At 38.4% G+C, this 497,793-nt stretch overlaps 2 protein-coding genes, 1 long non-coding RNA gene and 1 other non-coding gene across 8 annotated transcripts; all 4 read left to right on the top strand.

The window, feature by feature from the left end:
- Positions 1–212,631: 212,631 nt before the first annotated feature.
- CDK6 (cyclin dependent kinase 6) lies at positions 212,632–449,192 on the top strand. 3 transcript variants are annotated; one of them, XM_054493848.2, is made up of 8 exons: positions 212,632–212,850; positions 215,638–216,238; positions 274,399–274,534; positions 324,837–325,004; positions 382,590–382,699; positions 431,092–431,142; positions 435,984–436,119; positions 438,904–449,192. In XM_054493848.2, exons 2-8 carry the CDS (start codon positions 216,006–216,008, stop codon positions 439,048–439,050), a joined length of 981 nt encoding a protein of 326 aa, XP_054349823.1. In that variant the 5' UTR covers positions 212,632–212,850; positions 215,638–216,005; the 3' UTR covers positions 439,051–449,192. The 3 variants fall into 3 exon arrangements, with proteins under 3 accessions (XP_054349823.1, XP_054349824.1, XP_054349826.1); XM_054493849.2 differs by lacking the exon at positions 212,632–212,850 and adding an exon at positions 214,944–215,525; XM_054493851.2 differs by lacking the exon at positions 212,632–212,850 and adding an exon at positions 214,944–215,455.
- Positions 349,572–349,678, top strand: LOC129041901 (U6 spliceosomal RNA). Its single transcript, XR_008504007.1, has one exon. It is a non-coding gene; the product is annotated as a U6 spliceosomal RNA (small nuclear RNA).
- On the top strand, positions 411,378–417,372 carry LOC134739873 (uncharacterized). Its single transcript, XR_010126948.1, has 2 exons — positions 411,378–411,938; positions 414,437–417,372. It is a non-coding gene; the product is annotated as an uncharacterized LOC134739873 (long non-coding RNA).
- A 14,560-nt stretch (positions 449,193–463,752) lies between the features above and the next one.
- On the top strand, positions 463,753–492,969 carry FAM133B (family with sequence similarity 133 member B). Of its 3 annotated transcripts, none has more exons than XM_054493855.2 (11): positions 463,753–463,888; positions 472,598–472,695; positions 474,802–474,880; positions 475,799–475,873; positions 476,010–476,042; positions 476,476–476,538; positions 477,000–477,092; positions 478,375–478,425; positions 483,992–484,084; positions 487,832–487,883; positions 491,631–492,969. In XM_054493855.2, the coding sequence occupies exons 1-11, from the start codon at positions 463,865–463,867 to the stop codon at positions 491,657–491,659; spliced, it is 690 nt and encodes a 229-aa protein (XP_054349830.1). In that variant the 5' UTR covers positions 463,753–463,864; the 3' UTR covers positions 491,660–492,969. The 3 variants fall into 3 exon arrangements, with proteins under 3 accessions (XP_054349830.1, XP_054349828.1, XP_054349829.1); XM_054493853.2 differs by having other exon boundaries at positions 463,761–463,888; positions 487,832–487,879; XM_054493854.2 differs by lacking the exon at positions 487,832–487,883 and having other exon boundaries at positions 463,761–463,888.
- The last annotated feature ends 4,824 nt before the right edge of the window (positions 492,970–497,793 follow it).

Below are 497,793 nucleotides of genomic sequence, written 5' to 3' on the forward strand. Positions count from 1 at the left end.
GAAGCCCAAAGAAAGATCAAGGAACCTGCTTTAGCCCGTCTGTCACTCAGCCTTGCCTGTGGCTATCTCTAGATTATGATAGTTTTTGTAGTCGACTAAATTTGCTTTTTTTTTTTTTTTGAGTATTGTATATTTTATTTTCATGAAAAATTTATAATAAACCACCATGTTACTCCCTGCCTCTGTGGCTGGGCCTGCCCTGGACATTTCATAGAAATGGGATCACACACGGCATGTCCTCTGTGTCTGGCGTGTGTCATTGAGCCTGGCGTGTCACATTGAGCCTGGCGTCCTCAAGGTGCGTCCACGCCGTGGCCTCAGTCAGAGCTTCTTCCTTTTCGTGGCTGGGTTGTGTTCCAGTGCATGGAGGGCCGCACTACGTCTCCTCCTCTGCTGACGGCCATCTGGGCTGTAGCCACCGTCCGGCTGCTGGAGTCCGCGGCTGTGTTTGCGCATGGGCTTCTGCATGGCCGTGGGTTTCCACTCCACCTGGGTACGTAGTTGGGAGTGGTCTTGCTGGGTCAGATGGGAGCTCTGTGTGTGTCTTTGAGGAGCCGCCAGGCCGTCTCCACAGTGGCTGCGCCGAGTCATCCTCCACCTGCCGCTCCCAGGGGTCTGACTCTTACACACCCACCCCAGCGCTTCTGTGAGCTTTTGTTTTTGTTTTGAGACAGGGTCTGGCTCTGTCGCCCAGGCTGGAGCACAGTGGTACGATCTCAGCTCACTGTGACTTGTCTCCCAGGCTCAAGCAATCCTCTTGCCTCAGCCTCCCGAGTAGCTGGGACCACAGGCATGGACACCCATGTCTGGCTAATTTTTTTTTTTTGTAGAGATGGGATCTTGCTATGTTGCCTAGGCTGGTCTCAAACTCCTGGGCTCAAACAATCCTCCCTCCTCGACCTCCCAAAGTGCTGGAATTATAGGTGTGAGCTGTGGTGACCCCACTTCTGTGTTTCTGGGCACAGCCATGCTGGGGGTGTGCTTTTTTTGTTGTTGTTGTTGTTGACAGAGTCTCGCTCTTTTGCCCAGGCTGGAGTGCAGTGGCACGATCTCGGCTCGCTGCAACCTCTGCCTCCCAGGTTCGTGCAATTCTCTGTTTCAGCCTCCCGAGTAGCTGGGACTACAGGCAGCCGCCACCACATCTGGCTAATTTTTGTATTTTTAGCAGACACGGGGTTTCACCATCTTGGCCAGGATGGTCTTGAACTCCTGACCCCAGGTGATCCGCCTGCCTCGGCCTCCCAAAGTGCTGGGATTACAGGTGTGGGCCACTGCACCTGGCCGGGGTGTGCTTTTAATTCGCATTTTTTGGCTGACTCCTGGTTTATTTTTGGATGCAAGTTTTCTCCACTGGACTGGGTCAGGGGTGCAGTGCCGTGTTGATGCTGGACACCAGGGAGGTGGCCGGAGACACTGATGTGGCCGAGTGGCCGTGGCTGAAGAAGGGATGGCAGTCGGTGCCCCTCACCCCTGCTTAGCGGCCAGCGGATTTCTTGAGCTACCGACACTCCTTACTGCCCAAACATCCAGAAACACCCACGCATGGCTAACCTAGTTTCTCTAAACCAGACCCATATTAAAATTTAACTCCCTTCCTGGGCGTTTTGGGGGAGGAATTTCCTCATGTGCCCTGGGAGAGGGATCTGTGAGACGTAGTCCTCCACCCCCCACCGCAGCTCATCTCTCTTCCAGCACAGGAACTGGGCGCCGTGCCACTTCGGGGGCACCCCCTACTTCCAGACAGCACCTCCATGCCTCAACACTGGGGCCCCTCCCAGGCTCCACTGTCCTGGGATCCCCCACTGAGGCCCCGCTCCTGGGACCACCCACTAGCAGGGCCTTCTGGAGAAACGAACAGCAATCGCCTGGAGTATAGGCTGCTGGGCCCTGCCTGCGAGGCTCCTTAGCATGGGCTGGAGACTCGGGGTGACGTGCGCACCCCAGCCAGGAGGGATACCTGAGGTAGCTCCACCCAACGCCTCTGTGTAGGGGAACAAGCAGCAGGTCTGACCGCTGAGCCGGGCTCAAGTCCTCCACCCGCCACGGCCAGGTTCTGGCCACAGGGACCGCCCCATCCACGCCCCTCCACAGCCACGAGAGCCATGGGAACAGCCCCCTGACAGCGAGAATGCCACACCGCGACGGCCAGGGCTGGGGTCACACTGGGCTGTCCCGGTCACAGCCCGTCCATCCATCTGTCCTTCCACTGCGGCTGCCAACGGGACGGATAGGGGGACTTCCGCAGAGAACCACCATGGGGGGGTGACACATCCACAGGAGAGAAAACTGGAGCCCGGCGCCTCTCCTCTGCCCACGCCCCGCCGCACACCGGCCCACACCTGGATGAGCCACCAGCATGGGAACATTCTCCTTCTTCTGGAAACCCTCTCAGCATCCACAGGAAGGGGGCGCTGAAATGTCCGTGCCTGCATTTTGTTTTGTTTTGTTTTGTTTTGTTTTGTTTTGTTTTGTTTTGTTTTGTGACAGAGTCTCGCTCTGTCGCCCAGGCTGGAGTGTAGTGGCGTGTAAATTTGCTTCTAAAATATGAGTATTAAGGGTGATAAACCCACATTTGGTCAAAATCCAAACAACCAGAAAGTTCAGATAATCAGAATTGGTCTTGTTGATTGTCTAAAAATGATTGACATCGCAAATTAATCTTTATTTGAAATTATCTAAGTAATATTATATTTTAAGAACATTAAATATTATGTGTAATTTTATATATTATAATTACTTTTATATTGAATCTATATTATTTCTTCATATATGTTACATATATTTATATATCTTTTTATATATATATGTTTTTAACTTTTAGGTTCAGGGGTACATGTGCAGGTTATATAGATAAACTAGTGTCATGAGGGTTTATTGTATAGATTATTTTGTCACCCCAGCACTAAGCCTAATACCCAATATTTATTTTTTCTGCTCTTCTCCTTCCTCTCACCCTCTACCCTCCACCCTCAAGTAGGCCCCAGTGTCTGTTGTTCCTCTCTTTGTATCCACGTGTTCTCATTATTTAACTCCCACTTATAAGTGCAAACATGTGGTATATGCTTTTCTGATCCTGCATTAGTTTGCTAAGGATACTGGCCTCCAGCTCCATCCATGTTCCTGTAAAGGACATGATCTAATCCTTTTTTATGGCCGCATATTATTCCATGGTGTATATATACACCACATTTTCATTACCCAGACTACCATTGATGGGCAATTAGGTTGATTCCATGACTTTGCTATCAAAAATAGTGCTGCAATGAGCATATACATGCATGTGTCTTTATGATAGAGCAATTTATATTCCCTTGGGTATATACCCAGTAATGGGATTGGTGGGTTGAATGGTAGTTCTTTTTTTTAGCTCTTTGAGGGATTGCCACACTGCTTTCCACAATTATTGTAAATAAATACTCCCACCAAAAGTGTAGAAGCATTCCCTTTCCCCTGCAACCTCGCCAGCATCTGTTATTTTTTGACTTTTTAGTAATAGCCATTCTGACTGGTGTGAGATGGTATCTCATTGTGGTTTTGATTTGCATTTCTCTAATGATCAGTGATATTGAGCTTTTTTTCATGTGCTTGTCGGCTGCATGTATGTCATCTTTTGGAAAGTGTCTGTTCATGTCCTCTGCCCACTTTTTAATGGTTTTTTCTTTAAGTTCCTTACAGATGCTGAATATTAGACTTTTGTCAGATCATACTTTGCAAAAATTTCCTCCCATTCTGTAGGTTGTTTACTCTGTTGATAGATCCTTTTACTCTACAGAAGCTCTTTAGTTTTCTTAGAACCTTCTTACCAATTTTTGCTTTTGTTACGATTGCTCTTGGCATCTTCGTCATGAAATCTTCGCCCATTCCTATGTCCAGAATGATGTTGCTTATGTTGTCTTCCAGGGATTTTACAGTTTTGGGTTTTACATTTAAGTCTTTAGCCCATCTTGAGATGATTTTTGTATATGGTATAAGGAAGGGGTCCAGTTTCCAGTTTCAGTCTTCTGGATATGGCTAGCCAGTTATCCTAGCACCATTTTTTGAATAGTGAATCCTTTCCCCATTGCTTGTTTTTGTCAGCTTTGTCAAAGATCAGATGTTTGTAGGTTTGTGGCCTTATTTCTGGGCTCTCTATTCTGTTCCATCAGTCTATGTGTCTGTTTTTTTACCAGTACCATGTTGTTTCTGATCACTGTAGCCCTATAGTATAGTTTGAAGTTGGGTAGCATGATCCCTCCTGCTTTTTCCTTAGGATTGCTTAGAATTTCCTTGACTATTTGGGCTCTTTCCATATGAATTTTAAAATAGTTTTTTCTGGTTCTGTGAAAAATGTCATTGGGAGTTTGATAGGAATAGCATTGAATCTGTAAATTGCTTTGGACAGTATGGTTATTTTAATGATATTGATTCTTCCTATCCATGAGCATGGGATGTTTTTCCATTTGTTTGTGTAATCTCTGATTTCTTTGAGCAGTGTTTCATAATTCTCATTGTAGAGATCTTTCAGCTCCCTGGTTAGCTGTATTCGTAGGTATTTTATTCTTTTTGTGGCAATTGTGAATGGGAAAACATTCCTGATTTGGCTTTTGTCTTGTCTGTTGTTGGTATATAAGAGTGCTAGTGATTTCTGTACTTGATTCTGTATCCTGAGACCTTGCTGAAGTTGTTTATCAGCTGAAGGAGGTTTTAGGCTAAGACTCTGGGATTTTCTAGATATAAAATCCTGTCATCAGCAAACAAAAATAGTTTGACTTCCTCTCTTCCTATTTGGATGCCCTTTATTTCTTTCTCTTGCCTGATTGCCCTGGCCAAAACTTCTAATACTATGTTGAAGAAGAGTGGTGAAAGAGGGCATCATTGTCTTCTGCCAGTTTTCAAAGGGAATGCTTCCTGATTTTGCTCATTCAGTGTGATATTGGCTAAGGGTTTGTCATAGATGGCTCTTATTATTTTGAGGTATGTTATTTTAATACCTAGTTTATTGAGAGTTTTTAACATGAGATTTTACTTTTGTTGAAAGCCTTTTCTGCATGTATTGAGATGACCATGTGGTGTTTTTCTTTATTTCTGTTTATGTGATAAATCATGTTTACTGATTTCCATATGTTGAATCAACCTTGCATTCCAGGGATAAAGCCGACTTGACCATGATGGATTACCTTTTTGATGTGCTGCTGGATTCAGTTTGCAAGTAGTTCGCTGAGGATTTTTGCTTCAGTGTTCATAAAGGATATTGGCCTGAAGTTTTGTTTTTTTGTTGTTGTGTCTCTACCAGGTTTTGGTATCAGAATAATGCTTCATAGAATGAGCTGGGGAGGAGTTCCTCCTTCTCAGTTTTTTGGAATAGTTTCAGTAGGAATCGTACCAACATTTCTTTGTACATCTGGCAGAATTTGGCTGTGAATTCACCTGGTCCTGTGCCTTTTTTGTTAATAGGCTACTTATTACTGTTTCAATTTCAGTATTGGTCTGTTCAGGGATTCGATTTCTTCCTGCTTCAGCCTTGGGAGAGTGTATGTGTCCAGGAATTTATCTATTTCTTCTAGATTTTCTAGCTTATGTGCATAGAGGTGTTCATAGTAGTCTCTGATGATTATTTGTATTTCTGTGGAGTCAGTGGTAATATTCCCTTTGTTATTTCTAAGTACGTTTATTTGGATCTTCTCTTTTTTCTTCTTTATTAGTCTAGCTAGTAGTCTATCTTATTAATTTAAAAAAAACAGCTTCTGGACTCATTGATCTTTAGAATTTTTTTGTGTGTCTCAATCTCATTCAGTTCAGCTCTGAATTTGGTTATTTCTTGTCTTCTGCTAGTTTGGGGTTGGTTAGCTCTTGCTTCTCTAGTTATTTTAGTTGTGATGTTAGGTTATTAATTTAAGATATTTCTAACTTTTGATGTGGGCATTTAGTACTATAAGTTTTCTTCTTAACACTGCCTTAGCTGTGTCCTGGATATTCTAGTATGTTGTATCTTTGGTCTCGTTAGTTTCAAAAAAACTTCTTGATTTTTGCCTTAATTTCATTATTTATCCAAAAGTCATTCAGGAGCAGGTTGTTAAATTTCCATGTAATTGTATGGTCTTGAGCAATTTTCTTATTCTTAATTTCTAGTTTTATTGTGCCATTGTCCAAGAGGGTAGTTAGTATAATTTCAGTTCCTTTGCATTTGCTGAGGACTGTTTTATGTCCAATTGTGTGGTCAATTTTAGAGTATGTGCCATGTGGCAAGGAGAAGAATGTATATTCTCTTGTTTTTTGAGTACAGAGTTCTGTAGATTTCTATCAAGTCTATTTGGTCCAGTGTTGAGTTCAGGTCCTGAATATCTTTGGTAATTTTCTGCTTCTATGATCTAATACTGTCAGTAGGGTATTGAAGTCTCCCACTATTATTGTGTGGGAATCTAAGTCTCTTTGAAGGTCTCTAAGAATTTGCTTTATGAATCTGGGTGCTCCTGTGTTGGGTGCAGATATATTTAGGATAGTTAGCTTTTCTTGTTGGATTTAACCCTTTACCATTATACAATGATCTTGTCTTTTTTAAAACCCTTTTTTGGTTTTAAATCCATATTTCTTCTGAAATTAAGATTGCAACCCCTGCTTTTTTCTGTTTTCCATTTGCTGTGTAGATTTTTCTTCATCCCTTGATTTTGAGCCTATGGATGTCATTGCATATGAGATGGGTTTCTTGAAGACAGCATACTATTGGGTCTTGCTTCTTTATCCAGTTTACCATGCTGTGCCTTTTAATTGGGGCATTTAGCCTGATTACATTCAAGGTTAATATTGATATGTGTGAATTTGATTCTGTCATCATGGTGTTAGGTGGTTATCCTGCCAACTTGTTTGTGTGGTTGCTTTAAAATGTCACTGGTCTGTGTAGTTAAGTGTGTTTTGGTAGTGCCTGATAATAGTCTTTCCTTTCCATTAGTGCTTCTTTGAGAAGCTCTCGTAAGGAAGATCTGGTAGTAACAAATTCCCTCAGCATTTGCTAGTCTGAAAAGGATCTTATTTCTCCTTTGCTTATGAAGCTTAGTTTAGCCAGATATGAAATTCTTGGTTGGGATGTGAATCATGAGGTCAGGAGATCGAGACCATGCTGGCTAATACGGTGAAACCCCCGTCTCTACTAAAAATACAAAAAATTAGCTGGGCGTGGTGGTGGGTACCTGTAGTTCCAGCTACTCAGGAGGCTGAGGCAGGAGAATGGCATGAACCCAGGAGGCAGAGCTTGCAGTGCGCCAAGATGGCGCCACTGCACTCCAGCCTGGGTGACAGAGCGAGACTCCATCTCACAAAAAAAAAAAAAAAAAGAATCTTGAATAAAGGCACTCAATTTCTTCTGGCTTGTAAGATTTCTGCTGAGAGGTCCATTGTTAGTCTGATGGGCATCCCTTTATAAGTGACCTGCCCTTTCTCTCTAGCTGTCTTTAACATTTTTTTCTTTCATGTGACGTTGGAGAGCCTGATGATTATGTGTCTGGGGGATGCTTCTTGTGAAGTATTTTGCAACAGTTCTCTGCATTTCCTGAATTTAAATGTTGGCCTCTCAAGCTAGGTTGGAGAAGTTCTCATAAATGATATCCTAAAATATGTTTTTCAAGTTGCTTCCATTTTCTGCATCTCTTTCAGGAACACCAGTGAGTCGCAGATTTGGTCTCTTTACATAATCCCACATTTCTCAGAGGTTTTGTTCATTCCTCTTCATTCTTTTTTATTTTATCTTGTCTGACTGTTTTATTTCAGAAAGCCATTCTTCAAGTTCTGAGATTCTTTCCTCAGCTTGGTCTGTACTGCTGTTAATACTTGGAATTGCATTATGAAATTCTTGCAGTGTGTTTTTCGGCTCCATCAGGTCATTTACATTCTTTTCTATACTGACTATTTTGTCTGTCAGCTCCTGTATCATTTTATTGAGAGTCTTATCTTCCTTAGAATAGGTTTAAACGTTTTCCTTTATTTCAAATTATCTTCATTCCTTACCATATTCTAAATTCCATTTCTGTCATTTCAGCCATCTCAACCTGGTTAAGAACACTTGCTGAAGAATTAATGTGGTCATTAGAAGGAAGGAAGACACTCTGGCTTTTTGATTTGTCAGAATTCTCGTGCTGGTTATTTCTCATATTTGTGGGCTCATGTTTCTTCAATCTTTGAAGTTGCTGACCTTTAGATGGTTTTTTTTATTTTCTTTTACTTCATGACCTTGGAGGTTTGATTGTAGGTTCAGTTGACTGGCTTCATTTCTGGAAGATTTTAGGGGGGCAAGGCTCAGCAGGTGACTACTGGACTACCTGCTCTAATTCTGGGGGACTTATATAGAGCCCTGGCTTTGTTCTCTGGCTCCTGGAGGTTAGAAGCCTGCTGTACTGGAGGGCCTGAGGTATTCACAGACCACTGGGCACAACACTGCAATGAATGGTGTCAGCCAAAGCACTTCATAGGGCAGTGGCAGTGGGATTTGTCCTCATTCGTAAATAACAGCAGCAGTGGCAATGGCAGTGTGGTGGGGTACACATATATCAGCTGCAGCAGGGTGCTAGCAGGCACTGGGGTGCCAGCCTCTTTGCAGGTGTTCACAGCAACAGTGGAAGCAGTACAGCTTGGGGGGACAGGGCATCCCTTCTGGCAACTGTGCACACTTTTGCACTGGTTGTGGTGTTAGCAGGGAGGCAGGGTGCTGGTGGGAATAGGACTGTGTGTGCCCTCTGTGCATTCATGCTGGTGGTGATGGATACTCAGGTTGGGGGCAAGTCTGCTGTTTTTGTGCCTAGTTTCATGCCAGGAGCAGTGTCGGTGCAGGGATGGGGCACGGGTGGGGCTGGCAGGCTCTGTGTCTGTCAATGCTCCAATGACAATGACAGGAAGGTGATGTGTTAGTCAGGGTTCTCTAAAGAGAGAGAGAGACAGAGAGGGAGGGAGACAGACAGACAGACAGGAGTTTATTATGTATTAACTCACATGATCACAAGGTCCCACAATAGGCCATTTGCAGGCTGAGAAGCAAGGAGAGCCAGTCTGAGTGCCAAACCTGAAGAGCTTGCAGTTCAATGTTCAAGGGCAGGAAGTGTCCAGCATGGGAGAAAGATGTAGGCTGGGAGGCTAGGCCAGTCCCTTTTCTCACATTTTTCTGCCTACTTATGTTCTAGCCATGCCGGTAGCTGATTAGATGGTGCCCATCCAGATTATGGGTGGGTCTGCCTTTCCCAGCTCACTGACTCAAATGTTAATTTCCTTTGGCAACACCCTCACAGACACACCCAGGATCAATACTTTGTATCCTTCAATCCAATCAAGTTGACACTCAGTATTAACCATCCCAGGTGGGTTGAATGGGGACAGGGCACACTCACACCAGCAGCAGTGACACAGCAGGGTGCACATGGACATGTACTGGTAGAGAAGGGAAGGCAAGGTCCACCCAGGCACGCATGTGCCGGCAAAGCAATGGTGGTGGCTGGCCATGGGTGAACGTGTTCAGGCAAAGCACCATGGGGAAGTGTGGTGGGTGGGCACAGGCGGGCTGGTGTGTGTCCAGTGGGCACAGCTCTGCTGGAGTACTCTGCTGGTCATGGGTGGTCCTCCAGTGCAACAGCTATGACACGGGCCCCCAGGGGGTGCCTGGGGGCTCCAATTCAAGCAGACACAGCCAAGCTTCTGGGCCCCGAAAAGGCCAGCAGGCCGAGGGGTGCTCAGGTTGGACTGGCCCCATCTCATGGGCAAGACCACCCTGTAGAATTCAGGTCCAACAGTTATCCTAAGGGCTAAAGTCTCCTATGGGAGCCAGTAGAACTGAGGGGCATGGGCATCCCTGGCTGTGCTCCACTATAGACACTCCCACACCAAACCCTCTGGGCTCTGCACTGGCTGGAGTTCTGGCCCTACCACTTCTCAAAGCAGATCTCCCCACCACCCCTTGTGGTCATCAAGAGGTCTCCTCCTGCCGGGATTCCAGAGGCCTGTGGAGAGGGCGGGTTGCTCCTTGCCTGTTCAACTCACCCTTTTGGCAGGAATCACTGGGGGCCAGGAATGACGGCCAATGCATGGTAGCCCCGTGCAGCATTTCCAGCTTCCTCCTGCTTCAGCCCAACATTTGTGTCTTCCCTCTGTCCACTCTCGATGCCTTCCCTCTGAAGATCTGCTAGGAGTGTGCCAGTCTTCCCAATGTTCTGGTCCCTCTGTGGGAGATGTTCCTCCTGGCTGCATCTAGTTGGCCATCTTAGAGCAGGAACGAGCCTTTCTTTTGACCTAATATATGTATAATACATATATTATAAAAATATATTATATATTATATATATTATTAAAATATATATATTTTTTTTTTTTTGAGATGGAGTTTCGCTTTTGTCACCCAGGCTGGAGTGCAGTGGCGTGATCTCGGCTCACTGCAAACTCCATCTCCTGGGTTCAAGCAATTTTCTGCCTCAGCCTCCCAAGTAGCTGGGATACAGGCGCCCGCCATCACACCCAACTAATTTTTGTATTTTTAGTAGAGATGGGGTTTCACCATGTTGGCCAGGCTGATCTTGAATTTCTGACCTCATGATCCACCTGCCTCAACCTCCCAAAGTGCTGGGATGACAAGCGTGAGCCACCACGCCCAGCCGACTTAATATACGTTTTTACTACACGTTCACTTATTATAAGATTTCTGTTCTCTGATAGACTCCTTGAGGATAGAAACTATGTTTATCTTACTGATTCCTTTAGGGTAAGCTTCTAGCAAAGTGCCTGGCACATAGTAGGTGCTCAATAAGTATTAATATTAGTTTGACAGATAATTCCTTTGCAAAACCAATCATAGAATTAGTGTGTAACCAAATGTGGTCAAAGTCCACAGACATACACAATAAATTTTAAATTCATTATTAATCAATTTTTAAATTGTTTGAATTTTTGCTAAAGTGTGTATTAATTATATTTACGTAATAGAAACATTTTTTAAACTTTTTACCATTCTCTGTGTTATAAAAGTAGTTAAAAAATGAGAGTACAATAAATCCTTGGTTGTATTAGGGCACTGCTTTAAAAATGTGCTCTGCTAGATATGTTAAGGTACAAAGTGACTATTTAGAAAACCTGATTATTAGAAACAATTTCTAATAGAAAGCAAAAGAGATAATGCTTCTTTGCATATAAAAACATATGCTTTCTGCCCTTTCACTCCAGATTCGTAATGATATACAGTCTCTCTCCTCCTGGTGGGTCTGCTTTCAGAAAGAGCTTGAACTCTCTTCTTCACATGCCACCTTGGTGCACCTAAAGGGCCGGGAACATCTTCAATCAGAATTCAAAAGGCTGGAGGAATTGCACAATAAATGTACAAACAAAACCCCGGCGAGCCTAGATTTGTTATAGTCTCCGCATTTCCTCCACCCCACGTAAAATTTTGTGGTTCTTGTAGACAAGCTGCCTCACCTCAACTCACTTTGTTCTTAAGCCTCCCTTATCTATCCCTCTTCCCTTTACCTACCCACACCCACATAGACACACACACTCGCACAACTTCTGATTCCCAGAAATATCAGAAACTGTTCTGCTTTGTAAGCGGTTCTTTTTTTTTTTTTTTTTTATCTTTTTATTATTATTATTATTATTATTATTATACTTTAGGTTTTATGGTACATGTGCGCAATGTGCAGGTAAGTTACATATGTATACATGTGCCATGCTAGTGCGCTGCACCCACCAACTCGTCATCTAGCATTAGGTATATCTCTCAATGCTATCCCTCCCCCCTCCCCCCACCCCACAACAGTCCCCAGAGTGTGATGTTCCCCTTCCTGTGTCCATGTGTTCTCATTGTTCAATTCCCACCTATGAGTTCTTTAATGCCTGGTTCCAGCCTCATGAATAGAACTAATAGCTAAATTTCCTAAATCTTTCTACCAGGAGCCAGATCCCTTTCTAGAGACTCAGTCCCTGAAACCTCCTCCAAGAGGCAACCCCCACCAATTCCAGCTTTAGAATTGCCTCATGAACAGGACATGAGCCCTCTCATTATGGAATTGTGGTTAGGAGGCTTTCAACCTATATATTTCCTTAGATTTTCTGACCTAAATTACAGAGAAGAAATAATTTCTTTTCTTAAACTCCTGAGTGACAAGATACATTTTGTATTAGGAGATTAATCAATATTCATTTAAGAATTAATTAGCCTATAACAGCTAACATTTCTTAAAAGCTTACTGTGTACTGAATGGCTTATAAAAATTGTCATATATAACCCCCACTACATGCCTGTGTATTACTATTATCCCTATTTAGCACATTATTATTTAACAAACCTTGGCATAGGGTGATTAAGTAACTCGCCCAAGGTCACACAGCTAAGAATTGGCAAAGTTGGGATTCAAACCCAGACCTTTGGACTCTAGGGCCCATGACCCTAACCACATCCAAAAGAATGAATGAAAAGTACATTTAGCCACACTGTCCCATACTTGGATCCTCATTTCTATGACAACCTGGATTGACCTCCCATCCTCCAGAAAGATCACCTCAACTCAGCAAAGAAGTCTTTTGTGATGGAGTGTACATCCCACGTTTCTAATCCAAGGTCTAGAACTTATATCAAAGGAGAAACTGGCCTCTAACATTGTTTTCTTCGTTGGACAGAAGTGGAAAATAACAGATGACTGTCAGCACATACTTGAAAGCAAATGCCATATACTTCCAGGAAACATCCAAAAATCTTACAATGTTTAGTTGTTTTCGTCTGTGTGTGAGTCTGAATAAAAAGTATTATATTTCAGTGAGCCTCTTGCTATAGGATGTACCTGATCTCTAATGCCCACTCTCTTCCCAGCATAAATAGTCCTGATACCATCCTAATAGCATTCCTAGCATAAAAGTCCATGGACCCTGTGGGAGCCTACAATAGGCAGGTAACCAGGTCCTGAACACCCAGGCATGAGTGTCCCTCATTCATGTGGGACTTTCTCATGGGAATCCACCTCTTACTCTCTTCTCTGCACCAAAGCCTGATTATTCTTCCCTTTCCCTGTTGCCTTTTGCCCACCCTTCCTCTCCTTTTTTTCTTGCAATCTAAGGGTCAGATTATTATGAGGTTTTGTAGTTTTGTCATAAAAATGTGATTCAAATTTGCTTCAAGAGCTGGCTAATTGTTTTCATAAAATAACTTAATCCACATCCTTTTCAGATTCTACATCAGAAAATAAATCATAAGCCATTTTCAGATAAAAGGCAAAATCTAAGCTGCCAGGACTGTCACCCATAGAGATTTGTGTGCTGCCACTTGGTTTACTGGGAAAAGCTCAGGGCTGGAAATTCAAATACTGGTTCTCCTGCCTGCCAGTAAATGACATTAACCTTTCTAAGCCTCAGTTTCCTATGAGTAAAATGAGCATAAAAGCTACATCACAGAGTGATGTCAAGGATTAAATGGGACTGAAAGAAAAAAATCTCTTTAAGTGCTCCTATCACACAGTGCCACATAAGTACCACAGGAGAAGGTGCTGTTAGTACTTATGTGTTCTAAATTCTTTTAAAAAATTATCAGATTTGGAGAATAGTTAAACTACATATTGTACGAGATTTAGTAGCCCTTCAAAAGTTTCAAAGATTTTGTTTAATTTATAATAAAATTTTGTTTTTATATAATCTCTTCTTAGGATTTCATTTTAGGTGAAATGTGGTAGTCTCATGCAAAGCACCTAGTAAAGGTTTAAATAATTTTGTAAGCTTTTTTGTAATTATATTAGCTTTTTGTATTTTCTAACTTATTAATAGAGGGAAATAGAAGTACATTCTTTTGATTGCTGAAGAAGAGAACTTTTTTCAATAAAATTATTAAGAAAATAGCCAATTTCCTCTTTTCTAGGATATCCATTTTTATGGAATGATCCCAGTGCTTAGTCAAGCCATAAATGGATATTTTACTGAATTTGAGCCTCAGCTGCTTTAGGGAGCTAGTCTGCAATCTCGAATCTCAACCAAGAGGTCATTTGATCTTACAGCTGCTTGTGTGTGATTATTTTCAACCTATTAGAATGCTCTTTTACTTAGAAATTAAATTATCTTTTTTTATGTTTTAATCCATATTCACCATCATTCCTCCCAATCTCCTAGTTCCCCTAAAACTCTCTTATCCCCCATTCCCACCAAACTATAAAATGGAATGTAGTAATTTGTGAACATGAAGATGCCTAACGTTTACTTTCCCATCCTACACGGTTGCCAGTATTTAACATTCCACTATTAGCCTTTTTTTAATTTGTAAGATTCAAAGTTCCGAGAGTGCAGAGACAATATCAGCTTCTAATGCTACTGTACATATATGGCATGCCTACCACAGTGCTTCACACTCAGTAGGTGCTCAGTGAAGGTTTGTTGAATGAAGGGAAAGCTTTTAGCCTTCTTTCATTTAATCACGCAAATACCTTCAGAAAAATAGAGGCTGCAGATCCATCACATGTACCTTAACTGACTCAAAGTATTTAAATGCCACCATGTACCACAACTGTGCTATCTCCTTCCCATAATGCACTTAGCAACTACGATGAAATTTGTTTTTCTGATGCTTTTCTGATAGCAGGTTTCACATGCAGGGAGGGAGAGGATGTGTGTGGGACATGGGACATCTTGGGAGGGAGAACCATACAAGGGAAATCCAAGAATAAGAACAGCTTTCTTTTACCAAGTCTTAACTAGGTGGCAGAACTATCTCATTTGACATTCATGCCAGCATTTTGAGGTTATTTCCATTTGTCAGATAAGGAAACTGAGGCTTATGGATGTTAAGGAACCCTCAAGGTCATACAGCTAATAGGTGGCAAGGCTATACTTTGAAATGGTTTTCTGACCCCAGATCCTTGTCTCTGGCCACAGTGCTTCTGGCCTTTACTTCCCCCAAGGGACAAAGGGCTCCCTAGACAAGGTGAGGTGGGGGTAGAAGCACGGAAGAGTGTGAACTGCTGGTGCCATGAGACCAGAACCTCATCCACCGCATAACGCTGTTCAGAGCAGCCTCTGTTCAGGCAGAGAGGTAATTAATAGTCACAGAGTTTACTTATCCAGTTTCACTCTTTCTAACTAAAAGTCATTTGGGATCTACTGAGGATATCAGACAACATGTTCACTCTTAGGGGCTCATAACTGAACTGTGGAATTCATGCAGGAAATATCACAGGTCCTGAGATTTAGAACTATTTTGGCAAATACATATTAGCTATAATATGAGAACTATGTGACCCCCACCTTTGACGTTAACTCCGCTGCTTACTTCAGTGGTTTCCTAGTCTTCTAAGAAAGCAATGGACAAATGCTGGAATGCTATCTGTATATAGGGTAGCATGCACAAGATGTCCCATGCTGTCCACATAGGTGCTGAGGCTTTAAACCAGGCCAAAAAATGACTGCATTAAGCAGTGGACCCCAGAAGCAGAGCAGCCTTTCTGCCTAGTGAGAGGCAGACATACTGAGAGGTGAAGCCAGCTGGGCTTCTGGGTCGGGTGGGGACTTGGAGAACTTTTCTTTCTAGCTAGAGGATTGTAAACACACCAATCAGCACTCTGTGCTTGCTAAAGGTTTATAAATGTACCAATCAGCACTCTGTAAAAATGCACCAATCAGTGCTCTGTGTCTAGCTAAAGGTTTGTAAACACACCAATCAGCACTTTGTAAAAACGGACCAATCAGCACTCCGTAAAATGGACCAATCAGCACTCTGTAAAATGGACCAATCAGCAGAATGTGGGTGGGGCCAGATAAGGGAATATACACTGGCCACCCAAGCCAACCGTGGAAACCCAGTTGGGTCCCATTCTACCTGTGGAAGCTTTGTTCTTTCACTCTTCACAATAATTCTTGCTGCTGCTCACTCTTTGGGTCCACACTACCTTTATGAGCTGTAACACTCACTGCAAGGGTCTGAGGCTTCATTCCTGAAGTCAGCGAGACCACGAACCCACCGAGAGGAACAAACAACTCTGGACACGCCACCTTTAAGAGCCGTTAACACTCACTGCGAAGGTCTGCGGCTTCACTCCTGAAGTCAGCGAGACCACGAACCCACTGGAAAGAAGAAACTCCAGACACGTCTGAACATGTGAAGGAAAAAACTCCGGACACAGCATCTTTTTTTTTTTTTTTTTTTTCTTTTATTATTATTATTATTATTATTATTATTATACTTTAGGTTTTATGGTACATGTGCCCAATGTGCAGGTTAGTTACATATGTATACATGTGCCATGCTGGTGCGCTGCACCCACCAACTCGTCATCTAGCATTAGGTATATCTCCCAATGCTATCCCTCCCCCCTCCCCCCAACCCACAACAGTCCCCGAAGTGTGATGTTCCCCTTCCTGTGTCCATGTGTTCTCATTGTTCAATTACCACCTATGAGTGAGAATATGCGGTGTTTGGTTTTTTGTTCTTGCGATAGTTTACTGAGAATGATGATTTCCAATTTCATCCATGTCCCTACAAAGGACATGAACTCATCATTTTTTATGGCTGCATAGTATTCCATGGTGTATATGTGCCACATTTTCTTAATCCAGTCTATCATTGTTGGACATTTGGGTTGGTTCCAAGTCTTTGCTATTGTGAATAATGCGGCAATAAACATACGTGTGCATGTGTCTTTATAGCAGCATGATTTATAGTCCTTTGGGTATATACCCAGTAATGGGATGGCTGGGTCGAATGGAATTTCTAGTTCTAGATCCCTGAGGAATCGCCACACTGACTTCCACAAGGGTTGAACTAGTTTACAGTCCCACCAACAGTGTAAAAGTGTTCCTATTTCTCCACATCCTCTCCAGCACCTGTTGTTTCCTGACTTTTTAATGATTGCCATTCTAACTGGTGTGAGATGGTATCTCATTGTGGTTTTGATTTGCATTTCTCTGATGGCCAGTGATGGTGAGCATTTTTTCATGTGTTTTTTGGCTGCATAAATGTCTTCTTTTGAGAAGTGTCTGTTCATGTCCTTCGCCCACTTTTTGATGGGGTTGTTTGTTTTTTTCTTGTAAATTTGTTGGAGTTCATTGTAGATTCTGGATATTAGCCCTTTGTCAGATGAGTAGGTTGCGAAAATTTTCTCCCATTTTGTAGGTTGCCTGTTCACTCTGATGGTAGTTTCCTTTGCTGTGCAGAAGCTCTTTAGTTTAATTAGATCCCATTTGTCAATTTTGGCTTTTGTTGCCATTGCTTTTGGTGTTTTAGACATGAAGTCCTTGCCCATGCCTATGTCCTGAATGGTATTGCCTAGGTTTTCTTCTAGGGTTTTTATGGTTTTAGGTCTAACATTTAAGTCTTTAATCCATCTTGAATTAATTTTTGTATAAGGTGTAAGGAAGGGATCCAGTTTCAGCTTTCTACATATGGCTAGCCAGTTTTCCCAGCACCATTTATTAAATAGGGAATCCTTTCCCCATTTCTTGTTTTTCTCAGGTTTGTCAAAGATCAGATGGTTGTAGATATGTGGCATTATTTCTGACGGCTCTGTTCTGTTCCATTGATCTATATCTCTGTTTTGGTACCAGTACCATGCTGTTTTGGTTACTGTAGCCTTGTAGTATAGTTTGAAGTCAGGTAGCGTGATGCCTCCAGCTTTGTTCTTTTGGCTTAGGATTGACTTGGCGATGCGGGCTCTTTTTTGGTTCCATATGAACTTTAAAGTAGTTTTTTCCAATTCCGGACACAGCATCTTTAAGAACTGTAACACACACGTCAAGGGTCCGTGGCTTCATTCTTGAAGTCAGCGAGACCAAGAACCCACCAGAAGGAATAAATTCCAGACACAATACCAGGCATGGTTAATGCACCAGTGGAGCTCATCCCAGGAGTTGGTTTGCATGAAGGTTTGAGTCTGAAAAACCAGAAAAAGGGAGTAGGCTTTTAGAGGAAGAGAAATAGAATAACATGCTATGTGCCATGGGTTCTAGTTCTTCATCTCAGCCCCATGGATTCATTTCTGAGCTCTGTAGAGAAAGGCAGAAAGAAAGAGTTTTCCTGAGGAACTCTGTGAGACAGGAGCCACACTGGGGCCTAGAGACAAAGTGTGACAGCCAGCTGGGAGGAAGAACTGGTCTCCTCGTGTCAGGTTGGACACAGCAGCATTCTCACTTTGAGGGCTCTAGGGAAAGCCACTCTGCCCTCGCCCCCTGACGACTGGCTGCTTGAAGGGCCTTGAGGGGGCTCCATCCCAGGCAAGGGTATCAGTGCCCACAGGTGGGCAGTGGCATTGGGATGATGGTACTATTCAATGCCTTCAAAGGTGGCTGAAATAAACAGAAGCTGTAACAAAATCATATGAGGCTATAGGGCATGGAGTGAGCTCCTTTTAGATCCCATAAGACCCTCCGCAAATAAATAGGTGAGACTCCAGTGTTACTACAGATCCTGTGTTTGGAGGTAGTTGAAAGAGTTAGACACCTTGAATGATTACTCAAAATGTGAGTCACAAAGGCTTGTATTGTCAGGAAAATGAAATTTTATGCTACCAGAAATGAAATTTAAGAGTCATGAACCCATTCATGAAAAATAGTCTAGATTCTATTGCTTCTTTTTCACCTCTCTTATCAGTTCCCACTGCTTTTGTGTGGGCCTTTCTCCTTCTCTTTTTCCTGACTATCCACACTTCAGCTTTCTTTGATGATTGACGTATTGGACTTCTGCTGGTTTGACCTTTCCCTTTCTAACACAGTTGACCGTGCACTAGCCCACCCCATCTCAAGGTAAGCACCTCTCAGAAGTAGCCTCATTGCTCCACCCAGCTTTGCCTGCCTCTCAACACGTGGAGTCAGAGAGAGGAAAGCTCTCCTTGCACACAGAGGTTTAGTGAAAGCAGACAGTGAGTAACTAGACCCTCCGCATAAATATAAAAAATAGACATCTGTAGTTTACATGATACATACTTCTAGGTTAAAGGACAGTATATTATAAACATAAATGGCACTTTTAGAGCAGCATATTGAAAATATTATAATTCCTAACATTGTAAAACAAGACTGTTCGAAGTCTCCTAAAGGGAGAACCATCTGTGGGCTTATGACATGAAGCAGATAGAACAGCATCTGAGAAGGGCTTTAAAGTTTCTCTTCCTGATATTGTCATCAATTCAATCATCACTTGAATAGTCTAAGAAGAGAAGGGTGTCTTCAAATCCTAAGGTGACCCAGCATTTAGGAGGCACCATAGAAATGATGGGGTCCCTCAGAATTCACTCCAGTGACTGACGGTCAGTTATGTTCCAGGCATGTACATCATCTCATGGGTTGTCAGATGTAACTTTATATCCCACTTAGGGTACAGTGGTTACGAGAACCAAGGTTTTTCCCTCCTACTTTCTTCCTGATGTCACTATTCCCATTACTGTTCAGTACAATATTGTTTTAAAGTATTTGTATAGTCTTCAAATGGAAAGAAATAAAATAAGCGAACAATCTCGCCCTTTTATCAAAAGAAACTTCAGCTCTGTAAAACTTAGATTGTGTGTTTTAAAGCACAACAGCCCAGTGGAACAGAACAGAGCCCTCAGAAATAATACCACACATCTACAACCATCTGATCTTTGACAAACCTGACAAAAGCAAGAAATGGGGAAACGATTCCCTATTTAATAAATGGTGCTGGGAAAACTGGCTAGCCATACGTAGAAAGCTGAAACTGGATCCCTTTCTTACACCTTATACAAAAATTAATTCAAGATTGATTAAAGACTTAAATGTTAGACCTAAAACCATAAAAACCCTAGAAGAAATCCTAGGCAATACCATTCAGGACATAGGCATGGGCAAGGACTTCATGACTAAAACACTAAAAGCAATGGCAACAAAAGCCAAAATTGACAAATGAGACCTAATTAAACTAAAGAGCTTCTGCACAGCAAAAGAAACTATCATCAGAGTGAACAGGCAACCTACAGAATGGGAGAACATTTTTACAATCTACCCATCTGACAAAGGGCTAATATCCACAATCTACAAAGAACTTAAACAAATTTACAAGAAAAAAAATCAAACAACCCCAACCAAAAGTGGGTGAAGGATAGGAACAGACCCTTCTTAAAAGAAGACATTTATGCAGCCAACAGACACGTGAAAAAATGCTCATCATCACTGGCCATCAGAGAACTGTAAATCAAAACCACAGTGAGATACCGTCTCACACCAGTTAGAATGGCGATCATTAAAAAGTCAGGAAACAACAGGCGCTGGAAAGGATGTGGAGAAATAGGAACACTTTTACACTGTTGGTGGGACTATAAACTAGTACAACCATTGTGGAAGACAGTGTGGCAATTCCTCAAGGATCTAGAACTAGAAATACCATTTGACCCAGCCATCCCATTACTGGGTATATACCCAAAGGATTATAAATCATGCTGCTATAAAAACACATGCACACGTATGTTTATTGTGGCACTATTCACAATAGCAAAGACTTGGAACCAACCCAAATGTCCATCAATGATAGACTGGATTAAGAAACTGTGGCACATATAAACCATGGAATACTATGCAGCCATAAAAAAGAATGAGTTCATGTCTTTGTAGGGACATGGATGAAGCTGGAAACCATCATTCTGAGCAAACTATCACAAGGACAGAAAACCAAACACCGCGTGTTCTCATTCATAGGTGGGAATTGAACAATGAAAACACTTGGACACAGGTTGGGGAACATCACACACCGGGGCCTGTCGTGGGGTGGAGGGAGGAGGGAGGGATAGCATTAGGAGATATACCTAATGCAAATGACCAGTTAATGGGTGCAGCACACCAACATGGCACATGTATACATGTGTAACAAACCTGCATGTTGTGCACATGTACCTTAGAACTTAAAGTATTAAAAAAAAAAAAAGCACAATAGCTACTAACAGCAGCATGGGCCCCTGAATGAGTCCAGAGGGGCCTTGGTATTTGCATTTTAACACACTCCACAAGTGATTCTTATCACACTGAAATTCAAGAACTGCCCCAGAATATTCTAATTTACTATTAAAATATGAGAAAATGCTCCACAAACACGATTATTATGTTCCTTGTATAATCTTGGAGGTTAAAATGAACAAATCAGGGCATTTGTTTTTTGTTTCTGGGGTTTTGTTTTTTTGTTTTACCTTGTTTTTGAAAAAGAGTGAAAGATGTGTAAATAATTCAAGAAGAAATCATATATGATAAAGATCTAAAGAAATGAGCTATACATTTTTTCCCAATTGGGGATTAATATGATAGGACTCACACATTTTCACAACTGGATTAGGCCTATTCTGTGGCATCATCCAATTAAAATGTGTGAGGGAAGGATTACTTTGTTGGAAAATCAAACCAAAACAGCTTCCAAATATATGTACTTGCCGTCAGACATAATGCACAAAACACTATTTAGGCAAATTCACCAATGGACACTGTGTACTACAACTTTTTTTTCAGTAAAGCCTCTTTGGACTAGATCAGCTCATAGCAGTTTGAAATGGAATGCCCAAACATTGGAACAGCTGTGCTATAAGTGAAATATTCTTGTTACATTTTTGTTAACCAGCCAACTATTCAGAATGTCTTGTCAGTGTGTCACACAAACATATAAAGTCCTGTAAAACTACTCAGAATCTACTAAAATCCAATAAACAGAAGTGGATACTTCCTTAAAGATGGTTCCCATTCAATCCTGAAGCACTTCCTAACATCCTTTGCTCAGTTTTGCAGAGTAAATCAGCTCTTTGTACATTTTTTGTTTTAACACTGGGCTACAGCTAGCCTCAGAAGCCTCTTGAAGCCCCCTGTGATGGCCTGGACTGTCCCTGAGTCCTACCAGATCTCAGACCTTTCATTTTTCCTCTAGAAAACAGTCTTATTGCCCCATTTCAAGTCCAAAAGATTTAGGTTGCTCTCTTAGAAGGCTCCTAGGAAGATGTATGACTACCCAGGTAACTCAGTCTAGTCGTGAGACTTCCTGGTTAAAAGACCCTGAATGTACAGTCTATTAGTCAAGCCAGATCTAGTCCCTTCTTTTCTGTCTTGAAGTAACTGTAACGCATTGCAGAAATCCCTAACAAGGGCTTTGCATACAGGCTTCACTGATTCCATAACATGCTTGAGATTATGTGTGAAGACTTCATACAGAAGTGTATACATGCATTTCCCTAAGGAGGTTTCTACAACTTTCTACAGTTTCTCAAAGGGGCTTTTGACATTAAAGATTATGAGATTCTCATTGAAGGGGTGAATGCAATAGATTTAGAATTTCTCCCTTGTATTTATTGGCCTCCTTCATACTTTGAACATCCACTTCTTTGTGTCATGTGTACTACCTGTGTACTGAGAAAAAAGTAAGCAGCTTCCCTTTTGTGTCGTTAGGAATTGGCTTCTCCTGCTAGTAACAGAGACCCTGTCACAGTGGCTCAAACAAATGAGGAATTTATTCTTTCTTGTAAAAGAAATCTGAGAAAAGACAATTCAGAGTCTTTATGTGGCCAAGAAGATATCATTAGAGACACAGGCTTCTATCTTTTCTGCTCCGACATCCTTAGCACTTAGCTTTGTATCTTATGATGACAAGAGAGCTGCCATCTGTCTGTTTTTCCTAAAAGGAAATTTCCTGGACTTTCCACCAAATAAATTTGACTTTACATCCTATTCACCAGAACTTAACAGCAAGGAAGGTTGAGAAATAAAAACTTTAGATAGGCAACTTATGTCCCCCACCTCACCCTCCAAAAAATCAGGCTTTTTTTACTAAAGAAGAAAGAGAAAATATATTCAGTAGGCAACTAGGAATCTTGTATTTTTTAAATGGAAACAGACGTCAATGAAGTAATTTTCTGCTTAGAATTTTTTGGGCATTCTACCTGTTGCCACACACCACTCAGTGAAGAAGGGAGGACTTCCTTCCTGCCACTGTTCTGTTTTTCTCAGTCCTTGGGAGAAAAATGATCTAAGAACCTGTCTGTCATCAAAGAATTCCTTTGCTTTTCTTCCCTCACTGTGGCTACACTCAGTCCTTCCTTGGATTTACCTTGAGCCTTCCTGGTAAGCTGAGTTCATTTTATTGAAGCTCAGATCAGCCTCAGCTCATAGCATGGGTGGGAATCCTGAACTCTGTATGTCTTTCCATATTCTGTCTCACTATGATTTACGTGGTGTACCAGAGGGCTGCTTTCCTGTCTTTTGTGAGAAAAACACCCAGAACCCCATTTGTCTTTCTTCCCCTTGAAGGATTCTGATTTATTACCCAGAATGAGTTCTCAAGATGACATCAGCCTGTCCTTGAGAGCACGGTACATGTGTGCTCCAGTAGTCAGATGGGGCAGGACTGTCCTAAAGCCAAATATCTCTGTGTCCTCGAGCAAATCACCCTGTTCACTAAGCCACCATTTTCCCATAAGTAAAATGACAGTGATGGTATCTACTCTAACAATAGAGAGGTGAAGCTTTTGCACCTGAAAGGTAGTATTTTCTCCTAGCAGTTAATCCTCATAACTCCTTTAGCATGAAGACAGCATTCCCATTTGAGTGCAGGCAGCCTGCTGCTGTGATATTTGCACCAGAGAGTTTGACTTGCAGTGTCTGGAAGAGAGGGAGGCTTTGGGTTTCGCAGGAGAAAATGTGAAAAGGCCAGGCCCCAATCCACTGGGTAAAGGACAGACAGCATTCTGACTTCTGCGGAGAGTCTGTTGTGTCCCCCCAGCCAAGAAGCTGATGTCTGAAGGATGCACCCTGAGGCTACATGAGAGGTACAGTCAGGGGAGGAAATGGTACCCCTGGGAGTCGATGTGAACATCCTCATGACAAACCGGGGAATGGCTTCCATCCAGAACAGTTTCCCTATTTGGTTTTCTGCCTTGAGAACGATATGTATAAAAGTCATCAACAGTGCATGAAAGAGGGCTCTTTAAAAACAATCAGGCTGAAAGTCCCTAGATGCTGCAGGCCTAACAGGCTCTCTCTTCTGCCTGCCAGAGAACACAAGTCCTGTCTGACTTCCTGTGAAGCTAGTCAGGGCAGAACATCTTTTCTCCGGATCCTCTTCTCAGCAGCAGCCACAGCAGTAAATCTTCAGAGAGGCCTCATTAAGCAAGCTCCTTTTTGAACTCCCCCCACCCTCCAGACCTCTTGCAACCACCACTGCCATCCTAGCATGTTATTATTTTTCCCTCCTAAGCTAGCATTTTCCTCACACCCGGCACCCAGGCCTCCCCACACAGCTCTCGCTTTCCTTAACAGACTCTTCAGCTGGAATCTCTCCAAAGGGTGTGTTCGTGCAATCAAAAACTTCCCTTTTTGTTTTATCACATCATTGAACATATCAGATAAGGCCCAGCAAAGGGAAGGGGGAGGGAGGGAGAGAAGAAAGGAAAAACGAAGGGAGAGAAAGCCCTTTTGGGGTCGGTTGATGGAGGATGGGGGGTAGGTAAAGGGGGCACAGGAAGGAGGAAGAAGAAATCTTCACATCAGCATTTAGGACCATGTAGGCTCAGCAAACACAGACATACAGGTATCTGGTGCAGCCTCTCCCCATCTATCCCTAGCCCCTTCTCAGGAAGCTGCAGAGCATTCAGGCCTATAGCAAATGACTGTCCACAACTAGAAAAGAACATATAAAAGAAATCAGGCACAAGATGCAATGAGACACAGGACACCAGGACATTAAATAGTTAATTTTTAGCAAAACCAGATTGCATTTCCATCATGTGCAAGCAGTCAGCTGCTATTGTAGGTCACCAAGATACAACGCATTATTTCTACAGTTTGTGGAAAACATTAGGCAGCTGTAATAAAGTCAATGGTATTTCCTTCCTTACTGAAACATGACTTCAGTAAATCCCCCATTTAAATTGTTTTCCCTTTCTAAACATTTCTCTCCATCTGCACAATAAGTCAATAAAAGAAATTAAAAGTTAAAATGCCTAATGAAATTTTATCAGGCATGAAATGGTATTTAAACCAGAGTTGCCACCTGGCTTAGATAGGTGAAAACTGACCCAAACTTGAGGGGATATAAAAAGCAGGGGGAGGGTAACAGCAAATTTCAGTGGCCTTTATGTATTGCAGCCACTGGGAAAAAAAATCATTCCAAGGAGGCATTCCATAAAACCGAGACTCTCTGAACAGTTAAGATTTTTACAGGAGGTACATCATTTCTGTAAACCTCTGCATTCTTTTAGGCCACCATTCTTTTTTCTTTCTTTACTTCTTTGCACCGACATGCTTATTTTGAGATCAGCCTTCATCTGTGTACCTTTGTCATGATCCCAGGAAAAGAGGCAGGAAGAAAGCCTGAGAAGGTTTTTAAGAAGAAGAAACAGATGGGAAAGGCAGGGGACTTAATTCTTAATCTCTCTTAGAGAAAAGCATTGGATATTCCATGCAGACTCAGACAGAGTTTTAAATCAATGGGCGTGGAGAGAAAGCAATCTAGTATAAAATTGCGTATTTTAATAATTATTTTCTGCACCATCTTTGAGTCATAATGGACATATCATTTTTAAAAGGAATCTGAAAAGGAGCCATTCAACATGTATGTGGATATTTTCCAGCCTTATCAATTTAAAATGTTAAACTTCTTTAGAAACAAGTCCCAGAGTCCTCCCTCACACAGGCCATCCATGGAAATAAAGAAGCATTATGTCTAAGAAGGGACATCAGAGTCAGACCCTCTAATTGGGGGGCATATTCAGCACTTCCAGAAAACTTCCTGGTTCCGTTTGTAACCAGACGAGTGTGTTTCAAAGTGATTGGGCTTACTGATTGTCTTGCCAAGAAGGAAGTTGTTGTCAAGCCTGCTGAGCAGGAAGAGGGCCTCTGTCGTATACTGGATCTTGTTCATTTCTAATGGCTCTGGAAATCAGCATGGGAGGGTGGTTTTCCCACAGTGTGTTCTACTCCACTGTTCATTAAAAAGTCAGCTATGGGAGTGCAGATTGCAGAAGAAAGGCTTTGCCTCCATTCAGAAACTGGCCAACAAGTATACAGGAAAGTATGTTTTTAAGTTGTGGCATCAGGGAACTACAATTGCAAACAGATCTTACTAGTGCCCACCCAACCTGATGATATTAAAATTCCCTCAATTCAGTCAAAGTGATACAATTTGCAAACATTTGCACAGCTATCAGGGCCTCTCTAGGCATTTTTACATCATTAAAGAAAGCTGGGTCTGCAAATCTAGGAAATGACATGTTTACTTTTATTTTTTTAATATGACCTTCTGTAAAACAAAACAATGTGCACTAACTTTTCCACCTTTTGCCTCTTCCCATCATAGCCCCAGAAATCTCCTAGTGTTAGAGATTCTATGACACTCAAACAGACAACGTGCTTCCAACAATGTATTTGTTGATAATATTTGGGGGGACAGATGACTGGAAAGAAAAATATGTGTAAATATTTGAAACAGGCACACACAACTCCAGGGATGAGAGGCATTTGAGATTCGCAGATACACACCAGTCTCCCATGTTTAACAGCCCATCCACAAAACCCTAAGCAAGGCTGACCATGTCCTATCTGCACCAGACCAGATGTGTGCAGAATACCTGAGCAATGACTGACTGCTATGTGATTGAAGGAAGGATTGAAAACTTAAACTGAAATTCAAGAGAGGGATAGACAAGCCTGGCATAGGGAAATTCTGATGTAGGGAAATAGTTTTTGGACAGATGCTTCATGCATACTGTAAGTCAACACAGTAGAGTCAGAAACAAAACCAAGCTGGATAACCATTGGAAACAAAAGGATAATGTTTAGATGTGTGCCTCTTAGAAAAAAGACTGCTGCTCACAAACCAGCTATTTTGATCACAGATAGAAACCCCACTGGATACAGCTGGACAGAGCCAGGCCTTGTGGGCTGGATACTTACATAACATTGAGGCCCTTTTTAAGAAAACATTTTAAAAAATACAAATACAAAACTATGTGCCATATGCCTATAGTTCCAGCTACTCCAGGGGCTAAAGTGGGAAGACCACTTGAGCCTAGGACTCCAAGTTCAGCCTGGGTGACATAGATAGCAAGACCCTTATGTCTTAAAAAAATTATGTATAGATGTGAAGATTTATTTAGAAGGGGCCTGTGCAAGTGAAGCACCCTGAGGTTTAAGCTTCATTAGTTTCCCAATACATTCACCACTGGTGATAATACTTTTTCCTATAAAATGAACGCTGCATGAATACAGTTTGGGTCAGTTGTGCAATGCTTAGAGTAAAAGAAAAGCTATAGCTCTACAGTGAGAAGGCTTGTTACAGTTTTACAAAGATTCATGTCACATTAGCATTTCCATATCATAAGGTTAACTCTTCATCGTGTCTTTCCAACCTGCAGGGTGGACACTTAATCTTGAGTTTGAGCCCCAACAGATGTCATAATCTCAGGATTATCTTGATTAGAAGGGCATGTAGATTTGTGCTATTGAGTGCCAGATCAGATCCTCTGAGCATACAAAGAGATAGAGATTTTGCACAGAGGCTTTCACAAGATTCTGCTATTCTTCTGTGCTCTCCCTACCTCTAATCTTTATATTGGGATTTATAGTATGATCTAAGTATTCACATGCTACTGGTACAACTTGCTGTCAATGAGTAACATAAGTTGGTTCAAAATCAAAATCAACTTCAAACAATTTGGAGAACTAAACTGGTCATTTTAAGCATTAAGGTACATTAAATTATTTTTAAAAGAATGTGAATGCAAAAGCCAGTCTAATAATTATTAAAAAGGATAAATTTACAGATACCATTAGAAGTAACTGATCCTTTATTGATGTAGACCTCCAACATGATTAAACAGGATGAAAAAATTTTTGAAGCAAAGCTTTGTCAAAGCAAATATCTTACTTCATGGTAGATATAGTCCAATGTTATTAGTCCTAATTTTTAAATTTATCTCAGATGAGATCTTCGGGATTTGGATCCAATATCCCTTTCTCTATTCTCAGATGTGCTGTGTTTTACTGATTGATTCCAGGAAGGAAATACAGCTAATTGCTCTTAAACCATTAAATTCCCCTTTATCTTTGTGACTGTCAATAGCATTAGCAGCAAAAGAATGTACTCCCTCTTAATCCAATAGAAGTATGAAAATCTTGATATTTCAACTGCCTTTTGATATCAGTATTCTACACGGCATTTTATTAAGTGGAAAGCGGCAAATATGCTCTTTGTTTGTTTTTGAGAAAATTAGACTAAAGGTGTTCCAGTCCCAGAGGGGCTTTGAGCTGGATGGACACAGAAACAGTGAATCACCCTTCTGCATAAAGCTGGCTGCCTGGAAGTTTAACCCCCAAAACAAGTGTGGATGGTAGTCATAACAATGCTATCAGAATACCTTTCTCTTCCAAAAGGAATTGGGGCATTGTTCCAGGGTGGACATTACACATTTCCCACATTGGCAGCAGGAATTCTAAAATTGTTGAAGTTGCTATGGTGGTCACCAATCAAGAAATACAAAATATATACAGTTTTTAATTAATTCAAACATTTATTGAAAGTTTATATAGATACAGGCATATAGAAATGCTCTTGTGGAACTTAAAATTTATATTATGTGTATATATTCATGTACTTACTTCTCACATACTTAGCACATAGACACCACACCGGACACACACACATGCATACACGATTGGTCATTTCCAGCAACTTTGACAATCTACTACAAAGCCAAGAACTTCTGAGTCATGTAGAAGGCAAACCATGTCAGAATGTTTAATGAGAAAAAATCATGAGCTCATAGAAGCCTTTGGGCCTCACACAAAACTCATGTGCTCTTACTTTTCTCACAATTCCAGCAAGCTTCGATTATCTCATATCTAACAGAGCTGTTGAATAATCTCATTAGCTCATCACAAAATAAAAGGCGTACCAACAGCAGGGGAGGGGAGCTATTAAGTGAATACAGTAAGTAAAAAGCACAATAATTAGGGACTATTTAATGCAGGGGCAAACAACACTATACCCTCAGTAGTCCCTGAGTTACTAGGTGAGATTAAATTATGTTCAGCATTATCCATCACCAAGACAAGGAACTGTTAATTCATTTTGTTAAAAAGGTTAAATTTTTAAGCTGATACTTTGTTCTATTCCTTCAATAATATTGATAACAAATGAGCTGTTATTATGCAAAGATACTTGTTACTCACCATTAAACTCATATTTATCACATTTTGCCCTTTTCTAGTTTGGGGAGAGAAAATGATAGATTGGACAATAATTATAGACTGGTAAGTGTGATATAAGGCACACTTCTTCCAGTTTGAAAATACCCTAGCAAATGAACTGTTTCTGTTCAAAGTATTTCTTTGGTGATAGAAAGGAGGGTCCCTGCATCCAAAAAACAAGGATAAAGCTCTGTCTTCAGCAGAAATCTCCTTGATTTGTGACTTTATAGTTTGCATGACTAACATTCTTGATTTCTCATTTTTATAGATTGAATTGGTGAAAGTGATTTTATGTTCCCTGGAATTCCCAACACTTAAAAAGTAAGCTTTTCGCATTTTAAATGCAACCTATACAACCTGTTTTGTTTCCAAAGCCTCTGAGGTGAGAAGCCAGAGTTCCAAGCATCAGGAAACCATGGGTGAGCAAGATAACTTGACAGTCAGAAAAGTTGAGCTGTTAAATAATGCTACCACTTGCCTTCCATGGAGATCTGGGATTAGTGACTTCCATGACAAATTACACACATCATGGAAATGACGTGATCTGTTCAAGGGGTTCATTTGCAAGAGCACATGAAAGCAAGAACTTATAATGAACTCTTGGAATACTTAAAGCTTAGTAGTAACAGATATAAATTACTGCAGGAAGCAAAGGATGCTTCCAGAATATGTACAAGTGTTCAGAGTACTTTTGTGGGAAAAAGAAATATCCCCTCCTAGTATTTCCAAATTTGAACACTCTAGGAGAGTGTACTAAACGTTAGAGGTTTTTCACCATTCAATTTTAAGATTTAGTAAAAAGCTACACTAATTAAGTCAATGTGGTGTTTGCATAAGGACAAACATAGAAGAGAATCAAAAATAGACCCACGCAGTCGATTGATTTTCAACAATGATGTCAAGGTTATTAAATGAGGAAAACAGTTGTTTCAATAAATGGTATTGGACAAATGGGTATACATATGAAAAAAATGTGAACCTTTGCCACCATATTTAAAAAATTAACTCCATATGGCTCACAGAATTAAGCGTAAGTGCTAAAATGATAAAACATGTAGAAAAAAAGAAAAGGAGAAAATCTTGGTTATCTTGAGTTAGGCAAAGATTTCTTAGGACACTGAAATGATGAATCAAAAAGAAAAAAATGGTAAATTAGACTTCATTAAATTAAAAGCTTCTGCACTTTCAAAGATCTGAAAGACAATGTTAAGAAAATTAAAAAGCAAGACACAAAATGGGAAAAATATTTACAAATCACATATCTGATAAAGGGCTTGTATCCCGGATATATAAAAGAACTCTCAAAACTCATAAGAAAGCAAACCACACAATTTTTAAAAAATAGACAAAAGGTTTGAATAGACAACTTACAAAAGAAGATACACAGATGGCAAATAAGCACATGAAAAGATGCTCAATGTCATTAGTTATTAGGGAAATGCAAGTTGAAGCCATTATATAATACTATTACACACCCATCAGAGTGGCTAACTTAAAAGAATGACAATAGCAAATGTTGATTGGGATGCAGAGCACCTGAAATTCTCATACACTGCTGGTGGAAATGTAAAATGGTACTATCACATTGGGAAAAAGTTCCCAAGTTTATCACATTGGGAAAAAGTTGTTTAAGTTACACATTAAACAAAAAATTACCACACAATGTAGCAATTCCATTTCTAGGTATTTACCCACAAAAAATAAAAACATATGTCTGCACAAAAACCTATATGAAATTTTTATCTTTTATTTCTACAGATCTATTCATAGTCACCAAAAGCTGGAAACAACCTAAATGGTCAAAAAGGATGAATAGATAAACTGTGGTACATTCATACAATAGAATACTACCCAGTAACAAAAAGTAACAAACTAATGATATGCACAACTGTGGGTTAATTTCAAGAGTATTATGCTGAAAGAAAAGAGCCTTACTCAAAAGGCTTCCTAAAATGATTTCATGCTCCTCATCTTTGCCATTTTAACCCAATTATAATTGCAGCATAACACTAAGGCATATTGTAGAATACAACGCTTTTGTGTGTATTTTCTATTTGATTAATCTCACAGGGTTTTTTTTTTTCTACTTAACTGAACTACTTATCAATAGAAGTTAAAGAGTTTCTCTTGAAAGTCAGCCAGAAGCTTTTTACCAACAGATGTTCAGTGCTTGAAAGATAGTTCTCAGTGACAATTGGCCAGTTCAAACAGCCTCTCCACACTTTGAAAATGCCCTGAATTCGACTTCATTACTGAGTCTAATCCCATTGAGGAAGGAGTCTAGGGACAACAGACTGGTTTGGAAGAAAAGAATTTGAGAATTGGGAAGATATGATAGCTAGTGGCAGATTGGAAATTCATAATTAAGAGCAGAAAATCTGGTATGTTATCGGTACTTTGTCACCCCACCAAATCATCAGTGAACTAACCACGTCTAGTTAACGTGTTGTGGAATTTAACTCATTTCTATAATGCATCTATGTAGTCTTTCCTTGAAATGAGAGAAGAGAAAAAATAAAGGTTGCCTTTGAGAATTGCCATGCATTGATTTCAAGAATAGTAAAACTTGCTTCTCTGAATTATTCTGAGGATTAAATAATGTATTAAACTATCCTGTACAATACTGACCATTTAATATATGTTCAGCAAATGTTGATTTCTCCTCACTTCTTTTATGCAAAGGAGAATATTTTTAGAATTGGAAAGACCTCAGAGGTTACCTGGTCTAGTGTTTTAATTTTACAAATGAGAAAACTAGGTTCGGTGAGATTAAGGGGTTGCTCAAACTTACTCAGAGTTAGAAGTCCAACTTCCAGTTCACATGAATCCTTTCCCTAAAGCACCTTCTTTCAACTGTGGTGTCTCAAGCAGCAGAGCTGGAGGGAGAACTGAGGGACCAAATAATTTTATCCTAAATAAACCATATTTAGAGATCACGGACTCTTGCTTCTGGGCTTCTTGCTCTGTGTTTATTTTAGCTATTTTCAATTATTTTTTGCTTCCAAGAATGGGAGATAATGGGAAGCCTTTCTCTTTAAGGACTAGGATTGCTAAATTTAGCAAATAAATTACAAAGTGCACAATTAGATTTGAACCTCAGATAAAAAACACTTAATTTTTTAGTTTCATGAAGTATTTCATGAAGTATTTCATGTCAGCATAGGAACATACCTATGCTGACAACTTCTCTGTGTTCTCTGTTAGGGAACAATCAAATATGTGGTTCTCAACCGTGACTGTTTTTTTTTTTTTTTTTTTTTTTTTTTGCTCTAAAGCAAATAAGCAGTAGCAAAATGGTCACTACCTCCATGCATGAGTCTTGGCTGCCTGGCGGTTTCTGCCCATGACCATTTTCCCTCACCTGGGATCTGGATAACTGTAATGGACAGCCTCTGTGGCGAAGTCTGTGCCTCATGGAGATGGTGATGGGGGAGGGCAAAGTGGATGATGCACTTAAGTGGCATTGGGAGGACATGTTTTGCCAAATAGGAAGTAAACAATTCTACCATCCAGCAGACCACGGTTCAAATCCCTCTCCCTCTTTCTAGCTGTATGGCTGTATGACTTTGAGCTAGTTACTTAAACTACCCCTAAACACCCACCCATCCTCAGACTCTGCTTTTTCCTTCATAAAATAGGTCTTTATTTCCTTCACAAACCTTAAGTTTTTGTGAAGATTGAATATAATGAGAAGAAAGTGCTGGTCATTGTACCTAGAATATAACTAGAGTCTTATAAATTATCATTTCTAAAATTGTACACACGTTTTACATACTTCTCTGTGTATTTGCTGTAGTTCACAATAAAAACTGTTTAAACAAAAGAGCATGGGCAAACTTGCAAGGGTCTTGAATGGCAGAATGTGGAGTTTGAAGACTAAATTTTATCCTACAGTTATGAGGGAACTGTTGGTATCCGCACAATGTTTGAGACCCAGAGTCAGACAACTTCCTCCCAAGTTTCCCCTAAAAACTACCTGGGAAATTTTGTAGAACATCATTTCCTGAAGGATCACGACACATTCACCAACACAGGATGAACTGACCTGCCTTCTCCAGGTTTCTTCCGCTAGAACCTTGACAGAGTAGGAAAGAAGTTGTGACTCTTCCCACTGATCGACTTTGTGCTGTATGAGAAATGGATAAACATTGGACATAACCAGGTAGTAATTCCTGCTCCATCACTAAGTTATTAGTAGAATGGCCTTGTACAAATTAATCAATTTTTCTGAGACTTTATACAGTAGGGATAATACCACTAAGCCAGCAGATTCTTAGAATTGGAACAGTCTAATGCAGTGCCTGGTTATAGGAGCTGCTCGATAATCTGTGTGTTTATTTCATACCTCTTTGGAACACTACACTGAAGTTTTATGAATCATAGGTCCCTAGGGTGCTCTTTTTCACACATATGAGAAAACTGAGTTCCAGTTGTGCTGATCAGCTTTGTTTGGAAAGTGGCTTACTGAAATATCTTAGACAGTTGACACCTGAATGCCTCAGATTCTTATTCAACCTTCCCCTTCATGCTCTATATGCACGTCTTAGCTTCACCAGTCACCTTGCTTATGCCTTTAGAACTTGCAGATGTGTGTTATCTGCTCCTGCTGTTTGGTCAACTTCAAGTGCTTCTAATCTTTTTATAACTAGTTCTGTTGGCTGTTATCTAGATTCCTTGTTGCACCTTGTCTATTGTAAAGTTTTAACAGATCTCCACCCACTTCCCCGGCAATTAGAAGGGTAATACAATTATTTAACAATGTGCTAGAGCCTTCTATTGGGTATGCTTCTTAATCAGACCTTTTCGCCCTTTGCCTTGTGTGTATATGAAAAATATTACCTGAAGGTTTTTCTTAAAGTTGGATTATTATACTATTTCTTGAACCAAATACCAAGTAAGGGCCCAGTGCACTCTTCTGCCACTAACCCATCCCTCCCCAACCTTACGAGATAGCTATTGTTTCCTTCAATCTAGAAAGACGAATCTGACCTATTACTTCAGTTTTGTAAGTCTGTTTTTGTCATTTTCTCATATAATTTTACCACTCTTTCTATTCTGGTCCTTATCTGTGTGGCTGTATAGTCACCGAAATCACCAGCTCTGTATTTAATCACAGGATAATGTGGGGTATTAGAAAAAGCAATGGACTTTGAATCAAGAGAGATCAGTTTTCATCTAGGCCCTGCCACTAACCAGCTATATGACCTTATCAAGACAGTTCACTTCTCTGGGTTTCAGGTTCCTCACCTGCAAAATATCTAGAGAACACACATCCCCCTTTGGTTTTGTGATCTGAGCACCTCCACCTCTGAAACACCTGTCCTTATGTCTATGGGCTTCCCATACGTTCCTGACCACCTAGCAAAGAACAGCTTTTACTTTCTCTCAATATTTCACTTTTAGTTCTTGTTAAATGACCTCTCATATGCTTTCTCACTAGCCCCAAGCAATTCAGCTTAATCCCAGCTAAAGAAACCAATCATTACTGAATATTAGATATAGGTCCACTAACCTAACTAGAGTTAGACCCAGTAACTATTGTCTATGTAATTTAAAAAATGTTAGTCATGTATTTTTTTCTTAAACCATAAAAATATAATTTATAATTTAAAAATGAAATTTTACATTTCTTGGCCAACTTGTGAAGTTGTCTGGAATATTTTTTTCTTCAGAACCCAATTCATAAAAAAGTGGGATGAAGCTACTCAGGAGGCTGAGGCAGGAGAATCACTTGAACCTGGGAGGCGGAGGTTGCAGTGAGCCAAGATCATGCCATTGCACTCCAGCATGGGCAACAGGGCAAGACTCCATCTCAAAAAAAATAAATAAATAAAAAGTGGGCTTATGAGGGGGGTAATGAGGGGGGTAAGCTATAACCCATATTTATTAGCCTCATTCCATGCAGACCATATTAAAAGGTCAATAACCAGATGTATTGCATTCTTAGAAAGGCGAAAATAAATTCCAAATGAGAACTTAAAGAATCACTCAATCTTTCTTGAGACTTGCAAAGTTCTTTTCTCCTCAGAGCCCAAGACTCTCCCTGGTTGCCACTTAAGAGTAGAGCCAATTCCCTATAGCAACAGAGCTCAGGGTTTCCAGGAAACTCCCTTAGGGTCTGAGCAGGAGCCTTAAGATAGGAGCTACCTACAACTTGGGTCCAAATCCTTGTATTATCAGACACCTACAGCCAGGGTGAGGACCAGTTAACCACCGTGACATGCAGAAAGCAGCCCAGAGAATTTTACTGACCACATGCTACACCCAGCTCTGGACTAACAGTCTCCTTCCTACAGCTATGCAGTAGGAACAAAAAAAAACAACACCTTCACTTGAGGATGAACCTATGTTAAAACTGAAGAGGCTAAGTGTGTCTTTTGCGATGTTTTCCTTTGAATGTAAACTCTGTAAACTAAGAGGGTGGTGCTGTAGACGCTGCTTGTTGCACATTTGCTCTCCTCTCCAGCTCCACTTTCTTGGCTGGGTTCAAGTTCCGCATCTCACTAGACCACCCCACAGTTCTTAAGTGGCCATCCTATCTTCAGCCTCACTCTACCTGCTGTCCACCTTCCATATCATGGTCAGATTACTCTTGCCAAAACTATTCTGACTGGGATTCCCCTATAGAAAGCCTTTCAGTCACTCCTGATCATCCTCAAGATACAGTCAAAGGTCTTCACCATTTCCTGCCCAATGTCCTCCATAATCTTGACTCTTCTTGTTTACCTTTGTTAAAAGGAAAACTTCGGCCAAATTACATTCAAAGGAGTTTAATTGAGCAATGAACAATTGGCAAATCGGGCAGACCCCAGAATCACAGCAGATTCAGAGACTCCAGGGATGCCTCGTGGTCAGAACAAATTTATAGATGAAAAAAAGGAAGTGACATACTGGATTGGTTACAGGCTGACGTTTGCCTTGTTTGAGCACAGTTTGAACGCTCAGCAGTCTATAAGTGGCTGAAGTATGGCCGCTGGGATCGGCCAAGACTCAGCTATTGTTACAGGCACACACTTCTAAGTTAGGTTTTAAATCTGGTCTGTGTATTAAGGTAGGTTACAGTTTGTCCACAAGGACTCAAATATAGAAGTAGGGAGTCCTTCTCAGGCCATGTTTAGTTTGCTTTAACACCTTGCTTCACTCTACACTCTTCTCCTTCTTCTTTCATTGTAAACTCCAGCAGTGCTGAACTTTTCACATATCTCTGAGCACAATGTGCTACCTCAAGCCTCTAGAGTACCCTTCTCTCAGACCCTTACCCGTTTGTCCCCTAAGTTAATTCACACTCAACCCATCCAATAGATAAATGGGTAGATAAAACTCTTATGCCACCTTCAGAACCCAATTCATAAAAAGTTAACAGGAAAAGTAGTATTTTGTTGTCATTTGTACTTGCCACATTTTATTACTAATGATATCCAAGTTTTTTATTTGAATAACTTCTTAACCTTTAGCTATTTTTAATTTTTATATAATTTTAAATAATCAATACATAAGATGTTTGCCTAAGAAGAATCATTTGTTTGTCATATATGGAGCAAAACTTTTTCTTCAGACTTACTGTCTTTTAACACCCTGTTTCAGTGAATAGACTTCCACTTCACTGTGAAGAATTTGCCTGTAGTTAAATTCTACCAAAGTTCTATTGTTGATTTTGGATGCTTTCAATTACTGATTAAGACAGTAATTAAGAATTATTTTCTACTTTTTAATAAATTTATATTCATTCATTTAACAAGAACAACAACAACAAAACCAAATTGATAAGTCACAGCCCAGAATTTAGAGCGGGTGTTCAATAAAACATTTCCAAGTGGAATGTTGTGCACCAGAATCCAAGTGATGAAGTTACAATCTTTCTATTTTCCTTTAAGTTTCTTCTTCCTTCTGACTTTAATGGTTTCAGAGGCCTCAGATACTAGATGCAAGAAAAAACAAAAAAAAGCTAAGCAGGTAGCATTTTATCATCATTCTTAGTTTCTTTCAGAAGGTGCCTGTCCCATCATAAAGTAACCCAGGAAAACCAACCAAACCCCAAGTCTTCTCCATTCCAGAAGGACACAAAAAAGAACTATTTGGAACCTTTCCTGAGCTGGCCAGGCAAATGACAGGAACAGTTTACTTGTTCTCTTGAGTGCACTTGGTCCAGAACTCCTAAAGCATTGCCTACTAACACCTGTTCCCACACCTGCTGTGATAGATCTGGCCTCTTGAGCATAAACTGGGTTAGTCTTAGGCTAATTTAGCCAGATTTTTTAGGGCCATTTCCATCCCAAGCACTACCAAGACCTTGGTCCTGCATTGGTTCATGACTGGTGCCCTGACTGGTGTGGAGAGAAGTAAAATACTGGCCACTGGCTTCAGTTTTCTGAGAGGTAATCCATACACCCTGTAATTTACCCATGTAAAGTATATAATTCAGCAGTTTTTTGTATATTTACAGAAAGATACAACTATCACCATCAATTTTATCACCTCACTATTTCTCCATCCTCCCTTTGCTACTCACCCAAAGCCCAAGCGAATATCAATTCACTTTCTGTTTCTATAGATTTCTCCATCATGGACTTTCATATAAATGGGATCATACAATATGTGGTCTTTTGTGAATTGCTTTCACTTAGTATGTTTTTGAGGTTCATCTGTGTTGTATTACAAATATGTTCTATTATGTATGAAGGAATGAATGTTCTTCATTCCTTCTTATGGCTGAATAGTATTCATTGTATGTTTATACCATAAATATCAGTTGATGAATATTTGAGTTGCTTCTACTTTTTGGCCATTATGAATAATACTGCTATGAAAATGCAGGTACAATATTTCTTGGTCTTAGCATAGATACATTTTCTAGCAAAGCAGATTGCTTCTTATGCTAAACAAAAAATCAATTTAAGATATACACTATGGGAGAGAATTATTTTGAAATATCTTTGGTGGCTATTAAATCAGACAACAAATATTTGTTAGTTGTTACCATGTGTCAAGTAGTGTTCTAGCAGGGGAGAGAACCAGATGCAGTTCCTATACTTAGGGAATTTATAGGCTTATGTGGGAACAGATAAAAAATGTGATTATGAAAGTGTAGAGTGATAAAGCTTGGGACAGTACAGTAGCACAGAGAAGGAATACTTAGGATGGGCAACAGACGTAAAATTGGAGAGGCAGAGAAATTAAAAGGTACTTTAAGAGAATATGAGGTTTAAGTGGAGTCTTCACAGACTTGGGGAGAAAGGGAAGAAGGACATTACTAGCAGAGGTAGTCATTTATGCAAAGAATTAGAAGAGAGAACAAGAATATATAAGGGAACTCCAAGAGGATCAATAACACCAAAGAAATTTTTAGTAGAAACTTAGTGTGGTAAGTAGATAGAGGCTGGATCATGGAATGCCTTGCATGCAATGCTGACAAATTTTTATTTTATTCTGAAGACCATTTTTAATGGCCATTAAAAATGAAAAAAAAGAAACAGAACAAGATTTCAGTTTTCAAAATTCACCCTTGTGACAGCTGAAACAGATTAGAAGAGGTGAAACTGGATGCCAGAAGACTATTACAGCAGCACAAGCAAGGAATTAACAAAACCAAAACCAAGGCAATGACAATAAGGATGGAGAGAAAAACAAATATTTCACAAACATTTAGAAAACACAACTCCAAAAATTGGGAGTGCAATTAAATGTGGAGTAAGTGTAAGGAATAGAGATGGTGAGTAGGCAGGTAGATATAACTGAAGATGCCACCATTTCTGGCTTCAGAAACTGAATGGTGGAGCCATTAAACCCCGAGATGGGAAATAAAGGAAGAAGAGATAGTTTGAGAGAGTGAAAAAATCATGTATGCAGAAGCCAAACTTGAGATGTCAGTGCATCAGCCAGAGATGTCTTATCAGCCACTGAATATAGCATTTTTAATCCACAATATTTTTCCAGGTTGAAGATACATATTAAGGATTAATAGTTATACACTTGAGAAGTTGGAGTCATAAATGAAAATGCATGTATCCATGAAAATTTATCAAGATTGGTAATGGGAGGGAGGAAGTTTGAGGACAGAATTTAGTAGAACATATAGCTTCTCGGCCTTTTGGCTAAGATCAAGTGAAGAATTTAATAGAACACCAACATTGACATGGTACAAGGAGAAAGGAGACTTCAAGACGGAGACTGAGAAAGAGTGTCTATCCAGAGAGGTAGGAAAGGAAAGAGTGCCAAGAAAGGCAAATGGTCAATAGTATCACACACAGCAGACAAGGTAATGGGATAAATAGGTTGGACATCCATTTTCCTTGGCGTTTTAGAGTTGACTGAGCTAGAAAACAGTCTCATGGTGAGTTGGAGGGTGATGTCAAATAACAGTACACTAAGGAGTGGGGGAGAGAAAGTACAGGTTTTTCTTTAAGAAGGTTGGCTGAGCAGGTGTAGAGGAAAGAGGGAAGAGAGATAAAGAGTGAAATTACACCAAAGGACAGTGTCTTATTTATATATAATTTTATTTTTTCATACTGGCTTGTTATGGTAAAACAAACATACAAAGCTTTTTATAGCTTTGTATGATTACAAAATTAATACATGGCAACTGGGAAAAGGTTCAAGAGATTCAGAAAGCTATAGTAAAGAAGCCTCCTAGAATGCAGAACACAGGAGATAACTATCATTAACAATAGGAAGATAAGGTAATATGTAATTGTTTTAAATATTAATCAATGTGTTTTTCATTTCTAGGAATTCCATTTTACATTCTATGTCCACCTCTGCTCTTTCCCTATTTAAACTAATTAAGTGTCATCCATTGTTCCAGAGGAGGGCAGTTACAGCAAAAATTCTGAGAGAAAGAAAAAGTCTACTCTCAATTTTGAGATTCAAAAATCTCAAAATCCTGAGCAGATATAAATCTTGAAATTTGGAGTCCTGAACAGAGGTAAATCTTTGAGAGAAAAGTTCTGAGTCTTAGGAGTTGAGGTTCTAAAAGACCCTAGATCTGAAGTTTGCGGTTTAGTGCACTTTTTCCTACATAAACATGTATCTGGAGCTGGGGCAAAGGCTCAGAAATAGAAGGAAGCCAGAGTGATAGAGGCGGTAAATGTCCTGAGAAGGGATTGAGAACCCTTAGCCATCCTGAGCTGAGCTATCCAGGAAAGGGATAAGGAGCAACAGAGGTTCCCACCACCATCACGACTCCCCACTTTATCTCCAAACTATTTTGCTCTCATTCTCCGCTTTGTTCATTCTGCTTGGGCCAAACGGATCTCTTTGCTCTTATTCAAGCAGGTCAAGCATGCTTCATGCTTGAATAAGAGAGCAAATGTAGCTCTTTCCTCTACCTGGAATCCTCTTCCCCCACACATCTATGGCTGCTGCCCTCACCTCCTTCTGCTCTCTGCTCAAAGGTTGCCTGATCAGGATGAGTTTGCCTGATCAGCCTTGTTAAAACAGCAACATCCCTTGCCCTAGCCTCCCTGTTCCCTTTTCTTAATTTGTATCCAAAACACTTACCCGATATACTACAAACTTTACTTATTATTTTATTGTATGTCTGTACCCAATAGAAATTAAGCTTTATGAAGTCAGGATTTTCTTGCTGCTGCTGCTGTGATTTTACTGCTTTGTTCATTGCTGTATTTCTAGAAACTTAGAACAATGATTACACAATCAAAAATTGTTGATTGACGATGTGAATGAATGAACAGGCTGGCAACTGAGTATTGATATCCCCTTTCCTGGAAACTACACAAGCTCCCCTAAAAACCAGATGCTTCTCTGCAGAGAAAGGAAAGGAGACAAGATTTATATTAACTGAGAATACTCTGAATTAGTTAAATTTAACCTGAATTGACTCAGAACAGGTTTATGTCACTAGGCAGAAAGGACATGTAAGAAATTAGGTTTAGCTATAGAAAAATAAAGAAAAAAATATATTTGATTTACACATAACTTTGTGGCATTTGAGATTTGCCTGCTAAAAAGACACTAGCATTTGTATGTGTGTATTTAATTACAGTTTATAAAAACTGAATCCGTATATGTCCCTCAACTGGCCCCTTTTGCCTAAAAGTGTGTCTCTTTCTATGTCAGTGGATACAGAGATTAATCCTATTCTTTTTTACTGGACCTGTAGCATTCTATTTGTATGAAGGCATACAAATATATTTATATTTAACAAAATCTATTTAACCAAACCTCTATTGACAAACATTTAGGTTGTTTCTTATGCTTTATTCTGTCTAGAAATACTTGAACATCTTAGAGAACATCTTAGTTTCCATGCAATAAACGCAAGATAGAACTAGTCAATGAGGAATGCAAATTTAAAATATTAAACAATATTGATACATTGTAGAAAAGGGAGATTTTTCTAAGGCAAGATTTGAGTATAGTTCTATGCTCAGGAGAAAGAGGTAACAGAGATAAAGAAGATAAAGATAAGCAGGAAGGAATCAAAAATAAACAGGAAGGAATTAAAGACAGAGCAAGTCCATGTAAATAGGGAGGGACCAGGATCCAAGTTGTCCATAGAAGAGCCAAACTCTTGCATAGAAGGACAGGGAGGCAGTTGCTTTAAGACTGAAAAGGAGAAAAAGACCAAGCAGAATCAGATAAGTCTGTAGGCAGAGAATTCCATATGATAGCTTCTTTTCCCTTTGAATAAGGAGATATGGCCAGGTTGAAATTTGAATCATGAATTTTTGCTGTGTGACTTTTTTTGCAAAAATACTCCATAGTCAGATGAAAGAGAGTGAAAAGGTAAATGGGTGGATTTATCCAGGGTTGAGTATTATTAGGGCAAGAGAAGCAAAAGACATTGGAAATGAAATGAAGTCATTGACCAGAGAGGGAGTCACTGAAAAACTGAATGATGAAATCTAGGTTAATTAAAGAAAGAAGTGAAGTGGGCATGGTGGCTTATGCTTGTAATCCCAGCACTTTGGGAGGCCGAGGCGGGCAGATCGCTTGAGCCCATGAGTTTGAGAACAGTTTGGGCAACATGGCAAAACCCCTTCTCTACAAACAAAAAAAAAAAAAGAAAGAAAAACACAAAACAAAACAAAAAAATTAGGCGGGCGTGGTGTCTGTACCTGTGGTGCCAGCTACTTGGGAGGCTGAGATGGGAGAATCACCTGAGCTCTAGAGGTCAAGGCTGCAGTGAGCTGTTCCTGTACCACTGCACTCAAGCCTGGGTGGCAAAGCAAGACCCTGTGGAAAAGAAAGGAAGGAAGGAAGGAAGGAAAAGAGAGAGAGAGATGGAGGAAGGCAAGGAGGGAGGGAGGGAGGAAGGAAGGAAGGAAAAGAGAGAGAGAGATGGAGGAAGGCAAGGAGGGAGGGAGGGAGGGAGGGAAGGAGAGAGGGAGGGAGGGAAGGAAGGAAGGAAGGAAGAGAGAGAGAAGGAGGAAGGCAAGGAGGAAGGCAAGGAGGGAGGGAAGGAGGGAGGGAGGGAGGGAGGGAGGGAAGGAAGGAGGGAAGGAAGGAAGGAAAGAAGGAAGGAAGGAAGGAAGGAAGGAAGGAAAGGGGAAAAGAGAAAAAGAAAGGGAATGAATCCAAAAAGGAGCCATAAGATTGAGAGGGAAGAAAGGCACAAGGAAATGGAGGTCTTGAGATAGAGTGGAGTGAGAAAGCGTGGGAGTTGGAAAATGGGGAGTTCGAGTTAGAGGGTGGGATACTGCTGATGAAACTTTCAGATGAGGAGTGGTCCCGGACAAAGGTCAGTCCCGGGGTGTGACATTGCTGTGCCTGCCCTGCTTGGAGTCTGGTCCCACTATCTAGAAACCCACAAAGCAAAAACTTTCCTCCGAGTCCCCGTTGCTCTGCCTCAGATGGAAATCTTCCTCTTCCTTGGGTAACTGAGGGTGAGAAGATCCATTCCTTTCAAGGGAAGCTCCACCCATATCGCAGGAGTGTGGAGTGGCCCTTTGTCTCTAGGACAAAATCAGAAAACAACAGTCCAGCATGATTGTATTTCCCAGATTCTGTGTTAATCAGCTTAAAATAAACACCAGATGCCGTACACAGTTTATGTAATGGAAAAGTTCAAGTGGAGCTTCAGCAGTCCTCGGCTGACTCCTTTGTTGATCTCTCCACCATTGTGCCCTGAAGATGAAAATCCATATTTTATCTGCCATTTCCTGCATTTTCATTCCCAATCTTCAGTGAGCAACAGAGGTTGTGCATGCACACACACACACAAGCACGCACACACCCTTCCACAAGAACAAACAACGGTTTTCAAACACAGCATGGTCTAAACCAGAGATCAGCAAACTTTTTCTGTCAAAGGTCAGATACTAAGTATTTTTAACTTTGTGGGCCACATGTCTCCATTAAAACTCTGCAATTCTGTCCTTCTACAAAAGCAGCCACAGACAATATGTCAGTGAATGTGCATGGCTGTGTTCCAATACAATTTTATTTATGAACACTAAATTGAATTTCACATAGTTTTCACATGGCGTGACATATTCTTCTTTTGATTTTTTCCCAACCATTAAAAAATATAATAAACCATGCTTAGTTTGCAGGCAGTGCAAAAACAGGTGCTAGGCCAGATTTGCCCCATGCATAGTTTGCACTGGTCTAAATTTATACAGTCATGCACCGCATAAAGAGCTTTCGATCAACAAAGGATTGCGTATGTGATGGTGGCTGCATAAGATTAAAATGGAGCTGAAAAATTCCTATCGCCCAGTGATATTGTAGCCATTGTAACATCATAATGCACACATCACTCACACGTTTGTGGTGATGGGTGATGCTGGGGTAAACAAACCTGCACTGTCAGTTGTATGAAAGTATAGCACATACAACTAGCTGCAATACATAATACCTGATAATAAACAACTGTTACTGGTTTATGTCCTTAATATATTATACTTTTTGTTATTTTACAGTATATCCCTTCTACTTATTTAAAAAAAATCAAATGCAAAACAACCTCAGGCAAGTCCTTCAGGAGGCATTCCCGAAGGCATTGTTATCATAGGAGATGGCAGTTCTATGCATGTTATTGGCCCTGAGACTTTCCAGTGGGACAAGGTGTGGAGGTGGAAGACAGTGATAATCATAATCCTCAGCCTGTATAAGCCTAGGTTAATGTGTCTGTGTCTTAGTTTTTAACAAAAAAAAGTGTAAAAAGCAAAAAAAAAAAGTTAAATAGAATAAAGCTTAAGGACATAAAGGAATGTTTTTGTACAGCTACACAATGTATTTGCATTTTAAGCTAAGTGTTGTTACACAAGAAAGTGTTATTACAAAGGAAAGTAAAATATTTTTATAAATTTAGTGTAACCTAAGTGTACAGTGTTTATAAAGTCTACAGTGGTGTGCAATAATGTCCCAGGCCTTCACATTCACTCACCACTCACTGATTCACCCAGAGCAACTTCCAGTCCTGCAAGCTCCATTCATGGTAAGTGTCCTATACAGGGGTAGTTTTTATCTTTTACACTATATTTCTACTGTACCATTTCTACATTTAGATCTGTTTAAATACACAAATACCATTTTGTTACAATTGTCTACAGTATTCAGTGCAGTTACCTGCTGTACAGCTTCATAGCATGGGAGCAGTAGGCTATACCATCTAGCATAGGTGTGTAGTAGTCTGTACCATCTAGGTTTGTGTAAGAACACTCTATGATGTTTGCATGATGATAAAATAGCCTGGTGACATATTTTTCAGAGGTATCTTCATCGTTAAGTGACTTATGACTATACTTAGAAAAGACAAGTGGCTGGGCGCTGTGGCTCACACCTGTAATCCTAGCACTTTGGGAGGCTGAGGCAGGAGTATCACTTGAGCCCAGAAGTTTGAGACCAGCCTGGGCAACATGGTGAAACCCAGTCTCTACAAAAATCACAAAAATTAGCCTGGTGTGGTCGTGCATGCCTATAGTTCCAGCTACTTGGGAGGCTGAGGGGGAGGACCACCTGAGCCTGGGAAGTCAACGCTGCTGTGAGCCGGCATCATGCCACTGCACTCCAGCCTGGGTGACACAGTGAGACCCTGCAAGAAAGAAAAAAGAAAAGAAAAGAAAAGAGAGAAAAGACAGAAGAGAGAGAGAGAAAGAGAGGGAAGGGAAGGGAAGAAGGGAATGGAAAGGATTTCAGTCTAAAGGAAACACTTTCTGTAGAGATGCAATGGTTTCCTAAATAAGAAAAGTTTCATTACCTAGTTCATGCTATCTCCTTGGAGCCAAATTGTGTCAAACTTCTTCATTTTAAAGATTGCCTTTGCACTAGTTGGGAGAGGTTTCTCCAGAATAAAGTGACATTGTGCTTAAAAGATAAAACTTAAGTCTCCACCTCTAAGATATAGAAAACTGTTTGCAGTTTACAAATGGATACTTTTTTTTCATTTCTTCACACAAAGGTGCAAAAAGTTGTGGAGTCTGGTCTTACTCAAGATCAGTTATCACATAGAAAGAACTTTACATTATGGGAATGCCAGTAACACAGGCTGCTCCCTGAATGGAACTCAGATCTGATTTTATGTTCTTACTGCAAGAGCCATTTAGAATCCATTTTGCACTAGAAGGAGGGCTTAGCTAAATAAAATCTAAGGTCCCTTGCCACTCTAAGAGACTAATAATACCCTGGTATAGAAGTAAGTCTTCTCCAACGTCCATCTTTTAAAAATACAAGTTTAGAACAAGTTCACATCTTTGAGTTTTTAAATTTATGACTGTCATTCTAAGGAATAATTGAATTTTAGTGATCAAAGAGACCTTATAGATGATCTTACCTGATGGTCCCCTACACTGGCTATGCATCAGTATTTTAGAATAATATAGATCCCTGGGTCCCAACCCAGAACCAGATTCCAAGGAATTTCCATTATTTAATAATGTCTTAGTATATTCTGGTTGCTATAACAAACCACCCTAGACTGGGTGGCTTATAAACAACAGAAATGTATTTCTTCCAGTTCTGGAGGGTGGGAAGTCCAAGTTCAAGGTGCTAATAGATTTGGTGTCTGCCGAGGGCCTACTTTCTCATAGATGGCCCCTTCTTATGGTGTCCTCTCAGTGAAAGGGAAGATCAGTCTCCCTGGGGCCTCCTTTATAAGGGCACTCATGCCATTCATGACGGGTCCACCCTCATGACTTAATCACTTCCCAATGGTCCCACTTTCTGGAACCATCACATTAGAGGTTAAGATTTCAACATATTAATTTTAGTGGAACACAAACATTCAGATCATAGCATTTAATAACTAGACAAAATGTACCAGTTAGGGTCCAGTCAGGAAAACAGAAACCACATTAAGCCTTTTAGCAGACGAAATTTAACACTGGGAACTGGTTACATACATGTTGGAAAACGAAAAGAGTAAAAAAAGAACACGGAAGGAGCCCAGAGATGATACTTGCAGGAAGCAGTTGCCAGGGAATTAAAGGGAAGGAGCTGGAGCTACCAGGACCTGGAAGCTCCAAGGAGGTTCCCCAATGAGTTGATGCTCAGTCCCCTGAGAAAGAGGTACTGCTTAGCTGCTACAGAGGGGCGTGAAGTAGCAGGTTCTGAAAATGCCCAGAAGTAAGCAACTCATCCCAAATTCCAGGTAACACCGTCTCCCTCCATTTTCATCAGATAGCTCAGGCTCTGTTTCAACACCAATTGTACTGGTTCGCATCATAGTCCATCTTATAAATGACCATAAATCTTTTTAAAACTGGGCAGGAAAATATACGCCGCAAAACATTTTTACACTTCACCATGCATCATATTTTTCAAGGTCCTTTGCCAAAAAGATATTTTTGAATTTCAGAATCAATCAGAGGTTACCTCTTTTCTATTCATGTTTTAAGACCTAAACCTTGCCTTCACACTTGGGCTATTGGGTGACTGGGGTATTTTCTTTTTCTTTCCTTCCTTCTTTTCCTCTCTTCCCCTCCCTTCTTTCTTGTTCTCCTTTTATTTATGGATTTTCCTTTTTGTATTTAAATCAAAACCGTGTGTGTGTGTGTGTGTGTGTGTGTGTGTATGTGTTGGAAATAGGAAGGGGTACACTCTGTAAGGGGGTTTTAAGTATAAACTTTATTAAAAAAAACTTTAAAGTTTCTCTCTTTTAATGAAAGCCAAATGTTAGAAATAGTAATTAAAATGTTTACATTAAAGTGGATTGCTAGATCTACACTGTAGCCAAGCCTGGCAGCTTTTGATAAATTAGAATGAGCCATACAGGCTGATCTTTTTTTGCTAAAATTCCACAGTGTCCAGAAAGCAAATCTGCTCCACACACCACTCTCGTTTCAGATCTTAGGATAAACTAAGCAAACAAAATGCCGTCCAACATAGCAAAATGCCCAGTGGATCTCAAGAAACGAAGTTATTATCAGTGGGAGAGGATGGCTTTGGAGAGCAGGAATGTCAGAATTTTTATGTAAAGTTTGACCTGTGGGCTCCTTCATTATGGAAAACATTACTCTGTGCCATTCAGGTGAGGATTATGACACCTTGATCAGTCCCAGGCATCATGAATACATTTCAGAAAGTAAAAATGAAGGGGCGGGGACGAAGCTTTCCTAATTTTCTCTAAAACCCCTTGTTTAAAAGTTCTCACAGACCCCAAAAAGCACTTGTTTCATACCATCCCAAATGCATAAACCTTCTCTAGTCTGGAAACGTATCATTTGGAAAGTTTCCAGACCCTCTGGTGCCACAGATGTCTGGCAAAATATCTTTGGAGTCTGCATACAATCCCTCCATGCAGTAATGTAGAGTAATGCCTTCTAAATGAAATAAAGGAATTGGCAGTGAGCAAATCTTGCTGATGTTCTCCTCTATTTAAATCAGACTTTCTGACCAAGGAATAAGTCATTCCATGGTAACCCCAGAATTTGCAATATGTTTGGAAATATAAAGATTACCTGGGAAGCTTTGAAAAACACTGATGGCTCCTATCTATACCTAGAGAACTGCAAGGGGGCTGAGCATCAGTATTCATTGAGAGCATTCACATGCACTCCCTCCCAGTAATTCTAATGGACAGAGGGTTAAGAACTGCTGGCTGTTGAGGGATGTCTGGTTTTTAGACTCTGTATTTTAATTATTAAGGGATTTTCTTTATTGTAGTCCACTGACTTTAGCATCTCACTTGGCCAAATAGCCTTCCCTTTGTACAGCAGAGTCAGATGCTTGGGATTGTCATTGTTAAGTGATCTGTAGGCCTACATGTCACTGCTGTGTCTATGGAGTGTTCTGAGTTTCTCTAAGGGTAGCCAGGATTCTTCAAAAGAAAAGGTATTTAACTTGATTGCTTTGAAAATATTCAGTAAGTCTAGGTCTTAACATACAAATAGTTCTCAAGGCCCTGTTGAGCACCTTAAAAATCTATCCTCGATGTATGACAAACAAAAATAGCCAAAGACTCATTTTCAGATATTAGAGGATTACAGGGCTTTTTGTTCTTAGAGAAATTCAAGAATAGCACAGTTTCTAGTCTGGCCAGTGTGTGTGTGTGTGTATGTGTGTGTGTGTGTGTGTGTGTGTGTGTGTGTGTGTGTGATTTACATTCTTTAAAAATGAAAATGAAAAAAATTGTATCAGCAATATCTATACTTTTATAAACATGAAAGAATAAATAGCCTTATGAAGGCTTACATACATATGGTATGTAAGATTCATACAAAAATAATCTGTGTTAATGCTTCTTCTGCAGGATTTGTGGCAGATTAGCTTAAAAAAAAAAAGCCTGCCGATATATTAATACTCAAACTGGGAAACAATTCTCTTCTGTTCACTCCACAGCAAAAAAAAAAATCACAATCTTTTCAAATTCTACTTAAAAAGCTATAAGAGAGCAAAAACCCTAAGGAAAGTTGAGAGAAATTAAAAAAGCAATTTTTAAAATGAAATAGAAATGTTTTTCTTGTAAGACTACTACTAAACAAGAAACCCAATCAAGTTCTTACCCCCTTGTCTGTGCATGTTTATTCCTGTGCACTAAGTAAACTGGATTGTGCAATTCCAGGATAGAAAATCTTTCAACATTAAGTGACCTTTTTTCCGGGTGAGAATTGGGTTACATAATGAACAATTTTACAATAAATGTATATATTCTCTCTTATTCTGATTCGTTTACTGTCTTCTACTTGTCCAAATGCAGACGAGCTCTGGAATTGAACATAATATGGGGCGAAATCACCTTGTAAGTACCGTAATAATAATCCAGGAGGAGTTATTTTCACTGATTTACTAACAAATCAGCAATGTGTTCCCATCAACACATTAGCCCTCAGTTACCCTGTAGTAAGAGAAAAACAAAGCATGAGTGACGTGAAGCACATTGAAGTGAAGCAGTGCCAGAGGTAGAAAAGGAAAGGCAACAGTTGGCCAAGAACTTGGGAAGTTTTCTCTATGATTAGCTTTAATTTTTAATACTCAAATGTGATTGTATCTGTTTGCCATAACAGCTGTGCTTTACCCCCATAACAGGAAGAACAGCCAACACAAAACATCAACATCCACAGTAAATCTTATAACTCATATTGAAACTCGAAGTCCAGTGTTGTAGCTCATCATGAGGTTAATAGAAAATTGTTTTAACTGTATAATGAAGACTGCTATAAGTCAATATTTAATTATGATGAAAAAGAACAAATTCTGGAGCCAGAAGGATATGGGTCAATTTTGTTTTCACAAGTAACTATCTATTTTGCTCAAGTGACTTTAAGCAAATTATTTTACCCTCACGGCCCCACTTTCCTTCCCTGTAAAATGGGGACAATGGTACCCATCTTGTAGAAATAAAATGCCCTTTGAAGGATTAGAGATAATATATGTAAACATATTTATTTGCTACTGCCTAGTCCATAATAGGTGCTCAATAAATACTAGGTGCTCAGTGAATAGTGGCTACTATTTTTTATTACTCCTGTGAAGAAAAGTAGCCTGGTGCATGGCCTATGAAAGGTACTCAATGAAATTAGTTGCTTCTAAAATATCTTTGTCTAAAATATTTACTTACATCTTTTTTTGGTCTAACATTTAGACCTAAGTTAAACTCACAATTAACTGACAGTATAAACCAGATTAAAAGAAATATAAAATCATGTAAATGTACAAAAATATACAATGAGACACATTGAAGAGAACATTAAATCTGATGAAACTGAGTTTATCTGGCAGGCCGACCTTGAAGACCAGCAAAGTAGAAGCAGACTTCCTGGGCTCTGTTTTCTCTTCCCAGCTGTTCCACTTGGTCATGACATGAGACTAGGCAAAGGCAATCACCAAAACCAACACGCAGAGAAGAACTTCAATCTGGATCTAAAAGAGCCACATGAGGGAACGGCCAAAGGCTCAGTCAAGGGGTGGCCGAGAGCTGAGAACCAGGCAGAGAAATCACAGTGATTAGAAAGATGGAGAGGTTGAGATGGGGGGAGGGGAGGTGGGGGCCAAGAGAAAGAAATAGGGAGGAGGGGGACTGACTGAGGCTGCTGAAAGGCACCTTTGTCATCCTGAAGGCCGTTTTGGGTTTTTTCTGGAGATGGAGTTTTCGCTCTTGTTGCCCAGGCTGGAGTGCAGTGGTGCGATCTCAGCTCCCTGCAACCTCCCCTCCCGGATTCAAGCGATTCTCCTGCCTCAACCTCCCGAGTAGCTGGGACTACAGCTGCGTTCCACCATGCCCAGCTAATTTTTGTATTTTTGGTAGAGACAGGGTTTCACCATGTTGGCCAGGCTGGTCTTGAACTCCTGACCTCAGCTGATCCGCCCACCTCGGCCTCCCAAAGTGCTGGGATTACAAGCGTGAGCCACCGCAGCTGGCCATCCTGGAGGCCTTTTTAAAAAAAAACTTGTCATGGTAAAATAAAACAAAAAACCCACACAAACAAATTCATACCTTAATTAGTTATAAGGTGAACACCGAATAACCACCACCCAGGTCAAGAAATAAAAGTTTGTCAGCATCCCTGAAGCACCTCCATTAGCCTCATTCCAATCTCAGTGCCCTCCCTCTTCCCAGAAATAACCACAACCTAACTAGCACGGTAATCACTTCCTTCTGTTTCTTCATAGTTTTATCACCCACAGAGGCATCTTAGACTCTCTGGTTAAGACTTGCCCTTAAAAAAAAAAAAAAAGGACATGTCTCTTAAGTCACCTTTATTCTAGAGACTTCTCTATCCATGTCATTTCTTTGCAATATTTGTGTTGAAGAACTCAGGGCATTTGACCTGTAGAATTTCCCTCAGTCTGGATTTTGCTGAATGCACACTCATGCTACATTTCAACATTTCCTCTGTCCTCCTTTTTTTGCAAATTGGCAACTGGATCCAGGGAATTGATCAGACTCAAATTCAATACCTTTGGCAAGTTCATAGGTGGTAGTATGTTCTCTCATTGGGAGGTACGAGATGTAGCTCTTTATGTGATGTCAGTAGCCTTTGATGCTTGATGCCTAGATCCATTAATTGATTAGGGATTAAAGAACAATTATATTCTAATTGTATCATTTCTTTTACATTTACTGCCTAGAATACTTTTAAAAAGAAATACTCCTTTCATTTACTTTCGATTACCCTCATACTATAATTCACACAGAAAAGACAGGATCATTGCTTTGTCTTTCCCTTTATTTTCCAGTTTTCAAAATAATGAATTGTTTCTCTATCATCCTCTGAAGATAACCGATCAGTTTATTTTTCCATATTACTATGAACTCATTAATGTAAACATAGTTGATGGTTCTGGCTGCTTTTATCAGACTGCTCCTGTGTGCACTGAGCTACTCCTCCAGTGTTTTAAGGACAATGACTGATACCCGATGTCAGATAAGTACTTATTTCTTACCCCTTTGTTCATATGTACCAATAGAAAGTTGGAGTTGGATAGAGTTGCTAATTCCTGATAATATTGCCTTGATAAAACAGTTTTATAAACCTGGCCTTTACATTTGTGCTAAATAAAATGGCAACATTTCCAGATACTGGAAAACATAGAATATTGCAAATTCATTCTAAGTTGATTACTCTCCAAAAAGTATGCATAATTTCCAAGTTTACTGAAAACAAGTAAATAAACCTTACAGCCTGGGAGTCATGGAAAAATAAATACAAGGTATCCAACCAGCAGAGGGAGTGCAAGTTAACTGACAAATTCCATCTCCCAAGCTCTGTTTTCCTATTGGTGAGTCACTGATAATGTTTTGGAGAGAAGGAAGATACCAGGAACAAGACAGGACATATCTGTGCTACTTTGTTGTCTGTTAGAGGCAAACTACACTGAAAGAAAAATACAACAGTAAGGGAAAAGGTATTCTTTTGAATCTCATGGGAGCCGCCTTTGCTCAGAATTCAACACATTGTTGTCCACAACCTGACTGATAATCATCTTGGAAGATTAGGAAGGAAGAAAATATAATTATCTCACTTTTTACAAATTTAAAACAGAGACATCAAACAGTGACATGAATTCCCTAAAGTCACATCAGTTGAAGGGCAGAGACTCCACTTAGTGTTAAACCTCCAAATCCCATCCTGGTTTTCCACATAGGACCTTAGTCAATGACAACTTTTTAAAAGGGAGAAGAACTTACAAATGCACTTTGTAGCTTTTCTGCTTGTCTTTACTTATAATGATCCAGTCAAGGCAAAAGCAAGAGCTCAGGAATTCAGAGCATCTGAGCACATCCTGATTTCTTTGCAAATTTTCCTCCGGGGTTGGTGCTTTAATTTTCAATCAGTCTGAGTCAATAACGTATGGTTGTCAGTGCCATTGTTGACTCTCACAATTTCTTGTCTCAACCTCACAGCTCCTAGAGCTTGAGGCCCAGGGTCAGTGGCAGGGGTTTTGATTTGGGGCTTTCTATGTTAGCATAATAGGGCAGGTCAATCTCTCGTGTATCAGTGAATTCTGGACTAAACTGATCTATCAAGTGTTATAGACAAATGAAGACCTTGAAGGATGGAAAGAGGCTCTCTGGAAGTCTCTCCTGCTTTTCCATTTCATTGAATCCACAGTCTCTTACTTGCTCCCCACAGAGATCCAAATACAGCTGAATAAGAAAGAAAAGTCACATGAGAAGAATGGAATGCTCTTACAATATTTTCAGGCTTCAGTGTATACTGAATTCCATTCACACAATTCTGCAGGAGGTTTGGCCCATCTTCACAGAGCATGCCACAACTCTTGCTTATTGCAACAGATATGTGTATTTCTTAAGGACTGACAATAATTACAAGAAAAAACAAACTGAGAGCTCTTTGCATAGGATCCTTGAAGCAGGCTTTCCCTTTTTCTTTTGTTGATACTGGTTTTAGAAAAATGATGATAAACCAGTGTTAGAAAGTTCAAATCTTTCCTGATTTGATGGACTTTTAATTGTGCACCTAATTCAAACCAATTTTAGAGATCATAGGGCTACTTCTAACTTTCCAAGAAGCTAATAAAAGGACTGAGAAAAGTTTTCAAACAATCCACCATTATTTTTAAAGAAATAAAATTAATATGGAGATAAATTTTTTATGAAAATAACAACCTTCCCTGGAGACACAGGCTAAATAAATGAGAGCTTCCTGGTGGAGGCCAGAAATGAATGAGTTCTGTTCTTGCTTCCATTGAGTTTATAAAGAGTACAGGTAATCACTTGGATGTTCATTTGCCTTCATTCTGTGAACCTAATCTGTCTATCCCACAACAGACAGCAAGGCCTTCTAAAGCCTGTTCTTTCCAGGCCAGGAGCCCTCAACCCAGAGGCAAGTTTTCCAAAACATTCAGATCTACTAGGTTATTTAGCTGAGTGCAGTACGGAGTGGATGAAGTCAAGGTCATTAATTCCATCTTAATCTAATCCAGCTAATCTTGTCCTCCTGTGTGTTCACTGAATATATCCCCACCAAATGGATCCCCACTGTCATTGTAAATCCATTAGTCACTAGGAGGAAAGTGTAGGTGGATATGGATGGAGACTGACTGACTGTCCTAAAATCCTGTCTCAACCACTTCATAGCTATGTAGACATCAGTAGCTTACTAAATTTTCTTGGTGCTGCCATTGTCTCACCATAAAATAGGGATAATTATAGCAACTACCTCATAGGGTTCATGTAAAGATTTAATGAAATTACCCATACAAAATGTCTAACACAATGGTAGACACATAGCAAAAATGAATTGTCAATTTTTACTTCAATTTGTTGTTGTTGGTATTATTGCTGTTATTGTTACTCTTGCTATCGAATGACATCTCAAAGCACATGCCATCTGTGGTGCTAATTTTATATAAGTCTGTGTTGTAGCTAGGATTCCTTTAGCACTGATACATATTGGCTGTAAAACTCAGATCCACAGGTGTATAGATTCAAGAGCAGTCAATACATCTTCCTGAACATGCAGCAGAGCCAGAAAACCTATCTCAAAGTCACTTCACACATCACAAACTTAAATCAGTCATATGAGCAGCAAATAATTAATTGGTGCTCCACTGTGACTTTTCATCTGCTGAGGATATCTTCTCTTCTAGTGATGAAGCCTAAACAGATATAATAACAGAGTAGGCCAGGCGTGGTGGCTCACGCCAGTAATCCCAGCACTTTGAGAGGCCGAGGCAGGTAGATCATGAGGTCAAGAGATTGGGACCATCCAACATGGTGAAACCCCATCTCTCCTAAAAGTACAAAAATTAGCTGGGCGTGGTGGTGCGTGCCTGTAGTCCCAGCTACTCAGGAGGCTGAAGCAGGGGAATCGCTTGAACCTGGAAGGCGGAGGTTGGAGTGAGCCGAGATCATGCCACTGCACTCCAGCCTGGAGACAGAGTGAGATTCCATCTCTAAATAAATAAATAAATAAATAATAACAGAGGAGCATGGTACAATTCAAGATACGAAAAAGGTGGTCTCTTTTATTTAATAAGTCCATAGTATAGCTATTTATTGATCTTTGCCTTTTGGGAGAAGAAGAGAGTTGGACTAGAAAAGTTTTGTTTTGTTTTGTTTTTAAAATAAAACACGTTCCTGGCTTTACACTGCGGAAGTAAAAAAAAAAAAAAAAAAAAAAAGGTGATAAATGGTAGTTTAAAGAAATAACAATATGGGCTGGGCATGGTGGCTCACACCTGTAATTCCGGCACTTTGGGAGGCCAAGGCAGGTGGATCACTTTAGGTCCAGAGTTCAAGACCAGCCTGGCTAATATGGTGAAACCCCGTCTCTACTGAAAATACAAAAATTAGCCGGGTGTGGTGGCACACACCTGTAATCCCAGGTACTCGGGAGGCTGAGGTGGGAGAATCACTTGAATTCGGGAAGGGGAGGTTGCAGTGAGCTGAGATCACATCACTGTACTCCAGCCTGGGTGACAGAGCAAGACTCTGTCAAAAAAAAAAAAAAAAAGAGAAGAAGTATCAACATGTATTTCAGATCATCCCCATACCAAATTTCAAGTGTTTATCTATACAATCTAAATGCAATCAATAATTATTTAGCCCTCTTTAGCTTAGATATGGAACCTAGCTAAGAAGTATATCCTAATATGAACAGAAAAATAAAAGATTCCAATTACTTCTTTACATTTTAGCAAAAGCAATAACTAAAATGGAGCAGTAATTAATCTTATTTAAACCCCTGATCTCTGGACAACTCCTCTAATGATTCTGATTCAATAAGAATGAAGTAGGGCCCAGAAATCTCAGTTTTAACTCTAATTCTGATGATTCTTATGATCTAATACATCAGAGACATTGGTCATCTTGTTTTGCTTGTCCACCATCTCTTCCCTCTTCTAGTAAGAATAACTCACAGTTTTCCTTTGAGAAACCACTTTTTCCCAACTCTCAGTCCCTGAGGGTGGGTCTGGCTGATTCTACCACCAGCTTCATGAGGAGCTGCTATGATCTGAATGTTTGTGTCCTCCCAAATTCATATGTGGCCACCTAATCTCCAGTGCAATAGTGTTAAAAGCTGGGAACCTCATGAGGTGGTTAGGTCATAAGGGCTCCACCTTCATGAATAGGATTAGTGCCCTTATAAAAGAAGCCTGAGGGAGCATGTTTGTCCCTTCTTCTGCTCAAGAATACAGCAAGAAAGAGCCATCTATGAAGCAGAGAGTAAGACCTCACCAGACACGGAGTCTGCTGGTGCCTAGATCTTGATCTTCCCAGCCTCCAAGATTGTGAGCAATTTCTGTTGCTTATAAGTTTCCCAGTCTGATGTATTTTGTTATAGCAGCCCAAATGGACTAAGACCTATTGGGGGTCTTGATGCTAGATCTGTCCAGTCATTATAATTAAGCAGTCAGTATCTCTGGTCACATCGATTGATTCAGAGGTAAAAGCAAATCTCAATCCTGAGATGATTTGAAACCATCACAAAGAGGAGCTCTCTTTCCTCTGGGTTTGGAAAAAATGTGTCCACCTGGAAAAAAAAAAAAAAAAAAAAAGACAACACAGAGGGGGAAACAAATGGAAAAACGTGGAAGAGAAAAAGCAGGAAAGAATCTATATGACCTCGTTTGGAGTCTTAGATTCAAATGATTTTTTGTTTGTTTTCAGTAAAAACACAATTCCATGGTGTCAGCAACTGAAGAAACAAAATGGAAACACAACTCAAGGTTCACAAATTCAGATGGAAATGTAAAAGACTTAATTTATATAACCCCTTAATGACTACTTTCTATGAGTTTATTAAATTGGCATAGGAAACTATGGTATTCAGATATACAATATAAGAATAAATAGCCCAGATTTTAGAGTTAACAGACTTGAACTTTAAAATTACTGTAATATATATTGAAAAAACAGATAACAAGATGAAGAACTTCCCCATAGAACTAGAACTAATAGAAAAAATAGTATATGGAAATTACAGATTGAAAAGATACAAAAATTGAAATCAAGGACACAATAGATTTAACTGCAAATTTAGTACAGCGGAAAAGAGGACTAGTGAACTGGAAGATAATCAGAAAATGTCTAGATCAGAGGGATTTAAATAAGGAAAATAGAGAAAATTGTGTAAGAAATAAGCTGAAAAGATATAATGTATGTATAATTAAAGAAGAAAAATAAAAAAGAGAGTATGAAGCAGAAGCAATATTTTAAGATAATGGCTAAATATTTTCTAAAACTGACAAGAAACATTAAGCCACAGATTCAAGAAGCACTGTAAATCCCAAGGAGGATCAATACAAAGAAACCACACTTCCTCCTTGTACCTCTGGTAGAATTCGGCTGTGAATCCATCTGGTCCTGGACTCTTTTTGGTTGGTAAGCTATTGATTATAGCCACAATTTCAGATCCTGTTATTGGTCTATGCAGAGATTCAACTTCTTCCTGGTTTAGTCTTGGGAGAGTGTATGTGTCAAGAGGTACAAGGAGGAACTGGTACCATTCCTTTTGAATCAACAGAAAAAGAGGGAATCCTCCCGAACTCATTTTATGAGGCCAGCATCATCCTGATACCAAAGCCGGGCAGAGACACAACCAAAAAAGAGAATTTTAGACCAATATCCTTGATGAACATTGATGCAAAAATCCTGAATAAAATACTGGCAAACCGAATCCAGCAGCACATCAAAAAGCTTATCCACCATGATCAAGTGGGCTTCATCCCTGGGATGCAAGGCTGGTTCAATATATGCAAATCAATAAATGTAATCCAGCATATAAACAGAACCAAAGACAAAAACCACATGATTATCTCAATAGATGCAGAAAAGGCCTTTGACAAAACTCAACAACCCTTCATGCTAAAAACTCTCAATAAATTAGGTATTGATAGGACGTATCTCAAAATAATAAGAGCTATCTATGACAAACCCACAGCCAATATCATACTGAATGGGCAAAAACTGGAAGCATTCCCTTTGAAAACTGGCACAAGACAGGGATGCCCTCTCTCACCACTCCTATTCAACACAGTGTTGGAAGTTCTGGCCAGAGCAATCAGGCAGGAGAAGAAAATAAAGGGTATTCAATTAGGAAAAGAGGAAGTCAAATTGTCCCTGTTTGCAGACGACATGATTGTATATCTAGAAAACCCCATTGTCTCAGCCCAAAATCTCCTTAAGCTAACAAGCAACTTCAGCAAAGTCTCAGGATACAAAATCAATGTACAAAAATCACAAGCATTCTTATACACCAATAACAGACAAACAGAAAGCCAAATCATGAGTGAACCCCCATTCACAATTGCTTCAAAGAAAATAAAATACTTAGGAATCCAACTTACAAGGGACGTGAAGGACCTCTTCAAGGAGAACTACAAACCACTGCTCAATGAAATAAAAGAGGATACAAACAAATGGAAGAACATTCCATGCTCATGGGTAGGAAGAATCAATATCGTGAAAATGGCCATACTGCCCAAGGTAATTTATAGATTCAATATCATCCCCATCAAGCTACCAATGACTTTCTTCACAGAATTGGAAAAAACTACTTTAAAGTTCATATGGAACTAAAAAAAAGCCCGCATCCCCAAGTCAATCCTAAGCCAAAAGAACAAAGCTGGAGGCATCACACTACCTGACTTCAAACTATACTACAAGGCTACAGTAACAAAAACAGCATGGTACTGGTACCAAAACAGAGATATAGATCAATGGAACAGAACAGAGCCCTCAGAAATAATGCCACATATCTACAACTATCTGATCTTTGACAAACCTGAGAGAAACAAGCAATGGGGAAAGGATTCCCTATTTAATAAATGGTGCTGGGGAAACTGGCTAGCCATATGTAGAAAGCTGAAACTGGATCCCTTCCTTACACCTTATACAAAAATTAATTCAAGATGGATTAAAGACTTAAATGTTAGACCTAAAACCATAAAAACCCTAGAAGAAAACCTAGGCACTACCATTCAGGACATAGGCATGGGCAAGGACTTCACGTCTAAAACACCAAAAGCAATGGCAACAAAAGCCAAAATTGACAAATGGGATCTAATTAAACTAAAGAGCTTCTGCACAGCAAAAGAAACTACCGTCAGAGTGAACAGGCAACCTACAAAATGGGAGAAAAGCTTTGCAATCTACTCATCTGACAAAGGGCTAATATCCAGAATCTACAATGAACTCAAAGAAATTTACAAGAAAAAAACAAACAACCCCATCAAAAAGTGGGCAAAGGATATGAACAGACATTTCTCAAAAGAAGACATTTATGCAGCCAAAAGACACATGAAAAAAATGCTCATCATCACTGGCCATCAGAGAAATGCAAATCAAAACCACAATGAGATACCATCTCACACCAGTTAGAATGGCCATCATTAAAAAGTCAGGAAACAACAGGTGCTAGAGAGGATGTGGAGAAATAGGAACACTTTTACACTGTTGGTGGGACTGTAAACTAGTTCAACCATTGTGGAAGTCAGTGTGGCCATTCCTCAGGGATCTAGAACTAGAAATACCATTTGACCCAGCCATCCCATTACTGGGTATATACCCAAAGGACTATAAATCATGCTGCTATAAAGACACATGCACACATATGTTTATTGCGGCACTATTCACAATAGCAAAGACTTGGAACCATCCCAAATGTCCAACAATGATAGACTGGATTAAGAAAATGTGGCATATATACACCATGGAATGCTATGCAGCCATAAAAAATGATGAGTTCATGTCCTTTGTAGGGACATGGATGAAACTGGAAATCATCATTCTCAGTAAACTATAGCAAGGACAAAAAACCAAACACTGCATGTTCTCACTCATAGATGGGAACTGAACAATGAGAACACATGGACACAGGAAGGGGAACATCACACTCTGGGGACTGTTGTGGGGTGGGGAGAGCGGGGAGGGATAGCATTAGGAGATATACCTAATGCTAAATGACGAGTTAATGGGTGCAGCACACCAGCATGGCACATGTATACATATGTAACTAACCTGCACATTGTGCACATGTACCCTAAAACTTAAAGTATAATAATAATAAAAAAAAAACCACACTTAAACACCTAATAGTTAAACTGATGAAAACCATAAAAACTGAGAAAATATTAAAAGCAGCTAGAGGAAAAGGACACACTACCTTCAAAGGAACAACATAAAATAACTGACTTCTCACAGAAATTATGGAAGTCAGGAGACAAGGGAAAAATGATGCCAACAAATATAAATAAAGCAGTAATAAATGAAGAGGGGCATCAACAAGAATGGTGCAGTAATGACCTATGAAAAGATGCCCTTCCATAAAGGTAATAAAAACATTGGCAAAAGTATCCAAATCAAATTTTAAGGACTCTAGAAATTAATCAAAGTCTTGCAATAATCCAATGAGGGCTTATCCAAGGAAAAATGGTTGAATCTTTGTAAGAACAGCAATATCTGTGGCATTTTAATTTGCTTAATCCCATGCCCCTCTCCCTGATTCCACAATATCCTTAAAAACCAAAATCCCCACAATTATAGTGAAATCAGAAGGCTAGCAGCCACTGATGGTAGCAGAATAGAATCTGATCTCCCCAAAAGCACCATACTCAGAGAATTGTCATTATCTATGTTGGTCTGTTTCCTGGAAATGCCATTAGGAGGTCTTGTCTTTTTTTGACCTGAAACCTCACTTAATGTGAGCATCCTTTTCCGCAACATATTTGTCAAACAATTCAGCAACAATTATTTAATATTGCAGCTGCCTGAGGCAGTGCTAACAGTTGTGGCAAAAAAAAAAAAGAAAGAAAAAAAGGAAAAAAAGCAGCAGCTGAGAAGGAAGATAAATATATGGCAAATAAACACTTGAAAAGATACTTAACACCATTTTATTGGGAAATTCTGTATTAAAACAATAAAATGCCACTACTCATTATTTATTAGAATAGCTAAAATTCAATAAACTGACAATACCAAATGTTAATGAGGTTGCAGATCAACAGGAATGCTCATTCATTGCTGCTGGCAATGCAAAGAGTTGCAGCTACTTTGGAAGACAGTTGGAAGTTTCTTACATCTTACCATATGATCCAATAATAGCACTCCTAGGTATTTACCCAATGATATGAAGAATTATGTCCACACTAGAACCTGCACATGAATGTTTACATCAGCTTTATTTACAATCACAAAACACTGGAAACAACCAAGATGAATAGATAAGTGAATGGATAACCATACAATAGAATGTTATTCAGCAATAAAAAATAAGCTATCACCCATGAGAAGACATGGATATTCCTAAGTGAAAGAAACCAGTCTGAAATGTCTACGTTTGTATGATTCCAATTATACAACATTCTGGAAAAGACTCAAACATAAAGACAGTTTTAAAAGTCATGGTTTCCAGGGATTTGGGGGTGGGGTGGTAAGGGATGAATAGATTAAACACAGAGAAATTTTAGGATGGGAAAACTATTCTGTATAATACTGTAATGGTGGATACATGACATGCATTTGTCAAATCCCAAGTGACTTTACAGTACAAAGAATGAGCCTTAATATATATGAATCATTTTTAAAAATCATTTAGGAGACTGGGGGAATTCCAGGAAAAAATACAAACTGTGAATAGAGAATCTAACTGTGTTACAAATGCATGACATAACCTCACTGAAGTGAGCATGCAAAAAAGGTGCTCACCTAAGTAACTTCAGAGTCTACACAACTGAAGGTAAAAGGAACTGCACATAAGCACTGTAGTCAATTAATTACAATAAAAAAAATGAAAGAAAAAATAAGAAAGAAAAAAGAGATAGAACTGGAGAAGGAGATGGCCATTGGGTGTTTAGAAAAGCTCTGACGTATTTCTCCTAATCCAGAAGGGCACACACCTGCATAGGGTTTTGTGTGTGCCCAGGAAAGAACTGAGAAGGCCTGAAGCTCTTACATCTAGCTAACCTTGAGGTTTTACACAAGCAGAAAGTGAGGCTAAAGCAGAGTTGTAGACTTCCTGCCAACACACACGCACAGAGACCCTTGAAAAAGGATTGGAAATGAATTGATTCCAATCATTTAAGAAAATGTCTATCCAATTATTATTTGATCACTAAGTGAACTAAGCAGAGACTTCAGTGATCACATAACAAAGTATCTACACGTTAAAGATTTTTTTCAGGAAAGTCACTAGACAACAAACTGTGATGATGACAACAAACTCTAGGGCAGGGGAAATCTGATTTCCAGAGTTGTCTAATTGTATTATGTAAAGCGCTTAGTTTCCAAAAAAAAAAAAAAAAAAAAAAACCTAGGAGACATACAAAGGAAAAGGCAGCTATAGTTTATACACAGGAAAAGAAGCAGCCAACAAAAACTGTCCCTAAACAATGTTGGGACATGATGTCTAGACAGCTGTTGGACTAATTAAAGATTTAAAATCAGGTATTTTGAATACATTCAAAGAATGAGAGGAAACCACGTCTAAAGAATTAAAGGAAAGTATGTGAATTACATTGCACAGAGTAGAGAATATCAGTAAATACCAGCATATGAATAACGGGATTACAAGAAGGAGGAGAGAGAGAGAGAGAAAATATTTGAAGAAATAATAGCCCAAGCTTTTTGACTTCCCAACTTTGATGTAAAACATTAATCAACATGTCTAAGAAACCTGGCAAACTCCAAGTAGGATAAACTCAAAGACAGCCACACCTAGACACAACCAACTGTTGAAATCAACAAATAAGAAGTGACTCATCACATACAAGGGGTCCTCAATAATATCTGCCACCAATTTCTAATCAGAAACCATGGAGGCCAGAATGCAGTTGGATGAAGTATACAAATTATTAAAAGAAAAAGGACATCAAAAAATAATTCTATATCTAGCAAAACTATTCTTTATAAGTAAAGAACAAATTAAGATATTCTCACATAAACTAAAAGAGAGAACTCATCACTAGCAAACATGTCTTTCAAGAAATACTGTGAAATATGGGATTACAAGAAGGACTGTGAGTCCTTCAGGTTAAAATTAAAGGACATTAGACAGTAACTCAAATCCATGTGAAGAAATAAAGAGCATTGATAAAGGTAATTATATCAATAGTGTTATGGACTAAATCGTAGCACCCCAAAATTTATGTGTTGAAGTCCTAACACCCAGTACACCTCAGAATGTAAGTATATTTGAAGATAGGGCCTTTAAAGAAGTCATTAAGGTTAAATGATCCAATCATTATGGATGAGGGGTCACCCTCATAGCTGGTGCCCTTATAAGAAGAGAGAGAGAGACACCAGGAATGTACACACATGAAGAAAAGGCCATATGAGGACATGGAGAGAAGGTAGTCATCTGCAAGCCAAAGGGGCCTCAGGAGAAACCAAACCCGCTGACACTCTGATCTTGGATTTTAGCCTCCAGAAATATGAGAAAATAATGCCTGTTGTTTAAGCCACCCAGTCTGGAGTATTTTGTTATGGCAGCCTAGCAAATAATACAGTGCATAAATATAAAAGACAGTGTAAATGTATTTTTTTCATTTTTAACTCTGTTTTCTATCTGATTTAAAAGAAAACTGTATAAAATGACCATTACAAATCTGCATAAATGGACATATAATATATAAAGAGGTCATTTGTATGACAAAAATAGCACCAAAGAAAAAGGAGAGAACAGAGCTATGTAGAAGCCAAGTTTTTGTATACTATTGAAATTAAGTTGATATTAATATGTACTAGATTAATTATTTAAGATGTTATTTGTAATCCCCAGGGCAACCACTAAGAAATAACTCCAAAAGACAGTGAAATAAAGGACAAGAGAATTAAAATGATACACTAGAAAATATCTATTTAATGCAAAATAAGGTGTTAATAGAGAAATACGAAAACAAAAAAAAGGTATATAAAAAGCAAGAGTAAACAGCAGACACAAATACCGACATTAGAAATATATTAAATTTAATAGATTAAGCACTCCAATCAAAAAGCAGAGATTGACAGGCAGGATTTTTAAAAGACATGATCTAGCTATATATTGTCTACAAGAGCTCTGGATCCAAAATCACAAATAAGTTGAAAGCAGAAGGATGGGGGAAAATATATCATACAGGTTAACCAAAAAAAGAGCTGCAGAGACTATACTAATATCAGACAAACTACAATTTAACCCAAAATTTATTATTAGAAATAAAGAAGGACATTTTATAATGATAAATTGGTCAATCCATCAAGAGGGCAATGATAAACATATATGTACATGAATTGCACCTAATAACAGGGCTTTAAAAAAACATGAAACAAAACCAGACAGAACTAGAGAGAGAAATGGACAATTCAGTAATAGTAATTGGAGAGTTCACTGTCCCACTTCAATGATATATAGAACAACTAGATGAACAAGAAAATAGAACACTTACATAATACCATAAACTAACTAGACCTAACAGAACATTTCACACAACAGAATACACATTCTTCTCAAGTGTACATGGAACATTCTCCAGGATAGGTCACATGCTAGGCCATTAAAAAGGATTGAAATAATACAAAATATGATCTCTGACCACAATGGATTGAAATTAGAAATCAGTAAAAGAAGGATATTTGGGAATTTCACAAATATGTGGAAATTAAACAACATACTCCCAAATAATGAATGCATCAAAGAAGATACCAAAAAGACAATTGGAAAATACTTTGAGGGCCAGGCCTGGTGACTCATACCTGTAATCCCAGCACTTTGAGAGGCTGAGGCAGGAGAATTACTTGAGCCCAAGAGGTTGAGACCAGCCTGGGCCACATAAGGAGATCCCATCTCTACAAAAAAAAAAAAAAAAAAAAATTAGCTGGGCATGGTTGTGCATGCCTAGAGTCCCAGCTATTCGAAAGGCTGAGGTAGGAGGATCATTTGAGCCTGGGAAAAGGTTGAGGCATCAGTGAGCTGTGAGCATACCACTGAGGTCCAATCTGGGTGACAGAGCAAGACCCTGTCTCAAAAAAATAAAAACAAAATACTTTTAGATGAATTAAAATGAAAACACAACATAACAAAACTTATGAAATGCAGCTAAAGCAATGCTTAGGGAGAAATATATAGTAGTAAATGCCTATATTTAAAAAGCAGAAAAATCTCAAACCAATAACCTAACTTTCCACTCTAAGAAACTAGAAAAAGAGAAAACCAAGCCTAAAGAAAGCAGAAAGAAGGAAATAATTATTACAGCAAAAATAAATGAGACAGTGAATAAAAAATAGATAAAAACAAAGAAAGTTGATTCTTTGAAGACAACATTAGAACTGGCAAACCTCTAGCCAAGAGAAAAGACAGAAGGCTCAAATTACTAAAATGAAGAATGAAAAGAATGGCATTACTACTGATTTTACAGAAATAAGAAAGCATATAAGGGAATACTAGGAATTATTGTATGTCAACAAATTAGATAACCTGGTTAAGAAGAAAAAATGCCTGGAAGGACACAAACTACCAAAACTGACTCAAGAAGAAATAGAAAATTTGAATAGGTCTATAACAAGTAAGAGATTGAACTAGTAAGCAAAAAATGTCTCATAAAGAAAGTCCAGTCCAATGGCTTTCACTGGTCAATTTTACCAAACTTGAAGAATTAACACCAAAATTTCATGAAATCTTCCAAAAATAAAACAGCGGGAAGACTTCTCAGGTCACTCTATGAGGCCAGTATTATTCTGCTACCAAAACCAGACAAAGACATTACAAGAGAACAAAATACCAGCAAACCAAATCTAACAACATATAAAAAGAATTATATCATCACCAAGTGCAATTTATCCAAGGAATGCAAGGATGGTTCAACATATGAAAATCAGTGAAAATAATACACCATAATAGTGGAATAAAGGACAAAACCACATGATCATTACAATTGATACAGAAAAAGTATTTGTCAAAATTCAGCACACTTTCACTATAAAATTCAACAAACTAGGAATAGTAGAAAATTTCCTCAACCTAATAAAAGGGTCTATGAAAAATCCACAACATCATATTTAATAGTGAAATAATTTTGCTGGACTTTTCTCATAGAATATATTTTAAAGGCTTCAAGCGCTAGAATTTTTAAGGTCATGACTCTGGATTTTATTCTGATTCTGATGAGAAGTCATTAGAGAAGTTATTAGAGGAATTAGAGGGTCATGATTTGATATTTTTTAAAAAGCACCCTGGCTACCACATATCCACTCCATTGGAATTCCATTTGGACTAGGGGGTGGGGTGGGGAACAGGAGGGAACCCTGGTATAGTTAGAAGGTTGTGAAAATAGTCCAGGCTAGAGACTACGGCAGCTTGAACTAAAAGGGCAGTGATAGGAACTGGAAAAGGTAGGTTTCAAAACACTTTTAGAGGTAGAGTCAGCAAGACTTACCAAGGCTTTAGAGGTGAGGGTAAATGAAGAAAGCAGAGGAATCAAGGTTGACTCCTAGAATTTTGGCATCAGCAATGGGTGGATGGTGTTCCCATATACTGAGGAAAAGACCAAGCAGGATTGGAGTCAAGGGTGACAATAACATTTCTATTTTGAGCACAATACAATTGAGATAGCTATTTAGTATTCATGTGGAGCTGTCAAGGAGATCTAAATATAAAATTCAGAGCTCAGAAGAGAGATCAGAGCTAAGCATATGATTTGGAAACTTTAAGTATACAAATAGTATTTAAAGTCATGGGACTGAATGAAGCTCACTGGAAAAACTGTGTAGATAGAGAAAAGAAAGGAGACCAGGACCTGGGTTGCTCCTACCTTTAGCATTCAGGCAGAGGAGGAGAAGTGCCCACGATGCAGAATAAGAAGCAGCAGCCAATAAAATAGAAGGAAACCGAAAGAGTGTGGTACCATGGTTTCCAAGAAAAGTAACTATCAGCAGGAAGTGGTGATCAACTTTGTTAAATGCTGCTGAGAGAGCAAGCAAGAGAGAAATAATGGAATGGCCATTAGTACTAAGAATAGGGACAGTGTTAATTTTGACCAGGGCAAAGTCAACGAAGTTATCACAGTCCTGGAGGCTATAAGTTGGTTTCTGGTGAGGCCTCTCTTCCTAAATTGCAGATGGCTGCCTTCTCATTGTTTCCTCACACGACCTCTTCTCTGTGTGTGTGTGTGTGTGTGTGTGTGTGTGTGTGTGTGTGGATAGAGACATCATCGGGTGTTTCTTCTGCTTCTCAGAAGGACACTGGTCCTGTCAGTTAGGGCCCCATCCTTATAAGGTAAAATCATCATTTTACCTTAATTGTCTCCATAAATGCCCTATCTCCAAATACAGCCACATTGGAGATTAGAGCTTCAACCTATAAATTTTGGAAGAATATAATTCAGTCCCATAACAGCAAGCAACTCTAGATAACTCTTTGAAGACAATTATTATGAAGGGGAACAGAAAAATGGGATAGAAATTCAAAAGACATGTGGACATGAGACAGAGGGGATAACTATAGAAACAAAGTCCCTGGAAAGGATTTATAATCAATAGAGGCCTTTGACCAGGTTGTCTTTTGACCTTGGCCAAGCACAGCAACCATAGAAATGAGAAGGAAGTCAAAAAAGAGGAATAATGATGTGGGCAGGGTGGTGGCTTTCACAGAGAAATATGAAGGAGTTCCTGTCTAAATGCTCCTGCTTTCCTGATGCATGTAACACAAGCTTATAGTGAGCATGAGCATGGAAGAGAGGTTGGGTAATGTAGGAGGTTCACACAGAAGGCATGACATAGTCATTAGGACATGTAAGCTGATGAAAATATTATGAAAGTTTAGTAAGATTCTGGAGATGTTGAGTGTCCATCTGAGATTTATGTCTGTAGAACTTAAAGAGAGACCAAGCAACACAGGGGTGTGTGTGTGTGTGTGTGTGTGTGTGTGTGTGTGTGTGTGTGTGTGTGTAGGTATTTTTTCCAGCCATTTTAACTGCTCAGACATGAGCATAGGATAAGCAGACCGATAGGTTTAACCTGGATCATGACTCTGGAGCGAAGTCCAGTCAAGAAAAAAGTAGACAGAGAATTAAAAATTTACACAAGACAGCACTTAAATGAGAAGAGATATAGATTATAGCTCAGTAAAAAGAAAATAAATAAGTGAGAAGAGACAAAAACATTGAAAATGACAATTCCAAAAATAAATTCCCTCTCTCTCTTCTGTGATACAAAGTTTCTTAAGAAAGATAGGCTAGATACTCTTTGGCCATGTTTGCAATGGAGTATATACAATTTTGGACCCATTACCACATTAATATCAAATAATGCCACTATGATTAATAGTACATTACTTTTAAATAATGATTTATGCATTCCATGTACATTTTGCATGGAAAACTCAGATAAACTTGAGATCTGGGTAGGCAAAAATCAGGTGAGTATATATTTAAGAAACTCTTTCAGAATAAAACTTAATGGTAACTATCTTTCCTCACTCATTAGATTTTTCATTTAATTTTTTATTCCTAATACTTTTATCTTCAGAGCTTAGTATGTTTGATCTCAGACTGGTATTAATATGCATAAAAAGAAGTAGGATTTTACAGATAAACTTTTGTCTTGGAAATTAAACTACGTTCAGTCTTTCTTCCTGTCCAAATTTTGAGCTAAAATTCTGAATATGAAAACCATTTCTAGACTCCATGAATGCCCTAATCCTAAATTCTTCTTGAGTTGTGAAGTGGAAAATTAAATCGTTTTTGTTGGAAAACTCCCTGTTCAATGGGTCCAGATCAGCACTCAGATGATGTCAGCAAATGTTACATTTTTTTCCAATTATGAAATGAATTATGGGGCGCTAGCTAACCACGGTTAGTCATTAAATAAAAGTATTTTGGCTGATACATTGTTGTTCTGCCAGGAAACACAGGTGTTTTGTTTTTAAAGAATTTTTTAAAACATTGCTTTAAGAAAAGATTGCATTGACAATCCTTCAGCACAAGCAATATAGAAGCATTAACAAGAAGGTGTTATTTGTAGAGAATTTGTGTGGCAGGAGTAGAGATTGTATTTTCTCATATGAAATAAAGAATTGCTTTATGTCTAAAGAACTGAAATATTTGGGCTATGATATATGAAGACAGTGATATATGACTGCATATTTAAACACATTTATACGTGAAGTCTTAAGAGTGGAATGAAAGGCACCTTATAAACACGAAATTTTATTATCATCAAGAACAAACTTTCTTGGACTGGGATTTTTCAGAGAATGCTAGTTCATTCTTTCTATGATGATCACCAAAGATTGCAAATGCATAGTCTCAAAATGATGACATTTACATCTTTTAACATCAAACAAGCTCTATTTGTTAACAGTAGAGCTAGTGCCATACTTTCATTTGTAGGTGGCTTCTTGAAAGATGAATGAGCATAAAATGTTTTAATTGGCCCAATAGTCATAATGACACTTTTTAATCATTTTTCACTTTCAGTAATAAACTTACACTTATCTTTTTTCCTTTTCAATCTACTGTCCTCAATTTATGTATCTCTAAATCACTCCTGAATGAAGCAGCTGCTTTCAACAGATTTATCTGAGGAATTTGATTATCTCATCCAAACTCTGACATCTTGAATCATGTATTAATGGCATGCTTATGGAGTGAGCATAATGTTTCAAAATGACTTTCTGTGTGTATAAATGTCACATGTCTATAATCCTCCATACTCAAAAATTCTTACCTAGGATACAACTATGTTTAAAAAGAACAATAACGTATTGACTAGAGTACCTTAATAAACTGTTGTTGGAATATTATATATTCCAACAATAATAAATATATTTTAGAGCTTAAATATTGAAAGTGGCATTTTTAATGTATCCCAGATATCATTCCCAAGACCTGGATTGCCTAGATCTTATTTCAGAGTCCCTAAATGCTTTTGTTGAAGACGGCACTCAGCAGTATATTTCTTAGAAAATTTCTTCCTTTCTGGCCCAGCACAGTGGCTCATGCCTGTAATCCCAGCACTTTGGGAGGCCAAGGAGGCAGGCGGATCACAAGGTCAAGAGATCGAGACCATCCTGGCCAACATGGTGAAACCCGATCTCAACTAAAAATATAAAAATTAGCTGGACATGGTGGTGTGCATCTGTAGTCCCAGATACTCGGGAGACTGAGGCAGGAGAATCGCTTGAACCTGGGAGGTAGAGGTTGCAGTTTGCTGAGAGCACACCACTACACTCCAGCCTGGTGACAAAGTGAGGCTCCGACTCAAAAAAAAAAAAAAAAAAAAGAAAGAAAGAAAATTCCTTCCCTACCAAAAAGAAATATGGATATTTCATTTTTGAATGCTGATGTACACCAGGGTCATTCTTCAAATTCTCAAGAGTGTCTGAAAAACATGTTTTAACCAACAGCATATTTAGAATTTCACTATTTATTCACAAATATATGGAATCCACTTGGGGCACAAAAACTTTTTTTAAATACCAAAAAGACTTAAATTATTTATGAAATAACTACTGCTGATGTAGTTTGTATGTTTGTCCCCAGTAAAATCGTATGTTGAATTATACGCCCCAGTGCTGGAGGTGCGGCCTGGTGGGAGGTGTTTGGATCACGGGGGTGGATCCCTCAGAGCTTGATTCTGTCTTTGCGATAGTGAGTTCTTGTGAGATCTGGTCGTTTAAAAGGGTGTGGCTCCTTCCTCCGCCACCCCCAACCTCCACCCACACCCCTAGTCTCTCCTTGCTCCTGCTTTTGAAATGTGATGTGCCTGCTACTTCTTTGCCTTCTGCCATGATTGGAAGCTTCCTGAGGCCTCCCCAGAAGCAGATGCTGCTATGCTTCCTGCACAGTCTGTAGAACCATGAGCCAATTAAACCTCTTTTATTATAAATTACCCAGTCTCAGGTATTTCTTGATAGCAGTGCAAGAATGGCCAAATACAACTGCCTATACAAAAGTCAATGATTCTGCAATAATCAGAGTGAAATATGAATTAGCTATAGTCCAGCTAAATGTTAGGGACAATTTGTGAAATGAGAGGACTCAAACCAGTGACCAGATTTTCTACTATGTTGAAAGAAAATATAACATAGAAAAGTATTTCTATGTAAAAGAAAATAGATCATGAACATATAATTCTTCCATATCCTTTCATTCTTCCACAATTGAATGTGGCCAATCCTGTTGTCAAACATGATCTGGGAATGTGTTGTTCTGCTCAAAGGTTTGGGTTAAATGATTAGTTTAACAAAAAATTGTATAGATATATAATAGATATGTAACATACATATGTAACATACACACATATATGAAAACTTTCAGAGACCTTGAATGCCCAAGTGATCCTACTAAAACTTGTTTAACCACAAATGCATTAAACTCCACCATCATAGCATTCAGCACTTAGTCTCCATGTATAACAATGTTTCTAAGTGGGGGTGAGGGAAGCATATGTAATTCTCACCTGTAATGCCTAAAACTTTGTTCCCAGATGGAGAATTCTCCTGACTCCCTGTTCCACTCACCATCCCTGGCCCTAGGCAAGCAAGAGGAACTGGATTTTCATAGTTACCACCAACGATGGTAGTCTCTATGGCCTGACCAGTTGAGGAGGTGCAAGGAGGCTGAGGGTAAAATCCAGAAGGCTGAAGAACTGTGATGGAGTGACCAGACGTCCCTCTCAAAACTCAAGGGAAATCTAGTGGGGCATGGTGGCACATGCCTGTAGTCCCAGCTACTCGGCGGGCTTAGGCGTGAGGATCGCTTGAGCCCAGGAGTTCTGAGCTGTAGTGCGCTATGCCCATCGGATGTCTGCATTAAGTTCAGCATCAAGATGGTGACCTCCCGGGAGTGGGGACAACCAGGTTGCCTAAGGAAGGGTGAACAGGCCCAGGTCTGAAACGGAACAGGTCAAAACTCCCATGCTAATCAGTAGTGGGATGGTGCCTGTGAATAGCCACTGCACTCCAGCCTGGGCAATATGGCCAGATCTCATCTCAAAACAACAACAACAACAAACCCTCTAGGGAAATCTAGATGAGAGGAATGCAGAATATTTAAGAAAAGTACCTGAAGATCTGATTTGCAAACTGATACATTCAAGGATAAGATTGTTTACATAGCAGAGGGATTACAATGGGTCCTAGGGACATGAACAAACACATTTTTCAAGGATTTGCTTATAACTTTTTAAATAATAAAAAAAGAAATGAAAAGCTAAAATGTTATAAGCCGCTGGATGATTTTCAAACATGGAAGTTTCCATTTCTACTTTATTTTTAATGTTCATGTCACTGGACAAGAACAGATCAGGCTGTAAGATACAATCCCAGCGTCCTGACAAAGCAGGACATAGAACTACCTCAGTCTCACCAATCTCTCTCCTTCATGGCCCAGCCCCCACCCTCCTGCCAAATCCCACCTTACTCAAACAGCACCCAGTCATTGTCTTTTTCACACAAGCAGAAAATCAAAATGAAAGCCTCACAGGACAAATGCCCTTCATACTCTTGGGGACAGTAAGGAAGGTACATCTTTCAGCATGTATTTATGCGGGAGAACCCTCCTGACTCTTCATCACCTTTGACTCTCACCTTCCCAGTGGAGGGTTTTCTCCTTTGCTCTAACCCCACATGTCTCACCCCGCACTTGCTTTCTTTTTTTGCAAAAAGAAAAAAGGTCACCACTGATTAGACAAAGGAGCAAGAAATCATCTGCATTTCACAGAAAAACCTACATTCAGCAACTCTCTTTTTCTGATCAGGACATCTTTGATGATCATTTCCTGCAGAACAGTGCTAGGAATGGCCCTGGGAATTTATTGCCCTTGTCTTTGACCTTGTTTTATTAAAGGACTGCAAAACATGGAGCAATAAAGGTAAGGGAACTCCTGAGGCTATATAAAACATACTTATAAGTAGGCATTTCCAGACAGCATATCACAAGCTGGCAGGCTGAAGCTGGTATAAGTCTTTCTTTCCAGCACATCCACCATTCCACATAAAATCCCTGAAAAGTATTTGCTAACATGTTGCTATCAAAAAAGCACAAGAAAAGATGCTGTGTACCTCAATTACACTGATATTTTCTAAAAATATTTGCACCAAAAGAATTCCTTCGTGTGGGCAAGAATCTTTTAGAAGGGCATTTATTGGGTTTTTGTCTGCTTGTGAAAGTAACAGAAGCTCAGTTTTAGAAAAGCCCCAAAACCATGAGAAGGAAAATAAAAATCATATGTTATTCCACCTAACAGACACAACCAATATTAACATTTTGGGGTATTTCCTTTCAGCAGTGGGAGAGAAGAGAGAGTTACCACATTTGGGATCATATTATATTATATATGTATTTTTTATATCTTGTTTTCATTTAACACTACATCATTGATTTAACTTTCAACAAATATTAATGAGCTATTATAAATCAGAACCAAGCTTGTCTCTAAATATTATGAGCATTTTCCAATGATACAACATAGGCTTCAAAACATGATTTTTAAAAGATATACAAAGTTCAAAAAGTGTGCTGTTGTATAACATAATAAAATCATGTTCCAGTTCTTGAACATACAAGTTTTTTTGTTAGTTTTATTAAAGTATAATAAACTGCACCTATTAAAAGTGTGTAGTTTCGTAGGTTTTGACCTATGAATGTAGCTGTGAAACCATCATCACAATCAAGATAATGAACACACGCATCACCCCCAGGAGTTTTCTTGTGCTTATTGGTAATCAGCCCTGCCCTGCCCTCACCCCCATCTCTAGGCGTCTGATCTGTTTTCTGTTGCTATGGATTAGTTTGAATTTTGTAGACAATTTAACAAATGGAATAATACACTACATATTCTCTTTTGTCTGGCTTGTTTCACTCACCATAATTATTTTGAGATTCATCATGCTGCTGTGCAATCAATACTTTATTCCTTTTTATTGTTAATTAGTATTCCATTGTATGGATATACCACAATTTGTTTATCCATTCATCTGTTGATGTATGTTGTTTCAATTTTTTATTATTACAAATAAAAGTGCTATGAATATTGTGTCTTTGTATACTCATATTTCTTTTTCTCTTGGGTAAAGACTTATACACAAATGTTTATGGCATCTGAAAATAGAGTGACTGGGTTATACAGCATGCATGTGTGTGCGTGCATGTGTGTGTGTGTGTGCGTGTATTTCCAAGAAATTGTCAAACTGTTTTCCAAGATGGTTGAAACATTTTCTTCCCCATCAGCAGTGTATGAGGGTTCCAGTTGCCCCACATCCTTGCCAATACCTGATATGTTTCAGTCTTATTCATTTTAGACTTTCTAATGAATACTTGGTCATATCTTATTGTGGTTTCATTTTGCATATCCCCAATGACTAATAATGTTGAGCATCTTTTCATGTCCTTAATCTGTTGGGAAGAGTTCTCAAATTCTCAATCAAATTTAACTTAAAGGGACGGCTTTCAGTCACAGAAGAGTCCTTCAAAATGTAAATTCTTAGGCATTCTTTCTTTAATGATACACTTCTGCCATTTTGTCTCATTTTTATCCAAGGAACTGAAAGTTGCAATAGAAATAAAAGATTGATCTTATTAATAGATTAACAGATTATAATCATGATGATGATGACGAAAATGGCAGTGATTTAAAAGGCTTACCTAATCAACAGTTGGACAACTCTAAAACAAATATATTTAAAGAGGAACACCATCATTGTAAGAACCCATCACCGCTTTTTAAAGAACCAAAGACCTCATGATCATGACACTTATGATATTACTTTATGCCTTTCCTCAGAAATCTCCCCACTTCTTCATGGTCAGTCCTGATTAGCAATTCTGACGTGGGTCTCTAATCATTTCTCGTTCATTTCCCCCAACCCATTTTTTCTGCAAACCTCTTACTCCATTCTATTTAACCCCATGCCCACTCTCCCTTCTCTCAGCAAATTATCTGCATTTTATATCATCCAGAAAATAATCTATCAGGTGTGATTTCTGTTCTGTTCTTTCCCACCTTTCACAAACATATCTGCTTCTTCATTCACGGTTTCCCTCACAGCCATGTGTAAGAGAAATACATATTCCTCCCCTATCTAAGGAGGAGTAGTACAGACTCTGGACTCCTCTTCCAAATCTGTAGGCAGCTGGTATCTAGTACCTGACTCTTTCCTGTATCATCAATCTTTACCTGGCCATTGATTCCTTTTTTTCAGCATCCAAGCCTGTTTAAGACTTTTGGAGCTTATGATTAAATTCTCCCTCCATTTTGTGTTCTTTCTCCAAAGCTTCCCTTCCCTTCAGAGCCACGTTTCCAGAAAGCAGAGATTACTCCATTCTTCCTCACTTTTCATTCATACCTAAATCAACACAGTGTAGTCCCACTAAACACCTTGACCTGTTTTGCTAAGGATCTCCTAATGGTCAAAACTACTGGACACTCCTCAGCCCTGATCTTACTTGGCATCACAGCTGTTTTGAACTTAAGTAAGTGTCCCTTTATTTGATTTCTCTTCCACATTTCTTCTCTGGTTTTCCTTCTCCCACTGTAGCCACTCAGTCTCATTTGTATGGTCCTATTGTGCCTCACGCCTCTTTACATTAGTCATCTCCAGAGTTGTTCTGCCATGAATCTTCATTTGTCCTTCTACTTGCTTTCTCCAGGAAATTTCATCCACATGCATGGCTTTTTCTTTTTTTGAGACAAGGTCTCACTCTGTTGCCCAGGTTGGGGCACAGTGGCTTGATCTCAGCTCACTGCAGCCTCAACCTCCTGGGCTCAAGTTACCCCTTCACCTCAGCCTCCCAAGTAGCTGGGACTACAGGCGTGAGCCACCACACCTGGCTAATTTCTTTTTTTTTTTTTTTTTGTAGAGACAGATTTCGCCATGTTGCCCAGGCTGGTCTCAAACTTCTGGCCTCAGGGGATTCACCTGCCTTGGCCTCCCAAAGTGCTGGGATTACAAACATGAGCCACCATCCCAGCCTCAATCTATATTTTTACTCAGGACTTTCTCTGGAGCTTCAATCCAAAACCCCAAGTGTTCATTAGACATGTCAACCTAGTATTCCCTCTATCACTTCAAATTCTATAAAACTAAACTCTCCAACATTTCCCATTTTCAATTCTTCACTCCTGCCCTCAAAATCTGCTCTTCCTCCAATGTAATTTTTATCAAGTCTAGGTTAAATCAGAACATTGGAAATCATCCTTTATCTCACTCCTATTTCCTAATGGTCTTATGGTTTTGCCTTATAAAGACTGACTGAATTGTACCATCGTCACTATGGCACCCTCCTGACTACCCTACTTCAGGCCTTCCACATCAGTTTCCTAGACTTCTGCAATAGATACTACAGCAGATGAGATAGATCAGTGGGCTCAGCATCCATCTCTCTTCTTAGTGTTCATTCCTGAACAATAGAAGATAAAAAAACTAAAGAATTTATTTCCCCAAGTTCCTTGCAGTTAGAATTCTGGAAGTGATTTAGATTCCTCCAATCAGATACACTCTTCCAAGATTTGATTTTGCTATTGAATTAAAGGGAGAGAAGGGCAAGGCACTATGACTCCATTTTGCTAAAAAGAATCTAACAGGTACAGCCTGGTTCTGAGTTGGCTTGCTTATTTTATACACAGATCAAGGCTAAGGTATGTGTTCATGAGGCCAAGAAGCAGATAGGTCCTGAAGTGTCAATTTAAGAATCATTTCTGAAGGGCCCACCGGAAGCCTGCTGTTCCACCCCTTCCCATGGGTTTGTAAGCACCATATGCCTATATTAAAACTGCTCAAAATTGCTCAAGTGGTTTCTATTATCTGTACCTGAACTCTGAGTAATCCAGCCTCTTTCTAGATTTTATACTCCTTGCACTGCCTCCCCATGCCATGCAGTCTCACACCTCCTCTCTCTGGTTCATGGTGTCACTTCTACCTGGAATGCCTTTCCCTCCTTATGTGCCCATGTGACTTGAGTGAGATGGAAAACATTGAACAGAGGGAAGGTGCTGTCAAGGAACAATTTTATATATATATGACAATCCCTGGGTTTGTAAATCTAAAGATTTCTTCTGTAACATTTCTCCTAAGTCTTTCTCCTGTTCCCAAGGCAATTTTTAAATATATCACCTCAAAATCAGTTCATTATACATTCACAAAACTATGGCTGATTTCTGATAGTTAACTACCATCTATTACTATCTCCTCCTTTTAAAAAACAATTTACATTTTTAGATTCTATTCTTATTTTTTGTCTCAAATATCTAGAAACAAACCAAAAATAAAAGTCTCTGAGAAAATGTACCTATTCTTATTCCCCAGGAATTCATTTTCTATGGTATTCATGGAAATGTTCCATGGTCTAAGGAGAAACAGGAATGATTACAGTTTGTTCAAAAAGCACAAGATTGATTCTTTCATCCAATTCCCCAAGATCGTGAACTTGAATGTTTTCTTCCTGTAGAAAGCTAGATTTCTCAAGACCATGTTATTTGTTATATGTGAAATGAAAACTGACTTTTCATTAACGAGTAGAATATTAGTACTAGAAGGAATATTAGCAAACACCCCACACCATTTACAGATAAGGAGGCAAAAACCCAGAAAAAAGAAACTACATACCTGGAATGGTCTAGCACATTTATTACAGAGTTGTGTTGTGTCCCCTAATGCCAATTAAGGTATCATTTTCGTATGCCTTTCTTTTTCGACATTTCCAGTGCTGTTTAATGATCTGTGAGACCTAGTTTTTAATTTGTTAATTTTATAGTAACTGGGAAATAGGGAGTTGTACACAATGCAAGCAAGAGCAAAGGACCATATATTCAAAACCTCTAAACCAGATTAATCTTGTCAAGTAATCACTATTCTAGGCTAGGGGAAACAGGCCCTAGAGAACTAATATATGACACAGAGCAATTCAGTTCAATCTTTTCTTATATTGCTGCTGAGACTGAAAGCCTGCCGGCTTTCCAGTTACTGCTTAGAGTCAAAGCTATCTTTCATACGTACTGACACATAAGCCTATGACTTCTCTCATTTCAAGTATTATTTTGGGCTTTCCACAAGGATTTCCAAATATGTATTCTTTCTTAACTGAGTTAACATACCCATCAGTATGTGAGGGCTCTTGCTTAACCAAGTGGAAAGTAAATCTATTTCAACCAGACCTTTTTTTTTTTTTTTTTTTTTTTTTTTTTTTTTTTTTTTTTACTATTTCCACTGCCTTATTTTGGACTTTCTAACTGCCCAGCTTTCAAGACAAGATCCATAATTATTTGCGAACCTCCACAAATTAAGAACCTGGAACAGTAGCTTGGCACTGTTCCAGATGCCCACGTGCAATCTCTCACATGTGGTCTCTTACAGGGTCAAGCCTAAGTTGTCATCAAGTGCTGGTGGGCAGGCCACCATCAGACTCTAAGTCAGATAGCAGTTTTTATAGATCTAACTACTGTTGCTCCACTGGGTGTCCATGGAGACTGAAAAATTGGTTTATTGCCTAGAGAAATGGAAATAAAACCAAGTCATTTGGTTTCTATGTGGTTTCTACGAAGCTCGGGAAATTTTTTGGCAAATGATAAAACTACAGATGGCTAAATCTACATGATTCCCTTGGTCAATTCTCGATCTTATCAAAAAAAATAAGCTCTGTGTACATTACTTGTAAAATATGAAAATATTCAAAATGAAGGTATATCAGATTCTCAGGTTATTTGATTTTTGGTTAGATTGAAACTATTATTTAAAAGAGTGACCAATATATGCAACAAAATCTAATAGGTTAAAAAGTCCTTGGATTCATTACATATGGAAAATGTTTCTCATCCACAAATTCAACAGTGTTCCAAGCATGAAAGAAAAAGCTAGTATTTAATAAGGGTGGAGGAGACTGAAACACCTATTCATTAATCCTATGGAAATATTTGTCACTCATATGTGGTTTAGGGAATTGGGTAAAAATAGCACCTTCCTAAGAATTTGTTCATCTGGGTATGGACCTTTATCTATCTGAACAAGTAAACATGATATAATAGCAGACAGGAGACTTGTACAATGGACTCCCTGATAAATAAGGATGTAGAGGTGACAGCTTGGCACGTGTTGGCATGATTTCACAGCATCTGTTGGCCTACCATCAGATAGAAAACAATGCCTGGCAGACTCCCTTTCTCAATGAATGCACAAAACTAGTCAGGCCAAGAAAGGTGGCATACATGAGTTACAACTGAGAATTGGCCTGAGCTCAGCTGTTCAGTATTTGGGATAATTAATGCTGCTTTTTAGCTTGTCTCAGAAAACTTATGAGAAATACCCATAAAAGTTTAACTTCAGAAGTGAAAAATAAAAATTGATTTTATACATGAATGCCCATAGTGGTCAAGTAGGTATGAAAATTAATGTATGGAACTAAGCATAAGTAAAGCAAGAGACTGGTGTGATGATAAATGCTACTGACACAGCGGCTCAGAGTTGGGGAAAAACTAGTAGTGACGGCTGTGGCAAAGTATAGAACACACGTCTTCTTGAAAGGGAGTAATCACGGCTCCAGTCTACCTATTTGATGAAATGTCTTCAAATATTACAAAGGAAGCTAGGTTTGGTTTGCCCACATCGTGCTGGAGTCCCTACAATGACCTATTTATCTAAGGAAAAAATAGTAAAAGGAATGTGGACAACCAACGATAACCAACTCATTAAAATAATTTTGTACGTCACAAATTTGTATAAAAAAAGTAATTTCGTACAAATGTATACACTGCCAAAAAAAAAAAACTCATGCATAAAACAACCCCACCCCCACCCGCATGACACGCACACTAAGCTTACATGACCCAGAAATAAAGGAAAGCTGACTTGGTTAATATACAGAAAACTGAAACATGGGCTATGAATCCAGCAAGGAAGGAGGAAAATGGTGTTTTCCTATTTTGTTTCTTCCATCATTCTCCCAGACTTTCTCCTATGTGTGGTTTGGCTTTGTGTTTGGGGCTTAAGTAATCAAGAGGTTACAGTGAAGGAACATGTGGAGTGATTTCTCACTTCTCCACCCTCTGCCTATAGAAGAGTCATTTCATTATAAGCCATTCCACTTCAATCATATTTTATAATTCGAAACATTCCCTGGTTTCCCAATACTTGCCAAATAAAGTCCCAATTCCTTGGTTCAGGCCCCAACAAGCTTCCCAACATGGTTTCCACTGCCACACCCACCCTCAGCTTTCAACCAACCCTCCTCACCATCCCTCCTATCCACCACCATGTTGTCCTCTTCTACCTCTTGATAGTGCTTTTTCTCTGTTCCTCTCCATCAACCTCCTATGTATCCTTCAAGATCCACTTAAAATCTCATCTCCTGTATGAATCCCTCCTAGACCAGACAAGTTGAAGGCAATTGCTCCCTCTTCTAAATTTCACATGGAATCATAATAACGATGACAATAGCCAACATGTGCCAGGCTCTCCTAGCTTCTGATTCTCTGTGAGATAGACAGCACTATTGACCCCATTTTACAGAAGACTATGCTGGGAGCTAGACATAAAAAAGAAAAGTGTATGTCTTTCCTGATAGAAAAACAACAGGGAGAGATCTCATTGGACAACTTGAATTATTTTCTTATCCCTGAACCAATTACAGTGGCCAGGCCTTGGATCACGTACTGATACTAGGGGGGTAGGATGAGCCAAACCCCAAAGCAGGCTGACTGATGTCAGAAGGGAGGGAAAGTTCCCAGAGGAAAGCTGGGGTTGCCTAATATGAGAAAGAATGCTGAGAAGTCAAAACAAAATTTCCACTCTACTTCCTTACCTGCAAAACTGTTAACTCCATTTAGCTCCTGCTCCCAAATTAACCCAGCCCCTGCTATCCTTCTTTAAGTAAAGCAAGACTTCTAGTCCATATGACACAGGGAGTTCACACTTTTACTCCCTCTGCTTTGACCACACAAAAAGGAAAGATAATAGACAACTTTTTTAAAAACTGGGTACAAAATCAAAAGAAATATTTTTGTAGACCAAAAACAATAAAAGCAGCATAAAACTCTGAGCAGAGCAGGAATTGATAGACGTATGACCATTTTAATACTTAAAGCTAAGAATAATGTTGGCCTCTCTCCCCACCTCCAACTCCATTCTCAGTCCTGTATATGATCAGCCCCTCTCCCCATACCTGTAAAAGAAGACTGGAGAAAACTATTACTGACCAACAACTAGGGCAGTGCCTTTAGCAATGTGAAAGCCTACAGACCAAATACAGCTTCCTGATAAAGTCTCCCACTGGCTCACTAACTGGATCTGCAATACCCCCATTGTTGCCTTGAAGGTGAGTCTGCAAAATGCTGTTGCATATTCTGCATAGAGGTACATAGTGAGCCAGCTGAAGCTACCACCACATGTTTGGGTAGGGAGACATGAACACAATAAGGGGAAGGGTCTTTTTTTTTAAATTATACTTTAAGTTCTAGGGTACATGTGCACAACGTGCAGGTTTGTTACCTATGTATGCATGTGCCATGTTGGTGTGCTGCACTCATTAACTCGTCATTTACATTAGGTATATCTCCTAATGCCATCCCTCCCCTCTTCCCCCACCCCACAACAGGCTCCGGTGTGTGATGTTCCCCATCCTGTGTTCAAGTGTTCTCATTGTTCAATTCCCACCTATGAGTGAGAACATGCAGTGTTTGGTTTTCTGTCCTTGCAATACTTGGTTCTGAGAATGATAGTTTCCAGCTTCATCCATGTCCCTACAAAGGACATGAACTCATCTTTTTATGGCTGCATAGTATTCCATGGTGTATATGTGCCACATTTTCTTAATCCAGTCTATCATTGGTGGACATTTGGGTTGGTTCCAAGTCTTTGCTATTGTGAATAGTGCCACAGTAAACATACGTGTGCGTGTATCTTTATAGCAGCAAGATTTATAATCCTTTGGGTACATACCCAGTAATAGGATGGCTGGGTCAAATGGTATTTCTAGTTCTACATCCTTGAGGAATCACCACACTGTCTTCTACAATGGTTGAACTAGTTTACAGTCCCACCAACAGTGTAAAAATGTTCCTATTTCTCCACATCCTCTCCAGCACCTGTTGTTTCCTGACTTTTTAATGATCGCCATTCTAACTGGTGTGAAATGGTAGCAGACTATGGTTTTGATTTGCATTTCTCTGATGATGAGTGATGATGAGCATTTTTTCATGTGTCTGTTGGCTGCATAAATGTCTTCTGAGAAGTATCTGTTCATTTCCTTCGCCCACTTTTTGATGGGGTTGCTTGATTTTTTCTTAAATGTGTTTCAGTTCTTTGTAGATTCTGGATATTAGCCCTTTGTCAGATGGGTAGATTGTAAAAATTTTCTCCCTTTCTGTAGGTTGCCTGTTCACTCTGATGACAGTTTCTTTTGCTGTGCAGATGCTCCTTAGTTTAATTAGATCCCATTTGTCAATTTTGGCTTTTGTTGCCATTGCTTTTGGTGTTTTAGTCATGAAGTCCTTGCCCATGTCTATGTCCTAAATGGTATTGCCTAGGTTTTCTTCTAGGGTTTTTATGGTTTTAGGTCTAACATTTAAGTCTTTAATCCAGCCTGAATTAATTTTTGTATAAGGTGTAAGGAAGGGATCCAGTTTCAGCTTTTTACATATGGATAGCCAGTTTTCCCAGCATCATTTATTAAATAGGGAATCATTTCCCCATTTCTTGTTTTTGTCAGGTTTGTCAAGATCAGATGGATGTAGATATGCGGCATTATTTCTGAGGGCTCTGTTCTGTTCCATTGGTCTATATCTCTGTTTTGGTACCAGTACCATGCTGTTTTGGCTACTGTAGCCTTGTAGTATAGTTTGAAGTCAGGTAGCATGATGCCTCCAGCTTTGTTCTTTTGACTTAGGATTGTCTTGGTGATGCAGGCTCTTTTTTGGTTCCACATGAACTTTACAGTAGTTTTTTCCAATTCTGTGAAGAAAGTCATTGGTAGCTTGATGGGGATGGCATTGAATCTATAAATTACCTTGGGCAGTATGGCCATTTTCACAGTATTGATTCTTCCTATCCATGAGCATGGAATGTTCTTCCATTTGTGTCCTCTTTTATTTTGTTGAGCAGTAGTTTGTAGTTCTCCATGAAGAGGTCCTCCACATCCCTTGTAAGTTGGATTCCTAGGTATTTTATTCTCTTTGAAGCAATTATGAATGGGAGTTCACTCATGATTTGGCTCTCTGTCTGTTGTATAGGAATGCTTGTGATTTTTGCACATTGATTTTATATCCTGAGACTTTGCTGAAGTTACTTATCAGCTTAAGGAGATTTTGGGCTGAGATTATGGGGTTTTCTAATTATATAATCATGTCATCTGCAAACAGGGACAATTTGACTTCCTCTTTACCTAGTTGAATACCCTTTATTTCTTTCTCCTGTCTGATTGCCCTGGCCAGAACTTCCAACACTATGTAGAATAGGAGTGGTGAGAGGGGACATCCCTGTCTTGTGCCAGTTTTCAAAGAGAATGCTTCCAGTTTTTGCCCATGCAGTATGATATTGGCTGTGGGTTTGTCATAAATAACTCTTATTTTGAGATACATCCCATCAATACCTAGTTCATTGAGAGTTTTTAGCATGAAGGTCTGAATTTTCTCAAAGGCCTTTTCTGCATCTGTTGAGATAAGCATGTGGTTTTTGTCTTTGGTTCTGTTTATGTGATGGATTACATTTATCAATTTGCATATGTTGAACCAGGCTTGCATCGCAGGGATGAAACCCACTTGATAGTGGTGGATAAGTTTTTTGATGTGCTGCTGGATTTGGTTTGCCAGTATTTTATTGAGGATTTTTGCATCGATGTTCATTAGGGATATTGGTCTAAAATTCTCTTTTTCTGTTGTGTCTCTGCCGGGCTTTGGTATCAGGATGATGCTGGCCTCATAAAATGAGTTAGGGAGGATTCCTCTTTCTCTATTGATTGGAATAGTTTCAGAAGGAATGGAACCAGCTCCTCTTTGTACCTCTGGTAGAATTCGGCTGTGAAGCCCTCTGGTCCTGGGCTTTTTTTGGTTGATACGCTATTAATTATTGCCTCAATTTCAGAGCCTGTTATTGGTCCATTCAGGGATTCACCTTCTTCCTGGTTTAGTCTTGGCAGGGTGTATGTGTCCAGGAATTTATCCATTTCTTCTAGATTTTCTAGTTTATTTGCATAGAGGTGTTTATAGTATTCTCTGATGGTAGTTTGTATTTCTGTGCGATTGGTGGTGATATCCCCTTTATCATTTTTTATTGCATCTATTTGATTCTTCTGTCTTTTCTTATTAATCTTGCTAGTGGTCTATCAATTTTGTTGATCTTTTCAAAAAACCAGCTCCTGGATTCACTGATTTTTTGAAGGGTTTTTTCTGTCTCTGTCTCCTTCAGTTCTGCTCTGATCTTAGTTATTTCTTGCCTTCTGCTAGCTTTTGAATGTGTTTGCTCTTGCTTCTCTAGTTCTTTTAATTGTGATGTTTGGGTGTCAATTTTAGATCTTTCCTGCTTTCTCTTGTGGGCATTTAGTGCTATAAATTTCCCTCTACACACTGCTTTAAATGTGGCTCAGAGATTCTGGTATGTTATGTCTTTGTTCTCATTGGTTTCAAGGAATATCTTTATTTCTGCCTTCATTTCATAATGTACCCAGTAGGTCATTCAGGATCAGGTTGTTCAGTTTCCATGTAGTTGAGTGGTTTTGAGTAAGTTTCTTAATCCTGAGTTCTAGTTTGATTGCACTGTGGTCTGAGAGACAGTTTGTCATAATTTCTGTTCTTTTACATTTGCTGAGGAGTGCTTTACTTCCAACTATGTGGTCAATTTTGGAATAAGTGGAATGTGGTGCTGAGAAGAATGTATATTCTGTTGATTTGGGATGGAGAGTTCTGTAGAAGTCTGTTAGGTCTGCTTGGTACAGAGCTGAGTTCAAGTCCTAGATATCCTTGTTAACTTTGTCTCATTGGTCTAATGTTGACAGTTGGATGTTAAAGTCTCCCATTATTATCGTGTGGGAGTCTAAGTCTCTTTGTAGATCTCTAAGGACTTGCTTTATGAATCTGGTTGTTCCGGTATTGGGTGCATATATATTTAGGATAGTTAGCTCTTCTTGTTGAATTGATCCCTTTACCATTATGTAATGGCCTTCTTTGTCTCTTTTGATGTTTGTTGGTTTAAAGTCTGTTTTATCAGAGACTAGGATTGCAACCCCTGCTTTTTTTTTGTTTTCCATTTGCTTGGTAGGTCTTCCTCCATCCCTTTATTTTGAGCCTATGTTTGTCTCTGCATGTGAGATGGGTCTCCTGAATACAGCACACTGATGGGTCTTGACTCTTTATCCAATTTGCCAGTCTGTGTCTTTTAATTGGAGCATTTAGCCCATTTACATTTAAGGTTAATATTGTTATGTGTGAATTTGATCCTGTCATTATGATGTTAGCAGGTTATTTTGCTCGTTAGTTGATGCAGTTTCTTCCTAGCTTCAGTGGTCTTTACAATGTGACATGTTTTTGCAGTGGCTGGTACTGGTTGTTCCTTTCCATATGTACTGCTTCCCTTCAGGAGCTCTTGTAAGGCAGGCCTGGGGGTGACAAAAATCTCTCAGCGTTTGCTTGTCTGTGAAGGATTTTATTTCTCTTTCACTTATGAAGCTTAGTTTGGCTGGATATGAAATTCTGGGTTGAAAATTATTTTAAGAATGTTGAATATTGGCCCATAACAGGGAGGGTCTTAATAAAATATATCTAACTGAAAATCAGCCTACACACTGAAATTCCAAAGTGTTTGAGAAAGTGTAATACTAAGACAGACTAAGCAAATATTTGCTCCATATGAAAATAATTTATCAAAAATAGTCTGATGAAGATTTTTAAATAAGTTGAGTGTTCAAATAAAAAACAAAGAAATGATGTCCATTTTTAAAAAAGAACAACAAATGATGCAACAAACACATGCAAACAAAATTAGCACTGAGCACAGTTTAAGAGAGTTAGAATCAAAATGGGATTCCCCTTCACACCCACTAGGGTAACTTGGAAAAAAAATCAGATAGTAACAAGTGTTGGCAAGGATGTGGAGAAACTGGAGCCGTCATACACTGCTGGTGGTAAGGTAAAATGGTGCAGCACTTTGAAAAGCAGTCTTGTTCTTCCTCAAAGAATTAAACATATAATTATTTGATCAAGCAATTTCACTCTTAGATATATACTTGACAGAAATGAAAACATACATTAACATAAACTTTTACATGAATGTTTTTATCATAGTCAAAAGGTGGAAACAATCTAAACATCCATCAACTGACAAATGAACAAAAGGTGGTATGTCTATACAATGGAAGATTTAGTCATAAAAAGAAATGAAATACTGATACATGCTACAGGGTGGATGAATCTTGAAGACATTGTGCTAAGTGAAATAAGCTAGTCACAAAAGACCACATGCTATATGGTTCCATTCATATGAAAGGCCAGAACAGAGAAATCTAAAGAGGCAGAACATAAATTAGTGATGGTTTAATACTAAGGGAGAGGAGCCAGGCATGGTACCACACACCTGTAGTCCCAGCTACTTGGGAGGCTGAGGCAGGAAGATTCCTTAAACCCAGGAATTAGAGACTGTAGTGAGCTATGATCACACCACTGCACTTCAGCCTGGGAGACAGAAAACAAAAAAAGACTGGGGAAGCTGGGTGATGGAGAATAAAGGAATAGGGGGGTGATAGATAACAGGAACAGGGTTTCTTTTTGAAGTGATTAAAATGTTTTAAAATCAACTGGTGGTGGTTGCACAACTCTGAATGAACTGTTAGGTTGGTGCAAAAGTAATTACCATTGAAATTGTAATGGTAAAATTACAATTACTTTGCACCAACCTAATAAAATCATTGAACTGTATACTTTTTTTTTTTTTTTTTTTTTTGAGACAGAGTCTTGCTCTTTCGCCAGGCTGGAGTGCAGTGGCGCGATCTTGGTTCACTGCAACCTCCACCTCCCAGGTTCAAGCAATTACCCTGCTTCATCCTCCCGAGTAGCTGGGATTACAGGCGCATGCCACCACACTCAGCTAATTTGTGTACTTTTAGTAGAGATGGGGTTTCACCATGTTGGCCAGGATGGTCTCAATCTCTTCACCTTGTGATCCGCCCCCCTCAGCCTCCCAAAGTGCTGGGATTACAGGTGTGAGCCACCAGGCCCAGCCTGAACTGTACACTTTAAATGGGTGAATTGTAGAGTATGTGAACTATATCCTAATAAAGCTGTTTACAAAGTTTCTCAAAATGTCAGCCCCTGTGAAGTTACCTTAGAATGTTTTAATTTGGAATTTTCACTTCAACAAAAGTTGAAAAAAGTAGTATAGACGTTTGTTGGGATTATCTTGATGACCACCAACAGATAACATTAGTGCCCATGCTTTATTTGTGTTTACAATCTCCTTCTCACCACAGGAAAAGCCAAAAGGCCTTGGGGCAAGCTGCAGACATGAGGTTGAGAGTCATTTACGTAGAAAAAAGTGATGGGAAAACCCAGCCACCACAGAGTTCATTCCAATAAAAGAAAACTAGACTCAAATTACCCACGACAGCAGTCAGACCACCTCATACTGGGAGCCCTGGGAGTGAATGTATTGTAGGTCCTGGTTTGTACAGACCAAATTGTCCCAGCTCGTTAACAATATGGGTGATAGTATACCTGTTGTGAAGTTTGTTATAAACAACTTTTAACTGCTTTTTATTATTGTTTTTGGGGTGCATTATTCAAATGACTGCTCCATCAAAACAAAGGGCCAATGTTAAAAACAAGATAATTGCTTAAGAGAAAAATTAATGATACTGATCATGATGATTATTCAAACAAATGCTCATAGTGCTCAAAATCAAAAGAATCAAGTCAACGCAAGCCTTTTTTTCTTATATTGAGCCCAAAGCTCAAACAAAACTATCCATCACATCAATCATATATGGTTCATTTAGATTACATTGTTTTGTCATTTTATTTTATTAATTACTAAATTTGCCCTTGTTTTGTTATTTTAATAGGAGCTATAAGTATCATGAGTCTGAATCCAGTTTTATCACTGTACATACATAGAAGCATGGTATTTAAAATAATTGACCTCAGCATTAGAAGTCCACGTCAATTATTTTCTTCTATAAAGGTTCTGTACATTTTTTTGAGGTGAGGATTCTGTGAGATAGGTTTGTAGAATGTTTAGGCAAAAAATGCAGATTTTAGGCTTGGACAAATAACTAATGACAAAATGTTAATGGTCTGAAACCACAAAGAAGCTAGACTTAAGTGAAAAGAGGGCATAATGAATCTCAATTAACTAGAATGTTTGAGACTTGTGTGTTTTTGAATAACCAGAAATTTATTTTTAAGCTTCAATGCTCCTTGAAACTATTTTCTAAGTGTGTTGGTATGCTTTTCTCATTAAAGAAGATAATTTAATTGTTATGACCTGGAAACTCTCAGTGCTTCAAGTTCATCTTTAGTAAGTTCTTACTGTAGCTCCACAAAACAAATAAGAAAGTACTCTTAAAACTATAAGGTATAAGCACTTTTGCACAATCTCTCCCTTTTCAACAATGGAGTGCATAATATTATCTAATTAATTTAGATTTCTGAGTAACTGGAATCCAGTTAATTGAGGTTTTATTGTGTATATATTGCTACTTGGATATAGGATGGAAACGCCTAACTGTGGGGAAAGGAGAAGAGGTGAATCACTTGTCCCTAAGTGCTTAAGAACCGGGAAATTTTATATTCAATTTTATATACTTTCATTGAATGACTGCTGTGGAAAGAAACTGGGGGAGGGATGAGGAGAGACATAAAAGGACAAATGAGATATTATCACCAACCTCTCAGAAGTCTACAGTCAACAGGGAAATCAAAACTTTGTGATCCTATTGCATCAGAGGACCTCAACACACAGCTGCAGTGATCAACACACTAAGGCTGAGAGAGCATTTGAACACTTGGGGTTCCAACAACATCCACAGTGGGGATGACAGCTCTGCCTACCAGGAAGTAATTCTGTAAATCCATCTAATTAACTGGTTAATGTCAATACAAGCACCAGTTTCAGAGGGAGTGCCACAGGCTCTGGACAGAGCCATCTTGCTAATCCTGTTTTGAAAGATGAGAATAAAAAGATTTTTTTTTTGCATATTTATCAGATTTCCAGTTAAAAAAAAAATGGAAAGAACAACAAACACAGGATGAGAGAATCAGGATCCAAAAAGCTGAAACATTTGGCTGAATTTAACAAAATAATTACAATGAGGAAAATGTAAGTTTCCGTACTCTAGCCCATGTTAAAAAAAAACTACATACAAGTACAGGATGGGAGAGGCATGGAACAATATGTATGAGTGTGTGCCTGTGTGTGGGGCTGCGTGTGTGTGTGTGTGTGTATTTTTAAAGACTCAGGTTTGAACTAGCTTGAACTGACAACCATATAAAGAAATAAATAATAAAACTATATGCATTATTAATCAAAGAAATTAAAACAGTAATCCCTCAACCTATCAAATTGATAAGCTACAAAGAATTGTAATTCTCAATGCTGAAAAGGGTTTGAAGAAATAGACTTTCTCATATACATCATGTGAAAGTGTGAATTGGTAAGCCCTTCAGGAACAATTTGGCCACGTGTATTGGAAATCAAACATGCAGAGCTTTCATCCTAATAATTACACTTATAAGAATTTTCTTCATTAAATAATTAAGGATGCACATAATATTTAGCTACCAGAGGGTTAATCATAACATTGTTAATAATGGAAAAACATACACATTCACAAATATGCATACAAAATATCCCCAACAGGAAAGGATTATATAAACAAAATCTATAGTCTAGTTAATGGTATTATACTAATGTCAATTTTCTGGTATTGATAATGTACTATACTTATGTAAAAGGTTGTCATTGCAGGGGAGGCTAACTGAAGGGTGCACAGGACTTCTTTGGAATAATTTTTCAAATTTTTGTAAGTCTATCATAATTTTGAAATAAAAAGAATAAATTTATTAAAATAGAAAGCTTTTTATGGAAAAAGAGCTGATACCAAATCAGAAGGTATGATTCTTTTTTTGGTAAAATATCCATGTAATTTATGTAATTATGATGATAAGAGTACCACCTACTGAAATCTTGTTTTGTGGTTCACAAATAGTATCTCATTTAGATCTCACATCAGCTAAAAGGATAGATCTAATTATTCCTATTTTACCAGTGAGGAATGGGATTAGGAGAGATTATACAATTTTTCAAGTGTTACACAACTAGCCAGTATTTGAGTACAGTTCTCTTAGGCTCCAAAGTCCATGCTGTTGGCTTTCCAAAACATTCACTACAAAATATCTCTTTTTTACAGTCTGGAAAAATATATTCTAAATTTTTAACTCTAATTATCTCTGTTTAGTGATTATTGGTGGCATTGTTTTTCTTTTTGCTTATTGAATGCATATCATTTGTGTAATTAAAATAATATTTATTGGCCGGGCGCAATGGCTCACACCTGTAATCCCAGCAGTTTGGGAGGCCAAGGTGGGTGGATCACTTGAGGCCAGGAGTTCGAGACCAGCCTGGCCAACATGGTGAAACACCATCTCTACAAAAATACAAAAATTAGCCAGGCACAGTAGTGTGCACACGTAATCCCAGCTACTCGGGAGGCTAAGGCAGGAGAATCACTTGAACCTGGGAGGCGGAGGTTGCAGTGAGCTGAGATCGTGCCACTGCACTCCGGTCTGGGCAACAGGGTGCATCTCTCTCTCTCTCTCTCTCTCGCTCTCTCTCTATATATATACAGAATGTGTGTGTATATATATGTGTGTATATATGTGTGTGTGTGTATATATATATCTATGTGTATGCGTGTTTGTGTATATATATGTATTTATTTTAGAGATATGGTCTCACCATATTGCCCAGGCAGGTCTCAAATTCCTGGACTCAAACAATCCTCCTGCCTCAGCCTCCTGAGTAGGTGGGACTACAGGTATGTCACCACACCCAGCTAAAAAAGTAATACTTCTTTTAAAATATTTCAGTGTTTTTGTCGAAAGCAGGATTAGTGTGAGTCTACAGGACTCGTGATAGTCAACATAGCTATGTTTGGCTACATAGACAGAAGAATAGTTATTTAAAATCAAAAGGCCATACTAGTTCAACTATGCAAATCTAGAATATGGAACTCCTTCCATTTTGGGAGCCACACTTTGGTAGGGACATGAATATAGAAACTGAAGGGCATTTGGAGAGGATCCAAAAGCATATCATCATAATATTGATGGTGGAGAGAAATAGGGACATATCTACCTTGGATAGAAACAAACTCAGAGGGGAATATAACTGTCTTAAAATGTGTAGAGTCATCCTCCAGAATAATAGTCATCACTATGTGCTAAGTACATGCATTATCTCAATTAATCCTCACCACAACACTATAGAAAAGTACTGATATTATCCTCCCTTTATGAATGAGGAAATAAACTCAGAGTCAGATAACTTGTACAAAAATCACACAGGCATTAATGACAGAACTAGGATTCAAACCCAGAACCTGTCTGTTGTTACCCATCCTTCAGGGCTGTCTCACAACCCTACAGAGGAAAAGGAACTGGGTTTGTGTAGAATTGGGGAAACAGAAGAGAGATTCAGAGACACAGTTATCAGCTCAATATCAGACTTATCTCTGAAAACTCAAAGCTATCCAAATACGGAACGGGTTGCCTTAGAAGATAATAAACATTTCCCATACAGTCAATAAAGTCAATGGTGCTCCACAGTGATGTCAGAAGGGAAAGTCAATCAACAGATGGATCTCAAACTTTAGTACACACCAGAATCACCTGGGAGAGTTTCTATGACACAGATTCCTGTGTTCCACCTGAGCGATTCTGATTCAGGTGTCCTGGGATGGTGAGATCCATGAATTTGCAGTTCCATCGGGCTCCCAGGTGGTGCCAAAGCTGCTGGTCCCAGGATCACACACTGGGATTCCCTCAAGTCCTAAACTTCTACTACTTTTAAAAAAATAAAAGTCAAACTGTATGGATTGGACCAATTTTGTGTCCCTCCCAACCTCTCTCATGGAATGGCAGCCATAATGCCCCTGAGCTGTACAATAGGTTGGTTTGTGTGCTTGTTTGTTTCTGTCCAAATTACTATTCAGGAGAGTGTCCTACATACTTTCAACATAGCCTTTTCTAGCTAGTTGTTTAAAAATTTCAGGATTTCCTGATACATTAGAGACAGATTTTTTTAGAAATCTACCTATATTTCTGATGAAGAAAAAATGGGTAAAAGCAAACCACATTAAATTATATAATAAGAGACTGATAAATCTTAGCATGTTCAGATTATCAGAGAGGAAATGTACTCTTCTAATTATGATTTACTCTTCAACTGTCTAGCTCAATTTGGAATAAGAAGTAGAAATGCTATTGTTTTCCAAGAAGTAAGGATTGATGGCCATATGTTATGAACGATGCTTTGTTATTCTTAACAGTGGCAAACTGAGCATGAGTAGTGTTTTTTTTTTCTCCACAATTTCCAAATTCTATTTGTGTTTAGCTTAAAGGGAGCTTTGTTTGATTTTTTTTCCCCCACTTCGGAGGCAAAGATTGCCAAGTACCTTTAAAGTGGGCAAAAATACTCCAAAATCAAATATTAAGGAAAAAATAGCTCTTTGTGGACTGCACTGTTGGCCCTCTCTTCTTGGAAGGCAGCTGATACAATGCCACAGCTGCTTCTTGACACACAGGATTGTTGCTCACTACCCTGAACAGCCAACATCCCCATATAAGAACTACAAGTGGCTTTTAAGGTGATAAGAGTTTAGCTGCCATATTTTATGACATAATTCAGCCGATGTCTCTTTACAGAGTGGCCGACTTCAAACAGCCATAAACATTTGATTATATCGTAATTTAATTTAATGATTTATTTAATCTTCAAATCACAAGAGGCTATTTCCAAAACACTTTGTTGCCATGTTGATCCTCTTTTAACCTAAAGGATTAATAATTGATGTTGAAATACAGTTGGAAAAAGTTGACAATGAACTTCTTTCTAAAGGAAAAGACACCTGGATAGAATATCAGATTTATATATTGACTGCCCCAGATAACAGAACTTTCAAGTGACCAAACTTAAAATAACAAGCATTTCAGACTGAACTCTTTCCAAAATGTCATACATGCCTTCTTGCCATTTTATTTATTTATTTATCTATCTATTTATTTATTTTGAGACGGAGTCTCACTCTGTCATCCAGATTGGAGTCAGTGGCACAATCTCGGCTCACTGCAGCTTCCGCCTCCCGAGTTCAAGCTATTCTCCCACCTCAGCCTCCCAAGTAGCTACAGCTGGGGCTACAGGCACATGCCACCATGTCCAGCTAATTTTTTTGTATTTTTAGTAGAGATAGGGTTTCACCATGTTGGCCAGGCTGGTCTCGAACTCCTGACCTTGTGATCCGCCCGCCTCACCTCCCAAAGTGCTGGGATTACAGGCGTGAGCCACCGTGCCTGGACTGCCATCTGTTTTTTTGTTTTGTTTTGTTTTTTTGTTTTAAAGACAGTCTCACTCTGTTGCCTAGGCTGGAGTGCAGTGACATGATCACAGCTCACTACAGCCTTGACTTTCTGAGCTCAATCCTCCCACCTCAGCCTCCCTAGTAGCTGGAACTACAGGAACAAACCACCACATCTGGCAACTTTTTTTATTTTTTTGTAGAGATGGGATCTTGCTATGTTGACCAGACTGGTCTCGAATCCCTGGCCTCAAGCGATCCATCCACCTCAGCCTTCCAAAGTGAGGAACCACACCCGGCCCTTTCTTGCCATCTTAAACTGAGTAATGGTACATGCTTTAGTATCTTTTGGTGAGTCAAAGATAAGCCTTTTAAATAAGTATGATTCTATGGTATAACTGAATGGTATCCTCAGAGAATAGTTGAGATTTGGTGGACTTTTTGTCTCTAAAATGCCTTCAGAAACTTACACCATGTTAGTCCTTTGAATTTTTATAGTTTACTTTCTCTTTTCACTTAAATGTACCTACCACTGTTAATTTTTTCTTCCCTTTTAATTTGACATTAAATTTATCATGTATAAAATATCTAGCTCACTTAATTTACTGGAAGTGTGTGTGCAAATAAGGTTTTATAAATAATGAGTTTTTCTGAGAATTGTGTGGCTTTCAGTGTAAAGTTTGGCCATAACTTCTCAAGAAGTTTGTTTTTAATAACTCCTGTTTCTTACCTGTCTATTGTCCAGTTAACCAGGTTGCCAGATATGAAACCTCTAATTAAGAAAAGCCTAACTGTGGTCACGTAATAATCATTGATCTTCACTTATTACTAGGCTGCTCTAACCATGCTAACTCTTTGCATTCAAATCTATATTTAAAGTTATAGCAGTCACAATCGTGAATGAAATCTAGATGACTTTTCTTTTCAAAGCCTAGGCATTCTCCCATGCCTTTATCCTTTAGACCTCACAAATGAAACCAGGTTAAGAGAAGAAGACATGACTTCAGATAGGAGTTTTACAATTCATCCCTTAATACTTCAAAAATGGAAGAAAACTCCAAAATTGGAGGGTTTTGTCTCCACTAATCTCAGAGATTAAAGAAGGAACAGCAGTAGGAAAACCAGGAAAAATATGCCATTTTATCCTCCTGAAAATCATGATTCTTCAAAATTCTTTTTGAGTTGTAGGCACATAGCACCATTTGGTGCTATGAGAAAAGGCTTTCATCAAGTAAAATTTCTAAATCTGGCCCTCAAAAGCCACTAAGACATGGCTCAACCCACATTTCTCATCTCATCTTCCATTGCTTTCTTTCTGCCAAACCAAATCCTCCCTGATCCCCACATCTCTTTCATCTCTCTGCCTCTGGAGTATTTATTAGGTGCTAATAAATACTCCTCGGAAGGGGAGGGGAAGCAGGATGGGGATTCCGTGGTCAAATAAATTTGGAAAATGTTGGATTAACCAGCGTAAAATAGGTTTCCTTACTGTAGTAAGTCTCAGAATCTTTTACAATTCTAATGTTCATTTAAATCTTCAAAGGTAAAATATGGTATAGAAGTGGTATAGATAACCACTCATCTCAGTTGGCCTAGAATAGTCCCAATGTTTACCTGTCATCCCAGCATAATTACCAGTGTCCCTTTTAGCTTTTAAAAATGTCTCACATTGTACAATATGGTTTTCCTAGATACAGCACTTTCTAAATTAATTTGACCACTGTTCCCATTTTTCATATAATACCTAAGTATGTGGCAGAATACAGTTTGGGTAGCATGAACTTTCCCCCCACTTTGCCAGGTGTCAATGCCTATCCAGATCTCAAATCCCATCCAGAATAGTTTACACTGGGCGAAGGCTTTCCTCGTTATTGTCCTCCTCTACAGCTGAAAGTACCTTGTCCCTCTGCTGAGGATCTAACACCTGCTTTTTACCTTTCCCTTGTGACATTTAGCATTTTCTACCCTATTTTTGGTTCGAGGTTCAAGCCTTTCCACTGTGCCATTTATGGTAAAATCCAAGTAGTGTTTCACTTTATCTCCCTGCACAATGCCAAACTCAGTAAATGCCTTTGATTGATTACACTAGGTTGCACCTGAAGCTGTCCTTGCCTCTCTATATAAAGAGGTAGATTCTCAAAGCAGGCCAAGACAACTCCTTTTCCTGCCTTATTGGAGACCTCATTCTGCTGACTGTCCCCTCCCTTTCATATCTCCCACAACACTTAAGCATGCTCAGGACTCCCCCATCTTAAATATGCCTGGTTTCTGTCTCTACTGCTCCACTCAAACGATTCACATCAGGGTCAACAGTCACTTTTTTTTTTTTTTTTAATGAAATCCTATTAATACTCCTCATTTGGGTTTCAGCTCAGACTCTGAAATGAGTCTGCCTCTTTGATTTATACTCCCTTTACAAGTCTCCAAAGTTTCTCAAAAAGTTAACATAGAATCATCAAAAGGCCTAGCAATTCTGCTGCTAGATATATACCCAAAGGAAAGGAAAGGACAGACCCAGATACGTGTGCACCAATGTTCATAGCAGCATTATACATGATAGTCAAAAGGTGAATATGACCCAAAACTCCAGTAATGGATAAGAAATATGGGTATATTACATACAATGGAATATTATTCAGCCTTAAGAGGAAATGAAATTCTGATACAAGCTACAATATGGATGAACTTTGAAGACATGCTGAGCAAAAGAAGCCAGACACAAAAGGGTAAATATTCTGTGATTCCACTTAAATGGGATACCTAGAATAGGCAAATTCACAGAGACAGAAAGTAAAATAGAGGTTACCAAGGGATAGGGAAAGGAGAAATGGGCAATTATTGTTTAAGGGGTACAGAGTTTCTATTTGGCATGATGAAAAAGTTCTGGAAATGGTTAGTGCTGATGGTTGTTCAACACTGTGAATATATTTAATTGCCACTGAGTTGCAACACTTAAAGATGGCTAAGGTGGTTAATTTTGCATTATGTATATATTACCACAATAAGAAACAAAAGTGTGTAAAATATTAAAATTCCTGAAATATAAAAACGTTCATAATCAACAGAGAAAAATCAGCCTCATAACTCCCTTTTGTTCAACAAGAATCTCATTCTGGGAGAACACCCGAAGTGGGGAATTCCCAACCAAGGTAGGCGTCCTCATCAAGCATATTGGAAAGAGCTTTCCACTTAAACTTATCTCTAGTCCTTCGGGTTACACAGCCACACCTCATTTTACCAGTACCAATATTTCTGTAAAGTTGTAAGCTAAATCATATCTTCCCAGGTCATAACCGAGGTTATATAGGCAGAGGGGTTTTATCTAAATGAAAATTGCTCTTCAGGTGGTGGCATTGCTCCAAGTTTTCCCTTTGGGTTTATCTCATCCTTTTCTTCCCCTACCTAACACTCCTCTACAAAGAGGATAGTGATTTCTAAACAAATAGGTAAGCAAGGAGAGAGCCAGCTATTTGTAAAGTCAGAAGGGGCATCAAAGGGAAGAGGCAACATAGTCCACTCCAGTAAGCACAGATTAACTCTTTTATTGAGCATTAACTTTGTCAATGCTCTAATTCCCTGCCTGTGGTGTATTTTATACTTGTATAATATACTGTCAGTCATGAATGACCTGCTCCCTATGCCCAGATCTTCTGTAACAGCAGGGAGCCAAATCAGTGAGGGTGATTTCTCTAACTTTTCAAATACAACACATTATTTGTTAGTACTCATTGGCGATGTCCCTATTGCCTGACAAGAAAGTCCTTATCCCAAAGCCTCACAATTTCCAAATCCCAAGTAAAGCATCTTGCTCCCTCAAAGAGTTTTCTTTAAGTCTATCATAGGAGAAAGCCTCTAGTGTTTCAAATTATGAATTTTTCATGGGGGTTGGTAGTGCTTGGGAGCGCCTTGTAAAATTCTCACTCACAAGATAAGTAAGATATTCAAAATTCTGCCTAGGATAATTATTACTGTTTTGTGTTTGGTGGATTTGAGGGAGGATACATCAAAGCAATGAGGCTTTGCAGTATACCAAGTCATTAAGGCCTGAATGTGGGCTGTGGTAGCAGAAAAGGAATGATTCCAAAAGTATTAAAAACATGAGACAAGAGGACACTTGGTATCTAAAGCATTCATTACTCTGAGCATCTTTTCCTTAGCTTTTCTGAGTTACCTGATGGCATGGGAGCAAGTTTCCCATTAGAAAGCCTCTTTTGCTTTCTGTCCTTTTTTTTTTTTTTTTTTTTTTTTGGCCACAGAGCTCTCTACTCCCATGGAATTTCATGGAGATCCCATGAAACTGTGCATGAATTGTGCCTTCTCCAGAGACACTCCCTCATGCACACGACACTGGCCCCGATTTTGTAACCGCGTTTATGACTGATTTACGGAACTTTTACTTGGCAGGCCCTGCTGTTACTGTTAGCTGGTTACTATGGCTCTTTCAACATGCCACTCTGGCATGTTGCATTAAAAATAACCTCCCAAGACTGTACAGAATACATAGAACAACGAGAGTACAGTCATAGCTGCAGACGCCAGGGTCTGTTCTGGTGCCTATGTGTTCACATGTGCTCCTAGGTGAAGTAACTACAGAAAAATCATTCAAACACCTTCTAAAACATCCACTTGCGTCACAATTTTTCTAAGCTTCCCCAAAGCAGAGGTTCTCAGAGATCAACAACATCCCAAACAACTGTGAACCCAAAGAATAACAAAACACAAATGATAAGTGTTTTTTAAGGGCACAGATCCAAAGTCACCGTGTCTGGGTTTGAATCCGGGCTTTCACACATAACTAGCCCCGGGATCTTGGCAAGTTATACCACAGTCACAGCTATCTCCTCTGCAAAACTGAGTGATAACATCAATCTCAAAGCGTTGTTCTGAGAATTAAGGGAGCTATCCAGGGAAAAGTTCTTGATTCGGTATTAACGCATAGAAGTTGCTCAATAAATAGATTATTCTCCTTTGAAGTTCTTTGAACAAGTATTTGCTTAATAAATATTTGTTGGCTGAAAGATTAACACCCAGCTATTCATGTACATGTCTGATCCCCTTTTCTAGATTACCTAGTTCTTTAGATAAGTTATATTTCATTCATCTTCGTATTTTCACAGCTCAATGATAGTTGCTGAATAAATATTTATTAAATTAAATGGAAAGATAAAGTCTGTTGTAAGGGACAACAGTTAGTATGTAAACGGGTAGCAAAAAAAAAAAAAAAAAAAAAAAAAAAAAAAAAAAAAAACACAGGCTTTAAGTGCAAATAGAATCCAGTGCCAAGAAAACACTGACGTTCCCTGAAACTGAATGAATACAAGCTACACATGAATACAATATTTGTAATGCTAGATCTGGTTCAGTGACTCTGGTTCTAGCTGGGTACTGCAGAGAAGAGAAAAGCATTTATCTCTATCCCACCCCTGGCCTCAGCCCATGAGCCAGGCTTGCCCACAACTCAAGAGAAGAATTGCTCTCCCAGAGCCAGACACCACAGTCACCTCAAGCTAAGTAGTTTCCTTATGCCACTGAAAGCATCATTGGATTTGGTGACAACAACACAAGCAGAAGACTTCTGCTGAGGACACAGGGCCAGGATAGTATAGACTGTGCCCTGGGTTCCACTATTAGCGCTCAAATCAGCATGAACAGAGCTGTGCCCGTGCAGAGGGAGACAAGGCCATCTCCTCCTTTAGGAAAACCAGGGGCCACTCTGGATCCTAACTGGAGAAAACGCTAATAGGGTTCTGTGACTGTGACTCCTGTCTAACCCCCAGAGCCAAACTGAAAATAATAAATCTGTTAAGAGACAGAGTGTGTGTATGCATTTGCGTAGGACACTGTTTCCTTCTTTTCTGATAGGATATCAATACCTCCCGCCAAAGACTACTAAAAACACAACTGTAGTTGATTAAGTTAGGTTTATTATGCATTGCCGCATGGGATAACATTCATTATGGGGAAACCATGAGGCACCCAGTAAGATGGTGTTAGAAATAAACCTATTATAAAATTTGGGCTTGAGTTCTTTGGGGAGGCTCTAGGGAAATGTAAATTCATTTTAGATTGGATTCTGTCAGAAAGTGGGGACAATTCTATGATTAGGTATCTCAATAAATCTTATCTATAGGAAGAGCAGAGTAAAGCAAAGATAAAGCTGTAATTGCCAAAGAAGTAACAGTCCATTACATTAGGCAGGAGAGGGAAAGGTTTGATAACTTGTGACTTTGTATTAGTCTGTTCTCACGCTGCTAATAAAGACATACACGAGACCAGGTAATTCATAAAAGAAAGAAGTTTAATTGACTCACAGCTCCACATGGCTGGTGAGACCTCACAATCATGATGGAAGGTGAAAGTCACGTCTTACATGGCAGCAGACAGGAGAGAGAACGAGAGTCAAGTGAAAGGGGTTTCCCTGTATAAAGACATCAGATCTCGTGAGACTTATTGACTACCACAAGAACAGTCTGAGGGAAACCACCCCCATGATTCAATTATCTCCCACTGGGTCCCTCCCACAACACGTGGGAATTATGGGAGCTACAATTCAAGATGAGATTTGGGTGGGGACACAGCCAAACCATATCAGACTTGGACAACATTAATGTTTTGTCTGTGTTCAAACATGATTATAGAGTCATTGTCTTGATCCATCATGGTCACAGAGTGGGTCTTATTTGATGGGGCATGTTCTGTGAAATTGTTTACATCCAACAAGAGAAAACCAAGACCTAGTTGTGAACACCAGGCCACCTGGGAACACCAAGGCCTCACTGACTGTGCCTGGAATAAAGCAGGATGCCAAGAGCTGCCTTCTCTTTCTTGAGTGTCACTAAGGCAATAGAAAAGTGGTAGAACAAGTGGAAATGTATTTCAACAAATCTCCTGATAAAGTCTCTTGAGCTTGGTACAGCTACACATTTTAACTGACTGATGATGGTACCCAATGAGTACTGATTGAATATCAGGCTGAGGTCAACCTGCACTATCTACTGATATGCCACAGTGTCATCCTTGGTTCTGTCTTATCAATTTGCTTATCATTGAAGCCCTGTGTTCAAAATCTAAGAAGATAGTAACTATCTTAGTTGGCAGATTCTGAATCAAAAAATAATCTCGATAGGCATTAATGATGGCCTGAATCAAATAAAATGAACTTTAATAACAATTCATGTAAAGCACTAAATTGGGGTTCAAAACAAATTAATACAAGGACAAAATGGAAGACATATGGCTGGGAAGCAACAGAAGGGAAAAAATTAATGGTTTAGCAGCTGGCAATGTTTTATTGCAGTCAACAGTGGCCACTAAGAAAAGTAGTGTAATTTTAGTTTGCATTAATGGGAGTATGGAATCTTTAATAAAGGAACTGACAATCCCATCTATTCTACACGGGTCTCACAATACCTAAAATTCTGTGTTCAGTTCTGAGCATTACATTTTTGAAGAATATAATGTCTCAAACAGAGAAAGTGACTGATTCTCCTTCACTTAGAAACTCAACATGGGTCACATCAAAACAAAAACACGAAATCATAAGAGGAGTGATTGATGAAGTGGTAGATATTTAGCCTGGAGCACAGGAGTCCCGGAGAAAATATGAAAACTGTCTTCAAGTATTTTAAGTACTATCATATGGGAGAGCAATTAGACCATTTTTGTTTGGTTTAAGGACCTAGGATCAGTTAAAGTTAAAGGGTGGCAAATTTTACTTTTAAGACATACACACACTCATACAATGACCCCAGAAATCATTTTTCAATTGAGACAGCAAATTCCTCATGATTAGCATTCTGCAAGCAAAGGCGGAAGGACCAGAAGTGAAGATACTGTGGAAGAGATTCAGGCCTAGGATAATGGATTTCTAACCTCCTTGATTAGAGCTTTTAGATAGTAAATACTTATAGTATGATATTCTCTTAATATCTTTCCAGATTCTGAATCAGGTTGACATGTTTCCAGTAGAAGTTATTTTTTTCTAGGTGCATCCCATTCAGAACCTCATAGAATAATATGAATGTTTATCAAACATATATACCTCAGTAAAACTTAAGTTTGTCCTCAAACAATTTAACTGTTTTGAAGTTGGCTGATTTGGTTCTATTCCACCTGCCTATCTGTATCTATTTGTATCTTAAGTTATTTGCTTTGTTTCTGAATATTAAATGCTCTGCATTACAAATTCTATTTGTTGTTTTGATAGCCACTCTCTTCTGTGCTACCTTCTACCCTCGTGTGACTAGATTTACCTTCGCAACAATGTAGTTTAGTTTCAGAGAACTTGAAAGTTGTAAACTTTTATTATGATCTCAACCTTCTTAAAACTCTTCATCCTCTCCTGACTTGACAGTGAAAGATTGGTAAATACAGAAAAGAATGCTTTCTGAAAGTACACCATTATCTGTTAATTTATAATAGACTAAACTTCTATTCTTCAAGTTTTCTTAATGTAAGTCTTGCATATTAGTATTTTTAAAGCTCAAGTAAGTGTGTATAATATTAATTTATTTTGCAGGAAGCCTCCTGTTAGTCTGAGTTTCCTAAAAAGCAGAGCCTGAGGCAGGTATTAAGTGCTGATGTTTTATTTGGGAACACAATCCTAGGTCAATAAGAGTGAGGGAGAAAGAAAATAAAACAGGAAAAGATGGAAAAACTTAAAAGGGGAAATATTTCCATGCTGGCCACTAATTTACAATGAGCCGTGAAGAGACACAACAGGTCTACTGACTGACCTTCCAGAGAAACTATGCCTCAAAGACGAGGAAGAAAAAGGGAATGTATCTGCCTAGTTGCATCTTGACTCCTGTTTTCCATTAGTCAAGTTTGAACCACAGGCAGTCTGTTTCCCAGCCCTTCCAGGTAGCTGCATTCAGCCCCTTTGGTATCCACTTAGATTCCACACATCACTGTGCAGCATTTCACTCAAATCAAAAAGTGGCAGAAGCAGCTATACAGCCCAGTCCACCCAGCAACTTGGTAGCAGCGGGTGCTGGAACCACTTGGGCTCTGTGGCTAAGACTAATGTTTCAGGAGATATTGGTGCAGAGTAACCAGAGGAAGCACTCAAGCTGTTTCTGATACACTTTCTCTGACCTTCTAAACCTCCATCACTTTCTGCTTTTAGTGAACTCTTACCACTTCATCTACACTGTCTATGACACAGACTACTAATGTCCACCCATATGTGAACATCCTCTTCCTCCTAGACACACAGGGGTCTAGTTCCTGACTCCTTGCAGTCAGGTGAGGTCATGTGACTGATTCTGGGTAACAGCCATGAGAAAAAGTGCTTTGTGTGCTTCTGGGCCAAACTGTTTAAGAGAGAGTATGAGTTCTCACACTCTTGCTTTCTCTGCTGTGGCAACTCTGGAAGCCAGGCTGAAATGGTGAAGTCACAAGATGGAAATAGACTGAATCCCAGAGACACATATGGAGAAAGGAGCTGTGTTTGTATTTCATCAATCAGACGTCTTGGCTGACAAATAATAGAAATCTGCTCTAGCTATGAGGCAAAATATCAAACGGAAGCTGAAGAAGCAGATTCAGAAAGCAGGTATCAGACTCCAAAACAAGAATCATAGCCAAAGTCAAGCCATAGGAACAATCTGGCTAAGATACTGCTGCTGGTCGCATCATCCCTGCCCCAGGGGACATGACTGCTGCTTGACTCTCTTTGCCACCATATAATAATTTCTAAACAATCTTTGTGTTTTTGGGTCACTGTTTTCAGGATAAAAGTACCAAAGGAGAAATGACCTCAGCTTACATCATACATTCATACCCTAGATACAAGAAGAGTAAGACAAAAGGGACATCTGCCCCATTCTGCTTCCATTTCACCAGAACCACACATTGGAGCATGTCCACAAGTAAAAAGGAGCTTGAATACTGAGCACCAAAAAAAAAAAATCCTACAAACGTCCACTGCAGCCATATGCTACTTTATTTGTACTACAAAACCTGGCTCATTTCCTTTCTTGCAGTAATCAATTAATAAATATTTGTGATTAATGAAGAACTGCATAGTTTAACTTTACAGAAAATAAATGAGAAGCTACAGAATTTCAGCACCTAAATAGATGCTAAATAGTCTTTTTCTGATTAGCACTAATTAGGATTTTAAAAGGGAATGAAAACCAGAAACAGAAGGTTCTAAGTCAATGGTGTCTATTATTATAGTTACTACTAGCCTTCCTTGTAGGCAGACCTTTATCATTTCTTTTCTATGTGTGTCTAGATATCTCCTTGCTTTTTCCTTCTGAAGGTCTATTTTCTGAGGAAATCAGAAGTCACCAGATCAGAGCATTTTTCTCTTCACTTCTTCTTTATTGAAATAAACACATGACCCCAATTATCACCTCTATTTCAAGCACCCCTAGCTTATGTGCCTTGGGTGACTGCTTCCCACTCTCTGCAGAAAGCTTGAGATAAAACTGGGGATGGAAATCTATATCCTTTTATCTTTTGGTGCTCTTTCTACCCTACATATGTCACTGTCTGTCGCAAGGAGCCAACCCTGAGGAAAGAAAGCAATTCTAGATATATAGGTAATAGGTTACTAGAAAGTTACTAAAAATAATGGGTATTTTCATAACCTTTCGAGACTCCTCAAAAAATGTTCTTTGGTGCAGAAGCAAAATACCCCTATGGATGAATCCACAATCTGACTACATTAGTATGTCTTATATCTTAAATTCTTGAAAGTGATAATTCAATCTTGAACTCAGAGCTTGAGTAAGATTGTCCTGGTCATTTCTTTAGAATGAACTGAAACAAGGTGAGTTCAGGTAAGTGACCAGGATGCAGGCTGTGAAGATTAAAAAGAGAAAGCATAGGCCAGGCACAGTGGCTCACACCTGTAATTCTAGCACTTTAGGAGGCCGAGGTAGGAGGATCACTTGAGGTCAGGAGTTTGAAACCAGCCTGGCCAACATAATGAAACCCCATCTCTACTAAAAAGAAAAAAAAAAATACAAAAAGACAAAGCATAAATATAAGAAAATTCTAGTATCTGCTTAGCAGGGTTAGATGCCAAGAAGAAAATGGTACTATTCAAAGCAAGAGGGCTTCAGATAGACAAAATTTTCAGTTCCCCTGTTGGCAACATATGGGCTCATCCCCAGGGTGAGTGCTAAGACAGTGATTGTTTTGGCCATAATCAGCAAAGCAACAGTCAAAGGCAAACCACCCCAGGGAAACAACCTGAAAGGTGTTTACTCCTCACTTACCATTCTTAAACCACAGGGAATGGTTTCAAATACCCTAATGAAAGGTAACCAGGGAAGAATTGCCTTTTTGCCTTTGATAATAACCATCATTGATTGAGTGGCTACCATATGAAATCCCTACGTGTTTGACATATACTGCTGTATACACTGCTTATAGAATTTTTACAGACGAGGGACTGAAGCTCAGAGATACTATAATTTTTCCATGATCGCATAGCAAATAAATGGCAGAGCTAGGAACTAAGCCTAAGGATGCTTGATTCCAAGATGCATCTTCTATTTACTGAACCACGTGTTTCAAAACAAATATGCTATTATTCACAATAGTCAAGATATGGAACAAACCTGTGTCCATCAATGCAAGAATAGAGTATGAATGTGTTTTTATACATATATACAATTAAATATTATTCAGTCTTTAAAAAGAAGCAAATTCTGTCATTTACAAAAACGTGAATGAATCTGGAGGGCATTATGTTAAAATATACCAGGAACAGAAAAACATATACCACATGATTTCACTTATATATGGAATCCAAAAAAGTCAAACTCATAGAAATAAAGGTTAGAACGGTGATTACCAGAGGTGGGAGAAGGGGAAAGGAATGGAAAGAAGTTGACCAAAGGGTACAAAGTTTCAATTAGACAAGAGAACTAAGTTTTCAATATCTATTGCACAGCAAGGTGACCATAGCTAATGTGTTGTACAGTTCAAAATTGCTAAAAGAATAAATTTTACATGTTCTCACCACAAAAAATTATGTGAGGTGATTATCAATTTGATATAATCATTTCTCAATGTGTGTGTGTGTGTATATATATATATATATATATCTCAAAGCATCACATTGTACCCCATAAATATATACAACTATTATTTGTTGTTTAAAATATGTTTAAATTTAAAAAATAAATATGCTGAAAAAGAAGGCACTCGACATACAATTTTTTTAAATGCTGCTGTGAATTACATTCATTGGTGATTAGAATGATATTTCCTTTGGTGGCATACTAACTCATCAACAACAAAGCAAAAAGCATTTTCATGGTAATATTGTCACATTTCTTAATAAATTTAGGGATCTTTTGTCAGTGGCACTGGGAAATTCTGGTTATAGCTCTTTGACAACCTGGCCATCCCTTATTAAAGAGATAACTTTATTTACTATGAACCTTCTGCTTGAAAAAAATCAGTTTAGAATATATTACTTATAACAAATAAAGGTTAATCAGACATAAATAGCCATAAACACTGCCTCCCTGAGAATGTGTTTGCCTTTACCTTTTGATGATGAGAATCATGTGACTTTGTGTTTATCTTTTGCCCTAGCTTCCAGAATCAAATCTGATGCTCAGCAACAGAAGTACATGTCAATCCATACACTTAGCATACTTGCTTCCTCTTCTTTCCCTTGATTCTCATTTTATCTAGTCATTGACTTATTCAATAACTATTTGAGTACTTGATACATGCCAGACACTTTAAGTAAAACTTGGTTCCCACCTTCAAGGACCTTATAGTCTATTAAGAAAACTTACATGAAACTAATTATAAGATCATATAATAAATGCTATCATAAAATTATGTACATGGAACAGTGGTAGAACAACATAGAAGCATCAGATTGACAATGAATTTTGAGTGGGGCCTTAAAATATGAATAGAAGTGTGATGGGTAGGTGGTTGAGTGGGAGTGAGGGATTGGGAAAGAGTATTTCAGGTAAATTTATAATCATTTTACTTTTATTAACCTTATTGGAGATAATTTTATCTATATTATCTAATTGAATATATATAATCATGTATATATTACAGATATATCTGTTAATACAATTTTATTAAAACTTATTTTAAATCCTTTTGGAAAAGAGGTGGGAGATTATTAGATAGATAAAGATGGATAGGTTGACAACAGAAATACACAGACAGACTGATTTCCATGCCAGTGGAACCTTGTGCAGTGGGTTGCAGGGGGAGAGACAGGCAGCCAAAACAACCTGATCACAGACTCAAGAAAGAAAGGTAGGCTGGGCATGGTGGCTTATGCCTGTAATTCCAGCACTTTGGGAGGCTGAGGCAGGTGGATCACCTGATGTCAGGAGTTTGAGACCAGCCTGGCCAACATGGTGAAACCCCGTCTCTACAAAAAATACAAAAATTAGCTGGGTGTGGTGGTGTGTGCCTGTAATCCCAGCTACTAAGGAGGCCGAGGCAGGAGAATCACTTGAACCCGAGAGACGGAGATTGCAACGAGCCGAGATTGTGCCACTGCACTCCAGCCTGAGTGTGCACTCCAACCTGGGAGACAGAACGAGACTCCATCTCAAAAAAAAGAAAAAACAAAACAATGGAAGGTATATTTAGTTGCAGATCCAGAGCTCTTAAATGTCCACTTCTTAAGGAATTTTGAAGCTAAGTCTGTCATCTTTCCTCATTGCTGGTTTCCTCCATGATAATACCGTATCTTTCTACTCTCTGACTGTTCTCCTAGAACATTAGCATAACACTCAACAAATTTGTCTTGTTTAAATTTCCCAGCAATAACTGCAATTTAGTTCAGTCATTTCACCTACTAGCGGCGACTCTACTTTTTCTCACATAAGGAAATTTACCCCCTTAAATGCTGAGGTGGTTGCATTTAACGTTGCTGAAGGTATACAATTAGCCTGACTATGTCCTAACCCTCCTGCCTATTCCTTATTCCTTAATGTTCTCTTTGTCTGGAGGGGAGCATAGAGTAAAAAGCATGGACTTTGGAGTCATATCTAAGTTTGAATTCATGCTTATTCACTTCCCAGATGTGTCACTTTGGGTAAGTTATCTAACCTCTCTGGACCTCAGTTTCCACAAATATAAAGTAATGACACTAAAATCAGCCTTTTAGAACTGGTGAAACAATGTATACAAGGAGTCTAGCACAGATGCACTGCATCATTGCCTGGCATATGGTAGCTTCAATACCCTACAGCTGCTGCTAACATAATAATGCTTCTGCTACTAATCTTGCTATTGTCACAATCAGATTCATTTGTCTTAACCTTTTTCCCTACCCTCAAAAACTTTATTTTATTTTTTTAAGTTCTGGGATACATGTGCAGAACATGCAGGTTTGTTACATAGGTTTACATGTGCCATGGTGGTTTGCTGCACCCATCAACCTGTCATCTAGGTTTTAAGTCCCACATCCATTAGGTGTTTGTCCTAATGCTCTCCCTCCCCTTAACCCCCATCCTCAAAAACCTTTTTTAAGAACATTATACTAGGCTGGGCACAGTGGCTCATGCCTGTAATCCCAGCACTTTGGGAAGCCAAGGCAGGTGGATCACTTGAGGTCAAGTATTCAAGACCAGCCTCACCAATATGGTGAAACCTCGTTTATATTAAAAAAAAAAAAAAATTAGCCAGGTGTGGTGATGGACACCTGCAATCTCAGCTACTCGGGAGGCTGAGGCAGGAGAATTGCTTGAACCTGGGAGGCAGAGGTTGCAGTGAGCTGAGATCATGCCATTGCACTCCAGCCTGAGCAAACAGAGCAAAACTCCATCTCAAAAAAAAGAAAAAAAAGCATTATACTGATTGAACACTGTGTTTACTCTTAAAGGATGTCTTTAAAAGTCCTCTATTCCTTTCACATTCCCAGTCTCACTTTTCCATAGTCTTCAGGTTCCCTTCTCTCCTACCAAGCCAGCCTCTCCCAATCTGCCAAGTCTTCAAGATCCCACCCCTTCTGTTCTGTTTGTCTGCATTAGAATATAAACTCCCCAGGGCAGGAAACTTGTCTTTCTACATATTTGTCAAGTACCGTGTACATTTAGAGAGCTAAATAAATAACAAATATTACCCAGTCAGAATGAACTTGTTCAATAAATACCTTAGGTATTATCTCTAGGCTGTAATTACACCAAATCTATGGACATGAGATATATAAACAGAGCTGGCTAAAAAAATAATAAAATTACATTTTTGGCTTCTCTATGTCAGAAACAGGCTGTCAATGTGGGTGGATAGCTAAGTGCTTCCTATCCTCCATTCCTTGAGAGCTGAATCTCAGCTACCACTCACATCAGGCATCATACTCAAAGAGCCAGCCATAGGTCAAAGACTAGCCCAATAAAGTCATCTTTCCTCTGCAACACTGACCATAGACAAGCTGCTAAAACCTCTCAAGTGAAATTTCTCTAGTAAGTTTAGGTTGTGTTACACAAATCCCTGCCTATGCATATGTTGTTTCCTAGTTATTGTATTGGCCTGGCTCTGTATTTTTAACTGATCTCTAGACTCCCAGAAAGTGCCTTTTCCTTATTTTTTTATTCCCTCACCGTATTGGGAACTTAATCTGTACTCAAGAATTACTTGTTTTGACTTGAAAAGCCACCAAATTGATGGTCTCCTCCATGTAAGAATTTGGCTAATTTCTCATTTCTTTTTTAAGTGTTTTCAAAATGCTTATATAGAATGTTTTAAACATACAGAAATGAATTTAAAAATATGATACTTATGTACCCAGTGCCTGGATTAAACATGTTAATATTTTGCCATGTTTTCATCAACTTTCTTTTTTGTGTTAAATAAAAACAGAAAATCACCTCCATTCCTTATCACTTACTCCATTCATCTCTCAAGGTAAGACATATTTCAGTTGGACTATATCATTCTCATCTAAGGTTTTTAACTACTACATATGTAATTATCTGTAAACTATGTATTTTTGTTTTATGTGTTTTAAAATTTCCATCCATGGTGTTATTGTGTGTATTTTGCAGTATCTTGATTTTCTTCCTGCAAGATTCTATTTTTGAGATTTTCCATGTTAATATTTGTAGATCCAGTTCATTCATTTTAGCTCCTAACAATAGTCCATGGGTATATCCACACATTCCCTCTTCAAGTAGCAAGTTAGGCTATTCATACCTTTTTATTGTTCTAAGTAGTGTTGCAGAGAATACTCATAATCATCACTCCTGGGACCTGCATTATTACAGGCAATATTTGGTGCTCTGGAACCTAATTCCTCCAATCTAAACCCCAGCTCTACCACAACAGTATGACTTTGGGTGTGTTTTTTAGTTTCTCTGCACCTTGGTTTCCTCATTAGTAAAATTAGGATAATGATAGAACCTCCCTGAAGAGAATAAAGCAGCAAAAACGGTCTTCCTGTATTAGTTCGTTCTCATGCTGCTAATAAAGACATACAGGAGACTGGGTAATTTATAAAGGAAAGAGGTTTAATTGACTCACAGTTCAGTATGGCTGGGGAGGCCTCAGGAGACTTACAATCACGGCAGAAAGGGAAGCAAACACATCTTTCTCCACACGGCAGCAGGAAGGAAAATGAGTGAGTATCCCACAAAGGGGGGGAAAGCCCTTTATAAAACCATCAGATCTCGTGAGAACTAACTTACTATCATGAGAACAGGATGGGAGAAACCACGTCCATGATTCAATTATCTCCACCTGGTCCCTCCCACAACACGTGGAGATTATGGGAACTACAAAACAAGATGAGATTTGGGTGGGGGCACAGCCAAACCATATCACTTGCACATAGTAAGACCTCACTTGCTAGGTGTCCGCCCTAATGATAATTGTTGTAATTGATAATTACAGGTCAGGTGCTGAGCATCTTTTTAATATCTATTGCCAAACTGATCTCCAATTGGTTTTACCAGTTTACACTCTCTCCAGCACTAGCATGAGTTTCTGCTCCACCACATCATCTCCAGGACTTGTCATTAGCAGTGTGACTTCCTACTTCTTTCACTTCTCCTAATCCTAAATTGTTTCACTTTTCCTAATCCTAAACACAAGGAGACTCAAGAAAGAAATGAGTGAACAGGAAGAAAGAGAGTTGTGCTGGTAACAAGTAATCAGCAAGATCAGGTGGCTAACAGGAAGGAAAAAAATAGTGAAATATTTGGAAAAGTGTGGAAAAGAGACCCTTTTCCCTCCCTCAGCTTTATTGAGTATAACTGACAAATGAAAATTGTATATATTTAAAGATACAACATGGTTTTGAATATAAGTATATATTGCAAAATGATTATCACAATCAAGCTCATTGACATATCAATCACAGTATTACCCTTTTTTTTTTTTTTTTTTTTGACTGAGTCTCGCCCTGTCACCCAGGCTGGAGTGCAATGGCACAATCTTGGTTCACTGCAATCTCTGCCTCTCAGATTCAAGCAATTCTTCTGCCTCAGCCTCCCAAGTAGCTGGGATTACAGGCGCCCACCACCAAGCCTGGCTAATTTTTGTACTTTTAGAAGAGATGGGGTTTCACCATGTTGGCCAGGCTGGTCTTGAATTCCTGACCTCAGGTGGTCCACCTGCCTCAGCCTCCCAAAGTGCTGGGATTACAGGTGTGAGCCAGTGCACCCAGTCAAGATCTTCTCTCTTAAAAAATTTCAAGTAGATATTATTGTTAACTTGAGTGACCATGCTATACATTAGGTTCCAGAAATTATTCACATTATGAATGAAAGTTTTCACTCTGATTAAATCTCCCAATTTTCCCTACCTTCCAGCCCCTGATAACCACCATTCTGCTGCTTCTACAGGTTCAACTTTTTTGGATTCCACACACACATAAGATAATGCTGTATTTGTCTTTCTATGTGGAGCATATTGAAATATAATACCACAATCTATTTTTATACTACGTATCTATTGACAAGTTATTGTAGTTCTAGTTATTTTTAATATTGTTGTATTTTAACCTTTATACTAGAGTTTAAATTGATTTACGCACCATCATTACAGTATTTGAGTATTCTGAATTTGACTATATACTTATTTTATACTTTCATACATTTTTGTATTGCTAACTAGCATTCTTTCATTTCAGTTGAAGAACTCCCTTAGCATTTCTTATAAGGCAGGTCTAGTGGTGATGAACTCCCTCAGCTTTTGTTTGTCTTTATGTCTCCTTCATTTCTGAAACAGACGTGCTGGGTAAAGTAGTGTTGATTGGCAATTTTTTCTTTCAGCACTTTTAATATATTATCTACTTTTTCCTGGCCTGCAAAATTCCTGCAGAGAAGCCCACTGATAGTTTAATGGGCATTCCCTTGTATGTGATGAGTCTCTTTTGCTGCTTTCAAAAATCTCTCCTTGACTTTGATTTTTGACAGTTTGTTTATAATGTGTCATATCCCTGGGTGTCCATATCTATCCCTAGATTAGGGAAGTTTTAAGTTATTATTTCCCTAAATGAGCTTTTCTTCTATTTTCTCTCACTCTTCTTTGGGAATTCCCTTAATTCATAAAATAATTCTCTTGATGGTGTCCCATAAATCCCATAGCCTTTGTTTCTTTTCATTCTTTTTTCTTCACTTACTGGATAATTTCAAATGACCTGCATTGAGTTCATGTTTTTTTCTTTTATTTATATATTTATGTATTGATTTATTTTGGCTTGATCTAGTCTGCTCTTGATGCTTTTTGTTGCATTTTTTTATTCATTCATCCTATTCTTCAATTCCAGAATTTCTGTTTGGTTCTTTTTTATAATTTCTCTTTGTTAACTTCTCATTTTGTTTACCTGATTATGTTGAGTTGTCTATCTGTGTTGAAAAGATGCTGAACACAGCTGAGTTTCCTTAAAACAATTATTTTAAATTATTTGTTGGCAATTTGTAGATCTCCATTTCTTTAGAGTCAGTTACTGGAAAAGTATTATATTCCTCTGATAGTATCGTGTTTACTTGGTTTTTCTTGCTCCTTAAAGTAAAGACACCTGAAAAAGTAATCACCTCCTCAAATCTGTACTGACTAGCTTCAGAAGAGAAATACCATCACTAGCCAGCCTGACTAGGTATTTCTGAGGCTCTCTCAGAACTTATCTATGGATTTGCCCACTCCACATCTCTTGTTTCCTCTTGAGGAGGAATACTTAAGATCGTATGTCTTCTCTCAATCACACAAGCCATGGTAGATAAAAAAAGGCTACCATTTCTTGTTCCTAGGTCAGTGCCCTGAAATGCTCAAGTTTGTATAGCTTCTTCCTATTTTTCAGAATCAGGCTGGTTGTCTGTGCAAGCTCATAAGCCATCTGCAGAGGCTTGTACTTTCTGTTCACAGGGGCATGCACAGAGCCAGCCGCAGTCAGAGGCAGGAGTGAGGTACACAGTGTCGGGGGTGCCCATGAGCCAGCTGAAGGATTCTGCAGGCAAGCTCTCCCAAGCAGCTAATGGTCAGGTTTTCTGATGAAGTCTCCAAAGCAGTTAGTAGCATCCAAGGCCTTTGGTTGAGCTCCATGCCCTGGTTGCTGTGAGTCCCCATCTCTCTTCTCTGCTTCCAGCCTCTCCCAGCCACTCAGCTGTGCTGGGTGGGGCTAAAAACAAGTGGGCCTCTTTGGCAGCACCCCATGGCTGGGTGCTCACTTACTATACTCTCACTTTTTCCTATAGGATAAATCATAGACTAAAGGAAGCTCTCTTGGTATTGAGCTATGTCACCTTAGAGGAGTGACATAGGTAAATGAAACTGTTTTTCTTACCCTCTTCAATGCATCTATTCTCAAATTTTCTTCTTCAATGGTAAGCTGGAACTTGTCCACCAGATTCCCAGACTCTCTCAAAGGTACTCTCATCCATGTGTGGTTATTAAAATTGATGCTTCTGTGGGGTGATGATGATCAAATAGTGATTCCTGCTGACATCACTCTCAATAATTTTTTAGGTGGGAAATAAAAGTCATTTAGAATCAGACTCTGCAGAAACTCTGGAGAGATACAGAAAATAAGAAGGTACGGCCGGGCGCAGTGGCTCACACCTGTAATCCCAGCACTTCGTGAGGCTGAGGCAGGTGGATCACGAGGCCAGGAGATCCAGACCATCTTGGCTAACACAGCGAAACCCCGTCTCTACTAAAAATACAAAAAATTAGCTGGGCATGGTAGCGGATGCCTGTAGTCCCAGCTAAGTGGGAGGCTGAGGCAGGAGAATGGTGTGAACCCAGGAGGTGGAGCTTGCAGTGAGCCAAGATTGTGCCACTGCACTCCAGCCTGGGCGACAGAGCGAGACTCCATCTAAAAACAAATAAATAAATAAATAAATAAATAAATAAATAAGAAAGGACATTACCAACATCTCTCACAGATTCACAGAACACAGTAATTAAGGTCTGAAAGGCTTCCCAATCAAAGAATAGGAGGCGTTCACTCTGCGTTAACTATTTAGCCAGCATCCCTTGTGAAATAGAATTGCCACTGTATCTTTTTAGATTGAGCTGATTTAATTTCCTACTGTTTGCTTCTAAGTAGGAATTAGAGCTTCCATTAGGAGTTGCTAACGGTGCCCATTCTGGACTCCCTTAGCCCAGAATGGAAGATGAGGGAAGGACTAATATAGTGTGCATGTGATTTCAGATGCAGCCAGAACCTGGTCACAGGGCTAGTTCTGCAGCAGGCAGAAATAATGAAAAAATAGTGAACCCACATGGTGTTTATATGTCTAATTTTGATACTAATCATTTATATGCTCTGAGGAAGATGTTATACTTTTACAGAACCATTAAAATGTGCTTTAAACAAAAATATGTATGTAATTCCAACAGCATGCTTAAATTTCACATCTCATTTCCTAGCAGATATTCAGTCAATACATTCATGCAGTGACACCTGTAACTCACATGTATTAGTTTACTTTAGTAACAGTTTATTTGCCTTTACAATAAAACAATCACTTGAACTCAAAAGAAGGAAAGATATACATTACTAAGGAAAGATGTTAACAGGTTAATAGATGAAAGCATATAAGCTGAGTGGTGAAGAAACAGTAGACAACAGAGGTCTTTTGGAAATCTGTTGGTGACTCCTCAGAGAGAGTCTGAACCCTCTTGGGTGACGTAAGTAGGGACAAAAATACTCTGTCCCAAAATGGACAAGGGAAGAAAGAGAACAGCAAAATGTGAGGATTTGTAGAGGACCTGAGGTGAGAAGATAAAGTTTCAGGGAAAGAAGTGAATTGAAAATGTTATTTTTTTCTGGAGACAGGCAGACCAAAGTCACCTACATGACACAATGTCAGCCTCTGCAGCATCTCTTTGATTTGTTTCTCCCACTCATTTGCTGTAGCCACTGCCACCCTCCAGATCCTCATTTCCTCACACCTGTGTAGCTGCAGTGGCTTAATGGTGTGCTGAACCTGACTGGTAAGGCTGGTATTTTCATCCCCAATTTGTGAATGCAAGAACTAAAGCTCAGAAAGATCCACTAGCTTGCTCAAGATTTCACATTTTTATAATGGTGAAACCAAGACTATAGCCTAGGTATTCTGTTTCAGGATTCGGGGCTCTTTGCACCAAAAAAAAAAAAAAAAAGGATAAACATCTTAAAATCTTTCGTTCTTGGACTCCAAATATTAAGAGGATCCTATTTTTCTCCCAAGACAGTTACAACTCCTCTGTTTGACTTTCAAGGCCTTCTATTAGTTGGCTTTTGTCTCTCTCTCAATCCTATTTCCCATGACATTTTAGCTACACTCCCACCTCTCCCTCTGAAGCCTGTTTGGCTGCTTTCTGAGCTAACCAAGATCATTCCCACTTCTACGCCTTTGTTTATGCCATTCCCCTCTTAAAGAGCCTTTCTCCATCATCCCTCTAGACCCTGTTCAAGTCTTATATGATCTATGATGGTGTTTTCAATGTATACTCTTTGAACTGTCCAAATTGTCTGTTTAATCGTGAAATATGACTCTTTAGTGTATTATCTTGAGTTGTTCTCAGATTGTTACCCTCTGCAACAAAATGCAAAGCAAATTGCTACACGCAGTCATTTGCTTGTTTGTATTTTCTTACCAACTACTTCATTTTATATAGTGATTTTTGAATTATCCTTAGCTTAACATTAAATATATACCGGGACCTCCATAAATATTTGATAGCTAAAGAAATACAGAACCACTCTTAAGATTTTGTCAAGGCTGGCAAGATGGCCAAATAGGAAGAGCTCTGGTCTGCAGCTCCCAGCAAGATCGACGCAGAAGGTGGGTGATTTCTGCATTTCCAACTGAGGTACCCGGTTCATCTCATTGGGAATGGTTGGACAGTGGGTGCAGCCCACGGAGGATGAGCTGAAGCAGGGTAGGGTGCTGCCTCACCTGGGAAGCATAAGGCAGCAGGGAATTTTCTCCCCTAGACAAGGGAAGCCTTGAGGGACTGAGTCTGAGGAATTCCAGCACAGATACTGCACTTGTTCCACGGTTTTCGCAACACGCAAACCAGGAGATTTCCTCCAGTGCCTACTCCACCGGGGCCCTGGTTTTCAAGCATAAAACTGGGTGGCCATTTGGGCAGACACATAACTAGCTGTGGGAATTTCTTTTTTCCATACTCCAGTGGCGCCTGGAATGCCAGTGAGACAGAACAGTTCACTCCCCTGGAAAGGGGTGCTGAAGCCAGGGAACCAAGTGGTCTGTCTCAGCGGGTCCCACCCCTACGGAGCCCAGCAAACTAAGATCCACTGGCTTGAAATTCTCGCTGCCAGCACAGCAGCAGTCTGAGATTGACCTGAGACATTTGAGCTTGGTAGGGGGAGGGGCATCTGCCATTGCTGAGGCTTGAGTAGGCGATTTTCCCCTCACAGTGTAAACAAAGCCCCTGAGAATTTTGAACTGGGCGGATCCCACTGCAGCTCAGCAAGGCTGCTGTGGCCAGACTGCCAGATTTCCCTTCTCTGGACAGGGCATCTCTGAAAAAAAGGCAGAGCCCAAGTCAGGGACTTATAGATAAAACCCCCCATCTCCCTGGGACAGAGCACCTTGGGAAAGGGGTGGCTGTGAGCACAGCTTCAGCAGAATTTAAACGTCCCTGCCTGATGGCTCTGAAGAGAGCAGCGGACCTCCCAGCACAGAGTTCAAGCTCTACTAAGGGTCCAGACTGCCTCCTCAAGTGGGTCCCTGAACCCACGTGTATCCCGACAGGGAGATAACTCTCAGCAGGGGTCGACAGATACCTCATGCAGGAGAGTTCTGGCTAGCATCTGGCAGGGGCCCCTCTGGGATGAAGCTTACAGATGAAAGATCAGGCAGCAATCTTTGCTGTTCTGCGGCCTCCAGTGGTGATACCCAGGCAAACAGGATTGGGAGTGGACCTCCAGCAAAGTCCAGCAGACCAGCACCAGAGGGGCCTGACTGTCAGAGGGAAACTAACAGAAAGGAATAGCAGTTCCACTCAAAGACCCCATCCAAAGGTCACCAACATCAAGGACCAAAGTTAGATAAATCCACAAAGATGGGGAGAAACCAGTGCAAAAAGGCTGAAAATTCCAAAAACCAGAACACCTCTTCTCCTTCAAAGTATCACAACTCCTTGACAGCAAGGGAACAAAACTGGACAGAGAATGCATTTGGCGAATTGACAGAAGCAGGCTTTAGAAGGTGGATAATAACAAAACTCCTCTGAGCTAAAGGAGCATGTTCTAACCCAATGCAAGGAAGCTAAGAACCTTGAAAAAAGGTTAGACGACTTGCTAACTAGAATAACCAGTTTAGAGAAGAACATAAATGACCTGATGGAGCTGAAAATACACAGCACGAGAACTTCATGAAGCATACACAAGTTTCAATAGCCAAATCAATCAAGCGGAAGAAAGGAAATCAGTGATTGAAAATCAACTTAATGAAATAAAGAGAAAAAACAAAATTAGAGAAAGAAGAATAAAAAGGAATGAACAAAGCCTCTAGGAAATATGGGACTATGGGGAGTTCCAAGATGGCCAAATAGGAACAGCTCCAGTCTACAGCTCCTAGCATGAGGGACACAGAAGACGGGTGATTTCTGCATTTCCAACTGAGGTACAGGGTTAATCTCATTGGGACTGGTTGGATTGTGGGTGCAGCCCACAGAGTGTTAGCTGAAGCAGGGCGGGGCATTGCCTCACCTGGGAAGCGAAAGGGGTCAGGGAATTCCCTTTCCTAGCCAAGGGAAGCCATGACAGACGGTACCAAGAAAATTGGGACACTCCTGCCCTAATACTGCGCTTTTCCAATAGTCTTAGCAAACGGCACACCAGAGATTATATCCTGTGCCTGGCTCAGCGGGTCCCACACCCACGGAGCCTTTCTCACTGCTAGCACAGCAGTCCAAGATCGAACTGCGAGGTAGCAGCGAGGCTGGGGGAGGGGCGTCTGCCTTGTTGAGGCTTGACTAGGTAAACAAAGCAGCTGGGAAGCTTGAACTCGGTGGAGCCCACAGCAGCTCAAGGAGGTGCCCTGCCTCTATAGATGCCACCTCTGAGGGCAGGGCATAGCTCAACAAAAGGCAGCAGAAACTTCTGCAGACTTAAACATCCCTGTCTGACAGCTTTGAAGAGAGCAGTGGTTCTCTCAGCATGGAGTCTGATATCTGAGAACAGACAGACTGCTTCCTCAAGTGGGTCCCTGACCCTCGAGTAGCCTAACTGGGAGACACCTCACAGTAGGGGCCGACTGACACCTCATACAGCCAGGTGACCCTCTGAGACGAAGTTTCCAGGGGAAGGATCAGGCAGCAACATTTGCTGTTCTGCAATATTTGCTGTTCTACAGCCTCCACTTGTGATACCCAGGCAAACAGGGTCTGGAGTGGACCTCCAGCAAACTCCAACAGACCTGCAGCTGAGGGTCCTGTTAGAAGGAAAACTAACAAACAGAAAGGAATAGCATCAACATCAACAAAAAGGACACCCACACCAAAACCCCATTTGTAGGTCACCATCATCAAAGACCAAAGGTAGATAAAACCACAAAGATGGGGAGAGACCAGAGCAGAAAAGCTGAAAATTCTAAAAACCAGAGCGCCTCTTCTCCTCCAAAGGATCGCAGCTCCTCGCCAGCGATGGAACAAAGTTGGACGGAGAATGACTTTGACAAGTTGACAGAAGTAGGCTTCAGAAGATTGGTAATAACTAACTTCTCCAAGCTAAAGGAGAATGTTCGAACCCATCACAAAGAAGCTAAAAACCTTGAAAAAAGACTAGAAGAATGGCTAACTAGAATAAACAACATAGAGAAGACCTCAAATGACCTGATGGAGCTGAAAACCATGGCACGAGAACTATGTGACACACGCACAAGCTTCAGTAGCAGATTCGGTCAAGTAGAAGAAAGGGTATCAGTGATTGAAGGTCAAATGAATGAAATGAAGAGAGAAGAGAAGTTTAGAGAAAAAAAGAGTAAAAAGAAATGAACAAAGCCTCCAAGAAATAAGGGACTATGTGAAAAGTCCAAATCTACATTTGATTGGTGTACCTGAAAGTGACGGGGAGAATGGAACCAAGTTGGAAAACACTCTTCAAGATATTATCCAGGAGAACTTCCCCAATCTAGCAAGGCAGGCCAACATTCAAATTCAGGAAATACAGAGAACGCCACAAAGATACTCCTCGAGAACAGCAACCCCAAAACACATAATTGTCAGATTCACCAAGGTTGAAATGAAGGAAAAAATATTAAGGACAGCCAGAGAGAAAGGTCGGGTTACCCACAAAGGGAAGCCCATCAGACTAACGGCGGATCTCTCAGCAGAAACTCTACAAGCCAGAAGAGAGTGGGGGCCAATATTCAACATTCTTAAAGAAAAGAATCTTCAACCCAGAATTTCATATCCAGCCAAATTAAGCTTCATAAGTGAAGGAGAAATAAAATCCTTTACAGACAAGGAAATGCTGAGACATTTTATCACCACCAGGCCTGCCTTACAAGAGCTCCTGAAGGAAGCACTAAACACGGAAAGGAACAACTGGTACCAGACACTGCAAAAACATGCCAAATTGTAAAGACCATCAATGCTAGGAAGAAACCACATCAACCAACAAGCAAAATAACCTGCTAACATCATAATGACCGGATCAAATTCACACATAACAATATTAACCTTAAATGAAAATGGGCTAAATGCCCCAATTAAAGGACACAGACTGGCAAATTGGATAAAGAGTCAAGACCCATCAGTGTGCTGTATTCAGGAGACCCATCTCATGTGCAGAGACACACATAGGCTCAAAATAAAGGGATGGAGGAAGATCTACCAAGCAAATGGAAAACAAAAAAAGCAGGTGTTGCAATCCAATCTCTGATAAAACAGACTTTAAGCCAACAAACATCAAAAGAGACAAAGAAGGCCATTACATAATGGTAAAGGGATCAATTAAACAAGAAGAGTTAACTGTCCTAAATATATATGCACCCAATACAGGAGCACCCAGATTCATAAAGCAAGTCCTTAGAGATCTACAAAGAGACTTAGACTCCCACACGATAATAATGGGAGACTTTAACACCCCACTGTCAACATTAGACAGATCAACGAGACAGAAAGTTAACAAGGATATCAAGGACTTGAACTCAGCTCTGCACCAAGCAGACCTAATAGACATCTACAGAACTCTCCACCCCAAATCAACAGAATATACATTTTTCTCAGCACCTCATCACACATATTCCAAAATTGGAAGTAAAGCACTCCTCAGCAAATGTAAAAGAACAGAAATTATAACAAACTGTCTCTCAGACCACAGTGCAATCAAACTAGAACTCAGGATTAAGAAACTCACCCAAAACCACTCAACTACATGGCAACTGAACAACCTGCTCCTGAATGACTACTGGATAAATAATGAAATGAAGGCAGAAATACATATGTTCTTTGAAACCAATGAGAACAAAGACACAACATACCAGAATCTCTGGGACACATTTAAAGCAGTGTGTAGAGGGAAATTTACAGCACTAAATGCCCACAAGAGAGAGCAGGAAAGATCTACAATCAACACCCTAACATCACAATTAAAAGAACTAGAGAAGCAAAAGCAAACATTCAAAAGCTAGCAGAAGGCAAGAAATAACTAAGATCAGAGCAGAACTGAAGGAGACAGAGACACAAAACCCCTTCAAAAAATCAATGAATCCAGGAGCTGGTTTTTTGAAAAGATCAACAAAATTGATAGACCACTAGCAAGACTAATAAAGAAGAAAAGAGAGAAGAATCAAATAGATGCAATAAAAAATGATAAAGGGGATATCACCACCAATCGCACAGAAATACAAACTACCATCAGAGAATACTATAAACACCTCTATGCAAATAAACTAGAAAATCTAGAAGAAATGGATAAATTCCTGGACACATACACCCTGCCAAGACTAAACCAGGAAGAAGTTGAATCCCTGAATGGACCAATAACAGGCTCTGAAATTGAGGCAATAATTAATAGCTTACCAACCAAAAAAATTCCAGGACCAGAGGGCTTCACAGCCAAATTCTACCAGAGGTACAAAGAGGAGCTGGTACCATTCCTTCTGAAACTATTCCAATCAATAGAAAAAGAGGGAATCCTCCCTAACTCATTTTATGAGGCCAGCATCGTCCTGATACCAAAGCCTGGCAGAGACGCAACAAAAAAAGAGAATTTTAGACTAATATCCCTGATGAACATCGATGCAAAAATCCTCAGTAAAATACTGGCAAACCAAATCCAGCAGCACATCAAAAAGCTTATCCACCATGATCAAGTGGGCTTCATCCCTGGGATGCAAGGCTGGTTCAATATATGCAAATCAATAAATGTAATCCAGCATATAAACAGAACCAAAGAAAAAACCACACGATTCTCTCAACAGATGCAGAAAAGGCCTTCAAGAAAGTTCAACAGCCCTTCATGCTAAAGCTAAAAACTCTCAATAAATTAGGTATTGACGGGATATATCTCAAAATAATAAGAGCTATTTATGACAAACCCACAGCCAATATCATACTGCATGGGCAAAAGCTGGAAGCATTCCCTTTGAAAACTGGCACAAGACAGGGATGCCCTCTCTCACCACTCCTATTTAACATAGTATTGGATGTTCTGGCCAGGGCAGTCAGGCAAGAGAAAGAAATAAAGCATACTCAAATAGGAAGAGAGGAAATCAAATTATCTCTCTTTGCAGATGACGTGATTGTATATTTAGAAAACCCCATTTTCTCAGCCCAAAATCTCCTTAAGCTGATAAGCAACTTCACCAAAGTCTCAGGATTCAAAATCAATGTGAAAAAATCACAAGCATTCCTATACAACAACAGCAGACAAAAAGACAGCCAAATTATCAGTGAACTCCCATTCACAATTGCTAGTAAGAGAATAAAATACCTAGGAATACAATTTACAAGGGATGTGAAAGAACTCTTCAAGGAGAACTACAAACCACTGCTCAAGGTAATAAGAGAGGACACAAACAAATGGAAAAACATTCCATGCTCATGGATAGGAAGAATCAATATCATGAAAATAGCCATACTGCCCAAAGTAATTTATAGATTCAATGCTATCCCCATCAAGCTACGACCGACTTTCTTCACAGAATTGGAAAAAACTACTTTAAACTTTATATGGAACCAAAAAAGAGCCCGCATAACCAAGAAAATCCTGGGCAGGAAGAACAATGCTGGAAGCATCAGGCTACCTGACTTCAAACTATACTATAATGCTACAGTAACCAAAACAGCATGGTACTGGTACCAAAACAGATATATAGACCCACGGAACAGAACAAAGGCCTCAGAAATAACATCACATATCTACAACCATCTGATCTTTGACAAACCTGACACAAACAAGCAATGGGGAAAAGATTCCCTATTTAATAAATATTGTTGGGAAAATTGGCTATCCACATGCAGAAAACTGAAACTGGACTCCTTCCTTAAATCTTATGCAAAAATCAACTCAAAATAGATCAAAGGGTCCCTCCTAGGACCATAAAAATCCTAGAAGAAATCCTGGGCAATACCATTCAGGACGTAGGCATGGGCAAAGACTTCATGACACCAAAAGCAATGGCAACAAAAGCCAGAATTGACAAATGGGATCTAATTAAACTAAGGAGCATCTGCACAGCAAAAGAAACTATCATCAGAGTGAACAGGCAACCTACAGAATGGGAGAAAATTTTTGCAATCTATCCATCTGACAAAGGGCTAATATCCAGAATCTACAAAGAACTTAAACAAATTTACAAGAAAAAAACAAACAACTCCATCAAAAAGTGGGCAAAGGATATGAACAGGCACTTATCAAAAGAAGACATTTATGCAGCCAACAGACATATGAAAAAAAGTTCATCATCACTGGTCATTAGGGAAATGCAAATCAAAACTACGAGATACCATCTCACACCTGTTAGAATGGCAATCATTAAAAAGTAAGGAAACAACAGATGATGGAGAGGATGTGGAGAAATAGGAATGCTTTTACACTGTGCTGTGAGTGTAAATTAGTTCAACCATTGTGAAAGACAGTGTGGCGATTCCTCAAGGATCTAGAACTAGAAATACCATTTGACCCAGCAATCCCATTACTGGGTATATACCCAGTAATGGTATAAATCATTCTACTATAAAGACACATGCACATATATGTTTATTATCGCACCATTCACAATAGCAAAGACTTGGAACCAACCCAAATGCCCACCAATGATAGACTGGATAAAGAAAATGTGGCACATATACACCATGGAATACTATGCAGCCATAAAAAAGAATGAGTTCATGTCCTTTGTAGGGACATGGATGAAGCTGCAAACCATCATTCTTAGCAAACTATCACAAGAACAGAAAACCAAACACCACGTGTTCTCACTCATAAGCGGGAGTTGAACAATGAGAATACATAGACATAGGGAGGGGAACATCACATACCAGGGCCTGTCAGGGGGTGGGGGGCTAGGAGAGGGATAGCATTAGGAGCAATACCTCAAGTAGTGGATGGATTAGCGGGTGCAGCAAACAACCATGGCACATGCATACCTATGTAACAAAACTGCACGTTCTGCACATGCACCCCAGAACTTAAAGATAATTTTTTTAAAAATGCAAAAAAAAGGAAATACAGAACAATCACAATTAAGAGGAAATATGAAGTATGAAGACTTAGAAGTTATAAAATTGATGATCAAGATAAAAGTCTATTAGGTGTGATGGAAAATTTTAACGACAAACTTGTAAGACAAACTAGTTAAAAAGGGGCAGAAACAGAGTTGACCAACAGACTGAGCCATAGCTTTTTCTGTGTTTCCTTTTATCATGGCTGTGGCTTTCTGACACTCCACAAAACAAGGCAAATGACTTATTATGATTGCTTAACAGACTAACCCAAGCTCAGAAATTATCAGTATTATTTGCAAATGATGATCACATATGTGCTCATGCATCCAGAGTTGTAGCTGGCATTTTACGAAATGATACAAAAGATTCTGTGCATCTTCAATTTTCCAGATTTAATGAGTGTCTTTTCAGAACAGAGGACTGTTACAAGAATAGTGGAGAGATATCAGGAAGGTCATTCCCCTTTCTCCTGGGGAGTTTTAAGCATGTATAGTTAGGAGGAATCACTTATATCCATGCACAATTAAATAGGTCTGTTGCAGAGCAACCTGTGAACAAATGCGGGTTAAAATATCAGTATGTATATCCATGTTGAAGTGATGCTGATAAACAGGAATAAAAAGAATCAGGTGGAAGGTTTTCAAAACAGTATCAGTAAAAATGATGAACTTAATTTCATGGGGAGGAAAGGGAAAAATATTCTAGCATATGCAAAGTTATGGAAGCAGAAGCAAATGCTTCATCACAGTGTACCTCATCACAGTGGAATAGTATGTTTTATTGTTATAATTGTTATTAGTATTCCTATTTGAGAATGGGAGATGGCTGAACATGTAAATTAACCTGCCCCAAGTCATATAGTGAGTTACCGGTGCAGCTAAAATAAGTGATATTTTAGGAACAGTTTACATCGTGAAACACTGAAGCTGTATATTTTTTCAATAAATGATAGTACTCTAGGTAGTTCTTAGACAACAATGAGTAGAAACTAAACTATATTTTTAAAGGGCTTACTTAAAAAATATTGCAAAAGATAGGGCAAAGAGCTTTCTTATTCCCCTAGTGAAGAAAGCCAAGGTATTTTTTTAAAGGAAGAAGAATCATTATCAGTATTTCCTGAAGGAGAATAAAGCCTTCCAGCCTGCATCAGAATTCCACATTACTACCCGAATTCTAAGATTAAGGGTGTGTTTTACCCACACCCTAGATTTTTGGGAACACAGGCTCAGCATTATGTAAGGTCTGCTGAAGAGGATAATGTGACCCTTCTCTTTATGGGAAAGCCCTCATCCTGATCTCATATATATATATATATGATTCTATCTATCTATATAGCAATATATACATATATATTTCTATATATATAAATATATAAATTATATATATGTATATATTTCTTTTTTAAATGCACTTTATCCTTTAGCCAAATTGCCAGATCACTCAGATTGGCACACATCTATTTATCTCTACTGTCAGCTCCTGTAAATGGTAGCACTTACCCAGGACAGAAAAATCTCTTGGAATAACCAGTATACTTGTTTCAATAATCTGCAGAGCCATAAATGAGAATGATTCAGAATAGAAGAGTAGCTGGCTTCAAATACTATTTCATTTTCCTCCCAGCCCACTACTAGAGCCTAGTACACTACTGTATAGTGTGGGCCTTTGTGGAGGCTTCTATTTCCCACCTGTATTTCTTTTTCTTTTTCCAGCAACAGTCTGCCTTTGTGCCAACTCCTAAATAACCATAAATTTTGTTCTTATAAACCTTAATGAATGCTTGGCCAAGATGCTGTAACTATTGGCTTCTATATTGGAGCATAAATGGAAAGGGGGGAAAAAAGTGCACTGTGAAAAACTGGATAAAATGGAAAAAAGATCACAGCAAACCCAAAGTCGCAATTTGCCTTTAATGTGAAGGAGGCCTTGTTTTCACGGTGTGGCAGCTTTCAGGGGTTTTAATCTCAAAGTGGCTGATCAATTTAAGGTAAGTGGCAGGCATTTGGCCTGGTTCCCAGGCTTTGCTTTGCTGCTCTGAGAAAAGAAAGGATTCAGTCAGACACACAGACAACAGGCATCATCAGCGGCTCCCACATTCCAAGCATTTTAACACAGATTAGGTTGGCATGATTCTACTGTTTACTGAAATCTCCTAGGTGTTGCATTTTTCCTTTTCCTTGCTGCGGTTATCCAAGATGGTTTTCTCAGGTCAAGACCTTCATATGCCAAATAGCTTGCAGTGCTGTGAAGGGAAAAGAAGAGCAGAGGTCAAGACTTCTGATTAAAATGCTATTTCACTTGCTTGCTGCAAAATATGAGACTTCAGACAGCAGGTAATTGAGCACTGAACTTTTTGCCTAAGGCATACATTGAGACAGGAACTGTTTTACATGCATGCCTGAGGGGGAAAAAAACAAAGATAATTTCTTTAACAAGGACAAACTTAATTCAACTAGGAATGCCCAAAGGATTAACAGGGTGATCTGTAGTTATTTTTGCTTCAGATTTTATAAGCATGAGGCTTACAGATAATGTTGAACAAGATTACAACCAATATAGTCCATTTTTAAATTAATATTTTTACACCATATACTCTTTATTTTTTCAAACAGTAATATTAAATGAGTTCAACAGACCCCTTACCACTGTCTCATCTTAGCAAAAGTTAATTTTTTAATCCGTTTGACCTATAACATAGGTTAAATAAAATATGCATTCCATCAATTAAGCCAAAAAACAAATAAATTCTCTCATATATTTTGGCTATATTATACCGTACAGAAAATTTGTATTTTAAAATACATTTTCACAGTTTTTAAAGATACTTTGCCTTACTTTAACATAATCAAGAACACCTTCCCATTAGTCATCTTCATGGTAGATCTCCTCATGTTTTATTTCTCTCTAAGAATTTTATCAAAATAAGAAACTACTATAGATTTTTAAAAGTAATTTTTCTAGCTATTATACTTTTCAAAAGCAATGTTGAATTATTACACTTACTATACCTAGAAATGCCTTCCTAACATTTCATACATTTACATTGACTTATTTCTTCCAAAATTAACACACTGCTGCACTTGAGTAACTTATATTAAGAATAAGTATTCTCCAAAAAAATTAGCTGGGCATGGTGGCAGGCACCTGTAGTCCCAGCTACTCAGGAGGCTGAGGCAGGAGAATGGCGTGAACCCGGGAGGCAGAGCTTGCAGTGAGCTGAGATCACGCCACTGTACTCCAGCCTGGATGACAGAGCGAGACTCCGTCTCAAAAAAAAAAGAATAAGTATTCTTGTTTGTAAGGGTTAGCTTAGAAACTAATGCAACAACTATAACCAGTTACCTTAACTTCAGTTGTTATATATGCAAGTGTGGCTTTTAAAAAATAATATATGACTTTTCATTGATTAAAGAAAAAAATAGAGTCAGAAAAGAAGCAGCTAGCAACCGTCCTTCTGCTGTTGCCACATATGTCTTATCAATCTGTGATACTTGTCAACATGTGATACTTGGAACTGCAGCAGCCATCTTGCAAACATGAAAAGAGCCAGCCTAAGAGGCTTAGCTGAAGTGCTGAGGATGGCAGACAGGAAAGATGGAAAAAGTATGGTTTTAAATTATGTCATTGAGCCATTGAACCAACAATCCTGGGTCCACTCACCTTGAGATTAATTCTTGTGTAAGATAATAGATTCCCTTTCATTCATGCAATCATATTTGTTGAGCATCTACCATGTCTCAGACCCTATTCTAGGTGTCTGAAGTAGCTCAGTGAACAAAACACAAGATACCACAAGGGTAGAACTCACATTCTAGCCAAGAGAGATATTATAATAAACTAAAAACGTAAGTAAGAAAATTCTATAGTATGTTAGGAGATAGTAAGCAGAAAAAAATTGATCAGAGGAGCATGGCAAAAAGAATCAAGAATGCTGGGATCAAAGGGACAGGTTTTGATGTTGAATAAAGTGAGAATTGGTTGGCTTCACTGAAGAAGTGAGATTTGAACAAACACTTGAAGGAAATGAAGGACTTATTTCCTAAGCCAGTGGAAGATAGGTTGTATTTTTCTTATTGTTGACAATCATCTAAGTGAGAGGGAGATACGGGAAGAGAGAGAAAGACAGAGAGATTTGGGATAGTGTCTGATTCCAGCTCCTCTTTGATTCTTCTTAGTTCCAGTCAACCAAACGATTTTTTTCTTTGCTTAAGTTTCAGCTGGGTTTCTGTCACTAGTCACTTAAAGAAGATAGATTAGTAAGTTTTCTGTTGGTCACAAATAAACTATCTCTGGTTCCAGGAACAGCAAGCCCAAATAGATACTGAGCCATAATTCCATCCTCTGTATAAAGAGCTTTATTGCTCACACTGGGGGGTGTCCAGGCATCCGTAAAACATGGCCTGTGAGGTTTTCAGCTTCCCAAGTGGAGTGAGAAGATGCTCAGGACTGGGGTGGAGCTAAAAAGAGAAGCTCTATTTTGGGACTGGTAGTAAAAATTGATGGGCGTATTCTAAAAGGGTAAGTCTGCAGGAAGAAAGATAAAATAAATAAAAGGGAAAAAGAGGTGAATAAAAAATGTCGACTGTATCTAGGAGATAGGAACAGAGAACACTAGCTAGAAGCAACATCTCCCACTTTTTTGTAAAATGGGTTCAATGAGAATACCTACCTCATAAGACTCTCACAGGGTTATTGTGATTAAATGACATAATGCATGTAACCACAGGGCTATGATTTGGTAACTGTTCCATAAAAATTGGCCATATACCTTTACTATATCTATTTGTATTTGGTTCTTTTTGGGAGGCATACTACTCAAGTTTATTTCAAAACATTGCTGTTGGATAAGAGATTTATGGATTCTGTGTGATTACGGATATTAACTAGAGAATCTGTGTGTGTTGTTATATATTTGGGAGTGTCTTAGTCCATTCAGACTGCTATAACAAAATACCTTACACTGGGTGCTCAAAAATACCAATAAATAAATTGCAATGCAGTGAGAGATTGTTTTTTAATGTGATGACAGTGCATAATTTCAATAGGGTCAGAGAAAACTGGATGCTCATATTGGAGGCTGACTTACAGACTTACAAAAATACACATTTATTTCTCACAGTCCCAGAGGTTGGGAAGTGCAAGATCAAGGCACCAGCAGATTCAGTGTCTGGTGAGGAATCTCTGCTTTATAGATGACACCTTGTTGCTTCATCTTCACATGGCAGTATGGGCAAGGCAGCTCCCTTCAACCTCTTTTATAAGAAGCACTAATCCCATTCATGAAGACAGAGCCCTCATAACTTTATTCCCAAAAGACTCTCACTTCTTAATACTATCATACTGGGTGCTAGATTCCAACGTATGAATTTGAGGGAGATGCCAACATTCAGACCATAACAGGGAGGATGGGGCAGTGTGTATGTGTGTGTGTGTGCATGTATATATATGCATGCTAGTGCATGTTCACTTCTTGACTTCTCATGGTATTATTATGCTCTCAATTATCTTGCTTCCCCCCTCATCTTTCTTCCATGTCCAATCTGTCAATGACTCCAAGAGAGGTAGTTGAGGTATATTTAAAAATCAAAACTGGCCTTGGAATTAGAACCCCACATTAAATCTGTTATTAGTTCTGTGACACTAAGCAAATCACTTAGTCTCTCAGAGCCTCAGTTTGTCAACTTCAAATCAATGAGAAAACCACACAGGCTCCTAGCATGACACCTATCCCATGGTAGATACTCAGGATACTTTGTTGAGCCTGCATCTTCTTTCATGATGTCTCTGAAATCTATGCTTTTCTTTTGTTACCTTTGCCACCCTGGAGCAGGCCTTTATCCCCTCTCATCCAAGCCTCAGCCTCCAATCTGAACATCTAGTTTTCTCTGACCCAATTGAAGTCATGCACTGTCATCAGATTAAAAAATAATCTCTCACTGCATTGCAATTTATTTATTGTTATTTTTGAAGCAAACCACCAAAAATATCAAACTCTGATATTTTCCTTTCATACTTTTAGGTACATATGTTGTCAATATTGCCATTCTCTAGGCCTAAGAAGACCCTTACTTGCTTAACTATTCCTAAATATTCTTTGTTAACTCACTTTCTCTGTGCTGTGTGACAACTCTCTCTTCTGAAGACTATATACTACTCTAAGCCCTGTAAGATACTAAGATAAATAAGTCCAAAAAATCTTGGCTCCACCACTCACCTGCAATAATATTAATAAAAACCACTATGTATCGTGCCCTTACATGGAAATATGCTACGATTTTATATGTGTTATCTCATATAATCCTCACAACAACCCTATAAGGTATTCTTATTATTATTTTATGAGAAAACTGTAGCTTGGGAATATTAAATCCATTTCCCATTATATAGATAGAAAGTGATAGGGCACAGATTTGAATCCAGATCAAAGCCTGAACTCTTAAGCTCTCAGCTACTCTGCCTGTGTTATATTCTTGGAGAAATAATAGAAATGGCTGTACCATCAGACTGATTACAAAAGAGTTAACTACAACTTGCAAGTGGCATTAACTACTTATAACTACTTACAAATTACCTACTTATACATTCCTCAGAAATTTTTGCAACTCATTGTAGATATCTTAGTTAACATCTCCTAGCTTAAACTATAAAATATCAGTGATATCACCTAGTTTATAGAGTTGATAGCAGTATTATTTGAATTAGTACCTTAATGTGGTTAAAGGGCTAGTATAGCTTCTGATATAGACACCCAATATATATTAGTTCCCTTCATGTCCTATGCTCCTTCTAATCAATTTAAATATTTGCTGCAACATTTGGATTTTCATTTAATGCTCTCCATGGATAACCTCCTCACTGTCATTGATTAAAAAGCCAAAAGAACAGAGCAGGTCTTGTGAAGAAAGGAGTGCTCATTCTACAGCTGACTCAAGTGAGGCTTGATGATTTTCATCAAGTAACTGAAGGATTTTAGAGTCACTGATCATTTGTTCTCCATAAACTCAAAAGAGTGAAAAAGAAGAACAAAATAAGATAAATGTAATTCTAGAGGTATTTTGATGAGACACTAGGAAGAATTTAATGATGTCAAAAAAGGAAAAAAATGTTGGAATAAGACAGAAAAAAAAGTCTCAGAAGATCTTTGAAAGTTAAGCTATGGCCTAGGTAATTTATAAACACACCCATCTAAAGCAACAGACTGAGCCAAGTAATTGATCAACATTTCCTCTAATTCTGTTGGTCTAGAGATTTATTTTTTCTTAATCGAAGCTAAGGAAAAATACCTTTCTGTGTATCGTGGTATGTTTCTACTGTCAAAGGAGCCCAATTGTGGTCCTTGTGTTTATGAGACTATTAGGTTACTTTCTAATTTCTCCTAACTATAATTATACCTTTCATCAACCCAGCCTACCTGTAAAACTTTTGAATAGAACAGAATGAAATGTAAGAACCATCACTTGTCCCCTCTTTTTGACTCTCTCAATGTTAATATTGAGTAAAAATATTATGTGTGTGTATACACACACATAAAGATATACAGATATATAGTTGTATACACACCCATCCAGATATACAGTTGACCCTTGAACAATGCAGAGGTCGGGGTGCCAACCCCTCACACATATATGTTTTGATTCTCCAAAAACTTAACTATTAATAGCCTACCATAGTAGGCTAACAGTAGATTAACACATATTTTGTATGTTATGTATATTATATATTGTATTCTTACAATAAAATAAGCTAGAAAAAAGGAAAATGTTATTAAGAAAATAATAAGGAAGAGAAAATACATTTGCAGTACTATATTGTATTTATCAATACCATAAATTTACATGGTCTGTTTACAGGATGAATCATCTGCCTGAAAGTCAACTTTTTCTTGTAATATCATGACTATTCTATGCTTCTTGGGAGCACTTCCAGCATCACTAGTGGCACTTTGTATGGGTCCCATAATGTTATTCAAGATTTACAGTATGGCACTAAGCATAATGAAAAATACGCAAGAATCACAAGAGACCACTTTTTACTGCTATACGCAATTTACTGGAGAGGCAAACTGCTCACCCGGAGATGATTAGCATCACATAGCATTTTAAGCAGATACAATGCTTGAGCTCACTACAATAGCAACAGGAGGTGGCTATAAAATTATTATGGTACTATAATATGTACTACAATTAGTTTCGTGCAGTTATTGTTTAAAATTGCATCTTTATGTTTGTTTACATTTCTCTCCACCACAAGTGGTGCCATATTTGGTCTATAAGTGTGTATGTAAATTTTGATAAAATTTAACTTTTTATGATAGAGTCGTGCATATTTTATGATAGTAAACAGTAAAACAGATTATTGTCTACATGTATTATGTGCATTCATAACATATCTAACTTTTTCTTAATTCACACAGTTCATCTGTTTTTTCAAATTGTTGCAAATCTCCAAAGCATTTTCCAAAATATATATGGAGAAAAATCTGCACAGTAAGTGAAACCTGTGCAGTTGAAGCTTGTGTTGCTCAAGGGTCAACTGTATACACAAATATATATAATTATTTAAAATTATTTTATTACCCAGTGAAGTAAGTTTATGTTATCCCCAGTTTACAGATGAGGAAACTGCCTAAGATAAGATAGATAAAGGATTAGCAAACATCTGCTTAAAGGGTCAAAGAGTAAATTTTTTAGGATTTAGGCCATGACCCAACCTCTGTTACAACTACTCAGCTCTGCCATTGTAGCATAGATGTAGCCATAGATGTCATAAATAAATTGGCATGTCAGTGTTCCAATAAAACTTTATTTACAAAAACATGCAACTGACCAATATGCCACATTTGCCAATCCCTTGGATAGATAACTATATTTTTTTAAGTCCTGTTGATAAAGCAGTCATCAAGCTATAGTTTACTAAGAAAAACATTTACAATTAAAAAGGATTGTTGATTTTTAAAACATTTTGATGAACCATATTAATACATTTCCTAATATTAAGACATATTTGATTTCTGCAATAAACTTTATTCTTACTTTTAATATATTTTCTGCACACAGAAGAGAAATGAAAGCCCAGACTATAAGGATCCAGCTCCAGAAGAAAAGGGAGTTACAGAGAGAAGTAAGCCCAACATTCTGCATGCAAATTTTCCTATGAAGCATTTCCTGATTTCTAAGATGAGCACATATGGGGCAAGATGGCAGAAACTAGAGAGAAAGCAGCTGCTAAGAAGCTAAAAAGCTAAGCAGATATTTAGGCAATCTCATGGTACCAAGGAAACAAAAATTGGAATTCAGGAACCACCAAGTAAAAGAGGCACTAGTAAACACTTTAGGCTTTCAATTAGGGCCCTGAAAGGGATATACCCTAGGAGTAAGAATAATGCAGAAATAGAAAAGCCTTAACCAGATTAAAGCGTTCTGCATGTACTCTACCTGCCCTCCAGGAGAAAAAAACTAAATCTTTTCTGGAAAAGCTTACATCATTCAGAGACTCTAATTTTTTCAATAAATTTCTTGTAATCAGTAAAAAATTACTAAGTATACTAGGAAACGGGGCCAAACAAACAAAAATAAAGAGAAAAAATAGACAATTAAAAACAGAACCGTAGGTGATACAGACATTGGAGTTATAAGACACCAACTTTAAAATAACTGTAACTGATATTTTGAAAAAACATAAATAGGAAGATAAAAAAAATTCACCGGGGAATTAAAACCCATTTTTAAAGTACCAAACACTACAATTAAAATTTAAGAAACCACCACTTTTTGTGTTTCATTGTAGTATCAAAGAAGAATATTCACCATTTTCTGAAAAAGACTACGAAAACATTTCCCTTTTTAATTACATATACCTGAGCCCAGATTTTCTTTATGTACTGCAATCAAAACAACATATCACAACGGATTAAAGACAGAAGCAGTAAGAGAATCCCACCGTTTTCCATTAAACTGGGCATTTTTTAAAAATTGTAAAAACAAGCTGGGCGTGGTGGCACATGCCTGTAATCCCAGCTACTTGGGAGGCTGAGGCAAGAGAATTGCTTGAACCTGGGAGGTGGAGGTTGCAGTGAGCTGAGATTGCGTCACTGCACTCCAGCCCGGGCAACAAGAGAAAAATTCCATCCAAAAAAAAAATTGTAAAAACATAAAGCAAGGTTCTTTTCCTCATTTAATATTTTTGTTTTAGAAAATATAGCTATTTTCACTTATTTATGTATTTTAACATGTAACGGGTTTATTGTTATTTTTAAATGATTTAATAAGTATGTTTAAATTTTCTGTTTTCCATTTCATTGTGGTAACAATTAATAGATATAACCCACATAAAGAAAAGCTCTTTAGAGTTCTCAATACTTTTTAAGATTGTAAAGGGGTTGCAAGACCAAAAGGTTTGATAACACTGATCTATAGATTCAAAACATTTACAATCAAGTTCTCAGCATGTTTTTTGTTCATCTGTCTGTGTGTGTGTGGAAATTGGCAAACTGTTTCTAAGCTTTATATGGAAATGCAAAGGATCAAGAATAGCTAAGAGAATTGTGAAGATTAGCTTACAGCTATCAAAGTTTATTTTAAAGCTACAGTAACCAAAAGAGTGATATTGGCACCAGGAAAAATAAACAGACCAAGAGGATAGAATTGAGTCCAGAAATAGTCCTTATATACAGTTACCTGATTTTCAACAACACCGTTACTATGATGGAGTGGAAAAAGGATGGTCTTTTAAATAAATTATGCTGGATTGATTGTTCCACATTCTCATCAGCATTTGGTATTTCAGTGCTTTGGATTTTAACCATTCTAATAGATGTGTGGTGTTATCTTGTTGTAATTTGAAATTCTCTAATGGCATATGATGTTGGACATCTGTTGATATGCCATTTGCCATCTGTATATCTTCTTTGGTGAGGTGTTTGTTCAGGTCTTTTGCCCACTTTGTAATTGGGTTGTTTGTTTTCTTACTGTTGAGTTTTAAGAGTTCTTTGTATATTTTGGATTCAAGACCTTTATCAGGTACGTGTTTTACAAATATTTCCCCTCAGTCTGTGACTTGTTTTTTTTACTCTCTTAAGTTAATGCTTTAAAGGAAATTGAAAACAGAATCTTCTCTTATGTTATATTCTAGAACTTTAATTGATTTATCTTTCAACCCTTCTGAAATTGATTTTTATATCTGATGTGAAGTAGGAGTCAAGTTTTACATACACACACGTATACACACACAGACACACATATACATATATACGTATATAGAATATACACACACACACACACACACACACGCACACATATCCATCCAGAACTCTTATTCGTTGCTGGTAGAATTGTAAAATGGTACAGCCACTCTGGAAGACAAATGGAATTTTATGACAATGCTAAACTTTGTCTCGCCTTATGATCCAGCAATCATACTCCTATGTATTTGCCCAAATGAGTTAAAAACTTACGTCCACACAAAAATTTGACATGAATGTTTGCAGGAACTTTATTAATAATTGCCTAAAATTGAATGCAACCAAGATGTCTTTTAATAGATAAATGAATTAACAAACTGTGGTACATCCCTACAATGTAATATTAATATTATTAAGCAATAAGAAAAAATGATCCACAAACAGATATAGAGGAACTTTAAATGCATATTGCCAAGTGAAAGACGCCAGTTTGAAAGGCTACATATGTATATCTCCAACAAATGTCATTTTGGAAAAAACAAAACTATAGAGACAGTAAAAAGATTAGTGGTTGCCAAGGTGTATTAATCAGGGCTTTCCAGACAAACAGAACCAGTAGGATATTTATAAATATATAAGAAGAGATAGACTTTATGTTAATAACAATGTATCAATATCAGTTCATCAACTGTAACAAATGTATCACATCAATGCAAGACATAAATTAATAGGGAAACTGGAAGAGCAGGGAGTATATGGGAATCTGTGTCCTTCGGCTCAATTTTTCTGTAAAACTAAAATTGCATTAAAAATAAAGTCTATTAATTAAAATAAAATGCACTAACATAATAAAATTATTGATCATTTGGACTTATTAAAATTTAAAGCTTCTACTCATCAAAAGACACCATTAAGAGAATGAAAAAGCAAGATGCAAAGTGGAAGAAGATATCTGACATATTTAAATCACACAAATAATTCATATTTAGACTATGTAAATATCTCTTATAAATTTATAAAAAACACAGGCTCAATTTTTTTCTAAATGGGAAAAAAACTTGAACAGCTTTTTACAAGAGATATCCAAATGACCGATGAACATGAATAGGTACTCAACATTACTAGTTATCCAGAAAATGCAAATTGAAAACAAAATAGGATATCTCTACACACACCCCAGAATGGCTAAAATTAAAAAGATTGACACTACCAAGTATTGATGAGGATATGGAGCAACAGAAACTCATAGGATGCTTTGAGGGTGTAAATTGGTAAAAACTACTTTGGAAATTTTGTTACCAGTAAAGCTGAACATATGTGCACCGTATGATTCAGAAATTCAATCTGCAGGTATAAACCTAACTGAAATGCATACATATGTGCACAAAACGATAGTTATGAGAATGAGAATATTCCTAGCACATTATTCTCCATAGCACCAAACTAGAAGCAACCCAAATGCCCATTGTATTAATCCATTCTCACTCTGCTACAAAGACATACCTGCGACTGGGTAATTTATAAAGAAAACAGATTTAATTAGCTTTCAGTTCTGCAGGATGTATAGGCTTCTGCTCCTGGGGAGACCTCAGGAAACTTACAATCATGGTGGAAGACAAAGAGGAAGCAGGCACAGTCTTCACATGGCCAGGAGGAGAGAGAGGGAGTGAAGTGGCAGGTGCTACACACTTTCAAACAACCAGATCTTGTGAGAAATCCATCACAAGAGCAGCAAGAGGAAAGTCCGTCCCCAAGATTCAATCACCTTCCACAAGGCCCCTCCTCCAACACTGGGGATACAATTTGACATGAAATTTTGGTAGGGACACAGAGCCAAACTATATTACCCATTAACAATAGAATAGATAAATTGTGGTATATATGTATAATGGAATACAATTTAACAATGAAGAAAATTATATCTATCTATAAAAACATTAATGAATCTCAAAGGTATAACATTTAGCAACAAAAGAGTACATACTATGTAATCTCATTCAAATAAAATTCAAAAACAGGCAACATTAATTTATAGTAATAGGAATCTGTGCCGTGGTTACCTTTGGAGGAAGTAACAACAGGGACAGGAGCACGAAGTAGGCCTCAGTGGTGTTGTTAATGTTCAGTATCTTGCTTTGTGTCAAAATCAAGCTGTAAAATTAAATTTATGCCCTTACAAGTCCATAAATTAAATTTAAATTTAATAAGTGAAACAAAAGCTATATTGTTGCCTAAATCAACCAACCATAAAGTCATGAGTCATAAAAATTCCCAAATTACTTTTAATCCTATCATTCCTAACCCTAAAACAGTGAGGCCTTCCTGATAACAAGATGCACTCTCATTACAGACAGTCCAATGCTCTTCCTGTGCCCAGCACATTATTAATAATTAATAACTAATATTTTAGTGCCAGACACCACACTGACTATTTGCATGCATTAATATATTGAAATCACCCAATAACCCTTAGAGATGGCTATTATTAAGCTACTTTATAGAAGAGAAAGTAAATTTTCACAAGGTGACTATGTCAGTCAATATCTTTCGTTACATTTAAAAGAGACCAACTTTCGTTTAGGCAAGAGGGAATGTGCTTAAAAGGGCATTGCAGAACTCCCAGAGTTGCCAGGACAGCCAATGTGAGGACCCTGTAGCCATGAACAATACCCCAAATCAAGTAATGGAGCTGGTCCAATGTGAAAACGCTGTTTTATTGCCCAGCACTGGTGAGTGTGGCCCACTCTGCCACACTGCCAGACCTGGAGCCCAGACACGGGCACTGGCAAATCTGCCACTGCTCTGTGGGAGCTTGCCATAACTTGTGCCACCAGCACCACCAGCAAGAATGACTCTCAGTTCCCACTGCAGCAACCAAGTCCTGAGCACATGTTTCATGCCCCAAGGCAAAAAGGAATATATGCACTTATAAAATCCCAGGTTTGGAAGGTGGCAAGTGGGAATTTGAACCCAGCTGACTTGGTTCCAAAATCAGGGCCTCAAATTTTTGCGAGGCTGTCTACAAACGGGTGATGTTACTTTACCATTTTAAGGACCAAATGAGGCAAGCAAATCCAACAACAAGCAAACCCAACAACACCTCATGTCACTGTGTCACTATCAGAAAGATTCAAAAATGGATTGCTTGACTAATTTATAGACAGAACAAAACTATTTATATGACAAATAGGGCTGCTGGAAATCACCAAGTGCTTTAATGAAGGCAGACAGGGAGGACCCCGTGTGACAGCTCATCCGAGAGCCAGAACTGCACCATGTGGGGCCGTGTGGCTACATGCTGACTCAGAAGAGGGGTGGGGAAGGAGGGCCGCTTCTGATTCACCAAGACCACATCCTGCCCCTCCCTCATTCTTTCCCCTGGAAGCTGCACATCAATCTTTTAGTGAAATCTCCCCGAAGCATGGGGCTCAGGTATTTTCAGCAAACGTCTGTGAATCTAAGAGTCCCATTTTCCAGGAACATTTGGCCCTGCTTCTTTTCAATGGCATTTAGGTGTGAAGTTGACTATGACTAAGCGTGAAGCTGATAGCCTGCACATGAATACTCAGGGCTTGATTTGGGTTATTTAGTTTTCACTGTGTTTTCTTGGGCACAAACCAATATCTAACATCTTATATATATATGTCCGTTAAAAAACTGGTTTCAGCTGGTTTAAATCAGAAAGAAAATTCTTAAACACACAATACCAGTTAGGTAACAACTTGGGAGAAATGTGTTCTTTCTGACAATCGTGTAAACACATATTCATTATCATCAAAGACTAAGCAAGCATGTCATCCTGCTCTGATTCATCTTAGGAAAACATGTGGTAGGCAATTGAAAATCCTTCAAATAAAGAATAAAAAGAGGCAAGGTCAAGTTTTTTGTTAAAGGAAATTTAGTAAAATTAGTGTCTTTGTGGACTTTTTAATTTTGTTTGCAGTTTTGAAGGTCGGGGTTTTTTGGGGTTTTTTACATTTGTTTTGGGCTATCATTATTATTATTGGTTTCTACTGAAGGCAGTAGTGGGAGTTAGGATTAGAAAGGTTGTAGTAGTCAATATATGGAGGACTTTGAAAGGTTAGGGGTCTGATCTTTATTATGTAGGGAGGAAGTAATTCATAAAGGTTTTTTATCTACTTTATTTTTACAAATTTTTAGCCAAATAGAACAAAGAGAAAAGTGTGGAAATTTTAAGTAAATTTAATTTTTTAAATCACACATTATGCAATCACCATTCATGTCAAGAAATAGAAAGCTACCAGCACCTCAAGAAGTTCCCTTGTGGTATTTTTAAATTTAAAAAATTATTAACTATAACCAAATAAAGTGAAAATGTAAAACATGTATCTTCTGTTTAACATGTCATTGCCATCAAGGTCAAGAAGTCTAAGATCAAAAGCACCCCAGAAATCTCCTGAGTTTAACTCCCAAATCACAACTTTCTCCCTCCGCATCTGCCATTCCCAAACCATAAGGTAATTGCTAACCAAATATTTGGAATAACCATTTCTTTGTTTTTCTTTATGTTTTTACCACCTAGGTATGCATTGCTAAATAAGATAGTTTAGTTTTGCCGTTTTTGAACTTTGTTCAGATACAATCATGCTTGATGTTTTCTTTGTTGTTTTGCTTCTTTACTCAACAGTATTTTTGAGGAGTCATCCATGCTGATTCTTGTAGTTCATAGTCACTTTCTTTATTATAAACCATCTGTTGCATGAATATATCACAAGTTATTTATCCATGCTATAGTTGTTAGACAGTTAGTGGTTTCCAGGCTGAGGCTATTCCAAATAATGTTAAGGCATTGTCTGTGTGTATGTAAGAGAAAAAGAGAGAGAAATAAGATGTATCCAGTAGTACCATGCAAGCTGAACTCAGGGAGAAGAGAATCAGGGAATTTAATTGGGAGACTCAACCATAACAATCAAACATATGAACTTAGTGATTAAAAAAGAGAGTAAGAAAGGACAGATTCCTAGCAGGAGTTCCCATTAATCTGCATTTTTGCCTGCTTTTGATGCTGTCCATAATTTTAAATGTTTGCTAAAATAATAAGGAAAAATTAGCTATTGCTTTACATTTCAGTTCCCTAATTAGTAGTGAGTTTGAGCATTCTCTTGTATTTTTTCATCAGACTATGAAAATTTGTGTGTAAATTGCCTATGTATATCCTTTGCCCATTTTTCTATCAACTGATTCTTGTCTTTCTTGCTGATTTGGGGGAACTCAGTAAGTTCTGAATATTAATCCTTTGTCTATTACCTATATTGTATAGATATTTTATTTGCATGTTGCTTATCTCTGTTCACAGTGTCTTTTGCTGCATGTAAATTTTTAATTTGTACATATGATGACTTTTTTGAGGTGTTACCTTGGCTAGGCTACAATATCTAACTATTCAATTAAACATCTAGTCTTAGTTTTCTTGTGAAGGTAGTTTGCAGATATAATTAAAGCCCTTACTCAGGTGACCTTAAATAAGGGAGATTATCTTAAATAATCTGAGTAAACCCGATTAAATCAGTTGAAAAGACTTAAAAGTGGGACTGAGGCTTCTTGCAAAGGAATATGAAGTTTCACACTATGATATTCCCTTTCTAAAGACCTTCTCTACTGATTTCAGACTTTCTTAGTAAGCCCCAACAATCACACAAGCCAATCCATATGTGTGTGTGTGTCTTTATGTGTACATACACATCTCTATCTTTCTATATATGTATCTATCTATCTGCATCTATATCTATCTATCTGCATCTATATCTGTCTATATATGTGTGTGTGTGTGTGTGTGTGTGTGTGTGTGTGTGTATTTAAATTTGAATTTGTATTTATAATTATTCTCCCTGCTGGTTCTGCTTCTCTGGTTGAACCCTGACTGATACAGTATAATATTTTTACATAGTCAATCTATCAATATTCTCATTTATAGCTGCTGGGTTTTGTGTCTTGCTGACGTAGTCTTCATATAAATATGTTTGTAAGTCATGATTATACAGAATTGGTAGTAATGGCTAAAGATTGAAAAGCCCCTTCACTCCTCTCTACTATTTCTTCCCCATCTAGAAGTAGCCATTGTTAATAAGTTGGACTATATTTGTCAAGCCTATTTTTTATATAAAAAAAATAGCCCGTGTGTTTGTGTGTATGTGTGTAAAAGTCTACAAAGTGAGCTGGAAGAGCACATCCCAACTTAATGACAATGATTACATGTAAGTGAGAAAAAAGTGGTAGACAGAAGTGAAAAGGGACTTTCAGCATTTTGTACTTTTGATTGTCTAAATCTTACATAATGAGAATCTATTTGTATTTAAGTGATTTTTATAATAAAAAATCTTTATAAAAATTATTAATAATGGTTCCATGATTCCAATATTTCAAATTTGGGTAAGCCAAGAGATAATGGTTCCATTGAGATAAATTAAAATGCCAAAAACAAGATGTTTACTGCAAGCATTACAAACTCCAAAGCCATGCTTAAATGCATAATAAAAGACAATAGGAAGATTGAATGTGGTGTCTAGCTAGGAGCACATGCTTGGCCTAACTTTCAAAAGTCTATGGACAAATAAAACATATCTACAGGCCAAATTTGGCTTGTGGGCCATAGCTGTGTAACCCTTCCAACCATATAGGAAAAGAAGAGGTTGATTTCAAACCAAGAACAATAGAATTTGAGCCTTAGATATGTTTTTAAAATAGTAAAAGCTAAGACTCCAGTAAAAACAACAGCATAATTTGGTAAGAATTTGTTCTTTTTGAAAGGTGTATTATAGATACACATTCATGTTGTTCAAGAATTTCATCCTATTCTGATTTAATTTTGGCTGAAGGGCTGGAGCAATACAAAATTCTCTTCATCTACTTTCAGATAAATAGGAAGAGACACATTTCTCATAAAGACAATTTAGTAAGAGCTCTATTAAGTTTAGAAAACTGAGAAATGGCAAATTTTGAATTTTACAGTGTGACATTTAATAGAAGATTCCATTAGAAATACCATACTTAATATCAAATGGTTTTTTTAAAAATGAGGGACAGCAACATGGCCAGGATTCAGCATTTATCTCACACTTGTCAAGGTATAACTGTTGAGCAGACACTGTAATGTATAACAGCCCACAAATGTTTAAGGACCAAAAACTAATCAATGTAATACATCATATCAATGCAATAAAGAACAAAACTCACATGATCATCTCAATAGAAAAGGGAAACATTTCACACAATGCAAGACTAAAATATTGTTTATAAAAAACTAGGAATGGAAGGGAACTTTCTCAACTTGACAAAGTGCATATATGAAAAACCCACAGTTAATACATGTTGAGCATCCCAAATCTGAAAGTCCAAAATCCAAAATGCCCTAAAATCCAAAGCTTTTTGAGTGCTGACATCATGCCCAAAGGAAATGTTCACTGGATCATTTCAAATTTTTGATTTTTTTATTTGGGATATTCAACTGGTAAGTACAATGCAAATATACCAAAATCCAAAAAAACAACCACCAAATCCAGAACACTTCTGGTCCCAACTAGTTCAGATAAGGTATATACAACCTGTGTAATATATAAGGGTGAAGAACTGAATGTTTTTCCCCTAAGATCAGGAACAAGACAAGAGTGATTATTCTCACTACTTCCATTTAACATTATAAAAGGTGAGCCAGTTAGGGGAGAAAATGAAATGAAAGGCAATAAAATTTGAAAGAAAGAAGTAAAATATATGTATACATGACATGATTAAGTCATCATGATTCAGAAAATCCTAGATAATCTAGCAAAAACTATTCAAACTAATAAGTTTTGCAATGTTGCAGGATACAAAATCATTATACAAAAATCAATTGTATTTCCACACACTTGCACTGAACAATCCAATGAAATAAAGAAAATAATTTCATTTCTTACAACATCAAAAATAATAAAATATTTACAAATATATTTAACAAAGGAAGTGAAAAACTTGTGTTCTGGAAAGTATAAAATATTATTGAAAGAAATTAAAGACAACCTAAATAAATGGAAAGACATACAATTTTCATAGATTAGATACCATGAATACACCCATGTTCATGGGCAATATTTCCCAAACTGATCTACAGATTCAACTCAACTATTCAAACCATTCAATGGACAAAGAACAGACGTTGTAGCAAATGGTGCTGAACCCTTGCCTCACACTATGTAGAAAACTTCACACAAAATAGATCAAAGACCTCACTGTAAGAACTACTATAGTTTCATAAAACTAGTTTACAAAATGAAAACGATAAAACTCTTAAAAGAACATATCAGCTTAAACCTTTACAACCCTGAGTAAGAGAAAAGTTTCATAGATATGACACTAAAAGTACAAGCAACAAAGAAACAGATGGATAAATTGGATTACATCAAAATTTAAAATTCTTGTGCTACAAAAGTTATCATCAAGAAAGTGAAGAGACAACCCACGAAATGGGAGAAAATATTTGCAAATCATATTTCTGATGAGAAACTTATACCTAGAATATGTATAGAAATCTTATGATTCAGAGGTGGCTGGCAAGATGGCCAAATAGGAACAGCTCCAGTATGAAGCTCCCAGTGAGATCAACACAGAAAGCAGGTGATTTCTGCATTTTCAACTGAAACAGTGGGAGCAGCCCATGGAGGGCAAGCCGAAGCATGGTGGGGTGTCACCTCCCCCAGGAAGCACAAGGGGTCAGGGAACTCCCTCACCTAGCCAAGGGAAGCCACGAGGGACCGTGCCATGAGGCATGGTGCATTCTGGCCCAGATACTACACTTTTCCCACAGTCTTCACAACCCGCAGACCAGGAGATTTCCTCAGGTGCGTACACCACCAAGGCCCTGGGTTTCAAGCACAAAACTGGGTGGCCATTTGGGCAGAACTCAAGCTAGCTGCAGGAGTTTTTTTTTGTTTGTTTTTGTTTTTTTCATATCCCAGTAGTGCCTGGAACACCACCGAGACAGAACTGTTCACTCCCCTGGAAAAAGGGATGAAGCCAGGGAGCCAAGCGGTCTAGCTCAGCAGATCCCACCCACACGGAGCTCAGCAAGCTAAGATCCACTGGCTTGAAATTGTTGCTGCCAACACAGCAGTCTGAAGTCAACCTGGGATGCTGGACCTTGGTGGGGGGTGGGGCATCCACCATTACTGAGGCTTGAGTAGGAGGTTTTCCCCTCACAGTGCAGACAAAGCTGCAGGGAGTTTGAACTAGGCAGAGCCCACTGCAGCTCGGCAAAGCCGCTGTAGCCAGACTGCCTCTCTAGACTCCTACTCTCTGGGTAGGGCATCTATGAAAGAAAGGCAGCAGCCCCAGTCAGGGCCTTACAGATAAAACTCCCATCTCCCTGGGACACAACACCTGGGTGAAGGGCTGTGGGCACAGCTTCCGCAGACTTAAACATTCCTGCCTGCCAGCTCTGAAGAGAGCAGCAGATCTCCCAGCACTGTTCTTGAGCTCTGCTAAATAGCAAACTGCCACCTTAAGTGGGTCCCTTACTCCCATGCCTCCTAACTGGAATAGACCTCCCAGCAGGGGTCAACAGACATCTCATACAGGATAACTCTGGCTGGCGTCTGGCAGGGACCCCTCTGGAATGAAGCTTCCAGAGGAAGGAACAGGCAGAAATCTTTGTTGTTCTGCAGCCTCCACTGGTGATACCCAGGCAAACAGGGTCTGGAGTGGACCTCCAGCAAACTCCAGCAGACCTGCAGCAGAGGCTCCTGAAATTTAGAAGGAGAACTAACAAACAGAAAGGAATAGCATCAACATCAACAAAAAGGATGTCCACACAAAAACCCCATTGGAAGGCCACCAGCATCAAAGACAAAAGGTAGATAAATCCACAAAGATGAGAAAAAAACAGTGCAAAAAGGCTGAGAATTCCAAAAACCAGAATGCCTCTTCTCCTCCAAAGGATCACAACTCCTTGACAGCAAGGGAACAAAACTGGATGGAGAATGAGTTTGATGAATTGACAGAAGTAGGCTTTAGAAGGTGGGTAATAACAAACTCCTCCGTGCTAAAGGAGCATGTTCTAACCCAATGCAAGGAAGCTAAGAACGTTGAAAAAAGGTTAGATGAACTGCTGACTAGAATAACCAGTTTAGAGAAGAACATAAATGACCTGATGGAGCTGAAAAACATAGCACAAGAACTTTATGAAGCATACACAAGTTTCAATAGTTGAATTGATCAAGCAGAAGAAAGGATATCAAAAAAAGGAAGGAGATCAGAGATTGAAGAGCAACTTGTGCAATAAAGAGAGAAGACAAGATTAGACAAAAAAGAATAAAAAGGAATGAACAAAGCCTCCAAGAAATATGAGACTATGTGAAAAGACCAAATATACGATTGATTGGTGTACCTAAAAGTGATGAGGAGAATGGAACCAAGTTGGAAAACACTCTGCAGGATATTATCCAGGAGGACTTCCCCAACCTAGCAAGACAGACCAACATTCAAATTCAAGACATAGAGAGAACACCACAAAGATACTCCTTGAGAAGAGCAACCCCAAGACACATAATCGTCAGATTCACCAAAGTTGAAATGAAGGAAAAAATGTTAACGGGAAGCCAGAGAGAAAGGTCAGGTTACCCACAAAGGGAAGCCCATCAGAATAACAGCAGATATCTCTGCAGAAACACTATAGGCCCAAAGAGAGTGGGGGCCAATATTCAACATTCTTAAAGAAAAGAATTTTCAACCCAGAATTTTATATCCAGTCAAACTAAGCTTCATAAGCAAAGGAGAAATAAAATCCTTTATATACAAGCAAATGCTGAGAGATTTTGTAACCACCAGGCCAGCCTTACAAGAGCTCCTGATGGAAGCACTAAATATGGAAAGAACAACTGGTACCAGCCACTGCAAAAACACACGAAATTTGCAAAGACCATCGACACTATGAAGAAACTGCATCAGCTAACAGGCAGAATAACCAGCTAGCATCATGACAACAGGATCAAATTCACACATAATAATATTAACCTTAAATGTAAACAGGCTAAATGCCCCAATTAAAATACACGCACTGGCAAATTGGATAAAGAGTCAAGACCCATCAGTCTGTGGTATTCAGGAGACCCATCTTACATGCAAAGACACACATAGGCTCAAAATAAATGGATGGAGGAATATTTACCAAACAAATGGTAAGCAAAAAAAAAAAAAAAAAAAAAAAAAAAAAAAGCAGGGGTTGCAATCCTGGACTCCAACAAAGCGGACTTTAAACCAACACTGATCAAAAGAGACAAAGAAGGGCATGACATAATGGTAAAGGGATCAATGCAGCAAGAAGAGCTAACTATCCTAAATATATATGCACCCAATACAGGAGCACTCAGATTCATAAAGCAAGTTCTTAGAGACCTACCAAGAGACTTAGACTCCGACACACTCTCTTTGGGCTTGTAGTGTTTCTTTAACACCCTACTGTCAATATTAGACAGATCAATGATACAGAAAATTAACAAAGATATTCAGGACTTGAACTCAAATCTGGACCAAGTGGACCTAATAGACATCTACAGAACTCTCCACCCCAAATCAACAGAATATACAGTCTCCTTGGAATCACATTACACTTATTCTAAAATGGACCACATAATTGGAAGTAAAACACTCCTCAGCAAATGCAAAAGAATGGAAATCATAACAAACAGTCTCTCAGACCACAGTGCAATCAAATTGGAACTCAGGATTTAGAAAATCACTCAAAACTGCACAACTACAAGGCAGCTGAACAACCTGCTCCGGAATGACTACTAGGTAAATAACAAAACTAAGGCAGAAATAAAGATGTTCTTTGAAACCGATGAGAACAAAAATACAATGTACCAGAATCTCTGGGACACAGTGAAAGCAGTGTTTAGAGGGAAATTTATAGCACTAAATGCTCACAGGAGAAAGCAGGAAAGATCTAAAAATCAACACCCTAACATCACAATTAAAAGAACTAGAGAAGCAATAGCAGACAAACTCAAAAGCTGGCAGAAGACAATAATTAAGATCAGAGCAGAACTGAAGGAGATAGCGACAAAAAAAAAAAAAAAAAAACCTTCAAAAAACCAATGAATCCAGGAGCTGGTGTTTTGAAAAGATTAACAAAATAGATTGACCACTAGCAAGACGAATAAAGATGAAAAGAGAGAAGAATCAAATAGATACAGTAATAAATAATAAAGGGGAGATCACCACTGATCCCACAGAAATACACACTACCATCAGAGAATACTATAAACACCTCTACACAAATAAACTAGAAAATCTAGAAGAAATGGATAAATTCCTGGACACATACACCCTCCCAAGACTAAACCAGGCAGAAGTCGAATCCCTGAATAGACCAATAACAAGTTCTGAAATTGAGGCAGTAATTAATAGCCTACCAACCAAAAACAATCCCAGGACCAGACAGATTCACAGCTGAATTATACCAGAGGTACAAAGAGTAGCTGCTACCATTCCTTCTGAAACTATTCCAATCAATAGAAAAAGAGGGACTGCTCCCTAACTCATTTTATGAGGCCAGCATCATCCTGATACAAAAACCTGGCAGAGACACAACTAAAAAAATAAAATTTCAGACCAATATCCCTGACGAATGTCAATGCGAAAATTCTCAATAAAATACTGGCAAACCAAATCCAGCAGGACATCAAAAAGCTTATCCACCACAATCAAGTCAGCTTCATCCCTGGGATGCAAGGCTGGTTCAACATACACAAATCAATAAACGTAATCCATCACATGAACACAACCAATGACAAAAAACACATGATTATCTAAATAGATGCAGAAAAGGACTTTGGTAAAATTCAACACCCCTTCATGCTAAAAACTCTTAATAAACTAGGTATTGATGGAACATATCTCAAAATAATAAGAGCCATTTATGACAAATCCACAGCCAATATCATACTGAATGGGCAAAAGCTGGAAGCATTCCCTTTGAAAACCAGCACAAGACAAGGATGCCCTCTCTCACCACTCCTATTCAACGTAGTATTGGAAATTCTGGCCAGGGCATTCAGGCAAGAGAAAGAAATGTATTCAAATAGGAAAAGAGGAAGTCAAATTGTCTATGTTTGCAGATGACATGATTCTATATTTAGAAAAACCCATCGTCTCAGCCTAAAATCTCCTTAAGCTGATAAGAAACTTCAGCAAAGTCTCAGGATACAGAATCAGTGTGCAAAAATCACAAGCATTCCTATACACCAATAATAGACAAACAGAGAGCAAAATCATGAGTAAACTCCCATTCGCAATTGCTACAAAGAGAATAAAATACCTAGGAATACAACTTACAAGGGATGTGAAGGACCTCGTCAAGGAGAACTGCAAACCACTGCTCAATGAAATAAAAGAGGACACAAACAAATGGAAAAACATTCCATGCTCATGGATAGGAAGAATCAATATCATGAAAATGGCCATACTTCCCAAAGTAATTTATAGATTCAGTCCTATCCCCATCAAGCTACCATTGACTTTCTTCACAGAACTAGAAAAAAACTACTTTAAATTTAATATGGAACCAAAAAAGATCCCGTATAGCCAAGACAATCCTGGGCAAGAAGAGCAAAGCTGGAGGCTTCATGCTACCTGACTTCAAACTATACTACAAGGCTACAGTAACCAAAACAGCATGGTACTGGTACCAAAACAGATATATAGACCAGTGGAACAGAACAGACGCCTCAGAAATAACACCACACATCTGCAACCATCTGATCTTTGACAAACTTGACAGAAACAAGCAATGGGGAAAGGATTCTCTGCTTAATAAATGGTGCTGGGAAAACTGTCTAGCCATATGTAGAAAGTTGAAACTGGATCCCTTCCTTACACCTTATACAAAAATTAACTCCAGATGGATTAAAGACTTAAATGTAAGACCTAAAACAATAAAACCCCAGAAGAAAACCTAGGCAATACCATTCAGGACATAGACATGGGCAAAACTTCATAACTAAAACACCAAAAGCAATGGCAACAAAAGTCAAAATTGATAAATGGGATCTAATCCAACTAAAGAGTTTCTGCACAGCAAGAGAAACTACCATCAGAATGAACAGGCAACCTACAGAATGGGAGAAAAATTTTGCAATCTACTCATCTGACAAAGGGCTAATATCCAAAATCTACAAGGAACTTAAACAAATTTACAAGAAAAAAACAAACAACCCCATCAAAAAGTGGACAAAGGATATGAACAGACATTTCTCAAAAGAAGATCCTTTATGCAGCCAACAGACATATGAAAAAAAGCTCATTATCACCGGTCATTAGAGAAATGCAAATCAAAACTACAATGAGATACCACCTCATGCCAGTTAGAATGGCGATCATTAAAAAGTCAGGAAACAACAGATGCTGGAGAGGATGTGGAGAAATAGGAATGCTTTCACACTGTTGGTGGAAATGTAAATTAGTTCAGCCGTGTGGAAGACAGTGTGGTGATTCCTCAAGGATCTAGAACCAGAAATACCATTTGACCCAGCAATCCCATTGCTGGGTATATACCCAAAGGATTATAAATCATTCTACTATAAAGACACAAGCACACGTATATTTATTGCAACACTGTTCACAATAGCAAAGATTGGAACCAACCCAAATGCCCATCAATGATATACTGGGTAAAGGAAATGTGGCATGTATACACCATAGAATACTATGCAGCCATAAAAAAAGGATGTGTTCATGTCCTTTGCAGGGACATGGATGAAGCTGGAAACCATCATTCTCAGCAAACTAACATGGCAACAGAAAACCAAACACTGCCTACTCTCACTCATAAGTGGGAGTTGAACAATGAGAACACATGGACACAGGGAGGGGAACATCACACACAGTTTCCTTTTGGCAGGTGGCAGGGGCACTAGGGGAGGAATAGCATTAAGAAAAATACCTAATGTAGATGACGGGTTGATGGGTGCAGCAAACCATCATGGCATGTGTATACCTATGTAACAAACCTGCACGTTCTACACATGTATCCCAGAACTTAAGGTATAATAATTTTTTTAAAAGATTTGATAATAAAAGGACAAATATCATAGTTTTTAAATGAGCAAAGGATCTGAATAGATATTTCTGTGAAAAAGTGCATGAAAAAATGTTCAACATCATTAGACATCATGGAGTATAAATCAAAACTACAATGAGCTACCACTTTACACATACTGGGTGGCTATAATTTAAAAAAACAGATAATTACAAGTATTCATGAGAATGTAGAGATATTGGAAGCCTTATACACTGCTGATGAAGATATAAAAAGTCAATGGCAGTTTCTCAAAAAGTCCAACATAAATTTACCATGTGATCCAGCAATTCCACTGCTAGGTTTTCAGCCACAAGAAATTAAAGTATATGTCCTCACAAAAGCTTGTACAGGAAGGTTCATCACCACATTACTAATAACAGCCAACATTTGGAAAATAAACAAATGTCCATTCAACTGAGAAATAATATGTGGTATGTACATATGATGGGATGTATCAATAAAAAGAATAAAGAACTGATACATGCTTCAACACAGATGACCTTTGAAAACATAACAAATGAAAGAAGCCAATCATTAAAAAACCATGTATTATATAATTTCACTGATATTAAATGTCCAGAATAGGTAAATCTATAGAAATAAAAGGTAAATTTGTGGTTGCCTATGACTGAGGATAGGGATTGGGGAGAAATGGAGAATGACTAATGCTGGGTACAGAGTTTTTGGGGGGAATGATGAAAATGTTCTGGAATTAGTGGTATTGGTTGTCTAATGCTATGAATATAGTGAAAACCACTGAATTGTACACTTCAAATACATGGCTTGCATGAATGTGAGTTCTATCTCAATACTTCTTTTTTAATGCAATAAAATTAAGTTAAACTAAAAACTGATGACAGAAAGACAGCCCACCCATACTCCTACAGTGAATGTTATGGGGTAACTAAAATGGTGCATTCGTGTTTGATATATGGAAACTGATTAAGCCTTACATTCAAGTCTTTTCTTTTCTTCAGATTTTTATTTTTAATTGACAAATAAGTCTATAAATGCATGGAGTTCATGATGTTTTGATACGTTAATACATTGTGGAATGATTATATCAAGGTAATTAACATGTCCATCACTCCATATACCCATCATTTTCTTGTAGTGAGAATATTTAAAATCTATCCTGTCAGCAATTTTGAAACATACAATACTTCATTATTAACTATGGTCACCTTGCTGTTCATTAGATATTGAAAAATTATTCCTCCTGTCTAACTTGAACTTTTGTACCCTTTGGTTACCTTCCCCCCATTTTCCATCCTCCCACAACCCCCAGCCTCTGGTAACTACCATTCTACTCTCTAGTTCTGTAAGTTTGAGTTTTTCAGATTTCACATATGAGTGAAACCATGCCATGTTTGTCTTTTTGCGACTGGCTTATTACACTTAGCATAATGTCTTCCAGGCTATTTCTTGGTGCTACAATAAAAGAATTTTATTATTTCTTAAGGAACATAACAAATACTATTCCACTGTGTGTACACCACATTCTCTTTATTTATTCATCTGCTGATGGACACTTAGGTCCAGGTCTAGGATAACTTAGGTTGATTCCACATCTTTGCTATTGTGAATAGTGCTGCAATAAACCTGGGGATGCAGGTATCGTTTTGTTATACTAATTTCCTTTCTTTTGGATAAATACCCAGTAGCAAGATTGGTGGATCATATGATAGTTCTATTTTTAGTTTTTTGAGGAATCTCCATCTTGTTTTCCATATTTGCTGCACCAATATATATTTCCATCAACAGTGTATAAGGATTCCCTTTTCTCTGCATCTTTGCCAGCATCTGTTATATTTTTTTTAATACTAGCCATTCCAACTGGGGTAAGATTATAATATCTCATTGTGGTTTTGATTTGCATTTCCCTGATGATTAGTGATGTTGAGCATTTTTATTTACTTTTTGGCCATTTGTATGTCTTCTTTTAAGTAATGTCTATTCATGTCCTTTGCCTACTTTTTCACGGGATTATTTGGCATTTTTACTGAAGAATGGCTTGAATTCTTAATGTTTTGTAGATACTAGTACCTTGTTGTATGAACAGTTTGCAAGTATTTTCCCACATTGAACAAGTCTCTTTGCTCTGTTAATTGCTTCCTTTGATGTGCAGAAGCTTTTTTGATTAATATAGACTTTTTGTCTACTTTTGTTTTACTTGTGTCTGCTTTTGGGTCTTAGCCATAAAACCTTTGCCTACACCAATGTCCTGAAGTGTTTTCCCTATGTTTCCTATTTATTAGTTTCAGGCCTTAAGTTTAAGTCATTAATACATGTTAAGTTGGTTTTTGTATGTGGTGAGAAGTAGGGGTCCAGTTTCATTCTTCTGCATGTGGGTAGACAGTTTTCCTGGCGCCATTTATTGAAGAGTGTCCTTTCCCCAATGTATGTTCTTGGCACTTTTGCTGAAAATCAGTTGGCAATAAATTTGTGGATTTATACCTGGATTCCCTAGTCTTTTCCACTGGACTCTGTGTTTTCTTTTAAACCAATACCATGCTGTTTTGGTTACCATAGCCTCATAATATACTCTGAAGTGAGGAAATGTGATGCTTCTAGCTTTGTTCTTTTTGCTCAGGATTGCTTTGACTATTTGGGCTCTTTCTTGGTTTCATATAAATTTTAGGAATGTTTTTATATTTCTGTGAAAATGACATTTGTATTTTGATAGGAATTACACTGAATCTGTAGATTGCTTTGACAATGTGGTCATTTTAATAATATTAATTTTGATCCATGATCATGGGATGTTTTTTCCATTTGTTTGTGCCCCCTTCAATTTCTTTCATCAGCATTTTGTAGTAATTCTTGTAAAGATCTTTAACCTTCTTGGTTAAATTTATACCTGCTGGGGGAGCAGCCAAGATGGCCAAATAGAAACAGCTCTGCTCTGTGGCTCCCACCAAGAAGGATGAAAATGGTGAGTGAATTCTGAATCTTCAACTTAGGTACCAAGGTTCTCTCACTGGGTCTGAGTAGGTGGTTGGTCCAACCCACGGAGAGCAAGGAAAAGCAGGGTGGAGAAAGGCCCCACCCCGGAGCTACACAGAGCCAAGGGAGGTGGTGAGGGATTATGCTACCCTTCCCTGAAAACCATGCTTTTCCCACAGATCTTTGCAACACACTGATCAGGAGGTCCCCTTGTGAGCCCATACCACCAGGGCTTTGGGTCCCAAGCATAGAGCTGTGAAGACTCACAGCTGCTGCTCAGGTGGGCACACATTTGAGCAGGCACTGAGACACAGGAGTATTTGCATACTCTAGCTCTGGGAACTCCCACGAGGCAGGAGATTCATCCACTCCCATGGGAAGGGGGGTGAAGCCAGGGAGTCAAGTGGCCTCACTCCCATGCAGCCCCACAAGCTAAAACCCACTGGCTTGGAATCCCTGCCAGCCAGCACAGCAAGCTGGAGACTGCCTAAAAAGAATGAGTTCCCAGTGGGGAGGAGCGGCCACCATCACTGCGGCTCCAATTGACCATATTCCCCCGTCACCTGTGCCAGCAAGACTGCGCAGTCTGGACCAAGACCAATTTTCTATAGTGAAGCACAGCAGCTGGATCAGTTCATGGCCAGACTGCTTCGTTGAGTAGGAACCTGGTCCACTCCTCACCAGGCAGGGCCTCCCTGTGGGAATTTCAGCATCTCGAGCCAGGGGCTTATGGACAGAATTCTGCTATCCCTGAGAGGAGCCCCTAGGAGGAGTGGTGGCTGAGGTATTGTGAATCATGGTCTTAGTATTTTCTGCCTGCTGGCTCAAGAGAGTCAGGGCAGCCCAGACTAGGGGGATTCCCCCCAGCACAGCACACCCACTCCACCAAGGGGCAGCCAGACTGCTTATTTGAGCAAGTCCCTGATCCCACTTCTCCTCACTGGGTGACACCTCCCAACAGGAGTCTCCAGACACCTCATACATAAGTTTTCTTGCTGGCATCATGTTGGTGCCCCTCTGAGACACAGCTCCCAGAGGAAGGAGTAGGCTGCCATCTTTGCTGGTCTGCAGCCTCCACTTGTGATACCTCCAAGAGCAGGAAGGACCCAGGCAGATCAGGTCTGGAGTGGACCCCCAGCAAACCTCAGCAGCCATATAAAAGAGGAACCTGATTGCTAAAAGAAAAACAAACACAGAGCAACAACAACAACAACATCAACAAAAAAGAACTCACACAAACCCAATCCAAAGGTCAGCAGCCTCAAAGATCAAAGGTAGATAAACCCATGAAGATGAGAAAGAATCAACACAAAAATGCTGAAAACTCAAAAAGCCAGAGTGCCTCTTCTCCTCCAAATGATAGCAACATGTCTCCAGCAAGGGCACAGACTGGGCTGAGACTGAGTTGGATGATTTGACAGAGGTAGGCTTCAGAAGACATGTAATAATGAACTTTGCTGAGCTAAAGGATTATGTTCTAACTCATTGCAAAGAAGCTAAGAACCATGATAAAACATTACAGGAGCTGTTAACCAGAATAACCATTTTAGAGAGGAAAATAAATGACTGAATGAAGCTGAAAAACACAACACAAGAAACTTCACAATGCAAACAAAAGTATCAACAGCTGAATCGACCAAGTGGATTGAAGTCTATCTTGATATCTTCAAGTCTATCTTGATATCTTCAAGTCAGCTTGAAGACTATCTTGCTGAAATGAGGCAGGCAGACAAGATTAGAGAAAAATGAATGAAAAAGAACCAACAAAACCTCCAAGAACTATGGAACTATATTAAAAGACCAAACCTACAATTGATAGGGGTACCTGAAAGAGATGAGTAGAATGGAACTAAGCTGGAAAACACACTTCAGGATATCATCCAGGAGAAAGTCCCCAACCTAGCCAACAGGCCATTATAAAAATTAAGGAAATCCAGAGAGAACCCCAGTAAGATAATCCATGAGAAGATCAACCCCAAGACACATAAGCATAAGATTCTCCAAGGTCACAATGAGGGAAAAAATGTTAAGGGCAGCCAGAGAGAAAGGCCAGGTCACCAACAAAGGAAAGCCCATCAGACTAACAGCAGACCTCTCAGTGGAAACCCTACAAAGAAGAAACTGGGGGACAATATTCAACATTCTTAAAAAAAGAATTACCAACTTAGAATTTCACATCTGGCCAAACTAAGCATTATAAGCAAAGAATTAAAATATTTTTCAGACAAGCAAATGCTGAGGGAATTCATCACCACTAAGCCTGCCTTGGAAGAGCTCCTGAATATAGCACTAAATATGGAAAGGAAAACCTGTTACAAGCCACTACAAAAACACACTGAAGTACACAGACCAGTGACACTACAAAGCAACTACATAAACAAGTCTGCAAAATAACCAGCTAGCATCATGATGACAGGATCAAATTCACACATAAAAATATTAGCCTCAAATGTAAATAGGCTAAATGCCCCAATTAAAAGATACAGAATGGTAAGCTGGATAAAGAGTCAAGATCCATTAGTGTGCTGTATTCAAGAGCCCTATCTCACATGCAACATACACATAGACTCAAAATAAAAGGATGGAGAAAAATTTACCAAGCAAATAGAAAACAGAAAAAAGCAGGGGTTGCAATCCTAGTTTCTGACACAATACACTTTAAACCAACAAAGATTAAAAAAAAGACAAAGAAGGGCATTACATAACGGTAAACAAGTCAATTCACCAAGAAGAGCTAATTGTCCTAAATATATATGCACCCAATATAGGAGCAGGAAAAAGTTGAATCCCTGAATAGACCAAAAACAAGGTCTGAAATTGAGACTGTAATAAATAGCCTATCAACCAAAAAAAGCCCAGGACCAGATGGATTTAAAGCTGAATTCTACCAGAGATACAAAGAGGAGCTGATATCCTTTCTTCTGAAATTATTCCAAACAATTAAAAAAGTGGGACTCCTCCCTAATTCATTCTGAGGCCAGCATCTTCCTAGTACCAAAACCTGGCAGAGACAGAACCAAAAAAGAAAAACTTCATGCCAATATCCCTGATGAACATTGATGCAAAAAGTTTCAGTAAAATACTGGCAAACTGAATACAGCAGCACATCAAAAAGCTTATACACCATGATCAAGTTGGCTTCATCCCTGGGATGCAAGGCTGGTTCAACATAGGCAAATCAATAAATGTAATTCATCACATAAACAGATCTAGAGACAAAAACTACATGACTGTCTCAAGAGATGCAGAAAAGGACTTTGGTAAAATTCAACATCCCTTCATGTTAAAAACTCTCAATAAACTAGGTATTGAAGAAACTCAAAATAGTAAGAGCCATTTATGACAAACCCACAGCCAATATCATACTGAACAGGCAGAAGCTGGAAGCATTCCCCTTGAAAACCAGCACAAGACAAGGATGCCCTCTCTCACCACTCCTATTCAACATAGTATTGGAAGTTCTGGCCAGGGCAATCAGGCAGGAGAAAGAAATAAAGGGTATACAAGTAGGAAGGAGGAAGTCAGATTATCTTTGTTTGCAGATGACATGATCCTGTATCTAGAAAACCTTACTGTGTCTGCCCAAAAGCTTCTTAAGCTGATAAGCAACTTCAGCAAAGTCTCAGGTACAAAATCAATGGGCAAAAGTCACAAGCATTCCTATACACCAACAACAGACAAGCAGAGAGCCAAATCATGAATAAACTCCCAATCACAATTGCTACAAAAAGGATAAAATACCTAGGAATATAGCTAACAAGGGAAGTGAAGGGCCTCTTCAAGGAGTACTACAAACCGCTGCTCAAGAAAATCAGAGAGGACACAAACAAATGGAAAAACATTCCATGCTCATGGATATGAAGAATCAATATTGTGAAAATGGCCATACTGCCTGAAGTAATTTATAGATTCAATTAAACCACCATTGACATTCTTCACTGAATTAGAAGAAACTATTTTAAAATTCATATGGAACCAAAAAAGGGCTCATATAGCCAAGACAATCCTAAGCAAAAAGAACAAAGCTGAAGGCATCACACTACCAAACTTCAAACTATAGTCTACAATAACCAAAACACCATGGTACAGGTACAATAACAGACACATAAACCAATGGAACAGAATAGAGAACTCAGAAATAAGACCGCACATCTATAAAGATCTGATCTTTGACAAACCTTACAAAAACAATCAATGGGGAAAGGATTCCCTATTTAATAAATGGTGCTGGGAGAACTAGCTAGCCATATGTAGAAAATTGAAACTGGACCCCTTCCTTACAACTTATACAAAAATTAACTCGAGATAGATTAAAGACTTAAATATAAAGCCCAAAACTATAAAAACCCTAAAAGAAAATCCAGGCAATACCATTCGGGACATAGGCATGGGCAAAGATTTCATGATGAAATTGACAAAAGTAATTGCAACCAAAGCAAAGATTGACAGATGGGGTCTAATTAAAGAGTTTCTGCGGAGCAAAAGAAACTACCATCAGAGTGAACAGACAACCTACAAAGCGGGAGAAAATTTTTGCAATCTATCCATCTGACAAAGGCCTAATATCCAGAATCTACAAGGAACTTAGAATTTACAAAAAAAAAACTATTAAAAAGTGGGCAAAGAAAATGAACAGACACTTCTCAAAAGAAGATATTCATGTGGCCAACAAACATGTGAAAAATAGCTCAACAACACTGATTATTAGAGAAATGCAAATCAAAACCACAGTGAGATATCATCTCACCCCAGTCACAATAGCAATTATTAAAAACTCCAGAAACAACAGATGCTGGTGAGGTTGTGGAGAAGTAGGAATACTTTTACACTATTGGTGGGAATGTAAATTAGTTCAACCATCATGGAAGATGGTGTGACAATTCCTCAAAGATCTAGAACGAGAAATACCACTTGACCCTGCAATCCCATTACTGAGTATATACCCAAAGGAATACAAATCATTGTATTACAAACATACATGCAGCTATGTATGCATGTATGTTCATCGCAGCTATTTTTGTCCTTCATTTTGTTGATTTGATGTATCACATTGACTGATTTGTATACATTAAACCATTGTTGCACCCTTGGGATAAATCCCACTTGATCACACTATCGTGTGTGTGTGTGTGTGTGTGCACGCATGTGATGTGCTGTTGAATTCAGTTTGCTAGAATTTTTTTGAGTATCTTCACATCGGTGTTCATCAGGGATATTGTCCTGTAGCTTGTAGTCCTTGTCTGGTTTTTGTATCAGAGTAATGTTAATCTCAGAATGAGTTAAAAGGAATTCCCACTTCTTCAATTTCTTGTAATTGTTTGAAGATAATTTAGTATTAATTCTTCTTTGAAAGTTTGATAGAATTCAGCAGTGGAGTCATCTGATTCTGGACTTCTCTTTTTTGGGAGACTTTTTATTACTGATTAAATCTCATTATTCATTATTGGTCTGTTCAGGCTTTCTATTTATTTCTGACTCATTCTTGGGAGGTTGTATGAGTCCAGGAATTTATCCATTTCTTATAGGTTTTGTAGTTTGTTAGTGTGTAGTTGTTCATAATAGTCTCTGGTGATATTTTGTATTTCTATAGTATCAGTTGTAATGTCTCCTTTTTCAATTGTGATTTGGTTATATAAAATCAGAAGAGTCTTCTCTCTTTTTTTCTTGGTTAGTAGAGCTAGCAGTTTATCAATTTCATTTATCTTCTCAAAGAACAAACTTTTCATTTCATTGATCCTTTGTATTGTTTTTTAAGTCTCTATTTCATTTATTTCACTTCTGATATTTATTATTTCTTTTCTTCTACCAATTTGGGGCTTGGTTTGTTCTTGCTTTTTTTTATTATTATTATTATACTTTAGGTTTTATGGTACATGTGCGCAATGTGCAGGTTAGTTACATATGTATACATGTGCCATGCTGGTGCACTGCACCCACTAACTCGTCATCTAGCATTAGGTATATCTCCCAATGCTATCCCTCCCCCCTCCCCCCACCCCACAACAGTCCCCGAAGTGTGATGTTCCCCTTCCTGTGTCCATGTGTTCTCATTGTTCAATTCCCACCTATGAGTGAGAATATGCGGTGTTGGGTTTTTTGTTCTTGCAATAGTTTACTGAAAATGATGATTTCCAATTTCATCCATGTCCCTACAAAGGACATGAACTCATCATTTTTTATGGCTGCATAGTATTCCATGGTGTATATGTGCCACATTTTCTTAATCCAGTCTATCATTGTTGGACATTTGGGTTGGTTCCAAGTCTTTGCTATTGTGAATAATGCCTCAGTAAACATACGTGTGCATGTGTCTTTATAGCAGCATGATTTATAGTCCTTTGGGTATATACCCAGTAATGGGATGGCTGGGTCAAATGGTATTTCTAGTTCTAGATCCCTGAGGAATCGCCACACTGACTTCCACAAGGGTTGAACTAGTTTACAGTCCCACTAACAGTGTAAAAGTGTTCCTATTTCTCCACATCCTCTCCTGCACCTGTTGTTTCCTGACTTTTTAATGATTGCCATTCTAACTGGTGTGAGATGGTATCTCATTGTGGTTTTGATTTGCATTTCTCTGATGGCCAGTGATGGTGAGCATTTTTTCATGTGTTTTTTGGCTGCATAAATGTCTTCTTTTGAGAAGTGTCTGTTCATGTCCTTCGCCCACTTTTTGATGGGGTTGTTTGTTTTTTTCTTGTAAATTTGTTGGAGTTCATTGTAGATTCTGGATATTAGCCCTTTGTCAGATGAGTAGGTTGCGAAAATTTTCTCCCATTTTGTAGGTTGCCTGTTCGCTCTGATGGTAGTTTCTTTTGCTGTGCAGAAGCTCTTTAGTTTAATTAGATCCCATTTGTCAATTTTGGCTGTTGTTGCCATTGCTTTTGGTGTTTTAGACATGAAGTCCTTGCCCATGCCTATGTCCTGAATGGTAATGCCTAGGTTTTCTTCTAGGGTTTTTATGGTTTTAGGTCTAATGTTTAAGTCTTTAATCCATCTTGAATTGATTTTTGTATAAGGTGTAAGGAAGGGATCCAGTTTCAGGTTTCTCCATATGGCTAGCCAGTTTTCCCAGCACCATTTATTAAATAGGGAATCCTTTCCCCATTTCTTGTTTTTCTCAGCTTTGTCAAAGATCAGATAGTTGTAGATATGTGGCGTTATTTCTGAGGGCTCTGTTCTGTTCCATTGATCTATATGTCTGTTTTGGTACCAGTACCATGCTGTTTTTGTTACTGTAGCCTTGTAGTATAGTTTGAAGTCAGGTAGTGTGATGCCTCCAGCTTTGTTCTTTTGGCTTAGGATTGACTTGGGGATACGGGCTCTTTTTTGTTTCCATATGAACTTTAAAGTAGTTTTTTCCAATTCTGTGAAGAAAGTCATTGGTAGCTTGATGGGGATGGTATTGAATCTGTAAATTACCTTAGGCAGTATGGCCATTTTCACAATATTGATTCTTCCTACCCATGAGCATGGAATGTTCTTCCATTTGTTTGTATCCTCTTTTATTTCCTTGAGCAGTGGTTTGTAGTTCTCCTTGAAGAGGTCCTTCACATCCCTTGTAAGTTGGATTCCTAGGTATTTTATTCTCTTTGAAGCAATTGTGAATGGGAGTTCACTCATGATTTGGCTCTCTGTTTGTCTCTTATTGGTGTATAAGAATCCTTGTGATTTTTGTACATTGATGTTGTATCCTGAGAATTTGCTGAAGTTGCTTATCAGCTTAAGGAGATTTTGGGCTGAGACAATGGGGTTTTCTAGATATACAATCATGTCATCTGCAAACAGGGACAATTTGACTTCCTCCTTTCCTAATTGAATACCCTTTATTTCCTTCTCCTGCCTAATTGCCCTGGCCAGAACTTCCAACACTATGTTGAATAGAAGTGGTGAGAGAGGGCATCCCTGTCTTGTGCCAGTTTTCAAAGGGAATGCTTCCAGTTTTTGCCCATTCAGTATGATATTGGCTGTGGGTTTGTCATAGACAGCTCTTATTATTTTGAGATACGTCCCATCAATACCTAATTTATTGAGAGTTTTTAGCATGAAGCGTTGTTGAATTTTGTCAAAGGCCTTTTCTGCATCTATTGAGATAATCATGTGGTTTTTGTCTTTGGTTCTGTTTATATGCTGGATTACATTTATTGATTTGCGTATATTGAACCAGGCTTGCATCCCAGGGATGAAGCCCACTTGATCATGGTGGATAAGCTTTTTGATGTGCTGCTGGATTCGGTTTGCCAGTATTTTATTGAGGATTTTTGCATCAATGTTCATCAAGGATATTGGTCTAAAATTCTCTTTTTTGGTTGTGTCTCTGCCCGGCTTTGGTATCAGGATGATGCTGGCCTCATAAAATGAGTTAGGGAGGATCCCCTCTTTCTCTATTGATTGGAATAGTTTCAGAAGGAATGGTACCAGCTCCTCCTTGTACCTCTGGTAGAATTCGGCTGTGAACCCATCTGGTCCTGGACTTTTTTTGGTTGGTAAGCTATTGATTATTGCCACAATTTCAGCTCCTGTTATTGGTCTATTCAGAGATTCAATTTCTTCCTGGTTTAGTCTTGGGATGGTGTATGTGTTGAGGAATTTATCCATTTCTTCTAGATTTTCTAGTTTATTTGCGTAGAGGTGTTTGTAGTATTCTCTGATGGTAGTTTGTATTTCTGTGGGATCGGTGGTGATATCCCCTTTATCATTTTTTATTGCATCTATTTGATTCTTCTCTCTTTTTGTCTTTATTAATCTTGCTAGTGGTCTATCAATTTTGTTGATCTTTTCAAAAAACCAGCTCCTGGATTCATTAATTTTTTGAAGGGTTTTTTGTGTCTCTATTTCCTTCAGTTCTGCTCTGATTTTAGTTATTTCTTGCCTTCTGCTAGCTTTTGAATGTGTTTGCTCTTGCTTTTCTAGTTCTTTTAATTGTGATGTTAGGGTGTTAATTTTGGATCTTTCCTGCTTTCTCTTGTGGGCATTTAGTGCTATAAATTTCCCTCTACACACTGCTTTGAATGCATCCCAGAGATTTTGGTATGTTGTATCTTGGTTCTCGTTGGTTTCAAAGAACATCTTTATTTCTGCCTTCATTTTGTTATGTACCCAGTAGTCATTCAGGAGCAGGTTGTTCAGTTTCCATGTAGTTGAGCGGTTTTGAGTGAGATTCTTAATCCTGAGTTCTAGCTTGATTGTACTGTGATCTGAGAGATAGTTTGTTATAATTTCTGTTCTTTTACATTTACTGAGGAGAGCTTTACTTCCAAGTATGTGGTCAATTTTGGAATAGGTGTGGTGTGGTGCTGAAAAAAATGTATATTCTGTTGATTTGGGGTGGAGAGTTCTGTAGATCTCTATTAGGTCCGCTTGGTGCAGAGCTGAGTTCAATTCCTGGGTATCCTTGTTGACTTTCTGTCTCATTGATCTGTCTAATGTTGACAGTGGGGTATTAAAGTCTCCCATTATTAATGTGTTGGAGTCTAAGTCTCTTTGTAGGTCACTCAGGACTTGCTTTATGAATCTGGGTGCTCCTGTATTGGGTGCATATATATTTAGGATAGTTAGCTCTTCTTGTTGAATTAATCCCTTTACCATTATGTAATGGCCTTCTTTGTCTCTTTTGATCTTTGTTGGTTTAAAGTCTGTTTTATCAGAGACTAGGATTGCAACCCCTGCCTTTTTTTGTTTTCCACTGGCTTGGTAGATCTTCCTCCATCCTTTTATTTTGAGCCTATGTGTGTCTCTGCACGTGAGATGGGTTTCCTGAATACAGCACACTGATGGGTCTTGACTCTTTATCCAATTTGCCAGTCTGTGTCTTTTAATTGGAGCATTTAGTCCATTTACATTTAAAGTTAATATTGTTATGTGTGAATTTGATCCTGTCATTATGATGTTAGCTGGTTATTTTGCTCGTTAGTTGATGCAGTCTCTTCCTAGTCTCGATGGTCTTTACATTTTGGCATGATTTTGCAGTGGCTGGTACTGGTTGTGCCTTTCCATGTTTAGCGCTTCCTTCAGGAGCTCTTTTAGGGCAGGCCTGGTGGTGACAAAATCTCTCAGCATTTGCTTGTCTGTAAAGTATTTTATTTCTCCTTCACTTATGAAGCTTAGTTTGGCTGGATATGAAATTCTTGGTTGAAAATTCTTTTCTTTAAGAATGTTGAATATTGGCCCCCACTCTCTTCTGGCTTGTAGGGTTTCTGCCGAGAGATCCGCTGTTAGTCTGATGGGCTTCCCTTTGAAGGTAACCCGACCTTTCTCTCTGGCTGCCCTTAACATTTTTTCCTTCATTTCAACTTTGGTGAATCTGACAATTATGTGTCTTGGAGTGGCTCTTCTCGAGGAGTATCTTTGTGGCATTCTCTGTATTTCCTGAATCTGAATGTTGGCCTGCCTTGCTAGATTGGGGAAGTTCTCCTGGATAATATCCTGCAGAGTGTTTTCCAACTTGGTTCCATTCTCCCCATCACTTTCAGGTACACCAATCAGACGTAGATTTGGTCTTTTCACATAGTCCCACATTTCTTGGAGGCTTTGCTCATTTCTTTTTATTCTTTTTTCTCTAAACTTCCCTTCTCGCTTCATTTCATTCATTTCAACTTCCATGGCTGATACACTTTCTTCCATTTGATCGCATCAGCTCCTGAGGCTTCTGCATTCTTCACGTAGTTCTCGAGCCTTGGTTTTCAGCTCCATCAGCTCCTTTAAGCACTTCTCTGTATTGGTTATTCTAGTTATACATTCTTCTAAATGTTTTTCAAAGTTTTCAACTTCTTTGCCTTTGGTTTGAATATCCTCCCGTAGCTCGGAGTAATTTGATCGTCTGAAGCCTTCTTCTCTCAGCTCGTCAAAGTCATTCTCCATCCAGCTTTGTTCCGTTGCTGGTGAGGAACTGCGTTCCTTTGGAGGAGGAGAGGTGCTCTGCTTTTTAGAGTTTCCAGTTTTTCTGCTCTGTTTTTTCCCCATCTTTGTGGTTTTATCTACTTTTGGTCTTTGATGATGGTGATGTACAGATGGGTTTTTGGTGTGGATGTCCTTTCTGTTAGTTTTCGTTCTAACAGACAGGACCCTCAGCTGCAGGTCTGTTGGAGTACCCGGCCGGCCGTGTGAGGTGTCAGTCTGCCCCTGCTAGGGGGTGCCTCCCAGTTAGGCTGCTCAGGGGTCAGGGGTCAGGGACCCACTTGAGGAGGCAGTCTGCCCGTTCTCAGATCTCCAGCTGTGTGCTGGGAGAATCACTGCTCTCCTCAAAGCTGTCAGACAGGGACATTTAAGTCTGCAGAGGTTACTGCTGTCTTTTTGTTTTCTGTGCCCTGCCCCCAGAGGTGGAGCCTATAGAGGCAGGCCTCCTTGAGCTGTGGTGGGCTCCACCCAGTTTAAGCTTCCCGGCTGCTTTGTTTACCTAAGCGAGCCTGGGCAATGGCGGGTGCCCCCCCACCAGCCTCGCTGCCACCTTGCTGTTTGATCTCAGACTGCTGTGCTAGCAATCAGCGAGACTCCGTGGGCGTAGGACCCTCTGAGCCAGGTGCGGGCTACAATCTCCTGGTGCACCGTTTCCTAAGCCCATCGGAAAAGCACAGTATTCGGGTGGGAGTGGCCCGATTTTCCAGGTGCCGTCTGTCACCCCTGGAAAGGGAACTCCCTGACCCCTTGCACTTCCCGAGTGAGGCAGTGCCTCGCCCCTGCTTCGGCTGGCGCACGGTGCGCTCACCCACTGACCTGCGCCCACTGTCTGGCACTCCCTAGTGAGATGAACACAGTACCTCAGATGGAAATACAGAAATCACCCGTCTTCTGCGTCGCTCACGCTGGGAGCTGTAGACCAGAGCTGTTCCTATTCGGCCATCTTGGTTCCTCCCCTGTTCTTGCTTTTTTAGTTTTTTGAGGTTCATTATTAGAGTGTGCACTTGAAACTTTTCTACTTTTTTGATGTACACATTTATTGCTAGAAACTTCACTGTTAGCACTGCTTTTGCTGTATTCCATAGGTTTTGGTATGCTATACCTCGCTTTTCATTTGTTTTTGTTTTGTTTTGGTTTGGTTTTTGTTTTGTTTATTTGAGATGGAATCTCACTCTGTCACCCAGGCTGGAGTGCAGTGGTGTGATCTCAGCTAACTGCAACCCCCACCTCCCCAGTTGAAGTGATTCTCCTGCCTCAGCCTTTCAAGTAGCTGGGATTACAGGCACCTAACACCACACCTGGCTAATTTTTGTAATTTTGGTTGTGATGGGGTTTCACCACACTGGACAGGCTGGTCTCAAACTCCTGACCTCAAGTGATCCACCTGCCTCGGCCCCCCAAAGTGCTGGGGTTACAGGCATGAGCCACTACACCCAGCCTCATTTATTTCAATACACTTTTTTCATTTCCTCTTTAATTTCTTCCTTGATTCAGTGGTATTCAGGAGCATGTTGTTTAATTTCTATGTATTTGTACAGTTTCCAAAGTTCCTCTTTTTATTAATTTCTAGTTTTAGGCCATTTTGTTCTAAAAAGATACTAGGCAGGATTTCAATTTTTTAAAATTTGTTCACACTTATTTTGTGTCCAAACATCTATCTGGTCTATCCTGAAGAATATTCCATGTGCTGATGAAAGAAATGTGTATTCTGTAGCTGTTCGACCCAATGTTCTGTAAATGTCTGTTAGGTATATTTAGTCTAATGTACAGTTTAAATCCAATGTTCCTTTGTTAATTTTTTGCCTAGATGTCTGTCTGATGCTGAGAATGGGGTGTTAATGTCTCCAGCTATTGTTGTGTTGGAGTCTATTGCTCCCTTTAGATCTAATAATATTTGCTTTATATAATATATCAAGTGTTCCCATGTTCCTTCTTGTTTTGAGTTTCCAATTGCATAGAATATTTTTTCCACCTTTTGCTTTCAAGACGTGTATCTTTACAACTGAGATGAGTTTCTTGTAAGCAGCATATAGTTGGTTCATGTTTTCTTTTTTGTTGTTGTTTTTTTTTTCTAATCCATTCAACCAGTCTACATCTTTCAAGTGGAAAATTTAATCCATTTACATTCAAAGTTATTATTGATATGTGAGGACTTATTCCTGTCATTTTATTGGTTGACTTATGGTTGTTTTACATATCCTTGCTCCTTTCTTTCTTATTGTTCATCATTGTGGTCTGGTAGTATTCTGTAGTGGTAACATTTGAGTTTTTATCTGTATTTGCTTTAACAGTGTTGTTTTTTTTTAATCTTTTCATGTATTTTCATGATGGTAGTTATTGTTCTTTCCCTTCTAGGTATAGAATTCCCTTAAGTATTTCTTGTATGGCTGATCTAGTGGGGATGAATTCCCTGAGCTTTGGCTTGTCTGGGAAAGACTTTTATTTCTCCTTCATTTATGAAGGATAGCTTTGTGGGCATAATGTCCTTGGCAGCAAGTTTTTTTCTTCTGCACCTTGGAGATATTATCCCATTCTCTCCTGGCCTGTAAGGTTTCTGCCAAGATGTCTGTTGTTAGTCTGATGAGGTTCTTCTATGATACTAGACACTGTTCTCTTGCTATTTTTAGAATTTTCTTTTTCTTTGACTTTTAATAGTTTGACTATAATGTGCCATGGAGAAGACTTTGTGAAACCTATCTATTTGGGGATCTTTGAACCTCCTGTATCTGTACATCTAAATCTTTTGCTAAACTTGGGAAATTTCCATCTATTATTTTGTTAAATAGGTTTCCTAACCATTTAGTTTTCACTTAACCTTCTGGGACGTGAAGAATTTGAATATTTGTTTGTTTTATGGTGTTCCATATGTCAGATAGGCTTTGCTCAGTCTTTTTGATTATTTTTATTTTTGTCTGACTGGGTTATTTCAAAAGACCTGTCTTTAAGTTCTGAAATCTTTCTTCTCTTTGATCTAGCCTGTTATTGAAGCTTTTGAATTTTGTATTTCATTCAACCCAGTCTTCATTTCCTGAATATCTTTTTAGTTCTTTTTTACGATATCTAACTCTTTGGTAAATGTCTCATTCATATCCTGGTTTGTTTTTTCTAATCATTTCGTATTGCTTTTCAGTATTCTCTTGTATCTCATTGTGCTCCTTTAATATCATTGAATTCATTGTCCTTAATTTCATAAATTTCCTTTTGGTTGGGATATGTTGCTGGAGAATTATTGTGTTCCTTTAGAGGTGTTTTATTTTCTTGCTTTTTTATGCTTCCTGTGTCATTACATTGATATCTCCTCATCTGGTGTAACGGTTGTTTCTAATTGTTTTAATTTGCTTTCATAGGGGAGGACTTTTCATGAAGATGTATCTATGAAGTTGGTTGGGTAAGGCACTTTGGTTTTGATTCTGGATGCATGTAGTAGTGTTATTGCTGTATGATTTCTTTGGCTGTAAACAGCATCAGTTGTGTCTGTGATTTCCTCAGTGGTTTAGGATGTGGTTGTTAGTGGAGGCTTGTGGTGAAGTTTTGCTCGGACAAGGATACCAGGTAGGCTAGTCTTCAGGCCCCAGGGGTGGCAGTAGTGGGCTGAGTTTGCTAGCCTTGGGCCCCAGAGTGACGTATGCTGGCACTGGTGTTAGCATGTACAGGCCAGCCAACTCATGGGCCTATAAGTGGCCTGCTTGGGTGCCTGGAATGGCAGCAGTGGCTGGGCAGATAGGTGGGTTCTCCAGCCCCTGGGTGGTGGGCATGGCATGAGCAATGGAAGGACCAGTGGTGGGAAAACTCTCTGGGAATCAAGCAGTTCACATTGGTGTTGGTTGTGAAGGGCTGTGCAGGCCAGACCTCAGACCTGCAAGTGGCACATACAGCTGGGTGCCAGCTACAGTGGCAGAGGCAGGTTGAGTGGGCCCAACCTCATATCCTGGGAGGAATGCTGAGGTGCCAATGGTGGTGAACTGGGTTGGGCAATCCCCAGGCCCCTGGATGGCATGCTTGGGTACTGGAAGTATGGAGCTGGGTCAGGCAGACCTGCCCTCAGGACCCCCAGTGGTGCCTGCAGGTGCTAGCTGTTATAAGCAGTGGCAAGGTGATCCCAGGCCACTGACAGAATGGTCAGGTGGGGGCAGCTGTGGCTGCATTGCAGCTCTGCAATGGTCAGTGGGGGCAGCCGTAGGCAGGTAGCAGGGGGAGCGACAGCGCATACTTCACTTGTGCCTTGCTCTACAGCAGCCCCTAGTGATGGCAGTTGTGGGCAGTGGAATGTCAGTGGGACTCCAAGGATGTAGAGATGCTGGGACTGTTGAGCCCCAGGGCAGGACACAGTCTGGTAAAAGTCAGGCTCCCAAAATGCACCATGCTGCAGCTTCTTAGGACTTGGGGGTTTGTGGGACCAAGCATGAGCTCTTTCTCTGGAGTAATGCCTCACAGTCCTCAGGAAGCTCCCTATATGAAGGGGCTCTCCCATGGCTAGAATTGTAGGTGTCCATGGCAGGAAAGTAGACCACTAGGGGTCACTCACTTACCCTTTACCCACATTCGGTAGCCTCTCCAGACTCCTAGCCAATGCTAGTTGAACAGGCTGCTTCACTTCCTTCTCCCTTCTTGCTTTCAGTGCCTCCCATCACTTCTCTGTTGAATGTCAGTGAGGCACCAAGGATGTAGAGATGCAGAAACTGTTGAGCCCCAGGGCAAGACACAGTCTGGTAGAAGCCGGGCTCTCAAAATGTGCCCTGCTGCAACTGCTTAGGACTTGGGGGTTTGTGGCACCCAGCATGAGTGCTCCCTCTCTCTCTCTTTCTCTCTGTCTCTCTCTCTCTTTCAGTGTTCTCATTTAGATAATCTATTCAAAGTGTGATTATCTACTCATTATTTTGGTTCCTCTCCATAGAAGAAGTGAATACCAGATACATCTAATAATCCATCTTGAAGCCCCTCCTCTTTAATCAATGTTTTATTGTTTTCAGTATAGCGATTTTTCATCTCCATGGTTAAATTTATCCCTAAGTGTTTTAATTTTTGTTGTTATTGCAATGGTATTGGTTTCTTAATTTCTTTCCTGGATAGTTTATTGTTAGTGTATTGGAACACTACTGATTTTTGCACGTTGATTTTTTGTCGTGCAACTTTATTCACTTATCAGTTCTAACAGTTTTTTAGTGTAGTCTAGGATTTTCTACATATCGTGTCATTAGCAAACAATTCCAATCCTTTTTTTCCTATTAGGATGCCCTTTATTTATTTTTCTTGCCTAATAGCTCTGACTAGGACTTCCAGTAATATGTTGGAAAGACGTAGTGAGAAAGGACATGTTTGTGTTACTCCTGATCTTAGAGGAAAAGCTTTTAACTTTTCACCATTAAGTATGATGTTAACTGCAGGCTTGTCATATATGATCTTTATTGAGGTATATTCCTTCTACGCCTAATTTATTGAGAGTTTTTATCATGAAAGAGTGTTGAATTTTGTCAAATTCTTTGTCTGCATCTATTGAGATGACCATATAATTTTTGTCCTTTCTTCTGTCTATATGGCGTATCACTTTTATTGATTTGTATGTTGAATCATTCCTGAATCCAAAGAATGAATAACATTTGATCATACTAAATGATCCTTTCCAATGTGCTATTGAATTTGGTATGCTTGTATGTTGTTGAAAAATTTTGCATCTGTGTTTCTCAAGGATACAGGCCTGTAATTTTCCGTTCTTATAGTGTCCTTGTTTGGCTTTGGGATCAGGGTAACACTGGCCTCATAAAATGAGTTTGGAAGTACTCCTTCCACTTCGATTTTGTGAAAGAGTTTTGCAAGGGTTGTTATTCTTTAAATGTTTGGTAGAATTCAGGTGTAAAGCCATTAGGTCCTGGGCTTTTCTTTGATAAGAGCCTTTTTATTATTGATTCAATCTCCTTGCTTGTTATTAGTTATTTAGATTTTCTATTTCTTCATGATTCAGTCTTGATAGGTTATATGTTTCTAGGAATTTGTCCATTTCTTCTAGGTTATCCAATTTGTTGACATATAATTGTTTCTAGTAGTTTCTTGTGATCCTTTGTATTTCTGTGGTATAAGTTGGGATGTCCTCTCTTTCATTTCTGTTCTATTTATTTGAATCTTCTCTTTTTTTTGTCTAGTTAAGAGTTTGTTGATTTTGTTGATCTTTCCAAAAACCAACTCTTGGTGGTATTAATTTTTTCTATTGCTTTTATAGTCTATATGTCATTTATTTGTGCTCTGATGTTTGTTATTTCTTTCCTTTTGCTAACTTTGGGTTTAGTTTTTCTTCTTTTTCTAGTTTCTTGAGGTATAATTTTAGGTCGTTTATTTGTAATCCTTCTTATTTTTCAATATTGGTATTCATTGCTATAATTTCCTTCTTAGAACTGCTTTTGTTGTAGCTCAGAAGTTTTAATAGGTTGTGTTTCCATTTTCATTTGTCTTGAGATCATTTTTATTTCTTTTTTAATTTCTTTTACTCACAAATTGTTCTGGAGCTTGTTAATTTCCACATTTTTGTGAATTTTCCAAGATTTCTCTTATTTTCTAGTTTTATACCATTGTGTTTAGAAAGATAATTAATATCATTTCAGTCCTGTTAAATTTGTTAAGGCTGGCTTGATGGCCCAACATATGATCTACCCTGGAAACTGTTTCATGTGCACTTGAGAAGAATGTGTATTCTGCTGCTGTTGGATGGAATCTGTGTATTTGTCTGGTGGGTCCATTTGTTCTAATGTGCAATGCAAGTCCAGTGTTTTCTTATTGATTTTCGTCTGACTGATGTGTCCATTGTTGAAAGTGGGATTAGTAAAGTCCACTACCATTATCATATTACAATCTCTCTCTCCCTTCTGATCATTTAATTTTTTATTTATATATTTAGGTTCTCCAAAGTTGGGTTATGTATTTATAATTGTTATATCCTCTTGATGAACTAACTCCTTTCTCTATATATTGACCTTCTTTGTCTTATTTTACAGTTTTTGACTTAAATTCCACTTTGTCTGATTTAAGTATAGCTACTCCTGCTATCTTTTGGTTTCCATTTGCATGGAATATCTTTTTACATCCCTTTACTTTCAGTGTATGTGTGTCCTTAAGAATGAAGTAAGTCTGTTACATGCAGCATATCATTGTGTCCTTTTTTATCTATTCAGCCACTCTATATCTTTTGATTGAATAATTTAATTCATTTACATTCAAAGTAATTATTGATAGGTAAAGACTTACCACTCCAATTTTGCAATTTGTTTAAGGTTCTTTTGTAGATCCCTTGTTCCTTTCTTCCTCTCTTGCTGTTTTGCCTTGTGGTTTGATGGTTTTCTGTAGTGGTATGCTTTGAATCCTTTTTATGTTTTGTGCAGGTACTACAGGCTTTTGCTTTGTGGTTATAATGAGGCTTACATAACAATTCTTACATTTATAATGGGCTTTTACAGAGTGGTAACAACTTAACCCTGATCATATTTTAAAACTATACATTTTTACTCCTCCTCCCCTACATTTCATGATTTTGGTGTCAAAATTTACATTTTTTTTTTTTGTAACTTACATCTCTTAACAAATTATTGTAGTTACAGCTGTTTTTGATAGTTTTGCCTTTTAACCCATATACTAGAGATAAAATTACGTTACACACCACTATTAAAATACTAGAGTGTTCTGAATATGACTACATATTACTTATACCATTGGGTTTTGTCACTTCATATGTTTTATTTTATTAGTTAGCAGCCTTTATTTCAGCTTAAAGAACTCCCTGTAGCAGGCCTTGTGATAAACTCCCTTAGCTTTTGTGTGTCTGGGAAAGTTTTTATTTCTTCCTCATTTTTGAAGAATAGCTTTGCTAGGTGACGTTTTCTTAGCTGGCAATTTTTTTTCCTCAGCACTTTTAATATATCATCCCACTCTTTCCTGGTCTGCAAAGTTTCTGCTAAGAAATCTGCTGATAACTGCATTGGGACTCCCTCTTATGTGATGAGTCTCCTTTCTCTCACTGCTTTCAGAATTCTTTTTTTGTCTTTTTCTTTTTGGTCTTTGATTTTTAATAATCTGGTTAGGATGTATCTTGGTGAACTCCTCTTTGGGTTGAATTTTATTGGAGTTCTCTGGGCTTGGCATCCTTCCCCAGATTTGGGAAGTTTTCAGTTGTTATTTCTTAAAATATGCTTCCTGGCCTTCTTTCTCTTCTCCTTCTGGTATTTTTGTTATGCAAAAGTCAGTTCTCTTGATAGTACTCCACAATTCCTGTAGACTTTCTTCATTCTTTCTCATTTATTTCTTTATGATTCTCTTACTATAAAATTTAAAATGTTCTGTCTTTGAGCTCACTGATTCTTTCTTCTGCTTGATTGAGTCTGCTGTTGAAGCCTTCTATTGAATTATTCTATTAAGCAATTGTCTTTTTCATTTCTATGTTTTCTATTTGGTTTTTGTTTATTTGTTTTTATTTTTGTGAAACTTTTCATTTTTTTCATGTATTGGCTTCCAAATTTTATTTAATTTTCTATCCTTATTTTTTTAAACAGGACACTGAACTTCTTTAACAGATTTATTCTGAATTCTTTGTCATTTTATAGATCTCTGTTTCTTTAGGTTCCATTGCCTTTGCTGTGAGGTTGGGTGGTACTACATTTGGGGGTTGCTGTCCAGTGAGACCATTCACTGGACTCTGCAGTCTGGCTGACCTATTGGCCAGGCACTGTGATTACCTCTAATCCAGCAGAGTCACAGGCTGTATTCCCTGGCTGTGCAGTACTACTATTTGGATTCTAGAGTTGGACAAGCCTGTGGACTGGGCTTTAAGCTTAGGCAGAGTCATTGCTTGGAATTTTCAAGACTAGAGGCTATGCTCCACAGGAATACATAGTTGAGGCTTGCCTCCTTGCCTGGGCAGAGTCTTGCGTGGGCTCTGTGACTAGGCTGAGTCACTGTTTCAACTCCCAGGTTGGGCAGGGCCAGCCCCTATGCTGTACAAAAACAAAACAAAACAAAAAAAAAAACAGTGGCAGGCATTTCCCTGCTAGAGCACAATCTTGAGGTAAGCTCTGAAGTAGGGCCAAGTCACTGTTTGGGCTCCCAGGTCAGGCAGGTCCAGCCCCTATGGTCTGCAGAAATACATGGTGGCATACATTTCCCTGCCTGGGTGAACCACTGTGGTAGGCTGTGAGGTTGGTTGGAGTGGCTGGCTAGGGACTCAAGCCAGGTAGAACTTCCCACTGTATTTCTGGGAGCAATCAGCTCAGCTTTGCGGGTAGGCTATAACATTGGCCTGGTATCTTTGATCAGGTGCCACCATTGGCAGGAATACACAGCTACCACCAAGATCTGTATAGTGGTTACTATGAACCCTTCCCCCTTTTTTTGTTATTATCTGACTCCAAACACTCTAGTCCCACCATTACCCATAGTATTCCCCATAAGGCAAGATAGGAGTGGGTGTCCCATGATGCTGGGGAAGCTGGATGTCCAACCAGGCTCACTTTTCCTACTGTAGAAACCATAGGCCTGGGGAATTTCCTCTGTGTGGTACTGTGCTGACATGATTAAAGTGAGATAGTTCCTCTTACCCTTCTAATATAGTTTTTCATTTCTGTGGTCCATGTATGTATCTCAGTCTCATTTCCAAGTTTTGCAGTTTTCACAAAGGTGTTCTTGTCTGAAGAGTTGCTAGTTGGACTTTCTGTGTGGTGGACTGAAGCCTAAGACCTCCTATTCTGCCATCTTGCTGATATTACTCCCATCCCAGTGTTTATATAAAGCCCAAACATTTCCAATTTTTTCTCCTATAGCCTCCTAACCTCAAGTTGAATTCAACATAACAAATCTAATATAACCAAAGCTTTGAACCATTCTTTGGGAGATTTGAAAGACTAGAAAATGAACCAGACCATGCTGAATTTTTTAACAGAGTCATCAGACAAGCTAATGGCAAAAATGAAGTCTCAAGGGGCTTCAACTTCTGAATTGCAGCTGTATATCTGCAAGCTAAACATGGTTTCTACATTCACTTACCATAAATTTTGTTGTCCCATAGTAATTATTACATGCCTACTATATGCCATGTACTGTGCTAGATGATAAAGACATAATGACTAATGTAAGGTCTCTGTTTCTGAAGAATTTCCAGATTAAAGGGAAGCAAATAATCACACTAAAGTAATAGATAAAAATGCTATACAGTGGTCTGGACTAAGTGCTGTGGGAACAGAAGGAAACAACTGACTGTATGAGTAAAGCTGAGAAAGCTTCCTGTGAAGGTGACCTCTCAACTGGGTCTTGGAGAATGAATAGAAAATGCCTGTAATGCCCTCTAGAAATTTTTCAACACATGCAAAATTTTTGTTGTGCTATTAATCTAGTGTTTTATATGCCCCTATCTGAAAACAAAGCAGAATCAAGTAAATACCAAAAAGGCACTAAATTTGCTATAAAGCTATTTAGAAAATAATGGACATGAGTATGCAGTGTGAGAAATTTATGGGCATTCTTTATCCTGCATTTTTGACCAAAAAAAAAGATAATTAAGAAAATATTATATTGTTGACCCTAATTGATCTAGAAATAGTTATAATCTTTCTGTTATATGTTGCTCTATCAAACAACAGACTCATTCCTTCATAAATGTTGGGCTAAGCTATAAAATTATTTAATTATAGAGATATAAATTGTCCCCAATATATAGTTTGTGCATGTTGATGTTAGCCCCGGCTGGGTTTAATCACTCCTGGCTTAAAATTTTTCTTTTTTTTAAATGGTTTAGAAAGAGTTCCCACAACTTCCTTTGGTAATCTGTCTTTTGTCATCCATGGTCTTAGATGTCATCTGTTAAGCGAAGCAAAGTGGTATTTTAATGTGCAATTACTAGTAAAAACAAACTGGAAACCCAGAAGACTAGGGTAGGATTTCTTAAAAGCTTGAATTCCTCTGAAACAGCAGCTTATCAGCAAATGGCCTGTGAACCAGCTTTGGATCCCACATATTTTACTCCATCTCTGAATGAGCAAAGAGCTTTTATCTCAGCATGATTTATCAAGTGATTACAAAGACACTTATTACTTGATTTCCAGGCTGACCATAACCTGCTGTGATAAATTGAAACTTCTTCTGTCAGTTTAGTGGGAAATGGACAGAACCAAAATAACAGGAATAAAATTTCTATTTCAGGAATAAACAAGACATTCACAGAAGACAGCTTTCTACCCTTCTATCCTTGGACTTTATTGCTAGTCTTTTAGGAATCGACAAACACATTTTCCTACCTTCTACACCTGCTTACACACCAAATTAGCCAAATAGATTTATTGCTTATATTTATGGGTTCTCTGTGCTTTTGTAGAATTAACAGTGTTATATGATTTTGTTAAAATTACATTCGCTGTTCAAGAAATATTACTTTAATTTCAATTTCTCTCTATTGAGTTTCTTGATATTTAATTCTTGCTTTAATTCCTTTAAATTAGATGTTCCAATCTCCCCTCCCCCAATAGGATTGGCTTTGGTATGCTAAAAACAAAACAAAACAAAACAAAACAAAAAACACCACATATCATTAAATGCAGGATAAACTTTGAAGGTATCCAGAGGTACTTGCAAATGCTTTTTCCAGTGTAATTTGGCCACAAAAGAGGAGCAGAACCATATTGAGCTTAAATTAGTACTGAAAGTTTCCAAATCTTCTACTAGTTGCTTAGTTATCACCAGTTCACTGGACTCTCAGAGTGGCATAAAATAATTATTTTACTGGAACCAACTAAGTCACTGGTTTTATGTAAGCACTTTCCAAAGAGGCACAAAGTCAAAATCTTATTTCTTCTCATATGAAAGGTTAATTACATATGAAAGCCCAGGAATTGAGCAGAGATTTAGGATGGTGGCCCATGATAACTGACATTAGGGATTAGCAGGCCTCTGGCCCCCACTGTCTCCAACATTTGCCAGCTATAGCCTAACCACTTCCTGGGAGCCTTTGTGCCAAGAGTCTTGAAACCAGAGCCTTTCCCTGGGTCCCAGAGCATTTCCCAAAATAAATCCAGACCAAGAAATAAGTTCATCCTGGCCAACTCCTTCTAGAGAGGATAGAGGTAAACTCTTTCCTCCAAGTTTATGGTTCCTTAGAAGTGTGACAAATCCATACTTTGGTAACTCTTTTTCAACGAGAGTTCATCTGGGGCTGCTACTATTTCCAAAGCCTGTGAAAAGTTCAGAGTCTTGTGATGTCATCAAACCTGAGAAACACACCAATACAAGTCAGTTGGACCCTTACTGGGTAGTCTAAATGCACTTCCATCTATCATTCATTATTTTGGCAAATTTACAGGTAGCCAATCCCACTATGCAGAGGTGAAAATGAGCTTCAGCAGATCATGCTGGCTATAAGAAGCCCATCAGAGAGCAGCACAGCCGTGTAGCCAAGGGCTAGAGCTCTGGACCCAACTGTATGAACCTGGGCATGACATAACCTCTCTGTACCTCAGTACCTTCATCCATAAAATGGTGATAATAATAGTACTTACTTCACAGGTGGTTTTGAAGAATGAATGTGTTAATACCTGTAAAGTGCTTAGAATGCTGCCTGAAACATTGTCAGTGCCACATAAATATTTGCTACTGTTATTTTTGAGCATAGCCAACAGACTGGGGCATCTAAAACTTCCTGCAAGGGCCAGGCATGATGGCTTACGCCTATGAATCCCAGGACTTTAGGAGGCTGAGGCAGGAGAATTGCTTGAGACCATGAGTTCAGGACCAGCCTAGGCAACATAAAGAGACCCCCCAGACTCTACAGAAAAAAGAAAACAAAAACCCCTCTGTATGATATAATTAAAAACAAATAAAATTGCACCTGAATAGGCTTCAGCTTTGATTGGATTTCCTTAGGTATCTCGCTATAATATTACAGCATATCACTACACATTTCACATTTGGTTATTGTTCAAAAGCAACTATTTGAACACTTCTCAAACTGGTCTTAACAGAAGACTATTCCAGGAGTTAACTATGTGTTCCAGCAAAGATTTTTTTCCCCTGGCTTAATTGGCTTTTTGGGTTTTTTTTGACAGATTCTCATTCTGTCACCCAGGTTGGAATGCAGTGGCATGATCTCAGCTCACTGCAACCTCCACTCTCTCGGTTCAAGCGATTCTCCTGCCTTGGCTTCCTGAGTAGCTAGGATTACGGGCACGTGCCACCAGGCCCAGCTACTTTTTGTATTTTTAGTAGAGATGGGGTTTCACCATATTGGCCAGGCTGGTCTCAAACTCCTGACCTCAGGTGAATCCACCCAGCCTCAGCCTCCCAAAGTGCTGGGATTACAGGCATGAGCCGCCATGCCCAGTCTTAATTGGTTTCTTGACTCCAGGACTTACAGAGTTTTGAGCAAGAGGCAAAAATCTGAGATTTATCAGCAAATAGATAAATAAGTCCTTAACTCCAAGACTTATCTAATTACTGATAAATCTCAGATTTTTACCTCTTGCTCAAAACTCCCTTATGGCCTTCAGGCCTGTTTACCCTACTACTCACCTTCCACCTGCACATCTCACAGGTTCCTCAAACTCAACATATTCATAACGTTACTCTTCTTCTCCCCAAACCTGTGTTTTCTATTTCAGAAAATGCACCATCATCCATCCACCCAATGCTGAAATATAAGGGACTATAGCTCTTCTTTTTATTTTACCTTCCACAATGCCCAGAGCCAAAATCCCAATTTTCCTCGAGATCAGTCAAATTTACTTTCTAAACATCTCTAAAAACCTACCATTTTCTCTTTTCCTGGGCTAGTCTCTGCTCTTGTGCAAGACACCATCATCTTTTGCCTGCATAACTAGAACTCCAGGCTTGCCCCGTTGGTATTTTCTCCACTCTGCAGAGGGATCTTTCTAAAACTCAAATCTGATTACAACATCCCCAGGCCGAAAACCCTCCGGTGGCTTCCGGTACCCAACTCTTCATCATGACAGCGAGGTCCTCCACGATCTGGTGCCTGCCAGGTTCTGCAGATGGTGCTTTCACCCCTCTATACCCAACAACTCTCAGGGTCATAAAGAAGCCACACTCCCTTAAAACATGTTACTCGCTTGTCTGAAACACCTCTCCCCACCACACACATATACCATTTACCCCACACACACTTTTGCCTTGCTCATTTTTTCTCCTACTTCGGGTCTCAGCTTAGAAATCTCTTCATCTGGGAAGTTTTCCCAGATGCCTAACCTTAATAATACTGGGTTAGAAGCACCTTCTTTTTTTTTTTTTTTTTTTTTTTTTTTGTATTTTTAGTAGAGATAGGGTTTTCCCATGTTGCCTGGACTGGTCTCAAACTCCTGGGCTCAAGCAATCCACCCACCTCATCCCTCCCAAAGTGCTGGGATTACAGGCATGAGCCACCACACCCGGCCTCCTTTTTTTTTTTTTGGGGGGGGGGGGGGTAGGGGGGAATAAATCTTTTCTTTCTCTTTTTCTCTTTTTGGAATAAATCTTTTCTTCTCTTTTTCTCTCTTTTTTTTTTTCTTTGAGATGGAGTTTTGCTCTTGTTGCCAAGGCTGGAGTGCAATGGCACAATCTCGGCTTACCGCGACCTCTGCCTCCTGGGTTCAAGCGATTCTCCTGCCTCAGCCTCCTGAATAGCTGGGATTACAGGCACGTGCCACCATGCCCAGCTAATTTTGTGGGATTTTTTTGTTTTTTTTTTTTTTAGTAGAGACAGAGTTTCTCCATGTTGGTCAGGCTGGTCTTGAACTCCCGACCTCAGCTGATCCACCCATCTCAGCCTCCCAAAGTCTGGGATTACAGGCGTGAGCCGCTGCATTCGGCCCTCTTTTTCTCACACATGCTGTCTTTCCTCATCATAAAATTTCCCCCACAAAACAATAATTGTTTAATTGTCTGCATCTTCCACCAAATAGTAAGCTCAAGAATACATGAACTATGCTCTTAAATTAACCATTATATCCCTTGAGCCTATCACTTGGCAAGCTCATAAAAGGCACCCAACAGTATTTTGAATAAATGAATTAATGTATATGATGATTGCCTTAGATTTTAAGTATGCATAATTAGTGGATATATCTATCGACTCCCAAGAGGAAAGAGCATACTCAAAATAGGATAATTCAAGGATAGTTGACTTACAAAGAGATTATATACAAATGTGGAGTGTAAGAGAACTACTAATAATGGGATAGTAACTTAAACTGTTATCACCCTTAGGCTGGAAATATTTACAGGAAAAGGAAGGATAAAGAGTCAGGTAGAGTCAGCCACTTCAGAGGAACATTGGCCTTTGGTTAAAAGACACAGCCAGCTCAAGACCACTGTATCAGTCAAGGCTCAAACAGAAAAACAGAACTAGTAAGAGCTATATATGGCGAGATTTGTTGCAAATAATTGGCTTATGTGATTGTGGGGGCTGACAAAGCAATTCCAAAATCTGCATGGCAGGCCATCGTAAGAAAGGGCAGACTAGAACACTCAGGCACAGGGTGAAGCAACAGTCCACAGGCAGAATTAGTTCTTCTTCTTGGAAGCTTCAGTTATCTCTTACGGCCTTTCAACCAATTGAGTCAGACCCACCAGATTCAGATAATCTCTCTCCCTTACTTACAGTCAATTGGCTATGGACTTTAATCACATCTACTAAATACTTTCACAGCAATACCCAGATTTGTGTTTAACTGAATAACTGGGGACTACTGTCTAGTCATGTTGACACATAAAAATTAACCATCTCTGATATCTTGAAAAGAGGGATCCAGGGAATACACATCCTGACCTCACTCTTCTTCCTCTTTGCCTCCCTCTTATCCACTTCCAGGGCTCTCCATCAGCTGAGCCCAACCACTAGTTAGAAGGTGGAGAATTCATTGATGGAGTCCTTACAGGTTACTGGATTCCACAGATTGCCTGGAGTGTGGGGGAGGAAGCTAGAACCAAGCTCCAGACCACAGTCTGTGGGTTGGGGGGCAGAACTCTCAAAAAGGTGAATCCCCCAGTATGAGGATTCATACTGTGCCATTTTGAAGAAAGAAGCCCCTTAAAGAGGAGAGAAGCCCCAAAATTAGAAAGGAAGGTTAGAAACAGGGGTGTGTCCACCAATGCCTCCCCTATACAAAGTTTGTCTTTCATGTGTGTGTGCTTTTCTTTTGGGCATGGGAACAGATCCATGCAGGGTAGACTTTCAAATGTTGCCCCACTAAGTCAGAAATCTCATTAATCACGCCAAGAGTTCCTGATCATTTGGATTCACCTCTATGCACATGTGTGGTGTGGCATGTGGCATGTGGCATGCAGAGCCAGAGCAGTATCTAGGGATGTGGCATAGCCCACATCCTCCTTCCTGTGGATATCCACATGGGGAAGCTGCAGCCTAGTGAATCAGGGCCAGCCAAGTCACAAAGTGGGAGAAATGGCCATCAGTTAGACAACTCAGGTACTGTGGGGTAAGTTCACCTGTCAGGCTTTCCCAAGTGCAAAATAATAGAGTGACAATGGAAAAGGGTAGAGTGTCTCCTGGGTGATATCTATTTTTCGTCGTTAAGAGTTCAGACTCTGGAGTTAGACTGTTAAGGTCAAAATCCCTGCTTCAATGCTTGCAGGCTGCAGAATCTTAAACAAGTTTCTTAACCTATAAACACAGAATTAGGGTTAGTGGGAGATTAAATGAATTAATAAAGATTTCACAACAGTACTTAGCATAGAGTAAAGAAATGTCCAATCAATGCTGTCAAGCTTAATATTATTATTATTGAAAGCAAAGTGATGTTTTCAATTTCCTAAATATAACAAACAGCAAGCAGGGCCAAATCCAGTCTGTCACCTGTTTTGTAAATAAAGTTTTACTGGAACATAGGCACATCCAACCATTTACATATTGTCTGTGGCTACTTTCACTCTGCAGAGTTGAACAGCTGCCACAAAGACAGTGTGACCCACAAAAATTAAAATACATATTCCCTTAATAGAGAAAGTGTACTGACCCTTAATTTAGAAAATGGAAGTGATAATTTGAAAGATATTAAATAAAACAGCTTTATATTCACAAGAATAAATGTCTAATCACAATGAGTAAAACTTGATTTTTACCAAAGAAATCTTGTCACTTATTACCAGTATTCAGAAACAAATATATTTTCATTCATAGTCCTTTACCTGCCTTTATTTATTTATTGCCTTGACTAAAAAGTCTGGATTGACTTGAATAAAAATATTTCAAAGCTGGACTTTAAAGATGAAGAGTCAGAAAATACCCTTTCCTTAAGTTGCATATGCATAACTTTGATCCCACTCTGTCTACGGCAAATTAGTTCAATAGGTTAGAGAAGGGTGCAACTAAAGCCAAAGTCAACACTCCAACCCCTAACTGGTTTTGTTCTGTATCATGACCTTGAATACAGACCAACAGCTAATTCCAGTCAGCTCTTCCACCAAGGGATGCAGGTGCTCACAGTGATATCCCAAGAGAGACTTTGGGCTCTTCAGAATTGATCATCACTACAGGTATAATCATTCCAGAAACATAAACTTACGTGGTGGTTCAGAAACATATACTTACATGGTGGTTCAGAAACATCCTGTTAACTTATGATAGATCACTTATTTTCATGGAACGCACTACAACGTGTAATCACGGAACATGGTTTGACCAAATGGGAGTTCAACTGATAGGTGGGGTCAGTTAGAGATAAAAGAATTATTAAGCTACTTAAAACCTCTCACTAATCTATCTATCCTTCATTACAATGTTTCTCCTACCTTCCCCTAGTTTACTGATTACTACATGTTCTGACCTTGACTTGACAAGTCTGCCTTGTTTTCTAAGTCCTGACTGAAACATGGCAACCTGCTTCTGATCTCCATCTTTCCTACATTATACCCTCCATGCTTTTATACAAATTGGTAACTTGACCCTAAATCTCTGTTACTTGATAAGTACCTCCCACACACATAAAGCATCCTCCAATGAAAACAGCCTATAGCATAAATGGGATCCAATATGAAGAAGGTCAGATATTAAGTATTATATTTCCTGACTTCATATTGTAGTCAGTACCATATTTATGATTAATCTGTAATAAAATCTTAACATGAATTACATTGATAAAATGTGGACATTTGGGGAAACTCTTTATTTCTAAAACACAATGTCCTGTCTCTTAGCCAAGCACACTTATTTCACAGAGCTGGTATGCAATTAATGTATTTGGAACACATGACTGATTAAAAATAGCAGCACTGTTCAGTTCTAACTTTGTCTTTTGCCAGTTTTGAAGGTTCATGAGAGCAAAGGATTGAACAATCATAGTAACTAGATAAAACCAATGCTTAGGTATGTTTATCTGCTTTGTCTCATTGAACATGTCCACATCTATATATGTAATTCAAATCAGGTACTGCTATAGGCATACGCTCTCATTTCAGTAGATCATTTATGACACTTAACATCATCACTTAAGATTTTCTATTAATAACATATTTGACATATTAGGTTACTTTATCAAATGTGCTTATTTTAATGGAACTTGACTTGATAATAACAATAAAGCATAATCCAGAGAGTTGGTCAACAAAGTGAACCTTTATTTTTTATGGTTACTATAACTTAAAACTTATCCTTCCCAAAATTCCTTTTGAATTTTATTCTCTAGGACAGGTTTCTTTCAAGGAAAAAAAAAATCGTGATCCAGGAAAAAATATAATTTATTTTATTTGTTTGGGTTGTTTGCCTAATCTTATAAGCTATTTCTGCCTTGCCAATTCCCCAAACCAAATGTAACAAAATATTTATCTCCTTTGCTTCTAAGCTCCTATAATAGTTAAATTAAATTAAATAACTGTATTGATCGATTTAATTACAAATTTGTTGGGGACTTCATACTTGACCAAATATGGTTCAACTATCTGTAGTCAGCTCCCAGTTATTCTCCATGCCTACATTCTTTGGCTGAACTGATGATGAAACCTCCTGCTTCAGAAAAAAAATATGCTTCACTTTGCCTCCAACCAACTCTAGACCTCCATAATACCAGTTATTCTCTCTCTTCTGTTTAAATTCTCCCTCTTCACTCTCTCCCCTCAAGCTATAAACAGGCTTAAGTTTCTCTGATCCTAAAAGTTTTTTAAATGAATACATAAAATTAAAATAAAAAGTGAACCTTATTTTCTCTGTGCACTCTCTCTCAACCTACATCCCATTCTCACACTTTTTGACTGGCATGCATCTTAAAAGCATAGTCTATGGAGATTATCTCTACTGTCTACTTCAGGGAATTCTTTACTTCTGATTTCTTCTCCACCATTCTGCAGAAATTATTTTGGGTACTTTGCCTAGTTTATCTTCCTGTGGTATTTGACTCGACTGAACATTCCCCAATGTTGGGGATGAGGCACTTCCATTTTTTCTGGCTATGTATTTTCATGTGGAACAAGGATCCCTAAAGTAGCACTTTCTTTGCCCTCCACAGGGAAAGAATAAATTTTCTGATTAGTTTGAGAGAAGGAGCAGAGCTTTGCTTCTCAGTCTCTTCCTTACAGGGAAGATGCATTCTTCCTTGCTTCTGCTTGCTATAAGGCGACTTGTGGCAAATACATCAGAGACCACCCTTATAAAACTGTCTTGTTTTGTTTGCAAACCAGCTTAGCTAACAAACATAAAGGTATATGCTTTAATCTTATTAATATATAACAGAGATTGGTTTAGGGGTAGGAAGTTTCTTTAGAGTAATGCATTTTTATCTTTATTTTTTTACTTTTAAAAACATTATCAGTTTGGGAGACCGAGGCGGGTGGACCGCTTGAGGTCAGGAGTACGAGACCACCCTGGCCAGCATGGTGAAACCCCGTCTCTGCTAAAAATACAAAAATTAGCTGGGCATGGTGATGCACACCTGTAGTCCCAGCTACTCAGGAGGCTGAGGCAAGAGAATTGCTTGAACCTCAGAGTTGGAGGTTGCAGTAAGCCAAGATCACGCCACTGCACTCCAGCCTGGGCAACAGAGCAAGACTCCAACTAGAAAAAAAAAATTATTAGTTTTAATTGACAAATCATAGTTGTATACATTTATAAAGTACAGCGTAATGTTTTGATACATGTATACAAAGTGGAATGATTAAGTCAAGCTAATTAAGATATTAATCACCTCACTTACCATTTTTTGTGGCAAGACATTTGAAATTTACTCACCCATTTGTCTGAAAATACATAATACATTATTATTGTCTATAGTTACCCTGCTTTACAATAGACCTCAACATTTATTTTTCTTGTCTAATTGAAACTTGTATCCTTTGATTAACAACTCCTCATTCTTCTCCTCTTCCCTCGTGATATGGTTTGGTGGTGTCTCCACCAAATCTCATCTTGAATTGTAACTCCCACAATTCCCACACATCGTGGGAGGAAGCCAGTGGGAGGTGATTGAATTATGGGGGCGGGTCTTTCCTGTGCTGTTCTCATGATAGTGAATGAGTCTCACAGGTTTTAAAAAGGGGAGTTTCCCTGCACAAGCTCTCTTCTCGTCTGTCACCATGTGAGACATGCCTTTCACCTACCATGGTTGTGAGGCCTCCCCAGCCACGTAAAACTGTAAATCTGATAAACCTCTTTCTTTTGGCAATTTCCCAGTCTCTGGTATGTCTTTATCAACAGCATGAAAATGGACTAATTCAGTAAATTGGTACCAGTAAAGGGCGTGTTGCTGAAAAGATACCCAAAAATGGGGTGGGCATGGCGGCTCATGCCTGTAATCCCAGCACTTTGGGAGGCCGAGGTGGGTGGATCACTTGAGGTCAGGAGTTCAAGACCAGCCTGGCCAACATGGTGAAACCCTGTCTCTACTAAAAATACAAAAAAATTAGCTGGGCATGGTGGCAGGTGCCTGTAATCCCAGCTACTTCAGGAGGCTGAGGCAGGAGAATCACTTGAACCTGGGACACAGAGGTTACAGTGAGCCGAGGTTGTGCCATTGCACTCCAGCCTAGCGACAAGAGCAAAACAGTCTCAAAAAAAAAAAAAAAAGATACCCAAAAATATGGAAGCAACATTGGAACTGGGTAACAGGCAGAGGTTGGAAGAGTTTGGAGGGCTCAGAAGAAGATAGTAAAATGTGGGAAAGTTTGGAACCTCCTAGAGACTTGTTTAATGGCTTTGACAAAAATGCTGATAGTGATATGGACAATGAAATCCAGGCTGAGGTGGTCTCTGACGGAGATGAGGAAGGGAACTGGAGCAAAGGTGACTCGTTATGTTTTAGCAAAGAGACTGGCAGCATTTTGCCCCTGTGCTAGAGATTTGTGGAACTTTGAACTTGAGAGAGATGATTTAGGGTATCTGGTGGAAGAAATTTCTAAGCAGCATAGCATTCAAAAGGTGACTTGGGTGCTGTTAAAGGCATTCAGTTTTAAAAGGGAAACAGAGCATAAAAGTTTGGAAAATTTGTAGCCTGACAATGTGATAGAAAAGAAAATAACTTTTTCTGAGGTGAAATTCAAGCTGGCTGCAAAAATTTGCACAAGTAACAAGGAGCCAAATGTTAATCCCCAAGACAATGGGAAAATGTCTTCAGGACATGTCAGAGGTCTTCAAGGCAGCCCCTCCCATCACAGGCCCAGAGGCCTAGGAGGAAAACGTGGTTTTGTGGGCCAGGCCCAGGGTCCCCGTACTATGTGCAGCCTAGGGACTCAGTGCCCTGCGTCCTAGCCAGTCTAGCCATGGCTGAAAGGGGCAAACATAGAGCTCAGGCCATGGCTTAACAGGGTGCAAGCCCAAAACCTTGGCAGCTTCCACGTGGTGTTGAGCCTGTGAGTGCACAGAAGTCAAGAATTGGGGTTTGGGAACCTCCAATAGATTGCAGAAGATGTATGGCAATGCCTGGATGCCCAGGCAGAAGTTTGCTGCAGGGGCGGGGCTCTCATGGAGAACCTCTGTTAGGGCATTGTGGAAGGGAAAAGTGGGGTCAGAGCTCCCACACAGAGTACCTACTGGGGCACCACCTAGTGGAGCTGTGAGAAGAGGGCCACTGTCCTCCAGACCCTAGAATGATAGATCCACCAATAGCTTGCACCATGTGCCCGGAAAAGCCACAGACACTCAACACCAGCCCATGAAAGCAGTCAGGAGGGAGGCTGCACCCTGCAGAGCCACAAGAGCAGAGCTGCCCAAGACTGTGGGAACCCACCTCTTGCATCAGCATGACCCAGTATTTGACATGGAGTCAAAGGAGATCATTTTGGAGCTTTAAGATCTGACTGCCCTGCTGGATTTCAAACTTGCATGGAGCCTATAGCCCTTTTGTTTTGGCCAATTTCTTCCATTTGGAACAACTGTATTTATGTAATGTCAGTACCCCCACTGTATCTAGGAAGCAACTAACTTGCTTTTGATTTTACAGGCTCAGAGGGGAAGGGACTTGCTGTGTCTCAGATGACATGTTGGACTTGGACTTTTGAGTTAATGCTGAAATGAGTTAAGACTTTGGAGGACTGTTGGGAAGGCATGATTGGTTTTGAAATGTGAGGACATGAGATTTGGAGGGGCCAGGGACAGAAAGATAAGGTTTGGTTGTGTCCCTACTGAAATCTCATCTTGAATTGCAACTCCCACAATTCCCACATGTCATGGGAGGAACCTGGTGGGAAGTGATTGAATTATGGGGGTGAGTTTCCTGCACTGCTCTTGTGACAGTGAATGAGTTTCATGAGATCTGATGGTTTTAGAAAAAGGAGTTTCCCTGCACAAGCTCTCTTTCTCTTGTCTGCCGCCATGTGAGACATGCCTTTTACCTTCTACCATGATTGTGAAGCCTCTTCAGCCACATGGGACTGTAAGTCCAATAAACCTCTTTCTTTTGTAAATATCCCAATCACAGGTATGTCTTTATCAGCAGGGTGAAAATGGACTAATACACCTTGTAACCACCATTCCACTGTCTACTTCCACTAGTTGGACTCTTTTAGATTCTACATACAAGTGACAGTATGCAGTATTTGTCCTGGTAACAGTGATCAGTTGATCTTTATTTGCCCCTCTCTCAGCTGGTGCCAAAGTCCATGGGGTAGAGAGGTTTTCTTAATTGATCCCTCCTCCCAAAACTCTAAAATCCACCTCTTCAAACTCTTCCTATGTCTGTCTTCTCCTGTGTCACAGGACTGTAGGTACTATATTGTAGTACAAATTGCATTGCATTTTATGAATTTTTCTAATTATAAAACAATTCTTCTTACAGAAAACTTTTAAAATAAAATAAGTATAAATATAAATATAAAAATTTGTAAACTTAGAGCCAATCCAAAGATATACACCTTTAACATTTTGAAGGCTTTCTTAGTAATTTTTTTCCTAAGAGCATAATAAAAATTATATATACATACACACATTTTTTTCAACATTAGAATCAAACTTTACATAGTTTTAAAAAATCAAACTGTTTATTGTTGCTTTTTACCATTTGGTAGCAATTTACACACAGGCTTCAATTATCAGAATACCCTAGAGTCAGTAGAAAAACCTTTTATAAATAGTTTTATATAATAGAAACTTCCCTGTAGCCAAAAATCAGGCTGTTAAAAAACAAAAAAGCAAAATATACTTTTCTGAAAACACTTAACTTCGAACAAAGCACTGAAACACCAAAGGAGAATGAAACTATCATTTCAACTCCACAAAAAGTAGTCATGATAAAAGGTGTAAAAGTCACCTAACTTCAAAGGCCCTGCTCCCTTTTTAAACATGAGTACAAACACTAACTTGGAAAGATCTCCAAAATATATATAATGTAAAAACAGATAATTTCACAATCATATGTATATGTAGAAATATCCTATCTAGACAATAAAAGAAAAAATCACTTATGTTGGTAAATACATGTACTTATATGAGAAAAGATCAGGAGAGATATACATCAATTCTCAACAGAGGTTGCACTTATTCATGTCAAGAAATGGGTAAAGTGATACATTCACTTATTACCTTGTACTCCTAGAGAAAACCACCATTAATTTGGCTCTATTCTTCCCAACCTTTTCTACGTATATATTACTCAAATATCACCAAGCTTCACAGTTCTATGGCTTTCATTAGCTGTGAAAAACTGTGAGAAAATGTAAGAACATGGAAACAAGTTACCCTTGTGCTACCCTTTTTACTGCTAGAGTCACTCATCTTTGCAAAGTTCTGCTCAAACCTCAGGAGCCCATAACATAATCATGGCCTCAAGTTTGAGCCACAGCCCAGTGTTTCAATCAGACCACTATCTCCACCCCAATTTCATCTCTTTGGCTATGTTTAGACCACTACTCATCCTTTCTGCAAAAGTAGACAAAAACATGGCTCTTCTTCCTGGGTTGGACTATCTTAAGGAGTCCCTGTAACAGAGTGGCTTCAGCCCTAACATGTTATAGCTTTTTAGCTTTATAGAAACACATCCTTTCTTCCACCAGCGTACATCCCCATAGGGTTGTATGCTGTAACCCCAAAGGATAATCAGGTGAGTTCTTTCAAAAAACAAAAGCCACTAAAGACTCAGAATTACTTATGGAAAAATGTATTGTGCAGATATTCATGCACAGGTGAGAAATGACTTTTGTGCAAAGTTATTTATTGTAGCATTGTTTGTAAGAGCCAAAGACTGGAAACAACTAAATGTCTATCAATAGGATCTAGTTCAATAAACAATGATGTATCTATACATAGGACATTGGGAAGCTATAAAAAAAATGAGGAATCTTTCTTTATACTGATAGGAAAGAAGATATATATATTTAGATATATAATAAATCTATAATAATATATCTATACAGATATAGATATATAAACATATATTTAAAGCAAGGTGCAGAACAGTATATGCAATATACTACCTTTGTAAACAAATGAAAAATAAGAATCAATACTTGTTTTTGCTTGTATATGTTTGAAGAAACTATGAAAATTTGCATAAGATATTAAGTACAGTATTTACCAATGGAAGAAGCTGCGTCAGAACAGATCAGAGGAGGACAAGGATGGTAGGGAAACTTTTATCGTATATCTTTCTGTTTTTTAAACCATATTTATGTTTTACTTATTCAACCCCTCAGATCTTCAGATTTTCTTTTTTCAAAGTCAAGTCCTTTTAATGGGCCCATGCAAGTGAAATCCTTGCAAGTTAGCCTCCTGACTCAGATACTTGGTATGGTATTTTTTCCCCCAGAAAGTTCCCCTGGGCCTTTTCATATTCAGTCAAATGAGTATGAGATGGACAGAGGACTCTTTTATATCTGATCTCTCCTTGTCTGGGATATACTCTATTTTACAAGCCCACACAGACATATGCACACATGATGACATATATCATGTTTATATAAATAAATATTCTTCAGGTTACAACTCAAACTGTTATAATGATCAGTTATTTCTCATGGACACCAAGGGCAAAAAAACACTTGAACCTCTGGAACAAACCAGAAGCAGAGGTTATTAAGCTATCAGAACTGTCTCTACTATGTACCTATTTTATTCTTCTCTCTTTGTATAGATGGCTTCCTGTACTTCTCTAATCCATATTGTGGTTTTAAAAAAAAGTTGCCAATAGCTCCTGGTGTGTGTGTGTGTGTGTGTGTGTGTGTTCTTGATACAGCCACACACACAGCGCCTGGTGTTTTTCTCCTTCTTGTACAAAGGATGGTTTCTATTCTTGCTCTTGCTATTTTCCTTCTTTTTTTTTTTTTTTTTTTGGACAGAGTCTTGCTCTGTCACCAGGCTGGAGTGCAGTGGCGTGATCTCAGCTCACTGCAACCTCCACCTCCTGGGTTCAAGCAATTCCCCTGCCTCAGCCTCCCAAGTAGCTGGGACTACAGGCGCGCGACACCACGCCCAGCTAATTTTTTTGTATTTTAGTAGAGACAGGGTTTCACCATGTTGGCCAGGATGGTCTTGATCTCCTGACCTCGTGATCTGCCCGCCTCAGCCTCCCAAGCTCTTGCTATTTTCTAAATTTCCTGGGCAATGCCATCAATTAGACCAATCAGTTGTACTTTACTAGAAAGTTACATAACAGCCCCAACTCAATTAAGTGGAAAGAGGTGGGTGAAGGGGCAATTCTGAGAAAACTTATTTGGCCAATTTGAGGTAGGTAAATGTCCATTATAATACTACAGAAGGTATTTAACCTGGGCTTCTCCTAATTTTGTTGTGATAAAAGACTTTGTAAATACATTCCTGCACATTTAGCAGATTATTTCCTTTGGTCAAACTTGTTTAAGGATTTTGACTCATGAGTAAAAAATGATTTTCCAGAATGATGGCAAGACACCACCAGCAGCAGGATGTAAGCTTGCCTATGTCACTGCTCTTTACCATGTCATACTTGACATCATAACTTTTCATTTTTTTCTAATTTGATTGTATATTTAGTTCTAACTTTAGTTATTTTGTAATTTGGGAGCTTCTTCCTTGCTGGCTCCCTGATGTCTTCAAAGTCCAATATAATTATATTATTATTAGTAAGATCCCTAAATTCTAAGTCTCTGTAATTTACAAAACGCTTCTCTGATCAAGCACTTTTGGGCTTTATGAAGCATCCTTTATATTCTTTGAAGTACAATATATACTTAGCCCTTACTCTATGACTTTCGGCTCAAGCATGTGTTTTAATCACCTCTGAATTCTTTGAAACACTTTATTCAAAGATTTTCATGTAATACATGCTCAATAAATATTTGTTGAGTATAATGTGACTATGTCTTTGTTTTGTGCTGCTACCACAGAATACCTGAAACTGGATAATTTATAAAGAGCAGAAATTTATTTCTCGTAGTTCTGGAGGCTGGACAGTTCAAGATCAAGGTGCCAGCATGTTTGGTATGAGGGCCCAGTCTCTGCTTCCAAGATGGTGCCTTGAATGCAGCATCCTTCAGGGGTAAGGAATGCTGTTCCTCACATGGCATAAGAGCTCAAGAACAAAGAAGTAAAAGGGGCCAAACCCTCTCTTTTATAAAGGCATCAATCCCACTGATGAGGGTGGAGTTCTTTTGGCCAAATAACCTCTTAAATGTCTCATCATTGCCTGTGACAATAACAGTTAAATTTCAACATGAGTTGTGGAGGAGACAAACATTCAAAGCACAGCAGATTTTAAGGAATAGAAAAATTCTGAAACCTGTTTCTAAGGTTCATTATTCTCCAAGGCCATTTCTGTAATAGCAAAGAAAGGTAAGGTGGTTTGCCAAAATCTGTGTAGTCTCTCTAATATAAACATTCCCACCAGTGTAGACAGTGCCATGTCTTCATATTATTGCTAAGTTGCAACCACTCTTTCTTTGAAATATCTCTAGTATGTATCTTTTTTTTTTTAACACTACTCTTATTGCCATTATCCCAGTCCAGGTTCTCCTGATAACACTTGTCTTCACATAAGAAGGCAGAAAAAATTATATACCTATACATGTTACACATAAATTATATATAATATATAAAATCATAAATGTTGTAGAGTCATTTATATTAATATATGTTGTACAATTATATTTATATGTTATATATTTTTATATTTTAATATATGTGGAGGAATTACATATGGAGATATTAACCAAGTTTTTTGCTGTTGTCTTGGTGATCACTATCTCCAGAGCAAATAGTATTCACAGCCTCTGGGGAACATTTATTTGTCCCAGAGAAAGCAGGACACAAGTTATCATGGGGAAAAACAAAGAAGGCAATAGGCTTTTAAAAAATTTACAACAGAGGACTCAGTCTTGAAAGCCAATGAGCTTTTGATTTGCGATAGCCCAGTTTTTTGAAAAAGAAGTGTTTTGAGCACGAAAAGTTTGGCACTGAATACAAAAAGCCAAAACCCTGAAGAAGTTGGTCCATAAAGTTTATACCATAGAGATAAGAGTAGTATCTAACAATAAAAGGGTGAGTTTTTCTGCCTACAAGGAGAGGTCTTGGTTGCTATACCACGGGCAGATAAGAAGAGAACTAGGAAGGAGCCTTACTCCACTTCTCCCCAGGGTTCAAACCAGAATGAAGTTCCAGGGGCTAAGTGAGGTGGAGTTTAGGAATAGCCTCAAGCACCCCCAGTGTGATACCAGAGAACAACTGACAGCCACTGTACCCCAAAGAGAAGTGTATATGTGACTGAAAGGAGGCCATCAGACCCCAGAATCCTGATGGTTGGAAAAAGGAGGAGGTAGTTTATAGTCTTCATAATCAGGAATTCTGTGAGGTTGTGGTCTCCTAACATAGGCCAAAGGGATAGGGGCAGACAACCAAAAACCATATGGAATTTCTCTCTCAGCAGATGCCAGTGGAGGATCAAGGACAAATGAAGAGCAAATATCCCCTTCCTGGTTATTGCGTAATTTTAGCACAAACCTCCAGAAACTCAGATGTAACTTAAGGAAAAGTGCGCAGAAATAAATCCTGATTGAGGATTTTAAAATAAAATTGTAAAAACTAAGCTCCCTTAAAATCAACAAGATTAATTTTTTCACCATTATGTAGAATAAAGACTTAAAATAGAGGGTAAAATGAGAGGAAAGGGATACTAATTTCTATATTTATGTATAATATATAATATACTTAAGCATATAATATATTATTACATAGTATAATTATTATATAATTACTTATTATTACATAATATATTATATACATAATGCATATTATGTATAAATATAAAATATTTAAGTATATGCTTACTATATTATATACATAATGCATATTATGTTTCTAGTTATATGTAAAATATCTAAGTATATACTTACTATATTATATATATAATATGCATGTTGGGTATATACTGCCCCACATACATAATATGCATTATGTATATAATATAGTAAGTATATACTTAAATATTTTATATATTTAATATTTGAAAATTTCCATATGTATGAAAAAATTAAGACATACATGTTCTCAATACCAAAAATTATAATTTGAGACCAAGAGACTAAATATAGTGTGATATATCTATAACATGCACACACACATATGCACACACACATACTGTTGGTAGTGATTCACTTTATCCTGGGAAGATAATATTAAATAGATGGTACAGCTTACACTTGACAGTATCTTAGAATCAAGAAGCCATGGTAGTATTTTTTATCAAACTCACTGATGTGTAGACATCCTTGGAGAGGCAGAATGGCATATGATGCAGGGGTGAGACTTGAGAATCCCAACTTCACCAGTTTTGAGCTATCTAGGGCAAGTTTTGTAACCTTTCTGGAACCAATAATAAAATTCCAAACTTCTAGGGCTGATGAAAAGAGTAAATAAATTAATGCCCATAAAGAACTTAGTTATGCAACTACCTCATAGTAAGCAGAAAATAAACATTGTTATTATTATCATTTGTGAACATTTTAAAGCATAATGTTTGCTTTTCTGTGTCACGCTTCTGAATGTTATTTATAAATGTGCATGATCTAACTATTATACAACAAAGAAACTCTTGGATTTTAAAGTTAGTCTTTAATTTACACACAATCATCTCTGTGGGGTAGAAAAAATTCTAAAACAAACTCTAAACTCATTCTTAATTTTAAAATGGTTAAATACACTTAATTCAAACTGCCACGTGTAATTGAGACCAAGAGTCTGTGAAAAAGCCAAGCCAGAGAAAATAGGAGATTCCAAATGGTGCTTGATAAACATTCATTCAGTACCACAAATACTTATACAGGGGAAAAGATGAATTATTTAATTGGGCAGCAGTTATTGTTAAAGGAAAATAAAGTGGAAAAAACTGAAATATTTAGGTACCTATCAAGAAGTGATGAAAGCCAGCTGTGGAAAAATATTCTGTAAGAGAGTTTCTGTATTACAAAGGAAATAGCTGTACAATGTCAAGAAGGGAACTGGCGAGATGGAAAGCAAGGAAACCCACAACAATAGTCATAGTCACAAAAGCAGTGTCCACATATAAACTCAGCATCTTCTTACTGTGCTGTGGTTTGAAGATTTTGTTTCATCACTGTTATCACCTCTGCGAGATCAGCAGGTGGAAGCAGAAACCAGCTAGGGGTGGACTGCAAAGAGAATAGAACTAATGATTAGAATAAGTCATGTAAATGTCTTTCTTAAGAATCTGATGATGGAGAAATGTAAGGCATTAACCTAGTAAGAAAAGAAGCTGGGCTAAATAAAGAATGGTTGTTTGGATCACTTGTTTTAACTTCTGTAATGTCTTGAGCACACATACAGCCAGAAGAAAAAGGATGGGTCAAAAGCACGAGAGCAGGGGATGGCGGAGGAAGCCAGAATGTGTGGGCACAGATTGAAGGCTGAGACTTGGAAAAGGATAGAAATGTTGCCTCTGGGATAATAGGAAGTAGACAAAAATAGGTTTAAGCCTAGAAGTCTGATGATGGCAAGGGAGCTAAACTCAGGGAGTTTGTGCCTAACAATCCTTTCTTAGAGAAGCAACTGGCTAGAAAATCTCTGAAAGTGAAATGAGAGGAAATATGCTGAAAGAAAATGTTGTTAATAAATACCAGTGTTTTGTTTGCTCTTTGAAAACACTGCTTCACTTTCTGTAATGAGATAATTAAAGTCTTATCTCAAGAAATGTGGTTAAATATGACTGTGGAAAACTCATGCTATAAAAACTCAGGCTTCTAGGTAGAGTCTACCTATAGCAGGACTGATACCCTGCTTACATAGCTTTGTCTGGGGCTCAACAATTGCTTTTGATAACATTTTCTTTAAGAAACTTGGGAGTTAATAGTGGGTATTGCATTTATAATTTATTTGGAATAAAATATTCTGGTACTTCATGAATGTCCTTAAAAAAATCTAAGAAACAAGAAAATATTAGGGCCTTTCCCTAGTACGAAAAAAAAAATGTTAAGCCTAGGAAGGAATTGATGTGTCCCTCCAGCTTTATTAGAAACCCAAACCACTGATTATCAGGTCTGGTGTGTGCTGCTTGGTTGCACTGAACAAATGAGCCACGGACACAATTATAAAAGAAAGACATCAGACTAGGCAAACTATCATTTCGAAAGAATTAAGACAGCCATATTGTATGTTAACTATCAGCTCATCTACCTCCTCCCTGGTGTCACTTCTCTTCAGAGGCTACTTAATCTCATTGAGATAAGACAGCCTGCCTAATTGATACAGAAAATGAACGCTTTTTGACCTTATATCAAACAAGAGTTAGACTAAGAGAAGGATACAGCAGGCAAGATGACTGTCTTCCAAAGGAGAATTAACACTGCAGGAAGGAAAGTAGGAAAGCAGTAATATCTTACTTTGGAATTCCATAAACTAGGTTTACTTAAATAAGGATTGAAAAGTAATAAGTTCATCCCACTGAAAGGGTTTGTTTGTTCTTAGTAATAAAGCACAAAGAATACTGCAGCTGTGAAATCTTTCAAAATTATCGATTTTCAGATAAGTGTTACATTAGTGATGGAAAGCACAATAGAAGTATAATAAATGTAAGAACACCTGCCTTTTAGCACTTAACTGTAAAGGACAGGGGTTTGTCAACATCAACCTTTACTGCTGCCATACACTTCCCCTACTAAATAATTTTCTAGGAAGAGAAGAAATTTCTTGGAAGAGACTTGTGATTTAAATAGCATTCACTATGCTTTGTATAGAAATTACTTAGCTACAGGGGTGAGGAACCAGCTTTGCAACGACCAGAGTATCTGTGAATATACTAGTGTGTCTGTGAAGTTATCAGGCCATTATTTATACATCAAGAAAATCATGGAAAGGTATGTTCTCTATTCTAATGCAAAAGGTAATTTAATAATTATATCTGTTACAGTTTACATAGTTAATATAAGGGCAGTTTGGAGAACTAGTCCAAGAGTATGATTACATGAGTGAGATTAAATAAATGTTGGTATTCAGGGAGAAAATATTAGGAAGAATACAGTGTTTTCTTTTTAGATACAGATGATTTGAAAAATAACATGCTCTCTAGTTTAGTGGTTCTACCAACTGGATCACAGTCTTGATATATATGAGATATATATGAAAAACTTAGGATATCTGGTATTTGGAAAAGTATATCCTCCCACTAACTGACATTTTTTAAGGCTGGGAACTATGAAGAAATACTACAAAACAGTGCCAGAAAGGAATGAAGGCAGAATAAAATAACATCTTTTTCTTACCAGAGACAGTATCTATAATGATGAATAACCAAATCAACAACAACTAATATTGATTTAAATGAGTCTGGTAAAAAAAAAATATGGTTGTCTAGGTGCTGGAGAGGATGTGGAGAAATAGGAACACTTTTACACTCTTGGTGGGACTGTAAACTAGTTCAACTATTGTGGAAGTCAGTGTGGCGATTCCTCAGGGATCTAGAACTAGAAATACCATTGTCCCAGCCACCCCATTACTGGGTATATACCCAAAAGATTATAAATCATGCTGCTATAAAGACACATGCACACGTATGTTTATTGCGGCACTATTCACAGTAGCAAAGACTTGGAACCAACCCAAATGTCCAACAACGATAGACTGCATTAAGAAAATGTGGCACATATACACCATGGAATACTATGCAGCCATAAAAAATGATGAGTTCATGTCCTTTGTAGGGACATGGATGAAACTGGAAACCATCATTCTCAGCAAACTATCTCAAGGACAAAAAACCAAACACTGCATGTTCTCACTCATAGGTGGGAATTGAACAATGAGAACACATGGACACAGGAAGGGGAACATCACACTCCAGGGACTGTTGTGGGGTGGGGGAAGGGGGGAGGGATAGCATTAGGGGATATACCTAATGCTAAATGACGAGTTAATGGGTGCAGCACACCAACATGGCACATGTATACATATGTAACAAACCTGCACATTGTGCACATGTACCCTAAAACTTAAAGTATAATAATAATAAAATTAAAAAATATATATATGGTTGTCTGATTAGAATAGAGTATATGAGTGTCTTCAAAATAAATTCTGGCCCTCTTGGGATTTTTCTTCCAGTTATTCACAAGTCCACACTTTAAACCTTTAAACTACTCACTACCCAATTGTCCATTTCTTTCTTCTCATTTAAAATTTACACTGGTTCTTTGTTCTACCATCTTAAAGGCACCATGGCTGCTGTTTACTGATCTCCTATGAGACCCACTTCCACTTTCTAAATTAATGCAGCACCTGGCTTTTGATTTTCCTCCACACTGTCATTCTTTATCGTCACCTCTGACAACTTCAAAATTCATGCTAGGGACCCATGAGATACCTCAACTATATAATCCCATAATCTTGCTACCTGTAATCCTCCAACCCCACCCAACCTGAGTCATGCACCAGCAAGAACATTCGCTGAATTTAATTATTACCAGTGCTAAGAATATTCATTCTCCACACACAACCACGGTTCTACCACTGTACCTCTCCACCTTCCCATCTCCCTGTTTTCTGCTCACCAAGTTCAATAAACACTAAAACCCTCATAGTTTAATGCATCCATTAACTTTCTATAAAATGGAAGATTCTTCTAGTTTCTTCTTTTCAGCCCTTTTTATCATCCTTTCTAACACCGAGTCTCCAGTTCTCATTACCCACCATGTCAGTGGACAAACTTACATCATACGCACTCTCTAATTTTTCTGTTTTTGCTGATGAGCATTGCTGGAGAAAACCTGGGACTGCCCTGGCTCACTATAACGTACTGACGCTAGGTTCCACTGTGCTGGAAACGCCAACAACAATCCTCCGATTCATTGCTGGGAACATTCTCCCTAACAGCTCTACAAACATCATTCTTACTCACTTACCCAAAGCCTTTTGTATCCTCCCTGTACCATTCATGCAATGACTTTGTGAAGCAATCAACTACAAACTGGTCTCATCTACCCTCCCCTCCTCTTCACCTTAATATACAGATGTCTCTTCACTTAACTCTCTCCATTTCCATATGCCTTAAAGGCACTATTACCACCATTTACCTAACCCCCAATTCTATATTTTTAGCCTTGAGATCTCTCCTGAAGTCCAATGCCACATTAAAAGTTTCTTATAACATGTCCCAGTGCTTAGTCTAGAGCTGGCACAGGGTTGATACCCAGTAGATATTTATCGAATGAATGAATAAATGAATCTATACCTGAATGTGCTGCTTTCAATACCATTCTAAAAAAAAAAAAGTAGAGTTACTGGAAAAGAAAAAAAAAGAATCATCAAAGAGAAAGAATGTTTTATTTTGGGGTGGAAAGCAGCTTTCTGCTCCTTCTACTCCAGCTGCTACTGTTATCTTCAAATCTAGTATTGAAGCATTCCAGTGATTTTTTTTTAACTGAGGTTTTTAGGGTTGTTTGGAATATGGAATTGGGCATACATAAGATTAATCTAGCTGAAATAAAAACAATCTGATTGGATATGCAATATTTTAAAGGGCAATAGTTAAATACATATTACTTAAATACACAGTATATCTAAAGTTATATCCTTATAAAAGCAGAAGGTGCATAAAATCACCCCCAAACCATTCTGATCATGAGCATTCTTTTTGCTACCTTTGGATTCTTATAGTCTGGTAACCACTGTGCTTTCTACATTCTTCAAATATATAGGATGTTTATGATAATGTAAAAAATGGTCACTTACCACATTGTTCTATATGCTTCCCCACATGCTGTTTCTATTATGTATACTATTTTAAATTTCTTATGATCTTGTTTAAAATATGTGTTTATACATTTAAAATTCTGTTTTTCTGATTTCTTCATCTATGATTTTTTGCCCCTCAAATGTGGATGAATTCCAGGAAGCCAAGATCTGAGCAGGGGAAGGAGAAGAATGGCAAATAAACATCTTCCAGTGTTGGGTTAGGAAGATATTTGATCTTTCAATGTGTTCAACAAATGGGTTTAATAATGCACATTTCGGTATAAGACAGTTCACAACAGAAATATTTGCTACTCAGCCCATTTATCCTGGGAATTACACAATATGGACCATTTTCAATAATTCTTTCCGTTATAATGATTTCCTCCTGCTCAAGCAAGAGAGATGTACAAACCAGTTTTGTCTAGAAATGTAATATGTTGAGATACAAATGGATTGAAGAAAAATTAAAACACAAACATTTTCATCACTTTGGTTTGGTGTTATAGTCTTTTTCAAAGTAATTTAACCTTCCTAAAACTTTCCAACAGAATATAAAGTTGCTTTTTATTCAGAATCTATACAACTAGAAAAGCAGATTTATTTTAAAGGCATAGTAAAGTACTGGTAGACCAAAACAAAAGATGAAGATACATTTTTAGGAGACCTGTTGGTTTCTTTTAATTTTGTAGCTTAAAGATCTTGAAGTGCCTTTTGAACAACAAAAAATAATACTATGTTTAATATAATTTTATATTCACTTAATTTTATAGCCTAATATAATAACCCACATAGATTCTATAGATATTAACTTTTACTTATTAAAACCATTTAATTATGTAGACTTCTTCAAACATTCTGAATGAATATAAGTATAACATCATTCATTTAATCATTCATTCATTTATTCAGCAAACAGGTATAGAATGTGTGGAGTAAATTATGAGTTAATTCTCCAAGGAGTTTTTCAAGTGATAGAAAGAATTAATATATTTACATTTCACCATAACTTATAATAATAATTGTCACAAAAGAGATGTTATAAAAATGGATAAGACTATAGAGATCTGTGATCATTATTTCATTAGTGTGACAATTCAGTGCATCGAATTGCGTGTTTTACAAGGCTGCCCAAATGAAAATCACACAAAGCACTGCCCTTATTCATGGTTTTAGGATTTGAGTTCTCAGAATTTTTTTTTCATGTTTGCCTAATTCTTGGGAAGCAAAAATTCAAGGCACATTTACTTACTGAGCATGTATTGTAAGGCACTAAGCTGGGCACTAGTCACATATATTAAAAATAAATAGAGCATGCATGGTCTCTTCACTTGAGGAATTCCTAATTTAATAGAAGAAAGAAAAAAAAAGTGTTTCCACTGAACATGTCTTTCATTCCTTCCTACATTCTCACCATCATTGGAGTTGAACTTTATTAGGCACCAAAGCAACCACATTATTTTATCAATGCCCCTTAGGAGCAGCAAGCAAGACAATTGGTTATGGTTGATTTTACGGTTAGCCCGTGATTGTTGATAAGACGAGTCAGTGTTTTCTAAAGAAACAGACATTGCTGGTACAACCCACACATGCGTTAAAAGTGCTGAGATGGCATTTCTGATCAACTTGAACAACGAGGAGTCTTTGTTAAAGAGTCTCTGAGCTCTAAAAGCAGGGGCTGCTTGAAAGAGCAAAATTCTATCTAGGAAGTGAGAACTGTGAAAGATTTGCCTATGAGGACTCTTCCTGGTGACATGACAGGTCTTTCCCCTGCAGAACTCTAACTCTGTGAATGAGAGCAGAAACAGCAGAAGGAAGAGAGAAGATAGAGAGCTAATGTAGAGCAGACTGTAGTGTATGAAAGAGGATGTATAGAAAAAAGTAAGGAAAGGCAGAACTTATGAGTGGGAGGGAGGGAGAGAAGGAAAAGAAGAAAAGGGAAAAAAGGGTGAACGGAAGGAAGGAAAAGACTACACATATAACACTAGCAGCAAGGGCTCAAAGGGTGTGGTGACTGTAACCCATTGGACTCAGTGCAATGCAGTAAATCCTGTGCCAGGTGCACAGGAACAAGGACAGTAAAACTCTAAGGAGTGACAGCTGTTTTTTCAGAAGGAATATTAGTAATAATCATAGCTAACACATACTTCCTATGTACCAATCCTGTAAATGCTTACATGGATTAACTCAATAAATCCTCAGTACATAGCTACTCCAGAGGCTGAGGAAGGAGGATTGCTTGAGCCCAGAAGTTCGAGGCTGCAGTGAACTATGATTGCACCACTGCATTCCAGCCTAGGTGACAGAACAAGACCCTGTCAAAAAAAGACAAAAAAAAAAAAAAAAAAAACACAGGAAGTCTTATCAATTATCAACTATCTTATCAACCCAGATAAAGAAACTGAGATAAAGTTAAGCAACTTACCCAAGGTCACAAAGCTAACAAGTGACAGAGCCTGGATTTGAACCAACATAGTCTGGCCCCAGTATCCCCATTCTTAGGCACTATGCTAAGCCTCTCATCAAGCATGCAAGAAGCTGAAGCGATAAGCTGATGGATTGAGACTTGAATCTGGCCACCTCTGGCTTTCAAACTGTTTCTCACTCTCTATGAGGAAAGACAAACGTTTTAAACAAAACTCTTATTTGTTACACACACATTCCAGTGTAGGAGATAATTTCAATTACAATTAATGGAATATACTTACTCTATAGTCTTAGTAATTTTATATTTAATTTTGTCTTTGTTGTGTGAGACAAATTATCCTTAAGTAATACCTTTAAAAATCCCAGCTGAAGGCTGCTAGTAGGAAATTGGTTGAATATAAAATACCTAAATTTAAGAAGATTATACTAAGGTATATATTATAGACAGTTATTCTCAACTAGTAAACTGTAACCCAGCCAAGGACAGCCCAGTTGCAAGCCTAGGTATAAAAGGGGAGTTCATTTATTCATTCAAATATTTATTTAGTGCCCACCATATGCCAAATGCATGTTTTAGCGATACAAGAGCATATATAGCAAAGTTCTTGCTCTCCTGTAGAAAACATTCTGGTGGGTATGGTGGAGGCTGACACTAAACAAATAAATAAATAACCCTATAATGTGTCAGATGGTGACAACTGCTGAGAACAAAAAATAAAGTGAAGTTAAGATGGAGAAAGGGAAAGACTGGGGTGAATGCAATTTAGGTAGGGTGGTCAGAGAATGCCCCTCTGGTGACTTTTGAGTGAGCCCTGAAGGAAGTGAGGAAGACAGACCTGTGGGTGAAGAGTTTTCAGCCATAGGGAACAAACTGCAAAGGCTCAGAGGTGTGATGTGCTTGGTGAGTTCAGGAACGGCAAGAGAGCCAGTCTGGATGCCATAGAGAAAGCAAGAGGGAGAGTGACGAGAAGAATCAGAGTAGTGGTGGAGTAGAGTCAGATTGTGTAAGGACTTACAAACCATGGAAGGGACTTAGATTTTACTCTGAGAGAAATGAGATGTCACTGAAGGGTCTGAATACTGAAGAGGACTGATATGATCTGGCTTTGGTTTTAAAAGGATCACTTTGACTGTTGTGTGCAGAAGGCAGAGGGCCAAGGACAGAAACAGGGTGATCAGTTGGGAGCCTACTGCAACACATGCAACAGGCCAGGTGAAAGATGAAGGTGGCTGCACCAGTAGTCGAGCTGTGTCTATAAGGCTAGCAGGATTTGCTGATGGATTGCCTATAGCGTATGCAAAAAAGACAGCAGTCAAACTTGGTTGGTAAATTTTTGACTAAGTGGCCAAAGAATGCATTTCTTAATTTACTATGATGAAAAAAAATGTGGGTGAAGGAATTTGGGGAGGTCAGTTTTGGATGTGTAAGTTTGAGATGTCTGTTAGACATTTATGCAGAAACATCCAGTAGGCAGATGGATATACATTTCTGGAATTCAAAGAGGATATCCGAATGGGGATATAAATTTTGGAGTGTCAGTATGCAAACAATACATAAAGTCATGGAACTAGATGAGGTCACCCAGAGTGAGAGTGGAGAGGGGAAGATGAAGTCTGAGCACCAAGCCCCAGAATATAGCAATCTAGAGGTCAGGAAGAGGAAGATGTAACCAACAAGGGAGTGAGTAGGAGAGGCTGTGAGGGAGGAGAAGAAGCAAGAGAGTGAAGTCCTGGGGACACTGAAGGCAGCAGTTCAAGAAGGGTGAGCTTGAGAGTGCATGGGACTTTTCCCTTGATGTCTTTTATTTTCTCATTGAAATAAAAAGCAAAGGCATCATGACAATGAGGCCAGGAAGAAGGCGCTGGAGATTTGGGAAGATAGGAGAAGAAATGAAATAATCTCTGGAAAGCAGGATAGAGAATTGACTAGAGAAATACAGTAGCATTGCCTACAAGTGGTGTGCTATTAAAGAAAGCTGCTCTTTTAGCAAACACAGAAGAGGGTGGATTGGAGGCCAGGTGCGATAGCTCATGCCTGTAATCCCAGCACTGTGGGAGGCCTAGGTGGGTGGATAGCTTGAGCTCAGGAGTTTGAGACCAGCTTGGGCAACATGGTGATACCCTGTCTCTACAAAAAATACAAAAGAAAAAACAAAAATTAGCCAAGTGTAGTAATGGCATGCATGTGGTCCCAGCTACTTGGAAGACTGAGGTGGGAAGATCACTTGAGCCAAGGAGGCAGAGGTTGCAGTGAGCGGAGATCATCCCACTGTACTCCAGTCTGGGTGACAGAGCAAGACTCTGTTTCAAAAAAAAAGAAAAAAGAAAAAAGAAATGAAAAGATGGTGGGTGGGTTGGGTGGCTCTGATTTGCAAAATTCAATGTCAGACTTGCTCAGCTTCAGTGTCAGACAGAAGATTTGAAGAAGTTGTGGTGAGAACCCTAACAGAGTTAAGGCCAACCCCATGGAAGCATTGGCCTCTAGTGCCTGGTCAGAACAGGACTGTATTAGATAAAGTATTTTCCAGGGTGGCCTAAAACAACTGAATCAGAGAATGCCTGACACTCACTGGTGGTTGACTAGAAAAGCCAAAGGTGAAGGCTAACAGTGAGAAGAGGCCATAAGTTTGAAAAGAGTTATTAAGTCAGCAAGTAGGAAGCAGTGTAGGCAGGCAGGGAAAAGGAGATTGAAACAGGTCGGGTTTATGGTTAGGGTTGAGGCAATGAATACTAGAAGGCTGATGGAAACCCATTTTTATGTGCACAGCACAGGGGAAGGCTTGATAACTTCAATGGGAGTAAATGAGTTTGTAGAGGAACAATTCAACTGCTGATTGTTAAGTCTTAGAAGATACCTCCAGATGTCAGGCAGGACCAGGAGGAAAAGCTGGCAATACAAGAAAAAAGAACACTGAATCAAGAAATGGCAGAAGTCGTGTGTCATGACAGCTAAGAGAGAAGAGAATTTTGAGAAAAGATTGAAAACCAGTGTTAGAATTGCAGAGCCTAACAACTAAGAAAACCTGCATCTGAGTGCATCAGTGATGGTGCTGGAAAGAACAATTTCATGAGAGTTGAAGGAGCAAACATCCCTTGAAGGTGAAGGAGGCTGGAAGTGTAAAATGAATGCCCACATCTGGAATGTCCACCCCAGACCTTCCACTGGGTAGGTAGCACTGGCTACATAATCTGCATGGTCCAGTCCAAAATAAAAATGTGGGACACCTAATTCAAAAATTATTAAGATGGCAAAGCAGAAATTATACCAAGTCTAGGACCTGTGCTACACTGAAGGACGCATGAAGCTGGCCCCACAGATAGGAAAGAAGAAAAGTAGAATGTCGTCTGGAAACAGCAGTGGGTTTCTCTAGGATGGTAGGTCTGGGTGTTATTTTAAGGCAGAGCTAGGCAAAGGTGAAAAGCTCTCTATTCCCTGTGCCACTAGATATTTTTATTTGTCATCTCAAATTCAAAACCTTCATCAAGTCATCTTCTTTTGCTGTCTTTCTTTTATCTCTTGTGAGCTGCACCATTTTTTTTAATACCTCAAACCCAAAACCTAATAAGGAGTTTGGTCCTCTGCTTCAGTTTCATTGTCTGCAAAATGGAGATAATTGGGTTTAAATAGGCAAATTATGTAAAGTGTTTAGAGCTATCCTGGCAGGATTCTTCTCATTATTCTGTTTGTCTTATTAACCAAATCCTGTCAAATGTTTACTTTGAATTATTTCCGGTAGACATTCTTTTTTTCCCCTCTTTCCTAGACTATCACCCGGGGTCTTTTCACCACTTGTAGGATCCTGAAGATTGGCTTCTCTGACTCCCACATCCTGCGCCTGCGACTGCCAAGTCATCTTTCTTGTGCGGCTTTTGTCCTATCACTGCTCCAAGAACTATCTTTTCTGCTGGCAGATCTTAAATCAATTGTGTTTTCTGCCTAATAATCAGGTTTAAGCTTCCCTGCCTGGAAGCTTTTTGACGTAGCTTGGACTCTTTTTGACGTAGCGTGGACCTGGGTGGGTCAGACTGATTTAGCTTCCTGAGCTTCCCATCCACCATTCTATATGCTCCTGTTGAGGGAAGCCATGATGGTGCAGTCCCAAGATGGAGACTGAGGGTGTCGGAACAATAAAAATGAAGACCTTTACCAGCCCTGCCTAAGAGTTCATCCTCAAAGGAGATAATATGGAATCCATTATAAGAAAACAGGTAAGTAAGATGTGGCCTAGAAGTGTGTACCAGGTGACTTCTGAGGTGGAATATTATCTGATGACACCTGGACCCCTGTGTTTCTTGTGATATATCTTTCATTCAACCTGTACTTACTGTCTGAGGATGCTGGACTAGGACTCAGATATAAAGAAAGTCCTCAGTCCCTCCCACCTTTGAGTCCATCATCCTTTACAGTCCTGTGCATATAGTCCTATATACATTTTTATAGCCTCTCTTAGTAGGAGTCAGTGGAGAAGAAAAGTACAGGAACTATGTCGTCAAGGTACCAGATGGCCTATGGATAGGGATAAGAAAACTGTAAGAAAAAATGGCTGACAAGGTAACATATGCATATCGAAGGCTAAGAAGCCAAGGAACTGTGGAAATATTCATAGGAGGTTAAAAAAAGGTGAGGGGCAAGTGTGGTAGCTCCCCTTGAGTGTTTTTAGGGAGAGAGTGTGGGGTAGGAAATGCGAAGTCATGCTAAGCCAAGAAGATAAGGCAAGTGGTAGGGAAGAGATTGACAAGGTGACTGTATTAGTCCATTTTCACATTACTACAAAGATACTACCCAAGACTGGACAATTTATAAACAAAGGAATTTAACTGGCTCACAGTTCTGCATGGCTGGGAAGGCCTCAGGAAACTTACAATTACGGCGGAAGGGGAAAGAGGCACCTTCGTCGAAAGGCAGCAGGAGAGACAGCAAGCAAGAGCAGGGAAAATTGCCTTATAAAACCATCAAATCTCAGGAGAACTCACTGTCACAAGAACAGCATGGGGGAAACCACCCCCAAGACCCAATCACCTCCCTCCCTTGACACATGGGGATTACAATTTAAGATTTGGGTGGGGACACAGAGCCAAACCATATCAGTGACAAACAGGGGGACACTCAGCACTTCAACAGAAATGGGAGGGGACATAGTGACTATGGAAGAGTAACCAATGAGGGACCTTTTGCAGTTAGGCAGCAAATTATGGGGTTTTAAAGACAAATGCCAGCAAATATACGGGGTATAGATTTAAGGGACATAATGGGGTGGTCCTTGGGCCACACCAAAGCAGTAAGAAAAGGAAGAACAGAACTACATGGAACCAAAAGAGTAAGAAAAACAGCAAGGAACAGACTAAGGAGATTCAGCAGTACTGGGATAAGATCTGAAGAAGAAGGAGAGGTCTCCAATGAGAAAATCCACCCTCTCCTCCATTCCTCACATACCTAGAGTCAGCTGTGGTTTTTGTCAAGGCCCAAGATAATCTTGGGTATGTTGTTTCTTGAGTTGCTTTTCCTGCAATGAGTGGATGTTTCATTACAGTTAAAAAGAAAGACATGTCCATTAAAGGATTAGTTATCCCCCGAAAGAGAAAAAAAATGGAAAATGTGATTTTGTGAAAGGGATATTGACTGCACACAAATATTTATTAAATGTCCATTAATTCCAAAATGCATACAGCAAGCACTTATTTAATTCTCACACCAGCCTAATGTGGCAGATTATAGTATCCCTACTTTATTGATAAGGGAAATTGGTGATCTGAAAACTTAAGAACCTAGCCCAAGGTTACACAATAAAGCCAGACTTTCAATCCATGACTATCTGGTCCTAACTACCTATATTTCCCTTCCCTGAACATCTAGAGAGGATCTTCAAACAATGCACATTGTCTGATGTGGTGGAAAATAAGAACACAGAGAGAACAGCTGTTCCTCTACTCAAATTTTAATAATGGCTTTTAATCAATAGCTCCAGAAATATGCTGGAACCTCTCAAATTCACAGTATATTGCCTTTGACCCTCCCACCCCCACCTTCCCACTTTCTCACTGGAGTCCAACTGGCACTGATGTTTTTAATAGTTTACAGATAAGCTTCATGACACCTTTGAAGAATTTCTGTGATAACCCAAGATTTCTAATCTTGGATATCCTGGTTCTATGTATACTATTGTAATTTATTTATCACATTTTTGTTAATGAGGGTTGATTAATTTATCACTTTTAGTTTTGGCCAAATAATTAAGCCTAGCTCCTCCTTCCCCATCTCTAATGAAAACACTAGTGAATTTCCCTAATGTTTTTCTAGAAGTCGTCATTTCTATTCAGTCTTAAAAACCTACAGGGTTAAGTTAGAGATAACTCAATATAATTCACATTTGAAATCCAGAAACCTCTCTAGGTTGCAGACATCAGAGTCATATCCTCTGATATTACTCTTGTTTAGGGGGTTTATAAAAACAGATCTATAATGATGGCACCTGGCATATCACGCTGCTCAGAACTACAGCATTTTCAAGCTGCAGCAGCTATAGAAATCATCCAGTCCAATCATCTCATTTATTGATGAGGAACTTAAAGCCCAGGGGTTTAGTGTGTTGCCCAAGGTCATACAGGTAGTTTGCGGCCAACTCCAGTTTAAATTTCAGGTCTTTCAATACCCAGAACAGCAACCTCCATTATATCTCCATATTTTCTCTTGTGAAGATAAAATTATTTGTTGTCTCTCTCCAGACTATTTTATAATGTCTTTCTGAATGATTAGAAAACCTGTTTAATAGGCATAGACACTGAAGGTCAGAAGAATTAAATGACTGGTCACCGAGGATGCAATGAATAGTAAGTACTGAGAGAGGAAGAACTGGGAATGAAAACACAACTCTTCTGACTTAGAAATAAAGGATTCTATCTTTTAGGACACAGTCACATAGATATTAAGGATATTGGCAAATAAAATGAGCAATCTTTCCAAACTCTGGGCTATATAGTATCTAGTTTACCTCAAAGTCTAGTATTTGCTCTTTTAAAATAAAATTTATTTAATTGGATTTTTGAGGAAACAGAGACATTTATCTAAACACATTTTCTTTCAGCCAAGATTTCAGGAATTTGCCTTTCAAACAAATGTAGAAATGTACCTAAACACATTTTCTTTCAGACAAAAATGCTTTAAATGACTAATACTGGCAACACAAGAAAAAACATACCAAATTTACCCCAAGTAGCAGGATGACCTGGCTCTTTCCTGCTTAAGCAACATGGAACACTGGTCCTCAACTTTCAAATATTATTCTAGTTATGTCACGGTGTACCAGTCTGTTCTGTGGCCGCTTGACTCAGTAACACTCCTAGAAGAGGACAAGAACCATTACTGCATTTATTGACCGCTTACTAGGGCCAGAGGACACAACAAGGAGTTGGAGGATTGTTAAAGGGAATTAAGCATGCTGGATGCTCTGGGGAGGACTCAGGGTGGCTTAGTAAGGTAGAAAGCGAATTGCCTCAAGGAGTTAGAGCAAAGGGGAATGTCTTCCAGCTGAGGGAATCTCAAAGGTTTTATGGAAGAGCTGAGCGTGCAAGGATGATAGGACTTAGAGAAGAGGGCTAAAAAGGAAAAGAACTGTAGGTAGAGAAAACACATTCCTGAGGTCCTGAAATCAGCACATAGATCCTTAAACTTTATTAAGCAGTTCCAAAGAAGAGGGTCTAAAGGATGCGAAGTCAACTTTTCTGTTGACATACATTTATTGGACATAAAATGCTTGCCAGTTACTGTGCTAGGTACTGGGGATGCAAAGATATGAGTAATTTTGAACAAATTTATAACAAGGTTTAGAAATCAAACTCTCGCTTCAATTTATGGTAAAATGTTTGATCCACAGAAATATGCTATGATATATTTTCTTCCAGGCATTCAAAGAATTCTGCAAAGAATTCCATTCTATGTTATTTTCGGGAAAAATCCAGAATAAGACAACATAAAATAGATTTACATGTGAATATGGAGTCATACAGTATACAACCTCATTTAATAAGACAGATTTAATTGCATAATAGGATAGACACAGAAGGCCATTCATCCTGAAAGAATCGGGTTGCCTGGCTACGCCATACCTATAAGCACTGAGGCTGCATCTCTCAGCCCCACGACCTCAGCATGTGCTTCCTTCACTTGTCCCTGCTGCCAGGCCATTCACAGAAGTTTCTCCCCGGGTGCCTTCTTTGTCCCTCCTCCTACCTCTGAGATCCCAGTTTATCATCGTTCACTCCCACTGTGTTATACCTCCACTGCTCCAACTGAATGGTCTATCTAAAGCATGTAAACACCTTTTAGCTCAACCAAAAGCAGCTATGGCAACACAATGTTTAGGCCATGTGTGCAGCTGAGATGCAAGTATTATCTCAGAAAAGAAATGTTAGAAACCAGTGAAAATTACAGGTCACTGTAAATAGAAAATATAGGTATTTTAACGTGATTATCACCATCTTTTGTAAGTATATTTCCATAGTTATTTTTCTGATTACCCAGAATTCTAATATAGATGATGAAAGGATCTTAAGAACATGTTTCAAACATGTCATAACAATATGCCAAGAACATACAGGTATTCACACACACACACACACACAAAGGAAAAAGAAGATATGGGTGTCTATCAAAAGGGAAAAATTTAAAAAGATGATGGCAATTATACAAATATGAACATAGTACTGACATGTTGCACAAAGAAAAATATAGAGTAGTAGAACCAATGGAAGCAGAATGTTCCAAAAGATAGTAATGTTCGTTTTTTTCCTCCTTAAATGTTATAAGCTACTACTTTATATCTATTTTTTCCCTCATGGCAGATATCAAAATCATTTCAAGTTACACCGCTCAAATGCAATGCAATAGATCACATGCAACAGTAAAAACAGAAAAACCCAGGTCATTTCCAAATTGACAGAAAGAATTTATTTAGAAGACTGAACTTTAAAAATCATTTAAAGCTCAGAATTTTACAATGCAAAAAGTTGATAATACAATTGACTTTTCCTAAGATATTTAGCAAACTTTCAATAATATAGTTCAGGGGAAAACCCAAGAAAATATCTTGGAAATGTCTGAGAAGGGAAAGAAGAATGCATTAAAATGTACTGCATTTATATTATGCTATTTCTGTTAAAATTATAGTTTCTAATGATTATTACTCAATAAAGACAACATGTACACAAACACATAAATCAGGTTAAAAAGTAGGGTAACTTGTTTCAAAGTTAAACTAGAAGTGTGTTTTAAAATAATTGTGTAGTACATTATAGTAAAATCTCATTTCTGAGTTTCTGGAAAATATATTTTATAAACTCAAATAGCCAATATAAATCAGAAATGAATTAGATTTAGGTGTACATTATATAATTATTATTTGTAACTAAATTACACATTTCCTTAACAAGTTAAAAAATATAGACCAGAATTTAAAATTTTATGTTTATTTCAGTGAAAACAAAATTGTACAGGTATTTGATATATAAATGTTCACACATGAAATACATTCCTTATGTGACATTAAGAAGTCTTTCAGTGTAAGTTACACCACCATATTTGGAAATAAGTCCATGAAATGTAATTTTTAAATACCTGTAAGATGATTTGCAGCTTTAGAATATCTGGTAGGTAGTGTGAAAATACTGGTTGGAGTCATTATTCTTGAGTTCTATATATTAATTCTCAAAAGACTCCTAAACAAAGAAGTTGGAATTTGGTTCACAGTTTAAAAACTTTGAACAAATTTTCTTATGATAACCTGTTACCCACAGCAGAAGTTATCCATAAACAAAAATAATCTGGTATTTACTAATTTTATACAATCAATTGTAAAACTGCCTTGGGTCTGAAGCTTTCACCAACTGGGATTTAATGTGAACTATAACCAGGGAGAGTGAACAATGATAAATTAACATAAAAGATAGCAGTATCAGGAAAAGAAGAGGACAGAGAGTTAACACTCAGTATTAACATATACAATTAAATAAAGTTTCATTGTTTTTTACATTGTCCAAATGATCTAGTAACCTAAATAATGGAATTTCTGATCTAGCAATGGTTGTTGTCAAATTCAGTAACTAAAAATTCAACCCAGTGTAGAAAAGACACTTCTCTGTTAATTTAATATTTGTAGCTTACTATTTTTTAATAAATGATTTATTCAAATAAATTCTAGCCATGATGTGCTGGTTCCTATTTGCTGGCAATTATTTCTGGATTATAGAAACATGTTAATTACCAGCAAGTAAATCTTGTTTTAAAAGGCAAATGATAAGTGTGAACAATTATCAAAATGGAGGATTCCCACTTGTGTCTCTGGCTTAAAGTCTAATTAGTAACTTGTAGTGATCCAATATTTTATGTAAATATAAAATCTAATGATTTGCCTTCTTAAATTTATAAGGTCTATGAGATTATAGCTTTACAAATACAAATTTTGTTCAGAAAACTGGATCTTATTTTAGAAGACATGCTTTTAACACAAATGTATTTTATGAATTATCTTAAGCTTAAAGACATACAATTATTCACTTTTATTTTTAAAGAAAAAAGTATTATAATGCATTGCAAAATATGTGCTACTGGAAATGCACCAATTTTTATTTCCCTAGCCTTACCTCACACTATAATATAAAATCAATTTTATAGAGGCAAAAATTTGATTTACTGTGAGATTAGTAACATGGTTTTAAAGTCAAAAGATTTATAGAAGTAGTATTTCCAATTCAAACAGAATTTTGCCGGGTTTTAATTTTTCTACAAAGCACTGAGTAAACAATTTTGTGAAAAGTTTTGCTTTAAGATGTTTTAAAGGGTTTCAAGTATTCTACAGATAGAGATTTTGGGGAGAACACCAAATTCTTTCCAAAAAGACAGCTATTTCAAGTTCTCTTTTACTCCATTGTAGAAAGCTTTAAAGACTTTTTTCCTCCAAAATCTCATTTTCACCTGAAATAACTGTATTCAAGGGTTTCTCAGCAGGTAAAGTATACACTCTTACAAGGTTTCAAATTTCAGATTTCCAATAATGCATTTAAACTGAGCACTCCTCTTTTTGTGTATGTATCTACTATCTGCAGTTCTATTATTTACACTAAATTTTAGCCTTTTTAGCTCCTCTGAAATACGTTAGTGAACCCTCAGCAGTTACTAACCACTTAATAATTGTGAACCCGCCAGCCCCTTCAAGTAGATCGTTAACCATAAGAGTGCCTGACAATTTCCAAACCATATCCTCTGTCTAAAAGGAAAAGATAGGGCTTTGTGAGGCAGAAAGGAAGCGAAGGAAAACAAAACAAATGTAGCTCATGCTGAAAGTGAAAAGTGCTTGGACAGATTAGTATTTTCTTTTCTGCAAGGATCCTGCCAAACTTTTTCTTTATTTTTTTAAGAGAAGAGTTATTTTTTGGTCTGATTTTTCAGTTTCTTGGAAAGTATTGGTATTTACCACCCCCATCGGCCCCTCATAATTATTGTTGGTTGTTTTGTGTTTTTCCCATCCGTCCACGTCACACAGTGGGATACCCCCCGCTTCACCCTGTCAAAACCCCAACTCTGGGTGACCCTGGGTTTGGAAACTCCGCCGACTCCCGACGACACGTCCCACTCTCTCCCACTAATGCCGCTTATTTTAGTCGCAGGATCCCCCTACTACAGTTCCAGTGAAAGCCGGAAATTTTCATTTAACTCCCCCCCCCACCCCCACCCCCAGCCCCACCCCCCCGGCGCCTTTCTAGCCCCCGACTCGTAGAAGGGAGCTAGGGAGCCCGGAGCTCGGAGCACTGCCGGGACTCGGCCGCCTCCTTTCTCTCCGGAAGGCTTTAATTTGCACACTTTCTTGCCACTGCGCCACGAGCCCCCCAGCCCCGCCGCGGGGTGGGTCTCCGACAGAGTTGGCTTCGCGGGTCCCTGCCCCCACCCCGCACGGTCGCCCCCACTGCCTCCCCGGCTGGGGCCCCCAGCGCCGGCCGGAGCCCCGCGGCCCCCGTCCGCCCCCAGCGAGCGGCGCGGGCGGCGCCCTCCGCCGTCCCTCCGCCCTCCGCCGCTGTGCCCACCCCCTCGCCGGAGAGAGTGCTGGTAACTCCTTCCCCAGAGTCTGATTACCTGCTCCGCGAGGCCGCGGACACGTGCGGAGAGCCGACTGACACTCGCAGCCCCCTAGGGAGGCCCGACGCGACTGGGCCCCTCAGGTGAGGAGCTGTGCGCTCGGGTGGGTGGGCTGCGGGGTGGGGGGTCCCGGGGGAGATCTGGGGGATTGGCCGGGGTCCGAGGCAGAACTGTGGGTGGGGTAAGGGAGGGTGGCGGGGGGTGGGGGGACCTGTGTTTCCTTGGAATCGGCTTTGGTTAACCCCTTACGAACTGAGACGGGATTGGTTATGGGGGCCAGTTTTGGGGAGCTAGAGGATTCTCCTTATCTGACGAGAGGGGGAGATCCCATTCTAGGGACACCCACGACACCGAGATCCTGCTTCCACGTATCCGTGCGCACACACACCCACACGGAACACTCCTCATCCAGTTTCTCCAAACGGAACTGGAACTCTACTCGGACACTCACATAATAATTCACATTTAGGGTTTAAAATGCACTGCCTCTAGGGACTCCATGCTGGAGAATGTGCTTGCATTTCCCCCTCGAAAACTCCCTCTCCAGCTCGCTGAGGTGTGGGTGTGGGCTCCACCTTCCCCTCCACGAGATAAATGTTAACGCAGGCTTCCTGCGGGCGTGTTATACACAGAAAAGTGCACGCAGCCGGCCAGTGCCCAGGCTTGGAGCCCCGCGAAGACGCACGTTTGCTTTAGTTTCCAAGTTTACTTTTATAATTTAAAATATTGGAGTTAAACACACGCCCCGCAGTGAGCAGCACTGGTCCCCGCAGCGCGCCCGTCCGTGTGCATATGGGCGCATCTGCGTGTGCGCACACGCGGGAGTCGCGGTCCCCGGTGTGGCCTCTTGTCGCTGTGCTGGTGGCGACCCTTGTGGTGCTTGGCAGGCTTCGGGAGAGGCGCATGAAGGATTTCATTGAGTGTGAAGACAGAGAGCAGAGACAGAAAGCAGAAGGAGGCGGCTGCAGCCTTTGTAGTCGCGGAGGAATGCGGAAATGTTGAAGCACTATGTCAAACTTTTTTTGAAATGGGGTCAAGTCACATTCAGCCAGCGTGGGAAAGCAACAACAACAACAAAAAAGAGTGGAGGAGAGGGGGGGAAAAGGCATTGCTGCTCCCGTTTCTCTCCGCCGAAGCCGACCGTCTGGGGGGCGAGTGGGGGGAGAGCCAGGGCAGTGCGGGGCCCGGCGGGGGCAGCAGGCGCAGTTCCCTGCGGGGGTGGGACGTCCCCGACGCTTCCTTCGCTGCGGAGCCCGGGGCTAGACTCGAGCGGGAGGGGGTTGGGGGGACGCAGGACAGGCGGTTTGGGCGGCCGGCGGTGGCTCCCCGGCTACCTGTGTGGCCCTCGACCTGGCTCAGACCCCCAGGCAGTGCCTGGGGGCTCTTTCCTCGGCTTTTAAGGAAAGTTCTGAATGGAGTGAGTGCCAGAAGCTCTGCTCTCGCCGCGGTCCGCTCCACCCGCTCATCGTGGGGGTCGCGCCGTTTGTTTAATTCCTGGCAAAAGGCGAGCGGGCCAGCGGTTGCGAGGCAGGTAATTCCGAGGTGCCTCAGGAATTCCGGACACGCGGCCGTCGTGGTGAAAGTCCTGCCGAGGACGCGGCGGCCGTGGAGGAGGGAGGCCCCCTAGGTCCCAGATAGCTGCTGAATGGGGAGGGAAAGTTAGGGTACCCTTCTCCGGCGCTTTGTTGTGCAGAGGGCTCCGGGGGCGTCCGGCTGCAGACTGGACCGGGCCTTTAGCCGGAGGGGGAATGGGGTAGCCACCTCTGCTACCTACAGCGGGGAGGTCCTGGGAATGGGAAAAGGTTCGCGAGTCCGGGCCCCGAGGGCAGAGACCTTCTCTCTCACCCCTGGAGGCGCAGGATTTAACCCCCCACCCCCCACCGTTTGAAAGGGAGGTTGAGTTTTGCTCAGGTCGAAATCAGTTTAAAACTTAAGGACGAGGCGCGATTATGCTATCCCCTTCCTGAAGTTATTCTTTAAGGAGACGACAAGCGAAATTGTAGCGAACACCCCTTTCTCCCACCCTTAGGATCCCGTGGGGGACGGTGTCTCCCCTCCCCCAGGACCTCTCGCTCGCCCATCCCCGATTAGCCCCAACCCTCCCCGACCAGATGGCTGGTCTTCCCAAGGTTTCCACCAGGGAGGTCCTCCCAGTCAGAGAGAGAATTCCATTTCCAACCGAGACTCCTTTACCCCAAAAAGACCATTTGTGTATGCGAGTCGTTTTTAAATGTCTCCTCGTAGAAAAACTGAAAGTAGAAAGAAAGGAAGCAATTTCTGAGCAGATGTCTGACCACCCCTTCTCCCACACTCCCAGCATCGGGTTACAGGGTCCTGGGAGCCCCCACCCACATTCTGCGGCCCCACACGGATGGACCCACAGTCCTTCCGCTCCAGCTTGTGCGCGACCCCTGAACGCCCTCCGGCACCCCTGGACCCCGTCTCCCTGCACGTCCGGGCCTCAGGAGGCGGGGAGGGTCTAGCGGCGCAACACAATGATATAGGGATAAATATTAAGCCGTGACATTGACGTGCCCGGCGCCTCCCCTCCCCCGCGCTCCCGGCACACTCTGGGCTGCTCGGCACGCCCCCTCCCGTTCCACTGCGTCCCGCGCCGCTCGCTCATCCCCGAGGGGCCCCTGCAACCTCTCCGCGCGAAGACGGCTTCAGCCCTGCAGGGAAAGAAAAGTAACTTCGCTTTTCTCGGAGGAACCAGGAAGGATTAAGCGGCTTGGGAGAGGGCAGGAGCGCGCGGAGGGTAGCGATGGAGGCTTCGTAAAGGAGGAGGAGGGGAGTCTGGAGGAACCCCGAGGAAGGCTTCTGGGCTGTCTGATTGCACTTTCTTCTTATCCTCCCGTCTCCTCCTTTAGGTGCAATGATTCTGGACTGAGACGCGCTTGGGCAGAGGCTATGTAATCGTGTCTGTCTGTGTTGAGGACTTCGCTTCGGGGAGGGAAGAGGAGGGATCGGCTCGCTCCTCCAGCGGCGGCGGCGGCGACTCTGCAGGCGGAGTTTCGCGGCGGCGGCACCAGGGTTACGCCAGCCCCGCGGGGAGGTCTCTCCATCCAGCCTGTGCAGCGGCGAAAGCCCCAGCGCCCGAGCGCCTGAGCCGGCGGGGAGCAAGTAAAGCTAGACCGATCTCCGGGGAGCCCCGGAGTAGGCGAGCGGCGGCCGCCAGCTAGTTGAGCGAACCCCCCGCCCGCCCCAGCGGCGCCGCGCCGGGCGGCGTCCAGGCGGCATGGAGAAGGACGGCCTGTGCCGCGCTGACCAGCAGTACGAATGCGTGGCGGAGATCGGGGAGGGCGCCTATGGAAAGGTGTTCAAGGCCCGCGACTTGAAGAACGGAGGCCGTTTCGTGGCGTTGAAGCGTGTGCGGGTGCAGACGGGCGAGGAGGGCATGCCGCTCTCCACCATCCGCGAGGTGGCGGTGCTGAGGCACCTGGAGACCTTCGAGCACCCCAACGTGGTCAGGTGAGCCAGGGAGCTGCGCCCTCGCCATCTGGGGCCGCGCGCGCGCGCGCGCGGGGAGGGTCGAGCCGGGAATCCTCAGGCCCAGAAAGGTGCGGGGCAGAGGGCGACTGGGGAGGTCCTGCGCGACCTGTTGGTCTTACAGAGTGAGAATTAAGTTTTGTCGACAGAGCCGCGAGCCAGAGCCGGTGACCTTGCCAGACAGCGAGCCGAAAGACAAGTCAAAAAAACATGACCTGCGCAGGCTTCCCTGCAGCTGTGCAACTTAGAAGCGTTTTCTCCCTGCCCGCCCTGAAGGAGGGTCCGGGGGAGGTGGGTGCGTTTTAGGGATAGGATAAGCCAACCTGAGACATGCCCCGCTAGTCCCCGCATATTTTTCCTGGCCATGCCGCTGGGGAATTTTTGAAAGACAGAGTAGGTAAGACTGGAGAATGAGGATGCTGTGTGATAATCAGTGGGAACTTTATGGGTGGAGCCTAGTGTAAATCAGGTTAAGAAGATGCAGAAACATCATAATATTTTTGCCAGTCATACTCTCAGTTTCTCTTTATTACAGTTGCGTAATAAGAATGACTCCTGGTGGTCTGAGGAGTTTGAGTGCTGATGCCCAATCTCAAACAGCGTCATAAAAATTTCTTCCAAAACTGTTATCCCTGTGTCTGTTTTACTTTATATCTCTGGGCGGACATACTCTTTAGACTAATTCTCCAAAGGGTTAAATGTGAGTCCAAGATGTGGTATGGTTAGATCATAAATGTTCTGCCCATGCTTTTCCCAGATGGGTTGTGCGAGTGGGTGGGGAGACAGCAGTTCTTACTCTCTCCTGTGTGGTAACCAGTATTAAATGAAAATGTGTGACTTAGGATAATGGTGTTTTCTTAGTGATCCTGGAACTTCCCCATTGTGTGGTTGACATTGTTTGGTTGTGTCATCCTTTTCCTTTTTAAACAGAGATGCATAGCTTTACATTGAAAAGGAATGCCTAGAAACTTCTACAAATTGGATTGTGATTTTACCTTTCTCGATCTTAAGAAAATGTGTAGCAGAAATATCTTTTTTGTCATCCATTTAGGGCTTGTGTTCAACAAATACATGCCTACTGTGTGCGCTGAGGATGAAATGATGTAAATAAGCACAGCTAAATATTTTTGTAAAAAGTCAAACAATTTAGCATTAGTCATCAAAGTGGAGAGACCCAAGACTGACCTTTGAAATACCAAACTCTCTACAGACTCAGAGAGACCAAGTATCTACAGAATCTTCCTGGGAGGTTTTAACTTGTCTCCTCTTATACCAGGCTGGTGATTTGTGCGGTGCTTTGTTCCCAACGCAGTTTAGACTCTAGCTAGAAGGCATCAAAGAATCATAAATATATAAATAAGGCAGTAAATGGTTATAAAGTTAGGACCGCATTATACCTCTGCTTTAGCTAGTGAAGGAGAATGAGTGTTTTGGAAGATGAGATTATATATAAAAAGCTATAGATGACTTTTTTCGTGTGTATTTTCTTCGTTAAAAATAACAAAATCCCTTTTGGGGGCTCTTTGTGATATTGGAGGGAAAAGGGGAGGGTATATTTAGCCCCCTGTAACTCAGCTGTTGTCCTATAGGCATCACCTAATACATCCCGAAGGATGAATTCCACCACTACAGTTTTAAGACGGAAGTTCTTGTTTTATTTTGTCTGTTACCTATGGAGTATCCAGTTAAGGGTGATTATCATGTATATGAATGAATAATGTCCTTCCAAACGTAGAGGTACTACAAAGGCACCCCTGTATAACACTATTGTTTACAAAGCTCACGCCATTCTTATACCAGAGGCACGCTTTCTGCCATTGTGCTTGTAGATTTTGTCTGATCCATCCTATTCTCTTGATTTATCCTCCTGAGATTGATGTGTTTCTAGACCTTTCTAACTGACCCATGACTTGGATTCTGTACTGTGAATTTCAGGAGGATATACTTATGAACTGAAGACAAAGGCATTGTTTTCTAAAATTATTTTTACATGTTAAGTGGTGATGATGGCACCTACCTGTTAAAGTCTTGAGAATAAAATGAGATGGTGTATGTGAAAGCACTTTGTAAATTTGAAAGTACTTCACATATCTAAAGGATTGTTTGCATTTCAGCAGATTCATGGTCTCTTGCCATGGAGCAGCTTCACAGGGAGGGGTCAATTCACCTAACCTTTTTTGTAGAACAAATCATATTCAAACCAGACATTACAGGCTCTAGAACCAAGAAGATACTTGAGGATAATTAGCCTGTAGGATGTCAGAAAAGACTCTCAGTCACAAGTCATGAAATTCAGTGATACTTGAGGAAATTATTGATGATGTCACCCTCATGAGCTACAGATCTTCATTCCCTTTTTGTTTCCTTCCTGTTTCTTCTCTTCTGCCTCTGCCTTGAAACAACCATTGGTCCCCATGACTTGCTTGGCCAGACTAAGAATTCTGGATTTTAGAGGTTGCGAATATTTGCTCAGACAGGGTCAGGAAATAAGGACAGGTGACAGCAATTCTTTTCTTTCCAAGGGAGAGTTGTCAAAGTTGAGTCCCCAAACTGTGATTTATTATTGCCCCTAGGATTAGTTTTACAGTCTTAAGCCTGGTTCTTTAATGGTTTCTTAAAAGGGCAGATGCTTTTATAAGTACCTTCAAGTCATAAGTAATTGATCATAATTATAGGCCCTCCCCACAGATAGTTAAGCCTCTAAGCTAACAGGAGCATAATAAACATATTAGATTTTCAAAAGTTTAAGATTTAATTTTGATGGATTTGCCAGAAAAGCTGACTTGTTATTGCTGGCACTGGTACTGCCTGCATGCACAGGGCTAATGACTTGAAATTCTTGCTTACCTGCATTTGATGTATCCCAGGCCCTCGCTTGATCAGCCAGTCAGTGTCTGGGAAGTAAATTTACTGTTTTTTTACATTTGGTAATCCCAAATCCTGGAACCTTTGCCAGAATAGGACTTCACTGTGAACCTCTATTGGAGTTTCTGCACTGCACAAATGGATCCTGTTTTAACAGCCTGAACTAAAAACAATAGAGATAAAATTATAGCATGTTTTGTCAGCAGTCTGTTCATTCACCAAATATTTACTGAGGGTCCACTATGTGCCAGACTCTTCTAGAAGTAGGGGATATAGCAATGAACAAGCCTGGAAAAGTCTCCGCACTTGTAGAACTTGCCTTGTAATGAGATGAGCAGTTCTTTCTTCTTTTTAAAAATTTACTCATCTTTATTTTAATTGCCTTGTTTTATTATACTTAACCTAACCAGTTTTATAGAACAACTGATATTTCTGATAATTCGGTTACCAGGAATTTCCTGATTGAGTAGGCAACATAACCAAAAGGCTAATCAGAATCAAGTGCTTTCTGAAGATTAAATTTTACCTTAGGGACATAGGGATTGATCTATATGAGATACTGACACATAGCTAATGTAAGTGAACATTTGAGCTCCATTTATTCAAAAAGGATTTAGGAAGGGCATGTGCTTTAAAAACCATGGGGCTAGGTGCTGGGAAAGATACCTGGGTAAATCATACCTGACTACTCTCCTGAAGCTGTTCTTCCCATGTTTGAAGGAATAAGATGATCACCATAACCCTGATACATGATAGGATCATGTGCTGTAAGAAAGATACAAGCAAGTGCTTACCTGTATTGTCTCTAGGGATTATATTTATTAGTGTAACAGTAAAAGCAATTCAAATTCAAGTATTGGCTCTGGAAACTAAAAGTCATTACATATCAGTGAATAAATTTGTGATGTTTAAATATTATAATTAGAATAGTCACTGCTTTAAAAACAAAACAAAAAACCCAAAGAAAATGCTGTAAAGCTTAATGATTATTCAAGGAGAGTTTTCTAATTTTCTCTCTTTTTTAAAGATCTTAGTAATATATTGCATAAAAGGTGAGTGAAAATGTGATTTTTCTCTGGAAAACCTAATTGTTAACAGGGTAAAAGAAACATGACATATTTGATTCTGTAAAGCCAGGTCTTCAACTGGATTAGTTCATGAGAATCCTTCTGAGTAAAATTGCTATTTGTGTGGTTGAATAATACATTTACTAGGGCTTTTTTCAATAAAAGCAGGAAAAGCAGGAGTTTAATTCTCCTTTTAAATATCAGTATGTTAAAAGTATGTTTGTTCTTTCTGTCTCTGAGAGTTCCTTGAAAAGTTTCTAATTTATCAAGGTTGTTTAGTAAATAAAACATTTTCACAATGGTATTCTGCTTATTTTTCATTCCTACAGAAGAACTTGATAATGCTGAATTTTTGACATTGCAGTTATATCCCTTTTGTACAACTATTATCAACATAGAATTATTAGAATCTCTCTATGGAATCAAGGACAAAAAAGGTCTATAAGAGAAAAACTTGTATAAACTTGAATATCTTTGGGGATATTTTCCTATGTTTAAGACGTGGGTAAATGAATATCTATGCAAATAGGTTCCTATTAAAAATAAATTATTTCTTTTTTAAAAAAACAAATGCCTCACTATTAATGATTCCTTAGGAAAGTTTTTTAAGAAGGAAACACAGCGTACATGCAGCCTATCATTGTAAAACCATGGATATTAGGGTTGGAAGACACTCTGGAGGTCAAGCTACTTGTCTGTCATGCCATTTTAAAGTTATTGACTTGTTCTTAAAACTAAGTAGCAATTTTTGTTTGTTTGTTTGATGGAAGCAGTTAAATCGGGTGAGTACATTTCTAGTTTGGAAAAAATGAACCGTATGTAGACAAAAGTGACAGTTTGCCAGGAATGAATGACATAACAATAAATGAATAACAATTCAGTAAATTCCTGGATTCTGCAGTATGCCATACTGAAGTATGTCTCTACAAGAGTATTATTCCAGTAAATTCTTCTTTTAAGGAAGTTGTGCTATAATTATGATAATTTAAATTAATTATAATAATTTAAAATAGCTATAGTTAAATGATGATACAGGTAAATTATATAGGTAATTCATTAATAATATTGAATTCATTTTAGACAAAGAGGAATAGACAAAAGTACATTCAGTACTTGTCTGATGAATGAAATATTACATAATGTGGCTCTGGCACATTATGTAACATTCTGGTTAATGAAATAAACATCATAATACTTAAAAATTAGATGGCATAACAACCATCAGACACATAAGCAAATATGTATTTTCCATGCCTTCTGAGGAACTAATAACACTATTGTTCTTTCTCATGAGGTTCAGATGAGTTGCTCTGTCTTCATAGGAAGTAAATTAATTGTGAGCTTCTTGATGTAACAGAACACAGCAGAGATGAAATCTGGGTGTCAGTGAATTGTTAACAGGAGAAGTTAGTGTGTATGATGTTGGGCTTTGTCCAAGATCGAGGAGGCAGCACTGAAAACGCACCAGTGGTTGATAACAAGCATACTTACATGAAGGTCACCATTTGAGTGATGATCCATAAATGCTAGGTTTGGTGGAGCAGGCAAGCCAGCAATCAGAGAGAAGATTTTTCCAAGAGCTGCTGGGTAGTTGTCTTGAATATCACCAGTTTGCTGCCATACCTGATTTTTATTTTACCAGCTGCGCATGTAGCTGCTCTTGCCTGAGAGGTGAACCAGAGGGACTGCAAGGCATGTGGCAGGAATCTATGCAAGTGTACATTTGTAGTCTGGAAGTCCATTTGAGTCAGGATTATTATGAAACATTTTTGACCATCTCCTTTGTCTATAGTAGTTTGCCGAAATTTGGACATCTACTGGCTTTGTAATTTAAGTAGCCATTTAAATTATTCCTATTCTCTGGCCTTCCTAAAGGATTTAGTTCAGTAGAATTAGAATCACAGCATAAGGATTTTTTTAATTGGAAGAAGTCTTAGATTTAACCTAGTGCAACCCCCTTTGATCTGTTTTATAATAATAAAATTTAAGTTGTTTTATGAATGCAAAAAATTATCTCACTGTTAGTGAACAGTTTTATTCTGTGATTATATGCATTGTAGATATAAACTGATTGAGGATGGCTAAGATTCAGACAGAGGTTTATATTAAACATTAGCAAGACAGGATGACTGATAGTCATTGCATATACCAGAAAAAAATCTCTTGAGATGTAAAAGTATTTTCAGTTTAGTGACTTTATGTTTGCTGACTTGAGGACCAGGATTGTGTATTTTATATCCATAAATAACATGGTGTCCGTAACCATTGGTTAACCCGTATATGTTTCCTGGTTGATTGAAATTTTAAACCCCTTGGATAAGCACTTTTCATCCTTTTAGAGTTGTATACCGCATTAGCAAGTATCTCTTGGACTATTGACATTGGGAGATCTGTGGGTATTAACTGTAAGGCATACACATATGAAGACTATTTAGTAAGAGTCTTCAAATACTTATTCATATTTAAACTTTTCCTGACTATCCATTTTTTATCTTCAATATTGTACTTGCTTTGGCTTTGACAGGATATTCTCATGTTCTTCCTCTGTATTTGTTAATGTGTATCCTACAGACAAATGGACTACTCCATTTGCCCTAATGGATTTCTTGCCATCTACCTCTGTTACTTTAATTTGAACAGATCTCTGAATGTGCACTTGGTATCTCTCCTGCACCACTCTCCACCTGTTGAAATTCTACTTAGCCTTCAGGGCCAACCTCAAATGTCACTTTCTTTGTTCTTCATACCTCAATTTGGATAACATTTTTGCTTCCTTTGAGCCCTGGTAACTTTGGACCTCCTTTATGGCACTTAGCTTGGGTCTGTCCCCTTATATTATTTCTGTTATGTAAGATGGAATGTTAACTCCCATGACAGCCCTCTTCTGACTCTCTACTCTTTCACACCCTATTTGTAAGCTCTTTAAGGCAGAGAGTGTCTTGTGATCACGTTCGTTTATATCCTATATTCATTGGATATAAGGTGAATATGTAACAAGTGAGTGAAATCATTGAAAAGGGGTCCAGTTATAAAGGAAGACACCATATGAATTATTTCTATCATGTGAAATAATGTTAATACTAAGGAGTGTCAAGGAGGGAGAATGGATCTGTATATTGGATTATACTTATTGGGATTCCTGGGAAATAATTTAGGAAATACTGAAAAAAGGAAGTTTCATTTTTGTCTTACTCCAATCTACATAGTTTATATGAAAGTGAATTTTAAAGTTTAAGTATAATTCATTCGTATAGTTAACTGTGCAACCTTGGACTTAATTTATATACTGCAAAGAAGACATTAACATTAGGAAATGGGCATACATTCAGCAAAAGCTGAAAATGATTTGAACATTTCAAATGTAAGAAAGTAAGGTATTATAAATACATTTTGATCAATTGCTTGAATTCTTTTATTTTTCCCATTAATTTTAATTTCTTTGGCTTTCAATAGTGGAAAACCTGTTAGAGCAGAATTAGGTAAAACCTTCCTAATAATTTCTATAAAAGATGATGATTCTGAATTTCATTTGAGCCTTGTCTTCTACTCCTCTTCATAATTTGTATACAGAGAATTTGGATTCCATCTTAACAAACTGGTAGGTTTAATTAAGAAGTATTCTTCCAGTTTGAACTCATTCCAGTTTCTTAAGATACATATGGTTGGGGTGTGTGTGTGTGTGTGTGTGTGTGTGTGCACGCATGTGCATGCAGAACAGTGGAGTACAAGATTCTTGAAAGAAGGGACTGTGTTGTCTTGTTCCTTGCAGTATCCCAAGCATTTAGCATGATATCTGGTGTCTTGTAACCCTGAATAAGTATTTCTAAATGACAGAATATGCGCCATTTAGAAATTCAGAATTTAATTTTTTTTAGTTAGAAATGAGTAATCATGTCTGAAAATACAGGTGAGGTCTCTGGCATTCAGCAAGTATTTATGAGCATCTGTTATATTCAACGCTTTGTTAAATGGGATTAAGGCAGTCACAAAAAGTGCATATTGAAATGTTTACCCAAAAAATGGTATGTGGTCTGGAATTTGTTTCAAAATGGGGTAGAGATGCAATAAGAATGGACTATGAGTTGATCACTGTTGAAACTGTGGAGTTTTATTTTACTAGTCTCTCTGCATTTATATATGTTTGAAATTTTCCATAATAATAAGTTTTTTAAATGTTCCTGCTTGTGGGCTAGGAGTCAGAAAACTGATTCTTATCCTGATTCCTCTACTTATTATTTAATAGTTGAGTGACCTAGGGTAAATTCCTCATGTCTCTTGGCTGCCATATCCCCACAATAAAATAGAAATTACTGCTGCTCTTTAGACCTTAGTGATTTACTCTGATCAAATGAAATTATGTATACAAAGATCCAATATTATACAAATATAAGGTATTATTAACAAAATGAATTCCTGCTCTCAAGTAGTTTATAATTTCCTGGAAGAAACTGACATGTACACAGATATCTGTATTACCGATTGGTAGCACTTTTCATTCCACCTCACATTGTGAAAGTATGAATGGAGCTAGGTACTTCTGAAAAGATGTGTATTGAGTTTATAGTAATTAAAGTAAAATATAATCTTTCATTTGGGTATTGGATATTGGTATCGTGTTTACCCAGTGCTCTTTCGTGTTTATTAATGGGTTTATTGTGAGAGTATCCATGGACCAAATGCTCCTGAGAACACATTGTCAAAATTGATGGGAGCTTGATGATTTCTTCTGTATTTCACTATTCAAATTAACCCAAAGAGGAGTTGGATTCTTTGCTTGTTCTTTCTTTCTTTTATTTTTTAATTTCAAAATCTCAAACAGAATTATTCATTTTTGTCATACTTTGGAATTTCTGCTTGTTTATTTTCTGAGGCTGTTCCTATGGCATAACTGACTTATGACATTTAAAATTTTGTTCTGTGTCCTCTGTTTAAATCATTAAGAGTTCTATTCACAGCAGTGAAGCAGTTCTTTTTTAGGGGCACTAATCTTTAGTGAATTTGCTTTTTTTTTTCTTTGCTTCCTTTTATTGCAAAGTAATCTCATAATTTCAGTGGTAGGTGTTCCTAATGATCAGAAAAAAACATTCATTTATCCTAAAATACTTTTATTTTTAGAAGGTTCAAAGTATAAAGTTAGGAACATTAACTCTCACACCTTTCCAGCAGCAGAACAAGAAAAACAAAAGAAGGCCAGGCACAGTGGCTCACACCTGTAATTCTAGCACTTTGGGAGTCTAGAGCAGGAAGATTGCTTGAGCCTAGAAGTTAGAGACCAGCCTGGGCAACATAGGGAGACCCTGTCTCTACAAATAATAAAAACTTTTTCTGGAAAAAGACATCTTCGCATTTCAAGGGTAGACTTTTAAACTTTAGTTTAAAAGTTTAGTTTACTCAGACATTTTAAAGTGTCTGAGTTTACCCAGTAGATTTTAAAACTTTTTAGAAGAACCCAAGAGACTGTCTGAGTCGTTTCAAGTTGGGAGTTTTAGCTGATATAGTATACATTTCAACCATGTAGAATCACTTTAAAAAGTTATTAAATAATCTTGGGTTAAAATGGGATATTTTCTTGTTGAACCATGAGAAACCAAGAGACAGATTTGGAGATTGGGCTAGAAGGGACTCCCAGTGCTGATCATGAATGAAATACATTCAAATCATGTAAGTTCCCTTGACCTGGGAGAACATAGCTTCTTTGAAATGACACATTTTTTTTAACATATTAAGACTCAAAAGAAGAGTGGTAACATTCTGCTAATTCTTACAAATTATTTTAAGCCCATGAAACTTAATCAGTGGCTATTTAACTTCTAGCTGATTAGATGAGAACTGATGCCACTTGGGTTCTCAGCTAAAGTTTTGTGAAGGGAAGAAGTCTGTTTCACAGACATTACTCCTCAAGTATTGACTGACTCAAAGTGATGGAACTCATTTCAAGGAGAGCTGTATGAATGTGACTGACTCGGTGGTACCAATACAATCCTAGAAAAACTAGACTTTTGAGATGAGTCAAGAGAAACAGCTTTGTTTAGGAAAGATGGTATAGGTTTGTTGTCGTTTTTTTCACTTTAGTTGATAAAAGTAAGAGGTGAATCCATCATTAGGCAAATAGAAAATGGTTTGGAGATGTATTTATGTATCTGAAAGGAAAACATGCTCATTAAAAGAAGGGAAGAAGGTGGTAGAAGATAAGCTAAGTTAAGGTAGCAGTGAGAGAGAAAATAGAAAAAACAGTAAGAGAACTTGGGATAGTGAGTAGATCTGAAGTTTCTTGATAAACTTCAAACTCTGAAACCTGGTGATCTGAAAGTAGATGAAAATTCTGCCATATTTAGAAAGCCCTCAGACCAGTGCTTATGGAACGAGTAAACTCAGATTATCATTCTTACAATTCTGCAAAAATAAAATGGCATTGCTGTCTGCTTTTTCTTGGGCACCTTATTTTAATCATTTTTGCATTGCCCAGTGTGCCTAGCACTCAATTATCTGTTGAATAGTTGTATGAATTAATGTTGAATGTCAGCTTCCCATTAGAATATAAGCTCCCTGAGGGCAAAAATTTTTGTTTTGCTCACTGCATTATCTCCAGCATCCAGAACAGTGCCTGGTAAATATCAATTGAGTAAATGACTGAGTGAATAAATAGTTAAGCCATGACTAAAGATTACTGTTTTCACAGCAACTTTATTGACAGTAAAAATGTAAATTAACACTACAATTTATTAGATATTTTATTTTTCTATTCACTCAGTATTGCATTTAAAACTCTTCAAAATTGTGTAGTCTCTAATAGGTAGTAAATTGGATTCTGACCTAGGAATTAGGAATTATTTAATAATGTAATGATTGGCAAGTAGATTGCGCACTGAGATATACCCTTTCTAAGCTAATTCTTTCACTACTGTTTTCATTAAATTATGAACATAATTTTATGCCAATAGTATTGATATTTTAGTGATATATTAAATCATCATATAAGTTTTTGCAGATTGAATTTACATGTTTTGATGGAAATTTGTGAACATGGTTTAAGATTCTCTGGGTTTGTGATTTTTGTTTTACTGTAAAATTAGTTATATTAAAATATGACTTCTAAAGAGTCATATTTTATATTTCCCTAAAGAGCCTTATATTAATGGCCATAGCTGTCCTTACAAGTAGGGATGTCCATGTAATATGTATGTCATATTAAAATATTGACATACATTCCCCTAAAGAGCCTTGTATAAATGGCTATCGTTGCCTTTACAAGCAGTGAAGCCCAAGTGGCCAGTCCCATTATGAACCTTGTCCCACTACTCCTGTTTAGGGCTACCATTCCAAGTACCTTCCTCCTCTGCTTAGAACAGCTGATTGTGATCACATAATGGGTTGTGACATCACTGATAATACTAATATATTTTTACATAGCAATAAACTAATTATATATATAACAATTTATATAATATATATAGTAATAAAAGAATTAAGGAAAAGAAAGGGAAAGAAGGAAGGAAGAGAGGGAGTGAGTAATAGAATAGAAAAGAAAAAAAAATTGTGGTGTTCCCAGTCAATTGTCAGATATGTTGCAAGGAAGTTGTTAATAGAGTACCAAAGTTTGCAGGTGAGGAGAGTTATTTGCAGCTTTTTGTTTAAAATAATTACATTTTTCTATTAAAGCAATTTTTCTGGTTAATATTGCTATGTAGTAAATTACTCCAACATGTAGGGGCTTAAAACAACCATTATCTTATATTCATGAATTTAGCAGGTGGGGAATTCAGACAGAGCACAGTGAGAATGGCATATCTCTGTTCCAAGATGTCTGGGACATCAGCTGGAAATTACTCAAAAACTGGTAGTTTGATTATTCTAGGCGTCTTCACTTTCAAGCCTGGTGGTTCATGCAAGTAGGTGGGCGAAGGCTGGGATCTGAGCTCGGGTTTTTGAGCAGAGCACCTACACTGACCTACACCAGGTGGCCTGGGCTTCCCTTTCAGCATCAAAGCTTCAGAGTAGTTGAATGTACATGTTGGCTCATGGCTTTAAAAGTTGGTGTCCCTGAGAACAAGCAGTGTTAATTATGCCACGTTTTGTTGTTTATATTTGAGTTCAAAGCCCCAGAGATTCAAGAGGTAGAGACATACACTACCTCTTAATGGAAGGAATGTTAAAGAATTTCCACTCCCCCACCCCCAGCTTTTTTGTAATCGTGACATTAATACTAATACTAAATAGTACAAAAGGGCTTATGATAAAAAAGGCAAAGCTCCTGCCCCAGTTATTCCTATTCCCAGTACTCAGATACAGCTTCTTTTCACTGTCTGTTTTTGGTGCTTCTGTTTATGGGCTCCATAAATTTAGATAATATGGTGTTGCTCTAGTTCTTGATATTTAAACTTCAGTAATATCTATTGACTTTCTACTCTGAAAAATGAGGACTTAGCTTGTTAATACTACTGTGTATTTCCTTCACCTTCTGTGAGATAGGGATATTTTTATTTCATATAATTTTAAATAATATCCCTAAACTTCAATTTTTTGTACTTTCACTTTGGGCAGTATCTCTTGATTCTCCATTTAGTAAGAGGAGAATATTTTATCCCCCTAACCTTTCTTCCACTTATGTTCTCCCTTTAACATCACAATTTCTATCAGCTACTTTGCTAAAATTGTTTATTTGCATTCTGTTCCGCACTGCAACAGAGGCTTCCCTGCTTTTCTAAAGGTTGACCCTTGCAAGTTGAACAGTGGTAAACAGTGCTTACATTCTTCTAACTATATAGAGAGAGTTCAGTGCTAGGCCAAATACTCAGCCTTTATGTTTCCTTCTCTCCAGGTTCAACATTATAACCCTATGATGCTGATGGAGTCCTTCTTTCTTAAAAACAGACATCTGGATTCTCTTTCCTTATTCTGCATCACTTGTTTAAAATATGCCCTATTTTCGTGTACTTTTTATTCAGGCCATGACTTTCTTGTATCATTTTGTTTTTCCTGGAGTTTCTAATTGCCTTTTTATTTTTTCTTGCCATGTTTGCCTTTATCACAATCTGTGTTCTCCAGAAATATTATGTGTTTACATATGATGGGTTTCCCACCACCATTTAATTTGCTGGGCATTCTGTGGAATCTTTCTAAGTGCAGATTTGCTTCGTTTTATTTTTTTTTTTAATGGCTTCTTCTTCATCATTTGTTCTATTCTCTTTACAAGGTTCTTCTGTTAGTCAGATATTTGATCTTGCAGTTGGGATCTCTGTGTCTCTTAATCTGTTTTCTAATTCATCTCTTTTCTCTGGTTTTTGCTTTGTATTCTAAAGAAACCTATATTATTTTCCAAATGTCTACTGAATTTACTCTCGGTAATTAATATTTTTAACTTCAAAACATCATTTTTTGTTCTCCACTTGTTGTTGGTTTTTAAAGCATCCTCCTCTGGTTTTCTGTAATATTTCTTTGAATTACTGTGAATTTTTTTAAAGTCCTCCACATTATCTCTGTTTCTGTCAGTGTTTAGTTTTTTTGGTTAACTTTTTTGTTTTTCCTGTGGCTGGATTTTTAAAATGCCTGGTGATCTTTGACTATCCTTTGGCTTTTTTAAAGTCAAAAAAAGCTAAAGGTATAATTTTTATACAGTAAAATACACCCATTTTAAGTGTGTGCTTTTTATGAGTTTTGACAAATTTATTCACCTACTAACCACCACCACAATCAATATCTAAAATATCCCCATTATCCCATAGGGCCCTTCGCAGTAAATCTCCTCCCTCTACCAGGACCCCTGCCAACCTAATCTTCTTTCTGTCATTATAAATTTGTCCTTTCTAGAGTTTCATATACACAGTATCAAAGAGTATTATGTTCTATTATATCTGGCTTTCATTGATAGTGTTTTTGAGATTCATTTATGTTGTTGACTGTGTAGTTCATTTTCCATCATATGGATTTACCACAATTTGTTTATTCATTCACCTGCTGATGATCATTTCTGTTGTTTCCAGTTTAGGGCTGTTAGGAATAATGCTCTTGTGAATATTTGTGTACAGGTCTTTGTATTGATATGACATATGCTTCATTTGTATGGTAAATACCTACAGGTAGATTGCTAACTGGTATGGCAATTGTGTATTTAATTTTTAAGAAATTGTCAAACTTCTCCAAACTGGTTGTTCCATTTCCAGTGCTAGTGTATAAAGGTTCCATTTGATTTGCACCCTCTGAACACTTGGTACTGTCAATCTTTTTATTTTTAGTCATTCCATAGTGAGTGTGAACTAATAACACATTGTGATTTTAATTTGCATTTACTTGATGACTGATGTTGTTGAATATCTTTTCATTTGGCTATTGACCATTCTGATAACTTCTGTTGGGAAGTTTCTGTTCAAATTGACCATTTTTTAAAATTGAGTTATCTTATTGTAAGAGTTCTTGAGCAGTCTTTTGTCAGCTACATGGATTGCAAATATTTTCTTCAGGTCTTTGGCTTACCTTTTCATTTCCTTAATGCTTTTTGTCAAACAGAATATTTTAATTTAACCTAAGTCCAATTTATCATTTTTTTTCTTTGATAGCTTATGCTTTTTTATATCCTACCTAATAAATATTTGTTTACCTCCAGGACATATAGGATTTTTCCTATGTTTTCTTCTAGAATTTTATAGTTTTTGCTTTTATTTTAGATTTGTGATGCATTAAAGTCAAGTCTTTGTGTGTGGCTTGAACTAAGAGTTCAGGTTCATTTCTCCTGTTTGGATATCCAGCTATTTCCGCACCATTTATTGAAAATACTTTGCTTTCTTCATTTTGAATTACCTTGGCAGCTTTGCTAAACATTAGTTGAGCATATACATTTGGGCCTATTTTTAGACTCTTTGTTCTTTTCCATTGATCTATATATCTATCCTTTTGCCAATGTCATACTTTGATTACTATAATGTATAGGTCTTAATCAGGTAGTATACATTTTCCAACTTTGTTCTTGTTTTTCAAAATTGTTGTTGCTCTTCTTCTTTTGTATTTTCATATAAATTTTAGAGTCAGCTTGTTAGTTAACACAAAAATTCTCCTATTGGGATAGCATTTAATCTCTATTAATTAGGGCGAAGGCATAGATATTGACACTGACTTCTGATCACGAACATGGTATATCTCTTCATTTATTTAAGTCTTTAATTTCTCTCATCAGAGTTTTGTAGCTTTTAGTGTAATGCCCTTGCTTGCATTTTATTAAATTTATCTCTTTGCATTTAATGTTTTTGGATGTTATTGTAAAAGACATTGTTTTTTCTTTTTAAATGTTTATCATTGAGAGCTATAGTCTTTTTTGTATAGTGACCTTGTGTCTTGTGATCTGAAAAACTCCCTTATTAGTCTGGTAGTTTCTTTGTAAATTTTAGTTTTTTTACATACACAGACACATCATCTGAGAATAGACAGTGGTACTTTCCCCCTATATATATATGTCTTTTATTTCTTTTCCTTTCTTTTTTTTTTTTTGCCCTGGCTAGAACCTCTAGTATAATGTCAAATAAAAGTGGTGAGAGCAGATGTTTTTGGCTTGTTCCCAATAATAAGGAGAAAACTATTCAGACTTTTGCCCTAAAGTGTGATGTTAGCTGTAAGTTTTCCTAGGTGTCCTTTATCAGATTGATGAAGTTCCCTTATATTCCTAGTTTGCTTAGAGAGTTTTTCATGATTGGGTACTGAATTTTGTCAGTGTTTTTTCTGAAGAATTGAATTGATTATATGTTTTTTTAAAACTCTGTTATTGTGCTGTGAATTATACTGATTGAATTTTGAAAGTTAAACCAAGCTCACATTCCTGGGATAAACCCTACTTGGTCATGATGTAGCCTTTTTATATATTGCTAAAATTTTGTTAAGCATATTCATGAATGATATTGGTCTATAATTTTTTTTATAATAACTCTGATTTTTGTTTTGAGGTAATGCTGGCTTCATAAAATGAGTTGAGAAGTGTTTCTTCCTCTTCTATTTTCTGAAAAATTTTGTGTAGGATTGGCATTCTTTCTTTCTTAAACATTTAACAGAATTTACTAATGAAGCCATCTGGGCCTAGCATTTATTTTTGAGTAGGTTGTTAACTACAAATTATATCTTAATAGATATGAGACCTTATAGGTTAGATCACCTTTTATAATTTTGTATTTTTCAAGGGATTTGTCTATTCTAGGTTTTTTGTGGGGGGGTGGGTAGTTTATTGGTATAGATTCTTTATCTCCTTATCTTTTTTAATGTCTGTAGAATATGTAGTGATGTCCACTCTTTTATTCCTGATATTGGTAATTTGCATTTTCCTCTTTTTATCTTGACATACAGATAGAGTTTTGTCAGTTTTATTGATGATAACCCAGTTTTTTGTTTCATTAACTTTCACTTCTGTCTGTCTGTGGTCTCTTGATATTTATTTTGTTTTTATCTTCTTTTCCTACTTACATTGGGTTTAATTTGTTCTTAGTTTTAGCTTCTTAAAATAGAAGCTTGGATCTTCAAATATATGCATCTTCCCACAAATTTGAATATGTTGTGGCTTAATTTTCATTCAATTTGGGTTATTTTAAACCATTTTTAGTTATATATTCTTTAATCCATGGATTCTTAAATTTCCAAACATGTAAGGGATTTTTCTAATTTCTTTCTGTCTAATTCTGTTGTGATCAGAGAACAATTCTGTATGATTCTAATATTTTTTAAAGATAGTAAGACTTGCTTTGGTCCAACATATAGCTTATCTTGGTACTTGTTCCATTTGATTTTTTATTTATATATTTCCAATTTTCTCCTCACTGTGTCCATGTTTTCCTTTAAGGCCTTGGGCATTTTTGTAGTGTTTAAAATAGTTTATTTAATTTCTTTGTCTGTTATTCCATAAGTTCTGTCATTTCTGAGTCTATTTCTATTGACTGATTTTTCTCCTGCTTATGGGTCATGTTCTGTATGGCTGCATGTCTAATAATGTGTTACTGGATGCCAAACATTGTGAATATGACATTGTCAACTGCTGGATTTTGTTCTGTTCCTTTAAAGAGAATTGGATTTTGTTCTGGCAGGCAGTAAAGTTACGTGTGGTTCAGTTTTATACTTCCAAGGCTTATTTTTAGTTTGTCTCTTTTGTTGTTGTTGGGGAGAGGATCTAGTGTATGTAGGCTTTGCTTCCAGGCTAGTTTAGCCCTACTAAGACATTACTCTTTTGTAGTCTCTCCTCTTTGGCTGGTAAGGAGTTTGGAACATTTTCTGCCCTCTGTGAGCTCTGGAATCATTCATCTTACAACTCCTTGGTGATCTTTTCTCAGAAGCTGACCTTTCTTGACTTCATGCAGTTCCACATGTGTAGCTTAATATTCAGCCAGGGACTCAATAGACCCCATGTAGATTTCTGGAGCTCTTCTTCAGTATTGTGTCTTCCAAATTTTAGCCACTTTGGCCTCCTTGTCTTCTCAACTGTGATCTCTGCCTACCCAGCTGGGCAAGACTACGGAATTTACAGAACTCTGTTTGAGGTTCCTCCTTCCTGTGCCTGTGGTCTGGAAATTGCCTCCAAACAGAAAGCTAGGGCAATCTAGGGCTCACCTCATTTGTTTCCCCTCTCTCAGGGATCACAGTCCTCTACTACCTATAGTCCAATATGTAAAAGCAGTTGTTTCATATGTTTATCTAGTTTCTAGTTGTTTCTGGCAGGTAAGAAGTCTGGACCTTCTTGCTCCCTTACTGCCTTGTATGTCCGTTAGTTTTTATAAAGACTGGTTAGCTAGTAAGACTATGAAATAGGATCTTTTCCTCCCTGCTAGCTCTCATTTCTGAGTAAAATTTTTGGGAGACTTGTTTGGCATAGGAATCTTGGGATGGGAGTATGCCTCACAGGCTTTACTTTTGGGTGGCTGGGAAAAATGGCCGTCAGGATGTGGAAAAACTCTCAAATGTCACAATAAGAAAGGGTTTACTCCAAGATCTTAGGTACAGGGATGGCAATGGGAATGCTAACTGGTGCAGTTATCCTATATACGGACGTTTAGTTGACTCCCCTGAATGTGGGAAGAAAATGGCTGCCCTTCTTCCTCCCTTTTTCCATTGCACCTGTTGACTTGTAGTCCAGCTTCTGCTTCCTCCACAGTGCCCTCATGGCTTGTTCTAGGGCAGTGGCCTCCCTTCTAGTAAAAATATTTGAGCATGTCACTGATATTCACTGAATTATAAAAATTATGTACATATACAGATATATTATTATATATTTAATAAAAATAATGATTTTGAAATGAAGGGGTACAAAATACCTAAAAATAGAAGATATTTTCTTAATACATCTCCTGATTATATGTTCTTCACTTTGGAGACCACTGTCTCTTTGGTGACTTCTTCCATCACCTCATTTCTGTTTATTTTCAGTCACCCAGCAAATTTACTAAATGCTCTCCTTTTTGTGTATGTGGGACGCCCTTTTGTAATTATGGGTTTATTTCTTTTACTGAGAAAGAATGGAGGCAAATATTTGTGATAGGTCCACCATTTTGAACTGGAAGTCTGATTACACTTCTTAAAATAAATTTTTGAATAATCAAAATTTTTTTTTTTTTTTTTTTTTTGCAATTCAGTTTGCTTTCCTGGTTGGGAGCAGAAGGGTTGCAGCCCAAAAATTGCTTATTACCTGCAGGAAGTTTTTGTTATGCAGCAGTTCTTAAATTTGGGTAATGTCAAAGGGCATGTGAACCAAGGAAGTTGTCTGCTAATTTCACCAGAAGCAAAAAAGTTTCAGAACAGCTGCTCTGGAGAAATATTGGGATCACATGAGATATACTTTTCCCATATTTATTCCACATTCCTTAATTTAGAGGACAATATAACCATCTGGAGAGGATCCATAATTGAGGAAAGAACATTGTTTCATTCTTCTGTTGCTGATTGCACCTGGCTGTATAAATTCATTGTCATCTTCTAGGTTTTCATACTGTTGATATACCATCCCTGAAACCAACAGCTGATATAAATTGTAACATAGAAAAGCTAATTTGACATCATATTGGGAATGTTAGCCGATTGAGTTTTCTTAAGGGAAACAAACTGAAAAAATAAGCCCACTATGAATTAATTCTTTGCAGGAAATTCCCATGTCTGATTATTTAAAAGAATAAATTCTGCATGCAAATGAATCATTACAAGCTTAATTGAAGCTTGCGGGATACTCAAGTTTACTCACTGTGGTGTGTTTTTGATGGAGACAGGAAGTGAAAAAGCAAGGTCTATGAGACTTTTTTTTCCTGTGAAGTCTCAGCCAGTCTTTTAATGTTTCTCATTGAGAAGCTTTGGTTGGGAGGGTAAATGACTCAAGGTATCTATTGCTGCTTAGCCCTTTTTAAGGGGGCATTTCCCCCCACGTTCTTCCCCTCCCCAAAATAGCTAATTATGTACTGGAAGTTTCAATACATTGTTCACAGTTTGTGAAGTCAGCATATTTCTGGAAGCTCACTGTGAATGTAATTCTTAACTGTACAAATCCTTTTGTTTCTCCATCTCTGCAGCTAGCTCTGTACTGTAAGGACACAATTCTATCGCTATTTTTTCCCTCACATTTGATGTGGTAGTTTGCATACAGCTGCAGAGTAGACAGTTACCTTTGAAAGGAACATTTGGCTGCTCTAATTTGATTAAAGAAAACCACCTCAATCATTTCTAGACTGAGAACGTTTTCATTTTAACTTGGCAGTAGGAGTTGGGAATGTACTCATTGCACTTAGATATGTGGGGGACCAGTTAGGAAACAAAACCAACTGCTTGAATGAAGAAAGCTTTGGTGCATTTTTTTTTTAAAGCAGGCAGTATGATTCCCTTTCTGTTTCCCTCTCAAATTTTCTACAACCTTGATTTTCACCTCCATCTTCTTTTCACGGTTGTTTACTTTGTAATTCCAGTAAACGAATTCTGGCAGGAATAGACTGCTACCCTAAAGTGATTTGTGATTTAAAGGACTTTGGGGTCCTTAAAAATTATCCCATTTTACATAGAAATAAAATCCCAAATCATGAATTACTATGAATTGCATATGTTTTCTTGGCCACTGTTGGGAAAGGCAAAAAAAGTTGTTAGATCATGGGTGTACAGACCAAGGTTGGGAATTTAGTTGTGACTTACTTAGAAGAAAATTGCTCCTTGTCAGAAGGCTGCAGTCAACTCACATATATGCCCTTTGTTTCTGACATAGAAGAGGGTCTGGTCACCCAGTTAGTATGACAATTAAAAATAAATTCTGGTGATTGTGAATTGGCATCAACTTTATATATGTTATTAGAAATGATTGAGCAGCGGTTAATGTCTGTAGGGTAAACCATGAACAAATTTTTGAACCATAACTCAGTAATTCAATATATGATATTCTTGTGGAAGGTACTGTGCTGTCATCTTAAAAAGTTTGAGTGTGGGCCAGGCACAGTGGCTCATGTGTGTAATCCCAGCACCTTGGGAGGCTGAGGTGGGAGGATTGCTTGAGGCCAGGTATTTGAGACCAGCCTGGGCAACATAGTGAGACCTCGTTTCTACAAAAAATATTTCCTAAAATTAAGCCAGGTATAGTGGCACTCACCTGTGGTCCCAGCTACTCTGGAGGCTGAGGTGGGAAGATCAAGGCTTGAGCCTAGGAGTTTGAGGCTGCAGTGAGCCATGATCACACCACTTGACTCCAACCTGGGAGACAGAGCAAGACCCTGTCTCAAAAGAAAAAAAAAAAATTGAATGAGAAAATTTAAATTAAAAGTCTGAGGCTACACATGGGCCTCAGAAATAACAAACACTATTACTTATTGATTATTGGATATTATTGATTACCTAAGAGAGGAGGTCAAATGTGGGTTCACATTCCAGTTCTACCACATGACTATGTGTCTTAACCCCATTATGTTTCCTACCTCTAAGCTTCAATTTCTTCATTTGTAAAATTAGGACACATATTAAGTGATGTCTCTGAAGTTAGGTACCTTTTAAGTGTTTTGTTTTGTTTTGTTTTGTTTTGTTTTTTTGAGTTGGAGTCTCACTCTGTTGCTCAGGCCAGAGTGCAATGGCACCATCTTGGCTGATTGCAATCTCCACCTCCCGAGTTCAAGCAATTCTCCTGCCTCAGCCTCCTGAGTAGCTGGCATTACAGGCACGTGCCGCCATGAACAGCTAATTTTTGTATTTTTAGTAGAGACAGGGTTTCACCATGTTGGTCAGGCTGATCTCGAACTCCTGACCTCATGATCCTCCAGCCTTAGCCTCCCAAAGTGCTGGGATTACAGACATGAGCCGCTGCGCCTGGCCCTTTTAAGTGTTTGATACTTGTCAAGTACTTAGTTGCCTTACTTCTTCCTCTCCTTTAGAATATTTTGAAGGGGGCTGGTTTTGTTAATAGGGTTGGTGGCAGAACTTGACAAAATCCTCTTCAAATTCTAATATTATGTGCATCTCTCATTCTCTTGGACAAAATGATTAAGTCCATTAGGAATCTCTCAAGTCTGCCTACTTTTTCTCTGGATAAGTGTGACATTATATCAGGTAGTAGTTGCAAGGGCAAGGCATAGATACTATGGACATAGGAGCTGTTCAACAAATGGTTGCTATTAGATGGAGTTACACTGTCATCTTGAATGCCACCTTCTGCCATCTTCAAGTGCTAGAATTATTTCCACATTTAATCTCAAGACTGTTCACTTGAAGCCACCCCAGTTTGTTCTTCCTTCTGAGAGTCAAAGGCCAAGAAAGAATCTTTTCATTTTGTTTTTACACACAGTAGGGAGGGCGTAAATATTTTCAGCCACGTGTCTCAGTGTACAAGAATGGTGAAGGGACTAAAACGATGTTTGCCTAAAGTACCCTGCTACATTGGGGTTTGAGCACTCAGGATTTCTAGTAGATAACAACATTGTAACTGTAGTTGAATCCAGGCTCATTCACGATGCTTATTTATATAGCTGAAGAATGTCCAATTAGTAAAATACTGCAGAAAGCAATGCTGGAGACCTGTGGAAATTCTATGAGAAAATGCTGGGTACTGATTATTTATGTTACTTCAAATTTTCTTTCTCTCAATAAAGTATTATTTTGATATTTCTCCTATATAATTGCCTTTTTTTTTTTTTTTTTTTTTGGCACTGGGGATTCTCACTCTGTCACCAGGCTGGTTTGCAGTGGCGCGATCTCGGCTCACTGCAACCTCCGCCTCCTGGGTTCAAGCAATTCTCCTGCCTCAGCCTCCTGAGTAGCTGAGATTACAGGCACGCACCACCACGCCCAGCTAATTGTTGTATTTTTAGACGGGGTTTTGCCATGTTGGCTAGGATGGTCTCAATCTCTTGACCTCGTGATCTGCCCACCTCAGCCTCCCAAAGTGCTGGGATTACAGGCATGAGCCACTGCACCCAGCCTATAATTGCCTTTTTTGAAGTATATTTATATAGCCCTGTACTATTGAATTCTGCCCATCTACTTACTATTGCTGTTTATCTTCTTATGTCACTTCCAACCTGGGTGACAACTTAAACATTCAAATCCAGTAAAATTATTGTATGTTTCTAATAAAATGCATAGAAGCTAGCCTGAGACTGAAGTTTTGTTTTTTAAAAAATATGCAATGAATTCATCACTTCTTTTGTCATGACAGTTGTCTACTTCTTAAGCACTGTTAATATAATTACGCTCACAGCAGCAGTGAGGGAGATAGGGGAGGATTGTTATTCCCGTCTTACAGATAAAGAAACAGACAACTTGCTCAAGGTCAACTGTCTGCTGGCAGAGTCAGGACTAGACCACAAGCCTTTTGACTCCAGGGTGTTATTTCCCCTATTATATAGTTTTTCTGCCTAATACTACAAGTGTTTCAGTCATGCAAAGGTCATTTGGATTTGACTGTTTTAGTAAGACCTGCTTGGCAAATTAAATGCACATAAACTGCATGCTGACAAAGGCATGCTGATTATTTGAAGAGGAAACTATCTTGGCTTACTGGAAACTAGAGGTATAATGGCTTAATTCTGACAGATAGTAAATGATATACATATACACACACATACACATGCATATATATTTTTAAACAACCTATTTTCATAGCCATATCTAGAGACCAGCATATAGAATTGACAGTGTTAAGTAGTGTTATTTGTTAGAGTTCATGCTGCTTCTCAACTTGGTGGCAGTTAGCTTTCCATGACCTACCCTGTGTTACTGAGAAAAGGATGGAAGAGTAGCAGGTCAAAGGAAGTACGCATACCTTTGAATCTGGCACCAGAAGTGCTGACGAGGATGTTGCATATGCTCACGATGACTCAGCACTTCCTGGTTTCTCTTCAGCCACACTCTGGCTAATGATATCGAATGACCTTGGTTCAAACTGAGAGTTTCAGGGAACCTTTGGTTTCTTCATCATCAAAAATTTGTAGTCATTCCTTCCTTTCTGTTTTTAATTAGTTAATGGTACTAGGTATGAACCATTATATTTCACACTGGATTAGATACTTTTTGTTCTTAAGATGTTCACAATCTAAGGAAGTAGCTTTGACCCTGGACTATAAATAAATATACCCTTACCTCTCAAGTAAGAGCAGTCCTGCTATAATTCATTTGGTCTTTTATTGTTTCTGTGTAACCTAATAAGTAGGGCAGGAGTGGAAGGAAATGGAGTTCAAGCTTCAGTTGCACTGTGTTTGCAGCTTTGGTTTTAGGAAAGGCTTAGTGACCAGTGAGGCCAAGTAAGGGAAGGTAATTGTGGATCTGCCCCTTGGGTCCCTCATCACTTTCTGAATGGTCCAGAATAGGTCTACCATGAGTGAAACCAGATTGTCATTGTCAATTAGTTTTATATGTAGGATCAGCCACAATTTTTAGACTCTAAAATTATTAACATTGAGCACATTTGGAGATGAAAATTTTCAGAAAACATTGAAAGTTCCAGGAAATCTTGAAACTTTTTAAGCCTGAGTTTTCCTGGGCTATTGAGAGTTTCTCCATGTTGACAACCAATTTGTTTTACAATTTATGAAACAATTTAAAAACCATTTTATAGATTATCTAGATATATTTCTTTAGAAATATATCTTCATTATTAAAGGAAATCTTAAACTAGTGGTTTGCAGTGAAGGAAATAGCTATAGTATAGCAAAAATATGCTTATATTTAAAATACAAATATTTATTGTTAAATGTGTTTATGTGTTTTCATCTTTACAGAGGCCCCTAAATAGCCAGGATTTCTGGCCCTTTAACTGCTTCCAAATAAGCAAAAGTAAAAATTCCTACAGAAAACATAGCCCTGACCTTTTTGCACATGTAATCCAAACAAAAAGTTAGCTTTGAAGTGGAGTCTTGTTACATAATCATACTGAAAATATGCAGTAATATGTATTCCTTTGAATGTCTTTCATTCAGAAACATATTTTTGTTTATTTGACTATCCTCCCAGCTGAAAATGGGTTATGTTCTGGTTGTTCATCTAACCACCCTACCTCAAAATACTTGAGAAATCACATGAAGAATTTCATTCCAAAGCATACAATTTTCAGAAGGGCTCAGGACATTGGAAAATTGAACATTGGATTTAACTCCATTGATGATTTAAATAAATAGCAAATAATGCAAGAAGATAGATAAACAATATACAAACAGTTTTTACTAGGCAGAATACCTGTCCAATTAATAGTGAATTATTTAAGCAGCATTTACTTTATAGAAGGCACTTTAAGTGAATCGTTTGTTTCAGACCTGTCTGTAACATTTCTACCAAACTATTTGGCCAACTATACCTTATGGTATCAAGCATTCTAAATGTGAGAATACTGGCCAGTATAGGCAAAAGCAAAGAAATCTCCCTCTTTTCTTGTGTGTTCTCTCAGATGCTGCTATAGAAATCTGAGAATTGGGAGCATATGCTTGAGACTGCAGGCTTCTGATGCTGCTCCACAGCAACACAGTAACTGGCATTTTGGTTCATTTTGCATTTTACTCATCTGCTGATTTAATGAGCATTCTGTGTATTGAGCAATGGCAGGAGTTCTATTTAACTATCACTAAACATAAGGAAGAAAAATACCATATGAGGTTTCCAGTTTTTTTATTTTCTTTTTAATTTGCAGGGGAGTCGTCTGTTAACTTGTGTAATTGAGGAATAGAGCAGTCCAGTTAATAAGAAAGCTTAGTTATTTGAAAGTTGCTGTCTCTTCTGAGTCCCCTTTTCAAAGGGTTAGAATGTGATAAAATATACTTAACACTAAAACTCATAATTTAATCTTTGTTGAGCATTGAGAAGATACTTCAAGATATATCCTTTATTGTACCCTAATAAAATGGTAGTTATGATGAATGATGCCTATGCTTGCTACTAGAGAATTATAGTTAATAAAATTTTCACTTGGTTATATCGTTTGGCTATTCATCATGATAGATAAGAGAAGGCCTTGTGTCATGTCCAATGGAAACACAAAGTCAATTGCTGAATTATGCTTGGTTAGGTATAAAGTTTCACTTTTTAAATTTATTTATGGAGGGAAAGGTTGAGATAGTACTAGTGAAGGGGAAGCAGGAAGTTTAGGTGGAGAATAAAATAATGAGAAACCAGAAGAAAAATAATATGTATTTATATCTATACCTATTATATATATTGATATATATCTATATAGAGAGATACAGAGTTAAATACATTTTATTTTTAGATAGATATAAACTTACATATAATTATATAGATATATTTATAAGTAGATGTGTATCTGTGTATCTATATCTAGATAAAGAGATGTATATCTGTATCTATATCTAGATATAGATACAGAAATTGAGAGATAGAGATAGACATCTCTCTATCTAGATATAGATATCTCTAGATATAGATATACATGTCTCCGTATAGATACAGATCTACTCTCAGAAAGTAGAGTAAAAGATGACCAAATTAGAAGAGATCAAATTAAGAAAACAAATGATTTCTTAAAGTTTTAAAAATATCATGGAAGGGTAAAAATTCATATGGCAAAAACTTCTGGATCTAGAGGCTCTCAAGATTAGGTAGAAAGAAGAAATGAGGTTAAGGGGAACAGAGGACAGGTGGTGAACAAACCAAAAAGTTCAAGGGAGTGATACAGAATTAAAACTAGTTTAGCTCCAAAATTGGTATAAGCTACAACTTCAGTATGGCTTATCTTAAATTGTAGACCTCTTGCCCAAAACCTAAATAAATGTGTATTTGTTTGTCCTCTTCGTATTATGTCTCTTGTGGGAAACACAAAGTAAATTTTTCTTGCATTCATCTAGCTTATGGTCTTACAGTAGAAAAATATGGATAAAACAGTTGTTATCCAAACGAAGAAACGCAATGAAGCTCAGGTAAAGGCTCACAGCCTTTCTGTCTAGTGCTCTGAATGTCAAAGTGAACAAAGGAGTTGTTATACTAGGCATGCTAACAAGAGATGTCGGTCTGTTCCACATGTTGCAAAATTTCTATTGGTTTTTATTGTTGTCATTAATATACACGATATCCTGTGCCCATCATCTGGTTACGCAGACATTTTTGTCACGTTATAACATGAACTGACTGCTTTAAATGTATAGGTAAGTAGTAATCAATTTACAAAATTAGGTTCTTCATCCCTCCCTGACATCCTCCACTCCTTCCCACCAGGGTCTGCCTCTTTGCATGTGGTCATGTGCATATCCATTTTGCACTTTATTACATCGTTTTATAAAGATACTAATAAAGTGGTAAGTAGTGTTAAAAGTAAAGGGATGGTGGGGGGAATCACTGACAAAACAAAAGATCACTTCAGAATCTACAATTGTATATGTTTTAACAGGGGCGTTTTTGATATTCCTGGATACAGGCTCAGAACACTTTACTGAATTTTGGGAGAGTTGGGAACATAATTTTATATATATTCATAAGTATAGGGAGAAAAGCCCCAACTATCTAGGTTTACCTCACGTTGAGAATTAGAAGCTTCTGTAGACGGTGTATTTCAATCATGCTTTTTTCAAGAAGATAGATTTTTTAAAAACTTATTTTATTGTGGTAAAATATACATAACATACAATTTACAGTTTTAGTCATTTTTAAATGTATAATGCGGTGACATTAAGTACATTCACATTGTTGTGCAACCATCACTGCTATCTCCAGAACATTTTCATCATCCCAAACTGAAATTTTGTACTCACTAAACAATGACTCTTCATTCCCCTTCCCCCACAAGAAGATACATTTTTAAATAACATTTTAAAATCAGAAGAGAACCATAGCCAGTAACCTTAGGGTTCAGATTTGGAAATAATAGAGACCCACTGAAACTAGCTCAAGAAAGAGGGATTGTATTGTAAGGGGGGAACAAGGTTCATGAGAATCATTACACTTCTGGTCTCCTGGAACAGGGGTTCTGGATACCAGGAGCCTCTGTGGAGTGCTTTAGGATAATTCTCAAATTGTTTCGAAGTTTTACTAAGCCTTTTGAAGCCATGTAGGTGTTACTAGACCGGTATAAAACTGCATGCCAAGACTTCACGGTAGTTTTTTTTTTTTTGGTCATAACATCCTTTCCAATTTCAACTATAGCACATCGTCATTACACTGAGGGAGTTTATGAAGAGTAGGTTTCATGGATGAACATTATCAGTCTTGGCCATAGTGACATCTTGAGCTCACTCATTTTGGTGGGAAAATCATGCTTTCAGAGTGAAAAGTTGGAACAGCATGACGGAAAATGGATTTTTATTTTAAACCATTGAGAGGAAATGCTGTATGACTTTATGATGGCGAGGAGATACCTTACATATAATTACCTCACAAGCTGATGCTTTTACCAGCTAACCCCCAAAGCAGCATCTCTTTGATCCTGAGTGACTTGAGCCAAGGGAAGTGGCAACGTGATGGTGGTGAAGGGTGTGGAGTGGGCAGATTACATGATTCAGTCCCCGACTCATCCCAAGTCTAGCCATGCCCCTCTTAGTATGCCTACTTTAAGGGCATAGGCTATGTGGCCAATTTTCCTTCGTCAAGATTTCAAGCTCTTTGAATCAAGAGAGAAGGCAATATGTTTATTTAGAGGTTAAGAAATTATAGGCTTTCAGAGTTAATAGGTTATCTGATTTTTCTACTCATTTGTTCAGTCTTTGAACCTAGAATTATACAAACAGTACATGACCAGTATTTGTCCCCCAAGATCACATTACAGCAGTGGTCTTGAACCAGGGGTGAATTTGTCCCCCAGGGGATTTGACAGTCTTTGGACACATTTTGTTTATCACAACTGGGGCGGTAGAGGTTATAGATGTTACTAGTGCTGCGACTACTGCCGCTAGCATCTAATAGGTAGAGGTTATTGATGTTGTTAAGTATCCCGCAACACACAGGATGGCTCCCCACAACAAACAAATTTCAAAATGCTGATAGTCCTGAGATTCAGAGCTCTGCATTTCAAAAAGCACTAGTTAACAGTTTGTAGAAGGCAAAAAATTATAAAGGTCTGCAGCATAAATTGGAAAAAACACGTAAGTCCAACCATCTAACATTAACAAGCTCACATTCATATAATTAGCACTCCTAATATTAGTATTTTTCATTACCATCAATAGGCAAGAAGAAGAAAACCAAGAGTAAGGATAGTCTTTTCCCACAATTGTTTGATTGGGAGCAAGGTGAGATGGCTGAAATCGACGGAGTTAAAGACAACTGGAAAATGTGAGATTTCCTTAAGAGTGTGGCTCAGAACTAGAATCCACGGTGAAGGTTAAGAGGCAAAAGGTTGTTGAAATTTTTGTTGATTTGTTTTCGTTGGCTAAATTTGTGAATTAGTTGTATTTGGACCCTGCTAGGGAATCAGGGGTTTAAAAAAGGAAGCTAACTAGAATGAGGCCTAAGGAATGGGTTAGCTCAGTGACTGAGTCTTATAAGAGGGGATACATACCCTCAAGTGAAAGGGTCTAGGTAATTCCAGGCAACCAAGACCTCAAATCAGAGCTCCCTCTAAATTATGAATGCATTGCCTCATCTTTGCTCTCAGTTGTCCTAATGTATATGGTTGATATATTATGTTTTATATTTTTCTTTTCATGCCTCCATTTATAAAATGTCACTAATCTATATGAGGTGATTAAATGAAACAAACCAGTGGACAAGTGACCCTTAAGATTAATTAAGGTAGGTAATATTGAGATCTATGAATACGGTAGATGGCTTATATAGGTTGAGGCTTTACTTCTTTTTCTACTCATCCAGACTTGAACCTTGAAGATTAATTTCTCCTACTTGTTATAGTTTGATATTAACCAAGTCTGATAGATTTTCCCTTTAAAACATTTCCTGGTGCCCATTTTTTTCCCCTTTTCGTACTGTCCTGGGAGTCAATCAATATAAACCTGTATGAGTAACTTTTTTCTCTCTCTCGTTTGGATTATCTTCCAGTTCATATGATGCCTTCTTCCCACATCACACATGTGCCCCAAAATGGTATTGAATGTCTACCATCTCAAACCCAGACTTTTTGATTTGTGGTCCAAAGCTCTTCGTGAGCTGTATCCGTCTTACACGTTCATGCCCCACACTGTCCTCTAAATGGGGACTCTGCCCTCGTGGCTCTTGAACGGAGCCTGCTTGCTCTCTCCAACCAGCCTGGTTCATGTGGCTGCCCTCCATGGCTTACTTGCTCTTCTCCTTGTTACCTATGTGATATGCACTCATCTTCAAAGGTTGCACCTGGCTGTCATCAGCTCCATGGGAGCATTTCTGAAAACTTTAGTACTAACGTTCATTCCTCTGTTGTGAAGTTTATATCACCTGGTTTAGCGTTGTGTTATATCTTGTCCTACAGTGTCCTTAGTTATTCACATGTGCATGTCTTCTTTCCTCATCTATAGGGAAAGCTCCTTGTAAGCAAAACCTATGACTTATTGAAGGTTCACACACTGCTAACCATATTGCAAGTACTTAATAAGTGCTTATTATGTGGTCGATTGTGCAAGATAGCCTATTTTTTTAAAAAGTCATTGAAATGATATGTACAAATACAGTAACTATTATACAAGAAGTACTTGAAAAGATTAATTACTGCCAGTCATCTTAATATTGGGTGTACATGGGAAGGGCATACTTGAAAAACTGTAAGAACGCAGAGTGATGAATTGGCCCTCTATAGTAGTAGTTCTCAACTGAAGGCAGTTTTGCTCCTAGGGGACATTTGGCAACATTTCCAGATATTTTTGGTTGTCACAAATGGAGGGATATGATTAGTATTTAGTGAGTAGAGGCAAGGGAAGCTGCTAAACATTCTACAGTGCACAAGACACTACCCCCATAACAGTGTTATCCAGCCTCAGATATCAATAGTTCCATGGTTGAAAAACCCTAATTTACAGCATTGAGTGGGCACCATCATTAACATACTTTACCACCTAAAGGAATGAAAGCATGCAAAAAGTAGTGCATTTTTATATAGAGGAAATGATCATACATTGTAAACTCCTAAACGGTGGGAACTGCAGCTGTGTACATAAAGCAGAACAGTCAGATAGTTAAAAAGACATGTGATAGCTGCTTGTACCATAAACGAGCACTTTATGTCTTTGGCCTGGACTTTGAGAGGAGAGAATGATTGTTAAGTAGACAGAATTCTCTTAATACTGAATGCACATAGCCCATAATTTTAGAAAACTAGAGGCATTTGCTAACCCAGAAGGATGTATTGGAATTTCAGGTCAAATTTTTAATAAACTGGAATTCCTTTGCAAGGATTGATAGTTATATTAGAATATTGAATGAAATCTCCCTCCTTCCATTTTTTCAAATATTTTAGAAGCTTCCTTGAAGAATACTTGATAGTTTTTAAGGTGTAAGAATAATATTATTTCCCTAAATAATGTGTACACATGGAAGCAGAGTGTAGAATGATGGACAATGGAGACTCAGAGGTGGAGACTGGCAGAGGTCTGGATGGAGGGGTGGATGATCAGAGGTTGTTTGATGGGTGCAATATAAGTTGCATCAGTGATGGATGCACTGAAGACCCTGACTTCACCACAATGCAGTATATCAGTGTAGCAAAATTGCACTTGTTCCCCATGAATATATACAAATAAAGAGAGGAAAGGAAGGAAGGAAGGAAAGGAGGGAGGGAGGGAGGAAGGGAGGGGAAGGAAAGGAGAAGGGAAGGGGAGAGAATGGGAGGTGAGGGAAGGAGAGAAGAGGAGAAGAAAAGAGAGGAGGGGTGGCGCGGTGGCTCACACCTGTAATCTCAGCACTTTTGGAAGGCTGAGGTGGGTGGATCACTTGTGGTCAGGAGTTTGAGACCAGTCTGGGCAACATGGCAAAACCCCATCTCTACCAAATATACAAAAATTAGCCAGGCATGATGGCGCACGCCTGGGGGCCCAGCTACTCAGGAGGCTGAGGTGGGAGGATTGTTTGAGCCTGGGAAGTGGGAGTGACAGTGAGCCGATATCACACCACTGCACTCCAAAAGAAAGAAAGAGAGAAAGAGAGAAGGGAGGGAAGAAGGGAAGAAGGAGGGAAAGAGAATATTCTTTCTCTCTTGAAATTAATTTTGGGAGGTGCTTATGTGGCCAAGAGTGATATGGTGGAGGGAGCAGTTCAGAGAGATCCTGGGCAGGACACCTTAACCATTCCCTGCCTGTTTCCTCATTTTCAAAAAGAAGGGCTAAGGCTTGATGACCTCTAGCTTTAAAATTCTATGTCCCTGTAATTTCAGATAGAGAGAGAGAGAGCGCGCGCATGTATATACAGTTATTTAAGAAAGGAACTTTGAAGGCAATTTTTCCAGTTCGTTTCTTAGAAATTTCAGAAATATTCCATTCTCTAAAAGCTTAATTCCAATGTTTAAAGAAAGGAATTCCTGTTATAAATAAAAGTTGTTCTCTGCTCCCAAACAAAATAAAAAGAGTGAAATAAAATTTACAATTGATTCAAAAGTGTCATTATTAGCTAATTTTGAAATTTTTATCTATTTTATTTGTTTATATTTAAATATAAAGAAAATATTTTAATAATACTAACTTTTCTCGCACAATTCATGTTAGAATTTCTTGGATGGTTCCACATCTAAGAAATTTCTTGCTTGTAAAGGTAAAACACATTTGGAAGCTTTATAATGATTTTAAATCCATCATTTCGGAAGTTACTGGATATTGGACAGAATGATAAAGTGTTATTTTCTGGATGGAAAATTAAGTAGAGCCTTGATATTCACCACGCTGAGGATACATCCCAAGAAATGAGGCTTGCTTCTATGGTGTCTCTGTTCTTACGTTTCCTCAGAGTCCATTCTAGAACTTGGATAATGAGATTGCCTGAATCGAAGATGTTTTTGGGATGGGCCCAGAGATGCAAAGGATATCCAGCTACATATTAGATCTTATTCCCAGAATTAATGTTGCTACAGGGAATAGCAGTACGTGGCATAGAACATGTTCATAAATACTGCCTTAGATGACTTTTGGTTTAACAGAGGTTAATTGAGCCCCCCCTGAATGCAAGGCACCTACTATAGGGACTGCACAGAGGGTCAGATTGTGTATTCCTTAATCTCTGCTTTAAGTGAGTTTATAACCTAGTGGGGAGAGAGAAAGTGTGTATGTACCTGTGCCAATTACTGTAATACAAAGAATAAAGCTATCATGACCATTCAGAGATACAGACACAATTCTAGGCCAGTTCAGAAGACAAAATTAAGTTTAATTTGCAGGAGCAAGAAAATGAGGCTCCAAACAAGAGATTAACGATGTGAAAAGAAACAGACACATCATATACATGGAGATGAATGACATGACGTATGGCAGACGAACCTAAGGTGCTGAGTTAACCACAGTGTGAGGAGAAGAGGAGGAATGGAGATAATGCCCAATCGATAGGGTCAGAATCATAGCAGAGGGTAAACCAGCTTGAAATGGAATCTAGAGACAGGTGAACTGGTTAGAAGATTGACCATTCCCTGGAGAGAGAAAAAATAATGGTGGCCTAAATTAGGGTAGTGCCCTTGAAATGAGAGGAAAGTCTGCATCTGAGAGATAGTTAAGTCCTAGAATTGGCCAATGTGAGTAGCTAGTTAGATGTGTAGGTGAACAGAGCTGTAGGGTCAACAAGATGAGTTATGGTTTTATTCTTGAGTGAGAGGATAGTGATGGTGATGTTACTGTTAGAAATAGCATTCACAGCAGAAGGAGCAGGTTTGGAGGGACAATGATGAATTCAGTTTTGAACATGTTGAGTTACATGTGTTTTCAGGAAATAGCCAAGGCAGAGCTATAGTCAAAGTTCCGGAAATTGAGAGCTCCATCCAGAGAGGAATCCGGAAAACCTGTGACATTCTTAAAGGGGAAGTATAGAGATCTTTTTTGAGCCCCACGTTTGGAATATCACTTTTGCATATAATTTGTCCCACAATAAGGAGAAAATCACGAATGCCCCAGTGTGGATACTGAGCACATGACTAGGCTGTCACCAGCTAAGGGACTTGTTCACCCATGCCAACCTTCACAGCACAGGCGGTTCAAAAATGCCTCAGACACAGTTGCTGTCTGTAGTAGATCTTCAGGGTCACTGGCAAATAGGACCCTGCATATTAAATAGATGAATGAGCAAGAAATCCTGTATTTTAAGTGAAAAAAAAAAAGACTATGGAAACTTGAGACTCTGCATTTAGGATTGAAGGAGAAAAAAGGGGGCAGAGAGAAAAGCAGACACAAGAGAAGTAGAGGGAGAAGTAAAAGAAAACTCTCAGGGAAGCCATGGGAGGGGAGAGTTTCGGGGAGGAGTAGGCATCTCATTCTGGTATCTGAGGTGCGTCCAAGAGGTGGGCGAGCCTAAAGACTGCATCCAGTGGTGGGGAATTACTGCTATCCATTTGAGAGACAGATCTCGCTGGAAGAGAAAGAGGGGAAACCTGGTAATAGATAACTAAGGAGTGAGAAAGTGTAGCACAAAGTATAGAAACTGTAGCACAAAGTGTAGATTGTCATTCAGTAAATTGGGGGACATGAAATGTGGCTGGCAGAATGACAATCTGATAGAGATAGGCACAGTTAAACATTTTTGTTGTTATGAGGAAATAGGGAAGTGTATTAGAAGGAGCCAGGAGGGGAACACTTAAAGGGGAATTGAATGAAAGGGAATAAAAGCTGATGAATTGTGGATTTAGCACATTGTGGAGAGGCACGTTTCAGGAGGAATAGGGTTCGTCTTGAAGAGGAGGACACTTTCCTGTGAATCATGAGGGACAGAAGATCCATATAGAAGAGGACAATAGCTTTGATTTTCTATTACAAGAAAAGGACATTTGTATGGAGCAGGGAGGAATTGGGAGCCCTAAGTAAAGGCTGAGGAAGTGTCTGGAGTTAGGGAGAGAGGGCAGGAGAAGGAAGAGCTAGATGTTGAAGAGGAGGAAGCAGAGGGATTGGCTGTCCTAAGAGGGACCCAAGCCTGTGGAAGACTTTAAAGTGGTCAGCACACTTGGGTTCCCTTAGCCACGAGAGACTCTCCCTCATTCATCAATAAGAGTGGATTTATTCACTGATATGTAGACATTAAAAAATTTTTAGGGTGACATTTTATAAAAAGTAAGAACTCTCTTATGTAGCAGATCTATAAAAATTAGTGTGCTAACTGGGCTTAGCAAAAGTTGGGCAAATCCTTCCTAAAACACAGTTAATATTTGTTGAATTCCTTTTTCATCAAAATGTTAACTTAGAGTTGAAATGCAAAAGAAGAGATTTGATAAAGCATTTTGACATTTGGCATTTTAAAGTAATTTCATTAGATCATCAAGCTATGAATTATTAAACATTATTCTACTGTAAACAGTTTTTTTCCATTATCTTTCTTTGAATTAGAAACAAGTTGCATGCCATTTGCCTAGAAGAAGATAAATGTATTATGCACTAAAATATACAAAGATTTTGGCACTGTGTTTTTTCTGCTTTTTATTCATGAATGCCTTTGTTTAGTCTTACATCAGATGAATTGAACAAATTTGGGCTTTGTATGGCTAAAGCCAGGAACAAAATTCTCTAACAGTGTTGACAAAATTCACTTGAAAAGTCAAGTCATCATTCAGGACGAGTCATTTTCAATTTAATTTCCACCCTAGCACACTTGAGAAAAGAAGTAGAGTCATCTGTTATAGTGGCTCCCAGGATAGTGATTCCAGTAACTTCCAGAGGGGACAGTTTTGTTCACTGGACCACCTCCAGTGTTAACACATCAAAGGTGTCCAAGATCCCATTGTTGTCTGGCTGATTTTCCGTGGAGGGTGAGGAGGTGTTTGACAAGGCCCTGCAGGGGATTTCCCATCCCATGAGGTAATTCATAACCAAAACAATTCAGTATAAACCAATCTAAGAATTAGCCTTTTCAAAAGTGCTCATCTGTGCTGCCCAAAGAGATGATTTCTTTAGAAGTTCTTCTAACAAACCAGGGTAGTCCTGATCTTTATTCTTATAAGTTAAAAGTTGTAGGAGTTAAAGTCAAAATGCAGAAACATTATGCTACAGTGTGAAGAAAAGGTATGTCTGAGGGCCAGGGCCTTTTTAAGAGGCAGTCAGAACGCTGGCTGGCTGCCCAAACATAGGGAGCCAATTCTGTGATGTGGTTGCCACGTTCCAGTATCCACCTGGCACGAAATGCCTAGAAGCCCAGTTTCATTAGTATATATAGAGGGTTTGGGAGTCCAGGGTTGACAGACTCATCCCGACCTCACAAGAAAACTGAGGTTTGAACAAAAATGTTAATGCATTCTTTTCCAGTAAAAACTGTACGTGTCAAGTATACTTGCATCTGCCAACCAAATCATTGTCTCCCTTGCATGCTTGTCTGTGGGAAAGCCAGGTTATAGTAGGATAGTTGCATTGTGGACATGGAACCTGGAGAGGGGAGTTAGCTGATGATCTTAATGTCTGATAGCCTCAAGCTCTGGTGCCAGTTGCATCCATTTTGGCTATAGGAGAGGAAGTTTCATTCACAAACTCTCACCTATGACAGGGTTGAGCCATGCTGCCAGTTGTGTCTTTCCAGAGTTTGCTTTTCTATAGATAACATACATACTTTTTGTAAAAGTACCGTTTAGTTGTCATCACAGCCTAGTCTGTTTGATTTGGGGTGGTCGTAGTCTCTTGGGCCTTTTCTATTGGTAGCTCATCCTCATCCCCACATTTTGGTTTTCCCTATTTCCATCTTAGAGTTTGTCCATCAGTTTGGTTCAGGGACTACCATGTTACCCATCTCATGTCCTGCTTATGGATACTTTTCTGTCTGTTTATTGATATAACTTCTCTGACTAAAAACTAACCTCCTGGAGATAAATTTTTGGCACATGACTTGATAGTGGTATTTGAAAAAAAAGTTTAACTGGTATAAGTGGAATATTTTAAAGTGCCCTGTTATTTTATTTACCTCTATGATTAAACAGTTACTAAAATATAAATTGTACACTTTGAGGGGTTTTTTTTTTGAATTTTGATACAGAGATCATTTTCTTTTGAATAAAAAATAATATGTTTACAGTTAAGGGGAAAATATCCTACTCTTACCAACTCAGTTTTCCCTTTCAATTGTAAAAGGGAAATAGACTATATATCTTTACAATGTAGAAAAGAGATGTGGAATATCCAAGACTGAAGAAACAATGTTTAGGATAAATAAACAATATTTATGCACGTAGCAACTTGTAAAATATTATTTTCTCTCAAATTATTCTATGAGAATTATTTAAAAGACTAAGAAGAGTCTGTCTAAACTATCTGGTTTGTTATCATTTTTGTATCTTGAAACAAGTCAGTAAAAACTATGATCTCATAGAGCTACTTGTTATCTGCTAATTTGTCAATTTTGCTTTTTGCTTTTACTTGAAACAAAGAAATGCAAGCCAAGAGGGTAGTGATTAAATATCCATATGTCTATAACTTTTAAAAAATTGTATAAATATATATTTATTCCTAGGGTTATATTTTTCAAAAAATCCGTTGCTCATTACAGAAAAAAAAACTGATGCATGCTAAGTGAAATTTTTTTTTGGATGAGTTTTTTTTTGTTTTTTTCAAGTTAATTTCAGCTGCTGGTGGTGTTACCTTTGTCCTCCATTTAGATAGCATTGCCCTGTGTTTACAACTTTCCATCTTAGTTTCAGTGGATATTCTTCAGAGAGTGATCTTATACTCAAATAACACTTAAATGTGTAGGACAAGAAGGTGGCTTTAGTAGAATGACCTCCTAGTAACAGCTAAGAAACACTAGTAAATGATGTTAACAGAGATGTACTTAATAAGCTAATGCTTAGATCAAACCTTTGTATAAACTGATTCAAAATGCATAATGTAAAAATCTATAAAATTCTGACACAAGAAAAACTGGTTAAATTAAACTGTCTGGATATTAAAATCTTTGAAGGACATTTAAACACAGATAGGCTTATTGATTTAGACTTGGAAGATTTAGACTTGGAAGAAATAGCATGACTGAATGTGTGCTGTGGCACAGTTAGTTCTCTTCTATTGTTTTAATGGTGCCCTTAATCCGTATTGGGGCAGGGCTTATCTATAGGATGTGATTTAAGGTATGAAGTTACTTCTTTCAGGAAGCTTTCTTTTTTGTAATTCCTTGGAAATTTCTCAAAATGTTGGAAGAGTGAAACACATTGTCATTGTAAAACATTTTGTGACCTGGTTTTGGTCTGAGTATACTTTTTTACTGGCAAGATACCCAGAGGATTTAGACTTTACTCTGACAGCTAAATGAACTCAAATGTATACTGAATGTAAATTGCTTTGAAGGCTGTGGATCACAATTTAATAGATTCTGGACCTTGTTTTCCCTTTCATGAGCCAAACATTCCTTGGATTTAAGGGTAGGTTTAAATTAAAGAGTAGCAAATTGCTTCCCTCTTTGGAAATAAGCAAAATCACCCTTCTGATAATAAAATATTTCTTGAACATGTCAAGACAGTTACTGAAGAAAGAAAGCATGAGGGGAAAAATGACAATAACTTTTCAGAGACTTGCTCTTTAGGAAATGGAATATGTTTAATAAAAGGATAATTGCCTTATCCCATGTGACTTGAAAATAATGAGACAAAGAGAAAATGAAAACACTCCATACAAGAACTTATATGACCAAATAAATCTGGTCCCATGGGAAGCAGTCCAGTTTTTCTAGCCCTACTTTAATTGAGCTAAACAATTTCAGACTCTTTTGGAATTATCTTCAGAATTGTTTTATGGGCCAAACCAAAGAATCAACATCTTTACTTTATTATCACACCTCTTTTTGGACCCAAAAGAATATTACTCAGCCTGATCCCCCACTTAATTTATCAGACTTGGTTCAGGCTTCTTCCAAAAATACAGTACACTCTCTTATAGGACAATTGAATATTTTTATTAATTCTTATTATATATCCATTCAGCAATCATGGCTGAGCACCCCCAGTGAGTCAGGTATGTTGTGGTAGCACAGAGGAGTCCTGGCTGTGGGAGAGGCAGTGGAAGGGGAGACAGTAAGGATCATGGAGAATGTGTGAGCAGAATCTTTGAAGATGAGTAGGGAGGTCACCAGATGGACAGAGAAAAAGAGAGCTTTCTAGGCAGCAGTAACAGCTTGTGTTGAGGCACAGCACAAAAACCACGCACATTCTAGCAACTGTAAGTATTTTTAGGATCCAGTAAAAGATGAGGATGGAGTGGTGAGTGGGGCAAGATCACGAGTGACCTAATAAGCTATGGGATGGGGGTATGCAGTGGTTAAGAGTGAGGGTTCTCTTGCTTGGTTATCTGAGTACAAATCCTGGCTCTCTCATTTACAGTCTTTAGGATGCTGGGAAATTTACTAAACTTCTATACCTTAATTCTTCTCGTCTGTAAAAGAGATGATGGTACCTATATTATAGGGTAAAGAGATTTAAATACATAAAACAAATAAAATTATTAGCATTGTGTCTGACACACAGTAAGCACTCAATAAATGTTAGCTATTTCTTCTGCTACTTTGTCCAGTGGATAAAAGACAATAGAAGGATTTTAAAGAGCAGAACACACTTCTTTATGTTATATACACCATTGACCACTTCTTCTTGAAACTGACTCTTGCCTTGATTTTTTTAAACAGCTCTATTGAGACATACTTGATATGCAAAGCAATTCACCCATTTAAAGTGCTTGATTCAGTGTTTTTACTATATTTACAGGGTTGTGCAACCATTGTTAAACAGTCTGATTTTAGAACCTTTTCATTCCCCCTCAAAGAAACCCCATATCCATTAGCAGCCATTCCCCACTTTTCGCCAACCCCCACACCCCTGGTCTTAGGCAGCCACTAATCTACCTTCTGTTTCTATAGATTTGCCTACTCTGGCCATTTCTTACAAATGAATGTACATTTTTAATTTTGATGAATCCATAGTGATCTGTTCTTTCTAATATTGCTTATGTTTTTGGTGTTATAGTTAAGATATTGCCTAACCCAGGGTCACAAAGATTTACTCCTATGTTTTTTTCTAAGAGTTTTATAGTTTTAGCTCTTACATTTAGGTTTGTGATCCATTTTAAGTTAATTTCTGTGTATATTGTGAGGTTAGGATCCAATTTCATTCTTTTGCATGTAGATATCCAGTTATCCCAGCATCATTTGTTGAAAAGATTATTCTTTCCTGAGTGAATGGTCTTGGCACATTTGTTGAAAATTCATTTAGCATAAACATGAAAGTTAATTTCTGCACTGTAAATTATATTTCATTGATCTGTTTATTTATCTTTATGCCAGTACCATACTGTCTTAAGTACTACAGCTCATGGTAAGTTTTGAAATTGAGAAGTGTGAGTCTTCGAACATTGTTTTTCTTTTTCAAGATTGTTTTTTGCTATTCTGGGTTCCTTGCATTTTCATATGAAGTTTAGGATCAGCTTGTCAATTTTTACTAAAAAGCCAGCTGGGATTTTGATATGGATTGCATTGAAGCTCTACATCAATTTGGGAGTATTGCCTCTTAACAATATCAAGTCTTCCTGATCCATGAATACGGGTGTCCTTCCATTTATTTAGCTCCTTTATTTCTTGCAATATTGTTTTGTAGTTTTCACTGTACAGTGAACTCTTGTTAAATTTATACATATTTTGTTGTTTTTGATGATGCCATACATTGAACTTTTTTTTAAGTCCCTTAATGTTTTATGATATCATTTTCTTCATCTATTTTCTTGCTCACCTCTTTAATTCATCTAGGGATGCTATTCTGCTTGTTTCATGTTTTGCCTCCAAGATTCCGTCCCATTTGGAGGCTGATAACTTCCCAGACTATTGCTTGACTTGTGTCTGGAGCTCTGAGAAGTATGTGTTTACAGTTGTTTATTGGACTTTACCACCTGAATGTCACAGACATCTCAAATTAATCTCTTCCAGACTGAGCTCATTAATTACTTCCCTCATCTTATTTTCATCTCTTCTTATGGCCTTTGGAAATAGTACTATCATCTACTTTGTCTAAACCAAAATCTGAAAGTCATTTCAAACTTCTCTTTCAACTTGTACATTCTGGTAGGTTACCAGATCTTCTGGATTCCACCTCCTAGATATCACTATGGGAGTATAAATTGGTACAATCTTCTGTCAGGTGGTTTGGATCAAGAACTTTCAAAAAATGTATATATTTTGATTCAGAAAAAGTATATACCATTTTATTTTTAAAATGCCTCTTCTAGGAATTTAACATAAGATAATAATGAGCCAATGTTACAAGAACAGGAAAATGGTCTAATCAATTACATATAGAATATAATTTAGTGCAACCTAAAAATGGAGATAGATTTGTGAAAGTGGTTGGTACGCTTAAACTTTTTTAATTGCAAAACATGATTCAACTTTGTTTAACAACAGTAGAAAATAAGTTCTAAGAGAGCAGGGATCTTGCCTGATGATCCTGATAGACAGCTGAAGAGTATAATGTGCTCAGTCAATATTTGTTAGTTGTATTGGTCTCTCTCTGCTGCTACTATTTCTGTAACCAATCTGTCTATATTTTTTACCTGGGCTTTTGCAGACACTTCCTACTTGTTTTCCTCACCTCCAGTTTTATTCTCCTATAATCCAACTTCCATTCTGCAACCAGAGCAGTATTTCCAAGTTTCACATCCTACCATAGCTTTGTTCATTGTAAAAGTCCTTTGCTTTTTTCCCAGTGCCCATAAGATAATTTCCAGACTTCTTAGCCTGGATTACTAAACTCTCATAATTTCACTTCTGTGTACTTTTCCAGCTCTTCTCTTGCCATTTTCCAAGATAATCACCAAATCATGCCAGACTATCCACAATTCCCCAAATATGAATTTTTCTGTGTACCTACATACCTTTGGACATGCTGTTCCTTCTGCCAGGACCATGCCAAACTTCCTTTGTTTACCTGGCAAATTCCAGACTGTCCTATGAGACTCAGCTCCCCAGCCACTTCCCCTCGAGGTATGTTGAATGCCTCTTCTTCAGGGCCTCCAACACCATTTGAACTTTTTTACAATTCTTAATATATATACATTCCTCTAAGGCTGGAGAGTTAGCCAGGGCAAGCCTGTCTATTCCTCTGACTTCAACTCATCATCTTACTGCTGCACTGACTTCTCCTATATTCTACCTCAGGGCTTTGCGGTGTTGGTCTGAGGCCTGGTACCAATTTTCCATCATCTGTGATGCAATTAGAAAAATAGGGCCCTGTGGTAAATTTTTCAGAAAGCTAAATCTATTCACATTTGGGATATTAAAATATGCTTTATTTATGAAATGATATTGATAGTAGATAGTAGAGTATATTAATGTCTTTAGTTGGCAATGTTCTGTCAGAGCTGTAAAGTTGTTGGAAAGTTTCCAGGCCTCTGAAAACCAAAGATCTGGGAACACTGCTGTATCTCATGAGGGTGGCCCCAAGTCCCCAAAGTCAAAAGCATGTGAGTCATCCTTGGCTTCTCTTTCCCCATCCCTCCACCCCCGCCACATTTAGACACTTAGCAAGTCCTGCCAACTCAACCTCCTAAATATTTCTGGAATCTGTACTCTCCTCTCCATCCTTGCTGCCAATTCCTTAGAACAGGCCTTCTTTACTTTCCCTGTACTACTGCAGCAACAGTCTCCTTACAGGTGGTCTTACCGCACTTCCCCTTACCCATGCCATCAGATTGGGCTCTTTGAAGACCATAAAAAATAGTTGCCCACTTTCCAGGGGAACAAAGTTCTTTATAGCATACAAAGTTTCTCTCCAATGGGACTTCTTGCTGTGCTCCTGCTCACACTTTCTTTGGTTTCAAGTGCCCTTTCTTTGCCACTTGCTTGGGTAACTCTTGATATTCTGACAGTTAAATTGTCATTTCTTCTACAAAGTTTTCCTCCACATATGGATGGGTTGCTTCTTTTTATCGTTTCTTAAAATTCCATAGGTATATACATAAGAGACAGAAAGATGTGTGCGTGTGTATGTGCATGTGCGGATTTGAATAAGTATATGTGTATACACTTATGTGTATCTGTGTATACCACACACATACATACCTCAGCATTTACAGAATAGTTGATACTTTGACTACTTTTCCCACTAGACTCTGAATAACTTAAGAAATTTTATTTTACCCTTTGATTTTTCTATCCCTAGCACCTAATCTAATGCTTAGAAAATAACAAATATTTAATAAATGTTTGCTGGTTAAATGCATTTGTTCAATGCTATCGATCAGATTTTTACTGTGGAAGGCTCATTGACCAGAGTAAGGGATGAGTACAAAGAGTCTCAGGGCATTTGGGAAACAGGATAAAGGCCCTTTATAGAAAACTAGCCAAGAGTGTTGAGTGCCTGAGCCCAGGGAAGTGGCAGTGGATGAAAAAATATTTAGGTGGTGGAATTGGTGGTTGATTGAACATGTGGGGAAATGAAACAATCTACGATTATTTGAAGGTTTCTGGGTTTAGAAAATTATTTGGATGGGGGTGTGATTCACCAAGGGGAATAAACTGTGTTCTAGACATTTTGAAATTGAGATGTTCAGAGTATTGGTTGAAGTTGTCCAAGAGATAACTGGGTATGGAGTTTGGAGAAAGTACTATTTTGGAGAGACAAGTTGGAGATTTACCAACCTCTAGGTACTCTTTGAAGCTGTGACCATAAAGGAGATAACTGTCATCTGTTGCTGATTAGATTGTCATAGTGGTGGTGGTACATTGGGTAAGAAGAGAATAGGTCCAGGAGATCTTGATATTGAAGGTCCAGATCAAGAAGGAGACAGGCCTGTGAAGGTTTCTAATTTAAATCTTGGTTCTGCCTCTTGTCTCTGTTCTGTCATGCTTGAATAAATTATTCTATGAATCTTAGCTTCTTTATCTGTAAAATGAGAGTAATAGTATATACTTTATAAGGATATTGAAAGGATTCAGTAGGTTTCCATATATTAAATCCCTGCCGCAGTCCCAGGCTCACTGTAGGGGCTCTTAAGTGGTAAATTCAAGAAAATGTTCCTCAAGATATGAGCAGTTTCAAAACAAAGAATTTTTTAGTGATTACCCCAGAGATTACAGTTAACATCTTCAACTAATAACAATCCAGTTTGAGTTGATACTATTTCAGCTTTAATAGTATATAAAACTTTTTTCTGTACAGTTCTGTCCTTTCTCCTTCATGTTGTTATTGTCACAAATTACATGTTCATACATTGTGTGGCCATTAACGTAGACTTATAATTACTGTCATATGCATTTGTTTTTTAAATCATATTGTAAAAGTTACAAACCACTTACCTATGTAGTTAGTTACCTTTGCCAGAGTTCTTTGTTTCTTCATACGGCTCCATGTTACTGTCTAATGTCATTTTATTTCGGCCTGAAGGACTCCCTTTAGCATTTCCTGTATGGCAGATCTATTGGCAAAAAACTCCCTCAGCTTTTGTTTATCTGAGAATGTCTTAATTTTGCCTTCATCTTTGAAGGATGATTCTGCCAGATATAGAATTCTTGGTTAACAGGTTTCTTTTTTCTTCCAGCACTTCTTTATTTATTTATTAGAAACAGAGTGTCACTCTTACATCCAGGCTAGAGTGCAGTGGTGCAGTCATAGTTCACTGTAGCCTCAAACTTCTGGGCTCAAATGATCTTTCTGTCTCAGCCTCCTGACTAGCTAGGACTACAAGCATGTGCCACCATGATCAGTTAATTTAAAAAAAAAAATCTTTTGTAGAGATGAGGGGTTCTTTGTGTTACCCAGGCAGGTCTCAAACTCCTAGACTCAAGTGGTCCTCTTGCCTAGGCCTCCCAAAGTGTTGAGATTACGCTCATGAGCCACCATGCCTGGCTGCTTCCAGCACTTTCAAGTTGCCATCCCACTGCCTTCTGCCCTCCATAGTTGCTGATGAGAAGTAGTTGTTCATCTTATTGCAGATCCCTTGTGTGTGATGAGTTGCTTCTCTCTTGCTGCTTTCAAGATTCTCTCTTTGTCTTTGGTTTTCATAGTTTAATTACAATGTGCCTCATTGTGGATCTTTTGGTCTCATCTGCATGTACTTAGTAAACACTCAAATAAGTGATCATAATAATGGTGCAGAATTAAATGATTATAATTTAATGGTAACAGTAATGACCATGAATCATCTACCAGTTAAACGTAATATTGTGCTTAAAAAGTCAAGAAAATGTTCAATGCATGTTACCAAGAATTCCACTAAAACTTTAATTTTAAAAAAGAGTTTAGGGAATTAAGATGGGTAAGAATCAATTATCTAAAATATTCACTTACATGGGACAACCAGATGACTAATAGATTATTAGTATATGAGGTGTTCCTGTGGTTCTTTGCAAAAGAAAACGTCTGCCTTGAAATAGATAAACTTGCAGTTACATTTACACATTATCTCCCACAGTTTTCATTACCATTAACACCATGAAACATTTTCCTTATTATCTGAGATACTTCTAGAACAAAGATCAAACTCTAAAATAAAATGGACTTATAGAAATATAGCAAATCATAATTTAATTTTTATAAGTGTTTGCACCTGAACAAAACAACCCAATTTTAGATCCTTAAGTTTAGAGGTTGGTAGAAATACCAGTTCTTCCAGCTTCTCCAACTGCAGTGTGTTTTCTAATATTTTAATATAGTTTGCCATTGGTGATCTTAAAATATATTTCTAAAATTTTTCTTAGTTCTCAACACAGTGATTCCCAGAAATTTTGCTGGAATAGATCTAATTTAAAAATATAAGAAGTTATATTTTAATTTTTATAAGGATCTTTATTTTTGACCAAGCTTTATTTTGGTTGCTTGCACCTTGTTACATTACAAAGGGTACTGAATTCTACCATGCAGGATTTTTTTTCTTGGCTTATTTAAGAAACATCAGAGTAATCTGAAGACTTTGTGAGCCATCATTGTTTCTCTTTTGTTTTGTGGTAGTCTGTAACTTTGACCTTTTTCACCAAGTATCAGAAAAATAATTTTTTCTCATATTCTTTTTTGTAGAGTCACTCCATATTGGGAGGGGATTGAAAAGCACATACTTTAATGAGGCAGTAATGCATACACATTATTTTTTCTCTTAGAACAACATTTTAAGATTTGTAGAGATTTCAGGATTCTAAGAGAACAAAACATAAACAAAAAATTTATGTTCTAAGAGGACAAACATAAACAGTTCTAAATACAAAAGAATGTATGTTTTTTACATGTTTGATTTTTAAAACTGCATTTCAGGATTGATGATTAGGATTTCCTCATTAATTCAGAGGAACAGATTGAAGAAAAGTACATGAGTGGTAGGAGAAAAAAATCTGAATTGAAAAATAGGTTTTTATGATTATTTTTTAAATAATGTTTTTTCTTATTAAAAATTAATAGGTTCTCACAGTAGAAAGTTTAGATGAGCAAATAGCAGAAAACCACCATTCCAAAATCTCATCACCCAGAAATAACCACTGGCTACATCTTTTTTTTTTTTTTTTTTGTGATGGAGTCTCACTTACTCTGTTGCCCAGGTTGGAGTGCGGTGGCGCAACCTCTGCTCACTGCAACCTCCGCCTCCCAGGTTCAAGTGATTCTCCTGCCTCAGCCTCCTGAGTAGCTGAGATTACAGACATAAGCCACCACACCCGGCTAATTTTTGTATTTTTTGTGGAGACAGTGTTTCACCATGTTGGCCAGCCTGGTCTCGAACTCTTGACCTCAAGTGATCCACCCCCCACTCAGCCTCCCAGAGTGCTGGGATTACAGGGGTGAGCCACTGCCCCCAGCCACGTCTTGATTTATCTTTCTACCATTATGTTTACATATGTGGAATCATACTGTACACACTTTTGAAACTTGCATTTTTAAAAATAATATATTGTGAATGTCTTTCCATTTTCAATAAAGATGTATCAGTACCATTATCTTAAGAGCCACATTATATATATATGTATACATTATATATCATATATAATGTGTATGTGTGTGTATATATACAATATACACACACAGAGCCAGATTATTTATATATATATATATATATACATATATACACACACACACAGCCAGATTATTCTTCAGAAAGGTTTTTATCAGTTTGTGTTCCCACAGTGATGTGGGCTCATTTTTATAAACAAGTGTTGTGCAGTTTTGTCATTAAACAAGTTTGTTTTTAACCCAGTTTGAAAGGTTTAGTGTTTCACTGAGGTTTTCATTTGTGTTTCTTTAAGTTACTGAGGTTTAACATTTTCTCCTATGTTTATGATCAAAAGTTTCCTTAAAAGGAACTAACTTCAGTGGTTGTTTTATTAGATCAGTACCTAATCATAAGTACCTGAGTGAATTAGTGCTGGGATGAATTTACTCACCTATTAAGGATGTGATTATGAAAGGTTTTTGGCTTACAGTGTAGGTAAAGCTTGGTTGGCTTTCTTCTAAGACACAGCAGACAGTCTTCATTACAGGCGGCTGCCTAGTTTTGGCTGCTTAGTCATTTTTCCTCAAGAGAGGCCCAAAGCTGGAGAACAGGGCTTTCACAGGTCAGAAATGGACAGAGAACTAAATGTTGAAAGTTGTCCAGAACGTTCCACACTCTATCTGACTTAAGCCAGAGCTGTTCGCTTTGCTTTTAAAAATACACTTAACTCACTTATTTCTGAGATCAGAATCTCTTTTTCAAGCTCTGTTGGGTGAATTGAAGTGTGCCATTTTTCTAACTAGTCAAGGGAAGAATGTAAGAGGGTTTGGGATATCAGCAGTCTTTGCTTTTTGAAATTTTTCCTGTGAATTTTCTGAACTTCTTTTTTTCAGCTCACCATGTAAAGTATGTATTGGGATCTCTAAATTTACCAAAAACATTTTGGCTTTGGCATTCCCACAATGCCTGTCAGCAGGGCGTCTCATTTGTCACAGAGTCTCCCCATCACTGACCCCTGCTTTACTGCAGCTCCAAATGGTGTGCTGCATTCAGAGGCAGAATAACAGAGTGGTTAGAAAATCAGATTCTGGAGCCAGACAGTCTGATTTCAAAGCCCATCTCCACCACTTACTGTCTTTGTACTTTAGGCAAAGTATTAAACCTCTCTACCACTGTTGCTTTCCGTTTTTTGTTTTTAAGCAGCTTTATTGAGATGTAATTTACATACCATAAAATGCACCTGTGTAAGACTTCAGGTCAGTATACTTACTGAGTTGCACAACTATCACCATGATCTAAATTTAGGAAATTTTCATCACTCCCAGAAGAAACCCAGTACACGTTATCAGTCCCCATTCCTCCACACTCTCCCACCGCTCATTGTCCCAGGCAACCACAAATCCACTTTCGATTTCTATAGATCTACCTGCTCTGAATATTTCATATAAATGAAATAATGGAATACATAGCCTTTTGTGACTGGCTTCTTTCTCTTAGCATAATCTCTTTAAGGTTTATCCATGTCGTAGCCTGTATTTGTTCTTCATTTCTTTCTATTACTAAATAGTATTCCATTGTATGGATATACCACACCTTGTTTATGCATTCATCAGTTGATGGACATTTGGGTTATTTACAGTTTTGGGCTATCATGAATGATGCCGCAGTGAATATTTGTTTACCTTCACTGCGTCATCATTCAGTGAACACTTATGTCTATTTCTTCGTCTCTAAAATGAGTACCATCTCATACAGTTGTTAAGATTTTTTAATTAACTAGTAAATACAATATTTTAGTGTTTGAGTCTTCATTTAACAGCAGTTACAAAATCTGGCTTACTCAGAATGCCACGCTTTCCTAATGACATCTTGAAGTATCCTCACTTTTACTTTATTTTACTTTGACTTTTTCCTAAGTTATAATTTAGAAAAATTTCATTTATTCAATAAATATTTATTGAACACCTATGTATCAGACATGGCTGTGGGTGCCATTGAGAATTGAAAGAAAAGAATAAGCAAAACACAAAGAGGCACCACTAGTTTAAGGCTGTCTTTAGTTTACTACTGTGTCATCTCTGACCTGCCAGTAGGGCTTGGGACTTGAGTTCCCCTCACCCCATCCTCTCACCAAAAGCCACAGGTTTTGGGGTCTCTCAGTCCATTCACTCTTGTTAGGCCCTTATTTTGTCCATCATATTTATGTTTTTGGAGTGGCTGATTGAAGGTAACTGTTAAGGAAAGACTAAGAGTTCATCATGTCTAGGTGGAGACCTCAAGAGGTAAACAGTGCCCCATTCCTGGCCTATAGCTGAGGTTGGTGAATTGTTCTTTATACTAATCTAGACCTAATAGTTCCTAATTTTCTCCATTGGCAGGTTTCTTCTTTTTGTAGAGTTGGCTGTGTTCTCTTTGAACTTCCAAAACTATTTTGTATTGGAACTTGACTCATCAAAGTATCAACTGATTATTGTTTAGCTGCCTACAGAAAACAGCTATTGTTTAGCTGTTTTCTTTCTCTTGTCTTTGGGGAGATAATGATCCACATGGTTAGTGACTTGGAGTTCACTTAACCAAGGATTTTGCCCCTGCTACGATTCTCTTCCCTGCAAGACAACAAATCGCATTTTATGATATGCCTTCTTTGTGGCAGCTCTAAAGCAATATTTTTCTTTTTCCCATAATAGCATGTAGTTAGCATAACAGAGTGATGCTGCAGCCTTACTCTTCTCTCTGACTTTCATTCAGATGAAATGCATTAGCAGTTTGAAGAATTGTGTTTGATGACATAGAAGTGCCTGTAGTGCTTGCTGTAGGACTATGGAAAAAGTTTGAATTCTATTATTTAATGTCCAGTTCAGGAATTGTTCTGGAATGAGGAGAGGGGTACATAGGCATCCCATATACCCATTAAGCCATCCTAAATAGCTTGTTTCAGGCCCAGCTAGTAGTACATCAGTTCTGTTGCTGATCGTGTGGTAGAAATGTGTTTCCATATACATAGTTTTACTGTTTGCACTATTTTCAAATTTTACTGTAGTGCAAGAGTCACATCTTGTAAACTTGCCCAGTTTAGGGGATTCCCATTCCACATGTAAAACATTTTTTGGTTAACAGATTCAGAAGATATTAACTCATAGAGCCACAGGGCTAGGTCTATATAGATAGAAGCTGAAACTACATTAATAGCAACTCTAAAGATGGAAAGAAGATAAACAATGAAACTTTCTTATGAATACTCTCTTAAAGGCTATAGGAATAAAATGATTTAGTAAATAAGCGATGTTAACTTTGCCTTCCCTTGTCGGATAATAGCAGCCATAAACTTAACAGTTTAAATACAAAGGATTTCTGTGCTTTAGAGTTGGTTTGACATCCCTGTCCTTTTCCACTTTTCAGCAACAGCTAGTGGGAAAGGGGTTGTTTAATTGAAGGCTTCAGGAGAACACACCTTGCACACTGGATTCAACCTTTAAATTAATTGAACCCTGTATCTTCGTATTATTTTTAAGTTCTTTTTTCTCCTTGCTTCCTCTTACCATTGAGTTCTTTTCTACTCTAAGTTTTATATTCCTATTTATGATAAACTTGTCCGTCTGTCTTCTTCCTTCTGTGCTTTCCTCCATCCAGTGTCTCTATGGTCAGACCAGGAACCTCAAGTAGGGTCTGAGAGGAAGCTGCCTGGCTCCTTGGGAAGGATGAATTGATCTGGTTCTCTGCTGTCGACTACTTTTGCCCAGTGGACATGCGAATGGAGAAGCCATTTAAGGTGAATAGATTCCCAGCCAAGTCAGAGAACTGGGACAGTCACTTTGAGGACACTGCTACTTCTTTTGTGCTTGAGCTTCACTCATTGTGTCTACTCTGTAAGACGTATTTGAGGCCAGATATTGACGTTTTTAAGTCATTTAATCATTTCAAAATATTTATAGATGTCTTAGGACAATTTTTTGTTGCAAGTAATAAAAACCCAACTCAAGCTGGATAAGCAAAACACTGACTTTAGTGACTCACATAATTAATAAATCCAGGGGTAGATCAAACACAGTGGGCCCAGGTGTGGAAATAATGTCTTCCGGAATCTCTTGCCCACTGTCCCTTGTTCTGGCCCTCTTCTGCGTCCCATAGTAGGTTCACTAAAATGGTGGCAAAGACAGCCATCAGTAGCTGCAGGCTGAGACTTTGCCAGTTTGATAATCCCAATATAGAGTTTTACTCTCCCAGAAGTTCTAGCAAAATTTCTGAGACTGATTATTATGCTCCTGTCCACCTCTGAGTCATTCATCGTCACTCAGTCCAGGGTTGTTCACATGCCATCCGTGGGCCCCTGCCGTTAAAACCAGATTGCCAGATTCTAGGACAGGAGTAGTTCCTCAACAGAAAATAAGGGTGTGGCTTCCAGGAGAGGTAAATGGATGGAAAGGCAGAGACCATCTGTGGTTTACTTAATAGGATGTAGAATGAATTTACTTTGATGTGATATATAAAGTTGTACACAGTGTTTATAGAATTTATTTGGTACTAATACATAGCCATACATCATTACCTGCATTTTTATTTGTAAGTCTTCTTTCCCACAACTAGATAGTAAAGCTTTTAAAAACAATACCTGTCATATCTATTGGAAACTCTAAAACTGAGTATAGTTTTAGAGCTGCACTGAATGGAGCTATACCATTCAGTGCTGGTTGAGAATAAGTGTACACAGAGTCCATATTTAATGAGCAAAAAAGAGAATACAGTGGCCCATATCCAGTAGTGTAGAGCTAGTGAGATGTGTGAACATAAATTTGGTGCATACAAGCCATAGCCGCAGAATATGCTTCATGCACTTAAGAGGAGGAGATTAGATATTTAAAAAAATTCTTCTCGATTCCAAATACTGGCTCTAGTTCAAGCAGAATTTTGTTGTGGCCCTTAGGTAGCTGTGCCAGACATCTCTCAGCTCTTGAACTATTTGATGTCCAAACATTGAAGAGAATGGGGGGGAAAAAAAGTGACCGGAAAAAAATCCTCGTAGAACTTCCTGTGAACGGTTCAAAGTTTAATCACAGCAAATAATACAGATTTCCCTTTTATTGTAACCACAATAGAAAGGCAGGGCTTGTGTTTACAAAGCATGTTGTTTGGGAGACCTTTGTAAATTGTAATCTTTGGAAATCCCAAACCTATTGGATGTAATCCCATCCATTAGATGAAGGCAACTTGCCTTTGCAATAGTTCCAGAAGAGCAAGTTAAATTGAGAACATGAACAGGAAGTAGTCATTAAGAATTACAATGGGTAGGATGCAGAGTTAATTCACAGAGATATTTTGTTATTAGATAATTACATCACTAGGACAGCTGGAAAGCTGAGTGCTGTGCTGGACTGCAAGCCTTGTTCTCTGCCCTGCAGCTGGCGGGTCAGGACAATAGAGACAGCAAGAGAACTTACTTTGTGGGAGAGTTAGGGGCTTGGCCAACTTAATTGTGAAATGATAACGACCTATCTGCCTTTTTTGGATTGCATTTTGCACAGCTAAACTGAAGGCATAGCCTTAGTTAATGCCGATAACCAGTTTGCACTTTGACTTTTTGAACATTCACTTGGATCACATTATGTTAAGCTCTAATGGATAAATATTTAATGGTAATTTTCCTTTCCTTTAAAAGTCATCTGAGATATTTTGTTCATATTCAATACATTGTGATTACATTTTTCTTATGGAACTGCTGTCATGTAATTCTTGAAATGGTATTTTTATCAGGTTACAGATTAGCAAAAATTTTTAAAAAAGGTTTTAGAAAGTCTTAAAATGTTGGTCAATATAAGGAATCATGCAGTTGAAGCTATTTTCCAGTTTTTTGTTTGTTTTTGTTTTTTTGTTTTTGTTGTTGTTGTTGTTTGTTGTTTTTTGGTTTTTTTTTTTTTTTTGAGATGGAGTCTCGCTCATTGCCCAGGCTGGAGTGCAGTGGCACGATCTCAGCTCACTGCAAGCTCCGCCTCCCAGGTTCACACTATTCTCCTGCGTCAGCCTCCCAGGTAGCTGGGACTACAGGCGCCTGCCACCACGCCTGGCTAATTTTTTTGTATTTTTAATAGAGACGGGGTTTCACCGTGTTAGCCAGGTTGGTCTCAATCTCCTGACCTCGTGATCCGCCTTCCTCGGGCTCCCAAAGTGCTAGGATTACAGGCGTGAGCCACTGTGCCCAGCCTATTTTACAGTTTTTACATTCAAGTGTTCAGACCTGTCTGGCTCTTTTGTTTTGCAAGTGTAAGGGTTCTAGGTAGCCTAGCCACATTCCTTATTGATTTATATAAATATATTACAGATAGTTTACCTCTAGCCAAATACCAGGGATTTTAATTCATGCTTAGCTCAGTTGTTTTATATGAAACTCATTTGTTATATTAAAGTTTCTGGTGGGGCACAGTGGCTCACGCCTGTAATCCCAGCACTTTGGGAGGCCAAGGCAGGCGGATCACTTGAGGTCAGGAGTTCGAGGCCAGCCTGGCCAACATGGTGAAACCCATCCTTACTAAAAATACAAAAATTAGCCAGGCATGGTGGTGCATGCCTGTAGTCCCAGCTACTCGGGAGGCTGAGGCAGGAGAATCACTTGAACCCAGGAGGTTGCAGTGAGCCAAGATTGCACCACTGCACTCCAGCCTGGACGACAGAGTGAGACTCCATCTTAAAAAAAATAATAAGAATAAAAATAAAGTTTCTGTTTTCTCTTTATTGCCCACCAAAGTGACTATTATTTGATTTGGGGCAATTCCAGAGGGAGTCATTGTAGACAAAAAAAGCATCATAAATATTATATTCTAACATTTCTAAGATTAATGTTTACAACTGTTGATTCAAAATGCATTTCCTACCCATTGTGACTAATATAACTGTTAATTTTTACTACAATGTTTACTAACCGTTAATCAGACATAATTTAAGTCAGACAACATTTCATAGTTTTGTGAAGAGCGATATTTCCCCAGATGTCTTCCATGGAGTACTAGGTCTGTAGGATGTGGTTGGCTAGCCAGCACTGGAGCCAAAAAAGAGAGTATCCTACAGGTACCCTTAGGACTTTGATGTCCCTTGATGCCATTTGTGAGTGTCTGAGTAGTCTCTAATATGCTCCATTTCCCGAATGAAGTTAATAATAATGGCACCTTAAAAATTAAAAAGGATTATTTCCTTGAACCTGGAGGAGTCACTTCTACCTAATACCATTTTTTAAGAATATGCAAGTATATATATTAAAATTTATGTGAAAATGTTCTGCTCTATGGACTATTACACATCTCTTTAAAATTCCATGTTTTAAAAACTACCGATTGAAATGAGTCCTTTTTCTCCAAGGTTTATCATTTCGGACAATTAGTAGTGGCTTCAGTGAGCTCACCTTTCCTATCTTGAGCATCCATTGAAACTGAGGCCTGGAGTCCAGTTGCTGCAGGTGGCATCAGTGAGTCTTAATATTTTGAAGAGAGCAGTATAACTCTGAGGAAAGCAACTTGGGTGGGTTAGATGTTATTTTTAAATTGTGTCATGCAAAGAGTGCTTGAAAACGGTTTCAGTGAGATGAAGCAACAGGGCATACTGCCAGGGTTGTTAGGTAACTTCTAAGACAACGGTCCAGGGGGCAGATGACTTTTTGTTTCAGCAATATTTTAGGATCACTTTATTCTCCAGTTATGCCCCCGTCAGAATTTTTTCTTTTGGAAATTACTATAATATCTTTTTTATATATATATATATACACACACACATATATGATAAACTATAAATGCAGTAAGAACTGGAGTTACTAAAATTACTATTGATTCCAGGTAGTGGTAAGCAATGTAATTTTTTCACTAAATATATTAATTATAATGGGAAATATTTTTAAAGTAATGTTTCAGAAACAATTGAAATGGTCATAGTATGAAACAGCTCTGTGTTTGTATTTGACTTTAGGGACATGCCATTTTTGGTTCACTGCTCTTTTATTTTATTACAAAAATACAAGCAACAGATATAAAGAAAGTTGGGGATTGTGGAACTCCATTTTCTTTTTCAATAGGAAGAAAAGAATGAAGTTGTCCAAGTATGTGGATTTAATAGCAATAAGCTGGCTTAAAAAAGCCTGTGAATAATTGTAGTTATCTTGAATTATCAAGCCAAAAGAACTGTTTTGATAAATTTCCCACATATTAAATCCATGCCTGATAGCAATCATATTTTTAGAGTGTGGGACTTAATATGATTTATGGTACTATCTTTAATAAATCTGTTAGAAGTTTTTACTTTATTGGAATAATTTTCCAGAATAAGTGACATTAGGGGAAAATATTAAGTTTAGGAATGGCTATTAAAACTTAAAAACCAGAATGTTTAGAAGTAGATAAATGTGAGGAAAAAATTTTCAATGGATTCTGGTTAATTTTAATGGAGTTGTATAATTCACCCCAAACTGCCCATAATTAAAAAGAAGCTTGGATCTGGCTATGAAGCATGTGTAGTTGTTGGTGTTCTGTTTTTTGACCTGCCAGATTTAACCTAATTATAGTGGTGGGGTTTTCTTGTTATGTGTTTTTTGTTTTTGTTTTTGTTTTCGTTTCCTTTAAAATTTAGTATAGATTCACAGAGAAGTACCAAATGTGGGGTCCGTAAAGCCCAGAAATGCAGAAGGATGACATGGTGAACCAGCAAGGCATTAAAAGTTTAACAGAGGTCCTAGGAATACAACCTAAAAGGGATGTGAAGGACCTCTTTAAGGAGAACCACAAACCAGTGCTCAAGGAAATAAGAGAGGACATAAACAAATGGAAAAACATTCCATGCTCATGGACACGAAGAATCAATATTGTGAAAATGGCCATACTGCCTAAAGTAATTTATATATTCAATGCTATCCCCATCAAGCTACCATTGACTTTCTTCACAGAATTAGAAAAAACTACTTTAAATTTCATATGGAACCAAAAAAGAGTCTGTATAGCCAAGACAATCCTAAGCAAAAAGAACAAAGCTGGAGGCATCATGCTATCTGACTTTAAACTATACTACAAGGCTACAGTAACCAAAACAGCATGGTACTGGTACCAAAACAAATATATAGACAAATGGAACAGAACAGAAGCCTCAGAAATAATGCCACATGGCTGGGCACGGTGGCTCACACCTGTAATCCCAACACTTTAGGAGGCCGAGGTGAGCAGATCACCTAAGGTCGGGAGTTTGAGACCAGTCTGACCAACATGGAGTAACCCCGTCTCTACTAAAAATATAAAATTAGCCAGGCGTGGTGACCCATGCCTGTAATCCCAGCCACTCGGGTGGGAGTAGTACTCAGCTGAGGCAGGAAAATCACTTGAACCCGGGAGGCGGAGGTTGTGGTGAGCCGAGATGTGCCATTGCACTCCAGCCTGGGCAACAAGAGCGAAACTCCTTCACAAAAAGGAAAAAAAAAAAAAACAAGAAAGAATGACACCTATCTACAACCATCTGATCTTTGACAAACCTGACAAAAACAAGAAATGGGGAAATGATACCCTATTTAATAAATGATGTTGGAAAAACTGGCTAGCCATATGCAGAAAACTGAAACTGGACCCCTTCCTTATACCTTACACAAAAATTAATTCAAGATGGATTAAAGACTTAAACGTTAAGACCTAAAACCATAAAAACCCTAGAAGAAAACCTAGGCAGTACCATTCAGGACACAAGCATGGGCAAAGACTTCATGACTAAAACACCAAAAGCAATGGCAACAAAAGCCAAAATTGACAATGGGATATAATTAAACTAAAGAGCTTCTGCACAGCAAAAGAAACTGTCATCAGTGAACAGGCAACCTACAGAATGGGAGAAAATTTTTGCAATCTGTCCATCTGACAAAGGGCTAATACCCAGAATCTACAGGGAACTTAAAACGAAATTGCAAGAAAAAAACAACCCCATCAAAAAGTGGACAAAGGATATGAACAGACATTTCTCAAAAGAAGACATTTATGTGGCCAACAAACATGAAAAAAAAGCTCATCATCACTGTTCGTTAGATAAATGCAAATCAAAACCACGATGAGATGCCATCTCACACCAGTTAGAATGGCAATCATTAAAAAGTCAGGAAACAACAGATGCTGGAGAGGATGTGGAGAAACAAGAATGCTTTTACACTGTTGGTGGGAGTGTAAATTAGTTCAACCATTGTGGAAGACAGTGTGGCAATTCCTTAAGGATCTAGAACCAGAAATACCATTTGATCCAGTGATCCCATTACTGAGTATATACCCAAAGGATTATAAATCATTCTACTGTACACATATGTTTATTGCAGCACTGTCCACAATAGCAAAGACTTGGAACCAACCCAAATGCCCATCAGTGATAGACTGGATAAAGAAAACGTGGCACATATACACCGTGGAATACTATGCACTCATAAAAAAGGATGAGTTCATGTCCTTTGCAAGGACATGGATGAAGCTGGAAGCCATCATTCTCAGCAAACTAACACAGGAACAGAAAACCAATCACTCATGTTCTCACTCATAAGCGGGAGTTGAACAATGAGAACACATGGACACAGAGAGGGGAACATCACACACCAGGGCCTGTCGGGGGGTGGGGGGGTTAGGGGAGGGATAGCATTAGGAGAAATACCTAATGTAGATGATGGGTTGAAGGGTGCAGCAAACCACCATAGCACGTGTATACCTATGTAACAAACCTGCACATTCTGCACATATATCCCAGAACTTAAAATATAATTTAAAAAAATTAATGGAGGTAATATGTAAGCAGGATAATTGATAGTCAACCCTGTGCATTAGTTATTGGACTCTATGCACATTTATAGTTTCTTTGAAGAAGGCATTTATTCAATTTTTTTAAAAAATTAAAGTAATATGAATAGTATTTTATTCGCTTTTTCTTAGTATTTATATTACATTCTTGTTAAGAAATGTACTTACAGCTTGTTTATGGGTAGTTTAATTCTTCAAACATTTGGTGAGAATCTGTTGTGCTAAATAGTGTGCTGTGGTTGAAACTAAAGGAAATTTTGTCCTTTGGCTTGAATATTCTTTTGACTCCTGAAGGCTTAGTTTTTAAAACTTAAATTTTGTCTTATTTTAAGATTTTTATGGAAGAAACTGGATTCACCCATCCAAAACATTTGTTAATCTGTTGCTTTATTATTTAAGGGCAATACAGTTTACCAATGCAGGTCCCCCTACCCCTGAAAAAAAAATGTTTAAATTTTACAATGTTGATTAACATGGTATTGGAATTTTAAAAACTAAGAATGTATGCCCTTTTCAGGGAATGATTTGACTCAGCAGGATGAGGGCTGTCTTAGAAATAAACTAAATTTCTCCATATTCCATCATATTTGTTTTCACAGACATGGTTGTGACACCTTAAATTCCAGGAAAATCTTGATTACAACATTCAGCATCTCCAAAGGATGCTCAATTTATCTCTAGTAATTCTCAAACTGTGAGCTAAGAAGAAACATATTTTGCCTAGACATCAAGTTTTTGAAATTATCCCCATTGGCAAGTTTTATCTAAGGTCCTAACTAAGGAAACTCTCCAAGCATTCTTGTGCTCCAAGCGCGTTGCTTTCTCATTGTTACTATAGATGTTCTCATGCTTAACCGCACACTCTGAGTGCCCCTCTCCTGAACTTCATGTTATTACTAAAGTATCAGATCTCATTTGATATCTTTACATATGATCACAAGAAATGATCAACACTGGCCTTTTTTTTCTATTATGAGACCAAATTGAGCGATATGTATAAAACATACAGGTTACTTCTTTGCTTATTGCCACCTATTTAACCTCTTTGTTTTTTCTTCTAGGTTGTTTGATGTGTGCACAGTGTCACGAACAGACAGAGAAACCAAACTAACTTTAGTGTTTGAACATGTCGATCAAGACTTGACCACTTACTTGGATAAAGTTCCAGAGCCTGGAGTGCCCACTGAAACCATAAAGGTATCAAGAATCATCTTCATGTCTTATCAGGCAGTCGACTATTATAGTCTGTTAAGCAATGGCTTTCTTTCCTTATGAAAATTGCCAGAATTACAACTTTTAGCATTCGGTATATAGTTAAAAAAATCAAAGAAAATGTTCAAAGATTGGGATATATTCCAGTTCATCAACTAAGTGAGATGTTCAAAGTACAGACATATGTATTCTAGTTCATTAATTTTAGAACTAAGTGGGAAAAAAAACTTTAGTTCTAATGCATATTAAAATTATTGAAAAATACCTGGTTGTACATTGTCTCAGACCTTAGGAAACAGTTTAGTAAGTATAGCTCAGTCTTTTTCTGATGGTTCATTGTCTATGAGGGACATAATTTGAACATTATTCATGAGCACATTGTATATTATGATTGTATAATAACTCCAGGACAACCTACGCTATGTGAATCTGAAATACTACTTGTTAGGCCCTCCTTCTTTCTTCATTTTTCTTATTCATAAAATGTTTATAGGGAAGCCTAAGTAACCAGATACTATGCCAAATTCCTGGGATTCAAATATGATTGAGACATGCTTTTTACCTTTAGAGGTCAGTAAACTAGATGCAGTATATTGACTGGAAGTTCTTCCTACTTTAAGTCTAATGGAAAATGCTGCTGATAAAGTTTTGTTGTTATTTGCATTCTGCTTAACTGAACTTCCCGGTAGATCTTTTAGATTTATACACATCTTGTGCGGGTCTTCATGAAAACCTTTTTGTCTGTGTGAATTAGGTAGCTTAAACAGACTCCTGCTTTATCATTCATTGTTTAGAAATGAGTTATAGAATTCACCATCATTCTAGATAGAAGTTAATAGCTAAAAATAGTTTATCTTCTCAACAGACTAAGAAATGTCTTTAGTGATAGCTAAATGACGTTCTCAGATACTGACTGATACATTTAAAATTTGACATATTGAATGATTTATTCCTTTTGTTTTAGATTAATATTATGTTTTTTCCCATCTGACTCTGATTAAAGAATCTGGTGCTTAACAATAGTCCCATTTCTTCCTGAGCAGTTTCAAGGACATTAAGGCCCTCCAAATGTAGGTATGCCTGATAGTTACCTGTTCTTGGCCATCTTCTGTCTGTGCACCCCGCTTTCCCTCTGGCATTCTATTCCACCCCTGAAGCTTTAGTTCTCTCCTTTATGAGTTTGTCAGAAACCCCGTGTTCAGCATGCAGAGCAGGGCATAGTCCTTTTTCTTATACAGTTTTCTAGCCAAATTGGACTGCTCATCATTCTCTTAGTATGATCTGTGATTTTCCACCTTGGTAGGCTTCCTTCTCATGCCATTTCTTTTGTTCCTTCTCACCAAGCTATCTACTTAAATTTTTCAAGTGCCGTCTCAAATGCCATTTGATCAACTCTTATAGCTGGATGTAATCTCACATGCCTTATAACACTTGTTCTACATATCTCTACCTCTTTATCTTGTTTTCTACCTTTAATTGGGATTTTTTAATGTACATATCTCATGTATTCAGTCATCCTCATGTCCTGACAGTGTCTTACACAGTGATTTATACACATAGGTACTAAGTAAATAAGACACATTGTCAAGCTTTCTTTAGATATAAGTATTTTCAAAATTATTTTTAAAATGACTTTCAAAGGCTTTAAACAGACTATCAAAAAATCATTGACATTTTCTGATACATTTCTAAGTTCAAAGTTATTTGGGGGGTATCTTTTTTTTTTAAAAAACAGACAGATGAGGCAACCATATATTTTATATCTTACATTACCACCTACATAGATCTTTTGAGCATTACATTAAATTATCCTAGTATATTGGAGGCTACATTTACAAAGGCATCTATGCAGTTAAAATGTTGATAAGCCAGAGTGCTTTACTAGACTCAGGTTTGATCAGGCAGGAGTAGAAATGAAGTGGAATGGGGGGAATCTCAAGGGTGAGGGTGGAGGGGCAAGCAGGATAGGAAAAGGAACAGGCAGAAGGGTAGTCACCAAAGTAAGAAAGGGGAGGAGAAGACAGGGGGCAGTGGCTGAGCCAGGATGGAGCTAGAGGCATGCTAGAAGGGGGTGATTGTTGCCAGAAGCTCTTGAACAAGGTGACATTAAAAGTTAATTTTTTTTTTTTTTGAGCTTTTTGTCTATCTCCAGGAAAGGGAATGTCACTTCATTCTGTGTTGAACAGGGATTGTCCTGGAGGCTGTTAAATTTCTTCAGCCATTAGGATCAGCACCCCTTGATCCAAATTGTCAGATAAGAGGTGGAGTTGGGGGCAAGGGGCTCTAGTTATTGAAGGTTTGTGGCTAGTGGTGTATTGATGTTTTCACAGTAAAATAAACCATAGTCAAATGAAATATTTCAGGCAGTTAACTTATATGTTAGTGGTTAATCGAACGTTTTTTGCTAACTTAAAAGCTAATTAGAAGACTCTTTTATCTTCATTCTTAATTTTAAAAAAAAATTCTGAACTATACTAACCTACTTTCCTTCCTTATTAAATATAAGGTTTTTTAAAAAATAATTTGAGTGTTTGTGATGCTTTAAGGTCATTGTTGAAAACTTGAATAATCATTTAAAAGCATAATAAAACCATCAAATGGATAATTTTAGGCTGAATATATAATTGATACAAAATTATTTTTAATCAACACTTGTATCTTTTGTTTCTGTGATTGACTTGTTTTTAAGAATTGGAATGCAGAATAAACAGCTGCTAAGTAGGAGAATCTGAATTCTGGTTAATTGAAATTTTAAAGCACACAACCAGAGAACAGAAATATTTTGTTGTTATATAGGCTCATTTGTGGGAAGCCTTAATAACTAGATCAAGCAAATATTGTTATTCTGAACAACCTATTGGGAACACAGAAATTGATTCTTTATATAGAATGCTCTGTTGCAGTAAGAGCCTCTCTGACTATACTCGTACAGATATTTATTGAATATTCACTCTGTGCAGGGAGGATTCTGTGCTAGGCAGTTCAGGGACACAAAATTGAATTAGGCATGAGAAAGAGAGGACCTGCTCTGAAGGACCTTTAGAGTATAAGAGAAGAGATAAAATGCAAACACAAGCCTGTGGTACACATTCTGTATGGTTATTTAAGTAGTTTAGGCATATTTTCAAGTAAAGAACAGACTACTTATGTATAAGTAAGCACAATCTATATTGTGCCAAACTATTTTTTAAAATACTTAAATTTAAATTACTTTTCAAAGGATCCAAATCATAGGTATTAATATTGACATTGTCTTGCATAGATTAAAACATATCATGTTGTTAAATAATTATACATATCTAAGATATTTTTATTTTTATTTTTTGAGATGGAGTCACATATCTAAGATTTTTTTTTATTTTTTTTATTTTTTTTTTGAGACAGAGTCACATATTTAAGAGATTTTATTTTTTTTTATTTATTTATTTATTTATTTTGAGACGGAGTCACCAGGCTGGAGTGCAGTGGTGCGATCTCAACTCACTGCAACCTCCGCCTCCCGGGTTCAAGCGATTCTCCTGCCTCAGCCTCCTGAGTAGCTGGGATTACAGGCATGGGCCACCGGGCCTGGCTGATTTTGTATTTTTAGTAGAGACCGGGTTTCACCATGTTGGTCAGGCTGGTCTCGAACTACTGACCTCAAGATCCGCCCACCTCTTGGCCTCCCAAAGTGCTGGGATTACAGGCATGAGCTACCATGCCTGGCCAGATATTTTAACATGAAATATATATAAAATAGAAAATCAAAACAAGACCTCATCTAAGATCATTTAAGCTCAGGGGATTTTCCTCTACCCACTTTCCTCTACCCAGTGTTGTGTTTTCTGTGGCACTGTTTACCAGTTAACAGGCCACTGAAACTCAGGATATTCTAATGCACATTCAGGACATAAATTGCATTAGTTGGGCAGTACTTGGATAAAACTAGGATGCTCCATGGTGTCTTACTAGATATCATAGGAGTAACATCATTTTGCTTATCATTTCATCAACACGTTTGTTAGAAAAGAGCCCATGATGATCTTATTTTTCTAGCTTACTTATATCACCTAACAATTTTTGAAGTGCATTTAAATGCCATTTGTTTTCGAAAAATAAAAAAGACATTAAGCCACACCATAAGCCATAAGTACTCATAAAGGTTGATAGTTGGGTAAATTTATTGGGGAAACTCTAATTATTGCACGGTGCTCATGTGGGACTTTAATAAAGTACATTAAGAGTATAGGCCTGAACTGAAAATTTTCATTGAGAAGTTCATGAGAATAAAATAAAATCATAGGTGATTCTTTCCAACATCATTAAATATGCCTTATTCTAAAAAAAAAAAGCATACATAGAAATCACATTCATACTTCATCTTGGGGTTTTCATCACATTATTTAACCTCTTTTCTTGATGTCCTTTAGGTGCGTCCATTCTTGGTTGACAATGACATTTGCATAAAGCAGCCTGTTGGCTGCTGTCCTGTGAAGTCAACAGATATTCTAATTTTCCCTCATAGACTTATTGTTGACATATCTGGCTTTCCTCTTTCTAATTCAGAATATTATCTTTGGGTGTGTTTACTTGTGGAGGAGTTCAGTGCCATCTTTATTAAATTTTTATTGGCTCATTTGAGATTTAATATTGCCTTCCTGGGTTTCCATGCTGAGATTTATGAGGCAATAATTGACACCTTAATGATTGTGTTATTTTTTCTTTTAGGGTACATGATAAATTCAGAGTATCTATGCTTATATAGCACCTTCCATTTATGGAGCTTTAAAAAAAAAAACAGCTCTCAGATTTTTATTTTTCTCTTTCATGCTTTCATCTGCCATCCTATAAGGGAGGGTCAGAAAGAACTGTAAAGAAATTTCCTCACCATTTTTCTTAGTCATTTGTAACTGCCGCCCAGAAAAAGAACTGTACACTGCAAGATATAGATGGAGAGAGACTCTTATGTAAAATATTCTCCTGTACAGGCTTTTCCAAATGTAATGCCCTCTTTTACTAAATCATTCATTTGGTATTTAGACTTGTCTGTATAATACATTAATCTTTCCTAGGATATGACCTGGCTTCTCAACTATTTTATAAACTCTTTGAAAACCTAGAATTATTCTGTGGACATTCTGTGCATGAAACATGTTTGATTAAAAAAAAGTTTGATGCAATTGTCAATATAGTTTCACAAGTTTGAGGCACTGAAAGGTCACACAAAAGAACAGCAGCCTCTAAAATAGGACAGGGTTCTTTGAGCTCAAGACCATATGGCCTCTTTTGATGATTCAATCTTGGAATAAAATTTTTTTTATTAATGTATCTTTATGATAAATGAATTCTATAGAGCTTGAGAGGGCCAGAAAAGCTCCGGGTTCATGTCTGTGTGGGTCGTTTTCTCTGTGAATTAGATTTCATTTTATCTTCAATTGAATGTTTCTTAGAGTTTTCTATTGGTTGTAATATTTTCAGTAAGAGATAACACACACTATTAGGTTTATTTTACAAAACCCAGACTTCAGAAACTGACACACACTGTTAATAGCACCTGTTTTTTGCCTCTGGGAAATATCTGTTTTCATGAATAATATCTGCTTGCAGTAAACAGTGGCTCTGATGTCAGTATGGGATGTCCAGGGCTGATTCATCTTTCTCAATTTGACATAATGCAAAGTGACTAACTGGTCCCTGTACTGCAGATGAGGAAAGTCTCTCAGATCTTCTTCTCTTCTCACTCCTAAAGGAATCAAGCCATGGCCCCTCTCAGCTCCTGGTGGTCTCCATTTTGCCTGAATTACGAGCAGGTGATTTGTCTCATCTTTGCAGGACACAGAGCAAATTAACATGAAAATATCGCTTCCCAGAAAACAAGGCAGGCTTGAATGCCCTGTCGCTGCTGGTCATTAGCCATCTGCCACCGACACTCATACTCTGTTTATCACATTTGAAATTCAGAGCAGATGTTGCATAATAAGGTGATCCCAAAAACAAGGCAAGAAATTCAAAGAACAAATACTCTACCATAATGATAAAGATCTTGGAAGGAAATTTTTTTCAATCTAATATCATAGCTGCACTAATTGAATAGACCATGTTTTTAAAAACACACACACATCTCTCCTGGTATTTGATGCAAACTACTTTTCACAGTAACAGGAAATAATTTTAAAAAGAAAGTACATTTGTGAAAGATACCTGAGAAGACTGTTCAATAAAATCTCTTTAAAGAAGCAAAGTCGAATGTTGGAATAACATAGTTCTGGTGTAAAAGACGTCATAGATCAGTGATGCCATCTTTTACTGTAAGATGGGCCTTAACCTACAGCAATTTGACGTAAAATTGTTCACTCCTCACAGTATAGTAGATCTTTCAAGGCTTTTAACTTGCCAACATGATTTCCCAGTTTGTTTTCTTTTTGGCACTCAGGACCCTGTGTTTTCTATATCCTTTCTTTTCACTGTTTACCCCTCTACAAACTCCCACCACCGCTATCAGCCTCCCACCTTTAGCATCCCTTGACTCTCCAGAACTCTGCCCCAGCTTACCCTGGCCTTAGGCTCTCTCCAACCTGAGTCCCAAGATTCTTTCATTTTTAGTTCTTCTGCCCTTCTCCATTAATGTGGCTTTTTACAGGATTGGTTATTATAATGTTTTACCTAGTTGATTTATGCACATTGTAGACCCTTATTATGCCTTATTCAAAGTATATCACTTATAGTATATTAACTATGGTGTTTAGAGACATTCTGTTTTTTAAAAAACAGGCATCCAAACTTTTACCAGGAATGTGACCTATATTCTGTGGAAGACGAGCTTTTAATATAGTCTTTTGACTCCAAAGAAATATTTTCTCCACAGAAACCACAACTTTACTGCCCCTCCCCACTCTGCACCCCTCTGCCCCCACACATACTGAGAGTTTTGAGATTTGGGATTTTTTTAAAAAGACTATACTGCTAAGCAAAAATTAAGCAGCCAGCCTGAGAGTAGACAGGGGGATAAATCAAAGCAGTGCCAGCAGCTGACCACTGAGTGGAATAGGAGAGATGATTTGAAGGACGGAAGAATAGTGAGTCAATACTGAGTATATTCCAAATTCAGGGAGAAATGTAGAGTGAGTGAGCTCTAACAACTGTGGGAGTTTATACTACTAAACTCAGAAGCCCAGATCTAAAGTGTAGGAGAAATAAAATCTTCAGTGTAACCTTTCTAATTAGTAAGATTTCAGTGTAATCTTACTAATAATTTCCATTTGTTTCCCCCTGCTCCAATCAGAAACATACATATTGTGCTTTCAAGTATCTTTCATTCCAGGGGAAAACTCAGTTAACTCAAGCAACTTCTTAAAGGAGAACATTTTTATGCAGTCTAGATTCTGAAGACTCTCAGAAACAAATCCTTTTGCAAATTCCTAACCCTTATAGTAGCTGAAAATATCAGAAGAGAAAGAGGACAGAATTATGCATGTATATGTATCCTAACAAAAAATATAACAGCTATTTAGTAGGTTTTTTAAAATCTCCAATCCTATAAAAAGCTACATTAATGTAAAAGAGCAGCAGAACTAAAAATGAAAGAATCTTGGGACTTAGGTTGGAGACAGCCTAAAGCCAGGGACTAAAAGGAAGCTGGGGCAGAGCTATGCAGAGCCAAGGGAACCTTTGGTGGGGTACAGGGGGTTGATAGTGGTGGTAGGGGGATAGGAAATATGGGTTTAAGAAAAGCTAGTTTCTTTCTAAAGGTACTGTAAGACTGACTCACTAAATAAATAATGACTCACTAAATAGGCAAATGACACTTAGATTCAGCTAATAACAGATAAGTTAGAATCTCTTTAGAAAATGCTTCCTCACCCTAGGCATTGAATCTGTTTACAAAGTCCATTAAAACTTGCAGGTAGTATATACCCATTTATATCACCATGGCAACAGATAGCAGAGTGCTCTTCTGCGTAGAAGGAAGGATATTTCTTATCTAAATTTAGCCTGTGTTAAACTCCTTGGTTGCAGTCTCTTTTTTTGGCTCTTCTTCCTCTAAACATTGGAATATCCAAGGCTTCACTGTCAGCCTTCTTCTTTTCCTTGGCTACACTTTCTAATCAAGTGATGTCATTTAGTCCAGAATCTTCAAATACCTATTCTCCAGCCTTACCTCTCCCACATGCTCTTGGTACAGATAGTCAGCTAACCATGTAAAACATTGACCAAGAATCCTCTGCCCAACTCAAGCCTTCCCTGTCTGCCAGTTGTTTGAGCCCCACGTTTAGGCATAATTCTTGATTTTTTGCTTTCCTTCACAGTCTTCATCCAATCCATCAGTAAGTGCTTTTGGTGTTATCCCCAAAAGATATCCCCAATCTGACTACTTCTCAATATCTTCATTGCTGTAGCTCTAGTTTAACCCATCAACCAGCTTCCTAACTCAACACACCACTTCTGCTCCTGCCCCTTTATGGACCATCCTCTGTATAACAACCAGAGGGACCTTATTAAAGCAGAAATAAAATTCTCTAACTCCCCTACTGAAAACTTGCTCCAGTGGTTTCTCATGACCTGTAGAATAAAATCAGAAGTCCTACATGATCTAGTGCTCCCCACCCCCCCGCCTTTCTGATTTGCCTCCACCCTTCCTTGGGCCCACGGTTCTCCAGCCACAGTGGCCTTCTTTCTGTTCCTCCAGCTTGCTTCTAGCTCGGCATGTGTCTGTGCTGATTTTTCATCTGTTTGGAATGCTCCACACCCTCTAGCTCATGTCATGTCTTCATCATTCCTTCTCTGACCCTCTCAGCTACAACTCCACATCTAGTTATAGTTTATCACATTACACCACATTATCCTATTTTATCTTCTTCTTCATAGCACTTAGCTGAAATTATCTCATTTATTTTTTATGTTTGTTTTTTAATCTTTCCCAACTAAGTGAGACTTTAAGTCAAGACTCTAGTCCATTGCGCTAGCTCCAGGGCCAGCATACTGCCTGGAACATAGGGGATCCTCAGTAAACACGTGTTTGTAACTGTACTAGGTGTTTATCTTCTAATTAACTCAGAAATGTAGGCATCAATACCACCATTGTACAAGCCAGGAAATGGTACTTTTTCAAGGATAAAATTTTTAAATATTTATATTACAGAAAAATAAGCTGAAGGTATGTCGTATCTTGGCACATTCACTTTGCACTTGCGCATTCAGTTCTCTGTGGTGGGCCGGGATTCTGGGATTATCTATGTTGTAGCTAAGAATTTGGCTTGGTTTAGAAATAGTCTAAAACCAATAACTGATCCTACCAAAACTATAAGGTATTTTCTCCTTAAAGTAGTACTGACTAATTCCAAAAATACTAACTGAATTCCAGAAATTGTTCTTCCCCAAGGTGGGACGCTTAAATATGTTTTACACCAAGGATGGGGAACTAAGCTCAATGAAGAGACTGATGGATGTCATGAATTTTAGACCCTATTCTTGTATCTCAGGAGTATATATCTAAAAAATAATTTTGTAGTGATACATGTTTCTCATTTTAAAATTACTTTCCATATATCCCAATTGTATGCTGTCTTCCCCATTCCCATCACGAGAACTAGAAGCTTCAAAGGAATAAGTTATTTTTTAAAATCTTTAAAGTACTATACTATATTTATTCATTTGGATTTTATCATTCTTACCCAGAAATTTCAGATGCCCATATGTATTAAGTTGAAAAAAAGGACCATTCTACTAGAGCAATTGCCAACAATTTGCAATATTATCATTACGAAATTTTAAATTAGTGAAAGGCATACAAAGTAGGTATCCATCAGTTATCTGAGATAGTATCTTATTCCTCATTCCTAAGTAAGGTGGAAAAAATTAAACAATCCTTTCATTGCAGTTAAGTAAGTAATCACTGGTTCTAGTAAATATTTGTTGAATGAATATGTGCTTTCACAAAAAGTTGTATAATGAAGCCTTGCAGACCCCATAGTGCCAGTTATGAGAATCTAGTGTCTTCAGCATGTAGAATAATGTTGTAGTTACTGTCATTCTGTTCTTCCTCTTCCTCATCATCACCCTCTAAAAGCAAAATTGTCCTGAAAGATTGATTCTTACGGTAAATCAAATGAGGAGGAGAGGTTGGCCTGAATATGGATTCATATATTTAATTAAGGACTTAGCATCTGGGCACTGTGACACTTGGAGTTTAGGGAGTAAAAGAGAATTCCTTGAATGTCAGAAATGACAAAGTGGGCTGGGCGCGGTGGTGCACACCTGTTATCCCAACACTCTAGGAGACCAAGGAGGACGCATTACTTGAGCCCAGGAGTTCAACAATATGGCAAAACATGGAGAAACCCTGTCTTGACAAAAAATACAAAAATTAGCCAGGTGTTGTGGTGCATACCTATAGTCTCAGCTGCTCAGGAGACTGAGGTGGGAGGATTGCTTGGGCCTGGGAGATTCAGGTTGCAGTGAACCATGATCACACCCCTGCACAGCAGCCTGGGTGACAGAGCACAAGACCTTGCCTCAAAAAAAAAAAAAAAAAAAAAAAAAGACAAATAAACCTTGGCTACTACCATGTAATGATTAGATTAATTAGGATGCCTGGAAAATGGACTAAACCCAACAGTTTTTTTTTAAAACACAACAGATTTTGCAAAAATGAGTAACCATCTAATAAAGGGTTGATAAAGGCTTTGTAAACACTATGCTCTGTTTCTCCAAGTGTGATCAGTGAATCACCCACCTGGGGTGCTCACTTAAAATGACAATCCTGCCCTAACTGATTCCTCATTGTCAAACATAGTCTCAGGAGGGAGTTTCTAATAAGTACCCTCTGGTGACACCAGACACTGCAGCTTAAGACATATTCCCCCCGCAGTATGTCATATGACACAAGTGGGAAATGGAAAACATCTCCCTTATATTCTGAGATGACTCAGACCTCTGGAATATTTGCTTGCCTGTGCATTGGTAACCCCAGCCAATCAGTAGGTTTAGGCAATCTAAGCCCGGGTGAAGTCAGGTGTGGTGCTTTCACTAACGTCATTGATATGTACGAAATTTGTTTAAAGGCACTGAAGTTTTATTCCTTAAAATGTTCTATTGAAAAATACTTACTCATTAATAGGAGATATAAATTAAAGGGCTGCTTAGGAATAGGAGAATTCCAACTAAAAATTTTTAAGCCACACAGAAATCTTTCCTTTAAAATGTTCATCACTCATTCATGATTTGACCTTTCAAAGTTGCTATTTGTTTCATATACACTAATGATTTCACAGTTCTCTAGGGTCTTAAATTAGTAAACCATTACCAGACTTGCAAGTGTAATGGGTCAGAATTCCTACTCCTGTTTTATTGGTAGGGAACCAAAACTATATGAAATTTAAATATATCATAGTCATAGGTTTTTAGTGCTGACAACAATGTGGCTAAACCTATAGTACTCTGAGGCTCATATATTGAAAGCCATGAGTGCTCAGAATCTAATTTTCTTCTAATTGTCATTCTAAGCCTTTAGCAAATTTAAGCTAGCAGTTTTGCTGATTTTTACATTACCGGTGTTCACTGTTGTCACTGGCCATACTTGTTAATTTTTTCTTTCTTGGCCAAAACCAAAGAAAATATTTATCATTCTACTGTAGTATAGTCACACCACTTTTAGATTAGAATGTTAACCAAATGTAGCAAAGATTGGGGACTGCAAGGCATAAAAATAATGTTTAGGAACTGCAACATTAAAAGATAAGTTTACTATTAAGCAATCAGATTTAGATCAATCTGGAAATAGCTATCCTCAATTTAAGATGTTCTAGGCCGGGTATGGTGGCTCACGCCTGTAATCCCAGCACTTTGGGAGATTGAGGTGGGTGGATCACAAGGTCAAGAGTTCGAGACCAGCTTGGCCAGTATGGTGAAACCTCGTCTCTACTAAAAATACAAAAAAAAAGTTAGCCGGGCATGGTGGCACATGCCTGTAATCTCAGCTGCTTGGGAGGCTGAGGCAGGAGAATTGCTTGAATCCGGGAGGCAGAGGTTGCAATGAGCCGAGATTGCACCACTGCACTATAGCCTGGGTGACAGAGCAAGATTCCGTCTCCAAAAAAAAAAAAAAAAAAGATGTTCTATGAATATGGTTAGTATGGAATAAACACTTGTTAAAATTTTAATTTCACTAATATATCATATGTTAATATTTAAGTACTCATAGCTGAAGACTTGAAATGTTTGTTGAGACTAAGATGGTATAAAAGCTATGAGTGAGGGCCCTGCTTCCCTCTGCTTCCTTTCTCTACCAAAATGTATTCCGGGTCGGGAGGATGGGGTTCAAGAATAGGGAAGAAATAGGTTGGTGATCACAGGAAGAGGATTGGTTGAATGAGTCACAAAAAAGAAGGAGAGATTTATTTACCATAAATAAACCAAAAAAAAAGTGCTTTTTTAAAAAGCATGTGATTATGCTAAGTGTAAGTGCCTGAAACATTACATTGCTAATTCTTGTCCCCCCCATTATGATTATTACTCTGATCATAGCAATTGATCTTGTAAACCTCAAGTCCTTTAATATTTCAACCAGAAACTAAAGATGAGTTGACTTATATCTTTAGTACAAAACTATGTAAATCGAAATAAACGCCACAGAAGGACATAAATATCAGTTTTGTCTTTGACATCATCTTTTCTTAATGTTGCCACTATACTAACAGCCCATGATATGCGTCTTATCTTTGCTGTAAAATCCTAATAAAAACACTTGGGAACTTGGAAGGAAGTAAAACACAAATTACATTAGAGTGAATTAAGAAAAAGAGTTGCATTTTGGTATCCTCCCAAGTGGGGAGATTTATGAGAGCATCACACATCAAGAGAAAGGGCTTCTTTTCTATTTCAACTCCACCATCACTTTCTCCACAGTTTCACTGGACTTCTTACTTTATTTATCACCAAGTTCTATAATTAACATATGGTTCATGTTATTGATTTCTCAGGTTTCAAAGTAAAATAAATTGAGCTTTCTTCCACATTTAGAATATACAGTTTTTTTAAGGAACTCTAAACAAAGACACGCATTATTTGTAAGTTGGAGAGCAGCTGCCAGAAAACAGAAAATTAGGAATGGAGTCATGAGTGAAATAATGGAGATACTGTTCAGAGGTAACCCTTTGTACAGCAGGAAATTTTCCTTAGAAAAGAAGACAGCTGAGTTTGCTTGTAAATTTTGCTAGAAGCAGGCCTGATTTAGTAACATTTAGTGCTGGTTAGGAGGCTGAAGACAACACTTTCAGCTTTGGATACCACACGAGTGGCCTGTTTTATATTTTGTACACAGTCTAAATACTTTATAGTTTCAAAAGATATGTGTGTAGGAGAGAGCTATTATTAATTTTTTAAATGATATAATAATATGTAAACAAATATTTATCAGATCTGGGAGTAGAGTTTTCTAAGTGCAAAACAGTAGAAAATATCACAAAGGAAATGATTCATGCATTAGACTATAAAAATTTTAAACTGAAAATATTATAAATAAAACTAAAAAGCAAATGATAAAATATTTGCAAAAACTATGGCAAAGGTTTAATATCCTTAATATACAAAAAGCTCTTACAAACCACTAAGAAAAAGGAGATTACCCAATTTAGATATGGATAAGAACATGAACAAATTTGCAAAGATGTACATATATACAGAATGCTGGTAGACATGGGAAATGCTCAACCTCCCAAATAATTAGAGAAATGAACAATAAAAAAATGTACCATAGGGGATGATTAAATACATTATGAAAATTTATCTAACAAAATGAATACATCTCATAGGATGATTTTTCAAAAAATCTCATATTATTGAAGAATAATTGCCTAAAGAAATACATATATACAATATGATCCCATTTTGGGAATATATTTCAAATACATATATTAAAAAACTAGCATGAAATTACTAACAGTATATATCTCTGTCAAGGTATTATGGGTTCCTTATAATTTACTGTTTAAAATGGGCTAGTGCCATACAACATTAAAACCCTTTGACATTCCCAATAATTGACTGGTTTTGCCCTACAAAAATGACAGTTTCATATAATCCAACCCAATATTTTTATAATCCAACAGAAGGGTGTTTTAGCATACATCTTATTGGGGAATGCCCTCTATTACAGAAAAGTTGAAGTTCTCACATCTGAATCTTTATAGTCCAACATAAGAATTAACAACATAGTATCACTTCCTTTGCTCTTAGGCAACACAAGGGGACAGGTTTTGTAAAATAATCAGTGTGTATACATTAAAAACATTCAGTACATGTTTACTGATGATGATGATATTGATAAAATAGCAAACATTGAAGGACTAGGAAAAATGATAAGTTTTCTTATGAGATTTATTGACACCATTGTTATCTCCTTTAATCTTACAAACATTTTACCATTAAATAGTATAATTGGGCTATGGAGAAATTTCACTTGATTGTAAATGGAAGCAATTGCTGATGAGTAGTAAATTTTTAAATTAATGTCTGTGTATAGAATACAGTAAAGTTGCAAGCCTATTTTTACTACAATGACAGGTACTGATACAGGGATTTCTGTAACAATCTCTAGGCTTTCAATACTTTTAAAATCCTGCATTGGCAGGTACAGGGAGATTGTCCATGAATAGATAAGAGATTATGAATGCAGAATTGGTTTAATGAAGCAGTGTTAGATGTCTTTCCATTTTCAGTTTTTCTTGAAGCAAGAGACTTGAAGTGCTAACAGCAATCTTCATTGTATGTGCATGGCCATACAGCAACATGTTTGTATATAACTCCACTGTCCACTCAAGGGCAATATACATTTCTTTCAAATTAAATGGGATAAAAGGGGAAAGTGACGCCAAACAAAGGGAATTTGTGTGTATGTTTATTTTTTTTAAGCTTTCTGTTTTCTTTTTTTTTTTTTTTTTTTTTTGCCTTAAAGTCTGTTGTTCCATCCTACTGTGGCCTTTTGAAAGTATGACGGTGAAAATAGACCAGTATGGATAACAGTAAATGAAAACTGCTGAGAACACATCACTAGCAGAAAGATAAATACCCATAGTTTTGGTAATGCCCCTGTTGGATTTAGAAAACTGGCACCACCAAACACATTTTTAAAAAAAATAGCTTTTATCCCAGACCAAATCATTTCTATAGTAGCTAAAATTGCTGTGTTCCAGACTCGTCCTGTGAGCCTATATGCCATCAAAGCAGATACACTTAAGGTGGAGGCAGCAAGCCCTGATGCTGATCTGAAACACAGGTTAAAGGAGAGTCCCATTTCACTAAGACAGAAACCACTAACCTTTTTTGCCTCCAGCCAAAATAACAAAGTGCTAGCCTTTGGTGATTGATGAGCATGTTGCCAGGGGAAATGGACTGGAAAATCATCGCCTTGTCTTTTACTTGCCACAGGAAAGCCATAACAGAGATCTCTATTCTTCTTGTTCTGATAAGAGACCTAAGGAAGCATGAAGAAGGGCTAAGAAGCCTGGGCCGTGTGTTATATTCAGCTGTTTGCTGGATTGCCTTTTAAAATATAATTCGTATTTCCCTAACTCACAAATAGAACATGTGGATAGTTGGCTAGCCTTTGACAAGCCATGCAGCTTTTTAACCACAACTTCAGCAAAGTTTTGGGATATAAAATCAGTGTACCAAAATCGTTAGCATTCCTATACACCACCAACAGCCAAGCCAAGAGCCAAATCAGGAAGGCCAGATCCCATTCACGATTGCCACAAAAAGAATAAAATACCTAGGAATACAGCTAACCAGGGAGGTGAAAAATCTCTACAATAAAAATTACAAAACACTGCTCAAAGAAATCAGAGATGACACAAACAAATGGAAAAACATCCCATGCTCATGGATAGGAAGAATCGATATCATTAAAATGGACATACTGCCCAAAACAATTTACAGAATCAGTGCTATTCCTATTAAACTACCAAAGATGTTCTTCACAGAACTAGGAGAAAAACTATTTTCAAATTCTTATGGAATCAAAACAGAGCCTGAATAGCCAAGGCAATCCTAAGCAAAAAGAACAAAGCTGGAGGCATCATGCTACTGAACTTCAACTGATACTACAGGGTTGCAGTAACCAAAGCAGCATGGTGCTGGTACAAAAACAGACACATAGACCAATGGAACAGAATAGAGAGCCCAGAAATGAGGCCACACACATATGACCATCTGCCCTTCCACAAACCTGACAAAAACAAGCAATGGGGAAAGGATTCCCTATTCAGTAAAGGATGCTGGAATAACTGGCTAGCCATATACAGAAGATTGAAACTATACCCCTTCTTTACATCATATACAAAAATCAACTCAAGAGGGATTAAAGACTTACATATAAAACCCAAAACCACAAAAACCGTGGAAGACAACCTAGGCAATACCATCCTTGACATAGGAATGGGCAAAGATTTCATGTCAAAGACACCAAAAGCAAAAATTGACAAGTGAAATCTAATTAAGTTTATGAGTTCTGCACAGCAAAAGAAACTATCAGCAGAGTAAACAGACAACACCCTACAGAATGGGAGAAAATATTTGCAAACTGTGCATCTGACAAAGGTGTAATATCCAGCATCTATAAGGAAATTAAACAAATTTATAAGATAAAAAAATTAAAAAGTGGGCAAAGGATATGAACGACACTTTTTCAAAAGATGACATACATGTGGTCAGCAAGCATATTTTAAAAAAGCTTAATATCACTGATCGTTAGAGAAATGCAGACCAAACCCACAATGAGATACCATCTCACACCAGTCAGAATGGCTGTTATTAAAAAGTCACAAAATAGCAGATGCTGGCAAGGTTGTAGAGAAAAGGGAACACTATACACTGTTGGTGGGAGTGTAAATTAGTTCAACCATTGTGGAAATCAGTGTGGCACTTCCTCAAAGAGCTAAAAGCAGAACTACCATTCGACCCAGCAATCCCTTTACTGGGTATATACCCAGAGGAATAATGAATCACATGCATGTGAATGTTCATTGCAGCACTATTCATAATAACAAAGACATGGAATCAACCTAAATGCCCATCAGTGACAGACTGGATAAAGAAAATGTGGTACATATACACCATGGAATACTATGCAGCCATAAAAATGAACAAGATCATGTATTTTGCAGGAACATGGATAGAGCTAGAGGCCATTATCCTTAGCAAACTAATGAAGGAACAGAAAACCAAATACTGCACATCCTCACTTGCAAGTGGGAGCTAAATGGTGAGAACTTATGAACACAAAGAAGGGAACAACAGAAACTAGAGTCTACTTGAGGGTGGAAGGTAGGAGGACGGAGAGGAGCAGAAAAGATAACTGTTCAGTACTGGGCTTAATACCTTGGTGATGAAATAATCTGTACAACAAACTCCTGTGACACAAGTTTACCTATATAAAAAATCTTCACATGTACTCCCAAACCTAAAATAAAAGTTAAAAATCAATATTACAGTACTTTGTTATCAGAAAGCACAGATCCTTAAAGACTATACTGGCAGTGAACATTTTTAAAAGGCTCGCGTTGCATTATATAGTATATTTTGGAAATTTATTTGTTTAAGAGATTAGCATTTCCAATTCCATGACTTCTTCCTTTGTGTTTTTTTCCAGGACTGTGTTTCAGTTCTGGGTTAGAAACATTTTAAACCTTTCCTAAATTCAGTAGCTTTCTCACAAATTATATTTAGTGAAATAACAGCCCCACCAAAGTTATTCCCAGATCCCTTATCCAGTGGAGGTGGGTATGCATACTCCGTTTCTTCCCCCTCTGGTCTTGCGCTTCTTGCCCTATTGAAATGGAGAATTTTGTTAATTCCATTTGTTATTGGAAAGATAGACTGCCTGTCCCTTTAACAGGATAGCCAAAGAATGACCATCCTGAGCCCACCACTCTAATGTTGCATTGGAAGAGTTCCCCTGGAAGTAGAAGCATACATCTTCCTTCTATTAATACCAACAGTGAACCTGATACAACTCTTTAAGTTATTGCAATCTCTTCTCTTTTATTCTCCAACAAATGAGAGCCCTGTCTAACCTAGATCGAAACCTACATTGTTCATTGACTGAATTCCGTGGCTTCTGTGAGGGTTCCTTATTTTCCCAGAAACTGGGTAAAGCCGATTCACATCAACTGATACACGTTAAAACTTTGAATGGAAGAAAAAGTGAATTAAATAGATTCTTGTTTTTATGAGCTTCTCCACTATTTCAGAGCAGCAAAATTTCACTACATGCCATGCCCAGCCACAAAATTGAGGAGCCTGTTCGTTGTGCCTTTTTGAAATGGCCTTAGGGCTTCCCAAATTTGTTGTAAAAATCTTACCAATGTAATTTTCCCATTACACCTTTCCCCCTTTTCTCCTTAAACTTGACTTTTGAGTTGTACACAAGATCATAGTTAGGTGAGTTTTTTGCTGGGTCTTTTTTTTTTTTTTTTTACAATTTTACATGCCTCTATTCACTCATCTGTGCCTAAATCAGCAGGGCCTAATCTATAACAGAGCCACCTTTTTAAGTGACCACCAGCTGAGTTTGATCTCTTATTATATTAAAGGGAGAAAGTGGACTTTGCCAAGGTTGGGGCAGATTCTCCAACCTTGCAAAACGTTGTGGGCAATTAATGGGCTTGAACATGAGGTTCTTTTGTGTGTGTGTTTGTATGTGCACTTGTATGTGCAAGAAAGAGTGAAAGAGATATGCATGCATAGAATTTTTAAACCGGGCAGCTCTGTGGTAGTTAGCTAGAGGCAAGAGATACCCTGTTGGCTCCCAGACCTTCCTGGAAGCTGACTGTTGGAAAAGACTCCTTGGAGATAAATCTCATGTGGTTCCCTTTTGCCTGAATGGTATCCGCACCCCAACTTATACCTTAGGAGGCTTTGAAAGAGGAATACTTTTTATATCTAATGCACTTTGGAGATTGGAGTCCTGCAGCAATTTGCCACTCAGGAAAATAAACTAGCATATGAACTCCCAGCAAATGCCACCTCCTTGGTTTGAAGCGGTTTGTAAAGCATTTTCTTCCTGGTTTGTGCACACCACATTGTTTCAGCTCCTCTCATCACTGACCAGCTGGCTTGTTGGTGAATAGAGCTGTGGGCCTCTCGCCATGTTTCATGTGAGGTCTTGGCTGGGTGGCAAACAGGCAGCCTGTAGCCAGTGTCAGCAATTCAGGAGGAATTGGCACAGCAGTGTCCCCATTAATTTCTGCTTGTCACATACTGTCATGCAAGTTACACCAGAGAGGAAATGACCGTTAAAAAAAAAAGGTACCCTTGTGGCACTGGGTCCCCTCCAGACGTTCCCCGAGGTTAAACAAGTGGATACAATTAGCCCTACACAGACAGCTGCGGGGAAAGGAAAGCCTAGAAGTGGGCCCCACAGCAATGTGTCTTTCCTGTTAGCAAGGAGTGTCGGCTATCAACATCTGCCATATTTTAACCCTTCAAAGGGACCAGTAAATTAAGGGGAGCTATTATCCCACGCTCTGTTGATCATTATCAATCATAATGCCTTGGGAAATTACCACAGTGCTGCTGCCTTGGTGGCAGGTTTTGTCCTTTGGGGGATCGTTTTTATGTTTTTGCCGAGAGCAGAGAAGAGTGGTAGGGCCAAGAGGGTGAAAGGAAATGGACTCTCTTAATTGTTGGTAATTTACTGCCACAGGGAAGGGGACTAGAGCGGCAATAAACTCCTCCTCAGCTCAAACTGAAGTAGTTAAAATTGGTGGGCTCCAGACGGCTTCCATTTCCAGAAAGATCCATCTTGGTGACTGTCAACCCTTCTTTACCACAAGCTATGGTGACTTTTAGGGAGCACAAACAAGAAGAGACTTTGGGAAATGAGAACCAGTTATAGAGGAGAAAGGCAATCCAAGATGAGAAAAGAAACTCTAAAATACAGGCTTCCAAAAACTGTTGTTTTATTTTTTAAAGATTGGAATGATTAAGCTGCTGTTATCCAAATAGAGTCCTGACTAACCTTTGTAAGCACATACTGTGCTTTGGAGTGGCTTTGTCTAGTGAAAGTCTGATTGCCAGCACAGAGGGATGGGTGACTGAGATGGTCCTGTGTGAAATTATGTTTGTTCCAACTTACTCAATTGAACTAATCATTAAAACTGTTTACAGAAAGAATGGGGGAAAAGAATGGTTTCTTACCATGTTTTAACTTCAGCGGGTTTTGGGTTCATTTTGTGGACCTGGAACTTTCTCCTCTGAAAAGAGACCGTTTTGCTTTGGGGGCATAAAAATGACAGGAGTTCTGAAAATGATCAATACTGATGAGTACAGGAAAATGAGCTGATGTTCATCTAAATGATTGCACCAAAGACAACGCAGTGCAGGGAATAATCATTTTCTGATTTTACTGAGATGCTTCCTGAATGTTACTGAGGAAGATGCTGGCACCATTTAAAATATTTAAGTGAGGGATAGAAGCAACCATTAGGATAATTGAGTGGAAGTAACAGTGTTACTGTGTTTATTGAGACTTCATCTCTTCCTGTGTGGAAGAAGTGACAGGATCACCAAGGAGAGCCTGGAGAGATTGTCAGTGATGAATGTTAGGGCTGTTCCCATCCTATGACATTATCTAGTCTGAGACCCTCATTGTATATGTTAGAAAACAGAAATCAGAGGTTAGAGACTTGTCTATGATCTCACAGTGAAGCAGAGGTGAAACGCAAGGTTTCCATTCCCAGGTGAACTGTTTATATCATTCCATGAGCTGACTCAGCACAGGAGTTATGACCAACACTAGCAGCAACAAAGGGGTCCCCCTACCTCATTGACAGCAGGGAGTAGGAACGAACCACAAATCTGAGGTAGAGACAGCTTTCTTCAATACTTCTGCCATGATGTCAGGCAGGAAACTTGAGGCACCAGTTTTAGTTGGCCCTCTTAGAGCAAGAGATGCCAATTTCAAAAGATAGTCTTCTTACTAGCCGGGCATGGTGGTGTGCACCTGTAATCCCAGCTACTCGGGAGGCTGAGGCAGGAGAATCGCTTGAACCCAGGAGGCAGAGGTTGCAGTGAGCCGAGATTGCACCACTGCACTCCAGCCTGGGCGACAGAGAAAGACTCCATCTTAAAAATAAATAAATAAATAAGATAATCTTCTTATGCAATTTTAAGTATATCTAAAAATTGAGAAATAAAAGTATTTCTCAAAATAATGTGTAGATTCTGAGAAATTTGCCTCATTCGGAATTTATAATTTTTCAAATGTTAGATCACAAAGGAAAATCAGTAAGGTACATATAAATGCGAGCCCTCATGAGAATAGGCTCAATCACTAATTATGGGATCTCTTGTCTTATAGATGGGTAGACTGTAAATGATTTTTCATCTACTCTTGTTGCTGATCTCTGATTTTAGGGGATCATCAGTAATTGAATTCTATTTGAGATTAAATCCACTTTTGAACATCAAATTGTGACATTTATTAAGTTAGTAAATCATATGCTTCAGTATTCACAGGTGAAGCATATAATTTAATAACTTAATAAGGTCACAATTTGATGTTCAGAAGTAGATTTAATCACCATAAAGTAGGTTGTTTCTTTGGTTAAATATGAAAATATAGAGAAAGTAAATAAATTAGGCTTACTTCATGTTTAAAAAGCATTATTATTTCAAAATTGTTTCTTTGGCCTAATTTCAGGATCTGTCGTATAATGTCAGGCTTCAGTTGAAGCAGTTACCTGAAGATTGTGTAGACTCTAGAGGAATACCAGAGGATTGGAAATAGGAATAGCAGAGAAAATACCAATTTAGTGAACAATGATGAGCCAGTTAGACAAAAAAACATTGGCTTGAACTTCATGGGAAGGCACCGAATCATTACTAACTCCTGTGGTATTCAGAATAATAACATCAATCATGATGAACTGCTTTGGTAGTCATGTGTCTGTATGTAATTCCATAAAAATTCTCTTAGTTTTGGCATTAATTAATAGTGACTGTATTTTATAAAATGGCATATTTCATTGAAAACACTCATGTTTAAACATGTCATCTAAGAACTTGACAATCTTTCCTAACATGCATTAAAATGATAATTACTGAGTTCTCATGGGAAAAAGTAGTTTCTCATTTTAGGTCCTAAGGTTTCAACAGCATTTGGTATAGCATTTCATTTCACTTGTGGTCCTAATGACTCACTGCATTCTTTTCATCAGAACCTATCCCGTTTACCCTCAGAGTTCTCTCTCATGTAGATACAAGCCTAGTAGTGAATCAATAACATGACTATTTTCATGAACAGTGGAATAGTTCAACCTCTGCGATGCCATTGGAAGACATTGTCTAGTCTGCAAGTTTAAGGAAACTTAACATTTCCTATACCTTTATATCTTGATTGGGTTTGGCTTTTTTTAAAAGATTAAACTCTGAGGGAAACTTCTCAAAGCTGAGCCTAGGACATTCTCATGTAGTTGGGAAGCAGCACTGTCCTTATTTTACAGATGGAGGCAGCTGGCATAAATAGCTACTTAATGATTTGCCCAAGTTCACACAAGTATAGAGCCAGGAGCTAGATTTGTGACTCTTGCACAACCCATTAGACTGTTTTCATTTCATCTAAGTCACCATAGTAGAATTAAATATAATTTTTATATCTTTGTCAGTGCTCTTTAATGAGTTAACTCCTACTTAACATAAATGTTTTAGCATTTCCATGCCCTCTGGGCCATTAAGGTAATTTATTTTTATAATTTTAATTATTATAATCCTCTTAAGTGTATAAAATAAATTCAGAAATGAAATGAAGACATATATTTAATTGTATTATTATTAAACCACATGGTATCAGTGATGGGATTCAGAAATAAAAGTTTTTCATTAGATTTTGGCCATTCATAAAATATATTGTTTTTTGCTTAACATCCCTAAAATTATTTTCAGAGTTAAGAAGAATATACTCTTATCACTGCATATTTACTTTACAACCATTGAGGAATACATACTGTGTGCTTTACAAAGATACAGCGTAATTTCTTTGCAAAAAGTTAATAAAACTGCCTATGTGATAACAATTTTTATGCTGTTTCCTCACAGATCTCTGTTAATTGTTACCTGTTTATGGTTACTTTTGCTGTGTTGTTATCATTGAGTTAGGATAGTCTCCAGTTAAATTATCTTCTCGCCAATGAAAAAATCCTGCTTAAAAAAAATCTGAGGGCATGATGTACAACTTTAACACATGATACACGAACTTTAACACAATTGTGAATTAGAGCCCAACTTAGTTCAAGACAAAAATGTATCTCAAACACTTCTTTTCTTCTTAAAATATCAGCAATAATCTAGTATCCAAAGTAGGAGACTCATCATCACCTTAAGACTTCTTAGCAGTTTTTCTTGTGTGACAAAATATTTTACACCTTTATATGAGAACAAAGGAAGATTATGAGAGACCACTAGAAATGGAATTTTAGCATTTCGAAGGAATTTTGGAATTTTTATATGACATTGTTCCTCTCGGCAATTCAGAAGGCACTCCAGGAATTTGTCTAGTTAGTGTTTTGTATATATTAGAATCTGTGTCTATTTCCTTTGTAAAAAAATAGGAAGACCTCCCAAGTCATAATTTTTATTATCAATTCTTGTAATGATCAAATATGACGTCTGTACAGGAAATAAATCTTGTAGTAGTTTAGCTGGTAATCCATGTTCTGCCTCAAAACCTAGGAATGAATGGCTTATTAGCTGTTGAAAACTCTGTCATTAAGTATCATTAAATCCTTCTTTTAAAAACTTCCTTTATGCCAGGTAAATTTTTATATTGCGAAAACTGAATTATGCCAAAGAAGGGCTTGCAAAAACCAATTCAAATCACACTGTGAATATAACAAGACATTTTCAAAACCAGCATTCCAGTTGTTCTGTCAGGTCATTCCATCAGGTCTCAAAAGGTGACTAGGATGCTGAAAAAGGTTTGCCTTCCACATTGTGACATAAATTCATTTATTTGTGTTACTTTTGTTTAGAAATGGCTTGTTACAATAAGGTTTTATCACTGTGACTCGTAGATCATGTAAAGTCAGCCCATTCCCGTTTTACTCTTTCTTGTAATTTTCAAAATATGGCATAGTGGCAACCCAAATTGAAATCTTGAGAAGCTGACAAGGTTGATCAAAGTGGGATCCACAAATTAAGATTGTAAGCAAAACTGGAGGAATCATTTTTAACCTACTCAGGAGGCCATTTTAGAGTCCTGAAGGTATCACTTATACACAAATCAATGAAATTATAACATTTTTAGAGTTGGAAAATTCCTTGGAATTTATGTAGCCCAGCCTCTCCCCACTTTATGTTTAAGGAAGTGGGTCCCAAAGAGGGTGGTGAGTTGCCCGAAGTCATGCAGTTAGTACTGTGCTAGGACTGTAACCAAGTTCCTACTATTCTAGTTCGGTGGAGTTTCCAAAAGCCATATAAATGTGTTTTTCTCACTCATGTAGAATTATTTCCTAGAATAAAGACCTATACTTAAAACATCTTATTACTGGTTTGAATGAGTTACTATACTTGCTTGTACATTGCTCTAAAAACAATGTTAGTTTGAACTTTGCCCTCATTTTGACTGACCTACCCCAGAATCAGTAATGCTCTCTTCACTAGAACTTTCATTCTTAACATTTTATTCTCCTCAACTAGAGCCTCATTCCAAGTACAGTATATATTTTTTCTCCATGAAGAATTGTAATCATTTATGTCTCCGCATTTCATTTCAGTAGTGCTCACTATGCACTATCAAAGTTATTATCCTATTTCCCTGGTAATCACTTGCGTATTTGTCAAATAAGGGTGTATGTTGAATAAACACATGGTTTTTATTCAGTTTGGTAAACATTTATTGCACACCCTCACAGGACTAAAGAAGGCTACAAATCAGTATAGCAGAGTGCCTTCAAAAACTTACAGGACACACGCACCAAGTGCTGCAGAGCAGTCAGAAGTTCCCTATGAGATATAAGTGGAAAAGAGGTTCAAAGGATCAAAAATGTACATGTGATTATAGGAATGAGAATTTGATATGAATACCCTGAAGAATTTCAGGTTCGGTTTTGGACATTGGCATCTGTTTTTTCTCAGTTGATCTTTTGTTTGTTTGGTTTTGGTTTTCAGTTTGTTTTTGTTTTTGTCAGACAGAGACATTTCCATTACTCAGGCTAGAATGCAATGGTGAGATCATAGCTCACTGCAGCCTTGAACTCCTGGGCTGAAGCAATCCTCCCAAGTAGCTGAAACTACAGGTGCACACTACCACACCAAGCTAACTTTTTAATTTTTTTGTAGACAGGGTCTTGCTATGTTGCCCAGGCTAATCTCAAACTCCTGGGCCTAAGCAGTTCTCCTGGCTCAGCCTCCCAAAGTGCTGGGATTTCTTTTTTTTTGAGGCAGAGTCTCGCTCTTTTGCCCACGCTGGAGTGCAGTGGTGTGATCTCAGCTCACCACAACCTGCACCTCTCGGGTTCAAGCAATTCTCCTGCCTCAGCCTCCCGAGTAGCTGGGATTACAGGCATGCGCCACCATGCCTGGCTAAGTTTTGTATTTTTAGTAGAGATAGTGTTTCACCATGTTGGTCAGGCTGGTCTCAAACTCCTGAGCTTGGGATACACCCACCTCGGCCTCCCACATGCTGGGATTACAGGCGTGAGCCACCGCGCCCAGCCGTGTTGGGATTTCAGGCATGTGCCACCACCCCTGGCTCACTTGATCTTAAGTTGCAAAATCACATTCATGAATTCCATAGGTGTGGATGGGGAATGGGAGTGGGATATGCATAGTCATATATTTGCCTTCCATGGGGCCTCAGGAAGCAGTGCCTCAACTAGATTTAAGGAAGTACTGTAGTACTGAGAGGTCTTAAGGCCAAGAGACACCATCTGCTTATTTCATTTTATTTATTCGATGTTATGAAAGAGAGTCCCTAGCAACAAGACACCTGGTTACCAGCCATGTGACTTGAGCAAGTCACTTGACTTTTCTGAGCCCTAGTTTTCTTATCCATAAAACAAGGATTAAAATATGCAAGTCAAATGAGTTAAAATGTAGAAAGTATTTTGTAGACAGTTCAGCATTCTATGATATAAAGGATGGAGATTCTTGTCTTGTGTATTTTCTAGTTACGTCCATGTACTTTTCAACTGGTCATAGAACTATACCAAGGGTCTGACCAGTAATAATACTGGCATATCAAAATTGCCTAAAGTGATGTCAGCTAGATTTTGCATGGAGCCTTTAATGGCCTGCCAAAATCACTTGATCTACTTGGTGTCCCTAAAGGCCTTTCTTCCTTCTGGTTTGGTCCTTTGTTGACTATAAAATGCCTTTTTTGCATTTCCTTCTCTTTCTTGCTGATGATGTAATAGTTGCTTCTTGAAATACTATTGAAAATCTTCAGATTCTCTGGAAAGCCAAATTCTGTAACCTGTTACCTGTAAAAGTTCTGAGTATAGAACATGCAGTATGCTATTAGAATACACAATAAGTTTAGAGTGTTAATTTTAAGAATTTTTCATTGTTTATTGAAACACTTAAAAAGTAAAAGCCCTGGGAATAATATAGTATATTACCATCTGTGCATTTTCCCTCAATTCTTTCCTGATGGTAGCTGATGAAATTGAAATGGTAATTTTTAAAATGTTCTAATATTTGATGTATTTAAAATACATCACCTTTTATTGGCCTGCTTTATATGGGAACAAGAAAGCCTACCTAGCAAAGAAATACAACTTAGTTTTATATCTTATTTATTCTGCAAGTCCTTGTGCAGCAGAATGTTAATGTGGGCACACAGCTTGTAGATAATTTAAAATCTAGAAAGGGAGAATGAGATACATAGAGAAATAGCCACCACATAAAGCAGTTTATGACAAATACAGTGTAAGTGTTACAAATGACAAAAGCCACAGGAATTCAGAGGAGGGAAAAATAAGGACTGGCTTCCTAAAGAAAGTGGCAATTTTTTTAGAATCTTGAAGCTGTTACTCTGAGGCATGAGTGACACAAGCCAGCAGAAGCCAGGGATTTGAAGTCTTGCTCAAGATTTGCTGGTTTCCACTTGAGGAAAGACACCATTAGGCTGGGTACATCTGGAGAGATGAGTGCAAGAAGCCAGTTAAGCAGGAGAGAAGTGGACTTGATTGTGGAGGCACTGTGTTTCAAACTCAAATTAGGCAGCTCTTGAGTGGGTGGCTGATACCATCGTTGTGTTTTCAGCTGATTAATCTGGTAGCAGTGTGCTCGTTTAGGAGAAATTACAACAGGATATCAGTCAAAGAGAATGGTCCTGTGGTTTGGGAATGAAATAATCAGGGCCTATACCTGGAGTGGGGCAATGATGATTAATTGGAAGGAAATGAGAAATTGAGAAGACTTGACAGGACTTGGTTACTCATTGTCCGGAGTAAAGGAAAAGCAGAAGTATGTAAGTTAATTATCAGTTTGGGGAAGGTGATTATATAGTTTAGTCTTGTTGAATTTGGCCTGGAATAGGAAGTTATATCTCAGGGCACTGCAATAACTTGTGGCTGCAACTTCTGAGCCCCACGTAACCTTTGAGGAGTCGTGGAATCTAGGAGAGGTGCCAAAATACTAGAAGTGAGAAATATTCTGTGTTTTTTTAAAGATAGGAAAAAGATGGATTCTACAAAATACAATCCAGCAAAATTGATACTGATTTTAGGTTATTAAAGTAATAAGTTGTGAGCATATAGAAAAATAACTGGTTAAGAAGTATGAAAAAATGCCCAAATCTCACTACAATAAGAGAAATGAAAAGTAAAATGATAGTAAATATTTCCCCCATCAAATTGAGACAAGCAATAAAATAAAAAGTTTTATAGTGTCAGGTGTTGGTGAGACTGTTAAGAAATGGATAGTCTCATACACCAACTGTTGGGATTATAAACTGGAACAGATTGAGTATCTCTTATCTGCAATGCTTAGGACCAGAACTGTGTTTTGGATTTTGTATTTTTTCAGATTTTGGAATATTTGCATATATATAATGAGACATCTTTGGGATGGGTCTCAAGTCTAAACATAAAATTATTTTTCATTTATGCTTTATACACATAGCCTGAAGGTAATTTTATACAATATTTATACTTCTGTGCATGAAACAAAGTTTGTGTTAAGTACTTATATGTGGTATTTTCCACTTGGGACATCATGTTGGCATTCAAGAGGTTTTAGATTTTGGAGCATTTTGGATTTTGGATTTTCAGATTAGGGATGCTTTGCCTTTAAAGCATTTTGGAGGTAATCTGGAAGTATCTTTCAATATTTAAAATACGTATGTTCAGTGACTGAGCCTTCTCACTTCTCAGAGAAATCCTGGTACAAGGGCAAAAGGAGGCATGAATAAGAAAATTTGCTGTAGCATTAATTATAATGGAAATAATCTAAGTTCATTAGTAGAGGGATGGCTGAATAGACTGCTATGTATAGAATACTATGTGACAATTAAAAAGAATGACATAGATCTATAAGAAATTATCTTTAAGGCACAGTGTTGAGTGGGGGGAATGCCATTTTTAGGACTGTACTGTAGGTACAGTCTGGTTGGTTCCATTTATCTGAAGTACATGTATATCTCATATAATTCACAGAACCAAACCTGGAAGAATATACAACAAACTGATAATAGGGACTACCTCTTTGGAAGAGACTAAGATTAGGGTAGGTGATAAGTTTGCCAGATTTAGCAAATAAAAATAGATAGTGCCTAGTTAAATTTTCATTCTTTTGCTGTGTATTCAGTGTTTATTGGATGGCTGGATTGATAAATATAGTATGAAGCAGATTTGGGGCCCAAAGTAAAAAAGCAGCAGACTTATCAGCAACACAGGTTCCTGGAAATAGTGGCTACATTTAAATTTTTTTCATGGAAAGTTATTTTCAAACTCAAATACTCTACCCTCAACCTTATCTAATTTAATCTTTATCATATCCTGTGAAGATAAATATTATTTTATTAAAGAGGTTCAAAGAGCGAAGTACCACATTTGATCAGTTCTAAGATGCCCATTTTTTCACAAATGGGCCTTTGAAAACAGAACACATTTTGAAGTCACTGTTCGCAGGCATCAGTCCTGGTCCAGTGGTGATTGCCTGCACACGTGCCTGAAACTTGCAGAGTTACTCAATGGCAGGCATGAAAATCCTAGAGGTCATAGTAGAGTTCTACTGCTCTGTCATCAGTGCCCTTCATGGGACAGAAGACAAAATTGTGTGGAAAACACAGACATCTAACAACTCTGAGTAGAAAAGGATGTGAAAGAGCAGGACGCTGAATGTGAAGAAATTCTTGGAATACCTTCATCAAATTATTTCACTTCTAATTTAAGTTTTAATGTATGTTCAAGAATGATATAGATAAAATCCAAATATGAAGAAGTCTGCAAGAGCCCCTTTAATGGGTATAATTAAAACTTCTAAATGATAAGAAATTGTGTCATGTCATAGTTTGACAGTCATTTGTCTTTCTTAGTAGTACATTAAGATTTAGATTCGATAAAATGGACGTGTTAATTAGCTTGATTTAATCATTCCACAATTTATACATTTATCAAAACATCACATTGCACCCCATGAATATATATATAGTTATTATTTGTCAATTAAAAATAAAATACACAAAATTACCCAAGGTTGGCCAGCAAGAAAGGTAAGTTAGGACCATAAAGCCTATACCTTGAGTCTCTTGCAGTGTACTATAGAGTGAAAGGAAGAGGACTATACACTTTTTATCTTACTTACAAACTTTCCACTTTTCATGTTTCAAGAAATTGAGAACTGTCCAGGGAGTTGGCAGTGATAAAAATGTTACATATTTAACATTACTTGGAGAAATTTGGATTCTTCCAAATGCTGTAAAATAGTAATATGTACATTCATATAATAGTTTTACTTTTCAAAGCAGTTACACATATGCATATTACTGATTAATAGTGTATGCGAGAAACGTAGTATCCTCCCATTTACCAGTGAGGAAACTGATATAAGTGGAAATTAGGTAAAGTACTACTAAGAAGCAGCAGCAGATCCCAAAGGAAAACTGAGGTCTCTGATATGGTTTGGCTGTGTCCCCACCCAAATCTCACCTTGAATTGTAGCTCCTATAATTCCCATGTGTTGTGAGAAAGACCTGTTTGGAGTTAAGTGAATCATGGGGGCAGTTTCCCTCATAACTGTTCTAGTGGTAATGAGTAAGTCTCACGAGATCTGATGATTTTATAAGGGGAAGCCCCTTTTGCTTAGCTCTCATTCTCTCTTCCCTGCTGCCATGTAACATGTGACTTTGCTCCTCCTTTGCCTTCCGCCATGATTGTGAGGCCTCCCCAGCCATGTGGAGCTGTGAGTCCATTAAACCTCTTACTCTTTGTAAGTTACCCAGTCTCTGATATGTCTTTATTAGCAGTGTGAGAACAGACTAATACAGTCTCTGTGCCAGTCCATGAAACATCTAATGATTAGCCTGCCAGGGAGGTCCTGAATAGCATACCTGTACTGAAATAACTTCCCAGATTTGGACAAATATTGGAAAGACAAGGATTTTTTTGTTGTTGTTAGTTGCAGAATAAGAGATGTAGAATAAAGTGAGTGCACTAATCTCAAGCATACAGCTTGATGATGTTTTACTAGTGTAACCATCCAGATCAAGATACAGAACATTCCAGTCTTCCTCATGCCTTCCCCAGTCTATAACTCCCTCCCCCAGATGTAATCACTACACTGACTTATTTCATATAAAAAGTATGTGCTTTTTGTGTATAGCTTCTTTTACTGAGCATCTTATCTGTGAGATGAATTTTTGTTCCTCTCTCTGCCAAAATGTTTCCCAAGTGGATAGACCATTTGTGTTTCACCATCAGTGTATGTGACTGCTCTCCATCTTTGTCAACTCTTGATATAGTCAGTTTAAACCATTGTAATGGTATCTTATTGTGTTTTTAATTTTCAGTTCACTGATGATTAATGAGGTTAACCTTTTTACAAGCTACTGGACTTTGGGTTTCCCCTTTTGTGAAGTGCCTGTTCACATCTTTAGCTCATTTTTAAACATTGGATTGTGTGTCTTTTTCTAATTGAGTTGATGGAGTTCTTTCTTTTTTGAGACAGAATTTTGCTCTTGTGTGTCTTTTTCTAATTGAGTTGCTGGAGTTCTTTTTTTATTATTATTATTTTTATTTTTATTTTATTTATTTATTTATTTTTTTGAGACAGAATTTCACTTTTGTCACCCAGGCTGGAGTGCAATGCCGCGATCTTGGCTCATGGCAACCTCTGCCTCCCTGGTTCAAGCGATTCTCCTGCCTCAGCCTCTTGAGTAACTGAGATTACAGGCACCTGCCACCACGCCCAGCTAATTTTTGTATTTTTAGTAGAGATGGGGTTTCACCATGTTGGCCAGGCTGGTCTCGAACTCAGAGTAGCAGGAGTTCTTTATATATTGTGAATATAAGTCCTTTGGCAGATACATGCAGTGCAAAAATCTCCCAGGATGTAGAGATTTGAATGGGATCCTTCCCCTCTCTCTTCACCTATATAGAGCAGCAAACTAATGGTCTTATCACTTGGACCTCTCTTCTATCTGAGCACTTAAAAAAATAGAGAGAGACAAAATGTTTCCCTACTGCCTTTTAGCCTATTTTAGTAATTCATAATATGGAATGCAAACATCCCATACTTGTACATTTTAAGTCTCCAGTAAAATATTTTTAACTGCAAACTAAATATATGTTACAGATAATGAAGCCTCATAGCTAGGCTTTTAAATATTGAACACTTTCAATTTCCAGCATGCATTTTATCTTCCAAAAAAATACAAAAAGGATGTGTGTGTGTGTGTGTGTGTGTGTGTGTGTGTGTGTGTGTATAAATTTTATACATATAAAATTTTAACTAGTAAATTCAGAAAAAAATCAGTTTACAAACTTTAAAGAAGAAGAACAATTTGTTTAGCCTACCATTGTACTACTTTGTGAATGAAGAGTCTAACTTTGTGTGTAGAGGTTGTGTGTGTATGTGTATTTTGGGATGAGTGTAAACACTGTATTCCTCTTAGATATATAGTTAAAGTACAAAATAAAAACAAACTACATTCAAATACAAGTGTTAAAGAAACACCAGATAGCACTGGTGAGCCTGATACCTCTTGGCAAACCAGCAAGTGTCCTGTCTGACACTCTGAGATGACCCCAAAATCTGTGCTAAAAAGTTGCCTGCTTACAGCCTTAGCAGATAAAAACCTTCAGAAAACATTTTTGAAAGGTGCTGTGTGCTGATTCTGACAAACATAACAGAAGAACAGAAGCAGAGATTGGAAATATTCAAGGAAAGAAAGTACAATTTCTGTTTCAAAAGAAACTTCTTACTTAGGGTATTTACCTTGGTTATTTTGCCTTTAAACTTTTGATTAAGCTTTTCACTCTTAATCTAAGGAAAGTTCAAGTTGTTCTGAGAGGATATTATTGATTTAGTTTTCATTCTAAAATATTTTAAACAAACTGAAATAAATATTAAAACAACCCAGTACTTATTTGTATCATTGTTTGTCTCTAAAATGGTTCATTTTATTGTCTGTCAGCACCACTTCTAGCTTTTACTTTTCCAATAATTTTATGCTTTAAATATTAAAAGCATAAAACTTATTGAGCACCGATTCTTCCCTAGAATCTGTCAGGAAGTGGCAGTTAAGAAAAACAAAACAAAAAAAATCCCTGAATAACTTGTGCTTACTATCTTCAAGTAGCTATAGTCTGTTGAGGACATAAAACAGTACTGTTTAACTATAATTTAGAAAGTTATACGCCATTACTTAGAAAACTCTGAAGTGCTATGCCGTCTGTTTCTGTGGAATATTTTTTTAATGGTCCTTAGAGGATTTATTTCACAAATTTTACCAGAGACTTACTACATTTTTTTTAAATTGATTTCTGATTACAACTAGAACTTTCCATGATTACTTGACTTAATGCCGCTTGTTGAACCTTAGACAGCAGTAGTGAGAAAAATGATAAAAGTTGTTGAGAACATAAGAGATGATGCATTTAACACTCGATCTCAGTTTCTTCCTTGGGCTTGTTTCTAACACCCCCCAATGGATTGAGATTTATATCTATGGAGTAAAAATTTTACATTATTAGGCCATTATTAGTGCCATTTATAAAGGTGCATATGCTTGAGTATTGTCTGCCCTCCATATCCATAACCACAGATTGAAAATATTTTTAAAAACATACAAATTTCAAAATATAATATAACAACTATTTACATAGCATTTACATTGTGTTAGGTATTGTAAGTAATCTAGAGATGGCCTAAAGTATACGGAGGGATGTGAGTAGGTATATACAAATACTACGCTATTTTATTTCATTTTATTTATTATTATTATTATTATTATACTTTAAGTTTTAGGGTACATGTGCACAATGTGCAGGTTAGTTACATATGTATACATGTGCCATGCTGGTGTGCTGCACCCATTAACTCGCCATTTAGCATTAGGTATATCTCCTAATGTTATCCCTCCCCCCTCCCCCCACCCCACAACAGTCCCCAGAGTGTGATGTTCCCCTTCCTGTGTCCATGTGTTCTCATTGTTCAATTCCCACCTATGAGTGAGAACATGCAGTGTTTGGTTTTTTGTCCTTGCGATAGTATACTGAGAATGATGATTTCCAATTTCATCCATGTCCCTACAAAGGACATGAACTCATCATTTTTTATGGCTGCATAGTATTCCATGGTGTATGTGTGCCACATTTTCTTAATCCATTCTATCATTGTTGGACATTTGGGTTGGTTCCAAGTCTTTGCTATTGTGAATAGTGCTGCAATAAACATACATGTGCATGTGTCTTTATAGCAGCATGATTTATAGTCCTTTGGGTATATACCCAGTAATGGGATGGCTGGGTCAAATGGTATTTCTAGTTCTAGATCCCTGAGGAATCGCCACACTGCCTTCCACAATGGTTGAACTAGTTTACAGTCCCACCAACAGTGTAAAAGTGTTCCTGTTTCTCCACATCCTCTCCAGCACCTGTTGTTTCCTGACTTTTTAATGATTGCCATTCTAACTGGTGTGAGATGGTATCTCATTGTGGTTTTGATTTGCATATCTCTGATGGCCAGTGATGATGAGCATTTCTTCATGTGTCTTTTGGCTGCATAAATGTCTTCTTTTGAGAAGTGTCTGTTCATATCCTTTGCCCACTTTTTGATGGGGTTGTTTGTTTTTTTCTTGTAAATTTGTTTGAGTTCTTTGTAGATTCTTGATATTAGCCCTTTGTCAGATGAGTAGATTGCAGAAATTTTCTCCCATTTTGTAGGTTGCCTGTTCACTCTGATGGTAGTAAAATACATTTTTTTATTTTCTAAAGACTGCTGGCTACTAACTAAAAAGTAGGGTTGATTAAAAGAAACATTAATATATATGTATAATTTTAACTGGTAAATCCAGGAGAATCCAAAAACTAAATATCACCCATAATCCTACCATTTTCAACACCTGACAGAGGTAACAATCTTTAACTGTAGCTATATCTCTTTCCAAACATTTTTATATATATTCAGACTAAAGTTGCCAGATTTAGCAAATAAAATAAGGGCATTCAGTTAAATTTGAATTTCGAAGAAACAACAAATGATTTTTTATTTAAATATGTCCCACATATTGCATGAGACACACTTAAACTAAAAAAGTATTTGTTGTTTATCAGAAATGCAAATTTACCTTAGTGTCCTATGTTTTATCTGGCCATCCTAATGCAAACATAGCCACACATACATAAACATGTACATATATCTCTTGTTTTGTCAGAATAGAATCAAGCTGTATATATCACTCTAAGCCTTACTCCTTTCTCTGTCGATTTATCTAGTTTACATGTTAGAATTACCCATGTTCTTTCTAATTGCTGCTTGATATTATACAGAGAGACACATCATCGTTTATTTAACTATTCCTCTAATTGTGGATATTTTAGCTGTCTTCATTTTTTTACTCTTTCAAACAAAATAGCACTGAATGTCTTTGTATTGACTCATTGTAAACTTGTTGGTTTTGTAGACTGAATTCCTAGAAGTTGAATTACAAGGTTGTAGCATATTTTTAAAGCAGCATTTGGTCATTCCTTTCATACCTAGTGCCTGAGGCTGGAGACTTGAGGAATTGCAGAGGGGCCAGGTGTACCTGGGCACAAGGTGAGGAGGAGCTTAGGCTTCTGATGATATGGGCCTTGTGTGTGTTAGGCACCTTTCTGGCTTCTCAAATTCAGTTTCCCGCCTTCACTGTTCGCTCCATGAGACGAGGCATCCTTGTTCTCCAGCCTGCCACACAAGTTGGCTCATGATACAAATGTAGAATGAGTGAATAAATATGAATTTATTCAAGGGATTGCTGAGAAAAGTAAATGAAATAATATATGCAGAGTACCTGGGAAAAAAATAATGTATGTGAAGTGCCTAGGATGCTCCTTTATTTTTCTCATCCCACCCCCATTTCCAGTTACTTTCTTAGCATCAAGAGGCTGTAATCTAGGGAGGGTGACATTACAGTTAGAGTAAAGTAGAATGAGTTCTGTGCCAGAACTGTGCTCAGAGCATTGTGGGATTATACGAGGCGGGCACATAACCTGTGCCTGTAAGGAGAATTGCCCAGGACGTGGCCAAAAGTTACTTAAAGTAAGCCTTGAAAGACAGGTTGAAAGGAGCCAGACAGACAAGATGTGTATGTTGGAAGATGTGTGTATATCAGGGGACAGGACAATGGAGCAAGCATTCCAGGAAAAGGGAATAGCATTGCAACAGAACAAAGATATAATAGAGCATGTTACCCTCAGAGCATAGTAACAGGGATGTAGGAACAGCTGGAAATTAATCCAGAGATAGTTAGGAAGCAGACATTAAAGTGCTTTAGGTAACAATCTAAGTTTTATCTTTGTCTTATAGTGAACAGTGGGGGACATCTACATGACTCAGATTTACCTTTTAGGAATATCACTTAGGGCTAGGCATGTTGGCTCACACCTGTAATCCCAGTGCTGTGGGAGGCCAAGACAGGAGAGTTACTTGAGCCCAGGTGTTTAGACCAGCCTGGGCAACATAGCAAGACTCTGTCTCTACAAAAATAAAAATAAAACATTAGCTGAGCATAGTGGCATGTGCCTATAGTCCCAGCTACTCAGGAGGCTGAGGAAGGAGCATTGCTTGTGCCCAGGAGTTTGAAGCTGCAGTGAGCTTCACCACTGCACTCCATCCAGCCTGGGCAACAGAGTGAGATCCTGTCTCAAAAAAATAAATAAATAAATACCACTTAGTGCATTGGAGGAAAGATTAAAGATGCAAAAATCTAAAGACAGGAGTTCTTTGTGTCGGAACACCATTGTAGTAATCCAGGCAACAGATACTGACTACTTGGCAAGGGCCATGGAGATGGGAGAGAAGGGCTTATTTGAAAGGTAATGTAGGAACTATAATTACCATGACTTCGTGACTCATTAGATATGTGTTTGGGAGGAGAGAAAGAATCTAAAATGTCTGTCAGATTTCTGAATTGATCATTTGGGTGGATGGTGGTACCATTATACCAGATAAGAAATACAGATGGAAGGACAGGTTTTGATGGGAGTAAAGAAACCGTATTATTATTTTGGAACAGATGGAGATTACAGTTACCATGGACTATTCTAAAAAACATAGGAAGCATGTGTACATTTGCACATGCAGAAGTTTGCACATCTGGAGCTTGGGAGAGCAGCTCCAGCTGCCTTATGACTTGGGATGCCTCAGAATGTGACTAAATGTTGAAGCCACGAATGAATGGGAGGTGAGGGGGTGGAGGCAGAATTGAAAATTTAAGATACTCTTGAGAAGTATAATTGCAAAGGTAATTATGGAAACACAAACAAATGGTGAATGTTTTTGGTAGCCATTATAGACAATAGCAAAGGGAGCTCACTAGAGACCCAGAGAAGGCAGTACCGAAAGCCCAGATGAAGTTAGAGACCATGATGTGTAACCACTTCAGACTTGTTATGAACATTTTCTCTCAGCAGTCTTAATTGTAAAGATGTGCAAATTGTTCTGAGATTAGGCCTTAGAGGACCAGTATAAGAAAAAGTGGAAGCCAATTTTTGGTGCCTGGAAAAAGAATAATACCAAAAGCTGACTGGGGGTTTTAGGTGGGCCAGGAAAAGTTTGAAGGCAAGAGGCGCATGTTTAAGAAAACAACTAGTTCAAGAAGTTACAGAACCCTGCATTTTAGACAGGGGTATCCCTAAACCAGAGTAGCACTGAATGCATAAATTGCATTTGCAATGCAAAAACTTGGATACCTGTACTCTATTATGCTGAACACTAAGAGTTTCTCATCTATAAGGATGCCCATGTTTCCCTGGGCAATTCCTATTGTAATACCAATTTTTTTTTTCGGAGATGGAGTTTTGCCCGTTGCCCAGGCTGGAGTGCAGTGGCACGGTCTTGGCTCACTGCAACCTCCACCTCCAGGGTTCAAGCGATTCTCCTGCCTCAGCCTCCCCAGTAGCTGGGATTACAGGCATGCACCACCATGCCCAGCTAATTTTGTGTTTTTAGTAGAGACAGGATTTTACCATGTTGGTCAGGCTAGTCTCAAACTCCTGATCTCAGATGATCTGCCTGCCACAGCCTCCCAAAGTGCTGGGATTACAGGCGTGAGCCACTGTGCTGGCCTGTGATACCAATTTTAACATTAGCTGGATAAATTCTTCTTTGTAAGAGTCATTAGATCGTTAACCCAGTTCTCAATTTTGCCTTGGTGGGTAGCTCTTCAGTTCCATTTGGCCTGAAGATCCCCCTTCCTCTGCGCCTCCATGCTTTTCCTGACTAGTTGTGACCACCCAGATCCTCTTCCTCCAGCAGATTGAAGAAGTTGTTAGTGAGGAGTACATGGTCCTCCTTCCACTGGAGATACATTGGCTACCTCTATCGTAACTGACTTCAGTTTAAAAAGTCAGTCCTTGCAACAACACAAAATAAAAAATGTTGAAGTCCCACCTCTATGGAGTCCCCATAAGCAGCTGTGCATGCAGCTCTACCCAAAACAGATAATACGCACAGATGTGTTTATGGGAAGGAAGCACAAGGACTTTCAGTGTGTTGTTTTCAGTTTCTCACCACTGCAAGGGTTTCTTTTCTTTTTCAAGGAGGTACATTGTGGTAAGCAGTGTTTTATGACCCATAATAAAAACCCTTGTAAAGACCATTTTTTGACCAAATGAAGCTAAGTGTTCTTTTCAGAGTTCTTGTTTGCTCCTCTCCCCCTCTCTGTATTGGAATGCCCACAGTTCAGCATTAATGGGTAACATAAGGAAATAATGTCACAAATTCTAGTTCTTATTTGTTAAGTTGAGAAAGCAACCAGAGTTAACTATGTAAGAAAGTTCATTTGTAATGTTTTTCCCTTTTTGGTAGTAGCTTCAGAATATATATGTTGATTAAGTAAAATGGTATATTTCATGCTTATAGTATACAGTTATTATCCTATAAAAGCACCTAAGGACAGTTTCGGGAAATCTCAATAGTCAGAGAGGCCTACAGGAAAATCTGTCCAGGTATAGGGAAAAAGCAACTTAAAACCATTTTAGCAAGTTGGATCATTTACAAAATGAAACATGTAATGCATTCAATGAATAATAACAGATGATTTCTAAGGACCTAGACTTTCAAAATTAAGAACAGACCACATAACATTTGATTTAATTAAAACAATAGATATTTTAAGGATTATAAGTTGTGTTTGTTGATCTTAATAGAGTGTTAGGGAAGGTAGAAGGCTATGCACATACTAACTGGGGAAAATTCAGTGGATCTGAACTTATAGTATTACCACAGCCTCATCTTCATTTAGTGGCACCAGTGCTGAACCCATTTCCCAAACTGGGAGGTTTACACATTGTTTACCCAAACTGGGAGGTTTACACATTATTTTTAGTTCTTGTAGCCACCCTACAAGAAAGTGTTGTCCCCATTTTACAGATGAAGAAATGAAGGTTAGATGCTAGCGGAGGGAAGATTAAATAACAGGCCCAAGATCACACAGTGTGCAACCTGGAAATGTAGCAGAGCTCTCCAAAGATGGGCCATTAAAATTGAACTGTGAGAACAAATATTAACATATCACATTTGTCTCTTGAATTGCTTTTCCCCTTGCTTTTTGTTTCAATATTCTAATTTAGACCTTCTCTATCATATGTTCAGAATAGTATCATAGCCTCCTTACACCACCTCCCATCCATTATGTATGCTAAAATGTCAATAATAACATGCCATTGTTTTACACATTTTTACTGCTTACCCACTGAATATAAGATCAAACACTATAGACTCCCTGTGTCCACCAGCAATAAATCCCTTTGCAGTGTGGTCCCATTTAGCAGTGTGCCCTCTTTAGGACCCTGCCTGCTGGAGCTATAGCTGGTGTACAAACACGTAAGCACTTCCTCCTCTACTCCTCTACTAGTGTCCTCCATGACAGATGCTTCCCCACACCAAAACTAATACCAGCCTTCCTCCCAGATTGGCTTAGATGCTGCTGCCTCCTTGGTGCTTACTCAGTGCCTAGCGCTCTTGTGCCATTTGTGGTCCTTGGCACATACTGACATGAAGTATGTAGGTACATATTCTTTTCTCCCTGCTAAAGTAAGAGCTCCTTGGAACACTCTATTCAGGTGCTTCTGTGTAACATCACCTGACACAATGCCTTACACATAGTAGGGGCTTCATAGTTCTTTTGAATAAGTGGTAGCAATTTATTATGTGTATGAACTTTACAATAAATAAAGTGCTTAAGCATAATATCCTATGTCATATATATAACCATAATACGCATAATTATATATAAATATATATTACATAATCCATAATATGATATCTTGTTTAAATCTTTTTGTGGGGTCATTTTCTCAAAAATAGATGTGAAAATCAAGGCCCACAAAAGTTGCAAGTGACTTGTCTTAGATTATCTAACTTGCAAATACAAATTTGGATCCAAAGCTTTTAGCTCAAAACCCAGTGCTCTTTCTTTTAAATCATACTGCCTTCAAAAATGGAAATTTACATCTCATGTGTAAGTGACTCACTTAGGTTTATACGTACCCAAAAGAAACTTTTTTTATACTTTTATGCCTCCACTTGGCAAGCAGTCAGTAAATTCTTAGTGAATAACCAGTAAGCCACAATGCAGGATTATGGCCTTTTTGCTAAAGAAAGACTCAGGAATCAGTTTAATCGGTGATAATGTTCTATAACTCCTGTACACAAAGCCAAGAGCAAAGGTCACTATAATTCATCTTCATGCATATCTATAGACTATTGGGTGATTCATCCAATCAAGTAAAACCAAAAGATTTCTGTGTATAATGTGCCTTGTTGGATTCTTGGAGAATATGAAGATGCATTGCATTCCTGTTCCTCAAGGAATTTGCAATCTAGCTGAATAGCGCTTGGCAGTTTAAAAAACAAATCAAATATGTAATATAAAATAATCAAATGTCTAGGTTCTCTCCACAGTTCTATGATAGAGGCAGGGCAGGATTTATTCTGGTTTTTATAAATGAAACACTGAGGCTCCAAAAAGTTGGGACTTCATAGACACTGGGGACTACTAGAGGAGTGAGGAAGAGCTGAAAAACTACCTATTGGATACCATGCTCACTACCTGGGTGATGGAATCATTTACACCCTTAGACATACAAACGTATGAAATATACCTTTGTAACAAACCTGCGCATATACCCCGTGATTCTAAAATAAAAGTTGACAAAAGTAAAAAATGAAATAAAAAATCTGTACTATCACATAAAAAAAATAAGAAGGAAGGTGGAACTTGCTTAATCAACTGACTAGTGGCTGAGTTGAATGGAACTTAGTAACGCTGGAGTAAGAGACTGTACTTTGAGAAACTCTGATACGATCACACGAAATTAAAGTAGTATTAGGGGATTTGGCCAATAGTCCAATTCTGCATCTAAGTGAAGACTCAGGCAAAGTGATTTGATCCATGGAATACTTCTCTTAGAGATGGGAGAGGATAAGGTACTTAAGCTAGTCCTACCCCGAGCTGTGGAACAATGTGCTGAAATCCATGTCTCTTGACCCCTGGGCAAGTTGCCTCTGAAAGAGATGGTAAGATAGGAAACATCCTTCATTGTTTTTTGTTCAATGCATCAGTGTTCATTATAGGCATGGGAGTTTTATATTTCTAAAATAATGAGCCCAAAGTCTCAACACATATGAACATGTTTTAATGGCTAGTAGGTACGAATACTGATTTATATGCCATGCCTCTTTTGTCCCTATCCCGTAATCCAAACCTGCTCTTTCTGATTCCCCTGGAGTTTTATCGCATTCCTCCTAAGAGGAGTCAGTGAGTTCTTTTTAAGCTAATGGCCTTTATAGATTTCATGGTCATTTTTAGTTTTGTTTGGGCCCTCACTTCTTTATGAAAACTCATTGAGCATTTATTGACACCCATTAGTACAATGTGGTGGGAGGCCAATAAATCTAGAGGAAGAGCGATTTAAGCAGGACCCTCCCAGGATTTGGGGCCATGGGGCAGTAAATGAGTAAAAATGGCAGAAGTCCACAGAGTACCAGGAGGCAGGGCCAGAGAGCTAGGTGGGCTTTGGCTGAGGGGGATGAAGCAGGAGAATTATCTGATAGGATGAGGTTTACACTTTTAAGGGTTCAGTCTAGACAGAGAGTACAAGATGGATTTGAGGACTGAGATCAGTGGGGAAAGGCTAGGTAATGGTACACGTGAGGAAGGAGAAGGCGGACCAGACCCGCTATAGTGGGAGCCTCAGAGGTGTAGGAATTGTATTTAAAAAGACACGACTTTACTGAGGAGCCCAGAACAAGACTTGAGTAAATGAAGAAAAGGAAAGACTCAATATTGTAAAGGTATCTGTTATCCCCAAATCCATTTATCAATTTTTTAAAATCATTGAAAATACTAAAAGGATTTTTGGAAGGTGTGGGCACTCAATAAAATGATTCTGATGTCAGTTCATAATCATAACATACAAGAATATCCAAGAATGCCAGACACGATGGTGCACACCTATAGTCCCAGCTACTTGGCAGGCTGAGGTGGGAAAATAACTTGAGGCCAGGAATTTGAGGCCAACCTGGGTAACATAGACCAGCCTCTAAAAATAAATAAATACATATTTTTATTTTCAAAAAATATTCAGGAATATTTTATAAAGAGTGGAAAGAGAAAACTTTCCCTGCAGATATTAAAATTTACTCTAAATATTTAATAATTAAAGGAGAGAGGTGCTCTAAACAGAGCCAGAAACAAAAGAGCGAAAGTCCAGAAAATAACTTCAAGTAATTTAGAACATGAGAAATAGTGGCATTTAAAATTGGTGGATAATTTAATGACTGCTTAAACCCTTTTACTAATCATAGAATATAAATAAAAATAGAATAATATAGAACCATTAAAAATTAAGCTGTAGATCCACATTGCCAGTAGATCTACATGCAGATGAGTTCAGTATACAGCGTGATGTGAAAGACAGTTACAAAATTGTATGCATTCGCATTCCATTTATAAAACAGAGACTAGCCGTCTGCCTGAGTATTATATAGATGGCAAAAATGGGATGAGGTTGAAGAAGTCAAAGTTCTGAAGCTAATATTAGCTGGGCATCCTAGTGATGTTGGTGTCCTGCAGGAGGACGTTGAGTGTGGGGCAGACAGGATGAGCCATAGTTCCTGGGGAATATAGAGAGTTGACAGTAAATGATAGTGATGGCAAAGGCGATACTATAAACATTAATGGAAGGAGGTACACACCTCAAAGAGAAAAGGATAACCACCTGAAAGGGATAATTGCCAACAAGAAAAGAATGTTGGTACAGGCCCCATTGGGTCTGTACCTCACCCTGGGGTGAATCATGGTGGCTATAAATGAAAGATAATGTTCATAACATATTTAAGTTAATATAATTTTAATTAAGTTAGATTTGTTAGAATAATTTTCAGCTGCAAATTACAGAACACTCAATGAAAAGCGGATCCAGATAAGGGATTATTATATACATAACTACAAGGCTGGAGGCAGGCAGCCCTAAAGTTGATGCAGCTATTCGTTGATGTCATCAAAGACCCAGACTCTTTCCCTGTTTACACTCTGGCCTTTTATGTGTACAGATGATGTTTCAAGACGGTTGCTACAGCTCGGTAGCATTCAGTATAAGACATGGATGAGGAATGGGAGATGAGTAAGTACAGCAGAGAGCATTCTACTGTGCACCTCTTATCAAGGAGGAAAATGCTTCCTGAAACTCTCTAGCCAATTTGCCCACACAGGACTGGGTGTCATGTTCATCCCTGGATCAATTCCTAGCAAAAGGAAATGTGATTGCCTTCATTGGTCTTAACCAGGTCTTCATGGCTGACAACCAACAGTGTCTTCTATATCAGGCAAATAATTATCTGTTCTACTCTTGTGGAAAACCAGCTTCTCTAAGCATTACCTCATTTGAAGAGGAAGGAAGTACAGAGTGAGGGGAAAATTCTCAAAAGAGGGAATTGAGAGGAAGAATGTGGAAAGATAAGAAAGTATTTTGTCCAATTGCAGCTATTAGAAAGCTTATTAAAATTTCTTCTGTTTTTGAGAGCTGTCGCCCAGGCTGGGGTGTAGTGGTACAATCACGGCTCACTGCAGCCTCAACCTCCCAGGCTCAAGTGATCTTCCCACCTAGGCCTCCCGAGTAGCTGGGGCCACAGGCATGAGCCACCATGCCCAACTAATTTTTTGCTTTTTGTAGAGATAGGGTCTCCCTATGTTGCCCAGGCTGGTCTCAAACTCCTGGGCTCAAGTGATCCTCCCACCTCAGCCACCCAAAGTGCTAGGATTACAGGTGTGGGCCACCACACCTGGCCTAGAATTTCATTATAGAAAAGTATGTGTTGAAATGGGGAAATATTCACAGCATGTTGTAAAATGTTTTTAAAAGCTTCACAAAACAATGTGTATAGAATGATAGCCTCTCGGGTCATTACCCAACAACCTAGGAACTTGGGCTTCATGTTTTCTTACTTCTTTACCCAGTGCTGATTTTTATCTCCTGCTCTGAAGAAATTATGTTTAGTATTGCATATTTGCAGTTTCAGTTCCTGATGATTTTCCACAGTGGGTTAAAAATAGCCATTATGATGAGGTAATGATTTATTCTTTCATATTGTTCATTTAAGTCATTACATTGTTCCTCAAACACCAACATTTTCAGGCTTGGTGGAAATGACTTATTATCTTTTTTTTTTTATTTCCAGTTAGTTGAGACTGATTCTTTACCTTCTCAGCATTATCATCACTTCCAGGAATGAATAAAAAGCGGGTTCTATTCTCATTTCAGAATACATATTTGATTATTAAAATTTACATGCAATGCCACTTTATTACACTTTTATCCAGTTGCCTAGAAGCAGTAAAAATTAGAAGCCAGTGTTTCCATTTAGGGCCCATGCCTTTGTTTCTCCTGAGGGGCCTCGAGGTGATGTGTGCCTAACTCATCATGCACAGTGGCAAAGAGACGGGCACTATGGCACTGCTGGACTGTGCTTTGCTGTGGAACAAAGCTCATGTGTGACTCTTTTAGCTTGCCAGTTAATGGCTTGCTTTGAATTCACCCATTACAACTTTCCAGGTGATCTGGAAGTTTTAAGGAATCCTCTTGAACCCTCCCCTTGCTTTCTCAGAATTTGTCTTGTTCTTTGTGATTTTGAATGAAGCATTCTTTGGGTCCTCCTGAGGACCACAGTGAGAAGTAGGGGAGACCTGTTTAGAAACAGCCTTTGAAGCTCATTGTTCATTGCTCATTGCGAATTGATCAGTGAAAGCACACAGGAACCCTGTCAGGTTTTGAAATAAAGTAGAAGCTGTATACACACAGCAAGCTTGATGTGGGGACCTGCAGTGTAGATTCTACCGGAATGCAGACAAAAGTGCGTGGAATCTCCAAGGAGTGAATGAAGCCACTTGGCTAACCCTCTGGGACCTTAACACGATGCTGTTAGTCACTATTTCATTGCTTAGGTAGCAATATTATACCACATTTTATGGGAGAACTATGGTTTTAAAACATTCTGGGAATAGATCCAGCAATTCCACTTCTGAGTATATATCCAAAAAAATTGAAAGCAGAGTCACAAAGAGATCATTCTACACCTGTGTTCATAGCAGCAATATTCACAGCAGCCAAAAAGTGGAAACTACTGAGGCGCCCATCTATGGATCACCAGATAAACAAAATGTCATATATACATACAGTGGAATATTATTTAGCCTTAAAGAGGAAGGAAATTATGATACACACCACAACATGAATGAACCTTAAAGGAATTATGTTAACCGAGGCGAGCCATTCACAAAAAGACAAATCCAGTGTGATTCCACGTGTATGAGGTATGTAGAGTTGTCAGATTCATAGAAACAGAAAATAGAATGGTGGCTGTCAGGGACTGAGGGGAGGGGTACATGGGGAGACATGCGAGAGAAGAAGTTATATGCAGGCTCAGGTCACCTTTCCCTCTGTTGCTATAATCATAACCCTCACCTTAATTCAACATGTTCTTATTGGTTTAGTGTTAAACCTTTGTTATATGTGATACATTTTAAGCTGTGGCCTCCTCTAACACCCTTCATAGGAAACAGACAAACCACTATGGAGAGATTTCTGTGAAAACTTGAATAACAAATTTGAAAAGACGGAGGTTTACAGAGTATAAGGAGAAAAATAGATTATCTTTGCCTACAAGTTGGATATGTCCTGTTTTTAATTTTTAAATAAACTGATGATTGTACATTTTTGGTGCTAAAACTTTAAGGATGTGAATGTATCACTAGATATATCCCTATATCCAGAATTGTCTATTTAAAGTTTGTCATTCTGTGACTTATTTTATGATGTGACTTGGGTGTTTTTAGTATCTTTTGGAAATAATCATACTTTCTTGTAATGAGAAAATAAGGCCCAGGCCAGGTGCAGTGGCTCACACCTGTAATCGCAGCACTTTGGGAGGCCAAGGCGGAAGGATTGATGGCTCAAGGCCAGGAATTCAAGACCAGCCTAGGCGAGACATAGCAAGACCCTGTCTCTACAGAAAGTTTAAGAAGTAGCCAGGCATGCTAACACACACCTGTAGTCCCAGCTACTCAGGAGTATTGTTTGAACGTAGGAATTACAGGTTGCAGTGAGCTATGATGGCACCACTGCTCTCCAGCCTGGGTGGCAGAGCGAGACCCTGCCTCTAAAAAGAAAAGAAAAAGAAAAGAAGGCCCCATGATCAACCTTTTCCCATTAGAAAAGCCTGAAGTCATTTTTTAGTTTGCTTGTTTGTCTTGATTTTAAATAAGAGGATTAGAGCTCTGGAACACCTAAGAGAAACAATGACAAGACTTCAAGGATTTCTTGTATTCAGAAAGGTCCAGAGTCTTTTTAGGGGCATTGCCAAGATAAAGCCCTACCTAAGATCTCTCGGAGCCAGACTTCATTCCACAATGGTGTCCTGTTGAAACATGCTTGCAAGTCACATGTTTTAAAAAGATTGAGTGAGGGTTCCTAGTGACTGTTTATCGTAGGTATGATTAAATGTTCAAACTTTTTATACCAGACTGTGCCGTATAACATAAAAAGGGAAACTTTTAAACCTGCATTTAACTGAAAGAGCCTTAATTGGTGGTATCTGTAGTTTCATTGCATTGCATCACTAGGGTTACTGTGAAATATTTGAGTCATATATGGGACAGAATAATTTAGATTAAAATCTTGAGGAGCTAATTTAAGAGTATGCCTCACAATACTATAAATTGAGATTTGTAGAGAGTCCTTTGAAATGTCTTTGATCAAAACACTTCTTGTGATTCTGTAGGAAAGGTGTTTTTTCTTACCTCATTTAATGTTGTAATTTGTTTATTTATATCATCCTCTGGAATTGGGACTATATCTTATGATTATTTGGGACCAGAGTTCCTGACATAGCTGAATGTATTTCACCTTTGAAATTAGGTATTGCAATAAAGGTTGGCTGAAGACTGAGAGGGGTTCCCCAGTCATGCTTATTACAGGTTCATAATGCCCAGCAACCTAACTCGTGGTTGAATTACTGAAGGTCATGAGATGTTTGGCAAGATTTTGTGTTTTAAGTCATTAACTCTGTTCGTTGGTTCAGAATTCCAACTGTGTCTAGATATTGGAGATTTAAAAGAAAAGCCATTTGCTAAACAAAAAAAAATTTAAGTAGCCTAATAAAATCTAAAGAATAGTCATTCTTTTGTAGAACCAACTTACATCTATAAGCATCATACACATGGAATCAACGTTAGTGCAGTCATGTGTATTCATACTGCCTAACCCTTGCTTTGGTATGATATTAACAAGCCCTTTTAATCTACTCTACCTTTAAACAAAGGAGAACTAGACCTGTAGTATAAGTGCCAAAGTAACACAACTAAAACTGAATAATAATAATTATGGCATATCCCAGGGTGAAAAACCATGCAGCCATTAAAAATCTCATTGTATAAAAAAAGTCATATTGCAGAATTTTATTAGTGGCAAAACGTTGATAATGAATTGTTACATGTTTTTAAAAGAGCTACAAAATGATGTGTACAGAATAATAACCACTTTTACTTAAATATACTTATACATCCAAATATAATAAAATACGTAATTTTTAAAAGACAGACTAAAAAGACACAAAAAAAGTGATATTAACAGTGAAGTTTTCTCTGTTCTCCAAGTAGTGGAATTTTGTAGTGATTTTTCTTCTTCTCTGGATTCTTAAAACATTTTATTCGTTTCTGCATTAAGCATGCATCTATATATCTTAGCAATTTTATAATTAAGAAAAACATAGTATGTGTTATAACACAAATAAAAGCGATGTACATGTTTTTAAATTTGTATACTGCTAATTGGCTGCTAAAGTTGTTTGAACACTGCAGCATGAACCAAACAGATTTATTCTTTATGCTGTTTTAAATGAGTGACACTTAACTGTATGGAGGCTAAAGATGATGAGCCAACATGACATTACTTTAGGTTAGTCATGCTTTTTAAAATTCAGTGCTTACAAGTTGTGTGCATGTGTTTCCAATAAAGACTGATTTGCCAAAATGTTCCTTGAACATTTTGTGCTAGATTTTCACACTCCTGTTTATTCATTGCAACTTATTGGACCTGCAGTGTTTCTCAAGTCTTGAAGGGCTTTTCCTCCTCAATGCAGTCTTCTCCAGGGTTTTGGGAAGCTTAGAAGGTCACCCCTGCCAGTTCAGAATATTCACTCAGGGGGATCTCAAAAATGATTCTAGATCACTGCATACCCCCTCTAAGTGCTTTGTTCACACCGACCTTGTAGCAGTGGTCATGTTTTCTTTTAGTTGTTTGCAAATCAGTCTCCCCCAGAAATCAGGACACTTATCTTGGCAATAATCATCCTAATAATGCCTGTTTGTCAAATGCTTACCATATGCCAGAAACTGCACAAGCACTTGGCATACATTACTTCATTTAGCCCCCTTAACAGTAGGAAAAGTAATCGCTACTTTCTCCACTTTATAAAAGGAAAAACTAAGGCTTTGGTTTTGAACAAGCTAAAATATCAAGACAGAACTCCGAACTCTAAAGGAAGAACCAAAACCATAAACCAGTAACCAAATATACTGTTCTCGATGGGAGGATTCAGTGGTCCGGCCAATGATAAGTGTATCCTCACAGCCCCTTCCAGCTCTGAAATCCATGATGGTGCCCAGTCATTTTTCTAACCCTTGTAATTAACAAAACAGCTCCATCCTCCTTTGTATACACCATTCTTATGATGTTTAGGTCAGCGGAGTAGGTCATTCTTAATTTCCACACATTTCAGAGGATTATGACATCATGGCCAATGTCTTAGTTCCTACTTTCAGACACTTCCTGAGTATTAAATCTTGTATATATTTGTATCGGTCCTAAAATTAGAAAAAGATCTGATATTGGTTTATATCCTGAATGATCCCCTCCTCCATACTGGTTAATAATAACAGTAATAAAGGCTGCCATTTACTGAATATTAACTATGGTGCTAAGTGCTTTACAATGATCCTATGATAAAGTGGGCTTTGTTAGTGTCCCATTTTACAGACAGGGAAACTAAGGCTTAGAGAGGTTAAATGGCTTGCCTTATTTTACATATTCATTTGTTCATTGATTTGATAAAGGAATACATTGGAGATTTGAATCGAGATTTTCCAGACCCTAGTTTAAATCAAGACTCTGTTAATATTCTAAAAGAGTTGATTAAGACTGGGCATGGTGGCTCACACCTGTAATCCCAGCACTTTGGGAGGCTGAGGCAGGAGAATAGCTTGAGCCCAAGAGTTTGAGACCAGCCTGGGCAACATAGTGAAACTGCGTCTCTACAAAAACTGAAAACATTAGCCTAGCATGGTGGCGTGCACCTGTGGTCCCAGCTACTTGGGAGGCTGAGGCAGGAGGATCTCTTGAGCCAAGGAAGTCAAGGCTGCAGGGAGTCGTGATCACAGCACTGCACTCCAGCCTGGGCAACAGAGCAAGATCCTGTCTAAAAAAAACAAACAGTTAATCAGCACTCTCTTGCTAGTATGACTTTGGGCTAATTAGTAGCCTACACCTGTGTATCAGTTTCTTGACCTGTAAAATGGTGTAATGATATTATTTACCTAAATGTTGTGATGTGGATTAAATTATTTACTAAGTGGACAACGCTTAGAATAGTGCTTGATATATAGTGAGTGTTTGGTACTAGGTGCTATAAAATAATAATCACCATTAAGAACAATATTATTATTCACTGGATTTTAATTGTTGAAATGACGCATTAAACAATAGAGAAGCAAAAAGTGTCCCCTCACGACCCCCTCCTTCCTCTCCCCAGCATGAGCCACTGAAACCAGTTTGGCAGGTATCCTTCCAGAACGTTTCCTGTTCCATCAAAAACTATTTTAAAATTGTCCTTTCATTAATAAAATACAGGTTGACAGTGAAATTTTTTGCAGTGTTCTTGAAAGTGTGGGAGTGGAAAGGCAGGAAGGGAGACAATTCACTCATTCAGCCAATACCTATCAAATGCCTGCTGCATGCCAAGCAGCCACAAAATGCTAAGGATTCGGCGTCCAGCATAGCAAATGCTCAACTTCCGTTTTGAGTGTTTATTGATTTTCTTTTTTTAATTTTATTAGGATATGATGTTTCAGCTTCTCCGAGGTCTGGACTTTCTTCATTCACACCGAGTAGTGCATCGCGATCTAAAACCACAGAACATTCTGGTGACCAGCAGCGGACAAATAAAACTCGCTGACTTCGGCCTTGCCCGCATCTATAGTTTCCAGATGGCTCTAACCTCAGTGGTGAGTGAGAGAGTGCTGTCCTTTTATTAAACTTATTTTTCCTCTTTTGAATGACAGTCTGTCCCCCTTCCATGTCTCTAATGTTACTGCTGCCCATGGCTAGTTGGTGGATAGAATGTCTTTGCCCTTTTTTATATGGCAGTGGGTAGGCAGAAAGCATTCTGCTTACAGCTACAGTCACATCCAGCCTGGGCTTGTTGTGGACAGGATCCATTGCAGAAATAGCCTGTTGCATCTTAGCCACTGGACAGGAATCAGTTACAAGTTTCCAAATGCTTTCTGCCATAACTACTGTTTTCAGAGCTGTATGCACAATGCCTAGGGAACACACAGCTCAAGGTCAGGGAAGAAAGAGCACGAGCAACGTTGACCTGTCTGCAGCATTATGGTTTGAGAAACAGAGTGCCTACAAAGATGTGTTAACGCACCCATCTGAAGCTATGGTGCCAGCTGTAAAGAAGAAATCAAATTCACAGTGAACTTGGATGATGCATGAACGTAGAGCACCGCCATGCCAGGTGAAGGCTCATATAACCCTGAATAGAAAGAGCGAACCCAACGGCCCTGTTTTGGCAAAAAATGACAGTCATGATACCCTGTTTCTTTTTGCCATTCAGATGCAAAACCATAATAGCTATTGACATTGGTTAGCTTCTATTTCTCCATATAGTTCATTATTTCTCAGATGGATTTTTGTGAAATTCTGCACCCCAAATACAAAAAGAGCAGCCTGGAAATAGGTATTAATACCCTTCTCTTTGAAAGACCTGTTTTGCATACAGTAAATTCATGCCTTACATACAGTAAATTAAATAAATGATATATAGCAAATTAAGTCTTAAGAAAAAGAATTTTAAAAAAGAAAATATCTTTGTATATTCAAAGAAATAAAAAAGAGAAATAGGAACACTTTTACACTGTTGGTGGGACTGTAAACTAGTTCAACCCTTGTGGAAGTCAGTGTGGCGATTCCTCAGGGATCTAGAACTAGAAATTCCATTTGACCCAGCCATCCCATTACTGGGTATATTCCCAAAGGACTATAAATCATGCTGCTATAAAGACACATGCACACGTATGTTTATTGCAGCATTATTCACAATAGCAAAGACTTGGAACCAACCCAAATGTCCAACAATGATAGACTGGATTAAGAAAATGTGGCACATATACACCATGGAATACTATGCAGCCATAAAAAATGATGAGTTCACGTCCTTTGTAGGGACATGGATGAAATTGGAAATCATCATTCTCAGTAAACTATCGCAAGAACAAAAAACCCAACACCGCATATTCTCACTCATAGGTGGGAATTGAACAATGAGAACACATGGACACAGGAAGGGGAACATCACACTTCGGGGACTGTTGTGGGGTGGGGGGAGGGGGGAGGGATAGCATTGGGAGATATACCTAATGCTAGATGACAAGTTGGTGGGTGCAGCGCACCAGCATGGCACATGTATACATATGTAACTTACCTGCACGTTGCGCACATGTACCATAGAGCCTAAAGTATAATAATAATAATAATAATAATAATAATAATAAAGAAAAAGAAAAAAAAAAAAGAAAAAGAATCCATATTGTCCATCTTTAGCCTCAAAGTGGTTCTCACATCAGGGACAGCATGGCCCTGTTTTTAAGGAATGATTGGCAGCATCTTTGGTCATTCTGCACAGCAAAAAATTGTTTCCCTAAATTTCAGTAATACTACAGCTGATAAGTAGAAATTCAAGAGAGGAGTTGGAAATTCTCTGAGACAGATAACTTGCCTTAGGAAAAAATCCAATTTATAAAAGTGTTCCCCACCCCCTGCCCCCAATCAAAATAGGGGTGCTACCACCTAGACACATAAGACCAGTTACTTTTCAAACATTATAGACTTTTCCTAGGGCATCAGAACTTTTGGTGCAGAGGATTCCTTGGAAAATGTTGCCATTGTTAGAAGATAAACCCTACTCATTTCCTCTTTGCCCAGCATACACCATTGCTTTAGAGGAGAAATGGCACAAGTTGATGTTTCAAAGATAGGCCTCAGCTTTGAGCAGGGTCAAGCAAGCCCTTGTATTCTTACGTAATCACACCAGAAAGGGCTGAGTCTGTGTATTTCCCCAGTGGGAAGGGTGAGGTAGGCTTCGAGTTTCCCTAGGAAGTTGTTGCGCATGTTGTTTTGGGGCCCTGGGGAGAAGCTTGAATAGGCTTTGTGATCCAGAGAGTCATCAGGGGAGTAGATGGAAGGAACTTGTCTCCTTGGGTACATTAATTGAAGGAAGGATAAGCTGTAACTGAGATGGACGCTTTTATTTTAATCCCCCCAAATGGGCACTAATAACCATAAATAAAAACAGGAAACCCAGTTGGTTTATGTTTGATTTTTTTTTCTTTTTTTTTTTTTTTTTTTTTGCTTATGAAATTTGAGCTTGTGTGTAACATCAATTAACATTCCATTCTTGCTGAAAGTTGATATGTTCAAACAGGAAAATGTAGACAAATTATTTCATAGAGGAAAAGGAGAAAGGCAGTCATAAATACACAGTTTTTCAGTATGTAGTTTATACTGCATGCTTTTTATTTCCTATAGTGACATAAGTAAAACATGTTAGCAGCAGAGAAGGACACTAAAACAAATTCAGACTTTATTTGAAAGAGTGACAGTTGGAATTTAATGGCAATAATAAAGGGTATGTTCCTACAGGGTACTGCATTTTAAAATTACCTCACTCTTTTGTATTTTTCTGTTTAAAGGAAATACTCATTTAATATAGTACTGCGTCGATTTATATACACATGGCGACATATAAAAACTTGGAATCATAGTTTTTTAGACTGAACTGGTATGTATTTTTAGTGTCTCTTGAAGAGAAAAAGACTACACTCCTCTTCCTGGAAATACACATTTTTTAGTGGGTTATGTCATACAGGAACTGAGAATCAACTTAATTTGTGGAATGTTAAAGGAATTACAAGTTAACTGATTCGAAACTGACATCTTAAAACTATGAGAAATGCTAGTATCTTAACTTATCTTGCAAAGCGTGACTCCAGGGGTACCCTTTCTAGTATCTCTTTCAGAAATTAATTTCTTTTTCCTCTCTGTTTCCAGAGTAATATTTTGGGTTTTTTTGTTTGTTTTTGTTTTTGAGACAGAGTTTCACTCTGTTGCCCAGGCTGGAGTGCAGTGGCCCTTTCTCGGCTCACTGCAACCTCTGCCCGCCGGGTTCAAGCGATTCTCGTGTCTCAGCCTCCCAAGTAGCTGGGATTACAGGCCACCCCAGGCTAATTTTTGTATTTTTAGTAGAGGCAGGGTTTTGCCATGTTGGCCAGGCTGGTTTCGAACTCCTGACCTCAAGTAATCCATCCGCCTCAGCCTCCCGAAGTGCTGGGATTACAGGCATGAGCCACCATGCCCGGCCTATAATACTGTTTTCTGTCTTGTTTTTAGTTATTTGGGAATTTTATTTTTCAGGCCATAAGTTCCTCGAAGGCAGATGCTCATCTTATTCAGCCCTAACACACAGTGCCTTGTTTATTTTGATAGGCACTCGAAATATTTTTCAGTGAATAAATTGACAAATGCTGACTTGCAGATATAAGCAGTTGAGTCATAACAAGAATAGAGAAGGAGCTATGTTATACATTTAATGGTCTCATTTGATGTGTGTCAATATTCCTCATAGTTACCTGGTAATATTAAGCTGAAGGACTTACTCCATATACCTTAAAATGGCTGAGTCCATTTTGTACCCTAGTCCTGATTGATTTATTGGCAGCACATATCTGTGTTCAAAATCGTGAAAGCTATTAATACATGCTGTAGCTGAATCTCAAGTTAGGAGTGAAAAGTTGACGCAAACCCAAGTTCACAGTCTGTGTGTTGTTTTTATCATAATCCTTTCTACTGCCTCATGAACAAATTACATGTATGAATTGAACTTCCTGTCCTGAACAGAAAGCTGTAGAGATAGAGGAATGTAGCATTATTGTAATTCTACTTATTTGAAGACTTTCTTTAGCCCCTTGTGTTTTGTTATTAAAGCAAGTTTTAGAAGAGGAGTCGTATTCTTCTAAGATAATTAACATCCTCTAAATGAAAGAATGGGTGAATTACTAGACAACTTTTACTATCTATGTTAATATATATATATTTACATAATAAATGATATTTCTATTTGAACAATTATAAAAGCTTGTATTATTAGCTTCTTTCTGAAAACTTCAAAATGTTCTTACATATAGAACTTTGAGGGAGCAGTTAACAATATTTATTTTCATTTTAAGTTCATGTTCACCTGACAGATCCTGAAGTACTACTTCTCCTTAATTTCTGAGCCAGTATGCTCTATGCCAGTATTCAAGACAAGGCATCTTTGGATTAATTGAGAAATTAGTTTTTCTAGACAGATAAGCTTTCCAGGCATCTTAAGGTATAACCCTTATATTGTGATCTTTATTATTTAATTTTTCTAGTGAAAACAAGTTCCTTGTTAAGAAACACGAGTTTCATAAGTAGAATATACTTCATATGTTGACCTTTGGTAGAAATTAATTTAGGACAGTAGCCTGGACCATAGTTGTAGGTGGTAAGCAACATTGGGCCGAATGACTTATCTTGTCCTCATCTGATAAATTGAGGACTAATCAAAGAGTTAAATGTCCTTTGCCTAACTGTGCCAGGCTGCCTCCAACATGACATTCAGGTGTCTTTATGGGGTATTGGGTTCTTGCTGCTCAATATAGTGTCTTGTATGCACATGTACCCATACAGAGTATTATACCTTTTTCTTTAAAGGTTGTAGAATTAAGATGTGGATGGTAACAGTGTTTGCCTTGGTCCTAGGCAACAGGGGCCCCTGACCTGGATCTCATGCTTTAGAGAAGCCTACACTGGCCCTACTCCAGCCTTGTCTCCCTTCATGGAGCACACAACTCAGGGTGCCAAGGAAGCATGTCCCTTGAGACCTCCACCCCCACTCCATACCGCACACAGGACATTGCAGTTCCCTGACTAAATGGGAATGGCATGGGCTCATCCTTCCTCCTAATAGGGATTTTGCCACTTGTGTGTTCACTCCTAAGCCTAGGGGCAGCTGTTTGCAGCATATGGGCAGAGCTTGGACTTGCAGACTGGAGTGTCCATAAGCATGTGTATGAGGCCCCTTGTGGTTCAAAGAAGGGGTTGGAAATGTGAAGAGAAGTGGGGCCTGTTATACTTAACACCTGGCATGGGTTATTTTTATCAGAAAAGTTTCCCTGAAACCATGAAAAATTAACTTCTCTGACCTCTATTGAACTATTACATTTGTTCTCATTGGAAAACCAACGAGAACAGGTTACAGGGAAGTTCTTTCCGTTGTACATAGCTGATAGGTAAAAATCATGACGTGAAGTTATGTAATGTCTGTGGCAAAAGTGTTTCAAGAATATACACATATTCGGTACAATGACTGTTGTGACTAGCTGAAATTATATGTAGAGTCACTCTGAAGTCAACATTTCTAAGTCCTTCTCATGTGAAATGTAGTGCATGGTGCAACTTATTTTTGTGAAGATAAGGGAAATAGAGACCAGCCGCTCAGCCAGCAGTTTCAGTCCTACCTCACTGTGCACCCGGGTCTCACATGTCTTAGAGCAGAGCCAGGAACATCACCAGCAGCCCTGGTGAGGGCTCTGACAGTCATGAAGCACTGTGACCAGCAAGCTCAGGAAGGGAGCAGTCTTGTCTTCCCATTTATGATGCAAAATCTTTAATTTTTTTTCTAAACCTAATCATACAGCTTGGAGGGTGATATTGTTGCCATTGGATTTGGTGTTCTTGGAACTCTTTGTCAACCATTTCATGTTGAAAAGTGGGGAAACTGCCATTCAAACAGACAGTGTGACCAGCTTAAGTCTGAATTTACCAAATAGATTGTAAATGGCTTGGAGAATTCTAATGTTTATATTCTGGCTCTGGCCCACTATCCTCACTCCTCTTTTCTCCATACCAAAAATTCAGTACCCGAGAGGGTATCAAACTGTGTTCTGTGGAACTCTCAGATTCTACAAAGGGTATTTAGAGGTTCCACAAATGTTTAGGAGTCCATTTTTTAAAAATATATTTTAAGTCTTGTTAAAATAATAAAACCAAAAACAGACAACTAGCTCATGCCACATTTTGACACAGTGAGAAACACTGGGTCATGAACTGGTGCCTCCTGGTTTTCTTTTTTTATGTAGACCTCAATAAAACTTTTGCCACGTTGTGTACCTGAATGTCTTATAAAAGTATCATTGCTTAGGAAAAATGAAGCATTCTCCTGATTCAGTCTTATCTGTGTCCTCTCCCTTAAAATCACCCAAGTCCATAATTGCAACAGCACATTCATTCTGCTGCTCTCACTGTATGTGGGAATACTGTAAGGACCACCCAAGGCGATGCCAGTATTGATGTTTTTATACCACAGGTGATTGCCAACACCCAGGCAGTTAGAGCCAGCCACTCCCCAGGACAGCTATCATAAAGCCATCCATGGGTAGAGAGAAGTGTACCCTAAAATGAGGTCATTCTTTTTGGTACCTCAGTATCTTCACCTCCTGAGATGAAGTCCAAAATTGACCTGCCTTCAATCAATTTCTTCTTTGCACTGAACAGTCTTAGAGTGGCCTGTCATTGTATTTTGGGGGCCTTTATACAATCATTTAATGCTATTCATAAAGTTAGCATTTTTCCTTCAAATGCCTGTGCCAAACACACCCGTATAGTTTAGAGAAAAATTCCTCTTTGTACCATAATGGAAGAGTGGGAGTATGTTCCCATCTTTTTGGTGACTTAATAAAATTCTCACTAAGTGAATTATATTCTTTCTCCAAGAATCTTTTTTTTCCATATTACCTTCACTAATAAAAGATATACATGTTCTGAAAACACCCTTTATTCCATAGAAATTACAAAAAGACAACAAGTAAATGTTAAACATGAGAAGACTTTTATTCGACAGCTGTACAAAGTACAAAACTTAATTTTGGAAATTTTTTTTTAAATCTGTAACTGATAAGATTCCCAATTTTGCTTTATTTGAGATCATTAACTTATTTAATACCACAACTATTACAAAAATTGCCAGGGAAAGCATCAGGAAGAATAGCTAATGAATACTGGACTTGATAACCAGGTGATGGGATGATCTGTGTAGCTGACCACCATGGCACACTTTTACCTTTGTAACAAACCTGTACATCCTGCACATGTACCCTGGAACTTAAAGTTGAAGAAAAAAAAATTACTTACATCCCCTTCTTATGCCTCTGATGATATTCCTTCCTTACTCTGACCTCAGTGTTGATAGCATTTAGTAACACTAACGGAACCTCGTGGATTCAGAAACTTATTGATAAGCCTAGGGGAGAAAATCAATGAAATGGAGTTGTGGCTTTCAGTCAACAAATAATTACTGATCACTTTCTATGTGCAGACACTGACAGTGAAGCTGAGGGATGATGGTGAATGAAAATGGACAAGGTCGGAGAGCTTACAAGCAAGATGGAGAGATAGATCTGAATCAGATAGTCACACAAAGAAATGTCTAGTTAAAAACAGAGATAAATGCAATAAAGGAAAGGGATATGGTTTTATGAGGCCATATGATAAGGCTCAAGAACCTGCCTAGGCTAAGGGCCAGGGAAGCCCTCCCTCCTTACCCAGGTCAAAATGTGGGATGCTTAAAGAGGTCACCAGCATCCTCCTCTTGAACGCGCCTGGATGTGGGCCCTGTGAATGTGCGCGTCATGCAATTCGTGCTTGGGGTGTGTGTGTGTGTTTGGAATAACTCATTCCACGGCACCCAGTTGGCACCACCAAGTGACAAAGTGAAGCAGGACCAAAGATCGGAGAACAATGTCATCTTTTACAGGAGAAAATAAATTGTTTATGCTTGTTTCCTCTTCGTGCGTGTTGTATTTACTATGGAGACCTGGCAGGGTTTGTGCCTCGGCTTGGGCAGCCGAGTAGCTCCCACAGAAGCCTCCAAAAGCTGCCAGTGCCTACTGAATAAATCAAACCAAGAACATTACATGAGTATAATGGAAAAAACCCAAAGCCCCGTCGCCTCGGCACCTCAGCGAAAGTGCAGGACACACCTCTGAAGCAGGAAGGGCTCCTGTGACTCCTTCCCCGCTCAACATCTTGCCATGACACAACCAGGTCTGTTTTGTTAAAACATCCAGTTGCCAGTACATATTTCATAGCTAACAATGGAGTGTTTGTGCCGGTTTCGTTTTCACTTTCACCAGTGAGGGAAGTGGAACACAATGGGGGCAGTGCACAGAGCTGGGAACAGGACACGTTTTCTTTAGGATTCCCAGGGCTGGGTACATGGAAAATGCCAGAGCCAAAACAAACATGAAAACCCATCCAGATTCTCCACTGCGCATTCTCAGTGGTAATAAAACACGTTTGAGTTACCATCTGATAGGTTAGCTCTGCCTCCACGGTGAAGGCAAATATCGATGACCACTGTGAGAATTTCTGCCATGTAGAAAGAGAATGTATTCCATACTGCACAGAAAGCTGCTGTTGGTGCGTGTGCATGCATGTGGCTATCTAATTGCACCAAGTGGATTTGCGAAGTGAATCAAATGACTGATTCCCTTGTTTATAAGATAGTTATTCATTTGACTCACCTAATTCTAGCTCCTTCATAAGTGGTCACTGTTGCGAATTAGTTCTGGACAAAAACAGCTCAACTGCAATGCTACTGCCTGGAGGATGTTTTACTCAGAGAAAGAGCCAGAAGTTCCTTGCTTTTTTCCTACATTTGTTCAGCCAGCATCTACCAGGGTATGATACAGAGAGAGTCTGGTTGTCTTTCTTTCTTTCTTTCTTTCTTTTCTTTCTTCCTTTCCTTTCTTTCTTTTCTTTTCTTTCTTTTCTTTCTTTCTTTCTTTTTCTTTCTTTCTTCTTTCCTTTCCCTTCCTTCCTTCCTTCCCTCCCTCCCTCCCTTCCTTCCTTTTTCCTTTCCTTTCCCCTTCTCCTTCCCCTTTTGCTTTACTTTCCCCTTTCCTTTCCTTGACCAGGTCTTACTGTGTTGTCCAGGCTAGAGTGCAATGGCACAGTTGCAGCTTACTGCAGCCTCCATCTCCTGGGCTCAAGCCATCCTCCTGCCTCAGCCTCCCAAGTAGTAGGACTACAAGTTCACACCACCATGCCCAGCTACGTTCTTTTTTTTTTTTAGAGATGGGGGTCTCATTATGTTGCCCAGGCTGATCTCAAACTCCTCAAGCGATCCTCTTGTCTCAGCCTCCCAAAGTGCTGAGATTACAGACATGAGCTACCATGCCTGGGCCTGTTTTTCATATGGACACCCTATATGATGCCATTCAAAATCTCAAAAGCCTGAGGCCAAATTGGATACAAAGACTAAGCATTGTCTTAAGATTAATGAGACCATATGCTTCAGAAAGCTTTTGCAAGTAAAGGGCTTCTCAGGGATCCAGAAGATGAAAAAACATTTTGACTCCTACATTTAACATTTTTGGGAATATGCCTCTGTGCTAGTTTAGGGGCTTATCTGAAGAGTTCTATTTAATGAGATAATTCCATCTCCCCTAAATTTGCTTAACTCAACGCAAGTGTTATATTCATACTCAAAGGAGTATGAGACATGGTCCTTGGAATTGAATATAAAGCAACATTTCAATAACTTGGATTTTTGTGTCCTCTTTAATTCTTTGGACATGTGAGCTGCTTGTATTTTAGAGCTGTCACTGCTTCCTTGTAAGGAAAGGAGAGGTGACAATATCTTTATTTTGCTTAGGCTTTGATAATATCATAGTGTAAGTTTCTGAGTCAAGATAATATTTCTCAAATTCCATAACATTGGCCATATCCATTTTTATTCACTCAGTCCAAATAATATATTATGTATTTTAGCATTTCCCACGGTGCCTTCTTCGCATGAGGTGGGCACTTGAGTACATGGTGAATGGATGAATGAATCCTTACGATTCTCCAGTGCCTAGAGAATGAATTGCAACTCTACAGCATGGCATACACAGTTTTTTGCAGTTCATCTCCAACCTACCTTTCTGTCCTTCCAGCACTTCTACCCAAAGTGGTAAGCACATAGCATAAGCACATATTCTTTATCAGTTTTTCACTATTCTTTGAACTTAATTGCTTTCACAACTCCCTGCTTTTACAAATGAATCAATGAGTTGATTTTCTACTCTGCATTCTCCATGTTGCTGCTTGTGTCATTGCATCATCAATTATAAGCATCCAAAAAAAATTTTTTTAATTTGTTTTAGACACAACTTTCAGCTAATCTTCCCAATTGCCTGCGTCACTCCTTGATAATAACTTGAGCTCTGAGGGAGTAACATTTACACTTTGAATGTGTGTCTGGGCAGCCATTCATAACCTTCAGATAATTATTGTGCTTCATCCCTCTTTATTCGAGATCACAAACCTTGCCAGATCTCCTGACTTGTGCACTTAGATGTTCTGTATGTTATGCTTTTATTTTAAAACTAAGATCCCTTGGGATCTTTGAAGAAACCGTAGTGTCCCAAGAAGGGATTGAAAATGTCTGCATTGTAGTTTCCCTTAGTCATTTTATCTAGTCCATTTGGGTCCTTGAGAAGATTACATTTATGTTCCTGTTATCTGTATAGGTCTCTCCAAAAGTTGAGCTCAGACTTTTATATGATTACTTTGTAGTGCCGGATTTTCTGATGCATTTATTGACTTTATTGCTAATCTTCCCAATGCATTTCTAAATGATAGTCTTTGGCTGCTGAACCATTCCTCTTATTGCTCCTGCTTTCTGCTTTCCTCCTTTCTAGGAATTGAAACCCAGGGTGAGTGACATTGTTGCACCCAGCATCTATCTACAAGGATACTGATGCTTTTTAAATCCTTCATAAATCTGAATGTTGAACTTTACTGTTGGCTGTGGAGGAATAATCTACCTTCAAAGCTCAGGGAAACATCCCAAAGAGAAAAGGGGAAAGCGTAGGAGAATTTACTTTAGCGCTGCTCATATATTTATTTTGAAGGCTGGCAGAATCTAAAAATGGGGCTGTAAATTTAACAGTTCAACCATAAAAACCCCAAAATAAGGGAGAAAAAGCTCTACTACTTCAGGTTTGGATACTGATATTAAGTTACAAGATTTATTTTCCTCTTCTGTCTTAAATTCTTTTTAAAAAATTTCTAGCGCTGTCCTTCCCTTTCTTTTTTCCCATTTCTATTTTTAATAATTACTTTTTTAAATGTTACCAATGCTTTGAAATGTATGGAAGTGTTTTATAAATACATGGCTGGCATATTTCAGTTGATAGATTTCATGGTGACGTTAAATACTCTCTGCACCTTATGTAACGCTGGATGATTTCAGTGAGGTAGGGACTGCACATGGTATCAGTTCTTGTGGGAAAATATGCTTCAGTGGCTTACTGGCACTGGTTTTGGAATGTGGCATTTAAAAGTACCTTTTTACAGTGGGAAAGAATTCTGTCAAGAATAAACAGTCTGACCTTGTTAAATGGGCCAAAGTCTCTCTGTAACCTAGTTCCAGAAAACTAGCTTTTACTAGTTTAGAAAAAGCAGATTAGAAAAAGAAAAAAAAAACTGTAAAACTTTTATAAAGTAAAGCATTTAAAAGTTACTATCAAGAATGTGAAATAAATTCCTAAAATGATGGTCTTCACATATATTCATGAGAATGTCCTTACCTGTCTATAAAATCCCATTTTTGCAGAATGGATGAAAGATCAAGACTACAGTTAGTCAGAAAAGGAGATTTTCTTTTTCCTGGAAAGACAAGACTGGCATGTAGAAGGGAGCTGTGGGAACAGCGATACAACATGGACCACTGTGGGAAACAAGCCCGCTTGGGGAGGTGAAGGAGTAAAACTTCCCAGTGACTCCCCATTGCCCACACACTCAAGTCTGTATACTCTGAGCTCCGGAATGCAGCAGTCAACTGTTCCTAACCTTTCTCTCCATTCTTGCTTTCCCACCCACACCAAACCCATCTCCACACACCCTATGATTTTGCCATCCAGACCTTTTTGCTCCTTCTTGAAAAATCATGCCATTAGATTTTATGCTTCTGTGTCATTAAACATTCTCTCTGCTTAGATTGCCTTTCCCATTCCCAGCCTAACAATCTACTCATTCTTCAAGACTCAGATGCCACCTCTGAAGTCTGCCCAACTCCCCAGGATAAAGTTAAGTACCTACCCTCCCGTGCACTTTTGATTTGCCTGTAATATAGTAGTTCTTATATGGTAGTATCCACATTTGTTTGACTTCTGTCTTCTATTTTTAAAAGATTAACATTGCAAAATAGCCATTTCAGCACTTTAGGTAACAACACACAGGCACATGGTAGCTGCTCAGTGAGTGTTTATAGAGTATATGTGGGTGGTAAAATAGAAGGTTTCTGAGTAGAGAAGGTAGAGGAGGACTGAGGTTGGGAAGGGATGCTGTTCTTTAAATATTGACTTCCCTGAAAGGTGCCATTGTGGCTTGTATCTGCATCCATCTTGAAATTTAAACACCAAGAATTAAACTTATTTTGTTAGTCACTTTCATTGCTAAAATCTTGTGTTTATATTTAGAAGATATTCTGGAAAACCAAAGTTACTGCATTTTACACAAATGCATGACTAGTCAGCTGGTTGGATGTTGTCAAGAGTGCACAAGATCTCACTGATACTAGTTCTTTTTTTTTTTTTTTTTTTTACTTTTTTTAAATTTTGAGGACTTAAAACAAATTGACTTGGTATTTAAAGTTATATTTCTTCAGCTTTCAATACAGAGAAAAAGAGTAAATGGAAGCTTAATCAGTGATACTCGTTCTAATCATAACCACTTTTAATATTAAATGACCAATTTATCAATATTAATTTAAGTCAGGGAACATTTTTAATGGAGTTGTAATAGAAACCAAATCTTGGGTTCAAAAAACCAATATAGCTTTAATAAAACTGCATAAATGTTTTAAAAAATCAAATATGTAAAATCAAGTAATTTGTGTATGAGCTTTGGCAAAGTTTTTCAAAAGCTGCCTGTGCATTTAAAATATGATTTACTAGATTAAGATGCATTTTAAAAGACTTTACAGGTTTATGTATATTATGTAAAACTACTTACACTGTCTGGCCACTGTAGTTTTTACTTGATATACATTCAAAAATATTGTATTAGGAAAAGCCACAGATTGTCCATTGTGAATTGTAAAATGTTCATGTCAACCAGGCGCAGTGGCTCACACTGTAATCCTAGCACTTTGGGAGGCTGAAGCAGGCAGATCATGAGATCAGGAGTTCCAGAGCAGCCTGGCCAATATGGTGAAACCCCGTCTCTACTGAAAAAATACAAAAATTAGCCAGGCGTGGTCACGCATTCCTGTAGTCCCAGCTACAGGCTGGGGCAGGGAGGCTGAGGCAGGAGAATCGCTTGAACCCAGGAGGCGGAGGTTGCAGTGAGCCAAGATCACACCGCTGCACTCCAGCCTGGGCTACAGAGTGAGACTCTGTCTCAAATAAATAAATAAATAGGATTAATGTCTAGAGAAAAGAGAAACTCACATGTTCTTATACCCAAACTGTCCACTGTCATGCATTTTACTGGCAAGTAGATGTTAAAAATGTAGCACAATATTTAAGATTTTGACAAGATTGAATAGTCCATTTAAAGTAAGAAAAGCTTTCAAGAGTGACCTCAGCAATTTTACACAAATTGAAATAAAATCTTGTCTTTATATTTTCTTTGTATTTATTGTTCTATCTTTATTTCTATAAGGACTTCTTGGTTTTAGGGTGTGGGGCTGAAAAACTGCATTTAAAGGTCATGTTGCTGCTACTATATGCACAGTACAATTTGTATTTTCCATCAGCTTCTTTATCATTTGTAATTTTTGTACTCCTGTTTTTAAACGCATCAAATTTTTTCAATAGTTGATTATAGTTCTCAAGTATTGTTAGTCCCATAATATTTTAGAAAAATAAGATATTCATCAATTGCTTTATTTTTAATTCACATGCATTTACTCGGTAATTTTGTTTTTAGAAATTTGGTCTCAGGAGACAATTTTTTAGACAGAAATGGCCCCATTTATAAGATAGAGTTAACCAAATCCAGTGACATTTTTTGCAGGTTCTTCCACATTCCCTTTGTAGCATTTGTATATGCGAGTCCCCACTCCCTTAAACTCTCACGGTTCTTTTTTGAGATGGAGTCTTGCTCTTTTGCCCAGGCCGGACTGCAGTGGTGCTATCTCGGCTCACTGAAAGCTCCGCCTCCCAGGTTCACGCCATTCTCCTGCGTCAGCCTCCCCAGTAGCTGGGACTACAGGCGCCCGCCACCACGCCCAGCTAATTTTTTGTATTTTTAGTAGAGACGGGGTTTCACCATCTTAGCCAAGATGGTCTCGATCTCCTGACCTCGTGATCTGCCCTCCTCGGCCTCCCAAAGTGTCACAGTTCTTTCTTCAGTTTTTTTATCTGCATTCTTTGTTCATTGCTAAAATTATTTTAAAATTTGAACATTCCACCAGTGTGGTGGTTAACTCATGTAATTCCACCACTTTGAGAGGCTGAGGCGGGCGGATTGCTTGCACCCAGGAGTTTGAGACCAACCTGGGCAACATGATAAAACCTTGTCTCTACAAAAAATAAAAAAATTAGCCAGGCATGGTGGCATGTGCCTGTAGTCCCAGCTACTTGGGAGGCTGAGGTGGGAAGATTGCTTGAGCCCAGGAGGTAGAGGTTGCAGTGAGCTGAGAGATCACGCCACTGCACTCCAGCCTGGGTGACAGATAGACACTCTATCTTAAAAAAAAAAAAAAAAAAAAATTGAACATTCCAGGTAGGTAAAAAAATGAAAAGGGAAAATCCTCAATGATCCTTCCTTCCAGAAAAAAAGCCACTATTAACAGTTTGTTAAATGAACTTTTATACTTTTTTCTACTTGTATACAACCCTCAGTATGGGTGTGCATGAGGGTGGATGTGCCTATAATAGTATACATACAGGTTTTCTGTTTGTTTGGGATTTCTTATTTACTTGTTTCCATTTATCCTAGGCATTTTGTCCATATCTAACATATATTAGCCTGTTATTCTTTTCCTTACTTTCACTGTGTAAATTTACATAATATTTTTACCCAGTCTCCCAGGATGAACACTTGGGTGGTTTCTCATTTTTTGGCTGCAGTGAACATCTTTGGGCTTATGTTTTTTCACTGAAATACTAATTTTTTTTAGGATAATTATTTAAGAAATGGTACTACCAGGACAAAGGACAAAGAATGCACATTCAAAAATTTGATAATGCCAAATTGTTCTCCAAAAGGGTTTCAGCTCCCACTCCTGCACTCCTTAACTGAATGTGAGAGAGCTCACTGCTTTGTCTCCTCTGAGTGCCTCTGGCCATTGCCTTTGCTGGCGCTTTCTGCTCTTCCTGTCCTCTAATAAAGCATCCAGCATGTTCTGACTTCAGCCCTTTCTGTGTCTGACTCAGGTCCATGGCTGTAACTTTCATCTCCGTGCAGAAGTGTCCAAGTCATCCGTCTGCCCGGGTCTCCTCTGAGTATCAGCCCTCATCTGTACTTTTCCCCACCTCTCTATCTGGTGTTCCACGGCAATAGAAACAGATCATAACAAAAAGATCACTCATCAGCTTCTCCTTTCCTAGGCAATTCTGCTTTGGTCTCCTTTGTTTAACTTCATTACTGGTAATCACCAAAGCTAGAATCTTCAGATTTTCTTCTGGACCCATTTATAGCATCATATATTAGTTACAAGTACAAAATATCCAATCAAAGTGTCTTGAATAATAATAATGTTTAAATCTGATATAAGAAGTCTGGAGATAGATAATTCTGCAATTGGTGCTGTTGCTTGATGGTCTCATCTTGGTTCCGATAACCAAATATTGGGAAAATTCCATTCCTTCTTCTTTGGTTAGTTGATTGTGTCATCCCTCAGGGCCTCAAGATGGCTGCCACAACTTCAAAAGCATTATATCACATACAACAGTATTCTAAGCAGTAGTTAAGGAAGCAGGGGCCAAAAAGGGTTTTATTGTCTCTTTAATCGGGGAAGACAATCTTTTCCAAAAGCTCTTTTCAAACTTCCACTTTAGGTTTCATCACTCATAATTGAATCCCATAGCTACCCATCGACCAATCAGTCTGTAGATAAGCATATTGCTATCCAAAAGAAAATCAGGTTATGCTAGCTAGGAAAGCAGGGGATGGCTGTTGGGTGAACAACGAATGTACAGGCCCTTCATTAATCTAGAGATACACCCCCACCAAGGCAGCAGTGCCGCTGTATAGGTAGGAACATCTGCTGTTGGTTTCCTTCAGAGGCGCACTGATATATTCACCAATCCCTAATAAAATGTTTTATAAAGCACAGTGCTTTTTTCCTTACGTGCTCCACGTATTTTGAAAGCAGAAAGCTTTAGAGTTTCATGGAAATGTTGATTAGACTAAGAATGATTGCTCACCACACCCACCGGGACTATGATTCCTTAGATTCCTTAATAATAACAATCAGTAAACACTTTTTGAGTATGAGCCATCTACCAGCAATCAGCAGGTAACGTTCTTCTCACGCAAATTCAGGAAGCTAAGGATTGCTTTTAAAAACAGTGAGGCAGTAAGAAAAATTATGTTAAACTAAGAACTTTTAAAAAGATGTGAATTTCATTAATATTATTTATGTAATTTATATTACTTAAATAGTATGTTTGTTCATTATTAATATATTCATATAATAAAAGTAATGTTCAGTATTTGGATGCATAAATAAAATACATATATGTATATATGTGTATGTTCTTTTAGTTACATATATGTATATGTAAATCTGAAGTTGCCTCTACAACTCTTACCTAGCCGGATAAACCCTGGTGAATCTAGGAGACAAACATTGTTAGATCTAGGAGAGTCAGGGAAGGCTTCTCAGGGGAGCTAGTTTTTGAGGCAGGCTTACAAGTGAGGAGGAGTTTGCCTGGCAAAGCACAGGGAAAGGTGTGTTCTAGGTATGGGGTTGAGAAACATCAGCTCATGTTTACACACACAACGGCAAAGCAGCAAGAAGTATGTGGGTTGTTGAGCAGGGTGCTTTAAAACCTTTTTTACCCTAAAGAAAACAGTCTACTACAATGTGATGAGTGGATTGGTAGGGAGGATTTGGTGTGAATTAAGAAATTGATGGCAGGGAAACCAGCGTGGAGGCTGTTTTAAGAAAGATATGTGACGAGGGACTACGTGAGAGCAAGAATGAGATGGGACAGAAACTGGAGGCTGTTAAATGTAGATCCGGGGAAAACATGTTCATGTCAAAATCTGATATGAAATTTACTTTATGAGATAAATAAGAAGTAAAAATATATTTATTTAAATCAAATAAGTATCTCTGGTCATAATTGCCTTCATACTGTACTGTTGTGGATGTGTCCTGACACATGCTCAGAACATAGTAGCCACTACTGATGTAATCACTACTATTTTTACTGGCAGTGGTATTAAATATGTATAGTAATTTCTCCTGGTATGATTAACATTTTCATTCAAAACGGAACAAATTGTATAATGAAGAATCTCTATACGACATCTCACTAGTAGTTGTATAAATCAGAAATTTTCTAGTGGTTTAATGTTTATCCCAATTGTAATTCAGATGAATCTATCATAAAATGACTTTTTGTTTTCTTTTACAAACAGAGCCTTTTAAAAAATATATTTCTTTTTATCAGGACTTAAATGATAGATGTTTTACTTTATTGGGCCTAAAGTGCCAGTGACATGGTTATGTTCTAATTAATTAGCCACCTATCTTTCTGTTTCTCCTTTTTCCTCCACATAATTCAGATTTTGCTAAAGTTGGAAAATTGTATACCTCACTTGTGGTCATTATATGACTAAACCCTAATGAGGGTTATGTAATGTAAACAGCCACAAAATACCATAATTTACTCTTTTCCTTAGACAACAAGCACCTTGAGGGAAGAAACGGGCATCACATAGATTATGCTCACCAAATAGCAATTGGTAATGATGATGCACTTTGAAGCTGTTTATGTCTATTATAAAAGTAATATATACTCATTATAGTCAAATTTGTGTGGTCTTGGTTTATCTCCATTCTCCATTCTTGGTTCACCTCATCCATTCATTTCTCAAAAATGGTAACACAGATTAGTTTCTCAATTTCAAAAGTCAGATAATCAAACTGGGGTTTCAAAGAAAGCTGTGAATTAGTAAAGAAAAGCGTCAAATTTTTTTTCAGCCGTTTTTAGATTTTTCTCTCCTTGGGGCTAATTACCTTCATTCACCCGTCTTCCCTCACTATTCCTAAAGAATAACAAGTTTAGAAATTAGATATTGGATATAATCCAGTAAGAGTCTGTTCAGTTTGAGGATTTTTTAAACAACTAAATATGCCTAAAAATTTCATCATCACCACTGTGTGTCTTCCTCCATCTGCTCTTCTGCTGCTCATAATATCATACACTTGATAATGGCTTTTTCTCTTAAGAGAATAGTGTCATGTTCTTGAGGCCAGAGATTGTTAAGTTGGAAGAGTCTGGGAAGACAGCAGAATTTAAAACATTATATACCTAGCATTCTTTCTAATACTACATTTATTTATCTTGTGAGAGAGAAAGAGACTGTGAGTGTGTGTGTGTGTGTGCGCATGCACGCACGTTTTCTATATCTCATCAGGTATTTGTGAATAAATAGTTCACACCCTTCCAAGAGAATAAGTCCTTTCTTTTCTTTAAACAGTGACTCCATTGATCTTGTTTTAGAATTTCTTCCCTTGTTTCTCACTTCCTTCTTGGCAACATTGTTTTTGACGTCTTGAATTGATTCAAGTGTTCCTGGAATATTACTTTTTCTCTCCTACCATTTTCAAATATAGGCAAAGAGATAATTTTTTTGAAAAACATTGCTTCCTTCAAAAAGCAGTATAACAGCTATTATACACAGTATAATACCACAGTACATGGTTAAAGGGACATATTCTGGAACCAGATCTTTTATACAAAGTTATTTTGCAACTTAACAAGATGTGTGACCTTAAATAAATTCTTTAGCCTCTCTGTATCCTGGGTTTCTTCTCTGCTAAAATAGAGAAAATGACAGTACCTATCTTAATAGGATTGTTGTGGGAATTAAATGTGTTAATACGTGAAAAAGTGAAGTCCTATAATTAAATTATGTAATAGTAATACTCATCTTTGAACCTGAATATGAAGACAGGTAAAGAAATGAATATAAACAAATGAAACCATTTTATTACTGTATCAGTTACTTAGAAATCACTTTTACTAAAAGTTTAGATTACTAACATCTTAGGGAGACCATTCTCTCTTTTTTCATTATTATTTCTCAAAAGAGAGAGTGTTTCTGGTATTCCTGAAATGAGTATGTTGAAGAAATCTTTCCATTATCAGTTATTTAAACAATGTTGAAATCTGGGGAAAAATAAAATATATTTTTTCCAAGGCTACACACGTATCTATTCTTCGAATACAGGAAATTGAATGCACAAATCCAGACAGTTGCAGAATTTTCACTGAGAGTCTAAGAATGAATCAGTGTGTTATTGTGAATGGACTGTATAGGCAGTATTAATTGCTTTGCTTTCAGGCACCATATCTCAGTGTGAGATCTCAGAGTCCCAGAAATCCAGTGCTGTTTCTTCAGTCTTTGTTCCTTGCTTACTTTCAACCAGTAGGCAAGTAGTTGAAGATGGCACAGAAAAATTGAGTTGTGGCCCTGGAGCACAGACCTTCATGGTTGTGCTTTTCTTCTTTACCACCCACAGGACAAATTCTACAAAGACAAGAAAATTGTTTTTCATGAAGGACATTTTGTGTATTTAATCTCTATAGAGTGGAAGGTAGATGACTGGAAAGTAACAGCTCATTAATTATGAAAGTAAATTTCTTTCCCTACTGTAGTCAAAATTAGCTTTTTTAAAAAGACAGGGTCTCACTGTTTTGTCCAAGCTGGAATGCAGTGGTACAAACACAGCTCACTGTGCAGTCTCAGCCTCCTGGGCTCAAGGCCATCCTCCCACTTTGGCCTCCCAAAGTTCTGGGATTACAGGTGTGAGCCACTACTCTGGCCAAAATGAGCATTTTAATGTTATTTCTGTACTGAGCCATTTTGTATTCCACCGATCACTTTCTCTTGGGAATAGGTGGTAGTTAATATTCAGAAAGGTTCATTTCCCAAATAGGTTAGGTTATTCTCCAGTGAATAAGTGACTCATTGTACTATGGATTAGGAATTAATGTCACAGATAACATACACTTCTTTCACATAGTCTACTTAAGATGTGTCATATAAGAACTCTTTCAGCTATTAACCTTTCAAAAAAGTTAAAAGAAATTCCTGAGGCTTTCAGCCCAGCCCTTGTATAACCTGCACTGTCTTGTTTTGTTTTACAAAGCCATGCAGGAATGCCCCCCATTCAGAAAAGGAGTTGGTACCTAGACTAATAACTGAGTAGCACATTCAACCTGCAATTCTGGAATTTTGTATTTAGCATTTCATACAATTGCTTATTCTCTAATTTAGTCTTTAAGAACATTTGTCTTAATATTGCTCTTTTCTGTCTAGTGCCCAATTCAGGATTCAGTTAAGCCACAGTACCATCTCCAAAGAAAACGTACCCTGGCTTTTTTCAGATTCAAGGTAAAGGTGTGGTTTGGCCACATAAGTAGTGTTGTGTAGAAACATAATTCAGGAGCTTCTGCAACATGACCTGACTGGGATCCACCTTTCTTTGGATGCTTCCTGCTCTGAATGCCCACAGCACTTCTTAAGCCACCCAGTTCATCCTTTACATGAAACCTTCACTCTCTACTTAGGTTTCATGTGATTTCCAAGTTTTTTTAATGCTTCTCAAAGCTCTTTGAGACCAGGAACAATGATTTGTGTTTGCTACGCATGCCTTAGCGTGGACCCAAAACGTAGGAGAAGGTTGGTTACTTGGTGAACAACTACTTGTTATATGCTTCCTCTCTTGGTGCCTGAAGCACATCGTAGTAAAAATACTTTGGATATTCTGGATATTTTGTTACTATTTTGTGTATATATGGAATTCTAAGTACACAGTGTACTAATGAGGTAAAGAAATTTTCATAGAAGCAAAAACCAAGAGAGTTTACCACTACCAAGAATTTTCTAAAGGATGTACTTCAAAAAGAAAGAAAATAATCTCAAAAGGAATGCCTGAGATGCAAGAAAGAATGTCGAGTACATAGATTGGTAAAAATGTCCAAATAGATTCTTAATCACAGTAAATGTAAATGGACAAAACTCACCAGTTCGATGGCAAAGAATGTTAGATTAGATTTTTAAAATATTTCTCTAAAACCAAGTCTTTGCTTTTTCAAGAAACACCTAAAACTGATCCTCTGTTGAAGGGAACATAAAATGATACTCTACTTTAGAAAATAATTTGGTATTAACTATACAGTTTAACATGCTTATACCATGAAACCCTGCAATTCCATGCCTTAAGTTACATGCCTTAGAGAAATTCTTGCACATGTGTACCAAGAGTCATATTCAGGAATACTCTGCAGCATTGTTTGTAATACCAACACTCCAAACAACCCAAATGTTCATATACAAAAGAATGATTAAATTGACGCTGGTATATTCCCACAGTAGAATTATACAGCAGTGAAAATAAAAAAATGAATGAGCTATAGCTACAGGCAATAACATGGATGAATATTAGCAACAATACTGAGGGGAATAAAACAAAATGAAGAAAGTTATAAAGCACATGGAATATGTATAAAGCAAAACTAAATATTATTTAGGTATATTTATAGATAAATCTAACATTTTTTAAGGAAGGAAATGAAAAACATGAGACTTAGGATAGTGGTTGCCTGTGGGGGTAAAGAGAAGTAAAGAAGCAAGGGAATAGAATTAGAAATACAGAAGAACAAAAGAGAGAGGAGGGCTCTGAGCACCCAAGTAGCTATCACATCATTAAAGCCTTACATCTACCTCTTGAGTTCTTATTTAGATCCATACTCTTATATAAAATTTCTTCAAGTTTTGCTGTAGTTTCTGCTGGCCAGGCACTGAGCTGAGAGTGCAGAAATTAATGAGATATATAAAATCTCCCCTCATTCTTGTCAGGAAGGTGTATGATAAACAAATTAATATATTAGATAAAACCTCTGGGGCCCAGCAGTGCAATAGAGTGTGATACACCGGGAATCTATTTTAGAGGGGGAGGGTGGTCAAAGAAGGTCTTTTGTGCAGGAGATGAGGGACAGAGCATGCTAAGATTCAGGAGAGCATTCTAGTCACAGGGAGCAGTAAATTCAGAGGCCCCAAGGTAGGAGGGAGTTTGGTCTGTCCAAGGAAAGCAAGAAGGTCAGTGCAGCTGAGACAGAGTAAGTAGAAAGGACAGAGGTCAGGGCTGAGATCAGGGAGGTAGTCTGAGGCCCCTCTATGGGGGACCTGATAAATGTGTTTGAATTCATTTTGAAGTGTAATAGGTCCATATTAGAAGCAGAAACTAGAAAAGGAGTTAGGCTGATAAACATAGGGATCATAACAGCAGGAAAAAGGCAACTGATAATAAGACATAAGCAAGAAAAAATTCAAGTGATTAAAATAATACACTTGCAGAGCTTACAGAGAGAAATGTAAGTAATCCGGGAAATCTAGTTACATCTAAGTCTTCATTCATCTTACAAGATAAGTGAAATGTTAAAATTTTAGTTGCTTGCATACATAACACACAGATATTCTTTTTATAACACGTTCATGTCATAAAACATGTGATGTTTATCAAGAGAATTGAGAATACTTGTTTTGTGCTTTGATTACTTAACCGTAGGTCATATTATAATGATTAATGAGGTCATTTGAAATGTATTTTTACCCATCTTGAGATTTGCAGTATGTGTATGAAACATGTCATATCATTAGTTATGCAGTATAAAAAGAATTTTTAAAAATATGTCATTGCTTATGACTAAAATTATGATCAGAAGTGGATTTATCTGTGTCTAATGAGTTTTAAGCTTCAGAACTCCTCACTTTCAGCCCCCATCACATACCAAGGTTATGGGAGAGGCTCTAGCAATATGGTCATCTGGTCTTTTTTTTTTTTAATTGTGGAGGTGAGCTATTTTAAATGCAGCTGATTAACCTTCTACCTCACCCATCACAGTTCTCGTGTCAGGTGGCAATGGAGTGACCATGGGCATTTTTGATATCTGGCTAAGGGGATGTTGAGTTCATTTGGGTTTTATAAGCTCTATATGGGGTTCACTGGTTACATATATATCAATGGTTCTCGATTAGGGATGATTTTATCCCCCAGGGGACACTCATTGATGCTTGGAGACATTTTGGGTTGTTACAATATGGGGGAGAGGGATGTTGCTACTGGCATCCAGTGGATGGAAGCCTAGGGATACCATTAAACATCCTACAATACACAGGACAGCCCCTTGCAGTAGAGAATTACCCAGCTCCAAATGCCAAAGGTGCCCAGATTGAGAAACCCCCTAACATAGTTATGCCTAGCTACCCCAGTGTAGAAATGGCCTCCAGGAATTCACTTCCACCAGTACTGTACTGACTTACCTGGGATTCAGAGGTCATTTCACAATATGACCATGTCCTATGGTCTCTGGCACCAAAGTCTGTGGGTAGTGGAGGAGAAACAAGATTTGAAACATACTGAGCCAAAGACTAGTCTGAGGAGAATTCTTCAAGGCAACAGACATGTACCTTGAAAGCAAATGTTTCTATTCTCATCAATGCCTAGTTAAGATGGAAGTTTTTTCATAATAAGAAAATATATTTGAGGCCGACCATGGTAGCTCATGCCTGTAATCCCAGCACATTAGGGGGCCAAGGCAGGTGGATCATCTGAGGTCAGGAGTTCAAGGCCAGCCTGGCCAACATGGCGAAATCCTGTCTCTACCAAAAATACAAAAATTAGCCGGGCATGGTGGTGCACACCTGTAATCCCAGCTACTCGGGAGGCTAAGACAGGACAATCACTTGAACCCAGGAGGCGGAGGTTGAAGTGAGCCGAGATCATGCCACTGCACTCCAGCCTGGGCGACAGAGTGAGACTCTGTCTCAAAAAAAAAAAAAAAAGAATATACTTGATAATGCAACATATTTAATGATAGAAATAACCATGCAATTTTTCTTCTATAAGAATCAGCCTTATAAGAATCAGCCAAAATAGATTTTATCAATATTCTATTTGATGATGGCTAAAACCTGTAGCGCTACCACCAACAGTGAGCACATGTGAAGTGACATGTTTTCTGCATCACAGCTGTCAATAAAAATAATTTTTGATCAACCATGTTATCTTCCTATAGAAAATATTTCAAAAATTGCTGTCAGATGAAAGACAGTCAACTAGTATGTGCCCAAAAATAACACAGGGCAAGTGAGTTTCCTAGTGGAGGTGTCCGTTTATTAATCAAAATATTGTGATTTTATTTCTGCATTTTGTGGTATTTGTCGGCTTTTTAAAAGTGTATAAGGTGCTCGCTTCGGCAGCACATGTACTAAAATTGGAACGATACAGAGAAGATTAGCATGGCCCCTGCGCAAGGATGACACACAAATTCGTGAAGCATTCCATATTTTTTTTGGCCGGGCGTAGTGGCTCATACCTGTAATCCCAGCACTTTGCGAGGCCCAGGCAGGCGGATCACGAGGTTAGGAGATCGAGACTGTCTGGCTAACACGGTGAAATCCTGTCTCTACTAAAAATACAAAAAATTAGCCGGGTGTGGTTGCAGGCGCCTGTAGTCCCAGCTACTCGGGAGGCTGAGGCAGGAGAATGGCGTGAACCCGGGAGGAGGAGCTTGCAGTGAGTGGAGATCGCGCCACTACACTCCAGCCTAGGCGACAGGGTGAGACTCCGTCTCAAAAAAAAAAAAAAGTGTGTAAGCTTTAGGCTTCACAAACCAGAGATTGCCCCTGTTAATGATAATATTAGGTTTGTATTTTAATCAAGTGAATAAACCTTTGAATGTGAATTCCATCAGTGCATCTCTACAACATATACTTGCAAATTAATCTATGTTTTTCTGTGCTCATCTTCACTTCTGAGTCTGTAGCCTTGGAGTCAGTGGTCTTCTAATCTCACTACCTGGGCACTTGATTCCATCCACTTTGATCCTCTCCAGATCCTGGTTCCATCATGTCTCTGCTGCCCCCATGCCTTCAAGCACAATCTGTACCCACTGTTTTCCAAAGAAGCCTTAAAGGGGCCAGAGGTTCTGGGCAGAGTTAGAGGCAAGTGGGAAAGGCATGGTAGGCAGAGAGAGCAGCTTCAGTTGGCTCTGTCGTCTGTCTCTTTTCTTCTGTAACTAAGGACTTCACTCTGGATGTCATTAACCCTTCAATTTTGTGCAGGCAGCCTTCTGCTCCCATCATGTTACCGCAGTGGATATTCTAAAGACCTCACCTTGTTTGGCATCTTCGGGTACATGTATGCTTCTCTATTAGTTATTTCATGTAAATATCCACCTTGACTTCTGTGACATCGTAGTATCCTGCTTTTCCTTCCACGTCTCTCACTCCTCTCCGCTGATTGCCCACCTCTGCCTTCCTCAAAGGTTCTGCGCTATGGCACATAGCCTGTACATGCTATCTCCTTCAACAGTCTCCTCCGCTGTGGAGGTAATCCTGGAGGCAGGGAACTCATCTGTGTCCAACTCGGTCCACTCCCTTGAGCCCCAGACCCAAATATCTTTCTGAATATCATCCTAAGTAGCAAGCCTTCCAGTCATTCCCTTCTGGGTCCCTATTCAGGCTGATGGCCTCACCATCTACCTGGCCACCCAGGCCAGAAACCTGGGACTTATCCTAGATTCAGTTAATCTTTCTTTCTCCCTCATTTGACTCATTTAAAGTTATTCTTCCTGCCTTGCCTCTCCTACTGCTGTGGTTTTATACATCTTCCTCCCAGAGCATCTGGATCATTGCAGCCTTTTCATTGAGATCCCTGCCTTCAGGATCATCTCCAATTTCAATCCTACACAGTTATCAGAATGCAAATGTAGAATAATGCATATATGACATACGTGCCCTGCATAAAACCCTTTAGTACCTCCCCTTCTCCTCAGGATGAAGTCCTAGTTCTGTCAAGTAACACTCGGGGTCCTGTTATCTGGTCCATGCAGTTTCATACTCCTCAACTTTTGCTCATGTTGCTCTCTGTACCAGTCATGCCCTTGCGCCTCCTCGCTGAAGCCTCTAACACTAGATACCCCTGTCCTGCAACCCGCCTCACCCCTGTGGAGTTGATGTGTATATAACATTTGCTGATAGCTAAAGTTTATAGAGCCAGGCACCTGCAGAGTACTTTATGTACCTTATCCATATAATTCTCCAGTTGCCCTATTAAGCAGGTACTATGATTCTCCATCTTGCAGGTGAGGAAACAGAGGCATGGAGAGGTTAAGCTATTTAGCCAAGGTGATGTAGCTCATAAAAGAGGAGACAGGATTTGAACCCAGGTTTTTAAATTATATACGTCTACCTCACACAGAGCTCATGCAATTGGTCAGTTACATGTCTGCCTCCTCTGCTCAACTGTGAGCTTTTGAGAACAGATATGATGACTTCATCATCTATGTGTCATCTTTGCAACTGAGATCCAATGCTTGTCACCTAGTAGGCACATTTGTATATGTATGAATGAATTAATTAATTGTTGATGTGACATTGTAAATGTCTCATAAATCTCGTGAGAAGTGCTAATAAGAATATGTGAGAGTAGTACAGATATATCTGTATTTCACCCACCATGTGTATTGTCCATGAGGACATGAAAGAAGTAAAAATGATGTTCTGCCTTTGAGGAGAATTTGGTTTAGTAGAAAAATTTAAATAGTTGAAAGAACTTAAATATGGAGCTTTTAAAAGCCATTCTGATTCCTGTTACCAAGGGGCATTATTAGTATTTATAGAAATCAACTTATCTTTTTAAAGGTTCATCATGTGCTAATAGCTAACAGCATCAGCAGTTTAATTATTGACTTAATCGAGGTCTAGAGTAGAGGACTTCCTAGTACTTTGGGAACTCCTGGCCACTTTTCATGTCAGCCTTGCTTTAAAAGGGATCCTAAAATGTGAAAGCTTTCTGTCTCTGTTAGTGAACTAATTTATCAGTTAAAATTTATCAGCCCAGTTGAAGTTTGCAACAAGATGATTCATCTTACATAAATCAAATTCATACAAAAGAAAGATATGTTACTATTTTAAATGCAAAAATAATATGCTTAAAATATAGGTATGGGCATACTGTGGTTTCTGGAATTGTCCTCCTGGAGAATCACTGAGACATGGTCTCTGATGTTCTTTATAATAGTAGCATGCTTATTTCATAAGCCAGAGCCCATATAGGAAAAAGCCTTTTTTCTACCATGCAAAGGCTTATAACTGAATGAGAAAAAAATAAATTAATTACATGAATATTAAGAGGTTACTTATCTATTATAACATTGGGCCACAAGTTGACTAATTAAAAGGAATGCAGGTTGGAAAGCTGCCACAAATCTGCTCCTTTCATTTAGAGGGCCACAGGCTGAAGCCAGTGATTGTGCGTGACAGACTCTGGGAACAATGGTGCAGTGCACAGACCGTCCAGATGAAGCATGCTCGTCTGAATTACACCGACGACAGGGTGGCCTACAGGCAAACAAAATGGTTAAACAATACATAATCAAGTTTTTATTTGGTATTTCCTGCGAGGCTGTACCAGTTGCCAGGGAGCGTACTGTATTTTTTTCTTCGGCTGTATTAATTGTTGACCATAGCTGGCAGAGCCCCAAACAGGGACAGATAAGGGGGAAAATGGCATCTGGACATTAAAGCCTCAAGTGTACTGGGGGAAAAAAAAGCACAAAAAATTACAGCATATATCAGGAATTTTCCAACTAACGATGTGCGGATGTGGTAGCGCGAGGGAAAAAGAGCCAAACTGAGCTTGCTTTGTTCGCTAAGAGAGGCCCCCCTGTAACATTCCTTTTAGCTGTGCATATTTTGGCTTCATTTGTACAGTTTTAACTTTATACTGTGTGTGGAGGAGTTCAGTTGTAACTGGTGGTGCCTAATAATTCTATTGCAATAATTAAAGTTCATGGAGAGCTGTTAGGTTATTAGTTCATAGAAGCTGCTTCAAAAAACGGAGTCTAAGCTGAAAACTTTTTAAGTGACATGTCATTACTGTAAAAGATGGCAACAATTATTTTCTTTGATTTCACAGCAGTTTTTTTTTTAAGACAAGATTCATTTATGGAGACAAATAAGAAACAACATCTTAAAAGCTTTGGGTAGAAGTGAGGGGCCCAGACTGGAAATGATGAGAATATGGATCCTGTAGCCTGTGAATAAAACATTTTCCAACTGGCTTGTAAAACATGAAAATTTGTGATAGCATAATTTCATCTGCTACTTTTAGATTCCATTTAAAATGTGAAATTAATACATAAATGTTAGTAAATCTATTGCAGAAACCAAGTATTACAGCTTCTCAACCTCTGATAGAAGTCATATGTGACTTTTAATTCAGTAATACGATGAAAAATCTCCAACTGAACACAGCTTCCTTCTTAAAAGATTGACATGCCTTGGAGTCCCCAATAAAATAGTAATTGCAATGTACACCAATTGGTTAGAGCTGTGAAATATGTTTCCCGGGGGCTTCTCTGCAGTGGTAGAGGGCTGTCTGCCTGCATGGTTGTCATACTCAGTGGTTACTTGCAGACTCTGGAGTTAGACCTGGGTTTGGATTGTATCTCTGACAAGTGGCTAGTTGTCGGACTACTGTAGTTATTAACATGTTTGAATATCAGTATCTTACCTAAAATATGGGTAAAAAATTATGTGCCTATCTCACAAGTTTTTATGTTTAAATAACATAAAATGTGTGAAATCTTTAGTGAAGTGCCAGGCATATGGAAGACCCTTGATAAACTTCGGCTGTTTTTCTTTGGCTATGTCTTCTCTGTTGTGCAGCTCTGGGGTTTCTATGAGCTTCTCAAAACATTCCTTCTAGTCAGTTTCTGCATTAGAGTAAAATATATTTACTTAATCACCATTGACTTCCACAATAGATAACAAGGAACAGGTTGTTTGGTCTGTAATGAAAGCCAGGCCGATAGTTATGATTACTATTAAGCATTCTTCGAGAAGCTGAAATGTTATTAACTGTTTTCAGAAGCACTTATTAAGAGCCAATTATTAGTCCTGAAAAACAGTTCTCTCAAATATTCCTAAGATGACTTCCAGCTACAGTATACATGTACTTTATGACATTATAGATGGCTGCCTGGTAACGTAGAGGCCAGGCTTCATCTCCAAATGTGAAGAGAAAATTCTCTCTCTCAATGCTGTCTCATATTTGATTGGATGATTTTAGTAAGACTTAATGACTTTTTTGCAAATCGGTTAAATTTTCTGGTGTGTGTTGCTTTTCATTTTCTTCTCCAGAAATCTTAACCCTCTTGAAGACAGGAAATGTGTTAGGAATTCATAGACTCTGAATATTAGAATTGCACAATTCATGACCCCAGGGTTCCATATGCCGTCCATTCAATAAAGGGGTGACAATGTCAATGATGATCAATGTTTAGATGACAAACATCTTTAAATCCACAAAATTTCTCATAGACCAAAGTGTTTGTTCTAGTCCCTGACATATCGAACCAGTTTTTTCAAAGTAAATCATTTGTTCTGGTCCCTGACATATCGAACCAGTTTTTTCAAAGTAAATCTTGTGTACTGAAAACATTTTGAGGCCTTAAATAATACCACTCTTGAATATCATCATTTGAGTAACTTAGTAAAGACTATTAAAAAAATACACATATATGGTAAGATTTTGTAGGATCTTCTTAGCATTAAGAATAAAAGATTATTAATTCTTTCCCCGTGAAACAACAACATATAATAATAAGCTAAATGTGGTCAGCTTTGATTTCATAACACGAAAACTCCCTTTTCATTTCTACAACTGGTGTTTTCTCTTCAGCTGCTTTTTAAGTTGGCCTGTTAGCAATTTAGCCTGTCTTTAATTTTAAGCACCATTCTTCTAGTCAGGAGATCCCAATAGGAAGCCCACTCTTGTAGCCTCGCCTCTCATTGGCTAGCTGGGAAAAGAGCATTTCTGCATAAATTGGATGCTTCCTTCTCCCCTGGAGACCAAATATGCTCATGTTTCACAATCCCCTGGTTTATAACCTTGAGTCCATTGCCTAAAGCTGGAAACTTTCACTTTGTAGAACAGAGCACACTCCGAAACCCAGATCCAATACCGCTGACATGCCCATGGGTCTGACAGCAGATTGAATACATGCTTCTTTCTTAATCCAGTGTTTCTGAGCTGCTGCAGCTGAAATCAGAAACCGATGTGCGTGAGAGAGGTGTCCTTCAAAGAAAGGTATTTCCTTTGTGCAGCTCCAGTGCACACAGAATCCAAGGGGTTAACGTGAGAGCTGCTTTGAAAACAGAGGCGAAGGTCACTGGCGGCAACAGCAAAGACTTTTAAAGCCTGCCGTCCTGAGCCTTTCAGCCTGCCTTCCCCACCCAGGGGATTGTAAACATTGGCTCCCGGCCACCTCGTCCCAAAGCACAAAACTTCTCTGTGCTTTCAGCATACACATTTATGCTTTTTTATGGAAGTTGAAGCAGAGGCGCATTATTGCTGTGAGCCCAGAGAACATGTCTCTGTTCAATGAAAGGGGAGGAATCCTGTCCTGCCAGAATGTGAAAGCATGCAGATACGCTTATTTAGCGGGGCTTCACAAGGAACTTAGCTGCTGCTCTTAGTCTGACTTTCTCAAGTCAAAAGAATGTGTAGAATGCTGTCACTTAATCAGAACCCAGAAGAGCTCTTTTATCTGCCATTTGTTCGTAACTTGCAATATTGTCCTTATCTCTTTGTCCTTTAGCTTGATCCAGTGCCCTCAGATATGAGAACTGGAAACATGAAAGCACTTATTACCTTGAGCATTGCTTCTTGATTTTTGTTGGGTTTTTTTTCTTCTTTTTTTTTTTTACCTCAGAGTCCCTTAATCACCAACAAAGAAGCTATGAGGCTTTTTTCCCCTAATTTCTGCCTTCGTCCTAGGATCATATTTGTTTGGTAATGTTTAAAAGAAACCAAGATGATTTGTATATTTACACTGCCATTTATACCTGGTTCTTTAAAAGTCTATTATTGACATAACTTTGTATCATTATAACTTTCACTGATCATTTGCATGAAACAGAATGGAATTTCCAGAAGTATCATGTGTAGCTTAAATTTCTCCCTCCCAAACTTTTTAATATGTTGTAGGAGGTTAATATCCTTCTGTCTACAAGTAATTTCAGTCATTTGAGATCATCTTTTTCTCTTTGGTAATTTCTAAAGACACAAACCAGAGATATATTTCAATGGGTAGGAACAGAAAAATTATATCCCATGTCATTCCCTTTTGCTGTGGTCTTTTATATATATATATAATTGTCTATTTCAGAGACAGACATGTCTTCTGAAATGGCCACTCTGAGCATATTTTGTAATAAATTTGGATGCTTACCTAATGAAGCACAATCACTACACATTTCTGTTTGAACAATGATGCTTGATTCCGAAAAGAACACGAGACAGACAACAGCCTCTCCCATGTTACATGACATGCAGACATGATTGTTCTCTAGCCTGTAGCTACACTGATAAGTGATATGTGGTTTTGCCTTTTGCCACTCAGGCTAAATAACTCTTAAAGGTTCTTCACAGGCTCTTCTGGAATTCCAATTTTGCTTTATGGAATCACAAATTTTATTGGGTAATTATTAATGTTCTTTCAGTTTTCCTCTTGGTTAAAGTTTGATTCTGTAAATGTCAAGTTTCTGTGAACAGCATCACTGACCTGGATGTATTGGTACACAGTGCAATGTTCAGATGGTGACACTGAGCATGTAGAATTTATTTATTCTCAATTATAGGATTCTGGAGTTGGAAAGACTTTAGAAATAATCAAATGTGACTTCTTGATTTTGTAGTTGAGAAACTAGGGCCTAGCAATATAAAATTACTTTTTTGCAATGTAATAAATATACAAAGGTTATTTATAACTAATATCCAGAGGTATATCTGGATATAAATATTTATTTATAACTAATATCCAGAGTATATCTGGAACAAAAGCTCAGGTTTCAAAATCTCAGTCAGGGACTCTTTCCCTTAGTCCATCTAGTCACATACCCACTATACTGTATGGTGTTTACAGACGACTAAAGATGAGACTAATAAATGGCTGATATTTAGATCATCTTCAGCAAGTAGATGACCACATAAATGATTATGAACAGACGTTTTGTACACTGAGCAGGAGGCAACTTGGAGTCTTGGTCTTTACTTATTCCCAAGGGTACCTGGTAACTGACATTTCAGCCATTCAGCTTATCAACTTGCCATTCCCCAATTTCACTATAAACTTCTCACAATCTGTAAAATCCCCCTTTTCTCTTGCCTATTTAATGTGTAACAGTGACTTCACATGACGACAGTGAACTCTACATGAAAGCTGACAATATGACCAAAGCTATTCACAGAGGCTAATTCATAGCACTAACTGCTTTTATGACTGGAAAAGAAAGATTGACTGTAAATGTAAAAGCCTTCAATCCAAGTAGCACAAAAGAAAAAGAATTATTTTCAACAAGCATCGATTGTATTTACATATTACTCATTATGAAAAATTAAAACATGTTAAAGTATATAATGATGAATTAATTAGAATATACCTATATAAACTAGGATGCAGGAAAAGTTTAAAGCATAAATGAATAAATTAGAAAACAGATAATAAAATGGAAAAATAAACCTACCAGTTGGTCCTGAGAGTCACCTTCTAGATCACGCCAGCCCACTTTGCTACTAGGTAATAGAGCTTTTGAAAGAACTTGTGGCATATGAGACAGGATCACATAGGGCTGGGAGGGAGTGCCGATCAGGGTTTCTCTGTGAACTCAGCCCATATCCAGTTATTCTCAAGCCTAGGCACCCCCATTTCTTTCTCTACTTGTATCTCTTTCTCTTAACCCAGGTAAGAAAAACAAATACCTCCTATTTATACATGTTATAAGTTCACAGGTAAGCAAAAGACAGGGAAAATAGTATCCTGCAAAAAAGAGAGTTTGGGCCTGTGCAAAACAGACATTCCTATTAATAATTTTCCACTATGCAGATTATGTTTTAGTTTGTTTGGTAGGTGAACCAAATATGGTAAAAATACCAACTGAGAAGGGTACGAGAAGTACCCTGTGAAGAGCAAAGATGAAAAAATATTGTGGATGTACCAGAGATGAAAGTGAGTAAAAATGCTTGGTTTTCATTCAGAAAATTTTTCTCTCTCAATTTTTTCTTCCACACGAGGAAAATCAAAGAAAGGCTTAGTCCTGTGTAGTTCGGTTAAAAATTGAATTTATTGTAATATTCACAAGGAATTTGTGTTCCTAAGGTAGTTGTTTTTGTTTTTTGTTTTTTATTTTTGAGACACAGTCTTACTCCATAACTCAGGCTGGAGTGCAGTGGCATGATGATCACGGCTCACTACAGCCTTGACTTCACAGGCTCAGGTGATTTTCCCACCTCAGCCTCCAGAGTAGCTGGGACCACAGGCACGCACCACCACACCCAGCTAATTTTTTGTACTTTTAGTAGAGGCAGGGTTTTGCCATGTTGCCCAGGCTGGTATGGAACTCCTGGGCTCAAGCAGTCTGCCCACCTCGGCCTCCCAAAGTGCTGGATTATAGGCATGAGCCGCTGTGCCCAGCACAAGATAATTTTCATTCTCTTCATAGGTAACAGTTTCATAGCCTTAGAAATTCAGGCAGAAATGTACTGTGATTGGTGTATATGGACTTATCTTTGGAGTAAAACAGGTACTCATCAGATAGTAGCTCTTGCTAATTAGCAAATGGACTATTGAAATTCCTTCCTGTTAATGCCAATCAGTCAGATTTTGCTACGAACACGTTTTACAGAACTTTTTTTTTTTTTTTTTTTGAGACGGACTTTCACTCTTGTTTAGGCTGGAGCGCAATGGTGCGATCTCGACTCATCACAACCTCTGCCTCCTGGGTTCAAGCAATTCTCCTGCCTCAGCCTCCCAAATAACTGGGATTACAGGCATGTGCCACCACGCCTGGCTAATTTTGTATTTTAATAGAGATGGAGTTTCCCCATGTTGGTCAGGCTGGTTTTGAACTCCTGACTTCAGATGATCCGCCCACCTCGGCCTCCCAAAGTGCTGGGATTACCAGCGTGAGCCACCGCGCCCAGCCTACAGAGCTTTCTTATTGTCACGACTTTCATATGGGAAAGTTAATACTTTTCAATCCTGTAGGTCTCATTAAAGCAGTAAGACGGCATCCTTCAGTTTACTCAGTGGTTGCTCTTGCTTTTACGCTTACATTTAATGAGTTTTAAAAGTACAGTTAAAGTACTTCCCTATATTTGACATCTGTGTCTCAGTACTCAAATTTTCTTTTTTATCAAAGGCATTCTTTACATCTGAAGTCTTACATTTCTCCATATATACTTCAGTCTTTTCTTTGAAGAGGTTTACTCCCTCTGCTGGCTCTAACTGTGAAATGAAAGCACGTGAAATCTATATAGTTCTGATTACCAATCCGAGGGATTGCTTGCATATGACGGTATTGCCTTAGACTGTTTTCTAAAATGTAAAATTAAACTTTTGTTTGGCTCCCTCTGATTCTGAATAATAAAATTGCCCAAAAATCTAAGAAATATTTTATATTCCTTTTGAGAACAATATGAAATTCTATGAAACTAATAGTGATTTGATAATTAAGAAATTCTGGCATGCACATTTACAATATATAATAGGTGCTCAATAAATATTAGTTTCTTGATTGCAGTCATATTTTTATTGTACATAGACATTGTGTGTACTTTATTGTAGGAGCAATAAATCACCCATTCTGTTTAATGAAGTCATCTGTGTTTCTGTAGCACTTTCTCAATGCCTTATTATACTTCCAGCCACACAGTATTACAGTTATTTCTTTTTACATTTGCCTAGCTTGACTATGAACTCTTCCAGGACAGACATGATATGTTATTTGTCTTCATAGTCTCAGCTTCTGTCTTGATAGGTTGATTGCCCAGTAATTATTGATGAACTTCAACATTATACTACAATAAATGTCTTCTCATTTGCTGTACAGACAGCTAGAAAGTATAAGTAATTAGAATTTGTTCTGCACTCTACTTTTATCATGAAGAAGTAATTGAAAGTAAATAAGATATTTATTCAGAAAAGCCACTACCTGAATGTGGCATATCTGAACTAATAGAAATAGTATAGTTAATACAGATATATAGCAAGATGTCCTCACCATCTACATCTGTAATAATATATAGTGGTAATTGACTCCCATAATGGTTATACCAAAGCCCTGAAGGGTTCTTAACTTTTACTTTCATTTTTAATGCAAAACCAGGTTTTCATATATTTTGCTTGCTTAAAGCAATATATACTAGCTCTTATTTTTCTTACTAAATTATGTGCATACATACATTTCAAATTTTATTTTAGATTATTTGTGCTCAATCCCATACGTTGTCATAGAGTAGTGCTTTTCAACTCGTTTTCCAAGGATCACTAATTCTGTAGAATGTTAATAGATGTTATATGAGGGGGAGAAAGTCATTCAGCTTGGTAAATGCTGAATTTCTTTTTGAACAAAGCTGGAGGCATCATGCTACCCAACTTTAAACTATACTACAGGGCTACGGTAACCAAAACATCATGGCACTGGTACAAAAACAGACACATAGACCAATGGAACAGAATAGAGAGCCCAGAAATAAAACTGCACACCTACAACTGTCTGATTTTTAACAAACCTAACAAAAACAAACAATAAGGAAAGGATTCCCTATTCAGTGAACAGTGCTGGGATAACTGGCTAGCCATATGCAGAAGATTGAAACTGGACTCCTTCCTTATATACAAAAATTATCTCAAGGTGAATTAAAGACTTAAATGTAAAACCCAAAACTATAAAAACCCACGAAGACAACCTAGGCAATACCCTTCAGGACATAGGCACAGGCAAAGATTTCATGACAAAGACACCAAAAGCAATTGCAACAGAAGCAAAGATTGACAAACGGAAGTTAACTAAACTAAAGAGCTTCTGCACAGCAAAAGAAACTATCATGTTTCTTTTGAGTAAACAGCCTACAGAATGGGAGAAAATTTTTGCAAACTGTGCATCCAACAAAAGTCTAATATGGAGCATCTATAAGAAACATACAAATTTACAAGAAAAAAACCATAAAAAAGTGGGCAAATGACATGAACAGACACTTTTCAAAAGAAGACATACATGCAGCCAACAATCAGGAAAAAAATCTCAACATCACTGATCATTAGAGAAATGCAAATCAAAACCATAAGAGATATTATCTCACACTGTCAGATTGCTATTATTAAAAAGTCAAAAATAACAGATGCTGGTGAGGTTGTGGAGAAAAAGGAATGCTCATACATTGTTGGTGGGAGTGTAAATTAGTTCAGCCTTTGTAGAAGACAGTGTGGCAATTCCTCAAAGACCTAAAGACAGAGGTACCATTCAACCCAGCAATCCCATTACTGGGTATATACCCAAAGGAATATAAATCATTCTATTATAAAGATACATGCACGTGTATGTTCATTGCAGCACTATTCACAATAGCAAAGAATCATTTTCTTTATCATTCATGTATTTCTTTATGGGTATTTGGAATCAACCCAAATGACCATCAGTGATAGACTGGATAAAGAAAATATGGTACGTATACACCATGGAATACTATGCAGCTATAAAAGAAATGAGATCATGTCCTTTGCAGGGACATGGCTGGAGCTGGAGGCCATTACCCTTAGCAAACTAACACAGGAAAAGAAAACCAAATACTGCATGTTCTCACTTACAAGTAGGAGCTAAACAATGAGAACATGTGGACACATAGAAGGGAACAACATACACTGGGACCTATTGGAGGGTGGAGGGTGTGAAGAAGGAGAGGATCAGGAAAAATAATGGATATTAAGCTTAACACCTGAGTGATGAAATAATCAGTACAACGAACCCCTGTGATGCATGTTTACCTGTAAAGCCTGTGAGCCTTGTAAGGGCAAGAACCATACCCTAGAGTTCACTGGCACTGAGTGTTGGCCACCAAGTAGCACTCTGCAAATGTTTGTTGACTTAAAAAAAATAATTCCTACGCTAATTCAGAGTTTCTAAACTACAAGGAAAAAACGACACCATGTGTACACTGATTATTGTCCTTCAGCCTCCCTCCCCCAAAATAGTTGCTGTGGTTCCCCATTTTTAAATTCTATGCGTGGGTGAATGGGAAGACTCACAACAAATGGAAATGTGACTGCATGACCTCTTTAGAGGGAATGTGGTTTGCCCCTTAACTAAGCTACAGGGCTATAAACTGACAAATATGGTTGTATGTTTAGTGTATAATGATGTTTCAGAATTATATCCATAGAAGAAATCTAGTAAAAACTACTATCCAACAGCTTCTAAAACGTTTACATTATTAATGTTCAAACAAACATTTCAGAATACTAAGTTCAATTCTTTTTCAATGCCTAAATTGATTGTCTAAGAACTGTGTGTGTGTGTGTGTGTGTGTGTGTGTGTGTGTGTAATGTATATATAGTCTATACACCTCAAGAGGAGGACAAACAGATGCTTAAAGAGTTGGGAGTTTGCTAAGTCAGACATAGAAGGGACAAAAGTGAGAAAAAAGCCTAATATTTTACAGTTGTCTTGAACTACTGAGTCACACAATAGTTTAAGACAATTTAAAATGTTAGTCACAAATGACAGATACTATTTATTCTATCATTACCAAGAAAGTCTAGTTAGTGCTTTAATAAATCCAGATTATATTATCCTTTTAGAATACAAATTATTCAGTCAAAAGTACAGAAAGTACCACTACACACTAATTCGAATGGTTGGGAATATCAACTGTTGGCCAAGATATGGAGAAACTGTAACTCTCATACATTTCTGGTGGGAGTGTAAAATGGTTCAACCACTTGGAAAACTGGTAGTATCTACTAAACATTTGCCTACTCTCTATATATACCCAAGAGAAATGCATGCCTGTATCCAACAAGAGACATGTACAAAAATGTTCAAAGCAGAATGTTTATTTTACTGTATCCAAAAACTAGAAATAACCATCAACAGAAAAAATCGCTAAACAAACTCTGGCATAATGATGCAATGGAATACTACACAGCAATGAAAGAGAGAAAACTATATACTGGTAACTACAACAGCATACACAGTTTTTACATATTATCTTGAGCAAAAGAAGCAAAACACATGATTCTTTTATATGAAATTCAAGAACCAGCAACATTAATCTATGGTTATATAAATAGGGGTGCAGGAATGGTATTGCTAGGAAAAATACAAGAGGACCTTCTGTGGTGATGTAAGTATTCTATATGTTGGTCTGAGTGGTGTTTATATAGGTGTGTACATGTGTAAATATACATCGAACATGTTAAGATTTGTGTACACCTCAGTATAAATAGATAAATAAATGCCTTAGGCAATTATACATGTATATGAGCCAATGCCAACAAGAGGCCAAAATTATTCTTTACAAGAAATCTTTTTTAAGCTATTATGTATAAATTTTATTCTATTGCCATAATTATTAATCTAGAACACTTTTCATACCTTCAGAATCACACAAACACATGGATTTTTTCCTCGTTTTGATTTGCTGCTTTGGGCAGAGTTCATTTTTTGGAGTTTGGGGGCAAATTTGGAAGAACTTCTTTATCAGAAAAGATACTTTTCTTGGTCATACATTTAACAAATAGTCATTGAATGCTTGCCATATGTCAGATATTGCACTAAGCATTGGGGATCCAAAGATTAGCTAGTAAACCCCAGTCCCTGCCACTGTAGCATTCAATTTTGTGGGGGTAACAGAGATGGAAGCAGATTCTTCTGGTCACACCAGATGTCAGCAAGGGCTGTAAGAGAGGTGTACTGCAGGAGTGTGGAGTAGGAATCTGCTTCCTCTCTCAGAATATTCTGGAAGGCTTTCACAGAGGGTATCACGAGGCCCTGCTTCTATTTTTGCCATATGTCAGAGTTCTCTTTTAAGTAGCTACAATAGTGATTTAAAAGTACTTTTCTTCACAATCTATACTTCCAACAAAGGACTAATATCCAGAATCTACAAGGAACTCAAACAAAATCAGCAAGAAAAAAAACACAAACATTCCTTTGAAAAAGTGGGCTAAGGACATGAATAGACAATTCTCCAAAGAAGATATACAAATGGCCAACAAATATATGAAAAAATGTCCAACATCACTAATTATCAGGGAAATGCAAATCAAAACCACAATGCAATACTGCCTTACTCCTGCAAGAATGGCCATAATAAAAAAAAAAATAGATGTTGACACAGGTGTGGTGAAAAGGGAACACTTTTACACTGTTGGTGGGAATGTAAACTAGTACATCACTATAGAAAACAGTGTGGAGATTCCTTAAAGAACTAAAAGTAGCTCTATCATTGGATCTAGCAATCCCATTCCTGGGTGTCTACCCAAAGGAAAATAAGTTGTACGAAAAAAATACTTGCACACGCATGTTATAGCAGCACAGTTCACAGTTGCAAAAATATGGAACCAGCCCAGATGCCCATCAGTCAACAAGTGGATAAAGAAAATGTGGTGTATATATATATATATATAAAATGAAATACTACTCAGCCATAAAAAGAGCAAAATAGTGGCATTTGCAGCAACCTGGATGGAATTGGAGACCATTATTCTAAGTGAAGTAACTCACGAATGTTAAACCAAACATGGTATGTTCTCACTCATAAGCGATGAGGATGCAAAGGCATAAGAATGATACAGTGAACTTTGGGGACTCAGGGAAAGGGCGGGAGGTGGGTGAGAGATAAAAGACTACACATTGGGTACAGTGTACACTACTCAAGTGATGGGTGCACCAAAATCAGAAATCACCGCTAAAGAACTTACTCACGTACAAAAATAAATAAATACATAAATGAGAAAAAAGTACTTTCAGTTACTAAAAGATAGTTAAAATATGTAATATATGTTTTTCTTAGATATCATTGTAATCACTTCTGTGATTCCAACAAATTTAGTTTAAAGATCTCAGTTGGCTTTATTGCAATTCTAGAAATGGACAACGCCACATTCTGTAAAATAGAATAAGTGTTCCAATTAGTCAAACAAAGGAGACTGGCTTTATAGACAGAAAAGGGGCAGAAGAAAGCAGAAACAAAAGAACAGAAAGCAGCTTGGTCATTTCAAAGTTATGTCCATGTAAGGGACAGGGAGACAGAACAATAGATAACTGCTTAACATCAGGTTACTTCAAGTTACTCTGTTGTAAAGATTAAAACAGAGGGAACTTCATTGTCATGCTGATTTAAGATAGAAACTGGCCTGTTTGGGAAATTAGGCTGTCTTTCTCTTTTGACTTCTCTGTCTCTCCTGATTTACCCAGTTTTGGTTTGGTGAGCATGAGTGACTCCATTTTAACTTTTAGTCCAGTCTGTTGGGGCCTAGTGCAGGAGTTTAGTGCAAAATGATGGTACACTATAATTTTTGTGGAATATTTCTTAGGCCATTTGAAAGCCCTAACAGTTTCCAGGATAAAAGAAGCTACCTGCCACAGGTTTCTAGAAAGCAGTAACATTCTTTGAAATGTTTATAAATGGAAATGTAGCGTTTCTTTGAATTAGTTCTGAGTTAGAAGCCAAGTTTTACTCAAACTCAGAGGGTTACTTTTCCTTTCAAGTAGTGTTTGCATGCAGCAACCACACTGCCCCCAACACGCGTGCAGCGTGAGTCCCAGAGTCTAGGTGAGAAGCCTTCCGCTGGTTTTTATGTTCACACATGTATCTCTCCTGACAGCGGATGTACCTAGAAATACTCTGTAAGTCCTTGGTATTAGTGTGGTTCTTCCTAGAAACTGAGACAATTTTAAGAAAAGCATTGTGGCTCATTAAGAGCAAATGAATGTATATATTCTGTAATTATTTAATCAACAGAACTATATTCCCTTTCAATGATCCTTTCTTTCATCTCTGCTCATAGAAGAGATATGAAATGAATTTTAGATTTTGAAGACATTTAAAATTCAGTAAGTACAGCAAAACTGTGTTATAAAAGAAAGAGGAAATTAAATAAAGGGCTAGGACACATATTACATATTAGACCTTTTTTTTAGCAACTTTGAAATCAGATGGTAAAATCTAGATAATGTCGTCGAGTCCATACAATTGCACTGTGTTCAAACCCAAAGAATTCTTATGTCAAGTAATATGATTTTTTTTTAATGTTGCTTAGTGACTGTGTTAGAAAATGGTGGGTGATAGTATTTAGGTTCCCTAAATTGTGTATTTTCCTTCTCTCCTATTTCCACAGCTCTAGTCTTCTGTGCATTTTGGTTTTTTGTAAACAAGAAGGCACCCTTTTTACACTACATCTGCATAAATGGGTGAGGGGTGATTTTGAGGAAGAGTCTGACATGGGCAGCTGGTGAGATGGTGATCTCATTTGCAGAGATAGAATACAAAAGGAGAAAATGTTAGGAAGGGTGATGCTTGGTCTTCAGGGAAGGGATCTAGGGAACAGCATAAACATGCCTGTGCACACAGTGCCCGACTTCTGGCTCCTGTGGAGAACATTGTGGGTAGGCAAACCTTCCCTACCCTCTATCCAGGACCCAGTCATTTGCACATCCATGACCCTGATCCCTCAACTGGCAGCCATCTTGGTGAAATCCCTTGGGGTCCCATTATCTTAGAAAAACAACTTCTTTTGTTTTTGTCAGCTTTTCTGGTAAACTGCATTACTATGGAAATGTTGACTGTTCTGGAAATACAAACTTTTTTATTGTAATTAGGCTTAAGACCAAAAAAGAAAAGACCTGAGGTCATTTAGACTCCACAGTGAGGAGAATGAACCTGAGTTCAATAAGACCTGCTTCAGATCCTGGTTCTGCCATTGGCTCTTAACTTCTGTGAGTCTCAGCTTCCTTATCTGTAAAAATAGTCATTGACACTCACCTCACACCATTAAACTGAAGATTATATAAGAGAACAGATAAAGTTAATTCAGCGCAGTGCATTACATATTCTGTGCTTTACAAATGTTTCCTTTCTCTCCTTCCGTAGCCCCCTACTTATTTATACTCAAAATAAAAATGAAAAGTTTTAGAGAAGAGAAAACATTACAAGGCCCCACAGTAATCCATTCTGATATTTAACAGTTCTTATTGTCAGAAAATACTTCCTTCTGTCTAACACAAATTCCTAATGCTGCAATCTAAGTCCTTCTCTCAGATGTGTCCTCCTTTTCTGTTTGCAGTTTTAATCTTGCTAAATGAACAGCATGAAACACCCTAATCTTCAGAAGCATATTTTCTTTATGTCTTTCCTTTAATAGCTTAAAGCACAAAATATAGTGGGACCCACCCCCCACCCCCGACAGTCCTCTGTAGACTTTAAATTCATTTCTGGTAGCCTGGATTACTGGGAAATGTTGTGGCTGGTTTTATTTTCCTGCATGCATCTCGATGACCCATTTTAGATGAGGGTGTTTTAGGAGGAGAGCGTACTGTAGAATGAGCTGAATGAGCTATACCTTCATGACTGCTTCCACCTGACAATCTGCAAATCCTCCCCATTTAAGGAAGGCAGTGCTCATGGAATTTTAAAATGTTGAAGAATGTGTGTGCCTGAACTTGGATTTTAAAACTATGCTTCCATTTCCCTCGTCACTTGCACTAACCATATAACCTGCTAGTACTCGTTTAGTAGGTTTGCTTACAACCTGTGTCAAAAGAAGCACAGTAACCAATGAGAAAGAAGGCATGGACCTTAGAGGCATTTGACTGTTTCCATAGCAAGGAAAAACCCAATTTTTAAATTCTTTTACAAATCTGAGTAATTATGTGGCCTCGCATAGCAAGGAAAAAAAACCCAATTTTTAAATTATTTTACAAATCTGAGTAATTATGTGGCCTCTCAAAGCAAATAGATTTCCTTAAGAGTTAAAACAACTTCTAAGAGGAAATAATGAGCCCTGCAGCCTGCCATATCCTGTGTTCAGAATAATTTTCATTTCTACTTATCTGTGAAGGTTGAAGGAATGTCTACAAATATTTGCTTGGTTTCTATGGTGAAAGCAGAGAGAGATCAAATGTATGATTGTTTAGTGTCAAAATCAAAACTATACTATACTGTACTTGTACAAAGAGAATGAGTTTGTTACTTGAAACATAATAGACATTTAATAAGTGGTAACTATTTTAAGTTTCACGAGTTCAAGAGGAAATTTAAACAGTGCAGCCTGAAGGAAAACATGGGCCCTTCAGGCATTTTAAAACTTCATTTTACAAAAATAAAATGGTCCTTGCACTTTATTAAAAAGTCATCTGTTGACTAAAGATCGTGTTGGTGGACTCTCAGAATGCCTGGTGTGGACATGGGGACACAACTATGGCCTATAAAATTTATACTATAATAGAAACACTCTGTCCTGCCCTGTGTTATCCCTCCTTATCCTGTAACTCTCCATTCTGCTGTCTTCTGGCTACCCATACATTTGTTGGAACATATGTTTATTTTATGCTTGCTTTATACAACACTCTGCGAGGGACTGGGATTAAAAGTCCACTTAGAAATACTCTCTACCCTCAAAGGGCTGGCTTTGGGCCTAGTAGACCGTAAGGATACAATGATTGAGATGCAATGTGGTAAGTGCTGCAATCATTTATGCTTGGGGAGGACTAGGCAGGGCAAGGTTCACAGGAATTAAGAATGGGGTTGTGAAGAGGACATTCCAGAGAAGGGCCTATGGGAAGACCACATGAGGTATGACATAGCACACATGTTTGAAGAACCTCACGGTCTCTGACAAGTTAAAGAAAACCTTCATCTGAAGGGGGAGCCGACAATGAAGGCAGAGAGTGGGTGGGAACCAGATTATGAGAGCATTGGAGGTAAACTAGAGTTGAGCTTGACCCTGAAATCTCCAGAGAATGGATGAAGGATTTTAAGCAGGAGAGTGGTGAGCACAATTTCAGATGCAGTAAAGAAGACAGAGTGGCAGGGGGCATGTTGGCAGGAAAAGACTACAGAGGAAGCTATTTGGACCATCCAGGAGAGGACATGCTCTCGATGGAATTGTCAGGATCTGATGGTGGCTTCATTGAAAGTCAAGAGAAGTAGGGAAACTGGGTAGGTGGTGATTTTGCTTACAGAGAGAGGAAATATAGGAAAAGCAAGTTTCAGAGGAAAGACAATGCATGCATTTTGAATTTGAGATACTGGTAGCAGCACTAAGTGGTGATGTCCAGGAGAAAGTTGGATTTGTGGGTCACAGACTGCAGAGTTCTCAATACAGCATGGATTGGAGCAGGGGTGGGGACAGGCACATGGAGTGTTCCGCAAGGATTGTGCTTCATGTAAGAAAAGTGACTGCCTGAGGATGTCGCTTTAGATTAAGCAATAATTTAAAAGAGACAAAGGCAGGAGGAACACTAGGACAGGACCGTAGCATTCTGCACTTAAAATTGCTACACAGACACCACCCCTCCCTCCAACCCAGTTGTACTTCAGCCAACTCATTTAACTCATTGCTTTCCTAATTTGTGACCACACTGTCCAGGACTAACGTGGTACCTCATAGAGTAGACATTCACATGATGAATTGACTGGAAGCTTACTTTGACCTAAAGGCTTGCTGTCTAGGCCTTTTTTAGGTAGATCTGCTTAGACATAGATAAAATGGGGGAGAGGTGTACGACTCAGTAAGAAATGGCAAGTGCCACTGATATCACAAAAGGTCAGAAACCTGGATCCCTGATTCTACCTTTGCTGGTCCTTCAGTGAGTCATTTTCATCCCTCCCCTGACACAAGTACACAGCCCCCCTGTTTACTGAGTGGCTCTCTTCCCCCAAGATGCCTTTCATCTCTACTTGGAGGGAACACCCATTCAGCTCATTTTCCCTGTGCCTTTCATTGCCCTGTGAGTCTTCTTACACATTCTCTGAATCTAATCAGGTTCAGCTCTTCCCTCCACAGGATCATTTCCTCTGTTAAAGATACATGATTACTCAAAGATATTAAGTTATTATGGGACAGTATTGTCCTCATATTCTGCAGTCTAGGGGATTGCCTCTATCCATCTTTAGCACTGCCACTGGGAGTTTCCTGTGGTTCATTCATGTATCTAGCTATCAGATAATTACTGAGCACCTTCCATGCATGACACTATAAATGCATTGTGGCCAAGAAATGGAAAAGCTATAATGCAAGATAGAAAGGGTCAAGTACTATAGAAGTGCAGTGGAAGCTCAGAGAAGAGCCATTACTTCCAGCTGGGAGATCAGGAAAGGCTTTGTGGATGAAGCAATATGTGAGTGAGGCCTGAAAGATGGGTAGGATCTGGACCTGCAGAGACTCGGAGAAAGAGAATCCCAGAGAGAGAATCAGAGAACCACACCAGCAATAGCAGGTGATGGGACATCCACATATCTAAAGGGAGCCAGTGGCCCCATGTGAGCCAAGGTAGCTCTAGGTGTGAGGAAATACAGCCCTCCTGCTGGTAATGGATGCATCAGAGCAGAGGTGAGGACAAAGTTATTGGCACAGCGCTCCATGCTGTGAGACTCTCATCTTTGTATTGACCTCAGACATTTTTTTGCCATATGTCAAAACATCTCCTTCTAGCCCTTAGATTACAAATGGGTGAATTTGAGATGACTCCATTATTATTTTATGGGTATTTAATGCTTTTTTTTTTTTTTTTTTTTTTTTTTGAGATGGAGTTTCACTCTTGTTGGCCCCGGCTGGAGTGCAGTGGTGTGATCTCGGCTCACTGCAACCTCCACCTCCTGAGTTCCAGCGATTCTCCTGCCTCAGCCTCCTGAATAGCTGGGATTACAGGCATGCACCACCATGCCCGACTAATTTTGTATTTTTATTAGAGACGGGGTTTCACCATGTTGATCAGGCTGGTCTCGAACTCCCGACCTCAGGTCATCCGCCCTCCTCAGCCTCCCAAACTGCTGGGATTACAGCTGTGAGCCACCGCACCTGGCCAGTATTTAATTCTTAATAGTTTCCATAACCAGTTAAGGTGTTATAATGAGAAGACTGTGCTTGGCAGAATTAGAATTCCAATTCTTTATAATATTCTTCATTTAAATATGTAATTTTAAAGAACTAAATCATGGCTGGGCACAATGGCTCACACCTGTAATCCCAGCACTTTAGGAGGCCAAGGTGGGCGGATCACTTGAAGTCAGGAGTTCGAGACCAGTCTGGGCAACATGGTGAAACCCTGTCTCTAAAAATACAAAAAATTAGCCGGGCATGGTGGCGCACGCCTGTAATCCCAAGCACTGGGGAATATGAGGCAGGAGAATCACTTGAACCCGGGAGACCGAGGTTGCTGTGAGCCGAGATCACACCACTGCACTCCAGCCTGGGCTATAGAGTGAGACTCTGTCTCGAAAAAAAAAAAGAAGTAAATTTTGCAACTCTGTGAAAAGTCGGTGAAATTATCACTAGTTTTGATTTTCACTTCACAAAACCATACTAGTTTTCTATAGGGAGAAAAACATATGTATTAGAAAGTTTTCTATTGCTCTGATGCAAATAAACAGATTAGAGCACAGTTTAGAAAACCTTCACTTTGACAAAATAAAGATTCTGAAGTATTTCAAAGATTACATTTATATTCCTTATAAACCATTATCTATGTTTGCATTTGAGGTATGTTGTTGAAGTGGGCCCGAGAAGGAGAATATCACCACACTGGAACACTCCATAAGTAATTACTAAACCAAAGGACGGCAAAGATATTTAACGATAACGTTCTTGGGTCCATAAAGTATATATGTTTTTTTAAATCTTCATTGCCATTGCTATATCATTTAGGGAGTCTTAAAATGTTAACAGAGGACACCTTATAGACTACCCAGTCCAAACATCTTCTTTAACAGATGAGAAAACTGAAACTCGGAGAAGTTGCCACCCATGCTAGTTTCTTCATCTATAAACAGGATGTATCAGCCAGGGTCCCAACAGGAAATAGATGGCACACTCAAACTCAAGTAGTTCAAGGATTTCTTGACACAGGCATGATTTACAGAGATGTGGGTTTAGGGGAACTCGGGGGATGGTGCTGTGACCTGAGTCTTACTCGCAGTCAGTTGGTTACCATTCCCAGGCCCTAGAAGAAGAGGGGAAGCAGTTACTGGAATCCAGGGGGAAGAAAGCAAGTAGAGCAGGCTTCCTGAGATAGACATTGACTTTGTGGTGGCAACACAGTCAGTTCTAGACAGCTTTGCTGGGAGGAAAATCAAAGAGTTGAGGATCCTGACCTCATGCTTCTTCTCTCTGAATTCCTGCCGAGGCTTCCCATTGGCCAAAGCCAATAAGAAACTGGAGGCATATGGCAGATATAGGTCCATTTCTAGGGCAGAGACTATCTGGGGCAACAAAAAGAAGACATCCAGCACAGTGTTCATACCATGCTTTTCTGCCATTGTGGCCATATAATGAGGATGAATCAGATAACATCTAATTTTTTCAAGACCTTGGTGAAAGGGTACATGATAAAAGATTGTTAAATATAACATCAAGTGAGAGCGGTTTACTCAGAAATGTATTTTAAGTCAGAGTTGGCCTTGGCTGTACTTTTTCTTATACTATTATTGAACAGGTTCAAAAAAATGTGAATAGAGATCAAAGCAGTTTAAACAGATACATCCACTTGTGTAAATATCCTTGAACTCCCCCCTGCCTTCCGCTCCCTGTCCTGTTGCCACATCCATTCAGCACCTCTAGAGGCTGTTAATACATGTAATGATTGTAATAAACATCGTATTTGCTTTGGTTCCAGCTGGCTCCAATCACCAAACTCTGTCCATAATTCCTATTGTCTTTGCTTACTAGACAACTGCGTTGTTACTATTAGTAGCGACTTTTGTTATGGATTTCTAAATGATGATCTTTATATATTGCACTCATTGTTTTCCTCAACATGTTTTAAAATTTAAATTTACCATTATATTTTCTTTTTAAGGATATTTAGAGTTATTAAACAGAGAGAACTTCTGGTAGAATTGATTATATCGTTGAGAACTTTCATGTGCTAAAACCTTGAAACAATTTTATTGATATTATTCATTCTTTATAAAGCTTTCAAATAAAAATAAGCATCTGCTCATGCATGACTTAAACTGGTTTTAAGTTCAGCAGTCTTCCATCAGACGTTTTTAGAGGCACAGAAGTATAATAATGTCTAAGCAAAGGGAATTTATATTTTACTGTCAGGAAAATTTGTTGCAATTTGTTCTCAAAAACTTGGATCCAGATTTAGTTGCAGTAGATATTTTAAATCCTATGAAATTACAGAAGTTGTCATAATTTGAGATAATTAAAATTACAGTGACTTAATGTAGGGACTGAAAGACTGTGGTTCAGAGATTATAGAACAGCCAAGTAAATTAACAAATTAAAACGGGGGATGCTCTCTTGATATATAGAATAATATTACATAAACCAGGAAACAACGATTAGAAAATGCTATTCTTTTATATCTATTGCAAAATATAGTAGTTTGTTTTCTTTTTTTTTTGAGACAGTCTTGCTTTTCACCCAAACTAAAGGGATACAATCTCACTGCAACCTCCACCTCCCAGGTTCAAGCAATTCTCCTGCCTCAGCCTCCCTATTAGCAGGGATTACAGGCGTGTGCCACCACACCTGGCTAATTTTTTTTTATTTTTAGTAGAGACAGGGTTTCACCATGCTGCCCAAGCTGGTCTCAAACTCCTGACCTCAAGTGATCCGCCTGCCTCAGCCTCCCAAAGTGCTGGGATTACAGGCATGAGCCACCACGCCCGGCCCAGTAGTTTGTTATTTTTAAATGTAGGCCCAGGTCATTGATGGGGTTATTTTGTTAGAGAATTAACTAGAAATGTAAGTCTTGAACAATTTATACTTTCTTTTGGAATTGAATTCCTCAAAGATTGAACCAAAAATGATATCTCTTTAGACAGATGTTGATGGTTTAAAATAGAGTGTAATCATAAAGTTAGTCTAATTTCACTCTCACTTGGTTACAATGATTTACACAGACTAGAGCAAAATCTTATGGATAAAAATGAGATATTTAAATTTTAGCTTTCATTGAAGTTATTAAATGTGAAGTGATGAGTAGATATCATATAGAGAACTGGAAAGTAATGGAAACGCTTTTTTTTTTTTTCTTTTTTTTTTGTGACGGAGTCTCTCTGTCGCCCAGGCTCTGGAGTGCAGTGGCGCGATCTCAGCTCACTGCAAGCTCCGCCTCCCGGGTTCACCCCATTCTCCTGCCTCAGGCTCCCCAGTAGCTGGGACTACAAGCGCCCACCACCAGGCGTGGCTAATTTTTTTATATTTTTAGTAGAGACGGGGTTTCACCGTGTTAGCCAGAATGGTCTCAATCGCCTGACCTTGTGATCTGCCCGCCTTGGCCTCCCAAAGTGCTGGGATTACAGGCGTGAGCTAACGCACCCTGCCAGAAACCCTTTTTTTAAACAATGTTTAGGGAAAGCACTTAACCCTCAAGGACAGCTGAGCTTTTGAGATTTGTAAGCTGTTATAAATTTTTACATTAAGATATTTCAAATAAATTTAAAATTGTTTCCTGTTGGTTTTTTAATTACAACCTGTATCTTTGCTCCTTATTTTGTGGATGTTTGGAGTGCTGAGTTGAAGGTGCTATGTTGCAAATTGAAGAAGGGGCACAGGGTTGAAATCAGACAGTCCTGTTAAGAATCCCAGTTCTTCCAAATCTCAGCTAATGACTCTGCCCAGATTACTCAGCCTCTCTGAAATTCAATTTTCTCAGCTGTAACATATGCTTACTGACAGCAACTGACTAACTCGTGACCCTGAAATAACCATCCAGCATCTCTTTTCTTTTCCATTTTCCACCCTCCATGCTGCCATGTTTTTGTGGCAATTATCCATTTAAAGTTTGATGTCTGTGTGTCTTTACAGGCATTTTTCTATTTTCATTTTTCATACATATAATCTACCCACACAAAACCTTTTAACAGAAATTGGAATATATTTCACACAGTTCTGAAACTTATTTATTAACTTAATTTCTGTATCATGGACATCTTTTCTGTGTGAACAGGAATGAGCAAGATGGGAACTATCTTATTTTTGATGACTGAATAATATTCCCCTTTGGGTAATTATTGTGGAGTAAACATCCTTGTGAATATCTTTTTGTGTACTAGTATGAATATTTCTATAAGATAAATTTCCATAAGTGGAACTCTGGGTTGGGGGTGTGTGCACTATTAATTTTATAGATACTGTCTATAAAAAGCCTTCTAAAAAGGCTGTGCCAACTTGCAGGGGTTTGGGGTTTGTTTGTGTTTTTGTTTTTTGTTAGTTTATTTACTTACTTGAGACAGAGTCTCACTCTGTTGCCCCAGCTGCAGTACAGTGGCATGATCATGGCTCACTGCGGCCTCGAACTGCCAGGCTCAAGCGATCCTCCCATGTCAGTATTGAGTAGCTGGGACTTCAGGCATGCACTACCACACTTGGCTAATTTTTAAATTTTTTTTGTAGAGACAAGGTTTTACTATGTTGCCCAGGCTGGTCTCCAACTCCTCCACTCAAGCAATTCTCCCATCTTGGCCTCCCAAGGCACTGGGATTACAGGCATGAGCCACCAAGACCAGCCTAAATTGCAATTTAAAACAGTTTTTCGATATGATGGCCAACCCTGAACAGTGTCATTCTGTTCATTCCCGCAAATCAGGCAAAAAATGATACCTCTTTATTATAATGGGTTTCTTTCTATTTCTTTCCTTCCTTCCTTTTTTATTTATTTATTTTTTGAGACGGAGTCTCACTCTGTCACCCAGGCTGGAGTGCAGTGGTGCGATCTTGGCTTACTGCAAGTTCTGCCTCCCAGGTTCACGCCATTCTCCTGCCTCAGCCTCCCGAGTAGCTGGGACTGCAGACGCCTGCCACCACGCCTGGCTAATTTTTGTATTTTTAGTAGAGACAGGGTTTCACCGTGTTAGCTAGGATGGTCTCGATCTCCTCTCGTGATCCACCCGCCTCGGCCTCCCAAAGTGCTAGGATTACAGGCGTGAGCCACCATGCCCAGCCTTCTTTCCTCCTTTCTTTAATGAGGTTATCTTTGATAGTTTTTTTCTTTGTGAATTGTCTTTTTATATCTTTCATCTATTTTTCTGTTGTATGGTTTTATTTCTTACAGATTTGTGCAAGTGCTTTGTGGAATATGGATGTTTATTCTTTGACTTTATATGTGTTTTCTCCCAGCCTTTATATATAGTGTCTTTTGCTGAAGAGGGTTTCAATTTTAAATAGCTGGATCTGTGACTCTTCATCTAAGGTTTCTAGATTTACCATCATGCTGAAAAAGTCCTTCATGTCCCAAGGTCCTCTGCTGTTTTCTTTTAGTACATTTTTCTAGTCCTACTTCATACATTTAGATGTTCCATGAATTTTTTTTATATTTTATCTGTATGAAAAAAGAAATTTTATCTACATAAAGCAGAGATCAGACTTACTGTCTTCCAAATTAATGGCCACTTGTCTTGCTTTCAATTTCAAAAAAATTTTTTTTTTTTTAGAGACAAGGGTGTCCCTATGTTGCCCAGGTTGGACTCAAAACTCCTGGGCTCAAGTGATCTTATCACAGCCTCCTGAGTAGCTGGGTCTAAACGCACTGGCCACCCCACCTGGCTTGCTTTCAATTATCGAAGTATATTTTTTTTTCCACTAAGCTGAAATTTGACCACCTATAAGGATTTTAAGCCCCATAAATATATCAGTCTCTTTCTGGACATTTTGTTTTCTTGATCTGTTAGCACCTACGATTTTATTTGCTACTTAACATGCCTTAGAGTATATTTTGGTATCAAAGAGAAAATGCCCCTTATTCCTATTTCTCAGACTATTTTTGGCTCTTAAGCATTATCCTAACAAAGGCTCTTTATTGTCAAATTTCTCCCCAAATCATTGGACTATCCTAAATTTTTATGTTAATGCAGAGATGACTCTTATCTTTATAATATGGCCTTTTCCCATCTTAGCCATGTCTGTATCACCATTTATTTATTTTTAGTTTATGTTCTTCAACAATAGTATATCATTTTCTTAGTAGGGATCTTGTAAATTTCTTTTAATTCCTCAGTGTTTTACATTTTTTTGTTACTAGTATGAATGGGCTTCTTTTTCCATTTTATTTTGTGACTGAATTACTATGAATTGTGTATTTATTTTATGTCATATGTCTACCATAATCTCAATTTTTGTTATTTTAATAATATTTTTGTTACCGTAAATTTTATTTACCAAAAACATAAGGTCAATGTGCATAAGGCAGAAACCCTCAGAAGTACAAAGAGACACTGGGGGAGGAAAAACAGAAACTCAACTCTCTTTTAGAGATTGACAAATGAAGTATAGAAAAATGTAAGTAAGGATTTATATAAGACAAACTCTTATCAATAAAGAACTTTACAAAGAGAGTACTTCCATTACACTCCCAGAACAAAAACCAAGTATATACATCATTGTAAAGAAAACAACAATAAATCCTACCGAGTAGAAATTGTACAGATTATAGTCTCTGGTTGTAACTCAATAAAAGTAGAAATTCAACCATTCAAAGATAGCCATAAATAACCTGACCATATGGACATCTTAAAACACTTTTCTAAATTAAAGATAAATTACATAGTATTTAAAGATGAGCAAAAATGAGAAAAGTTGATCTACAAATATGTAGTTAGCATTTTATTATTAATTAAAATTGAAAAGAAATGAGCTAAATTTTAACTCAAAAAAAAAACCCAACAACAACAAAGAAATTAGGAGGAGAAAATTTTAAAAGATAAAAATAGAAATCAACAAATTATAAAATAAAACAATAATCCTCCCAAAATGGAAATAAAATTATGTCAGTTTTTTTAAATAAATAATATGGCTAAACTTCTGACAAACCTGACAGATATAAAGAGAAAACAAAAACTTACAACATTAAGAAAGAGAAAATCAGTATAACCAAGGAAACAGATGAAATTAAAATGATTATGAGAAATACTATGTCAAATTTAAGTCAATACATTTTTAAATCTAGATTAAGGATGTTCGTAGGAAAATCCTTTATCATTACCAAAATTGGCTTCTAAAGAGGTTGAAAGCTGAGCAGACCAATTACCAAGAAGAAATTCAAAAGACCGTTAAGACACACTGCTAACAAAGATCCAGACAGCTCTATGAGCGAGATTGTTTGACCCTCAAGGAACTGATTATTCTTCTGTTATTTGTACTATTCCAGAATATAATAAAGATTGGAAGCTTGAATATCCCTGATAACAAAACATGAAAAATTAACTCAAAAGAGAAAACTACAGATCAGCCTCATTTATGAATATAAGTCAATATCCTAAATAGATACTAGCAAATAGAATTTCAGAGTGTCTTAAAAGAATAATACACAATCAGAAATTATTTATTCCAAGAAGGCAAGGATGCTACAATATTGAGAAATCTGTTGATGTAACTAATATGTCATTAATAAAATAAAGGCAAATGATTATATGGTCATTATTAATAGACATTTTAAAAAGCATTTGATAAAAATTCATTCTACATTTTGAGTGGTAACTAAATTTTAAAAGGAATAGAGGGAATTTCCCTAACGTATCAATATTATGATTTTGACTGTCTATACATTTATTTATCATAATAGGTATAACTGAATAAAGTATTGAAAATGAAGACAGTCAGCCTTACTAAAGTTTTTTAGGATGGGTAATCAATCAGAAACCAGTTTCTTGCTGAGCACAGTGGCTCACACCTGTAATCCCAGCATGTTGGGAGGCCGAGGTGGGCAGATCACCTGAGGCCAGGAGTTCATGACCAGCCTGGCCAACATGGTGAAACCCTATCTCTACAAAAAATACAAAAATATTAGCCAGGTGTGGTGGTGTGTGCCTGTAGTCCCAGCTACCTGGGAGGCTGAGACACAAGACTTGCTTCAGCCTGGAAGGCGGAGATTGCAGTGAGCCAAGATTGCACCACTGCATTCCAATCTGGGCAACAGAGCAAGACCCTGTCTAAAAAGAAAACAGAAAGAAATAATATTTTCCTTAGAACAGCTTAAAATAAGGCTGTATTCAGATTAAACTTTTCTTTTTATGTTGCTAGACTTTATTTTGAATTGAGGTAGAAAGATAAATGTGTGCCCTCATGATATCTGTGTATTTCTGTCAACCACTCAAGTGGAACCTTACGGACAGTTTGCACCTGCAGTTTTGTTTACAGTGTGTCAGGGAAGCAAAGAAGTGTTCCTCCAGCTAGAAATATTAATAAAGCAGAAATAAGTCATGTAACTAAAACTAGACCCCAGTATTGGACACTCTTCTTAGCAAAAACAATACCTTCCCTTTTGGAAATGACAGGTCATTGGATTTTGCCCAGTTATCTTTCTAGGAATGATTGCCTTAAAAGGATTAATTTGATAGGTGTTAAACCCTTATTGTTGTGTTTACAGTACTGTGATAGGCATTTACAGATATAAACATAGATTAAGGCAGGGCCATGTCCTCAGGAACAAACTGTATTATGAGCTATGTTACAAGGTATGATTTTCAGATAGCAGCTGGTGCTGCATCAGGGTGGTCCTGGCATCTAGGCTAGGCCTTGTAGAATAGGTGAAATTTACATATGTGGAGAGGAGAAAGAAGAGTTGCCCAGGCTAGGAAAATGATACAAACAAAAGCATGGAGACAAGAGCGATAGGATATGCTTGCATAATCTAGTGGTGTTCAAACATAGCCAAGGGTGAGGATTAGTTGAAGAACTTAAAACAAAAAAGAAGAAGAAAGGGCGAGGCGCAGTGGCTCATGCCTGTAATCATCACTTTGGGAGGCTGAGGCAAGCGGATTGCCTGAGCTCAGGAGTTTGAGACAAGCCTGGGCAACATGGTGAAACCCCATCTCTACTAAAATACAAAAAGAATTAGCCAGGTGTGGTGGCGTGCACCTGTAGTCCCAGCTACTCAGGAGGCTGAGGCAGGAGAATTGCTTGAACCCGGGAGGCGGAGGTTGCAGTGAGCTGAGATCACACCACTGTACTCCAGCCTGGGCAACAGAGCAAGACTCCATCTCAAAAGGAAAAAAAAAAGGAAGGAACAAAAGAGGAAAACTCCAACCCATAAAGTTCAGCCCACAGAAAGTCTAATTCAGTGGCACAAGATAAGACCTATACACCTAAGTTTTTCTAAAACCCCATGGGGATTTTGATAAGCAGGCAGGGTTAAAAACCAGTGGTGCAGTATAGATGTGACTAGGATATAAAGGCTATGGAAGTTCTATGGGAGGTGATGCATTGATGGAAAGTACTCTGGGAGGTGATGCATTGATAGATATGTTGGGGCCAAATGATAACTTGAGTAACATTGTTTCAATATTGTCAGTTTTGTGTTTTGTTTTGTTTTTTATTTCTATTATATCACAACCATCCCTCCATTAGATATCAACCAGTATTACTTAAACAAAACTTGACCCATGTGTGAATTCAAAGCAAAATATGTTAGATGAGATATAGAGGGGGAACCTGTCAAGAATCTTTTTCCAATTTGATGTTGCCATATAATCACCTAAAGACTTAAAATGGTCATTTTATTATCACTCATAATCTTGTCAGTTGACCGGACTCAGCTGGCAGTTCTGCTCTGTGTGACATTGTCTGGGACTGCAGTTATATGGGAGGTCAGTTGGCTTGAATGTCCAAGATGGCTCATTCTCAGGCTTTCAGCTGAGAGCTCAACTGGGGCTGTCAACCAGGGCATCTTCATGGGCTTCTCACAGCATGACAGCTGGGTTCCAAGAGGTAGCATCTCAAGAGAAAAGGCCTAGGCTCAGGCTTCTTATGACCTAACACTGGTAGTCTCAGACACTACTTCTACCATATTCTATAGGTCAAGTAAGTCACTAAGGCCAACTCAGATTCAATGGAAGATGAATAAAATCCATCCCTTGATATGAGCAACAGTGTGTGCAAATAAAGAAAGAAGGAAATTGATGGCAGCTGCCATTTATTGAGACTTGCTACTGCAGTCTTAGCACATCAAGTAATATAGCATCAAAATATATAAAGCAGAATTTTAGAAAATTTAGATAGACATCCATAGTAATACAACTAGGCAAAACAATAAGGATAAAAGGGATCTGAATAATATAAAATTCTGATATAATAGATTTATATTCTGAATTCCTTATCTGACAATAAAGAATGCGCCTCCCAGGTATCCATAGACTATCTGCACCTTCCCCCACAAAGGAATCACTTGAACCCCCCCTATGTACTCAAATCTGCAGCCTTAACATGATATGCTTTCTTCAGCCCTCAACCTGGCAGGAAAAATTGTTGTGTTTGTTTCATCTATTACTATACGCTGCTCTGTATTAAATGAGTTTCTTGTCTTTTTGGAATCCCTTCCTCTGCCTGGCTTTTTCACACATGATATGAACAATTGGGTTACACATTCTCTCTTAAGTTCTTCCCCATTTTTTACTTGTTTTCTGAAAAGAGCAGCATGGAGAGGGGTTTTACTTTGATTCCCCGAGCTGTCATGGTAAGAGCAGTTTTGACATGTCCTGGGTGTTGTGTAGACTTCAGGGACACCATCCAGCAGCCGTGGCACCATCTTCATATGTGTGTGCGTGTGTGTGTGTGCGTGTGTGTGTGTGTATATATATATATATACAGCTTTTGGGGTACAAGTGGTTTTGGGTTACATGGATGAATGTATAGTGATGAAGTCTGAGATTTTAGTGCCCCCATCACCCAAGTAGTGTACATTTTACCCAGTATGTAGTTTTTCTCCTTCATCCCTTTCTCTACCCTCCCCCTTTCTGAGTCTCCAAAGTCCAAAGTCCATTACACCACTCTGTATACCATCATCTTCTAATTTGCCAATAATGCTGGCCTGGGGATTGAGCTGTAATTGTTGCCATCACCTGTTTTACATGTATTATTTTTTAAAGGCCCTTAAAGGGGAGAAAAAAAAAAAACAGTTTCTAAGTTTAAAAAAAATTTTTTTGGTCTTTGCTTTCTGAAACTCATGTTATTATGCCATCCTAGTTAGACATAGAGTCGGAGGTAGGAACCCAGTTTGTGGGGATGATGTAATTTCCTGGCCTGTCAGTGATGAGTCCTATTTATGTATTTCTTCTATCGCAGTGTCCTTATATGATTTATAGGAGTTCTTTCCAAACTACATCTTGTCATTAAACCACCAGGTTTAGTGAGGAGTCTAAGCCAACAGCCACCTTCGTCAGTAACACTCGGATCCGCTTGCCATTGCAGGTCGTCACGCTGTGGTACAGAGCACCCGAAGTCTTGCTCCAGTCCAGCTACGCCACCCCCGTGGATCTCTGGAGTGTTGGCTGCATATTTGCAGAAATGTTTCGTAGAAAGTAAGAAATACGTTTTGTTTCACTCTGCTTTCCTTGAAAAGAGACTGTGGATCTTTGTGAATTTAAGTGGCAGCATGGCATTTCTGTCATTAGGGGTCATGACGGCCAGATCCGTCTACCCCAGGCTACCACTTGCAAGCCTGTCCTGAAACCGCCTTCTCAGTGCTTACAGTGTTGTTTTATATGACTGTAGCTTGCAGCTTCTGGAAACTCTACCTGGGAAGGAACACCCCACTGTTCTTATAATTTACATTGTTTTACTGGTGATGATAGGACATGGTGAAAATAACACATATTTTCGCATTTTTTTAGTGAAGAAATATCCTCAAAGTGGACTTTATCCATAGGAGGAGAACCAAGGCTGTTAAGTATATGAAAACTTTTTTGATGGAATTTTGATAGTGAGAATAGTTGAAAAAAACAATATTTAGTCTGAAAAAGAATAGGCAATGGGGATGTCAGTGCTACTTCAGAGCACTTTAAATGCTGCCATATACAGGAGAGATTAGATATATTCAGGTACTATAGAGGACAGAAACAAGACCAAGGATACAGAAATTACAAAAAGAAAGATTTTTGTTAAAAGGGGTAGAAATCTAATGATTAGACAGTTATCTGAAGAGTGGATTGGGGTTTGTGAGAATAGTGAGTTTTCATTGTGTGTCTAAGAAGAGGCTGGACCTCCACACATTGGTGATGTTTCAGTAGCATTCATAGGGTTGGTGTGTACGCTAGATGCCCTCTAAGTTCCCTGTGAGAAAGCATGTGATTCGTTTGTTTGATTTTCAGGTCACAAGAAATAGCCAAATAATATAATAAAGATCTGCCAGGAAAATAATCCATACCTGGGTACTAAGTTCAGCCTAGTCTAAATTAAACAGAGAACCTAATCATAATCTAATCTTTTTTTTCTTTGCTATTTTTATTTCCATGGGAAAAGGTGAGTTAGGAAACAGTATATTCCCATTGTTTCTTTAAAATGTAGCTCCATGGTAGCTCACAAGGAAAAGAAGTGGTCAGCCATTGCTTGTTTGTTGTTTGGTTGGTTTTAATCAAGCAAAGTTTTGTGCATGTAACAAATTTTTGGAACTATTGCTAGTACTCAGCAAATTCATCTGTGGCTCATAGGATGGGAGATCATCGCAAGGAGATTAGAGTAAACAGATGTTTAATGCAGCCATACCATGTGCCAAGTATAGTGTCAAACCTCTTCTTTTATGCTACCTTTCTTAGTCCTACCAATAAGAACAAACTGAGATGGAGTGGTACATTTATTTGTCTAACATTAGGCAGCTAAGAAGTAGCAGGGGTATGAGTCCAAAGGAAGTTTGCAAGTTCTATTCTGGTGTTGCTTTTTTCCCAAGGAGGGGAGGGAAAAAGTAATATTGAAATCAGCTGCAGTGTTTGCCAAACAGGCTAAATTAGTGATTTTGAAAGTGTGGTCCCTGAACCAGGAACCTCAGCATCACCAGGCACCTTGCTGGAAATGCAAATTCTCAGGCCCCACCCCAGACCTATTGGTTCAGAAGTTCTTGGCCTGGGAGCCAGCAACCTGTGTTTTAACAAGTCTTCCGATCCTAATACAGCCTCCAGGATAAGAACCCCTGGGTTGGATGACAGTATGACCAGGGATGGGCAGTCTTTAAAAGTCTGGCTCCCAGGCCTCTCCCTTGAGATTCTGATTCATTACTGGGCTGGGGCCAGGAATTCTTATTTTTGAAAGTACCTTCAGCAATTCTTTTCATCCAACAAGTGTGGAAGACATTGGGTTAAAGGCTTATGGTTAGAACCAAGAATAATTTACTGTCAATAGAGCAGAGTAGGAGTTAAGACAGTCATTCTACTTCATCGCAGAAATAACTCGGTACAGCCAAGAGTTGATTACAGAAATGCTTATTGGAATTATCTTTATGTGCCTAGAATAGTCTCAACTGTAAAGACAGAGTCCTTCAACAATTACAGACTTGAATACTAGTCATGATTGATGCTAAAAGTCAATTTTTTTAAGATGTTAAAAGAAAGATAAAATTTAATATATGTAGAATTAAGTATTCACTACTAAGGAATTCGCTGTATAGGCAATCTCCATTTGTGGAACAAATTTTGTTTTAAAGCGCTAAAAGCATTTTCCACTGAAGTGATAAGTGGTCATTGGATTCCAAGCCTAGTTTGCAGAATCCTCTACTACCTGGAACATATACAAAACACTCATTGTGCTAATTCATCAAAATTTTTTCTTCTGTGGGAAAATTCATTCTATGTTCCAATCCAAGACAAGAGGAATACTTATCTCTCCATCTCAGCATTGGGACTGAGAAGTAGGACTCAAATATTGGAGGCTCAGGGGAGGGTTCTTTTGATGATAGTGGCAACAGTCTGCTTCAGTTTGCTGGAAAAGTGAGACATTGGGTAGAGATCCTTTGGCACTTCAGATGTGCACATAAGAAAGTACCCTTTCTCCAGAAGCCTTGCACAAAAATAGTAAGTTGAGAAATAATTGCTTGAAGGAGGAAGCAGTATCAGAAACCAGGTCCATATGCCTTTAAGGCTGAAAGGAGAGTGAATCCAGGCCAATCATACCATCCCTCCTAGGGTGGGTACCCTGTGTCCTTGGTATTTCCTATGATACCCCCCAGATATCCATGTGTCATGCTTCTTACTTATGCCAGATGAGTTCTGGGGTCCATCACCAGCTTGACCTGGTTCTGACTTGACTCCTGATTCAGTATTGACCCAGTTGAGACTTCACAAGCCATAGGCTCTTCAAGCAGACTCATTCATTGCTTTAGGCTAATCCTAAATCAGGGAATCCTAGCATTTTTTATTTTTTGTAGAGATGGGGTTCTCACTGTGCTGCCCTGGTTGTCTTGAACTTCTAAACTCTGGGTACCCACTTGATGCTAAGGCAGTAGTTACCAAATTTTGTCCTTTCTTTATCACCTTTGTTGTTTTTGCCATATTCTTATGAGACTGGTACTATTATTTACTTAGGTTTTTTTTACTACTCTCTATCAGTTTACTTTTTTATTTAGCCTCATCCTAAACAAAAGTACAGTCATGTGTTGCTTAACGACGGGGTTATGTTCTGAGAAATGCATTGTTAGACAGTTTTGTCATTTTGCGAACATTGTAGAATGTGCTTACAGAAACCTAGATGGTGTAGCCTACTACACACCTAGGTTATATGGTATAGCTTATTGCTCTTAGGCTGCCAATCTGTATGACATATTATCGTACTGACTACCGTAGGCAATTGTAACACAATGGTAAGTATTTGTGTATCTAAACATAGAAAAGATACAGTAGAAATATGGTATAAAAATAAAAAATGATATACCTATATAGAATGCTTATGATGAATAAGGCTTGCAGGACTGGAAGTTGCTCTGGGTGAGTCAGTGAGTGAGTGGTGAGTGAATTGAAGGCCTAGGATGTTACTGTACACTACTGTAGACTTTATAAACACTGTACACTTAGGCTGCACTAAATTTATCTAAAAATATTTTTCTTTCTTCAACAATAACAACCTTGGCTTACTGTAACATTTTTACTTTATAAACTTTTTAAATTTTTTGGCCGGGTGCAGTGGCTCACGCCTGTAATCCCAGCACTTTGGGAGGCTGAAGCAGGTGGATTGCTTGAGCTCTGGAGTTCGAGACCAGCCTGGGTAACATGGCAAAACCCTGTCTCTACAAAAAAGACAAAAATTAACCAGACATGGTGGTGCGTGCCTGTAGTTCCAGTTACTTGGAAGACTGAGTTGGGAGGATCGCTGGAGCCCAAGAGAGGCAGAGGTTTCAGTGAGCCAAGATCACACCACTGCACTCCAGCCTGGGCAACAGAAGAAGGCCCTATCTCAAAAAAAAAAAAAACTTTTTAAATTTTTTAACTTTTTGATTCTTTTGTAATAACACATCTTAAAACACAAGCAAGCCAGCTGCAGTGGCTCACTGTAACCCAACACTTTGGGAAACCAAGGCAGGAGGATCACTTGAGTTTAGAAGTTCAAGACCAACCAGGGCAGCATAGTGAGACCCCCATCTCTGCAAAAAATAAAAAATTAGCTGAGCATAGTAGCACACATCTGTAGTACTAGCTACTCAGGAGGCTGAGGTGGGAGGATCACTGGAGCCCAGGAGTTCAAGATTACAGTGAGCTAGGATCATGCTACTACACCCTAACCTAGATAACCTTGTGTCTAAAAAAAATAAATAAATAAACACAGACACATTGTACATCTATACAAAATATTTTCTTTATATCCTCATTCGATAAGCTTTTTTATTTTTAAATTTTTTATTTTTTTACTTTTTAAACTTTTTTGTTAAAAACTAAGAAACACACAGATTAGCCCAAACCTACACAGAATCAGGATGGTCAATATCACTATCTTGCCCGTCCACTTCTTGTCCCACTGGGAGGGCTTCAGGGGCAATAACATGCATGGAACTGTCATCCCCTGTGATAACAATGCCTTCTTCTAGGATACCTCGTGAAGGGCCTGGCTGAGACTGTGTACAGTTAACTCTCTTTTTATAAGTAGTAGTACACTCTTAAATAATGATAAAAATATAATATAGTAAATATATAAACCAGTAACATAGTCTTGTATTAACAAATATTATGTACTGTATATAATTATATGTGCTATACTTCAATATGACTGGCAGTGCAATAGGTTTGTTTACACCAGCATCACCACAGACATGTGAAGTGAGTAATGCGCTGCACTGCGATAACGTTAAGATGGCTAGGAGATAGCAATCATTCAGCTTCATTATAATCTTTTAGGACCACCCTCACATATGTGGTTCATTCATTGTTGACCAAAACGTTATTATGAGGGTCATGGCTGTGTATAAAAATCAGAGATTTGACCAGTTATTTATTTGTCTGATACACATTAGAATAAATATATAACCATTAAAATTATTAAGAAAGTTCATGCATGTTTATCACCTAAATCATCTCACATGTCACCAACAGTAATATGTCACATGTTGGAAACCCTATAACAAGTGTTCCATTCAGTCTACAATTAACTTATGGAGTGACTGTTGTATACCAGGCCCACTTCTAGAGGGGTGACTTAAATCCTAGTAGAGAAAAAATTCATTGCCTGCACAATTAGTTAATTAACCAGAGCTGGGATAAATGCTGTGAAGAAGTGTAGAGTACTGTGAGTGGGTATAATGACAAGTCTGTTTTTGGAGAGGGAAGATTTCTCAGTGGAAGGCCAGCAGTTGAGATCAACCTTCTTTAGAGGTCACATCCTAGTTGTTCATTTATAATCTTTGAGGAATAGTCATTTATGTGTCAGCCAGGCTCACCATCCTCCATAACCTAGGGAGAAGAAAAGAAGCAAAGGGAGTTACCGTTTGTCATGTGACAGGCCCATGCCTTGGCGGTTGGGGGTTATGCACCTTCATGTGCATTATCTGCTTAAACCCCTATTCTGAAGACTTCTTTCCAGAGCTTACAGATAATGAACTAGAGCCTTCCACAAGGAGGGTGAATAACTTGCCCATGGGCATACAACAATCAAATGACAGAGCCAAGACCCCATGTCTGCCTGACTCCATTGCCTTTGATTTTTCTACTCTGCTGGGTTTCTGCCATTGCTGTTGTTTGACCTACTAGGCCATATTTTTTTCTGGAATGATTTGTGTATTACTGTGATATAGTAGCAATGATATTTTAGAGGGGTCAAGAAGCAAATCACACATGTATTTAATAGCTTTGATTTAGAATCTGTCCTGTATTGGAAAGATTGGCCAATTCTCTGTCATATTATTAAGAGGTGCATGTCTTCTATTCAAAAATGAAATACCTAGGAAATATAAACTCAGTAAAGAGAGTCATAGGGCAGATGGTTGACAAAGAGCCAGAGAGTTTAAATATCATCTGTCACTGTTATCTGGGTTTAATAACTGCCCACACTGGCCCACAGAAGTATTCTACAAAATGGGTAAGAGCTACATTTTTTTGTCTTTCTCCTTTAATTCTTCATCCAGAGTAACCCATCCTTACTCCACATTGAATTGTATTTTAATACTAAAAAAAAAAATTGTTATAAATTTGGTTAGTGGCTAATTAGTCAGCTTAACGGGTGAGATTGGATGGATGGATGGATGGATGGATGGGTGGATGGATGATTGGGTGGTTGTGATAGATTGATTTTTAACTATACAGCAAAATAAATTCACAGTATTAACTCCCCAGGTATCTATTGGTTGCCTTGTGATCCTAGTTAGAACTGTTGTCTGTAGTTTGAAAGTTATGGGGTTTTCCAGGTTACAGCAAAGTCACATAAAATGCAAATTTAGAAAATAAAACATGCGGCCAGGCACGGTGACTCACGCATGTAATCCCAGCACTTTGGGAGCCCAAGGTGGGCAGATCACGAGGTCAGGAGATCAAGACCATCCTGGCTAATACAGTGAAAACCCATTTCTATTAAAAATACAAAAAATTAGCTGAGCGTGGTGGCATGCTCTTGTAGTCCCACCTACTCGGGAGGCTGAGGCAGAAGAATCGCTTGAACCCAGGAGTTGGAGGTTGCAGTGAGCTGAGATTGTGCCACTGCACTCCAGCCTGGGCGACAGAGTGAGACTCAGTCTCAAAAAAAAAAGAAAGAAAAAAGAAAAGAAAACATAATTCTTTGAATACGAAGATTGTGGCAAGCAGATAGTAATTCTTAGAAGTTCTGAGTTGCCAGCTCTGCCAATCCCTAGCTAAGAAATGCCAAATGCCACCAGGAAGAATATAACAAATAGAGTCACTGTTAGAAGGAAACAAACAAGGTTTCATGATTGGTCATATATTGCCTGTTGTCTGGTGGCCTCTCTAGGCTTGTCGTCATTGATTTCTATGAATTAAACACCAGTAGCTGAGAAACTGACAGTGAAACTGTCCTTTGTGGGTCAGTGGTCAGTGAGCAAATGTCTTTAAAATGTCACTGACTGCCTTGCCAATTTTCCCATTGGTTACTGTGTTGGTGCCTCCCCATAGTTGAGCACCCTCCCTAGTGACATCCAGGAAATGAGGTCCTTCACAAGCTGACCTGAACAGCAAGGTGCCAGAAGGCACGCCCTAGCCTGTGAGAAGAAACCCATCATTTCAGGTTAGGTCAAAACACGTGCATGGAAACCAGGGCACTTTAGACTTTCAGATTTCTTACCTTTTGTTGGATATTTTCATAGACTCTCTTTTTTTTTTTTTTTCTTCCTTTAAAGAACCAGCCAAATGGGAAGATCTCTTTTTTTTATTATTTTTTTTTTGAGACCAGAGTCTTGCTCTGTCGCCCAGGCTGGAGTGCAGTGGCGCGATCTCGGCTCACTGCAAGTTCCGCCTCCCGGGTTCACACCATTCTCCTGCCTCAGCCTCCTGAGTAGCTGGGACTACAGGCGCCCACCCCCTCACCCAGCTAATTTTTTGTATTTTTAGTAGAGACGGGGTTTCACCGTGGTCTTGATCTCCTGACCTCGTGATCCGCCCACCTCGGTCTCCCAAAGTGTTGGGATTACAGGCGTGAGCCACCGCGCCCAGCTGGGAAGATCTCTTTAAAAAGCATTTTTATGAGTGAGGAAATATCCAAGATGGTACCCAGGAAAAGGTCCAATTTTGGTTGAGTAATGCAAACAAGGTAGTTCTAAGTAAGAACAAATTAATACTTTTGTAATGTTATTAATATTGATTTTTTAAATTCTTTTTTTTTTTTTGGAGACAGAGCCTCGCTCTGTTGCCCAGGCTGAAGTGCAGTGGCGCAATCTCAGCTCACTGCAACCTCCGCCTCCTGGCTTCAAGCAATTCTCCTGCCTCAGCCCCCTGAGTAGCTGGGACTACAGGCACATGCCGCCACCCCCAGCTTATTTTTTGTATTTTAGTAGATACGGATTTTCACTGTTGTTGCCTAGGCTGGTCTCGAACTCCTGAGCTCAGGCAGTCCGCCCGCCTTGGCTTCCCGAAGTACTAAGCTTACAGGCGTGAGGCACCATGCCTGGCCTGATGTTTTAAATTCTTGATGTGTATTTTAACATGAATTTGAAAAATATATTTGTTTTCATCACATATATTGAGAAGCCACCACCAGACCTGGCCTTTCCCTTTGGGGGCATCTCTTGGTCCTCCACCTTCCCACTCCAGGGCACCTCCATTCTCATATCCTAGGTCTGCCTGTTCTGTGGTCTTTACCACAAACCAGATTTTATCTGCTTAGTCTTCTTCTAACCGTTCTATCACATATCATATACCACTCTACCATTCTTCCCTCTTACTTCCCAAGCCATTGCTTCCCTCTTACTTACAACTGCTGGTTTATTACTTCCTCCCACGTTCCCATCCCTGTTCTTAGCCTCCAATACCTCCCCTCGCTGACTCTCTACTTCTGTTACTCCTTTCAAATCTGACTCTTGGAATCCTTGTCACATAGGAAGAAGTTGCTTTCTTCCCCAAACTTTTACTCACAATCTTCTTCAAGGTAACTAAAACCAGGCCTTTTTCTGTAGGTGCTCTATCCCCTCAAGAAGGGAATTGCAGTGTTTTTAGCTATCTGCTTCTTGGGGGCACAATTCTGCCAAAGCCTCCCAACTTCTCTTTGCAATCCTCTTATACTCCTGTCTCCCCAGTCCTAATGGCATGACCTGGAGATTTTCAGGACCCATGATTTTCAAGCAAAGAGTCACTACAGAGTAAGAGTAAATGTTACTGATGGAAGTGTTTTGCACATACGTGGAGACAGAGCAGTTTGAGGGTCTTGATTGACTCAGCAGCTGCATCACTCAGCTTGCACTCTCCCTGTCCCCCAGCCTATACACAAGCATTTAGTGACCCCCGTGAGAATTAATGTTTTCTTCTCCCTTCTCACGACACTGTACATTAGGGACTTCATCATCCAAATGTTCCACCACTGAAAAGAAAGCTCTACTTAGAGACAGAAATAAGAGCAACTAGAGCACACGTGCTTGTTTAACACTTGCATCTAGGCTTTTGGTGGGCATGTTTCCTCCCCTCCAGCTCCCCTCCTTTGGTCTGAGACCCACTTCCGTGCTAGGATTCCCTTCTCTTCCCATCCCCACCATCCTTAAGCCCCAAACTACTTCCACACGCCAACCCAACATTCAGCTCCATCTCCAGTTAATTAAGATGAATGAAGCCCTCAAAGTGAGTTCCTTTTCTCTTTCAGTTCAAAAATCTCTCTTTATCTTCACCTTCTCCTTCCTTCCCTCCAGTTTCTGAGAAGGATGCATTCTCCCTGCTTACAAGGCAAATCTCCCTCAACCCTTGCTCTTGTTCCTACGCTGCTTCTAGGTTCTCACTTCATCCATCATCCCTTTCTGACTTGCCTCGTAAGAGTCAAATCATGCCCTTGTCTCTCCATTCTGGAAAAGATTCTCATTCCTCTTTGTATTCCCCCAGTCTTTCTCCTTCCCTTCATGTCCAGACTTCTTGAAAGAATAGTGTCTCTACATGTAGCCTCCACTTCTTCACTTGCTCATTTCTTCATCCCTTCCAATCATAAAAATAATAGGTAACATTTATTGCACACTTACTGTGAGCCACGCTCTGTACAGTTGACCCTTGAACAACATAGGTTTGAACTACACAGGTCCACTTATATACAGATTATTTTCAATAAAAGTTACAGCAAGTGTGCCTGCCTCTCCTATCTCCCTTTCCACCACCTCCACCTCTTCCACCTCTGCCACCCATGAGACAACAAGACCCACCCCTCTTCTTCCCCTTTACCCTCAGCCTATTCAATGTGAAGATGAGGAAGATGAAGACCCTTATGATGATCCACTTCCACTTAATGAATAGAAAATATATTTTCTCATTCTCATGATTTTCTTAATAACATTTCCTTTCCCTGGCTTACTTTATTATAAGAATACAGGGTATAATACATACAACATACCAAATATGTGTTAATCAGCTGTTTGCTATTGGTAAGGTTTCCAGTCAATAGTAGGCCATTAGTAGTTAAGTCTTAGGGGAGTCAAAAGTTATACATGGACTTTTGACTGCACAGGGGGTCAGCACCTTTAACCCCCATGTTGTTCGAGGGTCAGCTATATTTGGTGCTTTAAAATACACAATTTCATTTTAATCTCAGAATAACTTTATAAGGGGCACTGTTGTTATCCCCATTTGACAGGTGAGAAAACTGAGGCCCAAGAAGAGGCTTTGAACCAGGATTATTTGACTTCAGAGTCCTCTTGACACTTAAGCTGCTGTATTAGAGGTTGATGGTGACCTCCTCATCATTGCTTCCAGGGGCCTCCTCTCCATTCTCATTTCACTTGATGTCTGCAGCATTTGAATCTTGTGGCCACTCACTCCATGAAAGCCTCCCTGTCCTCGCTGTTGGTAAAAAGCACACCTCTGGGTGCCTCTGCCTATATCCCCTTTGCTGGCTCTTCATCTCCCTTCTCCCAAACCTAGGTGTTTACAAAGAGTTCTATCTAGATAAGATATAGATGACCCTCAGATGGGCTCCAGGGCCAAACTACAGTTTCTTAATGGACTGACTCTTCCACCAACCACCTCACAGATACCCTTTCTTCACTGAACCCATCAAACCAGCTTCTCTTACCTTCCCTTTTTCTGTTAATGGAACCCTCATCTCACAGCCCCCCAGCTGGGTCCTCAGAGTCACCCTGTAATCATCTTCATCCTTCTGTATCCAAGTCCTGTGGATTCTGTCTGCATGGGGCCCCTCCAGTCTGGCCCATTTCCATCATGACCTGCATCTCATTAATTGAGGCTGCCTTTAACAGTCACCCAGTAACCTGCCAATCTGTCTCCCTCTTTCCTGCCCATTTGTGTATTTATGATAAATTAATATTCTTATTATCACCGTTTTTTCAAAATCTTGCTAAGACTGGTGTAGGATCCTTGGCTCTCAAGACCTTTTGAAAGAAGGCTCCAACTCTATTCTGGCCATTGCATATATTATTCTCCAAGATGTCACTATTAGTGAGAGAGACCTACCTTTTGGCCCCAAAACATGCCTCAAGGTTTTTCTCCTTAGAACCCTTGCTCTTCTCTTGTCCTGGGTGCCCAGCTGCCTCTGTCATCTTTCAAAGGGAAATCTAGAAGCTGCTTCTTTAATGAAGAGGCCTGAAACACTGTACTGTGTTTACAGTAGCCCCATAGCATTGTGTCTGTACCTATGTCAGAGCACTTTCCTGAGCCACTATCTCTCCATGCACACAAGTTGTCCACCATAGCTGCAGCAATGATGTCATGCAGAGCACGGTGTTGTTTCTTAGGAACCAGACATCTAAGAACGGGTTCCAGCCCTACCCCTACCAGCTTTGCCACTGAAGGCAAACCATCAACCTCTGGAGCTTAGCGTCTTTACCTGTAAAATGGAGAGGCTGAAATACCACATCCATGGAGTTCAAACTATGCTTCAGAGTTCTTAGATCCCCTTCCTATGCATAGTCCAGAGAGTTCTCGGCCCTTCTTGTTCCCACACTCAGCTTTAATCAGAGTATCTTGCTTTCATCTTTTTTCTATATTGGGCTTCTGAGATTTAAAAGGACCCTAAAACACTGGAATGGATAATGCCCAAGATTCACTCCAACTCTGATATTCTTTGAGAAAGCCATATCTTGGTCATTTCTGAAACTCTTACTATGTCTAATATGACTAATGTTAATATGGAAGTATAAAATGTGAATATCATCTTTCCCGTACTCCCCTCCAAACTCCCAAAGATATCCCCCTGGATATACTTCCACTTCTTCCTTATTACGAATTCAAAAGTGTGTGTGTGTGTGTGTCTGTGTGTGTCATGCCTACTTCTCTACCCTGCTGTTCCTTTTTCTGAACATTTGCATTGCCATGTGGAATATCTATAAAAGTATAAACCAACTCTGTCTGGGAGAAATGTAATGAGAGCTGCAAATGTATTTTTGAATTTTCTAGTAGCTACATTTTAAGAGGTAGAAAGAAACAAGTCGAATTACTTTTAATAATATATTTTATTTACCACAGTACATCCAAAATGTTATCATTTCAATGTGTAATGAATATAAATATATGGATGAATGAGATATTTTTACATCCTTTCTTTTTACTAACTGTTCAAACTCCAATGTGTATTTTACACTTACAGCACATCTCAGTTCAGACTTCTTTCTTCAGCACATTTCAAGTGCTCAGTAGCCACATGTACTGATTGGACAATGCAGGTCTAAGTCATCAAATAAAAGGATAAATTAAAGAAGAAACAGAGACGACTTGCCATTTATTGGGAAGAGGGGAGAAAATAAGTCAGTGCCCTTCTCATTGAAGTCTCATTCTTCTGTGTCCCACATTGTCTTCTTTTCTGGTTGCGTAGGGGCTATAGACGTTGGGGCCCTTGCGTGTAAAACCAGCCAAGCTGATATTGTTGCAGCTGCCTGGCCTTCTTCTCCTGAATTAATGGTGCTTGAGCTCAAACTTGCAAGTATAAAGTGTTTATCGACACTAGTGGATCATCCTCAATATGTCCTTACTTTAAAAAATGCTTGCACCTGGGGAGCCTCATTGTCTCTGTGATCTTTCACTCCACGTGACACTTTAAGAAACAAAAATTGCTGTAAGAAGGATCAAAGTAGGAGATTTCCATGCCTGTTAGTTTTATTAATTGAAAAAAATTTAAACGAAAAAGTAAAATAACATAGTCTGGTTGTAAAAACACCTAATGTTAATAAAATGTGAAGTATAAAATGTGAACATTGTCTTTCCTGTACTCCCCTCTAAAACTCCCATCCCCTCAATATACTTCCAGATCTTCCTTGTTACAAATGACAGAGAGAGAGAGAGAGAGAAAGAGTTTATAAATGCATAAAATACATAGGTACACATGTACATCTGTAAATTTCTTTCACAGAAGTGGGCTTAACCGATACTCTTCTATACATTGCTTATTCGCTTTATTTTATTATAATATGTCAGTACCTAGAGATTTAACTCATTTTTAAACAGATTAATAACTGTCAGTTCATTTATTTCATATTTTAACTAGTTTCTTCTTGATGGACATTGAGGGTTTTTTTTGCCAAAAAATACAAACAATATTTACTGCAAACAGTGTTGCAGTAAAATCTTTGTGCTTATTTTATGGAGCATTCGTCCAGGTATTTCTGTACAGTAAATTCCAGAAGTGAAATTACAGGGTCAAATGACATGCAAATTTTTAAAATTGTGCTAGCTAAACCAAATTACCCTGCAAAAAGTTTCAACTAAACTCTGTTTTTAGCTTGAGGGGGAGGTAGGATTGAGATTCTCAAAGATGAAGAAAGGTTATCAAGAGTAAAATGAGACAAGAACTCTTATGTAAGCCTTGCTACCTTTTCTCCCACTACATTAAAATAATATCAAGTGGAGGTTGGACATGGTGCCTTACATCTGTAATCCCAGCACTTTGGAAGGCCAAAACAGGAGAATCACTTGAGCTCAAGAGTTCGAGACCAGTCTGGGCAATGTGGTAAGACCCTGTCTGTACGAAAAATAAAATTAAAAAAATCAGCTGGGCATAGTGATGTGCTCCTGTACTCCCAACTACTCAAGAGGCTGAAGAAGGAGGATCACTTGAGCCTGGGAGATGGGGACTGCAGTGAGCTATGATTACACAACTGCACTCCAGGCTGGGCAACAGAGTGAGACTGTGTCAAAAATAATAAGTGGAAAACATAACTGAATATGGTAATTTTATAAAACTTTTGTTAAGCTTGGTTTGATGCATAAGAGACGTCTTTCAACTGTAAAATTCACTGTGGGTTTCCTTTTTATCAGTTGGGTAGCGATAGGGAAGGAATCAACCTCATTTTGTCAGTTAAAAAAAAATTATCTCAGATCACATCCCAAGCAGTTTTTCAGACCAGTTTTTTTCCAGTGCACAGGCAATTCAAAGATTATTCTACCGAATTTCATAAGTGCCTAGGCTTGAAGAATAATGTATATTGAGTTATGATATTCCTTCCAGGTAGAATTTGGGTCCTTCATGTCATTTTTCCTTCTTAGTCACCAGTGCTCATACATCATTACTTTGGATGCCTTCTAGGTCTACTCCTTGAAATAACTCTAGAAGCTTTTCCGTCAGCTGCTTACAATAGGAAAATAATCAAACTAGTAGTTTCAAGTCTACCTGGTCATAAAGTCTCAGGTCTACCTGGTCACATCTTTCAGCCATCGAGTCAGATGAAAATATTCAGCTTGAGGTCCAGAAGCCACCCACTTTTGATTATAAAACACAGAGACAGTCGCTATTTTATACATTGAAAGCCAATTCTTTTTTTTTAAGAGAAAAACATACAAATTTATTTAATATGTTTTATGTGACATGGGAGCCTTCACAAATGAAGACCCAAAGAAACAGAGACAACTGTGCATTTTTATGGACAGTCATGCAGAAGTATGGCCAGAAGACCAAGGGCATGATCTAATGGTAATAAACTGGGGGAAACCTGGCAAGGCCTGCTTGTTCAGGTGCATTCTGTGTCCCCGGGTCTTCAGAGATAAGAATGCTCCTTTCCTCCAGGTGTAGGGTGGGCACTTCTGGAATGAAAGTTTTATGGCCAACTCTAAAGGAAAATTAGAGAATCCTTTTGTGTCCTGGATGGAAAGTCAGTTCTTACCAGTCTAATCTTTAGTCAGTGGCAAACTTACCATCTCAGTTTTCTCATGAGCAGGAGGTACTTCATAGCCCTACAAAATAAAAAGAACCACACCTGCACAAAATTATTCTAGCTGGGGCTTGGGCCTCCAATCTGAGTTGAGTCTGGCCTTGGTAACTCCTTTAAAGTGTGGTGTAACATTTACATTTGTTTTATTGTGTTTATGCAAATTTACTAGACAATAATAAATATAGTAAATAATTTCAGGTAAATGTAGATTGCTGGGATTTTATTGTATGCCTACATAATTTCCCACCAAACACAAGCAAGGCGCTAAATTACAACAAATAGTAAGATGTATCAAAAGATTCTACTAGATCTTGTACTAAAATGATAGGTGGTAGTGACAATCCAGGTAACTCCATACGGCCCCTTGCTGTGGAGTGGTCTGTGGCAGTCTGATACCCTTGCTCTTTTGTTTTGCACTGAGCATCTACCTCCCATCTGGTGTTCCTATGGTGGCTGAAGGAGCTGGTGTCTGATAAGACCCAGCACTTGGTTTAACTGAGAAACATTGGGTGTATTCTTATAGAAATAAAAGATATTACCTAGCTTCTTTTATCCCCTCCCTTCATCTTCTTTCTCTTCTTCCCTCCCTCCACACTACTGTTCTCCTCCTTCTCTTCCTTCTCTTTCCCTCTCTCCCTCTCTCCTTCTCTTCCTTCTCTTTCCCTCTCTCCCTTTGTCCTTCTCTTCCTTCTCTTTCCCTCTCTCCCTTTGTCCTTCTCTTCCTCCCACTTTAACAGTAGGAAATATAGAGCATTCAGCATGGTCTTTCACTTTTAACCTTCTCTGGAAATACATGATAGAATTGGGTTTGTGATTTATTGCTCCAGTTTTACTTGCCAAATTAAATTTACAGGTATTGGAATTTAGTCATAGAAAGGATTGTTTAAGAGTTGGTGGCTGCTTAGGAGCGTGTGTGTATGTGCACATGCGCATACATGCACTTTTATAACAGGAAAAAGAAAGGTGTGACAGACAGCTGCAGACATATGGATTGTACTTACTTGCTAATTGAAACATTGCAAGGGACAATTCAAGATGGCAGATTTCTAGTGGAAATTAGATTTTACTATGAACTGGACTGGATACTACCAGCTCTTCTCTTATCACTGGCACAGAGTTTGCTGGACATTCCCAGTCTAAAACTTGGGAGGAGATCCAATACTTTGAAAGTCGGGCAACAAGAGCATGCCAAATGTGTTTGCACTGTGTTGCCCAACCATTTAATTGTAATAATTTGACATGCTAATATTTCAATATTCAGAAGTAATTTAGAAGCCAATTGCTTTACCTGTTTTGCTTATCAGAGTCATATTGAATTCTCTAGGCATCAGCATGCAATAAATTTGTTTTCTAAGGCACTCTGTTAGGTGGCATACAGCCCTGATTAAAAACAGCACTGAACTTAGACAAGTTTCATTTTTTTCTCTAACCTAGTACCTTTTTTACAGATTGCATATTAACAGCTTATTTTTGCATTTACCTCTGTAAACCCTCAATCAAAATTTATTTAAAATATTGGGAGCTTTTAGTTTAAAGTGATACCTACTGGCCCCTCAAAACATCCAGCATTAAAAAACTAAGACTGGCAGTGAAATAATTATCAAAATTATAGGAAGAATTTTCATTTAGCCAGAACTGGATTGAAAAATCCATTTGGTGGCCAGGTGCAATGGCTCACACCTATAATCCCAGCACTTTGAGAGACCAAGGTGGACAGATCGCTTGAGTCCGAGTTTGAGACCAACCTAGACAACATAGGGAGACTCTGTCTCTACAAAAAAAAAAAAAAAAAAAAATGATCCAGGCATGGTGGCACGTGCCTGTAGTCCCACCTCCTTGGGAGGCTGAGGTGGGAGAATCGCTTGAGCCTGGGAGATTGAGGCTGCAGTGAGCCATGATTGTGCCATTGCAATCCAGCCTGGGTGAACAGGCTTTTTTCTGTCTCAGAAAAATATACATATATATATCCATTTGGTGACACAGGTTTGTTATGTGCACCTGGAAATAGGTAGATCTTTATTCCCCTCCCTCAAGTCCCCTTGTTTCAGAAACACAAGGTTGACTTCAGTTCAGACAATGGCCAGCTCTTCCCACTACCCTTCCTGTTGAGAGCTCCATAGTGCTGTTGTCTTACCTACTCCACAGTATTACATCTTTTGCTCTCTCGGGTAAGAGGCTTCAAATACCAGAAAGCACATACATGCAAAAAGGAACTAGGGGTCTGGAGGTGAGAAGAATAGGATATTTAGTAAGTGGGGACAGAGACATAAGAGTAATATTAGAAGAAACATGCTAGATATTAACATCTAAGCTACTCAGAGACCATTAAATATTTACAGAATAAGTTCAAAGGAATGTCTACATTGCATTGACTACAAATTGTCTGGTTAGATTGCTCCTCTTAGAAAATGAAAAACAACTATCTAGAAGAAAAAAATGATGTAACTTTTGAAAAAATACTACTAGACAGGGTAAAGTAACATTATCCAAAAGACTCAAAAAACCAAAGATAAAAATTCTGAAAATGATTAGCTAAATCAGAAGAAAATTTCTAAAAGTCAGTAGACTAAGAAGAATGCTAGAAGACATTCTCTCTAAAACAGAAAAAAAAAAAGTCACAAGAATTGAACACTCTAAAATGTGAAAACAGCAATCTGAGATGGAAAGAGAGACGAATGATAAGTGGAATTGTAAGGAAACTGAGTACATAGCACAGTTAAAATCTGATAGGAAGCAGTAAAACGTAGAATTAATACTGTAGGAAATGGAACCATTGACATAAAGGATGATATTGGAAGTTCTCACAAAATACTGAGAAAAAAGAACAAAAGATTTATAAAATGGTGAGAAACTGACAAACATGAAGGATAAAGAATAGAAATCTGGCCTAAGAAATTGATGATCTTGAGGCCGGGTGCGGTGGCTTACACCTGTGATCCCAGCATTTTGGAGGTCAAGGCAGGGGGGTTGCTTAAGCCCAGGAGTTTGTAACCAGCCTGGACAACACAGTGAGACCCTGTCTCTAAATAAGAAAAGAGAAAGGAAATTGATGGTCTTAAAATGCAGTAATAAAAGCCATAATTAAAGAAACATGTTCCTAAACTGAGGAAAAACTTGAGTACACAAATTAAAAGATCTTGTAATATTTGGGGGAAAATCATTAAAAAGAGACATTAGTAGTTGAGATGCTCAGGGCTGTGAATACAGAAAACTCATTCTGGATCCACTAAAGAATAAAAAACTTGTTGACTCACATAAACGGTGATTCCAGAGATAGGTGAGCGTCAGGGTTGGCTTAATCCAGATGCTGCAGCTCCATTTCTCTAAGATTCCCTTGTCTGTGTCTTGGCATCTTCAAAGGCTGTTTTCACTCATGGCAAAGCGGTTACAGTAGTTCCAGGTTTCACATCTGCCCTGCAGGATACTCAGATAAAGAGTACATTCTTCTGTGTCAGGATTTCAAACAGGAGCCCTGAGATGCATTCTTAGGGCTGCTTGTGATGTGGGCCTACAGTGGAACCAGTGACTGAGACTGGAACAAAGGAATTTGCTTATCAGATAGATGGTAGATTGAAGAACATCAGTGTTGTGCTACAAGGTGAAAGGGGAGACAACCCATGGAATTCACTCCAAAGATTGACATGGAGCACATTTGGAAAAATGTTTGAATTGCAGGGAGAAAGAAAAGAGCCTACAAGGATCAAATACGTTTATTTTAAAGCTATACACAAAGGAAAGAAAATCAAGCTGGCCTCGGACTTCTCTCTTGTTGAACCGAAGCCAGAGGAGAATAGAGAAAATTCTACAGCTTTGTTGGGGGCTAAGTCTATAACCCAAGAACTTTATTTTCAGCTAAGTTGTCTTAATGTGTGAAGGCAACACAAAGTTTAGTGATGCAAGGATTCAGTTTCTATTTGTATATTTGGTAAATACCCATTGGGCATTTACCTGAGCTGAGAAGGATATCAAAATCCATACATCAAGAACAGGATGCCATACTATGAAAGGACTGGTATGAAAGGGTTGCCCTGTAGTGATACTGTCACAGAACCAACATCCAACTCTTCACAGAAGCTCTGAGAACTATGACTTCAGCAGACCTCACCTGTTTGTACTGGCCATGTTAATGACCCTATAGGAATGTGGTTGGGTTAGTATATTTTTCACAACAGCGTCTGGATGAGGTTTAAAAGCAAATAATTTCATTATGAATTATTAGTTCTTATTATGAGACTAACCCTGTAATTGGACCTCAGAAATTCCCCCCTGAAAAGCTTCAGGCAGAGTGTACCATCAGATTTAAAAGTCTAATTAAGTATGACTAAAATTATGTTTCATTTTACCCTACCTTTGACTAGAAAGAAATGGTCTCTAAAGACCTAAAAAGTAAATATATGAAAGGCTATTCAAAGTGAAAAACCAAAGATGAGATGGAAAGGGAGATGAATGAGATAAGAAAGAATTATAAAGACATAAAATGGAGTAGCTAAATTACAGTCCCCTTAAGGCAGACAGCAAATAACAAAATTGACACTTTAGGAGAATTGAGAATGTGATGCAAAGGCAAATTGGGTTAAACTCTCAGGTGGGTGATGTGTTCCTTCTGATATCATGTCTTGCATTTTTCCCAATTTTCTTAACACTGCATTTCTCTACTTGAAGATGATCTATATTAATACAAAAAGTGAAATTAATCAAAATGTTCAGTATTTGTGGAACTGCTTAATAAATAACAATCTGTCAATACGTTATGAAATGTTGAAACTCAAAAGTATTTGTGCTGTAGTGTTCCTCCCTATAAGTGAGTGTGTTGACTCTCATTCATGTTATTGGATTACATTTCCAATATTTAGTATTACAAATATTACTGCATCCCTTACCCATTGTTAAAATATTGATGTGCTTCCAGACCCATTGGTAAAGAGCCCCTCCTTGGAGTGCCCCAGCTCCCTGGATGCCCCTGCCTCTCTCCAAGATCCCAGGGCCTCCCTAAGATTCCACCACTAGAGAGTTAACAGCTGACACCAGTGTTCCTCCATGTCAAAAAAAAAAAAATTTTTTTTAGTATTATTTCAGGTTATAGAAATGCATTCCTGGGAGTAGACATTTGCTGTTACTCCTGTATTCTCTTTAAGCCCCCGAAGTCACTCTGTTTCTGGCAGTGGTTTCTTCCAGCTACTACTTGCACAAATGCTGGTCTAGAGCAATTCATTATGCTCCTTATAATATCAAAGACCTTCTACTACTAGTCCCTAACTCACTTCTGATCTTCATCCTGTTTCTTAGACCTTAAAGGCTTCTGGAAATGGGTAAAATTTAGAATTTAATGTCTGTGAAGTTCTTCTTTTGGTTTTGTTGTTGTTGTTGTTTGTTGTTTTGGGGCAGATTTAGCATTATCATTCACCACTGTTAGCCATCTTGGCACAGAAATGTTCACCTGAAGTGGTACCCAGAATGGTCCCCTAATATATCTACACCCTAAACACTATGAATTTGTTACATTACATAGCAGAAGGGATTTTGCAGATGTAATTAAGGTTATGAACCTTACCATAGGGAGATTATTCTGGATTATCTGAGGGGGCCCAACCTAATCACATGAGCCCTTTAAAAACAGAGAACTGGCCCGGCACCGTGGCTTACACCTGTAATCCCAGCACTTTGGGAGGCCAAGGCGGGAGGATTCCCTGAAGTCAGGAGATCGAGACCAGCCTGGCCAACATGGTAAAACCCCATCTCTACTAAAAATACAAAAATTGGCTGGGCGTGGTGGCGCATGCCTGTAGTCCCAGCTACTCAGGAGGCTGAGGCAGGAGAATCACTTGAACCTGGGAGGCAGAGGTTGCAGTGAGCCGAGATTGCACCATTGCACTCCAGCCTGGCAACAGAGCGAGACTGTCTGGAAAAAAAAAAAGAGAATTTTCTCAGGCTAGAAGCAAAAGAGATGTGAGAGAGAGAGACTCCAAGTATGAGAAGGATCAAACATGCTTTGCTGGCTCTGAGACATAGCAGCCACATTAGGACCCAGAGAGAGACCTCTGAGAACCATGGGCAGCCCCTAGCTGTCAGCTGGCAAGGAGACAGGGACCTCAGTCTTACAACCACATCAGACTGAATTCAGCCAACAATCATGTATGAGATTGGAAGCAGATTTAGCCCCAGAACTTCCAGAATGGAACACAGCTCTGCCAACACCTTGATGTCAGCTTTGTAACAACTCTTAACAGAGAACCAGCTAAGCCATGCCATACTTGACCTACAGAACTGTGAGATGATACATGAGTGTTCTTTTCTTTAAGCCACTAAATTGGTGGTAATTTGTTACAACAGCAATAGAAAATTAATATACCAACATGTAAAATAACAGCAACAACAACAACAAAAAAACAACAAAAGGTTGTAGAATAAACACTAAACATTGCAGAAAACACAGTTCTGAATGCCTGTTGTCGCGCTCTGGCTGAGAATGTCTACACAGTAATGAGCACCAAATCTGAAGGCCAAAAGCACTCAGTGGGAGCTTTGTTCTCTGCACTCCACTCACAACATACAAAAAGGATTGGGGTTTTAGGGGGAAACATGAGTATGTATGTATCTGTGTATCATTTTTGGTAAGAAAAATATTTTAGAGATGAACCATTTTAACAAAGTGGCCTTGTTGTAGTGCTGTAATTAAAAGAGGGTGGGTGTATTGTTTGTAGCTTCTTGTTTGTTTACTTAAAGTCAGTATTGCATATAGTAACAAATTGGTGAGAAGAAGAAACTATACAAAGGGGAGATTGTTTTGGCAATGGTACATGCTGTCCTATTTGTATTTTACTTCTTCTGGTACAATTGTAAAGCTTAGACAAGCTTTTCAAGATGTGTTAGCACAGGTCTGGGTGTTATCTAGGTAAGCTCTGAAGGCTACTTACCTGGGCTCAACCCAACTAGAAGGTAAAGTGAATTGCTTTGTGGTACGAATTACACTGGTAATGTGGAAGTTTGCTAACATATGCTGTAATTCCAAAGGTAGTTGAGCACAGGACTTGATGTTGGAACCAGCCTGTCTGGGTTTAAATCCTTGCTCTTCCACTTACTAGCTGTATAGCCTTGACCAAGTGACGGAACCACCTGTGCCTCAGTTTCCTTTTCTGTGAAAATGGATAATAAAACTACCTCTCTCATGGTTTATTGTGAGAATTTTAGAATATAAAGTGCTCAAAATGGCATTGTAGCACATCAATTGGAAGCAATAAATGTTAGCTATAACTATGATTGTTATCCTTTCCTTAAACATGAAAATATTCATGAAATTGGGGCATTCGGGCTCCTTGGACACAAGAAACAATCCCAAGGATCCCCCCAAGTGAAGATGGCCCAACCACCTGTATGAGAGAAGCAAACCAGGACATCCAGTCACCTATCAGGCCCTTCTGTCCCCACTTCACTGGTGTTTTTAACTTCAAATTAGTGAGGCTTTATAGATAATGTTGGCATTATAGCAGTTCTTGCCATAAAAATCTTCATTTTTTAACAATTGACAAATGTATTTCTCAGTCTGCTGTTTCATGGAATAGTGTTTCATGAGATAATAATGGGCATACTGTGAAATGATTGGTCAATACTAAAAATTTGGGAAACACGAGCTTAAAGGTTTCTGTGACTCAGGACTTATCAGAGCCCTCATCATTAATGTAAATTTTGAATTTCCAAAGATATATACATATAGTGCATAGCTCCTCAAATATATTTGACCGTGAGACCTTTTTTTTCAAGATATGCCTCTTAAAATTTCCTGAAAGTGTTCTTCACATCCAGCTTGGGAAACAACTGCCCTAAAATAGGAGCATATTTTACCATTATTATTTAACATTTATGAATTAATATTATTATGAATTGTAGCTTGTTGTAAAGGAGATTTTTATACTTACATATCCCGAATGTATACGTTTATGTATGTGTATCCATAGTAAAAACTAAAATTAGATAAAGCAGTAAAGAGTCTATTTCTCATTTTGTAGATTAAAAATGGTCCTTGTTAGGTCAAATTAATGATTTTTTCCCAGTAGTTCTTCTCTGACACAGATACTGAGATCATCTTGTAGATGGTCACTTGGCAAACACTCGGTCATCCAATATGTATTGAACTGGGCATTCTAGATTTGTCATCCATCACTTTAGTGAGGCCTTTTATAAAATAATTTGTAGTTTCAGCCAGCACCATTTATTGAGATGGTAAGTTCTATAAGGTTAGTATCCTGTATGTGAAGAAATTCCTTTCTATTGACCTAAACTTACCTCTCTCAGACGTCAGGGATTCATCCCTTCACTTGATATTCAAGACTGGTGAATACAACCAAGTTTACTTTTGTTGATTTTATATACTTCAGCCTTATCCTCCACCCCTTTGGTCTTTGTCTTTCTCAACTAAAAAGTCCCCATTTTTTGGTTTGTCACTTGACTCATGTCAAGACCTGTGAAGGATGTGAGATTTTCCCCCTATTTGCAGGTTAACAAATTAGTCTACCACAGTTTCATGAATGCTGGCAAAAGACACAAGACTCTTGGGTTAGAGACAAAGCCCAGTTTATTACTCACAGCAATAGCAGTAGCTACAGTATCAGCATTTGCACCAGATTCCCAATTCCCATAGGAAAATAAGAAGGGGGGGCAGATGACACCTGCAAGCATGCAAGAACACACACACACACACACACACACATACCCACACACACACTCGGGTTGTGTTACAAAAACGAATCCCCAACATGAATCTTTTATAATGGTCAGTAAGTCGGCCTTACCTTTGCCCCAGCAGAAGCTATTATTATGTTTAAGAGCAAACAAACCTGCTCATGCTCTAGAGGGAGACACTATCATCTTCCAAAGCAGTTTACTTGAAAATCTAATCCAGCACAAATGCAGTTAGTGTCTCTACTTGCAAGATGTGCAGAAATACAAACGGCCCATGCAGAATTGTCTCCCAACAGGGAACAGCTGTCCCCTACGTCCACTACACCACTGTTCCTTCCTCTGAGACATTTCAAGTTTCATTATACACACATCAAGGTCTGTGGCCAAACCTGCAATATTTAGATGAAAATATGTTGGTGCATTTATTTCTTACTATAGAACTTAAACTCCACAGGGCAAGGATCTTTGCTTTGTTTACTTGGATATCCCAGAGGCAGAGAACTATATCCAGCACATAGTCGGCATTCAATAAAGATTCGTTGAATGAGTATATGAATTTCCTATATTCTTCTTATTTGGATCCATAAGTTTATTGGCTTTGCTGTGCAGAAGCAGCAGTTATATCAGTGCCTTCAAGAAACTGCCTGCAGAGATTCCTGGCGTCATCTGCCTGGAGCATTGCCCACTCACCCCCTCAACTCACCTCCTGGCTGCTCCATGTCATTCTTCCAATCTCATCTTAAATGTTATTTCCTCAAAGAAACCTTTCCTGATCCAGAGTAAAATCAGTACCTTCGGGTATTCACTCTCACAACACCTTGACTTTTTTCCTTCATAGCACTTAGCACAGTTTGCACTTACATTTATTTTAGTGTTTTCTGGCTTAAAACCTGTTTGCCCTATCACTCATGAAACTATAAACCAGACCCTCTCTATTTTACTCACCACTGTATAACTAGTACCTAACAGAGCATGGCATAAAGTGGCTACTAAGTAAATGAATAATGAATAAATGAATGAACATAGTGCAGCCTGTAGGTCAGAGCCCATCACTCTGTGAGTAGCTCTGGCATAAAATGGGCCAAATGCATTGATTGCTCCTTGCCTTTTTCAAAACAGTTTTCCCATGTTTCTCTTCAGTCACATAGTCTCAAGATTTTTCTTCAGTAGAGTTTAGTCATTTTTTTATTTTATATTCCCAGAAAGCACTTAATTTTAAATTCAGAGGTTTTATGTCATTTTACTAATCAAAACAGTATAAACATATTAAATCAATACTGGTCCTAGCATTATTCCTTTGGTAATTCTAATGTTTACACTTATATATTTAACTCAGTTGCATAATAAGGAAATGAAACTTACAGAAGAATCCCATGGGATTCTTCTCTCAATTAATGAATGAGCAAATATTCTTTGAAAACCTACCAGGTGCTGGCCAGGCGCGGTGGCTCACGCCTGTAATCCTAGCACTTTGGGAGACCAAGGTGGGCAGATTAACTGAGATTGGGTGTTTAAGACCAGCCTGGCCAACATGGTGAAACTCTATCTCTACTAAAAACACAAAAATTTGCCAGATGTGATGGCAGGCACCTGTAATCCCAGCTACTCGGGAGGCTGAGGGAGGAGAATCGCTTGAACCTGGGAGGCAGAGGTTGCAGTGAGCCGAGATCACGCCATTGCACTCTGGCCTGGGCGACACAGCAAGACTCCATCTCAAAAAAAAAAAGAAAAAGAAAAAGAAAGAAGAAAGAAGAAAACCTACCAGGTGCTTACAATCATTCTGGGCACTGTGGAAGATAGCAAAAACCTGAAGACCGAGCCTCAAGGAGGTTATAACTTACATGAGCAAATAAAAATGTGCATGATGTGTTAGCATGTAATAATTAGCAAACAGTATCAGACCATGCATATGTAAGTGCTGAGCCACATGGTACAGATTTTTAAAACTGTTGAGAGCTTAGAAAAGTTAGATATTACCCTGAACTAGAATAATAGGGGCTTTCTGAAGTTAGTCCTGAGCTGGATTTTGGAGATGTTTGATTGGATATTTAACAAGAACTTCATTAGGCAAGCCACAAAAATAGCAGGCATTCATTCTCAGAAAAGCAAGACCTGGCTGTACTGGAAGGTATAAGTTGGGAAATAGTGTCGTGTATGCACAATCACCGTTGGACTATATGAATCACACACAGTCTTTATGACCCCTTTTCCATTCAATTCAATACCATACAGAGATAAAGCCACACCTTTGGACAAATACAGCCAGGGTGAGAGCCGCCAAAAGATGGAGCCTTGCTAAGGAGTATCCATGAAGTAAATAAACTCTGAAGGAAAGACTTGGAAGGTCATCCAACATATTCATAAATTCCAGCTATTACTAAAGATGAAAGGGAAGTGAGAGCCATGAGGAACAATAGGAAGGAGTGCCCCTGCCCCCTCTTAACTGCTTGTTTACAGGAGGGGAGGAGCAGCAGTGCTGCCCAGATGGCAGAGCCAAAGTTAGAATGAAGCTTCCTCGCCCTAAGACCTCTTTAGGAAATCCTGTTTGTGACGGTGGCTTCACTGTGAAGTCATCAGGAGCCCCCCTCCCCGGGTTGCAGGAGCACACTTCTGGATTGAACCATGGTTTCTAATGCTGATTTGAAATCTTATTATCATGTGCACTCAGCAAGATAGAAACTGCATATCAGGTGAAGCTTAGGTCAGACTTTATTTTGCAAGCATTTACTTATCTTTCTTGTACGATGGAAATGCTGGCAACACAATAGCTTAAAAACAAGATAAGCCTCATCTTTTTTCCTGTATGGGTATGTTAGGGAATGATGGTTTTGATGGCCTTTAAAAAGCAGGAAAGGGCAAAGCCCTGTGATGCCATTTCTTTGGCATTTCATTACTTCATTAAGAGAATTATCCTAAAAGCCTGGGAGCTGTAATACGGCTTAAAAACCGATGAGAGCTGAGTGAAAACACCATAGACTCCAAACCAAATTAACCAGAAGGTTCATCCCAAAGAGACCCACTTTTATATTCGCACCTGGGGTGTGTACTTTTCCTTCTGCCACTCAAGTGCTTTTGCGTGTGGGGGTGAACAATTTGCTTTCCATGCCAAACCCGATGAAATGGGATTTGTCTTCCCTCTCAGACAGGTGGCCAAGCTGTGACAGAGAGGGCTCTGCCTGGCTGCTTGCCTCTTTGGACATGCAGCACTGTGTCAGTGCAGCGCCAGGCCCCGTATCTGACCCTGTGGCCTCACAATCTGGAGGCCCACATTGGCAGCCTGGGATGGTGACAGCTTCGGTCAGTTGGTGTGGAGTTCCACTGGCAGACAAAGAAGAGTAGGCGAGTGTGCTGATCCAGGTTCCTTCTGTATGATAGAAGAAACCTCTAAGGTCCTGGTAATGTGTGAACCAGTGGAATACCTGCTCCAATAATTAAAGTATGAGCTTTCCTTCCTCTTTTTCAGGGTGGACCAGGCCTTGGGAAAGGAATTTTGGCCTTCCCAGACTGTACACATTACTTAATGTGTCCTTCTACACTTATTACATGCATCAGGAGCAGATTTCACAAGCCTTCTTCCTATGAGACTAGGTTAGTCACTAGGGTTAATTATTCAGTAGTTAAAGGAAATATTGTGATGGAGGGAAAAATAGATTTCCGGAAGCCAGGGAGTAGAGGGCCTCAGAACGTCAAATTGCTCCATGAAGAGAGTACACAGCCATTTTTATTTCAGTCTTTGAACATGAGATAGTAATCATGATTTGAATTCTCTAAACCTCAAAAATATTCCCTTCTTAGCTGTAAATAGCCACTTGTCCCAACCCCATATATCCATGGGGAGCTTCTGTTCTCCCAGAGAAAATGCGGTTAATTAGAGCAAAGAAAGGGACCCTAGGTCTCCCCCTCCTGCCTTAAGAGGAATCTCCAGTATCTCTACTCATGAGATAATAAAATGTATCATTTTCAGAAATTTGAAGAAGGTAGGTCAGGACTCACTAGTGCTGTTTCAAAAGCCTTTTGGTTGTGAGTGCCACATCTGACCACTGCACAGATAGCACTGAGAAAGAAAATTGGACCCAGTTCTCTGCTTTTGCCTTCCATTCCCCCCGTAAGGGTCCACGTGAACAGCAAGCTTGGCCTGGTTTCCTTAGGTCCCTCTGGGCCCATTTCTTTTCTTTCATCATCTTTCCTAAAGCTGATATGGCAATTCCATGGGGAAGAAACAAATAGTACACTTGGATGAACTTTGCGAAACACAAAGACCTTTCCTCTTATCCCTGATTCTAAAGGGATTTTTCTGTATTTAATAAATAAATAAATGAGAACAGTTTTAGACTGAATAGTAAGTGTCCCATTTATATCACATTTGTGGTGTTTTGAACAGGGTGAAGGAAACCATTCATGATAAAGCACATGGATTAAAAATCGTGGTTGACTTGTTTAACAGAACCCAAGTCATAAAGCACCCTTGAAGAGTACTCAAAAATTCTAGCTACAACCAAAGATGAAAAGAAAGTGAATAGACCTCAGCAGCCCTGCCTCCTCTGTTTCATCCTTTAGGTTGAATGTCACCTCCTTAAAGAGGCTTTTTCTATTATTCTCCACCAGCATATCTTATTTTCTTCATAACACTTACCACTTATTTAATGATTTTCTTTCTCCCTAAACTGTAAGCCTCCCAAGGGCAGGGACCACGTCAGTCTTATTTCTGTGTTCCCTACACTCAGCATAGTGATAAGTACATCACAGACTCCAAATGTGCTGAATGAGTGAATGAGCTGCTGAAGCATGCTATAATGGCAGACCTGTTCCAAGTTCTTCATGGACTTACAGCCTCCTCGGGATCACCTCTTTCTTTTCTTAGAACCAACTGAAGAATACTACTTGGTCTCAACATCAGGCTTACCAGTGTTATTCCCATTCGTTCATTTGTATTTTTAAAAACCTGGGATTTGGCCGGGCGTGGTGGCTCAAGCATGTAATCCCAACACTTTGGGAGGCCAAGGCAAGCAGATCACTTGAGTCCAGGAGTTCGAGACCGTCCTGGGCAACATGGCCAAACCCTGTCTCTACAAAAAATTAATCAGGTGTGGTGGTGCATGCCTATAGTCCCAGCTACCTTGGAGGCTGAAGTGGGAGGATCACCTGAGCCCAGGAGGTCAAGGCTGCATTGAGCTGTGATCACACAACTGCATTCCAGCTTTGGTGACAGAGGTAGACCCTGTCTCAAAAAAAAAAAAAAAAAAAAAAAAAAAGCTTTTTTCAGCCTGAGTCTCAAGTCCACTAGCAGTTTTGTAGTCATAGCCAAATGATGCGATGTAGTGAAGTGGTCATGAGAGCCGGCTTTGGAGCATCTAGTTGTCTCTATCACTTCTTAGCTCAATGATGATGAGTTATTATTAACCATCCCTCAACCTCAATTTCCTCAACTGTAAAATGAGGATATTAATATATATCCCCCACATAGCATTGATCTGAGATTAAACAGTATGTATAAAGCACTTCACTTTTGTCTTTTGCCTTGTACATGTTCAGTGAAACTTAGCCACTGAACTTCCTGTTCATAATGTTAAATTACCTCGGTGTATCATTTTTCTAGAACAGGATAAAGGATGGCTTCTTGTCAGAGGTAACAGAAGACATTAGAAGAATTCAGAGTCAAAAAAGGCCAAGGACCTGGAGTACTGGGATTCTAGACAGAGCCTCAAGCCTGGGGTACATAGCATGAACTGAGGTCACAGCGGGCTGGGTGGCATGGCCAAATGACTCAATAGTGAAGTGATGACTAATCATTGTAGTGCTCCTTATATCTCTCCCCCTATATCCCACCACAGTCACCACAAAGGCCAGAGCTGGTCCTAGAGTCTGGCAAAAGGCTGAGCATGCAAGTGAGTTTAAGGGAACCCATCTAATAAGATTAAAGAAACTAGGCAGGGCTCTGGGGTCAAGGCGTGGGATCAGCTGACTCCTCCACAAGGAGGAGGTGGGGGCTTCTACTTGGTCTTCCCTTGTTTTCCATAGTTCCTCACAGAATCCAGGGGGCAGTCCCCAAGGCTCTCAGAGTCTTACTCTGAGCCACAGGAAGAAGTACCTTACGCCAGCTCATAGGGGAACTCCAAACAGTCAGCAGGAAGAAACTCAATCACTCAGATGAAAATGATGGTGTCTCACCATTCTTCTATGCAGTTTTCTAAGGGGCGAGACAGAGACATTTGGCTGTGAGACATTAATTAATCGAACAGAATGTACTTTAACTGCTACCTTTCTTATCTAAGGCTGTGTGTCTGGCTCACTGGTTTTAATTAAGTAAAGAGCAATGACTTATGCATTTAATGATCTTACTAGACATAATTTCCTTTCACATTGGTTTGTAAGACAGGTGCTATCCTCTCCCATCTCAGGTGGAACTCAAAAGGCCCATTTGTTTTAATATTCCTGAACCATGTAGGATCAGAAATCTGGACTCTTTTTTAAAAATCTTATAAAAATCTGTATAATGTATGCATCTTATGTAAGATTATTTTTTAAATAGTATGTATTATGTTCTTTCATTTAACAAAAGTATACATGGTTGTTGTAGAGCTTTTAAAATACGAGTAAAGAGTGTAAGTCTATAGTATCTTGTTATACCAGAAAGTAAGAAAATGCTCAAAAAATATGGGAACATATCAAAAAGGCACAGAATTTACCTTGAAGGAGCCACTGGACAAATATAATACAATTTGGGCATCAAAATACATAATTATAGTAAAGGATTATAATCTCCTGAATAAAATTAAAATCCATAAGTCCATGCTGATATAAATAAAGTGGGAGAAAAGAGAGCTTTGTCTTACAGTAGACTGACAATCAATAATAACAGAGTGAATGATGGAGTTAGAACATCATCAGTGGATGATGCTAAAACTACTGAGTGGAAATTTCATCAGGAGATTTACATAGTGTCAAAATGGCTCTTTACAAGATACTTACTATAAAAATAAAAATAAGAAAAGAAAGAGGAAAGAAAAATAAACCATACACCAGTGACAAAGAGATGACCATTACTAATGGTTTAATAGTTATCTTTCTACTGTTTTTCCTATGCATTATAACATTTTAATTTTCTTGTAAAATTAGATCATGCTTTTTTGTAATCTGCTTTTCTTATATAAAAATATATCTGGATCTTATTTATTTGTATTTAAATATTCCCTGGCACATAGTAGGCATGTAGTAAATATTGGTTGAGTGAATGAAATTTGTAAGACTTTAAGGAAAGCTGTGATGCATGCACATTCGTATAAGTAGTTTTCTTCATTCTCATGATTATTCCTTTAGGACTGACTCCCGGAAGTGGAATAGTGATACAAAGCATATTCAAAACCCTGAGCCCTTTGATACATGGAGCCAAATTGCCCTCCAGAAAGGTTTTTCTACTTTATTTTCCCTCCAGGGGTGTATTAAATGAATGTCATTCAATACATTTTTAAGGAGGAAGATTGGGATTAAATGTGTGTGAAATACCCAGAGTAAGACCCAGAAGTCATCAGTCAGAAAGTAATAGTCATCCAGATTCTTTTGTCTGTATCCGTAGGTTAGATTCTGTCAGGACCAAAAGCTGGGATTAGTAAGAGTTTTCAAAGCCTTCAGTCATAGAAAATGGAGTTTTCATTGATACGGGAAGCTCCAAGTTGGGATAGACTCTTATTTTCATTAAGCCAGTCATATACCATATAATGTGCTATACCATCCTTCTTTTATAGCTGTTGAAAAATCCTATCAGCTGCACTGGACTTGAAGTCTACTATGTCAAAGTAAATGATAAAGAGAAAAACCTGGTTCCTGTTTGTGATAGGCTAGCATTGAACTTCACTGTTACCAACACAGAACCTCCATGAGGGCCCACTTCCATTTGCACTTTGATGCTGGCTACTTAGCACACTTAACACCAGCTGTTTCCAGTGCCGTTTCCAAAGGTGGGCAGAGCAAGGTGCAGGATACATATACGTTCCATGGGCAGCTGAGCAGCGTGCTCTCTTGTGCTAGCCAGTGCCTGTGGCAACCCTTCCCTCCTGACTTCAACCTCCCTGCGCTAGTTGCAGCCAGGTGATGATATATTATCTCCTGATCTATACATTAAACATATTACTAAGGAGAACCCAGAAGAAGATATTTAGAGAGATAGATACCCTTGGATTCAAAAGATAAGCAGTCAGAAAAATTATACCATAATTTGAATTTGCTTATATTTTCCTTTTTGGCTTTCACTGGCTAGCATGTTCTCAAGTGATGACAGTTGGGCTGATTGAGAGCCGTTAGTCAAATCCAGTAACAGTATTAATCTGTGGTTGGAAATGACTGTTAAAGTAAGTGCCAGGCTATTCAGTTGTGGTTTTTCTTCCAGCTTCCAATGGTGCCAGGCTTCCAGCAGGAGGAATAGAGGCTGTGGTAAAGGAAACCGTTGGTAAACGAAAGAAACCAGAAACTGTCACTACCCATAACAACGAAACAACAAAAAAATTTACAGAAAAGGAAGGGGAGACAAAGGAAATTGTTTAAAGTGGTTGAAGCCTGTACAGACTGATGTGATCATTAGGCGTGAGGGTGCCGCAGCATGGTGGTGCCTAAGACACTGACTCCAATTTTCCAGTGAGAACAGGAAGGCTTTAAGCACCAAAGCCATGCTGGTAATACTGCTGAGCAAGAAAGCTTTTCTTGAAGGAAGAGAATAGCGTTTAATTGAGACTATTTTTGTCAGTCTCCTAACATGCTCCTCAGACCACTAATATGCAAAAGAACCTAAGGATCTGGTCACCAAGTTACGTCAAAAGAGTTTACCCCGTAGTCCTTTTTACTGCCTTTTGCAGAACAAATGTTTAATAATGTCACTATTGTTCATTGGTTATCAAGAAATAACTCATTGTAACTGAGAAGTGCTTAGCAAAGAATCTATCTCATGTGTACGTTTTTTATTTCAAGAACTTTAAGGAGGCAGGTTTTCTACGTGTGTTCACCAAAGCTCCAAGATTGTTTTTTAGTATTTTGAGAAAATATTTTCAGTAAATCTGTATTCATTGAATGAAAGATTAAGTGGATCCATAAAGAAGCAGATGATATAAGTCCCAGGGTAACATCAAGAGAATCTGAATACGGTGTAGCTGAAGCATTTCATCACCCCTCAACAAGAAAATTGCTATTTTGCCAACTATTCTACCACATTGCAGTGTTTCTAAGATCTACATTTTTTTCACATTTATTTCTAAAAATCAAAATGTGAATTGCAGTCAATTGATGACATCTTAGATCTGATGAGATATGGTGGTTCTCCTAGAAAAGCAAAAGTTAGTAATTTTCAGCATATCATTGGCATCCAACGTTTAACTCTGGGGGGGTCAAAAGACATCTTCAAGCACTAGTGAAGAAGACATATTTAATTTGTGGACATTTTTATTATAATTTGGTAGGTAAGTGATGTTCCTTCAAGGCATTCAAGGAACCCACTCTGGAATAGACTAAAGAGACTCTGAGTCAGTTAGTGTTGCCCACGAGGGTCACAGCCGGTCAATGGCAGACCTGGACTGAGGTTCATGCCCAGTCTGGAGGGTCAACACAGGGTGTGTTGTCCTGCTGCCTGTCAGAGCAGGCACAAAGCAAGACTCAGTGAGGCAGACCCCAATTTGCTCTGAAGCATCCTTCTATCTGGGCATTGGCAGAACTCCCAAATGAGTGGGTAAAGGTACCAAAAAAGTTCAGCCTCAAATGAGTGGGTCAGTAAGACATGAGACAGTAAAACGTTGTTCAGTTGTGGGACATGGGATTGGCTTGGCAGAGTCACTCTGCTCCATGCTCAGCCTGCAGCCTCCTCCCTGGTATCAAGGCCTTCCTACTTCCAGGTTCATCTTTTGAAATACATCATTTATTTTCAAAATATACTGATGTTAATAAAAATAATGCCAAAGATATACTAAAAGTTTATTTTCTATATCTTTTGGCAAATTTATAAATTTCCATATAAAGAAAATGAAAATGTCTTTTAAATTTTTTAGCATGCAAAACCACAGTAATCCAAAGTATACATTTGTTATGAGCTAAAATTATACCATCTGAAGGTGCATTTTATGAGCAATGCATACAATGTCTACTAACAAATTATACCAACATGTAATTTGTAATATGTTAAATACTTTTACTCATAATGCTTTGTAAGCTTTAAAGGGCCCTACTTAATTAGATGAGATAAATGAACACAGTACAAACTTCATTTTTTTTAATGCCTTTCAGCAAGTGATCAAATTTTGAAATTTATCTCAGCGTTCTCTTTTTTTCTGCTTCCCCAAAACATGGTAATCACCTTGTATGTATACCATTGGCCTTGTCGTTGGCTGTTATTGCATAGTAGATGTTAGAGTTTTTAAGTTTGATATTTGATCTTGACTTAACCTAAGTCTCAGTTTCTTCCTTTGAAATGAGGATAATGATATTTACCTAGCAGAGTGTTATTAGTAGTAAATGAGACAACATATGTAAAACAAAGCAAAGCAGCCCCTTTCCTGTAATAAGTGTTCAGTAAATTGAATTTATTATTATTATTGGCTGTTGATGTTGCAGAAAAGTTATTTACTCAACACTTTTTAGGTCACACTGGTTTTTATCTACTTAATTTCTTAAAAATAAGGATCTTAAGGTGAAATTCTCTTACATATTTCCTTAAAATTCATTCAGGATTTTTATCTAGCCAAAAGTGGTTCAGAAGTTATTTTATAGTTTGAAAGAATCTAAATTTCATTTTCAAGGAAAATGTGTCCCTCAGTTATAATGCCAAGACTACGAGTGATGATCAAGAAGTCTAACTGGTCAGTAATTAAACTTTATATTGGAAGTAGACATTTATTTGCTTAATATTCCAAAATCTGACTAAATTGTTTTCTAAATTCAAAAGGAGTTTTTGAGTAAAACAGTCAGTTGCTATTTAACCCGTAGGTCTGTAAAACCTGACAGCCCTCTGTGGCCACATAGTCTTAAGTACAGTATAGAAGAAATACCTCCCGAGGCTTTTGTTTTATGTCTACATATTCATCTCTTTCTAAAACCGTAAGTGTAGCAACATATGGCTGCATTTTTAACAACTTTTATTGTACTTTCATATTAAAAAGTAATATACTAGCAAAATTTTTGAAGTTTTCATTTAGGAAAATACAAACAATCGGGCTGGGTGCAGTGGCTCACACACCTAAATCCCAGCACTTTGGGAGGCCGAGGTGGGCAGATCACCTGAGGTCAGGAGTTCAAGACCAGCCTGGCTAACATGGTAATACCCCATCTCTACTAAAAATACAAAAATTAGCATGGTAGCGCATGCCTGTAATCCCAGCTACTTGGGAGGCTGAGGCAGGAGAATCGCTTGAACCCAGGAGGCAGAAGTTGCAGTGAGCTAAGATTGCGCCACTGCAGTCCAGCGTGAGCACTCCGTCTCAGGGGGAAAAAAAACATATTTCATAAATATTTTATCTTTTTTAACATATATTTTTACCAAAATGTAATTATTTCTTCCTGTACATGCTGTTTTTTGTCAAATGCTGTTTCATTTCTTATGAGTGACATAAAACTTTTGCCAGTGATATTTTTCTCTTATAGTTATAAAATCAAAAATATGAGAGAGTTGTACCTCTCTAGAGAATGTATAATGCAAATGGATCTTACATATAATCATATCCCCTCAGCCTTCTCATGCTTGTGAGTTCATTTGCTTCATAAATAAACTAAATAGTTTGTACTGAAACCAGAAGTTGACCTTAATATTTGTGTTGGCTGGGCACAGTGGCGCACGCCTGTAATCCCAGCACTTTGCGAGGCTAAGGCAACGGATCGCTTGAGCTCAGGGGTTCGAAACCAGCCTGAGCAACATGGCAAAACCCTGTCTCTACAAAACAAAAAATACAAAAATTAGCCTGGTGTGGTGGCACGCCCCTGTGGTCCCAGCTACTCAGGAGGCTGAGGTGAGTGAATGATTGACCCAGAAAATGAAGGCTTCAGCAAGCTGAGATCACTTCACTGCACCCCAGCCTGGGCAACAGAATGAGATCTTGTCTCAAAAAATAATAATAATAACAAATTTAAAAATATTTGTTATAACTTTTTTTAAATGTGCTATGGATAGATTGCATTTAAATACTTGATAAAATAGTATTGTTTAGAAATCATGATTAGCAAAACTGATTACAGCTCCTGCTCTTATCACGTCCCTGACTATGTCTAAGTTACAGAATCTTCTCAGCCATAGTCCTCACCTAAATAAGGAAACGCATTTATCCCCTTATTTGTCATTTTCCTAACTTCATCATCTTTAAAGTTTTCTTAGTGATCTTTTTAAATAGCACAGCAGGGTATCATGGGTAAATTAGATCTAGAGATTTGGGCCAAAGATAGGACCAAAATAACAGCATTGAATTTTCCTTGCATATTTAGTCATAATGAAACAAGGAAAAGAAACCACAGGACAGAGAAAAAGGAGAAGGTAATACAGTATTAAGCAAAAATAAATAACTTTGGAATGAGTAAGAGTTCATTCTATTTGTTATTGATTGGTAGCCTTACTTTTACTGAGCAGGTAAATTTTATTTCTCAGCAGTTCTAACTGCTTCATTCACATGGTTTATTATTTTGTGTTATTTTCTTCCATGATATGGAGTACGACAGAAGCTGTGATATCTGTTTTTTTACAGATGAGCAGAGATTAAGTGGCCTGCCTGCACTCTGGGATTTATTTGTTAATCAGTTACAGAGCCAGCACTAAGCTGGATCTTCTGTCTCCTGGTCTATACTCCTTTCCATAACATGTGGTAAAGTGCTTCTCCCTTGTTCTAAAGAAATCTCTACAGGGAACCTAACACTGCCCTGATCTAGAAACAACATTGTTACCTGACAGGCTGGTTTGCCAGGATGACCATTCTTAAGTGTTTTAGGGAGCTAGGATTAATCTTTTTTTCCCAAGAGGAAGTAGCAATAAACTGTGCACCAAAAATAACGCTTTAGCTGCTAAATTCTGCTTAGTAGGTGGTTTCCCAAGGATGATCCAATGCAATGAGTCATCCCTCTGAGCACTTACTGCACATTATTTCTTTTTACTAATCCTCGGTGCTTTTGGTTGCATGTTTTCTAACCTTTAGAGCCCTCCTTGGAGGTTGAGAGTCTTCTCACTATGAATATAAAACAGACTCTACTACATCCCCCCACATGTCCCTCTTGTCCTTTACTTCCTACACTTTTCAAATCTAAGATAATCCATCACTTAGGAGAACAGTCAGGATCATGTCCAAAGATAAAAGATCAGCAGTAAGTTTCTCCAGAGTTAGCAGCAGCTCCATCTCATTCCCAGTATAAAAATCAAAAATGTAGATGGATGTAAGTCAATGTGTGGAACCTGTATCAAGAAAATTATAAAACTTGATTGAGATACATAAAAATGACTTTCCTAGATATAGAGAATATTTGATTATTAGAAAGATATTAAATATTCCATTTTCCTCAACAAGAAGATTGAATAGTTGTAAGGATATAAAAGGTTTCCAAATTAATTCATAGGTTTATGCAACTCCAGTCAGAATTCCAGTGGGATTTCCTGAAATGCATTTGGAAGAGTTAAACTGGTGAAAATAGCCAAGAATTTTTTGTTACCAAAAAAAAAAAAGTTATGAAGAGAAACTCCTGCTACCAAACACTAAAATACATTATGCAACTACAATAATAAAAATAATGTGGTACCAGCAGAAGTGACAGACATTAATGGAACAGAATAGAGAATGAGACTTGAAACCCTAATTTAGGAAGCGATGCAATTTATCATAAATCACAAATCTGGGAGGACAGAACAGCATATGCAACAAATGAGAATAGGGTAATTGGTCAATTTCATGGGGGAAAAATGGTAACCTGATTAGATTCTCACTATTCCTCACCACAGAGCAAATGACAGATGGCTTAAAGAATTACATATTAAAAGTGAAACCACAAAAGAATAAAGAAACTATAAGAAGTATTTGTGACCCTAGAATGGAGATATATTTTCAAAGCATTAAGAAGTCACAAACAAAAATACTAATATATTTGATTATATAAAAATTGAAAACTTTTGTTCATCAGAAAATAAAAACACTGCCAAGTTAAAAAGCATGTGATAATCTTGGAGAAAATGAATGAATATGACAAAGGTGTAATATCCTTAATGAATAAAAGAGCTCTTAAAATTAATTGGGAAGCCACTAGCATACCCCACTGTAGCTACACTACATTCCTATCACACTGTGTACATATCACAGTGCTAAATCATTTGATACTCATAATACAGTTCAGATGACACAAGACAGTATTAGAAATTCAGATCTTATTTTCCATTCACATATTCTTTGTCCAAAGGCAGTTTAAGGAAACTAACACATTACATTATGCTATAAATACTTCAGAACAGTTTGTCCACATTGACACTTCCATTTCCTAAAATGAAACCCTCGCTGGCCCACAGAGGGAAAAAAAAAAGGCTAGCTTTGTTAACCAGCTTTATTTCAACAAGCACATCCACATGGTAAGAACTTCCTCTGATGAGTCATCCACAGTTGTCAAACACCAACTTTCCTTTGTTTGGCCCATGCAGAAATCAGGTCTGTGGAAGCACAGTTCAAGTGTCTGAATCATTTAATTGTGTTTTATTCATATCTGAATTTGCATCTGTCACAAACCCAATGTGTCCACCGTGAAAAATTGCATCCTTCAAATATTACTGAACAAAAAACCCTATTCAAATAGGTCTGTTCCGTCTAGATTGTCTGTGAAATTTCTGAGGAATGTTGTGGGCTCTGTTTCCTGTACCAAATTGTTGAGTTATCACACGTCATTGGATTCTACCCAAAGTGTGCTGGATAGGCATATTATATTCAGACAGGATACCAGTTGTCTTTACCATTCATAAAGGAAAAAGAAAAGATTACTCCTGCTCCCTGCCATAAGATATAAACTAAGAAGTAGGTGAAAATACGTGTACCCATAGTTTTTTTAATGTGTCCCTGATTTCTTTTCTTCACCAAGGTTTGAGTTTTATTCAGTCATAGCTTTGTTATGCACTTTCTTGTCACCCTGTACTTGTTCAAAACTAAAGACTATAGTCAAGACTCAGATCCTGCCCTGGGACTGGTGCCATCTTATCTTGTTTGGAAAAAAAAAAAAAGATCTTTAGAGATACAGTCATATCCATTTGTATATAAAAAGAGAAAAGAATGGAAGTGATGCTGTGTAATTTATTTTCATTTATTTACTCTATTTTCCAAATTTTCTACAATGCATATATATTTTATAATCAAGATAATCTGTTACTTTTTAAATTTTTTATTTTTAATTTTTGTGGATACATAGTAGATATATATGGGGTACTTGAGATGTTTTGATATAGGCATGCAATAATTTGTTATTTTTAACAGTACCCATGATGAATCATTCAAAATATAAATTCAGTAAATAAGCTTTTTGAAAAAGTTAAACTTGCTGTTGGGCCAGTAAAATTTTATTCTGATAAAATAAATGCTAGCTTTTGTTAATTAATCACCACACTAAACTCACAATACTAGACACTGGTAGACAACATCACTGACATTCAAGGGCCAGAGCCCTTATTTATATGTTGAGCACATTATAATTTTTTATGGAAAAAATGAGAAAATCAGTCTTTCAGTATTTGGACTATTTTTAACCAGTGATTGAATCCAATTTGAGAATATTTTTAGATCATTTGTAATGCTCTATGACTGATACTTTTGGTTCCATTTTGAGCAAAGCTTCTTTTTTTTTTTTTTAAAGAAGCCACTTCAGCCAACAGACACTTCCATTTCAGAAAATGTCTAGTGATTATTTTCCCCCAAAGGCAACATGAAAACCTTCAGCCTCAGAAAGATGTCATTTTGCTGACATCCGGCTGATGTCAATATTAGAGTTTTTGCAAGAGAAAGGTGTGTGAGCATAGAGGTGATGATAATTACATACTCAAAGACACACCCACAACAGAGCCCATAAGACTCCCTTTGGCAAAAAAATGTTGTATTGAAGACAAAACCAGTGGATTCAGAGGTTAAAAGTAAGAAGTGGTTTTGAGAGCCACATTTTAGTTACCGTAATGTATGTAGTATTTGCTGTTGAAATGTCTCTATTAGACAGACTTACTTTTGTATTCTCTAATTTTTATTCCTTGTATCAATATCGCTTTGAAGTCAGCCTATCATGAGAGAAAACTTGACTCACTTAGCTAGTTCATTTTCAGAGGTGTGTGTTACTGATTAATATAGCACTCTCTCTTGCTCCACCTACATAGCACTTCAGAATTATTCTCAACCCAGCTTACAGCCTATCGCTACCAACCAGACTGGATGAAATCTCCTTGTCATCCTATATGTGTAGGTAGCTCCACCCCAGTGACCCCCTAGTTGTGGTTGCCTCCTTAGATCCAGCACTTCCTGCAGACTATTAATTTAACCATGTGGACCTAACCATAGGCAATGCTCTTTCCCTGCAAAAGAGGCAAGATGCGTATAGTTTTACAAAGTCATTTACTGAAAGAGAGAAATAACATCTTGAATTGTGGTATGAGGGGGGGACTCCCCTCTGGTCTAGTCCCTTATTACACAGTAGCAGTGAGTTATTAGGAAAAAAGAGAATAAAACCTGTCTGTCTGGACCACTTTCGTTCTGATTGTTTTTGAGGTATGCTCATTTGATTTTTTTAAACAGCCTGCCCCACTGAAATAACAAAGAACTTAATTTTTTTAAAAAATTCTGTCTTCTACAGCCTCTTGCTCTGAGTCTCCTGGATAGGGTAACCAACCATCCCAGTTTGCCTGGGACAGAGAAGTTTCCCAGGACACAGCATTTTCAGTACTGAAACTGGGACAATCGTGGGCAAACTGGGCTCGTTGGTTACCCTATTCCTGGGCCCTCTCCTACCCAAATGACCAGGTATTGAAGAACAACAGTGCTAAGGTTCCTACTCATGAACGAATTCCCTGGTAAAACTTTTCCTTCTCTCCCAGGAAGGCACAGTATAAAGCAAGACTGGGAGTTGTGAGACAGAATAAGTTTATTATGTGGTATGGTGAGGTTCTAATTTGGTCGAGTGATATCTCTAGTTCAGAGTTCTGCTGCAGAGTGAAGGCAATTGATAAGCCCTGAGCCCAGTTAATAATCAGAGCCTCACTAATTAATCAGTGGCACTCATTTTGCCAGGTGTCCCTGATCGTCTCTAATCATCTATTCTGTCTCCACACCACACCATCACCCTTGCTCCAAATGACCTTCCAGCATGTTGTCATTAAAGTTTTTCAATGCTAAGCCCAATTTGAACTATAGTGAGTATTAAAGCTAGAATTTCCCCAAGGGAGCAGAAGGGTTATCCAAGCTCTGTGGTTATATGAAGAGACAGAAGACAGTATTCCCCGGAGTGTTGAGCCTGCAATATCTGACTATTAAAGAAGCCCATGGTGACAGGGGTGATTCCATGGGGGTACCATATCCTTGACTTACCTCCAATTTTTTAATAATACTAATATGAAGTCTTTACCCTTGTGAATTACAGCTTCCTAAGTTTGACTCAGATTTATTTTCCTGGTTCTAAAACTTTCTTTCTGTTGCAAAGTTATTCAGTACTTTCTAGTCGCCTAACTTCATGGTTAGAGTGAGAATTAAAATGCAATAATGCATTAGGAACCCAGCCCTTAGAAAGTGCTAAATACATCATCGTTTCTTTCCCAGCCTTAAGAATCCCCCTGAACAGTGTGATTGGAGAGCAAGAGATAAGGGAGGCTTTGGAAGGGAAATAAATAAATAAATAAATAAATAAATAAATAAATAAATAAATCATGTAATTTGGCAAGAAAAACATATCAAAAAGTATATAAAATGAAGAGTTGGATCCTAGTCACAGAAAGACAAATCACATTTGTTGCTGCTATAGTGGACAAGAATGTGCCAGCCCAGCTTTTTAATTTTAAAATTTTGGAAGATATATTATATTCATTAATATGAAGAAGGACGTGTTACTGACTGAATGTTTGTGTCCCTCCTGAAATTCTTACATTGAAGCCCTAACCCCCAATGTGATGCTATTTGGAGATGGGGCTTTTGGGAGATTGTTAGAGTTAAATGAGGTCATGAGGATGGGGCTCCCATGATTGGATTAGTGCCATTATAAGAAGAGACACCAAAGAGCATACCCTCTCTCTAGCCATGTGAGTACATAGCAAGAAGGCAGGTACAAGCCAGGAAAAGGGATCTTACCAGAACCCTAAATTGTTAAGTTACCATGCTGGCACCCTGATCTCAGGCTTTCCACCTTCCAGAACCACAAGAAAATTAATTTCTGTTGTTTAAGCCACCCAGTTTGCAGTACTCTGTTATTGCAGCCTGAGCAGACTAAGGCAGGGAGAGATGACACTGGGAGAATAGAAATGAAATTACTTGAATATTTAAGAGAAATAACTATTTCTTGGAAATGGGAGATACCCATTCAATTTTTGTCATAGTGGTTAGAAATGACTTTTTCATGTCAATGACCACTTAGTCTTATTTTAGTCATACGTAAAATTGACTCAGTAAATATATTAATTTATGAGTTTTGTAATGTTTCAGAAATCTGAAGTAATTTGATGAGTTCTAGTTTAATTTTAATCCTCAATTTTGAGTTGAAAAATGGTAGGGTTTGTCTCTCTGCTCTCCCTCTCTTTCTCTCCGTCTCTCTCTCTAGAGGAAGTTACTCATAGTCCAGTAAATATGAGCCCTCTGTGGATAAATAAATTATTCACATCTGGTAACAAGGAAAAATTAATTCAGCTATTTATTTTTAAGGAAATTACCAGACTCATAGTCCCTCCTATGGACAATGATGCCAGCACACTCTCTAACTTGTGTTAGAGACACAAGTCTTTCCGCTTAAGTGGCACCTCCCTTCCCTGGCAGAGGTTTTTTCCTATCAGTCTGGGTCTCTGTGACGGAACTTCGTCTCAGATTCTTCTTTCTGCCAGGTCTTTCCTTCTCATTACTTGGGCTTTAAATTGTTTTTTTCCGTGCTCTTTCCCACCAGCCCTTCTCCCTTTCTGGACTGGTTTTACTTCAAGTGCGTCTTTCCCCTCCCCACTCTCCTTAATCCTATACTGTTTTGCCTTTGCTGCACTTTTTCTCAACACTTCTCTTTCTTTGTCTTCCAAGGAGACCATCCCTAGCCTGCATACCTGGCTGAAGCAAGCACTGGAGGGCAAAGTTCCTATCCTGCTTGCCTCTTGCTGCTTCTGTGAAGGTTTTTGCAAGGTTTTGGATATAGGAGAATAATTGTCAGCCAGCCCCAGTTTTTAAATACACATTATTTGCAGGCAGATGTTGTCTGGTGCCACAGGCAGATTAAAGCATAAACAGATACAACAATATAAATCGGATTTGGAGTTGGCTCTTGGTGTGTATACATCTAATCATATATACATATCTCTGCAGATACACCTGCTTACACTTGAATTACCCAGAGATGAACCAAGGAAGTGAATTTTGAGACAGGAGGAGCTGAAGTTGAAGGAAAGAAGGGACAGAAAGCCTTCTTGCAGGGGGGAGAAATAACCACTCAGCATGTATTAATTGAGTTCCAATTATAGCCAAACTGGGCAGTAAATTAAGTACTCTGAATACAGAATCAAGTGAAGGTTGGCCCTGTCCTCAGAGAACTTCCAGTTTGTGTGTAGAAATCAACAGATAAATGAATATAATAGAGTGCCTTAGTATTAAAGTAGGGAATGAAGAGGTGAGGTGAACAGATCGTATACGTGCAGTATATGGCAAGAGGCAATGTTGTTGGGTTTTTTTCCTTCTGATTTAAAACTAACACTCATAAAACGCAGTATAGAAAAGTAGAAAAATGCAGAAAACAAATCATTCATCATCTCGCCATCCAAAGTGAAGCATAAGATAATAGTTTCATACCAGTGCCTTTTTTTTGCATGCATAGACATTTTTGGTTTATTATTTAACCCTAATCTGATAAATCAGGTGTTTGGAAAGATTCAGATCATAACAATAGATTATCAAAACTTGTGGAGCACATGTCTCCAGACAAGTACTTGATTGAATATATGGTAAAATGTTCGTCACTATACTTTAATACCATGTGCTTAAAACCTTTCATATGTGTAGACCTAACAGTTTTCCTAGCAGTTTTTTTTTATTTATTTTTGTGTGTATGTGGATGGGTTCCAAATTCTTAGCAATTTTTTTACCCTCCTCCTGAATCTGTAATGTCTGCTTGGAAATATAATTTCTTAACCACCTTTTTTAACAGCTCTATCAAAATATAATTGATATAACCACACAATTCATCAATATAAATAGTACAATTCAGTGTTCTTTTCAGTTTAGTGTATTCACAGAGTTGTACCGCTATCACCACAATCGATTTTAGAACATTTTTATCTCCCCAAAAAGAAACGCCATACCCATTAGCAGTCTGTCTTAGTCAGCTTGGGCTGCTAACAAAATACCATGAACTGGATTGGCTTATAAACAACAAAAAGTTCTTCCTCACAGTTCTGGAGGCTGGGAAGTCCAAGGTCAGAGCCAGTATCTGGAGAGGGTTCATTTCCTCATTCATTGACGATCGTCATCTTGCTGTGTCTTCATATGGTGAAAGGGACAAGGGAGCCTTCCAGGGTCTCTCTTATAAGGGCACTAATCCCTTTTATGACATAATTACCTCCCAAAGGCCCCAGTTCCTAATGCCATCACCTTAGGGATTAGGATTTCAACACAGGAAATTTTCAGGGGCACAGACCTTCAGTCTGTATACAGTCAGTTCCCTCAAATCCCCTAGTCCCAGGCAACCACCAGTCTACTTTCTGATCCTATAAATTTACATTGTCTATATAAATGGAATCATATTATGTGTGGTCGTTTGTGACTGGCTTCTTTTACTGAGCATAATGGTTTCAAGGGTCCTCCATGTTGTTTCAGTATATCATCCTTTTTATGACTCAATGATATTCCATTGTAAGTCCGTACCACATTCTGTTTATCCATTTATCAGTTGATGGACGTTAGGATTGTTTCCACTTTTTGGCTATTATGAATAATGCTGCTATGAACATTATTCGTGTACAAGTTTTTATGTGGACCTGTATGTTAATGCTTTTGGGTATATACATAGGTATGCCTAACTACCTTTTTTGCATATTATTCATTCTCAAATTTCAGTGAAATGTTTTATATAATTTTATTATACAAGGAAAATATTTAAAACTAAATCAGTTACCTTCTAATCTCCTCTCCCTACCACCTCCATCTATCTCATTCTGCCAGACTTTGCTAATAATATAATACAAACTTAAAATCATGCTTCTCCTTTCAAGTCATGTTCAGATTTCCATCAAGTTCTGATCATCTTCTTCTAAATGTCTTTGCATCTCTAGCCATTTCCTTGTCCCGTCTAGTTGAGGCCCTTGTCATCTTACTTGTACACTGACTTCCCAGTTGACCTCCTTGGCTTGGTTTCCATCCCTTCTTATTGACTCAGTAAACCGCTGCCAAATTAGTCTTTCTAAAACACTTTTTCTATATTGCTGTTCATTGAAGTCAGACAGATCAGCTTAGCCACTTACTCATCTGTGTTTCCTTAGATGTTACTTTACTTCCCATCTGTAAAAGTAAGTTAATCAAACCACTTCCTAACATTCTATTAAGATGAAATGATTACCGTGACTTCTGTCTCCCACTGGTAAAATGAGGTAAACTTCTATTCAGTGATTCTGCATTTGTATATCTTGTCTCCTTGTCTCCTATTATTAATGTATAAATACATATTATATGTATATCATATGACTATTACATTATATGTATATTACATACATTATAATTATATACTTTAAAATATAATTCGTATTTTTTATATATGTATTTTTTAGTATTTCCCAGCACCAATTACAGCCATATGTACTTAGTGGGTAATCAGTCAATTAGTGTGTACTAAGTAGATCAGTTAATTGATTTTCTGCTTAATCCAGTTATTTGAATAGGTGGTAATTGTAAGGTGATAAGTTAACAATTTTAACTTAACTGATAACAACTCTAGAATAGAATGTGGTAATGAGTATAAAATAAAGATATTCTCCAGTAATATTTTTTTGAAAGATCACTTTATGAACATGGAGAATTATTCCACTAATCAAGAAAAATAGCCGTCGAAGCATAGCTGCAGGTCAAATACAGGTTACAAAGGTGTTCTATAGGTTAACCCATGACTTCCTTGTCTTTTGAGTACAATGGAAGTATTGTAACTAAATGAAATCTTTCATCCTCTGTTATGCATGAATCATTTCCTTTCTATAACAGACATACCAGTATACACTTCTCATCTGTTAAAAAACATACCCAATTTCTAAATGTTGTTTGCCACTGTTACTGAGATTACAAATGATATCTATGCATTTTTGAGTTGTTTTTTTAAAAAGGCATATAATCTGAAACTTAGTCCCCTTGGTAATTTGACCTGAGAAAATTTATCTCACTGATAGACTTAAATACTTGGTGAGTTTTTTTTTGCAAAACTGCATACAGGAAGTGATATTGCCAATTCAGAATTAATTAATCCTTATTGAAAAATGTGGCATTCATCCTTTAGAAAATTCTTTTCTTGATAAAGTTGTAAGAGCTGTAACATGTAAGCAATATTTAGTGACCCCAGAGGAAAGACTGTTAGACTTAAATGTGACTTGGACCTCACCACATGGTGGCAAATGGTTCCTTCCTTTCTAGTTCACTATGTGAAATACTTTATGTGATTATCTGGGTATAATATTAGCCAGGAATAAGAGAGATGTCTCTGCGCGTGTGTGTGTGTGTGTGTGTGTGTGTGTGTGTGTGTGTGTGTTTAGTTACCACTTAATTGTAACTCTGCTATAAGCTGGGCATTCTAGTAGATGAGATATATTCATAATCTCACTTAGTTGATCCTATGAGGTAAGTATCATTATTTCCATTTTACAAATGAAGCAACTAAGTCAAAGAAATTAAGAGACTTTCCTAAGATCATATAGGGAGAAACAGCTAAATAGAGATTCACTCCCAGGACAGTCCATCGCCAAACAGACCCTTTCCCCGGTCAAAAAAAAATCTTGAAAAATCAACACATTAACTAAAAAGAAATAAAAGGAGAGGGGAATATTGTGCCCTTAATTAAGTCATGTAACATCTCCAGTACTCAGTTTCCTCATCTGAAAATAGGGATGATTATACTACTACATTTCTCCTGGAATTTTTGTGAGAATCAAGTGAGATTATGTTTGGGGCACTTGGCACTAGGCCAGATACAACATTCATGCTCAATAAATTATAGTTGTTAAGATTCCATTTTTTGCCTTTTTTTTGGAAGTTTTAGAAAAAACTTCTCACCTTGTCATCTTTTAAGACCTGTCAAGATGTCGTTTAGAGCCCAATTTTGTGATTCTGTATGAATTTGGCTGCATTAGTGATATGCAGGTGGCTTATATTAGTTTTATAGGACTGCCACAACAAAATACCAGACTGGATTGCTTAAACAACAAAAGCTTATTTTCTCACAGTTCTGGAGGCTGGAAGTCCAAGATGAAGGTGTCAGCAGGTTTGGTTTCTTCTGAGGGCTCTCTTTTAGGCTTACCTTCTCATGGTTCTCACATGTTTATTTCTCTGTGTGCATGTGCACCCCTGATGTCTCTTTGTGTCCAAATGACTTCTTCTTATAAGGAAAACAGTCAGATTTGATTAGGGCCCACCCTATCTTATCTTATTTTAATTACTTGTTTAAAGGCTCTATCTCCAAATACAGTTAAATTCAGAGATCTTGGGAGTTGCGCTTCAACATGAATTTGGGGGAAAAAAATTCAGCCCATCACCTTGCCATAAGTAAATTCTTTTCCACTGCATTTGGAAATAATTATTTTCAGGAATAGTAACATGAATAGAAAGTATGGTTGAGAAACGTTAAGGTGTGTTCTAACCACTGAAATGCTAAGACTGCAGGATTCTCCATATATGGCCATATATAGTGAGTTCATTTATTGTGCACAGAAAATATTTAAGAGGTCAAGTTTAAGGCTCTATAATTTGATATATAATATAAGAAGAGATATGATATCTGATAATAGACTACAAATATTTTAATACATTAATGTTGAAAATTACCTGTTTATGGCGTTTGTTGAGGAAGGAATCAGGGGACGTTTACTTGTATACCATAGGTGTATGCAAAATCAAATAAAATGTTTAGTAACTGCATCTGTCAGAGTAAAGCTCTATGGCAGAGATTTATAGGGAAACCTAGAGAAGTCTCCTCCCTCAAGGGGCTACTTGATCTTCTTGGGGAAATGCCAGAAATGTCACAAAATGACCTTTTTTAATTGCCAGTTAAATGCTCAATGTAGACAAGGAAGGCTGTGTGTTCGAAGCAGACACAATTGCCTCTAAAGCCTAGAGTTAAGATTTAGAATTTGTAATGGTTAGCTGCCATAATATTGGGAGGAAGAAAAGTGGTATAATTAGAAAAATAGACCCAGAGGTGGTTCACTGCAGCATTGAGGACAAATGAAAGGAGAGAGACCCATGAGGAAGTACTCTGATAGCAGAGTAGTATGGAAAAAGTGCTCTGAGAAATATCAGAGAATCCCACCTATTCATGGTTCGAGACTAAGATGGTGGTATGTTCCACCTTATCACGAATTAAGCAGATCTTTGAAACCTGGAACTGAATTTGACAGTAGCACTGTTGTTAGAATGACTGCAAACAGAATGCCCCTGATTGTAAAATATGGAATTCATCTACCACCAGGTATTCATGAGAGATCCTAACCCATACGTGAAATGCAGGGAAAACCTTCACTTACCAAAGAAAAAATGTCTCTGTTTTTTTACTTCTTCCCAACCCATAAAGAATATTTTGCTTCCTGTGAAACAATGATAATGGCAAATATGATTGAAATGTAATCTGAGAACATTTCTTATTTAAAATGTGTCTTTATTCTTTTAGGCCTCTTTTTCGTGGAAGTTCAGATGTTGATCAACTAGGAAAAATCTTGGAGTAAGTAATAACTATAATTTTACACCAGTGTCCATAGCATTAAAACATTTACAGTGACTTTCCTCTGACATGCATATCATGTGTTTATCTCTTGTCTTTCTTACTTCAAGCAGCTGCTGCAGACAGTGTTACTATTTGTGTGGTGAGTGGAGACATGGTAGAAGTGCTGTTTTATGCAGAGCCCTAACTGCTCTGCTCTGGAAGCTTGTATGTTGCTTGTGTGGATCTTTTTGCTGCTCCTCTTTCTTCATGTGGCTGAGCTCCAGTTCTTTAGTTCAAATACATTTTCTGCTTGTGGTCATTTCAAAAGCACCCACCATCAGAGATGGGACGCCTGGTGACCAAGTACCCATCCTTGTCCAGTGAGCTTCCTGTCCCCATTGAGTATCCTTGGTCACCCAGGTTGGTTCTGCATTGTTTTGTTTTGTTTTCCTGGGCAAAGGATGGTATGCTACACATCTCATTTTTCTTTGGAGCACCAAAATAGAAAATGAGAACCCTAAGTCTTTGGCAAAATAACTCTGCAACTTTAAGAAAGTCATTTAAAACACCTCGTGAAGGGCTTACACAGTGCCTGGCACATAGTAAGCGCTTTAAAAAGTTATCTATTACTGTTATTATTAGAGTTCATCATTAATTATTTAACCTTTTAGTTCCTTAACTTCATCTGAGAAATGAAACTCTGACTTAAATTCTCTATAAGATCCTTTCTTGTGCTCAAATTCTTTGGTTTCAGTTACATCGCTCCTTGATGATTTACATAGTTTCATTCATGTCTGCATGTTCATGCATGTATGCATTCATGTTTCTAGAATGTAACTGGGGCACTTCTTCTCACAAAGCATGCAGTGTGGCATCCTTTTTTGGGTTTTTGGGTTTGAAAGGCCCATCCGAATTGGAGTGGAGTAGGAAAAAAGTGGGAGTTCTAGACCAAAAATAGCCCTGATCTTTGGTCTGTGGCATTTTACAGGAATCCCAGTGATTTTTATGAAATTCGAAGTCTGTAAGACTGCAAAAAAAAAAAAAAAAAAAAACCCTAAAGAACAGATTTTCATATCAGCACTGTCTACTCAAGCATGACTACTTGAAACAGTTAATAAAACTGGAACCTGATTTTGTTCTTTTAGTGACTAGAAGCAGCTAGACTTCTGTTAATGCCAGTGCTACTGCTGAGTCAGAACATAGTAGCTTTAAGGCCTGAATAACATTTGCTAGTTTTTTATGCCGGGGGGCTTCCTGGGTCCAGGGCAGCTGATGCTACTGCTCCTACTACTGACCACTCTGTACAGTGGATAAATTCAACACAAAGCCTTCATGTTACCCCTGCTTCTGAATGGCAAGTTCTTTAATCACTCAATGATGAACTCCCATCCATTTTTCCCCATGACTGTTGAATATATTTTGTGTGCATGCGATCATAAAGAGGAAACTAGGGAAAGCAGACATACTGATGACCTTCTGTTAAAAGGAAAGAGAATCTTGACTGAAGTCAGCTTGCCAGGACTTGAAGGCCATCACCTTCTTTCCCTTATTTATACTACCTGACAGTTGTGTCTACCTCCAGCACTGATGTCTGCAATCTTGTTAACATTGTTAGTGCCCCCTTAGTACATGAGGCCAGTGAAATGGACCAGAAGGAACATTTGACCGGCATGTTTGACCTGCTTCCAAAGAAAAGTCAGTTCTACTTTTGGCAAAGTCCTGACAATCGTAGGTTGCCAACAGCAAAGAAGCTGTAGAGTTCTATGGTTTGTGCCTTTAGATTTTACTTTGTGGTTTCTGGCATTGTTTCATCAAAATTATGTTCTGTTCCCTCTGAATGCATTACCTTGCCAGAGAAGAGGGACAATGCTGCACCCTAGTGTCACTGCTGAAGTACTTGAAAAAATATTTCTGTCTCCGCCATCACTGCCATTTATAGATTTTGTGCCCTGTTGGGCTTGCCAGTATAAATGTCAACTTTTAAGGCTTATATTCAGCTGTCCAAATAGTGGAATTAAATGCAAGCATTTTTTTAATGGACGTATCAGAATTTCACAACACATATATGGACCATAAAAGTTCATTCTGGACATGAAACCACATTTTTTTTAAGGAAAGCCATTTTCACATACTGTTTTTTATTTTTTTCTTTGGAGACAAGGTCTTGCCCTGTTGTCCAGGCTGGAGTACAGTGGTGCGATCTTGGCTCACTGAAGCCTTGGCCTCCCGAGCTCAAGTAATCCTCCTATCTAAGCCTCCCAAGTAGCTGGGACTACAGGCACAGGACACCACAACCAGCTAATTTTTATATTTTTTATAGAGATGGAGTTTCACCATGTTACCCAGGCTGGTCTTGAACTCCTGGGGTCAAGTGGTCCGCTTGCCTCGGCCTTCCAAACTGCTGGGATTACAGCCACCCCACCTGGCCCATGTTCACATACTCTTAAAGGGAAAAACATTTCTGTATTTAGGAAGATTTAAGCCTTCAAGTAATAGCAAGTATTAAAAGTGAAACAATAGTTTTAGCCTATGACATCTTAGAGCATTTTTAAGAATGATGTCATAGCTAAATGGAAATAAAATATTGGAATAGAGAGAACGGAACTCACTCTGGACTCTGTGACTGAGCTCGCTATCTGTGACTTTGGCAGTTCATTTTATTCCTCATTCTCAATTTCCCCATCTATAAAATGAGACTAATAACACCTGACTTATATGTCTTAGGAAATTGTTACAGGAATCAGAGGAGGTGATAGACTTAAAGTTTTATATATATAAATTGTTATGTGTTTGTTTAAAATTTTATATAAAATTATATATAGTTATTTGTATATGTACACACATACAAACAGAGATGTGCTGTTTCTCTGAAGGCTTTTGGCATTCAGTTGATCATATACTTGCAAGATGTAATTAGATGTAGATACATTCAAAGCCACAAATACAAAGATTTTAAATATTTCTAGGAGTTATTAATATAATCAATTTCTAGCTGACTGGTGAATATACACAAAAATACTGACACACATAGACCTGAAAACTAAAAAGGAATGAAAGGAAATTTTTAAAGCTCTCTAACAAGCATTCTTCGTTCCCTCCTCTGCCCTGTCCCATTGTATCCAGACACTTACACGTGCATTTCTTTTCATAATTAATAGTGGTATTTTTGATTTTTTTTTTTTACTTCTATTGTAGGCTGTACTATTGAACAAATCTATATATTGCTCATTGTCATTTCTATTTATTGCTTCTAGTAAATATGTCCATGAATCTGTCTTTGCCTCAATAATGTAGCTCTCTCAGTATGCCTGATAGAGGCAGAATTACAGTGTCTTCCCCAGACACCCAGGCAGAGCAGCCATGATGACAGGGGTATCTTCCCAGCTGAAGTCTATGGCCTGGGCTCTGTGTAGGTGAGGGAAGGGGAAATAAAGTGCTACAGATCTTGAGACCTGTACCACATCTTCCTGAAATCTGGAAGTACATTCATAAGGACACCTCTTCCTGGGCCTTAGTCCCAACAAGTATAGGCCAAGCAGAAGACCCTAATGTGGGCCAGCACAATTTCTAACTATAGTTAAAATTATTTGTTCCAGTATTTGAATAGCTATGTACCCCGTCCACTAAACTATGATTTTATTTTTGGTTCAGAGTTATACAGTCTGTGTGAGAAAGAAGTCCCTGCATCCTCTGATTTTCTCTGTTCAAACCTACTTACGACCTATATGTAAACTATAAATAATATCTATACAATGTATAAGTTATGTAAGTCCATTGGCCCATTAATTTTTTAAAGAATCTTAAGTTATACATAGATATAAGCAGTTCATATTTTAAGTGTGGTAGTGATGTACTTCCTATGCATCTTGGACTAATAACATTTTCTAATTATGATAATAGTCGGCAATGTATTGATTGATATTGACTGTGTGTGATGTATATCAGGTGCTGTGCTATGTACTTTAAATTATAAATTTATATATTACTATAAATTTAAATAAAGTATAATTGATCCTCATTACAACTGTAAGTTATTATCATTGTATACATAAAGACACTAAGGGTCATAGATGTTAAGTAATTTGTCCTTACCTGCCAGTAAGTGGCAGGTGCAGGATTTGAACCCAAATCTGCCTATTTCCAAAGCCTGTGCTTATTATCAATTGCTGTTCTTTCCACATTTCTGATCCCAGAATGGTTTTCAGGGGAAATATAAATAACAGTCTTTTAATTTACTGTTTGCTCACTTTGGAATACCACAGACTTCCTTTTATAAAATCATGTTTGTATAATGCAGGACTAACACATGTTTTAGCCTCATTTTTCCTTCTGATTCTAACGTATATATTTAATATTTAGGGAATTACTCTTTAACCAAAAATGCAACCAAATTGGTATGTTAATAAACCATGTTGGATGAGCATCATAAAATCATGTTAATACTGGGGTGTTCAATCAAAACACAAAAAGCATTCTTGGACATAAAGGAAGATATATACCAGTATGGGTCTCCTCTGAATACAATAAGTCCTGCTTTGTCACTAAGTCAGAGCTTACTGCCTGGTAATATATTTTCTATTTCTACATCATCCCTTACATTTAGTGTCTGCTACCAGAGCAATCTCTTATCTCCTCCCACTGAATTTTACAATTCTTCTGTGAGATTACCCTCTCCCCCATGACCACCATATTGCGGTAGGACAGAGATAAACAGAGACCCTGCCAGTCATAAAATGAAGGTCTCCTGGGACTCTGTCCCCCATGTCTCCCCCTTAGATTTTGCCTTTCTCTGGAAATTGATGAGAAAACAGCTTCTGCATAGTAGCTAATGCTTATGTCCATGTATGGTTCTTTTGTAGCGTAATTGGACTCCCAGGAGAAGAAGACTGGCCTAGAGATGTTGCCCTTCCCAGGCAGGCTTTTCATTCAAAATCTGCCCAACCAATTGAGAAGTTTGTAACAGATATCGATGAACTAGGCAAAGACCTACTTCTGGTAAGCTTTCTGATGTCAAGCTCGTCTGCACTGTGCCAGTGAGACACCTGCCCTACCCAGACTGGGTGGTGGGCACAAACATCAGTTCAGTAGCTGCTATAGGCATCACATGCCACAGCCACATGGGGCAGGAGGCAACAGTCCCTCCAGAGGTTTCATTTTCACACTTGTAGCAGCTGGTGGCTTTTGATTCTGGAATGTCTTTCTGATCCACATTTTTTTAAATCTGCCATCTTTGAATGTTTATTTCAATGCAGGTTTAGAAGCCTCTCAATTCACTTTGACATATGTTTCTTTAGAAGTAAATATTATGTTTCCTTTCTTACAGTTTCATGCTACTTTAAGTAATTTGTTTGTTATTTTAATGTGCCTTTTCTTAAACATTCACAACTTTGGGGAGATGTTTTTCCAAAAGAACTATATAGCAATACTTCTTCTAGTTGCTGATTTATTTAATAAGTATTTAGTGTGCCAGGGGACATATAAAATACCTCACTGAAAATAAGGACTTCTGTGCTCTGAGACTCATAATACTCAGCCATATACATAATTTCCTATACTTGGAGGCCAGAACAATAGGTAGAAAAGTGTACCTGTTGGGCTGTTCTTGATGTCTGAAACCCAATGAGTAATGAGTGTCTCCTTTACCTCCTGAATTAACAGCCTTTGATATCTGCTTCTGCCCGTGGGTGAAGCACAGGTCTTCTCCATGTGTCTCATGCTGGGGCCCATGCCAGAGAGGCAGCAGCTCCCTGGGGCATGTTTTTCTCATGATAGAAGGTATCGATGCTCCAGAAGGGCAAGCAGAAATATACAATGCCCCTGAAGGTCCATACTTGGAAGAAGTACCCGCCACTCTGCCTATGTTCCATTGGCCAAAGCAAGTTCCATGCGTAAGACCAACTTGAATGGAGGAAAGAATGCTCCCCCTATGGTGAGAGGGGAGAGAAAAGAGGGAATATGTACTAAAAGTTATCCAATCTACCATAGTATCCAACTCTTGACTAAGTTGTGATTCCAAAAGCTCATTTTATAAGTAAACTATTTGGCAATTAAATTAAATTTTCTTGCAGAAACAATATTATTAACACAAGGTTTTTTAATTAACCCTCAACCTGGCAACCTTGTTCCTGAAGTAGAGCAATAATAGAACTTAAACACCTTTTTTTAACCTTATTTCTATAGGACAAAATGTATTAAGACTTCCAACTTGAGATTCTCCCACACCCCCACATTTGGCTAATGCGTTCTCCTTCTCTCCGCCCTCTTCCCAGCTTTAAGCCGTCAGTGTAGCTGTGAGGAAAGGGCTTCCTCTCACATAATCCTCTAGAGACATGTCTCTGTATCGTGAATGTATTCCCACAGCTCTTTTCTCTTCTTTCCTATGTCCTGGAGATTAAATGCCACTACCTAATTTTCTCCTTCTTGGACTCTGGGAAGAGAGAACTCAGGCTCAGGAATTTTGCCCCTGCTTTCTGGTCCTTTGGGAATTCAGCCCTTGCAAAGCTTTTCTAGAGATGTTTCTTGCTGTTAGAGACAGTTGGAACCTTTCTACAGACAAGCTCTTTTTTCCACTTGCCCTTTAGCTCTTGATGTTCAGAAGATCCTATAGGGAGGCTAGCAACCATGGACTGATGGGGATCTCAGGATAAGTCAGATTTTAGAGGACCCAAGAATTTGCCTGAAATTACACATAGAACTTTCTGTTTGTATTTGTTTTTCTAGGTCAGTAGCTTTCGGTAGAATATTAGAGAGGTCCCTAATCCAGTTGGAACCTGACTAGGACTGTGAGCAGGCGTCCTATTAATATCATGGTTATGCAGACCTCTTAAGTGGAAGAGGTCTTCCATTAACCATGATAATGTAAAGTCTGTAAATTACATAGAAGACTGGAATGCATAGACATTTCATATACCCAGTTCACTTTAGGATGGAGAAGCCAGTGTGGCTTCCCTGCTCCTTGTGAGCTCCTGTGGCAATGAGGAGGTCTTACTCACCACTAATTAGTGCTTGCCACCTGCTAGGCACCCAGCAGGAGGCATTGATGGAAGGAGAGGAGGAGGATTTGAGTAACAAGATTACCTGAGATAGGGATGGAAATGAGACTGAAATTAGGGACACATTCTAACTAATTTAGGTATGGACAGTTTGGGAATAGAGATTGCTGCTACTGCAAAGGTTTGCCTTTCCCTCCTTTCACCTTCTACCTCAGTAGCTCAGCCAAACTGCCCAAACCACTTGACTAGGACCAGCAGCTTCTTAAGCACAGGCACCAGCTCATTCACCTTGGTAGCCCTACACTTGAGCTGTCAGCCTGGAATAGAGTTTAGTGACTTGAACTGAATCTAATGGTCCCCTGAGAGACCTACTGCTAGCCATGTGGCAACTTGGTATTAATTAGAAGGAAGATAGCCCTGCCTCTAAGTGGTGTAGCCTTGAGGCAGGATAAGAAGTTACGGTGAAGTCTCCGACTGTAGCACTAAGTTTGCTAGCACTGGAAGAATTACTAAATAAAGTTATATGCATACTTTAATGGCTTAGTGAGAAATCCTGGACAGGAAACAGTCCATAGGCACCCAAAAGGGTCTTCTCCTGAGGGGCATTTTATACATTAGGGATATATATGAGTACTGTCTCTGTATTATTTAGTGTCCCTTTAAATAAATACTCATTCCCACTCTAGATGCGCTTAACATATGACAGTGAATAAAGGGATAACTCTGTAAGTACATTATTTACATTGATGTGTTGTGTATCAACCAATTATTTTTTTCTTTATTACAGAAGTGTTTGACATTTAACCCAGCCAAAAGAATATCTGCCTACAGTGCCCTGTCTCACCCATACTTCCAGGACCTGGAAAGGTGCAAAGAAAACCTGGATTCCCACCTGCCGCCCAGCCAGAACACCTCGGAGCTGAATACAGCCTGAGGCCTCAGCAGCTGCCTTAAGCTGATCCTGCGGAGAACACTCTTGGTGGCTTATGGGTCCCCCTGAGCAAGCCCTGCAGAGCTGTGGAGGATTGCTATCTGGAGGCCTTCCAGCTGCTGTCTTCTGGACAGGCTCTGCTTCTCCAAGGAAACCGCCTAGTTTACTGTTTTGAAATCAATGCAAGAGTGATTGCAGCTTTATGTTCATTTGTTTGTTTGTTTGTCTGTTTGTTTCAAGAACCTGGAAAAATTCCAGAAGAAGAGAAGCTGCTGACCAATTGTGCTGCCATTTGATTTTTCTAACCTTGAATGCTGCCAGTGTGGAGTGGGTAATCCAGGCACAGCTGAGTTATGATGTAATCTCTCTGCAGCTGCCGGGCCTGATTTGGTACTTTTGAGTGTGTGTGCGCCTGTGTGTGTGTGTGTGTGTGTATGTGAGAGATTCTGTGATCCTTTAAAGTGTTACTTTTTGTAAACGACAAGAATAATTCAATTTTAAAGACTCAAGGTGGTCAGTAAATAACAGGCATTTGTTCACTGAAGGTGATTCATCAAAATAGTCTTCTCAAATTAGAAAGTTAACCCCATGTCCTCAGCATTTCTTTTCTGGCCAAAAGCAGTAAATTTGCTAGCAGTAAAAGATGAAGTTTTATACACACAGCAAAAAGGAGAAAAAATTCTAGTATATTTTAAGAGATGTGCATGCATTCTATTTAGTCTTCAAAATGCTGAATTTACTTGTTGTAAGTCTATTTTAACCTTCTGTATGATATCATGCTTTATCATTTCTTTTGGAAAATAGCCTGTAAGCTTTTTATTACTTGCTATAGATTTAGGGAGTGTACCTCAGATAGATTTAAAAAAAAAAAATAGAAAGCCTTTATTTCCTGGTTTGAAATTCCTTTCTTCCCTTTTTTTTTTTTTTTTTTTGGTTGTTTTTGTTGTTTGTTGTTGTTATTTTGTTTTTGTTTTTAGGAATTTGTCAGAAACTCTTTCCTGTTTTGGTTTGGAGAGTAGTTCTCTCTAACTAGAGACAGGAGTGGCCTTGAAATTTTCCTCATCTATTACACTGTACTTTCTGCCACACACTGCCTTGCTGGCAAAGTATCCATCTTGTCTATCTCCCAGCACTTCTGAAATATATTGCTACCATTGTATAACTAATAACAGATTGCTTAAGCTGTTCCCATGCACCACCTGTTTGCTTGCTTTCAATGAACCTTTCATAAATTCGCAGTCTCAGATTATGGTTTATGGCCTTAATTCTGCAAACCTAACAGGGTCACGTATGTTCTCTAATGCAGTCCTTCTACCTGGTGTTCACTTTTGTTACCTAAATAATGAGTAGGATCTTGTTTTGTTTTATCACCAGCACACAGATTGCTATAAATTGTTACTTTGTGAATTACATTTTTATAGAAGATATTTTCAGTGTCTTTACCTGAGGGTATGTCTTTATCTATGTTTTAGGGCCATACATTTACTCTATCAAATGATCTTTTCTCCATCCCCCAGGCTGTGCTTGTTTCTAGTGCCTTGTGCTCACTCCTGCTCTCTACAGAGCCAGCCTGGCCTGGGCATTGTAAACAGCTTTTCCTTTTTCTCACACTGTTTTCTCTACAGTCCTTTATATTTCATACCATCTCTGCCTTATAAGTGGTTTAGTGCTCAGTTGGCTCTAGTAACCGGAGGACACAAAGTATCTTTTGGAAAGTTTAGCCACCTGTGCTTTCTAACTCAAAGTGCATGCAACAGTTAGATCATGCAACAGTTAGATCATGTTTAGAGTTAGGATTTTCAAAGAATGGAGGTTGCTGCACTCAGAAAATAATTCAGATGATGTTTATGCATTATTAAGTTGTACTGAAATCTTTGCAGCTTAATGTGATATATGACTATCTTGAACAAGAGAAAAAACTAGGAGATGTTTCTCCTGAAGAGCTTTTGGGGTTGGGAACTATTCTTTTTTAATTGCTATACTACTTAACATTGTTCTAATTCAGTAGCTTGAAGAACAGGAACATTGTTTTTCTAGAGCAAGATAATAAAGGAGATGGGCCATACAAATGTTTTCTACTTTCGTTGTGACAACATTGATTGGGTGTTGTCAGTACTATAAATGCTTGAGATATAATGAGTCCACAGCATTCAAGGTCAGATCTACTCAAAGTCTCACATGGCAAAGTGAGTTCTGCCTTTCCTTTGATCGAGGGTCAAAATACAAAGACATTTTTGCTAGGGCCTAGAAACTGAATTTAAAAACTCACTGCACTGATTGATCTGAGCTTTTTGGTTAGTATTCATGGCTAGAGTGAACATAGCTTTAGTTTTTGCTGTTGTAAAAGTGTTTTCATAAGTTGACTCAAGAAAAATGCAGCTGTTCTGAACTGGAATTTTTCAGCATTCTTTAGAATTTTAAATGAGTAGAGAGCTCAACTTTTATTCCTAGCATCTGCTTTTGACTCATTTCTAGGCAGTGCTTATAAAGAAAAATTAAAGCACAAACATTCTGGCATTCAATCATTGGCAAATTATCTTCTGATGACACAGAATGAAAGGGCATCTCAGACTCTCTGAACTTTGTAAAAATCTGTCCCCAGTTCTTCCATCGGTGTAGTTGTTGCATTTGAGTGAATACTCTCTTGATTTATGTATTTTATGTCCAGATTCGCCATTTCTGAAATCCAGATCCAACACAAGCAGTCTTGCCGTTAGGGCATTTTGAAGCAGATAGTAGAGTAAGAAGTTAGTGACTACAGCTTATTCTTCTGTAACATATGGTTTCAAACATCTTTGCCAAAAGCTAAGCAGTGGTGAACTGAAAAGGGCATATTGCCCCAAGGTTACACTGAAGCAGCTCATAGCAAGTTAAAATATTGTGACAGATTTGAAATCATGTTTGAATTTCATAGTAGGACCAGTACAAGAATGTCCCTGCTAGTTTCTGTTTGATGTTTAGTTCTGGCGGCTCAGGCATTTTGGGAACTGTTGCACAGGGTGGAGTCAAAACAACCTACATATAAAAAGAGAAAAAGAGAAACTTGTCCATTTAGCTTTCATAAGAAATCCCATGGCAAAGGGTAATAAAAAGGACCTAATCTTAAAAATACAATTTCTAAGCACTTGTAAGAACCCAGTGGGTTGGAGCCTCCCACTTTGTCCCTCCTTTGAAGTGGATGGGAACTCAAGGTGCAAAGAACCTGTTTTGGAAGAAAGCTTGGGGCCATTTCAGCCCCCTGTATTCTCATGATTTTCTCTCAGGAAGCACACACTGTGAATAGCAGACTTTTCATTTAGCCCCAGGTGACTTACTAAAAATAGTTGAAAATTACTCACCTAAGAATAGAATCTCAGCATTGTGTTAAATAAAAATGAAAGCTTTAGAAGGCGCAAGTTGTTCCTATCTTAAATAAAGCATGTTTCTTTTCTATAGAGAAATGTATAGTTTGACTCTCCAGAATGTACTATCCATCTTGATGAGAAAACTCTTAAATAGTACCAAACATTTTGAACTTTAAATTATGTATTTAAAGTGAGTGTTTAAGAAACTGTAGCTGCTTCTTTTAAAAGTGGTGCCTATTAAAGTCAGTAATGGCCATTATTGTTCCATTGTGGAAATTAAATTATGTAAGCTTCCTAATATCATAAACATATTAAAATTCTTCTGTCTAAAATATTGCTTTTCTTTTAAGTGACAATTTGACTATTCTTATAATAAGCACATGAGAGTGTCTTACATTTTCCAAAAGCAGGCTTTAATTGCATAGTTGAGTCTAGGAAAAAATAATGTTAAAAGTTAATATGCCACCATAATTACTTAATTTTGTTAGTATAGAAACTACAGAATATTTACCTTGGAAAGAAAATATTGGAATGTTATTATAAACTCTTAGATATTTATATAATTCAAAAGAATGCATGTTTCACATTGTGACAGATAAAGATGTATGATTTCTAAGGCTTTAAATATTATTCATAAAACAGTGGGCAATAGATAAAGGAAATTCTGGAGAAAATGAAGGTATTTAAAGGGTAGTTTCAAAGCTATATATATTTTGAAGGATATATTCTTTATGAACAAATATATTGTAAGAATTTATACTAAGGTCATCTGGCAACTGTGGGATTAATATGGTCAAAAACAAATGTTATGGAGAAGCTGTCCCAAGCAAACTAAATTATCTGTACTTTTTTTCTCATTTCAAGGGGAGAGGCAACCACATGAAGCAATACTTCTTACACATGCCTAAGAATGTTCCTTGAAAAAATAAAAATAAATTTTTAAAAGGCATGTGTTTCCTATGCCACCAATACTTTTGAAAAATTGTGAACCTTACCCAAAACCATTTATCATGTCCATTAAGTATATTTGGGTATATAATTAGGAAGATATTTACATGTTCCTTCTCCACAGTGGAAAAACTTATTGAGGCTACCAAAGTGTGCCAAGAAATGTAAGTCCTTAGAGTAATTAGAAATGCTGTTTTCCTCAAAAGCATGAGAAACTACCATTTTCATTTCTTATTTACTCCTTTTCTATATCAATGCAATTCACAACCCAATTTTAATACATCCCTGTATCTCAAGCATTTCTATCTTGTACTTTTTCAGAATATAAACCAAAAATAATCCTTTGGCCTCTCTATCTTCTGACCTTTGTAAGCAACAGAAATGTAAAAACAGAAGAGGTCCAATTTTTACATGTTTTTTCTCAAGTAGCCTTTCTGGGGATTTTTGTTTTCTTAATGAAGTACCAATCAGCTTTTCAAAATGTTTTCTGTTTCTTAGCATTTCCAGGAAGTGATAACGTTTAGATAAATGAGTAGAAGTGGACTTCCTTCAACATATTGTTACCTTGTCTAGCCTTAGGAAGAAAACAAGAGCCACCTGAAAATAAATATAGGCTCTTTTCGAGCATCTGCTGAAATACTATTACAGCAATTTGAAGTTAATATGGTAGGAAAGGAAGGTGGCTTTTCTTGCAAAAGTCTTTCTAAACATTCACACTGTCCTAAGAGATGAGCTTTCTTGTTTTATTCCAGTATATTCCACAAGGTGGCACTTTTAGAGGAAAACAAATCTGATGAAGACTAAAGAGGTACTTCTAAAAGAGATATCATTCTAACTTTATTTTTCTGCGCATATTTAACTCTTTCCTAGCACTTGTTTTTTGGGATGATTAATAGTCTTTATAATGTTCTGTAACTTCAATATTTTACTTGTTACCTAGGTTCTGAACAATTGTCTGCAAATAAATTGTGCTTAAGGATGGATAATACACCCATTTTGATCATTTAAGTAAAGAAAGCCTAGTCATTCATTTAGTCAAGAAAAAATTTTTGAAGTACCCAATTACCTTACTTTTCTAGATTAAAACAGGCTTATTTACTAAAAAGGCAGTCCTCATCTGTGAACAGGATAGTTTCATTAGAAGTATAAAACTCCTTTAGTGGCCCCAGTTAAAACACTCATACCCTCTCTGCTGCTTTCAAATTCCCTTGCATGGTGGCCTTTCAACATTGATTAAATTTTAAAATCCTAATTTAAAGATCAGGTGAGCAAAATGAGTAGCACATCAGTAATTCGGTAGACAAAACTTTTGTCTGAAAAATTGCTATATTGAAACAGCCCTAAAATACCAAAAGACCAGGTAATTTTAACATTTGTGGAATCACAAATGTAAATTCATAAGAAGCTCTAATTTAAAAAAAAAAAAAGTCTTAAATATATGAGCATAACAACTTAGGAGTGTATCTACATACTTAACTTTTGAAGTTTTTTGGCAACTTTATATTTTTTAAATTCACAAGTCTACTTAAAGACTTCTTATACCCCAAATTATTAAGTTAATTTTAGAGGTCACCTTCCTCACAACAGTGTCACTTGAAATTTAGTAGGGAAGGATATTGCAGTATTTTTCAGTTTCCTTAGCACAGCACCACAGAAAGCAGCTTATTCCTTTTGAGTGGCAGACACTCGACGGTGCCTGCCCAACTTTGCTCCTGAGTGGCAAGCAGATGAGTCTCAGTAATTCATACTGAACCAAAATGCCACATACACTAGGGGCAGTCAGAAACTGGCTGAGAAATCCCCCGCCTCATTCGCCCCTCTGCTCCCAGGAACTAGAGTCCAGTTAAAGCCCCTATGCGAAAGGCCGAATTCCACCCCAGGGTTTGTTATCACAGTGGCCAGTCTGAACCCTATTTGCTCGTGCTCAAAACTTGACTCCCACTTGAAAGCCTTCCGGGTTCGCTGCCTCGTTGCCCCGCCCCTTTGGCAGGAGAGTGGCAGTGGGCGTGGCCTGGTTGGGGCCCCGCCTCCCGCTCACCTGCAGGTGCCTGAAATTATGTGCGGCCCCGCGGGCTGCTTTCCGAGGTCAGAGTGCCCTGCTGCTGTCTCAGAGGCATCTGTTCTGCAAATCTTAGGAAGAAAAATGTCCCTAGAAGCAAACGGGTGTCTTCTGTGCATGAATAAGTACAACACAATTCTCCGAAAGTTCGGGTAAAAAGAGATGCGGTAGCAGCTGCCCTGTGTGAAGCTGTCTACCCCGCATCTCTCAGGCGCTAAGCTCAGTTTTTGTTTTTGTTTTTGTTTTTGTTTTTTTAAAGAAAAGATGTATAATTGCAGGAAATTTTTTTTTATTTTTTTATTTTCCATCATTCTACATATGTGATGGTGAAAGATATGCCTGGAAAAGTTTTGTTTTGAAAAGTTTATTTTCTGCTTCGTCTTCAGTTGGCAAAAGCTCCCAATTCTTAACTTCCAATTTCTTTTCTCTCTTTTTCTTTGTTAGGTAATTAAAGGTATGTAAACAAATTATCTCATGTAGCAGGGGAGTTTCATGTTGAGAGGAATCTTCTGTGTGAGTTGTTTGGTCACACAAATAACCCTTTCTCAATTTTAGGAGTTTGGATTGTCAAATGTAGGTTTTTCTCAAAGGCGGCATATAGCTACATATTGACTGCCAAGAACTATGACTGTAGCACTAATCAGCAAACATAGAGCCACACAATTATTTAATTTCTAACTCTCTGTGGTTCCTAGAAAAGTTCCGTTGATGTGCTTAGGTTAAAGTTCTGAAGATACCCGTTGTACCCTTACTTGAAAGTTTCTAATCTTAAGTTTTATGAAATGCAATAATATGTATCAGCTAGCAATATTTCTGTGATCACCAACAACTCTCAGTTTGACCTTAAAGTCTGAATAATAAAACAAATCCCAGCAGTAATACATTTCTTGAACCTCCCAGTGCATGATATATCTTTCATTCTGATCCTGTGTTTGCAAAAATATACACATGTATATCAGTTCCTCACTTTTTATTCATTTGTTTTCCTATTACCTGTAGTAAATATATTAGTTAGTACATGGAATTTATAGCATCAGCTACCCCCAGGAACAGCACCTGACAGGCGGGGAATTTTTTTTCAAGTTGTTCTACATTTGCATAAATTATTTCTATTATTATTCATGTATATTATTTATTTCTGAATCACACTAGTCCTGTGAAAGTACAGCTGAAGGCAGAAAGTGTTAGGACTTTGCATCTAATGTTCATTATCATGATATTGATGGACCTAAGAAAATAAAAATTAGACTAAGCCCCCAAATCAGCTGCATGCATTTGTAACATGATTAGTAGATTTGAATATATAGATGTAGTATTTTGGGTATCTAGGTGTTTTATCATTATGTAAAGGAATTAAAGTAAAGGACTTTGTAGTTGTTTTTATTAAATATGCATATAGTAGAGTGCGAAAATATAGCAAAAATAAAAACTAAAGGTAGAAAAGCATTTTAGATATGCCTTAATTTAGGAACTGTGCCAGGTGGCCCTCGAAATAGATGCCAGGCAGAGACCGGTGCCTGGGTGGTGCCTCCTCTTGTCTGCCCTCATGAAGAAGCTTCCCTCACGTGATGTAGTGCCCTCGTAGGTGTCATGTGGAGTAGTGGGAACAGGCAGTACTGTTGAGAGGAGAGCAGTGTGAGAGTTTTTCTGTAGAAGCAGAACTGTCAGCTTGTGCCTTGAGGCTTCCAGAACGTGTCAGATGGAGAAGTCCAAGTTTCCATGCTTCAGGCAACTTGGCTGTGTACAGAAGCAATCCAGTGTGGTAATAAAAAGCAAGGATTGCCTGTATAATTTATTATAAAATTATAAAAGGGATTTTAACAACCAACAATTCCCAACACCTCAAAAGCTTGTTGCATTTTTTGGTATTTGAGGTTTTTATCTGAAGGTTAAAGGGCAAGTGTTTGGTATAGAAGAGCAGTATGTGTTAAGAAAAGAAAAATATTGGTTCCCATAGAGTGCAAATTAGAACTAGAGAGTTTTATAGGATTATCATTTTGAGATGTGTTAAAGTAGGTTTTCACTGTAAAATGTATTAGTGTTTCTGCATTGCCATAGGGCCTAGTTAAAACTTTCTCTTAGGTTTCAGGAAGACTGTCACACACAGTAAGCTTTTTTCCTTCTGACTTATAATAGAAAATGTTTTGAAACTTAAAAAAAAAAAATCTAATTTGGAAATTTGACTTGTTAGTTTCTGTGTTTGAAATCATGGTTCTAGAAATGTAGAAATTGTGTATATCAGATACTCATCTAGGCTGTGTGAACCAGCCCAAGATGACCAACATCCCCACACCTCTACATCTCTGTCCCCTGTATCTCTTCCTCTCTACCACTAAAGTGTTCCCTGCTACCATCCTGGCTTGTCCACATGGTGCTCTCCATCCTCCTCCACATCATGGACCATAGGTGTGCCTGTCTAGGCCTGGCCACCACTCCCAACTTGACCTAGCCACATTCATCTAGAGATGGTTCCTGATGCTGGGCACAGACTGTGCTCATGGCACCCATTAGAAATGCCTCTAGCATCTTTGTATGCATCTTGATTTTTAAACCAAGTCATTGTACAGAGCATTCAGTTTTGGCTGTGGTACCAAGAGAAAAACTAATCAAGAATATAAACCACATTCCAGGCTGCTGTTTTCTCTCCATCTACAGGCCACACTTTTACTGTATTTCTTCATACTTGAAATTCATTCTGCTATTTTCATATCAGGGTACAGACTTATAAGGGTGCATGTTCCTTAAAGGTGCATAATTATTCTCATTCCGTTTGCTTATATTGCTACAGAATGCTCTGTTTTTGGTGCTTTGAGTTCTGCAGACCCAAGAAGCAGTGTGGAAATTCACTGCCTGGGACACAGTCTTATAAGAATGTTGGCAGGTGACTTGGTATCAGATATTGCTTCTTCTCTTTTCTCTGTACACAAGATTGAGAGTTACCACACTGGCCTGTCAGGTCCACCCTGTGGGTGCAGCACAGCTCTCTGAAAGCAAGAACCTTCCTACCTATTCTAACGTTTTTGCCCTCTAAGAAAAATAGCCTCAGGTATGGTATATACTTAGCAAGAGGGGAAGGGCTGTCTCACTCTAGCAACCATCCCTCCATTCCACACAGAAAGCCCTCTTGAAGCAAAAGAAGAAGAAAGAAAGAAAGCTTATCTCTAAGGCTACTGTCTTCAGAATGCTCTGAGCTGAATGCTCTTGCTCCCTTCCCAAGAGGCAGATGAAAATACAGGCCAGTTTATCTAGACCCTTCCTATCTGAGGAGAAGAATAGAAAAGTAGGGTAAATATGTAATGTAAAATATGTCATTCAAGGACCACCAAAACTTTCATTAAGTACCCTATCATTAAAAATCTGGTTTTAAAAGTAGCTCAAGTAAGGGATGCTTTGTGACCCAGGGTTACTGAAGTCAGATAGCCATTCTTGCCTGCCCCTTACTCTGACTTATTGGGAAAGGGAGAACTGCAGTGGTGTTTCTGTTGCAGTGGCAGAGGTAACATGTCAGAAAATTCAGAGGGTTGCCTACCAATAATCCTTTGGAAACTGGATGTCTTACTGGGTGCTAGAATGAAAATGTAGGTATTTATTGTCAGATGATGAAGTTCATTTTTTTTTCAAAATTGGTGTTGAAATATCACTGTCCAATGTGTTCACTTATGTGAAAGCTAAATTGAATGAAGCAAAAAGAGAAAATAGTTTGTATATTTGTCATACCTTTTGTATTTCTTACAATAAAAATATTGGTAGCAAATAAAAATAATAAAAACAATAAACTGCTTTCTGGAGATGAATTACTCTCCTGGCTATTTTCTTTTTTACTTTAATGTAAAATGAGTATAACTGTAGTGAGTAAAATTCATTAAATTCCAAGTTTTAGCAGAATGTGTTTTTTTCTTTTTTTTTTTTTTTTTTTTTTTTTTTTTTTGGTGCTTCTTATTTGCAACCTGGCCATGTGGTAGAAAGAATGTGTTTTAAAGTTTTACTTTAAAATATTCCTTTTCAGGCTTCTAGTGTTTAAAAAGTAAATAACAGCTAAGTGAGCTTAGAACTCATTCAACAATTGGCCGGGCACGGTGGCTCATGCCTTTAATCCCAGTACTTTGGGAGGCCGAGGCAGGCAGATCACCAGAGGTCAGGAGTTCAAGACTAGACTGGCCAACATGGTGAAACCCTGTCTCTACTAAAAATACATGAAAACTAGCTGGGCATGGTGGCACGCGCCTGTAATCCCAGCTACTCAGGAGGCTGAGGCAGGAGAATCGCTTGAACCTGGGAAGTGGAGGTTGCAGTGAGCTGAGATCGCGCCACTGCACTCCTGCCTAAGCAACAGAGCAAGACCCCATCTCAAAAAAAAAAGAACTCATTCAACAATCATGTGTTGCTTAATGACTGAGATACAGTCTGAGAGATACATTGTTAGGGGATTTCATCGTTGTAAGAACATCATAGAGTGTACTTACACAAATACACACCTAGACTAGATGGTGTAGCCTAAGCCTCCTAGGCTACAAACCTGTATAGTATTGAATACTGTAGGCAATTGTAACACATTGGTAAGTATTCGTGTATCTAAACATAGAAAAGGTACAGTCAAAATATGGTATAAAAGATAAAAAATGGTACACCTGCAAAGGGCACTTACTATGAATGGAGCTTTCAGGACTGGAAGTTTCTCAGGATAAGTCAGTGAGTGGTGAGTGAATGTGAAGGCCTAGGACATTACACTACTGTAGACTTTACTGTACACTTAGGTCACACTAAATTTATTTTAAATTTTTTCTTCAATAATAAATTAACCTTGGCTTACTGTAAATTTCTTAGTTTATAAACTTTAATTTTTTTAACTTTTTGACTTTTTTTTTTTTTTTTTTTGAGACAGGGTCTCACTCTGTCACCTAGGCTGGAGTGCAGTGGCACAATCATGGCTCACTGCAGCCTCCACCTCCCAGGCTCAACCTATCCTCCCACTTCAGTCCCCTACCCCCAAGTAGCTGGGATTTCAGGGGCATGATTGACTCTTTTATAATAACACTTTATTTTTAAACACAAACACATTGCACAGCTATACAAAAATATTTTCTTTATAAGATTTTTTCTATTTTTAATTTTTTTTTTTTTTTTTTACTTTTTAAACTGTTTCATTAAAAACTAACATGCAAACACACATATTAGCCTAGGCCTACGCAGGGTCAGGGTTATCAATATTGTCTTCTACCTCCATATCTTGTCCCACGGGAAGGACTTCAGGGTCAATAACACACATGGAGCTGTCATCTCCTGTGATAGTGCCTTCTGAAATACTTCCTGAAGGACATGCCTCGGGCTATTTTACAGTTAACTTTTTTTATAAGTAGGCGTACACTCTGTAGCAATGATTAAAAGTATAGTATAGTAAATACATAAATCAGTAACAGCCATTTATCATTATCACAAATGTGAGTAATGTGTTACACTGTGACATCACTAGGCAATAGGAATTTTTCAGCTCCATTATAATCTTACCAGACCACCATTATATATTCAGTTCATCATTATGCAGTGCATGACTGTATTTATTGAACCCTCATTAGTTGACTATGCTAAGCACTGAAGTTACAAAAATGAGTAAGGCAATGGACAGTCCTTTGAGGAGCTTACAGGAAAGAGAAGGGGCTGTGAAAAAGGTCTGTGTAACTAATTGCTAATCACCTGGAGATGAGCAAATGTTTCACATTGGAAATCATGCTTGAGGGGACTCAAAAACAAAGAGCAATGATTTCCAGTTTCATGAGGAGAAATACTTTGCCCGTGTAGAGGCCTGTAGTTTTATGAAAGAGCAGGCAGGGATGGTGAGGAGGCTGGTGAGACTGTGCCTGGGACAGTGGCCTTCAAATATCTGGATCATAACCTAGAGAAAGAAATAGAATCTGACAGCATGAGCTGGTACACACATGCATACACATACACACACACATATATGCTGGATCATTTTCTTTGAAGCTGTGTACAAACAGCTCCTTTGGTTATCTCTGGTATTTGGTACTCACTTAGGACCACATTGCATTAAAAAAGCCTAGTAGCCTTTTGCCATTGATTTTACCTCTGGAGTGTCATCCCAATTTACATTTCCTGTTGTCTAGTGAAGAACTCCTTATGTGGATGGCTCCCAGAAGGCCATATTTGTTCAAACTTACATTTTACAAAATGATGCTGTGGTCCACACGTTCTCTTTTCTGTTGTGTTATCTACTACTCTGAAAATAACTAGTGACTAAAGCTGATTTCACAATCACATGAATAGGCCATGACTTACAGTTTGAAAATTAGTGATAAAAGAGGCGGGTATGTGAAGGAGAGTCAGGAGCTAAGGTCGTATAGGCCATGTAAAGGAGCTTGGAACCACAGAAGGACTTTAAAGAAGGAGATTATTTCTGTTAATTTTTGTTCAACTATGTATGTACTGGAGGCAGAGGGAGGAATAGATCAAGCAGCTCCTGAGATACTACACAATAAACCAAAAGGGGGATCATCGTCACTGATACATCTATTCCTCTCTTCGTATATAATATCAGGTATACTGTATTTAAATTGGACTTCCAGAATTCCCTAAAAGCTCCCATTAGGATTTGCCTTTATTTTTTTATAGGTCCTAAATTGCATTTAAATTTTATTTATTTATTTATTTTTGAGGCAGGATCTTACTCTGCATGTAGGCTAAAGTGCAATGGCCCAATCTCGCCCCCCAAGTATCTGGGACTACAGGCATGCACCACCACTCCTGGCTAATTATTATTATTATTATTTGTAGAGACAGGGTCTCACTATGTTGCCTAGGCTGGTCTCAAACTCTTGGGCTCAGGTGATCCTCCTGCCCTGGCCTCCCAAAGTGCTAGCATGAGCTACCATGCCCAGGAGGCTGGTGAGACTGTGCCTGGGACAGTGGCCCTCAAATATCTGGATCATAACCATTTAGATTTTTAAACTTTAAATTTAAAATTTTTAAACTCTTTAAAAAATATTCATGAGGTAATATAAAGGGTCAAGAATTTGATCTTTATTAAGATACCGAAAACTTGTGGTTTATAAAGGGGTCAGTCATAATGATACATGTTTCCACAAACCATAGGCATCTACAACCAGGTTTGATTGGACCATTTTCTTTATTTTTTATTTTATTTATTTATTTATTTATTTTTGAGATGGAATTTTGCTCTTATTGCTTAGGCTGGAGTGAAGTGGCGTGATCTCAGCTCACTGCAACTTCCGCCTCCCAGGTACAAATAATTCTCCTGTCTCAGCCTCCCAAGGTAGCTCGGATTACAGGCCTGCACCACCACACCCGGCTAATTTTTTGTGTATTTAGTAGAGATTGGGTTTCACCATGTTAGTCAGGCTGGTTGCAAACTCCTAACCTCAGGTAATCCACTCCCCTCAGCCTCCCAAAGTGCTGGGATTACAGGCTTGTGGCACCGCGCCCGGCCTACTGGACCATTTTTTTTTTTTTTTTTTTTTTGAAGCTATGTATGAACAGCTCCTTCAGTTATCTCTGTATTACTCTCAGAACCTACTATACATTACATTAAGAACCTAGTAGCTGTTTGCCGCTGATTTTGCCCTTTGGAATGTGAGCCCAATTTGCACCTCCTGTTCTGTAGGGAAACACTCTTAATGGTAGGGATGGGTCCCAGGAGGCCATGTTCGCTCTGCAATGTGGTGAAACCCAGTCTCTACTAAAAATACAAAAATTAGCCAGGCATGGTGGTGCATGTTTGTAATCTCAGCTGCTAGGGAGATTGAGGCAGGAGGATCACTTCAACCCGGGGGCAGAGGCTGCAGTGAGCTGAGATCACAGCACTGTATTCCAGCCTGGGCGACAGAGTGAGACTGTGGAATAGAATGCAAAATTCAGATTCTTAAGGCAATTTATTTCTACTTTTACAGATTTATTTTTAAATAAACCCATTTTTATAAAAATGAAAAAAATACAGATAACTTCAAAGATATTATTTGACTTTAATAACTGCATTGGAGGATACCACTAGATGCCCCTTGATACAATTCCCTCTCCTGTGGAAAATTTTGAGAAGCACCACAGCAGCCAAGAGAACACATTGGCACTTGTTTGGAATGGAGTCTATTGTTCTAAATGCTGTACCTCCTCTGGTCTCCAGGATTCTTCATTTGAAAATGACATCTATTCTGTGATAAAGAAAGTCAAGTTTACCCATATGCACTGGATGTCTACAACTGGTCTCAGTTTTCAAAGAGCACCCTACACAAGGAGGCAGAAGCATCAAGAGGCACCCAGTAGTTCATTGGTTCAACAGTGATGGTTTGTAATAATAGACGCTCCCTCCTGCTATTGTGTATCACAATGCTCCTGGATTGCATTGTGATACAGTGTTATTTAACTGTGGGTGCAGCAAAAATAGTGCCCTGGAGGAGAAGGGAAGCAATTGACATCCAGTGAACTCCCCAAGTGCCAATTTGGTACATGCCATACAAACTATCTTATTTCATGAAGTCATTCTTACCTCCAAAGTGAGAATAAGTAGATGGTGTGGTCAGCCCCAAAAAGTTCTGAAATAAAGTTGTACATAAACACATAGGAAAGAAATACCAGTGCATGCTCTAGGGTCTAGTGGTGCCTAAACAGAGTAGAGGTTCAATAGTATTGAATGGATTAGTGATGAATTTCCAGTGGCCAAGTGACTGAAATGTAACTGCTGAAATAAAATGATCACATACTTACCATAAAATATTTAAAGAATACAAAAACTACTAAGAAAAAAATTAATATTACCTGAAACTCCACAACCTGGAGAAAATCACTGCTAATATTTTGTTAAATAATTTCTAGATACCTAGCTTTGTATAGATACATGTAAGATACAGGAATGAAATTTTACACTATGATGATGGGCTGGCTGTACACCCTATTCAATAACTTGTGTTTTGAGTGTTGTGTGTTGCTTTATAGAAGATCTTGGACAATTCATCATTGCAATACATATAGATCTACATCAACATCTCTTATAGCTGAATAGTGTGCCATTGTGTAAATGTACTATAATTTACTTACCTAATCCCCTAATGATAGGTATTTCTCCCCACCGTATCTCCAATTTTTTACTGTTAGAAACAATGCTTCTAAGGAGGGTGCGGTGGCCCACGCCTATAATCCTGGCACTTTGGGAGGCCAAGCCCAGGGGTTTGAGACCAGCCTGGGCAACATGGTGAAACCCCGTCTCTACACAAAATACAAAAAAATAGCCAGGCATGGTGGCATGGACCTGAGACTGAGGTGGGAGGATGGCTTGAGCCAGGAAGGTCCAAGTAGTAAGCCATGATTGTGCCACTGCACTCCAGCCTAGGTGACAGAGTGAGACCCAGTCTCAAAAAAAAAAAAAAAAAAAAAAAGAAGAAGAAAGAAACAGTGCTTCTAATGGCAGTACTGCGCATGCATTTATTTGCATATGTCAGCAGCTAGCTTTAAGTCATCTCATCACCGGAAACTCATACACTCATTCATGCAACACTTAATGAACTTCTGTTCCAGGCACCAGCAAACCCTAGAAATACAGTAGTGAACAAAACAAGGTGCTTGCTCTCATGGAGCTAACATAAATATTTGCATAGGATAATTACATTATGATAAGTGCTAAAATTGCTATAAGGTAGAAAGTACTTGCATTGGCCAATGCAAAGACTTTGGTATTTACTCTGAATAAGATGGGAAACTGCTGGAAGACGGGAAACTGGTGTCAGAAAAGGCCCTGTCAAAAGAGTTGAGGCATGAAGAATGAGACTAAGGCAGCTAGGTGGGGTGCTGAGGGGAAAGCAGCTGAAAGCCTCAAGGTAGGAAGGCTTGGTATGTAGAAAGGACATCAGTGAGCCTAGAGCATATTCAGTCGGGGGAGGAGTGGTCAGAGATGAGGTTAGAGAGGTAGAGAATGTAGACAGCCTGTTTGAGAAGCTGAATCATAAAGCAGAACAGAGAAATGGAGGTAGAGCTCAGGGAGGATGTGGTGTCAAAGGAGAATTCTTGTTTTCTGAGATGGAAGACAGTCCATTGTGGAAACAGAGAGATTGAGGGTGAAAAAGAAGCAATAACAGCAGAAGCAAAGGTGATGAGAAGAGGGAGAGGAAGGGCCCAGGAGAACAAGAGGAAGAGCTGGACTTGAGAGAGAAAAGGATTAATGGGAGGGCAGGCAAAGACAGTGGGTACAGGTACAAACAGACCAGTCAATATGGCAGTGAAACTAGTCATTGATTCATTTAGTAAATATTTATTGAGCACAACGATGTGCCAGGCACTGTCCTTAGGCACTGGGGATGTGGCAGTAAACAAAATACACAAAATGTCTTGTTTTTATGGAGCTTGTTTTCTAGTGAGGGGCAACAAAGAAATAATTATAATAAACTAGGATGTTAGATACATGTGTGGGAAGAAATGAGGAAAGGAATATAAAGTGCCGTGGGTGTGCAATTTTAAATGAGGAGATCAGTGAAGTCCTCATAGAGAAGGTGACACTAGATCAAAGGACTTACAGAGAAGAGGAATCTAGGTGTATTAGTGATGAAGAAAACAACAGGTACTAATGCCTTAAGGCAGGAGCATGCCAGCCATGTTCAAAGAACAGCAAGGGGGCCAGTGTAACAGCAATTAACTACAGGAGAAAGAAAGGAGATATTCCAGAAAAGTTAGTGGCAGGAGAAGCATATCTTGGAGGGGCTTCTTGGCCAATGCAAAGACTTTGGTATTTACTCTGAATAAGATGGGAAACCGCTGGAAGGCAAGAAGCACAGTCGTCACATATGATCTGACTGTGTTTGTAAAGCCACTGTGGCTGCTCTATTGAGAAAAGACTTTAGGGTGGCAAAGATGCAAGCAGGGAGCCTGGGTTAGGAGACTGTTGTAATAATCCAGATGAGAGATAATGGTAGCTTTGATCAAAGTGAAAACAATGGAGACAATGAGATGTAAGGTGTTTTGAAGGTAAAGCTTATAGTAGGTGCTTATAAATTAGACATGGCATTGAAAGAGAAGAAGTGAGGATGGGCTGGGCGTGGTGGCTCACACCTGTAATCCCAGCACTTTGGGAGGCCGAGGTAGATGGATCACCTGAGGTCAGGAGTTTGAAATCAGCCTGGTCAACATGTGAAAGCCTGTCTACTAATAAGAAAAAATACAAAAATTAGCCAGGTGTGGTGGCGGGCGCCTGTAATTCTAGCTACTCGGGAGGCTGAGGCACAAGAATCACTTGAACCCTGGAGGTGGAGGTTGCAGTGAGCTGAGATCGCAGCACTGCACTCCAGTCCGGATGACAGAGTGAGACTTTGTCTAAAAAAAAAAAAAGTGAGGATGTCTCTGAAGTTTCTGGCTTGAGCAGGTGGAAAGATCAAGTTGCCGTTTACTGAGATGAGAAGAATGTAGGAGGACCTGGTTTTAGGGAGAATATTGGGAGTTGGACATTGGACATGTTAAGCTTGAGATCATATGAGACACTGAAGTGGGGATGTTGACTAGGCAGTTAGAGGCATGAGTCTGGATTCCAAGGAAGTGGTCTAGATTGGAAATAAACGTTTTGAAGTTGTCAGTGTATGGATGGCACATAAAGCTAGAGATTAGATGAGATCAACAAGAAAGAAAGTGTCTATAAAAAGAAGAGATCCCGGCTGGGTGCGGTGGCTCACGCCTGAAATCCCAGCATTTTGGGAGGCTGAGGCAGGCGGATCACCTAAGGTCAGGAGTTCAAGACCAACCTGACCAACATGGAGAAATCTCATCTCTACTAAAAATACAAAATTAGCCAAGCGTGGTGGCCCTCTGGATTATCCCAGCTACTAGGGAGGCTGAGGCAGGACAATTGCTTGAACTCGGGAGGCGGAGGTTGTAGTGAGCCGAGATCATGCCATTGCACTCCAGCCTGGGCAACAAGAGTGAAACTCCGTCTCAAAAAAAAAAAAAAAAAAGGAGAGATCCCAGAACCAAGCTCTACAGTGCCTCAGTGTTTATATACCAAGCTCTACAGTGCCCCCGTGTTTATATACCAAGCTCTACAGTGCCCCAGTGTTTATATCCCAGGAGACGAAGGAAAATATTCAACAAAGACTAAGTGGACTTTACGAGAAGCAGAAGGTGAGCATAATGTCTGGAAATCCAAGTGAAAAAAAATCTTTCGAGGAGGAGCGAGTCATTGTTGTGACAAATGCTGCTGATAGGTCAAGGAAAATGAGGGGCAACTGATTAAGCAACATAGAGAAGATGATCAACCTCGAAAAGAAATCTTGACTAGGTGGTAGAGGTAGAAGCCTGATTAGATTGGATTCAGGAAAGAATTGGTCAGTAAGAGGGATGTGAAAAATACTAACTGTGAAATGAAAAGTACTAAGTGTAATGTAAAAGATGTGAAGCGTGAAGTATGACCTGGTACAATATTGACCCTACACTTTGATAAGCTCAGCGTACTTTCCTCCTAAGATCAAGAACAAGGCAAGAATGTCAGCTTTCACCACTTCTATTCAACACTGTACTGGAGGTGCTAGCTAATGCAATAAGCAAGAAAACAAAAAACATACAGATTAGAAGGAAAGTAAAGTCTCTCTCTTTTTTTTTTTTTTTTTTTTTTTTTGAGATGGAATCTTGCTCTGTCACCCAGGCTGGAGTGCAGTGTGCAGTAGCAAGATCTCGGCTCACTGCAACTTCTACCTCCCGGGTTCAAGCAATCCACCTCAGCCCCCCAAGTAGCTGGGATTACAAGCATGTGCCACCGCGCCCAGCTAATTTTTGTATTTTTAGTAGAGACGAGGTTTCACCATGTTGGCCAGGCTGGTCTCAAACTCCTGACCTCAAGTGATCTGCCCACCTTGGCCTCCCAAAGTGCTGGGGTTACAGGTGTGAGCCGCCACACCTGGCAAGTCTCTCTTTATTCAAAGACAGTATGAGTGTCTATGTAGAAACTCCGAAGTCTCTACCAAAAAAAAAAAAAGCTACTAGAATGAATAAATTTAGCAAGGTTCTAGGTTTAACTGCAAAAAGGCACAAGGAAACTTTCTAGAGAGATGGAAAATGATATCCTGATGGCAGTCATGGTTACATGATCATACATATTTTTCAAAACTCATCAAACTGAACATCTTAAACTGGTGGATTTTACTAGATGTGGAATATACCTCAATAAAGCTGATTTTTAAAAGAAAAAATAAAGATGTTTTCTTTCAATGCTAACAAAGCCATCCTGAAATAATTGTCCAAGAATGTTTATAGCTTGTGAGTCACCTCAACAAGGGTGGAACAAGAGGAAAATTACAGTGAAATTATAACCCATTGATTCAGTTGGCACCCTCATGAACACCAGAAACTTTCCTTTCTGACTCACTTTACTTGGTAGCTTCCACTGCCTTTATCCAATAATAGTACTCAACCTGGGGTTTACAAGAGGAAAATTAATTTAAATGAATGTCTATTTGGTTTTCATGATCCAAATCCTTTTTTAAAAACATTCTTTTTATATTTTTTACAACGAGAAATACAGTTGTCAGGAGCACAAGATGATCATGTTTGCTGGTGATTGTTTTCTCTGCATGTAGGCAAAATTACATCCAGAAGTTAAATGGTGAGTGTGGAATCGGAGCAAGGGGAGTTGATTAGCTGAGCAGTCCTATAAAATAAAATAAATCAGAAAGAAGGGAATATGGTGGAAAATAAAAATTCCTATACCCGCCCTCTAAACTCACTAATATCATTATGAAGTATCCAGCAGTGAAGATTTCAAGCATACATATGTAAAAAGTTGAACCATATGAAATTGCCATTCTCATAGGTTAGAAATTACTGCATATCAGCAATTTCATAAGGCCCAACCAATACATCCTCTTGTTGCACATGCTGCCATACTCTATATACTCACATTCTTTTTTTTTTTTTTTTTTCTTGAGACAGGGTCTCACTTTGTCACCCAGACTGGAGTGCAGTAGCATGAACACGGCTCACTGCAGCCTCAACCCCCCCGGGCTCAGGTGATCCTCCCACCTCAGCCTCCCAGGTAGCTGGGACCATTGTGCACCACCAACCCTGGCTAATTTTTTGTAGAGATGAGATTTTGCCCTGTTGCCCAGACTGGTCTTCAACTCCTGAGCTCAAGCAATCTGCCCACCTCGGCCTCCCAAAGTGCTGAGACTGTAGGTGTGAGCTACTGTGCCCGGCCTACTCATACAATTTATAATTCTCTTTTTCACTTAATAATAATGTATAGTGGCCATTTTTCCCTATCAACACATACAGCTCTACATCACTTTCTAAATAACTGCATAATTTGCCATTACATGGACATACCATACTTTAACCCTTGTGATGGACATTTAACTTGTTTCCTGTCTTTTGCTCAGTCATTTAATATAGTTGGATAAACACAACAGCTGTTATCTTCAAACATAAAAGCTCCATGCTTTCATTTCCAGTCTAGTGACATGCGTGCCAAAACAACATACTTCGGTTTGTGGGTTGAGTTTCTGTATCTCTCACCATTGTTTAAAATCTCAAATACCCACACAACAATAACAAAAAAAAAAAAAAAAGGAAAATCAGGCTGGGTGCGGTGGCTCATGCCTGTAATCCCAGCAATTTGGGAGGCTGAGGCGGGCGGATCACTTGAGGTCAGGAATTCAAGACCAGCCTGGCCAACATGGTGAAAACCCATCTCTACTAAAAATACAAAAATTAGCCAGGCGTGGTGGTGACGTGTGCCTATAATCCCAGCTACTTGGGAGGCTGGAGCAGGAGAATCACTTGAACACGAGAGGCAGAGGTTGCATTGAGCTGAGATCTCACCACTGCACTACAGCCCGGGTGACAGAGCAAGACTCTTTCAAGAAAAAAAAAAAAAAAAAAGAAAGAAAGAAAAAAGAAAAAGAAAAATATATAGGACAATCAACTATATTGTTTAATTTGGATATAGACCCAAGTTCATCGCTAAAGATGCCATCTGAGTTATAATCTTTGTTATTCAAGCTGAAAAATCCTGTCCCAGAGAATTATTATTATTATTAGACTGTTACTGTTTACAGCTTTGCCTTTTATCAACGCTTATGTTACTACCCCGCTTAAACAGCTTTATCTCATTTGCAAGAACATGGGTAGATCTGGAGGACATTATATTAAGTGAAACAAGTCAGGCACAGAAACACAAATACTGCATGATCTCACTTATATGTGGAATCTAAAAAGGTTGAACTCATAGAAGTAGAGAGTAAAATTTGGTTATCAGGGGCTGGAGGAGTGGGAAGGGAGGGAAGTGGGAGTTGTGGATCAAAGAGTACGAAGATTTAAATAAACAAGAAAAATAAGTTTTGAGATCTACTGCACAGCAGGGTGACTATGGTCAATAATAATGTATCATATATTTCAAAATAACCAAGAGTAAGTTTCAAATGTCTCACCATAAAAAAGATAGGTAAGCAAGGTGATGGATATGTTAATTTGTTTAATCACTCCACATTGTATACATGTAACAAAATATCACATTGTACTCCATAAATGTATACAGTGATTTGTCAATTAAAATAATATTAATTTTAAAAAGTCTCTACAGCTGGGTGTGGTGGCTCACGCCTGTAATCTCAACACTTTGGGAGGCCGAGGAGGGCGGATCATCTGAGGTCAGGAGTTCGAGACCAGCCTGGCCAACATAGTGAAACCCTGTCTCTACTAAAAATAAAAAAATTAGCCAGGTGTGGTGGCGCATGCCTGTAATCCCAGCTATTTGGGAGACTGAGGCAGGAGAATCGCTTGAACCCAGGAGGCAGAGGTTGCAGTGAGCCAAGATCTCACCACTGTACTCCAGCCTGGGCAACAGAGCAAAACTCTGTCTCAAAAAAAAAAAAAGGCTCTGGCTGCAAAATAAAATATAACTTCTTCCTTTGGCATTCGAGGTCCTTTGCCTCCAGCCCCAGTGTACCTTTCTAGCCTTGTTCCCTTCTATCATATGTGTTCTGTGCTGGCAAATCTGACCACATCACCACTCCTTTTATGCAGGCTCTTCCCTCTGTAATGTCCTTCCCTCTCAGTTCCTCTGAGGGAAGCTGGCCCAGGGTCAGAATCCACCTGAAATGCCACTTCTCAATCCTCCCTCTCTTCTCTCCACTCCCAAAGGCAGTGTGATTTCGTAAGGAAAGCATATGCTTTCATAGTGTGTGTGTGTGTGTGTGTGTGTGTGTGTGTGTCTACGTGTGCCTGTGTGTCTATGTGTGTATTTAATAGAGACTGCATCTTGTAAATGCTTTCATGTTTCACACACCTGTGTTTGAATCCTCAGCTTCTCTGCTTTCTTGCTGTGGAAGCTGGCACAAATTACTTGGCTTCCCTTCGCCTCGGTTTTTCTCTTCCACAAAATGGAATGTAATCTCCTGGTTACGCCTAGAACATTTGGGAGGGCATGTAGGCCCATTGCTAGGAGGGAAGTGTATTTATTAGCAGATCATACATGTGCAGAGAATGTGTAAAGATTTCTACTGTCACTGAATTATATCCTGAGAAGTCTTGGACTGATTTGTTCTTTATGTAGTCCACTCAGATGAGCTCCAGATAGCTCTTGCCATCTTCCTTATCTTCACAGGCCCCGGTCATTTTCTTGTTTCTCTGTCCTCCCAGGGATTCACGTTTCATCCAGGAGGGGCTGTGTACACTCGCAGAGAGAGAGAGACTTCTAAAGGAAACACAACCTTTCTGTTGACTTATACCATATTTTAAGAAATCTCTGTGTTCTGTACAATCAGCCAACCAAGGAAGTGAAAGGTAAGAAGGAGCTGAAGAGGGAAAAAAAACTATATTCTCTCACAGGTATTATCATGCTTATCATGTTGGAATATTAAAAATAATATCTGTCAAACGCCTAGAATATTTAAAACATGAAAAATAAGCCAGGAAAGAAAGAATAACTTAATATTAATAGGTTCTCCTCTTCCTCTTGTGTATAAAAAGAAGCGTGTCTTTAGTCAGAGTCCCCAGCTTAAGTCAGAGGTAATGGAAGAGGAGGAGAAATGAGAGACTGGAGGCCTCATTTTGGAAAGTGGGTTACTGAGGACGAATCAACACTTAGTAGGGAGCAGAACCACCAAGGACTGCACGTGAGAGTTTGGAAAAGTTTTGAGACAGAAAATGGTAGTTGGGAGCATCTGTCATATAGTGTAGCATGAAAAATGCAGGGAGGGAGGCAGAGATTGGGAAAGATGATTTTAAAGCATGTTCTTGTATGTAATGAGTGTAATTCCCATTTTGCCATTTCCAAGAGTCCGGAGAAGATCCTAAATGATTTTCAACTACTTCCTAATGATACTTGCTAAGATGAACCCAGAGGGGTCGCTTTATCTATAAATGCTTACTAAATATGATTATCTTCTCTGGAGCCCAGATCATCTTCCTTAAAGTTGCAGTGCGGTAGTGCCAATATTATGATATGCTATGCAGTAAAGTTGGCCCTGTGTGTGTTTATCGCCCTTACGAGTTTATAAACAGGCTCCTTGACGATAGGGATTTTTCTTAATCATTTTTGTGCCCTACCCAGCTCCAGCTTCCAGCCACTCAGTTAGTGAAAACTGTACAAACTACATGTTCAAAAATTAGTGTGAAATGAATGCACAGGTGATGAATGAATGGGATTGAAATTAAAGGGTGATTTCGTTAGCAGGGTCTATGACAGCACTGTCTTTCCCCCACCAGCTGATGGGCTCCGTGAGGGACCAAGGCTCTTTGGTCCTCACTTTGTCCCCAGCACTTGCACTCTGTCAAGCACAAAATAAGCATCGGGAGAATCTTTGTGTCCCCTCGAATGAGTATTTCAGCGTATCAAGAATGGAAGAAAGGCCAAGCGCAGTGGCTCACGCCTGTAATCCCGGCACTTTGGGTCGAGGCGGGCGGATCACTTGAGGTCAGGAGTTATAGACCAGCCTGGCCAACATGGTAAAACCCTGTCTCTACTAAAAATACAAAAAAAAATTAGCCCGGCGTGTTGACGGCCGCCTGTAATCTCAGCTACTAGGGATGCTGAGGCAGGAAAATCGCTTGAATCCGGGAGGTGGAGGCTGCAGTGAGCCGAGATCGTGCCACTGCACTCCAGCCTGGGCGACGGAGCGAGAGTCTGTCTTAAAAAAAAAAAAAGAATGGAAGAAAGCAAAACAATCCAAGGCCAAACTGAAGCGAGCTGCCTTGGTGGGGCTCCGATGCAGAAGTGCAGCGTCGCCTGTTCTTGGGTGCCTAATAAACGAGCGGACTCACGCAGGCGCTCCGCCAACTGCAGCGATCTCTGGAGCCGGCCTGTCCTCCACAGAGATAGGGGGCGCTGTAGCAGAGCGCGGCCGTCGAGTCCGCGTGGTGCCGCTCTCTGGGCGGAGTGGGGAGGCGGCAAGAGGACCTGCGGCGGGCCTTCTTCGGCAGTCTCTCCGGCCCGGTTTCCCTTGGCGTGTCACTGTGCGCTCAATCCAGCACCATGGGGAAGCGGGACAATCGGGTGGTGAGTACTCAGCCGGGAAAACAGTGGGGCGACGCAGGGCCCGGCGGCAGGACAGCGAAAACCCTCGCTGTTCCCGGCCGGGCCGGAGGGCAAGCGGCAGCCCTCGGACGTGGGGGCCGGAGACCCAGCACCCTCCGCCGATCCCAGATGCGCGTGCGCCGCGCACGCAGTTGGCGCTTTAGGGTCCCCAGCTCTCTCTTGCCCGCCCCTTTTTTCTTCCCTCACCTCATCGCTTTTTCTGGCGCTGCTGGTTTGCACCTTTGCCTGCTGTACGCGGGCCCCCAATGCCCACTTAGAACCGTGAGGGCTCAGGGAAACCCCCCCTACCTGGCTCCGCCATGTAACTTCGAAGTCAGGCCCTTGGAGGCATCCGACTCACCCGCCGCTTGGTATCGGCCACTCCAGGTCCGCACCCCTCTCCTCCTGCGCACCCAAGTGGGAGGGAGGCACAGAGGCCTAGACGCGGTCCCTGTGTCGGAGAGCCAGCAGCGCGCCTGGTTTTAGCGACAAGCAGGCTCCCGTTTGAAAATGGGATGGCAGCATCTTCTTTCGTGTCTCCAGCGCCCTATAGGACCTGGCACCCATAGACACTGTGAGGGAATGAATGGTGTGAAAATAGTCGGCTTTCGAGTCCAACACAAAACTGGAGTGTCAGTTTTGTTCCGTCGGAAGTTGGGTGACCTAGAACAAGTTACTTTTCTTCTCTGTGCCTTCGTTTATAAAAGGGGATCATTATCTACAACCTTACAGATTAATTGAAACCACAAAAGGCAAGATGTGTGAGCGAGTACTAGGCGTGAAAATTATTACTCTAGTAAATGAGATAAAAGAGATGCATAAATAACTTATAGCAGAAAGAGTAGGAAATGGTCCTTGATATTAGAGATTCTAAAGGCATTCAAAAGAAAAGGTGCTTTTGAGAAGCGGAGATGGGAGGAAAGTATTCTAGACCGCTGGGGTGGGGGGCTGAAAAACTCAGGTTATGAATCAGATTGAATGGGTAGTAAACATAATGAAATAACGATAAGCTTAGGTTTCAGCCTGACAATTCCTGGGCTTGCCTGTGACAAAGTTTTAGCCATTGAGTAGCAAAATGAGGAAAATGCACGTAAAAAGAATGTGCTACGTTTCTTGAACTCGCTTTTTTATTCAACAGTTGTTTGCAAGCTGTGTGTGTCTCGCACCAAAGGAGACTTAACATTTACGAAATGATGACACTTGCCATCTGTATTAGCCAGGTCTTGCATGGCTTTTATAAAGAAAAACCTGACACTGGGTAATTTATAAAGAAAAGGGTTTAATTGGCTCACGGTTCTATGGGCTGTACAGGAAGCTTAGCGGCATCTGCTTCTGGGGAGGCCTCAGGGAGCTGTTACTCATGGTGGAAGGCAAAGCAGGAGCAGGCGTCTTACATGGCAGGAGCAGGACCAAGAGAGGGACGGGGAGAGGTGCTACACAGTTTTAAACAACCGCATCTCTTGAGAACTCTATACAGTGCGGGGGAGAGGAGGATGCTAAGCCATTCGTGAGAACTCCGCCCTCATGATCCATCACCTCCCACCAGGCCCCATCTCCAACATTGGGGATTACAATTGGACATGAGACTTGGGCGGGAACACAGATCCAAACCATTTCACCATCTTAAAAACTTTGTAATTCTGTATAGTCTTTATAATGGAAAATGTCTAGGAACCACTGTGGTAGTGAATCTTGATTACAAGATAGCGGGGTGTTCTTTCTCCTGGCTGTAGGTGAGACTTTGTTGTGCTATCTTGATTGTCATGGCGTTGAAATTATGTAGCATAACACCATTTCAGCATAGGAGCATCCTTAGGTGTTTGAGTATTTGGGCTCTTCTAATACCCTTGGGCCTTGAATGTTTAGAGATCACCTGACCTTGGATGCAGTTTCATATACAGACCTAAAATGTTTCATATTACTGAAAAAACGTTTTGTTTTAAACATCCCTCTAAAACATTTGAAAAACTTACCAAATTAGCTTCATTTACAAGAACATTTTGATAGCTCTGGGGTACTTTTGGTATGCAGCTATGGCACAGAGTATTCTGGTAACTTTTTGTATGCACTTCAAAGATTGGGATTAAGAACAAGAAATTAAGAGGTAGAAGACACGGATTGTCTAATTCAGTCTCCTCATTGCATAGAGGAGAGGTAAGACTGTTAAAACTGGGACCAAAACTTCAGTCATCTGACACTCAGTTCTGTACGTCTTAACTCTTGATTTTCTTTTTAAGACTTTTTTTTAAAGCAGTTTTAGTTTTACAGCAAAATTGAGACGAAGGTACAAAGATATCCCGTTTACCTCCTGACCCCACTCATGCATAGCCTCCCCATTATGAACATCCTTCACCAGAGTGTACATTTGTTAAAACTGATGAACCTACATTGACATGTTACTATCATCCAGTCAGTAGTTTACATGAGTGCTCACTCTTAGTGTTCATTCTCTATGGGCTTGGACAAATAAATTTATTTATTTATTTATTTAGACGCAGTATCTCTTGCCCAAGCTGGAGTGCAGTGTCGCCATCATGGCTCACTGCAGCTTCAACTTCCCAGGCTCAAGGGATCCTCTCACATCAGCCTCCCAAGTAGCTGGGACCACAGGTGCGTGGAACCACACCTGGCTAATTTTTTGTTGTTTTTTTATAGAGATGGGGTTTCACCATGCTGCCCAGGCTGGTCTCAAATTCCTGGCCTCAAGCAATCCTCCCGTCTCGGCCTCCAAAAGTGTTGGGATTACAGGAATGCCACCACATGCGGCCAACAAATTTATAATGACATGCGTTCACCAATATAGTATCATAAAGAGTAAAAATCCTCTGTTCTGCCTAGCCATTCCTCTTACCACCCCTGTCCCCAAGTGTGGCAACCACTGATCTTTTTACTGACTCCATAGTTTTGCCATAACACTTGATTTGGAGCAACAAAATGAATATTTGCCTGTGAAAATATTGGCATTTTTTGAGATTGTCTCAAAAACAGTTCCTGTTCTTTCTTACATTGATGAAACAATCATAGTTTTAAAGATGATAGGATTGCTTTCCAAAAAAAAACCCCAGTGAATTTCAGGTTGAACAGTTTTTTTTAATTTTTATTTTTAGAGCAGTTTTAGGTTCACAGCAAAATTGAACAGAAAGTACAGAGGGTTCCCATATACCTCCACACTTGTGCAGCTCTACCATTATCAACATTCGCCAGCACCAGCAGGGTGGTAAATTTGTTACATTTGGTGAACCTACATGGACACATTATCATCACCCAGAGTCAGTAGTTTACATTAGGGTTCACTCTTGGTATACATTCTTGAACAGTTTTTATAACTGAACGTTTTAATTCAGGACTGGTAAAAGGCTCTTAAGTTCATGATGGCCACCTTTTGTGCTTGTTATTTTCCGAAGTGTTCTTCATGTTCTTTTCTGCTACTTTAGGCTCTTAAGTTCATGATGGCCACCTTTTGTGCTTGTTATTTTCCGAAGTGTTCTTCATGTTCTTTTCTGCTACTTTGGGCCCTCTAAAATAGATGTATCCTCTAGATAAAAATAGGTAATCAAATTGACAAATGAAATTCTGCACATTGTGTCTTTAGCCAGTTTTACTGCATTACTCTTTTTGTACCTGCCCACATACATATCCCCTTGAGACCAATTTGCCATCCCGAGTTTCAGAAACAAATCATTTTCTGTTATCTGAACTAATGCAGCAGTTTGAAGCCACAGAGAATTCTAGTTACATATGGATGTGAATGTTTGATTTACAAGGTCACAGTATTTATGATTAAGTCATAGTGAAATGTTTCAAGAAATTGCACGATCTCTATATTTTAGTGAATGCTTAACCATGCCACCCACTTAATGTTAGAAGCATTGTTTTTCGCACTGATACAAAAATGAAAACTCTTGTACCTTTGTAAAAATAGTTACTTTTCTTGTTTTAAAAGCTTTCTGTTGTGCATAGTTTTAAAGAAAAGTATTGCTGCTTAATGAATAGGAGCAGACTATCAAGTGTTTTGCATGGAGCCTAGAACATAAGATGCACTTAAAAAAATATTGCTATTATAATTGAAATAAATAATGGAGATATTTGGAGTGTACTTAAGCAGACTGAGATAGTGTTTGTGGTCAAATGCTTAAAAGTAAGCCTTATTCAGCAGTAGTTCATGTAATTGTACCCATAGTCCTAGCATGTGAATATACTACTTTACTGTTATTTTCCTCTGAAAAGTAGGAATAGGTTGGTATGTACTTTATGAAAGCAGTTTGATAGTACACAGTAAGATAGTAAAAATATTAATGTACTTTAAAGATACATGCTAGATAACTTGAAGACTGTAAAACATGGTAAATGTTATAATTTTTTTTCATTAGAATGAAAAATTGCCACTGCATTATCTGTGAATTTTTACATAAGGACAGTTCAGCTCTCTGAGTTAGAGTGGCAGTATTGTGGTTGGATTTTTGTCATTTTGTTTACCTTTATTACTATAATAATGTTTACGCAGTTACATTTTTTGTTTTCTTTTATAAAGGTAATCATTATTTAAAATTTTTTTCTCCAGTGTGTGAATGAATATGGATGTTTTCCTTTATATTTTAGTGCACGTGCAGCCTAATTTTTCCAATTTTTAAATTTTTAGTTATTAAAATAATTCTTTCATTTTGGCAACTTGCCTTTGCTTTTCACTTGAGAAATCTTAAACATTTTCTTATCAGGAACTATGGATCTACTTCATTCATTTTAGTAGCTGCATAATATTTAATGGGGGGTATACCCTAATATATTTAGCGAATCCCGGTTTGATAGTTATTTGGGTGTTTGCAGTGTTTGCTGTTTTAGTAATTTAGGCCTGAATATCCTTGGTATGTGTATATTTGCACTCTTTGGAAATAAACAATTTTTACAATTCTAACCTGAAATATTTTGCCATTAGGTACTGCCAAAATTATGACATGATACCAAGGAAATTAGAATGTGATCAATATTGTTAAAAACAAAAACAAAAACCTGAGACCAGTTAAATTTAACAAAGGTAATTTGAGCAAGAAAAAGATTCTAGAACTGGAGGAAGATGTTCTACATCCTGGTGACCTATATTTGCAACAGGAAATGACATACAGAGATTACCTGATTGGTGCAGTTCTGAGTTTGCCTTATTTGGGCATAATTTGGCAGCCTTCTGTTTGGGATTGGTTGAGGGTTGGGCTCCTGTGATTGGCTGAGACTCAGTTGATTGGTTAAGAGGATACACTCTTTGATTAGGTTAGAACTTATTTGCACGTCAAGCCAGGTTGCAGTTCACCATATACAGAGGGTTTTTGTTTTGTTTTGTTTTGTTTAGTAGAGACAAGATTGGTCTTTCCTGAGCTCAAGGTCCTCCCACCTCACCCTCCCAAAGTGCTAGATTACAGGTGTGAGCCAGTGCACCTGGTCTTTTGGGCCAAATTTTATTACCCAAGTAGGAGGACGCTTTGAGCCCAACTTAACTGTGTTGATCAGTACAAATAATACTCCTGTTTTACAAACGGTGAACTAAGTTGCACATGGTACTTGCCTTCATTGTCTTCATTTCTGCCTTCATTGTTTGTCATACTTCCACACCAACTAATCGAAATGCTTAGCAAAAGCAGTTGAATGAAATATTTGAGGGTATAACAATTTATACAAAAAATATAACAATATGCCTCTGTCTTTCACATTGCATTTGATGTCCACATCTTGGCCTGATTCTGTAAACATTCCTTACATGAGGGGCTCTAGCATTTGTTCCTGCTTGTAGAGAAGTATGTCAAAGATTTGTGTTTTTCATTCCAAGTAATTAGGCTTTGTCAGTTGAATGGTAATAGTTCTCAGTATGTGTTGTTTATGCTGGTTTTATATTGTTTACTCTAACAGAGAAATCTGGAAGTATATAACTTTTATCTGTTACAAAGGTGGGAAATGATGGACATTTTCATAGATTTTGTTAAATAAAATGCAACAAATATATTGTTTCCTTTCACTTATTTTGGATTATTACAAGGTATAACACCTTAAACCAACCTTGAAAATAGTCATTTTCGATCAAAATTATTTTTATTTAAAAAGTAGAAGAGTTTCATAAATGTCTATTGACTGGTCACGGTGGCTCACACCTGTTATCCTAGCTACTCAGGAGGCTGAGGTAGGGGGATTATTCAAAGCTGCAGTGAGATGTGATCACACCACTCACCACTGTACTCCAGCGTGGGCAAAAGAGCAAGACCCTGTCTTTCTTTTTTCTTTTTTTCTTTTTTTTTTTTTTTGGAGACAGTTTTGCTCTTTCGCCCAGGCTGGAGTGAAGTGGCACAATCTCAGCTCACTGCAACCTCTGCCTCCCGGGTTCAAGAGATTTTCCTGCCTCAGCCTCCTGAGTAGGCTGAGATTATAGGCACCCGCCACCACACTCAGCTAATTTTTGTGTTTTTAGTAGAGACAGGGTTTCGCCATGTTGGCCAGGCTGATCTCGAACTCGTGACTTCAGGTGATCCACCCGCCCCAGCCTCCCAAAGTGCTAGGATTAAGGCGTGAGCCACCGCGCCTGGCCGACCCTGTCTTTTAAAAAATAATAATAGTAATAAATAAAAATTTTATTGACTTAAATTTGGAAAAACTAAATATAAGAGGTAGAAACTGAATTAAAGACCAGACTTTATATCAGTAGCAATGTGAATTTTAATAAAACAACATCACTTTGCTAAATACTGTCATTAACAAAGAAACCTTTTGCTTTGTTTTGCCTCAATATGTTTTTGAAAAAAATCTCTAAAATATTTTTCTGCTGTAGTAAGTGTAGTAGACAGCATGATTTAGATTTTTGCAGATGTTTTAATTGAGCTAAAATATGTATAACAAAATTTACCATTTTAACTGTTTCTAAGTATACAGTTTAATGACATTAAGTACATTCATAGTGTTGTGCAACCATCATCACTATCCATTTTCATCATCCCAAACAAGAACCTCTGTATCAATAAACAATAAACTCCCAAATTCCTCTTCTCCCCAGACCCTGGTTAACCTCCATTCTACCTTTCTTTTCTAGGTATCTCATATAAATGGAATCATATATTTGTTCTTTTGTGTTTTTCTTGTTTTATTTCATTTAGCATATTTTCAAGGCCCATCCAGGTTGTATATAGTATGTATCAGAATTGCATTCTTTTTTAAGGCTGAATAATATTCCATTGTATGTATATACCACAGTTTTGTTTATCCATTTATCCATAGATGGACATTTGCATTGTTTCCACATTTCAGCTTTTGTGAATTCTGCAGTTGTGAACATTTGTGTACAAGTATCTGTTTAGTCCCTTCTTTGAATTCTTTTGGGTGTACACCTAGATATAGGATCATGTGGTAGTTCTATGTTTAACTTTTTGAGGGACCACTAAACTGTTTTCCACAGTGGCCACACCATTTTACATTCCCACCAGCAATGCGAAAGGGTTCCAGTTTCTCTGCATCCTTGCTAACCCTTGCAATTTTCTGTTTGATAATAGCCATCCTAATGGATATAGAATGGCATCTCTTTGTTGTTTCAATTTACATTTCCCTAATGACTAGTGATATTGAACATTTTTTATGTGTTTATTGGCCATTTACTGTATACCTTCTTTAGAGAAATACCTATTCAAGTCTTCTGCCCATTTTTTAATTACTTGGAGTTTTTTTGTTGTTAAGTTGTAGGAGCTCATTTTACATTCTGGATATTAATCTCTTACTAGATTTATGATTTACAAATATTTTCTCTCATTCTGTGAATTGTCTTTTCACTCTTAACAGTGTCCTTTGATGCACAAACATTTTACGTTTTGATGTTCTGGTTTTTTTTGTTGCCTTTGTATAATTTTTTATGTTAACTATTTGTGAATAAAATTGTCATCACTATGACATAGTATTTCCTGAGAGACAAGATGTAGTTGAATAAACAATGAATTTAGAGTTAGATCTTATTTAACTTCTTTGGAAATGAATTTATGTTATGTTGTGTTATGTTATGTTATGTTATGTTATGTTATGTTATGTTATATTATGTTATTTTGAGAGGGAGTCTCGCTCTGTCGCCCAGGCTGGAGTGCAGTGGCACGATCTCAGCTCACTGCAACCTCCACCTCCCGGGTTCAAGTGATTCTCCTGTCTCAGCCTCCCGAGTAGCTAGGATTACAGGCGTTTGCCACCACGCCTGAGTAATTTTTGTATTTTTAGTAGAGACAGGGTTTCACCACGTCGGCCAGGCTGGTCTTGAATTCCTGACCTCAGGTGTTCCACCTGCCTCAACCTCCCAAAGTGCTGGGATTACAGGCATGAGCCACCGCACCCAGCCTGGAATTGAGTTTCTTAATTTTCTAGTGAACATACTGGTATCACCCTCACAGGGTTACTGGGCTTTAGGAGAAAGAGCTGTAAAGCCATCAGTAGGTCAGAGGTATCTTATTATTTCATCAAATCTCTTGTAAAACACACACACACACACACACACATTTTCTCCCAAACTTTTAAGGCTTAAAAGAGGATTAAATTAATTTTTTTAGAATGAAGAGTTGGTTAGTCAGATTGCATATACTTAGCTGAATATATTGTGTATTTATAGTAAAGATTACTTGATGAGTAAGTGAGGTTTTACATGTTTAATGACTGCTTTAATGGATTAATTGTTGTTCTTTCCCCAAGGCATATATGAATCCAATAGCAATGGCGAGATCAAGGGGTCCAATCCAGTCTTCAGGGCCAACAATACAGGATTATCTGAATCGACCAAGGCCTACCTGGTATTTGTGAAACACTTTACCTATTTATAAGCTTTTATCAACTTTTTAAAGTTTATTCTTAAGACTTTAATTGATTTTATTGATTACCAAGCAATTGCCAGATAAGTAATTTTTTTAAGTAACATTTGATATGTGCTTTCTTTTGAATGTGTGAAACACATGTACAATTATAAAGCAAACATTTGAGAACCCACTACCCAGTATAGCCAAAGCACTGCCAGGTAACTTTTTCATACCAGTCTCTTCTCTATTCCATAAAAGACCTTAACCTTGCAGTGGTCAAAGCTATTTAGCAAGTTTAAGTAGTCTTGTCCTTTAGTGATGTGTAACCAGATAGCAGGAAGAATAATATTCAGCTTTGTTTCTAGTTTTATCTGCCAGCTTTTCAATGAATTAGAAAAACTGACTGATTTTTGTAAATAAAGCATCAGAGTATGGGCGATGTTATTCTTTAGTATGTCTTCCTCGTTATTAATACCATACTCCTGAGACAACATACGACACAGGCTTCAGAGCTGTTAACTTCAGAATCCCAAGTGCCCCTGAAAACTGGGCAACTGGTTGAAAAGTATGCTTATGTATAATAGGGAATCCTTCCTTTGAGTTAAATAAGAAGTAAGGATTGTTTACCAGTGTGTGTGAATGCCATTGTTAACCATTGCAGCATACCAGAAAATGCATTATCCCAAAACAAAGTATGTTTTAATGGGGAGAGAGAATGAACTTTCAAGGGGAAATGTCCAAGTAAATATATTACCTGTGTATCAGAGATCATCAAGACAGCCCTCAGGTTGAGTAACTCATAGGGACTCACTGGAGTTTCAGCGGATAGTCATACTCATGGTAAGATTTATTACTGTGAAAGGCTACCAAGCACAATCAGCAAAAGGAAAAGGCACAGGGAGCAAAGTTTGGGTAAGTCCTGGAGCAGGCTTTGAAGGGTCCTCCCCTAGTGGGATCACATGAGAGGCACTTAATGCCCTTAGTAAGGAGTTGTGATAATACATGTGCGATTTTGGCAACCAACTGAAGCTCATTAGAGACTCAGTGCCCAAGGTTTTTATTGAGGCTGGTCAGCCTCTGCTTGTCATGTACCAAAATTCCAGATTCCAGGGCTGGGCATGGTTGCTCATGCCTACAGTTTCAGCACTTTGGGAGGCCGAGGCAGGAGGATTGCTTGAGGCCAGGAGTTTGAGATCAGCCTGGGCAACATAGCAAGATGCTGTCTCTACAAAAAATATATATGTATTTTTTTTTTAATTAGCTGGATGTGGTAGTACATGCCTGTAGTCTTAGCTACTTGGGATACTGAGGCAGGAGGATTGCTTGAGGCCAGGAGTTGAAGATTACAGTGAACTATAATCACGCCACTGCATTCTAGCTTGGGTGACAGAGCAAGGCCTTGTCCCTTTAAAAAAAAAAAAATCCAGATTCCCAGAAGGAAAACAGGTATTTAGCTTGAACTACATTGTTTGTACAAACAGTTTTAGGCACAATGATCTGCTCTTACCAGAGAATAGTAAGAATCCTCTGAATTCAAGTTCCCAGATGCCCATCTAGGGCCAGTCTTTTAAGTATGTCTTTCCAAGAATAAGCAATCAGGCGAGCTGTATTAACTCTTCTCTGCACAGCATGTTAGGTACCTTATTAAATGGGTCATATATAGACTGTAGTAGTTCAGTCAGATAGATTTCAGGGCATCCTAACACTGAAAACTACCAGGTTTATGACCTTAGGTGGACTTCTTACCTTCTCCAGCTTCAGTTTCTTTATCTGTAAAATGGGGATCCATACCTTTTCTCACAGGGTCATTGTGAGGATTAAATGAAAATGTATTTTAAATAGTGCCTGTTGTAAGTGCTTAGATGTTTGGTGTATTAGCTCTTACAATCCATATTTAGAAAAGGAGTCATTAGTGTTATTTATTTAGCTTTATTATGGTAATTTATTTTTATAGATGTGAACAAAGAAATTGAAATGTTACCGACATTGAATAGAAGTCTATTAGAATATTTAGAAGAGTTTATGAAATTTTGTTGTCTTATTTGTAAGCATTTATCTAATTTGAATTGCTTGAAATTTTATTTGTACCTTCTGTTTTTTAAGGGAAGAAGTAAAAGAGCAACTAGAAAAGAAAAAGAAAGGCTCCAAGGCTTTGGCTGAATTTGAAGAAAAAATGAATGAGGTTTGTAAAAAGTACCTGTTAAAAAAATAGACTAATTTGGCCAGTTATGGTGGCTCATACCTATAATTCCAGCACTTTGGGAGGCCGAAACGGGAGGCCAGGAGTTCAAGACCAGCCTGGGCAACAAAATAAGGCCCCCCGCGCCTTGTCTCCATTAAAAAAAAGAAAATACCCTAAGTATTTGGGCATAGCTCTCTCAGTTAAAGAGGTTGTGTATTTTAGAAGTGTTATTGTTATGGTGAATACAAGTTTGTATTTACGTGCATGCTTTTAAAAATGGAGAATAATCATCTTGTAATATAAGTCATCTAAGACTTAGATAACTTGGATTCCAAGTTAGGGTTGAGCAGTCCTTCTACTTCAGCCTCTTGAGTAGCTGGGACCACAGTTGCAGGCCACTATGCCTAGCTAATTTTTTTTTTATTTTTAGTAGAGACATGTTCTCACTATGTTGCCCAGGCTGGTCTCCAACTTCTGAGCTCAAGCGATCTTCCCACCTTAGCCTTCCAAAGTACTGTGATTACAGGTGTGAGCCATTATACCCAGCCTGTTTGCTTGTTTTGATTACAAACATGTATATAACGTATCAATCACAGTAACAATTAATTCAACTTTTACAGCCTAGACGGAGAATCTAGCCATCTTTGTTGAAAAGAGACCTCAGCTTCAGTAATAATACCTGCTCCTCAGTAATACAGAACCCCTATCCCTTAATATGCTCTTTGAAAAGAGCTAGTAGAGGGTCCTTTGGTAATAGGGTCAAGGATTGACACCTGTGTTTCTTTTGACTGTAATTAGAAGCTGAAATGGGTGAGAGGTATTAAGAGGATGGAGGGAAGGAAGTATTGGCTGTCTCTGTATATTAGGTGTATTGGAAAGGTTAGATAGCCTCTGATGGTGTTCATAACCTTTTTGCAGAACTGGAAGAAAGAACTGGAAAAACACAGGGAGAAATTGTTAAGTGGAAGTGAGAGCTCATCCAAAAAAAGACAGGTAATACCACTTTTAGTTTATTGCTATTCTTAACCTCATAGTTGGATTTTCATAATAATGCTGTATACTACTGTTAATAGATGCATTTGGAAACTCACATCAGCTTATTTAGACTTGTACTTTTGTTTCCATTTAGAGAAAGAAAAAAGAAAAGAAGAAATCTGGTAGGGTGAGCAAAAGTTTTCCATTTTTCTAAATGTTACAATTAAGAGCCAGCAAAAAAAGTAAGAATAATTTGTTTAACCTGTATGCTAAAGGTGTAACTTAAACTCCAGATGAGTCAAGGAACTTAGAGGTTCTTTGATTGTGAAGAGTGGTTTTGTTCTATCACTGATATAAAAAACAGTGCCAACCACCTTATAACGTAATACATTTTCTGTTGCTATTTAAAGAGAAAGATTGGTGACCATGGCCACATATGTTAACTTGTTGAGCTTTTGTACAGGGAACAAGTGTGACATTTTATATTTTCATATTTATGACTTATGAAAATGGCATCTGTTTCTCAGACACTAGATTGATTTCACTAAGTATTTGAGAGACTTTGTAAAAAAAAAAATTCTCGCATCTCACAAGCTTTAATTGTTTTGTGCTTGGTCAAGTATTCATCTTCTTCTTCATCAAGCTCTGATTCTTCCAGCAGTTCTTCTGATTCTGAAGATGAGGTAAGGTTTGCTTATAATGGTTCATGAAATAATATCTCTTAATTTCTTTAATGTCAAGTGGAAACCCATTGTGAAATATCTGTTAGAAATGTTGACTTCCAGGTTTTGATTAATTATCCGTAACTTAGAGGACTAACATGAATGAGTGGTAACTAGAAACTTAAATATTGGTATGTAATATATTTTTTAGATTTTAAAATGTTTTGTTGACTTAAAAATATCAGTAGAAGAAAAAATTCGAAAAATCAAATGCTATTTGACTAGATGCTAGGCATTACATGTGATTCAGATCACTTGATCTTTATAACAGGAAAGTGATGTATTAAGTATTAATTAAGAAAAAAATATAGAAGCTGATCCTTTCATGAAATTTTGTTCACTGATAAAAGTTTTATATTAATAAATGTGTAAATTAGATTTTTGAGACAGAAAGCAAATGTTTCTAAAAATATTTTCTGTAGGATAAGAAACAAGGAAAACGGAGAAAGAAAAAGAAGAACCGTTCACATAAATCTTCTGAAAGCTCCATGTCAGAAACTGAATCAGACAGTAAGGTAAATTATTTAAATTATTAATATATTGGATACAAAGACATTTAATTAAGTTTTTCTTCCTGAAGTTGCTCTCAATTTAAAAATAAGATAGTCTGATATTTGTAGTTTGATGTTCTATGCCACTTAATTGATGTACTTGATAATATCTTGCATGTGACATTTAATAATTCTTCAAGTGCTTTCATATATATATCTCCATGTCTCCACATTTCCATGGCAACTGACGTTATTGTCCCTGTTTTCATAAAGAAGTTAGAGTTCAGATAAAAAGCACTGGCTTAAAATGATACAGCTGGAATTAGAATTAAAAGTTGAATCTTTGTCTTCTAAAATCTGGTCCAGTGTCCTTTCTACTATACCGTACCTAAATTTGTTCTGTACTAACCAGGATTGTCAGACACACAGTTGGCTTTCAAACATTAGTGGTCAGAAAAAAGTTAAGAAGTTCTCGGAAAAAAGTGTTGATTCCTGAGCCCTGCCTCCAGAGTCTGATTTAGTATCTGATTAGGCTTGGAAACCTACGTCTTTAACAGATGCCCTGTGTGATTCTGATACTGGGGTGTGTATGGACCACAATTTGACAAACACTGTACTAGAGTCTCAGGAAACCAAAGCAGCTGTCTGCATTTATAACAGATAGCTGCTTGCCCCCGTGAGAGATCTTCTGGCAAAATACCTAGCATCTAGAAAGTACTCAGTAAATGTTGGTTTTCTCTTTGTCTTTTAAAGCAGAAGAGCTAGTCTCATGATAATGATAGCTAACATTTACTGAATGCCTACTATCTGTTAGGCACAATTCTAAGCACTTAATTTATTAACTCATTTAATCTCAACAACTTTAGGAAGTAATTTGGTAATCCGCTTTATGGATAAAGTGGATAAGGAAACTAGGCTTAGGAAGATTAATAGCTAGAACTCAAAGGATTCAAAAGCAGAAATTGTTGCCTCCTCAAATTAGAATACAACTCCAGTGCATGTGACCACCATAAGCAAACACAGGCAATGGCACGAAGTCCTATTTTAAAATAAGCTGTGTGGGTATTACAGACAGTACTTATCATTTTAAGAGTAAATTTGGTATACAGCCAGATAAAGAAGCGTGTTTGCTTACAAGCAAATGTATACATAACATATATATCTCTTAAATTTTCGGAATAATATACTGGGAGTGGAGTAGCCTTTTTTCAGTCATAGAGCAAATCACTTTTTGGGTATTTTTGTCCTTGTTCTATAATGCTGTGTCCTTAGCATTTAAAATTGATACATATATTTCTTTGTTTAGGATAGTTTAAAAAAGAAAAAGAAGTCAAAAGATGGAACTGAGAAAGAAAAGGTAACTATACTTTTACATTGCCTTAAGATAGTCTGTCATATAATACTTAATTGACTTAAATAAGAATAATGTGTACTTCTTTTTAAGAGATGTATTTATTTTGTTTTTGTAATATTTTGTTTCAATTTAAAGCAATTTTTAATTTGGATTCATTATTGAAGATAAAGGATCAAAAGAGTATTCTAGGCCAAGAGTTTGAATTTGTATAGATTAATGGATTATCTCAGATTAAAAATACAAAATAATGCAGATTAGCAGATTAAACATTTCCTTTGATTTCTTTTTTTCTTTTTCTTTTGAGATGGAGTCTCGCTTTGTCACCCAGGCTGGAGTACAGTGGTGCCATCTCAGCTCACTGCAACCTCTACCTCCTGGGTTCAAGTAATTCTCCTGCCTCAGCCTCCCTGTAGCTGGGACTACAGGTGTGTGTCACCACACCCAGCTGATTTTTGTATTTTTAGTAGAGATGGTTTCGCCATGTTGGCCAGGCTGCTCTCAAAACCCTGACCTCAGGTGATGCGCCTGCCTCGGCCTCTCCGTGCCCAGCCTATTTCCTTTGATTTCTTAAATCATTTTGAAGAAGGCCCTTCCAATTAAAGAACATTAATTTCTCTTTCAAATTGAATATACCATAGATAAATATTGAAAAATCTTCTTACTATTGTAAATAGATGTTTTACCTTCATTTATAACTTACCTATATAGTTAAAGCAGAATTTATGCCTACCTTAATTTCTGGTTTACATTTAAAATTGTTATTCTGGTTATTAAAAATAAAAAAAAAACCTAAAAAGGGCAGTAATAAAACTACAGACCAGTGTCACTAGTTTTTGCTCAGAATTTATATATTTTTTTAATGATAGAAAAGGAAACTGAAATTCAGTTTCAGTTTCATTTAATAAACCATGGTACACAATGGTATATACCATATTTTAAAGCTAAAATTCAGTATTAATGTATTTACAGTGTTGTGCAACCACCATCTCACTCTCGTTTCAAAACTTTCATCAGCCCATAAAAACACTGCATATCCATTAAATAATCACCACCACTCCCTCATTTTCTGGTAACCTCTAATGGGCATTCTGACTATGGATTTGCCTATTCTGGATTTATCATATAAAAGCAGTCATACAATATGCGACCTTTTGTGTCTTTCAGCTGGCATAGTATTTTCAAATTTCATCCAAGTTGTAGCATGTATCAGTACTTTGGTTTTTTGTATGGCTAAGTAATATTCCGTGTGTGTGTGTGTGGCTGATTTCGCTATCCATTCATTTGTTGATGGACGTTTGGTTTTGTTTCTACCTTTTGGCTGTTATAATGATGCTATGGACATTTATAAACACAAGTTTTTGTATGGATGCATGTTTTCATTTCTCTTGGGTATATGCCTAGGAGTGGTTTACATAACAATTTGCAAATAAGAATTAATTTTAAATTTTTTTAATTAATTTTAAAAATTAACCAGGCGTGATGGCATATGCCTGTAGCCCTAGCTCCTTGGGAGACTGAGCCCACAAGGTCATGCCACTACACTTTATCCTGGGAGAGAGAGAGAGACCCTGCATCTAAATTTAAAAAAAAAAAATTTAATTTAAAAAGACACTTAAAGAAACTGTAATGACCAATTCCAAGAATTCAAGGATAATTTAATATAATTTGCCATATTAACTGATCAAGGAAAGAAACTATGTGATTATTTCAGTAGTTGCCAGAAGGATGTGATGTAATTCAGCATTAGTTCCTGACTTTCAGAACGATTATAAAATAAGTGGTTACCCTCATATTTAAAAAAATATATATATATGTGAAATTAAATCTGGTAACATAGAAACATGAAATATTAAAACTGAACTGCAGTTTTTAAGTACTTAAAATATTAGATACAGAGTAATATACACACATATAATCAGCAAATATTAATATGTTTACCAGCTAGAATTAATAAATGATTTACATTGGCTTCAGGTCTTGTTTTATGTAAAAAAAAAAAAAAAAAAAAGAAGAAGAAAAAAAAGACTGGATGCAATGGCTCATGCTTATAATCCGAACACTTTGGGAGGCTGAGGCAGAAGGATCACTTAAGGCCAGGAGTTCGAGACCAGCCTGGGCAACATAGTGAGAGGCCATCTCTACATGAAGAAAACAAATTAGCCAGGTGTGGTAGTCCTAGTTTCTCCCGAGACTAAAGTGGGAGGATCACTTAAGCCCAGAAATTGGAGGTTACAGTGAGTTATGATCATGCCAGTGCACTCCAGCTTGGATGACAGAGTAAGACCCCTATCTCTAAAAAAAAAAAAAAAAAAAAATCCCCAAACTATCATTTCGTCCTTTGAGGTAGCTGATCCTGAAACTAGTGTATGTCTTTCCTATCCACATTTATACACTTTTATTATATTAGTATGTGTTCATAAATAACAGAATATTGAGTTTCTTTTTTTTTTAATTAGTTATACCTACTGGAATGGGAAGATATTGTGTATTATCAAAATGGTATCATTGTGTTTCCTTCTGAAACTTGTTTCTTTTCATTCAGCATTACTATTGACATCTTACTGATACTTTCAAGTTTGCTTCTTTTGCTTATGGTATTCTACTAATTAATCCACCACAATTATTTCTCCATTCTCCTTTTTATGAACATCTAGATTGTTTTAATTTTTCAGTAATACAAACAGTGCTGCTGTGGATATTTCTTACCCATTTCTTCTTTTCCACAGTTACTGTTTTTTGTTTTTTTGTTTTGTTTTCCGAGATGGAGTTTTGCCCTGTTGCCCAGGCTGGAGTGCAATGGTGCAACCTTGGCTCACTGCAACCTCCACTTCCCGGGTTCAAGCAATTCTCCTGCCTCAGCCTCCTGAATAGCTGGGATTACAGGCTTGCACCACCACGCCCAGCTACTTTTTTGTATTTTCAGTAGAGACAGGGTTTCACCATGTTGGTCAGGCTGGTCTGGAACTCTTGACCTCGTGATCCGCCCACCTCAGCCTCCCAAAGTGCTGGGATTACAGGCGTGAGCCGCCGCGCCCGGCCAGTTTACTGTTAATTTTCTAAAGGATACTTTGGACTGTAATTTCTAAGTTCTAGGATGTGCATACACATTTAATTTGTGAACATTTTGCTTGCCCAAGTGCTTGTTATTTTGCATTCTTGCTAGTGTATAAAAATACCCTGTTTCACACACTTGTCAACCCAGGGAGATGTCATTATTGCAAATTTAATGTATACAAATGGTTGAGCTTCTTAACTTGCTTATTAGCCATTCATATTTCATTTTCTTTGCATTGCTTTTCATAGTCTTTGCCCATTTTTCTGTTGGAAAGAAACAACATTTTCTGGTCCATGGCGTCTCTTTACTTTGTTTTTATGTCTATTATAATTATATAAAGGCTTTAATTTTAAGTCACATAATCATTGTTTTTAGCCCCTTTATTATTTAAAATTGTTCTGAAAGTGCTGATAATAAAATACTCAATTAGAAAATACAGTGGTAGAAAATATCCCATTTATAGTAGTAACCAAAAAATCTACAGGAAAATTTTAAAGAAGTAAACAGTACTTATTTGAAGAAAACTATACAAGTCTATTCAGAGACATATATGAAGATTGAATAAATGGGGAGTCATAACATGTTACTGGGTATAACTTGCCATACTGGATATTAAAACATTATAAGAATGTTTTAATTAACACAGTGCAGTACTAGTACAGGAATAGACAAAACAATGGGACAGTGTAGAGTCCAGGTGAAAATTCGAGAATCTGTGGAATGTAATAATATGATAAAGATGGCATTTCTTGGAACAAAATGACTAATCATTTGGAAAATATAAAGCTGGCCACTACATAAAGCCAAATACATCCCAGACAGCTCAGAGATTTAAATGTATGAAAATGCAACTAGAGAAAGGGTGAATATTACAATACTGGGGTGGGGAAGGCTTATGCCTCAAAACTCAGAAACTTTTGACCATATATTTCAAATTCTGAATGGCAAAAACTGATTACAAAAGTTAAACTGTGAACAAAGTTTAAATACAATGAACAGACTAAGAAAAACTTCTAAGAATATATAACACAAAAAATTAATGATCTTTGATAAGGAAAAAATACCACACCCACAGACAAATTGGCAAATATACATTTAGGCAATTGTAAAAGAAAACACAAACTGTATTCTCTGATACGATTGATAAAGAGCCTGAGAGGGAGGCTTCTTGGTAAAGTGTGATTCATAAATGGGTGACAGACAATTTTGGACATGGTGGGAGAAAAAGATTATCATGTGTGTGAAGGCTACGTTGGTCTTTGATTTAGTCATCATTATTAAAGAGTTTGCACTCACATACACTTCATTCTATTTCAACTTTGTTTTTAATAGCAAAGAATCCATATTCCTGTCCTCCAGAAGGAGATGGGTTAAGTAAATTCTGGCATTTTAGTGAATGTTAAATGCAGCCATAAATGATGTAGTTGGCATGGAAAGATACTATTGGGTGAGAAGAGCAGGTTCCAGACGGCAAGCATTTGTGTAATATTGTAAACATACACGTAGAAAGATGTTTCCAAAAATCTTAATGGTGTTTAATTTCTGGTAGTGGGATTTGAGTCCATTTTCTTACAATTAACATTTCACATTTCAGCCAAAATAACAATGCTGTTTGCAAAAACAAAAGGAAGTCTCCTATAATCTAGCCCACAGAGAGATCATCACTGTTAGTTTATTTTCTGCATTTTTGTTTGTCTTCAAAATTAGACTCATGCTATATAAAAAGTTATACATACATCCTGAATTTTTTATGTAAGATTAGGTGGTGAACATTTTTTCCATTGGGTAGTTTTGTTTTTGTTATGAACTACTTCAGATATACAGAACAGTTCTATGAAAAATAATAAAATGATAACCAGCATATCCACTATGCAGCTCGAATAAATCTTAACATTTTGTTATACTTGCTTTGGGTGTTGTCATAATTTTTTTTTATTTCTTCAAATATATATTTAAGCCCCTAAGTACTACTCCCAATCTCAGTCCCCTCTCCTTCTCCAGAGTTACTCACTTTTTCAACATTAAAAATACTTAGAGGTTAAGATTTTTTTAAACATATATTTACATTTAACACTTTAAATGCACTAAAGGAATTACTACATAGAGATTCTTTTAGATCATTGCAAATAATTACCCATTTATTTTCTTTTCTGCAGTACTAGGCCTGTCTAATCCAATCCTTGGTAGAAACAAAAGAATTAGAATACAAAGGAACCAAATCTTACATCATCTGCATGTTTCATATGACTGTTTAAAGTCTATTCTGTGTAATTTAAGAAAATAAGGTGGATATTACATCTAAATGGATATGTAGTTATGTCTTTTCAATATATTTAATATTGCTTTAGTGGAATTAAAGACTTAAATACTGGTAAATGTTACACTTTTTAGACATTCTAAAATAAAAATGGGTAATTGTAATAATTAGAAGAATTAAATAGAACTTAGAAACATAAAATGTGTGTGACAAAGTATATCTTTCTGAGTCAAGATAAATCTATTTATTTTTCATAGGATATTAAAGGACTCAGCAAAAAGAGAAAGATGTATTCTGAAGATAAACCTTTATCATCTGAGTCCTTGTCAGAATCAGAGTATATTGAGGAGGTAAGTATATGATCAAATCCATTTTCTCTATTTTAAAATGCTTAGTTATTGATTTAATAAATATGACTTAGAAAAAGAAATACTTCATATTTAACTTATTCACCTTTCTAGTATGAAAAAAACAAAATGAAAGTTATTTCATTTCAGAATGAGTTTTGCTTTTTTCCAGAAGATAATTATCTATTATTTTTTATAATTAACGGTATTTCTACATACCTTTCCAATCTGAGATATTTTTAGTCTTCTAATATTTTCTTTTTATTGTGCTGCCATTCTTATTACACGAAAGAAGCTGTGTAACATACAGCATGTTGAAACCCAACATTCTCTTACATTGTTAAAATAGAACATTGCATATACTATCTCAGTTTAGTTGACATTATTTAGCTGTGTTTTGAGCTACTTTTCGGGGAGTAGAAAGGTGATGAAGTGAAGAAATGTTGGCAGGAAACATATCATATTACTTTGTTGTGAGAACTAAATGAGATGATAAATTACGAAAGGCATTGCATCATACCTGAGACAGAGTAAATGGTGGCTAAAGTTTGCATAATTCTTGGTGTTACAGTAAAATCTAAGCCAAGTTTGCCCTAGAATCATTTATTTTTAAAACTGTAGCTTTCTTTAGCGATCAACATATTTAACCCCCAATAGTATAATCTAAAAGAGTTGAGGATCTTACCGTTGCTTACAAGGAGTGGTAGCAGATTGCAACAAGAGCTGGTTTTCATGATTCCTTAGTCGTTTCCGTATTAGCCGCCTCCTGTATCAGTCCTGCCCAGCTCTATCTCTGTCTACTGTATTCCTCATCTCCCCATTCCCTGAGTCTTGCATTTTTGTTTGTTTGTGCCTCTCTCCTTTCTGATTTCATCGTTCTTGGTCTGCAACAGTGGCACTCAGTCCTGTAAGACCTATTGCCCCCATTTTATAGCAATGTCTTGTAGTTGCTCCTGAAATGAAAGCTAATGCTGAGGCAAGAAGGTTGCTTGAGCCCCGGAGTTTGAGGCTGCAGTGCACTCTGATCCCACCTGTGAATAGCCACTGCACTCTAGCCCAGGTGACATAGCAAGACCCCATCTCTAAAAAAATAATAATGATAATGTGCAATTTTATGAAATTGTATTTCATTGTAAATGCCTGAATGTGATTAACACCAGGCCAGGCACAGTGGCTCGTACTTATAATCCCAGCACTTTGGGAGGCTGAGGCGGGTGGATCACCTGAGATCAGGAGTTCCAGACCAGCCTGGCCAACATGGTGAAACTCCATCTCTGCTAAAAAAAAAAAAAAAATTAGCCAGGCGTGGTGGCAGGTGCCTGTAATCCCAGCTACTCGGGAGGCTGAGGCAGGAGAATCACTTGAACCCGGGAGGCGGAGGTTGCAGTGAGCCAAGATTGCGCCATCACACTCCAGCCTGGGCAACAAGAGTGAAACTCCATCTCAATCAATCAGTCAATGCGGTAACACCAGAAGACATAGAATCTTAAGAAAAAACAAAATGCAGGCTGTAGCAGGTATACATTACATATGCCCTTCAAAAACCATATGGTGGCATTACAGTATATCTTAAAATCCTGCACAAGAGGCTTGGTGCAGTGGCTCAGCCTCTTCTGGCATCTGTAATCTCAGCAATTTGGGAGGCTGTGGCAGGAGAATCAGTTCAGACCAGGAGTTATGACCAGCTTGGGCAACATAGCGAAACCCTATCTCTTTAAAAATATATATATATATTATTTTTTAAAATTTAGTTTCTGGGCCGGGTGTGGTGGCTCATGCCTGTATCCCAGCACTTTAGGAGGCCAAAGCAGATGGATCACCTGAGGTCAGGAGTTAAAGACCAGCCTGGCCAGCATGGCAAAACCCTGTCTCTGCTAAAAATACAAAAATTAGCAGACATGGTGGCACAGACCCGCAATCCCAGCTACTCAGGAGGCTGAGGCAGGAAAATCGCTTGAACAAGGAAGGCGGAGGCTGCAGTGAGCCGAGATCACACCACTGCACTCCGTCCTGGGCAACAGAGCGAGACTTTGTCAAAAAAAAAAAAAAAAATTTAGTTTCTGTATTGTAAACAGATTCATCACATGAATGTTTAGCAGGCTATTCAAAAGTCGCGGAGGATGTACAGGGCTGTTCAGGACATGGCGTGACAGCATCCCTTATCTGTGCCTGGCTAAATACAGATGTAGGACATCTGCTGTCACCCTTAGTCATTGTAATAACAAGAATAACAATAAAAATATTGTTTCCTAGGTGCTCGGTAAAGAGAGCTAGTGAGTTAGTGATCTCTGTTGTGAGCTTGTGATCTCTAATGCTTAATGTGTTGTATGTTTTTTAGTCCTTATACTTCCTTTCATTGTTAATTGCATTTTTATGTATTTGTCATGTATTTAATATTGTAGTCACTTAGCAAAACCACACAATTCAACATTAGGCACAGTTATAAATATTGTTTTGTATGTAATGTATTAGTATTGTATTATGTTTGTCTGCTACATGGTAGCAAGTTTAATATGAAATATCTCACATTTGGACTTAACATGTAATACGAAAGTTTATGAAAGCTTTGGCAACTTTCAGCTTATTTATTCCTATTTTTTTAGAGGCAGCTTCTTGCTCTTTCACCCAGGCTGGAGGGCAACGGTGCAGTCATAGATCACTGCAGCCTGGAACTCCTGGGCTCAAGTGATTTTCCACCTCACCCTTCCAAGTAGCTAGGACTATAGTCACATGCCACCACACCCCACTAATTTTTAACAAAAATTTTTTTGTAGAGGTGAAGTCTTAACTAGGTTACCCAGGCTGGTCTTGAACTCCTGGCCTCAAGCAATTCTCCCACCTTGGCCTATCAAAGCGCTGGGATCACAGGCACAAACCACTGCTCCCGGCCTCAGTTTAATTTAAATCCAGTGTACCACACTCAAAAAGATTGAAATAAAATATAAATGGGATGATAATTCTTACTTAGAATTTTAACCTATTGGCTTATACTAACTACACTGAATATAGTGCCACCATTTGTTGAGCACCACAGAGTGAGAGAAATACCTGCTGTATTTTAGGCACTTCCCCTTGAGGGTGGCTATTATCTCCATTTTACAGATGTTGAGAGTAAGATAGGATTCAGACCTTGGAATCTATCTCATTTCAGAGCTGATGTTTTGTTTGCCTGTTTTGAGACAAGGTAGCAGTCTGTCATCCAGGCTGGAGTGCAGTGGTGCAAACAGGGCTCACTGCAGCCTCAACCTCCTGGGCTCAGGTGATCCTCCCACCTCAACCTTCCAGTTAGCTGGGACTACAGGCACATGCTACTGTGCCCAGCTATTTTTTCTTTTTCTTTTTTTTTTTCTTGGTAGAGATGGGGGGGCTCTCACTATGTTGCTCAGGCTGGCCTTGAACTCCTGGGCTCAAGCAAGCCTCCCGCCTTGGCCTCCCAAAATGCTGAGATTACAGGCAAGAGCCACCGCACTCGGCCTAAAGCTGATGTTTTATTCCACTGTACCACATTTTTTTAGGTGCTGAAAGGAATGTAAGAGAAGCTGTCTAGAGATTTTACATCTTAATTGTCCTTCATGTTTTTTATTGAAACCTCATTGAGATATAACAGGAGTTATTTTAAATGTCCTGTGATTGTCAAAATGTTTTTTACATTTAAATTTTGAAGATGCAAGATACAGAATGAAAGAAAAATGCCTTGAGTACAAATTACATGTTTGTCTTCTGTTCTCCACAAAAATTTAAACTTTCTAGGTGCGAGCAAAAAAGAAGAAAAGCAGTGAAGAGCGAGAAAAAGCAACAGCAAGTATCTCTTAACGTTTTTACAGACAATAGCATAGGTGTTTTAGTTTAATATAAAATGAGTCATGGTAAAGCTTGATTGGATTTACTGGGACCAAATAAGTATTTGTTGGGAAAGGTGTGGTGTGTTCAGCAGCTTCACTTAATGGATAGGAGAAAGTCAAAATGGTTCAGGAAAAATAAAAAATACCCTGGTAGCAAGCATGTTCTGTTTCCATTTCAGTATTTTACTGTTAGAAATATAAGCTCAGGGCTGGGCGCTGTGGCTCACGCCTGTAATCCCAGCACTTTGGGAGGCTGAGGCAGGTGGATCATGAGGTCAGGAGATCGAGACCATCCTGGCTAACACGGTGAAACCCCGTCTCTACTAAAAATACAAAAAATTAGCTGGGCGTGGTGGCGGGCACCTGTAATCCCAGCTACTCGGGAGGCTGAGGCAGGAGAACGGCGTGAACCCGGGAGGCAGAGCTTGCAGTGAGCCGAGATTGCGCCATTGCACTCCAGCCTGGGCGACAGAGTGCGACTACGTCTCAAAAAAAAAAAAAAATATATATATATATATATATATATATATATACACGTATATATATATATATATATATATACGTGTATATATATATATATATATATATATATGTATATATAAGCTCAGGCGGAGCACAGTGGCTCATGCCTGTAATCCCAGCACTTTGGGAGGCCGAGACGGGTGGATTGCAAGGTCAGGAGTTCAAGACCAGCCTGTCCAACATGGTGAAACCCTGTCTCTACTAAAAAAAAAAAAAAAAATACAAAAATTAGCCGGGTGTGGTGGTGGGCGCCTGTAATCCAGCTACTCGGGAGGCTGAGGCAGGAGAATTGCTTGAACCCGGGCGGCAGAGGTCGCAGTGAGCTGAGATCGCCCCACTGCACTCCAGCCTCAGCAACAGGGCAAGACTCCATCTCAAAAAAAAAAAAAAAGAAGAAATATAAGCTCAAATTTCTGTTTGACTTCCTTAAGCTACAATATGAAATATGAGAGACCAAAGTATGGTGATATCCGTTATCTTTGATAATAGTTACTTCCAAATCAGCCAAATCTGGTAATAGCAGAAAAAGCCTCTCCAAGCACTAGCTGCAATGAAAAAATAAGAATAGGACAACATAAATGACTCATTAATAAAGATTCTTTTGATAGCTTTTAAAGCCAAACTCTGCTATTAATGCAAATTGAGAAGAAAAGAGAAAGAAGAGGCGAATTAAGGAAAATAGAAGTAGTTTCCAAACAAGAAGCAGATCAACCAAGAGAAAATGGTTAACAGAGATTATTTTCAAAGAGTAATGCAAACAATATCAGCAAAGTAATTTAGGGGCCCTCAGTATAAATGTGAGCTATGACCTTTGAAGGCATTTTCTTAGGGAAAGGTGAAATAAAAATGAAAACATCATCATTTGTAGGTTTGAGTAACCCCTTCCCCAGAATTTCCCTGACTCTCAAAACAAGGTATCTTCTCTGATAGGAAGGCTCCCCTAGTAATGATTCAGAAATAACATTTTATGTGCTCCAAGCCTATGATGACAAATAAGTTTTTTTGTTTGTTTGTTTGTTTTTTCTGAATGTGAAAGTAGTTTGGGTGAAGATAGCTTTGGTCTGTGGTTCGGATTAATTAATTAAGACATAACCAAATAAGTATTTGCATACTTTCACTGTTTCATGCTTTCAGCTAGTGTGTATGTATGAAGCATCTCTATGCAGGCACTTTTCTAAGTCTTAAGAGTATAGTGGAGTATGAGATAGAAGAATATGATACGTGAGAGAGATACTGTGGGGACAGGCTCATGAAATCCTCGCTGAGGAAGTGAAATTAAGCTGAAATCTGATTTACAAGAAAGAGCCAACCATGTGAATATCAAAGGAAAGAATATCCTAGGCAGAGGGAAGAGCTCTTAGAGACCTATAGTGAGAATAAGCTTGATATATTTGAGGGACTAAGAAAAGGTAAGTGGCTTGATGCGTGGTGGGGAAAGAGGAATGCCATACAATGAGGGTAGAAAGTAAGCAGAGGCTTACTTAAATTACACAGCAGAGTGTGTTTTCATCAGAATGTTATAAGAAGCTGTTCTGAGGGTTTTAAACAAAGAGGTGACCTAAATATTTTACATTTTGTAAATGCTTTGGTACAGGAGATAAGTGGGCACAAGTGAGGAATGATGTTTGTACAGCAGTGATAGTAATGGAGTTGGACTGGCAAGGATGGATTTGAAATACATTTTGAACTTAGATGGTAAGACTTGCTTGGTGCTTTGCATGTGGACATTGGAGTTAAAGCAAAGAGCAGAATCAAAGATAGCTTAGATTCTTTGACCTAAGCAAAATGACAGATAAGTAGTGCCAGTTACTAAGATGGCTGAAGATTTGGAGAGAAAAATGAAGCATTTTGTTGTGGTAATTTCAGATATGCCTACGAGACATCCCAGGTAGAGCTGTTAACGAGGCACTTATAGTCCTGAGGTCAAAGAGTAGGACTGCATATAAAGATTTGGGCATCATTGGTTTTAAGTGGAATGTAAAGCATGTGACTGGGAGAGTATGTGGTAAACAATGGAAGGAAGCCCCAGAAAAGCCAGCCAGAGGAAGAAGAGCCAGCAAAGGAAATGAAGAGGTCTTTGTGATAGAAGAAAACCAGCAGAGAGGTGTCATGGAAGCTAAGAAGAAAATGATTTTTAGAAGATAGTGCTCAGCTGTCCTTTTATGAAAAAGCAACCTATACCCAAAACTTAGTTTTAAAAGCCCAAATTATAAGATTTTGGACTCTGTAACATTCCCTATGTACTTCAAACATGAAGTGAGAAAAGAATGATGAAAATTAGCTTAGTGCCACAGAGTGGTAGAGGCCTTTGAGAGAGGGGAGAGTAGATAGTGCTGATAGATAGGAAATGGATAGGAAACTCTGCTGTTACCATCCTTATAGGTCTCTTCTCCTTTCTTGCTTTTCATTTTCTTCTCTTGAATATCAATACACTAGCAGCAGTCTCTCATTTGGTACCACCTTTCCAAGTATCTGTGTTTCTAAAAGTTCTGCCTTCTGTAACAGAAATAGGAGGGTCAGACTTCAGCAAAACTCCAGCTCCCTTCAATCCACTCATAGTTTAACTACTTTTACCAGGTGTTAGTGGCATTTTCTTCTAAAAATCAGACATCTGTTTTGCTTAACAAAGTGGACTTTTTAACTATACATTGATACTTTGTACTAATTAGTTGATTTTAATTTAATAATTTAATAATTAATGACAACTTCAAGTAGTGCTGCCAGTCTGAGCAGTACACAATACCTGTGTACCTATTTACTTAAAACTAGCAAATTTAATATCTCTGTTCTGTCTGAAAACTATTTTAGAAAAACAGTTATGTTTTTCTTTGGTTACTCCATTCCAGTAACTGCAATTACTTTACCTTTAGAAGTTATATAGCATGAAATATAGTGATTGGTAGCATGATTCAGTTGAATTTATTTCCTACAGGAAATTTTGTTAGAAGTTATGTTAATGTGCTAATGACTTAAGAGTTTCTCCCTATCTTTTTGAAAATCAACAAGAACTGTTTTAGTCCTCATATGATACTGGTTGTTGAGACTTTTCGAGGAATGTTTTGAGTAGTTTTCTTGGTTGTGTGAATTGTTTGGAATTATGTAGTAGCTTAGAAGAAGCATGGTAAAGATGCTTTTAATTTGCATATTTTTATATAGTAATGTCTAACATGGAATTGTCTTTACAGGAAAAAACAAAAAAGAAAAAGAAGCATAAGAAACACAGTAAGAAGAAGAAAAAGAAGGCTGCTAGTTCAAGTCCTGACTCACCATAACATTAAGAAAAATCAGGATTCCCTTATAAAGAAAGTGCAATGTCTGAGGAAATTTCAACTGTGAAAACTGCAACATATTTACTAAAATGCATGAATTTTCTTGTTTTTAGAATTATTCCTGGACTATTCAGTAGCCACTCAGATGCCACTGTGTGAAAGGGCCATAAATGTTGCCTGCTGCTTGAACATCTATTTTTTTCTCTTCCAGTGCTTGATAACTCTGGGAGATAATACACTGCAGTCGTACTAGTGGTTAAGATATTTGGGAATAAAATTAATACTTTTGACTAGAAGCGTCTAAGGATAAACCAACAGAAATTGAATCTGGATATGTCTTTAAGATGTAATCAGAAATGACCAGATGACTCTAGTTAAAATTTTTGAAGGAGGGATTACATTAATATTTCAAAACCCTTACTCTGTAGATAAGTGTATTTTAATTTTTTCCCCTCGTATACTTTTATTTACCTGGGGAAGGAGCTTTTAGGGTTGGGGGGGGGTGGTTTGCTATCTCTTTAGCTAGCAGAATAGTGTGCCTTTGATCCTCACACATCCTGTATTATGGACACAGTAGCCATGCTTCACGGGGAGGTCAGAGCTGGCTACCAGCAGTCTTGCCCTTTACTGAGCTTAGTGTCATCTTTGGATGCTGTCATATGCTGCTTTGAGTGAACCAGAGAAACAGCCATTTGCAGCATGAGAAAGCCCCAAAAGCTCTGGGATTTACCTCCACTTCAGTAATAATGAATATTTTTTAGCATTAGAATGTGTTATGTCATTTGAATTAATTTTGACTACACTTTGGCTTGGGAGAGGAATTATTTTAAATAGACACTGGTACTTTTTGAACTTGATAGCTAAAGATTCTAAAATGCATGTTTTATATTAAGTTTTAACCAGTCAGGAAAATTTTATGTAACCAGTGATAGTTTTTTGTATGAATTTTGTTTAGGCTGCAATGTTTAGCTTTTGTTAACTCCTCACTCTTGCTGTCTTAAGTTCATTACTATGTTTAATGGCCTACTTGCCAAGATATTTAGCATGTAAAAAGCAGGGTTTTGATTAAAAAAAAAAAAAAAAACGGCTTCATATTGAAGCTGAGACTTACAATAACAAGTTGAGTGGCAAGCCTGGTATGCTGTGTCTTATTGCCAGAATCTTAGTAAATGTAATGTTTTAAAAGTTTGTTGTCTTTGTATATTAATAACAAATTATGACAAGTTAAGTTTAAATAAGAGTTACATTATTGCTCTCCCTGTGTCATATTTTACTAAGATTTTGTGCCTCATGTCTACTGCTGAATTGTTTACTAGGAATGTTAAAAGGAATTGATAATTCATTTTCATTTTACATTTTTATATAATCAGGTAACATGACATACAACTTGATGTACAATTTTGCCTGTTACAAAGGGTGTGCTAATTATAGTGGTATATGCACAGAACATGTTGGCATGACAACAGGCTGAATAAATAGCTATTTTACTTAAAAATAGCTGTGTTCTTATCAGCTCCCTTTGGACTGCAAGTAAACTTACAAAGATAAACACTCCTAGATGTTAAGCTGGAAATAGATAAGACATATCCCTAAATTTTTAGCTATTAAAAAAACACATGTCTTGGTTTCTTATACTCAAAGCTGCATACTATTTCCTAATAAAAGATATCTGTATGCTTTTGAATACACAGAAAATTTAAGGGACATTTTGCATCCAAAAGGAAGTTTCCTAGAATTGTTGTTCATGAAAATGCCAGAAGATAAGTTGATCAGATCACATGGTCATCACTTTTGTTACGACACAGAAGTGCAGGTTTACAGACTAGTCCAGTAGGTATATAAAGATTGTATTCCACTAGAAGCAACTGTTCATTTTATTAGACGGGGAAGAAGGTGATTTGGTGAAAAACTATATTCTTTCCAGAATGTGTTAACTGTCTGGGCAACACTTTTTTCTAGTCCTCTGTTGGTAGCCTTAACAGCCTCCTAACGAAGTATGGAAAGAAAAGAAAATTTGACAGAGTAATTTTTTTATTTTATTTTTTTATTTTTTTGGCAACAGAGTCTCACTCTCTTTCCTGGGCTGGAGTGCAGTGGTGTGATTTCAGCTCACTGTAGCCTCGACCTCCCAGGCTCAAGTGATCCTCCCACCTCAATCTCCTGAGTAGCTGGGACTTCAGGCACACATCACCATGCCTGGCTGTTTTTTATTTTTTTTATTTTTTGTAGAGATGGGGTTTCACCATGTTGCCCAGGCTGATCCCAAACTCCTGGGCTCAAGTGATCCACCCACCTCTGCCTCCCAAAGTACTAGGATTACAGGTATGAGCCACTGCGCCTAGCTGACAGAGTAATATTATCAGTTATGTTTATTCCAAAGTTATTACCCTGTGCAAGTTACTAACATGTCTTCCTCCCTTCCAAACTACCCTTTTTCTTGACAAACTTTACACCAATTTTTTACAAATACAAGGCATGTTACTAGGATAACGGTACTGGAATAACTACCGTAAATCAGTGGATGTTCAAGATAGAAAAATTGGCTTTATACTCATGCTACCTCTTTGTAATTGTTTGGATTCCTTTGGCTGCCCTTAGTATATTTAGATGTTTTAAATACCATTAGAGTGTCCTGAATTTATTTTAACTAGAATACAGATTTACATTCCTTCAATCAAGTTGTATTAAAAACCTATTGCTTAATTTTCTGACATTTCATGGAGACCCATAGACAAGGCTCACAGAAACCAAGTGAGAACAGCTATTCTTCAAACTTAAGTGACAGGGTTCATAGTTTTTTAAAAATTGCTACTTTTTAACTTAAATTCTATGAATACTCATTTATTTATTTGCTTAAGAAAAGTTTTGAGAAACCTTTTTTCCCCCCAACTGTATTTAATCATAGATCACTGCATCCTTGACTTCCCAGGCTCAAGTCAGCCTCCCACTCCAGCCTTCCCAGTAGCTGGAACCTGTGACAGGCATGCATGCACCGCCACACCCAGCTAATTTTTTTTTTTTTTGTAGAGACAGGATCTCCCTATGTTACCCAGGCTGATCTCAAACTCCTGGGCTCAAGCAGTCCTCCCACCTCAGTTTCCCAAACTGCTGAGATTACAGGCATAAGCCACCACGCCCAGCCTTTGCCGTATTTTAAATTTTGGTTTTATATTTTATTTAAAAGTAAGAATCTAGTGTCCTAAATTCTAAAAATCACTTTAATACATTTTCTTGCCTTACCACAGTGAAGGCCAGCAGACATAGATGACATGTTTGTTCTCTCTACCAGGATTTTACAATCAACAAGTTAGAACAGTTGACGTTTTAGTCAGCTTTGGCATAGTCACACCATGTTATCCTACCCAGTCAACCCAATCAAAGTTGGAGGGGTAAAAGTGAGTTTTTACATTTTTCTAGAAGCTCCCAGATTGAAGCTTCTGTTTGGATATCATAAAAGGGTGCTTGGTTAGAGTTTGGAGGAGGTTGTAACCTTTGAAGGAGCTGCTGATAGCCTGGGAAATTACTTCCAGCTTAAAGAATAAAGTATTTGTAATTTATTTAGTTATTATGTTTTCAAATGTTTTCAACTGTTCTGTTGGTGCTGAAGGAGTATAAATGGTATCAAATACCACTTGAAGTGGTGTTTAGCCCCAAAGAAAAGATAAATGTTAGAATTGCTATAAATTTTTAAATCACGTTAGCTGGGTGTGGTGGCTCGTGCCTGTAGTCCCAACTACTTGGGAGGCTGAAGTGGAGGATGGATTGAGCCTGGGAAGCTGAGGCTGCAGTGAGCTATGATTGTACCACTACACTTTAGCCTGGGCAACGTGACACAGCAAGACCCTGTCTAAAAAATAAAAATAGGCCGGGCACAGTGGCTCAGGCCTGTAATTCCAGTACTTAGGGAGGTGGAGGTGGGTGGATCGCTTGAGCCCAGGAATTTGAGACCAGCCTGGGCAACATGGCAAAATCCCATCTCTACAAAAAATGCAAAAGATAAACCAGGTGTGGTCGTGCATGTCTGTAATCCCAGATACTCACGAGGCTGAGGTGGGAGGATTGCTTCAGCCCCAGGAGGTGGAAGTTGCATTGAGCTGAGATGGCGCCACTGCACTGCATCCTAGGCGATGTGGCAGAGCAAGACCCTGTCTCAGAAAATAATGAATTTTTAGATCACAGAAACCTTAATGAAATTACCATATTCGGAGTGGTAGCAACCATTATTTCATACTTTTCCAGTTACTTGAGAACCTTCTGTGTTTGGCTGCTGGGATGTTGCCATGGTCACATTCCATGTTGGGATTGGAGTAACGAACTTTGGAAACAGTGATATCTCAGGATGCCCAGGCTTGAAGCTAGGCTATCTGGAAATTCTGGAGTTGTTAAAGCCACACTGGACATGGACCAGAAGGCTCTGAAGAAACTGGTAGAATCCATCAGTGAAACCGTCAAGAACTGTAAGTACTGAGCAGACTTCCAGTGCTGCCTGAACATCTTGATTCACAGAAATGTTTAAAAAGCAAAAAGATGAGGATATATTAAAAAGATACAGGAGCCAACCTGAAAACTGCCAATGGCCAAAGCCGCAATAACTTGAGCAACAAAGTAACATAGTATTGAAAGGCATCTTAGTCTATTTGGGCTTCTGTAACAAAATACCATAGACTGGATGGTTTATAAGCAACAGAAATGTAGTTCTCACAGTTCTGGAGGCTGGGAAGCCCAAGGTCGAGGCCGATTTGCTGTCTGGTAAGGAAGGGCCTGCTTTCTGGCTCATGGATGGCACTCCCTTGCTGTGTCCTCACCACAGTGGAAGAGACTAGCTAGCTCTGTGGGGTCTCTTACCTTATAAGAACACTAGGCCTATCTGCCACTGCCTCCCAAAGGCCACACCTCCTAATACCATTAGCTTGGGGGTTAAAATTTCAACATGAATTTAGTGGAGGCCAGGGAGGGGCCTAAACAGACCATAGCAGTGTATAACCAGTGGTGTAAAATAAATACATGTGACTTAATACTGGTTAAAGAATAATAATAATAAATGGAAAAGAAAAATCTTCCTTATGGAAGAATTCTAAATAATAATATAGATACCACTTCCCAGGAAGTGGAGCCTAATTCTCTTCTTGAGTGACTGGCTTCAAAAGAATAGACTGTGGAAAAAGAAAAATAGTAAGTACCGTGGAGAGAGCTGGCAGACTCTAGCTTAACCAAACGATCAAGTTTCACATCCATAGTGATATGTCATGTTGAGATCACGTTTCCCTTTACATGTGATTAGAGCAGCACTTTACGTCTGTGGTTTTATTCCTCAAAACATAATCACAGTCTAATCTTGAGAAAAACAGGCAAACACCCAGATGTGATGGCATGCACCTGTAGTCCTAACTACTGGGGAGGCTTTGAGGCAGGAGGATATTTTGAGCCCAGGAGTTGGAGGCTGCAATGAGCTCACGCCACTGCTCTCCAGCCTGGGAGACACAGCAAGACTTCATCTCTTAAAAAAAAAAAAAAAAAGAAAAAATAATTTAAAGAAACAAAATGATGACCATTCCATTCTACAAAATAAATCCAAAACTGTCAGGTTCATGATAGGCAAGGAAAGATTGAAAGCTATCACAGGTTGGAGGAGGCATGACAACCAAATATGGTATCCTGGATTGAATTCTGGGATCAAAAAAAGGATGTTAGTGTAAAAACTGGAAATCCAATTAAAGTCTATAGTTAATAGTAATGTACAAATGTTAATACATTAGCTTTGACAAATGTACCATGGTTATGTAAGACATTAGCATTAGGGAGAAACTGGGTGAAGAGTATATAGGAACTCTTTGTAATACCGTTGCATCTCTTATGTAAATCTAAAATTATTCCAAACTAAAATGGGTCAATTTCTATTGTCTCAACACCATCCTCATTATTGACCCATGGTTTCTCAAATATCATTTACAGTGGTTTCTTTTCTCCTTTTCTTTTCTTTTTGAGACAGAGTCTCACTTTGTCACCCAGGCTGGACTGTAGTAGTGGTACAAACACAGCACACTGTGGCCTCGACCTCCCTAACTCAAGCCATCATTTC

The sequence above is a fragment of the Pongo pygmaeus genome, chromosome 6 (assembly GCF_028885625.2).
Source record: "Pongo pygmaeus isolate AG05252 chromosome 6, NHGRI_mPonPyg2-v2.0_pri, whole genome shotgun sequence".
NCBI classification, from domain to species: Eukaryota; Metazoa; Chordata; class Mammalia; order Primates; family Hominidae; genus Pongo; species Pongo pygmaeus.

What these genes read in the sequence shown, in the direction of transcription:
- CDK6 (XM_054493848.2), top strand. Translation starts at nt 216,006, where the DNA reads ATGGAGAAGGACGGCCTGTGCCGCGCTGACCAGCAGTACGAATGCGTG. An exon ending in GAGCACCCCAACGTGGTCAG is followed by an intron (nt 216,239 to 274,398) that starts GTGAGCCAGGGA and finishes TTTTTCTTCTAG; the next exon opens with GTTGTTTGATGTGTGCACAG. An exon ending in AGATGGCTCTAACCTCAGTG is followed by an intron (nt 325,005 to 382,589) that starts GTGAGTGAGAGA and finishes TTGCCATTGCAG; the next exon opens with GTCGTCACGCTGTGGTACAG.
- FAM133B (XM_054493853.2), top strand. Translation starts at nt 463,865, where the DNA reads ATGGGGAAGCGGGACAATCGGGTG. An exon ending in GGAAGCGGGACAATCGGGTG is followed by an intron (nt 463,889 to 472,597) that starts GTGAGTACTCAG and finishes TCTTTCCCCAAG; the next exon opens with GCATATATGAATCCAATAGC. An exon ending in AATCAGAGTATATTGAGGAG is followed by an intron (nt 484,085 to 487,831) that starts GTAAGTATATGA and finishes TAAACTTTCTAG; the next exon opens with GTGCGAGCAAAAAAGAAGAA.